This window comes from Ursus americanus, chromosome 24, assembly GCF_024610735.1.
Source record: "Ursus americanus isolate L20-20 chromosome 24, mUrsAme1.1.p, whole genome shotgun sequence".
Taxonomy (NCBI): Eukaryota; Metazoa; Chordata; class Mammalia; order Carnivora; family Ursidae; genus Ursus; species Ursus americanus.
In genome coordinates, this window is record NC_142150.1 from 46,899,752 (window position 1) to 47,439,486 (window position 539,735).

A 539,735-nucleotide genomic window follows, 5' to 3' on the forward strand; every position below is an offset into this window, starting at 1 on the left:
CGAGGCTCTTCCCCGAGGGGGGCTCCCAGACAGGACCACTGCCCCATGTCTACTCCTCTCTCCCACTCTGGTCCCCCAGCCTCCCCTCCCAGGGGCCCGAGGCCCCCAAGCCAGGGAACGTGTGGGCTCCTGGGAGGTCCAGGGGCTGCCCCATCTCGTGTGGACTCTGCCCCTTGGCCCGTTCCCACTGGCAGCCCCATGTCCGGCCCCCAGCCCCAGCACACCCTCTAATCCCCTCGCGTTCCCAGGCCGAGCCAGTCTCTGGAATTAGCTGTAATTGGAACTTGGGAAGCCCAGCCAGGGGACGCTTAACTGAAACACACCCTGTGGGGCACGGAAGGCCTGGCTGGAGGCTGGGAGCGGACGTCCCCGAGGGGAAGTGGCCCAGACGCAGCCCCAGGCTGGCGCCTCCCTTGTGGGCCCAGAACTTCATCTTCTGGGAAGTTCGGGGAGAACGGAATGCTCGGACTCCTCAAATCATGACCTAGTGGTTCCCAAGCTTCAGGGCAACTGGGCAGCACTCATCTCGACAATCACTGAGATCCTGGGCAAGGTGGACACCGAGCGGACGGGGGTGTGGGACCCCCTGTTTCCCTGAGCCAGGCTCCCCTCAGACGTATGACCAGAGCAAGTGCCCGGCAACAGTGAGCACCTTGGCCAGCACCTCCCTGTGGGCCTGGGATGTAGTCCCTTCTCCCACCCCGCTGCACCGCGAGCCCCAGGCCCAGCAACTGTCCTCTCCTCCAGAGCCCAGGGACCCAGGCACGAGTGGGTGGCCTGAGCCAGGAGCAAGAGGGATTAGGAAATCAGAGCCAGATGGGCCCACGGGCCCATTGTCCACTTCCCTGTGGGGCCAAATAGGCTGGCACCGAGCCCTGGGGAAACCCAAGGACGGGGGCCCCCTTGCAGCCCCCAGAGGCATTGATTTTCCATGACAGTCTTCCTCTGCCCTGGTGGGGTTCAGAGAAATTCTGGCGCCACACTGGACACCCAGTCCAGCCTCTCCTGCCTTGAGTGTGACAGGCGAGAGTCCTCCCCTGGGATGGAGAAGGTGGGGTCCTCCCCTGGGACGGAGAAGGTGGGGTCCTCCCCTGGGATGGAGAAGGTGGGGTCCTCCCCTGGGACGGAGAAGGTGGGGTCCTCTCCTGGGACTGAGAAGGTGGGGTCCTCCCCTGGGACTGAGAAGGTGGGGTCCTCTCCTGGGACTGAGAAGGTGGGATCTTCTCCTGGGACTGAGAAGGTGGGGTCCTCCCCTGGGACTGAGAAGGTGGGGTCCTCCCCTGGGACTGAGAAGGTGGGATCTTCCCCTGGGACTCAGAAGGTGGGGTCCTCTCCTGGGACTGAGAAAGCGGGGTCCTCTCCTGGGACTGAGAAGGTGGGGTCTTCCCCTGGGACTGAGAAGGTGGGGTCTTCCCCTGGGACTGAGAAGGTGGGGTCCTCCCCTGGGACTGAGAAAGCGGGGTCCTCTCCTGGGACTGAGAAGGTGGGGTCCTCCCCTGGGACTGAGAAGGTGGGATCTTCCCCTGGGACTCAGAAGGTGGGGTCCTCCCCTGGGACTGAGAAGGCGGGGTCCTCCCCTGGGACTGAGAAGGTGGGGTCCTCTCCTGGGACTGAGAAGGCGGGGTCCTCCCCTGGGACTGAGAAGGTGGGGTCCTCCCCTGGGACTGAGAAGGTGGGGTCCTCTCCTGGGACTGAGAAGGCGGGGTCCTCCCCTGGGACTGAGAAGGTGGGGTCCTCCCCTGGGACTGAGAAAGCGGGGTCCTCTCCTGGGACTGAGAAGGTGGGGTCCTCTCCTGGGACTGAGAAGGTGGGGTCCTCTCCTGGGACTCAGAAGGTGGGGTCCTCCCCTGGGACTGAGAAGGCGGGGTCCTCCCCTGGGACTGAGAAGGTGGGGTCTTCCCCTGGGACTGAGAAGGTGGGGTCTTCCCCTGGGACTGAGAAGGCGGGGTCCTCCCCTGGGACTGAGAAAGCGGGGTCCTCTCCTGGGACTGAGAAGGTGGGGTCTTCCCCTGGGACTGAGAAGGCGGGGTCCTCCCCTGGGACTGAGAAGGTGGGGTCCTCTCCTGGGACTGAGAAGGTGGGATCTTCCCCTGGGACTGAGAAAGCGGGGTCCTCTCCTGGGACTGAGAAGGTGGGATCTTCCCCTGGGACTGAGAAGGTGGGGTCTTCTCCTGGGACTGAGAAGGTGGGGTCCTCTCCTGGGACTCAGAAGGTGGGGTCCTCCCCTGGGACTCAGAAGGTGGGGTCCTCCCCTGGGACTCAGAAGGTGGGGTCTTCCCCTGGGACTGAGAAGGTGGGATCTTCCCCTGGGACTCAGAAGGTGGGGTCCTCCCCTGGGACTGAGAAGGTGGGGTCCTCCCCTGGGACTGAGAAGGTGGGGTCTTCCCCTGGGACTGAGAAGGTGGGATCTTCCCCTGGGACTGAGAAGGTGGGGTCCTCCCCTGGGACTGAGAAGGTGGGGTCCTCTCCTGGGACTGAGAAGGTGGGATCTTCCCCTGGGACTGAGAAAGCGGGGTCCTCTCCTGGGACTGAGAAGGTGGGGTCCTCCCCTGGGACTGAGAAGGTGGGGACTTCCCCTGGGACTGAGAAGGTGGGGTCCTCCCCTGGGACTGAGAAGGCGGGGTCCTCTCCTGGGACTGAGAAGGTGGGGTCCTCCCCTGGGACTCAGAAGGTGGGGTCCTCCCCTGGGACTGAGAAGGCGGGGTCCTCTCCTGGGACTCAGAAGGTGGGGTCCTCCCCTGGGACTCAGAAGGTGGGGTCCTCCCCTGGGACTGAGAAGGTGGGGTCCTCTCCTGGGACTGAGAAAGTGGAGTCCTCTCCTGGGACTGAGAAGGTGGGGTCCTCCCCTGGGACTGAGAAGGTGGGATTCTCCCCTTGGATTGAGAAGGTGGGAATTCACTACTGGGGTCTGAGGTCAGCCCTATGTCTCCTATGTATGGGGCAGCAGTGCTGACCTGAGGCCCAGAGGTCTGAACCTAACACTCCCAGCCCTGTCACAGGGTCTCAGGTAGGGCCCCGAGGAACAGTGACATCAGGCTGCCAGGCACGGGGTGGAGACTCAGAGCGCGTGGTGGGAAGGAGCCCGTAGAAGGTGGTGGTGAAGGCTCCGTCAGGCCGGGGTGACCAGCGTCGCCCCACCACCCCAGCAGAGTCTGGGTCAGCTTCCCATGCTCAGTGCTCCATTGCACCCCTGGTCAATCCCCACAGCCAGCTGGTCTTTCTCACTGTGGTCATGGGGCCCCTTACAGGTGAGTCAGTGGGGTGCAGGCTCTGCTCCGTACTGGACGGAAATGCCCAAATAGGGCAACAGACGCCTGGTACACTGAGACACGTACCCCCATCACCTTTACCACGTGGACGGACGTGGGAAGAAGAGTTTCTGCCCTGGAAGTGTCCCTTCTGCAGCTGGAGCATGTTCTCCCCCTGGACCCCACGGGGACCCCCCACCCCTGGTCCCCAGTGGAGGACACAGCCCTGCCTAGCAGCAGCCGGGAGGCTGTTGAGGAGACGATGACCCCATCCCTGACAGGCGGACCCCCAGCACAGGGCCCAGGACACCCGGAGCCTCCCTGCCAGACCCCACACCCAGCAGTGTTTACCCTGACAAGACACTGTTCCCAAGGACTACACAAATTTACCACAGGGAGGAGGCCACAAAGACGTCATGAAATGGCCTAAAGTGACTGTCCCACTGCTTTCTGTCCACAAACCTGACTCATCAGGAAGTGGAGGGGTTGTGGGGGAGGGTGTAGGGGAGGGAATGGGGGAAATGGGGATGGGGGTTGTGGGGGAGGGGAGGAAGAAGAAAGGAAAGAGGAAGCCTCACACCTGCCAGAGAGACCTGAAGATAGCAGGTGCGTCCCCAGCCTGCCAAGTCCCCGTTTTGAGTCACCTGGTGTGAAGGTTAATTTCATGTGTCAACAGGGCTAGGCCATGGTACCAATAAAACACCAGTCTACATGTTGCTGTGAAGGTATGTTTTACATGTGAATAGATCACCCTTCATAATGTGGGTGGGCCTTATCCTACCAGTCGAAGGCTCTAAGAGGAAAAAGACGGAGGTCCCCCAGGAGGAAAGAATTCTGCTTCCAGATGGCCTTTGGTCTGCAGCCGCAACATCAGCTCTTCCCTGGTGTCCAGCCTGCAGGCCCACCCTGCACGCTTCAGACTTGCAGCCCCCACAATTCCTTAAAATAAATCTCTCTCTCTCCCTCCGACCCCACGCCCAGCCCCAGCTCCACAGCTCGGCAGAGCCTCGTCAGGCAGATGGAGGGTGCGCCCAGAGAAATTATGGGTTCTCAGCCCATGGACACCCAGGGAGACTCCAGCCCCAGCCAGCCACAGGGACAGAGTCCCTGGCAAGCGAGCATCTGAGGACTCAAGAGCAGGCAAACAAAGCAGCAGCCATGCCCACCTCCTCCCCATGTCCTCCCCAAGACAACAGAAGGGAACTCGGACATCGCAGCATGTCCACTTCCCACACCTTCAAAGATGCTGAAAGATCTGGGGTGTGCAGTTCCAGGTCCCACATCATCTGCCCCTGGACGGCAAGGATTTATTAGTAGGATGTTAACTTACCCTCCCCCCAGACGGATGTAAAGGGTGGGCAGGTAAGCGCACAGAAGTATTTAGTCTGGGTGAGAATGGGGAAAGGACAAGTCAGCAGTTTGGTCTTCTTGGCCTGGGCTCCACCGCACAGGTGTCCACTGGGCTGGCCTCCCCATGAGGAAAGGGCCACTGTGCTTCAGAATACCAGCCACCTTTGGGTAGTCACCCCCACCTTGAGATCTGCCCCAAATGTCATGCCCTTGCCCTGACCATTGTCTTCACTACCCTGGCCACAAAGTGTACCACTCCTGGCCTTTTTGCCTTAAGTGCCTCGAGGGCAGCAGCCTTTGTGGGCTCCTCCATGGACCAGCTTCACAGTAGATGTGTTCAGTAACTTTTCTTCTGGGTGGTGGTTGAGGGAGGGAGGGAGGGATGGGGGAGGATGGGGGATGGGTGGATGATGAGTGGACGGATGGATGGTTGGATGGTAAGATAGTGGATGGATGGGTGGATGGATGCATGCATGGATGGATGGATGGACAGATGGATGGATGGATGGATGGATGGATGGATGGATGGATGGATGAATGGATGAATGGGTGGATACGTAGGTAAAGAGATGGATGGATGGGTGGGTAGATGGGTGGGTGGGTGGATGGGTAGATGGCTGGGTGGGAGGGTGGATGGATGAATGGATGGGTGGGTAGGATGGATGGGTGGAGGGTTGGATAGTGAATGGATGGGTAGGTGGGTGGGTGGGTGGATGTGTGAATGGGTGGGTGGATGGATAGTGGGTGTATGGGTGCATGGGTAGGTTAATGGATGGATGGATGAGTGGGTGGGCAAATGGGTCTGTGGCTGGATGAGTGGGTGAAAAAATGAAATCTCTTGGGGTGATGGGGTATGCCTTCTGTACCAACTCCTCAGAGTCACACCTTATGAGGGCGTATCTGCAGGCAGTGGCCAAGTGCTGAATTGCCCCACCTCATTAAAGCCCTCCATAGCTCTGGGAAGCAGGTGCTCACATTACTCCATTCTAGAGATGAGGAAACCAAGGATCAGGGAGGGTAAAGGAGCACCCTGAGCTCACTAGCCAGAGAATGGGAGAGCCATATAGTGGACCCCAAGAGTCCTCTCTGCCCTGAGCCCATGCTGTCCACTGACTGACGGTGGTGTGACCATTTTTCACAGAGGGTTGACTGTTGCTCTTTGGAGAAACCCAATATGAGTAACAGGAAATCAGATGTTCCCAGGTGGTATTGAGTCCCAGGGGAGGGCTCCTTGTGGAGCCCCCAAGGACAGAACCTTGCACCTTCCCCAGCCCCCAGGGAAGTCACTTCATGTATTTGTAACACAGTTGGGTTGCCTGTCAAATTTCTGCATGCCACCCTGGAATCCCCAACTTCCTCACTCACTTTTTCCTTTTGCATATAAGCCTCACTCACGTAAAGTTCTGTGAGATGTAGCAGATGCACCATGCTGCATGGATCCCACTGCCCCAAATCACCCTGCTCCACTGATTCAGCCCTCCCCCAAAACCCCTGCAAATACTGACTTTTTAAATTATCATTACAGTTTTGCCTTGAATACGTTTTTATGATTAATTTTAAATCTTTAATTGCTAAAATAATTCGAGAATGTTATGTTCCTCTTATAAATTATGGCTATGATTTTATGTTACAACAAGGAAAACACTCATGATTTCTTCTCTGAAAAAATCAGGACAAAATTTCGTCTAATAGCTGCAATTCAAAATATTTTGAAATGGCCTGAGGGGTCACTCAGACACAGCACAGTGAACATGTTTAAGGGTCCAGATCACCCGTCTGACATAAACACACACCTGCGATCATCGCCACAGTTAGGATGGTGACCTTACGTACAGCCATCACCCATGAGAGACTTCTCATGGCCCTTCCCTGCTCAAGAGGTACCTCTGATCTCTTTTCTGACCCTACAGATTAGTTTGCATTTCCTGGGGAAGGAAATCCATCAAACATTTAAGGAAGACAAAAGAGCCTGCTAGGATTTTGGCTAAGATTGCATCCTATCTACAAATGAGTTTGGAAAGAATCGATCTTAGCGATATCAAGTCTTCCAACCCGCAGACACGGCCCATCTCTCCTCTGACTCTGTCTTTAATTTTTCCCAGCAATGTGTGGTGTTCATTTGCACGGGACTTTCACATCTGTTGTCAGGTTTTTCTCTCAGTATTTCATGTTTTTCATGCTTTTGAAAATGGTGTTTTTATTTCATTTTCTGATTGTTGCCAGTTTATAAAAATAGAGTTGATTTTTGTACATTGATCTTATGGTACTTACAACCTTGATAGACTCACCCATTAATTATAGCAGGTTTTTGTAGATTCTAGATTTTCTACATAGAAGATCTTGTCGCCTGTGAATAAGTGTTACTTCTTCCTTGCCAGTCTAGATGTTTTTTATTTATCTCTCTTCCTGACTGCACTGGCTGTGGTTTCCAGCACAGTGTTGCCCAGACAAGGTATGAGCCTGTATCCTGGTCATGCTCCCACTTTCAGGGAAAAGCATTCAGTCAGCTGTGGGCTTTTTATAAATGCCCTTTATCAGGAAAGTCTTTCTATTTTTAGTTTGCTAAGAGTTTTTATAGGAATGGGTGTTGAATTTACTAAATTTTTTTTTCTGCATCTATTGAGGGGATTATATGGTTTTTCTTCTTTAGTCTGGTAATATGGTGAATTACATTGATTTTGAATGCTCCACAACACTGCGTTCCTGGAATAAAACCCAATTAGTCACGACTGTCATATGTTACTAGGTTTGATTTACCAAAATTTTGTTTAGAATTTTTGCATCTATGTTCATGAGGGATGTTGGTCTATAGTTTTTCCTCTATTGTGTTGTCTTTCTGTGGTTTTGGCATCAGGGTAATTGACATGGCCTCAGAGAAAAGGGTGGGAAATGTTTCTTCCTTTTCAATTTTTCTGGAGGGTTCTGTGCACCATTGGTGTTACTTCTTTCTTAAATGTTTGATGGAAGTCACTAGTGAAGACATTTGGGCCTAGAGCTTTCTTTGTGGGAAGGTCTTTGATTTTGTTCTTTCTTTAATATAGAGAGCTTTTCAAATTGCTTCTGCTTGAGCGAGCCTTGGTAAATTATGTCTTTTCAAGAAATCTGTCCATTTCATTTCAGTTGCTACATTTATTGGCAGAAAGCTGTTCATAACATTTTATTATCATTCTAACATCTGTGGGATCTATAGTGATGTCTCCTCTCATTCTTGATGTTCATACTTTGTGCCTTCTCTTTTTCCTACCAGTTTATCAATTTTATTAATCTTCTCAAAGAACCAGCATTCCAATTATTGATTTTCTTCTGGTGTTTCATTTTGTTTTCTGCTTCCTCTTATCTGTGATATTCTTTTCTTACTCCCGGTTTAATTAGCTCTTCTTTTTCTTTTCTAATTTCTCAAGGTGGAAGATGAGGTCATTGATGCGAGACCCTTCTTTCTTCTCTATTGTAACTGTTTAGTGCCATGCATACCCCCAGTCCTGCTTTTGTGGCACCCCACAAGTTGTGAAGCCCTTCCTCACTGTGGATCTGTCTCTGGGGACCCATGTGCCCCCTCACCTGCTCTGTAGTCTCTCTCCAGCCCTTGGACCCTGGACTGAGCTAAAAATCCACCCTGTAATACTTACTGTCCCAACAGAAAAAGGAAACCACACTAGGTGTTTCAAACAGACAGAATTCAGAGAATTGGTTACTCAGGTGCTGGAGGCTGGAAAAGCAAAAGGGAGTCCTGAGGCACTGACATTAGGAGCAGCAGACAACAGCTTCCACTCCTGTAGCAGGGGGGTGGGGTGGGGGTCAGAAAGGGGCTCTGAGGGGTTTGGGCACAGCTGGTGGTGGGAGTGCCCAAGAGAGCTAAGACAAGTGGGAACCATCCTCCATGACTGAAGGGGCTCTGAAGAAGCTGGAAAAAGGGATGGAAATCCATTCCCCCTCCCTACCTTTCAAAGGTGGCTTCCAGGAAGCCAGCTGGCCAGGGGGCCTGGAAATATAGTTTGCAAAGTCCCAGCCACATGTATCAGTGAGCTATTGCTGTGTAACAAAACACCCCAAGCCCAGTGGCTTAAAACAATATGCATTGGGTAAATAATTGATAGATGATAGATAGATAGATATAGATAGATAGATAGATAGATAGATAGATGATAGATAGATAGATAGATAGATAGATAGATAGATAGATAGATAGATAGATGATAGATATATACAGATAATAGAAGTAGATAAATGGATGGACGTGTGTATGTAGTTAATACACACACATGTATTTTTCTAGTGTAGCCCACTGAGAGACCCTACACCCCAGGAGAAGTTGACCACACCCAGTGCCCAAGTCATGGTTTTTATTATTTTTTTTTAAGTAGGCTCTACACCCAACGTGGGGCTTGAACTCATGACCCTGAGATCAAGAGTTGCATGCTCCTCCGACTGAGCCGGCCAGGCGCCCCCAGGTTTTTGTTTTTAAATACCATTCTCCAATAAAAGGAACTGGGTCTCCTTGGAGAAGTAGTTGAGCTTTTGGACAAGGAAATTATGAGATAACCCTGGAGTGTTCTGTGGTGGCAGGAAATAAGGAAGTGTTCAAAAAATGATGGAGGTGTGTCAGAAGGGCCCAGGAGGCTACCTGAGGCCGCACCCAAAGGCCAGAGCAATTTAAGCAAAAAAATTAGTAGCTGTAAAAATGAGATTATAACCCAGAGAACAAAACAAACACCAATGAGTCCGTCGTAACACACATGACTGGACAGTAAACACATGAGAAGGAACAGCTCATCGTAGAGAGGAGTCCCGATTCATTAATAGGTGGAGAGAGGGAAGGAGGAGTCAGCAGCACACGCTGTGGGATGAGTTGCTAGACAGTGTCTACTGACGGATGCTGCAATCAGCGGGCCCATGTTCGAAGAGAAACAAGTTATGTGTATAGACTCCAAGCACCTTCCTACAGATACTCACCAGTTAAAAAGCAGAAAAATGGTAAATTAGTTAAGAAGTAGAAGAATAGTAAGAAGTAGGAGTGCCTGGGTGGCTCAGTCGGTTAAGTGGCTGCCTTTGGCTCAGGTCATGATCTTGGGGTCCATGTGGGGCTCCCTTCCCAGAGGGGAGCCTGCTTCTCCCCCTCCCTCTGCCCTGCCACCTGCTCGTGCTCTTTCTCTCTAATAAATAAATAAATAAAATCTTAAAAAAAAAAAGAAAAGAATAGAAAAGAAAAGAAAAATGGTAAGAAGTAGAAGGAGTAGTAGAGAAACCTGGCAGACACCCCCTCACCCAAGCAAGGGAGGTCAGCCCCGCCAGGAACCCGGCATCGCCACAGCACGCATCCTCAGATACGGTGCACTAAGAGGGGCACCTCGCTTCTGCAAAACTTCCACTCGGTCATGACACAGCATCCAACAGACTCAAACTGAGGGACATTTTACAAGATAAAATGACCAGGGCTGTTCCAGAGCGTCAAGGTCAGAGGAGACACGGAAGGAACAAGGAGCTGCCGCCCAGCAGAGGAGACGCGACCAAAAAACGGCAGAGTGGAGAGCCAGAGACGTCCGGACACAGTCCGCAGGTGGTCCACGGCAGAACCGGTATTAGGCATGTGGCTGAGGGCGGCACCATCAGGCGAAGCTGGTGGAGGGCACACGCTACGTCTCTCTGCCGTTTCTGCAACTATCTGTAAACCAAAAATTACTCCAAGATAAGGTTTGTGAAAACAAGCCTTTATTACTGCTGAGGGCCATAGTCACCCAGCCTCAGTCCTGGTCTCAATGGATTCCTCATTTCCTCCCATGTTCGGGCCGCAAGAAGCAAGGACCCACCGCCCCAGCCGAGACAGCGGCTCCCAGGCAGGAGAGACCACCGGGCCACTCCCAACCCGTGGTTCGAACGGCCAGCCCTGTGTCCGTGGGTGGGAGTGGCCCTCCCTTCGGAACCAAGACCTCCAAGCTGGAAGAAGGGCCACATCCTAAGAGCAGGAGGTCAGGTGTAACAGAGGGCATAACCCCTGGACCCCGTGGACGTCGCTGCCCAGCACGCAGCCCCTCGGTGGGAGGGCGCCCATCCCTCCCCAGCCAGTGCCCCAGCAGACACCAGAGCTGACTCTTCACGGGCCGTCCGCCTTGATATCAGACCAGCGCTGATGGGCGCTGTGTGGCTTGAAGCCCGGCTGCCCTCACTGCCCTGAGATGAAAGCATCAGCAGGGAGCCGTGGGGGTGGGGGTCGCGCTGTCGTCAAGGACGTGCTGCTGGGTGTATGAGGTGCTGACAGCAGCTCTGCGGGCAGGAAAAGCAAATCCATGCCCGGAAAACCTGCGGACCCGCTGCGGGCTGTCCATGACGGGTGAGGCCCCGGGGCCGGCCTGTCTGCTGGCCGCCGGGGAGCGTCGCCGTGGTCAGCAGAGACACTGCGTGTTCATCCTGCCACGAGTGCCACTTTGGTCATGGGCCACGGAGCAAGCCCCAGAGAGACCCGAGAAAGAAGTCCTGGGCGCCTCTGACCTGGTCATCCCTCTGTGGACTCCTAGGCGGCACTCCCACAGGACACCGAGGGCTCTGCCCCCTTGCAGAGGCCCATCCAGCCCCTCCTCCCAGACCTCTCGGCCTCACAGCCCTGGGTTCTAGGCCCGGGACATTCAGCCAAGTCTTCAGACACTCTCTGGGAATCAGTGCAGATCCAGACCTCTGGCCACGTCGCAGTCCAGACAAGCAGCCAACCACGACCCAGGCCAGAGCTCGGTCCTTAGGGACCATCACCCCCCAGAGTCGGCAGGCCCGACACACCACTGCTGGTCTGCCGCGCAGCCGCTCTGGGTGGCCTCCAGTGGCTTCCTGCAGACACACCCTAACAGCCTCCCCTCCTGCCCAGGGCTTCCCCGGCACCCACGCAGGCACACCCTGAGTGACATTCTGGCCCATGGGGGAGGGTAACCAGAGGGCAAATCCTACCCTCCCCCCCCCAACCAACGGACCATGAAGAAACAGTCGGTGCAGCTCCGGGGACAGCCCCCAGGGCGAACGGACCACCCATGCCCCCCCCCAACCCGCTCAGCACCGAGTCTGCACCGTGCCCCCTCCCCGCCCCGCTGTTTCATCCCTGAAAGACAGTGAGGCTTGAGTCCTGTGCCTCAGACTCTGCTTTCTGGCGGCAAGCTTCCTGGGGACCCTTCTGACCGAGGCTGCACACCTGCACAACCCCTGGGAACCAGGCCCCAGGCCTCTGCCAACGGGCCGCAGAGGACCGCTCGGGAGGCCACGGCTGTGGACGGAACCAGGGGCACTGCAGTGGCTGCTGCCCTCCCACAGTCTTCCCCAGGCCTCCAGGAGCTGCTCCCCCGCTTCTCCTCCTCGGCCTGTCAGAGCTCCACGGGGCCCTGCAGCCTGCCCGCAGTGTGGTGGGCCACGGACCCCGCTCACGGGGCAAGAGGGCTCAGTCCTGTGCCAGGCCGCCCCACGGGGCCCGGGAACGAGGCAGGACCCACTCTCCAAAAGCAGAGCAGTAGTCTGCAGAAATGCCTGGGCCCCTCCAAACACCCAGGGCCCTAAGCTGTGACCTCCCACAGAGCCGAGCGAGCCTGGCTAGAACGTCCCTGTCCGCCACAGACTTCTACCACGTCGGACAGACCTGACCCGTGACAGGTGACTCAAATGCAGGTGAGTTCCACGGGGTTGCCACTCGGTGTTGGAAGGCGGCAAGTCCCGAGCGGGACCCGGGTGTTAGTACATGCAGGCTCCAGAGAACAGAAAGGGAGAGGTGGGGTCACCGGGACACAGGCGCTCACACACCCAGCGGCTGCTGGAGCTGGTGTGTGCGAGGCTGGAAGGGGCAGGAGGCCCTCTGCCCCGCTGACGACCCTAACCCCCCGCGATGCCCCCCATGCTCCCCCACGCACCCCCACCACCACCCCCGCGTGCTCCAACACATCCCTCCAAGCCCCTCCCTCCTGCCCCGGCCGATGCCCCCTCCTCCAGGAAGCAGCTGGAAGGGGGTCTTGGAGGGGCCCCACAGAGTGAGTGCAGAGGGGGGCTGGAGGCTGAGAGGCAGGAAGAAGGCAGTCGCCCAGACACAGGTCCGTTTGGGGAACGGGGGGGTCATAGCCCCAGGTCTGTCCACCTCCCGACACCCAGCACAGATCCTGGTCCCAGAGGCCAGCCCGCAGAGCTGGGGATGCAGCTTCCCAGCTAAACTGAAGCGATACAGCCGAGACCACAGGCTGCGTCACCATGGGGCCTCCTCTCGGAGGCAACAGGGACATGAGCAGGACCGTCCTCTGTCCTCTGCATCCCCCCGGGCGGCACCAACCGCCAGTCACAGCCAGCCCGCAGCAGCCGGGCCAGCAGGGGACAGGCAGTGTCCCCTCCCTGCCCCCGTGGCTCTCAGCCAGCGTGAGGATTGTCACCTTCTAGCATGTTCCTTCCGGCAGGACACTCACACGTGTCCTATCGCCCGGCAGTGGTTCGTGATGCCCCCAAAAGACGTGTCCACCCGAAACCTCGAGTGTGACCTTACTTGGAACAAGGTTCTGAAGGACCATGAGACGAGACCGTCCAGAGTTTAGGGCGGGCCTAAATCAAAGGACGGTGTCCTTAAAGAGACAGGAAGAGACACAGGGAAGAAGGCCACGTGACCACGGCAGCAGAGGCTGGGGTGCTGTGGCCACAAGCCCAGGGCCAGCAGATGCTGGGGAGGCAGGACGGGTTCTCCCCGAGCCCCAGAACTGTGAGAGTCACTCTCTGTTGTCCTCAGCTCCGGGGTCCGTGGCCCTCTGGTGTGGCCAGCGGGGGACCCGAGTAGCTCTGGGCAGTGGGCAGGGAGGCGGGACCACAGGCCGGGAGCCCTGCTTCCACGCACTTCTCTTCGTCTATTCAAAAAAACAAAGGAAACAATTTTAAATTTTAAAAATACTGTTCAGTAAGAATCTTTGATACCATGAGCAGGGCTTATATGGGAAAAATAAAAAGAAGACGGCGCATCACATGTTGAGCTGACCTTTAGGAGCGAGCTCTTCTCTGAGCGGGAGAGTGAGGGAAGCCGCCCTGAAGGGGGACCTGAGGGTTGTCGCTGAGAGAAGCCCCTCGGCTGATTCCCCGCGGACTCCGGGGCTCGGGCTGTGGACGGCGGAGGAGGGAGCGTCAAGGGGGTCAGGCCAGATTTGCGGGCGTGAATTCACTCCCACTGAGCAGACACTCTGCATTTCTCGCACGCAGGGTGGCGGTGGCGGGTTGGCTGAAACACTGGCCAGGGAGGCGGGAGAGCCAGAGCCGCCTTGGCTTCCGTGAAGGGGCAACCGGAGGGTTAAGGAGATGGATGCCAGCGTGGGTCTCTCGGGAAGCCTCTGCCCGCCCCGAGGGGTCCCGACATGCGCGTGTCACCACGAGGGAGAGGGGCCCGGGGCAGGCTCTTCTCTGCAGGCGCACCTCGCGGGGGAACTGCAGCCTCTGACCTGGGAGCCTAAAGTCTGTGAGAGCGATTGGGTCCCGGGGGTGCGGCCCGTGGCCACCAAACACAAGCCGGACGTGGTCCCCGGGATGGATGGCAGAGTCCAGGCAGCAGGCAGCCCAGTCTGGCTCGCAGACCCCCGCGGGGACGGCTGCTGGATCACGGCATTCCTAGAGGGAAGTCGATGGGGCGCCCCCGGATCTGTACTCCGTCTGTAGGAGCAGACACGTCCTGGGTAGAGCGAGCAAACATCCCCCCTGAACCCCGACAGCAGAGACACACGGCCCCCACTCCAGTCAACTCTGAGGCTCGAGCCAGTTCGCGGACCCAGACCTCTTGCTTGGAGGGAGGGCCTGGGGGCCCTGCTGGTCCCCTTCTCCCCGCCTTCCCCAAAGGACCCTCAGCGTTCACCAGGGCGACTGTGTCCCCCGGGAGGTGGGGGGGGATAAGCGGACTTTGGGGACCGCGGGACCCCGGCTCTGAACCGACCCCGATCCCCAGAAGCCGCAAACGCCCCTGTCCCCAGCAGGTGGGGCGGGGCTCGTGCAGGCCGGGCCATCGATGCAGCCCTAGCCCAGGGCCCCCTTACACCGGGGGCGGGTCCCGATCCCACCGGGCGGCGGCCCCTCCAGCTCCAACTGCACAACGGGACCCCAATCTGTGCTGAGCCTCACCAGCCTCAAGTTGTCAAAGGGCCGTGACGGAACACACGAGATCTCGTCTCCAGGAAACGCACAGGAAGTGACCTCGGCGTGGCTCGCGAGGGCCCCGAACGCTCCGGCTAGTGGGGCGCTGAGCATCGCAGGGGCCTCAGGGCACAGACACAGCCGCGCCCTGTAGCCGGGCTGGTTTCTATGTTCACCATCAGGACACCCACAAACTCCCCAAACGCCAGAGCGGCCAGCCTCCCACCGTCCCCCCACGGGGGCCTGGCTGACTGAAGGGCGATGAGGCTGGGCCATCAAACATTTCACGGCCATTAAAAATGATGTTCTCGGCAAATATTTCATGTTAAATTCAGTTAGTGCCAGGGCAGGAAGACCCAGAAATGCGGCGGGCCTCGCCGCGCCCCAGTGACAGCAGCGCAACGGCCAGCCCGTCGTGGGTGAGCGTCTGTGTCTCCAGCAGGACAGGTCCACGCCACCCCCCGGGCAGGGAGACCCTCGCCTGCCTCCCCCCGTCGTGCAGCCCAGACGGTGTGCACCTGTGGTTCTGAAGGGCCCGCGCGTCTTCAGCAGGGACACCCCCACGGGTGGGGTGCCCATGGGTGGCCAGTGGTCACCCCCGTCCTCCCAGCCTCTGGCCCTGCCCCTCACGTCACTTCTCGGCTCACTGTAAGGGCAACAGCTGGTGGGCACGGCTACCCCGTGTCCGGGGGTCTGGGACTCGGGGCTCTGAGGGCAGACGCAGGGAGCCCTGTGCCTCGGGACTCCTGTGCCCCAGAGGCCTGTCTGTGGGAGCGGGACGGGACTGCCAGGGTGCTGACAATGGCACCTCGGTGGAGGACTCCTCACGTTTCTGCATTGGTCACGTCCCTCTGGCACACGCGAATGCCTTCTACACAGAGAAGTTCACGTTACGTAGTAAAGACAATCAGGTACAAATCGTCCCCAGGAACGTCCAGAACGGAAACACTGTGCAGCACCTCCTGGGGCCCTCTGCCCGCGTGTCCCCGCTCCCCTGATGACGGTCCAGGACGGCGCTGGGCACCACTCCTGCCACGGGCGACGGGGCTTCCGAGCACCTGGCTGGCCAGCAGAGGGTAGGGCTGACGCAGGCACTACTCACAGAGCAAACATGGAAAGAGGCAGGCCAGCTCCGGGCTCACCCGAAGCCATAAATTCCTGCTTCCGGCACTTCAGGCATCACCGTAACACAATTACACAGCACGATAAAGAAAGAAGACCATAAAGATGCAAATGTCAACCCCGGGACTCACATCCGGAGTCCAGCCCACTGGGCTGGGGCCTGGGCCACGGGTTACAGCCGGACAGGGAGACCCGGGCCCAAGTCCCAGCCAGACGTCCAGGCCTCGGTGCTGACACTCGAGACACACGGACACGCCGGGCCTTCCAGGGGCAGGAGGCCGCGGGGTGCCCCAATCCCTGGGTCAGTTCCCCCAAGACAGGCACGTGGCTCAGCCCCCTCTGACCAGACAGGAGCCAGGGATGGGGGCTCCCCAGGGATGAGAAGGGCAGCAAGCACGGGGCGCAGAAGCCCGGCGTGGCCTGAAACTCACCTCGGGCTCCACGGCGTCCAGGCCAAGCCCCACGGTCTGTAAGAATAGACTTCAAGGGGGCGCCGGGGTGGCTCAGTCATTAAGCGTCTGCCTTCGGCTCAGGGTGTGATCCTGGGGTCCTGGGATCGAGCCCCACATTAGGCTCCTCCGCTGGGAGCCTGCTTCTTCCTCTCCCACTCCCCCTGCTTGTGTTCACTCTCTTGCTGGCTGTCTTTCTCTCTCTGTCAAATAAATAAATAAAATCTTAAAAAAAAAAAAAAAAAGAATAGACTTCAAGCCAGAAGACCCGCGCTCACACCCTCCAGGCTGCACGTTACCAAAACAAACAGAACAAAACAGAAAATGACAAGTGTTCTCAAGGATGTAGAGAGACGGAGCCCTCCTGCCCTGCTGTGGGAAGTAAAATGCGGCAGCCGCTCTGGGACACAGTGCGGGGGGTGGGGGCGCTCAAACAAGAACACAGAGCTACCCTGTGATCCCGCCACGGGCTGTTTACCCAGAGTACGTGGACAGGGACTCGAGTGGACGCTTGCACACGCACGTTCACAGCAGCCGACGCGTGGAAACAGCCCGAGTGTCCACCGACGGACACGCGGATAAACATGTCTCACAAGGACAGAGAGTGGCCGGCGGGCGCCAGGGCCGGGGGAGGGGCGGGGGTCGGTGTCTCAGGGGGACAGAGTTTCCCTTTGGGAAGATGGAAAGTTCTGGAGACGGACGGTGGGGACGGCTGCACAGCATCAATGAGCTTAGTGTCCGAGCTGTGGGCTCAGATGTGGTGAACACCGTACGCTCCGTGTTCTGTGTGTTACCACGATGAAAAACTAGGAAGAACTGGGAGTGGCCTCGCTGGGTGGCGCTGGGCGCGGGCCCTGAGGCCGCATCCTTGGCAGGCTTGACTGGGGCAGGCGTCACTCCATGCTGTCCTTCCCGCGTGGCCACAGCAGGAGGCCCCTGTTTGCAGCCGTGTGTGCCTCTCCGCACGTGGCCTGCCCTTGTCTGCAGCCGTGGCCTGGGGCGGGTGAGACTCGCCTTGAAACCTGTTTTGCAGTTTAATGTAAAGTTCCTGCTTAAAGACACACGCAGCGACCGTGAACTGCGTTTGGGGAAACGCACACAGGTTGTAAAAGCATCAACATGCTCGTCAGAAGGACAAACTCCACGTTCAGAACAGCAATTACTTTGGGGAGCAGGCGGAGACATGACCGGGGACGGTCACGGGCACTCGATTTCATAGGTCAGAGGGCATGGATTTGCTTGTCCGCACAACTGTACGTTACCTGCTCATTTTCCTCTCCTTTTTGTTCATACTTTTAGTCACACTCAGATCCTCTCCCTGCCGCTGAAGAGCTCTCCCTCGGCCTTTGTTATATGGGTTCTTGCAAAACGTGTATTGTTTCTGAATCTTGGTTTTTCCCTTCCATCCACGTGCTTTATCCACACTCCGTGTGGCCCGTCTGGTTCTCTGTCTTCTTCACTCGGCACTTTCTCCCCCACGTGCCCCTCCTGCTCCCCAAACGAAGCAGGGGTGTCCTCCCTCCTCCCCGTGGGCCTGCGGGAGGGTCCTGGGGACGAGCTCCAGGAGCAGGGCTGCAGGTGAGGGGACACGCTCCGTGGTGCCCTGTCCCCACCCTGGGCGTTAGCCAGCTTCCTGCTTCCGCCATTCCAACAGGCGGAGCGTGGTTTCCGTCTGCCTTTCTCTGACAGCTGGCTTTGAACATCTGCTCCAGGCCTGGGTGAACCTGTGCTTCCCCCCTAGATGCCCCATTTCCCACCAGGACTGGGGGCTCTGTCTTGTGTATCTGCAGGAATCTGCCTGACGAGTCTACACCAGTGCTTCTCCACTGTGGACCGCAGGACACTCTTACGCAGTTAAGCATTGTCAAGGGTCCCAAAGAACTTGTGTAGATGTGGGTTATGTCTCTCAATATTGACGGTATTAGAAAATAGAACCATGACAATTTAAAGACATGATTTATCCTCCCCTTAAAAATTATAGTGATAGGGGCGCCTGGGAGGCTCCGTCAGAGAACCTCTGCTTTCTGCTCAGGTCATGATCCCAGGGTCCGCGAGTCCTGCATCAGGCTCCCTGCTCTGTGGGAAAAACCCCACAAACCCCAAAACCTCACAACACCCCACCCTAACCTGCCCTCCTCGGGACCCTGCTAAATGCATCAAGGTAGGTGAGCCCATGCAGCTCCGTCAACATGTCACTTGGAGGCGTTCTGGGGCCACGATTCAGCACAAAGAGTATATATTTCTTCTTCTTTTTTCTTTTCTTAAGATTGATTTATTTATCTGAGAGAGTACGAGGGAGCACAAGCAGGGGGAGGGGCAGAGGGGGAGAATCCCAAGCAGACTCCCAGCCGAGCGCGGAGCCTGACGCAGGGCTGGATCTCAGGACCCTGCCATCCTGACCTGAGCTGAAATCAAGGGTCGAAGACGCTCACCTGACTGAGCCCCCCAGGTGCCCCAAGTGACAGCTTCCGGGAGGCGAGCTGCCCTCTGGGACGGGAATGTCCGCGTGGGTCATGGCAAAGCCATTCGGTCCATCTTGTTCTGTGAACGGATCCTGGGCCCGTCGTGATCTCTGATCGGCCCGCATTGGTCATTGGGAAAACACTGGTCCACACAGCCCCCCGGACCTTCCGCGTGCGGACGCTGCGCTCGCGGGATGGACTCCCACGCTGCCCACCTTCACTGCGGCGGGCGGGAAGGCCTTCAGGCTGGGAAGCGGTCCTCTGGCAGGGCGGGCTCCAGACTCCTAACTCGCAGGCTTTGCACCAACATGAGCCGGGTCAGAAAGGCCAACAATCACTTCTCAGTCTTGTCATGAAGAGAGTCCAGAGCTCACAGACCCAAAGGGTCTTGGGGTCCTAAGGGAATCGTGGGCCGTGCTAGGGAGTGGCCGAGACAGTTCATCACATGAGAATTTTATTAGAATCACCCTGGTGAATAGGGACGCCTGGGTGGGCACGTGGCCTGAGGGCAGCCCTGGGGCCCAGCCCCTCCAGGGGCCCGTCTCGAACCTAAAGTAAATCACAGTGGTCAGTTCTGCCTCAATGGGCCATCATCTTCCTCAGTCGAAGACGAGGCCAGGCCACAGAAAAGGTGAGCCTCGGGCTCCCACTCCCAGCTCGGGGCTAAGCCAGTAGCCAAGGGACTCCACTCATGCCATCTTTTCCGGGCCCCGGTTTCCCTGCCTGGTCACTAGCAGCCTCTCCAGGCCTATGCCCCGCTGTTGGGAGGGGTGGGTTCCGTGTCCCCCAGGGCCAGGGATCAGGGAGAGCCTGGCCTCCTACCCGCCCGCCTCCCGGGGGCCCAGCGAGGAGCCTGCCAGGGCTCAGGCAGGCAATGCCACCACGCTCCTTCAAAGGACAAACAAGGGTGCCAGTTCCTGGGAAGAGCTGACAGCTGGGGGCCAGGCTGGGAAGAGAGTTCGCCAGGGCCAGTTGTCCACACCACAGCCCCACCCTGTCCCAGTTTATGGCCAGGTCCTGTTGCAGGCACGGGTCCAGCGCCAACGCCCTTCCTCCTCCTGGCATCTTCCGGGAACCAGTGTTGGCTGCAGGAACCAGGGCTCTCCGGAGCCAGGAGGGCCCAGAAGGGCAGCATTTGCGTCTCGTTCCCCAGACACGGAGGAAATGGGCAGCTGTGCCCTCGTCCGGATCCCAGAACCAGGCAGTGTCATGGGGAGTAGACGAGGATGAAACGTCCCCAGCCCCCTCTTGGCACAGCCCCCCCAGAGTCCAGGCTGCCCTCTGGCCCAGGTGGATGTGCTGTGGACATCCCAGATGTGGCCAGAGAGGGCTGGGGCTCGGAGCCTGCGTGTCTGACACTCACACTGGGGGCGCAGCCTCAGGGGGGACCCACCTGCCTCCCCTGAGCTCCTGTGTATCCAGGCAGGTGGGGCTGGGGGAGATAGATGGGACAAGGGTCAGGAACATTGGGGGTTCAGCCCGGAGGGGTCAGGGGGCTTCATGGAGAGAGGTTAGGCTAGGGCTGAGGGTTGGGTTTGGGGCACAAGCCTGGGTCTGTGGGCACAGGGTTTCGTCTGGGGCTCGGGGAGAAATGAGGGCAGGGGTAGGCTGGGTGAGGCATGAGGGAGGGGAGTTAAGGTCAGGGACCCAGGACCACATCAAGAGCGCCATTTCAGCCACCAGACAGGACAGGACGTGGTGCCCTGGGAGGGCCTTCCCTGACCGTGCATCTGTCCCCATGCGGGGGGACACTGGCCACACCTAGCTCACCGCTCCCTTCAGTGAGGGTGGGCCCTGAGAGGCAGAGCTGGGGGAGCGGCCAGGCTGCCCTCTGCTGGACCCCACCTCTCCAGGCACAGGTAAGGTCCCTAGGGCTCATTTCCCCCAGGACCAGGTCCAGCATGGGCTGCGGGAGGGAGGGGCAATGGCCACACTCACTCGGCCCCCAACCCCCTGCAGCAGCTCAACCAGGCACCCTAAGGGGACACCAAACAGCTGGGGTAGCTGGAAGGGAGAAGGAGGAGCTGGGCCCAGGCATCCAGGGTTGGGAGGCGCCTGTTTCTGGGGTGCCTGGAGCCACAGATCCTCGCTGGCCCCTTCAGAGCCAGCCTGCTGTTTGCTCTGGGGCCTTCCACCCTCGGCAGGCTCTGCATACAGCTGGTGCTCAATGAAAGCTCGCAGTTGTTGATGGCGGAGGACGGTTTGTGCCCCTGTGTGGGCTGATACTTCCTACCTCCATCTCTGCCCTGTGGTCAGCAAGGGGTCTTGGGGGGGCAGGAGGGCAAGCTGCCAGGGACAGCAGGGTCCTATGTGATGCAGGCCCCATAGGTTGGGCTGCTATGACGCCCCTACCAAGACCGCTGACCTTGCCCTCGCTCTGACAGCACAGAGACTGACCACAGAGACTGACTGGGGTGCTTTGGGGGTAGCAAGTGGCACCTCAGAATTTGGGGCCTGTGCATAGTGACCTGGAGCCCCCAAGAAGCCAGGAGGGCTGTCTGGGGAGGCGGAGACCAGCTCCACCCCCCAAGTGCCACCCCCAGCTGAACCTGCCCCCCCATGTCCCCAGAGTTGCCCTGTACTCAGTGAACAATGCAGAGTCCCAGGCCAGGCCCCGGACCACACCTCAGTCTGCAGAAACCCTGATCCCCAAGGGACCAGCCTATGGGGTCCCAGCAGGAACGCAAGGCAGCCCCCATGGTCTCTCTCATGGGGGGCACAGGACGGTGGGTTTGGGGGTCACTGATGCTTATGGACATTTCTCAAGGGGCATGATCAGATCTGGGAGTGGGGGACAAGGCCCCAGGGAGCGGGGGAGGGGCAGCCACGGGAGGTGAAGGGAAAGCAGAACTGGGTTGGGATGGTGATGGGGAAGGTGTGTCAAGGGGGCCGGGTGGCGCCCAACGTCGCAGAAAGATGCTGGGGAAGACCCCACCCCTGAGTCCTTGAGGACGGGGGTTCCCAAGGGGCTGGAGGCTAGCTGACCTTCCCTTTGACCTTCAGGAAACTGCTCCTACCTCCCAGGCCAGGCCAGGCAGCGTGCAATTCACTGGGGTCCTCATGGGCAGCAGGGTGGGAAGCGGCTCTCCTATGTCTGGGGCCTTGAATATTCACGGGAAGAGAGGGCTCCAAGTCCCTCGGGTCAGGTGCAGCCCCGGGTCTCCGCCCCCCAGAGCCACACCCAGGCCCCGCCACGGAGGTCCGGGGAGCTGTCTGCCCACCTGGGTTGTGCTCTGGGCCTTGGGGGCTCCGACAGCCAGATGTGCAGGGACTTGGCCCCCTGTCCCCCCCCCCCAGGTGCGTCCTGGGCAAGCTGCAGCCACCGCCCCGCCTGAGCCGAACAGGCCCCAGCCAGATCGCAGACCCAGGCCCAGCCCGTGTGACCACCCCATGGAAGGTTCCGGAGCAGGGTGGCACATGAGGGTGCTGATATTCACCAGCAGGTGGCGTCCAGCTCCCGCACTGTGGGGGTGGGGGGTGGGACCACGTGAGGGAGCAGGTGCGTGGGGCCCACCTGCGCGTGAGCACTGAGCGTGTGCGCACCGAGGCCAGAGCGCACGGGCACTTGGACACGGGTGTGAGCCTGACGGTGAGCAGCCCCTGCAGTTGGGGCCCCCGCCCTGTGGGCGTCAGACAGGCGAGCAGCCCCACTGCCCTGGAGCCCTGGTCAGAGGACATCCCACTGTGACCTGACTCCCTCTGTCTTCGTGCACTGTGGGCCCTGGGGAGCACCTTCCACGCTCCAGCCACCTGCAGGCCCAGCACCCGCCCAGCCACGGGGACACGCAGGTCTGCGTCCTGCATGCGGGGTGGGTCTGCCACCTTTCCGTGGCCGGTCTGTCCCTCTGCTAAATGCACAGTGATGGTCACTTGAACCACAGGGACCCGTCGCTCTAAGAGTCACACTCAGTGAGGACTCTGTCCCCAGGTGGTCAGCAATCCCCTGCTCTGTCATGGCCCTGGGCCCTCCCTGCCTGGCCCGGCCCCCCAGGAGGGCCACCCACCTCTGAGCCCTGGGAGCCACAGGGAGCGAGGAGGCTCGAGGACATTCCTGAGATTCAGCTGAGAAGCAGCACGAAGCGCCAGTCCGTGTCCCTCCTCCAGAGGGGGGCCCAGGCCCCACCCAGAGGCCCTGGGTCTCAGCACACTCCCCAGGGGATGGTCAGGGCCCCTACCGGGGAAGCCAGGGGCCAGGATGAAGACAAAGGGCCCATCCTGACAGCGGGCCCCTGGGGCAGGGGATGCAGGACCACTAAGTTCTAAGGCCGTGGGGTGTGGGGCGTGCCCAGAATTACCACTCAGCTCTGGGGGTAGGAGGAGATGGGACCCTGCCTGGAGCCCCCAGGCGATACAGCTGGGGGACAAGGGTGGCCATGACCACTAACTGCGGCAGTGGCCCTCCCTCCCCCTAGAAAGGGAGGCTATCTTCCCCAGGAGCAGCTCATTTGGCCCCAGCGGTTCCCACAGGCTGGGGGAGGCGTGCAGGCAGAGCTTCCAACATCCCCGTGTCCCTGATGAAGGAGAGGCCATGGCCAGGGAATGCAGCCGGCCAGTGGTGGCCACCCCCATGAGGGGCCAGGGCCCCACGAAGCAGGACCCAGAGCTGGACCAGGGGCCAGGGTCAGTGACGCAGCCCGGCCGGAGCCGGGGTGGGGCGTCCGCCTGCGGCCATGTGCACAGGCCTCGAGGAAGCGGATGTGGCCTTTGACCGGCAGATTACAGAGCCGGCCAGGTGGGAAAGTCAACAAAAAGCTCTCAAGGAGGAGCTGGTGGGGGCCTGCCTGCCTGTCGACACGGCAGGGGGTCAGCCGCCGGGGGTGGGGCTCGTGGGGTGTCGGAGGACGCCAGCCTCAGACACGGGGGGAGCAGAACCCAGCACAGGGAGGAAAGGGCAGACTGCCGTAGTTAGCAGTCATGACCGCCCTTGTCCCATAGGCTGTGAGGGCCCCGGTGAGGCCGTGGGGGCCTGAGGGCTGGAGGCTGACTCTGGCAGCAAGGCCCAGGCCTGGGGGTCCCACATTCATCTCAGTGATACCCAGAAAGAGGTGGGGGAGAGGGAGACACCCATACCCTGGGTGGTCCCGCGGGAGGGCTGCCAGTGAGCGGCAGGCTTGGAGGCCTGAGAGAGAGAGGTCTGGCTCAGGGGTCCATGGCGCAGACCCCTCTCAAGCAAGGCAGGGGCCTGCAGGTCCCCAGCAACAGCCCACAGGGCCTCCGGAAAGGGGCTTCTCCTTCTGTGACAACAGCCCACAATGGAGACAAGCACAGAGGCCTTGGGAAGACCGGCCCGTCCCACCCACTCCCCGAAAGATGAAAAAGATGCACCACAGCCCCCAAAACAGTCTCTGAAGAGCAGAGGAATTTGGGCAGTGTGGCCCCGTGAGAAGACACTGCACACGGAAGTGTATGTCTGGTGCTGAGTCGTGCCCCCTAGATTCCTAGGGGGACACCCTGACCCCCAGGACCTCAGAATGGGACCCGATTTGGGGACAGGGTCCTAGCAGGTGAGGTCATTAGGGTGGGCCCCTCATCTGATGTGACTGTGTCCTTATGAAAAGGGGAGACTTGAGTCGGACTCGCACGGAGGGAGAGGCAGTGTGATGATGGAGGCGGAGGCCGGTGGGGGCGGCGGTGTCTACAAGCCAGCGAGCCCCCAGAACCCGGGACCCACCAGCAGTGGGAGGAGCGGGAGGCCTCAGCAGGAACCAGCCTTGCCCACACCCGGTCCTGCTTCCAGAGCCCGGGCAGCGGGAACCGCTGGTGTCATGGTCGCCCCAGGATAGTAACACGGCACTCGCACAAGGTTCGCGGGTTTGGACACAGGGTGTGTTTATCTTCTCGCTGCTTTTCTGCATTTTTCCACACTTTACTGAGTGAGTTGGTACCACGGTACAATTTTTTTTATTTAAATTCCATCTCATCAAGGATCTCCACCTCCAGGGAGGAGAGTAACAGAGACTGGGATCTCCCTTCTGCCTGAGGCAGGAGATGGAACAGAGCATGCGAGACAGTCGTCGAGAGACTGGATCTCGGCAGTGAGAGCCGCCATCCCAGGAGACGGGGGACCACAGGGAGGGGACGGGAGGAGCTTGGCCGCCACCCCAGACAACGACGTAGCTGAGAACAGACGCGGGGTCTAGGGAGGCTGGAGCCGTGGAGACGGCAGGAGGCCCCTCCGGTCCCACTGGGCAGGGCGTGCAACTGAGGAAAGGGCCATGGGGGGGCCAGCAGGTGGGGGCGGCCCCTGCCCCCCAGCGAGGCTGGAAAACCTCATGATGGCCACGCAGTGGGTAGGACGGTCCGCCGGGTCCCTCTGGGGCTGAGATGCTCCAACCTCACTAACGGTCCACAGAAGAAAGACCCAGGAGGACCCGTCTGCTTCCAAGACCAAGATTTGTGGGAAGACAAAAATATGCAGCCCCCGCAAGGTGAGGGGGGCGCCGGCACCTCCAGTCAAAGAGCGGCCGGCGGGAAGGAACCAGACAATCCGACCCGTGATCGGGAGAAAAATCAGTCTTCGGAGGCCAGCATGGTGGCGGAGGCACAGGAAGTAGGATTAGCACTCAGGGTGTCGGCCAGGTCACTGTCACTGGACCCCGTGTGTTCAAAAAGGCACCGTAAGGATGGAACGCGACACACAGGGACACAGAAGGTGTGAGAAGAGACAGAAATTACGGTTCTACAGACGGAGCATGCGCCGGGGTGAGCAGCAGGTCAGACCCCGCCAAGGAGAACACCGGCCGGTCCGCGGTGAGACCCGGACACACGCAAGGTAGCCCGCGAGCACAGGTGTGCAGCCGGCTCCGCGGGCACAGGCCGCAAACACCGCAGGAACCGCGGCCAAGCTTCGCTCTGGGTCCGTGAAGGCCGGAAGCCCACGCTGTGTGCCGCCCGCCAGCCCCGGGGACAGGACACACGAGGGAAACCACGTCCCGACAAATCGTCCCATCGCTCAAACGTGGGGAGAAAAAGAAAGTCCGCACAGAAGCCAGGGCGGGAATGGGTTGTGTGAACACGCACGAGGTGACGGCCAACAATTTTGCCAGAAACCACGCAAGTTCGCCAAGAAAAAGCAGCTGGCCTCGTGGAGAAATACCTCCCAAAAACAAGGGCACGGGGAAGCTGCTCTGAGACTCCGCCACCGGGTCACGGGGGCTGACGCCGGACCTGACGCACGCGGGGAGGCGGCCCGCGGGGAGGCCGTGCCTGCTGCGGGCGGCTGGGGTACCGGGAAGACAAACACCGCGCATCCCACGGGGACTGCCGAAACCTCAGGACCAAGACGGGAGGGCCTAAGGCAGCGAAGGGGACTCTGAACCCCGAAGGAGCACTCGGTTAATGCAACAGAAGGCGGGGCGGGAACAGACGGAAGAAAGGAGAACGGCGGCCAGACGGCGACTGGGGCCACGGGCGCAGCGCGACTGCACTAGGGACAACCGCCCAAAACCCCCGCGGAAAGGCACGGGTTCTCAGTGGGCGCGGAGCAGCGAGACGCCCCTGTAACTACAAAGACACACGGGAGTGGCTTGAAGTAAAACATCGAGAAAGACCTGCAAACACATCGAAAAAAGGCCCAGTGATGATATGAACACCAAAGAGGGTTTCGGAGCAAAGAATATCACCAGGGATGGATGACATCGTTTCACGGCGATACGCTCTGATTTCCCGGCCACAGCACCGAAAAAGCACAAACCACACAAGGAAAGCTGGTCGATCGGACATTGTCGAGATTAGGAACACCTGCTCTCTGAGAGATCCGGTTAGGAATATAAAGGTTGGGGGCGTCTGGGTGGTGTCGGTGCCGCGTCCGACTCTTGATTTCGGCTCAGGTCGGGATCTCCCAGTCGTGAATGGAGCCCCATGTGTGGCTCCGCGCTCAGCACGGACTCTGCTTGAGAGTCTCTCTCCCTCTCCTTCTCCCCTCCCGCTCGTACTCTCTCTATCCCAAATAAATAAATACGTCTTAAAAAAGAAAAGAGAAAAGAGCGCAAAGGCACACGGCACACTGGAAGAAAGATCTCCGTGAGCCCTGGTCTGGTGGAGAACGGGCAACCACAATAGACCGAGAACTCTCAAAAGCGAATTGGAACCAAATAATCTGATTTTAAAAGCGCAAAATGTTTGAACAGACACTTGACCCAGAAGACACGGGATGGCAAATAAGCATGTGTGTGCGAGATGGCACCACACCTGTCAGGACGGTCCCACGGCTCACGCCAAGTGCTAGAGGGATCAGAGGACGCAGGGAGGCAACATGGCACGGCCGCTCCGGCAGTTTGCCGGGTCCCTAAAAAGCCAGCAGGACACCAGCCATAGGCTCCGGTCGGGCCACACCCGGGCACTTTCCCCAGAGAAAGGGGGAGCCCACACTGGCGGTGATCGGTGCCCGCGCGATCCTGGCCGGCCCAGCCGTGGGGGAGCACACGGGCGGACGGGGCACAACCCTGCCAGGCAGCACGGCTCAGTGATGCAGGAACCAAGCACTGGCCGGGCAGCAACATGGGTGAGTCCCGAACAATGTCACTCAAAATGCGGAATGACACTGGCCAGACAAAACCGTCCAAACGGCCTGATTCTACTTACATGCAAGTCTAGGACACGCACGTGAGTCTGGGGGGACCGCGGGCAGGTCTGTGTGCTGCAATGCGGACAGAGGACGGGTCCTCTGGGGGCAGCTGTCCCGATGCTGGTGATGGCTTCAGGGCTGTGCGTGTGGGTCGAAACCCATTACGCTGGACTCTTCAGTGTGTGCGGGTTTCCTGCGTCAGCTACACCCGACGGAGCGGCACAACAGAAACAGAACTGACCCCCACCAAAAATCTCGCGTTTACCCACCAGGAGGAGGAGGAGAAAGACTCCATCCTGGGCCTCTGGCTCCCACGCTTCCAGAAATTGTTCCTAAACTCAGGATCGTGGGGTCACTGGGACCCGGCTCTGAGCCTGGAAAAGGTGGAGAGCAAGGAGGGCAGGGGCATCCTGACTCTGCCGTGGCGCTGGGAGTGGGGCCTACACAAGTGTCTTGTGTCCTCCGGCCCGCGTCCAGCCACCCCCAGCTGGCGCCTTCTGGGCCCCTCCTGCGCATTGTGTCCCGTCGGAAACTCGGCAAAGCGAGGCCACAGAGGCCACTGCCTGCACACAGCAGGTGTCAATGCCCCGAACCAGGGTCCAAGGATGAGTCGGCCACACCGTCCTTGTCACCTCCACCTGTGCTCAGGTTGGGAGGAGGGTCCCTCGGCCCAGGAGCGGCCCAGGAGCGGCCCCCTACTCTAACCCCCGGCATGGGGGCCACTTTAGCAGGGGGGACTGCAGAACTGGCTGCTCCCCAGGCCAGTCTCAGTCCCCCTCCCCCAACGTTGGGTGGGTCTGGGGCCTCTGACCCCAGGGATCTTCCCTGTTTAGCAGGCTTTTCTGGGGCCTTGGCCCTCCAGTCCCCTGTGTCCCAGGCCCGTGGCAGCGGCCTCTGCGGGCAGGCCAGTGGTCCCTAGCAGTCCCAGGTGCCAAGTACTTGCATACCAACCCCCACAGGTGGCCAGCATGACATCATAGCCGCTGGGCAGCAGGTCCAGGCCCTGAGGCTCCCCTGGGCCGGCCCCTGGTGTGAGAGGCCCTAGAAATCCACCTGGTCCCATATAGCGTGTTCTGTGTTCTCCTTGACCAGCCGCATAGAACTGGCCACTGCGAGCCAGGGGAGCACTGGCCCTCTCCTTGTCCCTCCGGAGGCCACAGTGCCGGCCTGCCCAGGACCCTGCAGACCCAGCCCTGCCCACTGTCGCCTGCTGCCCACCAGTGCCTGAATCACAGTCACCCTTTTGTGCAGGGCCCCCCCTTCCCCCAACTCTTGGTCCTCAGTTTACCCATTTCTCCCAGCTCACTCTAGAGCCAGGACGCTCTCTGGCGTGGCCCCCACCCTCCCACCAGTGCCCCACACTCGTACAGGCACTCCCAGGCCTGGCGGGGCCTCCCCCTACCTTGGCCTCAGCTCCTGGCCTTGAGGGTCTGGCTGCCCCTCTTTTAGCCCACCTCCTCCAGGAAGCCTTCCTGCACTGCTCAGGGCCCTCCCAGCTCAGAGACCACCTGACTCATGTTTCTGGGGGTCCTGCCAGGCCCCCCAAGCTGATTACCTCCCATACTGCCTGCTATGAACTGCCTGTTTGTGACCCCCCCCCAAATTCATATGTTGAACCTCTTACTTAAAGGGAGTGGAATTAGGAGGTGGGGACTTTGAGAAGTGATGGGGTCCTAAGGGGGGCCCCCCGATGGGATTCAGGCCCCTGTAAGGAGAGGCGCTGGAGCCCCTTCCTGCCCCTTCCCCCACGCGAGGGCACAGCAGGAAGGCACCCGCTGGAGCTGGGAAGACCTCACCACACCCAGCGCTGCCCGGTCCGGGCCGCAGCCAGAACCGGACCCCCCCCACGTGACCACCCCCTGGGGGCTCACCTCCCCTGTGCGCCATCACCAGCGTCAGGCTCCAGGGTGTCCTGTGCACCCCGGCCCCGCCCTGATGGCCACCACCACCCGGCCACCTGCCCCCAGGGTCACACGGACAGCGGCCTGGGTCTCCCCGCCCTGCAGAGCCCCCTCACCGGCCCCCGCAGCGGAGAGCAAAGCTTCACGACTTGGAAGAGGCAGCCCAGACGACACCCCGGCCTAGCTTGTGGTGTCCTCGTCCTGCCTGCCGCCGGGGCCCAAACCCCCAACCCTGCCTGACCAACCTTATCTGTTTGCTTTTCACCCAACATCCGCCAGCAATCAGGGCCCCAGCACGGAGGGGCTGGGGGCACTCAGCCAAGGCAGCAGGGCCACTGGGGGCCAACCAGGGGCTGGTGGCCCATCACCGTAGCGGTTCCCGGCTGGCTCCCAGCTGAGGGGACAGTGGATCCTGGACCCTCCCCTGGGGACTCAGGGGAATGAGCCAGTGACCCACCAGGGAGAGCAGCACAGTGTCCCCCGACAGAGGGGAGGGGTGCCGGTCAGAGGTACTCTGGGGCTCAGGGGAGCCCTGACCCTGGGTGGGAGGCACCAAGGGGTCCGGTGTGGGACCCCCCCCCCCGCCTGCTGCCTCAGCTGAGCCCCTCCCTGGTGGAAGGGGAGGGTTGGCCAGGCCTGTCCAGTGGGGTGTCCAGCCCCGGGCCTGCTCTCCCAGCCCCCTTGGCTCCCAGCCACCCATGCTCCTGTCAGGCCTCAGCCCAGAACCAGGCACTGAAGATGGACGGGAAATCCGAGGCCAGGAAAGGCCACACAAGGGACACACCATCCTTTTCTGGGACACGGTTCCACCAGGCCTGTGCCTACCAGCCAGACGCCTGGGCTGTGGCTTTCCCTGCTGGGGGCTTCCTGACCTGCCCTCCAGGCCCAGGGGCCATCAAGTCTCCCTCCTGCACCCCCAGACAGGACATCTGTCCACGTGGTGGCCACACAATGGGGCCGTGGGCATCGGCCAGCACTGGGACTGCCCTGCAAGAGGCCAGGGCTGTGCAACACCCACCCCAAATCCAGGCCCAGGGGCCGGGAGAGGTTGAACGTGCAGACGGAGCAGGGTCAGTTGTGGGAAGAATAGCAGGGTGGCCCGGGAACCACAGGAGGGGGGCTCAGGGAGGAGGGGCAGGGTCTGGAGGGGTGGCCCTGGGGCCCCTTGCCTGTGGTGCTGGCTCACTGGCTCTGTTGTGACCCCCAGCAGCTCCAGGGTCTGGAAGGGCAGTGAGAAGCAGGGAACAGCCTGGGAGGGGGCAGGAGGCCAGAGAGAAGAGCGGGGAGGGAGGCTGGGATGTGAGGGGAGAATCAGGAGGCGTAACAGGCCTACAGCTCCGGGAAGAGAGGTCTGCGGGAGAAGGGGCTGCAGATTGCCGGGGTGGGGGTGTCGAGAACGACACTTGGGGGATGAGAGAAGGAGGGATGCTTGCTGGGACGGATGATGGCTGGCCTGCTGGGACCCCAGCCACCCATGGATCTTGGGGTGAAGGCGGGGCCGGGATGGGCAGGAGACTCTCCCTGCAGGCCTGAGATCCTCGTCTGCCAGTCTCCTCCCAGGCCCCTCCAGGCCCAGAGTGTCCTGGGCCATCTGCCCAAGCAGCGGGTGCCCAGGGGCCGGGTCTGGCCCCAGGGGGAGCCGCAGGAGCGGCTGGGCCATGCCCCCGGCCCCTCGGTCCTGCCCCTGATGCCAGGGGTCTGGAATGTCCCAGTTTGCACCAGCAGTGGGATACCGTATGGGCCACACACACCGGCACGGGCAGCCACCTCAGCCCACCCAACGGCTGCCCGGCCCACCGCTCAGACAGGGGTGGCGGCTTGCCAGGCTGGGGCACGGCTGCCAAAAGGCAAATCCTGGCTCCCATATCAGAATCTTTCCCTGACGCACCCCAGAGCCGCAGTTTTGGGTTCTTTGATCTGACAGGGATTAGTGGGGCCAAGCCTCAGGGGGTGAAGCCTTACCTGCCCTTCCCCAAGAAACGTCACACCTGACAGGTGGGGCCCAGAGGGGTGGGCTGACCAGTGTGCACTCCGGCAACTCTGTAAACCGGAGTCCAGCAAACCCAGGGTCTCGGGGGCTTCCTACCTGGGACGAGAGCCTGGTCAGTTTTCTGGAAGCACCTGCCAGTGGCGAATGCCGATGTCCTCATTCAGGCTCTCGGTCCCAGGCAAACGTCAGGTCAAGGCTGCTGGGAGAGCCACGGCCTAGGGCCAGCATCCACCCTCCCCATTGAGCCCTAAAGCTGGAAATGGTGGGCAGGGTCCCGTTGCCTAGACACTGGGGCTGGGGGCTGGAGCAGCGTCCACCTGAGATCCCTGCATCATGGCCAGCCCGGGTGCTGGGCCCAGTAGTGCCACTGAAGGCCTGGCCATGTGGACAGAGGGCGAGGGCAGGGGGTCTGAGCCGGGCTGTGAGGCCGGACAATCACCCACTTGTCCAGCCTGCGGGTTCCGCTTCCCAAGGCTGGCCAGCGGGAGGGGCCTTTATCACCCACACGGCCAGGAACAATGGCGACTCACACTCTTATCTCCCGCTGTTTGCTCAGCCTGTGCGAGGCTCCCAGGTCAGGAAAGAGAAACCCATTCTCCCTGGTTTCCCGCCAAACTGGTGTATAGAGAGGGACATGGGGCCCAACTCCAGGGAGCCCCGCCTCACCGCGATGGAGCTGGACCCGCACGCAGGCCACGCTGCGAGGCTGAGGGCTGTCCGCTAACGTGCACACGTGGCGTCAACAGCCCCGAGGTGACAGGCGCTGGAATTCACAGCAACATTTTCCAGGAAACTCAGAGTCTCACACACACACAAGTGCTGACACTTCTCTACTCCAGGCTGCGGGGGCAGCACTGTCGTGGTCCCTGTGACCCAGCCCCCGCTGGGGCCACGCCTGAGTCCCTCGAGCTTCTGGGAGGTGAGACGGGGGACCCCGACGTGGGGATCTCTTGCCTGCCAAAAGCCCTGGCCCCTTCCCCAGGAGTGTACCCATGACCACAGTTCCCTGCCTCTGGCTCCATCCGTCCCTGTCCCCTGGCATGTCCTGAGGCACGGGTGCCCTCCAGGCCCTGGGACACATGGACACGTGGAGGACAGGAGGGGTCGAGGCACTGCTGGGAGACAGGACGCCACCCGATGAGCAGGGTGCTGAGTGGAGAGGTGGAAAGAGGGATGGTCAGTGGGGAGGCAAGTGCCAAGGCTGTGCCAAGGCCCTATGGTCGGGTGCCTGCTGGTAGAGGCAGGCAGCCTTGTGGGATACCACTGGCGGGTAAAGCAGTTGGGGGCCCAGCAAGGGTGTAGGCGGAGGACAAGGCCTGGGGCTCCCCCAGCCCTGGCCGCAGGGCACACCAGGGGCACAGCATCACCCACCCACCTCAGGAGGTGGCTTTAATCGGTGGGAGAGGAATCCAGGCAGCCCAAGGATGTTTTTCTAGCAGGGTTCTGGGCCTCTGTCCTTTCCCTGCTTGTTCCAAGGCCTGACACGTCACCTCCCCATTGCCCCCGACCTGGGCGCCCTCACCCACCCAGTGGCCTGGCCAGGACTGAGGTTCAAGGAGGGCCCACCCCTGGCCCCTGTGGGACCCCGGCCCCCACCCATCGTTCAGAGCTTCGCAAGCCCCCCGATGAGAGCGTGAGCTCTCTGAGGTCAGGGAGAACCCCGCAGCAGCCCTGTGGCGGAGCCTGGACAGAACCCCCAGCCTATGGGAGCAGACTCCTCGCCACAGTGACCCCAGCGTGGCGGGTTCCAGCGCAGGGCACCCAGGAGAGCATCTCGGAACCGCCCCCTCCCCATCCACCTCTTCTTCTGAGTAAAGAGGGAACAGGAGTGCCCGGGGTCCTCCCTCCACCTGGCGAGGGCCGGCCGCCCGCCGCGTGCAGGTCTCCGTTAAAACAATGTACTAAAGCTAAAGTTTATTTAAGGTAAACCCAGGGCATCTACTGCTCCCTGGGCTGGGGCTCCGGGCGGGGAGGCGGATCTGTGAGGCAGGGTGCAGCCCCCGCAGCCCGGGGGGTCCTCGGGGTTGCTGCACCCCAAGTCTCTGTGGGGCCAGAACTAACCTCAGGAAAGAGGGAGCCCCTGGACCAGGGCCCCAGGTTCCCACATGGGGTCCCCCACAGGCTCCCGCTTAGGACCAGCCTGCCCCGGGGAGTCACCAGACCCACACCAGGGCCCAACGGCCAGAGGATCCCACAAAATCCGAAACACACCCACTAACCCTCACCTCACTCTGACCCTGACCCTCCCCAATCGTGACCCTCATCCTGACCTCACCTTGACCCCGACCTTGACCTTGGCCCTGACCACGTCCCTCATCCTGGGCCTCACCCTGACCCCTCGTGACACTGGCATGCATCCTGCCCACTCCCTGCTCCCTGAGATGTTGCCCCCCGGGCACCATGTCCTTCTCCCAGGGGGTGGTGGGCACGGCCCTGGTCCTCGGCCTGGGAGGTCCACAGCCTAAGGCTGGCACACAGCTTCCACAGAGATGCCCTCCCAGACGAGAACCCCCCCGAGGCCACTCCACCCCTGCTCCTGTGCCTACAAACAGCTCAGAGCCCCGGGGGTCAGAAAACAGTACTGGGGGCCCTTCTGGGTACAGCATGACCACGCTGTGCTGCCCCCTCCCCCCTCCCAGCCGGGGCCCCAGCACGTGGGGTGTGGTATCAGCCCCAGCCCCGGGACCCCACCCCAAAGGGCAGGCTGGGCTGGCTTCACGTCTCGGGGAGTCCTCCCACTGGGTGGTCCTCCCTCCAGGTGGGGGTAGAGCCCAGCGTGCTGGCACCTTTGGGGGCCTAGGGTCTGAGTGAGGGTAGAGCTCACCCCAGGAGCTATCCTAGCACTTTGGGCTCCCCCCCAGAGGCAGAGGGGTGCTCAGGGGTCTCCCTGACATGCCCAGGACAAATGCCTCTCAGCCCAAGCTGTGGCTGATGGTGTCCATGCAGATCCAGAACCGCCCCCAAGACGGCCCAGCCATCTCAGCCTGGAGCAAACACGGACATGTCTGCAGGGCTCTGGAGGGCCTGTGCCCGCCCCTGCCCAGAGGCCAACGATAATGGGGCTACTGCCCACCAAGGAGCTTTCCAAAGGCCACGTCCTGATGAAACCGTGCCCAAGATCCTGTTTGGCCACCACTGCACCCAGTGGGTGCGGCCAGGGCAGGGCCTGCAGCCCCTACATAAGGCGTCCAGGGCCGGCCACTCCGGCTGGTGGAGCTCGCACAGGTGCAGCAAGCCTGCCCGCTGCACCGAGGCAGGAGGGGCCCGGGCCAGCGGTGACCTCTCTTCTCCACGCGTCATGCTCGGGCCTCGGCTGCTGCTGCTCCTATCCTATGGGGGGGCTCTGCTCGGCGCTGGTGAGTGGGGGCCAGCAGGCCACACCGTGGGGGCGGACAAAAGCCCTCAGAGGGTCCCTTCTCACCTCATGGACTGGCCGGAGTCATGCTGGCCACCAGGGCACTGATGGACGAGAGGCCCCTCCCCGGCCGGTAGCATCCCACACTGGCCAAGGCCAGGGTCTCCATCAGAGAGCTGGTTCAGAGCCCAGCTCAGTGCACAGGCTGCCACTCACCCCTGCACTGGGCACAATGGCCAGGGAAGAAGGATGCTGGGCTGGGGCGGGGCAGGGGTTCCGCAGGGACATACAGTGGGACACGGGCATGCTGGGCCGGACAGTGCTGGGGGCTCAGCACCCAGAGCCTGGTCCCGTCACTCTCCCCACTGGGCCCTGGGTCCTGAGAGAGGCCGTAGGGAGCAGGGCAGGGGCCTCATGGGCTCTGGGCCTCAATTTCCCCATCTACAGAAGTGGAGGAAACATCTCCCTCCTCGTGTGGCCACCATAAGGGTTAAACAAAGGGGGCCAAAGGGAGCATGTGTGGCCCAGGACCACCACCATTGTGCAGAGGCTTGGAAGGGGTCGCCCCACCCCAAAGCCTACCCAGTCTTGCCCACCAGGCCCATGGAGCAGGGGTCCCTCCCTTACCCCAACTCCCTGGTCCCTTCTGCTAACCACCCCAGGCACCATGACGCCACAGGCTGAGGGCTGCTCCTGCCCCCAAGCCTGGGAAGGGGCCAGCCCCAAGGGGTCCCACGGTGGCCGAGAGAGAAGTCCCTTCTCGCTGACGGCAGGCACCCAGCCCTCTGCATCTTCTCTATCTGCCCAAGAGCCCAGCAGGATGTGTCTCTTCTCTCTTCGTAATCCCTGACCCAGCCCCCGCCTTGGTGACCCCAGAGTCCCACCAGCCTTGGCTCCCAAGCCTGCTCCCCAGCCTGGACCCAAGCACTGGGGGTGAGCTAGGAACTCCTGCGCCTAGCGAGTCTCCCCTGGGCCCTCCCGTGAAGCCTGTGGCTCTGAGCACTCAGGACTTCCGTCCTGCCTGGGCCCGTCCCCTCTGAGATCTGGACCCAGAACCAGGACAAGAAGGGAGGCACCTGGAAGCCAGCCGGGGTGGGGTACTGCAGCTTTGGTGAGCCGCGGGAGCCCAGCTGTGAGGCCACGGAGGTGGAGGGACAAGGTCTGGCCACAGTTCTGCCAACCCCCTTTGAGTAATGGTGCAGGAGGAGGAGGCGGGCTCTGCCCTCCTCAACCAGAGCCTCCAAAAGCAGCAGGTCAGATGCAGGAGGCTTGGGGTGCCTGGAGCCTGAGCCAGGCGGGGGGGCAGAGGGCCCGGAGCCAGGCTGAGGTGGAGCCAGACGGGGAGGGGCCGGCAGAGTGGCCAAGTGTGCAGCAGGAACAGCGCGTGCCCCGGCTGCTCTCCGGCCTGTCCAGGGGCTGAGAGAGGCTGGGGGTGGCAGACCAGCCCGCCCTGCAGGCCCCGTGTGTACAGGGCAGGCATCGGTGCTCGTTCCGAGATTCTGAGTGGGAAGCACACACAGTCCCTTGGCCGGCCCCCTGAGCGCTTCAAAGGAGCCTCCGTGGCCAACGGCGGGGGCAGGGCGGGGGCGCGGCCCTGTTCAGACAGCCAGAGGACGGCACACGCGCCAGGGCTCTGTGAGGCTGGCACCGGGTGACGAGGAAGAGCCGGCACAGCAGCCACTGCAAGTGGGGGCCAGGGAGAGACCCACTTGGTGGGCGGGCAGCGGAGGCGTCCTGGGGGCACGTCGTGAGCTGAGGAGGGGCAGAGACAGGGACCCACGCGGTAGACCCCTCGGAGGGAGGAGGCCCAGAACCAAGTGTCCCCGGCCCATTGGAACAGTGGAGCTGTTCCACCGGTGTGCCGCCTGCCCCATCTGGGGACCCCCCCAGCTGCCAGGCCGTTGTCCCTGTTCCCTGGCATCACCCAGAGACCCGCCAACACTGCCGGGCAGAGTGGGGGAGAGGGCAGGGTCAGGACCCCCGAGAGCCATATGGGGTGCTGAACCAGGTGGGGGCCATGGCAGAACTGAGGGCCCCACGCGGGTCTGGAGGATCGGAGCCCTGGGACCATGGCAGGGGCCCGGGAGGAGGGGCAAGGAGGCAGTGACCCCTCTCCAGCTCCCCTCAGAGTCACCAGCGGGGTCAGCGATTCCTGCCCCTGCAGTCACATGACTCACGTCACCTGGGCATTTCTCTGCAATGGTCACCACGATCCCAGGACTGTCTGAGAAGAAGGGAGCCGGAAAACAGCCACTTTCAGAGCCTGGTAGAGGGAGAAGCCCGCCGGGGGCCTCAGACCTCACCCCTGGGAACACAGGGGGTGGGGCGCAGCCAGACAGAAGCAGTCCAGACAGCTGCACGCCAACCCCAGCCCTGCGCTGTCAGATGGCCGCGCGCCCTTCCCCAGGCCCCCTCCCACCTACAACAAGCATCCCCTGCAGTCCCCATGTACCGCAGACACACAGGAGCCTGTCCCGGAGCCTGCACTGCCCACAGCCCAGGCTGTCAAGGCCGCCTGCCTGTCCTGCACGGGGGCGCGGCGGGGGTGGGGGTTCTCTTCCAACCCCCAGAGGCGCCTGGAGCACGTGGGGATGACAGGAATCGAGTGACAGGAGCCTGGCAGGCAGAGCAGCAGGTGCCACGGGCCCGGGGACCCCTCCCCCCACTCCGCCCAGAGCATCGGCATATGGCCGCACACCTCTCGGCCCCCCCCCCCCCGGGGCCTCTCCATCCGTCCGGCACCGGCGACTGCCGTCCCCTCACCCTCAGGCCCTGTGCCCCGCCATTCCAGACGCACAGGGATCCCGTGCAGACGTGCCCAGCTAGTAACTGAACGAGCAGCTGAACCAAGCTAGTCAGAGGGCGTGAGGAGCGCAGGCTCAGGCCTGATGGCCAGCGCGGTGCTCCCTGCCGCCTCGCTCCCGGTGGACACGCGGCTCACCGTGGCGGCAGGAAGGCGGCTGGGCCCAGCACTGACCACAGTCCCCACCCACACAGGTCTAAATGAGACCTCCTCTGTGCACCCGGGCCTCCAGAGGCTGCAGGACTCCCTACCCACAGGTGAGGGCCACAGGCAGCCTCCCGTCGTCTGGAGTCACCCGGAGCCCCCGCACCGCGGCCCTACCACAGAGTGGCCGTGGCCGGGGATCTCCGTGAGGGGAATCCAGCTACGGAAAGACTTAGCTGGCCCAGAAGGGAAACAAGCCCGGGCTGCCAGGAGGGCTGGGGGCCCTGTGCGGGGGCTAAGCTGCAGCTCGCGTCCTAGAGACCGCAGCCCAGACAGTGGGAGGGGGGAGGCAGACCCAGCCCACAGCGAGGCTGGCGGGGGCGGGGGAGGCGGTTCCTGCCCAACCCGGGAGCGCCTGGAACTTGGGAGGCCAGCATGAGTCCCCCGGGGGCCCAGCTCACAGGGTCAAGACCCCCCATGCCTGCCCCACCAGCTGGGGAGGGACGCAGGGCTCCAAGACTCTGCCCGCCATCTCCACAGCTCCAGACAAGGGCTGGTGCTCCACGTGGGGGGCCGGCCACTTCTCCACTTTCGATGGCCATGTGTACGACTTCCCGGGAACCTGCAACTACGTCTTTGCGGCCATCTGCAAGGACGCGTCACCCACCTTCAGCGTCCAGCTACGGCGTGGGCCCAGCGGGAACATCTCGCGGATCATTGTGGAGCTGGGGGCCTCCATGGTCACCGTGCAGAAGGCAGTCATCTCCGTGAAGGATGTGGGGTAGGCCACGCGGCTAGGGTGAGAGGCTGTGGAGCCAAGGGGGCAGGCGGCCCCTGACCACTCTCCTCCCGCAGGGTCGTCAGCCTGCCCTACACCAGCAACGGGCTCCAGATCACCCCGTTTGGCCAGAGCGTGCAGCTGGTGGCCAAGCAGCTGCAGCTGGAGCTGGTGGTCATGTGGGGCCCAGGCAGTCACCTCCTGGTGAGGACGCCGGCGGCTCGGGAGGGCTGGGGGTCCCGAGTCCAGCAGTTTGCCTGGGCACACCTGGGCTTTGTTGGCGGCTCAGTGTCCCCCCTGGCTGGGCGAGGGTCCTGGGGCACCCTGACAGCGGTGCCCACCTGCCCACCCACAGGTGCTGGTGGAGAAACGGCACATGGGCAAGCTGTGTGGTCTCTGTGGGGACTTCAATGGCAAGCAGACCGACGAGTTCCTGAGCGAGGAAGGTAGGTGGGGGCCGGGGCCCAGAGCCCCTGCAGCCTGGCCCCGTGGTGCTGACTCCAGCCCCCCCCACACCCCCAGGCAAACTGCTGGAACCGCACACGTACGCCGCCCTCCAGACGCTGGATGACCCCAACGAGATCTGCACCTACATGCCAGTCGCCAGCCCCCGGGTCCCACAGGCCGAGCACGTACGTGAGGTGGTGGGGACCCCGGGGCTGCGGGAGCCCTTCGGCCACAGTGGGGGCTGGCCCCTGGGGTCTGACAGGGTCTCCGAGGCCGGTGTGGGAGGTGGCGCTGACCCCCATGACCCTGCGTGGTCCTCTGCCCAGGCCCAGACTTGCACCCAGCTGCTGACCCGGGTGGCCCCTGAGTGCAACGTGTCCAAAGAGCCGTTCGTGCAGAGCTGCCAGGAGGACATGGCCGAGTGCGCCCAGCCAGGCCAGCAGGACTGCAGCTGTGCCACGCTGTCTGAGTACTCGCGCCGCTGCAGCATGGCCGGCCAGGCTGTCAGCAGCTGGAGGGGCCCTGGCCTCTGCCGTGAGTCCTCCCGGGAAGGGCAGCAGGGAGGGCCAGGGCCCCAGGCACCGATGCCCCAATCCCACCCCCCTTGTCTGTGAGATGGAAGGAGACTGGGTGCACGAGGGTGGGCTGGGTCCTGGGCCAGGCAGGCGGCGGGGGCTCTGGGACACCCCAGCCCCCGTCACAGAGGCTGTCTGTGCTGCAGCTGTGGGCCCATGCCCGGCCAACCAGGTGTACCAGGAATGCGGCGAGGCCTGCATCAAGACCTGCTCCAACCCACAGCACACCTGTTCCAGCTTCTGCACCTTCGGCTGCTTCTGTCCCAAAGGTGAGGGCAACCGCTCCCCCTGGGAACCTCGAAACTCAACCCTACCAGACTCCAACACATTAGAGCAAGGCCTGACTTGCCCCAGGGAAGGGAAGGGCTCACCCCCCCCACCCCTGCAGGCAGGGCTGTGGGATGGTGTCCCCTGGGGTCCAAGAGATTGCTAGGAAGACGTGGGATTGGATCCAACCAGGACCAGCCCATGGTGTGGGCACACTGGCCCAGGGGGCACGAAGCTGCTGGTGTGAGGGGGGCTGGCGGGCGGGCATCTAGCCACAGGCCCAGGAAACCCGTCTCCTGCAGGTACGGTTCTTGATGACGTCTCCAAAAACCACACCTGCGTGCCCATCACCCAGTGCCCTTGCATGCTCAGCGGAGTGGTCTACGCCCCCGGGGAGGTCGTGACAGCTGCCTGCCAGACCTGGTAAGCAAGTGCAGGGCAGCCTGCAAGGGCAAGGGCAGGATGACGGGGAACACGGGGCTCCTGGGGCAGCCTCAGCCCTGGAGGGTCGGGAGTGCGGTCTGGGTAAGCCCCTCCCCGCCTGCAGCCGCTGCACCATGGGCCACTGGACGTGCGCAGAGCGGCCCTGTCCCCGCCGCTGCTCCCTGGAAGGCGGCTCCTTCGTCACCACGTTCGACGCCCGGCCCTACCGCTTCCACGGCACCTGCACCTACATCCTCCTCCAGGTAGGACATGCCACTACGAGGGGGCCTGCCACAAGGGGTCACCACGGGGGGGCGATTATTAGGAGCACCCCCAGCCACCTGGGCTAAGCCTCACCCCCCCTCCCAGAGCCCGCAGCTCCCCGACGGGGGCTCCCTTGTGGCCTCATATGACAAGTCTGGGTACTCTCACTCGGAGACCGTCCTAGCTGCCGTCATCTACATGTCCAAAGAGGTAAGGCCGCCCCGTCACACCGCAGCTGCACCCACCCCATGTGTCCCGCCGGGCCTGCAGGGGGGGGGCCCTCCGGGGGGGCCCTCCCCGTTCCGGGCACCCCTGTGACTCAGGCCACCCTCCCCCTAGGACAAAATCGTGATTTCTCGAGACGAGGTTCTCACCAACAATGGGAACACCAAGTGGCTACCATACAAGACTCGTACGTCCTCAGCCCCTGCCTAGCACCTAGGACCTCACTGGGCCAGAGTCCCAAAGCAGGCTGCTTCCTGAGCCCCCTCTCCCCCCAGGCAACATCACAGTCTTCAGGCAGACGTCCACCCACCTCCAGATGACCACCACCTTTGGGCTGGAGCTCGTGATCCAGCTGGAGCCGGTGTTCCAGGTGTATGTCACCGTCGGGCCCCAGTTCAGAGGCCAGACCAGAGGTAAGCCCCTCTCTGTCCCTGCCCAGAGCCGGCCTGATGGCCCCGTCCCTACCCAGCACGGTCAAGGTGAGAAAAGTCCCAACAGAGTCCTGCACATCCAGCACCCGCGACCCCAGGCTGGCCCTCCTGGGGCCGGTGACAGCCTCGTGCCCTCGGCATGGTGAGGGGAGGAGAGGGGCTTCAGAGCACAGGGCAGGACGGGCGTGCTGGCTGGCCCCCCTCACGGCCCGGCCGGTGCAGGGCTCTGTGGCACCTTCAATGGGGACACAACGGATGACTTCATGGCCAGCACGGGCATTGTAGAGGGCACTGCCTCGCTCTTCGTGGACTCCTGGCGGACGGGGAACTGCCCGGCCTCGCTGGAACGCGAGACAGACCCCTGCTCCATGAGCCAGCTCAACAGTGAGTGAGGGGCCCTGGCGGTCTGCGGGTGGGCACGAGGCCCAGGCCGGGTGAGCGAGAGACCCATGCCTCCCCTGCCCCCCAGAGCTGTGTGCAGAGACCCACTGCTCGGTGCTGGTGCGGGACGGCACAGCGTTCGAGAGGTGCCACGCCACAGTGAACCCCAGGCCCTTCTACAAGGTGGGCAGGGCCTGAGGGCCAGTGGGGACCTCGGGGGGCTGGTCCTGGGGCTGGGGGGCCGGATGCCCAGCTACCACGCCATGTCCACCTGCAGAGGTGCGTGTACCAGGCCTGCAACTATGAGGAGACCCTGCCCCATGTGTGCGCCGCCCTGAGTGACTATGCCCGCACGTGTGCCACACACGGCATCCTGCTGCGGGGCTGGAGGAACAGCGTGGACAACTGCAGTGCGTGCCAGGGGGCGCAGGCAGGGGTGGGAGGGGTGCAGGGTCGCAACAGGGTCCCACCCACTTCCACCCAGCATCCCCCGAGGGCCTGACCCCCAGTCCCCCCACAGCCACCCCCTGCACGGGCAACCAGACATTTGGCTACGACATCGGGGCCTGCGGCCGCACGTGCCTATCCCTGTCTGACCACGCTGCCGAGTGCCACCCAAGTGCCGTGCCCATGGATGGCTGCAACTGCCCGGAGGGCACCTACCTCAACCATAAGGCCCAGTGCGTGCGCAAGGCCCAGTGCCCCTGCGTCCTGGACAGCAACAAGTTCATCCTGGCTGATCAGTCCACCATGGTCAATGGTGTCATCTGGTAAGCACGGGGCTCCCGGGGGCCGGCCCACCCCACCGCAGCCCTCGGCCCCCCGCCAGCGCGCTCACACAGCCTCCCTCTTGCAGCTACTGCGTCAACGGCAGGATCAGCTGCCCAGGGCGCCCACAGATGCTCCTCGGTAGGTAGCTGCACTGAGGCCGGGGGCCTGGGCTGCCCGGTGCGGTGGTCCCTCCGAGCCCGCCTTACCCCAGCTCTGCCCCCTTCCCTGCAGCCACCTGCTCGGCCCCCAAGACCTTCCAGTCCTGTGGCGAGTCTTCGGAGAACACATTTGGGGCGGCCTGTGCCCCTACATGTCAGATGCTGGCCACCGGCACCCCCTGCGTAAGGCTTGGGCCGAGCAAGGGGCAAGGGCCCTTCCGAGGGCAGTCCCCACCAGATGGCCTCTCGCGGGTGCCGCACCCAGGGCCTCTCCCTGGACCATGAGAGGATTTTCACAAAATCCCGAGGGAAGGCGGGGCCACACTGTCCCTCTGTCCCCATCAGCCCGTGATGAGGGTGGCTGGGGCCCAAAGGGGGCTGAGAGGGTCAGGAGTGGCTCTGGCAGCCAGGCAGCTGGGGGGGGGGGGGAGCGTGTGCTTGTGTGTGGGGCTCCCAGAGGACTGTGGGCCAGGCCCCCACCACTCGGGGAGGGGGCACAACAGCTCGGGAGTGACACGAGAGCACCCGAACCGGCCTGGAGCAGGGGTGCACACGGAAGAGACTGGGGAGAATACCAGGGGTCTCAGAGGAGCCTGGGGCGACAGCAGCAGGAGGTAAAGCCACCCTCCCAGGGGCCACTGACCCTCTCCCTGCAGGTACCTACCAAGTGCGAGCCCGGCTGTGTCTGCGCCAAGGGGCTCTATGAGAATGCCAGCGGGCAGTGTGTACCCCCCGAGGAGTGTCCGTGCGAGTTCGCGGGAGTCTCGTACCCCCGGGGCGCCGAGCTCCACACTGACTGCAAGACATGGTAAGCCACAGCCTTCGCCCGGAGCCCCTGGGGGCCTGGGGCTGTCCCTGGGGTCAAGCCCACCGAGGTCAAGGTCCAGTGGGAACGCACGTGCAGCCCGGGTTCCCCTGCAGCCCCCCGACAGCCCACCTCTCTCCCCAGCACCTGCTTCAGGGGGAAATGGACGTGCTGGCAGAGTGCCCGCTGTTCGTCCACCTGCACCCTCTATGGAGAGGGCCACGTGGTCACCTTCGACGGCCAGCGCTTCATGTTCGACGGCAGCTGTGGGTACATCCTGACCACGGTAAGGCCCCGCCTTGGGCTGTGGGAAGCACAGGCCACGGGGGCCTCCAGGCGGGCTCCTCCTCAGCGCCCGTGTTCCCACAGGATGGCTGCGGGGCCAACGACTCACAGTCCACCTTCAAGGTCCTGACGGAGAATGTCGTGTGTGGGAAGTCAGGTGTCACCTGCTCCCGGGCCATCAAGATCTTCCTGGGGGTGAGTGGGCCGGGGGGGCCTCCCCACACCTCAGCCCCCAGGGCCCCACGTCCTGGACTCTGGGTGCTCCCGGACCCCCCATCTGCACAGCACACAGGGGCTGGACAGCGGTGCGAAGGGAAGGGCTTCTCCCAGAAGCCTGACCCCCAGCCCTTGGTGCAGTTTCCACCATGTTCTGGAATGTTCTGCCAACAGTTTCTAGAGGGCAGGCCCCCAGCAGAGAACTGGCCCCGAGCGCTCCCTTAACAGATGGAGTCCACCCTGCCTCAGAGAGCTTGGGCAGGGGACGTAGAGCCGGGAGACGTCTAGCGGCTGCCAGGACGGGGGACAGGCAGCCGTGTGACAGCCCCGCCCCACAGGGCCTGTCGGTCGTGCTAGCGGACAGGAACTACACGGTCCGTGGGGAGGACCCCCACGTGCGGCTGCGGGTTAGCACCGGCTCCCTGAACCTGGTGCTGGACGTCGCCGTCGGCAGCAGGTTCAACCTGACCCTTGTCTGGAACAAGCACATGACCGTCTTCATCAGGATCACGCGGGCCACCCAGGTACTGGCGCTGCCCCAAGGCCCAGGTCCGTCCGCGGGGCAGAGGCAGCGCCCGGCCTGACACCAGCCCCCCGCAGGATGCGCTGTGCGGCTTATGCGGCAACTACAACGGGAACATGAAGGACGACTTTGAGACACGCAGCAACTACGTGGCACCCAGCGAGCTGGAATTTGTGAACTCGTGGAAGGACAGCCCGCTGTGCGGGGACACTAGCCTCGCGCTGGACCCCTGCAGCCTCAACGCCTTCCGCCGCAGCTGGGCGGAGCGCAAGTGCAACATCATCAACAGCCCCACATTCGCCGCCTGCCACGGCCAGGTGAGCCCGCCCCCGGGCCGCTCCGCCCCGGCTCCGGCACAGCCCGGGCCACAGGGCAGGCACTGAGGGCCCGTTCCCACAGGTGTACCGCCTGCCCTACTATGAGGCCTGCGTGCGAGACGCATGTGGCTGCGACACCAGCGGGGACTGCGAGTGCCTGTGTGACGCGGTGGCCGCCTACGCCAAGGCCTGCCTGGACAAGGGCGTGTGCGTGGACTGGAGGACCCCGGACTTCTGCCGTGAGTGCCCCACCGCTGTCCGCAGGGCTGCCTGGACCCAGCGCTCCCCGGGGCGGGCATGGGTGCGGGTTCAGGCCCCCTGGCCCGCGTGCCAAGGGCCTGATGGGCGCCCCTCCCCCAGCCGTCTACTGCGATTTCTACAACACCCATGCTCAGGGGGACGGTGCGCACCAGTCCGACCAGGAGGCCAACTGCACGTGGCATTACCGGCCATGCCTCTGCCCCGAGCACCCACAGAGCCTCCCAGACACCAACACCGAAGGTACAGGCCGAGACAGCGCGGTCTGAGCAAGGACGGCACACGGGTGAAGGAGGGTGGGGTGCCTGGGGTGCGGACACGGGGGGCCCTGCATCCAGGCTCCCGGCAGAGGCAGGGACTGGGTGTGGACAGAGAGGGGAGAGACCCAGGCCTGGGGAAGAGGGGCCTCCCCGTCACCTTCGGCACCACCCCTTCTCCAGGCTGCTACAACTGCTCCCGGCACGAGTACTTCGACCAGAGCACGGGGACCTGCGTTCCTTGCAGTAAGCGCCATGCGCCACCCAGGCCCCACACCCGCCAGCCTCTGGCTGGAGCTGCCAGGCCCGCACACACTTCTAGCCAGCCTCCCGGCAGCCCCCTGCGCAGCGCTGCGCCCCTGGGAGCGGAGACTCCCAGGGACCCAAGCGACCTGGGCCAGGGAAGCAGGAGCAGGAAACTCATCAGCCTCTCCTGCATCCCCCTCCCCAGTAATCCACTTCCCCAGTCGCTAGCCACGGGGCAGACCCAACCTGCCAGCCTGCTGGGGTGTGTGGGTGCAGAGCAGCAGCCCGCGGGGATGCAGCGCCAGGTGGCCTGGATTGCTGCCTCAGCTGGGACGGGGACAGGGAGAGAGATGGGGACGAAGAGCAGGAGCAGGGCCCAGGCCCCTGTGTGGCAGCTGCATCCCCCTGGTCCTCAGCCGGGCGGGGGGCAGCGCTCCTGACCGCCCCTCTCCTTGCAGTGCCGCCGCCCACCACGCCGAGGCCCACCACAGGTGATTTTGCCCACACACTAGGTACCAAGGTGAAGCAGGCCCACCCCCAGCTCTACCCCGGCTCGGCAGGACAGCCCCCGCCCAGCCCAGGCTGTGTCTGTCGGGCACCTGGGTGCCCAGGGGCCTGGCCACCGACACTGCCGTCCCTGCCTCCCCAGCCAGCGGGTGTGGGATGGGGCAGGGACCGAGCCTGGGCTGCCCCTGGGGCTGCTCTGCACGGAGGGAGCAGCAGGTACTGCCCCCCAGGAAGTCAGAGGGGAGGGGGCACACAGCCTGCCCCCAGCAGACCAACCGCAGCCCCCCCCCCCCCCGCCGGGGACCACGCAGAAGAGCAGGGCTGACAGGGAACTCAGGTGAGGGGTGGGGGACGGGGCCCACACTTGCCCAGGGAGAGACCTTTCCACTAAGCTCTATCGTAGGCAGACTCCCCTGTGCTCGGGACTCGGGCTCGGTTTCCATGAAAGGCTTTTTCGGAGGATAAACTGTCACAGGATGTGACCGTACTTTGCTGCCTGATACCTGTAATAGAAAACACATAGGACAGGCCACCTAGAGGATCCCTGGGAGCCCAGCCCAGCCCACCCAGCAGAACCCCTTCCAGCTGCCTGGAAACCATGAGGGAACAAGACATTCATCCTATTAGCAAGGGTGGGTGGACAGACAGGCAGTGGCCCAGTGAGCGTGCGGTCCCTGAAAACACCACTGGGGCCACTCAAGCCAGAGCCAGCCAGGGGGGCCAGGGGGGTCAGCTTGGGGGAAGCCACACCCCGCCCACGGGGTACCGCGGAGGCAGGGACCTCAGATTCAGTGGGAAAGTGCAGAGGGGTCTGGAGGAATGTTCTGAGCACTGCTCCCTGCAGAGTCACCTCGAACCATCTCTGCCATCACCACACGGGCCACTTCGGCACCAGCGCCAACGGCCACTCTCAAGTCCACGGCCACGGGACCCACGGTGACGCAGGCCACCACGAAGTCCACGGCATCCACGCTCAGCTCAGGGACGCAGTCCACGGCTCGGTCAACAGACTACACCACAGCATTACCACGGACCCCAAACACTTCAGAGACCTCTACAGAACCCTCACCAAGTAAGCACACCTTACATGCCTGTCCCCAAAAAGGGGCAGAAGCACACATGCCTAGAACCTGACCAAAGCTGTAGGGGGTTGCGTGGGGCTGAACAGCAATGTTGGGCAAAAAGGCAGGGGGCACCCCACAAGCCCATCCCCAAGCATACTGCACTAACTACACTCCAATCAATTTCTCCATGGCCACAATGCTAGAGCTCACACCCACCACAATCACACCCACCCCAAGTGACCACAGACGCAGAGACACAACAATGCTCACAAAGGCTCATAAAGAATAGTCCCCAGACCCTCAGAGCAGGCAACATTGTCCCCATTCCTCCCAGACCAATTAGAAGAAAGCACATCCCCAGGACAGAAGAAAGATGTGATGGGGGAATGCCCAACCCAACCCAAAGCAACTACCTGACAGTGGGGAGAGGAACAGGTGACACAAAAGGACAGAGGGAAGGGACCTCAATTAACAATTCACGAGGCTAAATTGCAAATGGATAAACACACAGGTTAAAAAAAAAAACTGGGGTGGGCGATGTACACTGCAGGAACAAACACACTAAGAAACCTCGGTCATCCCGACAAGGGGCACCGGCAGGAATGGGTACGGAAGACACAGGACAGGTGTGGGGACAGGAAGAGTGGCAGGCTGACATAAAGCTAAGCAGCAAAGGTGGATATAGACAAAGTGTTTCCACAGGTCAGATGACACACCAGAGAACCCCCAATACTCCTGTGACCAGAGAGACAAAGCAAACGGAGACCCCTACATCCCGCGAGAGCACCATCAGCTACGAGAGCGAACCCACGCGGCCCCATTCAACAAACACCACACAGAAAGAAACCCCGACCACAAAAGAAGAAAGTACACCCAGCAGACCACACACGCCACTCACCTCTCACTCCGCGCCCACGCCATCTGCCTCCACCACCGCCCACACGACAGGTCCCCCCACACGGACATCCTTCCGGACCACCTCGGCCCGGCCCACCCCATCGCGCCCCGAGACCACCGTCTCCACACACGCTGCCCCCTCTACTACATCCTCAGTGACTCCCACCACCCACCGAGTCATCACCCCAACACACCCAGAGACCCCTTCCACCCCATCCCCTGCTTCACACCCGGGTTCCACTTCTGTGCCTCCACACGTCCCCAGCACAGGGACAGAGCCCACGCACACGACGCCGCCACTCACGCGGACCACCAACACCCCTAGCTCACTCAGCACAGCCAAAACCTCCACTTCCAGGGAGTCTTATCCCTCAGTACCCATCCACCAAGAAACCTCATCTGCCCCTAAACCCTCCATCTCTCACACACCATCGGCCACTGGAACCCTGGCCTCCGTGACAGCCACCGCCACGGCCACGGCCACAACCATCAAGCGAAACACGCCACTCACTTCTCACTCTGCACCCACGCCACCAGTCTCCACCACCACCCACACAACTGGTCCCGCCACAGGGACATCCTTCCGGACCACCAGCCCCCAGCCCAACCCATCACGCCCTCAGACCACCCTCTCAACGCAGGCTGCCCCCTCTACCACATCCTCAGTGACTCCCACCACCCACCGAGTCATCAAACCAACACACCCGGAGACCCCTTCCTCCCACTCTCCTGCCACATACCCGGGCTCCACTTCTGTGCCTCCACATGTCCCCAGCACAGGGACACAGCCCACGCACACGATACCGCCACTCACGCGGTCCACGCACATCCCTAGCTCACTCAGCACAGCCAAAACCTCCACTTCCAGGGAGTCTTATTCTTCAGTACCCATCCACCACGAAACCTCATCCACCCCCAAAACCACAGTCTCCCACACGCCGCCTGCCACGGGAACCCCGACCTCCGTGATAGCCACTGCCACAGCCACGGCCACAACAAGCAAGCAACACACGCTGCTCACTTCTCACTCCGTGCCCACACCGTCTGTCTCCACCACCGCCCACACGACAGGTCCCGCCACAGGGACATCCTTCCGGACCACCACCGCCCAGGCCAACCCATCACTCCCTGAGACGACCCACTCCACGCATGCTGCCCCCTCTACCACATCCTCGGTGACTCCCACCACCCACCGAGTCATCACCCCAACACACCCGGAGACCCCTTCCTCTCCCTCCCCTGCTACACACCCGGGCTCCACTTCTGTGCCTCCACACGTCCCCAGCACATGGACACAGCCCACGCACACGACCCTGCCACTCACGCGGTCCACGCACACCCCTAGCTCACTCAGCACAGCCAAAACCTCCACTTCCAGGGAGTCTTATCCCTCAGTACCCATCCACCAAGAAACCTCATCCGCCCCCAAACCCACCATCTCCCATACACCGCCTATCACGGGAACCCCAACCTCCGTGACGTCCACCGCCACTGCCACGGCCACAACCATCAAGCGACACACGCCACTCACTTCTCACTCCGCAACTACACCACCAGTCTCCACCACCGCCCACACAACTGGTCCCCCCACGGGGACAACCTTCCGGACCACCTCCGCCGAGCCCAACCCATCACGCCCTGAGACCACCCTCTCGACGCACGCTGCCCCCTCTACCACATCCTCAGTGACTCCCACCACCCACCGAGTCATCAAACCAACACACCCAGAGACCCCTTCCTCCCACTCTCCTGCCACACACCCGGGCTCCACTTCTGTGCCTCCACACGTCCCCAGCACAGGAACAAAGCCCATGCACACGACCCCGCCACTCACGCGGACCACGCACACCCCTAGCTCACTCAGCACAGCCAAAACCTCCACTTCCAGGGAGTCTTATCCCACAGTACCCATCCACCAAGAAACCTCATCTGCCCCTAAACCCTCCATCTCTCACACGCCATCGGCCACTGGAACCCTGGCCTCCATGACAGCCACCGCCACGGCCACGGCCACCACCACAGCCACGGCCACCACCAGCAAGCGACACACACCACTCACCTCTCACTCCACGCCCACGCCATCTGTCTCCACAACCGACCACACGACAGGACCCCCCATGGGGACATCCTTCCGGACGACCACAGCCCAGCCCACCCCATCGCGCACTGAGACCACCATCTCCACACACGCTGCCCCTGTTACTACATCCTCGGTGACTCCAACCACCCACCGGGTCATCACCCCAACACACCCGGAGACCCCTTCCACCCCATCCCCTGCTTCACACCCGGGTTCCACTTCTGTGCCTCCACACGTCCCCAGCACAGGGACACAGCCCACGCACACGACCCCGCCACTCACATGGACCACGCACACCCCTAGCTCACTCAGCACAGCCAAAACCTCCACTTCCAGGGACTCTTACCCTTCAGTACCCATCCACCACAAAACCTCATCCGCCCCCAAACCCACCATCTCCCATACACCGCCTATCACGGGAACCCCAACCTCCGTGACGTCCACCGCCACGGCCACGGCCACAACCATCAAGCGAAACACGCCACTCACTTCTCACTCTGCACCCACGCCACCAGTCTCCACCACCACCCACACAACTGGTCCCGCCACGGGGACATCCTTCCGGACCACCAGCCCCCAGCCCAACCCATCACGCCCTCAGACCACCCTCTCAACGCAGGCTGCCCCCTCTACCACATCCTCAGTGACTCCCACCACCCACCGAGTCATCAAACCAACACACCCGGAGACCCCTTCCTCCCACTCTCCTGCCACATACCCGGGCTCCACTTCTGTGCCTCCACATGTCCCCAGCACAGGGACACAGCCCACGCACACGATACCGCCACTCACGCGGTCCACGCACATCCCTAGCTCACTCAGCACAGCCAAAACCTCCACTTCCAGGGAGTCTTATTCTTCAGTACCCATCCACCACGAAACCTCATCCACCCCCAAAACCACAGTCTCCCACACGCCGCCTGCCACGGGAACCCCGACCTCCGTGATAGCCACTGCCACAGCCACGGCCACAACAAGCAAGCAACACACGCTGCTCACTTCTCACTCCGTGCCCACACCGTCTGTCTCCACCACCGCCCACACGACAGGTCCCGCCACAGGGACATCCTTCCGGACCACCACCGCCCAGGCCAACCCATCACTCCCTGAGACGACCCACTCCACGCATGCTGCCCCCTCTTCCACATCCTCGGTGACTCCCACCACCCACCGAGTCATCACCCCAACACACCCGGAGACCCCTTCCTCTCCCTCCCCTGCTACACACCCGGACTCCACTTCTGTGCCTCCACACGTCCCCAGCACATGGACACAGCCCACGCACACGACCCTGCCACTCACGCGGTCCACGCACACCCCTAGCTCACTCAGCACAGCCAAAACCTCCACTTCCAGGGAGTCTTATCCCTCAGTACCCATCCACCAAGAAACCTCATCCGCCCCCAAACCCACCATCTCCCATACACCGCCTATCACGGGAACCCCAACCTCCGTGACGTCCACCGCCACTGCCACGGCCACAACCATCAAGCGACACACGCCACTCACTTCTCACTCCGCAACTACACCACCAGTCTCCACCACCGCCCACACAACTGGTCCCCCCACGGGGACAACCTTCCGGACCACCTCCGCCGAGCCCAACCCATCACGCCCTGAGACCACCCTCTCGACGCACGCTGCCCCCTCTATCACATCCTCAGTGACTCCCACCACCCACCGAGTCATCAAACCAACACACCCAGAGACCCCTTCCTCCCACTCTCCTGCCACACACCCGGGCTCCACTTCTGTGCCTCCACACGTCCCCAGCACAGGAACAAAGCCCATGCACACGACCCCCGCCACTCACGCGGACCACGCACACCCCTAGCTCACTCAGCACAGCCAAAACCTCCACTTCCAGGGAGTCTTATCCCACAGTACCCATCCACCAAGAAACCTCATCTGCCCCCAAACCCACCATCTCTCACACGCCATTGGCCACTGGAACCCTGGCCTCCATGACAGCCACTGCCACGGCCACGGCCACCACCACAGCCACGGCCACCACCAGCAAGCCACACAGACCACTCACCTCTCACTCCACGCCCACGCCATCTGTCTCCACAACAACCCACACGACAGAACCCCCCACGGGGACATCCTTCCGGACGACCTCGGCCCGACCCACCCCTTCGCGCACTGAGACCACCGTCTCCACACACGCTGCCCCCTCTACTACATCCTCGGTGACTCCCACCACCCACCAGGTCATCACCCCAACACACCCGGAGACCCCTTCCTCCCCATCCCCTGCTTCACACCTGGGTTCCACTTCTGTGCCTCCACACGTCCCCAGCACAGGGACACAGCCCATGCACACGACCCCGCCACTCACGCGGACCACGCATACCCCTGGCTCACTCAGCACAGCCAAAACCTCCACTTCCAGGGAGTCTTATCCTTCAGTACCCATCCACCACGAAACCTCATCCGCCCCCAAACCCAACGTCTCTCACACGCCATCGGCCACTGGAACCCTGACCTCCATGACAGCCACTGCCACAGCCACGGCCACAACCATCAAGCGACACACGCTGCTCACTTCTCACTCCGCGCCCACACCGTCTGTCTCCACCACCACCCACACGACAGGTCCCACCACAGGGACATCCTTCTGGACCACCACCGCCCAGCCCAACCCATCACGCCCTGAGACCACCCTCTCGACGCACGCTGCCCCCACTACCACATCCTCGGTGACTCCAACCACCCACCGAGTCATCATCCCAACATATCCGGAGTTCCCTTCCCCTCCCTTCCCTGCTACACACCCGGGCTCCACTTCTGTGCCTCCACATGTCCCCAGCACAGGGACACAACCCACACACACGACCGCACCACTCACGCGGACCACGCACACCCCTAGCTCACTCAGCACAGCCAAAACCTCCACTTCCAGGGAGTCTTATCCTTCAGTACCCATCCACCACGAAACCTCATCCACCCCCAAACCCACCGTCTCTCACACGCCATCGGCCACTGGAACACTGACCTCCGTGACGGCCACCGCCACGGCCACGGCCACCGCCACAGCCACTGCCACCACCAGCAAGCGACACACACTGCTCACCTCTCACTCCGCGCCCACGCCATCTACCTCCACCACCGCCCACACCACGGGACCCCCTACGGGGACATCCTTCTGGACCACGTCTGCCCGGCCCAGCCCATCGCGCCCTGAGACCACGGTCTCCACACACGCTGCCCCCTCTACTACATCCTCGGTGACTCCCACCACCCACCGACTCATCACCCCAACACACCCAGAGACCCCTTCCTCCCCCTCCCCTGCTTCACACCCAGGTTCCACTTCAGTGCCTCCACACATCCCCAGCACAGGGACAGAGCCCACGCACACGACCCCGCCACTCACATGGACCACGCACACCCCTAGCTCACTCAGCACAGCCAAAACCTCTACTTCCAGGGAGTCTTATCCTTCAGTACCCATCCACCACGAAACCTCATCTGCCCCCAAACCCACCATCTCCCATACACCGCCTATCACGGGAACCCCAACCTCCGTGACGTCCACCGCCACGGCCACGGCCACAACCATCAAGAGACACACGCCACTCACTTCTCACTCTGCACCCACACCACCAGTCTCCACCACCACCCACACAACTGGTCCCCCCACGGGGACATCCTTCCGGACCACCAGCCCCCAGCCCAACCCATCACGCCCTCAGACCACCCTCTCAACGCATGCTGCCCCCTATACCACATCCTCAGTGACTCCCACCACCCACCGAGTCATCAAACCAACACACCCGGAGACCCCTTCCTCCCACTCTCCTGCCACATACCCGGGCTCCACTTCTGTGCCTCCACATGTCCCCAGCACAGGGACACAGCCCACACACACGATCCCGCCACTCACGCAGACCACGCACACACCTAGCTCACTCAGCACAGCCAAAACCTCCACTTCCAGGGAGTCTTATCCTTCAGTACCCATCCACCACGAAACCTCATCTGCCCCCAAACCCACCGTCTCTCACACGCCATCGGCCACTGGAACCCTGGCCTCCATGACAGCCACCACCACGGCCACTGCCACCACCAGCAAGCGACACACACTACTCACCTCTCACTCTGCGCCCACGCCATCTACCTCCACCACCGCCCACACCACGGGACCCCCTACGGGGACATCCTTCCGGACCACGTCTGCCCAGCCCAGCCCATCGCGCCCCAAGACCACCGTCTCCACACACGCTGCCCCCTCTACTACATCCTCGGTGACTCCCACCACCCACCGAATCATCACCCCAACACACCCAGAGACCCCTTCCTCCCCCTCCCCTGCTTCACACCCGGGTTCCACTTCAGTGCCTCCACACATCCCCAGCACAGGGACAGAGCCCACGCACACGACCCCGCCACTCACATGGACCACGCACACCCCTAGCTCACTCAGCACAGCCAAAACCTCTACTTCCAGGGAGTCTTATCCTTCAGTACCCATCCACCATGAAACCTCATCCGCCCCCAAACCCACCATCTCCCATACACCGCCTATCACGGGAACCCCAACCTCCGTGACGTCCACCGCCCCGGCCACAACCATCAAGAGACACACGCCACTCACTTCTCACTCTGCACCCACGCCACCAGTCTCCACCACCACCCGCACAACTGGTCCCGCCATGGGGACATCCTTCCAGACCACCAGCCCCCAGCCCAACCCATCACGCCCTCAGACCACCCTCTCAACGCAGGCTGCCCCCTCTACCACATCCTCAGTGACTCCCACCACCCACCGAGTCATCAAACCAACACACCCGGAGACCCCTTCCTCCCACTCTCCTGCCACATACCCGGGCTCCACTTCTGTGCCTCCACATGTCCCCAGCACAGGGACACAGCCCACACACATGATCCCGCCACTCACGCGGACCACGCACACACCTAGCTCACTCAGCACAGCCAAAACCTCCACTTCCAGGGAGTCTTATCCTTCAGTACCCATCTACCACGAAACCTCATCTGCCCCCAAACCCACCGTCTCTCACACGCCATCGGCCACTGGAACCCTGACATCCGTGACGGCCACCACCACGGCCACTGCCACCACCAGCAAGCGACACACACTGCTCACCTCTCACTCCGCGCCCACGCCATCTACCTCCACCACCGCCCACACCACGGGACCCCCTACGGGGACATCCTTCCGGACCACGTCTGCCCTGCCCACCCCATCGCGCCCCAAGACCACCGTCTCCACACACACTGCCCCGTCTACTACATCCTCGGTGACTCCCACCACCCACCGAGTCATCACCCCGACACAACCGGAGACCCTTTCATCCCCCTCCCCTGCTTCACAACCGGGTTCCACTTCTGAGCCACCACACGTCCCCAGCACAGGGACACAGCCCACGCACACGACCGCGCCACTCACGCGGTCCACGCACACCCCTCGCTCACTCAGCACAGCCAAAACCTCCACTTCTAGGGAGTCTTATCCTTCAGTACCCATCCACCACGAAACCTCATCCGCCCCCAAAACCACAGTCTCCCACACGCCGCCTGCCACGGGAACCCCGACCTCCGTAATAACCACTGCCACAGCCACGGCCACAACAAGCAAGCAACACACGCCGCTCACTTCTCACTCAGCGCCCACACCATCTGTCTCCACCACCACCCACACGACAGGTCCCGCCACAGGGACATCCTTCCGAACCACCACCGCCCAGCCCAACCCATCACTCCCTGAGACGACCCACTCCACGCATGCTGCCCCCTCTACCACATCCTCGGTGACTCCAACCACCCACCGAGTCATCACCCCAACACACCCGGAGACCCCTTCCTCTCCATCCCCTGCTACACACCCGGGTTCCACTTCTGTGCCTCCACACGTCCCCAGCACAGGCACACAGCCCACGCACACAACCCCACCACTCACGCGGACCACGCACACCCCTAGCTCACTCAGCACAGCCAAAACCTCCACTTCCAGGGAGTCTTATTCTTCAGTACCCATCCACCACGAAACCTCATCTGCCCCCAAACCCACCGTCTTTCACACGCCATCGGCCACTGGATCCCTGACCTCCGTGACGGCCACCGCCACGGCCACGGCCACCGCCACAGCCACAGCCACGGCCACCACCAGCAAGCAACACACACTGCTCACGTCTCACTCCGCGCCCACGCCATCTGCCTCCACCACCGCATACACGACAGGACCCCCCACGGGGACATCTTTCCGGACCACTTCTGCCCGGCCCAGCCCATCGCGCCCCGAGACCACGGTCTCCACACACGCTGCCCCCTCTACTACATCCTCGGTGACTCCCACCACCCACCGACTCATCACCCAAACACACCCGGAGATCCCTTCCTCCCTCTCCCCTGCTTCACACCCGGGTTCCACTTCTGTGCCTTCACACGTCCCCAGCACAGGGACACAGCCCACGCACACAACCCCACCACTCACGCGGACCACGCACACACCTAGCTCACTCAGCACAGCCAAAACCTCCACTTCCAGGGAGTCTTATCCTTCAGTACCCATCCACCACGAAACCTCATCTGCCCCCAAACCCACCGTCTCTCACACGCCATCGGCCACTGGAACCCTGACCTCCGTGACGGCCACCGCCACGGCCACCACCACAGCCACGGCCACCACCAGCAAGCAACACACACTGCTCACCTCTCACTCCGCGCCCACGCCATCTGCCTCCACCACCGCATACACAACAGGACCCCCCACGGGGACATCTTTCCAGACCACTTCTGCCCGGCCCAGCCCATCGCGCCCCGAGACCACCGTCTCCACACACGCTGCCCCCTCTACTACATCCTCGGTGACTCCCACCACCCACCGAATCATCACCCCAACACACCCGGAGACCCCTTCCTCTCCCTCCCCTGCTTCACACCTGGGTTCCACTTCTGGGCTTCCACACGTCCCCAGCACAGGGACACAGCCCACGCACACAACCCCACCACTCACGCGGACCACGCACACCCCTAGCTCACTCAGCACAGCCAAAACCTCCACTTCCAGGGAGTCTTATCCTTCAGTACCCATCCACCACGAAACCTCATCTGCCCCCAAACCCACCGTCTCTCACACGCCATCGGCCACTGGAACCCTGACCTCCGTGACGGCCACCGCCACGGCCACCACCACAGCCACGGCCACCACCAGCAAGCAACACACACTGCTCACCTCTCACTCCGCGCCCACGCCATCTGCCTCCACCACCGCATACACAACAGGACCCCCCACGGGGACATCTTTCCGGACCACTTCTGCCCGGCCCAGCCCATCGCGCCCCGAGACCACCGTCTCCACACACGCTGCCCCCTCTACTACATCCTCGGTGACTCCCACCACCCACCGAATCATCACCCCAACACACCCGGAGACCCCTTCCTCTCCCTCCCCTGCTTCACACCTGGGTTCCACTTCTGGGCTTCCACACGTCCCCAGCACAGGGACACAGCCCACGCACACAACCCCACCACTCACGCGGACCACGCACACCCCTAGCTCACTCAGCACAGCCAAAACCTCCACTTCCAGGGAGTCTTATCCTTCAGTACCCATCCACCACGAAACCTCATCTGCCCCCAAACCCACCGTCTCTCACACGCCATCGGCCACTGGAACCCTGACCTCCGTGACGGCCACCGCCACAGCCACCACCACAGCCACGGCCACCACCAGGAAGCAACACACACTGCTCACCTCTCACTCCGCGCCCACGCCATCTGCCTCCACCACCGCATACACAACAGGACCCCCCACGGGGACATCTTTCCGGACCACTTCTGCCCGGCCCAGCCCATCGCGCCCCGAGACCACCGTCTCCACACACGCTGCCCCCTCTACTACATCCTCGGTGACTCCCACCACCCACCGAATCATCACCCCAACACACCCGGAGACCCCTTCCTCCCCCTCCCCTGCTTCACACCCGGGTTCCACTTCTGGGCTTCCACACGTCCCCAGCACAGGGACACAGCCCACGCACACAACCCCACCACTCACGCGGACCACGCACACCCCTAGCTCACTCAGCACAGCCAAAACCTCCACTTCCAGGGAGTCTTATTCTTCAGTACCCATCCACCACGAAACCTCATCTGCCCCCAAACCCACCGTCTCTCACACGCCATCGGCCACTGGAACCCTGACCTCCGTGACGGCCACCGCCACGGCCACCACCACAGCCACGGCCACCACCAGCAAGCAACACACACTGCTCACCTCTCACTCCGCGCCCACGCCATCTGCCTCCACCACCGCATACACAACAGGACCCCCCACGGGGACATCTTTCCGGACCACTTCTGCCCGGCCCAGCCCATCGCGCCCCGAGACCACCGTCTCCACACACGCTGCCCCCTCTACTACATCCTCGGTGACTCCCACCACCCACCGAATCATCACCCCAACACACCCGGAGATCCCTTCCTCCCCCTCCCCTGCTTCACACCCGGGTTCCACTTCTGGGCTTCCACACGTCCCCAGCACAGGGACACAGCCCACGCACACAACCCCACCACTCACGCGGACCACGCACACCCCTAGCTCACTCAGCACAGCCAAAACCTCCACTTCCAGGGAGTCTTATCCTTCAGTACCCATCCACCACGAAACCTCATCTGCCCCCAAACCCACCGTCTCTCACACGCCATCGGCCACTGGAACCCTGACCTCCGTGACGGCCACCGCCACGGCCACCACCACAGCCACGGCCACCACCAGCAAGCAACACACACTGCTCACCTCTCACTCCACGCCCACGCCATCTGCCTCCACCACCGCATACACAACAGGACCCCCCACGGGGACATCTTTCCGGACCACTTCTGCCCGGCCCAGCCCATCGCGCCCCGAGACCACCGTCTCCACACACGCTGCCCCCTCTACTACATCCTCGGTGACTCCCACCACCCACCGAATCATCACCCCAACACACCCGGAGACCCCTTCCTCTCCCTCCCCTGCTTCACACCCGGGTTCCACTTCTGGGCTTCCACACGTCCCCAGCACAGGGACACAGCCCACGCACACAACCCCACCACTCACGCGGACCACGCACACCCCTAGCTCACTCAGCACAGCCAAAACCTCCACTTCCAGGGAGTCTTATCCTTCAGTACCCATCCACCACGAAACCTCATCTGCCCCCAAACCCACCGTCTCTCACACGCCATCGGCCACTGGAACCCTGACCTCCGTGACGGCCACCGCCACGGCCACCACCACAGCCACGGCCACCACCAGCAAGCAACACACACTACTCACCTCTCACTCCGCGCCCACGCCATCTGCCTCCACCACCGCATACACAACAGGACCCCCCACGGGGACATCTTTCCGGACCACTTCTGCCCGGCCCAGCCCATCGCGCCCCGAGACCACCGTCTCCACACACGCTGCCCCCTCTACTACATCCTCGGTGACTCCCACCACCCACCGAGTCATCACCCCAACACACCCGGAGACCCCTTCCTCTCCCTCCCCTGCTTCACACCCGGGTTCCACTTCTGGGCTTCCACACGTCCCCAGCACAGGGACACAGCCCACGCACACAACCCCACCACTCACGCGGACCACGCACACCCCTAGCTCACTCAGCACAGCCAAAACCTCCACTTCCAGGGAGTCTTATCCTTCAGTACCCATCCACCACGAAACCTCATCTGCCCCCAAACCCACCGTCTCTCACACGCCATCGGCCACTGGAACCCTGACCTCCGTGACGGCCACCGCCACGGCCACCACCACAGCCACGGCCACCACCAGCAAGCAACACACACTGCTCACCTCTCACTCCGCGCCCACGCCATCTGCCTCCACCACCGCATACACAACAGGACCCCCCACGGGGACATCTTTCCGGACCACTTCTGCCCGGCCCAGCCCATCGCGCCCCGAGACCACCGTCTCCACACACGCTGCCCCCTCTACTACATCCTCGGTGACTCCCACCACCCACCGAATCATCACCCCAACACACCCGGAGACCCCTTCCTCCCCCTCCCCTGCTTCACACCCGGGTTCCACTTCTGGGCTTCCACACGTCCCCAGCACAGGGACACAGCCCACGCACACAACCCCACCACTCACGCGGACCACACACACCCCTAGCTCACTCAGCACAGCCAAAACCTCCACTTCCAAGGAGTCTTATTCTTCAGTACCCATCCACCACGAAACCTCATCCTCCCCCAAACCCACCGTCTCTCACACGCCATCGGCCACTGGAACCCTGACCTCCGTGACGGCCACCGCCACGGCCACCGCCACAGCCACGGCCACCACCAGCAAGCAACACACACTGCTCACCTCTCACTCCGCGCCCACGCCATCTGCCTCCACCACCGCATACACAACAGGACCCCCCACGGGGACATCTTTCCGGACCACTTCTGCCCGGCCCAGCCCATCGCGCCCCGAGACCACCGTCTCCACACAAGCTGCCCCCTCTACTACATCCTCGGTGACTCCCACCACCCACCGAATCATCACCCCAACACACCCGGAGACCCCTTCCTCTCCCTCCCCTGCTTCACACCCGGGTTCCACTTCTGGGCTTCCACACGTCCCCAGCACAGGGACACAGCCCACGCACACAACCCCACCACTCACGCGGACCACGCACACCCCTAGCTCACTCAGCACAGCCAAAACCTCCACTTCCAGGGAGTCTTATCCTTCAGTACCCATCCACCACGAAACCTCATCTGCCCCCAAACCCACCGTCTCTCACACGCCATCGGCCACTGGAACCCTGACCTCCGTGACGGCCACCGCCACGGCCACCACCACAGCCACGGCCACCACCAGCAAGCAACACACACTGCTCACCTCTCACTCCGCGCCCACGCCATCTGCTTCCACCACCACATACACAACAGGACCCCCCACGGGGACATCTTTCCGGACCACTTCTGCCCGGCCCAGCCCATCGCGCCCCGAGACCACCGTCTCCACACACGCTGCCCCCTCTACTACATCCTCGGTGACTCCCACCACCCACCGAATCATCACCCCAACACACCCGGAGACCCCTTCCTCTCCCTCCCCTGCTTCACACCCGGGTTCCACTTCTGGGCTTCCACACGTCCCCAGCACAGGGACACAGCCCACGCACACAACCCCACCACTCACGCGGACCACGCACACCCCTAGCTCACTCAGCACAGCCAAAACCTCCACTTCCAAGGAGTCTTATTCTTCAGTACCCATCCACCACGAAACCTCATCTGCCCCCAAACCCACCGTCTCTCACACGCCATCGGCCACTGGAACCCTGACCTCCGTGACGGCCACCGCCACGGCCACCACCACAGCCACGGCCACCACCAGCAAGCAACACACACTGCTCACCTCTCACTCCGCGCCCACGCCATCTGCCTCCACCACCGCATACACAACAGGACCCCCCACGGGGACATCTTTCCGGACCACTTCTGCCCGGCCCAGCCCATCGCGCCCCGAGACCACCGTCTCCACACACGCTGCCCCCTCTACTACATCCTCGGTGACTCCCACCACCCACCGAATCATCACCCCAACACACCCGGAGACCCCTTCCTCTCCCTCCCCTGCTTCACACCCGGGTTCCACTTCTGGGCTTCCACACGTCCCCAGCACAGGGACACAGCCCACGCACACAACCCCACCACTCACGCGGACCACGCACACCCCTAGCTCACTCAGCACAGCCAAAACCTCCACTTCCAGGGAGTCTTATCCTTCAGTACCCATCCACCACGAAACCTCATCCGCCCCCAAACCCACAGTCTCCCACACGCCGCCTGCCACGGGAACCCCGACCTCCGTGATAGCCACTGCCACAGCCACGGCCACAACAAGCAAGCACACGCCGCTCACTTCTCACTCAGCGCCCACACCATCTGTCTCCACCACCGCCCACACGACAGGTCCCGCCACAGGGACATCCTTCCGGACCACCACCGCCCAGCCCAACCCATCACTCCCTGAGACGACCCACTCCACGCATGCTGCCCCCTCTACTACATCCTCGGTGACTCCAACCACCCATCGAGTCATCACCCCAACACACCCGGAGACCCCTTCCTCTCCCTCCCCTGCTTCACACCCGGGTTCCACTTCTGTGCCTCCACACGTCCCCAGCACAGGGACACAGCCCACGCACACAACCCCACCACTCACGCGGACCACGCACACCCCTAGCTCACTCAGCACAGCCAAAACCTCCACTTCCAGGGAGTCTTATCCTTCAGTACCCATCCACCACGAAACCTCATCTGCCCCCAAACCCACCGTCTCTCACACGCCATCGGCCACTGGAACCCTGACCTCCGTGACGGCCACCGCCACGGCCACCACCACAGCCACGGCCACCACCAGCAAGCAACACACACTGCTCACCTCTCACTCCGCGCCCACGCCATCTGCCTCCACCACCGCATACACAACAGGACCCCCCACGGGGACATCTTTCCGGACCACTTCTGCCCGGCCCAGCCCATCGCGCCCCGAGACCACCGTCTCCACACACGCTGCCCCCTCTACTACATCCTCGGTGACTCCCACCACCCACCGAGTCATCACCCCAACACACCCGGAGACCCCTTCCTCCCCCTCCCCTGCTTCACACCCGGGTTCTACTTCTGTGCCTCCACACGTCCCCAGCACAGGGACACAGCCCACGCACACAACCCCACCACTCACGCAGACCACGCACACCCCTCGCTCACTCAGCACAGCCAAAACCTCCACTTCCAGGGAGTCTTATCCTTCAGTACCCATCCACCACGAAACCTCATCCACCCCCAAACCCACCGTCTCTCACACGCCATCGGCCACTGGAACCCTGACCTCCATGACAGCCACCACCACAGCCACAGCCACCACCAGCAAGCGACACACGCCACTCACTTCTCACTCCACAACTATGCCACCAGTCTCCACCACCACCCACACAACTGGTCCCCCCACGGGGACATCCTTCCGGACCACCTCCGCCGAGCCCAACCCATCACGCCCTGAGACGACCCTCTCGACGCATGCTGCCCCCTCTACCACATCCTCAGTGACTCCCACCACCCACCGAGTCAGCACCCCAACACACCCAGAGACCCCTTCCTCCCACTCTCCTGGCACACACCCAGGCTCCACTTCTGTGCCTCCACACGTCCCCAGCACAGGGACACAGCCCACGCACACGACCCCGCCATTCACACGGACCACCAACACCCCTAGTTCACTCAGCACAGCCAAAACCTCCACTTCCAGGGAGTCTTATCCTTCAGTACCCATCCACCATGAAACCTCATCCGCCCCCAAACCCACCGTCTCTCACACGCCATCGGCCACTGGAACCCTGACCTCTGTGACGGCCACCGCCACGGCCACGGCCACCACCAGCAAGCGACACACGCCGCTCACCTCTCACTCTGCACCCACACCATCTGTCTCCATCACCACCCACACGACAGGATCCCCCACAGGGACATCCTTCCAGACCACGAACACTCAGCCCACCCCATCACACCCTGAGACCACCCTCTCCTCACACGCTGCCCCATCTACCACATCCTCGGTGACTCCCACCACCCACCGAGTCATCACCCCAACACACCCGGAGACCCTTTCGTCCCCCTCCCCTGCTTCACCCCCGGGCTCCACTTCTGTGCCTCCACACATCCCCAGCACAGGGACACAGCCCACGCACACCACCCCGCCACTCACGCGGACCACGCACACCCCTAGCTCACACAGAACAGCCAAAACCTCCACTTCCAGGGAGTCTTATCCTTCAGTACCCATCCACCATGAAACCTCAATCGCCACCAAACCCACCATCTCTCACACGCCGCCTGCCACGGGAACCCCGACCTCCGTGACGTCCACTACCACAGCCACGGCCACAACAAGCAAGCAACACACGCCGCTCACCTCTCACTCTGCGCCGACGCCATCTGTCTCCACCACCGCCCACACAACTGGTCCCCCCACGGGGACATCCTTCTGGACCACCACCGCCCAGCCCAACCCATCACGCCCTGAGACCACCCTCGCCACGCACGCTGCCCCCTCTACCACATCCTCAGTGACTCCCACCACCCACCGAGTCATTACCCCAACACACCCGGAGACCTCTTCCTCCCCCTCCCTTTCCACATACCTGGGCTCCTCTTCTCTGTCCCCACAGGTCTCGAGCACGAGTACCGGCATTCACACCCTGACCTTCCCAGGCTCCCTAACCCCGTCCAGTACAGCCTCCGTTTCCTCTTTCATTTCTTCCCCCGGTTCCTCCACTCCCACCCTGTCCTCCGTGTCCTCTCTGCCCACCCACACCTTTCCCCCTTCATCTCTGCCCACCACACCTACTGTTCATGGGACTCATGTCTCCCTATCCAGCACCAGCATCTTTCCTTCTCTGCCCAGAACCACACCCAGCACCCCCGTGTCCCACACCTTCTCTTCCCACTCTACCACCTCACAGTCTACGAGCCTCACCACTCAAAACCCTGCATCCAGTTTTTTTTCATCCACTGTTGGGGTGACAGCCATCCTGACTTCTCCGGTCACTAACCTCACCACTGCACAAGTTAGTACTGCTAGAGTGCCGACCTCCGTGATCCTGGCCAGCTCGACCTCTTTCCCCGGAAGCTCATCCCTTCATACCACAGGGTCCTTGTCTACTGGGGCACCATCCGTCTCCTTTCCGGTGACATCTCCGTCCAGCTCTCCAGGTAAGGGATGTATTTCCATAGCCCACCTTACAAACTTGGTGCACAGCATCTTCAGCATTGCCTCGTCACCCTGGAGAGCACCGTGGCTCACTCCCACAGAGTCCCTGCCTTTCACCGTCCTCACATACTGCCTGATGGCTTCTGGGCTGTGCTGTTGCCTCCCAGCCCATTCCCCACTCTGCCATACTTCCAGCCCGACGTGCATGCTGCTGACAGGGGCTCACTGGTCATCGTGCAGTGTGATCTGCTTTCTTCCCCATAATGCCTTCACTTTTCCTGAGGTCAGCAGGCAGCACAGCATGCTGAGCTCAGACGTGAAGTCACACCCATCCCTCCGACCATCCGTACATCCTTCCAGCATCTGAGAATGCCAACATCCCACCAGCAGGCAGGGACTGAGTCATGCCTCCCTCTTCTGTGTGTACCCCATGTCCTTAGGACAGTTCTCTCAGCCTTCCCTGAGCTGCCTCCAGCCCCTCTCCCCACTCCTCTCTAGACACAACTCTAATACACTCCAGTCTGGCCAAAATGGGTGCCTCACCTCCCCTAGGAGGCCCCCTTTCCCTCATCTGGGCTTGCATGCCTGCATTGTACCTGACTCACTCATTCCCTATCCCAACCTCCCATCTCCTGCTGCGGTCCTGGCCTCTCTTGGAGGCAACTCCCTCAGAAGCCCTCCATGGCTTCCCCTTCATGAGCACACAGGAGTTCAGGAGCAGCAGGGATCCTGTGACTCAAGTACTCCCACCCTCCCTGAGAGAACAGAGAGAAAAATGAAGGGCCAATAGGTACATGCCTCCCCCCAGGAGACCACTGGACTAGCAGCCAAGGGCTCCACCATTCTTCCGGGCCCCACCTGTCCTCCAGAGACACCCCTCCCCTCCCTTCCGGGTGTTCGCTGCACAGTACCCCTCCCTGGGACTGGGTTCCCCTCCATGTCCCCCGCCGTCCCCCAGGCAGGCCTGTCCACAGTAATGAATTTCCTCCTGTGAGACAGGGACTGGGTGCAGGCTGTCCATGAGGAGGGGATGAGAAATGAGGAAGCAAAAGCAGGAGATGGGGTTGGAAGACGGCTGAGGGCAATGGGAACACATGGGGACATACCTCTCATGCCCATCTCCAGCAGACGTGCAGGGCAGGCAGGGCAAAAAGGGCAGACTGGCAGGTCTCTGCTCGGGAACATCTTAGCTTTTTCACTCCTAATGCCAGTGCTGCTCTGCCTGCTGCCAGGGCACCCGAGGCAGCTTGCCAGCAGGTCAGGGTCTCTGGCTGGGTCCACACCCTGCCCCTCCAAGAGCACAGACCCCTTTAGGGAGCTCCTGAGGCGCCATCTGTCTCTTCCAGGGATGTGCAAACCCTCCCCCCATCCCTCTGGCAGGTTCTGGTCCCAGCAGACCAGGGACGCCCATGCCCACAGGCTGGTACTGGCCCACAAGAGAAGGGGCCTGACAGTGGCCCACTAGGGCTCAGAAAACCCTTGACCTGGGGATACTTCCAGGGTATCCAGCTCTCAGGAGAAACACCCAAAACGAGAGTCCATCAGCCTTTGTTCCCATGCAGAGCTGTGAGGTCCAAGGTCAGCAGGGCTGGGACAAGGGGAGACCGCCTGGGGCAGGGGCCCGAGTGCAGGGGTGGGAGCTCAGGGGAGACCCCATCATGGGCAGGAAAGGATACTCCTCTCACGTAAGCAATTGTGCAGCTTTCAACCTGGCCCTCCTTACTCAACTGAGCCACATTCATCCCCACTTCAAGTGTCTTGTCACCAGGGTCAGGTCTGTGTTAGCCCTCCAGCCATGCCCTGGAGCTGGCGTCTGACCACACCTCTCTCCTCTCCCAGGAGTCTGCGACGTGAAGGAGCTTGAGGAGGAGGTCACGTACCGAGGGTGCACTGCCAATGTGACAGTGACCCGCTGTGAAGGCTTCTGTGCCTCCTCGGCCAGGTGAGTGCTGGTCCCAAGCAGCCTCCAAACAGTCCTGGGCCTGGAGCTTGGAGCCTGCCCCATCCAAGAGCAAGTTGCTGGCCCCAGGCAGCATCCTATCCAGTCAGGTAGCTCTAGCCAGCATCCCACTTCCATCACGCCTGACTGAGGCAAAGGCAGACCCTTGGCTGACTGCCTGAGAGCTGGGGAGGTCAGCAAGGGCCAGGATGGGTGGGGCATGCCGCTGAGGGCCCCGCCTGGGAACTCAGTACCCACCCTTCTCTCTGGAGTGGTCTGGGAGGCACATGAGCACTCCTGGGGTGGCGGCCCTGACCCACGCTCCTGGCTCTGGCTTCTTTGCAGCTTCAACATCCACACGAACCAAGTGGACACCCACTGTAGCTGCTGCCACCCACTCAGCTCCTACCAGAAGCAGTTTGTGCTGCCCTGCTCAGACCCCGAAGCGCAGGGCCAGCAGCTGGTGCTCACGCTACACATGTTCAGCAGCTGTGCGTGCGGCCCACGGCGCTGTGGGGACTAGGGACACAGCCCCCAGGCGTGAGGACAAAGCACCGCTCCAACACCACCCCCACCACCTCTCCCGATGCTGGCTTGCTGTGCCTGGCAGCCCCTGTCCTTCCACAAGGCACGGCCTCGAAGAGCCCTCACACGAGGCTTACCAGGGCACCCAAGGGAAAGGGGGCTGCCAGGCAGGAGCTGCAGACCCTGACCAAGCCCAGCAGGCTGGAATAACCTGGTGGCCTCCTGGCCATACCTGTCAATCCTCCACACAGCCTCCCAAGCTTTGGAGGTGGCTGCCCGTCCCTCCCAGAACAGGTCCCCAGAAACAGCCTGAGCAGCTGGTGCCCGGGCAGGGGCAGCAAGAAAGGCCACTCCAGAGGGAGGCCTGAGAAAAGGGGATACAGGTCCCATGAGGTATGGGATACCTGAGCAGGGACGGGCGGGGAAGAGACACAGGGCAGCAGCAAAGAAGGCAGCGAGGAGAGGACCCCACAGCCAGAGAAGGGAAGGGAGGGGAGGACGCAGGTGCCTACCAGCATCAGCACCTGCCCACCACCAAGCTCACCCTGGGGAACAGCATCACAGGTCCACGCACGACAAATCCACTGTATACAGAAAACAAATAAACCAGCATTGCTCAACGCACAGGGGCTGGCCCGTGAGCTCTGTCTCTGTTGTCTCCCACACACCTGGGGCATTTGTGAGCCCCCGAACCCACACCCACAGAGTGACAGCCACGGGACCCTGAGTGCGGGCCTCCGCAACGGCAGCAGCACCCAGACTGTGACTCACTCCGGTCACCTCCCCGAGACCCACACTGCAGCAAAGGGCTGCCTGTGCCCCTCGCCACCCCACCAGGATCCCGCATGGCATGCCTCTGAGGAGCCCAATCAATCGCTGCTGCTAAGCCAGGGGTACCCAGAGTGGACCCTGGCTCTCCCCGGGCTCCTTTGGTGCTGACGACAGATGTGTTTGTTTAGGACAAACCTGCCAGCCAACACCTACCACCCACACCTCCACCCACCAACAGAACAGAGGTCGTGGCTCAGCTCTGCTCCTGCCCTGGCCACCCTAGGGTGCAGACGGGTGGCCTGGCTGGCAGCTTACAACAACGGCACATGAGAGCCAAGGACAAGAACGACATGCGGAGGCTCGCCCTCAACATGGTTCTCCACGCCCACACACAGCCCTCCTCCACCCACACAAGGTCCCACACGCCCCAGGAAAGAGACCAGCTCACCTTCCAGAATCTGCTTTGCCGCCCACACTGAACACTCTGATCGAAAACAGCAACCAGTCCACGGTGACTACGGTTATGACGCACTTCTCTGAGGCCCAAAGATGAGTGAGACTGGCTACACAGCGTCTAGAGCCAGCAGCAAGCCTCCTGCTGCCATGCCCTAAACCCAGGGCCTCAGACACTCGGACCCTCAGCACTGCCAATATCCCGTGAATACCACAGTGCAGGGGAAAGGGATACAGAATTCAATCCAGTCATACGTAGTCTCGTTGGTAGTCATGAAAACCACCACCGTTTCCAACTTCTGGATTTCCAACCCTGCCCCAGAGACTCCTCCAGTGGGCACGGCAGGAAGCCCACGCGCACTGTGCTCCCGTACCCAGGGACCTGCGGATGGTACCCGGGCCGCACATGGATACACCGCAGCAGCCCGCGGGCCTTGTCACACATCTCCTGCACCCGGCACCACCCACCACAGTAGCCAGATGGCCTAGCTGAGGTCTCACCCCGCTAGACAAGCTGCTGCTGCTTCTCTCAGAGAATCAGAGATGAACTATTGGCAACAGAGCAGAAGCGCTTTGACACCATTTCAAAGAAATCTGCATTTTCCTTCAAACTTGTCATTTCCCTTCCTTGGGCGATTACGCACAGAGCTGTCTTGACCTCTGTGAACATGACCCCCGGGCCCTCGTCCCCTTCTTCTGACCCACCTGCACAGCAGGCTCAGCCTCTCCTTCTTAAACACACACCGCTAACCCTACCGGACCCAAAAGGGACCCGGTTTGGAGAAGCAAGGCCGAGAGACAGCTGTCGACAGGACTGTTTATTTGCAGCACGGCAATGAAGAAAAATGACAGAGATGAAGAAAAACGCAACACGCGGGAGCCTGGTCCTCCATCCTCGTTGGTCAAAACTGTTCTGACAGCAACTCACACAACCTCTGCGAGACGGTCTCTTTACTTGTGCGCAGCGTGAGTCGGTACATCTGAAACAGAACACGGCAGGTCAGTGGCCGCACGCAGGCTCGTGCGCCCTCAGCCGACGGCCCCTCGAGCTCCCCCTGCTCGGTGCGTCCCTGGAGGCAGCCAGCGTTTTGCAGACACGCTCTCAAGCAGCTGAAACACAGAAAGTTTGACGGTAACCAGTGGCAGCCGCGTATGGGGCTGCTGGAACACTTGCGTGCCGTGGGCAGAGCACAGAGCCGGGGGCCGCTCTGGAGCGTGAGCCGGGCACAGAGCCCAGGAGCCTGCGCTTCCATCCCCACCGCTTCCCAAGTGAAAGGAAGACAGCCAGCCACACAAAGGTGCACTGCGGCTCTACTCAACAACATGACCCCAAACTGGTCGGGCCCAGCTGTGCATCCACAGGCCTGGGTAAGCCAATGGTGCGCACACACAGCCGCAAGGGTGAGGGCTGGAGCAGGGCCAGACCGGCCTGACGGCAGCCCCGTGGCAAACAGTCTCTCCAGGAGGTCGAGACAGATGGTGGGAGAGTGAACCCCAGGGCACTTTCTGGAGTGACAGGAATGTTCTATGTATCAGTGGGATAGTGGAGGTTACACAGGGGGACACATCTCTCAGAACTCCTCAGACGACTCCACTTAGGACCCATATCACACCACAACCAGAACACAGCTCGGGCGTAGCTAGCTCTTTCCTCAAGAAGTCTGACCTGGGCTTGCAGATTCGGCTCCAGACGCAGTAAGCATCCAATCTGGGTGGTTTTGGTGTGTATGATGCCAGCCCCCACGAAATTCGCAGGATTAGGGTCAACATCTTCAAGGAGCGCAGAACCAAACCCAATGATCTGTGCCACAGAGAGACAGGCGCGTAGGGCAGTGCGACTGGGGACCATGGAAGGACAGCAACACAACCAGCCTCCCTCCAGAGCCCGGGGCAGCGTGCCGACCCCGGGAATACCCATCAACAGGCCTTACCTTGGCTTTGGTGATTTCTGTGTCCATTGGATGCTTTGCTTTGAAAATGTTCTGCACTTCCTGTTGGGGACTGTGAGGTAGAATCGAGGGTCACCACACTGAGCCAGGTCAGACTGGGAGGACCCGGCCCTGCCCCCTGCCCCTCACTCACCTGCTCAGCTGCTTCCAACGCTGAAAGAAATCCTGAGAAGCCATTTCTGTGGGCTGGAAAAATTTGTTGAGTGTGATAGGCAGCTTGACAGACACATTCTGAAAGGTTCCCCCATACCTACGAGCAACACAGAGACATAGTGAGCAGCGCACATGGGCAGCCGAAAATTCTGAATCTCAACTACAGAACTAAATTCCTAGTTTGCAAATTGGCAGGGCACAGGGAATGCCCACTGCTGTGGGAAGTGGGGAGGGGGGAATGGTGTGTTCTGAAAGGGTGGCACAAAGCCACAGAGAGACCGGGTCCATCTCAGCGTGCAGCGCCATTTACAGAAGAGGACCAACGAGCTGGGCGCTGCACCAGCCTCTGTGTGCGTGTCTGGGAGCGTGGCTCCGACCAGGCATTGCCGGGCCCATCAGGCCAGGTCAGGGATGGGTCTCGGGCAGGACCACCCAACCTCGGGCTTCTACATCTCCTCACTTTTCCCCACAGCCCATTTCCTACAACTCCAAGTTGGTTTAAATTGTATGGGATTTTTCTTTCTTCCATGAAAAGAAACTAAAAAAAGCGTTTGCCTACAGAATGAAAAAAAAAATTGCCTATTTCCCTAAATTCTATGAAGTACATGGTCTTCAGTTCTCTGTGTTTTTAATGTTTAAAAACACACTCTTCCTTGGGGCGCCTGGGTGGCACAGCGGTTAAGCGTCTGCCTTCGGCTCAGGGCGTGATCCCGGCGATCTGGGATCGAGCCCCACATCAGGCTCTTCTGCTATGAGCCTGCTTCTTCCTCTCCCACTCTCCCTGCTTGTGTTCCCTCTCTCGCTGGCTGTCTCTATCCCTGTCAAATAAATAAAATCTTTAAAAAAAAAAAAAACACACACTCTTCCGAAACTTTCACCTTACCAACACCCTACCAGAGCCAGTTGTTCACACACATTCTATCCTACTCACTGAAAAAGGACAGCCAGGAACCGAGGACCAATACCAAACATATTTTTTAAAAAATAATCAAAGCACGGGGCACCTGGGTGGCTCAGCTGGTTAAACGTCCGACTCTTGATTTCACTCAAGTCATGATCTCAGGGTCCTGGGTTGGAGCCTCTGTGTCAGGCTGAGCGGGGAGTCTGCTAGAGACTCTCTCTCTCTCTGCCCCTCCCCCCACTCTCCCCCTCTCTCAAAAACAAGTCTTAAAAAAGATAATGACCAAAACGGCATGCATGCTTGGAGGACACTGGGCAACAACGCACCCCCAGATGGGAGGACCTGGGGTGCCATCCCCACAACGGACCTGCAGAGCAGTGGCCACACAGGGGCACAAAGGACCCAGCCGTCCCAGCCCCACAGCACGGGCCCCGTTCCCATCTCTCAGCTGGAGAGCACGGGACCTGAGCGACACAGCGCTGGCTCGCGGTGGCTCCCGGGAGCCTGCGCACACCTTCGCTCCCTCACTTCCCAGACGCTGTGCCCCTAACACTGCAGCACGCACAGCGGGTGCCACTGCTCACCTGGGTCCCAGTCGGCCCTCACAACAGCCTCCAAAGGAAGGATGTGGAGGCTCAACAAGGACAGAGGACCCCCAGGGACACAGCTCTGAGTGGGCACAACCTCCCAGCCCCAAGCTCCAGGCAAGAGCAGGCTGGCACTCGGCCCGCTGGCCCGTGAGCTCCTCACCTGAACTGGATGTTGAGGACCGGCGCCTCCGTGAAGTCGGACACACACTCTATGTTCACGACCTGCTGTACCTGTGCACCACCGTCCACCGTCGGGTCCACGGGCTTGGTCTGCAAGCTCAGATGTGCTGTGTCAAGGAGGCCATGTCAACACTGGGGAATCGTGTCCAAGCTGAGCAAGCCCCGGGACGTTCTAGAAGGGGGTCTATAAGAGTCAGAGCTCATGCTCCTGATCTTGGAAGAAACCTCTAATACGTTAATCCTACATACATGTTATTTTTAATGATTGACTAGAAACGCTTGCCTTTAACAATCTATGTTCAACATTTACCTTAAATTAAAAACGGGCCTGGCCCGTGGCAAGCAGATTGCTGCTTTGTACACCTCCTTAGGGGACGCAGCATCCTTGTCAGCGGCGCTGGGGCGTTCCCAAGCCCCATTTTGTTTGGTTGGCCCATCCTTGGGAGGAAGAGAGATCTGGATACCAACGCTGGTATCAGCTGGTCACGTTCTAACCACATTCCTGACACTTATTAGGGACAAGGCTCCAGTGTGGACACAGCCGCTGGAGAAAAGCAGAGCGCGGCCCAAGTGTGCGGCCCTGGTTCCAGGTGGCCCGAGCCCACGCTCGCTCTACTGTCAGCAGCTGCTCACTCAGGGAGACTCCCAGAGGACACCAGAGCTCAGAGGGCTTAAACATCACATGGCAGGAGAACAAAACAAGGGGAAACAAAAGTGAGTCCGAGAACCCAACGGCTCAGCAGCGGACGCTTGCACACCGGTCTCCCGCATGCCACAGCAGCTCCCTCAAGACGTGAGACAGCAGCTCGAGGGCGCCACAGCACCCGGGGCATCGGGCTCTTTTGATAAAGAACAACTTCCTCAAAACCCTCCTCTAAACCCCAAGCGCCCGTCTGCCGGGGGCACAGAAAACGTGAGGCAAGGATATTCGTCTGAAGATCATCCGAACAGATCAGTGTTGGAGTGAAATTTAAGAACTGTGTGGAGGTCTTATTTCCATAAAATATAAACATCCGACCTAAAAGGGAAAACACAATTTGTTTCATAAACATCCTGAATGTTAAGAGTGAAAAACACAAGAATCCCTGTTACCCGCTGAACTCCAGGGAAGGGCTGGGCGAGAAGCTGGCAGCGGGCAGACACGGGGTCACGGCTCCCCCTGCTGGGAGAATTCAGCTCTCCATCTGACGCGCAACCTTTTCTGGGACAACGCCCTGCCTGGGACCTGGGACCTGGCACCTGGGACCGAGGCCCTGGCCGCCACCTCCAGGGAGGCCTGGCCACACCTGCCTCCCCCACAGCGATGCCCTGGCCAGTACCACAGCAGCCCATGCGCTGGACGCTGGCGGAAAAGATGCCCCAATGTAGTCAGTTACTTAACATCGCAACAGAAATCTTTATCTTTCTGAACATTTCTATTCTCTCTGAACTCAAACTGGAAAGTGAATTTCAAGTGCCCTGTTGAGGACAAACTGTGGCACCAGCCCACCCACCCTGAATGTGGAGGGCCACCACAGCCCCGAGCAGGAGGGACGCCTCACCAGCCGCTCAGAACAGAGCTCCCAGGAAGAGGTTTCTGCCAACCCTCGCAACGTCCCTACAACACCCTGGAGGGCAGAGCAGCTACTTCTCTCCCGCTGTCCACACGTGTACTTGCTCCTACACAGAACACTCGGTCCTCACAAGGCTCAGAGAGGGCACCCGAGAGGAAGGCGGGCGGCCCACCGTCCACCAGAGCCCCCAGCAACACCCCAATGGTCAGTGCAGTTTTCTTTGGGGGCGGGAGACTCAAAAGCACTTTCAGAAGTCGTGCCAAAATACACATAACAGGGACGCCTGGGTGGCTCAGTTGGTGAAGCATCTGCCTTTGGCTCACGTCCCAGGGTCCTGGGATCAAGTCCCGCAACAGGCTCCCTGCTCAGCGGGGAGCCTGCTTCTCCCTCTCCCTCTGCCTCTCCCCTGCTTGTGTGCTTTCTCTTTCTGTGTCAAATAAATAAATAAAATCTTTAAAAAAATAAAAAATAAAAATACACAGAACATAAAATGTACCGTCTTCACCACCTCTACGCCCACAGCTCAGGGCACCAAGCACATTCATGTTGTGCAGCCGTCCCCATCGTCTGCCTCCAGAAGTTTCCATCTTCCCAAACAGAGATTCTGTCCCCAAGACACTGACCCTCATCCCTCCCCCACCCCGGCACCCACCGTCCACTCTCTGTTCCCCTGAGACACCGACCCCCGTCCCTCCCCCGGCCCCAGCGCCCACCGTCCACCCTCTGTCCCTGTGAATCTGGAGACCCTAGGGACCTCGTGTGGGTGAATCCAGCAGGATTTGTCCCTTTGTGTCTGGCCTAGTTCACTCAGCATCACGTCCCCTAGGTCCATCCACACTGTGGCTGGTGTCAGCGTGTCCCTCCATGTTCGGGCCGAGTGACAGTCCGGTGTGTGGATGGACCACATTTATCCGCGTGTCCGTCGGTGGACACTCGGGCTGTCTCCATGCGTCAGCTGCTGTGAACGTGCGTGTGCAAGCGTCCACTCGAGTCCCTGTCCGTGTACTCTGGGTAAACACCTAGAAGAGGAACTGCTGGATCACACGGTCACTGCGTTTTCAGTTTTTGGAGAAACCGCCACACGGCGTCCCACGGTTGCCGCACCGGCTACCATTGCCGCGGACGGTGCAGGAGGGACCCCCTGCGCGTCCTCCCACACGGGGGGGTTTCTGCTTTCTCTCAACAGCAGCCGTGCTGACGGCTGGAGGTGGTTCCTCCCTGTAGCTCTGATGTGCGCATCCCTGACCAGCAGGGACCTGGGGCAGCTCCGTGCTTGTTGGCCAGTTGTAGGTCTTCTCTGGAAAGACGTGGGCGCCAGTCCTCCGCCCGTCTTTGAATCAGGTTGTTTTTTTATCGTTGAGATTTAGGACTTCTCTGTATATTCTGGAAACTAAGCCCTTATCAGATACGTGACTTGCAAATATTTTCTGCCCATAGTTTCTAAGTGAAGGTTTTCGTTAAGTAATTAAAGCACATACCCAAATTCTGCCGGAATTCAGATTTCAGTCCGATTTGAAGCAGCTGGTTTTCAAACAGCACACCATTATTTTTACAGACGAACCTAGGGGGAAGGGACAGCGTGTGAGTCCCTCAGAGCCACCCAATGAAAATATAAAGATTTGCTTTGAAAAAGAGTCTAACACACAAAAAGTCCAGAAAAAACCTCTATGGGACTCGAAAGTAAAGTTAAGGTAGAAAAATATTCTAGAAACACCAGTAAAAGGTGCCCACTAGAGACCCGGATGTGATCACACAGGACAGGGCAGGACGGTGCTCTGTCCCCCACAAAAGCGCTGACCCACGACTCAAACACGCACACCCCAGGGCCCAGCACATGCTCTTAGGCTGGACCGGACGCAGGGCGCTGGCCGCAGCTCTGGGGGTGACCACTAGCATGGCACCCAGGCTGCTGCAGGCGATGCCCACCCCTCAATGCAGGGTTAGTGTCTGCACCCCACAGGGGCCCAGGGTTTGGCTCACTACATGACATCTACACTACACAGAATGGGGAGAAAATAAAACAACGTGTGTTTGAGTTTTGCTTGTACTTATCTCAGAGGAGCTTAATGTGTCCTGGCCGCCTCTACCACAAATCACAATTACGTAGTGAACTGGGACCAAAAGAGGGGCGAGGGTTAGGGCAGGTGCAATACAGTCATTTGAGGCAGTAAAAGCCAGCCCTGCTCGCTGGCCACCTGCTCTGGGGGGTCCCCAATCCACACATGAAGGACGAGGCGTAGTCCAAATTGGGCAGTGGGGTGGGTGGGCAGAAAGGGCACTGCCCCATGGAGCCCTTCGTGACATCCGAGGGCAGCGAGAAACAGACGCTCCCTGGCAGCAGCCCCCACGCCCCAAAATCTCCAAGTCCGGCTGTGCTGCTGGCCTGGAGAAGCTCGGAGCCAGCACTCCCCGCCTCGTCCTGTTTGGTACAACAGTGCCTGCAGGCACTCCACAGAGGTCCAGGTGCTGCTGACGTGCGTGCACGACCCCGGCCCCGAGCAGCATCACAGCCACCCTCACGGGGAGGAAGCAGCAGCACAGACGGCCGGAGGCACGGTGCGCCCAGGGATGACTGGGCCTGGTCCGCCACGGGACCCACTGCACAGAGCTGTGCTCCCCTCAGTCCCCACAGCTGCCTTCCCGCCTCGTCCAGCGCCATCCCGACACAACAGGCTCTCCCCAGTTCAAGCCGCTCACGCTGCACGCGAAGCCCGTTAGGGATGCGCAGCCTTCTTCCACAACAACCTGAGCCGCGTGTGACCCGCTGCCCCACAACTGATCCCCAGGGACCAGGCAGCAGGTCTCCTCGTCCACACGGCCACAGGCCCGATGCAGACCTGGGGAGGGGCCAGCCCCGTGCCCCACCCCCAATGCAAGCGCTCAGGTGGACGTGGCCTGGCTGGTCGTACTAAACCACTGTAAGCTGACATTTATCAAGGAGGTGGCAAGGGCACTGACCCATGACCCGCCAGGTGGCAGATGTAGCTTAACAGTCAATACCTAGTTGGGTGGTGGGCTTTGAGGGGCCGCCTCAGCCACAACCTGACCCTGTGAGGTTAGGGGCTCCTGACGCCCACCGTGAGCCATGCTGTCCTGAAGGGCCCTGCACCCCGACCCACGCCCTCTGCAGCAGCAACGAGGCCCAGACGGCCAGGCTCCCCCATGTCAGCTGGGACGCTGTGAAGCAGAAAAGCTGCCGTCAACGGCACCATGCCTCCCGCCCCCTGACCCCTGTGAGGGGAGCCGTGCGGACCTGCACACACACAAGGGCCAAGAACGCCAGGTGACGTCCCTGCTCCAGACCACCGCCCAGAACAGGACACCCAGCATACAGCCCAGCTCTCTCCCCATGCCTCACAAGCTGGGGTGTGCAGTGCTTTCCAATCTCCAACTCAGCACTTGCAGAAACCACAGACCGTCGCTCACACCTGTCCAAACCCGCCTCTCCTCACCAGCTTCAACAAGCAGCAGGAAGCAAGAATCCACGTGCAGTGAGAACACCAAGAGACAGGAAAGCTGCAAAACCACACTAATCTTCCTCCCGTGGTCACGACACCGAGGACAAGGGGCCCCTCTGTGAGGACGCCTGTCTCTGTCTGGCCGGCCCGCCCCCATACCCAGGCCAAGCCCTCCCACACCTCCGGGCCAGATTTAAGGCCAGCAGAAACACAAGGGACAGAAAGCAGACAGGAAAAAGGTATGGAGCTGTGCAGCAGAGAAAGCAGGAAAGAAAACATGCTGGGAAGGGCAGTGTGACGTCCGCGTCCTGAAGACGGGAAAAGGGGCCACCTGGAGGGCTCACGGGAAGCAGGGCTCCATGCGCAGCTGGGGCGGGACGTCTTGATGAGGCGACACAGGAAGCAGTGAAGATGGGGCTGGTGGAGGGGAGGGTGGCACGCGCCTCGGGACAGACTGGGATAAAGCAGGAGCGGGCAACTGAGGAGTGTGTCTTAACAAAAAGGGCAGCCTGGGCACCTGCCAGGCACACACACAGAGGGGATGACGTCAGGGTTAGGAGTGGCACGGCCGGATGACAGGGTGCAGAGCGTGAAGGGGCACAGCTGTGGACAGAATGAAAAGCCAGCCCTGCAGCTTTTTTCACCTGATCTTCTTCTTCAGAAACTTAGCTACGTTTCTCTAGTGAGAACTGCCAGTCCATGACAGTATGAGGTTTGTTCCAGAGCAAACCCGCCGAGCACGGCTGGCATCCTGAGCTCCACCAGCGAGGGCCCTGGGCAGTAAGGACCAAAGGCCCCTCCGATCAGCTGGCGCTGACTGTGGGCCCAGGAAGGGGTCAGAGGCCGAGAGAGTCCCTGTCTTGAGGACACAAGAGACCGACTACCTGGCAAAGTTGTCTTCGGAGCCGGGAGCCAGTGGCGCAACTGCAGAGGGTGAGTCTGAGAACACATCCACGAGCAGCCCGCCAGAGGAGGGCGGGGGGCCTGCGGGGGCAGGGGGTGCAGCCCCCAGACCCAGGAGGTCTGCCGATGGAGAAGGCGTGGACTGGAAGACAAGGAAGGAGAGGGTCATCGGGGAACCTTCAGGCACACCAAGGCCACGCAAGTACAAGCGCCCGAGCCCCCCACCCACGGCTCCCACCAGGCTGCTCCGGGCAAGCGGCCAGCACGTGAGGGGCGACTGCACCCCAGGGTCAAGCCTGAAGCCCACAGCTGGAGGGTCAGTCACAATCTCATGCGACTGGAAAAAGAGTCAACCCTTTTTCATGAAGATTATCTGAACGGGAAAAAAAGTTCTGAAAACACTTTTGCCGCAAAGGAGGTCAAAAAGAACTAAGGGCTCACACGCCACTGTCAGCCTTGTGCAGTGGGAGTGAGCGTGAGAGACGAAGTCCACAAGCAACTCAGGGCGCACTCTTGGTTTAACCCTGTGTAAGTCTTACTGAGTCACAGAGGAAAACACAAATAAAAAACCTATACAACAGACATTTTTTGTTAAATGACTGCTTTTTGATCCTAGGTAAAAGACAACAAAGCCACTGGGGGTCCATTCCCCCCACAAGCACTCACCCAGCTGACGTGCACACTCTGGCCCTGCACCCCGGGAGGTGGGGGGCTCTGGCTCCCCCTAGTGCGGTGCCGCCACAAGAGCCAGGGATGAGCCACTTGGCCTTGAGGACTCTCCCTGAATGACTTCTCAGTGTCCCACCGAACATTCATGAAGGTACGAGTCACCGTCTGGAATCACCTGAGACTACATCCTGATGCCCCTTTACATCTCTGCACTTGTATTTTGCTGGGTTTTAACATACACTCATCTTTTCAGGAACACAGCTACACTGTGAGCTGAAGGAGGCCAAGTCCTTTCTTTAACTGGCATGTGGGCATCCCCCCGGGCACCAGCCAGTCACGTCGCGGGTGAGGCCTCTCATTGCCACCTGTATCCAGTGTGGCCATACTGTACCAGTGACACACGGAAGTCAGTATGTTCATGTTAGTACAGGTAACTGCTCATGCCTCTTTCAAATTTAGTTAGAACATTACACTGAATTTCTAAAGAATTTTATGTGTCAGTAGGTGATATCATGTAGGCATTCCATTCCAAGACAAGGAGGCATCATAAAACATGTGCTCTGCAAAGAAGGTGTGGGTCTGACAGGGCCGAGAACCCTGCTCTGCATGACGGCCCCTCCTTCCTTAAGGCTGGGGGGGGGGGTGTGCAGCACACGGAGACCAACCCTGCAGGAGCTCCGGGCAGAGCAGATGGGCTGGGCTCCTCGGTAAGGAGAAGGCCTGGGAGAGGAGTGGCATCAGTCACATGGGCCCCCAGAGGAGGGATGGGAACCACGGAGGAGCTGTCAAGAGAAGGAAAACCGGGAATTTCTGCAGCATCAGCAGATGCTGTGGCCTCTCAAGGTGGCCCCTGGCCCTCGCTGCCCTGTGACAGTGCTCCTGGGAGCACAGCTCCTCACAACACTGCGTGACTAACTGTCATCATAGAAGGCTGACCACCTGAGGAGCACTGAAATATGCAAGGAAGGTGTCTGTGGTAGCTAACAGACCTACAGCTAAATGGGGATGATCTCCCCCTGCCACCTATTGCAAGATCTTTACCACTGGTTCCTGAACAATGGTTCAACAGTTTGTTCGAGATTTCTTTATTTATTTGAAAAACAAAGAGGAAGAGGGAGAGAAAGTCCCAAGCAGACTCCACGCCAAGGGCAGAGCCCAATATGGAGCTCAATCCCAGGACCCTGAGACCATGACCCCAGCCAAAACAAAGAGTCAGACGCTTAACCAACTGAGCCATCCAGATGGCCCAATTCAAATGTTTTTGGTTTTTTTTTTTAAGATTTTACTTATTTATTTGAGAGAGAGAAAGAACAAGGGGGGGACGGGGGAGAGGGAGAAGCAGACTCCCCAATGAGCAGGGAGCCCAACAGAGGGCCCAGTCCCAGGACCCCAATATCACGACCTGAGCCGAAGTCAGACACTTAACCGACTGAGCCACCCAGATGCCCCCAAATGTTCCTTAAAGAACATCTTTTGTCCAGGGGCGCCTGGGTGGCTCAGTTGGTTAAGTGTCTAACTCTTCATTTTGGCTCAGGTCATGATCTCAGGGTTGTGAGACTGAGCCCCACGTCAGGCCCTCCCCACCCCCCACCAAACACACGAAGGCACACATGCTCTCTCAAAAAAAATTACAAACATTTTTAAAAAGAAAAAAAGAAAAAGAAATCTTTTGTCCAATTAAGTCAAATATGCACCCCAAAAATTACAGCAGATGAAAGCAAGGCTGTTCTGCTGGGAGAACCCACCTGAACAATCGCTCCCTCCCCAGATCCCCAGGGCGGGCCTGCCCCAAGACAGCCGTGTTGAGACCCACTGCCTCTCTGCTGCCTCCTCCTCCTTTCAGGACTCACGGAGACTATTCCCGAGGAGTCTGCCCAACACCCATCAGCACAAGTTACCTCTCCTCACCTCGACAGCAACAACAGCAGGAATCAGAACAGCAAGAAGAATCCCGCCTGCCTACAGAGTGCGTGTCGGCTCCAAGCTCCGCTGCTAGCCTGCACGCCCCAGGAGGACCGGGCAGGCTCCAAACACCCACAGAGATGGCCCTGGCACGAGACGCTTGCCGTGCACAGACAAGCAAGCAGGAGGCACAGGAGCCAAGGCTCCAGGCCCACGGAAGGTGGACCCAAGCAGAGCAGCCTGTTACAAAGAAAACATTCTTCCAGCATCATCTGTGACCCGGAATAAGACATTCCAACCGATACCACACCACAGTAAAACACACCACTGTCTTCCACGTAAAAGCCTGACATCTGAATGCCATTCTGAGGCAGGGCCTCCCCTCCGAGGTGGGAACGAAAACTAGAGGAGACTTTCAGCCCGGAGGGACCCTTCTCCCTTTTCTGCCCTGCTTCTCCTGCCTGTCTCTGATCAGACCCCCGGCCGTGTGAGCGCTGAGAACAGATCACCACTCACGTGATCATGATACCATCCACGGCACTGCCAGCTCCCGGCTCAGAAGGGCCATCTGCTCACAACCACAAACACCTCGCCAAGTACACGCTTGCCAGGCAGTCAAGCAGAAAGCTCACAGCCCGAAGTTAAAACATTTGCCAACTTAACCTGGAAGACAGCCTGCCTCCTCCCCACCCGAGACTGTGCCTTATCAACAACTTACTAAATCTTATCACACCTGCCTTCTCGAAGTGGGGCTCACTGCTCACATCCAGCGTCAGAGAGGGGCCAACGGATTCCCAAGTGCCACAGCCTAGACATAGCTGGGCAAGCCAGGTGTGGCCCAAGGCCCGACATGCATATGCTTCTCAAGAAAAATCAAGAACCAAATAAGGAGAGATCAGTGACAACCGTCAAAATAGACATGACAGCCCATTTCCTGTGCTCACATCGGCGTGCTCAGCTGGCAGCTGGAGCTGCTGGAGAGGACGGCGCGGGCTGCCTCCCAATGCACAGACCGGCCATCACAGTTTCTCCTGGGAGACAGCCTCACCCTGCGCCGTGCGTGTCCGTCTCCAGATGACACCACTGGCAAGGAACCACTGCCCCCAGCACCACGGGAAGAACCCAACATGGCGTAGCATGAACACCAGCTCACACGCAAGCCTGCAGGCGCACCACCTCCAGAAATCAGGCCATGTCACAAATCCAGTTTATCAACAGAACCCTGGCACCAGGATGACCCTCAGGACCTCCCCACGAACAAGTGTCCGTGCGCCTGGGTGGGTGGAGCCGGTCACCGCCTTCAAGACTCAGGTCCACTCTGTGCCCAGGGGACAGGTGCAGAGGCACGGAGTTTGAAATGCCAGCCCTGTTAAATTACTCAGGGACAAAGGGATGACAGCCACCTGGAGAAAAAGTGTGTATTTATCATTCATTCCAAAACCAATTCATGAAATTTAGCTGCCAGAAACCATGGAGCAGGCATCACAAGGAAACATGCCAGAAGGTCCGGACTAAGCATCAGGGCTCAGGTGACTCCTGTCACAGTGGGGACCCCAAGTCAGGGGCCCGGGGAAGCCTGAATATAGGGGTCATGGCAGGCCCGGCACCCTCGGCTTGAAGGCCAGACACACGGTCAATGGGGACACGCAAGCAGACCCCGCAAGGAACACCAGGCCTCCGACACAAGTATGCTCCTGACAAGCACAGACCCCGGTCTGTCTGCACAGGGCCACACATCCTGTCTGACAGTCTTCCTCACAAAGACCCCGATATCGCTGATATCGCCAGTAGGGATTATTCACATCACTGGACCAAGATCCCGGAGAGGAAACAAAGCTCTCCGGGATTCCTTCCATAATGGACGAGCAGAAAGCCCACAGTTCTGGGGAGCCAGTCCCAGCGCCCAGGTGACAGCTACGTGGCTGGGCTGGTGTGCACGCGCTCATGAAACTCCTACTCCAGTCAGGAAGAGACAAGAAATAAATACAGCTCCTAGAACAACGTCTACCCCTGACGAATGTCAAAGGACATGTTTTCATTTACACGTGTATGTTCTCACCATGTCACACAGAGAAGGGAAATTGATTGTAATCCAAGTCACTACTGAAAACCTCTAAGAACAGCATGAGGTGGGTCGGTCTGCTCTAGACCAACAAGGAGTAGCTGGACAGGACTCCTACACGAGGCAGTCCCACAAAAGAAGTGAGTGGCCGCATCGTCTGAACCACAGTCAGGACAGAGAGGAACTAGAAGCGGACCCTGGACCCAAGACAGCAACCTGAAGGACGTTCTGGAAGACAGGGCACAAGCATCTGGATGAAAACAAGCTTCTGGAGGTCACAGGCAAAGGAGAGGTAAAGACCTAGGCTTGGTCCCACCACTACGTTCTTGGCACACACCGTCATACTTCACACAGAATTCTCCCAAACAGGCACATGCCCTGCTGGCCCCGAATCTCAGGAACCAGGCAGCCCAGGAGCTTATGCAGGGCACTGCCATCAGGAAGGGACCCACCACGGCACTGGCAGGGGCAGGCTCAGGGCCCCCGTTGACATCGGCACTCCTCTCCCGCTTGGCCTCCTCCAGGTCCGTCACTGTGCTTGGGCCCTTCTTCTTCTTGAGCTTGGCCAGGATGGAAGACTCGCGCTCTGGAAACGGTGGCATCTCCTCCAGGACAGTTGCCTGGAGAAAGCCCCGGGTCACCACAGTTCAAAGCCCTGTGGCCTCCAACCCCAAGCCATGTGACAGCGCAGCAGGGGGACGGAGCGGCCAGGGCCTACCAGGATGTCGGTGCTGGCAACTGTGCTGAGCCTCAGGTACTCCACAGCCCGCTGCTGCAGCTCCACGTCCGCGTTCTTCAGCTGGCTGTCGCTGCGCAGCACATCCTGAATGGTGGTCTTCACCTCCGGAAAGAGGTTCACAAACTTGATGTAGGTGGACAAGAGCAGCGCCCTGGTGGGGACGCTGCACAGGTGGAACTTGGAGTGCAGCAGGTTGAACTGGATCAGGGGGCTGCAGGGCACAGACAGGGCACAGACAGGGCGGGGGCATGTCACCCCTCGTTCCCAACACCCCATGAGCACCGCCGGGCACCCATGCCTCTCACCGGCAGGGTGAGCAAGAAGCGGCTCTGGGAAACGGACCCACACTAAGCCAGAACCACTCCTGTAAAGCAGAAGAGTGTGCCCTCAGGCACGTACCTCCAATTCCTGACTGAGCGCAAACCTCCCCCCAATCAACTAGGGCCCTGTTCTTGTACAGCCTGAAGGAAGATGGAAGTAGTAATCCGAGCAGAGTGCCCTTGCTCTGGCCATCCCAACACGCAAGTGAGGACACTTGCCCACCTCTACTCCGCCGTCAGCTGAGAACCAGGAGGCCCAGCGCCCGCATCACAACACAACACTCACCCGACTCCCAGGGGCTCTCTCACCTGGATCTCGGGTCCCCGGCTATCAAGTTTCCAAACTCCCCCAGGATGTAGCCACCCACTTTGACCAGGTTCTCATGGCACGCCGGGGCCTGAAGAGCCTGTAAGACAGTGAGCACGATGAGCCCGACACACAGGCGCCCCTGCACAGGTCAAGGAGGTGAGACGTATCTGTCGTCACGGCAAAGCCTCGGAGTCGTGGTGATGCGCCAACACTACACGGAACTCAGGTGGCTTTCCGTGTGTTAGTGTGACGAGCTTCCAGCAGAGCTCCCAGGACACCGTCCTGGCATTTGTACGCACCCCTCCCTTCCCACCACTTCTGCAGGTATGTCAGGGAAGCCCCAGGGGCAGAGATGTGGCCAATCCCAGCCCTGGAACGAGAGCTGTGCTCTACTTGGGCCCCGGGTGGGGGCAGGTGCACATCAGCATCCTCCTGGGGGCCCACGCCCCTCACTCACAGAGCCCGAGACCCACGCTATGGAGACCCCGCATGTACTGGAGATGAGGCTCCAGCGAGGAGGTGTCCACAGCGTGAGCTGGGACCTCTCAGAACAGCAGGTAGGAGACACAAGGGAGGCCAGCAATACCCACCAGAACCCCACGCTTTATCCAGAGGGGGGCATCGGGACCATACCTCGAACACCGTCTTGGCAGCATAGCCCTGCACATCATCCCGGTTGATGACGATCTGAATGACACGGTACCACACCTCTTCACTCACATAGTCACCGGCAATCCGGATCAGGTTCAGGATGGTGTCCACGTACCACGTGTAGTCCACAGCATACTTCTCTGCCAAGATGGCGACCTTCAGCACCTGCAGAGGGCAGATGCTCAGGGCAGGTGCTCCGGGCCTTGCAGCAGCAGCAGCACCGCGTGCTGCCCCACACCAACTCCAGGACTTCGGAAGGACACGTGCCAAAGCGTGGGTGTGCAAGAAGCTTCCACCAAATTCTCAATGGAGCCCAGGAGGTTGAAGATTTGCAGACCTAACTGGGGAAAGCCAGACTGCCCTCTAAGAATAGACTCGGTGGGACACGGTCGAGGAAAACTCACTGGAGGGCCAGGTCATGGTTACAGGAGGGCACAGCCAACCTCGCCCTGCACTGCCATCTGACCACGGCCCAGGCAGCCCTGGCACGGGTTCTCCTCCCAGCGACCCCATCCTCAGAGCAGCAGGCCCCTGGGTCTCCTCCTGCTCTGGCTGGCCTTTCTTAACACTCTCCCCTTTAGTCTTCATGGGAGACCCCACCCACTCATGTATCCCCACGCATTCCAGAGGGCTCTATGGACCTCACGCACTGCCCCAGGACAACAGCACCAGGCTGTCTAAAAGCAGACCTTCGCCCCCTCCCCCAGTCACCTTCTTGGGACACTGAGCCCCCTGAACAGCATCAGCTGTCAACACCAGACCCTGTTCTTCATGCAGCTGCCCATCTTCACAGCCCACCTTCCCACTCCTTCACCCTCCTAACTGTGCCTCCAGAGCCCCTGCTGGAGCCTGGACCACCATCCATCTGCTCTGCCCACCCTCCGGGATCCACACCAACTCTCCCCAAAGCTGAGCACTCAGGGTCTCCCCCAGCACCACGACACGGGCCAGCATCTTCACTGCCCCTGCCACACATGCCCTGGTCCCTCCACGCTCACCTGTCCCCCTACACCCCATGACAATGCCTCCCAAGCCGCCCCCCACCCCCTGCCGGGGTCCAGAGCCCTGCCTCCACCAATCCTCAGCCACACTACAAGCAGGTCTGCCATCCTGCCTAGGACCTGCCTTCCCTGTGGACAGAAAGCCCCTCTCCCTGTGAGCAGGGCATCCAGGTGTGGATGCCCAGCAGCTAGCCCGACCCCAGGGCACATCCTTGGACATGCCATGCTGCATAGATGGATGGACACAGCACTGACCCGGAGACTGGGGTCGCTCTTACTCCTCACTCAACTTAACTGACCGAGGAACATCACTCGTCATTTGAAAAGGAGTAAGAGCCAACACAGAGCTAACATTCAAGACCTTAAAAACCAGAACACACCCAGCAGTGAGGAGAACGGTGCCCCCGTGACTACAGTCCCCAGAATGAGCTCCACCCACACAGGCATCAAGCCCCAGCCCTGCTGCGTGCCACACTCCAAACATGACCCCTACCCACCCCACGCTCCCCTGCACCTCTTTTCTGGGATCTTCCTCCCCACGCTCCCCTACACGTCTGTTCTGGGATGTTCCTCCCCACACTCCCTGCACATCTGTTCTTAGAGCTTCCTCCCCCGTCCCTCCTGGCTCCCCTGACACGCCCGAGCCCCCTTTCCTGGCTGGGCATCAGCCCGGCTCCAGAAGCCTTCCTTGACCTTCTTCTCCACGGCAGCTCTGCTCCCCACGGAGGCATGACCACATGGTAATTAAGCCACAGCACTTAACACTGGAGAGCCAGTACTTGCCCCAGCCTGGCCACAGGGGCCACAACCAATCAATAAGTGATCCCTTATAAATCTAAGTGTCCGACTGTATTGAGAGCCACATATACTCAGAAGCTCCAAGCCTGTCATTTCCAAACCGAACAGCAGCCTAGGAGCAATCCTGGGAGTCACTCGTGGTGAGCTGATGCCAGACACCTGCTCCCCAGGGCTCTCCAGGAGGCCTCAGCTGCACTTTGCTTTCCAGAACAACAAATAACAAACACTTTTTCATAGGAGGGAGACGCTGCAGGGTCTCTGACCTTGGCAACTGACCTCTCCACACAGACTCACAATGAGCCCTCTGTGAATCACAACACACACTCAGGACCCTGTGTGCTGGCCTCGGGCTCCCTGGAACCTGGTGCACTCCGACTGTGCATCACGATCAGCCTTTCCCCAGGTCAGTATGTGTGGGACTCGGAAAAGGGGTTTGGCGTGTGCACCCACTTTGCTGATGACCTAAGGCTGGAAACGAGGACTGCAAGGTGGGAAACGGTGGCTACGCTCAACATATCAGAGAGGAAGGAGTGCGTGCCCAGCATGTAACCAGTATTTCCAAGGTTCAAACTTGCAGGCTTTTGCCCACAGGAACCAGAACTCGTGCTCACCTGAGTTGCAAAAGTATTTCATTGTGAGGGTCCCTGTTCGCACAGGCTGTTTAAAGTCATTCCCGAACGACTGAAAGGCTCCACTGAGAACGCTGATGGGAAGCTAAAGTGAAGGAATCTCACCCAAAATCGAGCAGATTCCCAGGAGAGCGCCAGAACAGAACCACACACAAAGGAAAGGAAGACTGTGCTGGCAGCACGGAGGCCATGGGACTCACAATCTCTTCTCGGATGGAGTAATCGGCCGTCTCCAGGTAGCTCAGCATCTCAGCCACAATCTGCTGGGCGTTGCTGCGGTCACACATGGCGTAGAGGAGGTCCACGGCCCGCTGCCGCACACTCACGTCTCGTTCCGTCTGGGGGCACGAGGCACAGTGTGAAAAGTGGCTCAAGCAGACCTTGGGCAGGGTGGCCAGGTCCCTGTGGCTCTGGCCCCCTACTCCGTCCCAACGCTCACTGCGAACTCTCCCTACTCCCCATCTAGATCCAGGGACCCCCGACACACTCTGCTCATGCAGAGCCCCTCACTCCTACAATCGGGCCCAGCAGCTCTGGACTGCCCGAAATCAAGATGCATCCCTGGAGATAGAGCAGAGACCTCTCTACTATGTGGTCACGGACTGTCACCTTCCACGTCACCTGGGAACTTATCACAGTGCCGCTCTCAGGCCCCACCCCAGACCTGCTCTGTCAGCCTCTGCAGTGCAGTAAGACCCCTGCTGCTCCTCGGCACAGGACAGCCTGGGAAGCACAGCTGAACCACCAAGCAACGGGCGAAGGCAAGGGTAAGTCTTTCTGACTCCTGGCAGTAACTGATAACAACCACCAAAACCAGGGCCAGGAGAATCCATGTGGCCTCCTGTTCAAAACACACACCGAAAATGCTAAAACACAAAGGGACAGAGTCAGACCTACTGTTAACTGCAAGCTTGGGCAGACCAATGGGCTCCGCAGCAGCCCCACCTGCCTTCCATTCCCTAGCACACTTCATCCAGCAACCGGTAACACTGGGGGCACCGTGGTCCCCCTGTGGGAGGACAGCTGCAGAGCCTGCTCTGGAGACTCCCAAAGGCCGGTAACGGGAGCAGGTAACCTCAACTTGGCTCTTTCAACTCTGGAACTTCAATTCCTTAAGAAAGGTGAATTTTCTTTTGCAAAGGGTGAGTTCACTCAGAGACAAGGACAAAATATTTTACCTTTCTACCAAAAAGAACTGTTTGCACTGGTTCAGACATCTACCGTGACCCGGCTCTGTGAATAACAGGATGTTCAATACTGTGTGCTCAGAGCCGACCTTACAGGCAGACAGAAAAGAATCACCCGGGGGTGCAAGCCCCAGAGGACAGAGCACTTGCCTTCAGAGCGTTGATGACTGTCTCAATGTGTGTCTTGACTGCCTCGTGGGAGAACTCGGAGCTGGCCAGCGTGCACATGCTCTCCAGGGCCAGATAGCGCAGGTTGGTCTCCCGGTGCTGTAGGAACTGGCCCAGCTGGTTACAGGCGCGGACGAGCAGGTTTGGCTCACTGCACGGACAGGGGAAGCAGGGTGGGTGGGGTTCCTTAGCACGCACCTCACAGACAGGGCCACTCACAGGTCAGCATGGCAGGTGGCATTCATGGCCAGCACGCTGCTGAAGGGAAACCTTGGGGCCCCCCACAACGGAAGCCTTGAATGTAAATCCTGAGGCCAGTTTTGCACTTGCTCCACTCATTGCCACCTCATATGCAGAATTCCACCAACTCCAAAGAGCTGGTGACAACAGAAGCACCATGCAGAACCGAGCGTCTCCTGAGCCTCTGTGCCAAGCTCACAGAGGGAACACTTAGGGCTCTCACCAAGGGTCCAGAGAGGTCATCTCAGCCAGAAGCAGCAAGCCTTGGCAAATGGCTAAACAAAGGCCTTGCCCACGAGAAGACTTCTGAGAGGCCATGCGCACACAGAGGTGCGAGGTCAGCGAGTCCCAAAATACCGCTCCCCAAGGAGTTCTGGCTACACTGCTACTTACTCTTGACTTTGCCCTCATGATGTTGTCGCTCTTTAAGTATCTTCAGTAAAGACCAAAGGGCTTCCCCTAACATCAAAACTTTTGTTTTTAGCAGTTCCCAACCTTGCTGACATAGGACTCTCAGTAGGACTTTCTGTCCCAAGAAACTACATTTGTCCAGAAACACTGAGGTGGAAGATGGCTGGGAGAGGGTCTGCCACGCCTCCTGGGCCCCCACACCACCTTGGATGGTGGGCAGCAGTCTGCAGTCATGCAGACCCAGGTGGCATCTCCCGCAGCCCTTCCTGGGAGCCACACCATCATGCTATTGGGAACTCTAGAACAACGCACCACTCGCAAGGCCACAGGCAGGAAGTCAGACTATGGGAGCTGAAGAGAAAAGGCAAGGAAGCAAACCACCCTGCTGTCCACCATCTCCCTCTGCTGCACTGACACACATGGCCGTTCCACCACCCCCCATAAAGCCCTCAGACCAACACTGAGTGTGGCTTTGTGTCGCAGGAAAGCTAACAGGCACCCACCCTCGTCCTTCCTGTAAGGTTATGGGAGAAGCCAGGCAGGATCAGGGTGCCCAGGAGGACAGGAAAGGCCCTCGGGGAAAGGCAGGACCACAGCAAACAGTGCGGAAGTGCTGAGGCCAGAGAGAGCACGAAGTGCTGGAGGAGAGCGAGGAAAAGAGACTGCACAAGGAGCCCACACCCATCCGAGGAGGGCAGAGGCAAGGTGTCAGCCTTGGGGAACGGGTAAGCACTCAATGATACCCAGCAGGCCTAACATCAACGAGAAAGGGCCCACACACATGTTTAAGAGGGGTGCGTCTTTAGCACACTCAGGGGAAAGGCCGAGGGAAGGAGCGCCGCCCACTGCCCACCCACCTATCGTGGTGAATGATCAGACTGATCGCCTCGAAGAGCACGGCGTTCTTGGCATTGGAATGCTGCACTTTTTTTGACTTTGGTGGTTCCTGGGCTTTGTTCAAAATCGTCTCCAGGCACTCGGTCAGGCGACCTCGCACTGCAGGGTCTTCTGGGCAAGACAGAGCACTGTCAGGCGGGGCTCCCCACACCCACCTGCCCCTCCCAGTCGCACCACCTCACAACCAGGCAGGGAGATAGCTGGCACGAGTTCCTGGTCCAACTGTGGAGCCACTTACAATGAGAGGATTTAATAGCCAGGGTAACTACCACACATTTTAATGCAAATAAGATGCACAACATTTTCACTGCATACAGATTATACAAATCAAGAGAAAATAAAACCTCAGAGACACAGACAAAACACAGAATATAAAAGTGTGAAAGACGGGGGCAAAAAATCTTTTTCTCCACCTTCATTCCCAACAGATACAGAGAAAATGTTACCAAAACCAACAAAAAGAGAAAGAAACTTTTTAAAGTTCTCATCAAACGAGAAAAAAGAAATAACAGACAAAAAAGGAATAAGAAAGCAACAAAAATATCAGAATATCAGAAACAACCTGTCCACCAAAATCCCTAGCACCTCCAGGGCGTCGCAAACCCGGCCATCGGAGAGAAGAGCAGAACTCTGTGGACGAGCGCGGGAGGGGGACCAGCAGGGCACCCAAGGAGCAGCCACCCAGGGCCTGAGCACAGAGGCCAGAGGGTGAGGGGCCAGACACAAGAAAATTGGAGCCTATGGCCTGAAAAAAGGGTCAGATGAGGAACTCAAATCCACATGCGATCTCAGAGTGAAGAAGTGGGATGGCCGCCAGGCAGGGATGGGCAGCCAGGGGCAGTAGGAGTGAGACAGGAAGGAGCAGGGCCATCAGGGAGGCCGGGCTGCTCCAGCTCAAGGGAGGGCTCTGCTGCAGGTGTGCAGTTCATACTTTGGTATGAAAGATATTTAGTAAAGGAGAATTACTTGTACCTAACAAATATCTTGTATAAACACCAGTTAGATTAAAATGTAAAGGCTACAACCACAAGCGATCTTTGCAAAGGGCAACTTGGAAGTGATCTATCAACATCTTCAACTACTGGGTGTCTGGGCAGCCAGTCAGTGACACGTCTGCCTTCGGCTCAGGTCATGATCTCAGGGTCCTGGGATCGAGCCCCGCGTCGGGATCCCTGCTCAGCAGGCAGTCTGCTTCTCCCTCTCCCAGCTGTTCGTGCTCTATCTCTCATAACTCTCTCTCTCTAATAAATAAATAAAATATTTTTAAAAAAAAATTTCATCTACATACTTCAACCAAGAAGTTCTACTTTGAGATACTTACCATATTAGTCAAATGTAACATTTTGCAATAAAACACGAACAGAAAAATATCCCCAGTGTGTACATTAAGGTTATACAGATTATTAACAACTTAAGATACAAAGTTTATAAGTGTTTCAAGTTTTACTGAAAAAGACTGTTTCAAAAACCCGCACAGATCTGATACTATCTAAGAGCAGAAACCGTCCCAAACCGTAAGAAAACTCTGAGTTCTGTACCAGCTGCTCTGGGAAAGCCAAAATGTGTGGCAGCATCATAAATGATCCACAGAACAAGAACCAGCGCCAGGAAAAGACTTATAAAGATAACAAACAAGAGACATAACCCTAAGACACGGAAGTAACCCCCCACCACCGAGAAGTCTCTGCTACGCAGCTGTTACCTGGGGGTGGATAGCACTGTAGCAACCTCAGAAGTTTTACAGACAGCCAGGGAGCCGGGACAAAATAGTAGGTATAATCCTGAAGGTCTGTGGATGCAGACGTCACGATCTGTAAGACAACATGGGCAGGTGCAGGCAGGTGTCACTCCGGCCCCCAGTGTGGTCCTTGGATCACACACTAACTAAGAAACAGTTCTGTTCGATGAGCCAAGTATACCTAATACACTTCTCTCTCTTTTGGAGGTGAAGGAGCACAGCGAGGCCATGCCCACTGGCATCATGCTCTTGCTCTGCAACGGCCACCCCACCCTGCAGGCACTAACCCGCGATACCACCGAATTCAACAGCACCTGCACTGGGAACCCAATCTTTCCTTTGTGGACCAGGACGCAAATAAAACACAAAAGGGAGAACCCTGGTCCCCTCAGAAGGGAGAAGATGGTGTTCTGAACCCAGCCCCGTACCCCCACAGCCCTCCAGTGCCAACCCCTGCCATGAGCTTGTTAAGGCCACACAGCAAGCTTCCTTCATTCATGGTTCCATCTCCTTGGCCGTCAGGGTCCTTGCCAGGGCAGACACTCCCTCCACCTTCTAATACCTGACTGGCCCTAAGACATGTCACTTCCACTAGCACACAGCCCAGTGCCTTCCTCACCCCCTCCCCATGTCATGGAGGTCAGAGGAGCACCACCCAACAAAGCTCACAGGTGTGACATTTTAGGTCATATGTAAGCATGTTCAGGAAGGCTTCACCCTGACCCCCGCCCTCAGCTGCAAGACAGCGGCCCAGGCTCAGGACGTGGCCCCTCCTGCAGGAAGGTGAGCTCGGCGCTGGGGAAGCATGGGCAGGACGAGCAGAGCAAGCAGAGGGCCTACAGGCACAGGAGCAGGACAGAAGGAGCCAACGCAGGCTGCCACACGCAGCTAAAGCCATGCTAAGAAACTTACAGCTTATACATGCACACATTTGAAACAAATACAAAATAAAAGCAAGGAAGAATTCATCCCAAAGATACACAAAGGGACCAGCAAACTAACCCAAGAAAGTAAAGGGAATAAAACAAGGACAGGAACAGAAAGCTGCCAGAGAGGAAAACACAACAGAGAGAGCCACCAGGTCAGAAGTCATCAAGCTCGACAGGCTCATGGGGGAAGTGAGAAGGCAAAAACACCCCGAGGCAAGACCGAGAAGGGGGCAGCACTACGACCCGCACCCCAACACGCAGAGATGTTTGAATATTTAGAGAAATCTGCAAACATCGGGAAAATGCAACTTACCCAAAACTGATGAAAGGACAGAAAATATAAAGGCCCATAACTTATTAAATAAGTTTTATCCAAAATAAGAAATGTTCCACAAAGAAATCCTACTTTCAAATGGCTCCACCACTTAACCCACAGATAAAGACGTCAGGCAAGACACAGAAAGGAACCAACGTCAACAAAACCAGCAAACACTACTCGTCATGGTAAGACACTGAAGACTCCCCTCTGACAGGAGGGAGGGCAGGAGGGAGACTTCCCCAGGAAGAAAATCCCCTTTCATAGTACACACTGTGTGGAGGGCTGAGTGGGAGCCAGAAAGCAGGAAACACTGACAAATGCAGGCTGGTAAAGAAAACTCACTGTCCACAGGCATGATGGAGGACAAAGATCATCTAATGCAATCTACACATAAATTACTAAGATTACTAAGTGAGGGCGCCTGGGGGGCTCAGATGATTGAGCGTCTGCCTTCGGCTCAGGTCAGGATCCCAGGGTCCAGGGATCGAGCCCCACATCAGGCTCCCTGCTCGGTGGGGAGCCTGCTTCTCCCTCTGCCTCTGCCTCTGCCGCTCCCCCTGCTTGTGCACTCACTGTCTCTCTCTGACAAATAATTAAAATCTTTAAAAAATAATAATAATAATAATAATAGGATTAGTGAGTCTGTCAGAGTTGCCAACTCCCAAGATCAATGTACAAAAATCATTTACACAAACCAACACAGAGTAGTTATAAAACACATTTTAGGGGCGCCTGGGTGGCTCAGTCGTTAAGCGTCTGCCTTCGGCTCAGGGCGTGATCCCAGCGTTATGGGATCGAGCCCCACATCAGGCTCCTCCGCTGGGAGCCTGCTTTTTCCTTTCCCACTCCCCCTGCTTGTGTTCTCTCTCTCTGGCTGTCTCTCTCTCTGTTAAATAAATAAAATCTTTAAAAAAAAAAAACACACATTTTAAGACATCACTGAGGGGCGCCTGGGTGGCTCAGTAGGTTAAGTATCTGACACTGGCTCAGGTCCTGATCTCAGGGTCCTGGGATCGAGCCCCACATCGGGCTCCTTGATCAGTGGGGAGCCTGCTTCTCCATCTCCCTCTACTGCTCCCCCCACTCATGCTTGCTCTCTCCCAAATAATAAAATCTTTTTTTAAAAAAAGATATCATGAAGAATACCATTTTAAAAATAAACTGTATAAAGATAAATCTAACAACAGATAAAAGAATCTCTACTCAAAAAGTTACAGACATGAGTGAGAAAAATTAAAGTAACTCTCCAAATAAACGGAGAGGGATACCATGGTCATGGATGCAAAGACAATACTGTAAAGATTTTAATTCTCTCAAAACTGACCTACAATCCCAACAGGATTTTGGGGGTGAGAGAACAAGATACGAGAGCGTGCTGCACTGGACATGGAGTTCCAGTACCTAAGACAGCATGCCACCGTGCAAGGTGAACAGAGACAGCAAGGAAGGGGCCACAGACATAGCCCACTGGTTTATGGCCAAGGTGGCACTGCTGGGGGGTGGGGGCGGCTGTTCAGCAGTGGCACCTGGACAACTGGTACACACAGAAACCAGTGCCAAGGCAGCTTGTCAACCTGAAACCACAGAACAGGGCAGACTCCACAGACAGGGCACAAAAACCACGAGCCATAAAAGACAGGGTTAGCGCACTGAAATGGGGAAGCTGGGATCACAGGAGACTTCACCAAGAGAGTTACAGACGAGGACAAGATTTCTTAAACACAGAGCAGACTAAAGCATACAAAGATGCCATTTTTGAAAACCAATAATGGTTAAATTGTGGGCAGTTTGGTTCAACCTAACGTAACCAACAAAATGCTCATATCTAAAATATATAAAGAATTTCTTCTACAAAACAACAAAAAGGTAACTGTAGAAAAATGAGCAAAACACTTAGTAGAAACTTCACAAAAGACACTCAAAAAAGCAACAAACATGCAAAGCTGCTCACCCCGGATGATAATCAAGAAAATGCAGATTTAAATCACAATGAGACACTGCCACCTCCCCCCAGAATGGTTTACATCTAAAACCAAGACGCAGAGCCGTGGGGAACTGCACACTGCTGGCAGAACAGCCAGTCGGTACAGCTGCCTAAAAGCTGCTCTGGTGCCCTCAAGGTGAACCGTTGCCACTCCCTGACCCAGTGATGCCACCTCCAGGCACAGTCCCCCAGCCATCCACACACACGCACACACGCACGTGCCAAGAGACAGCCGAGCTGCTCACAGCGGGTCACTCCCAACCGCCTCGGTGTCAGACAAGACAACGGGTTAGTATGTTGCGGTGCATTCACACAAAGTCTACACAGCATCAAACATGAAGAAACGGCACACAGAACAAACCCGCCAGCTCCCCAGGGTGGAGCTCTACGCATCAAACACAAAAGAACACATGCCATCCGCAGGGTCCCTGTGCACGACTCAGGACACAGTCACAGCTGGATGTCTGAGTGAAGGACACATGCTCAGGCAGCAAAGGAAAGAAAAGAGTGAGGCCACCCAAATGAGGTCAGGGCTCCCTACAGTGCGGGGCACCACCAGCAACCCTGTTCCCCACCCAGCTGAGCAGCACTCAGCTGACACGACCGTGGGCTGCGCTGCTTTACTCGAGGCCCTTTCCCATACGGACAGGACGTTTCTCAGCGGGCAAAAAGGTTGAAAGAAAACCCAATGAATACCTAACCAAGACAAATTCTCAGTCCTGAATTTACAAACTGAGCCGAATATCTTGCATTCTAAACAGTAATCTAATATGTTAATTAAATAAAATAACTAAGACAAAAATGCACCCCGAGACCCGTTCCCCATCAACAGACTTACCCTGCTTAATCTGGAGACGGCCAGGGAGACAGAGGTCTTGAACTCCTCAGGATTCTTCTGTGCCAAGGTGGTGATGAGGCTGGTGGCGGCGGTCACCACGCCCTGGAGCAAACACACAACAAATACACACCGTGACCACAGCCAACATGCCTGATGCTGACTTCTCACTGTAAACTCATTTTCCAGATAAAATGTAAAACCGAGAGCAACAACCTGGAGACCCTGGGCCAGATTCAGAACTACTTTGACTGGCCCACAGTGTCTTTAAAAACTGAGATAGCACATGTCTGTCATTTTCCTTCTGGAGCTTCTCTCTGAGAACCTGGGCACCCAGCAATACTAGTGGCCCAGATCCCTGCCTCAGTGGAGGCCAGCGGAGGGCAGCAACAGCTCCGCCCGAGTCTCTACCTGCCCTAATGCTTTCCTCGGGGTCTGGCCACCTGTCCAGCCCTAGGGTCAGCTGCGCTCACTGCTGCCCCTAATTTAAATCACTCTGTGTAGGGGTCCCCAGCTGGCTCAGCCAGTAGAGCACACAACTCTTGATATCGGAGTTGTGCGTTTGCGCCCCAATGTTGGGTATAGAGATTACTTAAAAATAAAAATAAAATTTAAAAAAAAAAAAACAAACACCACTCTGTAGGGCCTGGGGAGGGAGACACTACCTTTGGAATCCTTTGAATCTTTACAACCCAAAAGCGAGACTGTGGAAAACAGCAACTGAAAGAGCTCATTATTCCCCTTCCTGAAAAGAGGTCCAGGCCGTATCCCTGCCATGCTGGTCCCTGAAGCACCCCAGGCCCCGGTGAGACCCTTTCCTGCAGAGCACCACCCCCCGCAGTGCCTGGCCTCAGTGCACAGGGACCCCCCACCACGCAACACGGGACACCTCTGCTATGGTCCCAAGACAACTAGGAGTTGCTCCCACCAAGTCGTGCCTCTTGAAAGAAAATACTGCTTAAGTAAAGAAGTTCTCTTGTAAATATGAAATAGATAAAACAAATGAACGAGGTTTGACAATGAAGACACAAAGTTCAGGAAGCCACTCGGATCACTGTGTAATCCCTCTGGTCCTCCTCCACCTCGCTCCTGAGCAGGTGGGACAAGGGCGGCAGTTTCTGCAGCTACAGAGGTGTGATGAGAGTGAGCTCCCGGCCACAGCTGAGCGGCTCCTTCAGCTTTCTAACGACGACCTGGGAGCTGCCTTAAAGAAACGGATCTAACTGGCCTCAATGTCCATTTCTCAGTGAGCAAAACAAGTACCAACCGGTTTCCCTCCCAAGAGAGCTCTAACAAAACTCCGTATTTGTAAACATGCAAATTCCACCTGGGCAGAGTCACTCAGCAGGGCTCCTAAGAGTTTGGGGCTCAGCCTGGCCCACCGGGATGATAGAACAAGCCTCCATATTCTGACGAGAGTTGTCTGGGACTCGCTGGCTCCCGAGCACAGCTTCTCCCAGCAGGAGTCTTCGTAGGAAGGGCAGTGTGAGAAGACCAGGGGAAGCCCAAATGGCCCCCAGTGCTGCCCCTCTGGCCACGGTGCACTACCCTACCCCACGCAGACCCCCAGGCTCCTCCCCTGCTCTCAGAACACAGGGCATACAGGGGCTTGCCGGCTCTGCATGGCCAGCTGACTCTCCTCCTGGGCATTCCTGACCGTGAGACAAAGCCAAATCTCAGGCCATCTTTAGTGACAAAGCCAGGAGATGTAGGACACAGAAGCCACAACCACATAAGGGACAGCCGCCAAGAAAGCAGAACACATGCCAAGAAGAGCAGAGATGGAAAAAGCAGGATGACAGGCTTGGCCTTCCTGTGTCCGGCTGGGCCAGCCCCTCTTCTTTCCCCTCTTCGAGCTGGGCTATGGTGGCCGGCAGTGCAGCTGGTGAGACACAGTCGTGCTCATTAAACTGTGAAAGCAAACCACACAGCTGCAGCTACAGGAGCACACCGTGTCAAAGGAGAGGCGCCCTCGCGGCCACCACTCTGCGAAGCGCCAACTGTGAACACGTGCTGGCCGTGTGGCCAGGGTCCCTGAGCTGCCCCGGCTCTGAGCCTTCATCACCTCCTGGCTCAGCTCTGCATCTGCAAAAAGCCACTGAAGCCCTCTGAGCCCCAGTTTCCATATGTGCGAAAGTAGAAAAGGTCCCCCTGCCTCCTAGGGTCTGCCTGGAGGGCAACTTGTGGCCTCAAGCCTCACAGCCTCCCACATGGCTTCCCCACTGCACGGGCAGAGTGTGAACCTGAGCAAACCGAGCAGCACCGAGTGACCCGGCGTGCACGCCCAACGCCGCCGCCCAGGGGCTTCCCCTCTCCCTACAACATGGCTGCACAGACCACGCTCCATTCTGCAGAAGGGCTGCCCTGCTTGGACACAAACATCCCAGGAAGCGTGGGCCGCGACAACGAGGGAACAGCCCACGGGGCTGCCACAGCGCAGCAAGTGTGCCGACACAGCCACCAGCTCTCCTGTAAATCTGCATGCCGCGACACAGCCACCAGCGCTCTCCTGTAAATCTGCATGCCGCGACACAGCCACCAGCGCTCTCCTGTAAATCTGCATGCCGCGACACAGCCACCAGCTCTCCTGTAAATCTGCATGCCGCGACACAGCCACCAGCTCTCCTATAAATCTGCATGCCGCGACACAGCCACCAGCTCTCCTGTAAATCTGCATGCCGCGACACAGCCACCAGCGCTCTCCTGTAAATCTGCATGCAGTGACACAGCCACCAGCGCTCTCCTGTAAATCTGCATGCCGCGACACAGCCACCAGCGCTCTCCTGTAAATCTGCATGCCGCGACACAGCCACCAGCTCTCCTGTAAATCTGCATGCCGCGACACAGCCACCAGCTCTCCTGTAAATCTGCATGCCGTGACACAGCCACCAGCTCTCCTGTAAATCTGCATGCTGTGACACAGCCACCAGCTCTCCTGTAAATCTGCATGCCGCAATCATTTATTTTTAATTAATTGTTTTTTTGGAGAGGGAGAAGGAATGAAGGGCAGAGGGAAAGAGAGAATCTCAAGGAGGCTCCTCACTGAGCACGGAGCCCGCTACGGGGCTCAATCCCACAACCCGGAGATCATGACCTGAGCCAAAATCAAGAGCTGGATGCTCAACCGACTGAAGGCGCCCCTATTGTTAATTTAATTTTTAAGGTAGATTCCTTTCTGGGAAAAAACACAGTAACCAGCTAACATACTCATACCTACCTCCTCAGCAGGAAAAATCTGTGTTGAATTTCAATTCTCTCATTTATACTCTAGAACTCCCTCAACACAAAGCCACTGTGCCCAACATCTCCTCTTACTTGACCCTGCCTCCTGGTGTCATGTCCCTGTGTGCCTCTTCCAGTGTGGACAACTCCCGTGTCCCACGTCTAACCACTACCGCCAAGTCACCCTATGCCTCCCTGTCCTTCTCTATGACACAGGGAGGACAGTCGGGCCTGACCTGTGCAATGGCCATGCCGGAACTAAGGTCGGGGTCACAGGATGCCCTCCTCAACACCCCACCCAGACAAGCATACCATGTGGAATGCCCTCCCTGGACAGGTTATTTCTAGAAGACACTGATCTCTGTCTCATTCACCTGCGCAGCCCGAGCCTGCAGGAGGCCCTTCCGATGACGAGTTATGCAGTGGGCCAGAGGCCATGTCTGCACTGGCCCGTCCCCGGGTAGGGGGGAGCTCCTCGCCCAGCCACAGAGGCCCTCAAGTGCTCACATGCTCAATAGGCTGAGCTGCGGCAGTCTCCCCCCCGGCATCATGAGACGCCACACTGAGCTGCTTTCACAATGGCGACTCCGGAAATGGTTACTCGGTGGGGCAAGCACGGACGCTAGTCCAAAGGCATTTACCAAATGCTGGTCATTGAGAAGGTGCACCACTCGGGACGTCCAGTCCCCCATGGGGACGAGATCAGGAGACGTTCTGTACAAGCGCAGCAAACACAGGGCGGCACTCTGCTTCACACTGTCCATGGTGTCTCTGAAAGACAGACACTGGTGGTCACTCGAGAACACCCCGCACCCCCTGTGGCCCCAACAAGCTAAGCATGGCCCCAAGCCTCACAGAGTATAGCCCAGAGCAACCTGCAGACCAGGTGGCTTCACCCTCTCCGTGGGCTCAAGGTCATGCCCCCTCCTGTGAGAGGTCTCTGTGCGTGCCGCGTCTGGACAGTGACAGACGGGGGACTGCACTGAAGACCTGCTCTTGACTCCACCTCAAAGACAATCCGCAGCAGAGTCCTGCCGGGAAGTCGCTCATCTCCAGAAGTGTCAGTTCTGGTGTTTTTCCCAACTGCTGAATATGACCTTGGCTATGCAAGATGGAGCGTAGTCAACGAATGTTCCTCTTTGTTTGGATTACAGTGACTTTTTTTTTTTTTTTTTTTTTTTTTTACAATTCACTTACTAACACACTCAGAGAGCCTTGCACTGCCACAAAACTCCCCTGGTGATTCCGTCTCGCCCTGAACCATGGTTGTGAAAAGTAGGGCTCTTGCACTGTGGAGCCCAGCGTCCTAGGAACGCAGCGAACACTGAGAAGCTAGGTCAGAGCAACTGCAGACACCCCAGGAGAGGGGCATTTGGAGGGTTTCCTGTTCAGGCTTTAACATTGGTTGAGGGCAGACAATGTTCCCAATGCTCTGTTTATCCCTCCTCCCCCTACCCCAGCCGAACTCGGCTGAGCCGCCGGGAAAGCAACAGCCCACCACCGAGCAGTCCGGTGCAGGCTGTCTGGAAGAGAACAAGTCAGCGTTCCCAGAGCATGGGTCGAAGCCACAGAGGCTCTTGTCCCACGCAGAAGGAAGAGAAGGGTTTGAGGGTTTGGGGCTATCTTTACCATCTACCTCCCTGGTAGCTTTCTCATTCCTAAATGAGTCCAACCCAACATGAGAAGTCCCCACACCGCTCCCCATTCTACTCCAAAGAGAAATTACCTTAGTAAAAAATTCTGTCGGATGCTAAAAGCACTGGGGAGCAACAGACACATGCCCGTCTCTGGCCCCACGCCCTCCTCACAAGGAGTAGCAGGGCAGTGCACCCTGCAGGCCTCATGGCACAACCGCGCTGGCTTCAACTAGCCAGTGTGTCTCTATGATTGCAACAGCGCATCCTAACTAGCACAGGAGAGCCTTCCCGCCCCGCCGTCCCCACACGGCTCTGACGTCCGCACTGGAAATACAACACCCAGCATCCCTGGGGAAGCCAGGGAGAGCGCCGCCTACTTTCAGTTGTGTCAGGCCAGGGCCCAGAGCCCAGGACCTGGGCAGCTTCTCTTTCTGAGTGCCAACTGAGCCCTACCGTCCCGTCCCCAACATGCCAGTTCTGGCGCAGTGACCTGACTCTGTGACCTTGACTCTGACAAGACACTTCAGCTAGACATGGCCCCACCCAGGCCCCCAGGCCTGGTAACTCGCAGACATGGCTCAGCTGTCTTCTCGCAGCAGGCCTCTCTTCTCACCCATCCACATCCGTGTTCATCCAGGCTGGGCCGTGCTGTGCACCCTCTATGTCCTTTCAATCTGCAAATGCAGTCCATCCTTTATTTCAGGAGAAGGTTCTTGAATTATCATCTGAATACTTGCCAGAGATTACCTCTGTCTGTTTTACACCTCGTTCATCCAACAGGTATTTAACAAGCAAGTACCATTTACCAGGTACGGTTCAAATGCTGGAAATAAAGCAACAGCCATAGCAGACAAAAACCTCAGGCCCCAGGGAGCTTGTCTTCTGAGGGCGGAGGCAGGCAATACACAGACGTGTTCACTGGTATGTGCCAGGAACGGGGAAGAGGCCAAGCAACAGCCAGAGGGAGCAAGAGGCCCAGGGAAGGCCCTGGAGCAGCCCTAACAGGGGAGGAAGAAAGAGCACCATCAGGCCCTGAGCCCACACCCTCCCCAGGCATCTTCCAGACGGACCTGAGCCTCTTCCGTCTTGGTAATTTCACTCTCGGGGTGCCCGCCGTGCCCTGCAGACCCCATCAGCAGACATGGAATGGCATCATCTCGGCCCCCCACCTGGTTCCTCGGCTCTGCAGTCCCTTCCAGTGCACGACCTGCTGCTGGCACACTATCTGTGAGCCTTCCCCACTCACAGTCCTCTGGGGCCTCGCCTCCAGCCTGGCCTGTCTGCCTCTGGCAGCACATGCCTCGGACACTCCTCCGGGGCTTATGAGGCCACAGCCCTTGCCCTCACTCGTCTAGGCCAGGGCTCGCCCCCAAGGTACAGCCGACCCTTGGGGCGGGGCATCCCGTGCACTGCAGGATATGAGGCAGTATCCCTGGCATCCATGCCCAGAGCGCTGTGGCCTCGGTCTGCTCACTGCCAGTCGTCCTGGAGGAGCTGGTCCCCCAAGTCCTGACGAAGTGCCCAGGACTGGGGCCCTTGTTGAGCCAGATGCGTCACCAGGGTGTGGGCCCTGGGTTAGTTTCCCAACTCAGCAGAGTCCTGGAACACGAAGCAGCACCCCGCCTCTGCCGTACCCCATGGCACTGAACAGCCCAGCATGGTCTCAAACTCCTCCAGAGCCACCTGCTCAGCGCTGTGTGGCCTTTCTCCAAATTCAAGGGGGTGGAAGTGGGTTTCTAAGAATTCTCGGGATTTGAGTGCTGGACCTCTTCCTCGGTAACTCTCCTGAGAAAGGGCAAGAAGGGGCCCTGTGCCACACCACAGCACGACTGCATCCCTTCTTCTGCGGCCCTTCTTGGTTGGTTGTGGTTGGCAGGGTTCTTCTTTCATCATCTTGAAAACCCCGGTGTTACTGGGGGAGCAACGGTATGAGTGGAGGCACCGAGACATATGGGCCCCCCACCACCTAAGACAGGCAGATGAACTCTTCCGATAAATTCTTTACATAATTACATACTTGACTTACTTCACACAAGAGACATACCCAGCTACAAGGATTTTCGGAATCTCCCCAGCGAAGGCCTCGGCCATCTCGCGGCTGCCCACGTTGGCAATGCAGTGCAGGGCCAGACCCATGAAGGTGGGGTTCCGGCTGGCCAGGTCATTCTTGATGGCGTTGTTGATGAGCCGGATCAGCTCACTATTGGAGTTCACCAGCACAGAGATGAAGAGGTAGCCCTGGGTTCCGGAGAGACAAGAGGACAGAGAGCTCATGAGCACTGGAGCCAACATGGGGAAACAGTACACACACGTCCAGCCTTCGGGAAGCCTCCTCCAGTCTGCCTGTGCCCTGCAGGAGGAGTCAGGCCACTCTGATGAAAACACCAGTTCCATCAAAGAAGCAAAGCGTCTCCTTCCAGCTCTGCCATGAGACAACCCTGTGGGACGCACCTAAGTGGCACTTAGCCAGATGTCCTCCTCATCCCCACCGCCCGTCTCACTCACCTATCCGTGGTACCATGTGTGAGCAAGCTGGACTCACTGCTATCCCGAACAGGGTGGACCCTGACTGGAAGGCCCTAAGAAAGTGCAGTGAGTTCCAGAAACCCTGCTGACTGCGGCTTTACCCTCTGTCCATCTGCTTCTGTGCCCTCAGTTTCCCCTCACCACTGGCCAAACTCCAGCCCTGTGTCACCCCCCGGTCTACACCGTCCCCGGGCAGGGGGACACAGTGGCCTTCTTGAAACTCATCTGCTCCCTGACCACGCAGCTGAACTCCTGTGCAGCTTCCTATTGGTCTCGGGAGAAAGGCCCTACCCACACACCCATGTCCTCGCCTCAATTCCAGCCACTGCTGCCCCTTTGGCTCTGCAGTCCCTGCACGTGCCCCTGGCCAAGTGCTACCTGCTGTCTGTCTGCCCTCATCCCCTAGCTAACTCCTCCTTCTGTGCCCACTCAGGATGTCCTCCCCAGGGGACCTTCCCTACTAGCCACCCCCTTTGTGGGGTCCCAGAGGGCACCACGCACCTCCTTCCCTGGGCACTGGCCCCAGCTATAATTCTCTGTCTGTGGGCTGGATAATGCCATCTCCTCACTAGAAAAAAGCAGGGCCCACGTCTGCTTCTGGTCACCATGTCCCCAGGGTCCTCCCAGCACACTGCTTGGTCCATGGCAGACACCATAATTCTTATTGGGTAAATACCAATACTTCCCTAGGGTATTTTTTTTTTACTTGCTGTAAGTTAAATTTTTGGACGGAGGAAACTGTTACTTTGCAACACTGCAGAAAACATAAAAGTATCATTACTCCCAAGAGGCTACAGGGCTAAAGTTACAAAGCCTGAGAGGCTTCAGGAGCCCAGGTACCAGCACCATCTGGGAAGGCAGCAGAAGCTGGGAGCAAGGCAAGGGCGCACCCATCTGCAGCCCCAGCTCTGAAACCACCCATTGGTGGCATCCTTGTCAGAAACAGAAAGCTGTACAAGAGGCCACCAGGGGAAGGGGTCTGTGCCAGGGCATTAGCCCGGCATTAGCCTGGCACTGCAGGGAAGGAAACAGGAGTGCCCAAGGCACCCATCACATTCAGCCCGGGCTTCGTGCAGCATCTGGCTAGAACCACAGCAAATCCCCAGACTGCAGGGAAGTTGTAAAGAAAGAGCAAGAAAAGAAACGGCCACCTTATCAGAAGAACCTTGCACAGGAGAAGAGCCCCTTCGGTGGGCAGGACTGCTTCCTGGAGGAAGGGAGGCCTCGGGGCCACCTCCTCAGATGTCCTCAGTGCCGCCCCGCCCCCAGGCCCCGACCCCTCGGGACACTCACGATCTGCTTCTCCGTGTATCTGTTGGAGCTGAGCAGGTTCACGGCCTCCATGTGCCCAAAGTCAATGTCATGACCCAGGAGAAAGATGAAGAGCAACTTGCAGACGTATTTTTTTTTACTATAGCCATCAAGAGCCTTGTCACCTACAGAAAAGGTGGGTGAGGCGGGGAGAGCAGAGAAGTCGTCAGCAGGAGCCAGACAACAGCAGCACGGGCTGGCCTGTCACAGAGAGACAGCCGCCCGCCAGACGCTGGCACAGCTGTGCCGAGTGCAAGTGACGCTGCTACACCGGGCGGTGCACATCAGGGTCCAAAGGTTTGGCTTCCCTTAAAAAACAGAAACCAGAATCCCTAGCAGCAAGAGTTCTGCCCTCCCAAGACAGCCCAGAGCAGGCCAGGCCCCGAGGGCCTCCCTCAGGCCAACCACAGCCCTGCCAGGGCCCCTGGAGCCAACCCCAACTTAAACCAGCAAGTCTGTCTTTTAAATAAGTTTGTCAACACAGGCAGGTAAGTGTGCTCTAAAAGATCCCCCTTTCACTTCAGTTTTAGGACAAATCACCCACCCACGGAAATCACACACAAGAAGACTGGCGGGCGGGGGGCCAGCGCGTGGGCGGCTCAGTCAGTTCAGCGTCCGCCTGATGGTTTCGGCTCAGGTTGTGACCTCAGGGGGATGTAATCTCAGCCCTAAGGCGGCTGTGATAGATGGTTGATTGCCAATAGCCAGAATGGGGTTTGGTGACTCACAAGGTACCACAGAGAGCTGCAGACTAACCTGGGTCCTAGCCCAGAGGGGAGTCAACAGGCCACCCTGCCTGAAGCCAGAGCACCCGAAGGGGCTACATCTCTAGTGAGAAGGTGGCAGAGGAAATCTGCGCCCCCAAAGGGCACCAGCAGGGAGACTTGCCTATTTGAGCCACAGCTCAGTGCAATCAGGAAAGAAATGACAGCTCTGAGAATACAGGGCCCACACTCTGCCTACGCGCCTCCCCTAGGTACCCACCTCATGCAGCCCCACCTGCTCTTAGGGGCTCCTCGCCTGTTCAAGAGTGACCTGTAGGGAAGCCTTTCCATTGATCGCCCCCGCCTTGGGGCCTGCCACAGGGAGCCCATGCAGCCTGGGCAGGCTTCCCCATCACTTCCAAGACACGTACTGGAGTCTGGCTGGGGGGCTCCTGTGGAGCTTCGTATGGTCTGGGGTTAGGGCTGCGGGGTTCATGGTGACTCCAGTGCTTTCTCTGGCAAGTTTCAAACCACCAGCCTTCCCAGGAGCAGCCAGCTACAAGGGCTGCACACTAAGGGACCAAGTCACCTCTGGGCTCAAGAGTGACACTATAGCGCCCCCTACCTCAAGTGTACTGGGCAAGGAGGGAGACGCCAGGTGCTCCAAGTGCAGGAACCTACACTTTGGCCTCAGTGAGAGGCCTCAAAAATAAAAAGCTCTCTGCTCATTCCGCAGCCCAGATGCTTGTTTCTGTTAACAAAGTGTCTTGCTGGCTCCGTGTGCACTCACGCAGCCCCCTCACGAGTCAGACCCAGGCACAGACAGAGCGTGCCAGAAACCTCCTCCATGTGTGTGAGGAGCCTCATGTCCTCATGGCCCTCCACAGGGCACTGCTAGGCCCAGCTCTTCGTTCTTCCGGAGACGGAGCCAGTCTCCCAAGTACAGAACTCTCTGGAGGGACACAGTGTCCTCGTGCCACTGGTCAGTTCCAATGGCACTTCCACAAATGGCCCCAGGCAGAACCCCTCTGCATACCTCTCCCTCACGGCTGTCTCGGTAGAAAGCCATCAGAGGGACAAGGCTGCAGAAGGGGCCCTCGTGCAGTTTGGGGTGAGAACGGGAGGAGCTCCAAGGACCCACGACAACCTCTAGGCTCCACCCTGCCCATAACCTGCACACAGCCCTCTCAATGTGACCCCAATGCCCACGCCAGCATCCAGATTCCCTCTGCAGTCCCAGGCTACTCGCCTGCACAAGGAGAGCCACCACCCTTTGCACTCCCGATAGCCTGTGCCCTGGCCAGGCTAAACCAGCTACCTTCTCTGCTCTCCAAGGAGCTGAGCTAGCCCGTTGCTCCAAGGAGGGGGCCTCCCAATCTGTCCTCCTGGGGGCTCTCCTTCATCCCAAGGGGCCACCCTACCTCCTTGGGCCTTGCAGTCACTCTTAGCAGAGCTCAGGAGTTCTGCACAGTGACCGTCCCTCTAACCCACTGTGGTTCCACTCTCCTGACCAGACCAGACTGAGATGGTCCTCAAAATGTTGGTTTCAGCATGGGTTAGAATTGTGGTTTTATTCCAGTAATTTTAAACTGTGAAATCGCACCTCTCCTGCCTGAAAGGGGTGGCTCATGTCCCTCCCTTGCTGTGAAGACCACAGGAGAGAGGAGGCAGGAAAGCAGGCCACACACCGCACCATATCCTGACTGAGGATCAGGATCCAGTCTGTGCCCGAGGCCCCCCCACTTCTCTACGGCCCCCTCCTCAGTGGGCCAATATGGAAACGAAGCAGGACAGCACACCCAGGGCTGAGCAGCGCTTGAGACAAAGTGAGAGCACAACAGAGGCTTACGAGAACCACATATCACTGGCTCTTAAGACATGTGCCGATTTCCGAACATGAACTGTGAAAAAAGCTCTCTATCACAATGACTAAAACCTGGTATTTCTATAAGAATATATTAAGAATTAAGATACAAGACTGGAGAGTGAGTCAGTCACCACTGTATCCAGGTGCACAAACAAGCTCCCTCTTTCTCTAGTGCTGGGGCTGGTGGGAAAGACAGGCAGGTGTCCCTGAGAGTTGCTTGCTATCTGGGTCAAAGCCAGGTCAGCCTGTGGACCTGCACAATGCTGCGCCCCAGCACCTGCTCCCCCCCCCACCACACCCCAGCACCGATTAACCTGGTAACACCCACTCAGTCACTCATGCTTCTCAAGGCCCATCCTCTTTCAACAGTGGCGATGACCAAAATTCGTCCAAGATAACCATTCTTCAGGGACAGGGGAGATGCAGCCGGCCCAATGTCAGCAAGCTTTACTCACGACCCCAAAAGACCTCAGGCTGACATAAATTTGTCATTTGTACCTTAAGGAGAGGACCCCTGTGCTAAACACAGACATGGCCTGGGACATACAGGTTTCCAAACCCTCAGCCCCTATGGGGGGTCACATGGGCAATCACATAAAGCAAGGAGAAGGCACCTAGCCCACTGTGAGGTCTGAACATGCCCCCCCCCCCCCGACAGACACTATCTTGCCCAGAAAGATGTTCTCACCTGACGAGTAAGATGCCAGCAAGAAGCGGTGCGGCTGCAGGCACAACCTTCTGTCACTAGAGCAACACATCCGAGTCCCAGTAACCAGATTCTTCCGGATGGTTTCTGAGCTATGACCCTTTCCACCCTTTTTCTCACAGAGAATGGTGCTCAACAAGTATCTTCTCATGCTCAAAGAGGAAAAAGAATGAGACACCAAGGACGGACACAGGACTTCCTCGCTTCTGCACCCTGACGATATGCTCCCTCGCCCCTCATGGCATTCTGTCCACGTCCTCCGTGAACTGCCTTGGAAATGCTCACACCAGAGAATCCACTCTTCCTCCCCAAGTCCCCAGAGACCCGAGGCGTTTTCTTTACTCTCTATGATGCTTACTGATTTTAATGGCTAAAAAAAAAAGGGAGACGCAAATTAAAACCACAACAACTAAACCTCGCAAGATTAACCATTCCAGGTGCGGGCGAGAATGTGGGAGAACCAGGGCTGCTCTCACATGGCAGGCAGGAGCACAACACGCACAGCCACTCTGGAAAGTTGCGTGGCAGCTTCTCGCAGAGTGAGGCCTACACCTTCCATGTGCCCAGGGAATGCTCACCGCAGCTCGGCTCCTCACGGTCAAGCACTGGGAACCCAAAGAACGTCCGTCCGCCCACGGGCAGGTCCACACAACACGCGGGAAGCACGCTCCGATGCACCAGCACAGGCAGCGCGAGCGCACCCCGGACGCACCATGCTCAGGTGAAGACAGCAGCCGTGAGAAACCTTACGCAGGGTTCCGTTCACGTGACTTTTCCAGAAAAGCAAAGCTACAGTGACTGAAAGCGGGCCTGCGGCTGCTGGAGACTAAGGAAAGTGGCTCAGAGCCAAAGGCACAGAGAACAGTCACGGTGCTCGAAATGTTCTGTTGCACTTTGCTGGCGGCTGGAAAATACAGGCACCTTCCAAAGTTCAAAGTGCACACTTGAGACGAGTAGATTTTACTGTGAAAAGTATCTCATAAAGCCCATTTTTAAAATAATACCGTCAAATATTCCAGGAAGAAAAGCACAAAAGATGACCGAACACTGGCAAGGCACTGGGTGCTGGTGTAGTCGGGAACCAGCACGGCACACCCCTTACAGTGAGCTTTCACTTCCCCCATAAAAACTGTGGCTTACTTAAGTCTTTCTACACCTACAATAACCTAAGTTCTTCCTGGGAACTTCCTTATGCACGTGTGCACCCCTAGAACTTAGGGGACACCCCGCGGCCATTCACGTTAGCATATGCTGTCCGGTAAACTGCAGACAAGCAGAGATAAGCAATCATCATGTCCGTGTAAACTGTAACACAGCAGCTGTTTTCCAACGGTTTCAAGACAGAGTGTGCTGGCTAATGTCATAATTACTATGACCCATTCCACCCCAAAACTCAGTGGCTTACATGACAAGCACAGGCCTGCGCAGGGTGCCTCTCCCTCTCTGCACAGCAGCCCCCAAAGCATGTTCTTCTCATGGAGGCGATGGGAAGACCCCCGGGGGCGAGTGGAAACGAGCTAAGGTTTGAAAGTGGCAGGCAGACACTGTCTACATCCCACAGGTCACGTCACATGACCAAGCCCCACACCCTTCCTCCAAAAACAGAGCTCACCCGTGAAGCCATAGGCCTCCAGCTCCCTTGAAGGCAAGGTTTGGGATTATAGATGCAACTTTCTGATGCTCCTAGGACTGTCTTCCGCGTGTGTTTGTAACTCCCCAGGACGGTTTCGTGCACAACCATCATGTACATTTCTCTACATACCTGCCGCTCCTTTCCTTTTCTTCCACAACTCTGACCTCTCCTCTCGGGTTATTTGTTTCTGGCCTAAAGTACATCCTTTAGAATTTCGTGGGAAACTCGTGGGAAACCATTTTTGTCTGAAAAAGTTCCATTTTAGCTTCATTCTTAGAAGACACTCTTGCAGGGTACAGTCTCCAGCTGGTTGTTCAGCACGCTGCCAGTCTGTAGTCCGCTGTGTGCCGGCTGTCAGCACAGAGCATCCCCTGCCCGGCTGCTCCCAGGACCGCCTGTCTCTGGACTTCTGCGTTCCCACAGTAACGTGTCTACACACACATTTCACTGCAGTTCAGGAAGTTTCATGCATTTTTTTTTAAGATACACAAATTTATTAAAATTTTGAAAATATTTAACAATTTATTGAAGTCAGAAAAATAAATTCTCAATATATAAAATCTAGAAAGGTGGAATTAGGAATTAGATTTCAAAGGATTTTGAAGAAAAAAAAAAAACGATGGTTAAATGCCACGAAGTAGGCGGCAATGCCTCAGCGTGTGCGTGCTGTCAGGCCAGAGAGCCTCTTCCATCCTCGTCAAGGGAAGCTCGGACCTTCTCTCCTTCCGCACACACAATTTCCTGCGATCTTAAGGGCGTCACATCCTCCCCCCTTTCCTTCTGAGACACCGATTACACCTTTCAGACTTTTTCACCACACCCCTGTCTCTCACCCACTGCTCTTTATCTGTCCTTTATCTGCCCTCCATCCATGCAGTATCCAGGAGGGGTTTTGTTCTTACCTATCATTCAGAGCACTAATCTCTCTGCAATTACAGGTGCTGCTGGAAACCCAGAGTCCTTCATTCTGGTTACTGCAGGTCTCAGTTCTGGAATATCCATCTGGTCCCATCTCACAATCCACCATGTCACCTTTCACACATATGTCTCCTGCTCAAAATTTCAAGTGTGACTTTTCTTTAAAAATGGTAGACTTCCTTCTTTACTGTGATCTGACTCTGGTCTCAGATGCTCCGTAATTCTGTCTCTGCTGGTTCTTGCTCATGGCATCCTGATGTGCATGGTCACTATGACTGAACGCTGGACGTTGTGTGAGAAATCAGTTCTAGGAATCATGTGCACGTACAGTGATAGTGCCCTCCTCTGGAGGGTTGTTCTCTTACCCAAAGCCAAGTGTAAAGTCTGAGGTTCTGTGGGGTACCCAGGTGTCTGAAGCCCCATGGCACATCTGTGACAGTCCACTCCTGCCCTCAGGGCCTTGCCTTTGAAAGTCTCAGTGTAACGTGGAAGGGTGTCCACTTCTGGTGGGCTCTAAGCTTTGATCTTTCTCCTAGACCAGAGCTGCTCAACCTCAGCACTCTGACATCTGTCTTGTGCATGGCAGGACGGTTAGTAGCCTCCCTGACCTCCCTACCCACTAGATGGCAGCAGCGCACCCCCACCCAGTTGTGACAACGCGGTCTCCAGATGTGGCCAAATATCCCCTGGAAGGCAAAATCACACTGACAGGTAACCACCCCTCTTGACTTTCATGGAGACCAAAATGTCTGTTTCACAGCTCGCTCTTTGGGGTAGCAGATGCCCCTGAGGCACAAACAGCTTGGTGCTGTGCTTGCTGACGTGGACACTTACCTCCTCCTAGAGGAGTCTCAGGAATCCTCCTTTCCTCTTGTCACTCTACAGACTTTCAAGATTTTTTTTTTAATATTGTATCTTTCTGTTTTCAGTAGAAGGTGTGGCTGACGTCTGCACTGTCCAACGTGGCAGCTTCTAGCCACATGTGGCTGCTGAGCACCTGAAGTGTGGCCAGTCTGAACTGAGTGTGCTGAGTGTACAACGAGGTTTCAGAGACTTGCATGAAAAAAATTTAAGATATCTCTTTATAGAAAGAGATAACTTTTTCTATTGACCACATGTTGCAACGAGAGTATTTTAGGCATACTAGGTTAAATAAATTAAAAATAGGTTTTTTTAAAAGTTTTTTGTTTTTTTAGCAATCTGTACGCCCAACATGGGGCTCAAACCCACAACCCCCAGATCAAGAGTCACGCATTCTTCTGGCTGAGCCAGCCAGGTGCCCCTAAAATTAGTTTCATCTGCTTCTTTTTACTGTTTTTAAATGTGGCTACTAGAAAATTTAGAATCACATGCCTGTCTGCATTAGTGACTTGAATTCTATTTCTCCTGGACGGGCACACACCTAAATGATCTAACCTGACAAAACTGGAACAGAAGCCCCAGGGGGCACATTTGTGAGGACAAAGGGTAGGTCTTCTCTTCTCTGTTACTAGTCAGGGCATACACATACGCAATAATGCCAACTGGTTAACAGAGAGGAGGGAACCTCTTTCCCTACCTAGGACAGCTTAGCTTAGGCAGGCACGAAGACAGAAGAAACAACCGAAGTCTTGTTTGTCCCCAAAACACTTATACAGAGAATCCGAAGATTTACCATCTGAAAGGCCGTGCACTCTTTTTTTTTAAGATTTTATTCATTTATTTGAGAGAGAGAGACAGCAAGAAAGGGAACACAAGCTGGGGGAGTGGGAGAGGGAGAAGCAGGCTCCCACTGAGCAGGGAACCCGATGCGGGGCTCGATCCCAGGACTCCAGGATCACGACCTGAGCCGAAGGCAGACGCTTAACCGAATGAACCACCCCAGCGCCCCTATTAACTCTTTTTTAATAACAACATGATTAACACATATTAGGCACTCACTTTCTATGAAGAAGCAATTTATACATATTTCCATACATAGATATAATTAGTGTAGCAGACATGGACCCTCCCTTCAATTAAGGACTGGAGCTGCCGAGCGTGTGGTTAGCTGGCAGGGTTAGCACTGTCAGGGACGGCCCTCCTTGGCTTCGAGCCACAGCTGAGCGAGGGGGTGGTACAAGGGCCCAGCCATTCCCACCCAATGCCAGACGCCTCTAACAGGCAATCTTCACCCCAAAGCTCCCTAATGGGCCGGCGTGTCCATGGGCACCTCCTCTGCCCAACTCCAGCCCTCTCCCTCCCTTCACTTCTCAGTGGTGCTCCTCTCTCATAACCCTCTGTACTCCAAGCCCGTCTCGGGGTCTGCTTCACAGAGAACCCAGACCGAGGCGAGCATCGACACCCCCCTTCACAGCTGAGCAAAGACACAGAGTAAGTAACATGACAAGGTGGCACAGCTAGGAAGCATCAGAGCAGGGACACGTCTGCGGGCGGTCAGGGCAACCTTACCCTTAACCACCAACTGATATTCCCTTGAAGAAACAAGGGAAGTTATAAGCGCCTCACCAGAAAGATATGCAGAAGGCAAACAAGCGCACGAAAAGATGCCCCACATCACGTGTCATCAGGGAAACGCACGCTAAAACAACAGTAAGCTCCCCTCCTCTAAGTAAGTAAATAAATAAAATCTTTAAAACAAAAGTTTAAGGGGCGCCCGGGTGGCTCAGTTGGTTAAGCGTCTGCCTTCAGCTCACGTCATGATCCTGGGGTCCTGGAATCGAGTCCCACATCGGGCTCCCTGCTCAGTGGGGAGTCTGCTTCTCTCTCTCCCTCTGCTGCTCTCCCTGTTCATTCTCTCTTTCACTCTCTCCCTCTCAAATAAACAAATAAAATCTTCAAAAAAATTTTAAAAAAAAATAATAAAACAGTAGTAAGCTCCCTGTGCACCTGCTGGAACGGCCCAAATCCAGCCCCAGAGGCTGGTGAGGACGTGGAGCAGCAGGAACGCTCATGTTTGTGGCTGGTGGGGACGCACAGTGGAGCAGCCACTCTGGGAGACAGTCTGGCGGCTTCTTACAAGACGACACATCCCGTCACCACACGATCCAGCACTCACGCTCCCTGCTCTTTACCAAAGGAGCTGAAAGCTTATGGCCACACCAGACCTGCCCCCAGGATGTTCCCAGCAGCTTTATTGATAGCTCTAGCCGCGCCATTCGTAACTGACCCAACTTGGAAGCCACCAAGATGTCCTTCAGGAAGTGGACAGATAAATACACGGGGGCCCATCCAGACCCTGGCCTATGAATCTGGGATGAAGAGAAAGGAGCCATGAAGCCATGGAAAGACGTGGGGAACCTTAAAGACATCTGACTGAGTAGAGGAAAGGCTGCATACTGTAGGATTCCGACTCTGGGACATTCTGGAAAAGGCAAAACTACAGAGACAGTAAAAAGATGAGTGGCTGCCAGGGTCTGGGGGAAGGAACAGATGAACAGGCAGAGCAAAAAGATTTTTAGGGCACGGAAACTACTCTGCATGACACTATGACAGTGGATTCATATCATCACACTTCTGTCCAAAACCACAGAATGCACAGCACCAAGAGTGACCCCAAGAGTCAACTGTGCACTCTGGGTGATAAAGACATGTCTAGAGGCACTTGGGTGGCTCAGGTCATGATCCCAGGGTCCTGCGATCCAGCCCCACATCGGGATCCCTGCTCAGCGGGGAGTCTGCATCTCCCTCTCCCTCTGCAGCTCCCCCTGCTTGGGCTCTCTCTCTGTCAAATAAATAAATAAAATCTAAAACAGAAGACGATGATGACGACGATGACGATGTGTCCATGTAGGTCCATCAACCATAACAAACGTACACCCTGGTGGGGATGTCAACAATGAGGAGGTTGTGCATGTGTGGGCAGGGGTATACGGGAAATTTCTGTACCTTCTTCTCAATTTTGCTATGAACCTAAAACTGCTCTAAAACAATAAAATAGTAACAAAAACAAATTTTTAAAAATCTAAGCAATGAAGGTTACAGACCCCCCAAAATACACACACACACGTGTATATATATATATATATATATATATTCATATGTGTGTTTGTATATATATGAAAAAGCAAACCTTTTCACAGACAATTTCAGAAGTTTCACAGACCTAAAAGATCCTTAGGCCCAGTTAAAAATATGAAAACATAACACTCTCCCCAGGGCTCAACAGAGAAATACCCAAATTCCACTAGTTTTTGCATCGCTTGATAACACAGGATATGCATTCTCAAGTCCTGAAAAACCATCCATTCCTAGAAATTCTGCCTTCCACCCACCCTTACAGCTCCCTGGGCTCCGTCCTAGCCCTCTCTTCCATTCACTGACTCCAGGCAACTTCAGGCACTCCCGTGGCCTCACAGAGGCTTGAACCAGATCTCAAACTCGGAAAAATTAAAGGTTTAAAACAAAGGCTTAAAGGATTAACCAGCTTTTCAGTCCTCACGACTGAAAACCTACACTTGACAGTTCTTCAAAATGGGGGTGTCCAGGTAAAGAGGCGGCTACCTGAGTGGATCAGGTCATGTGGTACACTCTTCATTCACAAAGCCAAGCACGCTTCATTACCAAGTGCTGAATTACTCTGTAATACCTGAAACAGACCATGAGCAACCTCAGGCAGAGCACTTCTTTGAGATTCATACTTTGAACCAGCCCAGGAAAAAGGCTGGGTCCAGGGAAGGGCCACCCTACCTGGTGAATTCTACACGACTTGTCAAATTCAAGAGCAACCAATGGCTTGACTTTAACCACGTTTTAGTTCTAGGGGCACCTGGGTGGCACAGTAAGCTGACCGTCTGACTCTTGATTTCGGCTCAGGTCATGCAAGGAGTCTGCTTGAGATTCTCTGCCTCTCCCTCTGCCCCTCACACTCACTCACTCGTGCACGCTCTCTCTCTCTCTCATAAGTAAGTAAGTAAATAAGTAAATAAATAAAGTATTTAAACACATTTTAATTCTAACAGAGCCATGAGAGTAATCGTGCTCAGAACTCTGGTTTGAAGCGGAAAGAATTAAAATGGCATCAGAAGACTAGTCCCCACTGTGTAAAATTTACAAAAGCCCATTTCATGAAAAAGATTGAACATACTTACCTTTAAATTTTGATCTAATGTTTGCCAGTTCTTTGTTTATTCTCTTTATTTCTGCTTCTTTACTTTTGCCTAAAAAAAGAGAACACAAATGCATTCTTACTTCAACTGATTTCTGAACAAACGTCTATTCCCTGACAAGACCAACACATCAGAATCGAAAGCAGAACCACTGCTTTTAGGAGGCAAGGAAAGAAGCAATCTGCCAGCAGCCAAAACCAGTAGGGAGGTGGCTGGGACAGAAGCTGGGGCCCTGACACAGGCCCCCCAAGTCAAAACAGGGCAAGTCCGTAAGCACCACACAGGAAAGCAGCCACTCTAGAAAGCGAGGGGATCTACAGCACCGTTTTTAACCCCACCTTTGCCACAGTTCTGGAACTGAACACACTCAAAATACCTGCTAAACACTTTCCATAATAAATCATTATCAAGCTAATAGTTCACTCCTAAAATGGCTGTTACTGCCATGGGTAATTTTTTAAATAACTATAATGGGCTTCTAATTTTCTTTCTCTATGAAATTTACTGACCTACAAAATCTGATAAATCCACTTTTACCCTATGCGATGAAGTCTGGGAAGTTGTCTCCATTATAGGTAAAAGAGATGAAAGATACATTATACGCATGACAGTCAAATTTTGCCACACCCTAGATTGCTAAATTGGACTTAATCCAACAAATATTTGTGTGCATGGAGCAGGTCAGATGTGGAATGGAGATCAGACCATGTTCAGTTTTACTCCACGCTGGCCGAGTGTGGAAACCAAGGCCTAGAGAGCATGGGAGGCTTTCTAAGGGCTACACACCTTGACAAGTACTATAAAAAGATAAGAAATGATTCATCACACAGGACACTGTGAGTTGTATATGAAAACACATCTCCATAAATTCCCATCACTTTGTGAAAGCAGGAGCCAAGTTTACTATGAAGTACCCTCTCCAGGCAAGTCCTTGCATGAGTGACTGCACTCGCAGTGGGAGGAAAGGCCTCCGCAGCAGCCACCCCACCAGAACACTGCCAGCCCCTGGTGCTCACAGATGCCCAGACCTGGGGCGCACCTACACTGCCCACATGCTCAGCCCTCCTCTGCCTCCCCTTGTGGAACTTATGTCACCTCCTCCAGCAAAGCAACCTCCCTCTCTCCAGGACATTCCCAGAATATCATTTATCTTTTACTGCTAACTAGCTAAAAAACAGGGCCCTAGAAAGCCCCTGACAGAGCAGGTGGTCAGGACAGGGCTACGTGGCAGGCTCACTCACCAGGCACCATTTGAGATGCCAAGACGTAGGCTAAAACAACACTTTCTGCCCTTAGGTAGGGGTCGGGGGGCTGGAGACCTTTAACAGAACAAGCACAGGTCAGCTCTGGGGAATGAGGGGTGCGGGTAGGCTGGGAGGGGGCATCCAAGCACCCTCACCAGCCCTGATGTCATGCAGGCCAGAGCCAGTCACAGTAGCTAAGATACGGAGCAGCCTGGGTGGCTCAGTCGTTAAGCGTCTGCCTTCAGATCAGGGCGTGATCCCAGCTTTCTGGGATCGAGCCCCACATCAGGCTCCTACGCTGGGAGCCTGCTTCTTCCTCTCCCACTCCCCCTGCTTGTGCTCCCTCTCTCGATGGCTGTCTCTGTCAAATAAATTAATAAAATCTTAAAAAAAAAAAAAAAAAAGAGCAGCCAAAGGCGCCCTGAAGGGTTGGGAAGGGGGCACCAGGTAGAGCAGTGGGCTTTAACAGCCCAGGGTGGCAGGTCAAGGGCAAACTGCTTCTTAAATCATTCTCAAAAAGTGTTATCTTAGCTGAAGTAAGCTTTTTGGACTTGGCTCAAATGGCCATGAAAATGATATCTTGGTAGCCTTCTGCTTCACACCCACTCAGACTACAGGCAGCTTCCCAACACAGCCTGGACTGACTGTAGAAGACAAAGCACTGTGCATGTGTGTGCACCTGAGTGTGCATGTGCCCGTGTGTGTATATGTGTGTGTTTGTGTGTACACCCGTGTGTGTGTGCGTGTGTGCGCCTGGGTGTAAGTGTGCACCGTGTGTGCCTCTGTGTGTGTGCACGCATGCACCTGGGTGTGAGTGTGCACCCGTGTGGGGGGGGTGCACCCGTGTATGTGTGCGCGTGCGCCTGGGTGTGAGTGTGCACCCGTGGGTGTACGTGTGTGCGTGTGCGTGCGGGTGTCTGTGTGTATGTGCGTGCCTGTGACTCCACATGTACATGTGTGCTTCTCACGAGGTGCACAGGAATCCGTTCCTGTGCTGCTCTCTCTGGTACGTGCGCTCTACTCCACTTACAGGAAAAGAGACCCCGAGCGGCAGAAAGTTACATTGTGCAGGGGTCAGATCTACAGCAGAGATAAGGAAAAGACTGGGAGGCAGTGGAAAGAAGCAGTAATGCTAAATGAGCTTTCATAAAATCTGCAGCTATTACCCAAGATTGGAAAATCACTAAATAAAACTAAAAGCACGCAGTTGTAGGGTTAACCAGCAGGAGAAACAGAAACAAATGATTAAGCCATGCTCCATCCGTGGAACAAGACCAAGGGTGAGGCAAGAAGCTGTGGCATTGTAGCCAAAGGTTTTTAAAGTGGCCAATTTACAACAAACACACAAACACACATTTTTTTCAATCAGTGCAGCTGAGGGTTCTCCTGGAGAAGAGCATACCCCAAGAGTAGGCTTTAGAGCCAGGCATGTGAGGCTGGAATCCCAGAGAAGCCTATGTTCCCTCTGCAAGTCAGGGGAAGTTACTTTACATCTCTGAGCACACTTCTTCAAAAGGAAAACCACCAAAAGCCAGGACTTCACGTAGTTCATCTGTGTGAGAGAAGGGAGAGAGGAAAGTGGCGTAACAGCCAGACCAGAGGACGGGAGAGCCGCAAGCAGACCCGGGTGAGCTCAGAAGGCTGAGTGTGAGGACCAGGGGGTGGAGCAGCCTCCCACCAACCAAGGCCATTGGGCCTGCTCTGAGTCACACTGAGCAGGAGAGGAGCAATGGGACAGGGAAGGTCCACAGAAGCAGGACAGAGGCTAGGAACCTCTGGAAGCAGTCACCAGGTAAAGACAGCAGAAGGGGGGAGCACTGTGCAACAGAAAAGCCACCCTGGACCGTGCCTCCAACCAACAGCTCAGAAAACTAATTCCACATAAAAATAAGCAACAGGCAAGTACTCGAGTCAAATCCCACATCAGGAGACTATAAGAACAAAGCAAAACAGGAGCAGAACAGTATCCCCACCAACAAAGAAAGTGCCTCAGGAAGACCCAACAGAAGAGGTCAAAATCAGAGCCCACTATTTCAAAATAAGCAGAGAGACATTAAGAAAAATACAGAAGACAGCTAAAAATCCAGTAGAAAAATTCAGATATTAGGCAACAGAAGTAAATTAGAAATTTAAAAAATCATTCCAGAAATGAAGAATAACCTAGAAGGAATACAAGAACAAACATAACAGAGGTCTTGACAGAAGCAGAAGATACAAGAAACATTATTTAAACCAAACAGAAATGAAGAACGAAATAAAGGATTCAAGAAAAAGTAGCAAATATTGAAAATGGACAAAGACACAACGTATGGCCAGCAGGAGTCCCTGAGGAAGACCCCCAACTAAGCAGCAGGACAGACGACAATGTGTCATTTGAAAAGACTTTCCGGAAATTACCACACCTGTACCTGGGAATATTGACCCCAAATAACACAAACCAACACCTAGTCTAATAAAAGTACTGGACTTCAGGGGCACCTGGGAGGTGCAGTCGTTAAGCGTCTGCCTTCGGCTCAGGGCGTGATCCCGGCGTTCTGGGATCGAGTCCCACATCAGGCTCCTCCGCTGGGAGCCTGCTTCTTCCTCTCCCACTCCCCCTGCTTGTGTTCCCTGTCTCGCTGGCTGTCTCTCTCTGTCAAATTAATAAATAAAATCTTTAAAAAAAAATAAAATAAAATAAAAGTACTGGACTTTAAAGGAAAAAAAAAATCCTTTGAACATCTAAGAAGAAAGAGCAAGCAGCTTATACAGGAAGGAAAATCAGAAGATACCCTCAGATCCCAGCATCACTTCACAGCGGAAGAAAAGGGTGTGATATCTGAGCTCTGCGCAGAAAGGAAACGTGAGACCAGGACTTTCCATCCAGCACAATCAGCCCCTAGTGTGCCCGGCACAAACTTGATCAACATGTGAGATTCCAGAGCGCCATGAGCAAGCCCTGGGCCGCTCGTGGCACTCCACAGTGAATGAGCGGACAGCTGAAGTTTCTGGGGACATCAAAAGAACAGCACCGAAGTGCGGGTGAAGAAGGAGAGCATGCAGGTATCGGCACACACAGATAAAGCAGGAGAGGCGGCCAGGCCAGGTGTCCCCAGTCACCACGCTGACAGTGGCAGGCTCAGAGACTGTTGTGGGTGTAACAGGATAAAGGTCACAAGTGATGAGGAGGTCCCCTACCCAGTCACCCAACGTCCTTGAGATTCCTGGTGTGGACGAGGCTCAAGAGAAAACCCTGGCTGTCCCAAACAGAGCTGGAGTCCACAATGCCCTCGGGAAGCATTTTCCCTTCAAGCCGTGTATGTGTATCTCCTAGAGCTGTCCTCTGAGGAGGCTTAGAACAACAACGTCGGGTAGCCCCAAGCACCCCCATCCCCAGATGGTGCTCTGGGAGCACTACTTCCCACCACAAGAAACCAGGCTTCTTGGTAAAACTGCTGGCTGCACAAGTGGGCAAGGCCCACGACAAGCCTGGACTTCACAAGGACTACCGAAGACCACATACCACGAGGGCCACGTCAGGAACACTCAGCACCCAAACGAGGAGACTCCATTAGCCAAAGGGGGGGGGACAGCCTGAGCTTCAAAAAGGATAAGTAGTACAGCGGACAGTGGCAAAATTCACAAAAACATTTAAATCCATAAGTTCAAAATTTTATTTAAAAAAAAAAAAAGCACCTAATTAGTCACCTCGAGAGGATATTAAGGAACAAGTTAACTTGAAAACTGGGAAGTCAAAGGAAAGAACCAAGCAGCTGTTCTGCCTCTTCCACATGAAGCATCCCCCTGGGTCATCGCACAGGAAGGGAAGGGTTTCTTGATAAAAGCATTCTAACACATCCATGAAAAGCATTCTGAGAAGATCACCATGTGGCATCCTCCCAGAGGACTGACTGGAACCGAGCAGGGAGGCGGACAGCTGCTAGCGTCACAAGGCGTCAGACAGACAGCACAAGCCCCCAGGGAACAGAAGAGCATCACCTCGAGTCTGGCCAAGGTGTCAGCTATATGTGGTCTGGCCTCCGTCCCCAGCTGCCAGACAGCCAAGAGCACGGTGGCACGCACTAGGACTTCCACAACTTAATGTCCCTTACATGTCCTGGGTCTTCAATATACTGTTGTGAGGAAAAGAAAGGAACACAGATTAAAAGATGAAAGAACAGGAATGTTTAGAAATGGGCAAGACCAAACCACAGCGTTCAGGATGCATCCTTGTGTGAGAAACCTGAAAAGGACACAAAGGAACCCAATGATGGCAGCAGGTTTTGGGGGAGGTGAATGGGACAGGGCACGTGGAAGGGCCTCTGGGGCCATCGCCCGGGTGGAAGTTACAAGGATGTTCACCTTATCATAACCCATCAATCTCCAAACATAGGTTTTATGTGATGTCTCCTGTTTTAGTTTACAACAAAAAGGAGAAAAGAAGAGGAGACTGCCTATTGAGGCAGTGGATCCCTGACCTGCAGGAATGTTCACACTGAAGCTGCTGGACACTGCCCTGCCCCAGGCTGGGTCCTCGGGTCCATCTGACCACGGCTTCCCCTGCACAAAACCCAAGTCTCTCCCAAGAGCAGAGGATGCCATCCATACCTCTCGTGCGGCCTGGGTACGAGGTCCTGCTCACTGTTCATCACCCCTCCCCCTTAAGGGGGGACCCCAAGAGATTCTCTGGAATCCCTAGCCATGCTCTTCTTCCCCACCCCGAGTCCTCTGCAGCAGCCTCCCCTCCACTTCACCCCTCCAACTAAGCAGTAAGGATGTCACCTCTTCAAGAAACCCCCCCAAACCCACCCAACAGGGCGGGGTGCCCCCTCGTGTCTGCTGCCACAGTGACCTTAGTCTCCCAGGCACTTCCTGTCCCTGTCCCCACCTGATCCTCTCCCACCTCAACAGCCTTGCACAGGCACCCCCGCCACAGGGCTGGCTGGCAACCAACATAGACAAAGGAGGCTGGGCAGGACGAATGGGGCTCCCTCTCGAGGGGAGGGGCCGGTTGGCCCATACAGGAACTCCCGGGAAGAGGGGAACTCACAAGAGGGTGCGCAGACACACCTCAGCGGAAGGCCCAGTGCAGGAGCCTACCTGGGCTCAGGTTTAGGCCGGACAGCCTAAGTCACAAACTCACCCCCATCTCACGGCAGAAACACCACCATGGGGGCCAAGGAGCACCTGCCCTCACCACATAAGCCGACAGACGGAGCCCTTAACTGGACACTGGCTGCTCTGACTCTGCTGAACAAGGCTATCCCTAAGCATTAACCCTGAAAACGCCAAGGGGGAATTCCACCTGCTAACAGGCCCATCCAAGTAAGTTTTAAAGGAAATCTAGTATGACTGCAGGTGATTGATAATCCATGTGCAGATTAACACATTCACACCAACAGGTGTGTCCCAAATTTACCAAAATGCCCTGGCAGGAGGCCTCTTCCACGGCGCACCTCCATGAGGTGAGGCTACCGCAGAGCGACCTGTCCACCGGGGTCTGTCAAGAGCTTTCCTGGCAAGGGCTGGTTCATGCTCACTCATACTGTACTTCTCTCCAGGCAGAGGACCCCAACAGCAACCAAGCCACCCCCCACTGCTGGGAGCAAATCTAACAAAATGTCTTCTCTTTTTAGATGAAGCATTAGCTTTCGCGATGCAGAGAGGCTTACTGCCCACCCTGACTTCAGAAACAAATTTTGAAAGGGAAAATGTGTCAATGAGAGGAACTGGACTAGAGTGATAGGCCTCACCGGGCTTGATCTCTGTTCCACAGTGAAGAGATTCTGGTCTTTGCCACCCTCTGTGGTCTCTATCTAAAAATGCAGCAGGCCGGTCAGCCACTGAGGATATAGAGCTTGTACCCGGCAATCCCCACGGTGGACTTAGGAGCTCTGCTGGCTAATGAATAACCTGGACGAGCCCAAAACCACTGCCCAAAAACGAACTACGATTTGTGCCCAGTAAATAGCAAAAAATGCACTCTGTGCGGATAAGCTTTGATAAAAGCTCTTGGATTTTTAGAATTACCGTCCCTGGTCATTCTTCCGGAATAACATGCTGGTTAATGATTTCTTCTTGTTTGCATGCTGAACTAATCAACTGACAGTATTAGTGTTCTGTGACCCTAAGTTTGGAAACAAAGAGTACAGGAGCCTATCACAACTTATTACAAGATACCAAACCACTAAAATCTGAAGGTAGTAAGTATGAAATTTACAATAAAACTTGGTCTAAATAAGGAATTTTAGTCTGTATATAAGATGATTTCACTGGGCGCCTGGGTGGCTCAGTCGGTGAAATGTTTGCCTTCGGCTCAGGTCACAATCTCAGGGTCCTGGGATCGAGCCCCGCATCGGGAGCCCGCTTCTCCCTCTCCCTCTTCCTCTCCCTCTGCCACTCCCCCTGCCTGTGCTCACTCTCTCTCTCTCTCTATCAAATAAAATAAATAAAATCTTTTTTTAAAAAAATGATTTCACTAAGTAAACCTAAAGCCCAAAATTTATCAAATAAAAGCCTATTTTTCTTTAAGTTTATTTTTAGTAATCTCTATACCCAGTGTGGGGCTCAAACTCACAACCCTGAGATCAAGAGTTACATGCTCTTCTGACTGAGCCAGCCAGGAATCCCCAAAAGCCTGTTTTTGAAGGAAGATATTTTTGCTAAAATTACACTGAAGGTGTCAGCACAGTGGTCCACAAAGTCTGCAATCGAGCCTGGACTGGAATGCCGTTAAATGTCTCAACAGCTATGCGACCTGAGGCCATCAACTTAACCTCTCTGTGCCTCGGTTTCTCCTTCATTAAATGGGAATACCATCCATCAAAGGGCTGTGATGCGGACCACACAAGATAACAAGCAAAAAGTGCACACGAAGCAGTATGACCACAGAAGGCTATAAGGATCGTCATCAGGGATATTCTCTACATTTTCTCTTTCCTAATGCACAGGAAGGATGGGTCTCAAACAGAAACCCTCAACAACAACAGATCAGAAGACTTCAAACATCAAAAGTTGTTATGCCACAGAAGATAAAGCCACTCTTAACTCTAACAAATGTTAACTGGATTATCTTTTATTGAAGTGTAGTTGACATACATTATGTTAAGTTTCAGGTATACAACATAGTGATTCAACGTTTATATTCATTCAAGAGTGACCACCACTGGGCGCCTGGGTGGCTCAGTCAGTTAAGCTTTGACTCTTGGTTTTAGCCCAGGTCATGATCTCCCAGGTGGTGAGATCGAGCCTCCCATCAGGCTCTGGTCTGCTTGAGATTCTCTCCCTCTGCACCTCCCTCCACTCATGTGCTCTTTGTCTCTGTAAATCTTTTTTTAAACGAGTGATCACCAGTATAAACCTAGCTCTGTCAGCATACAAAGTGGCTACACTATTACCTATGCATTACATCCCCATTCATTTTATAACTGCTAGTCTGTACCTTTTAACCTCCTTCCCCTTTTTTGATCAAGCCCCAACCCCTCCATGGCAACCACCAGTATGTTCTTGGTATTTTTTTTTTTAAGATTTATTTGGGAGAGAGAGAGGAAGCACACATGCAAGCAGGGAGGAGGGGCAGAGGGAAAGAGAGAGAACCCCAAGCGGACTCCACGCTGAGAGCAGAGCCCAACTCGGACTCAATCTTAGACCCTGAGATAATGACCTGAGCTGAAATCAAGAGTCAGGCGTCCCACCAGTGTGTTCTCATGTCTATGAGTCTGTTTCTGTTTTGTCTTGTTTGTTCATTCGCCTGTTTTTTCAGATTCCACATTTAAGTGAAATCATACGGTATTTGTTTTTCTCTGACTTATTTCACTTAGCATAATACCCTCTAGGTCCACCCATGCTGATGCAGGTGGTACGATGACATTCTTTTTTTTCTTTTTTTTTTTTTTGGAGAGGAAGAGAGAATCTCAAGCAGACTCCCCACTGAGCATAGAGCCCAATGCGGGGCTCAATCTCAGGACCCTGAGGTTATGACCCGAACCGAAATCAAGTCAGATGTTTAACTGACTGAGCCACCCAGGCGCCCCTTATTCTTTATAGCTGAATAATATCCCTGTGTGTGTGTGTGTGTGTGTGTGTGTGTGTGCGTGCGTGTACATGAGAAGTGCATATCAGCCATATCTTCTTTACCCCTTCATTTATCAATAGACACTTAAGTTGCTTCCCCATCTTAGCTACTGTCCATAATGCTGCAATGAACACAGGGGTCAAGGATCATTTTGAGTTAGTGTTTTTGTTTTCTCCAGATAAATACCCAGAAGTGGAATTACAAAATCCTATGGTATTTTAAATTTTTTTTAAGATTCATCTATTTATTTGAGAGACAGAGAGAGCGCGCATGCACACGAGCAGAGGAAGGGGCAGAGGCAGCGGGATAGTGTCTTAAGCAGACCCTGCGCTGAGCGTGGAGCCCGGCGGGGGCTCAATCTCAGACCCGGACATCACAACCCAAGCTGCAACCAAGAGTCAGGTGCCCAACTGACTGTGCCAGCCAGACACCCCAGTATTTTAATTTTTGGGAACCACCACACTATTTCCATAGTGGTTGCACTAAATTTCATCCCTACCAACTGTGCTCGAGGGTTCCCTTTTCTCCACATCTTCACCAACACTTATGATTACTTATCTCTTTGACAGCAGCCATTCTGACAGGTGTGAGGGGGTGTCTCACTGTGGCTTTGATTGTATTTCCCTGATGATGAGTGATGTGGAGCGTCTTTCCATGTGTCTGTTGGCCATGGTATATCTTAACAACTTTACTGTGATGTAATTCATACATCGTATAATTCACTCATTTAAAGTACATAATTCAATGGCTTTTAATATATTCACAGAGTTGTAGATTAATCACCACAATCTAATTTTAGAAAATTTTCATCTCTCCAGAAAGAAACCCCATGCCCTTTAGCAGTCACTCACCAGTGCCTCCCTCTTCGAGCCCCTGGCAGTCACCAATCCACCACCTGTATAGATTTCCTTCCTCTGAACATTTCAGATAAATAGCATCTTTATATGATCGTTCGTGATTGGCTTCTTTCACTTAGTATGTTTTCAAGGTAGCATGAATCAGTATTCCATCTCTTTTTATTGCTGAATAATGCTACATTACAGTTGATCCTGGAACAACATGAGTTTAAACTGTGCAGGTCCACCTAGAGGTGAATTTTTTCAATAAATACAGTATAGTACTATAAATGTATTTTCCTTATGATTTTCTGAATAACACATTCTTTTCTCTAGCTTACTTCATCGTAAGACTATTGTATATAGTGGTGCCTGGGTAGCTCAGGAGGCTAAGCATTCAACTATTGATTTCGGCTCAGGTCATGATCTCCAGGTGGTAAGATGGACCACCATGGCAGGCTCCTCACTCAGCAGCGGGTCTGCTTGGGATTCTCTCTCTTTCCCTCTGCCCCTCACCCCCGCTCGCACACATACATGTACTCTAAAATAAATAAATAAATCTTTAAAAAAAAGAAAAAAGAATATACTATATAGTACATACTACAACAAAATATGTATTGACTGTTTATGTTACCAGTTAGGCTTCTAGTCAATAACAAGCTATTAATAAAGTTTTGGGGGTGGGGGGGCAAAAGTTACACACAAATTTTTTAATGCACAGGTGTCAGTGCCCCTAACACCACATTGCTCAAGGATCAACTCTATATGGATATACCATATTTTGCTATCTATTCATCATTTGATGGATTTTTGGGTTGTTTCCACTTTTGGCTACTATGAATAATGTTGCTATGAACACTGGTATAGAAGTGTGTGAACATGTTTCCATTTCTCTCGAGTGGACACCTAGGAGCAGAATTGGTGGGTCATATGATAATTCTTATGTTTAACATTTTAAGGAACTAACAAGACGTTCTCCCAAAGGATAGCACCATTTTATACCACCACGAGAAAAGAATGAGGGTTCCGATTTCTCCACAACTTTCCAACACCTGCTATGGTCCACCATTTTTCCCCCCAACATTTTTATTATACCCATCCTAATGAGTGTGAAGCGATATCTCACTGTGGTTTTTGCATTTGTCTGATGGCTTTTAATGTGCTTATTGGACATTTGTATAACCTCTTTGGAAAAATGTATATTCAAATACTTTAACCATTTTTAATTGAGTTGTCTTCTACTCAGCTCTTTATGTATTCTGGATACAAACCTTTTATCAAATATATGACTTTCAAATATTTTCTCTTATTCTTTGGTTGTCTTTTCACTTTTTTTTGGTTAAAGTTTTTTTTTTAATATATGTATTTTATTTATTTATTTGAGAGAGAGAGCATGAGCAGGAAGGAGGGGCAGAAGGAGAGGAAGAAGCAGGCTCCCGGCTGAGCAGGAAGCCCGACACAGGCCCTGATCCCAGCACCCTGGGATCACGACCCAAGCCGAAGGCAGATGCTCAACGGACTGAGCCACCCAGGCGCCCCTAAAGTTTTATCTATTTAAGTAATCTCTATACCCAACATGGGCCTCAAACTCACGGCCTCAAGACTGAGTGTCATGCTCCACTGACTGAGCCAGTCATATGCCCTTGACTTTTCACTTTCCTGATAGCATTCTGAAGCATGAAAGTTTTTAATTTTGATGAAGTCTAATTTTTTTGTCACTTATACTGTCAATGTATCTGAGAAACCATTTCCCAAGGTCACAAAAATTTACTCCTATGTTTTCTTTTAAGAGTTCTACAACTTGGGGCGCCTGGGTGGCTCAGTCGTTGAGCGTCTGCCTTCGGCTCAGGGCGTGATCCTGGCGTTATGGGATCGAGCCCCACATCAGGCTCCTCTGCTATGAGCCTGCTTCTTCCTCTCCCACTCCCCCTGCTTGTGTTCTCTCTCTCGCTGGCTGTCTCTCTCTCTGTGTCAAGTAAATAAATAAAATCTTTAAAAAAAAAAAAAAAAAGAGTTCTACAACTTTAGGGGCGCCTGGGTGGCTCAGTCGTTAAGCATCTGCCTTCAGCTCAGGGCGTGATCCCAGGGTTCTGGGATCGAGCCCCGCATCAGGCTCCTCCACGGGAAGCCTGCTTCTTCCTCTTCCACTCCCCCTGCTTGTGTTCCCTCTCTCTCTGGCTGTCTCTCTGTCAAATAAATAAATAAAATCTTTTAAAAAAAATAAGAGTTCTACAGCTTTAGCTTTTGCATTTAGGTTTATGATCCATTTTGAGCTAATTTTTGTGTACAGTGTGAGGCAGGGGTTAATTTCATTCTTTTACATGTGGATGTCCAGTTCTCCCAGCACCATTTGTTTAAAAGACTATTTTGGGGGCGCCTGGGTGGCTCAGCAGTTAAGCATCTGCCGTCAGCTCAGGGCGTGATCCCAGGACCCTGGGATCGAGCCCCACATCTGGCTCCCTGCTCGCCAGGAAGCCTGCTTCTTCCTCTCCCACTCCCCCTGCTTGTGTTCCCTCTCTCGCTGGCTGTTTCTCTCTCTGTCAAATAAATAAATAAAATCTTTTTAAAAAATAAATAAATAAAATAAAATAAAAGACTATTCTTTTTTTTTTAAGATTTTTATTGGAGCACCTGGGTGGCTCAAGTCGTTAAGCGTCTGTCTTCGGCTCGGGGTGTGATCCCAGGGTCCTGGCATCGAGCCCCACATCAGGCTCCCTGCTCGCCAGGAAGTCTGCTTCTCCCTCTCCCACTCCCCCTGCTTGTGTTTCCTCTCTCACTGGCTGTCTCTCTCTGTCAAATAAATAAATAAAATCTTTAAAAAATATACAAAGCAGGGGGAGTGGGAGAGGGAGAAGCAGGCTTCCTGGCAAGCAGGGAGCCAGATGTGGGGCTCGATCCTAGAACACTAGGATCACAACCCGAGCCGAAGGCAGATGCTTAACAACTGAGCCACTCAGGCGCCCCTAAAAGACTGTTCTTTTCCCTCACTGAACTGTCTTGGTATTCTTGTCAAAAATCAAATGATCAAAAATGTAAAGATTTATTTCTGTATTCTCAGTATTATTCTATTAATCTATATATCTACCCTTATACCATAACAACACTGTCTTGATTATTTTGAACTAAGTTTTAGAATAGGAAAGTGAATGGACCAACTTTGCTCATCTTTTCCAAAACTGATTTGACTACTATGAGTCCTTTGAATTTCTATATGAATTTTAGAATCAGCTTATCTCGGGGGCGGGGGGGGAGGCACCTAGGATTTTTTTTTAATAAGGATTGCATTAAATCCATAAATTAATTGGGGATTATTGATATCTTAACAATACCGTCTTCCAATCCATAAACATGGGATGTCCTTCCATTTATTTAGGACTCCTTTACTCCCTTTCAACAATCATTTGTAGTTAAGTGTACAAGCCTTACACTTCGTTAGAATTTATTCCTATGTATTTTATTCTGGGGCTCAAACTCACAACCCTGAGATCAAGAGTTGTCACATGCTCTACTGACTGAGCCAGTCAAGTGCCCCTGTATTTTATTCTTTTTGATGCTGTTATAAATAGAATAGTTTCCCTCATTGTTAGTGTAGAGAAATACCATCGATCTTTCTATATTGATTTTATATACTACAACCTTGCTCAATCAATTTAAATTCTAACAGTTTTCTGGTGGATTCCTTATTATTTTCTAAATAAAGAACGATGTCAGCTATACATAGGGATCATTCTATTTCTTCCCAATCTGGATGCCTTTTATTCCTTTCTCTTTTGTCACTGCCCAGGCTACAATCTCCAGTATTAAAGAGGAGCAGTGAGAGCAAACATTCTTGTCATGTTCCTAATCTTAGAGGGAAACACTCAGTCTCTCACCATTAAACTAGGTCTTAGCTGTGGCCTTTTATAGATACCCTTTATCAAATCAAGAAGTTCCCTTGGGGCACCTGGGTGGCTCAGTCGTTAAGCGTCTGCCTTCGGCTCAGGGCGTGATCCTGGAGTCCTGGGATCGAGCCTCACATCAGGTTCCTCGGCTGGGAGCCTGCTTCTTCCTCTCCCACTCCCCCTGCTTCTGTTCCCTCTCTCGCTGGCTGTCTCTCTCTGTCAAATAAATAATTTTTTAAAAAAATTATTAAAAAATAATAAAAAAAAGAAGTTCCCTCATATTTCTAGTTTATTGAGTATTTTTATAATTAAAGTGTACTCAGGGACACCTGGGCAGTTCAGTCAGTTAAGCGTCTGCCTTCGGCTCAGGTCATGATCCCAGGGTTAAAAAATAAATAAATAAACAAGAATATTTTAGCTTCTATACTCATAATGGACATTATACTGTAGTTTTCTTTCCTATAACGCGTTTGTCTAGTTCTGTTATCAGGGTAATAATTACCTCAGAATGAGTTGGAGAATATTCCTTCCTCTTCTATTCCTTTTTTTTCTTTTTTTTAAGATTTCTTTTTAATTTATTTATTTGAGAGAGAGCACAAGCAGGGGGAGCAGCAGAGGGAGAGGGAGAAGCAGACTCCCGGCTGAGGAGGGAGCCCAACATTGGGTTTGATCCCCAAGAGCCAAGCTAAAGGCAGATGCTTCACCGAGTGAGCCACCCAGGTGCCCCTTCTATTTCTTTTCAAAGAGTCTGTAAAGGATCCGAACTGTTTATTTAAGTTTTTGATAGAATTTACCAGTAAAGCCATCTGGGCCAGGATTTACTCTTGTGGGAATGTTTAAATTACTAATACAATTTCTTACTTGTTATAAACCTATGCAGATTTTTTTGTTTCTTCTGGAGTCAATTTCAGTTATTTGTGTCTTTCTATGAATTTTTCCATCTTATTTATCTAATTTTTGGTATACAATAACTCACAGCATTCCATTATAATACTTTTTATTTCTGTAAAGTCAGTAGTAATGGCCCTTCTTTCGTTCTTGATTTTAGTAATTGAGTCTTTTCTTTTTTTCTTGGTCATTCCAGCTAAAGGGTTGTCAGTTTTGTGGATCTTTTCAAAGAACCAATCTTTGATCTAATGTTTGTTATCTTCTTCTTTCTGCTTCCTCTGGGTTTTGTTTGCTCTTTTTCTTCCAGATTCTTACACTGAAATATCAGGTTCATGATCTGAGATCTCCTTCCTTAAATAGGCATTTATAGCTGTAAATTTCCCCCAAGTACTGTTGTTACTGCATCCCTTACAGTTTGGTATGTCGGGTTATTTTCATTTATCTTAAGTATTTTTTTAATCTCCCTTTGCTGAGGGAGGTCAGCAAGAAGATGTGATCCCCAGTTAACTCATGAACGAGACACAGGCGATCGGCAGGTCCTCACCCCATCCTGTCCTTGGAACATGGGTTCCACTTGCCTTCTCCTCTCCCAAAAGCTGTCCCAAGTACAAGTACGCTGACTCAAGACAGCGATGCGGTACGAAGACTATCCGGATGGTATATGTGACTGAATCCAGTTAAGGCTTCTATACAAACTTTTGAGCAGATTTGGTAAGCGGATGCAAAATCCGTTAGTCTCGCAGCTGCTCAACCTCGTACGTAAGTTGTTTTGCTTATTAAACCTGCCGCCTACTGATTTGGAGCGGCCTGCCTCTTTGGTCCGTCTCTCCCTGCCCCCCAAATACAGGGCCCAGTCTCAGACCACACCCAGGAAGCTCCCAAGGAGCTTACAAACCAACACCTGTGTTTTCTTCTTCGACCCAGTGGTTATTTAGGAGGGCATTTAATTTTCACGCATTTGTAAATTCTCCAAATTTCCTTCTGTTACTGATTTCTAATTTCATCCTGTTGTGGTTGGAGAACATACTTTGTATGATTTCAACCCCTTTAAATTTACTGAGGCTTTTTATGACACTCTATTTTGAAGTATGTTCCACGTGCGATGGAGAAGAAAGTGTGTACTCTGCTCTCGTTGGGTGGAAACAGTCCACAGATGCCTGTTAGGTCTGGTCGGCTTACAGTGCTGAGTCTCCTATCCACGGCTAGTCACATCTAATTGTGTATCTACTACTGAGAGTCATGTACTGAGGTCTCCAACGATTATAATTGTCTATTTCTCCCCTTCAGTTCATCATGTATTTTGTTCTATGGATTTGGGGGCTCTGTTATCACTTATACTATATTTGATATATACTTTGATTATACTTATATTTGATGTATCTTGAGAGATTCACTCTTTATCATTATAAAATGTTCTTCTAGGTCTCTAAATTTTTGTCTTAACGTCTATTTTGTCTGATCTTAGTATAGCCCCTTCAGCTCTCTTCTGATTACTATTTGCAAGACACATTATTTTTCTTCCTTGTACTTGTTACCTTTTAATCTATAGTCTTTTCAAGACAGTGTACAGTTGGATTTTTTTTAAAAATCCATTCTGCCAACCTCTGCTTTAAAAAAAAAAAAAAATAGGCTCAACACAAGGCTTGAACTCACAACCCTGAGACTAAGACCTGAGATGTTATCAAGAGTCAGACACTCAACCAACTGAGCCACCCAGGTGCCCCCAGTCTCTGCTTTGTAATTCAAGTGTTTAATCCGTTTACATCTAAACTAATTACTGATAAGGTAGGGTTCCTATCTGCCATCTCGCTGTATTCTCCCTGTATCTTGCAGCCTGTCCCTATATTCCTCCATTACTGTCTTCTTCTGTGTTAGTACTTTTTAGTGCACCACTTTAATTCCTTTGTTTCTTCTGCTGTACTTTTAGCTAGTTAATAGTTGCCTAGAGATTATAATTAACACCTTAACACAATCCAGTCTGAGTTAATATGAACTTAATTGTAATAGTATAGAGAAATTTTTCTCCAAAATATGTCGTCTGTTCTCTTCCCCCTCCTTTGTACTATGTCATACAAATTACATCTCTAGGGGCGCCTGGGTGGCACAGCGGTTAAGCGTCTGCCTTCGGCTCAGGGCGTGATCCCGGAGTTCTGGGATCGAGCCCCACATCAGGCTCTTCTGCTATGAGCCTGCTTCTTCCTGTCCCACTCCCCCTGCTCGTGTTCCCTCTCTCGCTGGCTGTCTCTATCTCTGTCAAATAAATAAATTTAAAAAAATCTTAAAAAAAAAAATTACATCTCTATACATTATAAGCCCATCGGTACAGTTTTATTTAAACTGTATTTAAATTAATTAAGATTGTCTTATGCAGTTGTCTTTTAAACCAGATAAAAGACAAAGTTATTTTAAAAAATTATGCTTTTATACTTACCTACACAGTTGTCTTTACCATTACTCTTTATTTCTTCATGTATTCTATTATTTAATGCCTCTCATTTCAGCCTAAAGCACTCCCTTTAGTATTTATTGTAGGGCAGGTCTGCAAACAACAAATTCCCTTGCTCTTGTTTATTTAATAATATCTTAATTTCTCCATTTTTGAAGGGTGCTTTTGCTCTACACACAATTCTTGGTTGACAATCTTTTTCTTTCAGCATTTTGTAGATGTCAGCCCACTGCCTCCTGAGCTCCGTGGTTTTACACAAGAAGTGAGGTGTTAATCTTGAGGATCTCTCAAAAATGATGTCACTTTCCTCACTGCTTTCAAGAGTATCCCTATGTCTTTGTCTTTCAACAGTTTGACTATGGCGTGTCTAGATACTGAGCTCCTTAGGTTTATGCTATCTGGAGGTCATCTTGGATATGCAGACTGATGTTTGTGACCAAATTCAGGGAGTTTATGTCTTCAAATAATCTTTGTGCACCTTTCTCCTATTCCTCTCTTTATAGGACTCTAATTATTGATATATCAGTATGCTAGATGATGTTCCACAGATCTCGAGGCTCTGTTCATTTTTTTTAAGATTTTATTTATTTATTTATTTGAGAGAGAAAGTGTGCAACCAAGAGAGAACAGAAGCAGGGAGGGGCTGAGGGAAAAGGAGAAGCAGACTCCACTGCTGAGCAGGGAACCAACCTGATGCAGGGCTCGATCCCAGGACCCCAGTATCACGACCTGCGCCAAAGGCAGACGCTTAAGAGACTGAGCCACCCAGGCGCCCCTGTTCATTTTTCTTTATTCTGTTTTTCTTCCTGTTCCTCAGATTGGATCTATACTTACCTTGATATTGATCTTAATTTAATTATCTTAACAAACCTACTCTCAAATTCACTGATTCTTTCTTCTGCCAGCCCAAATCTGCTGCTAAGGCCCTCTAGTAAATTTTTCAATTAGTTATTATATTTTCAACTCCAGAGTTTCTATTTGGCTTTTTTTTTTTTTAATAATTTCTACCTCTTCTTTGATATGCTCTATTTGGTGAGTCTCATTTTCATGTTTTTCTTTAATTCTATAGACACAGTTTAAGTTCTTGGAATAGATTTATAATAGCAGATTTAAAGTCCTTGTCTAATAAATTCAACATCTGGACCCTTTCAAGGATAGTTTCTACTGACTACTTTTTTTCCTGTGTATAGACTATATTTTCCTTTCTCTTCGCACATCTCATAATTTTTTATTGAAAACTGGGCATTTTAGGTAATATAATGTGGCAACTCTGGAAATCAAAATGCTCCCCTCCCCAGGGACTGTTGTTGCTGTTTGCTGTTGTTGTTGTTGCGTTTGTTTCTTTAATGACTTTCCTGAACTAGTTCTGTAAAGTCCGTAATTCCCTAGAGTTTACAACTACTGAAGTCCTTGCTCAGTTAACTTAGTGGTCAGTTCACAACTGGTCAGGGGTCTCCTTAAGTGCCTTAAGTGAGTGTCCCAGACATTGCCGAGGAATTCTGTGTGTTGAAGCCTTTCAATACTCGGGCAGATTATAACTCTACCTTTGCCTTCACTTCGTACTTGCACAGGGACTCAAGATTAGCCAGAGGTGAGAGACTGGGCCTTCTCAAGTCTTTCCTAGGCATACATACAATCCTGCACTCACGCAGCTGTCCAGATCCACAGAAATCTGTCAGAGGTTTTCAAAGCCCCCTGGTGGCATATCATTCTCCACATCTTCCTTCGAAGATTTTGGCCACACTCCTGTATGCCCGTAACTGTAATATTAAACAACTGTCACTGACTGCATTCCACAACACACTAGGACACGGCTTTCCCACTGAACAAAGTCAAATAATGTTAAGTTCTGCAAATGGGGCTTTTCCAGAAAGCTGAAGGACTGACCAAACAGTAACAGTGCTCTAAGAACGGGACTTTTTGAGGGGCTCCAAACCCAATCTGTCCTTTTCAGTGGCTGCGAGGCTGCTCGTTTTCACAGCTACATGGTTGTGAAGCTGATTATTTTCAATGCCACTACAAATCATGGGGGAGGAGAAGGAGAGCAGCTCAAGTTCGAGGTTCAACAGTTTCGCTGAATAAATCTTCCTGAGACTGTTTTAATCTTTAGTCATTTCCAGAGCTCTGACAAAGTTGATTTGGACCATTTTGCCACTGTTTTCATTGCTTTTATGGAGGGATGGATCTATGGCGGTTCTCATTCCACCATTCTGAGTAAACAGCAATTCTGCTATAGACTCAAAGCCACTACAAGTAAAGAGTACTTTACCATTCGTGCCCTGTCAATTCTGATTTCTATATCGCCAAAATCCACCCTACCTTTCCATTCCTACGCCCTTGATTCAGACCTTCACCATCTCCTAGACCAAAGCAATTAATCTTTTCCTGATTTTTCTGCCTCTAAGCCTAGTCTAAAATCCACTCTCTGTATTCAAAATTACTGTTCCACTAATAAAAAATAAGTTGCATAGTGTCACTTTCCTGCTTAAAATACATCAGTGGACCACATCTCACAGAGGAGATTCCCCATGATCTGGTTTCAGCCTGTCTCTCCTACCTTGTTCTACTGCCACAACCCCACCTTGACCCACCTAGACACTACTCATACTAAAAACCACCCACAACTTTGTGCGTCCTGCTGTCACTCATGCCTCTCTTCAGTGTGATGCATGGTGCTCCCCACTTTCCTGAATCATCTCCTTACACTGTGAGCTTAGCAAGGCCTAACCCAAGTATTACCCCTGTATTACCATGCCTAACCACTCTCTCCTAAGCTGATTATCACTCGTTTTCACTATTCAGTTCACACCACTTAACACTATGCATTCAAGGGCTTGAGCAACTCTGAGGACAGAGACCATGTCTCATTATTCCCAGTGTTTAGTATGCAAAAGCAAACAAACAAACAAAAAAGCCACAGTCTTTATAATGCTCTACAAAGGCCTTACATACCTCTTGTCTCCCCACCTCCATTACCACTCTGACCTAACCTCCTACTCCCTTCCTTTTGGCTTGCTCTATTGCAGCCTCATAGGCCTCCTGTTTCTTCTATACACTGGTCATCTTCCCCCAACGAAAGCCTTTGTACTTGTTGTTCCCTCTGTCCTACATGTTCTCCCCACTAATTTCTATATGGCCCAGTGCCTTCAAGTCTTGCTCACTGGTTACTTTCATAGCAAGACCAATCCTGGTCACCCTATTTGGAGTTAAAAACCCACAACCCCATATTCCCCACCACCTTCTCTCCTTAATTTCTCTCTATTGTACTTATTGTCTTCCAACGTAAGATATAATTTTCTTTTTATTTTCCATCTCCATCTCCCAGAATGTAAGTAAGCTCCATGTGAGCAGGCGGTGTTGTATGTTTTATTCACTGGTATAGCCTCTGGAACCCAGGACAGCACCTGGAATTTAGTAGGTACTCCATAGATGTTCAGAGAGGAAAGAATGCCCAGCATATAGTACGTGTTAATAACAGCATACATCTGAGTACTTATAATGTGCTAAACTGTCCCAAGAGCTTATATGCAATTGAGCTAAGAAACAACTAACACTGGGGGTGCCTGGGTGGCTCAGTTGGTTAAGCATCCAGCTCTTGGTTTCGGCTCAGGTCAGGATCTCAGGGTCATGAGATCAAGCCCAGCATCAGGCTCTGAGCTCAGCAGGGAGTCTGCTTGAGATTCTTTCTCCCTCTCCCTCTCACTCTCCCTCTGCCCCTCTTGCTCACATTCCTTCTTGCTCTCATAAATAAATAAATAAATAAATAAATAAATAAATAAATAAATCTAAAGAAAGAAAGAACATTGATTAAGCACTAAGACTGCCACCAACACAGGTGATGTTTTTGTCTCCAACAGAAAACTCTCCTTCCAGGTCCTAAGTCTTGTCCATTTCTCCTCCAAAAAAAATATTCTATTCTCACTCTCTCCATTGTCACCGTCTTGTCTGGACTCTCACAACTTTTACTTTCCTCTCCTGGCTCCTTCAACCTATTTTCCACACAGAAGCCAAGGTAATCTTTTACACAGAACTAGCCCGGTTACTTACGTGATTTTCTTTAGCAGCTTCCTACATACCTAAGAGAAACTCAAACTCGGTGCCAGAGCCTTCAAAGCCCGGTGTGTTCTGGCCTCCACCCAGTAATCTGCTTTCATTCTGTGACTCTGCCTCTCATTCACTATGCTCTAGCTGCGCTGGTCTTTCAGGTCCTGAAGCAGCCGTTCTCCCCTCAGGAGGCTGGTCCCAGCTCAACTTCAGGACCCAGGTCACAGGTTGCTTCTTCAGAGAGGCCTTCTAGGAACACTCTACCTAAGTATTCTCTCTTTTAGGCTCCACCATGATGAAGTATACTCTAAAAACTATTTCTATTTTTAAAGTTTGAATTCAGAGTTTAAAGTAACTCTTTGGAAAATGTAAGTATCCAAACTCCTCTGGACTGAGTCAACATTACCAATAAGATAATCTACTGACTTCACCACAAAGAGAAATTTCCACTTACTATATTCAATTACCAGCAAAAAACTGCCTCATCGACACAGATCATGTCTATGGAACAAAATCCTATTAGATGCCTATCTCCTTGCTTTGATTCTGGGTTTCAGAGCATCACAAACGAAACCTGTATATACTGTATTGTTCTGTTTAATGGAGAACAAGATCCTCCCTGCTTGCCTGCTTCAGGTAAGAACTAGAAAAAATGCCACAGAATCACACGGTCTCTTTAAATTCCACTTAGAGGGGCACCTAGGTGGCTCAGTCTATTAAGCATCTGCCTTCAGCTCAGGGCATGATCCTGGAGTCCTGGGATCCGGCTCCCTGCTCAGCAGGGCAGTTTGCTTCTCCCTCTGCCCCCACTCGTGTTCTCTCTCACTCACTCTCTCTCTCAAATAAATCAATAAAATCTAATAAATAAATAAATTCCACTTAGAAACACATGCCAGAGGTGCCTGGGTGGCTCAGTGGGTTAAGTGTCTGCCTTCAGTTCAGGTCATAATCCCAGGGTCCCAGGACTGAGTCCCACATCAGGCTGCCTGGTCAACAGGGGGCCTGCTTCTCCCCTCCCTCTGCTGCTCCCCCTGCTTGTGCTCTCCTACTCTCGCTCTCTCTCAAATAAATAAATCTTAAAAAAAAAAAAAGAAGAAAGAAAAGAGAAGAAACATATGCCAAACAAGCTTTATAATAAGAACTACATTATAAAATTAGATTTATTTTTTTTTAATTTTTAATTTATTTATTTGATAGAGAGAGAGCAGGCGAGCACAAGTAGGCAGAGCAGCAGGCAGAGGGAGAGGGAGAAGCAGGCTCCCTGCTGAGCAGAGAGCCCAATGCAGAACTTGATCCCAGAACCCTGGGATCATGACCCAAGCCGAAGGCAGACGCTTAACTGACTGAGCCAACCAGGCGCCCCTAAAATTAGATTTGATAATAAAAGGTATTACTACTTCATTTGAGAATTAGAAAGTAAAAATACTAAAGTCAAATTATTATTTCCCAAGCTGTGGTTAATCCAAAGTATTAAAAAATGGCCATAAAGGTCATGAAGTCCGTGTGTAAAATATATAAAAATTAGGGGGTAGTTGGGTGGCTCAGTCAGTTAAACATTCAACTCTTTTTTTTTTTTAAGATTTTATTTATTTATTCGACAGAGAGAGAGACAGCCAGCGAGAGAGGGAACACAAGCAGGGGGAGTGGGACAGGAAGAAGCAGTCTCATAGCAGAGGAGCCTGATGTGGGGCTCGATCCCATAACGCCGGGATCACGCCCTGAGCCGAAGGCAGACGTCCAACCGCTGTGCCACCCAGGCGCCCCTAAACATTCAACTCTTGATCTCAGCTCAGGTCTCACCTCAAGAGTTGTGAGTTCAAGCTCCATGTTGGGCTCCATGCTGGCTGGGCATGAAGCCTACTTTAAAAAAAAAAAATGTGTATATATACGTGTATATATATGTGTGTGTATATATATACACATACACACACACACACAGACACACAATATATAAAATTAGTCCAAATCTTACTTAAAAGAAAAAGACTGTATGGTAAGAGCAGTCACCACAATTTGGGATGGAGGAAAGAGATGATCAAGTGGTAACTACTCAGGCTAACAGAGCCTGCAAGAGGGAGAACCAGTAAAAAACAACCCTTTCCAGAGAAGCTGAAAAGGCTCCGGAATTGAAAATGTCAGGTGCGTCAGGAGGTGGACATCAGGAGGAGAGCTAAGTCTATGTAAGGAGCAGCGGGCTCCCTTCAGCAGACCCTGCAGTCAGGCAACCTACTCCCCCAATCCCAGCAGAAGACTAGAGGTTTCCCCCCTGGAAAAGCAGGAACACAGAAGCTCTAGCCCTGGTGACACCAATGAGTGCTGGGATAAGGTGCCACACTAAGAAAAGCACAACTGAGTGAAAGACTCACTGATGGTGAAACACCCCCCCCCCCAGAATAATGGCAGCTGGGCTTACAATACCCACCTACCTTACCAAGCAAGAGATGAGACTGAAGGGTCATTCTGGAAGAGACTGAAGAGACAACTGACACGTAGGTTCCCCCAATGACAGAGACCCCTCATCCATCACCATGCAGGGAGGCCTCCCACCGAAGCGCTGACCATGTTGGCCAATGCTAGTACATGTGAGTGGAGAGACTCCAACCACCAGGCATCTAGGAAGGTCTCGCAGCACGAGCCAGAAACCAAAACAAACCTACAGAAAAGGAAATCAGAGCAAAGAGGCTATACAGAGGAGGAAACTCCACAGCAATGCGTATTCTTGCATAGAGAAAATACAGCTTAAAGAGCCAGATACCACCAAAAAAGGAGCACTTAAACAATAAGAAAGGTCTCAAATTATAAAAGTACTAGCAGAAAGTTTTAAAAGTTCAAAAGAAGGGCTAGAGGACAAAGTTGAAAGTCTCAGAAAATAGGGGCTCCTGGGTGGCTCAGTCATTAAGCGTCTGCCTTCGGCTCAGGGCGTGATCCGGGCGTTCTGGGAAGACCTGCCCAATTACTTACTATGACACCACCTCTTTCCCTGCCGTGCTAGGATCACCACCATTGGGTGATGAATGTCCATGCATATGACCCCCACACAACCCTCTGGCCTTGACCTCAGCTCCTCGCATGATCTGGTCCCCACCACAGCTTTCCCTCCAACAGTCATCCTCTTATCCATGCTCCACTGTAGGCGTCCTACCAGCCCCAACCTTTCAGTCCACTCAACCAGGTAAGCCAACTTTCTGACACCCATTAGCCACCCTGACCCCAGGAAATACGATTTCTTTCTCTTTCCCTCCCTCACTCCCTCTCTCTCTCTCTCTCCCCCACTTCCATCCTCACCCCCTTTTAGCCAGCTTCAACCCCATCACATACATTAAGTCCTGACCCTGTTTCTCCATCTGTGCACTTGCCTGGCAAAACCCTTCCCTGCTGAATCCAATTCTTGGCCAAATGGCACCACACACAGCCTGGAGAGTGTGCCTGGTGAAACCACACACCCAATCTCTGGGCTGGCCTCCAACATGAAGCCCAGGGCGGCCCTGCCCCTCTCTCCTAAATCGCCACCTCACAGCTTCCCCTCTACCCCCAACAGCCCCTCCCTCACTCCCCACACTGGCCGCCAGTAAACCTACTCCCTCCTGACAGCACTCAAGTAATCACTCACACCACCTCCCCCTGCTCCTCAGCTTTTCTCCACCCCTCTACCTTCTCCCTGGCCCTTCTTTCTCTTTCCCAGCAGCCTACAAACATGCTGTACCTCCCCCACCACCCAGGAGTCCTCACCTTCCTCACCTAGTTCAGAGCCTCCTAACCGCTCTGCCTGCTTCCCCGCCCCTCCTCTTCCCAATACCACAATCAGTAATTCTTCCCGAAGGTAAGTCCCTTCTCTGCCCACCGCAGTCTCCCCCCACACTGGCTCCACTCACTGAGGATGAAAGCCAGAGCTCTCAGAATAGCCTACGAGATCCCCATCATCTCCCTTGCCCCCTGCACCCAACTCTTACTCCAGCCATACTGTCCGCCAGCACTGCCGGGTATGCCTGACCCCCAACTGCACTATCTAAACTGAAATTCCCTTTTTCTGCTTTGTCTCCCCTTGATATACTATGCAATGCACTATGTATCTTTCTATTATACTTATGTCTACCTCACTAGAATGTAAGTAAGCCACATGAGGATATTCTTATTTATTTTGCTCACTGTGCAAAACTGCCACTCGGTGAACTGATTAACAAATGAATTAAACTTACAAAAAAATACTTTTTTGACCCACTGTGATAAGCAGAATACCACCATACCCCACCCCCCACCCCACAAAGATGCCCACACCCTTATACTAGGACCTTGTAGGATATCTTCCATGGCAAAAGGAACTCTGCAGATGTAATTAAGATAGGGGATTTATCCTGGATCCTGCAGATGGGCCCAATCTAATCACATGAGCCCTTAAAAGCAGAGAACTCTTTCTGCCTCGAGGCAAGAGGTGAGGGGGGGAGTCTCCATTTGCTGGAGGGGCCTCATGGGAGGCTTGAGGAGGAATGTGGGCAGGCTCTAGGAGGGGAGCCAGCAAGGAAAGGGGACCTCAGCCCCACGTTATAAGGACCGATTGGAAGCAGCTTCACCACCAGAGTCTCTAGAAAGGACACCCTGATTTCAACCTTGTGAGACTCTAGGCAGAGGACCCTGCTGAGCCAGGCTGTGCACGGCTTCTGTCTACAAACATGAGATAGCACAGGAGTGCAGGTCTGGGCTGCTAATCTGTGTTAACTTGTTGCAGCAGCAAGAGAGCACTAAGACACCCTCTGCATCCTGCAGTCACCATCTCATTTCTTTCCTCTTTACAGCAAAACTCCCCAAGGGCTGACACTCAACGTTTCCCAATTATTCTCCCTTAAACTACCCCATCCGGTTTACCTCTGCTCAGTCCATTCAAGTGACCCACCAGACTGCTTCCTCCTCACTGGCCTGTGCTCCTCCCACCTGAACATGTCTCTCCCCGACTGTTTCAAGTCCGCATGCATGGAGCTCCGGCCATCTTCCTAGAGAGCTGGGCCAGCGCTGTGCTTCGGAGAGAAGACTTGGAGCCAGGTAGCCTGAGTCTGAATCCCTGTTCTACCACTTCATAGGCACTCATGTGGCCTTGGGCTCGGGTTCCTCATTTATGAAACAGGGAGAACACAGCACCTACTGTAAAGAATTATCGTGACTATCAGATATGTAAATGAAGGTAGCGGGCTTGGAAGCACGCCAGGCACACAGCAAAGCTACAGGAGTGAGAGCTATGCTCTGATGATTTCCACTCACTCCCTCGGCGAGCTCCCAGTCTCATGGCTTTAAACAACACCTACAAGGAATGCCCCTGTATTTTTACCTCTAGCCCAGACCTCTTCTCTGAATTCCAGTCTTAGATATCCAACTGCAGATTAAACATCTCTCCCCAAAACCTAATGGCGATGAACAGGGACGTGATTTACCCTCCCACCTCAGGCAACTAAAAACCTAGACAAACAATAGTTTGCAGAAGCTGGACAACAGACTATGGACAAGCGTGATCACTGAGAGACAGAAAACAAACAAGATGAGCCTTACAACTGCTCCAGCTTACTGCTTGGGGAGGGGGCACCCAAACAGAGCCCTAAGGCCTCCCTAAAGTGAGGAGACAGACCAAGGAGGCTAGAATGTGCAGGGCAGAACACTGGAATAGAGCCTCCTGCAGGGAGAGTAGAGTGCCGGAGAGCTGCAGAGGGGTCCTGGCATCTCCGTCTCATTACCGATCTGCCCAAGCAAGACAGGATGATCTTGAGGCTGTGGAAAGAGCCACTGGAAAGAAGCCAGAGGGTAAACCATGGAAGGTAGCACAGGGCCAGCAAGCCAGAGGGGAACCTCATAAAACACAGGGCATGGAGCGGAGTTCTGGGAAGGAGCACGATCCCTCAAGAGTGGGGTGAAATCAGCTCCTGACTAAAGGCTGCCCTGGTCCCTCCTTGTAAGAATCAAGCAGTTTCCAGATGGCTCAGCTTCATCCCAGAGCAAAGCTCAAGGATATTTAAAGAAATACAACAATATTCAGGACTGACAAGGTGAAATTCACGATGTCTGGCATCCAATAAAAAATTACAGATATGCAGGGGGCCTGGGTGGCACAGTCAGTTAAGTGTCTGACTCTTGGTTTTAGCTCAGGTCATGATCTCAGGGTCTCGAGATGGAACCCCGCATCAAGATGGAACCCCACATCACATCAGACTCCCGGCTTAGCAGGGAGTCTGCTTAGGATTCTCTCTCCCTCTCACTCTGCCCGTCCCTACTCACACTCTCTCTCTCTCAAATAAATAATCTTTTTTTTTTTTTAAGATTTTGTTTATTTATTTGAGAGAGAGGGAGAGAGCACACAAGCACAGGGAGGGGCAGACAGAGGGAGAAGCAGGCTCCCCACTGAGCACGGAGCCTGATGTGGGGCTCCACCCCAGGACCCTGGGATCATGACCTGAGCCAAAGGCAGACACTAACTGACTGAGCCACTCAGGCGCCCCAATAAATTAATCTCAAAAAAAAAAAAAACAAGGGGGCGCCTGGGTGGCACAGCGGTTGGGCGTCTGCCTTCGGCTCAGGGCGTGATCCCGGCGTTCCGGGATCGAGTCCCACATCAGGCTCCTCCGCTGGGAGCCTGCTTCTTCCTCTCCCACTCCCCCTGCTTGTGTTCCCTCTCTCGCTGGCTGTCTCTGTCTCTGTCTAATAAATAAATAAAATCTTTAAAAAAAAAAACAAAAACAAAAACAAAGAACAAAACAGGGGCACCTGAGTGGCTCAATCAGTTCGTGTTTGCCTTCGGCTCAGGTCACGATCCCAAGGTCCTGGGATCGAGCCCCACATTGGGCTCCCTGCTCGGTAGGAAGCCTGCTTCTCCCTCTCACACTCCCCTTGCTTATGTTCCCTCTCTCGTTGTCTCTCTCTGTCAAATAAATAAACAAAATCTTAAAAAAAAAAAAATACACGTTCTTCAAGCTACCTGACCAAACCACATTCTTTGACATTGAGAACCCTCTCCACTCTCTGTTCCTTTTCCCTAATTTATTTTTCTCCACAACAGATCAACAAAAAGATGAATGGATGGAGATAAATAGATACATGTTTTTCTCATTTATTTTGTCTGTCTATTCTCACAAGAATTTAAGTTCTGAAAGTATAGGAATTTTGTCCATTTGGTTAATCACTGAATCCCCAGTGCCTAGAATAGAATAATGCCTGGCACACGGCAGGCACTCAATAGATTTCTCAAATGAATGACCAAATGAATTGTACGATGACATCAGAAAACAGAATCCAGAAAGATAAATAAATTTTGAAATATATAGCTTCAAAATACACTTCACTCTTGGGGCTGCACCAAAGTTATAGCAAAAACAAGAACACTGTATGAAGAACTCTGTTTTCTTGACTACTTAATATTAAACAGATTTAAATTACATCTACAGCAAATACTGCATTAAAGAATATACATCAGACATCAGCACCCAACAGAAGAGCATTTCCTGTCCCTCTGTGACCAGCATCTGTGCAAGGGGCCCACACCTCCATCCCGTGGAAGACAATCTCAAAAAGGCCAGGCCTCAGGAACTGAACAACTTGGCACAAACAGACCGTCAGACAATCACCTTCCCGCCTCCATCTTCCTCCACATTCTCAGTGCTTGGGGAAGCTAGGTGTGCTACGTTATGGAAGGACAACTCTAATTGTGGTTAAATAATAAGGCAACAAAAGTTTTAAAAAGATAATTACATGAACAGAAGCTACAAGCCCATTAAAAGAAATAACTGAAGTTGTGAGGAATGTGTCCTATGGAAGAAAGGCCTATTGAAGACTTGTGGATGGAGGCATGTTTCCATATCCCCTGGAACAGTTCAGCATGAACTCAATCACAGAGGACTCTGATTCTCACAGGCACAACAAGGCTCAAACTCAGGTTCTGATCTGGTTGTGCCATACCTGACGTTAAAAAAAAAAAAGTGGGAGGTCGCCTGGGTGGCTCAGTGGGTTAAGCGTCTGCCTTCAGCTCAGGTCATGATCCTGGAGTCCCGGTGGAGCCTGCTTCTCCCTCTCCCTCTGCCCCCCCCACCCCCGCTCATGAGCACTCTCACACTCTCTCTCTCTCGCTCACTCTCCCTCTCAAATAAATAAACTCTTAAAAAAAAAAAAAAAGCCACAGAACTGTATTTTTCAGTAGCAATAAATGCAATCCAAAAGTGTTCCAAAACTGGGGCGTCTGGGTGGCTCCGTTGGTGAAGCATCCGCCTTCAGCTCAGGTCACGACCCCAGAGTCCTGGGATCGAGCCCCACATCGGGCTCCCTGCTCAGCGGGGAGCCTGCTTCTCCCTCTGCTGCCTCTCCCCCTGCTTCTACACTTACACTCTTTCTCTCTGATAAATAAATAAAATATTTTTTTTAAAAAGTGTTCCAAAATACTCATTTTCCTGCTCTATTTTTTCTATCAGTTGAATAGTCTTCTAAAACAGCATCATTGAGTATCCATTCTCAATGCCTTTTAAACTATATTAGAAACATGTAATTGCTCTCTCAACCACATCACATGAAGGCAGGCTGGTCACAAAAAAAGCAACACGCAAATCCCAATAGGGCACTGCCCCCCCTAAGGAGCTCCGAGTGCTTTAGGTACACGAAATAACTAATCCCCGTTACACTCTTGAGTTGCCACCAGAAGGGATTTTAAAGGCAAGGAAAACACCTTGTGATGCAAAACAAGACCAGGCAACCCCGCTTGGACGCTGATCTCCACACTTTTACCTGCCAACAGACGACAAATCCTGGGGCACATGACAAGGTAAATGGGAAACATCCAGAATACAAGGAATACCCAAAACCACCACAGCTCTCACTGGGTTCAAATTTGGGACAAAAATGAAGACTCCAGACTCTACAGAGCCACAATCTGCAAAGGTGAGAAAGAAAAGGAAACAGTATCAGGATCTGACCCAAACCACCAGGCAAGAATTTTTGTTTCCATAAATGAACATATCCAGCAGGGTCATTCACTCAAGTCCCCATTTCCCAAGGCAGCAGAAAGCTGAGGGAGCTACGCAGGGCCAGAACCTAGCAAGGGAGTGGGTCTCAGCCTCTCTGCAAAGACCTTCCTCTCCTCGTGGGGCACATCACTGCCTCTCCAACCTGTTGCATCCCCCACTGACACAGATGACAAACTCCAAGGCCGGACCACAGGCCCCATCCCCCCTCCTAATGTGCCTCCTACCTTCCTACCTGGTGGCTCCCAACTCCTACAGAATTTTCCTGACTCTGCTTCCCACACTCTGATTTTTTTCTTTTTAAGATTTTATTTATTTATTTGACAGAGAGACAGCCAGCGAGAGAGGGAACACAAGCAGGGGGAGTGGGAGAGGAAGAAGCAGGCTCCCAGCGGAGGGGCCTGATGCGGGGCTCGATCCCAGAACGCCGGGATCACGCCCTGAGCCGAAGGCAGATGCTTAATGACTGCGCCACCCAGGCGCCCCCCCACACTCTGATTATTAGGTGATTGTGGGCCACAGTCCTAATCCTCTTTGCCAACAATAGTGAAGGAGAAAGAACGAAGAGGTGGCAGGAAGTGATGTGTGAAGGCAGGCAGGAACCAGAGTGTCGCCACAAGTATAAACTGCATCTTGTGAGCAGTCACACACTTTGGGTGAGGCTAGGACTCACCTCTCCCTCTCTCCCTGCAACTCAACGTCCCCACACTCTTCTTGGTCTTCTTCCCAACTCAGTCCCCAGGGCACTATTTTAAAACAAGGCCACTTCCTCCTTGCCTGCTTCTTATCCCATGCACCCTGGTCGAACCCTTCTGGCCCTCTCCACCATGGAGTGCAAGAGCTAATCTTATCGCTCAGCCTCAGCTCCTACCTCTCTGTGGGAACTCCCACTTGAACCTATCGCCCCGAACTTCTCATAATCAAGTGGCACATACAACTTTTCATGACATTTCAACCATGTCAACTTTCACTGCAAAGTCAGTTATTTTGAAAAAGGCCAATGCCAGAATCAGTAAATGTAGTTTTATAATCTAAATCTTAGATATCACACGACCCAGTGAAAACTGTTCATTTCTATTTTCTAAAGAGTATCATTCATTTTGTTAAGGTGAGGACAAAATTATTTAATCTACTTCAAACTGCACTGGAGGATGAACTTTCTAACTCCCAAACTTGTGGTTTCTTTTTTTTTTTTTTTTTTAAAGATTTTATTTATTTATGTGACAGAGAGACAGCCAGCGAGAGAGGGAACACAGCAGGGGGAGTGGGAGAGGAAGAAGCAGGCTCCCAGCGGAGGAGCCTGATGTGGGACTCCATCCCGGAACGCCAGGATCACGCCCCGATCCGAAGGCAGACGCTTTAAAGACTGCGCTACCCAGGCGCCCCTTATTTATTTATTTTTAAGAGAGAGAGAGCACAAGTAGGGGAAGCGGCAGGCAAAGAGAGAGGGAGAAGCAGGCTCCCCGCTGAGGCAGGGAACCCAATGTGGGACTCGATCCCAGAACCCTGAGATCATGACCTGAGCCAAAGGCAGAGGCTCAACCAACTGAGACACCCAGGTGTCCCATCAAATTTGTGGTTTCAATATCAAACCCCTGTGCTGGCCAAAATGAAGGAGGACAGGAAGGGTGCCATTCCTATGTATGTACCCTACATTCATTGCATCTCACTGGATCTAGGGAGGGAATGGACCAGACATGCTTTACCAAAAAAAAGAATATTCAACCAGGTCAAGGGTAAATATGAAACATTCCGAAGTCTGACTTAGAACTACCTTTTGTAGATGCCTGAGCACCTGGTGTTCCTCTACTACTCCATCTGCCCTCTAGGACCTCCCCACCTTGCTTTCAGGGCAAGGACTCATCTTGTCCACCCTACAACTGCTTATTCCTCTTATTCTGCATTCAAGAGTCCTGAATACAGGTCGTGCTCAATAAAGATGAATGCACTGGCGAGAACTTGGCTCCCCATTTGTCTGCAAACTCTCTAGGGGGGGGACAAGGACCACATGTTCTATTTCTCTGAACCCCACAAATTTCACATAACAGGCGCAGATGCCATCCCTTACCCAAAACCCAAGGCCCAATGTGTCCCAGAATCCAGAACTGCTCAGACTTTAGGGAGAAAGCAAAGCACACGGTCATTGTGTCCTGGAAGCACACACTTGTGAACACTCACGCAGGAGGGAGACCATAGGGAGACCAGGCAAAGCCAGCACTTTTGCCAAATAAGTTCACCAAAGACTTACAAAAAGACTTTTCATCGTTTGGGGAGTCTACAAGCTTTGAAAGTTGAGCTAAGGAAAGATAGCCTCAGGCCCGAGAAATTCCAAGGTGCTCAGAGCCCCGCCCACTCAGGAGCTCACACCAGAGAGCCGCCTTCTCTAGGGGCGCCATCGCGCTGGAAGCCTCCCCTCCGCTCGGACTCCATTCGATTTTTTAAAAAGCCAAGGAAATGCTATTTAATCTCACAAAGACAGCCTTTCCAATAATTCTGCAGCTACGAAATCCTGACATATATTGTTGCCAAAACAACAGAGTAAAAATTTTAAGAGAAAAGAGAAGGAATGCTAAGTATCTGGCATGAGAATATACTTATCACCAGGACACTTCAACTTGTCATAAAAGAAACAGTGATCCCCACCCCCTTCAGAGGAGCCAGAAAGGAAACAGGGAAGAATACACAGGTATTTCCTCGAAGCAGTAACCACCAACCTTGGCAGAAAAATTCAACCTGGATCAAAGACTTCCTTCCTCCTCCAGCACAGTGGTGCGTCCCTCCCTTTGCGCTCCGTCACACACTTCCTAAATCCGTTTCTAAAGAATATAAGTTATGCAGAAGAGCACAAAAGAAAAAATGCAAGAAGAGCATTTTTTCAAAAAGTCAGCATTCTTTAAATGTCCAGGCAAGACTAAAATGAACATTAATTTTTTTAAGAACTTGAAAAGTTAAAAAGCAGACTGACAAACTCTGATTCTGACCTTTACTATTACTCAGGAAAATCAAGTACCAGCTTTACGTTTAATTTCCTACACTGACACTTAAGCTGAACTTAAATTTTTATGTTCAGTTTCTCCATGTCCAATTTATGACTCATAACAAATGGAATTTTATGAACAAATACGTGTTTTAAACTTCAGTCATGCTAAAATGTAAAGCAAAGGGATGTCCAATTTCAACAAAGTTAACAGAAACGGAAAGGACAAAGTTTTGTGACCAACACAATGAGCAGAGCACTGATACCTACTCTACTAGCTTATCACTGCACCTGCAGCCAAATTGCATGCTTTCTCCAAGAACATGGGAAATTTGTTTTTTGCCAAATAGCTAATTACATCTCTCCTCTTGTTTCCCTTCATTTGAGTGAGTGCCTGGAAGGATTAAATAAAATGCCTCCAAGCACAATGGAAGTGTCTTAACTCATCTGCACAGGCCCAGCCCCTGGGACCTCGTGCATGGAGGAATAAATGGCAATTTCCTGCCCACTGGCAACATGACTGGTCTCACAAGAATGAACACCTAGACCTATCACTTCTCTTTCATTGCAGTCTTGATTACTTTGCAGTCAATTCCGAGTCTGACAACATTTTCAGCAGTGTTTTATATTCTCAACACTGATGTAGTGCTGACATGTCAATGGCAATGCATAAAGACATGCATTAATTAAGTTATATAAGACTGCCAATAAAGCACACATGTAAACAAAAGTTCCAAAATAACTGAAGAGCAAATAACTATTATTTTCCCAATTTCAGCAGTTCTTTCATTTTCTTTAAATTCATCACTTGAGGGACGCCTGGGCGCCTCAGTCGGTTGAGGGTCTGACTGTTGGTTTCGGCTCAGGTCACGTCAGCACCGCGCTGGGTGTGGAGCCTGCTTGAGATTCTCCCTCTCCCTCTTCCCGTCACCCCTCCTGCTTGTGTGTGCACGTGCATGCACACGAGCACACGCATGTGCGTGCGTGCTCTCTCTCTCAGATAAATAAAATTTTTTTTAAAAAATCCATCGCTTGGATATGATAACAATTAATGCAACAGCCTGGATAGACCTCAAGGGGATTGTGCGGAGTGAGAAAAGGCAATCTTGACAAGTCACATACCGTACAATCCCATTCACACAACATCCTTGAGATGTTATGTAGAGACAGCGAACAGACTAGTAACTAGGGGTGGGTAGATGGGCCATACGGGGTAACACAAGGGGGCTTTGTGACGAAACTCTGTACCTTGATTAATTGGATTACACAAAGCTACATGTGATAAAAGTACAAAGACCTACATACACGCACACACACCAGTGTTAGGCAAAACTGATAAAATGTGAATACGCCCTGTGGAATGTACCAATGTCAGTTTCCTGGTGTTGAAATTGTACTGTTATGCAAGAAATCCCCCTTTGAAGAGGTGGGGTGAAAGGTGCTGAGACCTCCCTGTCCATTTCTCTGCAACTTCTTACGAGTCTGTATTTATTTCAAAACAAAGAATTATTTAAAAAATGGGACTAAATAAAAGGATTAGGATTTTTTAAATACCAAGTTAAAAAAAGAAAGAAACAGTTCACTAACTCCCACACACTGAACTCACATTAGCCAAATTCAGTGGGCCTGGGTTGAAGTTAATCAAAAAGGATCAAGTTAATTTTATGAGGCACTGAATTACTTTGCTACCTGAGCCACAAAAACTACAGGCTTGAGGAAGACCTCATGTCAGGAGCACCTTATCAAATCCTGGAGCAAATTCGCTGTTGCCTGTGCTAAGAGGAGTAACATTCCCAGCCAGTCATCTGAAGTGAACAACTTACAGGAAGGGGCAAAGAGATGCAGAGCCCACTCTTGAAGGCCTTAAAGAGGGAAATTTAAGAAACTAGTTCAGGAAGGTAAAAGACAGCTGCAATTTTAGAGTTGAACTTTAGTGATACTCTACCTCAAAATCCACCCCTCTCCATCAGCTGAGAAACCTGAAGCTCAGTGGCCACCGGCTTTGGGTCGTGAAGCAAGTGAGAGGCAGTCAGGGTCCAGACCCTTGCTGCCAGCTCAGTGCCCTCCCTACACAGAGCCTGGCTACATCCATCACACTCACAAGAAACTATCAAGCACACAAAATCAGAGGTGGGCAGGGAAAAGGGGACGCAGGGACCCCTCTCCCTGCCCCACAGGGGTTAAGATCAGACCAGCTCTGGCCAGAGTTAGCTTTCTGACCCCATCTGCAGCCAGAGCCCACAGGTGCTTAGAACGTTAATTCCCTGCTGCTCCACGCACATCTTGGCCCCCTACCTGCAGTGCCCTCTAGACAAAATCATCTTCTACCGAAGTCCTCTCCGGCTCACTCGTCTATTCATTTACTGGGCACATGTCTCATGCCAGACTCTGTGCAAGCAGCAGAGGAGTGACATGACAAACAAGACAGACGTGGTGCCCACCTCACGGGGCTTACAGTGTAGTGGGGGCACAGCACCACAAACCCACGACACTGCTCTGAAGGAGAAGTGCAGCACTATGACTGACAAAACAAAGGGTAGGGACACAGCGAGGTCAGAAAGGTGTTTCTGAGCAAGGGGCCCTAATAAACAGAGACCTGACCCCAAGAAGGATGAGGCACCCCTTCCTCCTTAAGCTCCTTCGGGGGAGAGACTGTCTTTTTTGTTGGTGTGTATCAGTGGCCCTCAACCAGAGAAAACTTTGCCTAATAGGGCATGTCTGGACGTATTTTTTTGGTTGTCACAACAGAGGCGTCTAGTTGTATAGACAGGGATGCTGCTATCCACCACCGCTGGACAGCTCCATACAACAAATGATTGGCCCCCATCTCAACAGTGTGAGGGTGGAAAAAGTCTGCTCTACCGTCAGTCAACAAGTATCTGCCAAGTCCTCGGTACATGGCAGGCACCTACCTTCCACTCGAATGCAAACCTAGCACAGGACACATGTCTAACAAGCAGGTGACTGGCTGTCCAAGAAAATGGGTTTCAATCTCAATGTCTTTCTTGCCCACTGCATTTTCCTTCCAAAATGGAAGGACTGACATCACTCCTAATTTGAGGCTGCTAACCCTTCAGCCAAGGGTTCCCCTGCAGTAGTAGCAAACACTTAGCATTCTGATTATGAGTGTTACAGTCTTGCAAATCACATTAAATAGCAAAGGAAGGAAAAGAAAAAGAATACTGCCTACTTGTAAAAGCTCCGATCTGAGAGTGTTATCACATGGATTTCTCAGTTTCTCGCACAACGAGGGAGAGGGACAGAAGATCTAAGCTTCCACGGTCTGGGGGAGAACCAGGCTGGCATTCAGGTCCTCTAGTCTAAGGAGGTGAGGGGTTCAAGGGAAGGCTCAACACAACAGCATCTACCAGCAGGTGACGTTACATTCTTCAAAATATACATTAAACTTCAGGTAATAAAAATCAGTCAACTAACTATCTGGTGGATAACAAAAAATAAAATAAAACGCACCAGATGGGAAACTGGTTTTGTGTTTAATTTCTTTAATAAAATAAAAAGGACATTCTCTGAACACTGTAGCTTCTCTACAGACCAAAGCCAGTTATTGGTGGACCAGTGGTGCCCCCACCAGCCTCCTGGCCTGACTCCCTTCTGGTGTGGATTTTTTCCACTGTGAGGGGACACCCATGTCCCTGAGAATGCACACAGCAGCCAGAGCAGCCACGCCAAAGCCATCCCACCCTCTACTGCCCCGGTGTCTGGATTCCCTTGGGGAATGAGTCATTTTAGTCAGGACGTAATAAGCCACCAGAACCCGGGCAGAGCTGCTTCCCAGGCAAGACACTGTTTCGCTGTTCCCACTCCCAAAGTGAAAATCCATCCTATTTTGGAAAACGCTGGGTTAAATGCTCCATTACTAGAAAGACGAGCAGACTGCTCGAGATGACATCATGCTGGGGGGGGGGGGTCTTCGCCGGAACCCGGTCGACGATGCCACAGCCCTCCACACGGGTGGAGAACACCGCCCGCCCTGCACTCTGCACCCTGCACCCCGCAACCCTTGCCCCACTGCTCCCTGACCCGCAGGACCCAGTCCGAGCCCCCGACCCTGGCTCCCAGAGGCCTGAGTGCCCCTCACCCACCCTGCAGGTCCCTGCGCCCCCTGACCTCTGCCCTCTGAGTCCGCACCCAGACCCCCGCCCGGCACCCCCACACCCCAAGCCTACGTCCCCGGACCCCCGCCCTCTAGGTCCCCAACCGGGACCCTCGCACCCCCTGCCTGAACCCCTGCCCTCTGGGTCCGCACCCCGAACCTACGCCCCCGAGACCCCCACCCCGCACTCCGGCCTGCACCCCTGAACCCCCGCCGTCTAGGTCCGCACCCGGGACCCCGCCCCGCGCCCCCTGACCCCTGCCCTCCGGGTCTGCACCCGGGACCCCGCCCCGCACGCCCGCACCCCGGGCCTGAATCCCTGGACCGCCGCCCCCAGGTCCGCACCGGGATCCCCGCCGCGCGCCCCCGCCCCTCGCAGGCCGGGTCCCCCGCCGCGGCCACTCACAGTTGCGGATGTCGGAGATGAAGACCGCCAGACCCCGCATCCCGTCCCCCTTCGACACGGCCGGCATCTTCGGGCCCCGGGGAGCGGCCTGGGCTGGCGGGCCCGGAGGAGGAGCGGGGAGCGGATCGCTGCCGCCTCTGGAACCGTCTCAGCCGGAGCCGCCTCAGGCTCAGAGCGCCGCTTTCAGGGCCGCCGCCGCCGCGCGCGCGCACGCACACACGCTCGCTGTCACGTGCACGCGCACGCTCGCTCGCGGGGCGGGGACGAGCACGTCGAGCGCCGGCGCGTACAGGCAGACGCGAGGACGCCCCCTGCAGGCACACGCGCCTGCCGGGCCGCCGTGGGACCCTTGCGTTCGCGTCCCCGAGCTCCCCACGACCCTGCCCAGCCTCTCCCCCCACGGCCTTGACCCAGCCCAGGTTCTGGAGTAGCTTGCTGCCCACTGTGGGGGGCCCTGAGGGTCTGCTGCACATCACCCGCTGTCCAGAGCCACCAGACCCTTCCTTAACAAAGAGGGGCATTGAGGCCTGAAGAGAAAGGACTGTCACCCCCCACCTCAGGACAGCACCAGCTGACCACACTTCGATCCCTCAATGCCCAACCAGGGCCCTTTGCCGTTATGCCCACTGCCCGTATGAGTCAACCTCCTGGGTGCACAGCAAAGGCCTTGGCAGGGCAGGGACACCCCCCCCCCCAGGGAGTCTGTTCTGAGAGCAGGTGGCCCTGCTGAGCTCGCCTTTGTGAAGCCAGATGGCTTTGAAAAGGAAGCTTCCTCCTTATGCGGAGATGGGGTTATCTGCCCCCCCTCCCCTGTACCTGGTACTGGCCCAGACCCACAAAAGAGACCTCGTCCCACCCTGGCTCACTTCCTCAGCTCCCAGCAAGAGGTCAGGCCAGGCTGGACCCTGGCCAGGAGGAGGAAGGGGCGGAGCCCCTCCCACAAACCAGGCATCCCACCCAGGCTCCAGGCCTCCAAGACCCCCTGGGGGAAACCGGAACTGTGGAGGCTGGAATCCTTATAAAGCAGCAATTTCACCATCTTCTCAGACCTTCTGAAGGGCTGGGCCAGCAGAGGGCTTCCTGGAGGAGGGGAGATCCCCAGGGAACACATCCCCAGGCCTACAGAAAACCCTACCATGGCCAAGCCAGGGGACTCAGACAAGCAGACCCTGACTCACCCCCAGCAGCCACTCACAGGACGGGACAATGCGCAAAGGCTGCAGGGGCCCATGTGGGGCACGGACAGAGTGCCAGCTCAGCCCAAGGTGGAGGGCTGCTCTGAGGAGGGGCTTGGAGCTGGACAGACATCCCACCCCCTTTCAGGGCTGATTCTGAGCCTCCCAAGCCTCCTGGCATTCCCCAAAGTATGTGTGTGCTTGCGGAGGGGATCCCAGAGCCTGATGAGATACACAGGCAACCATGAGAAACACCCCACACTTTCTGCCAGCTCCCACACCTCGTCAGACACACAAGCCCTCAGGTCATTATTATAGTCAGACTTCGGGCCTGAGTCCACTCAGCCCTCCCTAACCACGGTCTCTCCTCAGCAAGGGATAGTCCAGCTTTATGAGTATGAAGTGCTTGGAAACTGTTTCATTTCTTAAGTTGTGTGAATTGGACATCTGTCACATTTTAGCCACTTGTGGTCACAACTGTGTTTCCAGGGGCAAGGGTAGAGCTGAGAGTCTCTTTCCAGCATCCCTGGCCGCTGGGAAGTAAGAACACAAGCCCACCACTGGCATCATGAAGGAGAAAACAAGAGCTGGGGAGCCCAGAGCCTACAGCATGGCCACAGTGTCTGGGGGCATCCTGCAGCATTAGGTGGCTGTCCTGCCTCCTTCCCAGACCTGAGCCTGCCCAGCCCTCCGGTCACTTTTGCAAGTGATGTTTCCCATAATCTCTGGAGTGGGTTGCAGACAATGACCCGTCCAGAAAATTGGGGTTGGTGGCCTGGTCCAGACATAGCTAGAGGCCCTGAGCAGGGTACAGGGACAGATATGGGGCAGTCCTGGGCATCTGGTTGCCAGGAATGACATGCTTGGGGAAGGCCAGGCTCTGGGAACCAAGCATGTCCGCTGCCACAGACAACAGCTGAGCATAAGGAATTCAAGAACTCTGTGGAAGGCTGGTGTTTTGAATGAAACAGACCAACTAGAGAGGGAAAGTAATGGGCTCAAACACCTGACTGCTCTTCTTGAGGTGGCAGGAAGCTGCCCATGTCTGGGGAGCTCATTTTTTACAGCCATCAAGCTGAGCCCAAAGCCACACAGCTGGATTTGGGTTGTTGCAAAACAAACACAGAAGTTGAACCTACGACCTCCCCAAATTTGTGGGAGAGCAGGAGCGCTGGTGTGGCACATGTAGTGTCCAGAGAACTGGACTGGAGTAAATGGCATAAGCTGGGGACCCCCGCCCCTCCTTGCCAAAAGCCCCCCTGCCAGCCTCCACAGCCCCTCTCCCCTCATTGGATGAAGTTGTCCCCGCCCTTGAAGATGCTCTAATGACATCCCTTGAAGGAGTTACTTTGTAAGAGAAAAGTCTGTTTCCCTCAAAGCCCCCTGGCCGGCCCCCACCCCTTGAGACCTGGGAGAGTCAGGTCCCCAACATAAAGCCGCACACCTATGGGGAAGGCTTAGCCACCAGGAGAACAGAGAACCACGGGAAGTTAGGTTTATGCCAGCAGAACTCTGCAGAACGTGTGTGGGATGAATTCTGAGAGAGTGGACCTGTCCCATGGGGCACCCAGTGATCTGGGTCAGCTGAGCCCACGTGAGCAGCCGACAGCCTGAAAGCTACACTCTGGGGGCCCATGTTAAAACAGGGTTGAGATGCCAGAAATTCTGGGTTATAACCCGGGGAAAGTAATGCAGACATGTCTTCTCTCCCAGTTCTACAAGCTAGAAGTCAAGGTGTGGGCCCGGCTGGTGCCTCCTGATTCCGTGGACGAGGATCTTCTCCCTGTGTCTCCTCACAAGGCTTTCCCTCTGTGCTCCTCTTTCTTTCTCTGTCCTAATTTCCCCTTTGCACAAGGACACCAGTCACGCTGAATAAGGGGTCTGCCCTACACCGGTATGAACTCAATTACATGGGAAGTGACCCAAGTGAGGTCACATTCCGAGGGACTCCAACATGTGAACTTTTAGGGGACATGGTTCGCCCCATAACAGATGGTAATGTGAGCACATGTAAGGGCAGGATTTTGAGTCTGTGCCCCCTTTCCCATCCTTGCTGCTTGGAACATGGTTTTGATAGCTGGAGCTCCATCTCAGATGGTGACAATGGTCCCTCCACTCGCCACTGCGCCAGTCCTCAAACCTCCCGTGTTTACGTTACCGCCACCGTGACTGGGGGCTCTGCTGCATCCAACCAAATCAAGATCCTAGTTAACAGCTATCCCCACGCCTGAGGGCTCGGTGTCATTGAAGTTTCTGGGGCTGTAGAGGCCTGAGGCTTGTCTAGATGCCAGCCATCCTGCCCTCCCGTGTGTCTTCAAGACCACCTCACCTCCACTCCCCGGGGAGCTCAAAGGGCTCAAGGAGCATTGTCAATCATCAGTAAACAGCCACAGGAGCCATGCCGCTGGTGACACCAACCAGGCGACGGGGTGAAGGAGACATCTATGAAAATCCAGCTGTCCCGACAGGATGCTGCCAGATCAGGCTTCCTGTTCCCCCCCAGAGTAGGAATCCATGACCTTCAGTTTCCCTAAGTTACCTGTGGAAAAACACACCCTTTGACCTTTTTTTTTTTTTTTTTAAGATTTATTTGTTTATTTTAGAGACCGAGAGAGATGCACAAGTGGGAGGGGCAGGGAGAGGGAGAGAGAATCTCAAGCAGCCCCAACTCTCCTTGAGCACAGAGCTTGACACGGGGCTTGAACTCATGACCCTGACACCATGACCTGAGCTGGAACCGAGAGTTGGATGCCCAACTGACTGAGCCACGCAGGCTCCCCACCCTGTGACTTTAAAGGCCAAACCAGCCATGCCAGCAGCCAGCCAGCTGTCTATCACCACATGGTGTTGGGCGTTTTGTGGCAAGGGCATCCATCCAGGCCAATATTCACCCAGCAAGTGTGAGCCGATGGAGTATATGTCCATGCTAAGATCGGTCTGGGAAAAGCAGCATCAGGAAAGAAAACATGCCCCCAGCATCAGTTCAGGCCTTCCTGCGATACCGCATTAGGGTTCTGGGCAGCTGTAACAAACGACCACAAACCAGAGCCTTAAAACAAGAGAAATGGATTCTCTCCCAGCTGTGGAATCCAGAAGTCAAAGATGAAGGGGTCAGTTAGCAGAGGGTCCCCCTGGAGGCTCTGGGGGAGACTCTGTCCTTGCCTCTCTTCTAGCTATTGGTGGCTGCCGGCATCCTTGGCTCAGGGCTATGTAACCCCAACTGTGCCACCGTCATCTGGAGGTCTCCTCCCCTGTGTCTGTGTGTCTCAAATCTCCCTCTTTTCTCTTAGGAGCATTCCCATCACTGGATTTGAGGCTAACCCTAAATCCAAGATGATCTCATCCTAAGATCCTTAATCACATCTTCAGAGACCCTATTTCCAAACAAGGTCACCTTCACTAGTTCTGGGCTTTGGGATGTGGACAACTTTCTGGGGTCCACCATTTGCCCCCCTGCCCCACCAAAAAATTCTGCCCGTTTGATTTCATCAGACACACCTTGCCCCTCCCTCTGGTACAGGGGCATTTTAAGATTGGTTGTAGGGATGATGAGAGGCATAAAACCAAGCACTGATGCCACAAACCACACAGTCCTATGCAGGGCCACCCACCCATTGCGGACACCTGCCTTGGGGTCTATTACCTGCCTTGTCTCTGATTGGACACCTACACACCTGAGGCACATGATACCCAGCTCACAGCCCCCACCCTGGCCAAGGCCAGATGGGCTGGCAGGGGCTCACTCGTGAGACACAGACAGAAAATCTGCTGTGCTGGCTCCAGAGCTAAATCTGAAAGCTTCCACTGCACGTGAGTATGCCCCACTCCTTCCTTCTTGCTCTTTGCTTATTCCAGCACCCAGGGAGGATGTCTCCATCCATGAGCAGGGGAGGGCTCAGCAGCAGGAAATCCTGACATGTGTCCCTCTTCCTGGGCTTCCGGCCTCATAACAGGAATGTTTTGAGGTTCAGGAGTGGTAGTACACAGTCAGTGATAGTGGCCTGGGCCCTGCCCTTGGGGCAACCGCTGGCTGAGACCTCCCCCAGTTAAAATAGGATGAGTCACGGGTTGCCCCTGCTGGGAAGAGCTTGTCTTGTGCTGACTTGGCAAATGAGGAGAGGCCCAGGGCCACTTGCAAGATGAGGACACCCCGCCCTCACCCCACCCTCACCACACCCCAGGAACATACAAGCCTGGCCCCCAGAAGTCCAACAGCCACCAGGCACCTCCAACAACCAGGTGCAAGTACTCTTGGTGTGTGTAATGAGCTCCCCATAGTTACTTAGGGACTTTTTTTTTTTTTTTTTTAAGTAATCTCTACGCCCGACATGGGGCTTGAACTCATGACCCTGAGAACAAGAGCCATTTGTTCTGCGGACTGAGTCAGTCAAGTACCTCACTTAGGGACAATTTTGAAGTTGTCCCAGAGGGGGCAGCCTCAGGTTAGGGATGCACAGCTGGCCAAGTGCACTTGGGGTGGGGTGCTCTGGCTCAGAAGAAGAGGATGGGGAGTCAGAAGATGAGGGGTCATCAGTTGGCTCTGGCTCTGAGGGGAGTCAGAAGATGGGGGGGTCATTCAGTTGGCAGCAGGAGGGCTTGTTTCTGCAGTCCCCCTTGCTCCACGTGGGCATATATCTGCCCTCTTCTGTCCTCCTGTTCCCACTACAGACAAGGAGGAGGACAATGTGAGGGTGGGCCAGACCTGGGCTTGAAATTCAGAGCCTGAACCACTGCCTGGGTACCCTACACCCAGCCCAGGTAGGGTGGGCTGCCTCAAAGGCAAGAGGGCCAGGAATGGAGCCTGGGCACTGGGTTTAGGGACTGGGCAAGGGGGTTATACTCCAATTAACATTAAATTTAAATAATTAGGATTTGATTTATTGAAGTTACAAATTCAAAACTGAACTTTTAAACCCGTTAAGTTCAGTTTCATAAACACTGTTATTCCCTTTATAAGCCTAGCAGATTTATGGTTATTTTCCAGGGGCCTCTCAAAATATTTGGTCTATCTACAAATTTAGCACATTAAGCATTTTCAACATTTCAAACTGAATTTATAAATTCAATTCTCTTATTTTCTTTTTAAGTGCTTTGGCTTGTCTGAATTGACAACTAAATCTTGGGTGCTTCAAGAATTCATATATTCGGGGGTGCCTGGGTGGCTCAGTCGTTAAGCATCTGCCTTCAGCTCAGGGCGTGATCCCAGAGTCCTGGGATCAAGCCCTGCGTTGGGCTCCCTGATCTGCTGGGAGGCTGCTTCTTCCTCTCCCACTCCCCCTGCTTGTGTTCCCTCTCTCGCTGGCTGTCTCTCTCTCTGACAAATAAATAAATAAAATCTTAAAAAAAAAAAAAAAGAATGCGTATATTCAATAGATTAAAATTTTGAATGTGGTGAACCCCAAGTAGTCTCAAATGTTCCTGAAACATGAAATACCAAACGCGTTCAGGTTTCACTTACTCTGTAGGCACTAACACTCTGGTTCTGATTCTCTTAGACCATTCTACACGTCACACTAAACCTTACTGTGGCTGAAAGTTGTGTACCCATTTGAAAAAGTCAGTTTTCCATCCAAGTTCTAGGGCCGTTTGGCATCCACCAGCGGGGAGCCTGACACCCCAGAACCCTACCCAGTGGGGTTTTGCACTGCCCCTCCTTCCTGCCTGCTCTTGGGTTTTGGGCAATGCTGGCTCAGAGTGAACCCCGAGTGGACTTTGCCGTTCTTCAGCTCGGAAGACCTCTGAACTCAACAGGAGCTCATTTAGTCACTGAATGACGACTGCATGCCTTTCTCACTAGACCTTTGATACTGCTGGGGTCTCCTTAGCATTCCTAGGACTGAGCAGCTACCTGGGCACCTAGCAGAGCTGACTGGGGTCCTCTCCAGAGCTCTGCTTGACCTGGAGTCACTACCCCAAGGGTCAGGCCTCAGGGCTGAGCTGGGTGCCAGGAACACAGAGCTGCCAGTGACAGTCGGCACACACAGCAGGCTCCGGCCCTCTCTGGGAAGACTGTGGAGGGTCAGCTGGCAGGAATTATGGGGAAGAGAAAGAAGGAAACATGACTAGGAAGAGAGAGAACGAAGTTCAGTTCAGAAAGACGCCTCCCAAGTAGCAGAAATGGGGAAACAAGCCAGGCAGCGTGTCCTGGGGCTGGAGGGGCAGCGACGGGGTGGGGACGGCTGTGTGGTTTTCTGCAGGAAACTGCTGGGAGCAGCTAGGGATGGCGGGGGGGGGGGGGGGGGTTGTCTGTCAGCTTGCATCAAGTGTAAAATGCCTTGTGATGAAAATTGCTGGCCACGTTGTGTTCAGTCCCAACGGTGCCCACTCCTCTTGCCTGCCCTGAGATGGAGGAGTTCTGTTTGCCTTGCGGGGGGGGGGGGGGGCTCCAGCTTGTGAGAGCTGCAATTTGGTGCCGCAGATCCATGAGGCAGGACAGAGAGCCCTGGGTCTCATCTACGCGGGGTTTTCGATGTCCAGGGGCCACACGGACGTTGCCTGAGGCGCAGAACTGAACCGCGCTTACTCAGGGACGTGTGCGAGAGGTCGGGGAGGGCCAGGATGGAGGGTGGCCACCAGAGGGGAAGGAGGGGCGCCGGGAGAGGCGACTCCCGATGGTCACCGCGTGGTCGCCTCGCGGCACGGCTGGGGCCCCAGCCTCCCAAGGAGCGCCAGCCCCGACCCCTACCCTCGCTCTCTGCCCCCGGCCCTGCACCAGCCCCTGCCTCTACCGCGGTCCCTTCCCCTGACCCCCTCCCCTTGCCCCTAACCCGGCCCTGTCCTGAGCCCCCTGCCCTCTGTCCCCTGCTCCCTGCCCCGCGCGAGAACCTGCCCCTGACCCCGCCCCCAGCCCCGCCTCACACCGGTGCCTGCCCTCTGCCCCTGTTCGGCCCCGCCCCCGGCTTCGGCCCCGCCCTTACCCCAGCGTGCCCTGCGCGGCGGCGGCGGCGCTCCAGCGTTCTGGGGCGGGACTTCCGGCGGCGCCTGAGAGCGTCTTCCGGCCGCGCGTGAGGGTGGTCCGGCCGGCCTCCGGGACATGAAGGTGAGCCCCGCAGTGGCCGGCCGGGGTGGCGTCCGCGCCCCGCGTCTCGGCGCCTGCTCCTCCTCCTCCTCGCACGGCCTCAGTTCGGCGCCGCGAAGTGGGCTTGCGGGGGACGCGTGTGAGAGCAGGAGGCGCGGCGCGAGGGAGCGCGAATGTGAGAGTGCGAGTGTGAGCGTGTAGGGCTGGTGTGAGAGAGCGGGTGTGAGCGTGTGGGGCCTGTGAGAGAGCGTGTGTGAGCGTGTGGGGCTGGTGTGAGAGAGCGGGTGCGAGCGTGTGGGGCCTGTGAGAGAGCGGGTGCGAGCGTGTGGGGCTGGTGTGAGAGAGCGGGTGTGAGCGTGGGGGGCCTGTGAGAGAGCGGGTGCGAGCGTGTGGGGCTGGTGTGAGAGAGCGGGTGTGAGCGTGGGGGGCCTGTGAGAGAGCGGGTGTGAGCGTGTGGGGCTGGTGTGAGAGAGCGGGTGCGAGCGTGTGGGGCCTGTGAGAGAGCGGGTGCGAGCGTGTGGGGCTGGTGTGAGAGAGCGGGTGTGAGCGTGGGGGGCCTGTGAGAGAGCGGGTGTGAGCGTGTGGGGCTGGTGTGAGAGAGCGGGTGTGAGCGTGGGGGGCCTGTGAGAGAGCGGGTGTGAGCGTGTGGGGCTGGTGTGAGAGAGCGGGTGTGAGCGTGTGGGGCTGGTGTGAGAGAGCGGGTGTGAGCGTGGGGGGCTGGTGTGAGAGAGCGGGTGTGAGCGTGTGGGGCTGGTGTGAGAGAGCAGGTGCGAGCGTGTGGGGCTGGTGTGAGAGAGCGGGTGCGAGCGTGTGGGGCTGGTGTGAGAGAGCAGGTGTGAGCGTGTGGCTCTGGTGTGAGAGAGCGGGTGTGAGCGTGTGGGGCTGGTGTGAGAGAGCAGGTGCGAGCGTGTGGGGCTGGTGTGAGAGAGCGGGTGCGAGCGTGTGGGGCTGGTGTGAGAGAGCGGGTGCGAGCGTGTGGCTCTGGTGTGAGAGAGCGGGTGTGAGCGTGTGGGGCTGGTGTGAGAGAGCGGGTGTGAGCGTGGGGGGCTGGTGTGAGAGCAGGTGCGAGCGTGTGGGGCTGGTGTGAGAGAGCGGGTGCGAGCGTGTGGGGCTGGTGTGAGAGAGCAGGTGTGAGCGTGTGGGGCCTGTGAGAGAGCGGGTGTGAGCATGTGGGGCCTGTGAGAGAGCGGGTGTGAGCGTGTGGCTCTGGTGTGAGAGAGCGGGTGCGAGCGTGTGGGGCTGGTGTGAGAGAGCAGGTGCGAGCATGTGGCTCTGGTGTGAGAGAGCAGGTGTGAGCGTGTGGGGCCTGTGAGAGAGCGGGTGTGAGCGTGTGGCTCTGGTGTGAGAGAGCGGGTGTGAGCGTGTGGGGCTGGTGTGAGAGAGCGGGTGCGAGCGTGTGGGGCTGGTGTGAGAGAGCGGGTGTGAGCGTGTGGGGCTGGTGTGAGAGAGCGGGTGCGAGCGTGTGGGGCTGGTGTGTGAGAGCGGGTGCGAGCGTGTGGGGCTGGTGTGAGAGCAGGTGCGAGCGTGTGGGGCTGGTGTGAGAGAGCGGGTGCGAGCGTGTGGGGCTGGTGTGAGAGAGCAGGTGCGAGCGTGTAGGGCTGGTGTGAGAGAGCGGGTGCGAGCGTGTGGGGCCTTTGAGAGAGCGGGTGTGAGCGTGTGGGGCTGGTGCGAGAGAGCGGGTGCAAGCGTGTGGGGCTGGTGCGAGAGAGCGGGTGCGAGCGTGGGGGGCTGGTGTGAGAGAGCGGGTGCAAGCGTGTGGGGCTGGTGCGAGAGAGCGGGTGCGAGCGTGGGGGGCTGGTGTGAGAGAGCGGGTGTGAGCGTGGGGGGCTGGTGTGAGAGAGCGGGTGCGAGCGTGGGGGGCTGGTGTGAGAGAGCGGGTGCGAGCGTGGGGGGCTGGTGTGAGAGAGCGGGTGCAAGCGTGTGGGGCTGGTGCGAGAGAGCGGGTGCGAGCGTGGGGGGCTGGTGTGAGAGAGCGGGTGTGAGCGTGGGGGGCCTGTGAGAGAGCGGGTGTGAGCGTGGGGTCTGGTGTGAGAGAGCGGGTGTGAGCGTGGGGGGCTGGTGCGAGAGAGCGGGTGTGAGCGTGGGGGGCTGGTGTGAGAGAGCGGGTGTGAGCGTGGGGGGCCTGTGAGAGAGCGGGTGTGAGCGTGGGGGGCTGGTGTGAGAGAGCGGGTGTGAGCGTGGGGGGCCTGTGAGAGAGCGGGTGCGAGCGTGTGGGGCTGGTGTGAGAGAGCGGGTGTGAGCGTGGGGGGCCTGTGAGAGAGCGGGTGCGAGCGTGGGGGGCTGGTGTGAGAGAGCGGGTGTGAGCGTGGGGGGCCTGTGAGAGAGCGGGTGTGAGCGTGGGGTCTGGTGTGAGAGAGCGGGTGTGAGCGTGGGGGGCTGGTGCGAGAGAGCGGGTGTGAGCGTGGGGGGCTGGTGTGAGAGAGCGGGTGTGAGCGTGGGGGGCCTGTGAGAGAGCGGGTGTGAGCGTGGGGGGCTGGTGTGAGAGAGCGGGTGTGAGCGTGGGGGGCCTGTGAGAGAGCGGGTGCGAGCGTGTGGGGCTGGTGTGAGAGAGCGGGTGAGCGTGGGGGGCCTGTGAGAGAACTGGTGTGAGAGTGGAAGTGTGAGAGCCAGTTTGTGCAAGACAGTGTGGGAGTAAGAATAAGCACTTGAGTGAAGACAATGAGGGTGACAGCACACTGTGTGTGACTGAGGTTGGTGTGAGCAGGTGGATGAGACAGAGAGACCCTGTCCCCAGAGGCCAAGCCAGAATGCGGGGCAGGTGGCTCCGTGTTCATTTGGGGTACACTAGGCCGGATCCCTCCTCATTCGGCCTTGTGCTTTGAAAGCTCTAGACTTTCCACACTGGAGGGTGATTTGTCGGCTCCTCGCTTCCCACAGAGCTAGGGGACAAATGGGTTGGTGGCAAAAATGGATCTTGAGCCATCTGTGGCGTCCTGTGTCCATCACTCTGTTGACTTAGTGTAGCACCGTGGCCAAGCACTGCAGCTTCTTCACCTCTGAGCGGGATCTAGTCCACTTCCTGTGTCCCAGGGCCTGACGTGTAGCACGTGGTCAATAAATGTCACCAGGGCTGTGCTTGTCCTGCCTCTCACACTGCCTTCACTTCCCAGAGTGCACTCACCCCTCACCTAGGAATGCACTTGGCTCCAAGATTTGTGCTGAAAGGCAAGAATGTGTGTGACTGACTATTACACTTGATGCGGGAACAGCCGTACTCTGTTAACCAGAAAGTTGACTCACGGTCCAGCAGCGTGTTGGTGACACACTCAGGGCACATTGGTTAGCATTTCTCAAACTGCATATTACTGAATAGTGAGACCAATTTGACGGGTAAAAATCAATTTCCTTTTTTTTTTTTTTTTTAAGATTCATCCATTTTGGGAGTGAGCAGGCAAGCACATGTGGGGGGAGGGGCAGAGGGAGAGTCGCAGACACGCCGCTGAGCAGGGAGACTCGATCCCACGACCCTGATGACATCACGACCTGAGCCCAAAGCAAGAGTTGGATGCTCAACCCACTGAGCCACCCAGGTGGCCCTAAAAATCAGTTTCTTAAAAATGAAATAGGAAAATTGTCAGTGTATCACAGAGCATGGTTAGCTCTGATAAGCGGCTTTCAGTGGACTCATAAAATGCGTATGCACATGTGGCACATGCACACATGTACTGGGCTATGACACATTTACTGTGGGTCTCAAAAAACATTTGAAAGTTACTGCTGTGACTTGCTGTCCTTTGGTCAACACACTTGAAACCATCCTCCCACGAGCTTGGAGCCCCTGGAATAGTGGGCCTCTCAGTTGTTAGAGCAGATTGGAGACCCCTGCCTCCCAGGGCCCCTCTGGGTGACCACAGACATGAAGTGGTCACTATACACCACACTCTGCAGGGCCCGTGCTGCCTAAAGGAGGTTATTGGTGTGTGTGGAAAAAACTGACATGAGAGCAGGGGCTCTGCAGAGTACGTGGGAGAATTTGCCCACAGGCCTTGGGTAGGATGGCTGGGCCCACCACATAGCAGGGAGCTGTGGGAGGTGCCAGACAAGGGCTTTCCTGCTGCCCAAGCACGCCACATATCACGGCAGCTCACACACTGTGTCCTCATCACCACGTATCAGGCATTCGGTCTGGAGAGTTCATGGCCAGCCAGGGAGTAACCCAGCACTCATGAGCAGCCTGCTCCTGATACCATCGCACTCCATCCTGGCGCTTGCCACTGGCAGAGTCAGTGGCAGTGCCAGTCCAGGCCTTGAGCTCAGTCTGGCTCTCTCCAATGCTCCCTTCACTGTGTACAGAGCCTGGCGGGGTCCATCTCCCTTCCCCCAGACAAGCCACATCTCTACCCTTTCCTCTTTCTTCCTTCCCTATAATGTGAAATCATAGGTCAAGGGACGGGTGAGCCATAGGTCGAGGGGTTTCTGGGTGGGTGGGCAGCAGGTGGGGCAGCAGGCCATGGACAGCAGGTGAGAAGGCTACTGGGGCACACCCCAGGCCACTGTGGATTGCTTGAGGACCTCCCTCCCGCTTGGTTTCTCATACCTTCCATCCTCTGTAACCCAGACCTCCACCCTGGAGCTGAGGAGGAGACTGAGGTCATGGAGTGGAACCGGAGGGCTGGAGTCAAAGGTCGGGGTGCCTGGCAGAGTGGGCCCTCCGTCTCACTCCATGTGGCTCCTGCCAGCAGGTGCGGTTGTCCCTGCTTGCACAGCTGTCCTCTTGGCTCTGCAGCCCCTCGTGCGAACATGTTTGTTCAGGTGTCTTTCTGGCTTCTTGGTGGCCAGGCTTCCTGGAGTTAGTCCCTCATAGCTTGGCAGCCACGATCTCAGCCTAACCAGGTGAGTTCTGTGCCACCTGCCCTCTGTTGTGACTGAGGGAGCCCAATCAGAGCTGTGGTCACAAGATGGGAGGGGGCAGGGACTGTTTGCCAAAAAGTGTCAGGAGAGGGCCTGCTGGGGAGGGGAGGGCACAGAGGATGGCAGTCTGGGCCTGGGTCTTTGTATCCCTCCTCACAGTCCCTTCAGAGTTGCCTTTGCAGCTTTGTCCCTTCTGTCCTCCTGTGAAGCCCTTGGGCCAGCCTTTTGTGCCTCCCTGCCTCATGGGGAGGGACCTCCAGGACGCCTCACCCCAGGCTTTATTCTCCCACGGCCTCGCGCAGGTATGCTGTGAGTGTATCAGGAGACTCAGTCTGCAGGCTTGCTGCCGAGGGCAGCTGCCCTGGGAAGTGACAGCCCAAAGCTGTGCAACCCGTGCTGCTCTGTGAAGGGAAGTGGCTGGAGAGGAAGGTTTTGGACGAGGTACAAACAGGCTCCTGGCCAGGAGGTCAACAGAGTGGAAGGGATGAAGGGGTGAGCACTGCTGAGGGTCTGACTCCATCAGCACCTGACAGGGCCTACCCTGCCTGGCTGGGGCTCTAGTGACCCCATAGCCAGAGGAAAGGCCACATGCCTGCCTGTTGGGCAGGAGGCTAGGTTGCCCCCCCACCCTGGGACCTGTGGGGTCTCCTCTGGCTCTGCCACCAAGTGGCTCCTTATCTGGTCTGGAGGGGGCAGTCCACCGGGGCCGTGAGTCTGTGGACCAACACACTTGCACACCTTAAAGCCTCATTAAGGACTAGAGCCAGCCTGGGCCTGCTTGTTACTTGGCTACCCAGAGAGTGAAAGCAAGGAGGCAGAATTGCTGGGGGAGAGGGGGTGGGGGCAGAACCTAAAAGAGACCTGCAGGCTCATAATAGTCCAGTGCGGGAAAGCCAGAAAATAGAGCTAAAGCCAAGAATACAGAATGATCAGCAGTCCAGATAGCCTCCTCATTTACTTTTTAGCATCGCCCTTGATGTAGTTTTCTCTGTAGGTGTGTATACACATAGGAATTCTTCAATAAAGCTGGGGTCCTTTTGCATGTGCGCATTTTGTAGCATTTGCACTGACCAGTGCACGGTGAGCATGTAGCGCCTGTCCATACTCCAGCGTACCGAAGTGTGCGTCATTCTGTTTAAACGGTGCTGTGATGAACCTTCTCCTGCGTTCTCCACATAAGTGCAGAAGTCCCCCAAAGTGTGATTTGTGAAGGGAAACGTGTTGGAAAGTATATTTATGACTAGATTGTTATACACAAGATTTTCACAAATTGAATTCCCAGGAACAACTCGTGAGAATGGTTGCTGCCCCAGGTCCACGCCATCAGCATCGTACTCTTCAGTCCTCACCAATGCTGCGTGTCTACTCCTTTAATTGCTGGTGAAGCTGAGGTGCTATTTCTGGGGCTTAAGGCACCTCTGTGTATTACAGGGGATCTCTGTGTATTCCAGGGCGTCTCTGCCTATTCCAGGAGATCTCTGCGTATTCCAGGGCATCTCTGCCTATTCCAGGGGATCTCTGCGTATTCCAGGGCATCTCTGTGTATTCCGGGGAATCTCTGTATATTCCAGGGCGTCTCTGCCTATTCCAGGAGATCTCGGCATATTCCAGGGGATCTCTGCGTATTCCAGAGCGCCTCTGTGTATTCCAGGGCGCCTCTGTGTATTCCAGGTGATCTCTGTATATTCCAGGGCGTCTCTGCCTATTCCAGGAGATCTCGGCGTATTCCAGGGGATCTCTGCATATTCCAGAGCGCCTCTGTGTATTCCAGGGTGTCTCTGCGTATTCCAGGGCGTCTCTGAATATTCCAGGGGATCTCTGTGTATTCCGGGGGATCTCTGCGTATTCCAGGGGATCTATGTGTATTCCAGAGCGTCTCTGCGTATTCCAGGGGATCTCTTCGTATTCCAGGGTGTCTCTGCGTATTCCAGGGTGTTTCTGCGTATTCCAGGGGATCTCTGCATATTCCAGGATACCTCTGCGTATGTCAGGGGATCTCTGTGTATTCCAGGGGATCTCTGCATATTCCGGGGCATCTCTGCGTATTTCAGGGGATCTCTGCCTATTCCAGGGCATCTCTGTGTACTCCAGGCTATCTCTGCGTATTTCAGAGTATCTCTTTGTATTCCAGGGGATCTCTGCATATTCCAGGGCACCTCTGCGTGTTCCAGGGGATCTGTGTGTATTCCAGGATGTCTGTGTGTATTCTGGGGGATCTCTGTGTATTCCAGGGGATCTCTGCATATTCCAGGGGATCTCTGTGTATTCCAGGGCATCTCTGTGTATTCCAGGGCGTCTCTGCGTATTCCAGGAGATCTCTGCACATTCCACGGCACCTGTGCATATTTCAGGGGATCTCTGTGTATTCCAGGGGATCTCTGTGTATTCCATGGCGCTTCTGCGTATTCCAGGGGATCTCTGCATATTCCAGGGCATCTCTGTGTATTCCAGGGGATCTCCGTATATTGCAGGGCGTCTCTGCATATTCCGGGGGATCTCTGTATATTCTGGGGGATCTCTGTGTATTCTGGGGTGTCTCTGTGTATTCCAGGGGATCTCTGTGTATTCCAGGGCGCTTCTGCGTATTCCAGGGGATCTCTGCATATTCCAGGGCATCTCTGTGTATTCCAGGGGATCTCCGTATATTCCAGGGTGTCTCTGCATATTCCAGGGGATCTCTGTGTATTCCGGGGTGTCTCTGTGTACTCCAGGGCATCTCCGTGTATTACAGGCATCTCTGTATCTTGGGCGTGTATAACATGGGATACTTCTGCATTATGGCATATCTCTATGTTACAATGTGTCTGTATTACACAGTATCTCTATTATGGGGTATCTATTATGGGGTATGCCTGGCTGGCTTTACAGGGTATCTGTGATAGCCTGTCTGTATGGGGCACCTGTGTGTTACAGAGTTTGGGGTTTTGTGTACTAAGAGGTATGACTACACCTCTTCATTTCCTGTATTTTTGTAGTGGGGCATTTTTTTTTTTTACTGGAGCCTCTTATTCTTGATTCGTAAGAGTTCTTTGCTCATTATGAATAGATAATGGGTAGGAATGCTTTGTGAAGTACGTTCTAATTATTTTTTTTCTGGTTTAGTATTTCTTTAAATTTGCTTTTCTGTTTCCTAAATGAAAGTGTCACGTTTCCTTTTTTTTTTTTAAGATTTTATTTCTTTGACAGAGCACAAGCAGGGGAAGCGGCAAGCAGAGGGAGAGGTAGAATTAGGCTCCCCAACCGCACCCCCTCCCCCCCCAAGCAGGGAGCCCGATGCTGGGCTCAATCCCAGGACCTGAGATCAGATCAGATCATGACCTGAGCCAAAGGTAGCCACTTAACCAACTGAGCCACCCAGGCGCCCCTTAAGTGTCACATTTCTTTCTTTTTTTAAGATTTTATTTATTTATGTATGTATATATTTATTTGAGAGAGAGAGAGCAGAGCAAGAGAGAGAGCGTGCACAAGTGGGGATGAGGAGCAGAGGGAGAGGGACAAGCAGACTCCCCACTGAGCAGGGAGCCCAACATGGGCTCAGTCCCAGAACCCCAAGACCATGAACTGAGCCAAAGGCAGATGCTTCACCGACTGAACCGCCCAGGCGCCCCTAAAGTGTCACATTTCTAGATAATAAATTCCATTGGCGTGTTCTTCCCTGACCTCCACACTGCTGACGTACTTGGAAGGGCTTTCTCTGCCCTGAGTTTACAGAAGCAGGCACCTGTATTTTCTTCTAGTCCTTTCCATGGCACTGCTGTATTACACTTAAGCCCTCCAGTAGCCTGGGTTTTTTTGGGTTGTTGGGGGCAGCCACCATTTTCCTAGATGGCACCCGTAGACAGGGCAGCCCTGAGCTGGGGGGGAAGGCTTTCCGACTAGCAGCAAGGAGGCCCTTTCCGGGCATCTGAGGAACGAGGGGCCCAGCAGTGCTGGAGACTGGGCCGGCCGCTAGGGCTGGCCCAGGGTAGGGCTCTGTCCTGGGTCCAGTGCCCAGGCCAGTGCCATGAGGACCCAGGCCCTAGGAGGTGCTCCATTTGGCAGAGGGGACACCCTACACTGCTGGGGGTCATGTGTGCTCTGCTCTCTGTACAGCCCCCTGGCCCCCGCGGTTGGACCGCACTGTGATACTCCCACCATGAGGACGCTGCTCAGCACGCTCTGGCTCGCTCTGGCCTGCAGCTCCGTTCACACTACTCTGTCAAAGTCCGATGCCAAAAAGGCCGCCTCCAAGACGCTGCTGGAGAAGGTAGGGATGTTGTGGGAACTGGCCTCTTCCCGCCCCCTGGAGTCACGTGTTGTGGCCTGTGATGCAGCGCTCTGTGGTACTGCCCAGGGCTGTAGCCGATGGCCTGAGAGGGAACAGCTTCTGGCGATGGGGCTGAGGGTGTGCCCACCCCCACTGGCCCCGATTTTGGCCCTCACCCCACCTCTGCTTCTTCCCATGGCCACACTCTTGTCCTGCCTTGTGGAGTTCTATGATATTTGCAGGGGTCGAGTGGATCAGAGAAGAGACATGCCATGCCTTTATGCCGTTTTTCTGGGATGGAAGAGTGAGTCCTCAGGGACTGTCAGCTCCTCAAGGGTGGGCCTTTCCCTGTGGTCTCTGGTGAGTGGCACCATGTTGATCCCAGGACACAGTGCCTGGCTGATCTGAGGGCCATTGCTGTTCCTCGGGGTCCCGCGTCCTGCCTGTGGACGGCAGGCCCTGACCACTTTGTCCTGTTGCTGTTATTTCAGACTCAGTTTTCAGAGAAGCCTGTGCAAGACCGGGGTCTGGTGGTGACGGACCTTAGGGCTGAGGATGTGGTCCTGGAGCATCGTAGCTATTGCTCAGCGAAGGCCCGGGAGAAGCACTTTGCTGGGGACGTCCTGGGCTACGTCACTCCAGTAAGCCAGGCCCTGGGGCGGATAGGGAGGTCCCAAGGGCAAGGCCGCCCCTGGAGTCCTCACCTCCCGGGGCTGCGGCTGTGTAGGTCCCCAGGGAGAGAGCCCTCCCAAAGAAGTGACAGCCATCCCAAGGGTTTTCTGGGGTCTTGTCCTGCATGGCACAGGTGGTCCTGTGGTGTCTCGGTCTAGAGGTGGCTCTAGGACCCTCTGTCCCCGGCTCCAAGTGTGCTTACCTGTTCTCCATTTTCTGCCAGTGGAACAGCCATGGCTACGATGTTGCAAAGGTCTTCGGGGGCAAGTTCACGCAGATCTCGCCCGTGTGGCTGCAGCTGAAGCGGCGGGGTCGGGAGATGTTTGAGGTCACAGGCCTTCACGACGTGGACCAAGGTTCTCATGTTGCTGCCCATCTGTGCCCGTCCTGAGGGCCCAGAAGGGTGTGAGTGCATGACTGCATGCATGTGAGTGTGAGGGTGCAACTCTGGGAGTTTGTGTGTAGCTGAGTGTGTGTGCACAAGTGTGAGACTGTCTGCCATTGGCCCAAACCCTGTCCCCCTTGGCAGTTTGTACACAGGGTCCAGAGAGGAGGTGTCCAGAGGGCCTGGCTGTCTTGGCAGCCACCTCTGTGAGCACACACCCAAGTTCACATAGCTGTCCCCCTTTTGGGTTTGGAAAGAGAGCGTGTTAGCTAGTTGTGGTGTTCTGAGACCTGAAGCCATCCCTCAGTGCTGGGAGCACAGTGTCAGAGGCCACAGGTTGGGCAGCACTGGGATCTGGCCCTCAGGCACCCTTTAGCTCCAAGAAACACTCCTAGCCCCCTTGGAGGCCACTTTTCTCTAGATGCGGCCAATGCCACCACTTTGTCCCTAGTGGCCCAGAGGTCTCACCTGCCCTGGCTGCTCTGCGGGGGGGGGGGGGGGCCGAGAAGGAAGAGGAAGACAGGGCTGGACCCACAGATTCCCTCCTGCTGCCTCCCCTCCGCACTTCATTGCAGGAGCCCCAATGTTTCCTTCCTTGGGGGTGAGCTGGGTCCCTGCATTGACTGTCCTCTCCCGTCCCACAGGGTGGATGCGGGCAGTCAGAAAGCAGGCCAAGGGCTTACGTATAGGTAAGTCCAGTGGGCCTGGGCTGTCAGGGCACCCAGCCCTTAAGCCACATGTGTGAGGTGGAGGCCCTGGCAGGACCAGGCTGAGAGTGATGCCAGCCCTACCCTGCCCAGTCCTGGAGCTCCCCGCTGGCAAGGGTGTTCCCAAAGTACAGCAGGATTAGCAGGGTCTGGGGATTGGAGCGAGCGAACAGGTGACAGCGGACAGGAGCCACGGGGGCTGGGGCCAGGTGGGGACTGATCAAGGTGGAAGACGTCCAGCAGGAGCCAGGCAGTGGTGGGCTGGCAGAGCTGGGGTCTGGGCACTCGGAAACTTGGTGTGTGAGGGGGAAAAGAGGTCGGCGTTACCCGATGCCGCTCCCTGGCCAGGCCATGTGGGTGCTCAGCTGTGTGGTCACTCTGCTGTGGTGGCCAAGGGGTGCCCTGAGGGTGGGCCAAGTACGGAGGGGTCACAGTCCCCATGTGGGTCTATTCCCCAAGTGCCCCGACTCCTATTTGAGGACTGGACTCATGAGGACTTCCGGAATGTCTTGGACAGCGAGGACGAGATAGAAGAGCTTGGCAAGACCATGGTCCAGGTGGCCAAGGTGAGGCCTGGCACTGCATGGGGTCAGCACGGGTTGCCCTAGGCTTCCTCTTGACCACAGAGGTCCTCTGAGGTGGGGAGGCTTCCCTTGGGCGGTACCCGGCTGCCCACTGCCCTCCTGGCCCTTCAGGCCCCCAGGGGTTGGGGTTGGAGAGGCACGTGAGTGTCGGACACACGAGACTGAGCCCCTCTGCTCCTGGCTCCTGTGAGGACCGCCACACTGCCCCCTTCAAAGAGCGGCTTCAGCGTGGGTGGCGGTGGCTGGTCTGTGTTGCCTTCCCACCCACCCCTCCCGGGTCATCAGACCCTCCTCACCTGCCCCATGCCTTTCAGAGCCAGCACTTTGACGGCTTCGTGGTGGAGGTCTGGAGCCAGCTGCTGGGCCAGAAACATGTGTGAGTGGGCTCTGTGCTCTTCCTGCCCCTCCCCCCATGGTGTCCTGGAGGAGGTTGGAGGAAGGGCTGAGGGAAGGCCATCGTGGGGAGGGCCTTCTTCCCCCTTCTACACCCGGGGGCAGGGATGGCACCTCGAAGCAGCCAAGAGCCAGTGTCCGGCTCTGACCGCGCTGCTGCTTTGCCAGCCTGGATGCCTGTGCGGGCGGTGAAGGGAGTGTAACAAGCGTCTCCCCGCAATGCCCTGGGAGAGACCTGCGGCCCAGGTGGTGATAGCAGGGTCAGGTTTGGACGTGAGCAGGAGCTCCTCTGCTGAGAAGAGGTCTGCTGAGTGCGTCCACGGAATCATCTAGGACAAGAGTCAGCCGCCCCTCCCCTTGCGGTGGCACCCACACTGCCTGTGACCAGAGTGACCAGGCAAGGTGGGAGTGGTCAGGTGTCACCTGCAGCAGCCACTCCCCACTTCTGTCAGGGACATGGGGGGTCAGGCCCACAAAGGACCAAGCGGGTACCGAGCTCTCCTGAGCAGGGTGTCTCGGGGTTCGCGTGGCAGAGCGGTGGTGTAACCCACAGGGTGCAGGGGCAGCGGAGCCTGGCAGCCAGCTACCACTGGTTCTAGAACTAGCCATCCCCTCCCTTTCCTGCCTGAAGGAGTCCCAGCTCAAAGCCTGAGCCGCCCTCCCCCTTGCTTCTCCCTGCCTGCCTGTCCCAGCAGGGAGCACTGCCTTCTGTCCTCTTGCAGCTGCATGTCACTCTCTGCCCACTCAGAGGCAGCGTCCCCAAGCAGGTCTCCTGTCTCCGAGTGCGGGTGGAAGGCATCTGTGCCTACAGCCAGGCATGCCTGGGGGCTCCCTGCCCAGGGTTGGAGGGGCTGGCCTGTCTGGGCAGCCGTGGCTCCCTCCGCACTTGGGCCCAAGCCCCTAGCCCTGGGAGGGCCCTGAGGCCCACTTTGTGGGGGCGGATGGGTAAAGATCGTGCAAGCCACGTTGGGGGTCTTCCTGTGTCTGTCAGGAGCTGGTACAGGGCCAGTGTGCCAGGAGTCCTGGCTCTTGGCAGAGAGACCCTCCTCACCTCTCCTCCCAGGCAACAGCCCTGACAAAATGACCTTCCAGCACCTTCTGGATGTGGAGCCGGAGACCTTCCCCTGCAGCTTCTCACCAGGCAGCTTCATTCTGTCCCAGCTCTCTGCAGGGGGTGGGCGTTTACCTGAGCCGCAGCTGCGTGATGAGGGGGCGGCCAGCAGGGCAGTCAGGGGCCAGGTGGAGTGGGGGCAGAGAGCATCCAGTATGGCAGACGGCTCTGGGCACATTGCTATGTGGGAGCCATCTCCCAGGACGGAATGGGCCTGGCTGCTGCGAGGCATGATAGGAACGTTTCTCGACGCCGTCCCCCCCCCCCCGCCCCCCATCACTCTCACTGGGGCATCTGATGAGGTGTCCGAGGGCTGTTTCCTTCTGCAGAAGTCAGCCTGGAAAGGCCGTTGTGGGCAAATGCTGTGGGGCACCTGGCCTGTATGGTGTGGTGAGGACAATGGCACAGCATCGCCTTGACTCCCTGAACTCCGGGTCCTCCAGGCCTCCCTCCCACAGAAGTCCTCTGGGGAGGAGCAGGTGGTCTGAGCATTGGAGCAGCAGGGATGGTGCCCAGCTCTAGTGAGTGGCCCGGTCCCCTCCATGCGTGCCCAGGGCACACAGGTGACCCCAGGTTCCCAGCTGGTAGGTGCTGCCCCAGGGGCACAAGACCACCCTTCCCTTCTCACAGAGATGCAGTCCTACGGCTGTCCAGAAGGCCAGGAAAGCCAGTGACAGTGATGGTGCTGTAGGCACCATGACAGCTATTGGCAGAGTGGATAGGGGCGTGTGCTCCCCAAGGGCTTGACCACAGCCCCGCCGCCTCGCAGGAGAGACTCCGCAGCGCCAGTGCTCACTCCCACTGAGCCGCGCTCCAGCGGTCAGTACCCAGCCCCTTCTCGTCAGGACAGCTGGGGCTGGGCTGCACCTGTCCTCTGCGCACCTGTGTGGAATGGGGCCTGGGGGTGGGCACTGGGCCCCATGAGCCGGCTGTGCATGGGTAGCCAGGACAGCCCCACCATCCCTGCTGGTGAGAGTCACAGTGCCTATGCCCCTCCGATCTGCACTGTGCGTGAGGGGTCACTGTGCTCCGCAGACGGGGCCCAGGCCAGACCGAACACAGCGCGGCTCCTGGGGCTGCAGGGCTCCTGGGCACCGGTCACTTGGCGGTCCTCGCTGCGTGACATGAGGCAGATGGGGGTGCCTGACAGGTGCTCGCAGGTGCTGCCTGGAGCCAGGTTAGTCTCCATTCCGCTGGCCATACGTGCCATGCCTCTGGGGGCCAGAGGAGCCCATGACTCCAGCTCCCTCTGTCGCCCACCTGGTGGCCCACTTCCTGCTGAGACATGTCCAGGCACAAGTGGAGAGTCACACCTGATGCCCACCCACAGGTGTTCCTTCTGTGTGTCCAGGGCCGAGGACGCTCCCTGCCTAGGGCTGAGACAGACAGCTGTGTCTGGGTAATTTCCAGGCTGGGAGTGGCCCCATGAGGGGCCTAGGTGGTTGAGGCCAGTGGTTTGGGGCGCTAGGCTGGGACTCCCCCTTAGCACAAGGCCTGGTTGATGGAGCTGCTCTCGCTATTCTGGTCCTGGGGCACCTCTCAGGTGCTGTGTGACGCCCAGTAGGTCAAGTGGTGTTTCGTGGCCTGGGCTGACCCAGCCACCATCAGGTCAGTGTGCTGGGCACGTGTCGGTCCTTCCTCACCCCCTGGCCAGGCTGTGTGTCTGGGAGAGTCCAGAGGTGATGGGGTGCTGCCCAGATGCCCCTTCGTTCCCCATGCCGTTCTCAGGGTGACCCTGAGCAAGGAAGGACAGAGACCAGCCAAGTTCTGAGCGGGCCCAGTTTCAGTGGAGGGGGACCCCCGCGGGACCTGCTGGCCTGCCCCAGTGCTCAAGTGTCTGCAGGGCGCAGGGCCGCACTGGAGCCCCCAGGGCAGAAAATGCCCGTGAAGGGGCGTCTGCCCTGTAGCGGGTCAGGGTCAGGGCCCTGGACTTCCTGTTGCTCTCCTGGCTCTTTGCAGGGGCCTCATCCACATGCTCACCCACCTGGCGGAGGCCCTGCACCAGGCCCGGCTGCTGGCCGTCCTGGTCATCCCACCGGCTGTCACTCCTGGGTAAGTGCCATGCTCGCTGGCAGCGGGCAGCTCCTTCCCACCCCGTAGCAGCCCTGGGTGGGTAGATGCCACGGGAGCTGGGGCTGGGGACCCATGTCAGCCACGGCAGCGCATCCCCACATGTCAGCAGCGGAAGGCTGCACCTTCCATCCGAGCACTGAAGATGTTAGAAGTTCCTGAATTTGAGGGGCTGTGTCTTCTAGATGCTTCCACTCTCAGTGGGGCAGCCCTGGAACCTCACTACAGCGCAGAGCTTTAGGGAATCCGCACCTGCCGCGTCCTTGGGAGGTCAGGGCTGTGTGGTCATGCCACCTCCTTCCCCAGCCTGGCTGTTCACCCTTCCCAAACCAGTGAGGCAGCCCTTCTGGAACCCAGGGGACAGGGAGGCCAAGCAGCGCAGGCCCTCGTTGTTGGAGCCGTGTCCCCTCTGCCCAGGGTGTCGCCCAGTGCTAGGCACCATGGATGCTCAGATCTGTTGTCACAGAGGTCTGGGTAGGACCAAAGGGGGCTCTGCTTGGCCTTTGCCAGCCCAGCCCCTTGGCCCACAGATGCGCACTGGGCTCCCACCCGCTGCCCCAGGAGGAAGCAGCTGGCCCACCCTGTTGAGGGGCAGGCAGTAGGATGGTGTGCCGGTTAGTGGAGCAGCATGGGTGAGCCTCTGGGGCTGTGATGTCCAGCCGTGGTTCACAGGCTGACGGGCTCACAGAAGCGCCAGTTGGCACACGGAGCCTGCAGGGCTCTCCGGCAGCTGTGACAGATGCTCCCTGGGGACAGCGCCTGCCCGGCCTTCATGCCCCACAGTCTGCACTGCGTGCCATCAGGGGCTGTGGTCTGTGCTCCCCCGTACCCTTTGCATTACCTGGGCATCAGCCTGCTATCTGAGTTTTCTCCTCACACTTTCAAGGTCCTCAGTCCCCTGTGGGTGGGAGGGTCCGACAGGCCAGCACCTACCTTCTGGAGCAGGGCGGGTTCTGCTCAACCCAGGAGGGAACCCAGCCAGAGCCCCACCTGTCTGTCCTTCATCCCGCATGTACAGACGTATGTATGTGTGCACATTGCTGAGTGCGTGTGGGGTGCGCGTGTGTCCTGAGGCTGGCTCCAGTGGGGACCTGCTGCTCCCAGGGCAGGGGCTGTCGTGGCTGCCTGAGCTTAGAGCTGGGGCTGGCACTGGAAGAGGAGCTTTTCTTCTGGGAAGGCCGAGGGGCGGACCCTCTAGAGCCTGTGGGTTTGGCTACAGCACTTGGCGCCCATTTCCTGGGTCTCCCAGTTTTTGTGGGTGGCTTGGGGAACAGGGAGTGCTCGGCCGGGTCGAGACCCTGTCATTCTTTGTGGTCAGGAGCCATCTGTGGGATGGGTGCAGGAGGCGCTCTCAGTGGGGGTAAGCTCCTCAGGGGCCGGGGGCGTCTCCTCAGGCTGAGAGCTGGTGCTGCGCAGGCCAGGCCAGAGTGCCCGCCTGCAGCCCGCTCCACGGAGCCTAGCAGCTTCTGGCGCGTGCATAGCACAGGGGTGCAGAGGATGTGCTGGAGAGTGTGGGAGGGTACGGGGGCTGGACGCCCCTCAGGGCTGCCCCCTGGGCCTGGCCTGCAAGGGTAAGGGTGTATCTGTGCCCGGGGGTGCTTACCCTGAGCTCCTGGCACCTAGGCAGGAAGTAGACGGCCCGCCCCCACCCTGCAGCCAAGGGAGGAATCGTCCTCCTAAGGCAGCCTGAAGGGGGATGTCCGGGGGTGGGGGTGACCATGGCCAGTGTGGTCAGGGCTGAGGGTGTGGGTTCTAGGTGCGATGGGCTGTGGACATGGCCGGGCCAGCCCCTCCTAGAGACCTGGCTATGTGCCGCCCACCCGCAGTTGGGGGTGTGGGCCTGTGCTGTGCTGTCCCAGTGTGTCCCCTGACGCTCTGGCTGGCGGTGCCCTGCAGGAGCTCATCTCATTGACGACATTGACCGCCCCCCCCCACGCTTAGGGCTCCCCAACAACAAGCCCATTAAACGCCCCTTCTTGGCGTTTCCTGCAGTGAGACGTTCTCGCGCTCCTCGTTCACCTCACAAAGGCTGGCTGCCGGCGCACTGAACAGCGTGCGGTGCCTTTTCTCTGCTGGGGACCTGTGTCTGGGACTGGCAGCTCAGGTACCATGCTGACCTTGAGCCCTGCCCCCAAGGTCACAGCCCTGTCTCCAGTGGACCTGGCGCTCTGGAGCCTCTACTCAGCTTCGCACAGATGGAGACTCTAGCTCCCGGTGGAGGGGGAGCCACGGGGTTGAGCCAGCAAGAGGCTGTCAGGGGCTTGGGCGACCAGGCCTGTGGGGAGCAGACATGGGTTCCCTGATAGCAAGAGTATGGTCGGGGACACCTGCCTTCCACACACCATCGGGGGCCACATGCTGTGGGGGCGGCCCTGTGGCTGGTGGCAGGGGCCAGTGGCCATGCACCGAGCCTGTCCTGACCCCCAGGACGGTTGGCCGCGGGAGGGCTGGTCAGGGGTAGGACTTGGGGTTTACCACCAATAGGTGGCCCATCTGTGGTGTCTGGGGGAAGACAGCAGAGGAGAAGGGGTGCGACGTCAAGCTACAAGCATGTGGCCACAGGGGACTAGGGAGACGGGACAGGATCCTCTCTGGGGAAGAGACCAGTCGGCACCATGAGAGGTGGGGTCCCCAGCAGGTTGGGGCGACTGCATCAGTGGGGCTGAGCCCCAGACATGGCAGACAATCAGGGTGATGGAGGAGGGAGGCACCACCATGTGGGGGTGAAGCAGGGGCCAAGGGCAAAGAGTTGGGAGTCCTGGGGAGGGTGGGAGCCCTGGAGGCACACAGGCTGGGGGGTGCCAAGAAGAAGGTTGAGGGGCAGACAGACCCCCGAGGGGGGTGGTGGGCTGCAGGGCCCCACCCTGCCCAGGCCAGCCTGCTCGGTGTATAGGAAGAACCGTCTAGACGTAGAGGCCACACTGCATGTGTGCCATCTGGCCATCTGGGGAGGGAGGCCGGGGCTGCAGGACATTGCCAGCCGCACCTGGAGTGTCCTTCCCCACTCTGGCAGCTGTGGGGTCTCGGTAGAGGGGCATGCGTGGCTGCCCAGCCTTCTAGAAGGGAGGGATGCCCATGGCTGGAAAGAAGGTGACTCGGCGAGAAGCATCTGGCCGACTAGGGCCATCCCAGCAGGAGAGTGTGGGAGCCCTGCTTGTGGCAGGAGGCTGGTGCCCCGTATGGAGGAGGGGCCCTGAAGACCTGGATGCCCCAGGAAGGGTGTGGGGGGCACAGGGGAGGGTAGGACTGTGGGACAGACTCCACAAAGCGGAAATCGCCGCTGACAGGGCAGCCACTGAAATTCGCGAAGGAGGAGAGGCTCAAGGAGTCTTGTCTGACGTGAGCCTGGTCCAGACTTCAGCAGTCCTCCCTAAACTGTGAGCTTTTCAGGGCAGGGTATTAACGGGAGAAGGGCCTCGAAAAACTAACCTCCCCGACCCCCATGGCCGTCATCAGGAGTGTCTGCTCCAAGCACCGGCAGGCCTGGAAAAGGGAGGCCTCTGCCTCGTAGAGCGGGTTTGCTAGTGCACCTCCTGGGGACCTCTCCCCAGCTCATTTCCTGAAGCCCCATGCCTGCCTGAGTCCCACCCCCGGCTGGCCTTTCCTTCACACTCAGTCCTGGCCCTTCCAAGACCCTGCGTGGGGTCCCCTCTCCCAGCTGAGTAGGGAAGGTGTCTGGCACCACATGTTCTGCAGAAGCTGCCAGGCTCTTCAGGGACCAAGACGTGGGACTAAGGGATGCTCTCCCCACGAGACTGCCACACTGCCGCCCACAGCCCTGCTTCCCCTCCTGAGCCACTGAGTCCAGCAATGGCAGGGCCTAGGTGTCTGGGTTCTTACGTGAACGTCCCACCTGGAGATGGGTGAGCCTTTGAAATGGGAAGCAGTTTCCTAGAGCCAGTGTGCCCACTGTTCTTGTGGCTCGCCAGGGCCGAGGTCTAGAGGGTACAAGATGTGTTCGTATAGCCACCTGTGGCCCATCTTCTTTCTGCTGGGGCCTGGCATCTTCCGGCCTGCTCTGGGGGGCTTGTCCTCATCAGGGAGTATGGGTGTCCTGGCCCAGCAAATGTCCGCCCCCAGATGTGTCCTTGAGCACCTGGTTGTGTCCGATGCTCAGCACGGAGTTGGGATCATGAGGCCATTGTCTGCTGGCGTTGCCTGTCTTCAGGTCCTGTGGGTGCCCCGTGTTTCTGGGGGGCCTGGGCCTGGCGTGCTGGCTGCCCCCCCGAAGGCAACTGGAGAGGCTCTCCTCTGGGCTGGAGTGGGGCTGCACCCGGGTCCCATGGAGTGGATGACCACCTCTGAGGCCCCTGCAGTGGGACACACTTGCCCAGGGTCCTGTTTTTACTCACATGTGGAGAGTCCCCCCGGGGATCTGGCACTCAGGGGTTACTGCAGGCAGAGCAGACAGGCCAGCAGGTGGGACCACCTGTGGGAATGGGGCCATCTCAGAAAGGCTGATCTCGGCCTTGGATGCGTGGTGGGGAGGGCAGGGACAGGGAGAGAAATGAGCCTTTGCTTGACTGCCAACATTGGGCTCGGTCTCCTGGCCTCAGCCTATCCCTGCTCTTGGAATGTGGCCCTGACTTCGCCACGGATTGTGCCCTGTAACTGAGTGACAAGTTACTTTCCAGGGAAAGTGACCTGCAGCCCTGCCAGCGTGGAGGGAGGAAGGGGCGTGGTCTGGGGGCCCTCACAGCCAGCTTGCTCAGACCTCAGGTGGACTCAGGTGCCAGCTGGGGACAGGGCCGGCCGGGCTGTGAGAGGGGCAGTGCTAGTCATGCATATCTTTTTGCAGGACTGACCAGCTGGGCATGTTCACACACAAGGAGTTCGAGCAGCTGGCCCCCGTGCTGGACGGTTTCAGCCTCATGACCTACGACTACCCCACAGCACAGCAGTGAGTGTGGGCACCAAGGGGCCCAGTGGGTTCCATGACTTGGCACAGATATACATGGCTCCTCTGGGCCCAGACACTGGATGGGCAGCGGGGCAAGGCCTGGTTTGCCACCAGCGTGCTTGGGGCTGCACTGCCGTCAGCTCTTGGTTCCAGGGACATGGGGGGCCTGGTCCCTTTTCCCCTGAAGCCCACAGTTGCCCTTGCACTGGGCAGCCTTCGTATTTCCAGGGCATGTTACAGAGGGCAGAGATGTCTCCTCATGGGAACCCCATCCCGGGGTGTCCATCTCTGGCAGTACAGTGGCCGCTGGCACTGGGCCTGCCTTGTTGCCAAGGAGAAGGTGCTCCTGTGGGTGGGATCGCTGCCTCCAAGGGAGCCTCGGGTGTGGGCAGTGTCACAGTGCTGCCCACTGCTGCCTGTGTCCACCACAGAGGCCCGGGTCCAGCTAGAAGGCAGCGCGGGAGGCCTGGTGTCCGCCGCCCTCCTTCCCCCTGCGCACAGCCCGCTGTCGCAGCCCGGGGTACCCACGGGACGTGGCAGGAGGCCTCTGGCTGCTGCTGAGACCCCTCCTCCCTTGCCCCCGCAGGCCTGGCCCCAACGCACCGTTGTCCTGGGTCCGAGCCTGTGTCCAGGTCCTGGACCCCAAGTCCAGGTGGCGCAGCAAGATCCTCCTGGGGCTCAACCTCTACGGCACGGACTATGCGGCCTCCAGGGACGCGCGCGAGCCCGTCGTCGGGGCCAGGTGAGGCCCCCGCTGTCCCGCGGCTCTGCGCGTCTCCCAGGGGTGGTGGCTTAGAGCCGGGGAGGGGCCGTGCAGGGTCTGAGCCTGTCGGGTTGGGGGACACCCCTTGAGGCTCTGCCCCATCTGCAGGTGTGCAGACCGTCCGAGTGGCCAGTGGGGCTGGCCCGGGAAGCCCTTGGTTCCGGCGCACACCCACACCCGCGTGGGGTCGTGTCCCGCCCGCGGGGCCGCTTGTGTCTCTCCCTTTCGGTTCTGCTGGTCGCAGACGCTTTCAGCCTCATTTGGCATTGATTTTTTGGAAGATGCTTTTGCTGAGTGTGTAGTACTAGGCTGTCCTGTCTCCGTCTTCCTGCTGCGACCTGTCCAACGACACGGAGCCCGGCGCGGTTTGGTTCAGGTGTCCCCTCGTATGGTTTCTTTATGTGTTTTGAGCTTGGTTTTCATTGAGCTTTTGGGACCCGTGTGTTTATACTTTCATGAACTTTGGAAAATTTTGGCTAGTTTCTTCAAATGTTTTTTTCTATCCTTTTCTTTCTCTTTTCTTTTTCGGGCCCTCAAATCTGGGTGTCAGGCCAGTCGGCTCGTCCCGCCCGCTGGTTCTCGTGTCTTTTTCTCTCTGGCCCGGTTTTCACTGGTGTTCTGTGCCTGTGTTTCATGAGCTGTCCCCCTCCCCGCCTTTCCCGCTTACCTGTTGTGGGGCTCACGTCCAGAAGTTCGTGTCGGGTGTCCTCCTCCGTGTTTCCTGCTCTTTGCACGTGTGGGCTCGGCTGCGACAGCTGTGCCCTGAGGCAGACCCGCCCTGGGTCGGGCAGCTGGTGGCTCTCGTCCCGAGCTCCTGTCTGGCCGGAGCTCTGCAGACCTGCGCTCCTGGGTTGGACGCCAGACGTTGTGCGTTTTGCCTCGTTGGGTGTTGGGTGTTTCTGCGATCCCAAATCTTCACCTTCGTTTGGGGCGTCTGGAAACCACGTGAGCCGGACGCTCTTCTGGAGCACCTTCCTGTCGGTAGGGATTGGGTTCAGATGCTGTGACCTGAGTGCGCGCCTGTTGCAGCCTGCCGTACTTGTGGCGGGGGGGGGGGGTGTCTCTGCAGGTCATCTGCCTCCACCAGGGACATGGCGTGTCAGCCTAGGCAGGGCGGCCGACTGCCCGATGCCTGCTGCCCCGCCAGGCCTGTCCGTGCCTGTCATCCGTGGCGACCCCCTCCAGCTGTGCCGTGGTGGGGGGACAGAAGCTGCTTGGATGGTCCTTGGCTGGACTCGTGGGTTCTGAAGGGCTGCTGCCAGCCACCTACCCAGCGGGGCGGGGGGCTTCTGTGTTTCCTTCAGGCCCATGTCCCATGTCTGCACAGCTGATGCTGGGGTCTGGTGCAGCCTGTGGTGCCCACTCCTTGCCTGGCCTCTGGCACTGGGGGCACTCTGTGTCTCTGAACCAAGGCCTGCCCCTCTCTGCTGGGAAGGGTCTGGGGAAGTGGCGTGGACGTGGTGTGGATGTGGCATGGACAGCAGGAGGTGGGGCAGGCCAAGGAGTGGCTCCCCAGCTCCTGGGGGGCTGAGATGGTGCCTGGCCAATTGCTGGGGCACTGCCCCATGTCCGTGCAGCAGATTGGGGTTCTCGGCACCCAGCCACCCCATCCCGGAGAGCTCCCCCTTCCTGTTTACCTGTCCTTCTGGCCAGAGCTGCTCTGTGCTCCTTTAGTGCTGCCCCTCCCCCATTGCAGCTCCTTTCTGGCAGGGTATGGCTGAGAAAGTTCTGGAAGTATTTCTGGTGCCCCTGCTCTGCCCCGTGTCCCTCACCGGGTGCCTGGCTCAAGGAGGCAATGGACAGAGCCACGTCCTGAGCTTGGGCTCCCAGCACCAGCCCCATGCCTTCAGGGACCTAACCCTAACCCATGCTGTCTGCTGACCGGTCAGCTGGGAGTAGGAGCATGCTCGTGTAAGGCCAGAGGCCCCCAGTGCCCCCTAGCCGCCTCTGCTGCAGCCTTGGGCTCTGCTGGCCCAGCCTGTGGGGGCCGGGAGGCGTTAGCCCTGCGGTGCTCAGGCAGCCTGCGCTTGTATACATTCACTGTCCCCCGGTCCCGTGATGCCCACGTGGGTGGGGCAGTGTCCCCCTGAGGCCTCTCTCCTCGTGTGTGGACGGCTGTGCTCTCCCTGGGTCCTCACGGGGTCGTCCCTCCATGCGTGTCCGTGTCCTGATTCCCTCTTCTTATAAGGACCCCAGTCCCATGGGATCAGGGCCCCCCGGTGACCCCGTGTTAACCTCCAGCACCTCTGTAAAGGTCCCAGCTCTAGATGCGGCCACATCCTGAGGTGCTGGGGGTCAGGACTCCAGCATAGGAATCTGGGGGACACAGTCCATCTGTCACCACCTCAGGGCTGGAGAGTTACTGTTTATTCACTCAGTGTAGGCCCACAGCGGCACATGGAGTGAATTGTCAGGCTTGTTAACCCCAGCCTGGCAGTGAACCCCGCACACCCCCAGCCTGGGTCACGTGATGGAAGGCACCCCGCGGCCTCCACTGGCCGCCAGCTTCTGGCCCTTGACCGTTGAAGGCAGGGAGACAGGGCCTTGATTATGACGGCGCGTGTGGGTATGTGCGCCCCCCCCACCACCTGCCCTCAGATGTGCGGGGGCTCTGGCTGTCCCCCCGTCCTGCTCCCCGCCCTCTTCTGAGATGTCCCCCTACCCGGGCTGCCAGCCTCTGCCTCCCCGCCAGCCGTGCCCCACTGAGAGCTGCCGGTGGGAGGCCAAGGAGGGGGCAGCCCGGCTCCGGCCTGCCTGAGGGCAGGGGGCTGGGGGGAGAGTGGTCTGTGGGCCCAGGGGGTGTGGCGGGACTGTGTGTCAAGGACGAGCTCTTGCCCCCGCCCACCTTGGCCAGAGCAGATGGCAGCTCAGCGGGGCTCCCATGGGTCAGAGCGGGCACAGTGCTGAGGTGGCAGGGCCACAGCTCACGCCCCTCAAGGGCATGTGGAGGTCGGGCTGTGGTCCCACTTGGGTCCTGCCCGGTGGGTGTGTCCCACAGAGAGGGGCTGAGGGGCCTTGGGTGGCAGGACAGGCCTGTGGCCGGCAGGCAGGGTCACTACTACAGCCTCCGGGCATCGGGTGCTGACCAGCCTGAGGATTTTGAAGCAGGCGAGGGGTCACGTCTGCTTCTAGGGCGAGCTGTGGTGTAGGGCTGCCCCAGAGTCACCTCCATCCCAGGCCTCTGCCTGCCTTGCTGTAGAATGGGGCCAGGCCTGGTGCCCTGAGACCAGGCAAGAAACTCTGTGGTCCTGATGGTGGCTCCTCGTGCCCCTCCTCGTCCCCCCACGGGCCCCCAGGCGATCGTGGGCTGCAGGTCAAAAGGGCTGATGGTGCGGGCTCCACCGGTGTGCTTTATGTGCCTGTGCAGCGGGATCAGGGTGGATGAAGGTGCCCTTGGCCCCCAGGGATGTTTGAGGGAAGGAACAGGTGCCCCCAGGGGGCCCATCTCCTGCCTGGCTTTCCCCTCCCCTGGGGGTCCCCTTCTGGATCCTGGTAATCTGGGGGCCATACCCTCCACGCCGGGCAGGAGGGGCTGTGCTCCACGCCGTGGTGTGTGGGTGCCCACTGTCCAGGGGTGGGGCGCCTAGGGGGGGCTGGCTTCTGAGCCCTGTGAGGAACCCACAGGGGTCCCAGGAGGGGCTTCTCACTGGCCCAGTGGCAGTCAGGGCTGCTATCCCAACAAGGGATCCTTGAGCCTCAAGCCCCGGACGAGGTGTGGAGGGGCAGACACGCGGCCCTCAGTGCAGTCACTCCCCACAGGCCCCCACGCAGACTCACGCTTAGGGGACCTTTGCCAAAGTGGGGTCTCAAGCAGAGGACAGTTCCCAGCACAGCACCTTCCCTGGGGTTCGTGTCACAGTGAGCTTAGCCCCAGCTGATGGGGATCAGGGGGGACATCCCCCCCTCTACAAGAGGGGAGTTGAGCCTGGGGAAGGGGTCACACCCCCCTAGGTCAGTCCCGGGGTCAGAGCTGCAGTCCAAGAAAGGACAGCAGCTCCTGGTGAGAACAAAGGACACACACAGAGCGGGGTGATGGGCGCTGGCCCGTCTGCCAGCATGAGCCCCCCCCAGTGTGGCCTGAGCACTCTCCCCACACCTGGCGTGAGCCCCCCTGCACCCGAGTGCCTCCCCACCCCTGTAACACCAACAGGGAGGCGCCCCTCAGGCCCCTATGGGTCTCACTCCACTTCCTTTGCCCATGGCCTGATTCTTCCAGGCAGTCCTCCTGGCCCGCAGAGGAGGGCTAACATGTGTGCCCCTCTCGAGGCCACACCTCTTTGATCCATGAGCCAGACGGAAGCGCTTAGCAAGGCTCTAGATTGATGCCTTTGTTTGTGGGGTGGGCTCTGGTCCAGCACTCTAGAAATGCAGTTCACCGAGATGCACACTGTGGCCATCCCCCCCAGGAACTTGCAGCGACAGACCCTGTTCCCCATGCAGGTGACGATGGGCCAGGTGTGGGGTGCAGGAGAACCCCACAGTCACTCAGGGTGGTCAGCTTTCGCACTGACAGAAGCCCGGGCAGCCTGTTTCAGGGTTGTTTGCCATCCCTGTCTTGGCCTCTCCTGACGCTGAGACCTGGGTCCTTTGTGGCAGGTGTCCCCATTCCCTTCCAGGAAGTGTGTGATCAGCCACCTCACCATCTGCTCCCCCCCAGACAGAGCCAGGAGCCCGTGGTTGGAGCAGGAGGCCAGCTCCCTCAGGCCTGGCATGTGGTCTCCTGGCCTCTGCAAGCCAGGCCTGGGTTCTCTGCCTGCCAAGGGGGCCACAGGGGGCCATGGTCTGCAGTGCGAGTTTCCCACGCAACTTACTAGTTTCTGTTGACCATCCCTGGACACCGCACGGACCTGTCATGACCATGGCCAGGCTCTTCTGCTTGGTCCGGTCAGTTTCCAACTTTGGGGATTCTGGGCAGCCATGAAATCCCCCAGGAGGTGGTGTGGGCCTAGGTGCTGATCTGTACATAGGTCCCCATGCCTGCAAAGTCTTGCTTCCCTGGCAGGCCAAGATGTTCCCCAGGGTCTGGCCTGGCCCCACAAGATCCCCAGCAGCAATCCAGGTGGGCACCTGTTCTTCTGAACCTTTGGGGCCTGTAGCCCCCACCCTGAGGGTCCTCTCCTGCTCCTGCCCAGGGATCCCCCCAGGACCCCAGTGAAAGCAAACCCCAGCTGGAGCACAGCCAGATGGGTCCCTGAAGGGCAGGTCATGCTTGGAAGTCTCCTTGAGAGCCAGGGCACCAGGGGGTCGCGGGCACGCAGCCATTTGGGGACAGACGCTTTTCTGTAAGGCCAGTCCCTGTGGCCCGCCAGCCCCAGACAGCAGCGCTGGGAACCCCACTCCTCCTGGTTGAGGACAGCAGATCCGTGTGAGGCCCTGTGGGCGGGGAGCTGTAGGGTGGACCTCACAGGCACGGCGGCTCTGCCAGCGTCACCGTGTTGCGCCCCGTCTCACTCCAGCAGCCCCTGGCTGGCCTCCCTGGGCTGCCTCTTGGGGTCGACGTCCTGTGGCCCTGGGCCTTCTGTCCAGTTCCGCACCTTGTCTTTGTGCTTCTTTCCTTTTGCTGAGTCCTGCCTCCAAGCACCCAGCTCTTGTCTTGGTCCTGGGCCTCCACGTGCGCCTTGCTTGGCTTAGGTCACGCTTTGTCACAGCACAGCTCTCCGGGTGCCTTCTGTTGTAGCTGGGCTGCTGTTTATTGCCCATGAAAGGCAGTCCTGGGGGAGCCCCGCTGCCTGTCACGGGGGGCCCCTGCGGACCAGGCTCCTCCCACCACCCAAGAAGCGGCTGGCTCACCACCCGCTGGACTCATAGTGTGGGCCTACATCAGGGAGACCCCGCCGTGCCTACCCCCAGCCCGAGAAGACTGTTGCGGGGCCGTTGGGGAAGCCAGGTCAGGGGGCTGCGCCGAGGGGTCTGAGTTGGCAGGGGGTGGGGCATGGTGGCTCTGGCTGCAGCAGGAACGGCAACCAGGAGAGGCCACTGGGCGTGTGGGTCCCACCCTTTGTGTTTATCGGGCCCCAGGCCCCTTTGCCAGGGGGAGGTCAGAGGTCTGGGCTGGTGGGGACCCCTCCCGAGGTTGGGGTGCGGACAGGTCCTCAGGCCAGCTCAACGGAGGTCCAGCATGGGTGGCTTAGACTCGACCCAGCCCCCCACATGCTTCTGGTCTTGTGGGGGTGGGGGTCCCAGCAGAGCACGTGGGAGACCTCAGGCCTCACCGTGGAAGGTGAGAAGCCACAGGCTAGTTTCCTTTGAAGTTGGGGGACCCTACGCCCCTCCCGCCCTCCTCGGGGTCCTCCCTCCCTGGCTGTGGTGGGTCCTGCACACACGCATCCTGATTCTTCCTGGCCTTGGAACCCTCTGATCTGAGGCCTTGTCACTTTTGGGGGGAGGTGTCCTTTGCACCCCACAAACTTAGCATCGGGGGTGTTCAGTGCATTCAGTCATGCAGCCAGCACCTCAAATTCCACATTTTCCCCACCCAAAAAGAAGCCCTGGACCCTCTTAGCAGCCCCCCGCCCCCCTCCAACTGACTGGTGACCATTGAGCTGCGTTCTGTCTGTTGAGTTTGCCTCTCCTGTGACACTCAGCAGTCCCCGTGAGCATGTGCTCTGCCCCCAAATGCACGTGCCCTCGCTCCATCCACTTGGACACTTATGGGGCAGAGAGGACACAGCAAGAGGCCCGATCGGGACACGCAGCCCCTTGGTGCCGTCCCACACTTAGCTGCGCAGCCCACAGGTGCTGCTGTCTCAGGGGCCGTCCGTCTGTCGGCATCTCTGTCCTTCCCCCACCCGAGGGAGGACACAAGGCCCCCACCCGCGCAGGCCCAGGGCTGAGGGTCCCAGGCCCCGTCCTGTGCTCCTGCGTCCAGGGTGCACTCATCACCCTCCCACAGCCGGGCGTGCCGTGGACACTGCCTATACCGGCGGGGGGTGGTGGCCCCCGAGTCGCGCTGCCCCACCTGTGACAGCCTCGGCGGCCGTGCCTCTCCAGGTGTTCGGGCGGTCTCAAGGACTCCCACACCCATGCCCCGGCCTCCCCCAGGTACATTCAGATGCTGAAGGACCACAGGCCCCGGATCATGTGGGACAGCCAGGCAGCAGAGCATTTCTTCGAGTACAAGAAGTGAGTGTCCGGGAGGAGGCCCTAGGGGAGGGCTGTGCCTGCCCAGGCTGGCCAAGGGCCCCTGGGCCACCAGCTGGAGCACTGCCCCTGAGGGTCGGGCCAGCCCAAGGAGTGGGACCTGTGCAGGGCCTTTTCCAAGGGAACCTGAGACCTCGGCTCGAAGGGGAGGCGGGGCCGGCACTCCCTTCCATTTGGAGTGGGGGATGGCAGGAGAAGCAGAGGCCAGCAGGAGGCAGTAGGCCTCATCCTCTTTTGCAGAAGCCGTGGTGGGAGGCACATCGTCTTCTACCCAACTCTGAAGGTATGCGTGGGCCGGCCTTGATGCTGGGGGTGGGGACAGCAGGTGCAACCCCTCCCCACCATGGCTTTGCCCTTGGTGAGGCGGCGGTGAGCAAGGGAGGTCAGCACGGGGTCTTCCCCGGGGGTGAGAGGTGGGGCTGATGCCGTGGGCCCGCAGTCTGTGCAGGCGCGGCTGGAGCTGGCCCAGGAGCTGGGCGTCGGAGTGTCCATGTGGGAGCTGGGCCAGGGCCTGGACTACTTCTACGACCTGCTTTAGGCTCCACTCGGACGTGTGCTTTCCTGAGCGACGGAGTGACCAGTTCACATGCAAAATACAGACTCTTGTGTTTTCCGTTTCTGCTGTGGTCCTTGAGCGGTGGCCAAGGGGTCATGGGAGCCAGGCCTCTTCACCAGTGATGTGGGGAGGGGCCGAACTGGCAGGGTTGCCCCGATGACTCAGGCCCCTCCCGGCCAGCCCCCACTGCGGTCAGGCCGGTGGGGGCAGGACGGGGCTCTCTCCCCTGTGGACCCGCAGGCTGCGCTGAGGGGCTCGGCCTCTCACTGCCCATGCTAGCCCGGTCTGCCCGGCGAGGGTGTGGGGGCCGCTGTACAAAGCCCGGCTCAGAGAAGCTGTTCCTGTTCCGCAGAAGGACCCCTGCGAGCCGGTTGGTGCCAGGGGGCTGGGCAGTCGGGTTTTCCCCACGGGTGTAGCCAGGCTCCTGGGATGAAACATCGGGAGAGACTCTGGGATTGCCAGTAGCCAGAGACAGCTGGCTCCCCACCCCCCAGCCACTGAACTCCGTGGGCCTGGGGTCTCTGAGCAGCAGAGCCCCCTCGGTAACCACGCCAGTCGAGGGCCTGGTGCTGTCCACGGAGCCAGAGCCCTGCCAGGCCGGACCCGACTGACTGGTCGGACGCCGTGTGTGAGCTTGTGGCTCTGCCCAAAGCACTGGGGGGTTCCACGCTGCAAGTCCTGGGCTGGAGGCCGTGTTTCCTACCCTCCTTCTGTGGGACATGAAGCGGGAAGAGCTCTAAGGGGCAGTCGTATGTCCTGAGGGGCAGGGCCTGCCAGCGCCCTGTTGGAGCGGCCCCATGGAAGAACCCCGCTGTTCTGAGGGGGGCAGGCCCTGCCAATTGCCCCCACTCCCAACCCAGCAGCCTTGCTCTTGGGGACGGGGGGGGGGGGGGGCAGGGCGGCCCACTAGGGTGGGTGATGAGTCTGGGCCTGAATAGGACCCGGGTGGGGGGGATGAAGCGAAGCCATCACAAGTCCATGTGTGCACGTGTGTTCACATGTATGCCTGTCTGCTTGTGGGTTGGCACATGGGGGCCACAGCAGGGGGTTCCCTGAGGCCCCACACCAGCCACCCTGCAACACACAGGAGCGGAGAACGGAGCCGTAGGCACAGGCCAGCACCCCCCTTGTCCCAGCTTCAGAGACGTGGACAGGAGGGGAGCCAGGAGGCCATAGCACTGGGGCTGGGGTGCTGGGCTCTATTGTGTCTGGAAGCCTGCTCAGGGGTTGGGGGCTCACAGTATGAGGGTGTTCGATGGGGAGCCGGGCAGGTGACAGCCACTGGGTGTGTGTGGGAAGGTGGGACCAGCAAAGGGGGTGGGAGCTGGAGGGGGGTCCTGAGGTCAGACCCTCAGGGGCACCCACACAGTGAGAACAACGAGCCTGGGAAGCACTCAGAGGCAGCAGGTGGGGGCCTGTGCTGGAGGGCGGGGACCCTGGTGGGCCTGGGCTCCAAGGCTGCTCAGGGGAAGTTGAGTCAGGGCTGGAGTCTGAGGGGTCACAGAGGAGGCTGTGAGCAGAAAGGGTCCCAGGTGTGCACGCCGTTCCCATGGGTCCAGCGAGACCTTGCACGTGGGGTACACAGGAGCAACCAAGTGTGGGACGGGTCTGTCTTCAGTCACACACACTTAGAAACACGAACAGGGGGCCCGGGTCCCAGCAGGAGGGCTCCGTGGACACTGGTGGGGTTACACGGGGACTGCTTTGCTGGATATGTGACCGTTCCTGGTTATCCAGTTTGCTGCTGGTAGGCGAGAAACAGTTTGGTTTGGGGACGTTAACCTCGTGCCCTGAGATCACTACACGTTGGTTCTGGTAGTTTCCGTGGAGTGAGGACAGGTGGTGTTGGTGGGCTTGGGGGCACACTGGCAGATGGGTTGTGTCTGTGGCCATGGTCAGTGCTTGGCTATGGGCATCCCCAGGGGGGCCTGCCACACGAGAACAGTGACTCGGGGGGCGGGGGGGGACAGAGAGAGGGCAGAGCCTTGGAGCCAGCAGGAAGGAGGGCTGGAAATTGAGTTTGGGGGGCCGTGTGCCCCACAGCTAGTGAGACTCCTGGGAGGGGCCCATCCCCCAACCCGAAGCCCCAGACCCATGGCCTTCCTCACACCCCCAGTCCTGTCTCAGGAGAGCCCAGCATTGATGGCCGGTGGTATCTGGTCCACACCTAACAGCCCATTTCCTTTGCAGAATCCTACAGATGAGCAGTTAAGGGGCCAAATTCACCAGAACAGAGAGACCCCTGGGGGCAGGCAAGGCCTTGGGACTAGATGGGGAGGAGGGAGGTGCAGGGCCACCCTGAGGCACCTGTGGCCACTCCCTGTACCTGAATTCATGGAGGTCTGGTGGCTGGTCCCACGCATGGGCAGGAACCCCACTCTAGGCACTGGGCACATATTGGTGGGGGGCTGTCCGGGCACAGCCCCCCCCCCCCCGGGGTCAGGGCAGCAACAGACACGGGTGGGGGGCTGTCGTCCACGCACTTTATTAAAGATGCACCCAGAGCCTGCCCTGGCTCCGCTGTGGAATGTGGATGGCGGGGCAGCAGCCCCACCATGAGCACCAGGACCAGCGGTCGGCCCGCCACCCCCACCCCCACCTGGGAATGACCCCCAGCCAGGAGGGAGAACACTGCTCTGGAGAATACATGGATATGAAAAGCGCCAGAAGCCCCTCCCGCCCCCAGCCCTGCCCGCGTTGCCAGCGCTCGGCCACCCCCTCCGGTGCAGTGTGTCACAGGGCTGGCTGAGTCCCGCAGCAGGAGAGGCAGGTGGGGACGCGGTCCTCTCCCCGTGGGCCGCATCCTGTGGCGGCTAGGCAGAGGAGGCAGGCAGCGGGCGGCCTACGCACAGTACGTATCCGCCTTCACCACCTGACAGTACATGGTCATAGCGAAGGTCAGACCCAAGATCTGTGGGGACACAAGGGGCTGGGCAGGACTGGTCCAGGAGACCACGAGCACAGAGGGGTCCTGCCCACAGACCCCACCCCCAGCTTCCTCCCTGGATGCCTGTACCCCACTTCTCCGGGGATGCCTCCCCCAACCCTGGCAATTCAGGTCCCACCCCAGCCACGTCCCCGAGCCTCGGCACAGGGGGCACCCTGGGGACTCCTAGGGCTCGGCCCCCGGACCTCTCCGCATGGCCACTGTGTTCTGCTGGTGGCTTCAGGGCCCATCTGCCCCCTCCCTCCCTGCCCGTCATCCCACCGTGATCACCTCCACAGTGTGTGCGATCTGGCTGTGACCCCCATCTGTCTCTGCACCCCAGGAACAGGGGCTGCCCTGACGTCCGCTTTACTGACACCCTGGCCTCAAGCTCCCCCAGGGCGCCGACACTCGGGAGGACTTCCACTGGGGCTGGGAAGCCAGGATCGGGGCACCAGGGCCCTGTGCTGGCAGTCCCGTGACGAGCACCCGCCCCAGCTGCCAGGCTTGGGCCGCAGGAACAAGGCGGGCCTGCCTGTCGAAGATCACCTCCCCACGGAGCGGCCCGAGCATCCCTCACACCCCACCTCTGCTCAGCCACAGGGGCTCAGGGCGCCGCCCCCAGGTGCTGGTGAGCTAGGGTGCTAGGTCGGAGGCCGGGCCGGGTCCAGGTGGCTCCTGAGGCAGGCCCTGCTCGGCATACCTGTACCAGTGCCGTGCACAGCCCAAAGATGCCCACAGCCAGAAGGTTCTCCTGGAGCCACATCTTCACGGTCTCGTAACATGGCTGGAGGAAGAGCACGCATCACAGGGGCCACGAGGCCAGCCCTCCTCCACCCCCAGTCCCCCGGGGGGCCAGGATGCATGGGAAGGGTAGGTGCTCACCGCCTTCCACCAGGTGCCAGGTGCGTGAAGACCACAGCTCTCACTGAACTCCAGGCAGCAGGAGTCGGGCACACGAGTGGCGTTATAGACCTCGAACCAGTCGGTGTAGTTGGAGACCCCACAGCAGCGAAACTACAGACAGGCGCAGGGGCTGGGATGGTTGGTGAGCAGGCCGGTGGGCCCTGCCCCCCCCCCCCACGGCACACCCCCATCCCCTCTGCCTACACACACACACACCCAGACTCACGTCAGTCTGGATGATGCTCCAGGCGTTGGTGAGGCCCACATTGCCTGGGGTACCGTACAGGTGCAGGCCCTTCTTCAGGTCCCGCTGGGCATACCTGTCTATCTGCAGGTGCAGTGGGGTCAGCAGGGCCACTCCCATAGCCAGCTCCGACTGCCTCATCCAGACCCCACAGGCACCTGTGCCCACTGTCCCCCTCCTTGGAGTCCCCTCCTCCCAGAAGCCCCCATCCCTGTGCCCAGGACTCTGCTCCTGCCCATGCCCACCCCTGGGCACTCTGTGGTGCGGAACACCGGCTGGCACTAGAGTCAGGCACCTCAGCTTCACGTACAGAGACAGACGGACAAGTACAGAAATACCGAGAGCGGTCTGTACACACGGGTTGTGAGTACACACGGCTCCGTCTGTCGGCTCAGGGGCCCAGAAGCTACGACGCCCCAGTGGCGAGGAGCACACCGGCCCCCGGAACTTGGTTCCAGACCATCCTCCGGTGAAGGAACCAGGGCTCCTGGAGAAAAGGCTGATTCCAGGGCTGGGGCAGGAGATGCCAAGCTGGGTCTGGGGGGTCGTCCAGCGCCAGAAAGCGCACCGAGGGGAGGATGCCAAAGGGACCCAGGAGCCAAGCGAGAGCTCCCAACGGGCAAAGGCACAAAAATGTGAGCAAAATAAGGAATGCAGGTCTAGGGTATAGCCCAGAATATAAAACACGTGTAAAGGAGCTGTCAGTAACGTGAGTGAGTAAAGGGGGTGGGGGATTTTCCCTGCCCAGCAGACAAGCAGTCCAGGACGGCAGGAGCTCAGCACAGCCAGGGCACAGCGCTGCTCGCCTGCGCCCCCACTTCCCAGAGGGTCAGAAACTTCCCCGAGCCTCCAGGCCTGGACTCTGGGGGCTGCAGTTAAAGCCGGGTCCCCCAGTGACTGGATGGCAGGGGCTGCTGTCCACCCACACTGAGTGTGGGGCTTGTGAACGCCATTCCCAGCCGTGCCCGCACCCTTGTCACCCACAGCGCTATGGCCCCTCTCCGGGCGGTGAGATCAGAGCCCACACCGGAAGCCGGGGAGGGCAGGGTGACTGAACCTTGTCAGTGTAGGCGAAGAACAGGACGGTGACGGTGGCCTCCAGCAGGAACACCAGCAGCAGCAGCACGAAGAACTAGAGAGGAGACCCGGCCTCAGTGACCACCCCCGACCCCAGGCTGCCCCCCAGCCCGGGAGGCCTCCCAAGGGCGGGGCCGCAAACCTCAGACAGAAGCCCCAGTGTCCGCGGGGCCGTCCCCCGGAGACCGGCGTGCCCCGCCTCGTGCTCCCCCACCTCCCTTGGACCCCTCCCCTCTCTGTCTCAGGGCTCTGCTCTTGCTCGACGGACCGGGGAGCACAAGCCTCACACCTGCCAGCACACACGTGTGCTTTGTGCCTGTGTCCCTGTGGGCAGGGCGTGGGTCGGACCGCGATGACCCCAAACCCTGGGGGTCACAGCCATCAGAGCAGCCAGGGGTGGCCAGCAGCCACTCAGGAAAGGCCAAGGTGAGGGGACAGCCACCAGGAGCCTGAGAGGCCCCACCTGACTGCACCAACCTTGCCTGCTGGCTGGCAGCCCCCCACTCGAGCACCCCCAGAGGCACAGCCCTGACCCTGGCTGGAGAAGCCCCAGGCCAGCGGAGCAGCAGAGACGCGTGCACACTTCCTTTCCCGCAGACAGGAATGGGGCCAGGGCGGGGGGAGCGAGCCCTGTCCTCTCCTGGGGCCCCCCATCCGGCCCAGGACTCAGGGCCCACACTGCCCCCAGCAGGCCCCAGGCTCTGGACCCCCAGGTCACCCTGTGGGGAAGGCTGGAGTGCAGCTTCCTGCCCCAGGGCAGCTGGGGACCCAGCCACGCCCCCACCTGCGGCTCCAAGGGATGGGGCGGCCTCTGATGGGAGCGTCCGGAAGTGCTCCACACCTGGGAGAGCTGAAGACGGGGGACGTGCCCTCCGGGGCCCCACCCTGGGCAAGGGCTCCTCAGACAAGAGCAATCTGAAGGGGTGATTCAGGACTTGAAGCTGCCGGAGGCCTTTGCCAGACATATTAATAGGCAAGGATCCTTCCCCTTCTCAATGATCTGTGATTAATGTTCCCAAAGACGAGAACATCCTGCCTGTGACCCTGTCCCCAAGGCAGAGGGGGGGACTGGGAGCCTCTCAACACCGGGTCCTGGGACAGGAGCGGGGGAGGGGTCGCAGAAAGGGTGGTTCAGAGCAGGCCCTGTACGGCTCCCGTGTGCACGTGTGTGGGGGTGTCTCTGTCCCGTCAAGGGAGGCCTCCAGGACGGGCTGAGCGGGCAGCCCCCAGCACCCGACCCCCCTAGCCCCAGGCTGGTCTGGGAGGCCCCAGCAAGGCCCCCAGGGGCTGCCACAGGCCACGGCTGTGAGCTGTTGTGGCCCTCGAAGCGGCACAGAGCTGGAGCAGCAGCCCCAGAGGTGGAGCCCACCCGCGGGGGGCACTCGCGGTGAGCAGGGGGCACTCACGGTAAGCAGGAGGCACTTGTTCTCCTTGATGGCCCCGATGCAGCCCACGAAGCCAATGGCCATGACGAAGGTGCCGGTAACGATAAGCAGGTTGGCGGCCGACAGGGACGGGAAGGAGGAGGACAGGGTGGCGAAGTTCCCCTGGGTGGCAGCCAGCCAGATTCCAACACCAAGGATGCCGCAGCCCCCCAGCTAGAACCACCAGGGTGGGGGGAGAGAGCAGTGAGGCAGCCTCCCAGACCCCCCCAGCCGGGCTACAGTCCCCCCAGACCCCTGTGGCCATCCCGTGGGCCCCGTGCACCCTCGCCCGCCCTGCTGACTTCCCAGGGCCACTCACCCCCCCCCAGTCTTGTCCCAGCGCCCAGCCAGTTCCCCCACACCCCCGATCCACAGCCACAGTAATGGGTGGGGACGCCAGGTCTGCCCCCAAGGCAGTGGGGAAGTGTCTGAGGACACTCTCCACTCGGGTCACAAATGGGTGCCTGCCCCGTCCCAGTGACATGGTGAGGCAGCCTGGGCAGGGTGCCCCAGGGGCCCCCCAAACACCACCCGTCCAGGAATCATCCTCCTCTTCCCCAGAGCCTGGCCTGTACCTGCCCCACAGCCTCTCTGGATCTGAGCAGTCAGGGAGATGACCCCTGGTGTCCCCAGCTGTCCCCTTCTAAGTACAAGCCCAAGAGCACTCCCCCGGCCCCGGGGTGGATGCCAGCACGGGAGCACCCATGCCTGGCCCTCGTTGCCCCTTCCTCTCAACCACAGGAACCTGTCTGAATTTAACAGTTGCTCCTTATTACAAACACAATTAAAATGAGAGGAAGAAAGGGGAGAAGGCCCTCGGCCTCTCCTGGTGACAGGGACATGCAGCCCTGGGGGAGCAGGGGTGGGCCAGGGCTCTGGCAGTCTCAGGAATAAACAAGAGAATGTTCCAGGTGCCGGCTGGGGGCGGTAAGCCCCACAAACACTGACCAGCACCTGGTCCCCCGAAACCTGGGCTTCGATGAGACCACTCGGCGACCAATGCCTGCAGGGCTCTGGGGAAAGCCAGGCAGCCCCGGGGACCCCTCCCCACTCCTTGCCTTCTGGCCCGGCCCCCATGGCCTCAGCCCCCAGGGTGTTCCTGGGCGTGACACCCAGCCCTTGGAGTGATCACCCCGCATGCACAGGACAGGCTAGGGCACAGATTCCAGGGTATACTGCATCTACCTGGGGCCACCACAAGCCCTGCTTCACCCACAAAAGCTTCCCGAGCCTACAAGGCCAGACTCCCACCCCATTTCCCAGACCAGTAAACTGATGCTGGGAAATGAGCCAGTCAGAGGCAGAGCCAAGGGGAGGCAGGACCATCCACACCCGATGCTTCCCCAACAACTGGCCTGGCTCCCCAAGCCTGGCAGGAACCCCATGACTCAGCAGACCCCACAGGCTCTGAGACCCCTGCCCAAGAAGGCCTCACCTTCCCATGTGCACCTGCTCGCCCCTTCCCCCCACCAGCAGGTCAGCCTGGCCCTGGGGTGGGAGTGGGGCCAGCATGCATTAAGCCAGGCTGGCAGGAGACTACAATTATTGGGGGGGGGGGAGACGCACTCCCAGCCCAAGAGCAGCAGGGGCCACGGCTCCCCGGGTGTGGACAGACACCGGGGGCTCCGGCCCAGGCCTACCAGCATCTGGGATCCCTCTGGGGCTTGCCAAGGGCTGAGTGGGGCAAGAGGGCCCCCAGCTGAAATGTCCCCCACCCTCCAGTGTGTGTGGGGGGGTCCGTCAGCTCAGGGTGAACATGCGGGTCCTCTCTGACTCGCCTGCCCCTCTTGCACCTTCCACAGAAGCAAGAACTTTGGTCTAAAAGTCAAAAACAACACCTCTTCTGAACGCTGCTGGCTCAGGGCAGGATCCAGGAAGCTGGGGTCGTCCTGCTTGCTTGAGCCCCTCCCCAGAGTAGGGTGGGGGTCTGCAGTCAGGCAAGGGGCAGGGAGGGGGCAGGGTACCAGGTTAGGGGTACTGACCAGATGGTTCCCAGAGGGCCCACCATGGACGGCCTCCCGTGAGGCCACCTCCATGCAGTGATCAAACCCAGGGCCATGACGAGGCTCCAGAGGCCAGGGGCCAGGGGAGGCTGCCCAGACAAGGCTCAGAGGTGGGAGGGCAGCAGGGGGACCCACCCGGAGGAGTGGCTCAGACTGCCTCTTCTGCACCCAGTGTGAGGAGCCAGCTGCCCAGGGCGGGGGGGACACAGACACAGGGTGACGTCTGCACCCCAGAGCTGGGCTTGGGCACAACCCCGGGGCAGTTATGGAGATGGGGAGTGTCCCCCCACCTGCGGGATGGAGGCAGCCCCCCCCCAGCAGCGCTGGCGCTGTCTGACGTGCTGACCCCAGGCAGGGCCGCTGAGGGGACACCCAGCACCTCTGGGCACCCTGCGCCCGCCTGTGGGAGGCACCACTCCACACCATGGGGCACAGAAGAGGCTGGGACAGGCTCTGGCTCCTTCGATCCTCCCACCCAACCTGCAGATGAGAAACTGGGAGCCGAGGGCTTTCTGGAGCTGTGCCCTCCGTTGCGCCTGCAGGGACACCGGGCACCGTGTCCCCACAGCGTGCCCAGTGCCTCTGGGATCTCCAAAGCCCAAGGGAAGGTTGAAGCTGGGGGCACCCAGTGAGGTGCTGTGCACAAAAGGGACACCGCGGCCGGGGACCAGGGAGGGACCGGGGTCAGGGAGGGCGTGAGGGTAGCCCCCTCACCTCCCTGTGGAGGAGGACACAGTGACCGGCCGCCATGCCCAGGCTCACACCAGCTTGTCCCTCACTGAACCACACAGCCCCCACTCGGAGCGAGTCACGTCTCCGAGCTGAGCCCCCAGGATGGGGCCTCAGGGGGTGGGGCTGCCTCCTGCAGCAGGTCCCCGAGCAGAGGAGAGAATGACTCGTTCTTCACAACCCCACTGCCCGCCTTCAAGGACGTCGGTGGACGGCTCCTGTCAGCAGGAAAATGAGCCGTCTGAGCTCCCTCGCCCCATGGGGACACACGGAAGGGCATGGAGAGGACACGGGGAACAGAGCAGCTGTGGTAGGTTGGCCGGCCCAGGTCCCGGGAGACCCAGGAGGGGGGTCCTCACCCCAGCACTGGTGGAAACGGATTTCCTTAATTAACTCTGCACACATCATCCCACCTCCACCCTGAGATGGCAGGAGAGACCCACACTGTGACACACACACCCCACACTGCCACGGACACCCCTCACCGTCACCGCGTCACACGCCCCCGCTGCCACGGGCACCCCTCACCGTCACCGCGTCACACGCCCCCGCTGCCACGGGCACCTCTCAGCATCGGTGTCACACACAGGCTCAATGTCACAGACATGCTGCCCTATAACCTGTCATGCCCGCAAGCCCCAAGGCCCTCCGTGTTCAAGCATGTCTGCATAGACCAATCACCAAAAACTCGGACACACACATTAACAGAATGCACACACACAGTTAATAAAATTACCTGTAATTTTGAAAATGTTTCTGCGTATGCAGCTTTTAAAACATTTTGGCAGGAAAATTACAGCCTCCAAGTGCAGGAAAAAAACAAGGCCCATTAAACTCAGACACAGAACATCAAACACAGGGCTAGTGGGGCTGAGGTCCCTGGGAGGCTGGGACCCTACCCCAATCCCACGGATGTCCAGCCCCACTCTCTCACTGCCTGGGGCACTGGCTGGACTCTCCTCCCAGCCACACAGGAGCCCAGCTGGGTCCCAGGAGCAGACTCCATGACAGCCTGAGAGAGGGGCCCAGGCCTCCTGCTGGGGACCCCATCCCTGCCCTGCCATCCGCTGTGGCCTCACTGACTCCCTCTGGTGTACCTCGAGCACATGCCCTATCTTCTGCCCTCGCCTGTTACCAGCCCCAGCCCAGTGCCTGGCTTGTACTTCCCCCGACGGCCCCCTGACATTCCTGCTGTCCTTTTTCTTGTCTGTGCATTTTTCGGGTTGGCCTAGGGCTGGGGATATAGGGACCACATGGTCTGAGATACCACCCCCGCCCCCAGGCCCATGAAGCGGCAGGTATCAGGTGGCTCTCTGCCACTGCCCCTCCGGCCAGCAGATGGCAGGACAGCTGGCCATGTCCTTGGAACACAGTGGAGGGCTGGGTGCCCGCGGGGGCCAAGCCTGTGCCCAGAAGCCCCTTGCCTGGCAGCCAGCACAGCCTTGGGGTGGGGGCTGGGCATGGCAAGGTGTTTCACCCCACCCAGCCGAGAACAGCCACGAAGGGACCCCATCAATACAAGTTCAGGAATGGCAAAATTTGTCCACCGTGCCAGAAATCATGTCTGCAGCTGCCCCAAGGCAGGAATCAGGGAGACTGAGCGAAGGGGCTTGAGATACCAGATATTGTCACCCTGGGTGACAGTTGTCTGCCGTTGATGTTCCTAAACTCCGGCAAGCCCCCATGCCATCATCAGCCCGTTCACTCACCCCCAAGGCTTGGACACAAGGAGACCAGCCCCACTGACTGAGGACCCCTGAAGCCAGTGTGCACGGGGGAGGGACCGGGCAGAGGAGCAGAAGAGCCCTGGCCAGCAGCTTCAGGAAGTTCAAGTCCACCCTCCAGGGCAAGGAGGGGCTCATGGACCACAAGGGACATCCAGGGGACAGAAAAGAACCACAGCAGCAGAGACGCCTGGCTGGCTCAGTCAGTGGAACACGAGACCCTCGATCTCGGGGTCGTGAGTCGTCCCCCCTCCCCCGCCACCCCGTCGCAGAGAGTCCCGCGCAAGAAACTCAGCAGCACTGCTTGGGGGAGGGGAGGGAGAGGCCATCGCCAGATACCTCGGGCAGCCAGGGGGAAGACAAAGCCCCATCCGTAGGCAGCAGGACAGGGCCGCAGACGGGAAGGTGCAGCTGGGACATGGACCACCTGGCCTCCGAGGGGCCCTCTCCAGCCCTGAATGGCCGAGGCCACATCTCTCTGCCCCACACAGAGCCCATCCACCCCTGCTTTCTATACGGAAGGGCCTCTCCAGAGAGGCCTGGCCGACCCACCTCTCCCCTTGTCCTCCCTCCCAACAGGCCAGACTCCAGGGACACTCACAAAGGCACCACGAAGCCCACCTGGGTCACTGGGTGGACAGACCCGACAACCACCCAGGATAGAGCCGGGCCGCCAGGACTCCACAGCAAGGCCACCAGTGACTGACCCCTAACTGACCACTGCCACCCCCGCCCTATCAGGGGAGCCACCAGCTCCGCACCTGGTTCCAGCATCAGCACTTGCACTCAGAAACAGACTGCGGCCGGGCATGGTGTCTGCTGGCCGCCCCCGCCGTGGGAGGGAGGGCTCTGTCGCTGAGCTGGCCCCAGAGACCGGTACTGCCGCCACAGAGCAGATCCGCACCCCCAGGCCCCAGAACCCCCGTCTGTCCCGTCGGCCAGCTGCTGGCCCCAGGGAGGAGAGTGTCCTGACCCTTGACCAGGGACGCCAAGCACACCTACCCCCAGCACCTCCCCCCGTGCCCTCCAGACCCAATCCCAGCACAGAACCCGCTCCACCCATCACAAGGCTGCCCACCCACCCCTACCTGCAGGCAGCAGGACACGCCCTGCCTTACCCGTGGCAGAAAGGAACAGGAGCCCGGACACCGGGACGCGCCCAGCTACCATCAGGAGGCTGAGGCTGAGAGGAGCAACAGGGTCTGAGACACTCACTGGCCCTGCCCTGGGACCTCCCAGCTGCAGGGAGGCCTGGGGGGAGGTCATGGACCCCAGCTCTACGGGGCCCTTTGCCACCCTGTGTTCCCTCCTCCAGCAGTCTCAGGGGCCTTGCCCAAGGGCCAGTGACAGCAGGTCAGGCCACCCACTCGGATGTCATCTGCAGCTCCTCACCTGGGGTGCAGCTGAGGCAAGGGAGACCCCAAGAAGACCCTGAGGAGGGCAGGAGTTACCCAAAGTCCTAGGGTGGCCTGGGCAGCAGGAAAAGGCAGGCAGGCCTCCAACCCCCACCCCAGCCATGCATGCAGAGGGACCCTGACCACAAGCGCCGGGAGAGGCAGAGCAGCGAGCAGCCGGGAGGTAGGAAGGGGGGTGGCAAGGGACCCCTGCCAGGAGAGCAGCAGGGGGAGGGACCCTCAGCTTGGCTGATCCGAATCTGGAAGGAGCTGGGCACCTGGCGAGGGGGAGACACAGAAGCACCCTGATCTTGCTAGGCTCAGCCCCTCCTCCACCCAGGTCCACCCCCTACCCCGTCCCAGACCACCTGGACCACCAAGAATGCCCCTGTGCGAGCCCTGAGCACTCTGCCCCAGAGCGGAGGAAGGGCAGAAAGAGCACCTCCTTCCTCTCCTCTGACCGGGGGGGCCTGGACAGCCCCAAACCCTCACCCCACACCCGGCATCACATGGTACACCCCACCTGTTCCCCGGTACTGAACATGGCCCTCTTCACCAGGATGGGGCTCCTAGGAGACACTCCCCCCGCCCCATCGAGGGGACCCTGGCCCTAAGCTGCCCGACACCTGTGCAGGCCTCAGAGGAGGGCCACTGTGTCCCGCTGGAACTGTCTGTCCCCAGCAAAGGCCCCACCTGCTGTGGGAAGGCAGGAGAGGGTCTGCGGGTCAGTCGGCTCTGAACTCTGTGGGGCCCCCACCACCAGCATCTCTATCCCTCTCCTCCCTTGGGTGGTGCCTGTGCCTTCCCAGCTCCCCCGTCTCAGGTCACCCCGGCTGCAAGCACTGGTGACAAGACGGGGGCCTGTTTCCTTTGCAGGGACGGGCCAGTGGCCCAGCCAGTCCACACGGGACCAGGCAGATCGAGTCCAGGACAGACAGGTGATGACTCTTTCCTGCCCCACGAGGACCCAAGGCTGGAGGCCTCAGTTCTGCTTTCCCAGGCCCAAGCAGGAGTCCCCAAGGAAAACCCAGCAAACGGGGCACATAAGTAAGAGCCCGTTATCTCCTGAGCCTGCCCTTCCCCCTCCCTACCTCCCCAGGCCCAGTCAGGAACTATGATCTCGGCCACGGGCACCCCAGGGCCAGGGGGTCCATGTGAGGGCCTTGGGGGGTCTACCTCCAGCAGAATCGAGGCCCTGAGGTAAAGGGGTGCCAGGCAGGGCTTGGGGGACAGGAGAGCCAAGATGAGCGTGCGACAAAGTTAGAGAAGTCATTGTTGACCTCTAAGTAGGTGTGAGGGATGGTGCCCTTGGAACCCCTCACCTCCCTGCTCCCCTCCCCCCATCTGCACTTGCAGCCTGGACTCCTGCTCCCCCACTACCAGGGCCCCCGGCACCCACTCCCTCTGGGAGCCACACCCAGGACAGGCATGTCTGGCCCACCAGACACTACTCCCCCCCATCCCACCCTAGCTGCAGATGATGACCTCCCCTCTGCAGGGCTGGCCCTGCAGGTGGGGTCAGAGGCACGGACACAGGTGAGTGTCTTGAGGTCCAGCTCTCTGGGACTCCCCTCCCACCACCTCAGCCCCGACCCTTACAGATAGCTCCAGTGGGGAGACAAAGGCATGACACTCAGGGGTCTCCCGGTGACTGTGGGAAATGGAGTGAGGGGCCAGAACCCCCAGGTAGCAAAGGACCTGGGGCCCGGGGCAAGGGTGCTCCAGCCTCTGCCCCAGGCACCTGTGGCCTAGCTGGCACCCACACAGGGACTCAGCCTCCTGACCATCCCCACCGCGCCTCACCAGTGTTTCCCGGGGGCTGTGGGCAGGCCCGGGTGCCCCTTTCTGACCTCCGGGTCTCAGACCCTGGCTGGACACCACACCAGGGAAGGGGCAGGCCCAGGTCAGCAGAAGGGGACCAGCTTGCTCCGCTGGGAGGGAGAATTATGGAATAAAAGGGAAATGGATTTTCCAGCCCAGGGAGTCCCAACGGGGTCTCTGATCCACGGCAGGAACTGGTAGAGCGTGTCTGCCCTGCGGCAGGTACTGATGCCCCTACAGGATTCACGGGGCAAAGACAGCTCTGCCTGGGGACCCACTGGGAGGGGCCGGACCCTGGAGGGGTCCCCTCTCCTTCTGCCTGCAGGCAGCTGCCCAGATCACTGAGGAGAGCAGACATGGGAAGAAGCAAGTCTTGGCCATCTCCTGAGACCCGACTCTCCACCACACCCACTGCCCCCCACCACCACCCCAGGCACTCCGCCACCTACCCTGCCACCACCATCAGGTCTGGTCACCCGCGGTGACGTGCTGACTCCACCAGCCACTCGGTGCTGACCACACTGGTGCCCTCTGCAGCTGGTCACATTCCCCCCAAGAGAAGATGCTCACCCCATTCACAGGCCTGGGCCCGGGCTCCAGCCACCACCCACCTCTGCCTGCCCTCCGTCTGGGCCTGGGCCTCATCCCTCCCAGGACTCTCTCATAGAGAACCAACTCTTGGCGTGACCGCCTCTGGAAGCAGGCATCTGGGGCAGGAGCCCCTGTGGGTCACACCCCACAGGCAGCCCAGGCTGGCTGCCCCTCCCAGGGTCCCGTAACTACCCCCACCACAAGTTGGGAAGAGAAAAATACAGCCTAAGAAGGAAGGGAGCAGCAGAAAGAGGGACCCGGGTTCCTGGGCATTTGGCCCAATGGAGCTGCTTGCAAAGGACAGCCTCCCTGTGGGGTCCAGAGCCCAGGCGGGAGCTAAAGCCACGCCCCCCGACTCCAAGCTGTGGAAGGATTAACCGTGAGGCCGAGTGACCTTGGCATCCTCTCCCCACCGAGCCTCCCCTAGCCCAGCCAGTGGAACCTCAGCCTGGCCGCGCGTCGCTGCCACAGCTAGGGCCTGCCATGCTCCCAGCAGTTATGGGGCTGGGGCCGGGGCTGGGTGGCAACTCCGTGATCGCCATCATCCTCCCCACCCACCCACCCACCCTTGTCTGGAGGAGGAAGGGGCCACCCTGCAGCTCCAAGACCTCTGACACTGGACACACATCCTGTCTGAGCAAACCCAACCCACCTCAGCAAAAGTTTATGGCGCCCCCGCCCTGCACGCACACACACACGCACACACACACACTCACGCACACACGCACTCCTGCACCCAACCACGCAGGAAGAGCCAGCAGGGAGCTCCCCACCACACCTGTGGCCCAACACCCTGCTCAGGGTCAGGCCCAGCCAGACAACTCATCGGTGCACACACACCCCGCTCCCTTCCCACAGCGCCTCCAGAAACGGGAGGGGACCACCTGGCCCCCAACAGCCCCCTGAGAACCACGGTCCTTGGGCCCAGTAGGTCAGTCCACTGGGGGGGGGGGGGGTAGGGTCGGAGAAAGGACGCCGGCTGCGCGGAGGGAGGGGAGGGCATGGAAGGGAGGCCCCACAGTTTCAGCGCACTGCCTGCCACGGCCAGCATTCGAACCCCGGCGCGGGCGGGCGCAGTGCCTTGCCGCCCTGTGGGGCGCGCAGGTGCGGGACACGTCCGTCTCCGGAAGAGAGCGGAGAGGACGCGGGGCAGCGGGCCCGAGTGCGGAGCCTCGGCCAGAGCCTCGCGGTACCGAAAGGCGCCCCACGGGCCGGGCCGGCCCTGGCCCCCGGCCGGAGCAGCGATCCTGGGCGCACACCTCTGCCCGTCTACGTCCGGGCGGCTCGCCCCCCATCCCTGCTGGAGCGGCGACTCTCTGTTCTCCCTCGTTCCTCCGGCCGACCCGGGGCCGCGGCCCCGCCGCCACTCACCCAGAAGAGCAGGTTGAAGGCGAACATGAGGAACTTGACGCCCTGGAGGCAGCCGCGCGCCATGCTGCAGCGCTTCAGCTCTAGGAGGAAGATGAAGGAGAGGTCCAGGTAGAAGACCACGTACTTGTTGCCCTTGGGCGACGTGTAGCGCGCCTGGGCCGCCTTGGGGCCGGGGTTGGCGTGCAGGCCGAAGAAGGGGCTGCCGTCCCCGCCGTCCCCGGCGCCCGCGCGCCCATACAGGCTGCTGTAACGCCGGAAGGGGCCGCCGCGCGCGAAGCCGGGCTCCTTGCCCTCCGGCGACGGGCTGCGCCGGTACGTGGACTCGTCCGTGCTCGAGCGGCGCATCGCGCCAGGGCCGCCGCCCGGCTCAGCGCCCCGCGCCCACCGCCCCGGAACGCCGCATCCCGCTCCGGCCCCGGCCCCGCGGTGGCAGCCGGGCGCGCCGCTCCGCTCCGCCCCGGCGGCGGCCCCGGACACCTGCCCGGTCCCCGCGCCGCAGCCCCGGCCCCCGCCCGCGCCCGCAGGCCAATCCGCGCCGGCCCCCGCCCCCGAGGACCCCTCCCCTCCCCGCCGGCCCGCCCCGCGCCCCCGGCCCCCGCCCCGTTCCCCTCCGCCCCGCCAATCCGAGCCCGCTCGCCCGCTCACCCCTTCCCACCTCGCCGCACCGCCCTGCGGACCCCTCCCCTGCGCTCCCCTCGCAGCGGCTCCGCCCGGCAAATCCGACTGCTCCGCGGGCGCGGGCCAATCGCGGCCCCGGGGCGACGACCCCGCCCCGCCCCGGGCCGCTCCGCCGGCGCTGGCGCCCCTCGCTCTCGCCCTTCCTCGCTATCGCCCGGGAGGAAGATGCTCTCGAAGGGCAGGGGAAGCGTCGGAGGGGGCTGGGGGTCTGCGGCCGAGGGCCAAGGCCCAGGCAGCTCTCAGCCCCGGGAACGAGGACCCCCCCCCCCAGCCTTCCGCCGCGGCGGCACTGCCCCCCACCGGGCCTGGAGACCTCCGACCGCACTCGAGATGCAGAGCGCTATGCAAATGAAGGGGTGACCCAGTTGCTTTCTGGTGATGACCTGGGGCGGCTTCGATTTGGGTTCCCCGCCCAGAGCGAGACAGCAGCGTAGCCCGGAACACTCCCTGGGTTGCGCACTCTCCAGCAGCTTCCCCCACCTCCAGCCTGGGCTGGCGACGCCCGCGCTGGGACCCCAAAGCCCCCGCAGCTCACAGCTTGGATGGGGAGTCGGGACAGGAATCAGCCTAGGTTACCCACCCTGGGAGGAGGGCGGGTGGAGAAACCTTGCTGGGGGAGGAGGCGGGGCTGCCCCTGAGAGGGGCTGGGGCAGGGAAGGGCAAGTGGAGAGGGTGCCTAGAAGGTAGGCGAGTAGATCACTCTGCAAGAAAGGGGGAGGCTTTCAGACTCACAGGGAGGGGCCGGAACACACAGGAGGGCAGGGGTGATCCCTAGGCACCTGAAAACAGTCCCAGACCTCAACTCCCAGGGCATCTGGCTTGTTCACTGGGCCAGGGCGGGCTGACCCTCCCCTGGTCCTGCTTCTCTGGGTGGGGAGAAAGGTCGGTTTCCCCAGCACGTGATGCCTGCAGTCCCAGAACCTCTCACTGGTTTAATGCTCTGCTGCCACTGTCTTGGAATTACTGATAAATTCTGAGAGGACCTCCCATTTCATTTTGCACCGGCCTGGGCTAGAAGTCAGACCCTGCCCCTCCCAGACACATCCACACTCCCGTGCAGATGTGGACCCACTCCCAGCTCACAGATTCCCAGGGTGACTTGCATGCACCCTGGGACACACACTAACGCCCCTTAGACTCACTCTGGATGTGCACACGTGCTGGTGTGCAGACACACATACCATAGGAACAGTCCAGAGGGACATACACACCCGCAATCGCAGATGGGGACAGACGTCCCCTCAGCTGCACCCCCATAGCTCTCCCCATTGGTGGGGGCAACATGGTCTCTGGGGCCCCCTGGTGTTGGGGGGAGGCATCAGCATGTAAGACAGACGTCCCTTTCCTATCTGACCCTGGGCCTGTAGCCCAGAGGCCAAAAAAGAGCTGAGCCCCCTCCCCTCGGAGCTCTGGGCCTGGGGTCTGTGCCTTGTACCCTGGGCTTGGGCGGTAGCCAAGGCCTCTACCAGGTCACCACGGGAGTGCTCTGGCAGTGTGCACCCAGCAGGACAGTCCCAGAACCTGAAGTCCAAAGAGGGAAGGGCTGGCTCAGGGTCCCTGGGAGTTGGGTAGCAGAGCTCAGAGGGGAGAGAGGTGGGAGGGAGAGGAAGAGGGGGATGGGAAGGAGAGGGGTGGGAGGAAGGGGAGGCAGGGGTGCCGAGGAAGGGATACTGACAAGATGACGAATTGGCAGACTGAGTGGTTGCAAGAGGCAGCAGGTCTTGGCCGGGGGGGGGGGGGGGGGGGTGCAGCCGGCAGAGCAGGACTGTCTGGAAGGCTGGGGGCCCAGAGAGGTCTGGCAGCCCTGCTGGGCCCTGAGGACCTCTAGCATCAGCCCCCTGCCGCCCCTGAAGTCCCTTCATAGAACTGCATCTCAAGGCCCCAGGGCAGTGTCTGAATGACGTTCCCCCCAGAGCAAAGCTGGCCCTGGCAGGGAGCGGACAGGAGAGTCCCAGAGTGCTTGCCTATGTCACATGGCTGGCCAGCCTGCGGTTTCCCAGGGCCCCCCTACTCTTTCCTCCCCCAAATGTGCCTTGTGTCTGGGCCCCAGGAAAGGGACACAACAGTGGCCCAGTGGAGAAGCAGACAGCGGAGGGCCCCCACCCGAGACCTGCAGAAACCACTGTCCACATCTCTGCTCAGGGAACAAGTGACACCCTCCAGACCCCAGTGCCCCCTTGGCCCACGTCAGGCAGCTCTGCAGCCCAATCCGAGGGGGCACCCTCGGATGTGCACGTGTGGCACAGGTGGGCTAAGGGAGGATCCAGGCTGAGCGGGCCTCACCCCACCTCACCCCTATACCCCACCCAGATACTGCCCCCCATACAGCGCCCCTACGGGCTGGCCCAGGGTCAGACACACTCAGGGCGCACAGCTGGACCTCCAAGGACATAAATAAATAACCCTGCTGCCAGTTCATCAGCTTTGTCCTCCTCAAAGAGGCAGGGTCAGAGGTGAGTGGGGACCGGGGCCTGAGGGGCGGGAGGCTGGCTCCCAGGGCAGGGCCTCTGAGGATGAGGAAGGGGTTGGCCAAGGCTGAGAGGAGAGCAGAGATGGGCAGGACTCCCCACGGAGCCCCGTGCTCACCTCTCCACCCCGTCATCATGCTGGAGTGGGACAGGGAGGGGGGCAGAGGGGGAGTTGGCCTGGGTTCCCGCACCAGGCCTCAATACCCAGGGTGCTCTCAGCTCTGTCTCACTCAGCTGCCACTATCCCAGCACCCCCCAAAACATCCCATCTACAAAACCCTGCAGGCACCCGCAGGTGGCCAGGAGAGTCTGATCTGAAATAAATTTGGGACATTCACCCAAGGGTCCCGGGGCCAGTTGGAATGAGGACACGAGTATATCAGGGCTGAGGCTGGGGGGGGGGGGGCTTCCCTCAGTGCTCTGGCCCAGCGTCAGGGACCCTGTCCCCAAAGTCCAGCCTCTCCCGCACAGGAGTCCCCTCCTTCCAGCAGGTGTGGGCCCAATGAGACATGTTCAGGAGACGGCAACAGCTGGGTCCGACGGTCTGTGCCAGGACCAGGACAGCATGCAGCTGGCAAAGCCCCTGGGCCACGAGTGGACGAGCCCACAAGGCAGCACAGGTCTGCCCCACTACTTTCCCGCCAGACCGTGACATACCTGCACTTGCTGCCGGAAAGAAGCCAGCCGGAGCTTGGTTCCCCTGAAGCTGAGCCAGCAGGTGGGCCAGTGGTCAGTACAGCCAAGGCAGGCTGGAGCCCTGTGGAAGGAAAGATGGGCACAATGGAGCCCACACTGTACCGTCTGCAGGGGCTCCCAGAGGCTGGGCAGGCACCTTGGGGATGAGGAAGAGCCCTCCACTCAGGACCAGGTCCCTACAAGGGCCGGAGAGGGCAGCTGGGGGACTGGTATGGGGGCACTGCCAGACTCAGGGGACCAGAACAGGGGCGGCGGGGGGGGTTCAAATAGGGCTTTGCTCCCAACCTTGGGTCAGTTGTCCGGAGAAGCCCAGAGAGGGAGGCAGGCTCTGCCCACAGACACATAGATAGAACACCTGGGGTCTGTGCATACAGAGAGTATTCGTGTTCACGCATGTGGTGGTCATGGCATGGACCCCAGAGGTGTCCACTTCCCCCAAGATGCCCTGCAGCCCACCCATTCCTGGGCTCCAAGCAGATATGCCCTGAGCCACCAACCGAGCCAGCTGCTGATGACTCACCAGGCCCGTTCCTCTGCCATCGGCATTCATGGGAAGATTCTGTCCTTCCCCACCAGCCAGGGGCTTTGAGGAGGGGACCCCAAGCTCACGGGGCAGGGGGGTATCTGAAGGCATCCCAGTCAGGCCTCCCACATCTCACTCCTCAGACCAGGTGCTCCTTGCAGCCCGGGGGTGGGGCAGGCGGTCTTCTCAGCAGCTCAAGGACAGGAGGGGACTGCGGAGGCTCAAACCACCACCACGGCTGGTGTCCACCCCCCCACACCCATCCTCTCATGGGCAGCCCACCGCCTGCCAGTCCACCCAAACCTATGTCTGGCCAGTGAGCAGACAGAGGGCTGCAGGTGACCTCATACCTCTGTCCTCCCCAGAACCTCAGTGGGGGAACGACGCACTTGGGAGCCCTCGGCTGTCCCTGTGCCCAGGGATGAAGCATCCATGGAGGGGTTTCAGGCCCAGAAAGTACCAAGTGCGGGAGTGGGGGGCAGGGGAGGGAACACACCTCATCCACTGTCCTTGATAAGCGCCCTCACCAGGACCTATGGGGCCCAAAGCCCACAGCAACATTCTAGAAGCTAAAAACCATGCATCATACCCCACTATGCCCCCACACCCCAAGACCTGGGCATGGGGGAGGGGCCTCCCAGGCAGGGCCTAACGGGTAGATCCACCAGCAGCCCCCCAACCCTCCCGGGCCCCCCAAAATGAGAAAGTCCCATGGCCAACACCAAGCCGAGGCTGGAGGAGACCTCTGCCCAGCCACACTTGCAGCCCTCACCCCCGAGCAGCCCCTGGGCCCCCCATGAATGCCCTTGAGCCCTTCTGGCTCCCACAGTGCTCCTCCATGAGTCCAGAGCCTCCCACTCCCATCTAGGGCAGCCCAGACACAACCCTGCAGCCGGGGCAGGGTGCAGGGACCAGACAGGACCGGAGCTGGTGCCATCTCTCACCCAGGCCCAGCCTCCTCCTCCAGGAAGCCACCCTCCCCATTTTCTGCTCTGGGCTTCCTTTGAATGCAGGGTCTGACATGCCTGCACCCCCGGAATGGCACTTGCAGCATGCAGCAGGGACAGGGCGGAGGGAGAGCCCCAAGACAAACACAGCTACAGTCCTGGGCCCTACAGGCCTGGGCTGGGTCTTCTTGACTCTCCAGGGCTCTCGAGTGGCGAGCAGTTGGGGGACCCCAAGAGAGCATAAGCCATAAGAAGGCCGTGGGCACCTACCTGGACAGACCAAGGAACCACCCCAAAATCCCAAACAAAGATGGGAGGTTGCCGGAGGCGTGGCATACCTGAGCCCCAGCAGCTGAGAGCGGCAGGGGCCTGGCTGGGTGCACACACCCCAGCAGGGGCAGACCAGCGGACAGAGCAGAGCACAGCCGCCTACCCTGGGCCCCCAGGCAGCTTTGAGGAGCCAGGGAGGCCCCGCCAACACAAACAGTCCTGTGGTGTCGGCCTTCCTGCTGTAGGCCCAAGGCCCACCCAGGCCCCCACCATGGGGGAGGGGCGCACACACACCCTCCCCACACAGAGCCGAGGCAAGGCCATCTCCCCACACCCAAACTGGAGCCTCCAGGGCTGGGAGACACCCACTCCAGGGAAGGGGTCTCTCCTGGGCCCAGCAAGGCCAACCCCCACCTCAGGGTCTTCCCCCCACGTCCCTGCTCCTACTCCCCCCTCAGGTATTTCTCTGCTGGAGGTGGGGGTGGAGAGGACACATCAGGACTCCGAGGGGGGCCACCTTTCCACCCACCACAGGCCCTGGGAGCGTCCTGCCTCAGGCATCCACAGTGTGTGCCCACCCACCTCCAGGCCACCACAAGTGCCACGGAGAAGTGCCACATGGGGCCCAGGCAGCAGGGCCGGCAGGCATTGTTCCCAAATGCCCTCAGCCCAGGCTTGTCCAGAGCATGGTTAGGGAAGGGCCAGTCAGCCTCAAGCACGCCTGCAAACACCACCACTCATGACTCCTTAGCCCCCAGGGCCAACGGGCTAGTATGGGTACCGCCAGCAACGGACCCCATCTGACCCTGGGGAGGCGTCTGAGCACATATGTTCATGGACGCCACCCCACCCTCCACATCCACCCAAAGCAAGAGGGGCTGGGGCCAAGCCAGGGTCGGGACCCTCCAGCTGGGCAGCCTCTGGTTCCACCCACACATTACAGATGGAGAAACTGATGCCAGGACCAGCAGGCAGGGTCAGCTGACTCCCTGTGTGCAGGGCAATGCTCTGGGCCAGAGTGTCTCAGCAGCAAAATCCTCAACCGCTGATCTGATCGCCTTGTCCCCTGCCTGCCCTGCAGTGACCCCCTTCTGGCAGGAAACGTGGCTCACGGGTTCCCAACCACATGCGAGCACAGCCCTCCCTCCCTCCCTCCCTATGCCTCCCACCACTGGGGACAGGATACCCCATTCTTGAAAAACTGGCACTCTCCCTCCCCAGAGGCCTGGGCCCCATCTGTGCTGACACTGCACACGGAGAGAAGCAAGGGCCCCCCTTCCCCTGCAGGCAGTGGAGGGCCCCCACCCCTACTCTCCACCAGTGCCCTGGGCCCCCATGTCTCCCTCCTGCCCACCCTGAGGAGAGCCTGGCCTGGGGCCCAGCTACTCCCCCACAACACACACACAGAGGGACATGGCCACGCAGGGCAGAGGCAGGGGGCAGGGCTGACCTCTGAGGCTCCCGGGTGTCCCGCCGTCAGGGCTGAGCGAAGACAGAGTAGACACAGAGAAGAGGACCAAACGTCCCAAGGGGCCTCCACGCACACCTGTGTTGAGGGCACACACACACACACACACACAGGCTAAGGTGGGGCAGCCGTGATGCTCCCCATGGCCTCTCCTTGGAGATCAGGGAGCTGGAGGAGGGAGCCCAGGAAGAGGAGGCCACCACCACCCCCAAATCTACACACAGCTCACAGAATTCCAGGAATGTCAACTTGGCTCTGGCCGGGATCAGGGAGGGAGGCTCATTCCCCTCACTCTTTTGGAGTAAACAACTGCTCAGGGCAGGAGCATGGGTGGGGCAGACCCTGGGCCCCTCCTCCAGGAAGCCTTCCACCCCCACCAGTTCCCCAAGGCCCACCCGCTGACAGCCTGGATCCCCTCCACTGTGTCCCTCACCTCCACAGTTGCCAGCAGCCTCTGCAGCTGAGCCTGGGTCTGACCCCAGGCCACTGTGACTCAAGGCCCCCTATCCTGTCCCTCTGTCCAGGGACAGGATGTGCGTCCAGTGGGTGGGGTGGGGGGGCAGCTGGGAAGGGAAGTAGCCTCACTCGTGGCTCTGCACGTGGCAGCATGGGGGATGACAAATGCACTGGGCAGGGTGTCTGGGACCCAGGCAAAGGTGGGGGCACAAACTCCAGGCAGGCGGCAGCTCTGGCCAGTCCCACCCAGGCCCCAGGGGACCCTCCGACTCCCCCCCCTTCAGCTAAGGCCAGAATCCATCATCTACCCTTAGAGGGCTGTTAGCTGATGCCTGGGACTCAGCATGGGCCCCACTCACCCCCAGCAGAGATCCAGATGCCCCACGCCAGGAAACCTGACCAGGCCCCTCCCACCAACACACTCGCCTAAGTCACAGGTGCCGCTCTGTAACACACCCATCCCCCACAGCCCAAAGTTTTAACTCCTCCAGGGAGCCTTCCCTGCCTCCCCTGCACACTGATCTCCCCCCAGCCTCCAAACCTGGGATCACCTTACCCCACTTCCAGAGACACAGCCTCACCTTCCTTTAAATCTTCTGTGGCTCCTGCCCCATCACCTCTAGCTCCACCACCTACTTGGGCCCCAGCACAAACTTACGGCCTAGAGCTGCCCCGCAGAAACGGCCTCCAGGCCTCCATCCCAGGGTTCCCTTTGCCAGAATCAGTCCACTCTCTTACACACATCAGCCTCGGTTCAATTCAAAAGGCACCTCTTCCACGACGCCCTCCCTGACCACCCTCTCCAGCCTCCGCCCCTTTCTGAGTCCTCAGAGGCCCGACGCCCCCAGATCACAGGCTACCCAGCACAGCTTGGCCCGGGATGGGTGCAGACCCTTCCTCCGGAGGAAGGGAGGAGGGAGGCGAGCCAAAGCGGATCTCTGGGGCGCTGGGGGGAGAGGAGCTGCCGCTGAGCCCCGCGCGCCCTCCCGCCCTCGGGGCTTCAGGTAAGTGCCGGGCCGGGACGGACACCGTGCGGGCGAGCGGGCCGGGCCACGACCGAGAACCGGACCGCCAAACTCAGCCCCAGAGACAACCCCCGCCCGCCCCCGCCGGCCGCCGGCCAGCCCCTCTGTAACCCCCGCCGCGGGTCGCCGCGCCCCCGGCCCCGGCCCCGCCACTTGTTGCTGCGGCTCGGCTCGGAGCTCCGCGCTCGGGGCTCCAACCCCGCCGGCTCGGCTCCGGCCCGGCTCGGGGCTGCGGGGGGCGGGACCCTGGCTGCATCCCGCCGGCGGGCGCCGTACCTCCGCGCCGTCCGCCCGCCGCGCAGCTGTCAGTCATGCGGACACGAGGAAGGCGAACGGCCGCCGTCGGCCCCTTTGGGTCCCGCCAGGGTGCCGTAGGCCGGGACACACCAAGTGGCGGACGGGGGGAGCGCCGCCTGCTCCGGCCGCGGCCGCGCGGGCCCCGGAACCCCCGGTCCGCGCGGAAGGAGCTCGGCCCGGCGGGGAGAGGACGGCGGCGGCGGCGGGGCCGCGGGGCGGGCTGCGGAAGGCCGGGCGCGGGACGGGGCTCCCCTCCCCCCGCGCCATGGACGCGCCCTAGGCGGGGCCGGCGCCGCGGCGGAAGCGCAGCAGCATCGGGGAGCGCGGGCGCTGCGCTGCCGCCGCCATGATCATCCCGGTCCGCTGCTTCACGTGCGGCAAGATCGTCGGCAACAAGTGGGAAGCCTACCTGGGGCTGCTGCAGGCCGAGTACACCGAGGGGTGAGGCGCCGGGCCGGGCGGGGGTGGGGAGCCGGGGTCGAGGGGTCGTCGCTTGCGGGACTCAGAGCGGCGGTGGGAGCCCGGGGTAGAGGGGCCCCGATCTGTGGGGCGTGGGCCCTGGGCAGAGCACGATGTCGGGGGTCGAGGTGTGCAGGTAGGCTCCTGCTGGGCGCGGGGGCGAGAGGACGGCGGGCCGGGGTCCCGGGGCCCTGGCCAGGCGGCGGGCGCTCGCACGGGATTCCGGGTCACCCTGCAGGGGCTCCCACCCCTTAGGCTCTCTCCCGACCCTGCTCTACTGACCTTCTCTCGGGAGAGCGTTGCCACCACCCCACCCCGCCTTGCGGTTTAGGGAGAGGAGGGGAGTGGGGCATCAAGCCACCGGTATCTTGGGGACTTGGAGGTATCCTTCTGGAAAGGCATGGCACCTCTTCCCCGTAGTTAAGTGCTCAGCTTCCTCCGTGGCCACCTGCTCCCTAATCTCTCTCCGCTGCTAGACCCACGCCCCTGTCCCGCAAACCCTCTTGTTCTGTGGGACGTAGACCAAGCTCCCTGGCCACAGAGCCGTGAGTAGCGGGTTGTTCTGGGGGATTCTTTTGTGTCCCTGCCTCTCAGCGCTGCAGTCACCACCAGGTTTGTCTGAATCTCCGTTCCCTGGTACAGGTGGACTCCGGGCCCCTGTGCAGACAGTCCCTTGTCCTGATCACATTTGAGCCCTGGGCCTGGGGTGTTTTTGGGTGAATGGGGGGAGGCCAGGGCTGGGCTGAGTGGTCATGCCAGGTCTTGATGAGTCTCTTAGAGTGACCAGAGTGTGAGTGACCGGCTAGAAGCCTGCATAGGATCTCCTCCTGTATGCTCTGGGTAGGAACTGCCCAACCTGGCCTCCTCTGTACCGTCTTGCCATCTCTGCACATTGGAGTGGTGCTGTGGGAATTTTCTGGAAGCCGTTAGGGCAACCGGGGCTGGGTCCTAGGGACACAACTCTAATTGGCTTGAGAACCAAGAGAGAGATGGCTTCCTGGAGAGACCTCCGTCCCTGATGAGTGGCACAGACGGCCAGGCAGGGCCCCCTGCCCCCCAGGACTACCCGGATGAACAGGGTGTGGTCTGCTCTTCTCACCCCAGGGACGCCCTGGATGCACTTGGCCTGAAGCGTTACTGCTGTCGCCGCATGCTGCTGGCGCATGTGGACCTGATTGAGAAGCTGCTCAACTACGCCCCTCTGGAGAAGTGATGCGCTGGCGCCCGCCGCCCGCCGGGCTCACCACGAGCAGTCCGCACTTTGCCCCCGTGCACCCTGCCCACCTCCTGCGGGTGTGTGTCTCTGCTCTGGAGGGAACTGTCCAGTAAAGGTCTTTGCAGAACCATGAGGAGGTCCTGACGGTTGGCTTGGCCTTGTGTGACTTCCTGCCGCTGGTGTTTGTGTCCTGCCTCGTGCCTGCAGCTGCTCGGGGATGGACGTGGCGCTCACTGCCCAGGCGGAGGGAGAGCCATCCAAGTGGCAGCCATTCAGCGGGGGTGGGGGGGTCTCCTTCTGGAGTGTGGGGTTTCACAGGTACAGACGGCCAAGAGCGCTTGGGTTGGGGGCTCAGGGGACACTGCATGCCCGTCCCCAGCTCATGGGTGCTGTTTAGGCTGAGCACAGAGACCATCACATCCTCTCCCAGGATCTCAAGAACCAGATTTTCTGGGCCCTGAAGTAGAATGCCTGCTGTGGTTTCAGCTGCCTGTCTTGACGGTCTTGCTGCCAGAAGCTTCTAGGCTCCAGCCGAGCTCAGCAGGCTCCTTCCCTTGGCCAAGTTCCTGTGGAGAGGGAGGAGCAGTGCCTAGCCTCCACACCGTCCCCGAGGCCCTCACAGTGGGTGGAGGGCAGCCCTGAGGAGGCTCTGTGGGGTGTCAGGGTTCGCCAAGCTCCCAGTGTCCTGGGCATTGGCATCAAATCCCTTGAGCCTGCCCAGCAAGCTCTCTGCCAGGGGCTTCTGCCCTGTTCCAGCTGGTGGAGGCTTAGAGCCAGCAGCTGTCACCCTGCATGGGAGTCCGGCAGGCCCTGTGCCCTCCGGCGGGCAGTATGCAGAAGTGTGTGGTTAGGAGAAAGGGAGGCAGCTTTCCTTGGCACCTTCTTAAGGCAAACACTGCTGCCTAGACATGTGACAGGGGGTCCTCTGAGGGCCAGTGAACAGACCTGCTGCAGGGGCAGGGGGAGGTGGTGTCTGCCCAGGCCTCTCGTGTCGGGTTCCAAAGGCTTCCCCCCACCCCCCCGTCCCTAATGGCTACACAGACCAGAAGGGTATTTGGAAACAAGCAGGTCCAGGCCATCTGAGGTCTCCATTGACTCTGGGAGGCTCTGGCCCCGCCACCACTTTTGTGTCCCAAAATAGGCAAGGTTTTTCTGCTTCTCAGCCTGTGCTCAGCTGTCCCTGCAACTGGCCTCCTCTCCCTGGAGTCCCGTCCTTGGCTCAGAGGTGGCTGCCCTGGACCCCCAGGATGTGCTGTCCTGGCCCCTTGTCCTGGCACTGGGTGGGTGGTTCTGTTCACCTGCTGGGGGAAGGCCCTGAGGACCAGGACCCTGTCTGTCACTAACAGTAAGCTCACGCGTCCGTTCCACAGACCTTTATTGAGCGCCTATTATGTGGCACGAGCAGTTCTAGGCATTTGTGATACAGCAGTGAATAAAACCCACAAACCCCGTTTCTGGGAAGGGGACAGGACAGTGCACAAGTGAATGTGTGGCCTTTGAGTGGGGAGGGTGTTGGGGAAGTCCCAGCAGGGACCTGGGCAGCAGAGGCCAGGCTGGGGAGGGCAGAGGCACAGGGCCCGCAGGACAGGGCTGGCTTGGCTTTCCCAGGAGTTGGCTGGGGGTCTGTGACCCAGTGACAGGCATCTGGGACTCCTCACCTGGAGTTGTTCTGTATTCCCCGGTGCTGTCCCACCCAGCAGTGTCCCTTCAGGCTTGCCCTGACCACCGTGTGTCTGGGGGTCTGGGAGCACCCTAGGGTGGGCCAGCCCCTCTGGCTGAGCGCATGGAACACCCCAAGACCTCCCCTGCAGGCAGAAGTACTGCTCCTGCCCCGCTGTGGGTGGGGGCCCCAGCTTGGGCCTTTGGTCTGCAGAGAAAGGCACTTGCAGCCCTCTCTGAGGGTAGGGGTCCCCAGAGGTCCCAGTGAAGGCATGGTGATGGCACAGGGGTGGGCCCACGGGCTTGGGAACACACCCTCCCTGGAGGAGTGGGGAAGGAGTGGCATCCTGGGACCCCAGCGCCCTGGCCGTCAGTAGTGTCAGCGCCCTGGCCGTCAGTAGTGTCAGCTCAGTAGTCAGGCGAGAAGCTGCAGCACGTGCGGACGGCGCCTGGGCAGGCTCAGTAGTGCTCCAGCTTCAGGCTTCTATACAGGCAGCACGTGAAGATCATGCCGAAGACCTGGGGCACAGAGCCAGTGTGAGCGCAGCACAGCGCCCGCCACGCGGTGTCCCCTGCACCCACCGGGGCCTGTCCCGCCCCACCCCCAAACCTGCACACAGGCGATGCCAACGCCCACTGCCCCGATGACCCTTAGGTGCTCCTGGATGAAGGTCTCCAGCTTGGTGATGCAGCCGCCCTGGTAGAGTAGGGGTAGGGGCACTGAAGGCGGGCAAGTCCAGCCCCCCCACGGCTGCAGCCCCAGACCCCTTCGGGTGTGACCACACCAGCCCCCCCACCAGCATCCCGGGCCCCGGCCTCCTCAGCCCCTCACCAGGGAGCCCAGGACCCCGCCAGCCTACCTCCACCTTGTAGATGTTGGAAGCGTGGTCCCGCTGCCCACAGCCGGGCACCACGGTCTTGCAGCAGCTGTCCGGAACCACGCGGCCGCCCGCCTGGTCCGAGCGGATCCACTCACTGTCCCGCCAGTCTTGTGAGTTGTTGCTGCCACAGCAGCGGAACTGCAGTAGGAACGTGGCCCTGATGAGCCCCCATGACGGGGACCCACCCAGAGGTCCAAGGAGGCCCGCGGGGCTGTGCATGCACCCCACTGCACCACCCACCCACCTCCTGTTGCAGCTTGTCCACAGCACTGGTCACACCCTCGTGGCCTGGCTGGTGGTACCGCTTGGTCATGGTGTCCTTCAGGTTCTCCTTGAGTTCCGTGTTCAACTGGGGGTGAGGGGGTGACCGCTTCAGCTGCGCAGTCTCAGACACCCCCAGGTGGAACCAAGGTGGGACCGGTGGAGGCAGGTGCAGATGGGGAAGAGGTCCAGGGAGGCCTCCAGGCAGGGCTAGGGCCAGATGCTAGCTGGGTAGGGGGTGGGCTGGGCTGGGAGAGTCACCAGGTGGCCATGGACGGGGTTGGGCATGGGGAGGGCGCCCCCACAAGCGGGCAATTTGGGTGCGACAGGCAGGCTGTCCATTCCTGCTGTCTGTCACCCCCGCTGTGACCCAGCCCCCACCCCCAGGGCCTGATGGCACAGTGATTGGCTCTGGAGCATGGCGGGGGGACTGTGTGTGTGTGTGTGTGTGTGTCTCTGTCTTCTTACACGGCACATCTGCGTGTATGTGTCCCTGCGTGGGTGGACCTGTGTCCCCGCGTGTACAAGTCCATCTTACTGGGTGTTTGCGCCTCTGTGGATGTGTGTGCCTCCGTGCTCCTGTGTGTCCAGACCCCTCACCTGCTGGTAGTAGATGTAGGCCAGGATGCCAGCAACGATCTCCAGCAGAAAGATGATGAGGAGCAGGATGAAGTACTGGGGGTGGGCAGGGACCCAGTTAGGTGGGGCTGGACGCAGACATCCCTGTCCCGTGAGGACTCCTCGTGCCCAGGCACAGCGGAGCAGAGCCCCCAACCTCAGATCCCAAGTGGCCACAGAGGGCTCCAGGCAGCAGGCGGGTGTGGCCGTCCCCAGTGCTCTCCCTCAGAGCTGGTGTCTTCCCTCAGTGGGCCCAGCTGGGATGTGGGGGCTGGGGGCTGGACAAGTGGGGCCCCGCCCCCACGCGGCGACGCCCCGCTAACCAGGCGCAGCAGGTTCCGCCGTTCCTTGAACGTGGCACAGCAGCCCAGAACACCAGTCACCATGACGACGACGCCAGCCACCACCAGGATGTAGGCTGTGGCCAGGTAGGTGCCCGAGGCCAGCAAGCTGATGTAGTCACTCTTGAGGGCCAGCGTCCAGATACCCACCGCCATGACGGCCAGACCGGCAAGCTGTGGGCAGTGCACACTGGTCACCACCTCGGCCCCAGGTCTGAGAGATGGCGCTGAGCCCCCAGACCAAGGCTCTTTCCGGGACCAGGAATGGGAGGAAGGAGAGGACTGTGGGTGGAGGGGGGCGGGGGGCTCCTCACCCAGAAGCAGCAGTTGAAGGTGAAGAGCAGGTACTTGAGGCAGACGGTCCCACATGTCGCTTTCTCGCTGAACTCCCCCATCCTGGGGCTGAGCGGCAAGGGAGCGTCAGAGAGCCCACGACACCAGGACCTGACCGGGAGGTCAGCCAGACACCAGTGGGGACAGTAGGAGGGGACACAGATGCCCAGGCTGGCCCCCGGCTGAAGCCCAGCCAACCATCTGTCCTGAATGAAGGTCCGGGGAAGACCAGGACACTTCCTGGGAGAGCAGTTCAGAAGCCCCCAGCCCCCCCACCCCCAGCCAGGGTACATGTCTACCGCCCACAGCCGAGCTGAAGGCCAGGCCCTGGAAGGCTGAAGGGCCTGGCTTCCCTGACCAGAGCCCAGGCCACAAGGGAGACAGGGAGGACCCCAACTATTACCGGCTGACTCACCCCTGCTGGCAGTCAGGATAGGAAGCCCCAGCAGGCACCTCAGGGTGAGCTCATGCAGGCCCCACCCGCCCCCCCCACACACACACAACATTCCCCGGGCCCCACGTCACAGGCTGGCAGGCTGGCAGGAGCCGACTGGCGGCTGGAGAGAAGGAGGCCACTCAGAGACAGACTGATCTGCCCCTTACGAGACACAGGGCCTCAGGGAAGCCCCTCAGGTTTTTGTTAAAGGGAAGGCCTGCCTTCCTCTTTGCCAGGGTGGGCAGAATAGATGGGCTGGGCAGGCAGAGCCGGCAGAAACACATTCCCCAGATCTGGGGGTACTTCCTCCGCTAATCCTCAGTACTGGAAAGGGGCCAGCACCCCCAACCCCAACAAGACACGAAGCTACAGGCTGTGCTCCTCCCCAGGGGCATCCAGGGACACCTTGCCTGCTCTGTTGTAGGGTCTCTGTGCTGAGGAGGGTGGGAGAGGGCCCTGGGGCACAGATGGCAGCCGGACGCCCCAGGCCACGTTTCCAGACCCGCACAGCACCACCCAGAGCTGAACTTTCACCCGCCCCACCCAGCACTCACCTGGCTGCCGTAGGGACGGGCTCCTCGGAAAGACAGGCGGCCGGAAGTTCCCCAGGAGGCCCCGCTAGAAAGGCACGGGCAAGTCACAGGTCTGGCCCGCGCTGGCTGGGCAGGATACCGTCACCCCTCCTTGTGGCCGCCGCTGGGACAGATCCGGACCGGCTGGGCCTCCACAGTAGGCAGAGCCCGCTCCCCGCGGCGGGAGGGGAGAGGCCAGGCCCGGTATTTTGGTCTGGGCTTCGGTGGGCAGGGCAGAAAGTATTTCTGGACAGTGCGATCCTGGGAGGAGAGGGACCACTCCCTTCCCCAAGCACCCCACCCTGGGCCTTCCTGCCAGACCAGCCACGGCCCCTTCCCCCACCAAGCGGCAGTACCTGCAGCCCGGGCAGAAAAAAAGACGCAGACCCGAAGAGCGGAGCCGGGGGTCTGGAAGCCCCACGCGCCCGCAGGCTGGCCCCGGGCCCGCGGAGAGGTCCCAGCCCCCGCGGCCCGCGCGCGGACGCCCGGCGCAGGAGGGGCCGCTCTTTCCGGGAGTGCCTGGCGGATGTGAGCCCCCTGGGAAAGCGCCGGCCAGAAATAGTTCCTGTGGCCTGGGACGGAGCTGCCCCACCCCAGCCCCTGCAACCCAGCCCCCGCGCCGCAAGGCCAGGAGTCCCTCACTCAGCGCCGGCCAGGCCCGGGGAGGCAGCCACGCGTCACCGCGGTGAAGCCGCCGCCCCCGCCCGGACGGGCCGACGGTGCGCCCACTTGCACTCAGGCGGAGGGAAGGGCACCGGTGTCCACAGACAATGACCAAGGTGCTCAGAGGGGGCCGAAGGGACGCCAGGCCTGTGCGAAGAGCCAGGGGGCGCCTCGCCCCCGCCCCGGGCGCCCCTCCGTCCACCCTCTCTCTGGAGAGGGCCGGCGCGGGGGCTGCTGCCGGGCCGGCGGACCGGGCCTCCCAGCCCTCCCGGCGCCTGCAGCCCGGCCTCGCGGTCCGGGCCGCGCAGGGCCCCGGGACACCTGGCCCCTCCCGGCCTGCCTGGCCAGGCGGCAGACTCACCGGCCACGAGTCAGAGTCCGGCCGGGCGGCGGCGGGGGAGGGCGGGGGGCGGCGGCTCGGAGCGCGGAGACTGCACCGCCGGCTGGGGCCTGCGAGTGCGACGCGCTCCGCCCACGACCCGCAGGCCCCGCCCACGGCGGCGGGCGCGGGGCAGGTCCCGACAGTGCGCCGCACGGGAGGCGGCGCGGCGGGGACATCAGCCGGCGCCGGCGCTGGGGGTCCGCCCGGGACTGCGGAGGCGGGCGTGCTGCGGCCCGCGGGCGCCCACAGCCCAGCCAAGGACTCACACCCTCGGAAGACGGAGGAACTGGGCTGGGGGAGGTGTGTCCAAAACCTGGCCCTCCTCCAGGCCCAGCCCGGGTCTGGTTCTCCCCTTGAAACCCAGGGACCACCCGGAGGCTGCAGGGTCGGCAGAACTGGAATCTGGAAGCGTGATCAGACGCAGGAGTGAGGTCTCTCTGGGTACAGTATGGAGGACAGCCTGGAGCGCAGGCTTGGGGTCCCTGCCAGAGACAGTCCAGTCTGGTAGGCATCGGTCCTGGGAGCGGTGGAAAGGGGTGCGGGAAAGAGGGCAGAGCCTGCTGACCTGCGGGACTGGGAAACCGACAGTGGGATTAAGAAGGGGGAGGGGACTCCCAACCAGCCAGGCACATTCCCAGACCCAGGCAGGGTCTGTCAGAATATGCCATCAGTTGGAATAGCTGTCCATGGACAGTAGGCAGCACTCATCCCCAGCTCCTTGCCCAGGGTTCATGGTTCTGGCCAGCAGCTACCAGCTTCCCAGGGAGGGTGGAGGGAGGGTCCTGAGAAATGGCTGCAGACCTATTCCTTTGGAGGTCCCACTCAGGACTGGCCCAACTCCAATGGGCCGAGCGGGTCCATCCAGGACTGTGTGAGGACTGGTGTGGGGAGGGAGTGGTCAACTGAGGCTGGTAGCGGGCTCCCTAGTGAGACAATGGGCCTCAGTCCCCTTGTTCCCACAGAGGGCCCCAAGGGGCTTCAGCTTTAATGGACAGAGAGGTTTTGAAGGCACGACCAGAGACATGCAGGGACATCTGCAGCCCCAGCAGCACAGGGCCTTGGACATGTGCCACACACGTTCCATCCCCTTGCCTCAAGTGTACCGTGGACACCCCATGTGTGTAGCACACATGTGCTGTGGCTCCCGTACACAGGGGCTGAGGAGGTCACAGTGCAGTCAATGGACTTTATTAGGAGGGGGGAGCTTTTCTGCTGGTCAGAGGTGGGTTTGATGGGATGGACAGGATGAGGACCAGCAGGGAGGCTCATGAGACTCTGACTACGCCTAGGTCAGTTCCTTCATGTCTGCAGGCAGGCAGGCCAGGCAGTCCACTGAATAGAGCCCACATGCTGGATGGATGCACCGCCTTCCGGGGGCAGCTTCTCCAAGTAACACCCAGGGAGGCTCTTGGGGATGGTCAATGGGCACTGGGAAGGTGGCCAGAGCCACGTCTTGGAGGGCGAGCCCAGCTGCAGCAGCAGCAACAGCAGCAGGGAGGCCCCGGCAAGCGGGCCACAGCCAGAGCTTTCCTTCGACCACTGCCCAGCCGCTTGGCCTCACAGGCGTCCCTCTGGTCCCGTAGCCGCGTGTTCAGCTCCCTAGGGAAGGGGAGGGTCTAAGAGGTCTTGAGAGGCAGCATTCCTGGGTGGGGAATGCAGGCTCTGCTCTCCCTCACACCAGAAGAGGGGTGCCTGGCTGGGGCTGCAGCATGAGGGATGGAGGACAGACACAAGGAAGGACTTCCTCCAAGTGGGATGAGGTAGTGGTCAGGGACATCAGGAGCTAGGAGCCCCGGAGTTGAGCCACTCCCCTTCCTTCGCGGGGCCTGAGCCAGACCGCACCTGAGGAGCTCCAGTTGTCGCAGGAGGCTGAGCTTCTCTTTTTGCATGTTCCTCGAGACCACGACCACCTCTCTGCAGGAGGGAGGTGGTGACCGGGATGCAGGGGGGCTCCTCGGGGCGTCCCACGACCCTAGCCCACGCAGACCCTGAGGGCGGGCCTGGGACATGGGATGATGGAAGTGGCCCAGACCTGAGCCCCAAAAGCGATCCCGCCACGCCTCGCCCGCCCACCCCACCCCCTCCCCGGGCCCGGCCCTGAGGGTCGGCCTCCTCCCCGCCCCCCCAGGCACCGTAGGGTTTGCTCCCGGCGGCCCTGCACATCGCCCTCCAGTCTGCGGAGCTGCTCCTGCGCCCCCTCCAGCTGAGTTCTCAGCGCCTCGTTGGCTAGCCACAGCTGGGTGTTCTGCGCCTGCGCCTCCAGCTGCTCGCTGGCCCGGGCCTGCAGCTGCTGTTCCAACTGGGGAGTACGGGGGGATCGAAGTTGGGGAGGACCCCTCCACCTCTTCGAGGTACTGCGTTTGCCCCTGACTTCCAGCAATTCCCCGGCCGGGGGCACTGAGACACAGGGGACCTCAAGTATACAGGGGAGTGCATGGGTGTCGGTGGGGATAGGGCCCAGGGCTGGGTAGGTCGCACTCCTCCCCGGCATGGGCGGGCGGGCGGCCACTCACCTCCCGCTGTCGCAGGCCCGCACGCTCCAGCTCCTGCTCGCGGTTCTGCAGCTCCAGCTCCAGGAGGCCTCTGCGCTCCTCCCGGGGGAGGTCCTGGGATTCGTGGGGAGCTCCTGAGCCTCAGCGGGCCGTGGAGGGGCAGGGGCCGGGGGTGGGGCCGGATGGAACCAATTCAGGGGGCGGGGTCACGGAGACACGCGCGTCTGGGATTGGGCGGGGCGGGGCAGGGGCGGGGGCCTCGGGCCCACCTGACTCCGCCGGCGCTGGCGCTGCTCGCGAAGCTGCTGCTCCATCTCTTCGTACAGACACCGCACCTCCCTCTCGTGCTCGCTCTCCCGCCTTCGGGGGACAGGAGGTGAGACAGCTGCTTTGAGCCTCCCAGCACTACAGACCCCAGCGCCACCTCTGCCGCCTCCCGAAGTCCAGCCACCTGGGCCCCAGGCCCTGCCCTGGTCCCAACCCTCACCGCCGCAGCGCCTGCTCTAGGCTGTCCCGCTCTCGGGCCGCCTCCTCCAGGCAGGCCGACGCGCGCATCAGAACGTCCTCGAACGAGCCCAGCAGCTCGGGTCGCTCCCTCTGCAGCCAGGTCCAGAGCGTCCGCACCGCTCGCTGCCTGCAGGGGGAGGGCAGGGGCTGAAACTGAAGCGGGGGCTCCCCGGCCCCATCGCGAAGGGTAAGCCCTCTGGAGACACCTGCAGCCCTGGATAGACCAGCGCGTTTGCTGCACGCAGGGTCTCCCTCTCGTGGGTGCTTTAGCCCCTGCCTGGGGTCAGTGTGTACCGGGCTTGTGGGGCAGCGAGGTGTCCTGTATGCGCACAGGGCTGTGCCCGGCGCCTGCCCTTCTTCCCGCCGCCTTGTCGGGTGCCCCCTGAAATGCAAATTCTGCGGGAAATCACGCTCAGCCCCTCCCAGGTGTCACAGCTGACAGAGCGACTGGGCCAGTCCCCGCGTAGGGACCCTGAAGTGGAACAGACACGCGGGCGACATGGACAGGCAGCATGCACGGGGGAGCTAGCAGAGGAGGGAACTGGGAGCCGCCGCAGCTCGGACTCACTCGCCCAGGACTGGGGCCACCCCCAGCTGCTCCAGTGCTTCACAGAATCTCTCCTCCTCCTCTTCCTCCAGGGAGCCCTCAGCGCCTTGCACATCTGACCAGCCTGACTCGAAGGTTTCCTCTGGAGCCTGGGTGGGCAGTGCGCCCTGGGCTGACTCCACCCCCACAAACTTCCCTGTGGGCATGGGAAGGTGAGATTACCAAGGCTGTGGGTTAGCACCCCGGCTTGGCCACCACTCACCCCCCCCCCAACGCACACACATCCTGTCCTTATTCCAAGCCCAGTTTCCTGTTTTTCTTCCTTATTCTGGCCTGATTCTTGGCCTGAATGGGAGGTAACACCCGGGCCAGAATGGAGCAAGCCTGGCTCCCAGCCCCACCTGGGTTTGGGGCAGAAGGGAGGGGGCCATGGAGCGGGAGGGTCAGCTCCACACGTCTGGGAGGGGCTCCTCTGGTGCCTGTGTGTACTGATACCAATCCGTGCTCCACAGGGAGGCCATGGAGAGGCACAGGCTGCCATCTGTGTTGGGTGTGGGCCCCAGAGTCCCACACGTGCCAGTGGAGGGTCTCTGCGCAGCAGGGTGGGGTGGGAGGGGAGGGGCCTCAGGGGCTCAGCTCACCCAGGCCAAGGCAGAACTCCCAAGCGGTGAGGAAGCCTGTGTGGGCCTGATCCAGGCTTTCAAACACAGCCTCCAGCTGTTCGGGCGTGAGGCGCAGGTCGCTCTGTAGACCCTAGCCAGGCAAGATGGCAGGGCTGAGTAGCCAAGGTCAGCCCCTGGCTGGGGCAGCCTCTCGGGGCTGGGGATTCACCTGCAGGTCGTGCCGGGTGATGAAGCCCTTGGCGTCCTTGTCACACAGCAGGAACAGTTCCTGGGCCTGCTTTAGCGTCTCTGCCCTGGGCCTCACAGAGTCCCCATCTTCCACTTCCTCCTCCTCCTGGGCCTCCCCAGCACCCGGCTTCCCAGGCCCGGCCATGGGAGCGGGGATCTCTGCCATCACGTTCTGGGAAGTCAGGGAAGAGTCAGGGCGGAAGTGAAACTCACTTGCGGGGGGGGGGGGGGAGGCAGAGTGGCCGTGGGTGAGGACTCAGCTGGGGTGGTGGGGAGCTGCGAGTGAGCAGTGGGGCCTCCTTGCACCAGGTGGGAAAACAGGAGAAAACATGGCAGAGGTCCCGAGAGGAGTGTGGCTGGGGCAGCACCGGTCACTAGAGGGTAGTGCTGCAGGCAAGGGGTATCATGGGTGGGCGTGAAGCAGGCTCTAGGCCTGTGGGGGCTGCAGCTCAGTGGGGAGCCAGTGCAGGAGGACAGGAGCTGGGGGAGGGCAACCCCGGTGGGGGTGGGGGTGGGGAGGCAGCTATGGAAGACCTTGAGATGGAAAATAGAAGGTGAGGACTTCTGGCAGCTGAGGGGAGAGAGCCTGGGTGAGGGACTGGCCAGCGGGGGGAGGAGCTGAGCACGTCGTAAAGTTGGGCACCTGGAGACCTGGCTGACCGGGCTGGGCCAGCGGGAGCGTTCAGCCAATCCTGGCTAAGTCATTAGCCCCTGAGTCTGGGCCTCAGAGGTCCTGGCCTCCAGCCGGCTGGCAGACGGCGTAAGCTCCTCCCCTTCTGCCGCAGCCCCTCCCACCGGGCCCCGAGCCCCAAGGGGTGCAGATGCCGGGTCTCAGCCTGGGGCGCCGATGCCTTCCATGGCCCTTGTCAGGAACACGCCAGATTCTAGGCTTGGTGGTCCTTCCCCCAAGCAGTAGGCACTCGTGCTCCGCCAGACTCGCCCCCTCCAGTTCGCGGAAACTTCGCGGGGCCTCCCTCCCCGCGGGGCGCCCCGCCCTCTAATCAGAGCCACCTGTCGTTCCCACAACGCCCCGGTCCCGGATTTCCCAAAGCTAACCCCCCAGTGTGGCGACACTTCCCCCAGCCTGGGAGATTCTGGGGTCCTCTCCTCTCAGTCCAGGACCTTGATTTTCTCTCCCGCCCATATCGTATTCCTGGGGCGGCGGGGTGTCGGGGCGCAATCTCCAAAGAGGGCAGGTCTGAGGAAAGGCGGGAGGAGGGGACTGGGGGCCAGAGCCGTCTCCCCACTCGCGCCGTCGCCTCGCCCCGGCGGGCGCCCCCACCCCACCCCCCGCGGCTCGTGGGCTCCCGCGACTAGAGGTCCATCCCAGCCGGAAGCTGCGCGGCGCGGGGCCGGGGGAGCGGGCAAGAAGGGCGGCCCGGCCGCGAGCCGCTGCTCCCACCGCCGCTCCGCTCCCCAGCGCCCCGGCGTCCCCTCCCGCCAGACGCCAGGGTTGGCGCGCCCCGCGGCCACCGGGGAGGCGGCGCGGCGGCGGGACCCCCGAGGCGCCTACCTGCGAGCCGCCCGCCGCACCTGCCGCGCGGCCCGCAGCTCCTCTAGAAAGGCGGCGGCGCGCGGGGGCGCGGGCCCGGAGCGGCTCCCGCTGCCCTGCAGGAACTGAGACCCCGGCGTGGGCCGGGCCCGGGCGGAGCCGCCACCGCTACCGTCGCCGTGTCTCCGCCTCTCGGCGCTGCCCGGCAGCCCGGCTCTCGCCCCACGCCTCGCCCGGCCCCCGACCCCCGGCGCCCCCGACGTCTGTCCCGACCGATCGGAGTTCACGGCCGGGCGGAGATGCCCCGGTGTCCTGGGGACCCTTCCGAGCAGGGCCAAGGCGAGGAGGGTGGGGCTGTCCTGAGGATCCGGATTTAAGGCGCCAAAAATTGTGTGCAGGACCAAGCCAGGCGGAGACAGACCAAAATATCTCCAATAGTTATCTCTCGGAGTTGGGGGGGGGGCTTTACTTTCTTGCCTATGCTTTCCCAATTTCGGTCTTTCCCGTGGCTGAACAATTGGCTGGTAATATATTACAAAATGGTATTTAAATCAACAGGCATAATGGCTGTACACTTATGGGAGTGAATTAGTTGGGGTGGGGGCAGAAGGAGGCCCTCGGTCAGCAGCCTGCCCCCAAGCTCTCCTGCTGGAGCACAGCCCTGCCTTGGGTTCCCCTTGCAGGAGCACTGGGAGAGGAGCGGGGTGGGGCTGGCATGGGACCTTCCGGCTGGGGGAGAAAACCCATTCTCTTGCCAAAGGTCCCCCTCCCTAGCCCCAGCCCAGCTCAGCCCCTGCACCCACCTGGATGGTGGCTGGGGGTCCGGAAGCCTCTGCTTCTCCAGGGGCTGGGATCCTGCTGAACCAGAACGGGTTGGGCCTACAGGACAGGACCTTGAGAGCGAGAGGGGGACGGCTCCTGGCACAGGCACGCGGGGACCTGCCCAGCCGGCTCTCCCAGTCCTGCAGTCCCACCGTTATTGTTGGCTGGGGGCTGCCACCACGGCCACAGCTGCCTGACACCGTGGTCAGGACTAAGAGCTCTGGACAGCCAGCCAGCCCCCGGCTCTGCTCCAGCGCCCTCACCCATGTGCCCTTTGATCACCAAGGGCTGCATCCCCTCAGACTGTCAGAGCAGAGGGTGCTTTCAGGAAACTATGTCTCCCACGGAACAAGATCCAGCCTCCTTGGGGTCAGACCTCACCCTGCCTGACATTCCATACCCCTCCCTCCTAGATAGTGGCGGGAGACTGGGTCCCCTGTGTGGTGGGGAGGGGGCAGGGGATCAAGAAGGTGTGTACACTGGCCAGGGAGGGTTGCCACGACAACGGGGGAGGCCCAGTGCCTTGCCCAGAGCCTCGCGCCAAATGCCCAAAGTGGAGCAGGTCTCGTGTCTCCCGGGTCCCCAGTGCTCAGCTTGGGAACCCCACCCTCCATAGCCATCCAACCCTGAGATCAGCCCACACCACCTGCGTCACCGTGGAGTGGAGATGCAGACGCCACCTTTTGTAAACATTTCTTGTTTTTTGTTTAGCAAGGATCTTGGTGCCAATATTTCCCCTGGCCCTTGGAAAGCTGTGCCCAAGGGTCAGCCAGCCCACCCCTCAGGACAAAGGGGGGCAGAGGTATGGGCCCCAGCCAGAGAAGTGGGCTAGAACCCAGGAGGCCCACAAGGCTCTTTAGGGGAAGGCCTCAGGCCTGGCTGGCAGGACCGAATGCCAGGCTCAAGGAAGGCACATGCCCTGAAAGCTTGATCCGAAGCAGAGACATCGGCCAGGGGGTCACACAGAAGTGAGGGAGGCAGGGGCTGAGCTGTGGCATTTATTACATCTGCTTTGGCGAAAATAAATAATTCTTCACATACGTTCTTCAGCAAAACATGACAGATGAGGAGAAACGAGCAGGTGCAAAGTTGTCAGGAGTAATACTGCACTGACGTGGGGGCACCAGGAGGGGCAGCCCCGCCCTCCTCCCCCCATTCTGGGGCGGGGCCTGAGGGGAGACTGAGGCACGGGTGAGGGGAGCGGTACTCTGTACCCATCCCTACTCAGTGCAGCATGTGAGTGGTTGGTGGAGGGGTTGACGGCAAGTCCCCTTCTAGCAGCTGTGAGGGGCCCCATCTCCTTACTCCTGCAGGGGTCACAGAGAGAGGCCCGGGAGTGCGGGGATCTCAGCCCACCCCAGGGCCCCCCCTCACAGGGCAGGGAAGCTGGGGGGCCCAGCCCTCAGCACCGGGACCCCAGGAGGCTGGGGAAGGGTAGAGTGAGGGCACTCAGCAAGGGGGCAAGGTGGCTGGGCGCTGTGGGGGCCTGGGGGCAGGGCTGGCGGGAGCGTGCATGCGCAGGGCGTCCGGTGGGAAGGCCACGTTGGTGCAGAAGAGGCCCAGGAGCAGCTGGCGCTGGCATTCCTCCCACTTGGCCAGCGCGTCCCCTAGCGAGAGGCTGTTACGCATCCAGCTGGGCAGCGCGTCACTGTAGGTGGCACAGGACAGTGGCACAGAGGGCAGAGACTGGGCGCGGCGCAGCTCCGTCTGCTCTGACAGCCTGCGGGTGGGGAGGGACGGAGGAAGGGAGGGCTTCAGCGAAGGCCACGGAGGCTTCGGGCCCTGGGTAGACACAACAGGGAGGGGGGCTCACCGGGAGGGCAGGTGGCTTCCCAGCTTCCTCTTGGCACGCATCACCAGGTACTGGCAGATGCTACCCGTCTGCTCCTTCATCCACCGGATGTCCTCAGGGACGTCAGGCAGCCACTCCAGCAAGCTGCGCGGGGACGGGGGGCATGGCCTCAGGGTCTGTGGCTCGGCCCTCACACCCACGCCCGCTCTACCCCACCTGTGCCCCCGCTTTTGGAATCCTTGACGTGGCATCTCTGCAGCCTCCCCCAACCCGTGGCCTTTACTCCAGGGCATCCACCACTCATGGATGACCCCAAAGTTTGGTCCCCCACGCTCCCTGCCCCAAACGCCCTACTCCCCTCACCGGATGGTGAAGGACACGGCGCTCTCCAGCGGCAAAGTGTAGGGCACCATCATCGCGGTGGCCAGACGCACGGGCAACATGTTGGAGAATGTGGTCAGCAGGTCCTTGGGCTCTATGCAGGCCTCCAGCAAGGCTGGGGGGCGATGCAGGAGGGAAGCTGACCGCCAGCTGGGGAGGCTGGGAGCTCCCTGCTCCCGGGCTCCCCCCCAGCCAGGAGCCCCCCTCCCCCCACCCCGCCTCCACACACCTTCATTGAGCCTCGAAGGCAGATGCTCCAGGATGGGATCTTCCAGGGGTGGCTGCAAGTGGCCGTCCACTGGGGCCCTCTCTGCGGCCGCCTGGGCGTCCTCCACATCCTCGTCCTTGGGGGGAGGGGGGCGTGCAGGGGGCAGCGCCAGCAGGGGGTTGGGCCGGTGCAGCAGGCCTGGGTGGGGACCCCCGGACAGGTTAGGGTTGGGGGCAGTGCAGAGCCGCCATCCCACCCGCCCACAGCCGCTCCGGGGGCACCCTACGCACGCACCGTTGCGCCTCAGGAAACGCAGGCCGTCCCTATAGCCCTGCTTACACATCTCCTGCAGCACCTGAGGCAGGGTGACGGTAAATTAGAGCACGCGGCCACATGCGCCCTGTCCTACCCCCTAGAGGCCCTGGCGTCCCTGCAACCCCTCCCCTCCACCAAGCCGACATGGATCCAGGCTGGACGGGGCGGCCCGGTGGAGAGGCCCTGAGAAGGTGCTATCCCGGCCCCACCCCAGCCTGGGCCCGCAGGAAAGGCCCTGTGGCAGCTCACTCCCTAGGCACCGGGTGGGGAGAGGCCCTGCAGGCCCCCGCCTCCCCTGCGCAGGGCTCACCGTGGGCTCGGGCGGGAACAAGGCCTTGGACAGGCGGTACAGATTACGCAGGTTGAACTGGATGCTGGTGTTGGTGACCCGGAGCTCATGGATGTTGGTGGAGCTGTCCTGCGGGCAGATGTCGCTCTCCCCCGAGAAGGGGGACACGGTGATGGTGTTCTTGAGCTCATAGAGCGGCAGGTTGTCCGAGATGCCGCCATCGACATAGCGCTGCGCCAGGACACACGGACACGCGGGGAGGGGCCTGAGGACCAAGCTGGCGAGCCCACTGGGCCGCCTTGGGCCCCACCCAGCGGCTACTTCCTTTGTGCCTTTCCCTCACTGGGCACCCTGCCTGGCCGCGGGGCAGATGCCTAGACTACGGCAGGGGGTGGAGACAGCCACAGGAAGTGTGTGTCTCCAGGGGGCCAGCCTGCTGTTGAGCAACTCAGCTCCGGGAAGTGAGGCAACAGGCAGCAGTGGGAGTAAGGGGCTGGGGAGGGGGCGCTGGTGGCCTTCCTCTTCCCCTCTGCCTTGTCCCACTGCTCACACAGTGGCCAACTCTTATCACATGGTAACACGCCAGGGGATACTTACTACGCCCTGGAGGGAGGGGGGGATGAGGCCACAGTACACGGGAATGAAGGTGCTGCACACGTTGGCCTGTGGGGCAGGGAAGAGGGACAGGGAGGCGGTGGTGAGCACAATCCTGGAGTTCGTAGTGCACCCCACGCGGCGCCACCAGGGCCCACCTGGATGAGCTCGTCCTTGGAGCTGAAGTGGGATATGATGACGTTCTCGCCATCAGAGACACGGGTCAGGGAGATGCCCAGGCGCCCACTGGCATGCTCGTGGCTGTCAGCGGGCAGGATCTTCAGCAGGCAACCCCGGATAGTCTTCACCAGGTTGAAGGAGGGGTGCAGTGGACCCAGGAACCGCTTCCGGGCTTCCTTAGACACCTCGATGATGTTGGCACCTGCCTCGCCTGTGTCAGCAGGGCCAAGGGTCAGGGGCCAGCATGCCTGGCTTAGCGCACCCCCATGGTTCCATGCCCGGAGTCCCAAAGCACACAGACTCACGGCATTTCCAGCTACCCTAGAGAATTCCCAGTGTCCAGCACAGGGCCTGGCCCACCACTGGGACTTTTGCTACCTGCCCCTGGAGAGACAGAGGCAGGCCACCACCCCGGGAGGGCTGACAGCTGCAGCCAAGGCCTGCCCTCTGCCTGGTATTTCCCAACTGCTTGGCCCGATCCATGAGTCACTGTGCCTGGCCTGGCCTGGTCCCCAGCCTGGGAAGGGGGGATGGCAGAGGTTCAACCCTGACCAGCCTTAGCCTTCACCCACTTGGCCAGATTCAGATCCAGGGAGCACAGCCGAGGCCTGTGGGCATGAGGCTGGAAAGAGTGGGGTCCCACCACCCCCGAGAAAGCACGATCGTGACCCACCACAGCCAAGAATAAGCCCCTGCCAAGACTCTTTGCGGGAGCCCACGGGCGCTGGCCTCACACGAAGGCAGAGTAGGGGCCCGGGAGTCGGGGGGCCTTGGGGAGGGGGCTGCAGATCACACTGTCCTGGTCAGAAGTGCAGCCGGAACCATGCTGTGGGGACTGCAGCTGCCCAAAACCACTGGTGAGAAAGAGGCTTCTTGGGGAGGGGAGAACGAGGTGCTGTGAGAGCCAGGTCCCCAACTACACACCAGGGAGCCAGGTGTGTCCTGAGGCCTCAAGTCCGAGAGACACACTGGCCTGAAGTCTTCCAAGGGAGGGAGAGGCAGGGCCACAGAGGTGAACCCCCAGGTCCCATAGATGGAGAGCTGTGCTCCTTCCACCCCACCTCCCTCCGGGCAAAGGTCATGGGAAGGGGGCAGAGGAGAACCCTGGACAGGCTCCTGCTGGGCAGGGCATCTGACAACCTCATGACCTTTCTGTCACCTTGGCTGCCCCAGTAGGTTGGGGGCTGGGCACCATTCCCAGGCCTCCTGAAGTACTCAGTGTGCCCTAAACAGCACTTGCAAGCACTCGCCGGAAGTGTGTGTGAAGCCCATCCCAGTACACACAGACCTCTGCACTCCCGCCCACGCGGCTGGAGAGTTCAGAAGCACCTCCCTCCCCAGGGAGTGGGCAAAAAAAACGCCGGCCGCAACTGGGGACCCAGGCCCACAGTGGGTGGTATGCAGGGAGGGAGAGGGGAGGAAAGGGCTTGCCAGGCCCGATCCTGAGCCTCAGGGCGCCTCTTCCAGAAGTCCCGGAAGGCACCAGCCTACAGTACCCAAATGCTCTTACGAGGCCACCCTCATCCAGGGCCCCGGGGACATGGCAGCCTGGAACAGCACAGCCCCAGGACACGGTGACCCCTGGCAAACAGTCCACTGCCGGGCTACTGGGATGGTGAGGCCCCTCCCCCGACTCTCACGGTCCCGCCCACGAGTTACTTTCTCTTCCCAATGCAATACCTCTGCGGCACCTGCCAGCCCCTCCAGTCTTTGCGCCCTGAGCCTTGGCCCCAGAGGCGCGCATGACCGCACCCCAATCCCTGGGCGCCTCCGAGCAAAACAAACCAGGCCCCGCCCCCGGGCCCGCTCCCGGGATCGGATCTTCGGCAGGGGTCCTGGGCGCGGGCCCTCCCACCGCACCGCGGCCGGGCCAGCTTCCCCTTGCCGAGGGACAGGGGGTGGGAGGAGCCGCTCTACACTCCCGAAGAGCATCCGCCCGGCCTCCGTTCACCGAGGCAGGGCCCCCCCGTCCGGCCTCCGCCCGGCCCCGCTCACCCAGGCAGGCTCCGGTGACCAGCGCCGTGGCCGTGAGCGCCCCGGCCGAGGCGCCGTAGATGTGCGTGGCGTTGGCCACCAGGAAGGGCGCGTGCTCGCGGAGGCAGGAGGCCACGCCGATGTGGTAGACGCCGAGGAAGCCGCAGCCCGCGAACGAGATGTTCCACGTCGCCTCCTTGGGGAACATCGCTGCGGCCCGCCGGGCTCCGGGGCTCGCTGCGCACCGCGCGCTCCCGCTCGCTCCCGCTCGCTCCCGCTCGCTCTGGGGCCGCTCCGGCCCCGCGGTCGCTCCAGCTCTCGGTCCCCGCCGGCGGAGGCGGAGACGCTGCGCCGGGCGGCGGCGGCGCTGTTTTTAGTGGGGCGGGCGGGGGCGGGGCCGGCACGCGCGGCCCAATCGGAGCGCGCGGGGAACGGCCGCGCCCTCCGGGGGCCCTGGAGCCCCGCCCCCGGCCCCGAGACCCGGTGCCGGGCCTCCGCGGGGAGCGCGAGGGAACTCATGGTGGCCCAGGGGCGTGGGGAGGGCCGAGCTCAGGCCTGGGGCGCACGGAGTCTGGGGGCCCGAGAGCCTCGTACCAGTCTGGATACTTGCGAAGGGAGGGCCACTGGTGTCTGGGCGGTCACCGCCCCGTTCCTCTGGGGTCCGCCTACAACACCCACTTGGGACACTGAGGAGCTCGCTCCAGGGTAGGGACCCCCAGGACCCACTGGCTCATCCACAGACTGACCCATAAATATCTAGGGCCGGGTGCAAACCACACACAACTCGCAGAGCTAACACTGCTGCCGTAGACCCCGACCTGACCTCAGGCCTCGCTGCCCGCCGCCGCTGCCCCTCCGTATCTGGGCACTAACCCGGGTTTACCTCGTGCAGCCTCGGCTCCTCAGCTCCTCGGCTCCTCGGGGTGAGGGGTCTACTTGGGTGTGACTCGGCCCCGCCCCGCCCCCGCTAATTGCCCCAGCAGGTGGAGAGCAGTGATGTCACCTTCCCGCCCCTTTCCCGCATTTTTCTCCTGGACTGTAGGGCAGGCGTAGGCTGACTTGCTTCCAGGAGCCAGCCATGACCTCACCCCCACCTCCCAATCAAGGGGCTGGTCTGTGCTGGGGTGGTGGGATGCCTGTCTCCCCAGGAACACCCACTCTCCAGGCAGGAGCTTGGCTCAAGACCCAGCTGGTGCCAGGGCTGTGGAGGTCTGGGCTGCGGCTTGGGATCGCCCCCCCACCCAGGCCCGGGCTGAGAAGCCAGAGCAGGGCTTCCTCGGGACAGGGCCATCTGGGTCATGCAGTCCATCCCTCAGGCTCTGTGCTGTCAGCCACCCGTACTTGGCACTGACGGGTGCCTGCAGAGGACCCAGGACGGGGTAGAGCCGTTGAGCAAGGTCAACCCAGACCGAGCCCTAACTGGGGGTGGAGATGAGGAGACATTGTTTACACAAGCTCAAATGAGGACAGAGAGGGGATGGAGTGTGTGGGCAGTTAACCCAGGAAGGACACAGGGCTGCCCAGGCTGCCCAACAGTATGCACAAAGGTGCTGGAGGGGGCGGGGGGGGGCCCAGGCCTGGGCACTGGGAAAGAGGAAAGCAGGGGGTATCGAACTAAATCTGACCTAGACTTGAGTGTTCTGTAGTTTTGAGAGGGCAGATATGTTGCCTCTTTGGTTAGGTTTGTTCCTAGGTATCTTATGGTTTTTGGTGCAATTGTAAATGGGATTGATTCCTCAATCTCTCTTCTGTCTCATTGTTAGGGTCTAGAAACACAATGGATGTTTCTAGCAGCAATGTCCACAATAGCCAAACTGTGGAAAGAGCCAGATGTCCATCGAGAGATGAGTGGACAGACAAGATGTGGTGTATATACACAACGGAATACTACTCAGCCATCAAAAAACGAAATCTTACCATTTGCAATGACATGGATGGAACTAGAGGGTATTATGCTCAGTGAAATAAGTCAATGAGAGAAAGACAATGATCATATGATCTCACTCCTCTGTGGAATTTAAGAAATGAAACAAAGGAGCACAGGGGAAGGGAGGGAAAAATAAAACAAGGCAAAATCAGAGAGGGAGACAAACATAAGAGATTTTTTTTTTTAAGATTTTATTTATTGACAGAGAGAGAGACAGCGAGAGAGGGAACAAAACAGGGGGAGTGGGAGAGGGAGAAGCAGGCTTCCCGCCGAGCAGGGAGCCTGATGCAGGGCTCGATCCCAGGACCCTGGGATCACGGCCTGAGCCCAAGGCAGATACTTAATGACTCAGCCACCCAGGCACCCCCCGTAAGAGACTCTTAACTCTAGGGAACAAACTGAGGGTTGTTGGAGGGGAGGAGGATGGGGGGATGGGGTGACTGGGAAATTAAGGAGGGCACGTGATGGAAGAGCACTGGGTGTTACATGCAACTGATGAATCACTGACCTCTACCTCTGAAACTAGCAATATGCTATATGTTAATTAATTGCGTTTTTTTTTAATTTTATTTATTTATTGAGAGAGAGAGAGACAGCCAGAGAGAGAGGGAACACAAGCAGGGGGAGTGGGAGAGGAAGAAGCAGGCTCCCAGCTGAGGAGCCTGATGTGGGGCTCGATCCCAGGACTCCAGGATCACGCCCTGAGCCGAAGGCAGACGCTTAATGACTGAGCCACCCAGGCGCCCCTTGAGTTTGTTTTTTTTTAAAGATTTTACTTATTTGAGATAGAAAGAGTGAGAGAGAGCACAAGTGGTGGGGAGGGTCAGAGGGAGAGAGAAGCAGACTCCTTGCTGAGCAGGGAGCTGGACACACGATTCGATCCCAGGACCCTGGGATCATGACCTGAGCCAAAGGCAGATGCTGTACCCACTGAGCCGCCCAGTTGCCCCTAATTAATTGGATTGAATTTCAGTAAAATTAAATTAAATTTAAAAAACAAAAACAGGGGCGCCTGGGTGGTGCAGTCGTTAAGCATCTGCCTTCAGCTCAGGGCGTGATCCCAAAGTCCTGGGATCAAGCCCTGCGTCGGGCTCCCTGATCTGCTGGGAGGCTGCTTCTTCCTCTCCCACTCCCCCTGCTTGTGTTCCCTCTCTCGATGGCCGTCTCTCTGTCAAATAAATAAATAAAATCTTTAAAAAAACAAAACAAAACAAAAAAGAACAAAATAAAAATAATTTAACCTCAAAAAAAAAAAAAAACAACCCTAAAATTCCATAAACTAGAAAGATGAATTTGACCTAGACAAATGACCTTCTTTGTACATGGGGATCCTATCCCCCAAGTGCTTTGGATGAATGTATAGTGCGGAGTATGGCCCCATCAGGATGACCAGGGCCCCTACTGACTGAGCCCCTGGGGATGCTGCCAGAACCGGTGTGTGTGTGTGTGTGTGGTACAGTGGGGATGAAGCAGACTCTCAAGCTTGGCCTGGAAAATCCACGGGTTCACCAGGGTGACCACCAAGAGGGCAGTGCAGGCTGAGCCAGGGACTTAGGAAGGTCCTCCCTGACCTGCTCCAAGAAGCCAGGGTCCAGGCCCTTCCTGCTTCTGAGGGACTGGGGCCTTGAGTGGTGGCGCTGCCCCAGTGCAGGGAGACCTCTGCCCCCATTTCCACACCAGGGTTGAGCTGTTTTGGGTACATATCCCTCCCTCCAGGCCCCTGGGAATGTCTGCTCTGGAGCCGGGAACACAACAGCGCTTCCAGGAACCCTGGCTGGGGGTGGGAGGTGGGCCTCCCCCTCCTCCCAGCCAGTGTGGACAAGAAGCCCTGGCGTTTGCTGTGTAATCATTCTGGCGGGTGTCATGCTCCCACTCACATGGTGTCCTCTGACCACACAGGGCCCTTCACTTCAGGGTCCAAGGTCTGCCCATGGACTCTGGGTCCTCTCCTCTGGGGAGCCCTCTAGCTGAACCTGGAGCCATGTCCCCTCACCACCTTGTTCTTGGGCATCCACAACCCCGCCTTTTGCCCACCCCCACTCACACTTGCCCCTTGCAGCACAGGCTGCTGGGAATCTTGCAATGATGCTCACTTCTTCCTCCGGGCCCTTGTCCCACCCGCCAGAGGGTAACCGGAGGGTTCTTAGGCCTTCTTTCCCACATCCCATGCACACTCCTACCCTACAGCCCTTCTGCAGGTCTTGGCTCCCTACCTGAGGGAGGCCCTCCACCCCCCCAGCTGTCCCTTGTTATACCCACTCTTTGCTCTTTCCCTATAGGACTTGTCCACCCACGGCAGGTCCTTTTTCAGAGCTCAAGGCTGACACACAACGGGAGCACACCCCACAGCCCGTTGCAAACCTAGAACCTTCACAGAGGGTAGCAGAGCATCTACTGAGTGGGCTGGCCTTGGCGGGCAGAGGACCCAAGGCCCAGGATGGCGGCTGGAAGGACAGTGGAACTCTGCCTCCCGTCCCCGATTCCAGCCAGAGCTTGGCAGGAGGGGCATGGGCAGGCCTTCGTGGTCACATGGCCCAACATCATTACCTACTTCCACACCTACCCAGGCCATCAGATAGCTGGGGTAACCCAGAGCAGCTATGGGACTGAGTTGCTCAAAAATTAAAGCAGAGCTTGAACATGAACTGGACCCAACTCTGCAGGGAAACCTCGGGATCCCACGTGCATCAGGCACAACCACCACCTCTGTCTCCTTTTGTGTAACTGAACAATGCTTACCAAGTCTCAGGGCAGCTGCTGGCCTCCACCAGCAGAGCCGCCTCAGAACAGTGGAGACCGCCCACTGCTGCTTTTTAAGTTTTCCTGTGCGTCCCCCTGAAAGCTTCACTATGGGAAGTCCCCGGCAGTCCTCAGGAGCCAGGACTGTACCCAAGAAGGCTCATGTCCCCCCCTGAGCCTACTCAAGGCTCGGCCACACCCAAGATCCACAGGAGATGTCCCCCCTCCCAGGTACCCATTTCTGCACCAGATTCCCAGCTTTTTAGGCAGTTCCTCCTGCCTGGGAACTCCACCTCACCAGGAAAGGCTCTGGTTTCTCCTGGAATGAAGGCCCACCCACCCACTGTGGGTCCCCTACACCTGCCCTGTGCCAAGGCCACACTCTTACAAAACGTTCACAGACACTCCATAGATACATAAAAAGGGTTTTATTTGTCAGTGGGTGGGGGTCAGCAGGAACCTAATCGAACAAGCCGAATCCCATGTCGTCGTCTGACTCCTCCGACTCCTCCTTCTTCTCGTCTTTCTTTTCCTCTGCTGTGGAAAGAAAGGGGGCAGTGAACAAGGCCCGCAGTGCAAGCCACGCTCCCAGCGGACGCCCTTGCTCCAGCCTCCACTTACCTGCAGCGGGGGCAGCGCCAGCAGCAGGAGCTGCAGACCCTGGGGCGGCAGAGACGGCGACAGCCCCACCAGCAGGTACACTGGCCAGCTTGCCAATACCTACAGGAATCAGGGAAAATGAGACCAGAGCAGGTGCTCCGCCTGAAGGCTACCTCGGAGACAGTCTGCCTAACGTATGGAGGCCCATCGCCAAGTGCCAGAGTCACCAGCTCCTCCCCTGTTCTCCCAGACAGACGGCTCTGCCTGTGCCACATACATACACCCCAGCCCCCTCACATTCCCTATCTGGAAACTTGGCTTCTAGGAATCCCTCCCCAAAAGACTGGGCCACGGCACCCCACCATGTTTACAACCCGGCAGGGACTGAGTCTGCTAGCCAAGTCCAGGTCCTCATGAGTGAGCTCAGACAGGACTGTTTGCTGAACTCACCGAGCGCACAAGGACAGAATATTTACTTCCAAACAATTCCCATCAGCTCCAGTCTTGCCACCAAAAAACCAACTGCACAGCAAAGAGGGGCAGGGACCTGTGGTCATCCCCAGCAGCCCCAGTCTGTGCTCCCAAGCCCCTCACCGAGAGCACATGGTGAACCCTGTTTACAAAATTGGGGTTCCCCTCCAAGAATTCCAGCCCCCCTGCTGCCCCGACACTCGGACTGTCTAGAAGCGCCCCTGGCACAAGCCCACTGAAGCCTGCCCACTTCTCTGGGTGAGGCTTCTAGAGTGCTCTGGTCCACAAGCGAAACCTGGCAGGCCACAGGCTGACCAGCAGGGATTAGGATGGACCCTGACAACGAAAACCCCCTGCACACAATCTCACCCTGGGCGATGACGTCTTCAATGTTTTTTCCGTTCAGCTCACTGATGACCTAGAATAACCATAACCAGCAGTTACGGGAGACTCACTAACACGCCCTCTGCCTTAACTTCACCTTCTCCAACCGGGGTAGGGCTGGCCACAAGACAGCGCGGTGAGAAGACGCCCCAAAGCCTCCAGGCCCGCCCTGTCCGGCCCAGCAGTTACCACCCACACGTGGCTTCCCCAAGACTCGCTACAAGGGGAACCAGGGCACGTCTAAGACTCCCCGACACAAACAGCCAAGCACCTCGACTTAAATCCCACCACACGGGAGAATGTCACTAAGGTGCGCTTCTCTGCAAACAGTTCCTAGAAGTTTCCGGCGGCGCCGGAACTTCCCCGGAGCAGGCTGGAACTCCGCCTCACGCCCACCCGCCCTGGGGCTGCCTCGGACCCCCGCACACACGCGGACACATCCAACTCCGCTTTCCCCGGGCAGAGGCCCGCGCCGAGGACGCCGGAACCCAGCGGGGCGGCTACCTTGTTGAGCCGGTCGTCATCCGCCTCGATGCCTACGCTGTCCAGAATCTTCTTGATGTCCTTGGCACTGGGGGAGGCGTTGCCCCCGAGGGCGGCCAGCAGGTAGGAGGCGACGTAGCGCATCCTGAGGCGGGAGAGCACAGGCGGCCTTACCCGGAGGCCTCCCGCCCCGGCCTCGGCCCCGGGCGCGGCCGCGCGTGCTCAGGCCCGGCGCCTCCTGCCAAGCCCCGGCCCGCGCCTGCCCACCCGCCTCCCGCGGCCCCCCACGACCCCGCAGGCCAGCCTGCGCCCCGGCCTCGCCGCCCACTCACTCGGCGGCAGAGAAGCCTCACGCGTGCGACCTCGGCGGCGTCAGGGACGGAAAGGAAGGCGCCGGCGCGGGGGGCGGGGGTAATCCGCTACCCAGAAGCCCCCGGGACCCGCGCGCCGCGCCGTGCGGGCGCCTTCGAGTGACGTCACGCGGCGCCCAGGCCGCGGAGACAAGAGCCTTCGAGCCGCGCCGTCCGGCTGCCGCAGCCGGCGAACTCCAACTCCCAGGGTGCACTGCTGGCGGAAGTGCGGGCGCGCCGCCTGCGCGGGTGCACCGCCTGCGCGGGTGCACGTGGCCGGCCCTCCTCGCTCGCTGCCGAAGGGGGAGGGGGGACGGTGGGGTTCCCGGCTTCAGGGACTGTGGGCAGTGGTGAGCTGCGGAGCCCAGCGGCCTGGGCCTGGTGGCAGCTCCCTTGCGGGGCCGCGTGGGCTCCAAACTGAGCTCCGCGCCCACGCGGACGTCAGCACACGCCACACATTCTTGCTCGGTGCCTGGCGGCCTGCCGCAGGTTGGCCCCTGAGGGAGCAGGCCCGGCCCTGCTCCCCCGCAACAGAGGTTTCAGAGCGAGGACACACACAGTAAACTATCTGGGCGGTCCCGGGCCCACATACACGCGGAAGGGTTGAGCCGGCCCTACGATCGGGGGCGAGCAGCAGGCAGAAGGGTCGGACGCACAGGCCCCGCGGTGGCCGGACATGGGTCCAGGAGCAGAGCCAGCCCAGCCCGCGCGGGGTTGCCACTACCAGGCGAAACTGCGGGTGTAGGCATGGAGCACTGGTGTGTTCGTGCAGACCACACCGTTGCTGCGGGGGTCGCCGCTGTCGTGACCCCCATCTTACAGAGGAGGTGGGGCGCAGAGAGGGTTTCTGGCTCACGGTCTCACGCTTGGGGCAAAGTGGAAGCCCTCCTGGCTAGTGTGGGATGGTACTGCACTAGGCAGGGAAGTGTTGGGTTGTCCTGATTGAGCTTAGAGGTCATGTAACACGTCAGAGTTACCGTTTCAGCCGCACAATTCAGTGGCTTTGGGTGCTTTCCCACGACGCAGCCGTCCCCAGCCTCTATCTCCAGACTGCTTTCCATCTTCCCAAGTTGGATTCCATGCCCATTAAAGCACTCCCTATCCCTTCCTCTAGCCCGTGGTACCCACCATTTTAATTTTTGTCTCAACGTCATTTGACTACTCTGGGGCCTTATTACCCAGCAAGCATACAGTATTTACCCTTCAGGATCTGGCTTATTTAACAACGTTCTCGAGGTTCGTTCACACTGTGGCGTGTTATCAGAATTTCATTCCCTTTTAAAGCTGAGTAATAGTCTTGTGATTGTTTTGTTTTGTTTTGTTTTTAAGTCTTCTGGCAGCTACTTAGGAACCGAACGTGGGACAGAAGCTGGGGAAGATGGAGGCCTGACAGAACTGCCCATCCTGGTGGGAGGGGCGGGGGGAGCTGGAGGAAAGAGGGTGCACATGCATTGATTTGGGGCAGAGTGGGTGAATGAGGTCGGGTGGGCTCTCTTGAGAGTCAGACCCAGTTTGAAGTTCTTGGCTTTGGCACTTACCAGTTATGCGACCTCAGACTGTCAGAGCCTCCTTTCCCTATGAGATGCAGACAAAGATGGAAGGAGGCAACAGGTGGGGAAGCCCACTGCTGGGGCATTTGGGCCAAAGTGATTGCTGGTGAAGCAAGATCACAGGAGTTGGGACCAGGTCTCTAGAGGAGGCCCAGGAAGGCTTCCCGGAGACGGAGGCCCTTGAGGCTGGCCGGGGAATGGCACATTTAGTGCTCTGGCTTCTGGCAGAAGCTGGATGTGCGGCGGCAGCTGCGGTCAGCCCCAAAGCCCTCCTCCCTGCCGAGATTGCACTAGCTCACTTTAAATTCAACCCGGGGCCAGAACGCACCCCTCCAGAGCGGGGCGGGCCCGAGGGCCGGGAATCTCTGAAAGGGCGGGCTCCGCGGCGCGCGACGCGGGACTTCCCAGCAGGAGAGCCGGACTGGGACAGACCAACAGGAAGCCGAGTGCGGCTGGGCTGCCGGCTGCCGGTTGGGGTCCGCGGCCGCGTCTCCAGGGCTGTGGGCAGGCCAAGGGCAGGCGGGGCGGGAAGGGACCCTGAGGCCTTCGCCTGCGGCCCCAGCCCGGAGCAAGGGGCGTCCTGACTGGGCGGGACCCCGAGTCCCGGCCCGCTCGGGAACGCGCGCGCACCGGGGACGGCGCCCAGCTTCGAGCGCAGGTACGCCCAGGGCGCGGGCGGCCGGTGGGGATGGCGGGGTTGGGGGGCGCTCTCCCGGTCAGGACCGGCCCCCAAGCCGTCGGAGCCCCGAATGTGCAGACCACTGCCCTCCTCAGCAGGCCTAGGTGCGAACAGGAAGCATGAGAGAAACCTCCTCCAGCTGTCAGCATGTGGGGTCCCATCCCCAGGACCCAAGCCGCCCAGTGGCTCACACCCCAGCTCTCCCCGCGCCCCCATTCACTTCTCTGACACAGACGGTCAAAATCACCCCTCTCTTTGCCTGGGCCGCTGCCCCCACGTGGTAGATAAGAGTCCCCCTGGTTAAAGCTGGTGGGTGTGAAAGTTGGTGGTGGGGCTCCAGCCCAAACTCTTATCCCCAGAGAGGGTAGGAGGGGGGTGGACAGCCAGGATGACCTGACAGCTGGAGGAGTGTCTTGTTCAAATTTCCACAAGTGGGATGTGAAGCCTCATTTCTCCCTCCTCCCCCTCGCCAGGCTCCCCCGCACACAGGTCTCCCTGCCTGCCGCCCTCCTAGTCCGGGGGTTCTCCTTCCCCAGCCCTGTTTCAGCTGTGATCTGTTTAGCTGAGCTCTGAGTTCTGTGGATCAGCCAGCCTGCCTCAAATACTCCCCAGAGCCAGAATCCCCATGCCCCTGAGTAGGAGGAGGGCCCATGCCCACTCCTTCCCACTCCTCCCCCTGACTCTGCAGCCTCCCCGGGCCCTGCCTGAGCAGGCCTGTTTGGCAGGCTGGGACATGTCTGGCCCCGGAGGACAGCCGGGTGGGCGATGGCTGCAGAGGCGGAGGGGCTGGAGCCCGAGGCAGCTGCTGCTGAAGATGCTGCGGGAGATGCTGTCGGTGCTGTGGATGCGAAGCCCGGGGACCCCCCTCTCCTGGTTGGGAACCGGTTGAGGCTGGACCTGCACCCTGGGGGCTGCCACCGGCTGCTCCATCTGTGTGCCCAGCGGCCCCCTCAGCTGTTGGAAGTGGAGTTCTTGCAGCTGAGCGGCCACGAGGAGCCTCGGCTGCTAGAGGCCACCCTGGCCCAGGTGCCGTGCAGCCTGCAGAACCTTCGCTCCCTGGTCCTCAGAGGTGAGCCCCACCTGGCCCCAGCCCTGTCCCAGCCCTGCCCCCACAAGGCAAAGCTGGCTGAGCTCTGACTCCGGGATGCTGCTTCTGCCCAGTGGTCTCCCCGCAGACCCCCCAGTGTGGGTATTCTTCCTGGGCAGGTCATGGCTGATGGCTCTGTCAGCTGAGACAAGCCTGCAGTATCTGTCCCTGTCCTCCTGCATCTGCTGGTGTCTCCGTCTGTCCTTCTCTGGGTGGGGTTGGGGTAGAGGTCTGTGCCTCTGTGCTGAGCTGGGCCCTGGGATTCCGGCTCTGAGGGCCACACCTGCGTTCCCCCTTTCTAGGTGGACAACACTGGGACGTGCCGGGTGCCTGCCGCCGCCGGGGCTCCCTGACCACACTGCCCGCTGACCTGAGTGGCCTGGCCCGCTTGGCCCACCTAGATCTGAGCTTCAACAGCCTGGAGACACTGCCGGCCTGCATCCCACAGATGCGTGGCCTGAGCACCCTCCTGCTGTCTTACAACCGCCTCTCAGAGCTCCCTGAGGCCCTCGGAGCCCTTCCCTCCCTCACCTTCCTCTCTGTGACCCACAACTGCCTGCAAAGGCTTCCCGCAGCGCTGGGATCCCTGTCCACCCTGCAGCGCCTTGATCTCTCAGAGAACCTTCTGGATACCTTGCCCCCTGAGATTGGAGGCCTGGGCAGCCTCACGGAGCTCAGTCTGGCTTCCAACCGGCTGCAGGGCCTCCCCGCCTCCCTTGGTAAGTAGGAGTCGTGCCCCTCATGGCTCCCAGGCCTGACGGGGAGTGCCCTCCAGCTGCTGCCTGGTTTCCGCTCTCCTGTCCTCCACAGGGGCCTCTGCACACACAGACTTGGCCCACCTTGGAGCCTTCACTCCTCCTGGGGGGCCCTTGTTTGCCCTCCCTTCCCCGGCTTTCGAGGCTCCTTGCACAGACTTCCCAAGCTCCCTGAGTCTGTCCGTGAGGCAGAGACTGGAAAGGCTTCTCTGCTTGGCCCTAACATGAGTCTCCTGTCCTGGCCAGGGCTGGTGCGGCCCCGAGTGCTCCTCTGCGGGCCCTAAGCTGGCACTTGCCCGCAGTGGGGCTGCGGTCCTTGCGGTTTCTTGTTTTACACAGCAACCTCCTGACCTCAGTGCCCACCGGCCTGGCCCACCTCCCGCTGCTCGCCCGACTGGATCTGAGGGACAACCAGCTCCAGGACGTGCCCCCCGAGCTACTGGACGCCCCCTTTGTGCGCCTTCAGGGGAACCCCCTGGGCAAGGCTCTACCTGCCCCCCGCAGTTCCCCAGGTAGGCGTGTTGCTAGGAAGGGTCGGGCCACAGACGGGTTGGGATGCAGGTACCATAGGTGTCCTAACAGCTTGTCTGTGCCTCCACAGAGACGCCCGTGATCCCGGAAATGCCCCGACTGTTCCTGAACTCAGATTTGGACAGGTGTGTGTGTGTTGGGGGGGCTGAAGATGCATGTCTCTAGCCTGTCTTCCCGTCCATGATGAACACCGTGCTCACGGCCCAGGGGTCTTCTGGAGTTTCCCAGGAGTGCCCGATCCAGCCACACCCCTTCTGTTGTCTGACCTGATGCCCACCCTATCATGCAGCTTCCTTGTGACTCCCCAAGGCTGCTCAGTGACCCTGGCCTGTGGTGTCCGCCTGCGGTTCCCTGCTGGGGCCACCACTAGCCCTGTCAACATCCACTATCGACTATGGCTGCCGGAGCCACACCTCGTCCCCTTGGGTCCTCATGACTCCTTGCTCAGTGGTGTCCTGGAGCTGCAGCCCCATGGGGTGGCCTTCCGGCAGGCACGGCCTGGGCAAGTCGGGGGGGTGGGGAGGAGGGCTCAGGCATGGGCCCCAGTGCTCACACCACCCTTGCCTGGCAGGAAGTAGGTCTGTGGTTACTCTTTGTGCCCCCCCGGGACTGGCGTTGCCGGGAGGTGGTGGTCAGGACCCTGAGTGATGACAGCTGGAGTGACCTGGAGACTCACCTGGAAGAAGAGGCACCCAAGGTGAGAGCCACCCAGGCCTTCGTGGGAAGGAGTACTAGGGAGTGGCTCCCCCCAGACCCTGGTCACCCCTGTCTGCCCTGCCTGGTGGCTCTGCCCTGACACCCCTCTGACCCTGTTCCCTCTGACCCCACCTCCCACGCCCAGCGGCTCTGGGCTCAGTGCCAGGTGCCCCACTTCTCGTGGTTCCTCGTGGTTTCACGTCCTGTGTCCAACGTCTGCCTGGTGCCACCAGAAGGGACATTGCTGTGGTCCTCAGGACATCCTGGGGTCAAGGTCACATTCCCCCCTGGGGCCACCGACGAGCCTCGTCACGTCCGCATGCAGGTGCGGGCAGGGCAGCCACTGTGGGTGGCAGGTGGCGGGTGGAGCCTCAGTGCAAAGGTGGGTGTTCCAGGCACCCCATTTGCCCCAGGTGGTGCACGTGGCCAGCAGAGAGCTTCGAGCCCTGCTGGAGGAGCCTGAGGCAGCGGCCAGCCCCCTGCTGTGCCTCTCCCAGAGCGGCCCCCCAAGCTTCCTCCGGCCTGTCACCGTGCAGCTGCCTCTGCCCCCCGGTGTCACAGGTGAGAGGTGGCCAGGTGGCATAGCTGAACTCCTGGGCACTGGGTGGAGGGGGCTGTGCTCAGCAGGGGAGCCCCTGCCAGGGACGCCTCAGCCTGTGGCCCCCTCATGTCCCCAGGCCTGAGTCTGGATCGCTCTCGTCTTCACCTGCTGTACTGGACCCCACCTGAAGCGGCCTGGGATGACATCACAGCTCAGGTGGCACTGGAGTTCACCCACCTGTATGCTCGCTTCCAGGTCACACACTTCTCCTGGTCAGTGCCCCCCGCCCCGCCCCTCAGTCCCCTCCCCACAGTGGTCTGTGCAGCCCCCGCTCATCGCCAGCCCTCCCAGGTACTGGCTCTGGTACACCACCAAGACGTGCGTGGAGGGCCTGGCTCGGAAGGCCTGGGAGCGCCTGCGGCTGCACAGGGTCAACCTCATTGCCCTGCAGAGGCGCCGGGACCCCGAGCAGGTCCTGCTGCAGTGCCTGCCCCGCAACAAGGTGGGTGCCGAGTCCGGAGGCCGGGAGGGCCGAGTCGGAAGGGCAGGGGGCCTGCGGGGGGCCACGGGCACTGGGCTCGGAGCCAGTGGGTGCCCGCCCCCCAGGTGGACGCCGCCCTGCAGAGGCTGCTGGACCGCTACCGGGGCCCTGAGCCATCCGACACGGTGGAGATGTTCGAGGGCGAAGAATTCTTTGCTGCCTTCGAGAGGGGTATTGCCGTGGATGCTGGTATGCCCCCCGCCCCGCCCCTAGAGGGGACGCTGGGGTCCGCTCCCCGAGCTCCCTGCTGAGCCCATCCCGCCCCCAGACCGCCCAGACTGCGTGCAGGGCAGGATCTGCTTCGTGTTTTACTCACACTTGAAGAACGTGAAGGAAGTGTATGTGACCACCACCCTGGACCGGCACGCTCAGGCTGTGAGGGGCCAGGTGGGTCAGCGGGCTGGGGTGCCCCAGGCTGCCCGGGCAGAGGCAGGACACTGAAGCCCCCTCATCCCCTCGCTAGGTGTCCTTCTACCGGGGAGCGGTGCCCGGGACGGTGCCTGAGGAGGCAGAAGCTGCCCGGCAGAGGAGGACCGGCGCCGGCTCCCTGTGGATGGCCACGCTGCCCATCAAGCTGCCGGTGTGGCCCGGGGTGGGGGACAGTGTGTGTGAAGGGGACGGGGCGGCACAGAAGCCCGGGGGTGGTCAGGGGGCAGAGGGCAGGGCTCACCGCACCCCTTCCTCCTTACAGAGACTGCGGGGGTCCCAGGGGCCAGAGCAGGGGCAGGGGACTAGCGTCTCCCTGGCGCCTCTGAACCTGGGTGACGCTGAGACTGGCTTCCTGACCCAGAGCAACCTGCTGAACGTGGCCGGGCGTCTGGGCCCTGACTGGCCAGCCGTGGCCCTTCACCTGGGCATGCCCTACCGTGAGCTGCAGCGCATCCGACATGAGTTCCGGTGAGTTCCTTTGGGCACCCTGATGCTGGCTCCAGGCCAGCCTCAGGCCCAGGTCCTGGCTGCTAGGGGAGCCTTCCCTGAGGCTGGGTGAAGTTCCGTCCAGGGTGGGTGGGGACAGGGCAAACAGGCAGGAAAGAGAGGGTCTAGCCACACGTCACCGAGGGAGCAGGGAATCCACCCGAGGAGGGTAAGCAGAACCTTGGGTGTGATGGCTGGGCCTCTCTGTCACCATTCTCCTTCTCCCCGCCAGGGACGACCTGGACGGCCAGATCCGGCATATGCTCTTCTCCTGGGCTGAGCGCCAGGCTGGCCAGCCGGGGGCTGTGGGGCTCCTAGTGCAGGCCCTGGAGCAGAGCGACCGACTGGATATAGCTGAAGAGGTGAGGGCTGTCTTGGAGCTCGGCCGCCAAAAGTACAAGGACAGCATCCAGCGCATGAGCCTGGCCCCCAGGGACCTCACCCCACCTGAGCCTTCAGCATCACAGTCCCCAGAGTCTGCCCAGGCCTAGACCCCACTGACTTCGGGCTGGCCCTGATGTACCCTGGCCAGTGGTCAGAGACCCCATTTTCAAGCCTGCCTGGCGTATGGGGACAGTGACCTCCCATATGTAACAAATATGCACTGTTGTGCCTGCTTCTCAGAGCTCAGTTTATTTGCTGGGTGAAGGAGTGGGCAGAAAGCAAGGGGTGGCCTGGGATCAAAGGCCTGGGCCCTGCTGGGAGGGGACCTTGGGTAAAGACTTCGCTACCTGCCCCATGTACCCGGGAGGGCGAGGCGCTCCAGCTACAAAGTAACGGTGCTGCACCAACGGATACAAAGTCACCGTGCGCGGGATTGTGCAGCAAGTGGCTGGGCAGGTGCTCGGCCAGAGCCATCCCCTCCAAGCGCCCACGGTGCGGCCAGGGACCGCTCCTGCCCTAGAACACCCTCTTCCCGGCATTCCCTGCCACCCGTTGGCCCGCCGGGGCTAATCCCTGGGTCCCTGGCCCATGCAGGACCGTGAGGCCCAGAGGCCAAAGAAGGGTCTTTTGGGGACCCGCGGCTGGGGCCAGGCCGGCGCAGTGGCCGCGGCGACCGGGAGGGGGAGCCGGAGCCCGCTTGCCGAGGGCCGGGGGCAGGGGGCGGAGCGCGCGCGCCTCCGCGCATTAGGAGCAGCCGGGCGCGCGGCACGGCGGGGAGGCGAGCGCGGCGGCGGCGGCGGCGGCGGCGGCGGCGGAGCGCGCGGTGAGTGGCTGCCCGGCCTCTCCCTTCCGCTGCGCCCACCCGACTGCTGCCCGGCTGCGGGGGCCAGGGGCGCCGAGGCGGCCGGGGGAGGTGACAGCTGCCCCGACGAGGCGGCTCCGGGGGGTCCCGGGCCGGCGGATGCTCCGACCAGCTGCCGCCCGGGTGTGGGAGGCCGTGCTCGACCCCGGGCGGTGCCGGGCGCGCTCCCCGCGCACACGTGTCCCCACGGGGTGGGAAGCTGGGCCAGAGCCCCAGAAGCGGAGGCCGGGCCGCGGGGGGCGCACACGTGGGGCCCCGCCTGACTTGTGTGGACACGTGCGTGGCTGTAGTCGCCACCGCCTGGCGGGGGCAGCGTGACCGTCTGGGCCCCGTCTGGACCCCCTCCAAGAGGGACAAGGGGCCTGAGCCGGCCTCCGAGCTGGAGCCCGCAACCTCCACCCCAAGCCTCCTTTGTTCGTGGGTTGGGGCCCCTCCGACAGCATAGAAAGCGCCCCCCCCCCGTCCCTAGGGGGAAGGGATGCGGGGAGATTGAATGGGCAGCCAGCGGCCAGTGCCGGACTCTGATCTTCACCCCCACCGCCTTCCGTGAGGGTGGGGGAGGGGGAGCCCAGCGGCTTCATTTGTGGGAGATTTTACCCCTGGGAGGGTCTGGAAGTAGACGCATCATCCTGTGGTGATCTCTGTGGGCAGCGCTGTCCACTGCCTACCTTCGTCCTGAGTTTACTTGGCTGCAGAAGTGGAGACGGGAGGACAGTGAAGGCTAACAGCCCTGGGCCTCAGGCCTGGCCGGGGTTGCTGGGCTTCTGTGGCAACATGGGGTGCACAGGGAGGTCCTTCCACAGATGTCGCTGGGGTGGGAACCACAGAGCGAGGACCAACAAAGGGGGGTTCTGCGTCCAGCGGAACCCTTGCCAGTCTCCCCAGGCAGAGCCCCTTGATTCTCACTGCTGTCTGGCCAGGACCCACTTCCCTGCTCCATCCTGCAGCCTCAAGCATGTAGTGTGAGACCCCAGACTGTCTCCTCAGGCTTGGTGTCCCCGGGCCTGCCTCTCTTCCTGGCACAGCTGCTCTCCTCTTCACTTTAGACGCTCTGTCTGACTTCTGGGACCCCCATCACCCAGTGTCCCTTACCCCAGGTGGGAGGTGGGGTCTGGTGATGCTGGAGGTGGCAGGGTTCACTCAGTCCCCCAGAGGCAGGGGTGGGTCTCAGGAGACTGCAGAGACTGTAGACCCTGCCCCTGACAGCCTGGGGCTGCAGCGAGCTGGCTGTAGCCAGTCTACACCAGGAGGTGTGTGGGGTGGGGGTGGGGAGGGAAAGGTCAGGTTGAAGTTCAGGGGTCAGACTTTTATCTGCAGGCTAGGGCATGGGGAAGCAGGTGCTGGGGACGGAGGCCCTGGGGTGTGTGTCTGGGGCCCCTTGGCGGGTCAGAGAGCTCTGGGAGTGCCCATTCCCGTGCCCTCTGGACCTGCCAGCTGAACAGTCCTGTGGGTAGCAGCCCGAGGCCTCTTGAGACCTAGCCACCCCTTCCCTGGCCTTTTTTTTTTTTTTTTTAAGACTTCATTTATTAGAGAGTGTGTGCGCAGGAGCAAGGGGGAGGGGAGAGGGAGAAGCAGGCTCCCAGTGGAGCAGGGAGCCCAATGCGGGGCTCCATCCCAGGACCCTGGGATCGTGACCTGAGCCGAAGGCCGATGCTTAACCATCTGAGCTCCCCTGTCCCAGCCCTGGATTTTTAATAGACGTGTGTCTTCCTCTGCCCTAGAGTGAGGTTTCCATGAAATGTGTCTTCACCCAACAGACACACAGGTCTCACGAACAGGAGTGGGCACAGACCCATCTCTACCCCCACGGGACCAGATTGTCCACAGAGGCCCACAGGGTGCCTGGGCACAGAGAGCGCCCCATCCTCTGGGTCCCGGAGCCCTAGACAGATCCAGCCTGCAGGCTGCAGACAGGAACCCACGGGGCAGCCGGGGTCGTGGTGGCCATGGGCCGGGGTTCCTGTGGGCGGCTGGCCAGGCTTTGCCCCGTGGGCTGATCAAGTGTCCGAGGCTGGGCCCTGCCCCTCAGAAGCTGTCACACCCCCTCCCATCCCTTCTCCTGCAGCGGCTGAGAGCCTCAACGCGCCCAAAGTGAAAGAGAAAGTCGCCCCCCCAAGGCCGGCCCCGCCCCGCCTGGCGGCCAATCCCGGCAACGGGCACCTCCCTCAGCCACTGGGTCTCCTCCGTGGGCCGTGAGCCGTGCGGGCTGTAGTCCTGGAGGTGCACCTCACGGTGAGCGGGACTGGGGGCTGCGGGGTGGTGGGGCTGGAGGGGCAGGGGACACAGGGACAGATGGCCCAGGAAAGCTGAGGTAAAGGTCACCGGTCCTCAGAGGGACCAGGGGTGCGAGCCAGCCTTGTGACCGTGGGCGGCAGTGCTGTGGGTGAGAGCCTGTGACAGCTGGCCTCTGAGGGGGCCCAGGGAAGAGGCAGCGGGGAAGGCTCCAGGACTCTGGGAGGCCCCCGACAGGAGGCTCCGGAGGCTCTGCCACTGGCTCTGGCTCCCCTGCCCTGTCTCTAGTGAGAGGGGCCCTGTCTCCCCCAACCCCTAGGGCGGATGGGGGAACTAAACACAGGGAGCCTCAGTTGTCCCCTTCCCAGCTGCCCCGTACCCCGTGCCCCAGACACCTCCGAAGCTTCCAGAGGATCTGGTCTGTGCGTGTGTGTGCCTGTCTGGGAGTGAGGTTCCTGGAAAGGGTGGATAGGAGAGTGGGTGCAGGGCTGGGTGTGGGTGAGCAGGGCGCTTCTCCAAGGGGAGGGGCTGTCTGGGGTCCATGGGAGTGGGGGCTGTACCTGGCGTGGCAGCATCTACCTGGGTGGCTGTGAGCTGAGCCCAGGTTGTGGGGGGCCCCTCAGCACCTCCAGCCTCCATCCTGGAGGGGGCGGGCGTCAGCTGCAGCTGCCCAAGGATGAGGGGGTCACCGCAGTCCAGGGTTGAGATGCCTGGCTGGCAGATTCACTCCCCAGAGGCGCCTGGCCCTTTAAAGGCAGATTGCGCTCCTGTGCCGGCTCGGTGTGCACGTGAGTGTGTGAGCGTGAGCGAGGCCAGCTGGGAAGACGCGCCGGGCGGGGGCGGGGGCGCCTTGAGGGGAAACAGGATGGCCCTAGGGATGGGAGGGGGGTTTTGAGGGGAAGCTTATTTCTCTGGTGCGCCTCTGAGTGGTGTGTCCCTCCCTCCGCTGATTCCCAGAGCCTGTTCTAGAACAGAAGCCGTGGTTTTGAAAGTCCCTGGAGAGTGGAGAGCCGCCCCTTCCCCCTCTGTCCACCCGCACTCCGCCGCCGCTGCTCGCTCCGTCCTCCACTGGCTGGCGTCCAGCTGTCCGGCTCCTACCTGGGTGCACTCAGTTAAATGGCTGATAAGCAGATCAGGTCAGAACGCAGCCCTGCCTTTGGTCTTGGCCCCACCCCGCCCCGTGTGTCGTGCTGACCGATGGCCGAGGAGGCCACTCCTGACACTCCCTCTGCTCACACAGTCTGCCAGCCAAGCTCATCAATGGCGGCATCGCTGGGCTGATCGGGGTCACCTGTGTGTTCCCCATCGACCTGGCCAAGACGCGGCTGCAGAACCAGCAGAATGGCCAGCGCGTGTACACCAGCATGTGAGCGTGCGGGGCGGGGCGGGGGCCACGGGAGGCGGGGGCCACGGGAGGCGGGGGCAGGGTGAGGCTCAGACTCATAAGCCCGGCTCCTGCGTCCCCCACCTTGTTTGACAAGAGGGGAAGCTGAGGTCGGGGCTAGGATTGGAGCCGTGACTGGCCCCCAGCTCACCCCCGCCTCCTGCAGGTCCGACTGCCTCATCAAGACCATCCGCTCAGAGGGCTACTTCGGCATGTACCGCGGTGAGGCTGGGGGTGGGGCAGGTGTGGGTGGCACCCTCCTGCACCTGGGGGGAGGCAGGTGGCAAAGCCAGGCAGGGCAGCCCTCTTGGGCCTGGTGTGTAAGTGTGGACGTGGCCCGTGGGACCTGAGTGCTGGGCGAGTGACACAGGGTGGGCTGTCTGGGAAGGGGCAGTTCTCAGCGGTCCTCCCAGCGCATCGGCCCCATCCCCCACCTGCTGCCACTGCCGGCAGGCACGACAGGACACTGTGTCTTCACTGTGGTGGCTGCAGCCTTCTCCCCTGTCTTCCAGGGCAGGTGGGACTCCATCTGTGCTGGGAGACCGGAGGCGGGCAGGGACACCACTGCAAAGCCGCTTAGGAGACAATCCCCAAGACTGGCTTTGCCCAGACACTGTGCGGAGGGACCCGCCACTGCCTCCCCCGGCCCTAGCTCACCACCGGCCTGTGTCCTCCACCCAGTGCCCCGCCCCTGCCGTGCGAGCCCTTCTGTCCTCCAGGGGAGGTATTCCTCAGGGAGGCCAGAATGGGTAGACCATGCAGGGAGGGTGAGCGGAGCTCTTGGAGGAGCCACTGCCCCGTCCCTGCCTGGTCCTGCCCTGCCTGGTCCTGCCCTGCCTGGCACCAGTGTGGGTGAGGGGACAGGAGGGGGAGCCAAGGAGCGACTGGGGTGGGTCTCTGCCAGCTGGGAGGCTGCTGCTGGCTGAGAGCCTCCCCAACCCAGGCCACTGACCTGCCTGTGCTCCCCGCTGTGCCCCACAGGAGCCGCTGTGAACCTGACTCTTGTCACCCCAGAGAAGGCCATCAAGCTGGCCGCCAACGACTTCTTCCGATACCAGCTCTCCAAGGACGGGTGAGGGGCTGCGGGCCAAGGTTGTGAGGGGGCGGGGTCCGTGCCTCCAGACAGAGGACAAAAGCTCTGCCCCTCACCTCCTCCCTCTCGTCCTCCCTGCCTCCTGCACAGGGAAGGAAGCAGATGCTGAGTCAGTGGCGCTTCGGCCCCAGCGGTCCTGGCCCCCAGCCACCTGCACCAGCCCTTGTAGGGTGGGATTTGCAGGGGGCACCGACCAGCTTTCCCCTGTCAGGGGATGGGGCTGAGAGGGTAGCCCTTTGGGTACTTGAGACACCTACCTTCTCCACTGCTGTTTGCTTGAGAATGGCCCTTCCACCTTTCCCAGGCCCTGCTTGTGGGGCCCTCTGTCTGTTGGGCTCGGTGCCCATTGCTGGAGGGCCTGCAGGGGTACCGGAGGCTGGCATGTGCTGTACCCCTGCAGGGCTGCGTCCGCCTCTGCCACTCCCATTCCCCTGCACGCTCAGGGCAGTGGGCGGCCCCCAGGGCAGCAGAGGCTTCTGCATCTGCACCACGGCCCGTACCCCTTCTCCACAGGCAGAAGCTGACCCTGGTTAAGGAGATGCTGGCGGGCTGTGGGGCTGGCACCTGCCAGGTGATCGTGACCACGCCCATGGAAATGCTGAAGATCCAGCTTCAGGACGCAGGCCGCATTGGTGAGGGTGTGGGGGGAGGGGCAACAGCTGGGTGGGGGCAACAGCTGGAGCCCCATCCCCTGCCCCGTGGGAGGCAGTAGGAGGGGGAGCCAGCAGGCCCATCTCTTCTCTCCCCAGCTGCCCAGAAGAAGATACTGGATGCCCAGGCCCAGCTGTCAGCCCAAGGGGGCGCCCAGCCCTCCGTGGAGGCTCCAGCTGCCCCCCGGCCCACAGCCACCCAGCTGACCCGGGACCTGCTTCGGAGCCGGGGCATCGCTGGCCTCTACAAGGGACTGGGGGCCACACTGCTCAGGTGGGAGGGAGGGTGAGGGTGGGAGGAGGGAGGCCTGGCCACTGTGCACCTCTGGGTCACCAGGGTCCCTTCCTCCCCCCACAGGGACGTCCCCTTCTCCATTGTCTACTTCCCCCTCTTTGCCAACCTGAACCAGCTGGGCCGTCCGGCATCCGGGGAGAAGTCTCCTTTCTACGTGTCGTTTCTGGCTGGCTGTGTGGCCGGGAGCGCGGCCGCCGTGGCCGTCAACCCCTGTGATGGTCAGTGCCTGGACTAGGTCCTGCAGGGGTGGGGGTGGAGGTGGGCTGGGCCTGCGCTGACCTGCACTCCCCCCTGCAGTGGTGAAGACAAGACTCCAGTCACTACAGCGCGGCGTGAACGAGGACACCTACACGGGGTTCCTGGACTGTGCCAGGTGGGAAGGCCCTAGGGGCGGGGCGGGGGCGGACCGCAGGCCGGTGGGGCCCTGACCACCCTCTCCCCGCAGGAAGATCCTGAGGCACGAGGGCCCCTCAGCCTTCCTGAAGGGCGCCTACTGTCGTGCCCTGGTCATCGCCCCGCTGTTCGGCATTGCTCAAGTGGTCTACTTCCTGGGCATCGCAGAGACGCTGCTGGACCTGCTGCAGCGACCCCAGCCCTGAGCCTGGAGGCCGCCCACGCCCTCCAGCCAATTGGGACCAGAGTGGGGCCGGAGCCAGGTGGCCCGCCCAGGACCGAGCGGGAGAAAGTCTCTCCCCAGCCTTCCCACGTGGATGGGGGGAAGCAGAGGAAGGGGTGCAGGGTCCACATGGGTGGTGCACACAGGGGCCCCTGAGGGGTCCTGCCTGCACCCCCACTGGGACCAATGTCTTATTTATGTAGAAAACGCAGAAATCTTTACATTCCTGGAGCCAGCCCCCGCCACAGCTCCGCCCCGGCCTGAGTACCCCAGGAACAGAGCTGGTCTCTGGGCTGGGCCCCCCAGGCCTGGGCTAGGCAGGCGGGACCCTACCCTCCAGTCTACCAGCTCTCGTCCCCGAGGCTTGGCCCCTAGTCCACAAAGGGGACCCCGCACAAACCTATTTATTAACTTGCTGAGTACAAGTGCTCTGTCCCTCCCTGTGTCCATCCGTCCAGCCTCTCCCTGCCGCTGCCCTTCTTGCCTTGGCCAGGACTCCACTTTGTCCCCCAGCTAGCCTTGTGGGAGGATTGGGGTCTCCTGCCCCCCCATTTTGAGCCAGGAGTCCCAGGCGGGGGTCACATGGAGTTCTGACTCCCAGGGCAAGCCCCCCATTCCAATGTGGGACCCAGCATCCCTCCTGGTGGGCCTCTCTACCCCCACCCCAGGCTGGGGGCCCATAGCGTGTGAGGTCTGTGTGCATGTGCAAATGTTCTGGGGAGCAGGTTGTGTCCACCAGCGCTCCACTGGCCTGGCCCCTCAGAGATGGGGCTGGGGGTGGGGGGTGGGGCTGCTGGCCTTACCCACATGGCCAGGTAATGTGTGTGTGTTTGTGCTGTGTGCACCCTAGGCTCCCCTCTGACCCCATTCAGGAATGTATTTTCCCAGCCTGGTTCTTGCTGCACCTCAGCGGACCCCTCTTCTGAGACCCCCTCCAACCCTGGGTCCAGGATTGGCCAGTGGGGAGGGCAGACATGAGGACCAGTATGGAGCCTGGGGGTGTCTGCTCCCTCAGTCCTCCCAGGGCCCACCCTACTTTCTGGGCCTTTGCATAAGGCCGCTGACCACACTGTAAGCTCTGCCCTCCCGAACCGCCCTCCCTCATTGATGTTGTGAATTGAGGCAGGCCTGCCCGCCCCGCCCCCCCCCAGGCCACGTGATTGTGTTGGTGATCGACCCCCGATGTGCCGGTGCTGTGTACCCCCACCTGGTCTCCCTCCTCGGAGGCCCCTTCCCGGTGACACTACCTGGGGCTCAGGCCTGGGCCCCCCAGTTCACGGTTGTTCCTGGGAGCTGCCCTCTCCCACCACATCTGAACCTTGGAAGCTGCTGCTGCTGCTTACAGAATTATATTTTTTGTTTTGAAGAGTTTTAAGAAGTTGTAACTTTTTGTGTCTTGTCCTGTGAGAAGATAAATAAATATTCTAAGTAGACACCTTCTCTCTGAAATCTGTTAGGGCAGGGCGGGGCGGGGGCGAGGGTAGCCTCTCATTTTGCAACCGGCTGCCCCTGCGGACCTCCCTCGGCCCACCCACCCGCTGGCCGACACAGGGCCCGGGAGGAGGGCCCCCTGCCGCCCGCACTGGCTGGTTTGGGGGCGCGGGAAGGGCAGCCCCCTTTCTTCCCTGACTGCAAGCCGTCCTTGGGATCAAAAGGGGAGCTTGGGCTTGGGGGCCCCAGACTGCCCCACCAGCCGGGGGCGCCGGGGTGGCCAAGAGGGGGCGGCGCTGGGGTGATGTGGCCACGCCTCCGCGGCTGGCGGCGCCGAGAACAGTGCATTGTGGGAAACTCCCAGTCCCCGCAGCCGCAGCCGCAGCCGCCGCCCGCCCTGGTCCCGCGGAGAGCGCGCAGCGCCGAGGTGGGAGCGCCGGGAGCAGCAGCGTAAGACAACGGGGACTACGGGGCCTGGGGCCCGGGGTGTGACGGGGCGGCCGCGCGGGGCGAGTGGGCGGCTCCCGCCTTGAAGGTCACTGGGGGCGCATGCCGGGCCCCTCGCTCTCTCCAGCCCAGCGGCTCCTGGGAGGGGGAGGGGGCACCGGCTGACGTCATTGTGAACCAAAAATAACAGGGGGTGGGGGGGCGGGGAGGAGACCACCTGCCCTTTGCAAACTTGACGCCCAGCAGCGGGGTGCCCATCCAGAGCACTAGGGGTTGAGGGGCTGCTGGGACTCCCTGGGAAGCAGGGCAGCAGCTGGGCTGCTCACTGGGACACCCCCATTATGCTGTGACCTACAGGTGACCTTCAGGTGTGGTTAGTGTGCCTGGCCTGGGTGGAAAACCTGGGCCGCAGCTTCCCCCATGGGCTCCCTCCCCCTGTGGGGAAGGGCGGGGGGGGGGGGTTCTAATCCTCTCGGAGGAGAGGCAGTCAGGTGGTGTCTAGGTGTTCAGGGAGAGATGGCTCAGGCCCAGCCCAGTAAACCCAGTACTCGCCAACTCAGACATTGAGGATCTGGGCCAGGCTTTTCCCATAGTCTGGAGCCCCCATCCTCTGCCCTGGCCCAGGTTTGAGGATGCTGAGGCTGATGGACATGGCATGTGTCCACCCCAGGCTCACACCAGGGACACCCTCCCCACCCCTTGCCCGAGAGGCAGGCACAGCCCCAGACTCAGGAAGGACTCCCTGTCCTTGAACTGGAGCAGGAGAAGCTGGTCTTGGGGGTGGGTACCGGCAGCTGGGGAGGGGCAGGTGGCTTGCCGGGAGGCACAGGGCCTGTCACTGCCTGCCTGACTGGCTTCTCCAGCCTCCCAGGGAAACACCTCAGGTGTGCTGTACCCCCGTTCTGGCAGCCTTGGGCCCATTCCCCCCCACTGGCACCAGAGAGCACAGACTCTGGGTTCCTGCCTTGCCCTCCTCTCCACTTGGACCCAGTCCTCCCAGGAAGGTGCACAGTTGCTTCTGCCCAGGCACACCATAGCTGCCACGCCCTCCAGTGACCACACATCCTCCTGAGGACTGGGTGGGCTCTCACTTCCCCATCAGGGCCTCCCTACCCCGGGCCAGATGGAAATAGCACGTGTATGGGCAGGACCATGTTGCGGATGGCTGGTCTCATCCTGCACCCCCAGCCTGTTCAGGGCCAGCGGGCTCTGCGTGTGTGGTTGGAGGGGCTTCTCAGGGAGTGGGGGGGGGGGCAGATGGAGATCAGGCCCTGGAAGCAGAACATCCTGAGTGGGGTCTCCTGGGGGGAGGGGTGATCCAGAGAACTGGGCAGGGTCTCCATGGGGACAAGACGGGAGGGGGCTGAACAGGAGAGCTGAGTCTCTTGCCACAGCCTGATTGTGTCTTTCTCCAGGCCTAGATAATGCCCAGGGGTGAGCTGTCCTGAGCCGCTGAGTTCCAGCTACCTGTCTGTTCACGCACACCCCACGTAGCCTGCCAGCACCGCCCACCATGGAGTCCAGGGGGAAGGCGACCAGCAGCCCCAAGCCTGACACCAAGGCTCCACAGGCCGCTGCTGAGGCCAGAGCCCCGCCAGCTGCAGATGGGAAAGCCCCCTCAGCTAAGCCTGGGAAGAAGGAGGCCCAAGCAGAGAAGCAAGAGCCTCCGGCGGCCCCCACACCACCAACTGCCAAGAAGACCCCGGCCAAGGCAGACCCTACCCTTCTCAATAACCACAGCAACCTGAAGCCGGCCCCTGCAGCACCCGGCAGCTCCGATGCCACCCCCGAGCCCAAGGGCCCTGGGGATGGGGCTGAGGAGGATGAAGCCCCCAGCGGGGGTCCAGGGGGCCGTGGCCCTTGCCCCTTTGAGAACTTGACCCCCCTGCTGGTGGCTGGGGGTGTGGCCGTGGCAGCCGTAGCCCTAATTCTTGGTGTGGCCTTCCTGGCCCGGAAAAAATGATGGCTGGTGCCCAGGTGGGGGCACAGCCACTTCCTGTACAGATCTCAGGAGCCTAGTGCATGCCGAGCTCACACACAGCTATCTATACACCCGTACACGCGTACCATATAGACATGTAAACCCCCACACACGCAGAGGGACAGACACGGACAGGGCCCCCAAGCTCCCTCGCTGGCCCCCGGCACATCCCCCTCCCAGGCTCCAGGGTTTACTGAGCAGCACAGGACAGAGCTCCCACGTGGGGCAGAGGTCTCGGCCAGGGCCACGATACCGGGGGGCAGCGGGAGGAGTGGATCTCGAGTGTGGCCCTCTTGCCTACGGGCAGGCGTGTTCACCGTGGGCACGCTCGCGTGTGCCAGCCGGTCCCGAGAGGCCTCCGTGATCCCGTGCGCTTCCTGGCAGCAGAGTCCGGACGACTCCCCAGGGTTGGGCAGGGGTCCGGGATGGGCTCCAGCGAGGGCCCAGCCCATGTGGGGACATTAAAGGGTATGGCTGTCTCACTCGCCCCATGTCTGCTCTTTCTTTGTAGCTGGGCAGGGCCTGGGCAGTGGGCTGACCCGAACCAAGCTGTGGCAGTGCTTCCATGCCACCTCTGTCCACCGCCTGCACCCTGGCTGGGTGGACAGAGCCCACAGGCCGCTCTGGGGGGGCTTCCACCATTCGCCTTCCAGGGGAGCCGCTGAGGCTGGGGCCACCTCACTTCCTGCCCTGACTCTTCCTCGTCCTGCAGCAATTGTCCTTGGGGCAGCTGAGAGCCTGGCAGGGAGGCCGGGGATGGGGGGATGTCGAGGATCTGCCCGGTGGCTACGCTCGCCTCACCCCTGTAGACCGCCCCTCCCACCTCACCCAGTGTCCTTTGATTCTAACAAGCGTATAAATGCAATAACACAGGTAGAGTAGAGCTGCTCGGTGGGTGACCATCGCCCACGTCCACCACCCTGTTGTGCCTGGAGGGCGACTGTGCTCTGCGGTCCCTCCTCAGCACATCGGATCCCAGCGTGGCCCGTGGCACGATGGCAGTGGGCGGGCTCTGGAGGGTGGCCATGGGCACTGTGGGCACGGACACGCCCTGGCCTGGCCAGCCAACCGCTGGAACCCTGGGCCTGAGTGGAGGCTAAGTCTGAAATAAACTCTGTTGTCTAATGGCTGGGCTGGTGTCCTCACCTACCTGGGGCGGGGAAAGGCAAGGGCTTCCCATGGGGGTGTGGGGGTGGTCACATAGCCACACCACCAGGCTTTCCAAGGAGGAATAGGGAGCTTCAGCTGCCACCACCCCCCACCTCCCGCCACCCCCATGCTTTGATCCTGGGCCCTGCCCCATCCCAGACAGCCAGACCCCAGAGGGACTCTCACCACCTGGGCTGCCAGCCACAGTGCACAGGGCAGGGCTGGGACTGGAGCAGTAAGGACATGGGAGGGGGAAGGAGGACCTCGCTCTGACGTCTGAGGCCAGGGGGTAAGTCTTTCTCCACCCCTGTCTGCAGTGTGGGGCACAGAGGAGACTGGAACGATGGGCTTTCCTCCTCTTCCCGCCCCACTGCCCACAGCTCCCTGAGCCCACTCTGGCCAGATGACCCAACTGGTTGGGCCTGCCTGCCCCCTCCCAGCTGTGGGCAAGGCTGTAGGGGCAGGGTCTGGGAGAGCAAGACCCTGCTGGGTCCAGAAGCCCTCCTGTGGGCTTTGTCACTCTGGGCCCCTCCTGCCCCCAGCCTCTCGGAGCTGACGTGTTGGGGGCACGCCCTTCCCTTCTTTTCCTGGTACCCACCCTCCCAGGGTGGCACGCCCAGTCCCTGTACCCACATAGCAGGCCCAGGCAAGTCCGGAGAACTTCCTTCAAGTGAAACATCCAAAACAGTCCCGTCACCCTCGCCCAGACACGCCCCTCCTCCGAGTCCTGGAGCCTCCTCCCGACCCCTGCCCACCCCCCCCCACCCCGTTCCTCAAAGTCCTTGAGCCACCTGGCCAGAGCGTGCCACACGGGGCGGGGCGCTGTGGAGGAAGGCAGAAACAGCCCCCAGGTCCAGCCTCTGGCCCCCCTGCCCCGCAGGTGCCAGGGCTGCTGTCCGAGCACGTCGGGCCGCTTGCCCCCTTTGGCTGTGCGGTCCCCTCTCCCACTCTCTCCGTTCTGCGGCTTGCACCTTAAAAACAAACCCCTCTGATAGTTTGGAGAATGTTTTCAGTGAGCAGAGGCGCCCGTGAGGATGAGTCCTGTCATCTTCAACCAGAAGTCCCCAGCTTGGCCCCTCGATGCGGGTATTCCGCCCCATGTGGCCCCTTGTGTTCATCGATTCACAGGACGCTGGGCTTGTTTCCAAACAGAGCGGTGGTGAAGATCCTTGTAACGCCCGTTGTATCTTCTGCTTTATTGTGGTAAAATACACATAACGTGAGGTTTACCATCTTAGCCACCAAGTGCACAGCTCTGGCACCAAGCACGTTCATGCTGTGCAGCCGTCCCCACCGTCCGTCTCCAGAACTTTCCAACTTCCCAAATGGAAACTGTCCCCGTGAGACACCGACCCCCGTTCCTCCCCCGGCCCCAGCGCCCACCGTCCACTCTCTGTCCCTGTGAATCTGGAGACCCTAGGGACCTCGTGTGGGTGAATCCTGCAGTATTTGTCCCTTTGTGTCTGGCCTGTTTCACTCAGCGTCACGTCCCCCAGGTCCATCCACGCTGTGGCCGGTGTCAGCGTGTCCCTCTGTGTTCAGGCCGAGTGACAGTCCGGTGTGTGGATGGACCACGTTTATCCGCTTGTCTGTCGACAGACACCTGGGCTGCTTCCACGTTTCTGCTGTTGTGGGTTACCGCTGCTGTGACCGTGGAGACGCTCATCTCTCTCCAAGACCCTGCAGTCCCTCCTCTTGGGTATCCACGGGCAGCTGCGTCGCTGGGTCGCACGGTGCGCGCATCTTAAACCCTGCTGCTCCGCCTGGAGCCTGGGGGTTGGCCTCGAGGGCACTGCTCCCCAGCCATGGCCACACAGGCCAGGGTGCTAGTCCAAGTGAGGCGAACTGGCCTTTCTGCTTGTTTCTTTTCACGTGGATCTAATGTGCTTCTTTTCACAAAGTTCTTGGCCATTTGGGTCGTGCCTTTCGTGATTCTTCCTGTTGGTGTTAGTTGTCCGTCTTCCTGTTGGATGGAATGCCTTCTTCTCATTTATTTGGAGGACTTCTCTACATCTCGCCCGCCAAGCCTGCGTCGCACTGCAAACCTCTTCACTCCGTGGCTGGCTTCCCTTTTGTTCTGTCTCCTGAGCACAGGAGTTCTGAAGTCTGAGTTTATGACCTGTAACTCCTGTCCCCCTTACCGTAAACGCTTTGGGATCTCGGCTAGAAGGACGGACACTCTTCCTTATTTCAGGCTCCTATTCTTGGCGTTTGCTCATGTTTAGTAAACGTCACGTTTCAGTCTATCTGTGGACCTTCGGTTTTGTGCGTGAAGTCAGCTGGAGGCCCAGTGTTCCTTCTTTTCCATCAGCAGATCCGAGGGGGCTCAGGCTGTGGACGGTCCCTGCCAACCTGACGCTGCTTCCCTGGCCGCTCACTGCTCAGCACGGCCAGGCCTGTTCTGAGCCCGGGTCGGCTGGCACCAGCTGCCTGTCCGTGTAGCTTCGTGGTGTCACTTGGTGGTGATCTCCTGTTTCTTTATTTCTAATTTCCCACACACACTCAGTTTGCAGTCCTCTCCCTGGGAATGTGAGACTAAGTTAGCTGGTGTCCCTGGGGCGCCGTGTGCGGTTCTGATGCTCCGCTTCTGTCCCATCGTGTCCCTAAACTGGAGTAATGGAGGGACCTTTACAAAATGAAGCAAACTCCTAGGGATGTCCAGGGCTGGTTTTTTGGGGTTTTGTTTTGTTTTGAGAGAGAGAGCGAGACAAAGATAGTGACAGAGAGCACACGAGGGACATGAGCCAGCACAAGCGGGGAGGAGAGGGGAGGGGCAGACTCCCCGACACGGGGCTCGATCCCAGGACCCCAGGGTCATGACCTGAGCCAAAGGCAGACGCTTCACCGACTGAGCCACCCAGGTGCCCCCAAGGCTGGCCTACAGAACTACTTTTAAGGTCTTAAAAAAATACCAGCTATAAGAAGTATTCGGTGTGTAAAAAGTACATACAACAGGGGCGCCTGGCTGGCTCAGCTGGTGGAGCATATGACTCATGATCGTGGGGCTGTAAGTTCAAGCCCCACGTCGGGGGTAGAGATTACTTACAAAAATAAAACCTTAAAAAAAAAATACGTACTGTGAATCTAAATCAAACTTTCAAGATCATCAGGAAAATAAGAAAACTCAGGTGGGAGCGTTATCTCCTGGGACAGAGGTGTCCACCGGCTGGGCACTGTCGGAGGGAGGCCCTGCCTCCCAGGGCCCCACAGGGACTCCCCGGAGACCTGGCTCTGAGCCCTGTACCGGCACCTCAGGTCTTCCCATCGCCAGGCCACGCCATGCCGCACGTGGGCTTTGGAGGACACGGGTGGGTAGGTTATAAGGATGCAGACGATGTGGGCGGAGGGGTCCACCTTGTTTTTCTCTCTAGCACCCCTTCCCTCCCCCAAGAGTGTGCAAGTCCCTCTGGGGACTCCCATCCTGGAATGCATTCTTGGTGTGACCAGGGAGTAGAGCTGACCAGTGTCTCCGGACCCTGTCCTCCTCCCCAGAGATGGGCATGGGGCCACGTGGGGTGCCCTAGAACCTCTCTTCTTTCACTGGGGCAGAGTAATCAATACCCCACAGAAGGCACAGGTAGCAGGCGACTCGGCTCAGGAGCCGCACCCCAGCTGCTGCGGGTCAGTCCTCGGACTCCTGGGTCTTCAGCACCCCCTGCCCCCCCCGCCCCGGCCCAGCGGCTCCCTGACCTCATACCCGGTCCTCGGGCCAGACAGGCAGAAGCTCCTGTGTCCCCGTGGCTGCTCCTGGCGTGCCTGGACGTCTCTGTCTGGTGTCTCCGGCTGGCGAGGGCTGTCAGAGGGTTGGTGAGCACCCGCCGGCCTCAGCACAGGGGACACCTGTCCTGGCAGGAGAGCAGCTCACCCCTGTGGTGTTGCAGAGGGCGCCCAGGTGACATCGCTGGGACCCCCCCCCGGCATATGGGAAGAAAGGCTGAGGGTATCTCACCAGTCGCCCCCACCCAGCACAGTGGTCCCTGGAGGTGTGTTTGAGGGGGACCCCGTTCAGACACTCCTCGGGATCCTCCCAGGTACCCATGGATCCCTGTCCTAATGTCCTGGGCAGGATGCAGCCTGCCGCCCTGTCACACCACTGCACTCCGGGCCACCAAACTGCCCGCCCACTTGGCTGACATCTTCAGGCCACACCCTGCCAGCCTGGAAGGCAGACGTGGAACCAGCTGCTCCCACCCTCTCCACACTACTGCCAAGTAGTGTGAAGGGACCGTGGTGAAGGGACCATGGGCTCCCAGCCACTCCCCTGGACTCGGCAGCCCCATGCCCTAGGGGCTGCCACCCTCTGCTGTCCGGTTCAGGGTCTGCATGACTCACAAGTGCTGGGGGTCTAAGTCTCCAGATCCCACCCAGCCCGGCCTCAGCCAAAGAGGAGCCCAAAGCCTGAGCCCTGCTGGGAAGAGGGATGCATCTGGGGTCCAGGACATGGGTCACCTGGCTGGCGGCCTGGCTGGCAGGGCTGCCCATGACACACCCACCCTGAGAGAGCACCCAGTCCCAAGTCTCCCATCTGAGGTCCACGCAGTGGTCAGGCTGACCTAATTGAGGGGGGTCACTCAGGGCAGCCCTGTGAGTTTAGGGGGGATTCTCAGAAAGGGAATGATGCCTCTGGTGCCCAAGGGCTTTGAAGGACAGTTAGGAGTTTGCCATACAAAGAGGCACTCCAGCATTTCAGAGGGAGGGGAGCAAGGGCAAATCTCCCAGGGAACGGCTCAGGCACACTCTGGAAAGGAAGGAAGCAAGGGAGCCTGGGGGTCCCAAGGCTTTGGCTAGCCCACCTGCTGGAAAGGCCCCCCAGGAACGGCCCCCCATTCATCCACCCTTGCTCCATCTGGAGCAACTTCCAGAGACGGGAATGAAAAACAAAACCTTCTGACCGGTGCATGACAGCATGTCACGGGACCCCCTGCACCTCGTGTTCCAGGGTCCCTGAACAAAAGCAAAACCCCAGGTTCAAGGGCATCAGTCTGAGGCAGCAGAGCTCTGTGCCTGGCCCCCAAGCCCCCTCTGCCAACCTTCCCTCTGCCCGGGCAGTCACTACGGGATGAGGTACCAGAACGGCTTGCAGATGGTGCCCTAGAACTCCATGCCCCTGACCCCACACCTCAGCACCTCAGCTGGGACTCTGGCAAGAGCCTGGGGAGGGCCTGGGGATGGAGAGGGGGCTACTCCCACTACAAGGCCCTGGAGGGGAAGACCCTTGTCCCCCAGGCCTGGATCCTTCCCAGGAGACAGTCGTCCAGTCATGGGCCACTGGCTGCAGACCCGTCTGTCCTCTGAGACTCTCCTGTGCTCTGCCCCAGGAGGAAGAGCTAACTGCCACTTCATCCCCCTGCAGCAGCCCCGGTCACGCCCAAGGCAGGGCCTGAGTAGCGCCCCTCTCCTCACCTGTTGGGGGTGAAGGGCTCTACGGGGCAAGGGGCTGACCCACTGGAATGGGAACCCACTCGGGAAGTGGGGAGATGAGCCAGCATGACTGTGTGGGTGCAGAGGGCAACAGACCACAACCTCGCCTGGGGGCTACCCCCACTAAGGGCTAACCCCAGTCACCAGGGCAGGGCCTCCGGCGTCCTCTTGTCCAAGTCCTCACTGTCCACAGGGGCCCACACGGGGAGGCAGGCACGGCCAGACCCAGACTAACGCCTCCTATCACCACACCTGCTCCCGGGCACGCTGCCCACCCCAACTCCAAATGCCATGAGGGACCCGGACCCTTACAGGCTTGCCTGTGCTGGGAGCCACTGACACGCCCAAACACACTGCCCTGGACTGGGGTTGGGGTCATGCACACGTGCAGGACTGTGTGCACACGGGGAACCTGGGCTAGAGCGTCTGCTCCTGCTCGGGCAGGTGGGTCCTTCCGGCAGGCATCCTGCAAGGACCCACGCGTCTAGTGGAGTGCACGCTACCTGTGAGCACAGGGGCACACTTGCGCATACACGCACATACACACATCAGCCTTGCTGTGTGGTGCCACAGCCAGGCTACCTCGTCTGTCCTCTTAGTGACAGAGAAGACCGCTGTGGCTTAATGAGGCTCTGTGATGCACAAGGAGGTAGGTGTCAGGGCTGCCCTGGGGTGGTGTGGGGGGACTGGGCCTGCAGGAGGATCCCAGGGCCCCTGCAGCAGCCTGGCAATTCCAGCCCCTGGGTCCCACAAATGTGCATGTGGGGGCCCACCCTACACCCAGAAACCTTTTACTGTGTCTAGGCCTAGCCTATGGTCTGACCTTAGGCCTGTGGGTCTCTATCCAAAGTCCCCCACCCATCCTCACGGCTTCTGTCCCCTGTCCTGAGGCCCTGCCAGGGCCAGGAGCCCCTAGCTCCTGCTTCACTCATGATAGGAGGGCCCTGCAGACATTGAGGGTCGCTGGTAGTCAGGAGCTGTGGGAGTGTGGGGCCTCGCCAGGCAGAGGACAGAGCCAGTGGTTGTGGAGGCAGGGGTGCCCAGGAGAGGCACCTTGGCCTAACCTCGACCACTTTGGCATTTCTTATCCATGACAAAGGTTTCCCTAGTCAGAGCAGAGGCTGGCAGGACCTTGAGGGAACCCTACTGCCTGCCCTTCTACCCTGAAAGCAAGGGGTCCTGGAGAGTGGCCTGTGGGGGCCAAGGGGTGGGACCGTCCCTCCTTACCACCGTCTTGCAGTCTTGCGCCCAAGGCCCTCTACTGGCCTCCTTTCTCTCTAGCCTAGGCCTTAGAGAGCACCTCACAACCTGCTGATGACCCACATGTCTACTCACCTGACTCCTTCCCACACAACCAATGGAAACACTGCTCCAGAGGCAGCTCGGATTTCCTTACCAGACTCAGCGCCTGGATTCATCTCAGGAAGTGACACCCATATTCTTCCAGGGACTCCGCTGAGCCCCACTCACCCCGGATGCCATCACAACCATCCTGGTGAGGCTGAACCCATCCCTCCTGCCCCCCATGGTGCGCACACCTGCAGACCCCTCCCTGGCCTGGACTCCCACCCCTGCCTGCACAAGGACCCACGGCTGCAGGTCCGCCCTCTCTGCCCAGGGGAGTGTCCTCCTTAAAGTGTTTGCCTCCGTAGACGTGCTCCCCCATTTCCCTCTGAGCTCGCACCCCTCCCACCTCCCCCACCTCCTCTCCCTGTGAGCTGGCCCACCCCACCACTCTTCTCACTCACTAACAAACATGTTCCAAGCCCCCACCCCCAGGACATCAGCCCCACTGGCCAGGGCGCTTTGCCCCTTGGCATTCCACGCTGTGTCTCCAGTCCCTCAGTGATCAAGGCTTAAATGTCCAAATCCACGAAGCAGGGACCATCACCCACGAGAAGGGACTTTTGCCCGCTGGGAGGAGTCCCTTAACTACAGGGAGGGACCTCCATCCAAAGGGAGGTACCCACGTCCACGGGCAGGGGTCCTCTGTCCTGGTTCACGCTCCTGTCCCAACGGACGAGGAAAAGGGGAAGGCACCGTGTTCCTGACTGCGACCGAGGCCGGGCCAGGGGTCCGCCAGGGCTGCTGAGACGTCCGCCAGGGAAGCCGGCCCGCGCTCTCTCCCGCGGCCCTGCAGCCAAGCTCCGAACCCCGCCTGCACGCCCCCTAGCCCTCAGGGCCTCCCCCGCTCGCGCTCACCCAGCTTCTGGCACCGCCCCAACTCCCGAAACCGCCCCCACCCCCGCCGCCCCGGCACCGCCCACCAAGCTGGCTGGGCCGGGGGCGGGCCGAGGACGCAGAAGCGCGGGGCGGACCGGAAACCCGAACAGCGCTAGGGGGGCGGGGCCGGGCAGGAGAACAGATGGCGCCTGCGCCCGGCGCCGCTCGCGGCCCCGCCTCCAGACGCCGCAGCACGTGACCGGTGCTTCCCGGCCGCGAGCGCGCGCGCGCACACACGCACACACGCACACACGCACACGCACGCTTCGCGCACGCGCAGGCCGCGCCGGGCCCGGCGGAGGCGATGGCGTCTGAGCGACTCCCGAGCCGGCCCGCCTGCCTCCTCGTGGCCAGTGGCGCCGCCGAGGGTGAGGCTCGCGAGGACGGGCTGGCGTCCAGCGGCGACCCCGAGCGGTTCCCCCTTGCGGCGCTTCGGGGAAGCAGGTGGAAGCCCCGCCTTGAAAAGGGGGCGCCGCCGGTGTCCCTGGCCCGGCCCGGGTCCCCAGGCCACGCCGGAGCGCGGGGGCCCTGGTCTGCTGCAGGGGGGACCCGGGGCCCGGTGCTTCTGTGGGAGGAGAGGGTCCCGGGATGGCGCCCGCAGGTGCCGCCTCGGGGGCAGAAGGTGCTGGAGTTTGGGGGCCTCCGTGCGTCACGTGCCGGGTTTGCCGTGCTGGACGGGCAGGCTAGGGTGTGGCGAGGGGCGGTGGGGTTTCCGAGGAGCCGCGGAGCCTGGTCTGTGTGCCGGCACGCCTGGGGGTGAGGCACCGAGCTCGTGGGGCCCTGGGCCTGTGGCCAGCGGGGTGAGGGGTCGGAGAAGGGGCTGTTCTGGGGGTGGAGCTGTGGAGAGGCAGAGGATCTCTCAGTCCTGCCGTGCGAAGGTACCGGGAGAGGCTGACGTGGGGCTCCCGCAGGGCAGCGCGGGTGGTGGTGGGGTCAGCTGTTACTGGCGCAGACTCTCGTCTGACTGCACTGAGCACTTCCCAGGCTCTCGGCTGTGCTTTTTTGTCAGAGGGAATTGATGCGCCCAAGGTTGCAGGGTGGAGAACCAGGGTTGGGACCTGGGGTCTGGCCCTGGGGCCGGGTGGTCTTCTTGAACTCTTTTAAGTTCAAGAAGCCACCCAGGTGGGCAAGGGAGGGAGGATTGCAGGTCGAGGAGTCACTGTGTAAGGAGCCCCAGGGGCCCTAAGCGCTGTGCCCAGTGTGAGAATGGGAGGAGCCATCAGGAGTGGGGGTCAGTCCTGAAGAGGCAGGTTGGGGTTACCACCAAAGGTGGCTGGTTGGAGTGGGGTAAGGGTGAGGAGGGGTTGACTGGCATGGCTATGCCATGGGGAGGGACTCAGTTCTGTAAAGGCCACTAGGGCACTGTAGGCAAGAGGGGGCCCTCCAGAGATCCTTGAGGGGTGAAGCCGTGTTCAAGGAACCGAGGGCAGTGTCAAGCAAAGTCTGGGGAATGATTTGTGGATGCCGTCCTTGCTCAGTTCCTGCACTCAGTGTGAGTAATACCCGTTAACACGTATGGGTGAATAAAGATGACGATGAGGTTTAGGGGTTGGGTCCAGGATTGACATAAAGGTGGAAGGATGCACACCGAGCCCACTTAGAAGCAGGTGTCCCTGGTGGGGCCACAGCCCCCGGCAGCTAGGAACCTTTTGGACTGGAAATGGGCAGAAGAGGGCTGTGAGCCGCACTGGGGTTGGGGTCAGGGTCCAGGAGCCTGGTGGGCAGAGGCCAAGTGTCCTTAAGTGAGGATGAGGGTGAGGCCAGCCCATAGGGTGGGGTGGGGGGGTCAGGATGCACCCGTGCTCCTGCCGACACTTGCCGCAGCCCTACAGCTGAGGACACAGACCTTGCTTACTGTTCCCTCTCCCTGGCTGAAAGCGGGGGGTGGTGGGTTGGCTCAGCTGCTGGTGGTTCAGTCAGTGGATGGGGGGATGTTGCCCTTGGGTTTGCCTTCAGGAGAGGCTTTTAGTGGCCAGGCTGAGGAGAGAGCCCGTCCTGCGGGGAGGGGGGGGGAACGGGACGGTGTGGGCTGGGGCTGCTGCAGCAGGACGGCGAGGTGGGCCTTGGATGAGGTGGTGGGCCAGGAGACGCCTGGGGTGTCTGGGCAGACTCCAGGCTAGAGCGGGGACTGTTGTGTCCTGCAGCCCTCTTCCTGCCCACAGAGCCTAGTAGTGGCCTTTTAGAGCTGTGTTCACCTTGCAGGCGTGTCTGCCCAGTCCTTCCTCCACTGTTTCACGCTGGCCAGCGCTGCCTTCAACCTGCAGGTGGCCACCCCTGGGGTGAGTCCAGCCAGACCCAGGGGTCTGCACCTTTCTGGGGGCGAGGCTCGGAAGAGTGCTGTCGCTTCCTGGGAGAAGCAGGGAGCCTGAACTTGGTGTAACCCCAAGGGGGCGGCAGGGCTGAGGGTTAGGACCCTGTTGGCATCATCAAGCTCTGGTCCCTGTTTCCTGGGCTCTGGCTCACTTGTGGCAAGGGAGACCTTTCATCGTGGGTCAGCACCTGCATATAGGAGCAAGGGTGGCACAGACCTTCCACCGGGAGTTCTCTTCTCTTCTCTGACGTGGGACGTGGGGGTCATAGCAGTGGGTTATGTGTTTGTCACTTTGCACGCTTCTGTTGTCATCCCCAGGGGGACCATGGCTGCACTTTATAGGTGGGAGACTGAGGGCCAGCAGGGGGCAGCTGGGGGTGGGGTGTGGCAAGGCTGGGTGAGGGGGCTGGACTGTCCCCAAGCTCTTGTCAGCATTTCAAGCCCTTGTGAGCCAACAGTGGGGTGTCTTCCACTGACCCGCAGCCTCTGGGTGCTCTTACAGGGGAAGACCATGGACTTCGTGGACGTGAATGACAGCAATGCTCGCTGGGTGCAGGATTTCCGCCTCAAGGCATATGCCAGCCCTGCCAAGCTGGAGTCCATTGATGGTAAGGGGCCCAGGGTGCTGGGACCTTGGGGCTTTGGGGTGTGGGGGTTCCAGGTGGGTTTGTGGCCTCCAGAGTACTTCCTTGGTTTTGCTCCTGACGTACTCAGGGCTTGCCATAGAGCGCCGTGACTGTCCAGGGCAGCGTCCAGTCCCGAATCCTGGGCCCCGAGTTCTTTGTCTAGGGGAGAGAGGTGGCTGGCACAGGGAGACACAGAAAAGGCAGGGATGGCTTGTGGGTCTCGGGAGCCTTAGCCCATGTGGGGAGAAATGACAAATGATGGCATCTGGCTGGTCCTCCCGGGCGGCTGGTCCCAGCCAGCGACCTCACTCTGTGACTGACTGCGTGTGATCTCCCTGCAGGTGCCCGGTACCATGCCCTCCTGATTCCCAGCTGTCCCGGGGCCCTGGCCGACCTGGCCAGCAGTGGCTCCCTGGCCCGCATCCTCCAGCACTTCCGCTCAGAGAGCAGTAGGTGACCCGTGGGACTGGGGCGTGGATAGGGGCTTTGTAGGTTCATGAGAAATGGGGCTCTGCCAGCAGCCAGGAGAGGCCAGTGGAGATGTTTCAGGGGTCAGGCAGGACAGATGTGAAGAGCCTCTGATTTTGGCCATGGAGGGCACGAGGGTACTGGGCTGTCTGCACGTGCACACGGGTGCACACATTCGAGCCTGTCAGGTCGCTACCCCCGGGTGCCCTCTGCCTGCCCTCCATGGGGGCTGGTGGCTGCCCTCCCCCAATTCCCCCTGAGGTGGGTGGGCAACGTGCTGGCTTTGTTCCTCATGGGGTTCAGGGTTTGGGGCCAACAGGCTGGGAGAAAGGCTGTTCTGTGGAGATGTGGCGTGCTGCCTGGGCCTGATGTTGGGCTGTGCCGGGCACGTTGGCGGGACAGGGACAGGATGCTCATTAGGGGCCAATAGACAGAAACCCAAGGGCTCCACACAGCGTCCTTTGTTAGTGGGAACAGGGCCTCCCGTTTCCAGCATGGTTGGGACAGAAAGTGATTGTTCCCGGCTGCCCCCACCGTGGGAACACACGCACACCCACCCAACTTCGGGGAGGACCCTGGGTGACTGTTGGGCAGGGCAGGGGCACTGGAGGGACAGTGGAGGGACAGGAGGAGTGACGGGAGGGTTTCCCAGGTGGGCCACACACCGTGCCGTGGTGGTACGGGCTGTGCTGGGACGTTTGCAGCACTGCAGGCCACACCAGGGTCCGTGGGTGTGGAGCGCTCCAGGGTTTGGTCACTGGGCTTGCCACACCCTCGTGGCTGCTTGTATCTGTTTTTTTGGCTACCAAAGCTTGAGGAAACGGCTGTGAACCAAGCCTAGTCTGGAGCAGAAGCTGACTCTGTGGGGAGGTTGCTCTGAGGCAGGAGGTGTCGGGAGAGGGGCAGAGGCCTAGCTGGATGTCCAAGGCCTCAGCCCCGCCCTTGCTTTCAGAGCCCATCTGCGCTGTTGGCCATGGCGTCGCTGCCCTGTGCTGTGCCACCAATGAGGACCGATCCTGGGTTTTCCAAGGCTACAGCGTCACGGGGGTGAGTGTCGTGCAAGGGAGGGTCCCAGGCTGTAGACAGCCATCGGAGACCTGCATATATGCTTGAAAGCCCAGGGACTGTCCCCTCTGGCAGGGTCGATGGTCACTTGCCCCGACCAGGATCATAGAGAATGCCGGCACCAGGCTGACAGTTGTGCCGCTTGCTCTCCCCTCCTCTTCCCTGCTGACATCCAGGGTGGCTCCCAAGGCACAGCCCGTGGTTTTGGATGTGGGGAGGGAAGCACATGGAGGGCTCTTAATGGGGTAGGGGGCAACTTTGGGGTGCCGGGGAAGGAGCTGGGGCCAGGTTGAGACGTGACTTTTGAGGCTGTCATGTGCACGACACCCTTCGGGGCCAGGAAGTTTGGATGCAGGGCCTGGAGTTAGAGGGCCTGGCCGGACAGGGGCGGGAGGGAGGGTCTAAACTGTGAGGACTGAAGCCTGACCACTTGGGGCTGCATGGGGCCGGCCTGGTGGGTGGTGCAGGGGGGGAGTGGGGGGAGGAGAGCCACAGGGGCACCACCTCAGTGTGAGCCCCTGCAGCCCCCAGGGCAGCTGTGTAGCCACACCGCCCCCTTCCTGGGGCTCTGCCTTGCTCTTCTGCCCATCGCCCACTGGGGGACTCAGCGCTGAGGCCACCTGCCCAGCCCATTCACTGGCCCTGATGCTGGGGGAGGAGTGACTGTGGAGGCCGTGGTGCCTGACCTGGGGCCGGGAACCCCCTTCCCCCACAGCCCTCCGTGTATGAGCTCGTCAGGGCGCCCGGCTTTGCCCGCCTGCCCGTCATCGTGGAGGACTTCGTGAAGGACGCGGGCGCCATCTTCAGTGGTGAGCTGGGGGTGGGGGGATGCCGGCTGGCTGCCTGGAGCTCGGGGTGGGGGTGGTGCTGAGAGGGAAGGGGCTTATTCTCAGGACGTGCCTGGCCGGTGACCCTGCCTGAGGCTCGCGCTCTCCGGACATCCTGCAGCCAGTGAACCCGACGCCGTGCATGTGGTGCTGGACCGCCACCTCATCACAGGCCAGAATGCCAGCTCCACCGTCCCCGCCGTGCAGAACCTGGTCTTCCTCTGCGGCAGCCGGTGAGGAACCTCGGACGGGGGGGTGGGGGGGCGCGATCCTGGCTCCTGACCAGCCCTTTGCCGGAACCTGAGCCTTGACCTGACCCATCCTGCAGGAAGTGAGATGGTTACCCGCCTGCCCGTGGAGGCTGCCACCTCTGGATGGCCTGGGTGTCCCCAGACACGGCTGGATTCCTCAGGCCTCCAGGGACCTTGCCTCCGTGACCACCCCTGAGAGTGACTTTCAGACCCCCCAACCTGACCCGGTGGGACTGTTGGAGGCCTCCAAGAATCAGCCCTGAGGAGTGTCAACTCGGGGTGGGGGGGTCGATCTCCAGCCCCCGGGCCGTTTGCTTTCCTTGGGGCAGAGTGGAGGGCTCAGGGCCGTCAGGTGGTCTCGGAGAATTCCAAGTGAGCTTAGCACGGAGAGCTGGTCCGAGTGAGTTGGCCGTGGGGGTCCTGCTGTGGGTCTTGGCCCGTCTGGTTTTCCTGTGCACGGGTGGCTGGTCCCTCACCTCTGCCTGTCCCTGTCCACCCAGGCTGAGCCTCTGGCGGCGCCAGAATACTATTTTGTGTGGCGAGGACAGTGTCTAGGCCTCTGTGCTGTCCCCTGCTCCTGTGGGTGTTGGCGGGGGAGCTGTGGCGGCCGGCTGGAGCTGGCTCCGCACTTCACTTGCCCAAGGCGAGGGGGGAGCTTGTGGTGGACGCAAGCTCCTGGCCCCCTGACCAGCCCCAGATCGCCCAGTGCTGAAGGAGCTGCCCTAATTTTAATCCTTGCCTGGTGTGTGGTTTCAAAGTGTGATGGTGACAGCACGTGAGGCCATGGCTTCTGATGGTGAGAGAAACGTTTAATTGGGTCTGCAGAAAGCAGCACTGCTCACCCTGTAGCCCTGCCTGTGTGGCCTGCGGGTTTGCAGCTGCCCCAGAGCTTTCGAGGTAGAAGTGACCAGAGCACAGGCCCTACTGGGCAAGAGGCCTGGGGAGCAGCCACCCCGGGTTTCCATGTAGGGGTGGTGGTCAGTCCCCACCACCCAGGCCCCGGCAGGCCAGAGCTGGGGATGCTCCTTCCCGGCGCGGCTGGATCACCCTCTGGTCTCAGGGCCCGGTTTGGGCCGTGGCCCTTGGGTGGGCCCCCCAGGAGCTGGGCAGGTCCTCTTGTGGGTCCCACCTTTGCTTGTTCCGCTCCTTGATTTGGCTTGTCTGGCTCTGCTGCATCCGACCCCTCAGAGGAGGAAGAAGGAGGTGAGAGGTCGTCCCCCCCCCCCCCCCCCCGTCCTGGGCTGCTTCCAGCGCCATAGAGTGTGCGGAGATGCTCCCACCCTCTTCTCTGGTGGAGGTTTTCTGGGGGGACCGTATCAGGAGCTCCTCACGCCACGCCGGGCTGGCAGCTCCACCAAGAGGCCTGGGTCCTACTCTGTGCCTCAGTTATCACCACAGGGTGATCGATGTCTCTGGACAAAAGATTTTTTAAAGATCATGCCTCTGGGCTCTATCTGTGTAATCTGCAAAGAGCTGAACACTTGCTGAGATCGGCCAGACTGTGCTCCTGGGTTCCAGATCAGGGTGCAGGGCGGGCGCCCCACACAGCCCCGTTCCCTGGGTGGCTGCGGCGGCTCAGTCCCGGCCTTGCCAGGTGCAGGGTGCGGGGCTGAGGGCAGCCTTCAGGCTTAGAGGGGGGTGCAGACACCCCAGGCCTGCCTGCTGCCACTCTGGGATGTCCCCAAATGCCTGGGCTGTTTAGAACAGACCCTGCCGTCCTCTGACCAGAAATAGCCGACAGCCCCACAGAAGGGACACGGGAGCGTGGTGGCGTCATCCACAGTTAACACATGCTGTGAGCAAGTTGTAGTTCCCTGGCCTGAGTATCCTTTATTCCCAAACAATGCTAATATCCACGTGGTAGAGTGTTATCTGCCCAGGAAAAGGAGTAAAGTCCTGATAACAGAGCACAGACTGGACCTTAACCCCGTCCTGCAGAGAAGCCAGACCTCAAGGGCGTGTGCGTCCATATACACGAAATATTCAGAAAATCCAGTCAGAGTAGTCATTAGGGGGCGGGGTGTGCAAGCCGACAGGATGCCTCCTTTCAGGGTGATGGGAACGTTCTAAAGCTAGGGGGTCGGGGCGCCTGGCTGGCTCAGTCGGTGGAGCATGCAGCTCCATCTCGGGCAGTGAGTTTGTGCCCCACGTGGGGTATAGACACTGCTTAAAACAATAAAATCTTTAACTGGTCAATCTCGGTGGTCCATGGGGCTCTAAGTATTAGATCACCAGCTTGTACGTGGGAGCGGGTGGGTGGGCTCGATGTGTGTTAGCTGCGTCCAGTTACACGTGACCCTGGCCTCCAGGTCCTGGGATGCAGGCTGCTGACCAGCTGGCCACCCACCTGCCCATCAGCTGAGGGCTGGGACACAGCCAGAGAGGCGCAAAGCCCTGCCCAGTGCTTGGACACTCAGCTGCCCCTGCACACCCTAGGTCAGACCTGCTGGGGCCAGGTTTGTGAGCCCGTGGTGGGCCCTCTCCCCACAGCCCTGCACTGTGTGTGCTGTGCTGCTCCTGCCCTGGGTGGGAGGGGTGGCCAAGGGGTCACTCCAGAACCAACTGCCAGCCTGGGTGCTGTGACCCCAACAGAGACAGGATGGCCCCTGGCAACCCTGCAGAGAGCTGTGGGGAGCAGTAGCTCCTGTGCTGGGCAGGGCCTCCCTGCTGACCCCTGGCGGCCCCAGGGTAGTATCTCACCAGGCCTGTCCCTGACACCTGTTGCCACCGGCATGGCCCTGGGGCGGCCAGCCCAGCATCCTCCATACCTGGGGGCTGTGCAGATGGGGAGCAAGCTGCTCCTATGGGAGTGGGAGGGGCTGCTCCACCAAGCCCTCCAGAGCCAGTGCCGCCACACCGTCCCGACGAGGCGGCCCCACTGCACCGCACAGGAGCTGCTTCTCCCTCTGCAGGCACCTGCGCCCCAGGGAGGACCCCTGCCCAGCAGAGGCTCATGGCCCAGGTGAGGGGCTGTCACTGCCTCTGTCACCCCAGCTGGAGCCAGGTTGGAGCCAAAGCTTGGGGACGCTGGTGCTGACGGGAAAGGGGCTGGAGCCAGAAAGAGGAATGTAGCCCAAGAAAAGTGACTGCTTTAATGGATTAGGCAAAATTTTACATAGACTCTATGATCCATCCCTGCCTCAATTGGTAAAAAATGCAAATTTATCACAAAGCATATGCAATCAGCCCCAAATCAGACGGCATAGATCTGTGGTCTGGCTCAGGCATGGCGCTATTTTCCGTTCTCTGCGCTGAACATGCGATCCTAGGAGGGGAGAGCAGGAGAGATGCCAGGAAACGCACGCTTGCTCCCCACCCCCCTTCTGCGCCGGAAGGGGGAAGGCTTTCTGCCAAGGTTGCCATAGGTGGGGGTCCTGGCAGCCTTATATGGGCGCCCACCAGCAGCTGGCCCTGAACCTGTAGGGCAGAGTCCAGGCGGCCAGGGGAGCCAACACCCCCGAGTCCCACAGAACCTTCCAGCTCCGCCCCTAAGCCTGGGGCACTCACCACCAGCATCCGCTCGAGCTTCACAGCATCCGCAGCAAACTTCCGGATCCCGTCCGAGAGCTTCTCCACGGCCATCTGGTCCTCATTGTGCAGCCAGCGGAAGGCCTTTTCATCCAGGTGAATCTTTTCCAGGTTGCTGGCCTGGGCTGGGTAGGACAGGCACCGGGGCCTCCCACAGCCGTCTGCAGCCACCCGCACCCCCATGTGTCCCAGCCCCCTTGGGGTCAGTGCTGCCCAGCATCTCTGAGCAGGGCCCTAGCAGGGCTCCCACTAGGGGCGAGACACAGGCTGCCTCAGGCCAGCCCCATCGCCTACGCCCTCCGAGATCAGGGTGAATGCAGCCACGAGCCAGGGGCCAGAGGGCTTACCCGCCTTGGCCGACAACATGGGCGTCAGCTTGCTGTTGTCCTTTAGCAGCTCCCCCAGGAGCTTCGGCGAGATGGTGAGGAAGTCACAGCCTGCCAGAGCTTTGATCTCCCCGGTGTTGCGGAAGGAGGCGCCCATGACGATGGTCTTGTAGTCAAACTTCTTGTAGTAGTTGTAGATCTTGGTGACGCTCTTCACTCCTGGGGCGACACACGCTGTGTTCCGAGTGGTCTCTAGGGTGCCCACAGTGGTGCCCGCCCACAGCACTGCCCAGACCTGCCATCGCTGCGTCCCCTACCCCCAGCTGTGCCCCCAGCCCACCTCCGCGCCCCTCACCCCATTACTTAACGGGCTACTCACCCGGGTCCTCCAGGGGCTCGTAGGATTTCTTGTCTGTGTTGGCCACATGCCAATCGAGGATGCGGCCCACAAAGGGGGAGATGAGCGTCACTCCTGCCTCAGCGCAGGCCACGGCCTGGGCGAAGGAGAAGAGCAGCGTCATGTTGCAGTGGATGCCGTGCCGCTCCTCCAGCTCCCTGAGGGGACAGGGCGGGGCTGAGCAAGGCCGGGGCCCTGCGTCCCCCGGGCAGCACAGGTGTTACCATGAGCGCCGCCAGACAGCCCTCGTCGGTTTGGAAAGCGGCTCAGGAGTCCCTCACGGTAGCAGGGCCACCCCTCACCCCCACGGCACAGGTGCAACACTCACCAGGGGCTCGCTGCCTGTGGGCTACAGTGACCGGAATTTTCTCCATCAAACCCACATTTCGAAACAGGACAAAAGCAAGAGAAGCCCCGAGAGCCACAGTGGGTCTCCCCGGCCCAGACGCGTGCATCCGCATCTAGGCGCCTGGGCCTCCGCCTCATCACAGAGCTTGCTGGGTCTGGAGACTGCAGAGTCCCCTCTGACCACAGTGCCGTTCTGCCCTCTGTCCCACCCGCAACCTGCAGCCTCCCGGGCCCCCTGCCTGCTCCACAATCCACTGGGACATCCTGGGGTTGACGCCTGAGGGTAGGGCAATGCCCACACTGCCACGTGCTGGGGGTGGGCTGTGACGGCTGAGCCTGCACTCAGGCCCCTCAAGCCCTGTTTCTACCCCCCCCAAGGGACAGTGTCAGGGGCCTCTACCCTGTGTCCACCCGGCGGTGTTCGAGAAGCACAGCTGCAGAGGATGAAGACTCGGTGGTGCTGCTGGCACAGACCTGGCCGGCCCGCAGGGGCCAGCCTCTCCCAGGGCCTGAGTGCCCGGTGCGGGCACCCGCAGCTCAGGCAGGCCCGCGGGAGGCCTTGACGAGACCCTGCAGCTGTGCTGGTCTGACCCAGGTGGCGAAACACAGTGCATTTTCAGAAGCAGCCAGTGGGGTGCTCCGGGAAGGCGACTATCGAAAGTGTGAGACAGAAGACGACCTGGGGAAATGGCCTAGGAGGAGAGATTCATCCAGGACGAGACCGTCTATTCCACCCTTAGCACTGCGATGCCGCAAGACGGATCTGGCCGTGACAGATCCCTGCAGAGAGCCTTGAGCTCATCTGCAAACCACCTGTCCTGCACGGCTGCAAGCTCCCGCGACCACGAGGGCCACTTAGTGCCGTCGCCAACCGGGGACGTGTCCCCAGCCACCCTTGCCCCCTCCACCCGCTCGCAGGCCAAAGTGCTGACCCTGCTGGGGACATTTGCAGCCTTATGAGATCGTGTGGCCACAGCTCTGGGAGCGGCCCAGACACCCCTCCGCCCACTCTGATCTGGACCTCAGTTTAGCCGTGTGAGTGACCGCGGGCACCAGTGCCTGAGACCCTGGGATTTGCAGCCTCCTCGAAGTTTCTGTTTTATTGGCAGTTTCTTTTCGGTTTGGCGGTGCTACCCTGATTTATGTGCTCAGGGACTTAGGAGACTTGCTGGAGTGACGAGCCGCTGGAGGGCTTTGGGGAAAGGGTGCTGGTGAGCGGGACCAGCTGACTCGGTGTCAGTAATAATTTCTAGGAGTCTTGGAACAATCTTCCAGTCACTGCTGACAAAAATAAACACTATCTGAGTAAACGGAAAAGCAAAGTACGGCTGCAGATGGCAGGAGTGGCCAAGCAGTGGGGGGCCGTGCGACGCAGCAGCCCCACTCCCACGGAGGTGCCCAGGGAGGGAGCACATGGGTCCGAACCTGTGCTCGGATGTTCACAGAAGCATATTCGTGACGGCCCCAAAGTCGAAAATAACCACGTGTCCACGGAAAGGTGGACGACACACAAAATGTGCAGACACAGTGGACATTAGCCTTAACGGGGACACAGCCCTGCCATGCACCACCACGTGAGGGAAGCCAGACGCAAAAGGCTACGTGTCACGGGATTCTGACGTGAAACAAGTGGACCAGAGCCAGAGAAACAGAAGGGAGAAGTGTGGTGCCGAGCAGACACGCGCTCCGAGCGGGTGTGAGGAGACGCTCCCGCTGACCGCTGCTCAGGTGCCCGCGGTCTCTGCAAGAACACACGGAGGAACTCGCCGGTCTCTTCCGCTCCACACATTTGGTTTTGCGACAAACTGGTTTTCATAACTCATACAGACGGGAGGCCGGGAGACTGAGGAGCTCCCAGAGGCCTTGCTTGTGTCTGCACAGTGGTGACCCGGCCCCCCATGCTGGCCCTCTCTGGACGGAAGGTCAAACGTGCCTGCAGCCGCGCAGCGCCCGGCCCTGGAATGGAAGCAGAGCCCCCAACAGACCCCTCCTCACAGGGGAGCCTTACTTTCCAGCCTGAATTCCTTCCCAGGTGGACGACAGTTTTACAAGGATCCGGTCCTTGCTGATGCCGGCTTCCTTGTAGAGCTCGATGAGACGCCGGGCTCGGGCCACCATGGCGTCCTTGTCAAAGGACAACCTGTGTGAACAAGAGGCCCCTTGACAAGCAGCACACCTTGGACGCCCCCCAAAGAGGAGCGAGTAGGCGCCCGTAGTCTGCCCTGCCCCCACGTGGGGAGCAGCTTTGAAGCCCATCTCACAATCACATTCCTTCCTGGAATTTACGCGGAAACACAGGCTGAACACGAATGGCGAAGCAGGGAGCGCTGGCCACTGTTTCTCCGAGAGGAGCAGCCCTGAGCGCTCTGCCACCACCCGCGCATCCACGGACCAAAGAGCGGCTTCTGCCCGTGACCCCATCGACCCCGAGTCCTTACCTGGCATCTACTTCTGTGGATACACGGCCCGGAATCTTCTTTAATATTTCTACTCCAAACAACACAAAAAGTTTATCGATAGCATTTTTAATCTGTTCCTCTTGCGACCTGAAATTCAAGGGAAAAAAATTAGGTCAAAAGCTTTTAGGTTTAAGTGCACAAGATTCTACAAAACAAATTCTCTCATTCCTTTGCAGCAAATTCCTTTCCCTCTTTTGTCTTTTTTCTTAAATGTGGTAAAATACACACAGCATAAAATTCACCGTTTTAACCATGGTTAGGTGCACAGGTCGGGGGCATTAAGTATGTTCACACCATGCAGCCCTCCCCACCGTCCATCTCCAGAACTTTGCATCATTCCCAACTGAATCCCTCCATCTTAGGGCACTTGACAAAAATCACTTTTTCAATCTCTTTGAAGTTGCCTGGGCAGGCGAGTGAAGTGCACTGTGGTATTCCAAAATGGCCCACCGTCCAGGGGTCCTTACTAGCCCAAGACACATGGGACAAGCACCAGCCCGCCCACCATGGGGGGGACCCGCGGGGTGGCTGGACGGGGGATCACCCGATGCCAACAGCACCATGGCCTTGCTGATGCAATGAGGTGCAAGACCAAGCCTCTAGAGAAGGGAAAGGGAGCTGGCTGCGCTGGGCTGCGTGGCAGAGGGTGGACTCAGGACACAGGCAAGCACCACGCTCCCGCACATGGCCCGCGCATTGGTCCCTGCGGGTACCCGCCCAGCGGTGCACTATCACCCCAATGGGGACTTCGAGTGCCATCAGGAAAAGGCACAGAGAGGGCGAGGAGAACCCGGGGGAGGGGCAGGGGCAGACTGTGAATGGGCACCAGGGAACATTCTAGACTGGATTGTGGTGATGGCTGCACCACTGAAAAATTTTACCAGAACAAACTGGACTGTGCACTTCGTGACTCTGACCGCAGCAAAGCTGCTGCAAGATGACAGCACGACAGAAAGCAGGCCAGTGCCTGCCAGGGCTGGGACACTCACCACAAAAGGGGACGAGGGGACTTTTTGGGTGCTGCATCTTAACTGGGGTTGTGTTTATAGGGGTACACATTCCTGTAAACAAAAGTCATTGAACTGGACACTTACCATGGTCGCAGTTTACTACATGTAAATAACACTTGATAAAGTTGATAAAAATAAACTTAAAGAAACCCAGCTGTCTTTCCTTGAGTCTGAGACATCTGAGAACTAAAATGTGGTTAAGCAGATAAAACCCGGGGGCCGGTCTGCCGACTGTGCCCCGCCCTGAGCTCACCCGCCAAGCCGCCGGCCGTAGGCGATGGCCTCCTCCACCAGCTCCTGGGAGGCAGGCATCTGTGCCGCAGCCAGGATCAGGGAAGGATTGGTGGTGGCATCCTGGGGCTTGTACTCTTCAATGGCTAGGGAAGAGTTTTGGAAAGCAGGAGAGTGAGTGGAATGCTTTTTCTGCTACAGCGGAGTCCCCTCTAAGCCCCATGCATGTTCTCCAGCCAGGGCGCAGCCACACTTCACACACATCTCCCTCCCTGTCCCAGAAGGCTGTCTGCACAACACGACCGCCACCAAGATTAGGGCCAGAGATCCGAGGTGCCCCTGTGGGAGTTGACTTTCCCACCGTGGGGCGAGGCAGGCAGCCGGCACAGCTGGGAAGGCACTTCCTACGGCCCAACTACTGTGGGCAGGCACCCTGGCGCCCTGGGCAGCGACAGTGAGGGCACGCGGCTACATCCAGGCATGGCCTTCTTCCCTCACCACGTCAGCTCTGTCTTAGTAACAAGCTGGCAATGACAGGAAACCCGCGGAGCCTAACCTGCAGGCTCGAGGACCAGAGGCACGGCTCAAAGCCACTCACCCTCACAAACTCGCATCTGCTCCAGACCATTGGCAGGGTCAGTAAATCCATTTAGCAAATTAGTGTTTTCAAAGTATCCTTTGATGACAAAACTACAGAGATGGAAAACGGGCTGGCGACTGCCAAGAACAGGGAGGGGGGCAGCCGTCAGGAGCACAAGGGACAGGAATCTATACATGTTGTAAAACCATTGTGGGGAGTGCCAAGCCCCACCCCCATTTGGGCTTTCAACTGGTGACCGGAGCCAGGCCTGCAGCCGCTCTACAATGTCGCGCTGGTGCCAACTTCCTGGTGCTAACATCACACCACGGTTACAGAAAATGTCACCACTGGGGGACAGCAGGCAAAGGATTCATGGGACTCCACAGGCTAATTCTGCAGCTTCCTGTGAGTCTATACTTCAAAATAATAAGAGAAAGTGCTCTTGGGGTGTCTGGGGGCTCAGTCGGTTAAGTGTCCAATTCTTTTTTTTTTAAATGCTTTCCTTACTCTGTTTTTGTTTTTTTGTTTTTTTTAAAGATTTTATTTTTATTTATTTGACAGAGATAGAGACAGCCAGCGAGAGAGGGAACACAAGCAGGGGGAGTGGGAGAGGAAGAAGCAGGCTCATAGCGGAGGAGCCTGATGTGGGGCTCGATCCCATAAGGCCAGGATCACGCCCTGAGCTGAAGGCAGACGCTTAACCGCTGTGCCACCCAGGTGCCCCTAAGTGTCCAACTCTTGGTTTCGGCTCAGGTCATGGTCTCGGGGGCATGAGATCAAGCCCTGGGTCGGACTCCACACTCAGCAGGGAGTCTGCTTGGAGATTCTCTCTCCCTCTGCGCCCCCCCCAAATAAATAAATCTTAAAAAAAAAAAAAAAGGATTTATTTATTTTAGACCGGGGCGGGGGGGCAGAGGGAGAATCTCGGGAGCGTGGAGACTGATGTGAGGCTCATACCACAACCCCGAGATCACGACCTGAGCTGAAATCAAGAGCCCACTGCTTAACCAACTGAGCCACCCAAGTGCCCTTCAGGTCAGGTCTTGATCTCAGGGTCAGGAGTTCAGGTCTCCTGTTGGGCTCCACACTGAGCATGGAGCCTATAAGACAAGAAGACAGGAAGGAAGGAAGGAAGGTAGGAAGGAAATATTTTGGAGTGGTATTTTTGCAGGCGTGTCAAAACTCACGGAGGGGTGTACTGAATGGTGCCTTTTGTTACATAAAATTAGGCCTTGACAAGGTTGACTTCTGATAAACTTAAAAACAAAACTAATACTCAGCTGGGTCAACAGATGGGCTTCAGGGTCCAGGGGCCCTTAAATTGAATGTGAATCTTCGGGGTGGGGGGTGGCCTTGTTCTGGGAAGAACATCCACGACTTTGATTATAGTTTCACAGTGGCCTATGACCTCCCCACCCCGGCCAAAGGTAAGAACCTTTAGTTCATAAAATGACCACAAAACCAAATGCTCAATTCACAACTATGCCATGTTTATGGGTATAAATGTATACCCATAAGTAATGTATTTTTACAAAGTTGCTAATATTCATTGCAAATAAAAAGTGTCAGGACGTGGGTTTAGGTATTTCTGAAAAGGGGGGAAAAGGGCAAGCACTCCCCCAAGGCCCCTCTCCAAGGAGAGCCGCCAGGAAACAATACAGACCAAGGCTCTGTCACCGAAGCAAAGACAGAAAACGATTCTAAGTGTTAAAAAGGAGAAACAGGCACAGAAAAGGTGCAGCCACGTTTCCAGCACACTCTGTCCTACTTAAGTCACTGCCCAGAGGTCTGGATGAAAGGGCAGGGTGAGCAGGCGACCAGGGCCCGGGAGGGAGCAGGAGCTCTCCCAGAGCCCGCCCACGTGGGGACGTCTGACAGCTTACAGGCCCGACCCAAGCTGATCGGTCTCCGTGTTTTGTATTTAAGCCGCAAGAGGTGGGTGTTCGCTCTGCTCCGCTGGGTAAACAGCCCTCCTCCTGGGGGCTACCAGAGAGGAACTGAAGCCTGTTTCTCAAGCACCGTGAGAAAGCAGAAAAAAGAGGAAGTCAGTTGTACAGCACTCATTCCCTGCAGCCTCTCACGGTTTTCCAGAAAATCCTGTTTGTCCACAGCAGAGCAGGACAGAGGCCCGTTCAGGCTGGGCACTGCCAGGACCCCCGGATGATCCTTCCCCACTTCCGTCCCACCAACACAATTCAAACCTAGGAAAACACACACGTCCCCTGTCCGGAACTTCGCTTTCCTCCGTGCCCTGAGTTTGACCCGCCCAGCCCTGCTGCCCCGGCCTGTGGCTGTGCAGCCGGGCTGCCCCCCCCCCCCGGGCAGGGGTGGAAAGGATGAGCAACAGGACATTGCAAAAGCCGGCCTGTCGTTTCTGCCCTTTCTGGGCCCAGAACTAACTCGCCCTCCTGCTCAGTAGTCAACAGCTGCGGAACCACACCGTGCAGCCAATGCTCCGGGCCGAAATCCGCTCCGGGTCTCCCTCGAATCTCTTCCTTGGCGCACGGCCTCTGCAAGCCCTCCCGTGAACCACTGACCGAAGCGGCCCGCCCCAGGGCTTTCCAACAGCTCGGAGGGAGCCCCCCTGCCCTCGCCCCTGCCTCCTTCCCCAGCCCTCAGCCCCTGCGCTCCCTCCTCACCTGCGGGCATGGGCCCGCGCCCCCTGGGGGCCCCCGATGCCCCCACGCCGGGCCCCGCCGGCCCTCCCCGTCCACGAACGCCCGCCCCAGCTCGGGGTCCCGCGCGCCTCACCGTGGAAGTCGCCCGTGTCGGCCACCACGGTGGTGAACTGCTTGAGCTGCTCCAGCGCGCTCTCCATCCTCTGCCGCTTCACCGGGGAGCCCGACATGGCGAAGCAAAAACCCTGCGCGACGGCCCACAATGCCCCGGGGGCGCCTCCGCGCCAGCCAATCCGAGAGCGGCATGGGAAGGCGGGGCCGACGGCGCTTCCGCTACAGGGCGACGCCCCGCCCCGGAGACGGCGCCCCGCCCCAGGCCACGCCCATTTCGGGACCCTTCCAACCAGCGGACAGCGGCCGGGGACCGCGCTCTCTCACCCGCGCCCTGCGTCCTTAGATCGGTGTCCCCTTCTCGTCACCAGCTGTGGCCCCCCCGGAGCGATGCGCGCCGAACGGTGCCCCCCCAAGAATGCGCTCCCCGAAAGGTGCGCCCCCAGAGCAGCGCGGCCCCTCAGCGATGCGACAGCGAGCGCCCCCAGTAATGCGCTGCCCAGAGCGATGCGCCCCTGAGCGGTGCGTCTCCCGAGTGATTGGACCCTGGAGTGATGCTCCTCCTCGTCCCCCTCCTGGGAAGGGTTCAGATCCCCGTCGGGGCGCCCCATGGAGAAGGGGGCAGGAGGGGCTAGGCAGGAGAGGGGGGGGGCTCCCTCATCAGGCTCACAGAAATCCCTAAAAGGTGGAGGCGTAAGGAAATCAGAGATAAGGGAACACACCAGACCACCCTGCCCTGGGTGCGTGATGACAGGCTCCCGTGGTCAACAGAAAATAACCGGACCCTAAAAAGAAATAAGCCGTTAGAGGTGTTATCAATAGTTCTTAATCAATGATGCAGCCGGTAGAGAAGTCGAAAAGATTCAAGTTCCCTGGTTAACTTTCTAGGAAAGACCAACCCTAAAAGCCCTCAGTGGCAGCCCTGTCGGGACCCCTCTCACTCCTGAGAGCTTTTTCTGTGTCCTGGTTTACTAAACTCATCACTTTACTCACTCTCCTTTGTCCGCGAGCTTCACTCTTGGACTCCGCGAGTCAGGAACCTCGCTCTCCTGGGCCACCATCGCCAGCACGCTCTGTAAACTGCAGAGGGAACTGTAGTGAGGGTGGTCGGGAATCCACCGAGGTAAGGCCCCTGAAGTGTTATATGAGATGCCCGGTGAGCAGAGGCTCAGAACGGGCCTCCGGACCTCAGACTCTGACTCTGGGCCACGGCCGGAGCATGTCCTGTGGAAGCAGCCAGCCCTCGGCCACTGCAGATGATGATATCCCCAGGACGCCGGCTGCCCAGAGGGCGTGTGCAGTGCAAGGACTGGAGTTGGAGTGGGCTTGAGTCCCTGCCCCCCAGTCCTCGTGGGGCTGCAGGCGCCCAGGAGGGACCCCCTGCCCTCAGCCCAGCCTCGCCCTCCAGGCCCTCACTCGGACAAACATGCCCAGTGCCTGGGAGGGAGCCAGCTGGAGATTAGGGCCCTGTGGTTTCATTTTCTCCCGCACAGATCCAGATCCACAGGGATGGATTCCCTCCTTGCCTTTGACTCTGGAACTCTGTCCCAAATAAGGAACGCTAAGTTCAGAAGGTGTCCCAAAGGCACTGTGTACGAAATCTGTTGTAAGAAGCAAAACTGCTGGTTTTTATGGGTTGCTTATCGGTCTTGTAATTGGTATCTAATTCCTTATATACTCTGGACCAAGTTTTTTTTGTCAGATGTGTATGTATTGTGGGTATTTTCTCCAAGTCTGTGGCTTACCTTTTCATTTTCTTAACCGTGTCTTTGATGAGAAATTTTAAATTTCGATGAAATTCAATATAACAATTTTTAATTTTACAGTTAGTGCTTTTCTGTAACCTCTCTCAAAAAAATGTTTGCTTACTTCCAAGTGACAAAAATATTTTCCTGTGGGCTCTTTCAGAGACATTTTAGTTTTGGCTTTCATGTTAGTCTTTGATGAATCTCGGACTGATTTTGTGTATGTTATGAGGTAGAGGTCAAGGGTCACTACTCGGTCCATCTTTGTTGAAAGAAACTTCCGCTCATCACAGAAATACAAAAATAGGAAATACATGTCACAGAGAATAGATACTATTCATCAGGGAGGTGCAAATGAAACCCACAATGAGATCTCACCATTCTCTTACTCAAATGGCAAACATTTAAAAAGACCAGCAATCTAGGGGCGCTTGGGTGAGTCGCTAAGCGTCTGCCTTCAGCTCAGCTCGGTTCATGATCCCAGGGTCCTGGGATCGAGCCCCACATTGGGCTCCCTGCTCAGCGGGGAGCCTGCTTCTCCCTCTCCCTCTGCCTGCCGCTCCCCCAGCTTGTGCTCTCTTGCTCTCTTTCTCTGTCAAATACATAAATAAAAATTTTTAAAAAAATAAAAATAAAAAGACCAGCAATCCCAAGTGCTGGTGGGAATGCAAACTGGTGCAAATGCACCGTCTGGAAAGTAGTTATGTGATTTCTTGCGAAGCTCAGCACAGACTTACCGTGCGAACCAGCCCTCCGTGCCTCAGACAAAAACACGTCCACGCACAGATTTGCACACAGATCTTCACAGCAGCTTTATTCCAGCTCCGAAATGGAAACAAGCCAAACGGGCCTTGGCAGAAGTGGATAAACTGGTGGCTCCGGCCATTGGACCGGTTCCCTGGAAGGGAAGGGAAGGGAAGGGAAGGGAAGGGAAGGGAAGGGAAGGGAAGGGAGGGGCAAGGCCAGTCACGGTTAAGCCTCACACGCGCTGCGCTGCCCGAGAGGAGCCACACACCGGGAGCCCACCGTGTGACGTTCAAGGACAGTCTGACACACCGGCTCCAGGGGACCCTGGAACTGACCCAGAGGAAGCACAAGGGAGCTTTCTGGGGTGATGGAAATGTTCTCCATCGGAAGTTTCAGGGTGTGATCGAGTGAGCAGCCCAGCAGCTCCTGGGAACTTTTGGAACATCTGTTCTGAGTGGACGCTGTGCACAGACCCTGGCCGGGGCAGCCCTGCAGCCTGGCCTTCGACAAGCCGGGGTGATCTGGTGCACGGCAGGGGCAGTGGTCCCTTCATAGAGACATTTGTCAAAACACTTCCAAATGTGCATTTCTCTGTGCGTAAATTAAGAAAAAAAAAGGCAATTCAAGCAAAACAAAATATAAGGTGTCTGAACAAACACGTGTTTGGCAGCCCCTGCTCGTTCTGAATGTGAGGCCGTAGGTGGACAGTCTCACAGACGCAGAAAGACCTGTGCGGCCTGGAGGCGGTGCTGCCAGGGGTGCGGGGCCAGACCCACTGGACGGGGCTTGCAGGGGCTGCCCAAGCATCTGGAGCGTGGTTGCTGCTCCGTGCCTGTCTCCGCTCTTTCCCCCACGGTGTGGCCAGGGAAGCAGAAGGTCAGGGAGGGGACGGAAATCTGAGGCTCCAGGGGAAGGACTGGCTTGTTTGCCTGCGGAGCCCCTGCTCTGGCTGTCTGTGTGCTGGCACTCGCCCTCCCTTGACCAAGGCCAGCAAGGTCCTCGGCACGTGTGAGACCGCTGCGGGGTGAGCACAGATGATGGGTGTGTGTGCCCGGCCCCTGCTGCAGCTCCCGAGGCAGGAGCTCCAGGGACCCGTTATTACAGATGCAGAGAAGAGGCGCTGGGTCAGCGAGGGAGGGGGGCGTCTGGACGGGCCTAGCCCTCAGTCACCCTCAGAAGTCCCTGCGTGGCTCAGTCGGTTAAGCCTCCGGCTCTTGATTTCAGCCCAGACTGGGATCCCAGGACCCTGGGGTGGAGCCTGTGTTGAGTTCTCCGGTCAGGCAGGAGTCAGCTTGAGGGTGCTTTCCCTCTCCCTTTGCTTCTCCCCCCGCTCGAGGGGGCTCTCTCTCTCTGTCTCTGTCAAATAAATAAATAAGGGCGCCTGGGTGGCTCAGTCAGTTAAGTGTCCTACTCTTGATTCCCGCTCAAGCCATGATCTCGGGGTTGAGGGATCGAACCCTGCCTTGGGCTCCATGCTCAGTGGGGAGTCTGTTTGCGATTCTCTCTCTCTCCCTCCCCCTCTGCGCCCCCTTGCACATGTACATGCTGTCTCTCCCAAATAAATAAATAAACAAATATTTAGAATAAATAAAATCTCAAAAAGAAGAAGGAGGAGGAGGAGGAGGGGGAGGAGGAGGAAGAGGAAGAAAAGAAGTTTCCTGGCCGGCCTGGGCAGGAGAGGGTGGTGTCCGTGGACTTCACACCTGACGTGTGCCCTGACTCAGGGAACACTGGGATCATTTCCTTCCAGTCGTGCTTAGAAGGGGCTGTGCCAGTCCCTAAGCCTTCTGGAAGCCCCGCGGCCTGGCCCTTCCTGCTGGTGTTTATCACACACCCCAGTGGGAGAAGGTAGGGTGCAGCTTCCTTGTGCTCAGTGTGGTTACCCCACTTTGCAGTTGCAGTTGTCATGGGGCGCTCTCCCAGGGGTACCTCGGGCCTCGCTTCACACAGATAATGGGCTTGGGCTGCTCTGTGGGCCACACAGCTCCCCAGAAAGGTGGGTAATTCTGGGCCTGGACCAGCGCAGTCCCTGCCCCAGAAAAGTCAACAGTGTCCCCACCAGGAGGCCAAGAGCAAGGAGGTGGCATCGCAGAGTTGATGAAGGCATGTCAGCTCGCCGGCCGCCAGCTCCACGATCCCAGGCATCTGTGTGCCTCAGGGGAGCGAGGACCCCAAGACCCACAAGCGCCCGTGAGTCACTGTACCGCCATGTGGGTGCCCTAATACAGCCGGGACAGAGCTCTGAAGGGCCAGTGTTTGAAATGGAAGTTTGAGGGGAAGAGGTGAGGGGTGAAGCCAAAGCCTCGAGGTTACAGAGGAGAGGGTGCGGAGGGAGGAAGATCTGGAGGCCTGCTGGCCAGCTCTGACCCCATCCAGGTGGGCTGGGGTGGGCTCCGGGGGCCCAGCATCTGTGCTTCAGCCTGTCCTGCTCGGCTACTTCCCAGGACACCCCTAAGCCCTGACCGAGGAGGCCCCGGCAGTGGAAGGCAAGGATGACACCCAGGGCCCTCTTGCACGGGCTGCAGGATACACCCCGGAACCCTGGGGGCACCTCCACCCGCATGCCTGGACGATGAGCCCTGGGGACAGGTCAGGCTGGGACGGCGAGCAAGCGGCTGCCCTGGGGAGGTCCAGCCTCACCGCAGTCCTCAGAATTGGTGGATGACAGCGTCCATACAGCCTGGCATTCCTAGGAGGGGCTGGACTCCTGCTCCAGCCAGACCAGGACAGTGCTATGGCCCGGCCAGGCCTGCAGAACCATCCGCAAGGAACCAGGCTGGGCACGGGAAGGCGAAGAGAGAGGCAGGAAACAAGATGAATGGCCAAATACCAGGAGCAGTGGGCGGGCTGCCCACGGTGGTTGCAGAACAGAGCTCTGGGTGCGCGACACAGCACCTCATGCAGTGTCCCCAAATCCCCTCTTTCAACACAAGCTGAGCTCCTCCTGGGTGCTGGGAAGGAACAGGAGATGGGCCACGTGGGGCCGACCCGGGGGTGGGGCAGAGGTCACCGGCCTGCGAAGAGCGGGGGTGGGCATCGGGGAGGCCTCGTTGAGAAGCTGGCCTTTGAGCAAAGGCTCCTGGGTCTGGAGGAGAGCCAAGCAGGGCACTGCAGACCCTCCAGCCCTCCACGGGGACTTCAGTCCAGGTGGGAGGACTTGGACACGGGGGTGGGGGTAGGGATGCGATAGGACTTAGCGTTTAAAGGGTCTCTCTGGGCCTTGTGCTGTGTGGGACGGAGGGAGGGACGGTGGGAGCTGCAGGTGGTAAAGGCCGGCAGGGACAGTGACCACGAGGTGGCTGAGAGGCAAAGGCAGTGTTCGATCTTCTGACTGGGGGGGGGGGGGGGACCCTCTGGCTTAGGGTACCTTGGTGCCCAGAGCCGAGCAGCAGGGGTTGAGAGGTCTGGAGCTCAGGTCTGGGGTTAGCCTGGAGAGGCACGGGGGTGTGGGAGGAGCTGCCCAATGTCAGGGAGAGCCAGACACCCTGGGGGGGGGGTTGGGAGGCCACGGAGCTCACCGGGTGCGGCTGCTTGTCCCTCCAGTTCCTCTGGGCGGGTGCGCGAAGGGTGGAGGGTAGACTTAACTGAGATGGAGCTTGGCCAGGGCAACGTGACGGCAAGGCCACTGCGGTGGGGAAGGGGGCTGAGCTGGGGGAGGAGGGGACGGGGATGAGCTGGTGAGGCTGGGAGGGCCTGGGGGTGGGGGTGGGATTGAGTCAGGCCCAGGCAGGCGGTTTAAGCAGCCACTCTCATTGGCAAACAGTGTGAGGAACAAAGGCAAAAGAAAATACAGAAAAAAAACCTTCCTCCTAACTTACAGCCCACTGACAAGTCCTTGAGACAGGCAGGGTGACCTTCCCCCAGGAACTCAGCTGCCTTGTTGTGAATAATTTGCTAAGGGCAAAAGGCAACCTTAGCTTGACATTAGCCTGACCTCCAGGATCCTGTTAAGTCTTTTTCTTTCTTTCTTTCTTTCTTTTCTTAAGTAGGCTCCACACCCAGCGCGGGTCCCAACACAGGGCTTGAACTCACAACCCTAGGATCATGACCTGAGCCAAAATCAAGAGTCAGATGCTTAACCGACTGAGCCACCCAGGAGCCCCAAGTCTTCCTTAACTTATGAAAATTCCTTTATCTCTACCCCCAAGATATATGCTGGCAAATACATATTTGGCACTCATCCTCCAAACACACGGCTCACTGTGTGCGTCCGAAGGGTCTCCTGACTGAGGTTGTACGAGACAGTAGTAAACGACCCCTCAGGGTCCTGCAAACCTTGCTTCCAAATTGCTTAGAGACGCACACTGTCCCAGCTCCCAAGTATACAGTCAGCCCCACTCCCGACCCCGGTGTAGCTCTTTCTGCCCACGTGTCCTGTCCCTGTGCTTTAGTAAAACCACCTTTCTGCCCCAAAGACGTCTCCAGAATTCTTTCTTGGCCGTCGGCTGCGGACCCCACCAATCTCACCAACGTTCCAAAACTACATCAGTTGGACAGAACGTGATGTGGGGGGGCGGTGTCCATGCTCAAGGAGGCCTCCTGTCACGAGCGGTCATCACGAAGGGTCTGTCCAAGTTGGCGTCGGTCTGGTTCACACACCTCGTCATCGCTCGTCGACCACAGCCTTCTGGTAGCTTCTACTAACAGGGTGATGCGGGGCTGTTGCCCACAGCAGCCAAGAAAGAATTCTTGAGACGTCTTTGGTGCAAAAAAGGCTGTTTGACCGAAGCACGGGGCCAGGGCCGTGGGCAGGAGCAGGAGTGGCGGATGATACGCTCGAGAGGTGGGGTGGAGCGGAGGGAGCGTAAGTCTGGAAGGAGTCTCCGCGAGCTGAACGCCCGCTTACAGGGCCGTGGAGCCGGGTGCTGTCGAGACAAGGTTGCCCTTCATCTCCAGGGAAACATCAACCCTGAGGCGGCCACAAGCTCCCGGAGGAAGGTCACGCTCCGCACGTCTCAGGATTTATGGCGGGCCGCAGGCTGTGAGGACATTTCTCTCGCCTTTGTTCTCCTCCTTGGGGACCCTACCTCAGAACGGACGGCCCGTGCCCCTGGTTCTGGGGACGTTGGTGGCACCTCTTTCTCCATCTCCTCAGCCGACCGTTAATGAGCAGAGTAGGAGGGGCGGGACAGTTGCCTTCCCTACCGTACTTCGGTTTGGAACAGGAAGTCTGGGGACCAACACGGAAAGGGGGTGGCAACTCTGGCCCCCGTCTACCAGCTGCCTATCTTTCCCCTTGTCTGCTACTGATTTAAAACTTTTAGGCTACAAACTCAGCAAAAAAGTTTACTCCACAGGCACAGCCTCTGTTCCCCCTCCACCGTAACTCCAAAGAAGAAATAAGATTGCAAACCAGAAATTCATGCACTTCTGTGCACCGAAGGACACAATCGACAGGCCAGGAAGGCAACTCCTGAAATGGGAGGAAGTATTTGCAAGTCACGCATCTGATAAGGGCTTAGTTTCCAGAATATACAGAGAAGTCCTAAATCTCAACGATAAAAAAACAACCTGATTCAAAGACGGGCGGAGGACTGGCGCCCACGTCTTTCCAGAGAAGACCTACAACTGGCCAACAAGCACGGAGCTGCCCCAGGTCCCTGCTGGTCAGGGATGCGCACATCAGAGCTACAGGGAGGAACCACCTCCAGCCGTCAGCACGGCTGCTGTTGAGAGAAAGCAGAAACCCCCCCGTGTGGGAGGACGCGCAGGGGGTCCCTCCTGCACCGTCCGCGGCAATGGTAGCCGGTGCGGCAGCCGTGGGACGCCGTGTGGCGGTTTCTCCAAAAACTGAAAACGCAGTGACCGTGTGATCCAGCAGTTCCTCTTCTAGGTGTTTACCCAGAGTACACGGACAGGGACTCGAGTGGACGCTTGCACACGCACGTTCACAGCAGCTGACGCATGGAGACAGCCCGAGTGTCCACCGACGGACACGCGGATAAATGTGGTCCATCCACACACCAGACCGTCACTCGGCCCGAACATGGAGGGACACGCTGACACCAGCCACAGTGTGGATGGACCTAGGGGACGTGACGCTGAGTGAACTAGGCCAGACACAAAGGGACAAATCCTGCTGGATTCACCCACACGAGGTCCCTAGGGTCTCCAGATTCACAGGGACAGAGAGTGGACGGTGGGTGCCGGGGCCGGGGGAGGGACGGGGGTCGGTGTCTCGGGGGGACAGAGTTTCCCTTTGGGAAGATGGAAAGTTCTGGAGATGGACGGTGGGGACGGCTGCACAGCATGAATGAGCTTAGTGCCCGAGCTGTGGGCTCAGAGGTGGTGAACACCGTACGCTCCGTGTTCTGTGTGTTACCACGATGAAAAACTAGGAAGAACTGGGAGTGGCCTTGCTCGCTGGGTGGCGCTGGGCGCGGGCCCTGAGGCCGCATCCTTGGCAGGCTTGACTGGGGCAGGCGTCACTCCATGCTGTCCTTCCCGCGTGGCCACAGCAGGAGGCCCCTGTTTGCAGCCGTGTGTGCCTCTCCGCGCGTGGCCTGCCCTTGTCTGCAGCCGTGGCCTGGGGCGGGTGAGACTCGCCTTGAAACCTGTTTGCTTGGGGCACCTGGGTGGCTCAGTGGGTTAAGCGTCTGCCTTAGGCTCAGGTCATGATCCCAGAGTCCTGGGATCCAGTCCCGCATGGGGCTCTCTGCTCAGCGGGGGGCCTGCTTCTCCCTCTCCCTCAGCTGCTCCCCCTGCTTGTGCTCTCACTCTATCTCTCAAATAAATAAATCAAATCTTAAAAAAAAGAAAAAAGATGAGCCCATGCAGCTCCGTCAACATGTCACTTGGAGGCGTTCTGGGGCCACGATTCAGCACAAAGAGTATATATTTCTTCTTTTCTTCCTTTTCTTAAGATTGATTTATTTTATCTGAGAGAGCGCGAGGGAGCACAAGCAGGGGGAGGGGCAGAGGGGGAGAGTCCCAAGCAGACTCCCAGCCGAGCGCGGAGCCTGACGCAGGGCTGGATCTCAGGACCCTGCCATCCTGACCTGAGCTGAAATCAAGGGTCGAAGACGCTCACCTGACTGAGCCCCCCAGGTGCCCCAAGTGACAGCTTCCGGGAGGCGAGCTGCCCTCTGGGACGGGAATGTCCGCGTGGGTCATGGCAAAGCCATTCGGTCCATCTTGTTCTGTGAACGGATCCTGGGCCCGTCGTGATCTCTGATCGGCCTGCATGGGTCATTGGGAAAACACCGGTCCACACAGCCCCCCGGACCTTCCGCGTGCGGACGCTGCGCTCGCGGGATGGACTCCCACGCTGCCCACCTTCACTGCGGCGGGCGGGAAGGCCTTCAGGCTGGGAAGCGGTCTCGCTAGCAGGGCGGGCTCCAGACTCCTAACTCGGAGGCTCCGATTCGCCAGGGCTACACAGACGATCCGCTGTTTTCCTTGAAGCCACAGGGCCCCTCCTCATTTTGTGATTTCGGGGAGAAGGGCTGCCGAGATCCCGGGCCTGAACACCCGCAGCATGGGGGCCGGGGGGCCAGCGGTTCTCCCGAGGGGCCAGGGCAGCTCACACCGCGACCTCCACCCCAGGAGAGCGCTTCCTGGGGTGGCCTGGCCAGTCCGGCCTCACCGCGGGGCCACGGCTGGATGAAGTGAGATTAGGGACGGTTGTTCACCGGGACTTCCCCACCCGACCCCCGGGAGCGTGTGGTGAGGAAGGGAGCCGAGGCCAAGCCAGATCCTTGCGAAGGAGCCCGCAGACCCCCCAGGGCAGGCTTTGCACCAACGTGAGCCGGGTCAGAAAGGCCAACAATCACTTTGCATGGATCCCAGGGTGGCCATGGCAAAGCACCACCATGTGTGAGGCTCAAACAGCAGGAATTCGGGAGGCCCGGAGTCTGAGATCAAGGTGTCGGCTGGGCTGGTTCTCTCTGCTCATGCCCGGCTCCCAGCTGGTGCAGGCGGCAGGCCAGCTCTGATGTTTCTTGTCCTCCAGATGACCCGTCACATCTCTGCCTCCCCCTTCCTGTGATGCATGCACCTATCCAGTGTCCTTATTGCAAGGACAGCAATCATGTTGGATTAATGACCCTATCTTGTATGAATCTGGGGGGTCAGGACACAATTCAACCCACAACACACTCCTGTCTTGTTAGGAAACTAGCTTAGAGCTCAGCCCCCCCCCCCCCGAAAGAGTCTGGGGCCCCCATGGAACGGTGCATCCCACCAGGCCTTCTGCAGGTGGGCTCCACTGCTGGCAATGCCTCGGGCTCCCTGGCTCCCCGTCAGCCACCCCCGTGGGCCGCGGGTGAGCTACGTCCTTAATTTTGGTGAAGCTAAACTCATCAGCTCATTTTTAAGTTTTGCACACAAAATTCTTCCTCACCTTTATCACAAAGATGTTTCCCACATTTTCTTCCAGGAACTCGATCCGTTTCCCCTCACGTGCATGGTCTAATGCCTCTGGGATTCTCTCCCGCTTGTCGGGAGCGGTCAGAGGACCCTCTCTCTGGGTCTCCGGACACAGAGCCATCTTCTTTTTTTTTTTTTTTTTTAAGGATTTTATTTATTTATTTGACAGAGAGAGAGAGACAGCCAGCGAGAGAGGGAACACAAGCAGGGGGAGTGGGAGAGGAAGAAGCAGGCTCCTAGCAGAAGAGCCTGATGTGGGGCTCGATCCCATAACGCCGGGATCACGCCCTGAGCCGAAGGCAGACGCTTAACCGCTGTGCCACCCAGGCGCCCCATACAGAGCCATCTTCTCAGTGCCCCCCCCTCCTGGGAGTCCTCTTTCTGCCGGTGTCGCCCCTGCCATGCACCACCTGGTCCAGGGAACAGGTGCCCCTCGTGCCTCCACTCTGCCTCCGGCTGCCTCAGGTGTGAGGGCCGTCTTACCCCTGGGCTCGCCCTCCCATGCACTAACCTCTTGGTAAATCAAGTACTTTGAAAGGTAAAACAGAAAGGACAAAGAAAAGACTCTTCTCAGAGAAGCCCTTCTTGGGGGCGCCTGGGGGGCTCCGTTGGTGAAGCATCTGCCTTCGGCTCAGGTCACGATCCCAGGGGCCTGGAATCCAGCCCCACATCAGCTTCCCTGCTCCCTGCAGGGGAGTCTGCTTCTCCCTCTCCCTCTGTCTGCTGCTCCCCCTGCTTGTGTTTTCTCGCTCTCTGTCAAATAAATAAATAAAATCTAAAAAAAAAAAAAAAGAAAAGAAAGAAAAGAAAAAAAAAAAAAGGAAGAAAGAAAGAGAAGCCCCTCTTGCCTCCCGGCTGGCCCTGAGTAGGAGAGGAGGCACATGGAGCCAGCTGGTCGGGGGAAGGGCCACAAAGACATGTCTGTCCCCAAAACAGAGACGGGCCTTGTTTGTGGGGATGTTTGCCGGCCGCAGAGCTGGGCACAGACTGGACATGGGGCAGGCAGCTCAGCCCCTCCTTGCCCAGGGGGACGCTCCCATGGTCAGACCCTCTGCAGTCCCCACCACCACTGGGGCTGGCACCACCAGACCCTCCCTCTTCCCTGCTTGACCAGGCAGGTGTGGGGGGTAGGAGGTGAGTGGTTAGGGACACAAATCAGGCCAAACTGCGTTTGAGCCCAGCTCTTCCCCTGCTCTGGGGCTCTGGGCAGGTGACCTGGCCCTTCTGTGCCTTTTCTCTTGTGTGTGTGTGCCTTGCTCTGCATCCAAGCCTACTTTTATTGAGATCAGCAGGGTGCTGAAGAGGGTGGAGCCCAGTCATCCCCTAATCTGGTGGCCTTGGACAATGATGCCCTCATGCCCTCACACCTACCCTGAAGGCTAAGTGACTTTGGGCCCACCACACTCGCCTCCCAGGAAGTGGTGGGGAAGCCTCTTCCAGGAGCCCAGAGGCCCAGCAGACAGATGGGGCCACAGCATCTTGGAACCAGCACCTTCTGGATAATAGGAGCTGGCCTACGGCTGCCGGGGGCTGGGGAACCAGGGGCCTGGGGAACCAGGGAGCTGGGGGCCTGGGGTCTTGGAGCTCGGTCCTCTTCAAGCTGTCCAGGGAGCACAGAGGGGACAGAGGGGGACAGAGCAGATAGTGGCCTGTGGATGGGATGCAGGAGGGGAGGGAGAGATAGGCAAGGAAACAGCTGTAGGTTCTGGGGCCCCCAAGGGATAAGTGATCCAGCCAGAAGGTAGGGTCCCCAAAGCCCAGCCAGCACCACGACCCTGGTGAAGGCAGAGCTCTGCTGGGTGGGGTCGGGACTGGGAGCAGTCCCTCTGAGCTCCCGTTCTAGTGTGGGCACCAGTGGGCCAGCAGAGGGCCCCTTCAGAGCAAGTGGAGCTGGGGGTGCCCATCCCTGCTCTAAAAGAGGGGTTCAGCCAAATAGGGCTGGTGGGGGGGGGTCCAGTTAGGGGCCCATCCCTCCTGGTGGTTCTGAACGAGGAGATTGGCAGGTTTCTGGAGGGACAGCCACACCCCATCCCTCCCCTTTTCCTTTTGGGTTCTATTTTCCTGTCTGCGGGGTCCTGCCTGGGTCTTCTGGCCTGGGGCTTGGGGAGGACCTTCCTCTCCTGGGGATAGGAGGCCGTCGTGGTCAAGGCCCAGAGGTGGCCTAGCTCCCCCTGACTGGGTCCTGGTGGACAGCTCCCCCAGCTGAGAGTTAGGGCTTCTGAGGCCTGGGGGTTGGGGCTGTGGCAGACCAGCTGACAGCCCTCTGCATTCCCCAACCCCACAAGGCACAACCCCTGCATTGAGTTCCCTGCAGCTGCTTCTGCCCACCACACAGAGACCCCAGGAATGAGCCCTCCAAACACCCTCACCCAGGGTTGGTCCACCAGCGGCTCTGGGGAAACGCAGATCAAGATGACCCCACCTGGCCAGGTACTAGGGTGCCCCTGGCCTGCACACACCGGAGCACGCAGAGCCACCAGCAGAGGGAGCCAGAGGCCTCCTCTAAGGCTGGGGCGTGGGTGCGCTCAGGTAGGCACTGGCCCCAAGGTCAAGTGTCCTCAAGGTGCAGGGTACAACCCACTGTGTGCTCAGGGGCCCCCCCACTCCTGCACTGACACCTCATAGCTGACCACCAGCCTGCGCCCGTGTCTGTCAGCGCCCTTCTCCAGGGCACCTCCCTCAGTGTCGGGCTAAGCTTTGGCCTTGCCCCTCAGACTCACGCCCCTCCCTGGCCCGCCCTGAGGTCCTGCAGACTTGGCTCACCGGCCCTCCCACCCATCTTGGGTTACAGTCTTTGGGCCTTCTGGACATCTGCCCTAGGAGAGCCATGGCACGCAGAGTGGTCAGGGCCCCCCTCAGCTCCTCACCTTCCAGGAATATCCTCTGGCCCACTCGGATACACATGGAGGCGAGGGGCTCTGGGTATCCCCACCGGAGTCAGGGGTACGTGCCTTACTTGGAATGTCCACGGCCTGGCCTGGCCATGGCCTGGCCTCTGCCCAGTGGTTCTTACAAAGGGTGCAATCATAGGTGGGCTCCAGGCCCTCAGTGACCCCATCCCCATTTCCAGGAGACTGACATGTGGCTGCTAGGATACTTAATTGGTTTAATGACATGGCTTTTGAACCTCGGCCACCTCTCATCTCTGGGTGTAACCTGCAGAGTTCAGTGCTCCAAGACTCACCCACCACCCACACAGTGCACAGGGCAAGCCTGGCCTTAGACCTGGTTGGAGGAAGTTCCTTTCTGGAGCTCTGCCTTGGGCGTGTGTATAGGGGGGTGGTGTCTAAGGTCATACTTGAATGAGTATATGTCCAGTCCAAGGGTGGAGAAAGTATAGCATGCACCCCCACCCAGGGGAGCCTGAAGCCCCCCGAGGCCACCCTTGAGGAGCAGTGCACTGGGGGGCCCTATGGGCGATATCTGGGGTAAGGCCCAGCTCAGAGCCCAGGGTGGCTGAGGTCGGCTGCCCTTCTGGCCCATAACCCACCCAGAGGTATGGAGGTGCGGGTGCGTGGAGAAGTAGCAGGTGTGAGGTTTGGGGCCTGGGTCACAAGTGCCAGGAGGAACCCCCATGTGGATGGGAGGCCCAAGGATAAGTCCCCGCCCACCTCCTGAGGGGTCTGTGGCCTCAGGGAGAGGTGTCATGACAGCCAGGAAGGGGGCTGGGCGGGGCTGGAAAAGCCACGGCTCTGGCTTCAGCGGCAGGTGCTTGAGGGGCTGGCATCTCCGGGGGGCTAGTTTGGCGGAGGTGGGCCTTGGGGCAGGCAGATGCGTGTGGGCTGAGGCCTCGCTGAGCCTGAGGACAGGCCACGTGCCATGAGGCAGGTGAGCTGCTCCCAGCCAGCACCACCCACAACCCGTGTCCATGGTCCAAAATATACACACATACAAAAATAATACTCCATGCACTGGGGGTGGGCCCCTCCGCAGGTGCGCCTCCGTCTCCCCCCGCCGCAGATGTGCTGGGCCGTTCCGGCCAGGTCTAGCTGTCGTCCTCCACCCTCCTCTGGGTCTTGGAATGAAACTTGCTTATGAGCTCCTCCAGCTCCGACCCACCTTGCTGCTTCTAGGGAGGGGATGGGACAGCCTCAGCTCGGGGGCCCACAGGCCAGGGTCCCGAGGCCTCCCCCTTTCCAGGCAATCCAGGAGCCCTGAGGGAGAGGAGGCGGGGAGGTGCAGGAGGGTGGCACGGGCCGGCTCACCTCCAGGACCGCCTTCTGCACGGTGAGCTGGCTGTACACGCGGATACCTTCCTCTCCGCACACTTTCTTCAGCTCATCCTTGTTGAGCGAGAAGAGCTGGGGCCCCGTCAGAATGCCCAGGTTCTCCACGATCCTGGGGGCGGGGCGGGGGGGGCGGGCGTGAGAGCGGGGCGCCCGCCCGCAGCCCCGCCCCCGCACCGCACCCCCGCGCAGCCCCGCCCCCGTCCCGCGCAGCCCCGCCCCCGCACCGCAGTGCCGCACGGCCCCGCCCCCGCTCCCGTCCCGCGCAGCCCCGCCCGCGCCCGCAGCCCCGCCCCCGCACCGCCCAGCCTCTCCCTGTCCCTCACCGCCCGCAGCCCCGCCCCCGCCCCGCGCAGCCCCCGCCCCCGACCCGCAGCCCCGCCCCCGACCCGCAGCCCCGCCCCCGACCCGCCCAGCGCGCACACCCACCGGGCGCTGAAGGCCTTGGCCTCCAGCCAGGCGCGGACCTCTTCCGGGCCCGACTCGTAGGTGAGCGGCAGGCCCACCGGCTGGCTGCGCTCCACGCGGAAGTGCCGCTGCGGCTGCGCCTTGATGTGGCTGATCTTCCTGATGAGCTCGTCGTTGACCTCGTCCATGTGGTGGATCAGCTCTGCGGGCGGTGCCCTGCACTCAGGCCCGCCGCCAGCGCACCTGGCCCCCCACCCCCGCTCGGGGACCCTCCGCCCACTGCCTCCCCCAGGGAGCTCAGGGCCCCGTCCCCGCATCGATCTGGTGGCCCTCATCGCGGAGCGCCTCTCACCGTCTTTGTTCCCCGCGAAGCTTGGGGGCAGCTTGTGGGTGGGGCTGGCAGGACCCCAATATTTCAGACTGGCCTGCAGGGTTGGGAGCAAGAGACGAAGGGGTGCGGGCGCCATCAGCTTCCTCTCCTCATCCCTCCCCGCAGGGTTGTAGTCAGGAGAAGGTGAGGCATCCCTGCTCGCCCCGGCCTCCCCGGGCCCGACCCGAGGCCCCACCCCCGCCCGGCCGGGCTGCACCCGCCCCTCCCCCTCTGTAGGGGGACAGCAGCGCCCTCGCTCGTCCCACTCACCTGCTCCTGGGGTGCATCCTCCAGCCGAGTCTCGTCCAGGATGTTGCAGGGCACGTAGCCCGCCTGGCCGCTGCGGTTACGAACCTTCCACCACTGGTGGCCATCCTCCAGCACCTGCAGGGACCCACCCCCACCATCACCCCCCACTCACAGGACTCCACCCTACTCAGGTCACCAGCGCAGGGTGTGAGAGCCCCTCTTTACCCGCGGGCCAGAGTGCTGGGCGTTTCCTATGAAGCCCCACCTCCCCCCAATCCTGTAGGGAAGTCACAAGTCCCCCTAGGAGCCCCTGCCCTGCCCAGCCTTCCATCCCACCCGTAGACGCTGCCGTCTCTCCCTCATCTCCCCCTACCCCGCTTCAGCAGCATCCCCAGCGAGGGTGCCTCTAGCCTTTGCATGGAGTTCACCCTCCCCCCAGCCTGCTCCACTTCCCGTCCCCCAGTGGGTGGCCTGGATCAGGACCGATACCAAACAGACTGCCTTTCAAGGGGCGCCAGGGGTGGCTGTGAGTGATGAGCCCTGGCCAGGAGCTGGAGGATCCCCCACTTGGCACAGAGAAGGCCCGTGCTTCAGGGCGAGCCCAGCTTAGCCCAGCACAGGGGCCCCTGAGCCCCCTCTGAGATTTCAAAGACAGGGAGGTCCCTCAACCAAGCTGTGCTGGGGGTGGGGGAGGGGCAGGCTGTGGACCCAGACTGGAGCCCAGGGGTAGGGGTCCTGGGGAGAGGGATTGGACAGGCGTGCTGTGTGCCAGCATCGGGCAGCCTGGCTCCTGCCTGCCGTGGTCACCGCCTGCCCTGCCTCTCCTGGGCAGCCCCCTCCAGCCCAGGCCCCCACCCCCACCCCCGCTCACCTCCAGGACCTCATCCTTGAGCACCGACAGCTCGTTGGCGTTGCGGGCTGTGAAGTCATAGAGGATCCTGACGTACTTGGTCATGGCTGGCCCAGGTTCGTAGCCCCTGCGTGGAACAGGAGGGCTGAGGCCCAGGGCTGGGCTGGGGTCTCCTCCAGGGCCTGGGGCTAGGCTGGGGAAACAGCTTCGTGCCGCCTCCTGTTCAGCTCTCTGAGGTCACAGCAGAGAGAGGCTGAGCCTCGTCAGCCGGGAATGGAAACTGTGACAGCCCCAGAGCGTCTGGGGCCCCTGCACAGAGGTGGGGGCCGCACGGGGGCGGGGGACGAGGGGCCTGTGGGCATGGCAAGGCCGCCTGAGCCTAGGCCATCTCAGGGGGTGCATGCCCGGCCCCCCAGAGCCAGACATGTACCCAAGAAATGACAGGGTCACCGCCATCCCTGGAAGCAGCTGACCACCGAGGGAGGGCTGGCTGTTTCCAGAGCCACAGCCCTGCGCACAAGCACCCACGGCGGAGGACTGCCCATGGGCCGCAGGCGCATGGCGTGGGTGTCCTGGCCTCAGCACAGAGCAGGCCTGTGGCTGCCACCCAGGCTGGGCTGTCCCCTCCTGGCCAGTCTGGCCCCTGATCATCAGGGCAGCTCCCTCACACAGCTGCAGGCCTGGGGACACCATACAGGTGAAGGGGCTGAGGCTGAGGTGGTTCTGGAGCCTGGACTGGCCAGGATGACTGGCCAGGGGCTGAAGTCAGAGGATGAAAATATTTCTTCAAGTATGGCCCTAGGCCAGGAGCCATGGGCATCAGGCTGGCCGTCGGGGGCGGGGGTGTAGTGAGAGAGGCACACTTAGATTTCAGCCCCCTCCCCTGCTGAAACTGAGTCTTGGGATCTGTCAGGGTAACAAGCTTCCCAGACAGATCCTGGGCCAGGAGTGGGAACAGAAAGGAGGAAGGAGGGGAGGAAGGATGGGGAGTCCCCCAAGTCCTGGGTCTGTGGAAGTATGTATGTAGGGGTGGGGAGAATGGCTGTCCTTAGCCCAGACCTTCAGTCTCTTTCTCTGGCTCTGAGGTTGGGCCTAAATCAGCCGCAACGGGGTGGCAAGGATTGGTGAACCCACTTAAGTTCAGTGATTTAGTAAACTTCTAATCATGATTCTAAAACATACGTGAGAAGACACAGAGATAATGTATTAGGGTGATGAATTTATTCATGGCTTTTGACATTTTTCTCCTCAATTTTATAAAGTTAGAATAAAAACCTGGTTCTAGTTTGGAAAAATGTTTTTTTGAAAGCCATGAACAAGGCATTTGCCGCCACCTGGTGGCAGCACGCTCATATCAGAGCCTCCTTGTTTCTAGGGGTGAGCATCACACTCCCTCATTTTATTTTTATTTTTATTTTATTTTTAAAGATTTTATTTATTTATTTGACAGAGAGAGAGACAGCCAGCAAGAGAGGGAACACAAGCAGGGGGAGTGGGAGAGGGAGAAGCAGGCTCCCAGTGGAGGACCCTGGGATCAGGCCCTGAGTCAAAGGCAGACGCTTAATGACTGAGCCACCCAGGCGCCCCACACTCCCTCATTTTAAGAGGAACTTACCTGTGAGCATGCGAGGAGCTGACTGGGGGGAGAGGGTCTCCCGGTGGTGGAGCTGTGGGCTCAGATACAAGGCTGTGTTTGGGGGAGTTTCGAAAGGATGGTCGGTTCACCAGAGTCGGCTGTGGGGAAAAGGAGCACCTGGGCTTGGTGTGGGGTGAGGGCAGTGGACAGAGGTGGGCTGAGGAAGTGAGCAGTGGTGGAGAAGGCAGATGGCCAGCAGTCTGGGGTGGGGCCAGGGGTGCTCTGACCTCATCGTCAGGGGCAGACGCCAGCCCTTCCACTTCCCAGGGAGCCTCCTGCAGCACGTCCAGGGGTGGCTCCCAGCCGCTGTGGAAGTTGGGCACGTAGAGGGGCACCTGCGGCTCCCGTGGCCACTCCGAGCTGGAGGTGGGAGGTCCGGGGGTGAGCCACGCCCTCCCATGGGAACTGGCCCCACCAGAGACCACCCATTGGCCTGCCAGGGGAACCCCACCCTGGTTCGCACCCCATGCCCTGCATCACCCCGCCCAGGGCCCCTTCCCACGCGCTCCGGCCCGCTGCCTGCTGCCATACCGGGGGCGTGTCCACATCTCCCCCAGTGACTCCCACAGCGTCATCTCCTTGGGGACTAGGTGGCCTCGCAGGAAGCCCACGGCCTCGCGGGAAAGCAGGGGGCTGGAGACGGAGCGTGCGATGTCTGGGCCCCCACAGGTGCTGACGATCTGGGGCACAGCGGGGTTCAGAGGAGGCCCTGCCCACCAGACCCCAGTCCCAGCTGGCTCGCCGGCAGCACCACAGGCCAGCCACACTCGGAGCCTGGACACGTGGCCCCAGCTGTCTGCCCAAGGTAGGCATTTGCTTCCCCCCACCTTCAGCCGGGGGCAAACCACCCCGGGGCCCCGCTCCCCCAGCCCCAGCCCCTGCCCCAGGCACCAGTTCCAGAGGTCCAAAGAGGAAGTGCACGAGTTCTGCAGCGCTGGGGTTCTGAATGTGCTTCTGTAGCTTGGCCTGGGGGGGGGGGGCAGACGGGGTGGGGGGATGGCGCTGGGAACAAGGGGGGCAAAGATTCCCTGACTTCCCCCGAGTGTCAGCACAGAGGGATGGGGGGAGGACAGGGGAGGATGGGGGGAGGCGGCCCCCTGCACTCACCAGCAGGTTGACAGCCAGCTTGATTTTCTGAAAACAGTCGATGAACTGGGCCTCAGAGGGGGGCCGTGCACGTAGCGTAAGGACACCCTCTGGAATGGGGAGTAGGGGGGCAGTGGCTATGAGCCTGGCTGGCCGTCTCTGTGCCTGGGGCCTTGCCTTCAGCAGCCCACCTGCTCAGATGGGGCCTCCGGCAGCTCAGTGGCCACGCGCCTCTTCTGCACCTTGTTCTCTGCATCCTCTCCGGTCCCCCTACCGCCTCCCTGCTGTCCCTCCTGCCGCGTGGACCACGCCCCCTCCGTACCTGCGGGCCCCTTCTTCCCCTTCTTCTTCCACTTCTTGCGCTGGTTCAGCTGTTTGAAAGCCTCTGCCGCCTTCTGCAGCCGAGCCACGAACCACTCAATGTCGTCCAGGGCACAGTTGAGGATTTGCTGGGGTCAGAGCGGACGCAGGGGTCAGTCTCAGGCGCCCCACCCGCTGCAGGGACAGCCCCACACACTGTCTCTTGGTCCCCGGCCTGGGGGAGGAGGTGGTTGCTGGCTGGGGGCTGACTGGAGGGGCGCACACCCGATGGGGACACTGTCCCAAGACGCACCGTTTCCTTCTCAATCTTCTCAGCCAGCACTGCGCGAGGCTCCTCGTCCAGCGACTCCCGACGGCGGAAGCCTGGGTGGGGGAGGCAAGATCAGGTGTTACTGACGGAGGCCACCCCCACCGACCTCGAATGCAGCCCCAGCCCGGCTCGCTCAGCGTACTTGGCTCAGGGAGTGGCATCGGCGGCCCCACACGGTTCTTGGTGGACGGGGCGTCACTGCCGTAGCGCTGGAAGGGAATGGGGGCTGGGCCCTTGGGGGCGGGCAGGACGGACTGCCGCTGCCGGATCTTCTCCTGGTGGCCCCTGCAATGGGGGCGAAGGCCCGCTCAGCCTGGCTCCCAGCCCCACTCCCGCTCTCCCGCGCCCCCCGCACCCCCCGCGCCGCAGCCTACTTCAGGGTCTGTGGCCGCATCTTCTTCCCTAGACGGCAGTCGGCCAGCGCGCTCTCGATGTCCTCGTGCACCAGCTCCGCCTGCGGGCACTCGGGTCAGGCAGGCGCCGGCGCAGGCGCACTGGGGCCCTCCCGGCCGCCGCCCCCTCCTCACCTCCACCTCGTCGCAGTGGAAGAAGTGGATGTCGGGTTTGCTCTGCTCCGAGTCCTGGCACACGAGCAGCAGCACGGAGGGGTACCGCAGCTGGTTCAGCACCGTCTGGCTGTGCCGCACGGTGGGCAGCGGGAAGTTCTCCAGCTCCTCCTGGGGGGCAGGGGGCTGGGATGCGGCTTGGCCGTGTCACCCGGCCCGACACAGACATGGGCTCACAGCCACGGGTGCGGGTTGGACTTGAGCAACGGACAGTGCCGTGGGCGTGACTCGCGAGCCCGGCCTGTGGGCTGTGTGCCGTGGACACAGCCATAACTGGTAGGCACGGCAAGGGCGCGGCGCGGACGCAGACCTGGACTCTGCCAGGCAGTCGCCGCGGCTGGGGCAGAGCCGGGCCCTGCCTCGGGACAGCGGGTAGACAGGCCGGAGCCAGAGGTGGGCGAGGTGCTGTGTGTGACCAGGTTCCCTGGATTGTCAGCGGCGCAGTCCTCCCTGCCCCGCCTGCCCTTTGCCCTCCTCATCCTGTCCCGCCCCCGCAGAGAGGCCCAGCTGCGTGTCTGGGTCACGGTTTGGGCTGCCCTCCCTGCCCCTGCTGCCCTGTCGCTGCCACACCTGCGACTCCACGTCCAGCAGCCGCAGAGACTGGTCGTTGACCTGCAGCAGCATCTCCTGGGCCCAGACCTTCTCCTTGGAGCTCAGCTGCACCAGTTTCCGGATGGCGTCATCCACCGTCGCGATGGCCTCACTCTTGTCCATGATGAACGTGGCCAGGTGCTGGGGGCGGGCAGGTGATCACTCCGCGGACAGCCCTCCTTGTGCCCAGAGCGAGGCTCAAGGGGCTGCACCCCAGGGACCTGAGGGGCCAGGGCCAACCTTGGGAGCTTGGGGGAGAGGGACATCCCCTACCCTGGGGGTATGAAGAGACACGGCCCTGCCCTCGGGGAAGGTCTCTGCTCTGCCTTGATGGATGTCTGTGGGGGCCGTGGACATGCCCTGATAAAACCTTTGGCAGCCCTACACACACAGTCCCTCACCCCACCTCATCTCCTGTGGCTGGACTCCAGGAATACCAGCCTCCTTGTTCCTCCCAGCAGAACTGGCACAGGCTCACCACAGGGCCTTTGCATGGTCTGTCCCCAGTTTACCTCCCCTACTCTTCTGCAGCTCTCTCTTCCTTCAGGGCTCCGCTCAGACAGACCTGCTCCCCCTGCCTGGCTACAGCGTCACTCTCAACCCCCTCATCTGCCTTGTTTTTATTTATCATAATCTGACATTATGCTTCTTTGTTTATTTTCTAGCTGCTGGTTTCAGTGTTATCTCCCTAGTGCCTGGGACAGTGCCTGGCACACAGCAGCCAGGCCCTCTGGGAATGTGCTGGGATGAGTGAGCATCTGGAGTGGCCATGTGGGGTGCTTTGTGGGGTGGCCATTGGGGACCCTTGGCCAGCCCAGCCCTCCCCTTCCGAGAACCCTCCTTCCTCTGTCTCCAGGCCTGGCTCAGGCTCCCCCATGTGTCCTATTGCCCTTCACTGAAGTCAGTCAGCAACGCTGAGACAACTGGATAAACTCTCTCTTAAACTCGAGGCAGTCAAGACCCAGCTGCAAAAGTGCTAGGAGAAAATGCTGGACGATTTCTGATGACCTCGGGATGCCCTTCCTCACAGGGTCACCTTCCTAAGCAAGGAAGAAAGTCCAGGTGCTCAGAAGAAAAGACCAAAAACTCTCACCTAATGAAAAAGTAAACATTTCTGCCTGGGGAAAAAAATACCGTATATGAAGTAAATAGAGAGAAAAAAAAAGTGAGACAGATGTAATAGATGTGGAGAAGGCTGATTTTCTTAATATATAAAAAGACCAGTATGCATTGCACTGACAGCTCTTACTTTGTTAAAAGCTCTATTTTGTTAAGTATAATTATTAAGAATACCAATGACAAATGAATAAAAAAAATCTGTGAATAAGTAAAAGATTAACACTTCAATAGAAAAATCGGCAAAAGAGCTGAATGGAGAGTCTCCAGGAAAATAAATATAACTCACTTTTTAATTTAGAAAATTATATGTAGTCTCATTCAACAACTGCAAAGTGAAACTAGGACATCCCTACTCCTGAAATGAGTCAACTGCTGGCTCTTTTACCTGTTTTACTGACCAGTCTAACACGTCCTTGTGGGTCACACTCGCAGGTTAGCTGTGGAGAAGCGGGAGCCCCCACTCTGCACACCCCAGGGGCTCTGGGGAGGGGTGCGCTCTCTCCTCACATGCGAGACTGAGTGTGGTCGTGAGGGGTGGTCCCAGCCTACGTGTGTGCGTCCACAGGTCAGAGAGAGAAGGGGGCAGAAACCCGCAGGGGACATAAGGCAGCCGACCCATCTGTGCGAGGCGGGGTGAGCCCCAAAGCACACAGTGTTAGCAAAACCCACCAGCACCAAGCCAAGCACAACCCTGTGCCTGGCCCTGAAACAAGCCTCCGAGTATTTCAGGTGACTCAAACCCTGCCAAGTGTGTTCTCTGACCATGATGGGATTAAATTAGAAACCAGGAACAGAGAAGATAACTAGAAAACCCTCAAATAACTGGAAACTGAGCAACACACGTCTGCATCAACGACCAACAGCCAAAGACATCAGGAGGGAAATAAGGAAAGACTTAGAGACAAATGAAAACAAAACCACAGCACGGCAGGGCTTCGGGACGCCAGAGCCTTTGTAGCGGAGTGCTCCAGGGAAGAACGGGGCACGGAGGAAGTCATGGGGAGTCAGAGAATGTTCTGACCCAGATGACAACAAAGGTGTGTGCGTGGGGCGCCTGGGGGGCTCCGTCGGTTGAGCATCTGCCTTCGGATCAGGTCATGATGGCGGGGTCCTGGGATCGAGTCCCACAGGGAGCCTGCTTCTCCCTCTCTCTCTGCCTTTCCCCCTGTTCGCGCGCACGCTCTCTCTCTCAAATAAGGAAATAAAATCTTAAAAAAAATAAAAATAAAAAGTAAAGGTGTGCACATCAAAGTTGCAGGACTGGAGAAACGAGTGTGTGCGTGCGTGCGTGTGTGTGGGGGGGAAGTACAGGTGAAAATGGGCGAGTCAGAAAAGAAGGAATACTTCATGTCAGTGATCACCATGTCTCCCATAAGAAACCAGAAAAAGACAATCAAATAAAACCCAAAGTAAGTGGAAAGAAGGACGTTAAGAGCAGAAACCAGCAAAGTAATAACCAGACAAACAATAGAGAAAAATCAACTAAGCCCAAAGTTGGTTCTGAAGAGATTAATTAAATTGATCAACTGCAGCAAGATTGATCAAAAAAAAAAAAGAGAGAGAGAGAGAGAGAGAACACAAATGATCAGTAACTACAAAAAAAGAAGGACCATCACTGTAGATCTTACATGCGTAAGAGTGAATTCATAGTCAAAAATCTCCCACAAATAAAATCCTACATTCAGAGGGCTTCCCAGGTGAATCCTAGCAAATACTTAAGGAAGAAATAAAAACGATCTTTCACAAGTTCTTTCTGAATACCCAGGACTAAGGAATACTTTTCCTACTCATTTAATACGGCCGCCACAATTTTGACACCAAAATCGGTCAAGGCTTTACGGGAAAAGAAAATTATAGACCAATATCTCTAATGAACATTAATGCAAAAATGTGTGACAAAATATTAGCAAATTAGTCCATCACATAAAATTAGTCCAAACACATAAAAAAAATAATACACGTGAATGAGTGAGGTTTATCCCAGAAACGCAAGGGCGGTTCAACACTCAGAAAAATCAGCGTGACGGACTTACATCAACAGTCGTAAACACATCTGTGTAGATTCAGAGAAAGCATTTGACAAAATGTAACACCTTTCGTGATAAAAACTCTCAGCAAACAATGGAAAGGAGCTTCCTCACTAATCGGCTGTACCTACAAAAAATACAGCCTGTGCGATGGGAAAATACTGGATATCTCTCCCTAAAATCGGACACAGGCGAGGGTGTGCACTCTGTGTTGCTTCACTTCAGCACCGTGCCGGTGGTCCTAACCAGGGCTCTGACGTTCTAAAAACGAGATACCAAGTTCCGTATTGCAGACAGCCTGGCTGTATGGGAGTAAACACAGTGGGTTTAGAAGCAAATCACTAACGGCACAAATAAGTGAGTTCAGCAGGGTCTCAGGACACCGAGCCACTGCACAGAAATCCAGCTGTTCCTCCATATGCTAGCGGCAATTCGAAAATGGCTTTTCAAAAAACAGTACCATTTACACAGCGTCTACAAGTCAGATGCCTAAGGAATGTTTAGAGAAATGGTACTCAAGACCCCCACGGTGGAGTCGACAAACGTTCTGAGAGAAGTCAGAGTTGCCCTGATCCGTGGAGGGATAGCCTGTCCCCGGGCGGGAAGGCCTCAGGACCATCAGGACGTCAGTTTGACTCAATGCAATCAAAGTCCTGGCAGGCTGTTCTGGGGGTGGAAATGTACACGCAAGTCCAAAGAGCTTGGAACAGTCAAGAAAATCTTGAGGGAAAAGAATATAAAGTTGCAGGACTCACACTGGCTCGTTTCAAGTCCGACAATAAAGCTACAGTGAGGGAAAGATCGCAAAACGAAGCACGGACAGACCCATCCACATTCAATCCCCCTCACTTTTTGACAAAGGCACCAAAGCAATTTGATGGGAGAAGGAACATCTTCTTAACACAACTGCACATTGCTATGGGGAAAAATTAGCCTCGAGTCTCATACACAAAAATTAATGTCAAATGGATCATAGACTTAAGTGTAAAAGCCTCAACTGTGAAGCTTCTAGAAGAAGACACAGGAAGGAATCTTCAGAGCCTCGGGTCAGGCAATGACCACTCCCTACCCGCCCACACACAAAGGAAAAAACCAACAAAGCAACCCTAACCTTAGGGGGAAAGTGGATATGGCCGGACAGCATCAAAATTAACAACTTCTGCTCATGGAAAGACACTTACGCATATAAACCGGCGAACCAGACGGAGAAGATATCTCTAACCCACACACCTGACAACGTGTGCAAAGGACTCCCACCCAACAATCAGGTGCGGTTGGACACACACGAGTGTACGGAAGCAGGGCCACACGCAGGGTCCCCAGGGGCTGGCATGGCTGCTGGAGACGGAGAGGTCTTGTCCTAGACATGCCTTGTCTTGAAATCAGTTTACCACGCAGAACAAAGGTGTCATAAACTATATGAATTCAATTATGGGGGGGGGTTCTCCAAAAAGTAAAACTTGAGAGCTGTGGGGCAGAGTAGTGCTGCCAAACGGTGCGTGGAAGACCATGACCACTAGGGTCGGCAGGAGTGAGTTTTGGGGTAAAGGAGCTGTTGTTTCCTGACCGTGCTGACCACACCAGCCCGAAACACAGCTGCACGCCCTCTGCCTTACGGCACACTGATTTAGAAAACAGTAAAACGAACAAACCCACACGTCTTAGCAGCCCCCCATGCCAGGGGTAGGTCTGATCTTGCCCCCACCTCTTACCCTCTCTCTGTGCCTTAGTTTCCTCGCCTGGGAGGGGCAGGCCAAGCCCATCCACTCCCCCAGCCCTGCCAGCTGCCGGGCAAGCAGGAGAGATGCTCCTGGGCTGGGGTCTTTCCGCAGGCTAGCTTGGACCAAAGCCCAGAAGGACAATGTTGCCCCAACCCCAAGAGCTGCCTGGGAAGGAAGGGGACGAAGCTGACCTGTCCCCACCCTGTGCCCTGCCCTCGGACCCTTAGCCAGCAGCCCGCCAGGGAGGGCTGCTCACTCCACACAGCCCAGCTCAAGAGCCTGGGGGCTCCCCACGTCTCTGTGGACCCATCATATAGACCAGGACCCTGAGGGTCAGAAAGCAGGGACTTGCCTGGCCTCTTGGGCTTGGGGGGTTCTGTGGGGAGGGAGGGAGTCTTCATCTTCCTGGTCCAGGGCCCCCTCTTCCTCATTCAGTGTCCCCCCACTGCCTGGTCCAGACCCCTCCTTCCTGATCCAGGCCCCTCTTCCTGATCCAGGGACCCCTTTCTGGTCCAGGGACCCCCTTTCTGATCCAGGGCCCCCCTTCCTGATCCAGGGACCCCTTCCTGATCCAGGGCCCCCCTTTCTGGTCCAGGGCCCCCCTTTCTGGTCCAGGGACCCCCCTTCCTGACCCAGGGACTCCCTTCCTGGTCCAGTTCCCCCTTCCTGATCCAGGGACCCCCTTCCTGATCCAGGGACCCCCCTTCCTGACCCAGGGACCCCCTTCCTGGTCCAGTTCCCCCTTCCTGGTCCAGTTCCCCCTTCCTGATCCAGGGACCCCCTTTCTGGTCCAGGGCTCCCCTTTCTGATCCAGGGCCCCCCTTCCTGATCCAGGGCCCCCCTTCCTGATCCAGGGACCCCCCTTCCTGATCCAGGGACTCCCTTCCTGATCCAGGGCCCCCCTTCCTGATCCAGGGCCCCCCTTCCTGATCCAGGGACTCCCTTCCTGGTCCAGGGCCCTCCCTTCCTGGTCCAGGGCCTCCCTTCCTGATCCAGGGCCCCCCCTTCCTGGCCCAGGGTCCCCCCTACTTCCTGGCCCAAGCCCCCCTCTTCCTGGTCCAAGGCTGCCCCTTCCTCCCTCCTCAGCCATTCTTAGCCTTGTTGTCCTGCAGGCTGGGACAGTGGCCAAGAACCAGGAAGGTCATTTAAAAAACATATTTCCTGAGTTCTAAGTGTGAATCAAAGCTAACCCAGGGTGAAAAGCCTCCTGAGTGGCCACTGGTCTGGAGTGCAGCTAACCAGTCTGGACTCTCCCGGAGTCCATCTGAATTGGCCATCTGAGGCTCCCCCTGCAGGAGCTCAATGAGTGTGTTTGTGTTCTATCTTCTCCCTCTTAATCCAGTTCCTTGTTTGGGGGCCAGGATGACAGTTTCCTTCCCACAGGGATTTCCCACCCGAGAACTGCCAGACAGCACCCAGGCCTTGTCTTTGCCTGGCCTGCACTGGCCATTAGTACCCTCGTGCCCCTTACGTAGCTCCAGGGCTCCTATGCCACCCAGACTGTGAGCTACCCAGGATTGGAGGGGGCTCCCCCAACATGGGTGAGCCCAGGACAGGTGTGGGGCAGTCCCTGGCTCTAGCTGCCTGCTATGGGTGTCAGAAGCTGGGCTGTCTCCCTGTGCCTCAGTTTCCCCATCTGCCCGGGAACTCTGGGGGTGCTCCTTGGGGGCTGGCCTCACCTGGACGTGGTACTGGGAGGTCTCATGCATGATGATGTTGGAGTTGGAGTACTTCTTCCTCTGTTCTGAGCAGGGAGTCACCAGTCACTCACCGCAGAGGGCAGGACCCACAGCCCCTGGTACAGGTGGGACTGGACTCCCAGGTTGGGCCACAGGGAGGGCCGAGTGGAGGCGAGGGATGCTGCCACCAGAAAGGACTCGAGGGTGTGAAATGTGAGAGAAAAGCCCCCTCTGCCCCCAGATGCTAGGGGTCTGTCCTAGAGGGGGCAGGGGGCCCCACCGTGCTAGGAAGGGGTCCAGTCCCGGGCTTCCCCCAACTCCAAGAGCTGCCAGCTAACATCTCTCAGTCCCTCCCTGGGCTCCTAGCTTTCCAGACAGGGCACTGAGCCCAAAGGCAGGAAAGTGTGTGGGGTGAGGGCAGAGCTGGGCGAGGTGGGGGCTGGCCAGGCCCCGCCCCCCCCGGAGCAGATACCTGGCGCTCTGTCCAGCCTGAGCCCCGCCCCTTGGGCTATCTGGTTGCAGTGCGGAGCACTGCCGAATCAATATTGATGGTCCCTGAATTATTAGTAAAGGCCTCTCTTCTTACGGTGACGGTGACGGAGGGAGGGGCCTGAGCAGCTGTTGCTTAGTGAGGGTCCGAGGGCCTCCTTTGGGCACCGAGGGCTGACCTGCATCCCCCTGGTGGGGGCCTGGCACAGCCTGGGGGAGGGGAGTGGGAGAGACCCCACAGCCCATCCTCGAGCCTCACTCACCAAACAGGTCCTTGGCACTCATCCTGGCCACACCGTCAGACCTGCCCAGGCTGCCACTGCAGGGGAGGGGCTGGTGAGGGCGAGGCCCACACCGCACCCCTCCCTGGGGACTGCCCAGTGGGTGGGGCCTGGGGACTCACTTGGCAGCACCTGGGCCACAGCTCACGGACCCCAGCTGGCTCATGGCGTCCTCGGTGGTGGCTGGTGATGGAAGGGCAGCCTTGTGGCCTGAGTCCAGGGCCTAGTACCCAGCCCACACCTGAGTGGAGAGGGCAGCCGAGCTGACACCTCCCTGGGGCTCGTCGGTGACTTCACCGCTCCCAGGGTAGGACTTGATCTCCTCTTCCTCTCACCCCAGATCCAGAGGCTGCAGCCCTGTCCTGTCCATGTTCCCCAGGGTGCTTGGGCAGGGTGTCCTCTGAGAGCAGAGTTCTGCCTCCTGGACACAGCAGGACCTCCCAGCCCAGGTCCCAGCTGGCAGACATGTGCCTCTATCTCACCCCAGACCCTTGGTCTTCCACAGACCCCAAGACGAGCCAGTAGAGGAGTCCCACTCTCAAGGCTGTCTGGGGTGGGCCTGCAAGGACAGTTCTGGGGGCTCTGAAAGGGGACCTGGGAGAGGAACCACCTTCCAAGCAGAGGGAACACATGTTCAAAGGCCCTGAGGCAGGTGGGAGCCAAGGAAGGCAGCACAGGATGAGACTGGAGCCTGGATGGGGTCAGGGTGGTGTGGGGAGAGAGGTGTGGCCTTGGGGACCCAGAGCCCAGAACAAAGTCGAGGGAGCACACTGTCGGCGGGGGGGAGCTGAGCCTGGCCCCCCTGGGCCAGACTAACATGTCCTGTGGGGTCTGTGCTCCCTGGGGACCTCTGACAAGGCTGTCCCTCTGTATTTGGAGTCAGCCAGAGTGGGTGGTCACAGGGCAGGGGTCCTGGTATCTCGGGCCAGGGAGCATCCCAGGACTTTCTGGTGGGACCAGGTCCTACCTACAAAGAGGGTTTCCAGAAGGTGTGAGGGGCCTGGGGGCTTCAGGCCACCCCCTCCCATGTGCCACTGAGGGTCCTGGCTCTCTCAGGATGGGTGGGAGTAGGGGCTTGGTCAGATTCCTCTGACCATCTGTCCGTGGAGAATGTCCGGTATGCCCATGACCTCAGCGAGGGAGCCGAGTGTTTGCTTAATGGGATTCCTGGCGGGCTGAGCCAAGGGCACTGGGCACGTGTGTCTGGGCACACACACACCTGGGCAAAACCCAGGCCCCCGGGCACACACAGACACACGCAGGTTGTGACATGGCCCCCCCTCTGGGGTGCCTAGGCTAGGAACCCATGGCCTTCAACTCCCTGGAGCAGGTCGGGGGCCCGGTGGGGCCAGCCAGAGAGGTGAGCCCAGGTGTTGGCATCTGGGTTGGGGAGCAGCTGGGGGAGGGGCCACCACAGGCCCGCTTCAGTCAGCTGACTGGGGCAGGGGAGCTGTGTGGGCCCAAGGGATTGGGACCAGCCCAGGGCTCAGACTGCACTTTGGTTTTACTGCGGCCATTTTCCGGGTGCAAAGGGAGGGCCGAGCATGGTGCCTGGTTGGGAAGTGGTGGAGGCCCCAGCAGGGCAGGGAGGGTGGGGGGCCCAGCTCCAAGTTCAAATTCCAGCTCACAGCCAAGTGACCTTGGGGAGGAGTCGGCTTAAGGCCCAGAGGGAGCCGGGTGGAGCCCTGGAATGGGGGAACCCCTTGGGCCCTGGCTGTGCCCAGTCTGGGAGCTGCCTGCTAGGGAGGGCCCCACCTGGTTGGTAAGGAGGAATAAGCCTGGGAAGCCTGGGTGGGGAAGGGGTGGGCTCAAGGTGCACTGGGGAGGCAGGCACGGAGTGGGGGGGTCCAACAGACTGGGCGGGGTGGAATGCTGAGCCACCAAGCCCCCCCCACCCCCCCGCCCCCACCGTTCTAGGCAGGCACCAGGAGAGGCTTGGGCAGGGCTCCCCAGGGGAGGGGCTGGGGGGAGCCGTGCAGAGGTGGGGAAGGAGAGGCGCCCCCAGCTGGGCCCCGGCTCCCACTGCTGCTGCTGCTGCTGGGGCTGACTACCCCTGGAGTGGGGGCAGAGGTGGTCTGTGGTTGCACCTCAGATGCACCGCAAGCCTACCTACCGTCCTCTCTGCCACCGGGGACACCTTCATCCACGGGGGCGGCCCCAGGCCAGCCTGGCCAGGGAGGAGGAACCTGGGGGAGCCTCAGGCCCCCTGCAGCCCAGCATGCAGCCTCCTCCTCCCTGAAACTCCCACACCCCTTGACCCAGAACCTGACCCTACCCTGACGCTTCTCTGGCCCTGGATTCCCTCCTGGCTCACCCAGGAAGTGCCTCCTGAGCCAACCCACAGGGAGCCCCTGGCCACAAAGGAGGCCCCAGCCTGTCCCGTGGAAGGGGGTTTGGGGCTTCCAGGGGCAGGAAGAACTCTCCCCTTCCTACCCCCTTCGCTGGAGGAAGGGGTTCCCTCCACCGAGCCCCAGGGCTGGGAGGGGGCCGGCTGACTCAGGTGCCACTGCCTTTAAAATGTCCCTGCGCACCGGCACCGCCCCAGGACCAGGCTGGGCAGACCAGGCCACAGCGGGATCAGGCTCCTGGCCGCGGGTTCGGCGCAGCCCTATCGCACCCCGTTGCCTCCGGCGCCCGGGCTCAGCCCACGGACTCCGGCCAGAGGCCCCAGTCGCACGGCCACCTGGGGAAACTGAGGCCGAGCCAGACCGCCGTCTGACCGCGGGGATTCTGCGTCGCTCCTTGGCCAAAGCGCGGGCGGGTGCCCGGCAGGTCGGGATGGGCTAAGTGGGGACCCGTGGGGGCGCTCACCTGCTCCTCGCGGCCCCGCGCCCGCGCTGCCCGTGAGTCCCCTTGTCCGCGCGTCCGTCCGCCCGTCTGTCGGCTCCTCGCCTGGGCTCCCGGGCTCGGCAGCGGGAGGGACGCGCGGCTGGGCCGGGCCGGGGCGGGGCCGCGAGGAGGAACCTGAGCGGCAGGTTAGAGACCCGGGAGCCGGCGGGCGCGGGGGGAAGGGTGGGGGCGGGACGAGGACACCCCGCCCCTCGACTCGGCCCCGCCCCCCCGGGGCTCCCTGCGGACGGTCCCCAACGCCCGCCCCGTGGGCCCCCTGGACCCGCAGTCCCCACCCCAGAACTGGGGCCCTCGTGACGGGTAGGCGGATTGGGAGCCCTTCACCCGTAGGGATGTACCGGGCGACCAAGAAGGGCGAGGTCCTAAGATCTTCCCGAGGCAGGCTGCGCTGCACCCCAGCAGCCGGGTATCTCCCAGCCTCAGCTGCCGCAGCAGAGAGAGGGGCCTATCCTGGGCGCCAGGCCCGGGTCAGAATCCCCTCCTCTTCGGCTGGCCCCTCTGGTCTCGGGGAGTGCTACCGTCAGGCTTCAGTCCGTGAGTGGGTGTCAAAGGTATGAACCGAGAGACCAGAGACCCCGCGGTCCTGCACTCCGAGCTCCCCAGGCAGGAGAGGGCTCTCTCCTCCACAATCCAGGAGATCCCACAGTCTTTTTGTGCAGCCCCAGTCCAGCATGGGCACCCCCTGAGGGCTGGGGGTCTGATGGGTGGGTCGGGCTGCCTGTGGGCCCAGGCAGAGAACAGGTATGGGAGGGCACTGCAGACTGCAGCCCCCTCCTTAGGCCCAGGCCCCACCCTCTGCCCACAGCATGGGGCCGGTATCTTTCCTCCTGAACTGACTCCCCCTGCCTCAGCCAGCTGGATGGGGAGGAAGTAGAGAAGGGGCAGAAGGCAAGTCCAGGCAGTGGTGGGCACCCCCAGGCATGTGCAAGGACCCAAAGGCTTTGGCTATTGTTCATGGGGTGGGGTGGGGGTGGAAAAGGGTGCATCAGGAGGCAGGGTCCCAAGGGCAGTAGGCTTTTGTTTACCTGGGGCTGACACAGAGCACTTCCTGGGGAACCCCCTGGGGGAATGGAGTCCCCCGTGCCTGGGGCAGTTCTCCCCATCTGCTGTCTGAAGCATCACAGGTGAGCTCTCAGAGGTGGTGCAGGAAGTGGTTTTCCTCTCGGGCCCAGCCCTGCTCCTGCGCCCTGGTAAGCCCTGGCTTCCTGGTTCTCTCCCCTACTCTGCTGAGCACCCAGAGAAGGCACGTCGTCCTTCCTGGAGATGGAGCCTGAGCAGGCAGGAAATGGGAGGGCATGCTCCGAAGGGAACAGCTAAGGTGGGCACTACTACACTTCTGAAATTAAAGTGATTGTCCTCAGACCAGGAGGCAGCAGGGAGCCTCTGGAGGCACCTAGAGCTGTGGTGTCCTCTGGGGACAGGTGACCGCCACCTCTGTGTGGCCAAAGCGATGGGGGTGTCGGGGCCCAGCCTAGATGCTTCGGCAGGAGGCCATGAACCCTTAAGGCCACAGGTGTCATGCCGCCAGGGTCTGCGGGGGAACTGGCTGAGCGTTTCCACAGAGAGCAAGTGCACCTGTCCCGTCCTTCCCAAGCCCCTGGGGAGTGCCCATGGCGTCAGAGACACTAAGCTCCACCGAACACTCGCACTCGAGCAGCAGGTAAGCACGAGGGCGCCTACATGCGGCCTCTGGGGCCACAGGTGTGCACCAGGCCAGAGCCAAAGCCAGCAGAGGGGAGAACCCCTGCTCCCACTTGCCCTGGAGAAGGACAAGATGGGGGAGGGTGCTGCTGCCACCCCTCGCTGAAGCCGTGCCCAGGACGGGCCCTGAAGCCCAGCTTTGCTGACTTTCGGGGGAAGCACTGCTCCCTGGGTTTCTGGGTGAGGCCTGGGTGGGGTGTGCTGCCAGGCTTGGGGGGGGTTGTGCTTCTGTGCATCGAGAAAGACCCCTGGAAGAGGTAGGTGGACTTGGTTAGGAGAAATTCAGGGAGATACAAACATCTCTTTATTTTGACAATATGGCAAAGAGAAAATATCTCGATACTCAAACATGTTATTCCAAACGTGGACAAGAGTGTGACACAGACAAACGCAGACAAGTTACTACAGAAATGAACTCAGAGTCCTTCCAGGAGCCCTTGCAGTCTGTGAATGCATTTAACGCAGTACAAACGTTCCTGACGTTTTCCTGACTGACGCCTGGACACGGGAGCCCTGAAGCCCCAGTGCGGGCCAGTGGCAAGCTGTTCCCCACCACGCTCCCATGCTCTGCCTCCCTCCCCTCAGCGCTGGGGCCTCAGACCAGCTCCCTGCAGAAGCCCCAGGGGGAAAGGGGCCACCGCTGCAAAAATCCCCACAAACACTGGAGCTTGCTGGCTCCTCTGCATTTCTATCTGTTGCAAAGCAGAGCGCACCATCATCTAGGACTCGGCCTGCCGTGAGCCATGGGTCCCAGGCTTCCCACGCCGCCCCGCAGCTCCAGGTGGACCAGTGTGGAAAGCACGGAATGCCGGCAATTGTGTGAGAGGTGCATGGCATCGTGGCAAAACGGGCACCACCCTCGCCTGCTCCCCTCGGCCGTCAAGCAGGTTGGCGCACCCAAGAGCGAGTCAGCCGGACACGGCCGAGCTCCCAGGAGGCAGCGTCTGTCTAGAGCTGTCCAGCCCCGGGCACCACGTGCCTAGCTGACGAAGGCAGCAATGGCCACCAGCTGCAGGATGGCCTCCAGGCCATGGAGTGCCAGGAGCGCGGTGCTGAGGATGGAGTCTGCCCACAGCACCAGGGTCTGCCAGAGCAGAAAGTAGGTGGACAGCAGGGCGCCTCCCGCCGTAAGGACCAGGCTGATGGCCAGGGGCACCTCAGCCTCCGTCAGGTTGCCCTTGGTGCCTGGAGAGCAGAGCAGACAGGGGAGTGGGCGCTGGGCTCCGGGGCACCTACCCTGCCCCATGTGTGCCCAGGAGAGCTGCGAGGCGGCAGGGAGGCCGAGCGCCAGCGCATCGCCAGCTCGGCCGTCTGGTTGCAGGGCTGAGGCTTCTGGGAAAAGGTTCTGTTGTGCCCACCGCAGCACTCATGAAACATCAGAAAGCAAAGTGTGACAAGGGAGTGTGTTCTCCCTACTGAGGGTAAAAACCAATCGCAGGATAACGTCTGAAGTTTAGCCTCTGGGTCAGTTGTGGCGTGGGAGAGGGAATTTCTTTTTCTAAAAACCATCTCAGTTGCGTTCTGATGCCTTTTCCTAATTCCAAGTGGACTGAGGAGGTTTTGTTTAAAATTGCCAAAAATATTTTACTCTGGGCTAAGGCCAGTTCTGGAAAATGTCATGCACGCTTGTAAAAAACAGAACAAAACGAAACCAAACCTGAATATTTTACAGACAAATGGGTCAGTCGCAGGAAACGTCGATCCCCGGCTGTTGCAGCTGACCCGGGTGCCCAGCACCGTCCATCTGCCTTCCACGTGCGTGGGCTCGTCTGTGACGGCAGACGCTGATGGCCCCGCATGCCCAGTAGGATGCCCAGGAGACTTGCTCCTGCCCCCCAGAGTCCTGAGGGTCTGCTGACAAGGGCGTGCACCTGTTTCCTCACTGCTGATTGGGTGTCGCTGTTGTGTGTGTGAGCGCAGAACGCACTGACATGCAAGCGGCCTGGGAGCACCAGCTGTCATGGGCTCCACCGGCTATTCTAATGGAGGGAGTATTTCCTGGACATACTAGCAGAACACGCATGTACGATCCCAGGGTAGAACACAGATGTGCTGGCGTGTGTGTGCCTGTGACTTGGCAGGACGCAGAAGACAGGGCTGGAAGCTGCACCCTGTGTACTGAGCGCTGGCTGGGCTGGACTAGAGGGAAAGCCCACGCTTTTGGAGACTGAATGGGGGGCTGCCTAAGGGCACTTGAATGGCCCTGGAGCTGGACTGAGGAGGCTCGGGGAGCCCTCCCACACTTCCAGGCTCTGCTGCCCTGTCGGGGACTTGACAGAACACTCCAGACCCTTCTCCAGACTACAGAGGCCAACAGAAGGGGAAGGAAGGGGGTGAGGTGAATACTCTGGGGCTCCAGGCAACTGGCTCAGTCGGGCTGTGATCGCAGTGTTGTCTGTCACCCTGCGGCTTCTGCAGGATACGCTTCCAAGTGGAAGCGTCTCTCCCAAGGGTGCTGCCCGTGTTGCCTGCCTCTTGAATGAAACTTCTGAATAAACTAATTAATACTGAATGAACTTGTAAGGGGAGGCTTGCAAAGCAAGTGGCTAAGTGGTTGACATCAAAAGTGTCTCTAAGAACCACGCGATACAGGGATGAAGGTTCAGCGGTTCCCAGCATGTAAGCTAGTATTTCTGTGATCCTACGTACTATATGGTTTTCAGTCAACTCACCAAGATACAACCGAGTCACTTCCAGAATCCCCATCAGAAGCAGCAGAGTCAGGTCGAGGACCAGGTAAGGATGAGGATAACTGAAAACCTGACCTGGAGAACAGTGGGCAACAGAGCAGAACTCCAGTTATTGGGGGGGCGGCATGCAGCAGCAAGGACACCCTCCCACGTGCCTTTGCACTGAAGACTCACTTTTATACACAACCATCAGGAGCGTAGCTAGGAAGTACAGGGCGTAGTACGCCCCACTCAGATAGAGCAGCACCTGCAGAGACACGGACGAGAGCTGGCCAGCGGTTAAGGACTCGCGGGCCTAGAGACGGGCCCTGCCCACACATCCACGCTAGGGCGCACGCCCTGCCGGGTCCTCAGAGGTGCACCTGCAGGTGGCCGGGGGTGGGGGGGTTCTACCCATACTCCTCTGGTGTCACAGGAAATGTCCTTCCTAGCCTGGAACGGGAGAGCTGGGTGTGTCCCTGGTGACTGCGGGCAGGACGGCCTTGGAACACCAGGCTTCCTTGGGGGCATCACCCTGACTGTGGCCCAGGTTACTAGATAGCAAAGAATGACTTTTTTTTCCACTTTCTTCAAAGAAAATATATTCTTTTGTGCAGTTAAATGTCTACTAACTTTCCTGAGCACTGTACACTTATAAAATGAGTCTGTAAGTATTCAAAGTGAGGGGTCTTCACTCTCTTGCTCCAGGGGGCCTGGCGGGAGGCAGGCAGCCACCCAGTCAAGGTGCAAAGCCAAGAAGGAGGGTGATGGAGCCAGCACGCCCCACTGAAGTCCTATCAACTCCCTAAATCTGTTAGTGACTGTCTCTCCCACTTAAAAGTGGAATTTCTACTCAGAACTTATAGAAAGGGTGTACGTGGGGGTTTAAAGGAACAAAAAGCAGGAACTCAGAGCTGCCTTCATGCATCCAGCCAATGAGCCCTCAGGTGCCGTCCTGTGAAGGCCTGGGCCTGAGGCCAGCTGAGGGACAGGGGACACAGCAGAAGGATACCACCACGGAGGAAGCTCTCCCTGGAAAAGAAAGCATATAGGTCAGTGAGGCCCCAGGTCCCACCTGGGTGCTTACCTGGCCCATTTCCAACACTGACGGAGGGTCCCGGCTTCACTCTTTTCTCCCACATTTGCGGAAAGAAGCCACCTTTATCTGGGCCTGCAGCTAGGTCCCTTCCTATCACCTCTGCATCTGTCCCTCTGAGGAGGACCTGCCGTCTGCTTTTCAGAACCCGAGGCTGGGAGACAGCGTGTCCTCGGGAGCTCAGCGGTGGGGAGGAAGCGAGGCCTCCATCCACGGCTGAGGTCAGGGCAGCCAGGACAGGCAGATTTCTGCTCCACTGCCAGGGAAGGAGAAGGCCCTGGGCACCAGCAGACAGCAGCTTTTCTCCTCCTCTGTGCTTTCTGCACGTTTACCTCAGGGATGTAATTAGAGAACTTTTTCTTTCTTTTTTTTTTTTTTTTAAAGATTTTATTTATTTATGTGACAGAGAGACAGCCAGCGAGAGAGGGAACACAGCAGGGGGAGTGGGAGAGGAAGAAGCAGGCTCCCAGCGGAGGAGCCTGATGTGGGACTCGATCCCGGATCGCCAGGATCACGCCCTGAGCCGAAGGCAGACGCTTTAACGACTGCGCTACCCAGGCGCCCCTAGAGAACTTTTTCTGATTCAGGGTACAGATCTGTTGTTTTCTTTGTTTTTGTTTTTGTAATTGATGATAGATACTTGCTTTCCTCTAGAATTTTATACATTGCCCCAAATCTCACTCAAATAATAATTTCCTACAGCGGCAATCCAATTTCTTCCCATGGTGTCTCTTGGACCTTCTCCCACCCCACAGCAGGTAACGTGTTTCCGCTCATCGTGAGATGACAGCCTCTCTGCCCATGAAATGGTTCTGAGTTTGAAGGATCTTTGACTAACTCTTTGACTGAACTGCCCTGGGGCAGATTTCCTGTCCCAAGAGGCTCACACTAGTGGCACTTCTGTGACATGTAGAAACATCAGTAATAGTTTAGAATTTGGCAAACATACCCTTCAGAAGGAGACTTGAGCTATATTGCCCAGCAGCAAGCAAGACAGCGATGTGAACCATCTGTCTGTCTTCTCTCCAATTCCACTTCCCCTTACGCCCCAAGGGGGCAGGAGAGAAACTCTCAGCCTTGCTGAGTTTTTGTGGGGACATCAAAGCAGATTCGGGCCTTCTGTGGAGTCTCGCTGGGGCAGGGTCTTAAATGCTCAGCACAGCGAATGAGTAACAGATTCAGAGCTCAGCATCCAAGAGAGGCAGCACATGGCAGGGAGCCGGTAGCCGCAGGGAGCAGGGAAGCCGAGCGGAAACCTGATCCGTTCTTTTCCAGGCCCTAGCTAACCTAGGCTGCCTAGATACTTGCCATTATTTGGGTGGATTTCACATTAATTGGGGTTTTCCTCCCTTTTGATTCTTCTCTTGAAGGTTGGCTTCAGACACTTCAAATCTATTTGCCAGCCAACCATTGTCATAGGTCAGAACTGTGAGGGCTCAGGAACAAAAAATGTATAAAAACCGTACGTGATGTGGGGTTTAAATAATTAACATTAAAGGTGGCTACAATCAGATGGGCTGTTCTGTGGACTTCAGACAGGAAGGAGCTCATTCTAAGTACAGCCCTGGCTTTTAGGACCTAGCATTTTTGGTCAGTGAGTTACTGTAACCACAGAGGCTGTGAACAGGTGTTTCAGAAGTTCATGCGGAAGTACGGACAAATGCTCCCCCGAGATGATACACGAGGTGTGCAGAGCTCCTGGTCTGGCCCGAACTTCCTTTCACCGAATGCAGACACGCCTCATTGCCAGTGGCCTCCCACCAAGGTCTGGCGATCTGGGCCCTCAGGGATGGCTCTGAGTCAAACGCGCAGACGGCTCAGACCTCAGCTCCCCCCCCTCCTCTCTGCCCTCCAGCCAGTAACAGCCGTGCAGGACGGAGGCGGGAAAAGCGGGCTTTTGCGTCCAGAGTGGACGCTAAACGAGACAAAGGTACCTCGGAGCCCAGAGTAACACAGCCGCCTGCCACTCACGCACTTTCTTTTCACGACACGTGTGCACACGACAGCTGTCAGGGCTGCTGAGAGCTCAGCGCTGTACATGGCGCGGCGACGGCGGGGACCTGGTGGCCCGGGCAGGATCGGCACCAGCAGGGGCAATCCCACCGGCAGGTGCCACCACACCCCTCCGTGCCCGGCATTCTCACAGGTGCTCTGTCCTGGACACGAAGCTGCTGGCGACTGCGACAGGGTGCCCCGGGCCGCGACAAGCCTCCGCCCTGGCCTCAAGGCACACGGGCCCGTCGCTCTCTGGAGCGTGCAGCTGCCGCGGCCGGCCACGGTGCCCGGCGCGCTCGGGGCGCAGCGCCCGGGGCCCACCGCAGCTTGCACGCGGCCCCCGGGGGCCGGCGGCGGGGGACGTTCCCCACCCCCCCGGGGCGTGCACAGCCGGGCGTCTGCGCCGAGCGGGGCGCCGGCCAGGGGAGGGCAAGAGGCGCCCAACGGCCCGGGGCCGCACCCCGCCGACACTCAAGACGGCCGAACAGCAACGGCTGGGAGCCGCTCCAGACCCGTCCGCCTTTCCACCACCAGAAAGAACCAGACCGGACTGAAACCGCTTCCCGGGATGATCTCCGCCCCCTCCCGCCCGGGGCCCCAGCCCAAGCCGCGGGCCGCAGGGCGCGGCGCTGTCCCGAGACCCTCGCGGCCCGCCCCCAGACCCCCCGACAGCTCCCCAAGGCGTCAGCCCCAGGCCCTTACCTCGCCGGGCGGCAGCCATCTTGCCGCCCGGCCCCGCCCGCCGAGTCCGCCGCGATCCCAGCAGTCTCTTGGCTCCGCGCTATTCGCGTCCCTTCGGCCATTTTCGCTTCTGCTCCCGAAGGGGCCCGACCGCGCCGCCCTTCGGGAGTTGATTCCGATCCGCCGCCGAGGCCAGTTCAACCTGTCCGGCAGCGCTCGGGCACTTTCGTACAAGAGGAGGCGGAGAGCCGAGGCTCGGGAGTATTCGGGCTCGGCAGTGTTCGGCTCTGTTCGGCTCAGCCTCGGAAGGACTCGGCTCCCGCGAGCGGGCGGAGCCTGCGGCGAGAGGTTCTCTGGGCCGGGCCGCGCTGCGTCGGACGCCGGCGAGATTCGGTCCCGCAGTCGGCGACCCTGTTGCGGGGGACGACGGGTGGTGCAGGCCTCCTAGGCGCTGAGTTGGGGTAGCGCGGAGCCGCTCGGAAGGCCTCGTGCCGCCTCGGGCCAATTCGGACGGACTCGGCTCTGCACTTCGGGCCGCTTCGGCCCTCCTCGGTTCCGGACTCTTGGCCGTCGGCAGAACTCGACTGGGCCGCTTCGTGCCGGTTCGGCCCCTGTTCGGGCGGCCTCGGCTCGGCGGGGCGAACGGCTTCGGGCAGACTCGGCTCGGCTCGGCTCGGCTGGCCCCTTCGGCCGGCCTCGGCTCGGCTCGGGCGGCCCTGCTCGCGCGGCGCGCTTCGGGCTCCGTCCCGGCCTTCGGGCGGCCCCGGCCGGCGCCTTCGGGCGGGCTCGGCGGAGTCCGGATGGAGGACTCGGACTCGGCCGCCAAGCAGCTGGGCCTGGCCGAGGCGGCGGCGGTGGCGGCCGCGGCCGCTGTAGCGGCGGCGGCCGCGGCCGCGGCGGGAGACGAGGCGGAGGAGCCGGTGCTCAGCAGGGACGAGGACTCGGAGGAGGACGGGGACTCGGAGGCAGAGCGCGAGACGCGGCGGGTGACGGCCGTGGCGGTGATGGCCGCCGAGCCCGGGCACATGGACATGGGCGCCGAGGCCCTGCCGGGCCCCGACGAGGCCGCCGCGGCCGCAGCCTTCGCAGGCAAGTGCCGCCCGCCCGCGGTTCCCGCGCGCCTGCCCCGCACCCGTCCCGTGCACCTGCGCGCCTGTCCCGCGCCCGGCCCGTGCACCTGTGCGCGCCTGCCCCGCACGCCCTGCTTCCCGCACACACCTGCCCTGCGCGCGCGCCCGTGAGCAGCCTACCTCTGCTGCCCTGAACACATGCCTCCTGCAGGCCTCACACCTCCCTCGTGTGCCCCGACGTTCCTGCACGCCTGCCCATGGCGCCAGCCTGGCCCTGCCCAGCGGGCACACTTTCCGCACCTGCTCCCCAGACCTCTTTACCTTGCGCCAGCCGCGCCCCCCAGGGAGGCACTCTGCGCTCCTTCCAGAACCTTCTCGACACCTGCCTCTTGCCCTGCTGTCCTCTCCTCTGTCTCTCCCTGGCGCTGGTGACCCTGGGGGCTGGGAGAGTAGGGGCGTGGGGATCAGACATGGATCCTGCCCTGGAGGAGCCTGAGGGTGGATGTGTCAGGTCACCTGGAATCCTAAGGGCCAGTTCAGGGGTGACCTGAGAGCTGGGGAGCAAGATGGTGCTCACCCAGCTTGAGAGCAGAGGTCAGCATCATGCTTTGACTCCTCAGATTGCCCTCCTGGTCTGTCCCCGTCTGTCTCCCCAGACTGCCACCCTGAAGATGGTAGAGGCTTTCCCAGGTGTTGCACCCTGTCCTAACAGGGAGCTCCCCAGTGGCCCTGGAGGCCTCCGAGGACTCAGAGTTGTGTGTGGGAACCCTGGCAGACGTCATCGTGTTGTTGCCCACACACGTTGTCAGGCACTTTCCCCTAAGGAGCCTCCCAGGTTTGGGGACTGGCCAGCAGCCTCCTGGGTCCTGGTGGTCCTGGTCACTCCAGGTGTTCAACCGGCCCTCAGGTGCAGGCCAGGTCCTGCTTGCCCCAGTGCCGCTGGTGTGTGTGTGGTCTGCATGGGGTCCTCACAAACGAGGGAAGAAGACTTTGTGGCTGTTAGAGCCTTTGCTTCTTGTTGCTAAACTGGTTTAACGTTGGGATTTTGGACCACGAAGTTTTTCTTCAATTTTTTGTGCTTTTTGCATATGTTTTTTCTGGATGCAGAAAAGAAGTGTGATACCGTTCATCACAGCCTCAGAGAAATGAGTTGTTTTTCCTGCAAAATTTTATAGTTGTGTTTTTGCATACAGGAAAGCACTACAACTTTTCTCTTACAAGTTCCTGAGGTCAGGTAATTGCCAGGTGGAAGTAACTCAGCGGGACGTGTTGCCTGTCTGAAGCTGCTTCCTGTGGGCAGACAGCTGCTTGGCTGAGTCCATTGTGTTCAGGCAGGAATCTCCTCGACCCTCCTGTGGTGTGGCATAGGGGAGGACACAGACGGGGGACAGGCGCTTCAGTGCCGTTTGGGGGGCACTGGCTTAATGGAATATGCAGGACTCTTTCACCAGTGTTTGTGGAGCTCTTCCCCTGTGCCAGAGGCTGCCCCAGGCTCGGGGCGTTCTAGAGTGCTGTATGACCCAGCCCCAGAGCAGGAAGGAAAGCCTCAGCAGTGGGCAGCGAGCAGAAGAGGGGGAGGTGGAGGAGAAGGATGACCAAGGGACCTGAGCCTGCCCTGTGCTGACCTGGAGAAGGGGGCCGGGAAGGGAGGGAACTGTGTGTCGGTGACACGGCCGATGTCTGATCACAGGATGACCACAGGATGCGCGGAGCCTTGGTGTGTGATTTTCTCCTAGAAGGAGGCGAGAAGCCCAGGGGTGGCTCAGTGGGTGTGCGGTGGGGGCGGGTTTTCACCGCAAGTGAAAGCCTCTAACACCGGGAGAGCCTTTCCTCTCCCTTTTTCTGAGACCCAGGTCACCTAGGCTGTGATGTAGAAGTGTTGAGTGAGCACTTAGTGTACAAATGTTGAGAGTCCCTTGGTTGGAAGTGCAGATACCTGATGGAGAGACGCTGTTTTCGGGGCCCGTGTGGGAGGCCCCCAGCTCTGACGGTGTGCTGAGTCAGGCTCCTGTGTTGCAGAGGTGACCACGGTGACCGTGGCCAACGTGGGCGCCTCCGCAGACAACGTCTTCACCACGTCCGTGGCGAATGCCGCCTCCCTCTCGGGACACGTTCTGGTAAGCTGCCCTGCGAGCACTTTTCCCCAGACCCCAGAGCACATCTTTCCTAAGCCTGACTGCCCCAGAGGCCTGCTCTGGGTTCCCCGGGTGCCCCGAGGGGTGTGCCTGTGCTCTGCCCTCAGGCAGTGCTCCTGTCTCCCGGTGCTTGACAGATGACCGCACAATGGGGGACTCTTCTGGAGCTTTGCCACAGCTATTAGCTATGGTTTCTTTCTAGCCTTGATCACACACCTGGGACACTATAGCCCGGGAAGTAAAGTTACTATTGTTGGCATGGCAACAAACAGAAAACTCACGCTCTTAATTATACTAGCAGACTACAGGTTTCAGAAACTTGCTTTATTTCTTAGGGTGTCAGAATGCATATGAGCTGATAGCCAAGGTGATAATTTCATGCTTCCAACTAGTCTGTCCTTCCCAGCAGCAGATTCTGGTTTGTCCCCTTTTCTAGAAGGGACTGGAGCCAGAGGGTCAGGGAGCTAGGGTGCAGCCCCCTGGATGCGGTGCTGGCAGCAGGCTCTGAGGACAGGGAGACCTGCAGACTTAGTGATCCTGTGGGAAACTGACAAGGAGCTGGGTCTCAAATATCTGTATATTCTCATTGGCCTTAATAAGGAAGATATTTTTGTGATTCTTAAATGGACACAAAACGTTCCCTTTTTCCAGTAGAGAGTTGCGTGTTTTCATGATCAGACATGAGCAGTGTTGACACGCTTACAGAGGCAACGACCCTCCAGCTGTATGAGCCCAGGCCTGGGTGTGTATGCAGGTGTGTGTGTGCTCTCGCGCGTGCTCATGGGGTGGAGGTCCCTCGACTCCACGATGAGCTGGTACTCACTTCCCCTGATTTGATTTTCAGATGTAAGGAAAGGTCTTTTCACTTTGCCTCGTGGGTTCTGTTCTCACCATGAAAGCATCAGAGCACCCCAAGATGTTGGGTTTGAACAGGCTGCTTGGAGTGAGTGTTGTCTACCCCAGGGCTGTCTGGGCAAAGCCTTGAGAGTTTGTTTACCAGAGCCCTGTGAGGCGTGCGCCTAGGGGCAGTGGGGGCAGGAGAGGGGCATCTGATCACCCAGGGAGCAGGGCAGTTGGAAGGGCGAGGCCAGACCGGCCCAGAGGAAGGAGGTGCTGTCACAGTAGCCCCTGGCCACCGTGGACAGGTATGTGAGCAGCGCAGTCGGGGAGGTCCTGGTGTCTGGTGGCCATCGGTAGAGCTGTGCATGGGGCACGGGCATGAGAAGGGAGTCCTGCCCCAGACCCCGGCTGTAACTGTGGACTTGGTCTCCGAACCCTCCCTAGAAACCTGTGAACCTGCAGAGGCTGCTCAGATAGACGAGAGGGCACTTCCTGTTTCCAGGGTGTATCTGTGGGACGTGTTGACTCGTTCACTTTGGCAGGTGATTGTGAGCATTTGCTCACGGCCCCCGACAGAGCACTGTCTTTCTTGCTCTGGCTCTGTGTTTAGGTGTTTTAGGGGCGTCTTTGTAGCTGAAGGCAGACGCTTAACGACCGAGTCACCCAGGCGCCCCTAGGGGCGTCTTTGAAAGAGGCCCTGGAAGCCTGGTCGGGTGCCCTTGTTGGTGACGGTTAGCAAGGACCAGGCGACAGGCCCTACAGCTGCTGTCTGAGATGTTCTTTATTCCAGTCTGGCAGGACGGCGCTGCAGATCGGGGACAGCCTGAACACTGAGAAGGCCACGCTGATTGTCGTGCACACGGACGGGAGCATCGTGGAGACGGCCGGGCTGAAGGGGCCAGCTGCTCCGCTTACACCAGGTGCTGCCCGAACGTTCTGCTCAGGCTTTCCAGAAAGAGCGCAGCCGAGCGCTCGCAGAGTTCACTCTGGGATTGCCTTATTTAGTTTTGTGGTAAACTTGCAATGGAAATATTATTGTTTGAGTAGAGAAGGTGGGCTTTTCCAGGCTGAGAAGTTGCTGCCCAGAGTGGAAGGGGACTGCCACGTTGGGGTGGTAGTGGGAGAACCCGCCGTTAGAGTCCAGGAGGTGCTTGTACTTTTCCAGTTATGCTGGGCATGTCCCGTGTCTCTTATTTTCAAAATGCTTCCTTTGCCCAAGGCCCTCAGTGTCCTCCAAGTCCTGCGGCTCCCGGTCAAGAAAGAGGCGGAACCAAATACAACTGGGACCCCTCAGTGTACGACAGCGAGCTGCCTGTGCGCTGCCGGAACATCAGCGGCACGCTGTTCAAGAGCAGGCTGGGCTCAGGTGAGGCGGCGCGGGGCCCTGCTGCCCGGGGCCCTGCCGCCCGGGGTGCAGACGTGCCCAGCCTCTGGCAACCCCACCGTGCGCAGGCCCAGTGGGCCGCAAGGACACGGGCGCTAGTGAAGCAGCCGGGCTCGCAGCCCCTGGGCACTAGAGCTGAGGGTGTGGTGGGGACTCATTGAGAAGACATAGTGACCGGTGGAGGAGAGAAAGTGAGGGGAGACGCAGGCCTGGAATGCACTCCCTAAGTTCCCAGGTCAGCCTGGGGACCTGTAGGCAGTGGGGACTCACCCCCATTCTGGGAGTGGGACAGATGTCACGAGCTCCGCGGGAGCCCGTGTTGGGCTTGTGCCTGTGGATGGTGAGCAGACAGCTAAAGTAGGCAGGCGTGGCCTGCGGGTGTGATTTCATGGGGGGGCTGTCCATGGGAGGGGGTGAGATCAGGCAGGCCCGGGCAGGGGCTCTGGTGCTTGCGGAGCACCTGTGGAGGAGCGAGGTGGGAGGCGGGGAAGGAGAGGAGGGGGACCTGGCCGCTGTCAGCCAGTGGGGCTGCTGTGGGCAAGCAGTGCCTTCACTCTGCTGGTCCCCTGTGTCATTTCAGGAGGCCGGGGCCGATGCATTAAGCAGGGGGAGAACTGGTACAGTCCGACCGAGTTTGAAGCCATGGCAGGAAGAGCCAGCAGTAAGGACTGGAAGAGAAGCATTCGCTACGCGGGCAGGCCATTGCAGTGCCTCATTCAGGTGCCCTGGGTCTTAGCGGAAAGCTTGAAGATGTAGCAGGAGTGTCTCCCGAGGCTTAGGCTGTGGGGCTTCCCTGGGCCTCTGTGCCCTGTGGCGGGGCCGCAGAATGCAGTCACGCAGACGGGCTGTGCGTCCTCTACCCCCTGGATGTGTGGCCCTGGGCTAGGCCCCAGCCTGCTTTTGCCGGTGTTTCACACAGGACGGTGATGGTATTGTTGGGAGCGCATGAGGCAACACAGGAGCTCCAACTCAGGCGCGTGCCCCCTTCAGAAGCCTAACTTCCCTCTGCCTCAGTTTACTCATCACATGAGGAGAGGGCTTCTAACTGCTCTTTCCAATGTAGTGCTTTGGGTGTTGATCAAGAAATAATGCCTGTAGAATCTTTTCACCTCCTGGAGGGGAAGTGGTGGATCCTGCCACCGATAACGGCCTTGTATAGAAGTGCGGGGGAGAGAAGTTTCTGGAAGTGACAGGGTTTTAACTCCTTGAGTGGCAGATCAGTGGCAGAGCTAGTTGCCCTCCTCTAGCATTGATGGTTCACACGGAAGGCCGGCTTTCTCACGCACCATGGGACTCTCTGAATTTCAGGACGGGATCCTAAACCCTCATGCTGCCTCTTGCACCTGTGCCGCATGCTGTGATGACATGACCTTGGTGAGTCACCAGGAAGTGACCGGTCGCCAGGCTCGCTCAGCGGCTCCGTCTGCTCACAGGCACTTCCCACCCTCAGCTCCCTGCTCCCGTGCCCTGTCCTGTCCTCCTCCTGCCGTGCACGCAGCTCTAGGGCCGTGTGTCCCTGTGTCCCTGGTGCCCCACAGCTTAGCTAGGGGTTGTTACCAGTTTCTCACTCAAATTCTGCTTTTCAGACATTACTCTGATGCCTCGGGTGATGCACGAGGCTGGCCCCGCACGGTGGTCAAAGCATGTTGAAGGGGACTTGTCTGAACAACAGAAGGCTCCTGTAACATCGCCATCTTAACCCCAAAACCAGACACAGCTTTTTTTTTTTATGGTTATAAGTATATACATGTTGTATTATATTCTACATATTTCTAACATTATTTCATAAAAATACTACATTGAAATTATTTACAAGGAGTTTGTAATGTCTTTTGAAATATTTCTTTAAATCCTTAACAATTTCAAAAAGAATAACTTTTTCATTGATTTTAACATATCTTGTTGTATAGCTTTCAAAAACATAGTACTGATTTGTAATGTATGAACATCCCAGTGTTCAGCCTTCCTTAGCGTTGAATTCTTATTTAAAATATTTTCAAATTTTAAAAGCTGCTTAATGAGATTTCCTGATTTTATTTTGATTACTTATCTGGTTATTAGAAGATATAAAAGACCATTTAATTGGAGAGACATCATGTTCTTGGGTGGAAAAACTAAATACTCTAAAATTGTCTAGTTAATGTATAGACTAAATGTGATTCTAGTGGAATCAACAATGGGATATTTTTGTGAAAATTAAATGACTTTAAAGTTCGCCTGGAGAAACTAGTAGTGAGTTTCTCGGGGATCTTGTAGAGAGAAAAAGCTACGGGAATTCATTCCATCTGGAAGTTTAGAATACTTGGTAGAATTATTTGCAGTTGCTCCAGAATGCTGAAATACACAGAAATCTAACAGTGTGTACTGACGCTGTATGCGGAACCCAGAGATGCCGCCGAGAGAAACGGGGGAAGACCTGGACAGATGCGCCAGGCTTGTGGGGTGGAGGACAGCGCAGAAGGCGCCGGTTCTTCCCACGGTGTTCTGTAGGCTTCACGTGGTTCCTATCATAATCCCAGCGGGGTTCTGTAGAGCTTTAAACAAGCTGACTTTAAAACGTGTATGGAAAGGCAAAGGAAATAGCACAGCCAAAGCAATTTTGAGAAAACGACTATAATTGGAGACGTGCAGCACACGCCAGCTAAGCCCTGTTCCGCAGCTGCTGTCGTGAAGACGTGCGGTGTTGGTGAGGCAGGAGGTCCCGGGTGCACTCACGCGCGAGCTGCTGGCACAGCTGGACAGCCGTGGGCCTAGAGATGCACCTTGGCCCCGGCCTGGCGCCTTATATACAAATGACTTCAAAATGGATCACAGGTCCAGATTTATCCAAAACATAGAAGTCACATTCATGGAAGAAAACAGGAGAACTTCATGTCCTAGGGTTTCTCAGACGTGAAACCAAAGGCACGATCCATAAACTAAAACTTGGTGAATCAGACTTGCAAATTCTAACACTCTAGCTTCCACTTCAGGGACCGTAGTGTGAAGACCCCCGTGCACCTCTTCACTCCTGCCTCCCTCCAGCTCTGTGTGGAGGGAGACCTACTCCCTGTGCCCTCAGCAATGGGACTGGCAGCACAGCAGCATTTCCCATGCCCGGCCCCGGCTCCGAGTTGCGGAAACTAAATTTTGGGCGTGCGTGACCGAGATATCCGGGGTGCCCTTCCTGCACCCAGCCTCTCTCAGAGAGTGGAGGCTCCACCTGGGCGTGGCAGGGCAGGAATACCGTGCCCCAGCATCCATGCTCCAGCCTGCTCCCAGTGTAGAGGTCCATGGCACAGGAGGCAGGCTGAGAGCAGAGGCTCTGCCCCTGCCCGGAGCCCTACCACTAAAGCAGGGCTGTTGCTCTGGTAGATGCGAGAACCATTCCCGCCCCCAGCTCCGGAGGAGTGCTGTATGGACACGGGCCATGAAGACAGGCTGGCAGCGCATGAGAGCACGAGGCTAAAGCAGAGAGCCGGGGAAAACCGCAGCTCAGAAGAGTCCCGGGATAAGAACAGACCTCAAAGATTTGTCTCAAAAACTCCCCATAAAGGAGCCCTAATGCGACTGGAATCAGACAGTGGAGCAGTTTGTGCCTTGGGTGGTGTTGTAGCAGGGGAGCGGCCAGCTGGAAGCAGCACAGCACCCCTGCCGGGCGGGACTCCACCAGGTGAGACTCACTGGTGGGATTCGCTGGTGTGACTCCCCTGGTGGGACTCCGCCGGGTGTAGCCAGGTCACTAGGCCCATGAGCAGCGGCAGGAAGCCCTGCAGAGAAGGAGTCAGTCTCAGTGTTGCTAGAGTACGTCACCTAAAATGTCTGGCTTTCAACAAAAAGTTGTAGGCCACCCAGAAGAAAACGCGCGGCAGACCCGGCTGAGATGTCACTTTGGCAGGGGCCTCCTGGTGCCCTGAGTTCACAGAACTGAGGGGACCCATCTGAAGAATCCATGGAAGAGGTCTCAGTCGCTCAGGCGGCCGCCACAGAACACCACAGACAGGCGGGGGGCTTTGGCCCCAGAAACCGGTTTCTCACAGGCGAAGCCCCTGGGCGGCAGGCAGCAGTGCTGTGCGTACACGTGGCAGAGGGAGCGAGCCCTCGGGCCCCTCGGGTCAGGGGCCCCCATGACCGCATTTACGCTTAGTTGCCGCTGACTGCAGAAATAGCTGCTGGGGGTCCGGCCTCCATGTGTGCTCCGTGCAGAGCAGGAGGGAAGATGGCTGTGTCTCCGCACACGTGGGGAATCCCCTAATGAGACAGAAATTTCAAAAAGGAACCCGGCGGAAATTCTAGAATTGAAAAACAGAAGACCCGAGTGAAAAATTGCATGGAGGGGCCTGCAGCTGTGAGCCTGCGTCGGTTCCCAAGGGTCTCACGCCCCCCGAGCATGGGGACGTCCAGCGAGATGGTCTGGCCCTCGGGGTCTGCAGCCGTCAGTCCCCACTGCACCCTGTGGATCTGCTCCGTGCTGGTCACCGTCTCTTCTGTGGTTGCTGGTGTGTTGAGGTCCCCTGTAGTTGGTGACCACAGGGCCTTCTTCCTGCTGGAATGTTCTCTTTTGGGCAGGGCGCTCTTTCTACTTAAGTTAGTCCCCGTTTGCTTTCTGTCCCCTTGCAGTTCCTAAAAATTCCATATGTTGATGTTGCTTTTTCTTGTGTTCCAACAGTGTTATTCACATACTCTTTTAAAAAGCATTTTCTGTCATTGTAAGGAATTTGGGGCCTGAAGAGAGGTTGGTCTTCGCAGCTTCCGCCATGTTGAGCCTCGCTCTGCCCCTGGTGCAGGAGGGAGGCAGGCGGGTGGCTGCATCGCAGTGGGGCGTGGGGCAGCTCCGTCCTCCCCTCACTGTGCCTCTTCCCACAGAGCGGTCCGGTCAGGCTCTTTGTCCCCTACAAAAGGCGCAAGAAGGAGAACGAGCTGCCCACAACCCCCGTGAAAAAGGAGCCCCCCAAGAACATAACGCTGCTTCCCGCCACAGCTGCCACCGCCTGTGAGTTTGAGAGAGGCGGAGCCGCGGCACCTCTGACCTCTGACCCCTGGGGCTTGTCTCGCGGTTCAGCGTAGGGGACATCCTTGGGGGGCTCCCTTATCTCCGTAGACCCCTTTGCGTGTGCCCACACATATTTCCTAATGAGATGAGCCCAGAGCAGCTCCTCCTTGGCGGGGCGTCCGCGTGAGCACCATCCCAGTTGTCTCGCAGACGGGAGGACGGAGGGAGAGTCTGTGTTTGAAGCACAGAATGGGCAGCAGGGGTTTACAGAGTGGGGCGAGGCTGCCCCGGGGGACAGCGCGTCAGCAGTTAGCACCTGTGCTGGGTGCCCGCGGAGGCTGTGGACTCGCACTTGCAGCGGTGGCCCCGCAGCGCGCGCTGGAGGAGTCGGGCAGCGCCAGGCGACGGGGGAGCAGAGTGCCGCGGGTTTACGCTTTACGGTTTGTTTCCCGATGAAGCTGTTCAGATGTGAGCAGGGTGTCGCAGAGAGTGGGTCCCCTCCGAGGTGCAGAGGGTCCCTGGTCTCTTCCGGCCCTTGCACAGGTGCCTGGGGCGTGTGCCGTGCCCAGGCTTTGACCTGTGCCGTGGGCGAGCTGGGTGGTAAAAAGTGCTTCTGCTTTTCCAGTCACCGTGACCCCCTCAGGACAGATCACTACCTCGGGCGCGCTGACCTTTGACCGGGCGTCCACCGTGGAGGCCACCGCTGTCATCTCAGAGAGCCCGGCCCAGGGCGATGTCTTCGCGGGAGCCACAGGTGAGTTGTCCTCAGCACCTGCCCCGGGGGCTGCACGTGTCATCCCTGTTGACCAGGGGCGCGGCGGCGGCAGCCTGGAGCAGGGGCTTTGGATTGGCGGGTGCGGGAGGACGCCGGGCCGGCCTGCTGGGTGCGGGTTGATTGGTGTCACAGAAAGTGCTTAGAATCTGCCGACCCCTGCTCTCGACCAGCCACACAGTACAAGCCCCTGGGACCACAGTGTGCTGGTAGGTGCTCCCGGAGCCACGGCCAGAAGGTGTGGAGAGACGTGGCTGAGACTAACGTTTGTACCGAACTTTATGTCGCCTGGTGTACCCCAGCACCTCCGCCATCCCGACTCCCCCCGGGGACGGTGCAGCTGGAGACGCTTGGAGGTGTCCGATCTGCAGCCACAGCCAGGTCAGCAGGCTGTCTTGTCCCTTTTGTCCCCGACAGTACAAGAGGCAGGTGTGCAGCCCCCGTGCAGAGTTGGCCATCCGGAGCCCCACTACCCGGGCTACCAGGACAGCTGTCAGATCGCACCATTTCCAGAAGCTGCGTTGCCAACATCTCATCCCAAAATAGGTTGGTTTGAGGGAGTTCCCGCACTTGCAGGCTAGTATCCTCAGAGTTGCTCATTAGGACAGAATTTTTAAGTGAAGTAGGTTTTGTTTGGGTTTTTCCTGTTGATACGCTAGACTGGGGGCTGGTGGAGTCCGAGCCACTGCCCGTGTCTGTGAACGCGCTGCGATTAGAGCTTTGCCCACCCGGTCGTCCCCGCGCAGTGTGGCGGCAGACAGCCCCATGGAGACCGGAGCTGCTGCCGGGATTTGCAGAGGGAGGCTGTGCTCTTCCTCCATCCTACCCGCGAGGGTGCACGCTCCCTGCAGTTGGCCGGCGTCTCCAGGGCCGGCACGGAGCGCTTAGTGTCCACGAAACGTGGAAGGACCAGTGCTGGCATCGCTCCGGGTCCGAAACCTAATCATGATATCATGCTGCACATGCGTTTGGCTTTGATGTCTCACTTAACCACACGTTTTGGACACGTTGCCGTGTCAGTACTCTTTGTTTTCAAGGGAGCTTCGTGATCCCAGCTGGCGGGTGGGTGTGTTTTTTACATTTTAGCCTTTAGAGACGATGTGGCAACATGGAAACTCGTCCTAGTGCTGCGGACGCGCTGCTTTCTCGTTTGCGAGTGCTTGCTTCATTAGTCCCTCCCCCTACCTCTCTGTCCATGCCTCTGCACGTTGGGGGCTTTTGTCTTGGAAAGCTGAGTGCTCACCGCTCTGGGGGTGTCCCTGCCCATGGGCCCTCCCAGCGGACAGGTGGGACGTGTGCACACGGGTCCCCAATCCTGGCATGCGTGTCGAGGGTCCAGTTCCCATCCAAACCACAGGGTCCTCCCAGTTTCCTCCTTTCCATCTTTGTAATGTCGTCCTCCCTCCTTGAGAAGCCTGATGTCTGTGACTCCTAATGAGGACCGTGTGTGTGGTCACAGATGTCAGGGAGGACTCGACGTGAGCAGAGACAGACCCAGGGCACCCTGGGGCTTCTGTCTCGTGCGTTCATGCGGCGTAAGCAGATTGCTTGCTCAGGCTGTCCTTGTCCCCACGCCGTCCACTGCTTCATGGTCGTCCTGCACAGGGCACACTTTGTCGTGGTCTCTGTCGTCTGGGAGCATCTGGCTTCCGGCCCTGTATGCGCAGGGTTGGGCCTCTGCAGGTGTTTGTGGATGGCGGCATGAGGGACGTCCAGGTGCAGCGCTGAGAATGCAGCCGTGTCTCCCCACCTTCCGAAGTGTTTTAGTGGGAGGTGTGTGGGTTTTATGCCTGCGGGTCACTTGCCCCCACACTTCCCAACATTTGATGAGAAGTTTTAATGGAGGAAGTGTATTGATTTCTTGTTTTATTTTGCTTTCTGACCATTCTAGTGTTGACCTCTCTGCCGGCCTTGGCGGTCCCACCCTCCACCCCCACCAAAGCCGTGTCTCCTGCAGTGGTCAACGGGCTGGAGATGTCGGAACAGCGGAGCTGGCTGTACCTGGAAGAGATGGTCAACTCCTTGCTCAGTACGGCACAGCAGCTGAAGACGCTGTTCGAGCAAGCCAAGCAGGCCAGCTCCTACCGAGAAGCCGCTGTGGCCCAAGCCAGAGTCCAGGCAGAGACAGAGCGAAAAGAGGTAACGGCAGGCTGAGCGGAAGCCCCGGTCTGTGGCTGCCCACCCCATGCCTTCCGCCGGCTCTGGGGGCCCGCCGTACGCTGTCTACACTGGCTTATATTCCCCAACTTTCTGGAAGAGCGAGACTGGAGAATTATTTACAGATTCAGCTTTTCTCATAGAATGCTGAATGCTCTTACAGCTCAGGATTTTGTGCTCTTGTAAATAGGACTGGTTTATTTCAAAAGGGAAAAGACGTTCCACAGCGGCCCATGGACACTTGTTTTTTGGACACTCACCTGTCACAGACGTTGCATGTACTTTCAGACTATCGGCATGCGGTGAAACCATGTCTTGGGTTCTCTGGGTTTGGAGAGGCCTCTGGACCGTCTTTGAGGTAGCTGGTGGGCAGTTGTGCGTCTTCCCTGTTACCACCCCGCTCCCTGTCCCAGCCCCTCTGCCTATGTCTCGGTGCCTTACAGAGACCTCCTCCCTGTCCGCCGCTGTTGGGGGCATTTCCCTTCCAGCTTCCAACACGTTCTTTAGAAGTAGGATTCCAGGCGTGGCTTCAGGGTTCACAGAGCCTTGGGACTGAGCGCGTTCCCACGGCAGCTGATTGCTGCAGCACAGAGAGGGCTCAGCCCCTTCGGCTTTTCTCACCAGCCTCTATGTTGCTGAAGGCCAGTCTTCCCTTGACCGTGGGCACAGGTGGGCCCAACCCTAACCTGTCGGAGTGGCTCCCCCAGGCGTGCGCCCGCGGGGGCGGTCTGTGCGCAGTGGAGTACGATCTGGTCCGGGGAGTGCGGAGCTGCTCTGCTGGCTCGCTCGGGTGCTGAGCAGGGACAGGGCGGAGGCTGGGAGCACACCAGCCATGTGGGTTTTTTTTTTTTTTTAAGATTTTATTTATTTATTTGACAGAGGGTGAGCACGAGCAGGGGAAGTGGCAGAGGGAGAGGGAGAGGGAGAGGCAGGCTCCCCGCTGAGCAGGGAGCCCGATGCGGGGCTTGATCCCAGGATCCCGGGATCCTGAGCTGAGCCGAAGGCAGACGCTTCGCCGACTCAGCCACCCAGGTGCCCCTGGGTTCCTAATTCTTTAAATGATTTCTTAATGTATGAGTTTTTTCCAAGGAAGAAAAATGTTGCTTGTTCTGAAGAAGCAGATAAATTAAAAACATTTTTTAAAAAACTATAATTTTAAACTAATACATATCAATTCTGAATTTTATAGAAAGGAGAAAAGCAAAAAAAAAAACTTAATCTTTTTACCCAAAGATAATGATTGCTAGGTTCTCTAATGTTTGGCAATTTTCTAGATTTCTTAGCGTGTTGGGGTCAGACCGAATCCCGTTTCAGTTAGAGGTTCCGTAGTGATGTCCGGGCGCCCACCGAGACGCTTTCACGGCCGCGTGCGCTCCACGTGCCTCTGCTTAGTGGCTGCGGGTGCTCTCGGTGCCGCGGGGCCCTGCACCTCCGCCTGTGGCATTTCTCGGCGCACAGTGTGCCTCGTGTGTGTGGCATTGCTGCCCTTCTCCCTTCCCTTCTGAAGCACAGTTGGAGTGCTGTCAGCGTCCGTTGTCCCCCGCTCTTTGAAGACGCCATCCCCGCGTCCTGCGGCGGGACCCTTGATCTCTTCCACGGGGCGTGTCTCCCTCTGGCTGCTTGCGGAACTCGTGTTTGTCTTTGGTGTTGAGCAGTGTGGCTGCGATGGGCCGCATGTGCTGATGTGTTCGGGGCACTGACTTTGGTGTTCGTGAGGTGTGGTCGGCCATGCAGAGGTGGGATGGTCATCAGGATGAAGAAATGAGTGCTCACAGCTCCCTAGAAGCAGGAGCCACGCCGGACCAGACTCAGCCACACCGGGAAGCACCTGGCTGCGTTGGGAGGCAGAGGGAGATGTGGGCAAGTGGCTTCTGTGGGGAGGAACGGCCGGTGGGCAGGCTTAGGGTTGGCCAGAGGGCTTGGGGGCCCAGGGGCTGTCCCTGGCTGAGTTGGGCAGGGACACCGTGGTGTGAGTGAGCCCCTGGAGGGGAGGTGGGCATGTGGGCTCTGGAACAGATGGCTCACTGGTGAAGGGCGTTCCTACGGGCAGGTGGTTCGGTCTCCAGGAGCGGGCTCACCCGAGGAGGGGCAGACCGTCTGTGTCTGGAAGGCCTCGGGGAGACCTGTCAAGGCAATAGAATACGGAAAATAAAGAGGCCGGTTAACCTGGTTAAGCTTGGGGCTTCATGTTGGTTTTGATTCAGTTTGGAAGATTTTCAATCACTGTTTTTGTAACTATTTTTAATGCCCCATTTCTTTGTCTGTTGCGTCTGTTGAATGCTTGGTATTGTCGTGCGGATGGTGAGGCTGTGGCCACCCCATGGGTGTGCGGGGTGTCTCCTCGGGGACTCGATGACGCCCAGCTGCTTGACCACCAGCATGTCTGCGGTGGAGCCGCGTCTCTTCAGGCCCTCTGCTCATTCTTAAATTGGTTATTTGTGTTTGCTTCGAAAAGTACTTTTAGGGGCACCTGGGTGGTTCACTCACTTAAGCATCTGACTCTTGATCTCAGCTCAGGTCTTGATCTCAGGGTCATGAGTTCAAGCCCTGTGTTTGGCTCGCATGGAGCCTACTTAAAAAAAAAAAAGGACTTTTAAAAAGTCAATGTGATTGTAAAAGGTAAAGTTACCATCATTCTTTGGGTCCCTATTAAGGCTGCAGGTACCGCTCAGGTGGCTGAATGGGTGTTGCTGGTCTCTTTCCCCCAGAGTCACAGGGGATCTGGGGGATCATTTTAAAGGGTGGGGAGGGAATCTGAGCTGTGAAGGAAAGCCGTGGCATCCTCCCCCATGTCCTGGGGCCCAGGGCGCACACGGGGCAGCTGCCGGCTCCATGGCTGGTCCTTCAGCTGTCCAGCAACGTCCTTCTGGGAAGGAGAGCACGTCTCTGCACGGCTGCCCCAGCAGCGTCTAGGGAATGAAAGGGAAGGAATGTCTGCGTTTTGCTAATTCCAGTTGTATGCAGAAGCATAGACTGGGAAACAGACATTTGTGTTCTTACTTGGAATGGTCACTGGACTGCGGCCCCCCAGCCAGGGACCTGGTCGGGGCCCCACCCCAATGGTTGGCACAGGACAGTTCTGTGCAGCGGAGACCTGGTGTTTGGGGACGCCCTGTGCCCTGCGCGCTCCCCCCTTTGCCCCCGGCTAGGGGTGCCGGGTCCCCCTCCCTGGGAACACAGAGCTCCTGTCAGACCGGTTCAGGTGGCACCAGCCACACAGAAATCTCAGCTTCATGCTGGTGAAGAAATGCGCAGAGGGAGTGTTCTAGTTTCAGATTTTCCATCACTAATTTATGTGGGCTTTGCTTTCACAGACTAGAATTTGTAGGTGATGTAGACGTATTTCCTCCCCTTGGTAAGAATTCTCCAGTGACAAATGGGACGGACGTGAAAGCACACAGAGTCACAGCAAAGGTAGTTTCCGCCACGCCGGGGGTCGTGGCAACGTTCAGGGGTGTGGCGCTTGGCACAGGGGCCGACGCGTGTCTTAGTCTCACGTGCAAGAGCATTCTCGATTCATACTCAAAGGGTCCAGAAGCCGAATTCCTGTTATGAAACGTCCATGACACAGGGGCCAGTCTCTCTTTTTTTTTTTAAAGATTTTATTTATTTATATGACAGAGATAGAGACAGCCAGCGAGAGAGGGAACACAAGCAGGGGGAGTGGGAGAGGAAGAAGCAGGCTCATAGCGGAGGAGCCTGATGTGGGGCTCGATCCCATAATGCTGGGATCACGCCCTGAGCCGAAGGCAGACGCTTAACCGCTGTGCCACCCAGGCACCCCCAGGGGCCAGTCTCTTGCCCGTGGCTGGATTGCTGAGGTCTTCACCCTCACAAGGCGGGGCTTTGGATTTTATTTGTAATTTTATGTGTATTTTTAGGAAAGAAATGAACACGAAATGCCTTTATCCTTAAAATCCCGTCACATGGAGGAGCGCTAAGCATTTGGGTGGGAGGGCCACGTCTGGGCCTGCGTCTTCCCCACTGAGCGCATCCGTCACCTGTCAGCGTCCTGTGCCTGCGAAATCGGCTGGACTTGTGACAGGTGTGTCTGTCTTTTCTCTCGAGCCATAGACAGGTGGGGGCACCGCACAGCCCAGACACATGAAGCCCTGCCCCGTGGGTAGTCTGGTGACGTCGTGTGTGCTTGCAGACCTCAGTTCTGCACATGGGGGACAACAGGTCTGACCTCTGTGGCCCTGTGATGGCCATGCCTGGACACTGGGCTCTTGTGAAGTGAGGGGGCCTCACATCCTCCTGACCCCATGGAGAGCCTGCTCTCAGGGACCTTATGGGGGCCTGGAGGGGTTCAGAAGGGCGGGAAGGCCCCCACTGGAGCAGTGTGTGGATGGGGAGGCCCAGAGCACGTGTTCCAGCCACAAGAAGTGGCCCACGGGATGGGGGCAGAGATCCATGAGGCGGGAGGAGGGGTGGGTGGGAACGTGGGCCGTCTAGGCTTTTACGTGTGGAGACCACTAAGTGTCTCTTTGTTGCGGGACTTGCCGTGATAGGAGTGTTTGACATTGGCCAGTGTGAAAACAGATCTCCCTTCCCAGAGCTTCCGACCATGAAGAGCACTAGTGTCCGTGTCGTCACAGGGGGTCCTTTGGTGTGACTGCTTCGTGGGAACCCATCCAGGGTTGGAAAAGCAAACACTACCGGCTGTTGGGAAAGACCCTGGTAGAACCCCTCCCAAAGTATCTCCCCAGGAGTACTGGGGGGTCGGGGGACAAGACACGAATGAAGGCCGTGGGAGTCAGGAAGAGGTGGGTGAACCTGTCTCGTGGACTCCCCGAGCGAGAATGCAGGTGTTTGCAGCAGAGGGAGGGAAGGCCTAGGACTGCCTGCTTTGACATTTTGTGTGGAATTACAAAGAAAAAAAAATCAAATTTAGCCCAGCTGAGACGATTCAGATTTTTGCAGTTTTCATCATGAGTCGTTTCCATTTGTGTGTGTAATTAGCTCAGCAGAGATTAAACAGGGCAGAAGACCAGATGCCCTTCCCTGTCAAGGGCACAGTGTCCAGCCGAAGCCGGCCTGTGGCCTCGGGGTCCTGGGCCCACTGCCTCAGGCCCTGGCTGGGGTGGTGCCCCTTCCTGGCCGCTTCGCCGTTCCTTAGCCTTGCGCTGGTCGTCCTTACTTTTTTTTTTTTTTAAAGATTTTTATTTATTTATTCAACAGAGATAGAGACAGCCAGCGAGAGAAGGAACACAAGCAGGGGGAGTGGGAGATGAAGAGGCAGGCTCCTAGCGGAGGAGCCTGATGTGGGGCTCGATCCCATAATGCTGGGATCACGCCCTGAGCCGAAGGCAGACGCTTAACCGCTGTGCCACCCAGGCGCCCCTGGTCGTCCTTAGTTTTTAAGAGCTAAGTATAGCGAGGCACAGAAGTGCACCGATGGAAGAGGGACACACGTGGGCACCTGGGGCACGGACAGTCACCTGGGCTAGGGTTGAATCGGGGTGCCCGCAGGATCCCGGGGTAGGGTCCTGGAGGGACCTCCTCCAGGCGGCAGACCCCACATTCTCCCTGTGCGCTCACATGGGGCACACAGTGCTCTCTGGTGTCTTCAGGGCATCAGTCCCTCAGGGGCCCCATCCTCAGGACCTGATCTAACCCTGAAGGGCCCCTCTACCCAAAGGCTCAGCATAGGCATCTGGGGGGCAGGTCACAGGCAGTGCGTAGCCTCAGAGGGTTCTCCTCCCTAAAAGTGACTTTCCCCTTTGCACACGGGGTCGCTGCGCTAGTACAGCCTGGGGCGCGGCGGGGGCTGGCGCGGACTCCGGGCGCGTGTCTGGGGGCGTGGCGGGGGCTGGCGCGGACTCCGGGCGCGTGTCTGGGGCGCTTCTGCGTCACACATTTGCTTTCCACCCATGTGTTCGCTCGCCTTGGGATGAGCTTGTTACACGTGTTTTATATTCTGGGCTATACCCTAGACCTGCATTCCTTACTTTGCTCACATTTTTGTGCCTTTGCCCGTTGGGAGCTCTCGCTTGGCTCCTGGGTCCCTTTGGCATCCTCCCCTCGGTGCGCTTTCTGGCGCTGGACGACCCCCCAGACCCAGCTTGGCATCTCCTGCCCCAGCCCTGGAATCAGCCTTTTCTCCAGGAGCCCTGGTTCCTTCACCGGAGGATGGTCTGGAACCAAGTTCCGGGGGCCGGTGTGCTCCTCGCCACTGGGGCGTCGTAGCTTCTGGGCCCCTGAGCCGACAGACGGAGCCGTGTGTACTCACGACCCGTGTGTACAGACCGCTCTCGGTATTTCTGTACTTGTCCGTCTGTCTCTGTACGTGAAGCTGAGGTGCCTGACTCTAGTGCCAGCCACAGTGTGATTTCTGGTTAAAATCAGTTTCCCACAGTGTGTGTTGGGAAGGCTGAGGGGCTGAAGGTGCTCCCGTGTGCTAGAGGCGCCAGCCCCTTTCCGTCCGTTCGTTGTGACGTTTGGACTCAGAGTCACGGCCTCCGACTGACACTGCTGGGCACTCGGAGCGCAGACACGGCAGGTCCAGGGGAGCGCATGCTCTCTCGCCCACAGGGACAGACATCCTGCAAGAGGACTCGGAGCCCCCTGCCTCCTCCGGCGTGGAGCCTCCCCCGAGGGCCGTGACGAGGGCTCCCCTGGGTGCGTGCTCCGTGTGCGCAGTCACCCTCCCACTGAGCCTCTGCTCTGCAAGGGCCCCACGCCCACCCGCACCTCTGCTTCCACTCGGTGCAGCAAACTCTGGGAAGCCTTTGCTCTCCTTGGAGAAATTTCTGTACGCGGTTGTAGATAGTGTTTTCTTTCTTTTCTTTATGTATTTGGTCTTATAGAGGCAGGGGGCAAACTAAATGAGCACCTCGGGTTCCAGCCAACGCTCGTGTTTCTGGAAGTGAGTGCACATTGGGGGTGGTTTTATGAGTGGAGAAATGTTAGACCTGGTGAATATAACGTCTTGCGATGAAGGAAGCTGAAGTTCGGAACAGAACCCTGCAGGAGGCTGGCTGCGGTCTGCTCATCCACGCAGAGCCGGGGCTCCGGGTGTGAAGAGGCGCGTCTGACTTACGTGGGTGCCACTCACACCCTGACCCCTGTCGCGTGCACACCGGCCCTCACCTGCCGTCAGTGTTGCTGGGACATTCTCGTGCTCTCTGGCTTGTACAGACCCGGTGCCCCGGCCAGTGCCTGGCACTTGTCTCCATGCCGTAGAGTTGGCGGGGGAGCCCACGGCCACACGGCACCTGCACTGGCCACACCACTACGATCAACATGGATAGGTCACTTAGCTGTGTGACGTCCTCAGTTAGTGCAGAGGGAAAGCTCCAGCCGTGGAATTGAGGGGGAGAGCCCACAAAGCATGTGTTTCTGTGGACCGTCGAGACCGGCCGGGCTGGTGGGGCGGCACAGGCTGGGGAGCGCGTGGCAGCTGGTGACAGAGGCCAGCAATGTGCTCCCAACCGCTCAGGTGCAGCCCGTGTGTCCCCAGGTGCGGGAAATGTTATCAGTGACTGAGAGCTTGATCGCTCCTGGGTTGGGCTTCCTCTGCTTACTTGGCACAAATGAAATTCCTCGGACTTTGGAAAAGGCCCCACGTTGCATGTCTGTATCTCCCGCGGGCGAGGAGTGCAGACCCTCTTAGGTAGAGAGAAGGAGCTGGCTGTGGGGTTGATGGGAATGTGCGTCTGGGCGTCACTGGGGGCGGGGACACATGTCAGAGGGGAGGCGTCCCCACGACACTGACCGGCCTTTGTGTCCTTCTTGCAGCAGTCCTGTGTCAACTGTGGCCGGGAGGCCCTGAGCGAGTGCACCGGCTGCCACAAAGTGAACTACTGCTCCACCTTCTGCCAGCGCAAGGTGCGTCCTCCGCCGCCTCCCTGTCCCCGCCCACTGCGCCGCCCCCTGCCTGCTCCTCCTCAGAGTCTGCACTGGGCTCCTTCCAGAAGGCCCGCCCCAGCCACGGTCTGTTTGCCTGGGCAGTGGCCTCCTCCCCGTGTCCACAGGCTCCACGAAGGTCCTGAAGACGCCACCCAAGGCGAAGCCGTCACAGTCCGCGCTTCCCAGCCCTGGGCACTTGGGCGTGGGTCACAGAAGCCAGCGTGGCCCTTCCCGTGTGTCTCTGCTTCTGCGGCTAGCCGACATTTCTCGAGTAGCAGTCGCGGGGTCAGGTGTTTGTAACTCTTGCCGCCCGGACTCGGAGCAAGGAGATGAGCGGTGCAGCGGCCCCCAGGGTGTAATGTAACTCAGCAGAGCTAAGAGGGCTGTGTGTTGTGTGGATGACAGTGTGGCAAGTAGAGCCGTTATGTCGGCTTCCTGCTGCCTTCACCAGACGTGTGCGTGCCGACTGCACTGTGCCCAGCCAGGGCGCTCGCCCCTTGGTGGCTTTGTGAAGCTCTCCTCTGTCCCCAGCTTCTGTAGCCGGTGCGGCAGATGCTGGGCGGGGAGGGCTGGGTTTGATCCGCAGGGCGCTGTCCAGTGCAGCACACTCCACCCGGGTCTGCAGATGCCTGGGGGCTTCATGAGGAGGGGGCGGCACAGGGAGGAAGGGCCCGTTCTCACATCCCACGGGACCCCCGGAGACCTGCCTGCTCCCCCGGACAGTGTGCGAGAGCATTTTGCCACCAAGGGCTTGGTGGCCTGTAGCTGCATGTGTGGGTGGGCAAGACCTGGCTCCCAGGTTCACTCTTAGCCCCTGGCCGGTCTGTCCCTGGCCCGTCCGTCCGTCCGTCCGTCGGCGCTAGAGATTTGGAAGATGGGATCAGAAGTCTGCATTTCCCTGAAGTGGTGTCAGCAGGCTTTTGCACTGAGGAGAGGGCAGCACGGTGGTTTCTGGGCACTTGGGGGTAGCAGCCTGTGCCCAGGGCTGAGCAGGAGCAGGGGCCCGGACGGCGGGGGCCAGGAGGGTGGCGGGGCTCCGGGCTTGTCTCCGCCATCCGCCCCGACGGGAGCCGGCACAGGAGGGGCCGTGGGTTTATTTCTCGATGGAATTCTTGTAGATCGGGTTTTGTCTGAGTGTAAACGGGGGTCTTGGGACCTCTGTCTGAACAGGGAGGTTAGATTTGAGGTACGATCTTTTTCACGGAGATACCCGTTTCTGTGGATTGTTAACTGTATCCTGTGACATGTTGTGTTGATAACGACATGCTCTGCTTTTATTTATAAATTGATATAAAGTTAATTTAGAAAACCATACTTCCCATGTTGGACCCCAAATGAACTCTGGACAGGGTGTGAGGAAGGAGATGGAAGCCTGAGCCCCTCGTAATCTGGCATACATGCTGACCTCGGGACCTGCAGTCCAGCCAGAAGGGCCCCTCCAATTCTCTGTGCCCCTGAGAACAGGTGCAAGGGGGTTGGCACTGCCGGGTGGACCTGGGCGGGACCCTTGTGGATTGTAGCCCTCAGACTGCGTCCTTCCTGCATCCCGCATGGGGGGTGCACCTTCGTGGGGGTGTAATGGCCACACCACAGCACTCACCCGCTTTCAGGGCCCAGTGCAGGGATTTTTCAAAATGTACATCATACTTGTGCAAACAGCACAATTCCATTTTAGAACCGTCCATCACCCCAGAAAGACCCCCTTAGCCCCCCATGAATCTACTTGCCTTCCGTGGGAAGCTCAGTACCAGGAGTCCTGTGCTGTGTGGTCTTGGCATCTGGCTTCTCGGCTCCGTGTGTTTTTCCGGCTCATCCATCGCAAGGTGCGTGCCTCACTGCTTCCCTGTCCCCGAGCTGACGGCATGAGTCCTTGGGGGTCCGTGCACGCTCTGGTCCACCTTCTCGGGTGGGCACGTTTCCATATGTCTCGCTGGCTACGGTGGTGCAGGCTTGCCGGGTCGTCTATAAATTTGTGTTCACTTTGCTGAGAAAGTTCCCAACTGCTTTCCCAAGTGCCTGTGCGTTTTACCAACTTCCCACACTTGGCATGGAGCAGCGGACCGTGGCTGTCCGCACCGGCACCCAGCGGCGCCCCAGCGCTCGTTAATCCACACTCCGCTAGTGGCCAGTGATACTGAGGGTCTTCTCCCAGCTGGGTGGGCGGATGTGCGTCCTTTTTGGGGAAAGGTCTGTGTAAATATTTTGCCCATGTGTGAGTTGGGTTGTTTCTCTTGCTGAGCACGGGGGGCTCTGTGTACATCTGGACACGGGTCCTTCATCAGATCCGTGACTCCAAACACTTCCTCCCAGCCCGTGACTTGTCCGTTTACTTGCTCATGGCTGTTGTTTGCAGGGCAAATGTGTTTAATGCAGTTCACGCTGTGGGTGTTGGGTCTCAGAACTTTTGCCAGTGTTTTCTCTTAAGACATTTATGATTCCCACTGTCCCGTTTGCCGCCATGACCCGTGTTGAGTTAACTGTCGTGGGCGTGAGATGCTGTGGAATTGAAGCCGGCCTGTGATGGGTCACACACCGCGTAGGTTTACAAAGTTGATTTTAGGTAATTTCAGGTTACTACTTTATTGTAACAATAGGGCACACTTCTTGTAGAAAGTTTAGAACACGTAGGACGGCACAGAGAGAACCCGCTGGAGTTCTGCCGTCCCGGAAGCCCCCCCGTTAGCGCTTGGGTGCACTCGTTTCCTCCGACTGCATTATATGCATCCGTGTCGCGTCCTTGTCTAATCCAACGCTTACCTCGTGTCTGGGGTTACTCTGTGCTGACTAACGCGGCCCTCATTGGCCCCGGCCGCCAAGCCTCCTGCAGAACCCGGTCTGGGCGGATGGAGGGGTGGCCCCACGTGGCCTGGACACGGGCTCTGGCCTCACCGGGGCTCAGCTCCGTTTCCACCTGCAAACAGGCTGAAAGCAGCGTCTGTCCCCTCATGGGGGATGGGGAGGAGCTGACATCTCGCCCTACGTACCCACCCTGTCCCCAATCTTCCCTGAGCCATAGCCACCAAACCTTCTGTGGACGTGTGGCTGACTCCAGCTTTTCTTTACTTTTGGGATTGCAAATAACACAGTGGGCAACAGCACCAGATGTAAATATTTCCTTGCACATACGAATATTTCTTTTGTGTGTATCTCTGAAAGGTAGGAGGGGTCAGGGTGTAGATATGCTTCCGGGTCTCGCTGTGTTGAAGGCTCGTCCCGGTAGTTTGCCATGTGAGCTGGTCCCTTAAACGTGAGGGCGGGCAAGGCTGGGCCGAGAGCAGAGACCGCCAGCGGGTTGGGTACGCAGCTCGCACAGGACCGCACATTGGGTGGAGGCCCCTGCCCCAGGTCCTGCTCCCCACTGCACAGTGAGGTGGCCACTTGGGGTAACGTGGCACCGGTGTGCTCTCCTTTCAGGACTGGAAGGACCACCAGCACCTGTGCGGTCAGTCGGCAGCCGTCACTGTCCAGGCGGACGAAGTCCACGTCACTGACAGCGTGATGGAGAAAGTCACCGTGTGAGGTCCCTGGGTCCCCCCTCATGGTGCCGCGGGGCTGCTGCGGGTCGGGGACTTTGGGGGACATTGAAGAGAAGGTGAAAACACTTGCTGGTCAAGTTGTTAACAGACTTTAAGTGACCTGCGCCCTTGGAAGTGAGCTCCTGCCGCCCAGAAGCCCTGAGGGAGGTCGGGGCGGCGGCTGGTGGACGCAGGCCCCGGGCCCTTGGCGCCTTCTCACGGTGCTCTTTTTTATCCCCTGGATCGTGAGCGTCCGGTCTTACCCACAGGTGAGACATGTGTGGTAACACACGTGTACATAACATGTGTCTGTCAATAAAGTTGACCTCCCTGCCCCCCTGGGACGGTGACTCCAGCCCCAGCTTCCCAGATGCCCAGGAGGTGGGTGGGCCTCAGTTTTGTGTGTCCTGACCGTGAGGTTTGGAGGTCGCAACACCCAAGAGTGCAGACCAGCGAGCAGGGCAGTGGCGAGGCTGGCCTGGGGTGTGCCCCCCCTGCAGCCGCTGGCCAAGGAGCCACAGCAGAGGCTGGAGTGCGGGGCGGGCGCTGCCCCAGGCGTGTGGCCCTCTCCTGTCCAGTTTCTGAAGTGACACGGCCCTGGACTTGCTGGCTCATGGTTGGCACACAGTGAAGTTTCCTTCCTCTCCTCTCTAGCACGAGGTTATACCCCAAGAACCCTGACCGCTCAGAGGTGAAGCCAGCCTTGCATCCCCCCGCCTGCACTGAGGGGCAGAGGGCAGAGGGGATCAGACAGGGGCCAGCACTGGGGTACTCATCGCCAACGCATTTGGGTGTCAGGCTTGGCTGGTCCTGGAAACAGGACCTGCCTCCCCTGCTGACCAAGAGTGGTGCCTGAGGAACAGTCACCTATGTTCTGGAAGCTTCTGTGGGTTTCCAGAAATACCGTTGTGGCCCTGGAACCCTTGGCCTGCCGTCACCCTGTTTTCTCTGCACTCCTGAGGCTCAGAGGCTCCACCGCGCGGGGGAGAGAAGGCCCAGCCCAGCCGGGGAGACGCGCTGTGTGTGCAGTGGCGAGAGGGCCCAGCCTCCGGGCACTAAGAGCCATCTACGGATGCTACGGATGCTGACGTTCGCCTCGAAGTGCTGTCTCCGTGAGCTGTGTGTGTTCACACCTCTGTCGGCGTGGAAGAATACCCCAGGCCTGCACCCTCCCTGGATTCCTACTTCCAGAAAGTTCTTCCAAGTCTGTAGCACCCTGGAGACTTGGCTTTTGGGACGCTGGCTCCAGAACGAGCTGAGGGGGTGCCCAAAGTCATGAGAGGAAGGAGGTGTGAGCCTGGGAGTCACAGAGGGGCTGCTCAGGCGCCTGGAAGGAGCTGCTTCCCCCTTGGGCTGCGTCCCCGCGTTGGGGCGGGCCTGGCCCTGGCCTCAGGACAGACCCCTAGCCAGTGGCTCTCGGGGAGCCCACCAGGTGCCCTGCTCCCCAGAAACCCGCTCTGCCTCTGTGCTCCTCGAGCTCTGTGGACGAAGCTGGTTTATTTGGGTTTTCTTTTCCTGAATCTAACAAGTACTGGAGTCCCTGCCTCTGTCTTCCCGCCTCGGCCACCACCTCTCAGGGAGACGAAGGCCGAGAAGTCTGGGCTTGTGCCCGGGGCGGAGGACGTGGTGAGCGCAGTGGGAGGTGACCCTGGCCCCACGATGCACCCCAGACTGTCGCCCGCTGGGCACCTTCATAGCACACCCTGAGTCGGTTTCCCATTGCTACAGACAGAACGTGGCAGGAAGGGGGCACCTCTCAGCTCTTGGCCGTGTCCCTGCTTCTTCCCTGGAGTGGGGGGGGGGGCACACCAGCCCCAGCAGAAGGGTCTGCACCTTTGGAAGCAACCCCCAGCCCTGAAAATGCTCAGAAAGCAAGCCCTGGTCCCTGCAAGGGAAGAGTTCCACTCTACTCCCCCCACCCCCGTTGGGCCAGCTCCGTCCTGGGGTGGGGGCAGTTACTCTCCCCCTCCTCTTTGAGATAGAACCCTCACAGGGCACCTGGGTGGCTCAGTCAGTTAAGTATCTGACTCTTGATCTCAGGGTCGTGAGTTCAAGCCCCATCCACACTGAGCATGGAGTCTATGTAAAATAATAAGAAAAAGACGACAGAACCCTCAGGACCACATGTTTTGGGGGCAGTTTTTCAAAGTGTATCCTTTCTAGGCCTGTGAAGTGTTCTCCGTGTAGCCCTGGCCGGCGGGTGGCTTCTGGAAATGGCCGGGGGTGGGGGGGATCAGGCTTTGTTGTCAGTCCTCAAGAGTTCGTGTCAAGGCTTCTGACGGCATCTCCTGCTGGACGCAGCCTCGAGGGACAGGCAAGGGGCCGGCTTTTGTCGGCCAGTGGTCAGCACAGCCCAGGCCATTCGGGGCCCTGTGGGTCTTCTGAGCCACAGCTCCAGGGCACTGTCGGCTGGGCCACCCTTGGCATCGGTGGGGGTGGCTGAGGGAGCTGGATAGCCCAGGCCCCTCCAGGGGCTTCGCGGTCAGCCAGCCCCTTTGTGGCTCTGCATGTACCCCCCCCCCCGTCACCTTGCACCCTGTCCTCCTCTGTGGGAGCTTCAGTTTCTGCCTACAGGGCCAGTGGGGATGGTACAGTCACCCGCAGCTCCCAGCTCAGCCCCTGAGGGCAGGTGCAACTAACTGGGCTGGTCAGTCCTGCCACTGCGTGCAGGTGAGGGGGAGGGGCGTGTGCAGGGGAGGGGGAGGGGTGCGGGGCAGGGGGAGGGGCGTGCACAGGTGAGGAGGAGTTTGGGAGGTGCCCACAGCTGCCTGGCGGGGCAGGTGCTGGCTGAGTCTTGATGGCACGGTTCTCTGACGACCTCGGGTGGCCCCACGGGTGATGTGCCGGGAGTATCAGAGGGCATGGGGCGGGGGGCGGGGTTGCTCTGACCTTGCCTTCAGCCTAAGGGCCCCAGTGACCCTCCCTGGTCTTTACTTCAAGTTTGAGACCCCCAGGAGGGACCACTGGCCCAGCTTGGGGCAGGTGTCTGTGCCTGGGATAGCCAGTCTGGGCAGGGGCTCAGTTGTGCCATCTGGGGCTCCTGTCTGAATAGCAGGGCTACTCCCTGGGGAGGCCCAGGGTGTTTGCTGCGACTGTCCTCACACTTCATGGGGAAGAAGGTGCCAGAAACTCAAGGAGCCACCAGATCCAGGGTCTACCAGGTGCCCCTCGCCCCACTCCCACTGAGACCCTGAGCAGGGGAAGGTGAGCACCCCCAGGCGGGAAGGGACAGCCCCGTGCTGTTGTGAGGTTGGGACCTCACAGCCCATAATTTCTCACGTTCAGAAGAAAACTTAGTGCCTCGAAGCATAGACAGCATTGCTGATACGGGAATAGTAGCCCTGGAGAGCAGAGGGCCCCAGGACCGCGGGCTTGAGAGCGGCCCCCTCCTCTCCAGGATCGGGTCTGTGCTGTGAGCACAGAGGGGCAGCCTGCTGGCTCTGCCCTGCCTTGGGCCAGGCGCCTCCTCCTGCTCGCGGGAGGCTGCCTCAGTGGCCCACCCAGCACCCAGCACCATCTCCTCAGGGCTTTGGACACGATCAAAGTCGAGGTCACAGGGAACTGGGCTCTGACGTGGGGGCAGCGGACGTGGTGTGGGGCCACCTTCGCTGTTCCTTGCAGAAGCAGGGGCCAGTCTGGGTGGGCCTGGCTGCTGATGGGCTCACTGTGGTTGTCTTCCCACTGGGTTTCAAAAGGGCATTCTCAGGAAACCACCATGCTCAGCCCCAGGGCAAGTCTCCTCTCTGCAGGACAACGGTCCACGCGCTCCCGTTGAGAGAGGGGTAATGGCTGTGGAGCGGGGATGAGGCTGCCGGCCCTGAACAGCTGGGGGAGGATGTGTCAGGGCGGGAACCTTCTGGAGGAGCCTGTAGGCAGCCCCACAAGCAGAGCGCTGGCCTTCCCAGGCAAGGGCTGCCCTCGTTCTGGAAGTTTCTTCCTGGGTGAGGCTGAATGGGCCTCCCTGGAGCCACCCCCCCCTCCCTGCAGAGCTGGCTTGCCTCCCACCTCACCCTGAGCCTGGACCCGCTTCGTGAGGTTGGTCTATTCTCTGGGCTTCCTCAGAAGGAAGGAGGGGCTTAACTGGCCCGGCCGGGTTAGTGGGGGTCTGTGCTCCGCCAGGGCAGAAGCTCCTCCTCCTTGCTCCTCCCACCCCCTCCCCGCTCCGCCCTCCCCACCCCCAGCCTTCCCAGCTGGTGTTTAGGAAGGTACTGGTTTAATCTGTCGTACAAAACCGCCGCCTCCCTTGCTGGGGTCCTGACCCCTGAGGCATGGCCAGGTCCTCTCAGAGGACTCTGGGGGTGCGGGTGGGGGGCTGCTCAGCAGCAGAGACGAAGGGCCTTGCGGAAGACGGCGCGGAACTCGGCGTTGAAGACGGTGTAGATGAGGGGGTTGAGGGCGCTGTTGACGTAGCCCAGCCAGGTGACCGCGCTGACCAGCCTCGGAGGCACAGCGCAGGCGGGACACAGCGCCCGGGTGATGTGCACCACAAAGAAGGGGGTCCAGCACACCAGGAAGGCCCCTGGAGGGCAGAGGGCGCAGTGAGCCAGGGTCCCTGCGGCGCCCTGGGCCCCTGGGCACCGTCTCCTCCCGAAGGCCCTGCCACCTTCCACTCCGCCCACCAACCCCAGGGCAGGCACCCACCGACCACCACGGGCAGGACCCTCATGGCTTTGCGCTCCCGGCCGGTGATCTTGGCGCGCCTCCTCTTGCTTGCCTGCAGCGGGGGCTCGGCTGGGATGGCGTCAGGAGCATCCGGGGGCGCAACGGCCTCGAGGGGCAGAAGGGCCTCGGGGTTCTCGACGGGCTCGGGGGGCGGCGGGCCAGGGCCGCTGGGCCGGCGCGGCGCCCGGCCGTGCAGCTTGGCGCGACGGGCAGCCTCCCAGCGCCGCAGGCCCCGAAAAGTGGCCCAGTAGAGCAGCAGCATGAGCGGGCAGGGCAGGAAGAAGGAGCACACGGACGAGTAGACGACGTAGTCGCGGTCCTCCAGGCGGCACACGGCTGGGTCGCGGCCACGCGCATCGTTGAGGCCGCACAGCACCGGCGCGGCCACCGCCGCCGACAGCAGCCACGTGGCGCCGATGAGCCCCAGCTGGCGCCCGCCGCCGCTCTGGCGGTTGTAGCTCAGCGGCACGGCCACGGCCACGAACCTGCGGGGGACGCGGTGAGGACTACCCGGACAGGGGAGGGGCGCCGGGAGGGGAGGGGGCGCGAGGCGGCGGGCGGCTCACCTGTCCACGCTGATGGCGCAGAGGTTGAAGATGGAGGCGGTGCACAGCATGACGTCCATGGCCATGAGCGCATCACAGAGGCCGGCACTGAACAGCCACACGCCGCCCTGGACCTGCGCCGGGAAGGGGCACCGGGGAGGAGGGGGGGGGCGCAACAGACACAAGACCCGCTCGCCGGTCTCCCCCAGCCCAGGAGCCCTCACAGCCACCTGGGCTGAGCTCTTTCTGACCCCCACCTTTCTGGGAGGAGCGGGAAAGTTCCAGAGGCCCGCACACCTGGGCAGTCTTCCCACTGAACTGGGCGAGATTCCCTCCCTCCCCCTTCTGTTAGAGCCAAGAAAGGCCTGGAGGAAGCCTTGGCAAAGGGGTCCAGACGGTCAAGGACTCTGATCTCTGCCGCTGTGGGGCTCAGGGTAGGGGGGCGCTCCTCCAGCAGCCTGGCTGCCCTGGAGCCTGCAGCCCACTGGCCCCGTTTCCTCCCCTCAGGATGGCTGAGGCAGCCTGTCTGATTAAACTCTGCCACTGCTCTGGGACTCCACAAGTCACCTCACTTTTGTCCCCTCATCTGCTCTGAGGATAAATCAGTTAAAAGATGTAAAGGCCTCAGCACCGTGCCCAGTGCCCCCACCAAGGGCAAAGGAGCAGACAGCTTCCCCCCTTCTAAATCCCCTCCCGCTGATTTGGGACGATTAGGAGCTTAAGAGCTGTCATTGTGACGTCTGTCTGTGGCTCTGGGGAAGGAGCAGGTCATGTGTGTCCTTGCCCTGCTGGCTGTGCCCCAGCCCTGCCCAGTCTTACCATGTCCACTTTAGAAAAACTGAACCTCTCCTCCCCCACTGCCCGGGTCACCGCGCTCCCAGCCCAGGCCTAAGCAGCTTTTCTCTGACCAAACTACAAAGCAGACAAAGGCTGGTACCAAGGGAGACCCACCTGAGGGCCAGATCTGGTCTGGGGTTGGAGGTTTCTGGGCCCTGGTTCTTGGCAGGGGCTCTGGACCCCACACCAAACCCTGCTTCCGGTGCCAGGATCAGGGCAGGGCTTGCCCTTCCCCCAACCCTGCTCACTTCTCATCAGCTCCTGGCAGCTGAATGCCCCTCCCGCTGTGGGCAGAGTATGGTGCATGAGTGAGGGTCCCTTCCCTGGGGTGCTCTGCTGCGTGCCTGTTCCTGCTCATGCCTGGCTGTGGCTTTGTGCAGTGATGTGTATGTGTCTCTGTGCCCCAGGGAGAGCCGGGGGGGGGGAGCTAAACCTGACCTGCCCTTCCATCTGGCTCCCCTGGGGAGGGGAACCTCACCTGAGGGGGTGGTGGGTGGCTGCACTGCCAACGTCGCCTGTTTCTGAGGTCCCTGGCTTGAAGGGCAAAACGTCTCTGGGGTAGAAGATGCCAAAACAGGGACAGGAGAAGAGAGGTACAGAGGAAGGAGGGTGGACAGCCAGCCAGCCAAGCGGGTAAACTGACAGCGAGTTGGGGGGGCCGGTGGTCAGAGGGGACCGAGGTTCCAGTTGTCCTGGGACCAGGCACAGCGTCCCTGCAGCCGCCCCGGCTCGAGGTTCCAGAGAAGCCCAGCGGCCGGGTCGCTCTCGGTCCTCACGGTGGATGGGGACAGGGGACGAAGGAGCCGGTGAGGAATGTGCGTTCGGTCGTGAACAGCGGCTCACCTCGGAGTAGACGAAGAGAGGCAGCACGAGCAGGGCGAGTAGTAGGTCGGCGGCTGCCAGGCTCACGATGAAGTAGTTGGTGGGCGTCTGCAGGGCGCGCTCGGCCGCCACGCTGACGCACACGAGCGCATTCCCCGCGAGCACGGCGCCGATGAGCAGTACGCCCCCCGCCAGCGCCGCCGCCGCTCCGGGGGTCCCCGCGCCGCCGCCGCCCGTTCCCGGCCCGCGCCCCGCCAGCAGCCCGTCCGCGTCCGCGGCGCTGCGGTTCCCCATGGCGCACCTGCCCCCATGCGCCCGGGCGGGCGTTCAGCACCGCGGACAGTGCCCGGGTCACGAACCCGGGAGCCCCGCCCCCAGGCCCGCCCCGAGCCCGTCCGGAGTCCCTCCCCGATCCGCCCGCTGGGTGCTCCCCGGGCTCTCTAAGGTACACCCTGTCTTTGCCCGTCTTCGACTTTCGCGCTCCGAGAGACGGGCAGCTGAACAAACGCGATGGCCCTTGAGAGAAGCGTTGAGCGAGGTGATTGGCACGGGCGGGCCCAGCGTCGCCCCGCGCCGCGCAGGCTTGGAGGTACGCGCGGGCGTGCGCTCTGGGAAACCGACCGGGATGGAGGGTTGGCCGGACCCTCCCTCGAGGTGCGCGGGCGCCCAACGCCAGCGCCGTCCCGCCGGGCCCCAGAAACCCCTGGGTCCCGCCTGCGCCGGAGGGGTATCCGCTTCTCAGGGACGCCCCAGGAGGCGCCGCCAGGCCGAGGCGGGGCCCCTTGTCACTCCACCCCGTTCCCAGCCCCCGCCCCCCAGCACCGTTCTCAGGCCGGTTGCGCCAGACAGTGGGAGACCCGAACTCCTTGCTCGCCTCCCCTGTGGGCCCCCTGATGGGGCTTCCCCCCAAGTGATTGCAGACCCCAGTGTGGGGCCCTGCGCCCCGTCCCCTGCAGCAGCCTCTCGTCCCTGCCCAGGATCCTGCCCAGTTACTCTCCAACAACCGCCACTGCCTGGCGCTTACCTCATAGGGTGAACTGAGAGGAGAGGAGGAAGGTGCAAGCGCTCGCGGAGCTTTGCAGTTGCCATGGTTCTGCCCGCTCTTCAGACACACACTACCTGAGTCACCGCCTTCTTCACAGAGAAGAAAAAGCCCCGGGGCTGCACCTGCCAAACCCACAAACTCACTGGATCCTGGGGCCACCTCGGGCCCTTCACCCCCACCCGCCAACACATGACTGTGGGAGCTGGGGAGGCTCCGGGGCCAGGGTCCCAGCTCCGCGTGGGCAGGACTATTGTAGACCAGATGCTCGGGGCGCAGAGGTAGCCAGAGACAACTGTGCATGACAGAGCCCGGACGGCGCTGGTTCACGACGAGCACGGAAAGAACATACGTGGAAAACGCAGTACCGCGAGTATGTTACTATGGACTTAGTAAAACAGAGTGACACGGGCCTGGAGCCCGTCCCTAGGGGCCGTGAAGTGGGCCCTCCACCTGCACCACTCTCTGGGACACCTGACGCACACCCACCCCCTCGGTTTCCGTTTCAGGCTCCCTCGGCCCTACGAGCCGGAGACTCAGGATGGGCCTGGAGCTCATAGCGGCTGCCAGGAACTCAGAGACCGCAGGGGACAAGGGCTGCTTGATGGGCGGAGACGTGCGTAGTAAAGAGAAAACAAGAAGCACCTGGGTGGCTCAGGCAGCCGAATGCGTCAGACTCTTGATTTCGACTCAGGTTGTGATCTTGGGCTTCTGAGCCCCGTCAGCCTCTGGGCTCATCGCTCAGCGGGATTCTGCTAGAGACCGCCTCTCCCTCCCCCTCCGCCCCTCCCCCTGCTTGTTTGCAGGCGCTCTCTCTCTCAGATAAATAAACCCTTAAAGAGAGAACAAGGACTCTGAAAAAAAATGTCACAGTGATATAGCTGTAAGGGGTGAAATCGCATGACTCTGACGGGCACCTAGGTCTCACTTGCATTTAACACCTGCATCCCTTTCACACAGATTAGCAGAGGGACAGGTGGGCTTTCTTCCCACCTGAAGCCTCGAACAAGAGAACTCGCAATACTGGTGACCGGAGCAGGAGGAACCTGGTTCTCTCACAGGACACAAGTTCAAGGCGGGGGGGGGGGGGGGCGCTCTGCGATCTCGGGTTGGACGCCAAGTAGGGAATCTCGCCTAGCCTCCGATCTGCTTGGAGTTTCCTCCTGGTCCCCAGATGTCGGCCACCATGAAGAGTGAAAAGGCAGTCTGGACCGGGAAGGGATATATGCAATAGAGATCTCTGATAAAGGATGAGGATCCAGAATATACAAAGAGCTCCATCAAATCAATAAGAAAGGCAAAGGTCTTAAAGAGACCTCACAGCAGAGAGAACTCTAACGGTCACTAAGCATATGAGAGCGTGCTCAGTATCATCAGTCATCAGGGAAATGACAACACAATTCACAACGGCACGCCACCACATACTAACACGGAAAGAAGTGGGGGCGCCTGTAGGCTCAGTCGGCTAAGCATCTGCCTCGGGCTCAGGGCGTGATCCCGGGGTCCTGGGGTCGAGCCCCACATCGGGCTCCCTGCTCAGCGGGGAGTCTGCTTCTCCCTCTGTGTTTCCCTCTGATCTCTCTTGCTCTTGCTCTCTCTCAAATAAATTATAAATACATACATACAAAAATAAATAAATAAAATGGGGGAAAAGGTGTCAGATACGTGATGTGAACGTATTTTCTCCCAGACTGTAGCTCGTCACTTCATTCTCATATCTGAGTTTTTTGGGTTTTTTTTTGGTTTTTTTAATGTGGAAGGTATGAGCCGAGGCTCTTTTTTCCTTGCCTCTGGCTGTCCGGTCATCTGAGCATCATTTCGCGAGAAGGCTCTTTTCTCCACTGGGTTGCCTTTGAACTTCTGTCAGCAAATCACTCGATCGTGTTTGTGTGGGGCTGTTCTTTCACTCTCACTTCCGTCCCGTTACCCACACGTCTATACGTCTTTCCTGTCAGCAGCAGCACACAGCCTTGACGGCCACGCCTGCACAGTCGGTCGGGGACTCGGGCTCTATCAGTTCTTGAATTTGCTCCTTCACAAAATCGTTTTCACTATTCTAGTTCTTTTGTCTGTATGCATGGACTTTTAAAAAAGATTTTATTTATTTATGAGAGAGAGAGAACAAGCAGGGGGAGCAGCAGAGGGGGAAGCAGACCCCCCTGCTGAGCAGGGAGCCCGGTCCCAGGATCCTGAGATCCTGAGCCAGGGCAGACGCTTCACCGACGGAGCCTCGCAGGCGCCCCTGTATGTGGGGGTTTTAAAATCAGCTTGTCTCTTCCTACAAACATAGTCCTGCTTGGAATTTGATTGGGATTGTGAGGAATCTATGCAACTAATTTAGGGCAAACTGACATCTCAACGATGGTAAGTCTTCCAATCTGTGAACACAAGCATATCTCTCCATTCAATTTCTTTCATCAGTATTTTGTTTTCAGCATACAGATCCTGCACATATTTTGTAAGATTCATGACTAAATAGGTCATGCCTTCTGATAGGATTGGTAAATGGTTCTTCTTAGAAATATCATTTCCAATTGTTCATTGCTAACATGTGGGAATACAGTTTTTGTGTGTTGACCTTGTGCCCTTTGTTGTTGCTAAAACCTATTAATGCAAGGATTTGTTTTGTTTTCATCAGAATTTCTTTTTTTTTAAAGATTTTATTTATTTAACAGAGATAGAGACAGCCAGCGAGAGAGGGAACACAAGCAGGGGGAGTGGGAGAGGAAGCAGCAGGCTCATGGCGGAGGAGCCTGATGTGGGGCTCGATCCCATAACGCCGGGATCACGCCCTGAGCCGAAGGCAGACGCTTAACGACTGCGCCCCCCAGGTGCCCCTCATCAGAATTTCTAAATAGACAATTACTTGTTTATGAGTAGAGACCATTTTATTTCTTCCTTTCTTATCTGGACGCCCTTCCTTCCTTCCCTTCTTCCCCCTGATTTTACGAACTGGAATGGAACATAACGTCGTTCAGAAATGGTGAAAGCAAACATCTTTGCCTTGTTCTCAACCGTATGGAAAAAGCTTTCAACTTTCGCCGTCAAGTGCCCTGGCAGCTGTGGGTTTTGGTTCCTCACTAGGTTGAGAGAATTCTATTCTTAGTTTTCTGAGAGGCCTGAACATGAACAGCTGTTGAATTCTCTCGAATAGTTTTACACGTCGACTGAGATCGTGCGGCCTCTCTTCTTGGGTCTGCTGATGTGGTGAAGCCCGGGGTTGGGCTTTGGAAAGCTGAGCCAGCCTTTCCCTCATGGCACGAAGCCCGTTTGGTCATGGCATCTTCCTCCTTTCCTCATAGTGCTGGATTCAATTCGGTAATGCTGGTCCAGGAGTTTTGTGTCTGTGGTTCTCTTTTCTTACACTGTTTCTGTCTGGTCTGGGGGTTTTAGCAGCGGAGTAGCGCTGGTCTCCTAAACTGAGCTGGGAAGTGCCCCCTTCTCTTTTCTGTGCCAGAGTGTGTAGAACTGATGTCAACTCTTCCTTCAGAGTTGCCAGCAAAGACACCCGGGCCTGCGGTTTTCCTTGTCGCGTGAGTTCTCACTATGAAGATGGCTTTCGGGGGGCTGTTCCGGCCGTCTGTCTCTCCTGGGGTGCGTGTGGTCGTGTGTCTTCCGAGGAACTGGTATGTTTCCTGATGGTTTTCAGATGTAAAGGCCTACAGTTGTTTGTATGCTCTTTTATTAACTGTTTCATACCTCTGAGGTCTCTGTTGTCAGTGCCTCTTTCCTCCCTTCTAGTCATAAAGTGTGTATTTTTTCTGGGTCAGTCTTGCTGGAGATTTATTAGCTTTGCTGATCTTTTCAAAAAACCAGCTTTTGGTTTTTTTCTATAGTTCGTTTCATTTTCAATGTCATCGCTTTCTGATTTTATCTTTATTCTTTCTTTCATCGTATTTCCTTTGTGCTTAATTTGTCCCTTTTCTAGTTTGTGAGGCCATTGTTTTTCTAACATAAGCATTTAATGCTAGAAATGTCCGTCTGAAGTGCAGCCCACGCATTTCCGTGTTTGATCAATCACGTTCCGTTGAAAATATTTTCTTCTTTCCCTGAGACTTCTGTGACCCATGGTTACTCGGAACTATGTTGTTTTGTTTCCCAATGTCTGGAGATTTTCTTGTTACCTTTCTATTATTCACTTCTAGTTTGTTCCATCACAGTGAGAAAAACAACGCTGCGTCGGATCTCAATTCTTTTAAACTTAAGGTTTATTTTATGAGCCAGAATAGGATCTACGTTGACCAAGGCTCCATGTGCACCTGGCAAGCGTGTGCTCTGCTGCTATGAGCTGGCGAGGTGTGCAAATGTCAGTCGGTTCGGAACGCAGCTCTGCGGACCTTCTACGTCCTTGCTGATCACCGACTGAGCCACCCAGGCACCCCAAAAGTTTACTGTTTTTAGTAAGCTCTATACCGAATGTGGGGCTTGAACCCATGACCCTGAGATCAAGAGTCACATGCTCCTTTGACTGAGCAAGCCAGGCACCCTGAATACATTTTTTAAAATTCATAGGACCATACATCAAAAAGAGTAGCCAGAAATAGTAAATTAAGCTTCATAAACTATGTGTGATCCCAGGTTTGCAGACAAAGGCTTTCGTGAAGTTCAATAAGGGTACAGAGCCCGGCTGGCTCAGTCCGTGAGGCGTCTGCCTTCGGCTCAGGTCGTGAGCGCAGGGTCCTGGGATGGAGTCCTGCGTCAGGCTCCCTGCTCAGCGGGGAGCCCGCTTCTCCCTCTGCCTGCCTCTCCCCCTCTTTGTGCTCTCTCTCTTGCTCGCTCGCTCTCTGACAAAAAAATAAATAATAAAAATCTTAATTAAAAAAAAAAAAAGATTGCAGAGATGGGCAGCTCAGCCTGACAGAAGGATGTTCTAATTCTGTCCAAAGCCTCTGGCCGGTGAAAGCTGGGATGTGTGGCTTCAAAAGCCACCCCATCCTCCTGGGACTGGTGAGGACGTCTGTAACCCTCTAGAATAGGACAGAAGCTGGAGCTGTCATCCCAGTGGTGATGCTTGAGCCGGTGCTGGGGCCAGGTTTGTAACCCTTCACCGCAGAGTTTTATGGGACTCTTGAAACATTCAAGATAATATTTATATGGCTTGCAAGAGTTGTTTGATAGTTTAAGAATCTCTCCTTAATCAATAGAACAAGAACATCAGCAAAGCTATAGAAGAAGGTGAGTAACAGTCAACCAAGTAGATATATTGGACATTTACGGAGCAGTCCACTGACATCAGAGAAACACGTACTCTCTTCAAATAGATACGGGCATCCACCAAGAGAGACCACATTCTACATCAAAAAAGAAGCTTAACAAATTTTTTTGAAAGAATGGAAATCATACAAAGTATGTTCTCTGACCATAAAGGAATTAAATTAGAAACCAACAGAGAGATAACAGAAAAATCTCCAAAAATTTCAGAATTAACACAATTCTAAGTAATCTATGGGTCAAAGGAGAAATTAGAAAATATTTTGAACTAAAGAAAAATAGAAATACATCATATTGAAATTTATGAGATGGAGCTAAAGCTAACCTCAGAGGAAAATTCATAGCATTAACTACTTCATTTGAAAAGAAGGGTGGTCTCAAATGAAGGTAAAATACCAATTAGCAATCTGAAGAAGAAACACCACATGGTCATATCGACTGATGCAGAAAAACACTTGACAAAATTCAACATGCACTCATGACAAAAGTGCCTAGCAAACTAGAACTAGAAGGAACTCCTCCAACCCAACAAAAGGCATCTTCAAACCCTGCAGTCAGCATGACACTTCATGATGCAAGACTGAGTGCCTTCCAGCTAAACTCAGGAAAAAGGATGTCCACTCTCACCACTCTTACTCAAGATTGTGCTACCATTCTAGCCAGTGCGATCAAGGAATACAAAATACATGAATAAAATACATCAGGGGCGCCGGGCTGCCTCAGTCGGTTAAGTGTCTGCCTTCGGCTCAGGTCATGATCTCCGGGTCCTGGAATTGAGCCCCGCGTTGGGCTCCCTGCTCGGTGGGGCGTCTGCTTCTCTCTCTCCCTCTGCCGCTCCCCCTGCTTGTACTCTCTCTCTCAAATGAATAATCAATAAATAAAGATATTTAAAATAAATAAATAAGTAAAATCATCCAGATTGGAAAGGGAGAAGTAAAACTGTCCCTATTCACAGACAACATGACTGTCTAAGTAAAACCCCGAGGAATCTACAAAAGCTCCTAGAACTAATAAGTCAGCTTCGCCGAGTAGCAGGATACAAAGCCAACACAGAAGATCAACTGTATTTCTATACACCAGCAACAAATAACTGGGAGCCAAAATTAAAAAGTAAAAACACAACAGCTATAATAATACATGAAATAGGTAGAAATCTGACAAAGAAGTACAGGATCTGGGCACCTGGGTGGCTCAGTGGGTTAAGTGTCTGCATTCAGCTCAGGTCATGATCCGAGTGTCCTGGGATCGCCCAAGCGTCCGGCTTCCTGCTCAGTGGGGAGCCTGCTTCTCCTCCCGCTGCCCTCCCCCTGCTTGTGCTCTCTCTCTCTCACTCTCTCTCAAATAAATAAATGAAACCTTTTTTAAAAAGTTAAATATATTTCCACTCATAGAGTGGGACAAAGTATCAGCAAATCACATTTGCAGCAAATGACTCGTACACAACATATATAAAGAACTCTCAGAGCTCAACAATGCATCACGAGAAAGGAAACTCCAGATAAATATCCTCTATAAATACATATACAAAACTCTTCAACGAGGTATGAGCGAACCCAATCCAGCAGCATTTTTTAAAGGATTATGCACTGTGACTAAGTGTGGATTTATTCCAGGAAGGCAAGGGTAATTCAACAGACAAAACTCAATGTAATACATCACAGTACTAGAACGGAGGGGGAAAACCCATTTAATCATCTCAACAGATGCAGAAAAGGCATCTGATGAAATCCAATACCATTTTATGGTAAAAAGACTCAAACTATGAATAGAAACTTAAAAAAAAAAAGAAACTTCCTCAATATGATAAAGGACATCTATCAAAAACCCACAGCAAACCTTATACTCAATAGTGAGAGACTGAAAGCTTTTATCCTAAGATCAAGAAAAAGACAGGGATACCTAGTTTTGCTACTTCTCTTTTTTTTTTTTTTAAAGATTTTATTTATTTATTCGACAGAGAGACAGCCAGCGAGAGAGGGAACACAAGCAGGGGGAGTGGGACAGGAAGAAGCAGGCTCATAGCAGAGGAGCCTGATGTGGGGCTCGATCCCATAACGCCGGGATCATGCCCTGAGCCGAAGGCAGACGCTTAACCGCTGTGCCACCCAGGCGCCCCTGCTACTTCTCTTCGTCATGTGCTGGAAGTTCTAGCTAGAAAAATTAGGCAAGAAAAGGAATAAAAGGTATCCAAAATTGGAAAGGAAGAAGTAAACAATTTTAATTGCAGGTGACGTGATCTAATGCATAGGAAGTCCAACAAAACAAAACCCTATTACAACTAATAAATAAATTCAGCAAAGTTGCAGGATATGAGATCAACATATAAAAATCAGTTATATTTCTATACACTAATAATGAACAGTCCAAAAAGGAAGTTAAGAAAATAGTTCCTTTGCAATAGTATCAGAATAAAATACGTAGAGGGCAGCCCTCCAGGGTCCCCTCCCTCTTCTGGAACTCTGTACTAACATCACTCAATAAACGTTTTTTGCTGCCCCCCCCAAAGGAATAAAATACTCAGAAATAAATTTCAGCAGGGCTCCTGGGTGGCACAGTTGGGTTGGGAGTCCTACTCTGGCTTGCAGCTCAGGTCATGATCTCAGGGTTGTGAGATCCAGCCCCGTGTTGGGCTCCACACTTGGCTCAGAGTCGGCTTGGGATACTCTCTCCCTCTCTCTCTGCCCCTCTCACTTGTGCTCTCTCTCTCTCTCTCTCTCAAAGCAATAAATCAATCTTTTTTTAAAGGTTTTTATTTATTTGTCAGAGAGAGAGAGCACAAGCAAGGGGAGGGCAGGAAGAGGGGGAAGCAGACTTCCCACTGAGCAGGGAGCCTGATGTGGGGCTCGATCCCAAGACCCTAGGATCACGACCTGAGCCAAAGGCAGATCTTAACCTGCTGAGCCACCCAGGTGCCCCCAATCAACTGATTTTTCAACAAGGGTGTCAAGAGTATCAATCAGGGAAGAGTGGTTTCTTCCACAGAACTCGGCACCCACATGCAAAACAGTGAAGTCGAACCTTAATAACCTGAAACGGAGCAAAGACCTAAATATGTGATCTAAAACTGCAGAAGTCTTAGAAGAAAATATAGGAACAAATCTTCATGACCTCGAATTTGTCAATAGTTTCTTAAACATAACAGCAAAGGCACAAACAAAACAAGTGATGATTGGATTTCATAAAATTAAAATCTTCCGTGCATCAGAGGACGCTACCAGGAAAGTGAAAAGAAGCCTCAGAGAATGGGAGAAGGTATTTACAAATCACATAGCTGATAAGCGTCTATGACTCCGGGGCGCCTGGGTGGCTCGGTGGGTTCCGCGCGGAGGAGCCGCAGCGCCTCGGACGCGGGCTCCGGAGGGGAGAGGCGCGAGGGTGGCGGCCAGGACGATGGGGAGGCCACCCGGAGCCACGGACTCTGAGCTGGGAGGCGGGCTGCCCACACAGCTGGATCCCAGCCTCCGGGCGCCCTGCATTCGAACTTCCTGAGGCTGGAGAGACCTGAGCCTGTGTGCGGGCTGGGGATGGACGGGAGGTGGAGACGCTGGGCAGACCCGACCGGAAAAGGCGCGCAGCCCAGTTACTCCTGCTTCATCAATACAGGATTAAGTCAGCTTCGGCTTTTAAAAGCTAGTACTGGGGCGCCTGGGTGGCACAGCGGTTAAGTGTCTGCCTTCAGCTCAGGGCGTGATCCCGGCGTTATGGGATCGAGCCCCACATCAGGCTCCTCCACTGGGAGCCTGCTTCTTCCTCTCCCACTCCCCCTGCTTGTGTTCCCTCTCTCGCTGGCTGTCTCTCTCTCTGTCGGATAAATAAATAAAATCTTTTAAAAATAAAAAAATAAAAGCTAGTACTAATGAAATCCTTAAACAGAAATTACGAATCTAGTAAATGAGGTTATAAGCCAGTAGCTCTTGTGTTAAACTTATACTCATTTTTTAAAAGATTTTATCTTTTTACGTTTTTAGTTATTCGTTCATTTAAGTAATCTTTACACCCCATGTGGGGCTCGAACTCACGACCCCAAGATCAAGAATCCAGTGCCCTACGGACTGAGCCAGGCAGGTGCCCCAAACTTCACATTCATTTAAAAATAATTAATAGTCTTTTCTTAAAGAGCAGTTTTAGGGTTACAGAAAAATGGAGCCGCGAGTACAGACAATAGGCAATAGGCACACAGGCCCAGCGTCCCCTACTCCCACCGCCGGTGGAGCCTTTCCAGCGGAGTCCGCGGCTCTGGGGCCGCGTCGGCCTCTCCGGCCTCCACCCTCGCCCAGCTCCTCCCGAGCCCGTCTTGGAGGCGCTCCGCCCCCTGCGCCCAGCGCTAAAAGGGTCCCGCATCTCCCCAGCCCGGCCCCACTGCGCCTCGGAGAGCTTGCAGGCAAGGCTCGGAGGCTTTGCACATGCTGTTCCCGCTGCAGGCTCGCCGGGATGTCCCTCCGCCCCCGAGGGCCTCCCTCCCTGACCCCCGCGGGCCCGCGCGTCCGCGCCCCGGCGCAGCGCTCTCCTCCCCCACCCCCCAGCCAGCCAAGGGGCGCCGACGCGGCGATGGGGGCGGGCGGCCGGCCGGGGCGACAGCTGGGTGGGTGGCCCTGACCTTCCAGGTGGATCGATGAGGGGCGGCCCGCCCGCGCGGCTGCTGGGCGCTATAAAGGGGCCGCGCGGGGCTCGGGCGGCGGCAGCAGCGCTCAGCACCCCCGGCGCGCCCACCATGGCCATCCCGCCCCTGCTGCTGCTGCTGCTGCCGCTGCTGCTCCGGGGTTCTGCCGCGCTCCCCGCGCCCCCCAGGTGAGCCCGCGGGTCCCCCGCGACCCAGGCCCGCTCCTCGGAACCCCCCCCCCCGCCCCTCGCCTGGCCCTGAAACGGCCCGCGGTCCCGCCATCCCTTCCCCAGGGCCCCGCGGCACTCGGACGGGACGTTCACCAGCGAGCTCAGCCGCCTGCGGGACAGCGCACGGCTGCAGCGGCTGCTCCAGGGCCTGGTGGGGGAAGCGCAGGTGAGGGGCTGCGGGCGCTGCCTCTGAGAGGGGGGGGACACCTGCGGGCTGTGGGGGCCCTCCACCTCCAGAACTAACTCTGACTTGGGGTTGGGGGGCAGCGAGCAGGACACAGAGAACAGCACGAGCTGGACCAAGTCAGCTGAGGGCCGCCTCTGCCCACACTGGCCGGACACGCCCACCCTGCAGGCCTGGTGAGCACACACACACACACACACACACACCCCGCCTCTGCCGCCAGCTCCTGCCCCACACCCGCCCTGTGGTCCCCGGGGGCACCCTGGGTGAGTGGCAGGAACGGACACGGCAGGGGGCCAGGGGTCTGGGAAGGTGAAACGGTGCCTGTGACAGAGGAGGCCCAGTTTCCCCAGGTGGGCAGCAGCCTGCAGCCCCTAACCTGGCTGTCTGCACAGGATGCCCCTGAGGGACCCCCTGGATCAGGCCTGGTCTCCCCAGCTGCCTCCTGGATCCGGGTCTGGGACCTCGTTTTCAGAGCCAGCCATCCCTGCTGTGAAGGGGACACAGAGGAGGCCCTGAGGAAGAAGGAACTTCCTGCTGCGGCTGCCACTGCAAGGGCCACGGAGTGGAGCCTGGCCGGGGAGGGGGTGGGGAGGAGGAGGGGGGGCTGCACGTGTCACCAATAAAGGAGGAATTCAAACTCTGGCCCCGTGAGCTCACTCTGCGCCATCTCCCAGGGCAGTGCTGTCAGAATGCAGGAGGGCCCTGACCGTGGCTCCTGGGACTGTGGCCACACCCAGCTGCCCTTTAAACCTGGGAAGCAAGTGGGGCGCCTCACCTCCCTTATCTCTCCGGTCCCTTTGACCGAGGTCCCCAGAGACCCATCTGCAACCCTGCATTGGCAAACACTCGGGGGCTCTGGGTGGATGGGTGGGTGGGGAGCACAGGACATCTGCCCCAGAGGCCACGTGTCCTGTCAGTGTGCGGAGCAGGTGGGGGGAGGAAGTTAGGGGGCAAGGAGGCTCGAGCAGGAAGCGGTGACCGGCCAGGTGTCTCCCGGGGGCCCAGGTGTCCCCTCCAGAGAGGATGGAAGCTATGTCTCGGCTCCTGCTCCAGGCTATGTGGTCTCAAATGGCTCCACCGCTCTGAGCCTGTGGAATGGGGACGGTGATGATACCCCAAGGGGAGCTGGGGTCTCCGGAAGCCACGCAGGCACCACCCACACACGTGCCAATGCCAGGAGCCTGGGGCAGGCGTGCGGAGCAGCCAAGCAAAGGCCTAGAGGGGGAAGGGCCACAGCCCCCATTGTCACAGCAGCCCCTCCCTCGTGTCCCCGGCCAGTGGCCTCTCCCCCGCTGCTGCTGAGGGCTTGGGGGGCCCTTGGAGTAGGGCAGGTGGGGGCCTAGGCTGAGGAGCCTTGCCAGGAACCCCTCCGTCAACCCAGAACCCATAGGGACCTGGGTTCCCCCCAGGAGCTCTCAACAGCCCCCTGATGCACAGCCACCCCATCTCTGCGGCCCGGCCCACCCCACACCCTTGGAGGAAACTGGCTTGTTTCCAGGAAAGGCAGGGTGACCCCAGGACACAAACAGCCTTTTCCTTGCAGACAGACCTAGATGGTTGGTGTGGGGAGAGGAGGTGGACCTGGAGCGGACACCTGGAGGAACACCTGGGGCCTGAACCTTGCTGCAAGATGATTCTGGCAGAAGAGGCCAGCAGAGGGGCAGCCGGGGTTGGGGGGTGGGTGGGTACAGCAAACACAGAAGCCAGGGCTGAGCCCCTGCCCCAGTCCCCACCCCCGTCCCCTCAGCCCCTGCCCCAGCTTCTGCCGGCCCAGCCACGCCCCGCAGCCTCATCCCCAGGCCCATGGTGCCCTGAGCACCTTCCGTTCGTGCCTTGGTGTCTGAGAGCTGAGTCGCCGTGGGTCCCCGCCTGTGGCGCAGCTCTGGTGGGGAACCGCCAGGTCTCCCCCTCCCAGCAGTAGGCTAGGCCTGGCCAGGCGGCCAGCGGGAGCCCCCTTGGTGGAGGCCGTGGCTGGTAAAAGATCATAAGGTGGGGCGGTGCCCGGCAGGGGCGAAGGTCGCCCGGGCTGAGACGCCACCACCAGCGGCAGCCAGCTGCTCAGAGGGTCTGGCCGGCGGACGGCCTCCGAGATGGGGGCTTGGGCCCTGCTGCTGCCACTGCTCACGGCCATGGCCCAGGCCCAGGGTACCCGCGGGGCAGGGGCAGTGGGCAGGGCGGCAGGCGGGCGGGCGCTGGCAGGGCACTGACCCTCCCTCTCCAACTCTCCAGTCTGCTCTGTGAGCAACGCCATCTTCGAAGTCCAGGAGAACACGAATCTGAGCGGGCCCCTGACGGACATCGATGTCCCTGCGGGCCAGCAGGTGACCCTCGGACCGTCGTCCACCCCCTACGCGTTCCGGATCCAGGGGACTCAGCTGTTTCTCAACGTCACTCCCGACTACGAGGTGCAGACGGCAGGCCTGGGCGGGGCACCCACGGGGGCTGCCGGGCGGCTCACCTTCCCCAGGACCTGTGCGGCCACCCGCACCCCTCCCCGGACAAGGGCGTTCCAGGGGTCCTGGGGCCTCTGTGCCCCCCAGGCAATGACTGACCCCTCTTGGGCCCCAAGGCGGGTAGGGCTGTGGGGGGATGGAGCTGCCTGGGCCCGCAAGGCCCTCTGGACTTAGCACGGATCCTGGGGACCCTGTCTGCCTGTTTCCTCACTTGTGACGTGGGGACGGCGTGCTGTGGTCAGCTGTGCAGGTGATCCCCGACACCCATCTGCCCCCTCAGGAGAACACAATGCTGGAGGCGCACCTGGAGTGCAGGAGTGGTAACACCGTGGTGAGTACCCCAAACCCCCCGGCCCCCGTGTTGCCACCCTCAGCCTGTGACGTCAATGCGCTCCAGGCTCGGACCTCTGTGCCCGGCTCGGCCCGGTCCAGGGCCACTCCCTGGTGACCCCACCCTGTGGTATGTTTTCAAGTGTCCCTCCTGTGTTGGCGCCCACACTTCCTCCAGCCCAGATTCTGCCCTGAGACACAGAGACCCCCAACCCCAGACCCCCCGACATGGAAGGCACCTCAGCCTGCCAGTTCCCTCGCTCACGTCTCTGTCAGCAAGTCTGTGAGCTCTGCCTCAAGCTGGACTCCAAACCAACCAGAGTCTGGGCCACCAGCATCTCCTTTCTGGAAACTTCCAACTGGCAACTTGTCTGCTCACTCTGCTCTTGGCCTTGGCCAGTCCACTCTTAGTGTGGCACAATGCTGTGATCGAGCAAGGGGACACCCCCGGCTGCTTTCTCACTCAGAGTCGGGGCCAAATGGATTGTGCGGTGGGCAAGCCAGGTGCCCAGACCCCAACCCAACCCCGGCCTAGAACCCTTCCCGCAGATGTGCCTCGGCCTCCCCCTCTCACTGTCTCACGTCTTCACTCCAAAGTCACCTTCTCAGAGAGGCACTGACCACTCTGCGCTAAGCTGTGAGCCCAGCCCCCACACCCCTGTCAGCTCGGCCTCCTGTGCTCGGAGCCTGTGGGCGCCCAAGGACGGCACAGCACATGGCCCACGGAGATCTCAGGATGAATCTCTAAAAGATAGGGACCCTTCTTACCACCACGGCACTGTGGCCACCTGCAACAAGGAACTCCTCGGTATCAGGGGATACCTGATATCCCCCCTTCCCCAAAGTCGCAGACACCCCAGCACAGCCCACCTACTGGGGCCGGCTGCTCCTTCCCCTACGCGCCTCCCTGCCTCCCCCCTTCCTTCTCCCCTTTCTACACTGCTTGTTAAGTAAGGCCTACCCCCAACATGGGGCTCGAACTCACAACCCAAGGTCAGAGTCGCCTCCTCCCGCTGAGCCAGCTGGCCGCCCCTCTTAAGCCTCTTTCAATCTATGGGTTCTCCTTTCTCTCTTCCTTTTTCTTTGAGAATTATTTTCGAAGCAGTTCGACTGTTTTACCACTGTTCTCATGTGGGATTTTGCGGGGCGCCCCACCCCCGCCCAGCACCTGTGCTGGTTGGCCGCCCGCCGTGAGCGCTGCGGGAGTGCCGACCGCGGTCTGTGGGGGGGGGCCCTGGGCAGGCGGCTCTGTCCGAGCTGTGCCCCAGGCCGTCCCGAGCACCCTGCTGAGCCACGCCGACCCCGCAGGTGACCCAGCTGAGAGTGTTCGTGTTCGTGCTGGACATCAATGACAACCCGCCCAAGTTCCCCTTTGAAGTCAAGGTGGAGAATATCCCCGAGGTGAGTGAGACGGCCAGGGGCGAGGGGCCAGGGGCTTGGCCTCAGGGCTCCGTCCACGGGGGTCAAGGGCATAGCCAGACCACCCCCCCTGCACCCCCCAGGACACTAAAGTGAACACCACGGTCATCCCTGAGACGGAACTGGAGGCCCAGGACCTCGACAAGGACGACGTACTCTTCTATACCCTCCAGGAGGTGACCCCGGTCAGTGACCCCTACACCAGCTCCAGACCCGCCCTTCGGCCAGTCCCCCTCTGTGTCCTCCCAGCGTCCCAAGCTGAGTCCCAGCCCCTCCTCCCCAGGGCGCCCGTGACTTCTTCTCCTTGGTGGGTACCAACCTGCCCGCTCTGCGGCTGGACCGGACGCTGGACTTCTACACGTGGCAGAGCATGACCTTCCGGCTGCTGGTGCGGGTGAGTAGGCCCGGAGCTCAGGCCCCCACCCAAGCTGCCCCCAGCCCCGGACCCCCAGGCCTGATCCAGCCGGGCTCCGCGATTGCAGGACACGCAGGAGGAAAATGTGCAGCCCAGCCACACGGCCATGGCCACCTTGGTCCTGGAGGTGCAGCCTGCTGACCTTCGCCCCCCCTGGTTCCTGCCCTGTACCTATTCAGACCCTTACGTCTGCATCAACGCCGAGTACCGTGGGGCTGTCCCCACGGGGCACAAACTGGTACTGGGGGCAGGGAGGGGCCGGATGGCCATCAGGGACGAGGCCTGGGTGCCATTAGGCCAAATTTAGTTGTGATTTTCACATGAACGTTCCTTCGAAAGCCAATCCCACCCAACCACATGGTGGTGAGTGGGAACAAGCCCTCTGAGCGTAGAGGGGGGCGCACAGGCGTGGCTGTCCCGGGGCAGGGCCCGGCAGCGCCTTGGGGACCCAGCAAAGTGGGCTGAGGGTGGCGGCATGAGGGGCCATGGTGGTGCTCCAGGGGGCAGCTGCCTCTCTGACCAGCTGACGTCCCCTCTCTGACCCGAGAGGCCCACGGAGGCACCGGGAGACAGTGGCGCCTGGACACGGGCTCCAGGGCCTCCTGCCCTACCGAGCGGCCCGAGTCCAGACTCCGCGTGACCTCTCCCTGTCCCGCGTGTGTGCTCGCTCTTGGAACGCCTGTCATTCAGATGCAATCAGATGTCTTGGAGCAAATGAACTCAGTAGCCACGGATCCCAAGGGGTGTGGTGGGCAATCCTGCGAGGGACGACTTCCCCTCGAGGGGAGCGGGAGGGGGGCTGGCGTCACACCAGCCCCACAGTGTCTCCTCCTGTCCTTGTCCCTGCAGCCAGCTTCCCTCATCCTACGTCCTGGGCCCATCCACGCCGTGGACGGGGATCAGGGCATCAACCAGCGTATCCTCTACAGCATTATGATGGGGTGAGTGCGGGCCAGACCCCTGCTTCTCTCTCCATCCTGCACGTCCTCCCCACCTTGGCCTGAGGAAACCCCAGGGGACTTGCCATGTGGGCAGAGCCAGCGGGGACCCTAGCCCTCAGGCCACTGGAGGGAGCAAGAGGCCGAGCCTTCCCACCATCCTTGCAGGACAAGAAGATGGCACATTTGCCATTGACACTGACTCGGGCAACCTCACCATGACCAGAAGTGTCCCCAGCCCAAAGACCTTCAGTCTGCTGGTCAAGGTGGGTGCCCTGGCCAGGCCTCCATGGCCCTTCCTGAGCCTCGCTCAGGCTGTAGAACTTGTCCTTCAAGGACCCCGCGGGTCACTGAGGCCTCCCCCACCCCAGGGCGAGCAGGCAGACCACGCCCGCTACTCCGTGACCTGGGTCACAATCGAGGCCCGAAATGCCACCGGGAGCCCGCCCCACTTCCCCGAGAGCCGGTACCACGGCACTGTGGCACGAGGCTCTGGAGCTGGCGTGGAGGTCAAAGACGCCACCGCCCCCGCCCAGCCTCTGAGGATCTGGGCCCAGGACCCTGACTTTCCGGTAGGCAGCAGCCCCACTGCGGGTGGGTCGGGGGGTCACGGGGGCAGCCGGGCCCGGGACTCACTGGGCCGTGTCTAGGACCTCAACTCCGCCATCACGTACCGCGTCACCAATAACACCAACTTCCGGATGGATGGCGAGACCGTGCTGACTGCCGCCCTGCTGGCCGATGTGGGGGTCTTCTACGCAGAGGTAAGGGCAGGGGGGCATCGCCAAGGGGCCGGGTTTAAAGCGGGGCCTGCGAGGGACAAGCCCCCTTTCTGCTCCAGGTCGAGGCCAATAACACGGTGACCGCAGGCACAGCGACCACAGTGGTGGAGATACAGGTGCTGGAGCGGGAGGAGCCCACCCCCACAGGTGAGCCTCGGCCGGACACACCGCAGGCGACGGCTCAGGGAAGGCTTCCTGCCAGGGCGGTGGCTTCCCTGGGGCAGGCACGCTGGCGGCAGAGGCAAGCCCGAGTCCTGTCCCTGGCCCCCAGGTCCCTCAGCCCCCCCAGAGACCCCCACATCCCCAGAGACTGGAGGAACAACCAGGCCCTCGAGCAGCACCACTTCGGAAGCCCCCAGGCCCCCGGCGCCCTCTCAGGGACCCTCTACGACCAGCCCTGGGGGAGGCCCTGGCCCACATCCCCCCTCAAGCACAACTCTGAGGCCACCTGCCTCATCGACGCCCGGAGGGTCCCCCAGTGTGGGAACCAGCACCTTCCTCCCATCAGCCTCGCCCAGTGGGGGCTCGACAGAGACGCTGAACCCAGGACCCTCTCAGACGATGCCCCCTGGGCCCAGCGGGACCCCACAGCCCTCAGGTAGCACCTCCCATTTGCCCCAGAGTCGCTCTTCCGCCCCCTGACTCGTACTCTGGGTGGACCTGGGAGTCACAGGAGGGCAGGGCCCAGCCCAGGGGGGCCCAGCCTGACCACACTGACCATGAAATCCCAGGGGGGTCTGCTCTGGTCTGGGCAGAGACAGGTTCTGGGGGCCCCAACAAGGTAAACTGGAGAAGGTGTATGGAGGATGGGGCAGGAGCCAGATTTGGGATCCGGGTGGGCCCTACGATTCCAGGCCCTTGTCTCCACCGGCCCCAGCACGGCCTTCATGGCCCTTCCTATGGTGCTGGACCCCTGCCTTGCACGGGGAGCTGGTGGGCACTGACCCCCATCTCCCCTCCCTCCCTTCAGCAGCCTGGCCTCCCCAAGGGCCCCTGGGAACGCACAGCCCCTCGGCTGGGGCAGAGTGGTGCTATTCCCCAGAACCTCAGCTTGTTGTCAGGGCTCCCAGAGCCTGGTGCAGGTGGGCACGGGAAGTGCTTGGGGTGCTGACGGTAAGCGGGCGGTGGTATTGCTGGCAGGGCCACCCCAGATCGGAGGAGGCAGCACTTCAGGGGACGGCGAGCCCGGAGTCAGCCAAGCTGAGGACCGGCGCTTCTCTGTCGTGGACATGGCGGCCCTGGGCGGGGTGCTGGGCGCGCTGCTGCTTCTGGCTCTCATTGCCCTCCTCATCCTGGTCCACAAGCACTACGGCCAACAGCTCAAGTGTTGCTCCGGGAAAGATCTGGTGAGGCCCTAGGGGGTTGGGGGGCCAGGACTGGAGAGGGGCAGATGGAGAAGGAGAGACGGGGGTAGGCAGGTGAGAACAGTGCCAAGGATAGATGGAGAGGGAGACAGAGAAGGGGCAGGAGGGGGAGCAGAGGTGAGGAAAGACGGGGTGTAGATGTCACAGTCCGCAAAATGGGGAGGAGGCCAAAAGAGGCAGAGAGATAGGAAGGACTAACCTGGATCCTTGTCTCTGGGGAGGGCACCAGGGGTGGGGGTCCCAGCCCAGGCCGGGGGTCCCGGTTGATGCCCTGACTGTCCCCTGTCCCCCTCCCCAGGAGCGCAAGCCCCTCAGCTTTGACAACCAGGCCTTCGTTGCCCCCCAAGAGGCCAACTGGGCGCCGGCTCCCCACTCCTCACCCGGCCCCACTCGGGCTGCGGCTCCGGAGCCCCCGGAGCCCCCGGAGCCTGCGCCCCCAGAGCCCCCCAGCACCGCGGCCCCTCGCCCTGCCTCAGAGTCCCCTGAGGTGGCCCGCGATGGAGACGGCCCGGCGGCGGTGAGGTCCATCCTGACCAAGGAGCGGCGGCCTGAGGGCGGCTACAAGGCCGTGTGGTTCGGGGAGGACATCGGCGCTGAGGCGGACGTGGTGGTTCTGAACTCGCCCGCCTCGGACACGGCCCACGCCGCCGACTCTGGCAGTGAGGCCAGCAGCGACGAGGACGCGGATGCGGATCCCCACGACGACGCGCCGGGCGCCGGCTCCACCTACGTCTAGCTCAGCTCCTCGGCTCCTCGGCTCCCCGGCTCCCCGGCTCCTCGGCTCCCCGGCCGGTCGGACCTGAGGTCGGCCGGCCGCTCGCCCCCACGCCACCGCGCACAATAAAGCGACAATTTCCAAGCTCTCTGCGCGCGAGTCGGCGGCCGGGATGCGCAGCACTCCCCCCCTCCGCCCCCAGCAGCTGCCAGCCGTGGGAGGTGACGGCGTGCCCCCCCCCCCACCGCCAGTCCCCGGGTCCGCCGCGGCCGCGCCGGGTGCGCGCTGGGACCTCCCCCTGCCCCTGCCTGGAGCGCAGCACCATTTCCCGTAAACCACCTGCTGCGCCTGCCGGGGGGGGGGGGGGGGGGCTTCCCAGGCTAGTGCCAGCTGTTGGGGAGAAGTTCCTCTCCTGGTCTAGCCATGGCCGGGCGGAGGAGGGGGCACCCTGCCCTGCGGATCCCTCACCTCCCCACCTGCCATAGAGATTCTTGGCCTGGGGGAAACTGAGGCGCCACTCTCAGGAACACTCATTTTGGAGGGCAAGTTCCCTGGAGACCTTCCAGGGGGTTACAGCCAGTGGGACTGTGAGGTCGTGTGGGGGCAGTAAACACCCAGGGGTCGGTGGGAAGAGGCACCTGGCCTGTGACCTGTGGCTCGGTGCAGGGGCTCGCCCGAGTGACAGGACCTGGGAGTGGCAGCTACAGGTCATGGGCCAGGCTGGCAGGTGGGGCAGGTTGGCCAGGGCCAGGGCCGTGAGGGGAACCAGAGCCACAGAGTGGGGGACAGAGCCCCCTCTTCTGGCTTCCTCAGGGGAGGACCGCAGGCAGGACTTCCTCCCTGACCGCCACCACACTGTCCCTTGTAGGTCATTGGTGTTTTTCCTAATGAAAAGGCAGCACGAATTCCTTTCCAAATGCCTTGTCCTCAGAGGTACATGAGTATTCTTGTCTGAACAATTCTCATTAAGATTCCAAAGGCGGTGGTGTGGGGGCGCCTGGTTGGCTCCGTCATTACCCAGTGGACTCACTCTGGATTTCTGCTTGGGTCATGGGGTCATGATCTCAGGCTCCAGGCATCCAGCCAGGGTAGGGCTCCACAGTCGGCAGGGAGTCCACGTGGAGACCCTCCCCCTCTGCTCGCCTGCTCACAAGCTCTCTAATAAATAAATCTTAAAAAAAAAAAATCCCAGTGGGGTGCTGAGCTGGTTCACTTGGTTGAGCGCCCCACTCTTGATCTCAGCTGGGGTCTTGATGGTGAGAGCCACAGGTTGGGCTCCAGTCTGGGCGTGGAGCTACTTAAAAAAAGAAAAAGAAAAAATCCAAACGGTAGGGCTGCCACTTGCCCCACGCCCTCGTCCATGACCCACTTTCCTGGAAAAAAAGAAGAGCCTGGTTTTGTGAGGGGTCTTCAGCTTACCCCACTGCCTCTCCACCCCCATTAGCTGCCAGTGGCCCCCTGCCCTGACCCTGCATGTGCAGGGGGTGCTCCTTGAGGGAGAGGAGTGACTGAACCCCGCAGGACCGGCCACTCCTGCCATCCCTGCACGGCCCCCGCGGGTACCCAGGAACCGGAGCGGGGGGCCTGGGGAACTCGTCCTTCCCCCCAACACACGGGAACCGGCCGCCAGAGCACGTGACTTCCTCGGCGGCCCCTGCAGCTCCGGCCCGCCCCCGGCGCGTCCCCATAAAAGCGCTTGCTCCCGGCCTCTCGGCACGCAGGTACTCGGAGCCCCTGGCCCGCGTGGAGCGCGAGAGCGGGGCAGCGCAGGGCGGTGACCGGGTGGGTCGTTCCGGGCGTCGGGGCGGGATGGAGAGGTGGGGGTTGCCCCGCCGACGGAGCCCTCACCTCCCGGCTTAGGGCTTAGGTTTCGCTTTCCCGGCGCGCGCGGTTTCGCTTTCCCGGCGCCCCGGGCACGCCCCAGCCAGCGGCCGATCTGGTGCTGTCTCCGCAGGGCCCCGCCAGCGCCCTCCCGCCCGGGTCTGGGCGCCGGCTCAACACCGGTGCCTTCCTGTGTGCGCCCGCACACCGTGGTCACACCGGTGCCACGGCTGCCCAGAGCCTCACACGTCGGCAACGCCGTGGCCATCACCCCCCCGCCGCGGCTGTGGTCGGACACCTGTGACAGCGGGGCCACGCGCGAGCGGCGCTCCCCACCTGTGCTGACTCCCCCCCACCCCGCCGAGGGCCCACCTGCCTCTCTGCGCCAGTGCTTTGCAGGGAGCGATGGCTGAGGCTCCGGAGAGGTGAGCGCCCGTCCCGCCACCCGGGTGCGCGGCCACACCACCTGGCCGCCCGCACCCTGACCCAGCCCGTCGCCCCACCCGCAGGGGCCCCCCGCGCCTGCTGTTCGGAGACTGGCTTCTGGGGGAGGTCAGCAGCGGCCGATACGAAGGCCTGCGGTGGCTGGACGCGGCCCGCACGCGCTTCCGCGTGCCCTGGAAGCACTTCGCGCGGAAAGACCTGGGGGAGGCGGATTCACGCATCTTCAAGGTGGGACCCTCGCCCAGTCGGGGGTGGGGGAGGGCCGGCCCCGGCCCTGCCCCGCGCCCCCAGGCTCACACCTTCTATCCCTCTCCTCAGGCCTGGGCTGTCGCGCGCGGCAGGTGGCCGCCCAGCAGCAGCGGCGGCGGTGACCAGTTGGCCCTTGAGCGCACACTCCGTGCCAGCTGGAAAACCAACTTCCGCTGTGCGCTACGCAGCACGCAGCGTTTCGTGATGCTGCAAGACAGCTCGGGGGACCCCACTGACCCGCATAAAGTGTACGGGCTCAGCTCCAAGCTGGGGTGGAGAGGTGAGGCGCCCCAGGGGAGGGCAGAGACACGTGCTGAGGGGCACAGGGACTCTGCTCTGTCCTGGAGACAGCCTCTGGAGCAGATTCGTGCTTTCAGAAACTGGCCTGGAAGAGGCTGGTGCCAGGCTGTTGGGGGGTGGGGGGGAAGCTGATTTGGCCTGCTGGGATTAATGGTGGGGAGTGCATACCCAAATGGCCCACTCCAGAGTCTCATCCCACACTCTCCCAATCCCAATTCTCCGTCGGAAGGTGCGGGCATTCACCAGGGGGAGGAGAAGGCCCTTGAAGATGCCCTGCCCTCGATGGTAAGATTGTTCTGCCCTCCTTGCTCCCAGGTGGGGCTGCCACTTCTCACTGGGGCTGGGGAGCTGCTTACGCTGGCCCTCTCTTTCCCCGCAGGGTGGGTTTCCTAGGCCATGCCTGGCAGGAGACGCTGGTGAGAGCCCAGGGCTCGGGCTGAGACCTGAGCCATGTGCCCCAAGCCCCCTCTTTAGCCCAGCTGGCAACGCTGGGGACCTCTTGCTCCAGGCTCTACAGCAGAGCTGCCTGGAGGACCATCTGCTGGAAGCTGCATGGGGGGCGGAGCCAGCCCCCCCAGAGGCTCCTGGTGAGAGGCTGTGTCGGATGGGGGTGCTCGGCCTTGCAGGGCTCCATGCCAGGGGGGAGGAGCAGGCAGGATGGCAGAGTCCTTGTGGAGAGGGAGAAGGTGGGGGGTGGGGGTGGGGGTGGGAGTGAGGAGGATATGCAGTGGGGATGGAGCCAGCCACAGCTGGGCCCACACAGCTGTTCCCAACCGTCATTCTCCTCCTCAGGCCCAGAGCTCCGGGAAACGGAGCCATCCCTGCCAAGGGCAGTAGAGCTGGCCCCCATGCACCAGGCCCAGGTGACAGGTGAGAGGAGCTGGGGAGGGGGGTGCGTGAGGGAGGGAGAGGCTGGGGGACCAGGTGCCAGCTCCAGCCTTCCTCCCAGATGCAGCCCTGGAGCCCTGGCAGCCCTCTCGAGGGACGGAGCCCTGCCCCCCAGTGGCAGGTGAGCAGATCCTGGCCAGGCCTGGCCGCGCCCCCCCAGCAGCCCAGGCAGAGCCCAGCCTCAGGGCCCTGGATGTGACCATCATGTACAAGGGCCGCACCGTGCTGCAGGAGGTGGTGTGGCACCCCAGCTTTGTGCTCCTGTACGGACCCCCAAGCCCAGCCGCTGCGGCCACGGCGCCCCAGCACGTGGCCTTCCCGAGCCCGGCCGAGCTCCCTGACCAGAAGCAGCTGCACTACACCGAGAAGCTGCTGCAGCACGTGGCCCCTGGGCTGCAGCTGGAGTTGCGGGGGCACGGGCTGTGGGCCCGGCGCCTGGGCAAATGCAAGGTCTATTGGGAGGTGGGCGGGCCCCTGGGCTCTGCCAGCCCCTCCACACCCCCCCGCCTGCTGCAAAGGAACCAGGACACCCCCATCTTCGACTTCGGCACCTTCTTCCGAGGTCAGTGATGCATGTGATGTGGGGCCGTGTGGTCCCCACCCCGTCCTGTCCTGCTGGGCCCTGCTCACCGCAGTTCTATCCTGCAGAGATGATGGAGTTCCGGGCTCGCTGGCGTCGGGGCTCCCCACACTACACCATCTACCTGGGCTTTGGGCAGGACCTGTCAGCTGGGAGGCCCAAGGAGAAGAGCCTGGTCCTGGTGAAGGTGAGGCATGGGGTCCTGGGGGCAAGGCTGCATGCAGCCCCCGTCCGGCCTGACGACACCCTCCCCACAGCTGGAGCCACGGCTGTGCCGGGCGCACCTGGAGTGCGTGCAGCGAGAAGGGGTGTCCTCCCTGGACAGCAGCAGCCTCGGCCTCTGCCTGTCCAGCTCCAACAGCCTCTACGAAGACCTTGAGCACTTCCTCATGGAGGTGGGGCAGCCGGCCTGAGGGCCACACCCCTCTCTTCAAGCCAATAAAAAGGACTCGAGACTCAGTGCTGGTGTCCTGACCCGGGGCGGGCTCAGGGTTGGGGCTGGAGCTCAGAAGGGGCACCACAGACCTCCTGGGAGCCCACAAGACCTACAGGCCCAGCAAGGGATGTGACCACCGCTGCACCCACCCGCTCTCCGCTGTCTTCACAATGAAGAAACAGGCCACACACTTTAGAGCCAACAAACTCTACTTAAAGAATACAAAATGCTCTGGGGACAGCAGATGTTTGCTCTCGCAGGTGTGCTGGGGAGAGGGGCATCAGGAATGGCCAACTCTGTGCCGTGCGCAGGCGCCCCCACCCCCGCCTCCCAAATCCACTAACACTGCACTCTGCCTCGTGGGAGGCGGCAAACGTGAGTGTCGTGTACAGAGCAGAGTAACAGAAAAATGGGCAATGGCCTTCCCTTGTTCCTCTAGAAAATAAAATCAGGCCATCCGTGAGAAGGGTCAAGGAGCTCCTTCCACCCCCAGCCCCCTGCTGATCACCAAAGGCTTCGCCTTTCAAGTACTGAGTCAATCAAGAAGTTTCTAAAGATAATCCATTTTTGATAAATTAGAACACAATGGAAACAGTGTGTATCTATAATATACATATAAAAAAGTCCAGTTTTAAACTGTGAGCAGGACAGGTGCACAGACCATATGTGATCACGGGAACCCTGAATACAGGAGTGCTGGCTGGGTGTCTTCAGAGGTTTCTGCTACTGCCACTCCAACAGAACCACTCGGGGACGGGGGCCGGCGCGCCCGGCCTCAGCTCTCGGTGCCCTGGGCAGGCGCCTCCTCGCCGGCCTCGGCCCTCCGGTGCCGGCGCATGTGTCTGTACTTGTCCACATAGGCCTTGACCAGGTTGCCCACCTTCACGGGGTTGATCTCTCCGCTCTTGCTGTGGCATATCTGGGGGCGTGGGGGAGAGGCACAAATGACCCGGACGTCCACGGGGTCCCCATCACAAGACGCACAGCACGACGCACATCCCCCTGCTGGGGCCGCCTCACACGGCAGCCGGAGACGTGTGGCCAGCGTGCCACAGATCAGGCCCTGATGCCCCGGGCCTGAGAACCGTCCAGCTCCCGGGCTCTTGCTTTCCCACTTGCAAGCATTATGCACCTGTTACTCGCCCACTCGACAAGCAACAGGGACGCGGTCAGTCCCCTCACAAACACCGACGCTTACTCACCCCGCGCGTCCACGTGCTCCCGTGACAGGAGGACGGCAGTGGCCTCTGGCCGCACCACCCTGGGCCGGTACCGAGGGTCTGGGTCAGCGGGACGCAGCACGGACCACCCACCCGCACCCACCTTCTGCACGGCCTTGCGAAGGATGTCCTTGTACTCCTGCTTGGTCACGTCCCTCCTCTGGTAGAAGGGCTTGATGGCCAGCTTCACCTCCTCCACCGCCCGCTCCTGCACGTGCAGCTTCTTCAGGTACTGCGGGAAGCGCGCGTGTGACCGCCCTGCCTGGGGGCCGCGCAGCCCGCGCACGGGGGGGCGGCCCCACTCACCTCCTCGTTCTTGGCCTTCTCTGCGGCGGCAGGCCTGGGAGCGGCCGTCCTCTCCTCGGAGTTGCTGGCGCCAGTGGCGTAACAGGCTGGCTCGGCGGCTGTGGTCAGGGCGGTGGGCGCTGGGGCCGGGCTCTGTGAGACCCCGCAGCTCGCCAGGGGAAGGCTCCCCTGCAGGATAAACTGGACTGTGGGCTGGCTGGCTGCTGCGTATGGCGGGAGGCTCACGGGCAGAGCTGGGGCGGGAGGCAGGTTGGGGGTATAAACCTGGACAGAAAGGCAGACGGCTCAGGGCAGCACTCCCACCCCCACGGCAGGAAGAGCCCCGGCCAGAGAGGGAAGTCCTCAGCCCCAGCCCGGCACAGCCCGTGTGGCCTGGCGCCAGACCACATCCCTCCAGCCCAGGCACCCACCTGAGAAGGCTCAGCGTCGGGGAAGCCAGACTCTGGAAGTGCATAACCAGGCGGAGGGAGCTCAGAGAAGGATGCCTGCTGGAACCCCACCGAGGGGCCCATGTCTTCTGTTTCCCAGACCCCTTCCCGGGGCTTCTGGGGCCGGTGAAGCGGCGTCCCTGAGGGCCAACATAGGGGAGGTGGGTGCTCTGTGGCCACCCTGGGCCAGAAGCTGCTTCCTGGCTGGAAAATTCCAGAAAAGCATCCCAGCAGCAAGGACCACAGGCCAGGCTGCAGCCACCTCCCTGCCTCATAGCCTACGCTGCCTGAGTGACCAAAGAGGTCCCGTGCAACCCCCCCCACACACCAGTGGCCACTCGGGGCCATCCTCCCACGCTGCCCCGGTCCACCCCCAGGAGTGCCCGCGGGAACACCCTACTCACGCAGGCCTCGGTCCTCGGCAGGGGCACCGCTCTCTGCCTCCTGGAGGTTCCAGGTGACTCTCTTCACCAGGGCTTTAGCCCGCAGCAAGGGGGTCTGAGAGGGGCCTTCCTCCTTCCCCACGGGCACCCCGCCCCCAGGCTGGCTCCCCAGGGTGCTGGGCAGCACGGCAGCCCCAGCTGCGTCCTGCTGGAGCGGGGGCTTCTCCTCGGGGCCCGGAGCCCGGGGCGGGGGCTGCGCGGCATCTTCACCGTGAATCAGCGACACCTCCCGCCTGATGACAGCCACGGCCAGGCTGGTGTCCTGTGGCCGGCTGGCCAGGGGCACGGGAGGGTTGGGCGGGAAGGCTCGCTCTGGGGAGGAGTCTGTGCTCTCCGGGGAGGGTGGGGAACTCATGTCATCCAGCTGCATGAAGAAGGCTTCGCTGGAAAAATCCTCGAAGACGTGCCCCGCCTCAACAGAGTCGCCGTAATCAAGGTCCTCGGGTGGACACTCCGCTGGTGCCTCTGGAACTGCCTTGTGGGCTTCGGCCTCTGCCGGGGAGGCGTCTGCTCCCACTGAGGCCAGTACTGAGGCCGGTGGCCTGGCTGGCTGCTCCCTGTCAGGCTTCTGCTCCTCCTGGGGAGCCGGTGCCAACTTCTTCTCTGGGGAGCGAGGCCTCGGCCGCTTCTCATGGGATCGAGGGCGCTGATGCTCCCGGGACCTATGCTCTGTGCTTGGCGACCTTGGTGACCTGGACCTACGCTTCCTCCTCTCATGGGAACCCCACCTGGTTCGGGGCCGCTCCCAGCTCCTCTCCCGCGGGTGCCGGTGCCTCCGGCCTCTCTCCAGGCTGCTGGGGGGTGAGCACTCCCTCCCCCGAGACCTGGACCCTGACCGCCTCCGCTTCCTCCTTCTGCTCTCCCTGCGTTCGTGGGAGGAGCTGCCGGGGCTGCCTGAGCGGGACCTGGACCGCCGCCGGCCATGGCTCCAGGAGTCCCTCTTCCTCCTCCTGCCCTCATCCTTTGCCTTCTTCCGCTTGGCTCGCTCGTGGCTGCTGGAGTGGTCGCTGGAAGACCTCTGGCCCCGGGACTTGGTCTGCTGCCTCTTGGGGTGGTCCTCACCCACTGGTGGTGACGCCGACCGTGAGCTCCTGTCCCCAGAGCGGGAACCTGAGCGGGAGCCCGAGCGGGTCCTCCTGTGCTCCCTGGCACTGGCCCGCTTCCTCTTGGCTTTCTTCCTGCCACGGGAGCTGGACGTGGAGCGGGAGCAGGATGGGGACCTCAGCTCCACGATCCTGTGGGTGGTCGTCTGCAGTGCGTCCGGGCTGGGCGGGGCCTCTGGCTCTGCTACAGTCACACAGGTCACCGTCCGCTCCTCGGAGCCAAAGAAGGTACTGCAGGGCAGCTGGTCCTTATCTTCCCAAGGCTCCTGTGGGGACAGCCTCTGTGCCCGGGAGGCTGAGCCCTGGCCCTCGGCAGCCCCTTTGCCCAGCCCCTCGCACTCCAGGTCGGAGGCCCCCTCAGCAGCCCCCGCGCCCCGGAGCTCGAGCCCGCTGGAGGAAGGCCCCTGAGAGGGCTCGGGCTCCGTCCCAAAGACAGTCTCCACCGTGTAGGAGGTGACGCAGCGCACAGTCTGCAACGTTGGGGCCTTTGGGCTATTGATGGAGATGGTGCGTGTGATCTCAGAGGGCAGGAGGCCAGAGCCCAGGCGCTCAGGGCTGCTGCCGGCAGAACTGGAGTCGGAGCCTGTGGGGTCAAAGGGGTCGTAGATCTCACTCTTGAGCTGTTTGGTCTTCCTGATGGAGAACAGGGGCGAGGGGTTCTCTTTCCTTTGCACCTTATTGTCGACAGGCCGGAACGTGTTACAAAAGCCAGGGTTGGAGAGTCTGCCGGAATGTGCCGTGTTCCCGGGAATATTGATCCTGAAGCTCTCGAAGGTCGAGCTGACACCCTTCCCCTTCGAGGGTCCCAGCGAGGCAGGGGACTGGGAGCCGCCCCCTGAGTGCGGGCCAGGCTCTTGTGGGCCCCTGCTGCTGGGTTCGCCCTCTGCTCGGGCACCATGGCCAGGCTGCCCAGGGCCCTCCCTGCCCGTGAGCCGGCTGATGCAGGAGCTGGGGATCTCAGCACGCTGCTCGCTGGTGGGGGCCACATCCCCCTGTCTGCCACCGCTGTCCTCCCTCCTGACCTTTGGTATCCTCGGTAGCTCAGAGATGTCGGGCCTCCTGGGAGCTGGCTTCAGGGCCTGGCCCAGCAGCACGCCGGCAGGTGGCAAGTGAGAGCAGCTACCAGAGGTCTTTGAGGATGCAGAGCTGGGGGGCAGAGTGTGCCGGCCGTCACCATCACATCGGGGCTTGTCTCTCGGCTTTAAGCCAGGCCCGCACACGCCTGACAGGTTCTGAGTGTGACCGGACGGAGGGGTCACTGACGAGTCCAGTCTCACAGTCGCCCCAGCCGTGAGCGCGGGGACACGGGAGGGCGCTGGCCCGCCATAACAGCTCAGCCCCATGCTCTGCAGCCCACTTCCTGAGTGCGGCGCTCCGGGCTGCAGGCAGGCCCCAGGCCCAGGGAGCTTCCCTGCTTGGGACAAGCCGCCTGTGCTCCGAGGGAAGGAAACAGGTGCTGAAAGACAAGAGGGCGAGTGGCCATCAGTCCCCACCACCCCCTTTATGAAGCGCAGTCCATCGTCTCACTCAGATCACAATGGCTTTCTCCTAAAAGCTGTGCTTTTAAACGCCTATTCCCGGGGCATCTGGGTGGCTCAGTTGGTGAAGCGTCTGCCTCCGGCTCAGGTCATGATCCCACGGTCCTGGGATCGAGCCCTGTGTCGGGCTGGGGCTCCTGCTTCTCCCTCTGCCTCCGCCCCCCCTGGCTCGTGCGCCTGCTCTCTCAAATAAATAAATAAATAAATAAATAAATGCCTATTTCCACTTGCTCCCTGAGCTAGGCCTCTGTGCACCTGGGGGCCCGGGGACAGTGCCTGGGGCTCACTTGCCACTGTGGGTACTTTCTCTTGTGTTTCACAGTTGTGCTCTGTGGCCACGGAAAGTGCCCCTGCCAGTTACAGATGCTTGTCACAAAGGGGGGGGCCAGGAGGGGCACAGCCTACCCCATCCTCCACGGCTGGGCAACCCCCACCACAGAAACCTTCCAGGGCCTGGATACATGGGGGAGGGCTGCACAGGGGCTGGTTCCATGGCTCTGTGAGAACACACACCAGCCACATTACGGCCATGGAGGGTCTGTGGGCTGGCCCTGAAACCCTGTCATCACCTAAACCATCAGCCTGTAAACTCCATTCAAAAAGGCACGTAGAATTAATGGAGCAGAACTCAGAAAACTGGGGGCGCCTGGGTGGCACAGCGGTTAAGCATCTGCCTTCGGCTCAGGGCGTGATCCCGGCGATCTGGGATCGAGCCCCACATCAGGCTCTTCTGCTATGAGCCTGCTTCTTCCTCTCCCACTCCCCCTGCTTGTGTTCCCTCTCTCGCTGGCTGTCTCTATCTCTGTCGAATAAATAAATAAAATCTTAAAAAAAAAAAAAAAAGAACTCAGAAAACTGCGCCCCTTCACGTCCATCTTGAACTGAGAAGGCACTCAGTCCCCCAACTGTCTCATCTACTGCTCGCTCAGAAACAGGGAGAACCGGTGGGTCACATGACCCCCGCAGCGTCCCGGAGTGTCAAGGCAGAGAGGGTGTCCCCGCGGACACTGCTGGGCTTTGTGCAGTAGCCACCTCACCTGCTCTCTTGGCGCTGAGGGAGCCGTCCCGGTGGATGATGACGTCCGCGCCATTCATCATCAGGAGGGTCTGGCCCGACAGGATGCTCCCCACCAGGTCTGGGACGGGCGCCTCGTCCACTTCTGGCTCAGGTGCCGTAGCAGGAACGCTCCTCCTGCAGGTGCAGACCCACTGCTGCCTCCCCAAGCCCAAGACCCTCGAGCCAGGCAGGTGCCCCCCCCAGCTCCCCGGCACCCCCCAGGTCCAGGCTGCCATACGTAGAAGAGGCTGCCTGCTGGGCCCCCAGATGTGGAGCACATCAGACCATCCAGCAGCTCTGACAACAGGAAAGCAGGCTGTTTGGAGGTGAAACCATCTGATGCTTCTGATCCCCACTGCCACCAACAGCAAGGCTGTTAACCGGTGTCACTGGGTTGCTGGTTTGTTTGATGGTGAAACAGAAGGAAACAATCCAGCCAGGGGGTGGCAGCGCCAACAGCAGCTCCGTGGCAGAGGGGGACAGAGGCGGCCTAAGCACACGTGGCTACTCGCCCCCGGCTGGCGCCCGGCAGACCGTGGCCCGCCACTCCATCCTCATGCCCTCGACTGCAGCACTTCCTCCCGGGCTAGGAGGAGCACCAGGCCAATTTGGAGCCCCGCTGGCCCCACCCCAGCACACACCTGGAGAGCCCCATGGCCACGGGCCTGGCCACGGGCCGGTGAGAACGCAGCGCTGACTGGGACAGAACCCTCCGCTTGGCGCTCAAAGGGGAAGCAGGGTTCGCAGACTGCTCTTCACTGCTGGCGAGAACACACGGGCCAAAGGAACGGTGACCCCACACAGAAGGCCCAGGGAGACCCCCAGCCCCTCTTCAACTGCACACATGGCAGCACCTGTGCCCCCACACTGAACATGGGACCCACGGAGTGGCTTCCTGTTGGCAAGTGCCCAAGCCTCTGAATGGGCACAGGGCAGGTGGAGCACACGTGCAAGATAGACCTTTCTCCACGTGAGCAGATGAGAACGTATAGAGTTCTACACACCACCTACGTGAGTCTGAAAAGGAGTCAGAAATCGTCACCCTCATGGTACAAACACAAAATCTGAGGCCACTGCCAATGTAGAAAAGAGGGAGGTCCCCCTGCAGTTACCTGTCAAAGGGGTCCAGCTCATAGGGATCTCCGAAGAGCGACAGAGAGGCCACTCCGATGTCTGCACGCATCAGCCCCAGAGAGGGGTCTGCTGGCTTGTGCACAGACGGGATGCAGGCTCCGCAGGCCGGACCCCGGAGGCCCAGCGTCCGTGCAATGCGGGAGCGAGCTGTGGCTTCATTCTGAACCGAAGTCCCAGAGGGAAAGGAATGATGAGCAAGACGGGAGCTAAAGGCTCCAGAAACACCACGCAGCAAGCTGAGTAAATGCCACACCAGAGCCCAAGGGCTTCACGTGGGTAACGGTAACATTCTAAAGGTGTTACGCCAACAGAGCTAACGAACACATCCCAACATCCCCCATCTACACACCACAGAAGCACCTGCAGGAACCAGGCACACCCGCTGCAGGCCGTATTCGATTCTGAGCACAAATTCACAAGCAGCAGGACCAACCACCCAGGTGATGACTGACTTGACACCTGCGGAGGGGTGCTGAGGGGACCCGCAGGTGTGCCACCAGCGCCCACGTGTGGCCATCCCTCCAGGAATTCCGCCGGAATAAACCACCAAAGCAGCTGCTCACATACTCCATGTAAAACGGAAGCGTAGGCTTCCATAAGCGTAAACTGTACGCATTTACATTCATCAGGCAATGACAACAATTTTGGGTATAAATTCCCATATGGATGCGGCAAACACCTGAACGATGGCCACAACTGAGCTCTTTATGTTTCACGCATTAACGTGCTTTCAGCATCCCTCCCCGGAGCTGCAGTGAGGACAATACTTTGGAGCAGGGACATGCGACACGGGCTGCACACACACAAGGAGGGGCCCCACGCTGAAAACCTGGTGGCCAGAGAACTGGAGGACGAGGAACAGCCTCAAGTGGGCAGTGCTCACAGGTGACCCACTCCAGTACCTCCGGCAGGACAAGACCACTCAGGCTGAAAACCCAGTCGCACGTCCCAGCCGGCATCCCTCTCTCGACTCTCCCCCACCCTCCCAGCTCCCAGTGGGCTCCCACACACCAGCTAACAACCCGCTCGCCTCCCTGACAAGCTGGTGGCCATGGCCCTGCTGCCTCCACACCCTCTGGCCTGCCTGACCCTCTGCACGGGGCCCACCCCTCGGATGCCAGGAGTCATACACAACCCCTCAGGACGTCCCGCTCCAAAGGGTCCTGGAAAATCTCTTGTCCCAGCCCCATCTTCAATGTGTGCTGCAGAAATGTTCATTTTCATCAGGGGATCTCTAAGTCAATACAGAACAAGGAGGCTTTTTCTGTGCATCCCACCACCTGGCTGCACAAGGGAACTGACCCGCACAGTGGGAACACTACCCTCCAAGGCTACCTTTGACTTTCTCCCTTTTCTCTTCTTCACGCGACTCTGACGTCTCTTAGCCCCTGTCCCGGAGCTCCTGCTTTTCACAGACGATCTGGACTGCGTCTTCCTTCTTCCCGACACTTTCTTCCGTCTTCCTACAAAAAGCACTTTGAGAATCTGTGCTTTCCTGTGTGCCCTGCGGCCCCCCGCCCAGCCCGTGGGCGTCCCCCCAAGGATGCACCGTACAACTGGTACACAGACAACTGTGTGCACTGGCTTGGGGTTGTTACACGGAGAAATAAGCCATAATTTAAAAACCAGTGTCTCCCCATGGAGGAGCGAGAGGGGGAAGGAAGGCAGTGCAGAGCAACATGCACACCCGACTTCTGTCACCAGGAAATATTTCACATCGTCACGTAACAAAACGAAATGAAAAACCAACCAACCAACCCTGATGGTCCGGAGTAAAATGAAACAAATGGCCCCGGGCGTGTGTCCACTTGATCTAACCACAGAGCACCTATCACGCAACTCTACCAACAGGTCCTAAAGCTTAAACCGCACAAACACCGGGGCTCAGCCCTGGTCAGTCACCTCAGGGACGCTACCACGGGCTCAAGGGGGGCCCTCATTCCGTGACGCTCCAACACGCCCTGGAAACCCACAGGGGCTTCAGCGTGGAAGGAGCGGACTGCACGGAGACGGAGCGATCGGCCCTCGTGACGTATGCCATTAACACATCACACGTATCTAAATCCGTGAGTTCCGAACGCGGCTGACAACCCGAACTGAGCTCGGCGCAGGGTGCTACTTGCACCTCGGTGCTTCTGAGAAGCAAACCAAGGCCTGGATCTTCGTTGTCCCCAAACCCCGCAGGACCGGGAAGCAGCCGGCGCGGGAGGAAAGCCTCTCCTCGCCTTCCTCCGTGAGGTCACGGGGCTGAGTGCGGAGCACCACAAGCAGGCAGGCGACTTGCAAACACAGATCCAGACAAGAGTCCGGCTGAAGCTGAGGGACCTTGGGCTCCGCTGACAGGCTGCAGGCAGGTGAGCATGGCCCGTGGGCCGCCAGACTGGGAGGGGCGCGGACGGCCACCTGGCTCCCTCCACGGTCAAGAGCAGGGACACTCACCAGGCACAGCCCCCAGTGCAGCATGGATCTTGTTCAGTCTGGATTCAAATAAACTAGGGTTTAAAATTCTATCACATTTATGACACAATCAGAACCTTCGACACGGACACGCTATTTCACGGCGTGAGGAATCACCGTTCACCTTCTCAGGTGGCACGAGGGCACTGCGCTTCAGTTGAAAGAAAAAAAGACTGCGTCTTTCAGAAACACATAAGGTATCTCCAGGTAAAACGACGATGACATGAAGGGTCTGCTTCCAAATAGTGTGGGAGGGAGCAGGTGAGGGTGCAGAAGTGAAGTGGAGGCCACAGGACGGCTGAGTGGGGATTCACTATTCGATTCTCCCTATGCCTCCAAAGGTTTGACAGAAGTCTGTAAAAACAAAAAATTCACCAGCAAAGCCAAAATAAAACAAAGCAAAAAACCAAAGAAGACCCCAAAATCAAAAACCACCAGGCAAAATGAAGTCAACAAAGCATAACCAAGGACAGAAGCACTATTCTCAGCTGCCTGAGCACAGGTAACGGGGGTGCGGCCTGTCCTTAGTGGGGTACGCGCTGGGGACAAAAGGAAACCCTTCTGGTCCCGCCTCGAACCACAGCGCTGGCAAGACCTGAAGGTGTTATTCTGAGGCCGTTCTCTGGGGGACGGAGACGGGGTGAGCAGCGGGCGGCAGGAGCTAGCACTGAAACGTGGGACTTCTGACACGAGAAACTAGAGACGCAGATGGGAAACGAGAGGTAAACCCTTTATAGCCTTCACATGAAGTCAACGCCGGCGCGGTGGGTCTCCCAGCTCTGCCCCACCCTTGGCACAGCACAGGCACAGCGCGGCCGCTCTGCATTTCCACCAGCGACAGAGCCGGACAGCACCGGGTCCCGGCCCGGCAGTGGGGACACAGGGCAAGGCAGGGCACGTCACACAGAGCCCACGGTCACAACACAGGCCCACAGGCACGGCGCAGACAGCAACCATCCCCAGGGCTGGGGAGGACGTACGGCACTCGGCTCTCGTGCTGCTGATGGGGGTGGAGAACCATGTAACCTTAGCCGCACCTTTACCCAATGAGCCCACGGTCCGGTCTTCCCCTTCCCCAAGAGAAACCAAACACCTGCTGCGAGACACTGATTCAAGGCCATTCAGAACATCCGCAGCATCTCTGTCTGTAATAGCCTTGCACAGAGCACAACCCAAGTGACCCCGGCAGGAAACCGCGTCAACAAATTGTGGCGTGCTCGTGTAATGCTGATGTTCCTCGACAACAAACAGGAACAAATCAATCACGGACACACAACTACACCGCTGAGTGACAACCCAGCACACGCGTTCAAGATCTCACGAACGTCTTGTTACACAAAGTCTGAAAACAGGCAAAACTAACGTCTAGTGCGAAGAAGGATGCCAGGGCTGCGCCGGGGGCACCGGCTGGGAAGGGCTGGGCTGGGTGGGGTGGGAGTCCTCGCTGTCAAACTTGCATCAATACAGTTGATGCCAAAAGACCTCAGATCCGCGAGGCCACAGTGACTTAAACGGATGACCGACGGGGAGAAGGAGAGCTCTCCATAGGAGCCCAGGCCAACTGAAGAATGGCGCAAGAGCCTGACGCTCGAAGCCACCGCCACGCTCGGCGGGGAGGACGTGTGTGAGGACCTGGACACGCGCCACCCCAGGGCTTCTCCCCAGAAGGTACCTACTGACACCAGGCAAGGATGGGACTTACTAGGACAAAATCACCAGAACCAACACAGAAAAGGACAAGAAACCAGTGGATTAATCATTTCAACAGCTCCCACAGAGAAAAGCCCAGAACAGGGTCTTCCTGGTACACTGTTGCATTCAGGGGGAAAAGGGGCAGTCCTGCCAAAAAGTCCTGCGGAACGCTTCCTGACCAAACACGGCTCGGCGGAGTCGCCCGGATGTGCACGCACAGACCTCACGGCCTGCGGTGGCTGTTCAGACAGACAGACAGAGCACATCAGACCCGCCTGGCCTGGAGGAGCTTCCGTGCGGTATTTCTGTGACCTGAAAAACCAGCTTGCAGAACCTGACGTGGCTCTAGGGGTGAAGCTCCTGGGGGGTGAGCACGTGGCCTGCTGCTTCTTAGGGACATACGCACACAGCCCGCAGCCGAGCCACCACACCTGGGCTTACCTGCTCTCCTCCTGCGCTTGGCAGGGCCTCGGGGCGCCACAGGGCGCTGATACACAGCAGTGCTCAGACCAGCAGCGACGGCCTCGATGGTCTCGTCCAGCAGAGAAGACATCAGGTACCGTGGGACATGCTACATGGCAAGGGGGGGTGCCGTCAGCGGGGTGATCGCCCTCGGGCTTCTCATGCATCTCCCTGTGCCTCGCAGAGAACTCCGGGCAGGATCCCAGCAGGGGCGGCACCACCTGGGAGGCCTGGAGAGGCCCCGTGCCAGCCCCCGCCAAGCTAACCACAGAAGCTGGCTGCCCTCAGCCTAGCGGGTGTCCCTTTCTTGCTTCTGACAGGAAGAGCTGAGAGCTTCCTGCAGGCACTAGGGGCCCTGGGAGGGCCTCCTGAGAAGCAAGTGCGGGGCGAGGATGAAGGATGAGGGTGAGGCAGGCGGTGAGGAGAGGACCCCACAGCCAGGGCCGACTCAGCTCGCCGTGCTGGTGCAGAGCGGGCTCACATGGCAAAGGGGGGGGCACGGCACAGGCTGGGAGCCAGGAAGGAAGAAATCAAGAGATGGGACACGGGGCACTGGGTGCACACAGGAGGAAGTGAGGAAGGACTGCAGGCATCTGTGATGGGGGCATGGGGTACCAGCCCCCACAAAGTCCTCCGAGCCCCTCTCCATCAGCCCGACGCTTTCCCTGGGTAAGCAGCCAGACTTCAGAGAAAGCTGTCACTGCCCCTCCCAGTGCTGCCCGTGGCCGGTGTTGCTACAGGGGGCAGGACTGGCACCCTCAGCCTCGTGCACACCCACCTGGATCCTCCTGGCAGTGGAGATCCGGTTCCGGTTCACGGTTGCTCGGACCCTCTCGCTCTGCCGTGTCCTGGCGATAGCACGGGTCCTCCCTGCATGGGGCCGAAGCCGGCTGGTGGTGGGCACCACATCAGCCAAGAGCAGGGAGACCTCCTCCTCACTCACAGGACCTGCATCTGGGAAGAAAGAAAATCCTGCACCGATTTTCTGTGGCCGATGGCATCTCCCCGGGGCCTGCGCTGCCCTGAATCAACAGACCCCACATACAGCCATACAGCTGCCCTGACAGAAAGCCCTACAAGTTCTCCCCGAAGAAGAGAAGCCCCTCTGAGCGCTCCCGGCCCGGGAGGGAGGTGGTGCCTTACCAGCAGCGGGAGCAGCTCCAGGCGCGGCACATTCTGGACAGAACCATTCATCTACTGGCACCTCCTGGAGAGGAGGGTCCAAACATTCCATGTGGTACCTACAGGACCAAGAGGGTGGCAGACAAGTGTTTCAGCATCACCGTTACAACCGAGTGAGCCACCGACAGCCACCAAACGTGTCCCAAGACTGTAATGCCGGTGCAACAGACTGAGTTGTGTCCCCCCCAGGCCGTGTGTTGAAGCCCTAATGCCCAAAGTGACTGCATTTGGAGATGGGGTCTCTGGGCAGGGCGGGGCGGTTGTGAGGTTAAATGAGGTCCTGAGGGTGGGGCCCTGACCCATGTACCAGGGTCCTCAGGAGAGCGAGGGACCCAGTGCTCCCTCTCCCCAGTGGAGGAAAGGCCACAAGCACATAGCAGGAAGGTACTCCCGGCTGCCTGGAACATCTCACCAGACCTGACCCTGGGGACACTGCTCAGAGGTCCATGTACATCAGACAAGGAGACACTAGGCTGCTATGTTCCTGCAGTCCTTCCCCAGGCATGTTGGGCGTCTCTGCCCTCCAAAGGGAGCCCAATGGTCCCTGAACCCTCCACAGGAGGCCTCCTGCGTGGAGGGACTGACTTAAGTGGCGAAGTGACCCAGGGCAGCTCTGTCCTGTGGGGAACACGTGGCTGACCGTGGCAGGTGTCTTGCACCTGCCTGCACCTGGAGGCTCATCTCTGGTTGGTTATGAGACCTCAGCTTGTCCTTCCCCACCCCATCGTGACTCGGCAGCCCTAAGAATTTCAAATGTTGGCACTGCACACGTCACAATGCAGTCTGAGGGGCTAACAGAGAAAGGGAGGTTTTGTTCGCTGAGTAGACGAAAATGTGGCCCAAGCAGGGTCTTCCAGTTGCTTCGATCCAGCCTTCAAGGACAGCAGTTTGGGAAGAGTCACTTAACTGCTGGCATGGGCTGCCTGTGCCAGCCTTCTCCAAGCCTCACGCCAAGACCCCACACAGCCCTGAGCCAGACAAAAACCCATGTGGACACCCCACTACCTCCCTGAAGACTGGAGCCCCGATTCAGTGCAGCTTCACAACCACGTACTGCTCACAGTGCTGGAGTGTGAGTGTCCAGTGAGCCAGGACAGGGGGAGACCCTCGCCTGTGAACCAGTGAGCCAGGACAGGGGGAGACCCTCGCCCGTGAGCCCCTTGCTGGGACCTCACGTGAGGACCACAGGGATGGAAGCGCAGGCTAGGGAGGCCCTTCCTGGAATGTAGCCCAGCAAGCCCAGGACAGCGTCGAGTCCTGGGGAGCACCCCAACACCCCAAGTAGATCCCAGCCTCAGAAGACCCTTCCCTACGTGGTCTCAGGAATAGAATCAAGAATTCTGCAGCTTCTCACAAAGCATTCCAACATGGTTCACTTGATGTTCTCCTCGGCCAAGTTCCAGGGCCTCGAGTGGAGGCCGCCAGTGTGACAGGAGCCCGGCCCGGCCAGTCTGCATCAAGTGCAGCCTCTCCACGGGGAAGACTGGTTATGGACTCACACTGAGAGAGGGCCACATCAGTGGCCACCAGGATGGGGGCGAAGCTCCCATGCTGAGCACAGCGCTCTGCGGGGCAGGCGTAGCCCCCCAGAACCGACCCCTGCCTGCAAGGAAGCCGCAGCGATGGGACGCGGGGACGTCCTCAGTGGTTTCCCTAGTGACCAAATACCTATACGTTAAATTGCAAATTTAAAAAAATCAGAGACAATCTGTACCTTACTTCCTGTAACAGTGAAAGGATCGGTTATACACATTCATGCATCTATAGCCTTGTGATTCCACTTCCAAGAGGAAAGGAGTAGTTTCTGACTTGACTGTTAAAGATACAAGACGATGACAGGAAGACTCAGCACGGGGCACATACGAACAGTGTAAGGGCGCCTGGATGGACAAGATCACTCTATTTATCAGTCTCAGTGTTTTAGATTCATCAAGATTTTTATATACTTCAGTTGCTTGTTATCTGCTAATTAATTCAAGCACACAAAAAAGAAAAATCAATACATTAAATTTATGAATGTACCTTACAACAGTAAGAAAAAAAAATTAACGAAGTTCTAAAAAATCCCTAAAAGTCACCGTCTAGTTATTAGGATTAAGAACGACCCTGGCGTAAAGAATTGAGCACCGTGGGCCCAATTCAAAAGTGGCAGGAAAACAAGACCTTGTGATCGAACGTTCCAACAGCCTCACCCAGGCTCACCAGCCACCTTGGAGACCACCAGAAGGCACCTAAGTCTGGCATCCAGCTGGAGGGCCCTGGGCTGCAGAGGTGAGGCCAGTGACAAGCACCACAGATAGTCCTTCCCACCTCGAATGGCCTCTCCTGCTGCATCCAGCTGTTCCAGGCCAGAGCGCCCACAAACACAGGGGAAGGACTGGTTTTGCATGCGAGCCGAGCTGAGTGCTGAGCTGCCCACCGGCCCCGGGACCCAGGAGGCTGTATTTCCTCAGCTTCCTGCCTGCACTCTGTCAAGGCAGTAAACTAGGCACAGGGATGGTAAGAGCAGAGACTGGCTTTGAGGGTTTGCAGGACACCCAAGGCACCCCTCTCCTGTCCTCCAGACTCATAGCAACCAATGAGCTGCGAGCAATCAGACAGGACAACTCCCAGGGCCCCCAGCTGGAGCATCCCATTAGTGGAGCGTTCACAAGGCACGCATGCAGGCAGCCACTCGTGAGAGGGGAGACCAGATAGAGTGTGTGAGTTGAGAGGGTGGCTCCGGAGAGGTAGGGTCCTGGGAGCTGCCTGAGAAAGGTAAATGCACAGTGTGTGGCATTTGTCTGGGGAGTGAGCATGTGGCAAACTGAGCTCCACGCAGGAGGCACTGGGTAGGGAGGCCTTGGGCAGGGTCAAAGCCAGGGCCAGTGTGCAAAAGGGACAAACTCGAGCACCTCCAAGGCCAGCTCTGGGCCATCAGGGCTCGGGACCTCTTGCCTTGTGCTGCTTCTCAGCCCAACCCTCAAAAGGGCTACCTATTGCCCAAGACGAAGTTCCAGACCTGCCAGCCTCATGGGATTCTCTCATTGCCACCTCTACCCCGAGAGGCTGCCACAACCCCTCACCGCAAGCTTACAGCATTAGAATTCTGCAGACATTCAGCGACAGCCCCGCGGGGATCCCTGAGAAGAGGAACCTTGACGGAAGGAGGCCGGGGAAAGGCTCCAGGAGCCAGGACCTGCAGAACACGGGGTCACCCGACCTCACAGAAGGCAGGGTCCCGCACACGTCCTCTGCCTGGGCCTCTGGGCCTGCTGGCTGGCCCCACAGCCCCCACTTCTCGTGTTTCCCCGGCTTCTGTCTTGATGCATCACGTGCATCTCTCTAAGTAGCCTCAGAGTATTTGGGGGAACAGGCAGAGGGTACACATAGTGGTGAATAAAAGAGCCTGGGAGGCCTGCTGGCTACCACGAAGCGGCCTGGGACTCAGGTGTTCCAAACACAGGGCGCTTGGCCTCAGTGACCACAGCAGCAAACAGCTGTGGGTCTGAAGCACAGAACAGCATTCCCACGGGACTGCCCTCTAACAGGTTCATTTAAATGCCAGTCTCAGAGGCTGGGCTCGGCAGTTCAGAGTGACTTCCCACTCGTCAGGGACTCGGGACAGAAGTGGCTTCCAGAGCTGCTGTGAGGGGGGACCCCATGCTCACCCGGCGTCACAGCCGTCACAGAGGAGCAGACGGTCCTCCCGGTCACTCCTGCCGCACACCTCACAGAAGGTTGGGTCTTCCTCCTCGTCGTCTCCTGCTCTGGCGTTCTCCACCGGAATCTGAAAGCAGAAAAGCCCTGCTGGTCACATGGCAGGTGAAGCCCGACCTGCAGAGCCAAAGCAGACCGAGCAGCTTCTCCCCCACAGGAAGGTCCCAAAGCAGGGTGCACTGGGGGGGACAAGCCAGGACACCGGCGCTGGACACGTGAAGAGGGAAGCAGGATAAAACCAGGAGGCTTTTCTCCTCTCAAGAACCGCCGTATGACCAAGCAAAGACATGGAGACACAGATGCCAAATCCCGGCCCACAACCATGCAGCTGCGCTGGGACAGTCACAGCCGCGCATGGAGCAGGCCGTCGACATGCAGGCTCAGAGGTACGGTCCTCTAGGCTTCCGCTAGCCAAGCCTTCACGTGTGCAAGGTCTGCACTCCCTTCAAATGGGATGCCAACTCCGTCCCCCGCCCGTCTCCCCACACTGTGGGGCACAGCCTCTGCTCCTCTCTTCCCTCTGTGTCAGCACTCGCTTGGCCTTTTCTCCAGAGCCGGGGGGTGGGGGTGGGGTGGTGGTCAGGGTCCTCTCCAGCCTCCTGCACCGTGGGTGCTGGACTTGGAGTCACCCTTGGGTCTTCTCCAGCTGGGCTCGCTCATGTGCCACTTGGACCTCTCTGCACACACAGCAAGAGCTCAGTGTCCACATGCTGCACTGGTGGATACTCCAGGGAAGTGAAGGCTGCCTGCGTGACATGGGAACAGGCCCCTGCTTCCAGGGAAGGAGAGCAGAGCGTCTGGGACAGGGGACACCACAGCTGCCCCCTGCAGCACACACCTGAGCCCAGCACGACACCGAGCCTACAGAGGGCCTAAGTCCCCGTGCATCTATGGCTTTGTAACCTTTGTAAAGAAAACAGCAGGTCTACAGCTACAAGCTAAGACACGTCTAAGGCGTGTCTCCAAGTCTCTGGGACGCTCCTCAGCAAAAGAAGGAAGACTCACGAAGGCCCTTCGAGCCTCTACAAAGCAGACAAGCAAAAGCAAGCACCTACAAGCAAAGGAGAACTTCTTAGCCCTGCCTGTGCGTGACCCCTGCCCAGCACTATCGGGTGTGTGGTCTGCCCCATGGCCGTTGTGGCGGAAGAGGAGAGAAGCTGTGAGATGTTGAAAAGGCACGAGGGAGCGGGGAGGAGGAAGTCTGAGAAACTGCCACCATCTGCCTTCCCACCCAGAGCCCTCGGACGAGGCAGCACCCCCACCGACTGGCTTCACAGCTTCACGCAGCAGATGTTTTAGTGGATTTCTAAAAAGCACTTAACCTATGTTTACTCACTTCAGGAAAACGGATCAACCTCTGAAAGCACATTCTCCCATTAGACAGGGACCAATGTAACAAGGCATGGGGGGGGGGGGGGTTCTCGACCAAAGCATCTACACTTACCTTCTTCAGAATTTTACCACCAAACCGGGCTCGAATACAAATACATTTAAATATAGTTCGATCGACCGGACAGGAATTGGCATTCTGTAAGAAACAAAAATTGTATCAGGATCCCGTAGGATCATTTTCACCATGAACACCACACTCAGAATAAAGAACTCCCTCGGAAGTCAAAACTCCACTGTGCGCTGGTCATCGCATCTCTGCTGAACACTCCCTCCGATCCGAGAGGGACAGGGGCTCCCACCCTCCCCGGTCTCTGGTCTGACCTTCCGGCACCTGTGCTGCTGTCTCATGGTGGAACCACACTCCCAACTACTTCTGCTCGCGCTGCCCTCGTGTAAATCCTCATGGCTGCTCCCACATGGAGTTAAGAGTCCTTCCCTGTCCTGACAGATGCCCTGCATTTTCTTCCGAAGGCTTCTGATCTTGAATCCAGGTGGTGCTGTGTGGTGTCGTGAGCTGGGCCCTCTCTCTCCATCTCTCACACTCATCTATGGCGAGCCCCACTCCCTTTCCTGTGAGATGCTACCTGCTGTCCGCTGCGTGTGGCCTGCCCTTCAAGCCCCACCACACTCCCGGGGCCTGGTCTCCATTCCCGGAGCAATTCCGGCGTAGTCGCTATCATCTTATAAATCCTAATATACAGTAGGTGACTTCTCCCTTTCTCAAAGGGACCGTCAATTCTTGGTATTTGCTTTCCCCCTCCATGAATTTCACGCCTGTAGGGCTCTGGAAGCTCCAGGCAGGACGGGTGAACTGGTAGCACCACGGCCATCTCTCTGAGCTGGGACGCCCCTTCCAGAAAGTGCTCTGTCTTCACTCAGTCTCAACTGTTTTAGAAAAGCTCTTTAAAGGTCTCACATGTCTTTTTTATGACTTACTTCTGAGTATAACTTTTCATCTTTGTTAATCCTGTGCCCAGCAATCTTGCCGAGCTTCATATTCTGACAGTTCACTTGTAAAACACCTACGTTGACAACCTTGTTATTTGCAAAGAATACCTTTTCCTACATGACGCTTCTACCTTTATTTTCACTTCCACTATCCAGTATGATACCAACAAGACAACGAGCACCTTGTCATAGTCCTCAATTTACAAGGCTTTACTTGGCAAAAAAATCTAAACCTTGGGGCGCCTGGGTGGCTCAGTCGTTAAGCGTCTGCCTTCGGCTCAGGGCATGATCCCGGCGTTCCGGGATCGAGCCCCATGTCAGGCTCCTCTGCTAGGAGCCTGCTTCTTCCTCTCCCACTCCCCTGCTGTGTTCCCTCTCTCGCTGGCTGTCTGTCAAATAAATGAATAAAATCTAAAAAAAAAAAAAAAAAAATCTAAACCTTAATCTAACCTGTGCCACCAATCCAGGGCCATGCGACGGAAGTGCCAGGGGCAGGGGAGCCCTCAAACCACACCACAGCGAGGCAGCAGACGTGTGGCCACGAGGGCCGCATGAACGCGGCTGAGGCCCAAACAAACTTCCAAGCTCTCTGGGAAAAAGGGGAGCAGGCCTGGGGCTAGGGCCTATGGGGTTACTGTGAACCTCGCTGGGGGAGGTGGTGGTGTGGAGGTCCACTGCCTCCACACAGCGTCTGTGTTGGTGAAGTTCCAGGCTGGGCAGAGAGCAGACTAACAGTGCCTGACGACGGTGACAAGCAGGAGGTGGGGGCACACATCACCCCTCCTGTCCTCTTCTATGTCTTTGAAATTTTTCACAATAAGAAGTTTAAAAAGTAGGAAGGGGGTTATTGCTTCTCAAGTTCACCATGAGGGGCGCCCGGGTGGCTCAGCTGGTGAAGCGTCTGCCTTCGGCTCAGGTCATGATCTCAGGGTCCTGGGATTGAGCTCCATATCGGGCTCTCTGCTCAGCAGGAAGCTTGCTTCTCCCTCTCCTCCCCACTTATGCTGTCTCTTTCTCAAATAAATAAATAAATAAATAAATAAATAAATAAATAAAATCTTTTAAAAAAATTAAATGAAGTTCATCGGGAAATGTACCGTGTATTTCTGATAAATTCCCTTCATCTGTTTTAACGCTGGCTCCCTTCACTGCTGGTCGTCACGACTCAGTGCCCAGTTGAATCTCGTGCTCCCATCTATGAGATGATTCCATCCAGTGGGGCCACAGCACACCGGGCTGACTCTGCCAGCCATAGATTGCCCCTAGGTCATTTAGGGTTTCTGCAGACAGGTTCCCCAAGGGATACTGACCCAGAAATAAACCCCCTCTCTCCTGCCTCCTCATCCCATGCTCCACGAGCACATCACCCCACAGTGAGCTTTACTGGCAACCCCACGAGCCAAGAGCACACCAATCAAAGCAAAGACCAGGCTAGGACCCAACCTTACGGCCTCAATTTCTACTGTAGATCAGAGAGCACCACCTGGCAACTGACAGGGTCACTTATAAACGGAGAGAGGTCATCCCAAAGGAAGGAAGAACCCCAGAGAGAAGCCGCCTCCCTCACCTTGGACCATTCGACAATACAATCCAGGCAGAAATAATGGGCACAGTTCTCCGGTGTCCCCACAGCCTGGTCCCTGAAGGTGTTGAGACAAATCGGGCAGCTCTCGGAATCATCATCAGAATTAAATGCGCCATTGGCTTCCAACTTCCCCTGAGCGTCTACCACGGCCACTAATGCCTCCATGCCCTCTTCTCCTCTTCCTCCTTCTTCTTCAGAATCTTCAGAACCTTGAAAAAGAAGAAACGCAACTTTGTGAGCTGGAGCACTGGAAGCAAGCAGGCTACAGCCGCGCTCAGGAAGGCGTGTTTCCAAATCCCACACTGCAGAGACAGACACCTTTCCCGCAGCCCTGCCAGCACACCCATCACTGGGCACCTCACCTGAAGCGGCTCCCAAGCTAAGAGGACAGGACACCGGCTGAGCGGCCACGCCAGCTCTGCAAACCTCTACCTTGGTGCAGACTCCGAACCCCACCACCAGGCCAGCTCCCGGGGGCCCGTCCCCACCTGACATGTGCCCCGAACCCCACCATCCGGCCAGCTCCCGGGGCCCGTCCCCACCTGACACGTGCCCCGAACCCCGCCATCCGGCCAGCTCCCGGGGGCCCATCCCCACCTGACACGTGCCCCGAACCCCGCCATCCGGCCAGCTCCTGGGGCCCGTCCCCACCTGACACGTGCCCCGAAACCCGCCATCTGGCCAGCTCCCGGGGGCTGTCCCCACCTGACACGTGCCCCGAACCCCGCCATCAGGCCAGCTCCCGGGGCCCGTCCCCACCTGACACGTGCCCCTCATCAGCACAGCAGCATCCAGATCGTGACACCCCCCCCCCCCCGGCAAAACCCTCCTCAAAACAAGGTGTTAACAAACCAACTGCTGCCAAGTGAGACCTTCCTTATAGGTCTATTGTTCTTTCTTTGGGGATGTAGGGACCATGGATTCCTAACTAGGCACTTTGGCTGTAACAGTTGTGCTCAATTTCTGAGAGATTCTGGGGCTGGGGCCTGACCAGCAGAAAAGGAGACGCTTTCAGTCCAACATAGCAGCTGATGCGTGCATTTCGTCTTCTCTCCCTCCCAAAATCCACCAGAGATTCAAATTCACCTGCACCAGAGGTGTGGCAGGCAGCATCCTCACACGGCCCCAGGACACCACGCCATCGAACCCCTCCCAGGGTGGACGGAACCAGGGCCTCACCTAGGAACCTGCTGCTGCCTCAGGGCCCAGGGAAGGACCCCCTGTTGGCCTAACCTAATCAGGTGCGCCCTTGAAAAGCCGTTTCCCCCGCTGGTTGCAGAGAATGAAGTCAGGGGATGTGTGCCCGCAGGCGTGGAAGCAAGCTGGGGGTGTGAACTGTCCATCAAGGGGGCAGCCTCTAGTAGCTGAGGACAGTCCCCGGCCAACAGCCAGCCAGAAGCCAAGACTTCAGCCCTACTCCCTCAAGGCTCTGAATTCTGCCAACAAGCAGTGCTGTTAGAGGAGGACCCCAAGCCTCAGATGGGCACCACGGTCCCGTGACCCCTGATCAGCGAGTGAGACTGGAGCAAAGGCCAGCAACCCACACCTGGACTGCTAACCCTGGAAACACTGAGATTATGAGCACACTGCTCTGAGCTGCTGTGTCTGTGACAGTTCGTTACACAGCAAGAAAAAAAACTAAGGAAATTGGTATGCAAAAATTTTGGAAAAGGGCAGATGAGAAATGAGAAAGGGCTTTTCTCAGCTTTCCTCCTTTGTGATGTGCCACGTGAGCGGAATAGGCTGAAACCAGGTGATCAGATTCTCCCTGTGGAACTCTGAAAGGCAAAGAACTGGCCATCTGAGAGCCACGAGACCCTTGTGCAGCACCTGGGCACACCAAGCAATGGCCCTGAAGTCTCTGAGGGACAGTGACCAGCAGTGACGGGAGTGGTGAAGACCTGTGCAGGTGCGGAGGCCCTGAGCCATCTACCTCCATCTACCCCTCAGGGGCTGCTGGCAATGGTCCCGACTCAACAAGGGATCACAGTGAGGAATGTGCAGACGAGTGCACTGGCCTGGCTTGGCCGCAGGCCTGAAATCCCCAGTACAGATGAGTGCAGGGTCCCCAAGAAGAGCACGGCCTATGCTCGAGCCAGAGATGGGGGTGCCTTGGGGCTGCACCCTGCACGGGCCACTGTGACTCACGGTTCCACGTCCATCACAGCTCCCTGTGGAGCAGTACATGCTTGGCCTGGAGAGCTGGGCTAAAACCACAGATCAGAGCCCTAAGTTCTCAGTTTTTGTGGTAAGACTTAAACAGATAATATATTTTCTTAAAGATTTTTTAAAAAAGATCTTATTTATTTGTCAGAAAAAGAGAAAGCACAAGCAGCAGGAGCAGCAGGAGTGCAGGAGGCAGAGGGAGAAGCAGACTCCCCGCTGAGCAAGGAGCCCGATTTGGGACTTGATCCCAGGACCCTGAGATGGTGACCTGAGCCAAAGGCAGAGGCTCAACCGAATGAGCTACTCAGGTGCCCCAATAATATGTATTTTTAAAGATTTATTTATATGAGGGGCGCCTGGATGGCTCAGATGGTTAAGTGTCTGCCTTCAGCTCAGGTCGTGATCCCAGGGTTCTGGGATCGAGCCCCACGTCAGGCTCCCAGCTCAGCAGGGAGGCTGCTTCTCTCTCTGCCTCTCTCCCCTGCTCATGCTCTCTCTCTCTCTCTCTCAAATGAATAAATAAAATCTTAAAAAAAGAAAAAAGATTTATTTATTTGATAGGGAGAGAGAGCGTGCATGCGTACATGTTTGTGCAAGCAGGGGGAGGGGCAGAGGGAGACAGAGAGGGGAGAGGAGGAAAGAGAGAGAATCTCAAGCAGACTCCTCGCTAAGTGTGAAGCCTGACATGGGGCTCAATCTCAGGACCCTGAGTTCATGACCTGAGCTGAAATCAAGGTTGGACAGTCAACTGACTGAGCCACCCAGGTGCCCCTTAAGTAGATAATACTTAAAGTTGGAAATTCAGTAAACTGTAATCAAGCAAGCAATTTTCAAGGATAAATACTAGGGCAAGAAAGGCAACAAGTAGAAAGAGCTGTTCTGGGAAGGGCCAGGCCTGTAGGGATACAGGAAATGCACTTTCAGAAGGACTCCCTTCTCAAGGTCTGACTACACTTCCCACCTGCTAAGAAGAGTCAGCCACCTTTCAAAGGCTGGTGTGGAAGGAACAAAGGGCATTCGATTAAGCTGACAGGCTAGGCTAACAGGCCCTCCCTTCCTGCAGCACCTCCCCACCTGCAGGCCCTGCACCTGCATTTCCTTCCCTCCTGGGCACTCAGCTCTGTGCGACATCTCTTTACAGCAGCACTCTGTCTGCTAATTCCAGGCCACCTCCTCCTGTCCTTCACATCACAGCTTAGACAAGGCTCTCTGGAAGCTTCTCCTCACCACGCCATGTCCACAGAAGCACTCTTCTGGCAATGCCCCTACACACCCACTCTGGCCATGTATCACCCTTGTCATAACTGCTTCTTTATGCCACTGTCTTTGCAGCTAAGTGGTGAGCTCAGGAACAGCAGGAACCCCAGCTGAGCTGGCTTCTGTACTCCTCCAGGCCCCACCCCGATTCTTTGGCATCCAGCAGGCCCTCAAACCTTTGCTTATGGGACGAACCAATGTCTTCTTCCTTCAGCCCTGCCAATGTCAAGTGTCTGTGCCCGAGACCTGCTTCGGGTAAGCCCAACGCCCCACCTCAAGGGGGGGACAAGCAGAACTATATTCGTGACCTGCAAACTCAGGACAGAATTTCATGTCCCTGTGTACAGGATTCAAAATCTAGCTGTGGACAAGTATGTCACCAATACACACGAAGTTGCAACTCACATCTGCTCAGGCCACTGCAGTCCTGCTCACATTCTAACACTGGTAACCACAACAGCCTGAGAGACTGTGATACAAAGATCATGTTATTTGCTTTAGGACCATGCCTCTCCCTACCTGATGACTGTGCCAGAAGGAAAGCAGCTGTGAGCCAAACTTCCAAAGTCCAGCACCCTATCAGCAGAGGGCCAAGAGTGCCCTCCCTCTGTGGAAGGTGACCACAGCTGATCTCGGACAGGGTTACCCCACCTGGGGACCTTGGAGGCCATGCAGCAGACAGGGAGGCTAGAAGGGACAGGGAAGGAGGTGCTGTGAGCCCAACCAGAGCCCCTTACGGCAACATTCTCTGTACAGAAGTTCAAGGGCACAGATGTCAACCAGCGTAAACGTGCTGGGAATTCCTTAATAAAGTCACTTCCTGCACTTGCCAATTCTCTCAGGGGCTCTGGTCAGAAGAATGAGAGGAAGCCATGAATGGCTCCACCGACCTGGCCTGTTGAGTCCTGGCCTCAGGCCCCAGCAAACCTCAGCTCATGCTACACCTGCCCTGTACCCGGTGTGTGCGTGCGAGCGTGCGTGCACACGCAGGGAGCACGAGTCACCAAGAGCCCTCTGCTCACTGTGCCAGGAAATCCACTCTGCCACGCTCACCCTGGAAAGACCCCAGTTCATGCTGCTCCACACGCTCAGTCATTTTAACCTTTAATGAAGTTGTGTTGTCAAACTGAACTGTGAAACAAAGGATTACAACAGAAGCGAGCCACTGCCCCAGCGGAAGGTGAGGTCTGCCGGCAGGGGAGCCTCTCCCCAGCTCCTCACAGCCCTCGGCTGGCCAGTGGGGTCAAGGCATCAACTCCACCCACAGTGTTTTATAAACAGCGGTCCCCGCCACGACGAAAGGAAACACAGGTGGCCGCTCAAATGGCAGGATTCTCACCGGATTGGTCCTCCGGGCCCCCATCCGCGTCCTCTCCGTCGGTGCTGTAGCTGCGCTCGCTGCCCGTGTCGTCCTCAGAGCCGCCACTGGTGCCATCACTGCTTTCTTCTAAAGCAAAAGAGGTGGAAACACAGGCCCCGAGAAAGTCACAACCAAGGCAGCAAAGAGTGAGGGCTGTTTCACTGATGCACAGAGGTGCTCAGAAGCGCCTGCCAAAGGGACTACGAGTGGCTGCCCAGATGGGGACGGAGAAGTTGGGCTGGGTGGGGACAGAAGTAGGGAAAGCGGACTCCGCACATGAGGTGGCCTTGCTGCTTCTGAGAGGTGCAAGCCGCAAACACTTGTTCCTTCACTTCTGGGTGGAAGGGGTGGGAGGCTGGCTCACCAGCATTGCTGGCCAGGGCAGCGGGGCTGAGTCTCGGGTGTCCATCTGGCCCTGGGCTTCGGTCCACAAGCTCGTCCAGGCTGTCGTCATCCATCGCTGGACATTGGCGTTCAGCTCTGCAATAAACCAGAGTCAAAAAGTTCCCAACCGTCCTGGGATGCAACACTCCCCTCCTGAAAGCCCAACAGTCACTCGCTATACAGCACGACCTAGTGACGTGTTCATCCGTAAGACAGGGAAGCCAAGCCATGAGACAGAATACAAACAAAGCAACTCAAACCACAAAGCTGTGCATACGTAGGAGAAAAGACACTGGTTCCCATCCACAGAGCAACGTTCAAAGTCAAATCTCAATTTATAATGAACCTAACTTAGCTTCAGTCTGGCAACGTTTTGTTACATCAGACACCTGTAATACCTTAACACTCCTGAGGAACCCTGACACCAGGCACGGGTGAACTGGCTTATCACAAGCTGAGGAAAGCAGAGATTTCAACATAGCTGGGTGGGAGGTGTCAGAAGGGCCCAGATGGCTAACAGGACCCTCTCCCTGCACTCTCCTGCCATGTCACTCTCAGCCACCTCTGCTCAGCAGGTCACCACTGGGAGGCCACGTGTTAGCTGAGGCTGCTCCGACCTCACCCTAAGTGCACCCACGGGGCGCAGAGGTCGGGCTCACCTCTCAGCCACCGCGTCCACCCTGATTTCCAAGTGGGGACACCTATCCTACCTACTCTGTCCTGCCACTACAAGGACAACACAGAAGACCTAGACAGATGACCTCACAAATGTAGCAAAACAATCTACCTCCTTTGCCAGACCTCCAACTTTGGACCCCAAATAAGAGGTCCTTTCTCAACAATGCGACCTCATTTCCCAGGTGACTGTCAGAGAAAACACTTCTTAGAGAGAGCCCTTCAGTAACTCACCAAGACAGGACGAAGAAAACCCTCCCTGGGGTACAGTGTGCTTTGGGCCAAGTCCACTTTCCATGGTCAGAGGAAAGGGATCACACAAAAGACAAGAAGGCAGAGGGGCAAGGCAAGAACCGGGTAAGGAGGGCTTGGCCAGGTGAGGCTGTCTTTGGGGATCCCACAGGCAGGCGTCTCCCCCATGGGCCGTGCGCCACTACCAAGAGCCTCACCTGGCAACCAGAGGAGGGCTATCACCACCACCTCTGTACGGATGCTCCCAGAAAACAGTCTCCTGGTGGGGCTAAGGCCAGATTCAGATTCTGGAGCGCCTAACTGCCCTTACACAGCCCCAGATTCTAGGATGAGGTTTCCTAAAATAGTGAGGGCATGTTAATTTGATGAAACTATCAACTGGCTCATATTGCTTCTACCTAGAAACAGTACACTAAGAGGTGCTTTTGTAGAATTATTCACCCCCTAGGCCACCACCTTCCTTCTACTTAGTGTTCTATGGTTAAGAAAATGAGCCATGGTCCCACTCAACTAAGGGTCTGCACCCTCACTGCTTGGTGACTCAGCAACACAGCAGGGACCCAGCTGTACCGCAACTCCTGGCCATGACTCCTGCTGGAGGCATACAGACCACAGGAAGTGACAGGGCCACGGCCCTTCCAGGAGGATGACACCTCTCCTGTGGGGTCAGGGAAGAGGACCTAGAACTCTCTGGCCATTGTCATCACCATTCCCACAACTGGACTCCACAAAGTCATCCTGGGACACCTGGTCTAATACCTACTCTGGCCCCAAAGTGTTCAGCACATTTCCTGCCCTATAGGGAGGTAAATACCTTTTCAGGTTGGCCCCTGAAAAACATGGGTTTGAACAGCACAAGTCCACTTGCACCTGCAAGTTTTCGGACAAATACAGCACTATAAATGTGTTTTCCTTCCTTAACGATTTTCTTAGTAGTATTTTCCCCTTCAGCTTACTTTAGTAGAAGAAACACGCGTTCATCAACTTTACATTATTGGTAAAGCTTCCATTCAACAATACACTCTCAGCAATAAAGTCTTTGCGGAGTCAAAAGTTATACATGGATTTTCCACTGCATGGGGATCGGCGCCCCTAATCCCCGCGTTGTTCAAGGGTTGACTGTACTAACACACATAAACCTACCAGGGAACACTTCAGACACCAGAAAACGTAACCCCCGGAGGCCACCTAAGAGATGACAGAGCACAGCTGAGGGCAGTTTCTGGGGTGCAAATTCTTACCTTGATGATGTGTTACACAAGCACAAGGTCCAAAGTCTGCACAAACAGCCCCTGGCTTCTCCCTGGTGCACTAAGACCCAGGCCCACCTGTAACGGGCAGTGGCAGGGCCTACCTCCGAGGGCTGTCAGAAGGTCAACAAGGCCACAACTTTTGGCACACAGGGGCTTGCCAGAAATACCTGCCCAGGAATGGGGCTGAACTCACGAGTCCCGGTGACCATGGAGTTAAGCCCCGTGGGTCCTGTGCTCCTCCACCACAGCTGGTGAGGACAGCAGAAGAGTGTCAACTACGAGGCTGAACATCGTCCGTTCCGACATCATCACACGACAGTTAACTGCTGGCAAAGAACCCAGGTAGCCTCTGAAAGTACTTCCCAGAGCAAACACGTGGGCAAATACCAAGGAAGAGGCACAACCAGAGACCCCTGGCAGCCCTTTCCCTGCAAGGAACACTGCAGTCAGAACTCTGCGTTAACGGGGGCCCCACCAGTAGCCCCAGCTCAGACATGCCTGCCCACACTCACCATCCCTACTTCTGCCAGAATGTTCCAGACCACAGGCAACGCTGGTGGTGCTCTGTGGCTCGCCTGCCCTACCTCTAGATTTAGGGAGCTGAGAGAAAATAATTCCTCTCTTTTCAAATACAAGGACCCAAAGCACCTACGATTCCAACCGTTACTAAGGAAGCCAAAGAACTGCTGGTGGTAACTGGCACGGGCCCTGAGCAAACATGCCAGGTCCAACATTTCACACCCGGCCAGAACTGTCATTCTTTACTCCACGTTTGCCACGAAGCACAGGAGACCTGAAAACTGTAAACTGCAATGGAAGTGAAAAAGTAGGGCCAACAAGGTCTCTGCAAGGCTGATATGGACACCAAGAGTCCATACTGGGGGGCTGCAGAGAGGCCCAAAGCCAAGCTCACCCCATCAGAGCCTTGCCACTGGCCTGGTGCAGAGAATGCACTGGAAGGCGCCAGCCACGGTTATTCTGACTCAACATTGTCCTAAGAACAAACCCTCGCCGAGGTCCTGGGAGACCTCACCTCAGCCTCAGGTTCTAACCACACGACCCCTAGCTAGAATGAGGCTCCCAAGCAGATTACCACATGCTCCCCACAGAAACAACAGCCGTAGATAGTCTTCTAAATTGACAAGGTGTAACACGAGCACGGCTAAAAAGAGCGTGGAGCAAGAGTCTGGGGCTCTGCGCTCAGCAGCTGTGCGCCCCTGGCAAGTCGCGCAGCCTTTCCCCGGCTCCGATGCATTCACGTGCAGAACAGGAAGGACAATACCTACTCCGGGGGCTTGTTGTGAAGACTACGTGAGCTAATAGGAAACCATCCCGTGAACCGCTCGGGCTGCCGAACGTAGACGAAGCCGCTGGCTGCAGTGACGACCAGGAGCTAGAAACGAGTTGGCACAGGGTCACACCTCGCTCACACCGAGGAGGGCAACAGCGTGGGCTGGGGGGGGGTGTCCAGAGGACGAGGCAGGGGGGCCCCCCGCGGCTGGGGACAGGCAGCGGCCACCCCGGAAACCCGCCTGTGGCCCGAAGGGGCTCCCGGCCTGGGCGCGGGCCCTCCCCGCCGCCCGTCCGCCCGCCCGCGCTCCCCACCGCCCGCCCGGAGCCAGCGCGGCGCAGGCCTCGCCCCGCGGGGCAGGCCGCAGACAAAGCGCGCGGCGCTCGGGGACGGCCCTCGCGCCAGGGCGCGGCCGGGACTCCGAGGCCGCCGCGGGCCCCGCACGTACCCGAGAACCTTGCGTCCCTCCCGCCGCTCCCGGGCGCTCGCCGCCGCCGCCCGAGCGCCAGCCTCGACTAGGCCGCCGCCGCCGCCGCCGCCGCCGCCGCTGCCACCGCGCGCTCCCCGACCCGGAAGTGCACGGAGCCGGCTTCCGGGGCCCTCTCGCCTCGCCCCGCCCGTTGGCTGGAACCACTGGGACCAGGGCGGGAAAGAAGGGCCTGAGGTGGCGGAAGGCGCCGCTCGCCGTGGCCGGGGGCCTTTAGGCTTCGCAAACCCTGCTTCATGCTGGCCCACCGCCCAGGAAGACCAGTGTCTGGAAGAACTTGTGGTGTCTAGGCGCCCGCCAGTGGGCTGTTCTGGGTCAGCCCTCCCCCGCAGGGAGTTGGTACAGTCCGAGCCCCCGCCCTCTGCCCAGGGCGAATGGAAGCGGCCCTCCCGCGCACCTGAGACCCCGCCCTCAGATCTGGCCCCACCCCACGCCCGTAGACACGCCCCTACCCTTCTGCCCCGCCCCCACGCGGTGGCCCGGCCCTCCCCGGTGTGGGGCACGCCCCCAGCCCCCCGGGCGCTTGTAGCTCGGGCCACCGCAGCCTCGTGGCGCTCTGGGCCCGAGCAGCTCCGCGCCCCACAGTCGCTCCTGGACCAAACACTGATGGAGTGCTATGTGGGCGGGCTCCTCCAGGTGCTGGGCACAGCGGGAGGAGACCCCAGCCCCGCGTCCCGTCTGGTTCGGACCCCGGAAACCTCCAGCGCTGTGGGTCACCACACCGCGTGGTGTGTGAAAAGCTGACTCGTGCTGAAAGATAAAGCAGGGTAGGGTCCGGGGCTCAGGAGCCTAGGAGGACTGGCAATGACGTGGGGGCCCCCGGAGCGCACCGAGAAGCCGCCGCCGGACCTCGGAAAGGAGGCCAAGCCGAGGTGGCTGGGCCCAGTGCGGGAAGTGGCCAGAGGAGCTAGGGCCACTGGGGGATCTGGAGCCGGGTGACACGTGCTGGCATGCAGGCTCCTCATGGGGCGGCAAGGTGGGAAAAGACTAAAGCAGCAAGAGCAGACACGGGGCGACCCCCGTGCAGGAGCCACCGTGGCTTGGGTCGCATGGGCGCAGCTCAGGTTTGGGAAGCAAGAAACGCCTGGTAGATTCTGAAGAGAGGGGATTTGCTGAGGGATGTGCGAAGCAAACAGGAAGGGAACCCAGGAGAGGGGCTTCTGGAAGCCAGGGAAGGAAGGACCATCAAGCAGGGCCCTGGGTCAAGTGAGGTGGGGGTCACTGTGACCCTGAGGATAGCAGCGTTGGGGGTGGGAGGGCCGCAGGGAGTTTAAAGAGGGTGGGAGAGGAACCGGGCGCACCAACATCTCTTGCAAGTGGTTCTGCTGCAAAAGGAAGGAGTGCAGCCAGCCAAGGGAGGGTTGTTGTTTCTGCTTACCTAAACGGGAGAAAGAACAGCTAGTTTACACACGCTGAAACGGGCTTTGCAGAAACGGAGAAAGGATGGCGCCAGAGATATGAAAGACTCTGAAGCAATTCCTCTCTGTGGGCCACAGGGGTGAGGTCTGGAGGGGGGTGGCTGGTGCAGCACGGTGCCTCTTGGGTGTCCTCCAGGCCAAGTACTTGAACCTGGGCACTTGGGCTCCCAGTGTATCAGTCATGTAACCATGGAGAGCTTCTCGACCTGTCTGTGCCTCAGTGTCCGTGGCTGTAAAATGGAGATTGAGGGCTGGATGTGTGAGTATTGGATGGCACTTCGGGTGGGGTCCAGCATGGTAACTATCCTGCACCAGGCACCTTCCCCTCCCTCTCCCTCTCAGCTTGGAGCTCGGCATGTGCTGGCCCTTCTGTACACACATGCCTACCTGCTGAAGACCGTTAGACAGAAGGATACTACCCAGCAGAGGTTCCCACGTGGGGTAGAGGGGCACCCTGCTGATGCTTCTATGGATTGCACAATCAGCTTATAGCCAACTTGGAGTCCCCTTGGAGAGGGGGCAGCCCTTCCTACCCTCATCTACTGCTGTTCCTGGGGGTTCCTGGAAAATTGTCATAATAAACACATGCACCCAAGATGAGATGTAGAAAAACACTTACTCAGCAGGCATCCTTGGGCAGTGCACAACCACGTCAACCAGTGCTCAGATGTGAGCTGTGCCCCCAGGGAACCGCCCAGAGCTGTTGGTCTGGGCCCAAAATGAATACAGGTGGTACCTCTTGAGAGCATAGACACCTACCACATGTGCCCCCCACATGCTGACATAACTCACCCTCCCACATGCATGTGGACACCTGTATATACCCCCCATCAGTATTGTCACCTCCAGTGCACACCCACTAGCCACCCACCTGCCACCTCTCACTTGCTAGTTCCAGGCAAGGACACAACATGTGTCCCTGCCCCATGCCCCTCATAGACCTGCACTCTGTATCCCTTGCTGCGTTTGGGGGGTGTGCTAGGGCACCCTGTTCTGCACACTTCCCACCCCAGCCCAGGCAGGACATACATGAAGTGCACACTTCTCTCCTGTACAGGAGAGTGGAGCATGACTGGGAGCTACCGTGGTTCTGTCCAGCCCAGGCCAGCCCTTTCCCCAGCCATCAGGCCTGCACACAAACACAGGGCCAGAGCAGGGGCAGGAGACAGGTACGGCTGTGTTCCCTGACTTAGGAAGGCAGGCCTGTTAGTGTCCTGGGCCTGCCTTAACCAATGACCACAGACTGAGTAGCTTAAAACAACAGATGATTCCCTCACAGTCCCAGAAGTTATGAAACTGAAATCCAAGGCAGCTGTGCTCCCTGGGAAATCTGTAGGAACTCCTTTCTGGCCTCTTCCGGTTTTTGGTGCTCCAGGCTTCCTTGGCTTGTGGCCACATCACCCCAAACTTTGCCTCTGTTTTTACGTGGCCTTCCTGTGTGTCTGTATCTCTCATCTGTCTCTTATAAGTATACTTGTCATTGGATTTAGGGCCCACCCAGGTAAACCAGGATGATTTTATCTCAAGACCCTTAATTATAGCTGCAGAGACCCTTTTTCCAAGTAAGGTAACATTCACAGGGTCTAGGCATTAGGATACAGACATCTTTTTGAGGGGACACTATTCGACCCACTACAGAAGGTAATAGATAAGGGGTGCAGGACTGGGGGGCACATCTGGAGGTTGTGCCAGTACTGGCAAGACAGGAACTCAAAGTCACCCTGACTTCTGACTTCTCTCTGTCCCCAAACCCCAGACTTCTTTCCTCCAAACCTCTACCCTGTCCTGCAGGTGTGGACGTCCTCAGGGATCCTGCAGATTTCTAGGGGTTCCTTCCAGACCACATTATCCAGGCTTTGCTGACCCCTCTACTTCTGACCGCCAGCAGAACTGAGCCAGCTCCTTGCTCCTCCGTGCTCTCTCCCCACCCATAGGTGGCTACACCCACAACATCCTGCCTTGATTTTCTATCCCCAGGCTTCAGGCTCCCGATGTCCCAGGCAAGGCAGACGGCTCCCTGGAGCCTCAACACTTAGCCACTCAGGCAATGGTTTTGAAGGAAGAAATGAGATGACCATGATGATGGGAAGGGTTCAGCAGGGTCTGTGCTGGGGTTGTGGCACCTGCTGGGCTCCAGCCCCTACCCACGTGGGATGCAGGGAAGTTACTGGAGGAAGGGAAAACGAGGAACGGGTGGGGTAGAGGGTAGGACGTTCTCCCACAGAAGAACCACCAGGGACCAGGGTGGCTGAGGCTGAGGGCACAGCCCCTGGGCAGTGAGGAGCAGAGGGCTCCTTCGAAGCTGCCTGGAGCCAGGTGAGTAAGGTCCTCTGGGGAGGGCCAGGGTCTGAGGCAGATACAGGAGACTGAGCGAGGCAAGGGAAAGTGGGGAGCTCTGGCTTACTTCGGAAGGGCACAGAGGGCTTATGAGGACCCCTCATAAGAGGAGTGTCAGGAACAAAAGGGGAGCAAGCATCTCTCTGCCCCATTAGGGGTCCGCATGACCCCTGATTCTGCCTCAGGGGTTCCCTTGGCCATGGAGGCGGGGAGGGGAGTGTGAAGGGAAGGGGCCCAGGGCCAAATCTCCCTCGGCTGCCGTCTTGGGGCACCACCCAGGAGTCAATAACTCCAGGTAAACCACCGATGTGCCTGCGCCTTGCGCCGTGTCCCCCCCGGACTCGGACTCCGAGCCTTTCAAGGCGACAGATCCCACCTGAGGACCGCGGGACCCCCGCCCGCCAGCCACAGAGCTCGGCAGAAGCCGCGGGCAGCGCGGGCCCCACGTGCGTCCCGAGGGCGCGGCCGGGCTACGTGCACCCCAGCCCGGCGCGTTCCCGGGAGCTGCGGACCCACCGCGTGGGCGGGGGAGCGCCTCGGGCCGTACCACCCGCCCCGGCCGGCGGGGGAGCCGCCCCGCACAGTAGCAACGCGGCGCCCGCAGGCCCCGCCCGGCAGGTGGCGGCCCCGCCCCGAGGCCGACGTGCGGAAAGGAACGCGCCGGCCGCGCCCGCGAGGGGCCGCGCGGCGGTGGGCGTGGCGACCCGCCCCCATCTCGCGCCCACTGGCTGGGACGCAGCAGGGCGGGCCCGGCCCGGCCTGCCATTGGCTGCGAGACCCGCGTATTTGCATACGGGTCGGGCGCGGGGCGCGGGCCGGGCGCCGGGCGTGGGGCGTTCGGGGGCCGGTCGGGGGCGCCAGGGGCCCACGGCCGCCGCCGAATTTGGGCTGAGAGCCGGCGACGGCCCCGCGCCGCGGTTGCAGGTGACGCGCGAGGGGTCCCAGACCGGCGGGCGGGGGCTCTGGCCGGGCTGGGGCGGTGGGGCTCGGACGCACAAGTTGGAGGGGAAAGAGGGGTCGAGGGTAGGGGACGGCCCCTCCGCCCACCCGGTGGTCCCTCCAGGCGCAGGGCAGCCACTGCCCACCGCACACTGCGCTGCTCCGGACCCACTGTGCGTGTGACAGCGGCTGATCTGTCCCTGGGCAGCGCGACCCCCCCGGCTTCTCTGTGACCCTGCTGTGTCGGGCAGGGGACAGCCAGACCAGGTGGGAGGGCGAGCACCAAGGTGGGGAGAGGCGAGGGCGCCCCTGTGGACCGGGTCTGCCTGTCTGCGCTCCGCAGGGGGGTGGGGAGGAAGGGGAAACGTCGTGGGGCTTCACAGCCCTCCGCACGAGAGGGCTCAGGTTGGGCCAGATGCGCCCTTGGAGGGAACTTTCTTTTTCTTGTGTGTCTCAGGTGCCAGGATGTGCAGACTTGCTGGGACGGTCTTCTGAGTGTTGTTGAGCTGAGGGCAGTCCTGGGCAGGCGCCAGTGTCGTGGTCAGACCCTTGGCCCTCAGGGTCGGAGCCCTACTACCTGCCTCTGGGAACTTTCTTAGGGAAGATGGTGACGGATTGGCTTTTCTATGCATTTCTGCCACTTCAACAAGGCCACTAAAGGAGTCGGAATGCCGAGGACCCACTTGTGGTGCCCAGTGGTGCCCAGCGACATGCCCTCCCAGAGGTGGGGGCACCTGGCAGAGCCCCCAGCTTGTCTGCGGGGCCTACTTTCTCTGCTGGGGTTCTCAATCCGCTGTGAAGTTCTGCTGGTCGGGGAGCATGCCCAGAGCAGCCTCCAGGCCTGCAGGGGCCAGGATGCCTGCAGCAGGCCCTGCCTCCTCTCCCAGACAGTGGGGGTTGATGGCCGGAGCTGGGTCTGCGGTTGTCAGAGCAGCGTGAGGGAGAGGCAACCTTAGTTGAGGCCTTGCCTGGACTTGGGCTCCCCTTTGGAAGGACCCTGTCCTAAAGGTCACTGTGGCGTACTGAGGGTCACACCCAGCAGGCTTGGCAGGGCAGGTTCTGCGGGTGACAGGGAGGCTGTGGGTGGCCTTGGGGTTGAGAACCAGTGCAGTTGATGGGCAGTGGCTTGCTGTGGGTGACCCCCAGTGAGCCCCAGTGTTCTCGGCCAGTGCACAAGAGTTCTTTTTCACTGGGGGTGAGCAGGAACTCTGAGGTCAGGTCCAGTGCCATCCCCAAACACAGCCTGGCCCTGCAGAGACAGTGATGAAGCCTGCCTCTATACTTACAGCAAGCAGGGTCCTGTCTCACCTCGCCTTGGGAGCTGGCCTGACCTGGCTTGGTCCTGCCCTGCCATGGACTGGATGTGTGTGTATGTTGGGGGGGGGGGAGCTGGGCCTCTCCTTAGCTCAGCATAGCTCACATCATTGTTTTCAAAGTGCAGTTTAAAGCTCCAAAGTAAACTTTTCAGCAACTCCAACGTTTGCTTACTGATTTGAAGCCCCTCTGGCGACTTTTGGGGATGTGGGATGTTGTCCACCTGGAACAGCCACAGAGGAGGAAGGTTCTGTCCCCTTTCCCACCCTAGAGCACAGTGGCTACCTGAGGACCCTTCTGAGGCGGAGAGTGGGCTCAGCTTTCTCAGCCAGTAGCAGACCAGGGACAGGTCCCTGGTGATGTCTTCAGAAGCAACAGGGGTTCCCTGAAAACAGAAGCAGGAGACCAGGGGCGTGCGAGCTCTGCCGGCACTGGGACTGCTTCCCTTTGGGGGGGGGGAAGCACAGAGACCAGGAGGGCGTGGGCTCATGCCCAGGCAGCACCTGGCTTTGCCCTGTGCTGGCCAGTGTGCTCGGCTCGGGAGATGACCCTGTGCTGGGGCTCAGAGCAGGTGCACCAGAGGTACAACCAACCCTCCTGAGCACAGGTGAGGGCTGTGGGTGGGGAGCACAGGCCCCTGGACCTGGTGGTGACTGCCCATAGCTCCTGCCCTCCCACCCAGGGCACAACACGATCAGCATTTGCATTCCAGGCTATACCTCATGTGACCGTGCACTTGGCTCTGTCTGGAATGGGCTGCTGTGAGGTAGACCGTGGGCTCAGGTGGGAGCGTAGGTAAGGAGCTGGATAGTGCTGGGGGCTTCAGAGTGAGGAGCCTGGGCCAGAAGTCCCCTGCTGCTGCCTGTCCAGTTGTCCCTCCCTGTCCTGTTCCATCTTGGGCAGGAAGTATCCAGTCCTAGTTACTCCCCCTCCCCCGCAGCTGCTCTTGGTGGTGTTGCCTCTTGGTGGCTTCCCTGCTCCTTGTACTCAGGACTTCATGTCCCCTATGGTCTGCCCCAAAAGAACTGGGGAACACCAGGCCCAGCTCAGGGGCCACTCCAGAAGGCTGAGTCCATCCCGAAGTTGCCGACCCCTAAACTCAGCACAAAGACCCCCATCATCGAGGATGCCTCGGTCTCCTGTTCCCCAGTACCCATGGTTGCACCGAGCCCCTGGGTTCTGACCATCAGAGAGCTCCAATCCAGCTGCAGTGCTCACAGGTGGGACCTGTAGCACCCCGGACCAGCACCAGGACTGCAATTTGGACACACTCTGCCCTAATTTCGAGGCTGCGGGCACAGCAGAGGCTTCACACCCACCTGAGAAGCAGAGGGGGCCTGTTGGAAGGCTGGGCAGCTGCACCCTCATGGGGCCTACAAAGCTCCTTGGTCCTGGCCGACCGGGAGCCTGGGGACCTGCCCCCACAAGCTCTCAGTAAATCTCAGTAAACCTGATAGGCAGGTCTGGCATGTCCTTGAGTCCTCATGTCCAGGAGCCATCCCAGTGGGGTGGCAGTTCCTGCTACTGGTGAGGAGTAGGCCAGAGGAGGGGAACCAGGCAGGAGAGGGGTCCACACAGACACCCAGACCAGGGCTGAGGCTGCCGTAAGGCCCCATACTGTCCAACTCTCGACCCAGGAACCAGGCAGGAGAGAGGTGGATGGGCGCAGCAGTTGGAAACGTGAGACCCTACAAGTCCCAACTTTGGGCCCAACTGACCACTGGTCCCTGGGAGACCCCCTTCTCAAGAGCCCTGGTTGTGGCCAGCCCCAGGTAGCTTGCGGTACTCCCCAGTGACCCTGGCTGGTCTCAAGTTTTAGGGCCCACAGACCCTGTTCGGTATGGCCTCAGGACACACTTAAGCCATTCTGGGCAGTTTATTGAGGTTTCAGGGTGGGGTAGCGGAGGCGGCATGCCAGTGTGTGCACGCAGGCACCAGGAAGGGTACCTCCCACACGCAAGCACACACCCACAGGTAGAGCAGTGTCCACACATCTCCCACCCCCAATAAGGAGCCATGGCCTTTGGGGCGTAGCAAATTCTGAGCTGGTCATGCCCCCCTGCTTCTCCAGGGGGTTTGGCAGACTTGGCAAGGACTAGGGCAAGTGTCCTCAGCCTCCCCTTGCCCCCCAGAGCGGAAACCCCAGGGCTCTGAGGTGTTCTGTCTCAGGCCCAGGGCACCAGGGCTCCCCACTGCACGGGGGAATGAATCCTCTGCGACCGCCAACTCTCCGTTGTCCAGGTCGGGCTGGCCTTGGCTGCCCTCGCTCGTGTCATTGGAGCCCAGGGCTGGGCTGGCAGTGGACATCCATTCTGGGCCAAGAGCTGCTACCTCCAGGAGTTCTGCCTCATTGGGGCAACTGTGGGGAGGGCACAGGCTGAAGGGACTGAGGAGGCCCCAGGAAGACCGTGTCCCACCCAAAGTGGGGAAGACAGACGTACTCTCTGGGCTCAGGCCGGACACTAGAGCAGGATTCTGAGGGGTTCTCGTGAGGGGCTCTTCTCTGGCTGGAGGCAGAAGATCCTATGGGGAGAGTAGGTCAGCTTGGAGCTGGCCAGGCCTCCCACCCACCCAGCCTCCCTGCAGAGCCACTCTGACCTGTGTGCTGAGGGGGCCCCTGTCTGGCCGAGGGGTTGGTGGCAGTGCAGCCCCCGTCTGCTGGATGAACTGCTGCAGGTTACACTGACGGAGCTCCCGGTTCAGCTCCTCAAGTTCCTGGGCTTGGGCCTGGGGCACATGGAGCCCTCAGGGGACACAGCCACAGAGCTCCATGGCCTCATGCTCTCCCCTGAGACCAACCCCCAAATCTGCCCACATTGGGGACATCAGCAGGGGCTTGGGGGCCTGTGGGCTTACCTGCAGGGCGTGCTCAGCGGCCTCCAGGGCCCTGCTCACCAGGGCCAGGCTGCCTTGCACCTCTGCACTCTGCCGTTCCTGGGCAGCCAGGTCCTGGCGCAGGCGTTCAGTTGCAGATGCTGTGGGTGAGGGGGGCCCAGGGGCCTCTGAGGCCAGATGTAGTTCAGCCTCCAGGGCACGGGCCTGGGCATCCAGGGCCTGTAGCCGGGCGGCGTGCTCGGCAGTGGCTGCGCTCAGGGCTTGCAGGCGTGCCTGCCCCTCACGCTCCCGTGCCTGCTCCCGCCGCAGCTCCTGCTCCCAGAAGGCCTCCTGACCCAGCTCCACGGCGTTCCTTCGCACCCTTCGCTCCAGGCCCTGCAGGTCTGCACAGGAGCCTGGGATTGGTGCTACGGGGGCCACAGGCTCAGGCAGCGCAGGGCTGGGGGCCAGCCCGGGGCACCCCAGGCTGAAGGTCAGTGCTCTGTGCTGCTCGTGGCCCACGGCTTGCCGTGGCTTCGGGGGGAGGCTGGCACGGACTGGGCAGCGCTCAGGAGGTGGGCAGCTGTCTGAGGAAGGCCTCCCAGCGAGGCTGGGCCCTGTCCGCCTCAGGACAAACTGGACATCACTGGCAAACTGTCCACAGGTAGCCTGGGCACCCACTGGACACTCCTGGGGCAGCAGCTGCCGTTCCTTTTCCCTGAGACGCTGCACGAGCACAAAGCGGCCCGTCTGGCCTGGGGTAGAAGGAGACAGGTCAGCCTGTGCCCGCGCCCCCCCACCCCCCGCCATCCACCTGGCTTGAGAAGTTAGGGGAGGGCAAGAGGGATCAGCAGCCAGCTCCACCCTCGCTGGGGGAAGGGGCCCGAGGACCAGGCCCCACCGCAGGTGCACCTGCTAGGCCATCTCTGCCTGAAAGGACTCACCTATTGCTTGGGCTAGTGCGATGACCACTTCCTGACAGGTGGTTTGCTCAGAGACCCCACAGACCACGCGCTGTATGCCATCCACCCACACCTTCAGCTCCATCGCTGCTAGCCCAGAGAGCATTCCTGTCCTTCAGGGAGGACAAAGGCCACAGGGTCAGGCCCTGCCTGGCCCCACCACAGCCCGGCCCCTCCTCTCCTCACCCCCAGAAGTGGCTCAGGGCTACTGCCCGCCCCTCCCCCCACATCAGTCCTGCTCTCCCGTGCCTGGCCCCACACGTACCATACATTGTTGGGGTGGAGGTAGTCAAGACCAGCCCTCCCAATGGGTAATCAGTGCGTCCTCCAGGAGCACTGTGCAGCTCCCCCACTTCCCAGCCTCCTCTCGCCCCACTCCCGGAACAAGGCGAATCATTAACCAGATGCAGAACTTCCTGCCTCCCCAGTCACCTGGCTCGAAGGGCACTGCCCCTCCCACGGGACGCCGTCCTCAGGCACCCAAGGGCGCCCTCACGAAAACACGGCTTCCCGCTACCATGGGAACGCCCCCTCCCCCGCGACTCAGACCTCGGCCCTTTGGAGCTACGGAACCGCGCCTGGGCGACCCTCGCCAGCGCGGGCAGCCCACTTCTCGCTCCCGCCAGCCGCTGCGCTCGCCCCCCAGGCCGCCGTCGCTCCCGCGGAGCCGCTGCAGGTGCGGCGCGGCCCCCACGGCGGCCCAGCTCGCGTCCCTCCATCGGAGTTTCCGCCCGAGGCCGCGCCCCGCACGCAGGAGGACCTGGGACCCTGCGCGGCTCACCTGGGCGCTCGCTGGCCTCCGGGACCCAGACTCGAACTGGCTGCTGCCCGGCGCCCGGCGCCGCCGCAACCTGCCGCCCCCAGCGCAGCAGGCGAGCCCCGGCTCGCCACTCCATTGGCCCGAAGCCCGAGCGCCCCGCCCCGCCCCCCTCTATTGGCTTCCAGGGTCGCACCGCCCGCCCTGCGCCAACGCCCATTGGCTACCCCTCCTGCGCCCCGCCCCTCCCATTGGCTCCCCGCCCGCCCCGCCCCCGGCGGCGCCCAGGTGTGGGCGGAGCTCGGCTGCGCGGAGGGGCGGGCCGAGCCTCGTCCACGCACGCCTGAAGACCGCGAACTACGCGGAAGCGCGTCCCCGGCCCGCTGGCGGCGCGTGGGACAGGTGTCTGGCTCCGCTCCCGGGCCGACTTCCTCAGAAGCCTTCCAGTCCGATGAGTCTCTTGCCTAGGGTGGGGGCACCGGCCTAGGACCCCGTAGCCTCTGCACCCAGAGGGGCAGACGCGACCCCCAAAGCCAGGGCCCCACCGACCCGACTCCCTCAGGGCCCGTCGTCGGGACGGACAGGGGTCGGGAGCTGGGAGCCCCCGCAGGAGGGCGATGGCGCTGCGGGGCTGGAGGTGGCGGGCCGCTGACCATTTCTGGCTGCAGCCAGGCTGACGGTTCTGGTTGGGGAGAAGGCTGCCCTGAAGCTGCTGGGGATAAAGCAAGACAAAGACCCTGGGCTCTTTCCCCCCACCCCTTCCTGCCCCCAGTGGGGCCCAGTGCCCCTCGAGTTGTGGACACACGCAGGCACCTGCCTGGCAGAACGCGAGGCAGCTCAGCAGCCAGGGTCCCTCACAGCCTCAATGCTGTCTGTGGAGCAGGCATTCAGAGCCTGCTCTGCTTCCTCACAGTGGTCCATGGGGGGGTCCTCCTACCTTCCTGTATGCTCCCCAGCCCAGGACGTCCTACAAGAAAGCAGAGTTGAGAGTCTTAACGAATGAATGAAAGTAGGGTGGGGTGGGGGTGAAGGCTGGAGGACGTTGGTCTGTGTGTCAGGTCTGGTGTCTCATTTTTGTTCTGGGGCAGAGGGAACTGTTGTCATAGTTATGAGAGTGTCACAGGTGGTGGAGACAGACGGGGAAGGAGAGGCTTCCAGCTTGGGGTAGGTAGGTGGGCATCAGCCTCTGAGGGCAAAGATGCTGTGGGAAGCACTCAGGAGGGGCTCACTGCTGGATAGAGTCCGGTAAGCCCCCATACACAGGGCAGCAATGCCTCCCCTACCTGCCGGCTGCCACCGTCAGGCTGGGGAGGGACTGTGGGGGCCTCCGCAAGCTTGGTTGGGGGTGGCAGACTGAGTGTGTGACCATGGCAGGCCAAGCTGGTCACTCCAGGGTTCCCTGGGCCTGCTAAGGCCAGCTGGGCAACAACCCAGTGTTTCAGAGGTCCTCCTTCAGTCTGGGTCTGGAGGTGGGCCCAAGGCTCACTCAGGGCCCTGTTCTCGGGTTTCCCTGAAGCCCCCCCACCCCTGTAACAAACAGCCCCTCCCCTTCTGGGTGCTGGTATCCATGGCAACACTCTAGAGCCTTTCTTTCCCTAGGCCTCAGGTGACTGTTGGGGGTAAGGCCCTGGGCCTGGGAGCATCACAGGCAAAGGACCATTCCCTCTGGGGACGCCTGTGTAGGTTGAGGGACAGGACCTCAGGTCCTAGAAGACAAGGGTGTCAGGGGGAAGAGAACAGGAAATGTGCAAACATTCAGGTGACATGTTGCCTGGGGTGGGGGGTGACCTGCTGCCTTGTCCTGGTCAGAAACACAAATACGGGCAGACATGTGATGAGCAGGCTGGTGTCCCATGGGGTGCGTGCGCACACGCACACAGACCTCTTTGGGGTGGTACTGTCTAGGGCTGTCAGACATAGGCACACGCTCATGGCCATCTGAGGAGAACTCTACAGGGGTATCCACACGTAGGACACAAGGATGACAGCCACACCATCCCTCTCAGCTCCCCCAGGAACATCGAGAATGGCCTCTGAGTCTTGCCAAGAGGCTAAAGAAGCTGAGAAAGAGGCTCCCTTATCCCTGGTGGACCAAGAGCCGGTCAATGGCCACCTGGAGCCTCCAGCTGGCACACCCCAAGAGCCAGTGGCTCCCTCATGCCCACAGGACACCAAGCCCAGCTCTACACGGGTGGTCTTCTCTGTCAACCTGCAGTAAGGGAGGGAGGGAAGGAGGGCTGGTCAGCCACTTGGGCCTGGTCACCCAGAGGGCAGGGCCTGATCGCTGGCATTGCAGGTCGGCCCCTGAGTCGCTGGACCCTGGCACCCTGCGGCTGCTGTGGCGTCAACGGGAACTAGAGATCCAGGCCCTGCGGTGGGCCATCCAGAACCACCATGATGCCCGGCACTGCCACGTCCTGCACGAGGTAGCTGGACTTCCACCTGAGAGGTGAGCAGCAAAGCGCTAGCCCCCCAGCCCAACCCAGCCTCTGTCCTGGCCTGAACTGATTTTCATCTGACCCCATCTCCAACCACTGGTCCTGACCGACACTCCAGCTGATTCTTACCCTGACCCTTGCCTCTAACTCTAGGCCTTACCCGGTCCCTGACCCTCTACCCTCACCCTGAAAAAGTGAATATATCGTGAACGTGCCCAGACCCTAACTCTGAACACATCGACAGTCACTGAACCTAGACCCCACCTATAACCCAGACCTCTCAGAGCCAGACCTGGCCTGGCCCACTGGAACTCAGTGCCCTTGGGCCCCCCATGTCAGTGAAGAGGAGCCCCTCCTTCTCCCTTCCTTGGCTACTGATCTCAAGGTGGGGGCTACTGAGATTGCCCCTTCCCCCAGGAGTGCATGCAATCAGGAAAAGGTCCTGCAGAACCAGGTGCAAAAGCTGACTCTGCAGTTGAAAGAGCAGAAGGAACAGGCCCAGCTGGTGAGGGCAGGTGGGATCAGGGAGTTGGGCAGGGGACCCGAGCTAGGGTGAGGATCAGGGGCCAGGTAGGGGTTGGCCTTGGGGGTCGGTGCCTGGAGAAGACCCTGCCCACCTATGCACCATCCTGGAGCAGGAGAAGTCCCAGCTGGAGGAGCGTCTGCTGCAGACCATGACCATGATGCAGCAGCTGGAGGCTGAGCTGCAGGCCTTCCAGAAGTCCTGCCTCCTGCAGCTGGCCCACCACTCCTGGGTGGGTCGCATACTGCGGTCTTCCACCGGCAGTGTGGAGGTAAGCCCGACTCGGCCCACCCTAACCCTCCCACGGCCACTCCCCAACCCTCCTAGGACGTCCCTTGGGTAGTCAGTGTTTCTCCTCCAGGTCCTTTTGCTGGGGGGGGGGGGAGGGCTGGCCTGCCTGCAAAACCTGTCTCCCCTCAGGACCGCGGGGCAGGGAGGAACCCCCTGGCTCCGCGCAGCTGACACACAGCAAGTGTGTGCCTCTGGTGCTGGTGGGGTCAAAGGAAAGAAGCTCTTTCCCCCCGCCCCTGCCACTGGCCTCCACTCCCCCATGCAGGTGGTAACTGCAGAGACCCTGATGGACTTTAGCGACCTCTCTGAGAGTGAACAGGGCCCCTCCACTGGGGAGGTAAGCAAGGCCCCCATGTGCTTTCACAGCTGGCAGCCCTGTGGGAGGGGAGGGCCACATGCCTGTTGCTTCCTGACCAGGGTTTCCGGCTGGAGGATGTGGACTGGAACAGCATTGCCCAGCGGTATCCCAACCTCTTCATCAACATTGAGTCCAACTCAGACCAAAAGTAACTGCTAGTCAGGCACTCCTCCAGGGGTGCAGGGCGGGGCGAGGGGGGAGAGCATGCCTTGGCATATGTGGACCAGAGTCCAAGTTCTACCCTTAGTGTCCCTGGACAAGTCACTTAACACCTTCCAGGGTCAGTTCTCCCATCTGTAGGACGAGGTTCACAGTGAAGAGAAAGGGCTCCTGAGCCCTCACAGTCCTTCCAGGAGCCTCTTCCCCAGGCTGGGTCCCAGCGTTCCCCACCCACCTTGGGGAGGCTAGATGGGCGCAGGGCTGGAGTCTAAAAGCCAAAGCCAGCAGCAGCGAGCAGATGAGTAGACTGTGGCCCACAGGCACCCACGGCCCCTGCCACCCCCACAGGCCCCACTGTCGGATGAGTGGGGCTCAGAGCTGCGCAGACATTGCATGGAACAGCGTCTCAAGAGTGTCGAGTGGAGTTCCCTGCCCTTGATGGGCACTAGCAGCTCAGGGGGCGCGGACTCCGACTCCAGCAGCGACCAGCTGGCTGAGCGTTATCGCGTTCGGAAGGTGTCGGGACACCCACCCTGCACGCCAGGCCCCAGTTCTTCTGACCTGACAGAGGCACCCTCGGACTTCAGCAGGGAAATGCAGACACAGCCTAAAGGTGGAGTGGAGCGGGTCTCCCCAGTTCCCCCCCAAGGCTGTGATCTCTGTGTCCCCCAACAGCTTAGTCTTCCCAACAGCCCAGAGCACGGCTGCTGAGGCCTCTTCAGTCTTGTCCCCAGGGGTTAGGGTGGTCTTGGATGATCCCTGCTGCTGCCTATGCACTCTGGCTCCAATATCTGCCCCCCCCCCCGTACTTGGAGTTATCCCTCCGCTTCCCTCAGCCTCCAGGGTCCAGCCCTCCTGCTCTGGACCGGCCCCCCGGAGCTGCTCCTGTCCCGAGGGCACCCTCAGAGTGCTGCAGGTCTGGCCTCACAGGAGTCGTCCACAGTGGATGCTCCATGTGGAGGTACTCCTTCCAACAGGTCTCCTTTCCCTGGATCTCCGGAAAGCCCACCAGGACCAGCCTGGCAAGACTGTCCTGACCAGGGAGTCCTGTGTGGGTCCCGAGCATCCGCATTCCGGGTGCCGCTGGAGGTGAGGGGGTGACTCCGTGGGGTCACAGCAGGAGTGGGTCTCCTACCAGGACTCAGTGGAGGGGTGCCCAAGCCTCTCTGCACAGCCCCCCTCCCCTCGCTGCTCTTCACCCCAGCCCAATGGGTTCCTGCCTTAAGATCGTGGCCGTTAATGGCCGGGAGAGGTTTGTGCGCGTCCTGAACCAGTCGCTGGAGGAGACTGCAGACCTGGGCGGCCTGACGCTGCAGCAGCGAGTGCGCGACTTCCCTGTGTGCATGTACCGCTTCCCGCCTGGCACGCTGCTGGCGCCGCGGGACCACGTCACGGTGCGCCCCGCTCCCCGCGAGCCCCGTGGTCCCCGCTCAGGCCCCCGCCGCTCCTCACCCACTGCCCCCTGATGTCCACCAGGTTTGGGGCGAGGGGCCGTGCAACACCAAGCGGCAGCTGCCCTCGACCTTGGGCCAGGAGCCCGTGCACTTCCACTCCAGACGGGGATGTGTGACTCTCCTCCTGAGCCCCAAGGGCGAGGTCAGTGTGCTTCCCAGTCGGAGGGGGAGTGCACCGTGAGCCCCACAGCACGGGGGTGACCGCTGCGCCCCTCCCGGCCGCCCCGCAGGTCTTGAGCGAGCATCGGGACCCCCACTGCGTGTCCCCCGCCTCGAGGATCTTCGCGGACAACACCGATTTGTCCATAGACCGCTTCCCGCTCTCAGAGGCCGAATCTGCGGCTGACACCTGCGAGCAGAGGCCCGGGCCTCAACCCTCGCGCGCGGGCAGGGTGCGGGAGGCCCGGGCCAGACGTCGGAGGCCCGGGTGGGTACCGCGGGTCCCTTGGTCTCCACGTCCTCCCAGGCCCCACCCTTGCAAAAACCGTCTCCTCAGACTCTCTGTTAAAGGACCATTCCCTTACCTCAGGTCCAGTCCCCTCTGGGGCCGCTCCCCAGGCTGGTTTCCGTCCAGGACCACCACCCACCTCCCCAGGTCCCGTCCTCTCCAGGCTCGCCCCCTAGTAATTCAAGACCACCCCCAGGCCTCCCGCCTCCCCAGGACCCTTCCCCGCCAGGACTGCCCTTCCCGCGGGCGGGCTCCGGATCTCACGACCCCCTCGCCCCCCCAGGACGCGGGGCCTTCTCCCCCGGCTGAGCACCGGCAAGATCTTCCGCTCGCGAGAGGTGCCAGCGCCGTCCGAGGCCGCCGAGACCCTCGCGCCGGAGCTCCTGCCCGCCATCCCCGGTGAGCGCGCCGTGACGCGGAGGGCGGGCGGCCCGGCAGGGAGGGGGAGGCCGGCCCGGCCCCATCCCTAACTGTTCCCGCAGACGCTGGGCTGTGCCTCGAGGACTGCCAGGCTAGGACGGAGCACAGGGTCCGGGCGAGTGCGCGCGCCGTCCCGCGCCCCCTGGCCTCTGCCCCTGCCCCGCCCTGCGCCCGCCGCGGAGCCCCTCCCCTCTCCCCGCCAGCGCCGCGCCCCTCTCAGGCTCCGCGCCCCCAGGTTTGCCGGAAGAGCGTGGACCGGAGCTGCCCGATGGTGGCGCTGTCGGTGCAGAGCACGGCTGAGAGCAAATACGGCTTCCGCTTCCTCCCCTGCCCGCCGGTCACCGCGGACCTGAAAGCGCGGGTGGAGGGGTGGAGGGCAGCGCGGGGGTGGGCACCTGGGACCGAGGGGCCGCGCTGGGAGAGAGTCGTGGAGGCAGGCGGTGCCGGCCGCATAATTGATTGAACCAACGTCGCCTGCGAAGTAAACCGTATTTATGCACACCTGAGAGTCGAAAAGGATTCGCTTGGTTTTGGGGGATCCTGCCCCAAGAGAAGGGAACTGGCTAACCCCATCCCTGCGTGGGCGAGGAGCCACACTAATTCACTGGGGATGGGAGGCCTGGCTGCACCCTGGCATCTGGAGGGCCGGCCAGAGAGCTGATGGGGCCCCACTCCAGCCACCTCCGCCTGGGCCAATGCTGGGGACCTGGGCTCTCTTAGCCTGGGCTCTTTCTTGTGCCTACCGCTGGCGATCCCAACCCCCGACTCCCCTCCACCAACAAGGGTCTCTCCTATGTCAAGCCTATGACCCCCCCCCAACACCCCGCCCCCCCCCCCCAAGATGCTCTGGGTTCCATGGAGCCAGAATTCCCATGGAGCTCCCACGACCACACTGGGGCTCCTTGACCCGCAGTCCAGGCCAGCTTGGCAGTAGGTGGGGGATTACACTAGGGGTGGGATTGGGCTGGGGTGATAGGGTTCAGGTGTGGCCTGCATCGGAGGCCAGGGGGTCTGGTTGCTGGATCTGGTGCTGGCTTTGGGCCTGGACATCCTTGGGCTCGAGGGCTTGGGCCTGAGGTCACCTCCAGGGCTGTCAGAGCTGTCACTGTAGCCAGTCCCTGCCCTAGGCCAGGCCCTAAACTACACAGGGCTCTGAGCCTCCGCCTCCGGAACTGCAGGCCTGTGGACCCCCAGTAGCTGTTGCTAGAATCAGCAGGCATGGGCATCTTGGGGGGAGAGGGGGTCAGGCTACAGCCCAAGGTCCTGGAAGGCTCTGGAGAACAAGGAAAGGGCTTGTCAGACAACGGCCCCATAGGGATCACAAGGTGGGGTGGGGGTCACCACAGGCAAGGTGGCAGTGTCCACTGTAGTTCTCCCCCCTAGCCCTTCACCCCCCCCCCCCGACTAGGCAGCATCCCTCTCTTCCACTTCCTGTGCTCCCCTGGGAAGCTGTGTCCCTGCAGCCCTGTGACTTCTGATAGTTGCTGGGGCCAGACTCTCCTCTGGGGATGCAGAGGCCATAAAGCCTGAGCTCTGGCGTTGGGTCACTGGATCCCATCCCCAAGGGTGGTCCCGGGCCAGGTCCTAAACCTCTGCTATAGAGTGAGCCCCTGGCACCTTCCCCCCACCCAGGGCAAACTGGGCGGTATGGCTGTAATCACCCCGTGCTTACCTGGACCGGGCCTGGAGTGGGAGGCCCTGGTACCCCTTTTTTCCCTGAGTCCCCACTGTCTGTCACTCCTCCACCTGGCTGCCCTGCCTGTTCTCCCTCAACCCCCCCCCCCCAGTAGTTGACAGCTCTCGACTAGCTGGTCTAGGGCCCACCCTCTCTGGCCCTTCCCCCCCCAGGCACCTGCCAGCCCATGGAAGGCAGAGGCTTTGCCTGTCATGTCCCTGTTCCATCCTAGCCCTTTTGACTCCCCAGCCCACAGGAGGGTCATTCAGCCAACCTTTAAGCCTGTGTGCCTGCTGCCCCTGCTTACACGGCCCCTTCCCAGGCTTGTCCACTCAGTTCAGTCAGTTCAGACCCTTCTTCTGGGAAGCCTCCCTGGGCCCTGCTGGCTAAGGGGTCTCTCTGCCTTGCAGTCCCTCCTGTTTGTTCCACTCAGCCACCGTCACTCTGAAGCCAGTGTCCTGAACCCAGTACAGGCCCCGTGCGCAGGTTAAGGGCAGGACCTTCCCTGCCATAGTCTCCTGGCCCATCTGGTGGCCTCTCTCTCCATTGGCCTGTGCCCTGCTCTCTGCCAGTGGCCTGCCACCCTGCCCTCTCTTTTAGTCCAGACTCCCTGCTCACAACCCCCCTCTGTCCAGCTCCTGTGGCCTTATGATCCCATGGACTCAGGGAGGAGGACTTGGGATTGGAACCTCTTGAGTGTAAGCACGCCTCCCCCCCTCAGGAGAGGACCTGTCTGTTACAGCCCCTCTCCAGCTGAGGAAGGGGCCCCAAGCTGATGAACGCTGGTCTGGGGCAGTGTGTGGGGTCACTCTCAATACCTGGGGCCAGGCATAGGGCACTGTAGGGAGTCTTGGGCCTCGACTTGTCCTCTTGCTCTTCAGGGCCCCTCTGTGTGCCCCAGGGGGCTGTGGCACCTTCCTGCTGGGGCTCCAGGGACCTACCAGGGAGGGGGTAGAGTGGGGGGAGGGGGTTGCAGATCTGCCCTGCGAGCCAATCCCAAATGAGTGTGCCCCTGGGATGATGCCCCAGCCTCAGGCTCCCATGGCCAGCTCCTCCAGCCAACCTGGGTACCAAGGCAGTCCCCAGCCATGACCTCCCACCAAACAACATGCAGTGGTAGGTCTCGGTTGGGGTGGGGGGCACTCACCGCAGGCGCAGCTCCCTGCAGGCCGGCAGCCTAGCCAAGGCCAGGAGGTCACTGCTATCTGTAGGATCAGACCCTGGGTTGGAGGCACTGGCAGCCAGGTCCTTCAGCCTGTGTGGGGGCAGCTGTTCCGGAGCTGCCCAGGCCTGAGGAGAGAGAGGGCTGGTTTGGCACAGCCTTCAAGTGGGCTGGGCGGGGAGTCCCCTGAAGATAGAAGGACTTATCTGGCTGTGGAGGGTGTGAGAGAGCTGGGGCCTCTGGCCAGCAATAGTTGTGGGGCAGGGTACTGTCAGGCCAGGACACCGGTCCCCTGTGGTAGTTCTGGAGTCCCAAACCAGCTGTGGGTGGCAAGGCCTACCTGGCACTGGTGTCGACGCTCCCGCAGGCCTTTGGTGGGATTCCCACAGAGGACTCGGCTAGCACCTAAAGAAGAGTAGGTATGGCTGGGTCTGGTTTAGGGTTGAGGGGCTGCAGGGTCAGCTTTGTGCTGGGATGGGTTAGTTACCATGGGTAAGGTTGCTGGTGTCATCCTCTGGAGCTGGGTCCTTGGGAAGCAGGCTTTCAGGCAGGGGACCCCCAGTGACCAGTAGGGAGAGGGGCCATGGCCTGGGGGCCCATGGCTGGGTCTCAGGCAAGGAGAGCTCGGAGCTGAGTCTCTGAATGGGGGCTCCATGGGGATGACCTGCCCGAGGGTCACAATCAGAGGTCATGGAAACCCACGCCAGCTGACCAGCCCAAGAGCCCCCACCCCCCTCACCAGAACTGTCCACAGACCAGGGACCCCTGCCACCCAACATGTGTGTCTGGACGCCCATGCCCCACCAACCCCTGCTCACAGAGAGGTTATTCTGGCTTGGGGGCAGGTGTGCAGGGCTCTGGGGAAAAAAGGTTAAGGCCGAGAAGGGATATGAGATGTGGCTCTCCATCTCTGAGAGGCCTAGGGGGGTGCTGCGGGTACAGAGCTCTCTTCCTGGGGATGGTGGGGGGTGGCGGCCTCTTCTGGGGCTCAGTCAGTAAAGTCTCCAGGCTGGGGGGGCCAGCCCTTGCCAGAGGGCTGGTGAGTGGCTGCCATACCCAGCCCAGGGAGCAGGCCATCCAAGACACTGCCCTCCTTGATGGCCTCCTTCACCATGAGCCAGTCCTGGTCCAGCTTCCGGGAGGCCGGCAGGCCTGTGTGTGTGGCTGGTACCTCATCCAGGACCTGTAGCTGGGGGATGAGCTTCCTCACCTCTGCCCGATAGTTGTAGCCCTGGGGCACCTGCAGGGTGGAGGGTGTGGCAGGCCTGGGTCCAGTGGGCCCTTCAGGTCGTCCCTATCCTGTGGCTGCTTTCTCCAGACCCTCTGTGGGGCAAGGCAGGGGAGCTAAGGGTTGGCGATTCTGCCCCACCCTGCCAGGGCTGGCCTGCGTCACGCTGGGCCAGCAGGGACTGTGGGGACCCCGGGCTCTCACCCATGATGTGATCTCACTCTCTAGGCTCATAACCTGGCCTGCGGGGCTGCCGTGAGCTCAGAGCTGTGGCCCCGTTGGGCAGTCACTGTACACCGGGCCCAGTGTGCAGAGCTAGCAGGGCGGGAATGTATGAGCTCCAGATGTGCATGTGCCCACAATATACGAGTGCATTCCCACCCAGGGCACGCCCAGGCCTGCGGGGGATGGGGGGGGCTTTGGACTGGGCCTGTATGGGTGTGAGTGTGTGAGAGAGACAGAGATGCCATGGGCAGACTGAACAGACTTCATGGGGGTGCATTATGGGCTGGGGGGCATGGCGTGTGTGCCCGTGGCCCCGTGGGACCCCGTGGGGTCTGGTCTGGGCCCAGAAGGTCTCCAGCGATACAAGAGAATGAGTTCATGGTGAACAAGGCACAGGGTGCAGGCAGGCTGTGCCTCGGAGATGTGCTCTGGGGATGCTCCCGTTGCCCAGCCTGGACATGCCCAGTGCCCAGGTGGGCAGAGAGGCCCCTGGGACCGCAGGAGGTCCACAGAGTGCCTCCCTGTCCTGCGCACGTGCTGCCTGGGTGCCCAGCATACGCACCTTGTTAGAAGGGCTGGGCCCTGGCCGCAGGCACACCAGGTTGCCCTCCAGGGTGAGCGTGGCCAGCCTTGGGCACAGCTGCAGGTAGCGCACCTGCCCCAGGTCCTCTACACTATTGCCCTCCAGGTCCAGCACCTCCAGCCGCTCCAGCAGGCACAGCGGGCTCAGGTCTGAGACGTTGTTGTAGGAGACGTAGAGTTCCTGGGGCAGCAGGGGGCTCTGCTAGGGCTTGGCCTGGCACCCTCTCCCCAGCCCAGGGCACCCAGACCCACCTTCAGGGCCAGGAAGGAGCCAATACCATCCAGGTCAGTCAGGCCGCAGCGAGCCAGCCACAGCACCTGCAAGTGGCCCAGGGAAGTGCCCAGGTCTCTGTAGAGGGCAGGGTTGGCTGGTCAGCACTGTCTTGGGCTGGAGGGCCATGTCTGTGTCCGTGAAGATCCTGTGCCTGCGCCTCGTGCCCTTCCACCACCCACATCTGTCTCTTTCCAGGTACAGGGGTGCCCGTGACCTGTGGCTCCTGTGTGGCAGCCTCCAGGCTGAGGAAGGGGCCCCAGAGCCCCCTGCCTCCCTGCATTCCCTCCTTGCCACAGCCTCCTGGTCTCCAACACAGGCAATATCCAACTTCCCCTGCCCCTGGAGGGCCCAAGGCTGGCGGGGGGGGGGGTGGGGTTGGGGGGGGCAGAAGCAGGGGAGGGAGGGGTGCTGCCCGTGCTGGACGGCTGGCTGGGCCCCACCTACTGCCCGCTGCAATGAGGGTGGACAGAGCAGCCCCTTTCCCAGTGGGGTCAGCCCCAGGCGCTTCTCCCCTCCTGTCTCTCTTTGGCCTTTCTTGTGGATGGCTTCCCCACATTACAGCCCCTCCACTAGCCAGCTCTGCCTGCAAGACCTCCTCCACCTCTGCCCACGGCCAGTCCCTTGCCCAAGCCCTGGACTTGTCACCCTCCCTCTGCCTGCTTCTCCCCTGCAGACGGCAGGCCAGGGCTCTCTGGGCCCCACCTCTGCCTATGGGGTCCTGTTGTCCTCAGTGTCCCCTGATGTCCCGTGTTGGTCCTCCAAGAATGACCCCGTACTCTTGTCTTCTCTGTCCCCTTTACCTGTTGTTGCCTTTCCTTCTGCTTTCCGGGAGATTTCTTCATTCCAGCCTTGCGCCTGACATTTCCGTGTCGGTCGTCACGTGTCGGATTCTGAAGTGTCTTCATGGCTCTCTGACCCATTTTCCCGGCGTGCTCTTCTTGTTTTGAGGACACGGAGAAGCCACGCCTTCTGTCTCTGGTATTTGTTGACGAAGTACGGGTTCCGGTCTCACCCCTCCCTGCATTGTCCGCTCTCCTCTCGGAACCTCTGTTTTGACCTTTTCCTTTTGCGCTGCAGGGACCCTAACATTTCTGATTATACTGTTAATAGCTTCTTGGCATTCAAGTTGGGAGTGAGGGTGTGGCATCCTGCTTGGAAGGGCCACTGGGGGCCCTGGCGTGGGGGGCTTCCCTGCCGGCGCATGAGCTGATGGTGGGGGCCCGTCGCTGGGGGTGGAGCGGACCGGTGCGTGACTCCCACGCTTGCCCGTGCAGCTGCCTGCGGGGCGGGCTGCCGGGTCTCCCCGTTCCTGCCGTGGTGGTCTCCCTGTGTTCCCCACACGCACCTGCGTTTTCGTACCTGGGGACTGGGCCCTTGCCCTTCCCCCTGCTTAGGTGCACCTGTGCTTGTCAACTCCTTTCATCCACGTGCTGTACGATGACATCCTCAGGGCCCTCTTCTGGTGCACACGCTCCCCGTGGGGATGACCCACCCTGCCACCCGGCCAGAGTCCCCTAACCTCCAGACCACCTGAGTCTCAGCCTCTCAGTTATGAAGACGCCACGTGTATCCCCAGCCTGCTGCTGTGAGTGGACTTCCCCACCATCTCTTAATTGGCTGAAATTTGTGTCTCGTGACGTCTTCAAGAGCAATTAGACTGTTTTCCTTGATCTCTAACTCATTCAGAAATGCTGGCTGGGCGTGAACGTCTCAGTTCATGCCTTCTTTCCATGGGCCCGTCTTTTGGCTTCTCCATGGAGAAGTCTGAGGAAAACTTCATTCCCCTTCTTAAAGGAAGAGGTGGTCTGTTTCCTCAGCAGCCTCCAAATCTCATCTTCACGTCGGTAACTCGATCAGGGCTTCGGCGTTGGCAGGTCACTTTCGATTTTTTTCTTTGTCTGTAGTTGAAAGTCTTCTTTTATGTCTGATGAGATTTCTTTAAGTCTCCCTTCTGTTCTAGAATTTCGGTTTCCTTCTGCAGCGATCGCAGTTGTGCACGTGTCAGACCCTCTATCTGCCGCCCGTCTCACGCTCGCTCCTAGACTCCGCTCGTGGACGGTGAACTGTGCTCGTGGTTACTGTCCCTGTCTTCCCGTGCAATCCCCTGACTGCTGTCCTGCAATATTTCATCCACGTTTGCCTTCATTTCTGAGCTGGTGTGATTGTTTCATCCCATCTGTTTCCAGAGTCTGTGGTTCACACCCGGCTGCAGGGAAGACTGGGTGCTTTGTGCCCGGCTAAAATTGGGGAGCCCTCTTTTATAGAAGAATAAAGATTGGGGAATAACTAGTAGATTTTGCCTCATCTCAGATTGAGTAGGAAAATTACCAGATATTTAGAACAAATGACAACGACAAAGCATATACAAAATTTGTGAGCCCTAACCCTAAAGCTGTACATAAAGAGAAATTTACATCTTCAAATACATTTATCCAAAAACCTGGAAGGATTACAACAATTAAGCTGAGCATTTAGCTCAAGGAGCTACAAAAAGAACAGCAGCAAGTTGCAAAAAGAACAAGAAGAAAAGACCTAATAAAGATGAGGATGAAAGCAGCAGCCACCAGATGGCTCTTGGAGAAGACTAACAGAGCCCAGAGCCGGTCCTTCAAGACATGAACGGACAGTCGCCAGCAAGACTGATGACGGATAAGGAGAGAGGACAAATAAAGACACACGACTTCAAAAGAGGAACCCTTAGAGCCAGAGCAGCAATCAAAGAAACATGGAAGCCCACTATAAACAAAGTCGCGCCAACATTTCTGAAACCCTAGATAAAGCCGACACCCAGAGAAACAGGGAGCTGGATGCTGACTCCCCCACCCCCGCCCCTCTAAGTCCTCAGATCCGGACTGGTTTTAAAAGTAAGTTCTAATTAGTCACCATGGACTAGACACTCTCGATCTTCCACAACAATTTCTTATACAAGAAGTTTCAAAATGAGAGCAGCCGAAAAGAACAAGAAGAGGGAGAGGCAGCCTAGGGGTCAGGCATGTTGATCCCAGAACCGGAGGAGCAAAACGCCCGGGGGCCGTGGGGTGACCCGCATGAACACAGGCGTGAAAACGCCCAGCAAACAGTATTTCAGCGTTACGGTGCTTGTCACTCAGCACGATGGAGTCCCGTGCATTGACAGCCTAGAGGAGAATTACCAATTTCTGGCCATGTTGACGGCCCAGAGACCCAGACGCACACCCATTCAGATAAAAGACAGACCGAGAGTGCCCGCTGCGTCTCGCTGCTACTGAAAACCGGTGCTAGAAGGTAAGAACAAGGGGCGCCTGAGGGGCACAGCGGTTAGGCGTCTGCCTTCGGCTCAGGGCATGATCCTGGCGTTATGGGATCGAGCCCCACGTCGGGCTCCTCCGCTGGGAGCCTGCTTCTTCCTCTCCCACTCCCCCTGCTTGTGTTCCCTCTCTCGCTGGCTGTCTCTATCTCTGTCAAATAAATAAATAAAATCTTAAAAAAAAAAAAAAGAAGGTAAGAACAAGAAGCATGAGCGCTGGGAGTGAAAGACAAGCCTCATAACATGCTGGTAATACCCTCCTCAAAACAGAAACCCCAGGGGAGTTAACAAACTATTTGAATTAATATGAGTTTTGTGGTATTGCTAAGGCAAAAACAAGGACACAGTATTGCCAGATACAAGACCCATGCGTAAAACTCAACCGTGCTTCATGATTTAAAAATATGTTCTAAATCAGCATAACGTTTGTCTACACTTGTAATAATCAACCAGAAAATACAATAGGAACAGGACCTCGTTCATGATTATAAAAACACTATAAATGTGCGGGCATTATTTTCGTTCTGGTTTCAGGGAGCTCTGGCTTCCCAGGGGGCCGGTGTCCTGCCCTGTTCCAAGGGGCAGTGGGGCAGGTGGGGAGATGGGTCCTGGTTAGCCCGAGCCTGTCCCCATTCCGTCCTCCTCGCGGTGGCTGGTAGAGTGCGTACACGCTACGGTTCTCCCCAAAGAAATGGAGGAAGAATGCAGGACCCTGCTTGTTCTTACTGGTGGACGCAGGACGGCGCACTCCCTGTTACAGGATGAATTGTGCGCCACCCCCCACCAACATGCCTATGTTAACGTCCTGACCCCCAGCACCCAGAACGGGACCCTATCTGGAGCGTAGTTGTTGCAGATGTAGTTAGTTAAGATGAGCTCACACTGGAGTGGGGTGGGCACGGATGCCATCTGGTGTCCTTATGAAACGGGGACCTGTGGACACAGACACAGGGGGAATGCCGTGTGCACATGCAGGCAGGGATTGGGCTCCTGAGTCTACAAGCCCAGGAACACCGAAGATCGCCAGCAAAGTCCCGCAGGAGGAGAGGCGAGTGAAACGGTTCTCGCTCACAGCCTCAGAAGGAGCCAACGTCGTCCACCGTGATCCTGACTTCCGGCCTCCACCACCGGGAAAGGATAACCTTCTGCCGCTCAGGCCACCCCGTTCGTGGGGCTCTGTTCAGCAGCTCTGGAAATCTAACACGCTCCCTCAGTCCGCCAGTGCCTGCGGAAGCCAGCAGGGGCCGGGAGGGGACATGGTGAGGACAGAGGGTCACACGCTGTGGGGAGACCGGCTGAATGAACCTGACCCCGAGACCAATACTGGGCTTCCCGTGGGCTCCACCGGGACAGAGGCTCTTGTCTGTTCTGGTCACTGACGCGTCCTCAGGGTTTAGAACCAGGTTTCTGTAACTTGCAGCTCAAAGCTAACTGATAGCAAACTTTATAGGCAAGTTTAAAGACTCTATTAAAAATATAAAAACACATGAATGGAGAGTGATTATCATATTCATGAATGTAGATGACTTAGCAAATAACCCATATTAACACATGAAACTTTTTAATTCCAAAAGAGCATTTCAGAAAGAGTCCTGTGTGTGAAACCCAACCAACAGTTCGTAAACTTCAAATGCAAGAAGAGTTCAGGAATAGCTAGGTCATTTTCGGAGAAGGAAGACTAAGATGAGGGTATCAGACATGAACCAACAAACACAAAGACGTACCGGTGAGAAGTGCGGCCCTGGGGCAGGAACAGACTGACAGATGGGGCAGAGAGCTCCCACAGTCACGGCCACACGTGGGCCCCTAAATGGCAGAGTCGTACCACCATCAGCAGGGAAACGGGATGATGTCGGGAAAACAGACTTACTACACGGCAGGAAATAAAACTGGGTCCCAACCGCGTGCCTGGATTGAAGGTGACCTCGCAGGTAAGTTGGATTAAAGACCTGAAAGTAAAAGGTGAGACCCTAAAAGTGCATAAGAGAAAAAGTAAAATATAGCCCCCTAAATAAGACCCAAATCACCAACCAGAATTGATGGAATAAATCAAAACAAAGGGTTTCTGTTCAAGTGAAGGCCGCCACAGCCCGGGTTAGCGGGAGGAGGCAGGGGGAGGCACCTTGCAAGTCTAAACCACACTCAGCCTACGCAAGAGCCAGAAAGCAAGAAAAAGACAGAACCCACCTGAAGAATTGGTACAAGGCGTACGAAGCAAGACTTGACGTTTTCAGTAGTGGGAGAAACGTACACAGTTATGCAGGAATGAACGACTTGTTAGCGTGCTGCTTCCCACACAACTAGTACTAAGGAACGGCTGCTCTGGTGCGCTGCGGCCGGGGCTGAAGCCTCCCGCATCCGCGGCTGTCTGGAAGCCGGCTCCACTGCCTGGAATGTTCTCCATGCCAGCCGGTGCCGAACTCTCTCTCAGCTTCCCATGGACAGATTTTAAACTTATTTTCCAGTCCTTAAGCTACTGCCTGAGATACCGGACTGCCGTATCTGGTTCCTTTCCTTTTACGAACTTTTGTCCACCTTCAACCCATGGACATTAGCAAACGTCCTGTGGCCAAGTTTCAGGATCTGACGGCAGAAAGAACTCCGGGACTCACTATGTCTCTCACTGTTGTCATCAAGGGACAGGACATGTTTCCTTGCAATTCATGATCTCATCACTTCTCTTGGAATTGAATATTTCGTGTTGTCACAAACGGTGGGTCATATTTCTTAATTTTACAGCTTTATAGTACCTTCCACTTCTCCTTATGATCTTCACCCTTTATCGTATATGCTCTTCACATGCCGTATTCGTCGCCGTGCTAATTTGAACGCCTTAACAAGGAAGGACTACAGGTGATTTTTCGTCTTTGTTAAGCTGTCAGAACACTGCTTAACCGCGCATGCAAGGTGTGTCTCTGAACCCCCGTTTCCAGGCCTTCCCGTGCAGACGCGGGGGCGCCATGTCAGGTGGCAGCCTCGCGAGCCGCTTCTCTGCTCTGGGTCTTGGGGCCACGCGCTGAGGGCCACGTGGTCTTCCAACTTTCTTTGCTTCCGTTTCCAGATCTTTCAGTGTTTTATTAAATTCTTTTTGATTTTTTAAAAGATGTATCTATTTGTCAGAGAGAGAGAGAGCGCGCGCGCGCGCACAAGCCGGGGGAGGGGCAGGGGCAGAGGGAGAAGCAGACTCCCCGCTGAGCAGGGAGCCCGAAACGGGACTCCATCCCAGGACCCTGAGATCATGACCTGAGCTGAAACGGAGAGGCAGATGCTTAACCGGCTGGGCCACCCAGGTGTCCCACAGCAGCAGTGCTTCCGTGCGGCCCATCGTGCTGGAGTACCTAATGGTCTGATACTACTTCGGCTTTGTTCTTTGCAGCCAATGAGGTTAACAAAGGACATGAATCTGTCGTTAGTTTTGAATTCCATCTTTTAGATTGACTATTCAAGCGTTGCTGTGTTTTATGTGAGGCCGTGCTCATCTGCTCTTCTTCTGGGCACCAGCATGATCCCCAGGCCCCCAGCCCCAGCGGTACATGGATGCCCAAACCCTGAAAGCTTGGCGGTGTTGGGGCACCCACCAGAGACCCCTTGTTGGCTGGGAGCCCTTCCAGGCACCCCACGGTCAGCCACACGACCTGGTGTGACCGGCCTGACACCGACCACAGGCTCTGGGTGGCATGGGTCACCCTCAGCAGGGGCCTCCACCCAGCGGGGGTAGGGGACACGAGCTACACGTACCAGAGTCAGGCTGGAAGGGTGGGCATTAGGGCTGGGAGCTGAAGACGGTAGGACACCCAGGAGCCTCTACATGGGGACGCTCCCCCCGCCCCATGCCCTAGAGGGGCACTCACCTCACGGAGCCCACGCAGCTGCCGTTCAGCTTCAGCTGGTTGAGGTTGGGCAGGTGAACCCCTGTGCGCCACAGGAGAGACAGGTGGGTGACAGAGCCTTGCACCCTCCCTCACCTCTCTGCACCCTCGTCAGTGCCCCTGGGCCCCTGCGGCGCCACGGCTGCCCGGAGCCCTAGTGCAGCCCCAGGGCCCTGCACTTACGTCTGCGGCCTGCCTCAAGTGGAGAGGCACACAGGACGCGTGCAGAAGGTGCACCTGAGCGGACCGAGCCACCCGGAAGGCCAAGAGGCCACTGGACTTCGGGAGTCTGCGTGGAGGAGGGGAGCCTCACTGTCGCGGGTGGGGCCACCACGGCTTGGGTCCTGCCCCTGAGCCACATGCCAGACCCAGCCACGGGCACCCCAGACCATAACCTCCATCAGCTCGCAGCACTGGGTACCAGAGCACAGGAACCCCCTAGCTGGGGCCCCGTGCACCCCAAAGCCCCTGGCAAAGTGTTCTGAGTTAGCCTCCTTGGAAGAACAGGGCACTGACCCTGTGGGACAGTCTTGATCCCTTAAAGAGGGGTGCAGGACGGGCCTGCGGGGCACAGGGCAGACTTGCAGGGTGCACGGCAGGCTCGTGGGGTGCAGTGGTGCAAAGACCAGAGCCTGGCTGGCAGCACGGAAACAGATGGGCCCTCAGAAAGAAGTCTGAGCTTGCCCGTGGTGGGGTGTGGACAGGGAGGGGCTCTCACCAAAGTTCCCCAGGCTGTTCTCACGGGTGTCGACGCACATCTCCAGCATGTTCACCAGTCCAAGGTCATCTACCTGGGCCAGGGCCCGCTGCAGAAATCGATGAAGAGTCATCCCTGGGGACTGGACAGTGGTCACTCGCTCCCAGTGAAGTCTCTGCCTTTGGCTGTGGGCTGGGACAGGTGGCAGACATTTCCCTGCCCCCTCTATGCTGCCTTAGCCATGGATGGCTTTGGCTGGTGGGGTATGAATACACAGGATGCGAACAGAGGTAGTAACTGTGCTTGGCTGGTGGGCCCATTTGCAGAGTAGGGCCTGCGGGGTGCCAGTGTCCAAATGAGACCCATGGGACAGACCCACACAGCCCATAGCGTGGACCCCAGCTCTGCTGAGCATGGCTGAACCACAGCCTCCTCGGACCTGTGGACACTTAAGACTATAAGCCACGGAGCTGGAGGGGTTGTTTGTTACAGAGCATCATTGCCCCTATAGCTGATTCATACAGAACTTGGGACCTAGATGCTGTTCCAGTAGCTCCCACAGCAGAACACCTCAACAGTGTGACGTTGGGTTTAGGACCGGGTTGGGGGCTGAGGTGAGTGCTGCTCGGCCTGAAAAGACAGACACCCTCGTCCTGCGGCCATGGTAGGTCTCCTGAGACCATCTCCTGGGGTGGGCTGCATGGCAGAAAATGTGCATGAGGAACCTGTCACATTGAGCGGAGAGCTGCCAGCACCATGTGGGTGGAGTGAGCTTGGCTGTGCTTGATAAGGTGCTGTGGGACGCGGGGTTCAGGGGGAAGGGAGAGAGCCCAGGAGATTTGGAACCCACGGGTCTGGAAAATAAAGCGGTCTCTCAATTCCAATCAGCCGAAGAAAAAGCTGAGAAGGTTTGCAGGTAGGACGACCCAGTGAGTCCATCTCGGGGAGCAAGCCAGGTTGCTCTGTGCCCGCTACAACCGCAGAGGCTCTGGGGTTCTCAGGGGAGGTCTCCGGGAAGCTGGCGACCCCATTTTCAGTGACCGGGTCTGCAGAGAGAAATGTGTCCAGACACCCTCGCAGGTATGACTCTTGGCACCTGGCATCGACCGGACTCTACCACGTTGAAAAGCACGTGTGGTTGTGGCCCTCTGATCACCAGCTCGCTGTGGCCTGGACTGGGGTTCACAGAGATCGTCCGAAATGACAGTGTTTGAGGCCGTGTTCTCCAGCCAGGAGCCAGGTGGAGAAGGACGGAGGTCCCAGGATGGACAGAAGCCACACAGGGACAGAGCAATCTCTAATTAAAGTGTGTTCCCAGCATGGGGCCCTCAAACATTTGTCCAGTGGGTGTCAGCGTCTCCTGGTTCCCTTCCCAAGAGGGAGAGGCTGGTGAGTTGCCCTGCTGCTCCCACCTTGCAGGATGGCTGTGGGGGCCACACTGGTCTTCATGCTTGCCTGGTCTCATGGACAAGTCCTTCTTCGGATGTGCGCAATGCAAACATGTTCTCCCAGGACGCTGGACTCACCTGATGTGTGGTTAGTGGGGACTTGGGGGGTGTGAAGGCTCTGGATGTGGAGGCAGGTGGGCCAGTGCTCATACTTGTCACTCCTCCCCTGAATTAGAACTGCGTGTCCGTTCCCCGGCCAGTGACAACACAGACCCCAGAGCAGGTGGTCTTGTCCGTGATGGGCTTGGCCAAGGGAGTCCTCAAGTGTGCACCTGTCGTCCACCTGCTGCTTACCCCCAAGTGTCGCCCACGAGTGGGGCAGCCCCATGTGGCCCCTTAGCCTGGATTCCAGTGGGACCCACTGTGCAGACCCCAAGCTGAGGACAGACACCTGTTGTTCCAGCCAGAGTCTGGGTGGTTTGTGGTCAGATTATGTGACCACAGATGACATACGGGATACAGAGACCCTCCAGGCCAAGGTGTTGGGGAAGGAGGCCTGCCAGGGACTGCTAGGGGATTCCCACAGCAGCAGCCTGAGGTGGGCGCTGCCCTGAGGATGACGAGGGGCGTCCGTGTGGATCTGAGGAGACAAATGCATGATACTGTTTGCACCCCAACTGGCCTGATTTTGTAGGGATCCCAGGCTGTACAAGGCCTTCTGTGTGGCTGGACATCTCCAGGGGGGTAACCCACCAACTGTCTGAGGAAGACACAGTGACCACACACACTCCTGCAAAACCACTCCCTGTTGGGCACTGCCTCCCACGAATGAACACACAACGGAAAGGAAACAAAGCACAGATTCCAGTGAGCACCAGGGATGTCGCGGCTCCCGGCCTGGCTCCTGCGGTGTGGTACTGGGTGGATGACAAGGCTAGGTCCACCTCCAGGTCCAGCCAGGATGCGGTGGGCGTCCCTGCCCTACCTGCACCCTGCTCCCGGCACTCCTGGCATGGTCAGGCTGGACCCTCCCTGTCCTGCTATCCGGGGCGGGGAGCTCTGTCCCCAGCCAGCTGCTCTGTCCAGCAGAGGAGACGCCAGCTCTGTGCACAGGCTGGCCAGGGCCCAGAGTCCCCTCTCAGGGTCAGGCTGTTGCCAGTGCAGCCTGGTCTCCCTGTGGCCCCAGGAGGGCCTGAGACAGGGGTACCGGCCTGAGCTCTGTGCACACCGGCCCCTCCAGCAAGCCCACTTTCTGTGTCTAAACCTAGACCTCATATGTGCAAAGGGACACAGGACCCCAGAGCTGGCCGGTACAGAGGTGGCCTGCAGCTGTGGGTCTGTTTCTGTCCCCCAGGGCAGTGTGGGGGGCTGCTGAGCTGGTGGGAGGTCTGTCCCGATGTGTTCCCTGCTGGACCAAGACACTGGGAAGATATGGGCCCACAGGCCTGGCTGGAGGGCCGCATGCACAGAGGAGCCAACTTGGAGCCTGGGGATGGGGGCCTGGCAGGAGCATCCCTTCTGCCGTCACTGACCAGGTGGTGCAGATGCTTCTGTGAGTTAGTTGGTCCAGAAGGCGGGCAGAGACCTCGGGCAGCCAGGCTCCCTTCTGCATGCTGGTGAGCATGTCACCATAGGGTCTCCAAGGGGAGGGGTCCTTGTGCAAGGGTAGGTGTGGGCCTGAGGGCTGCCCGGGCAGTGCCTGTACCTGGTGGGGCCTGCCCCCTTAGCATGGCCAACAGTGGGTGAGGTGTGGAGTTGCTGGGTGAGAACTGGGAGTCAAGAGGGCTCTGCATATCCTGGTGGGCTGCAGGGTGGCAGTGAGGGGCGGCAGCAAAACCCCACCCCAGGTTTGGGAGAAAGCCTTCACTAGCTGCCCCAGGCACAGCCAGTGGGACCCTGGAACGGCCCCCGCTTAAGCAGCCCGCCCTGGATGGCAGGGCTCCCCCACTTTACTTGTGGTTTCGTTTGTTCCTGGCAGTTGGCACCTTCTGTGTGCCATGAACTTGCACGGTCTGACGCCCTGCCTCCCGGCAGAACAACAGGTCCAACAAGGGGCTTCTCTGGTGCATGGACCCAGCGCACAAGGCCTACTCGGCAAATACTTGCAAAATTCCTGCCTGGCTCGTTCCCTTGGCGTGCTGCGTGCCTGGGGGTATCTGTATCACCAAGCACCGGGGGTTGGCCCTGAGGATGGGGCAGGTACTGGGGGCACAGCAGGGCCGAGAGCGACCATCCACCAGGCAAGGCTAGGAGGGCTGAGGACAAATGGCAGGCTGGACATCGGCCCTGCAATGGTGCCCCATGCGGACCCCCGCGGCCTGAGCCCGCAGCCCCCCAGCACTCACCAGTCGGGCAGGTGACAGGTACTCCTCTACCAGCCGCTTGCCATGGCTGTCCCTGTGGCTGCCTGGGTCCTTGCTCTGTGGGCGGGGATTGTGCAGGCCTGGCCAGCTCAGCTCCCGCACTCGGACAGTGGCTGGGTTTGGCCGAGGCCGGTGGGTTCTGTCCCAGGCCTGGTCCATTCACATCCGACCTGCTAGGATAGGCAGAGGGCAAAGCTACTAAGCCTTTGTTCTTCCTCTGATGCAGCCTGGCTGGGACCCCGCTCGGCAAGCCTTCGGGGCTCACCCTGCCTGGTTCCGATGGGGCTCTCACTCACTCAGTCTCTGCCTGCCTGGGGCTTGTGATGGCCCTGGCATCGCGCACTCAGCCTTAGCTCTCACCCCACTGGGGTCCGGGCGGGTCACCTCCTTGTGTTTCTGCCTATCCTCCAGGGTCCACAACAGGGCTGCTCGGTCCAAGCTTCCCTATCTGAGGTCCTGCCTAGGCTGTGGGCCTGAAGGGGGCCAGTTGGCCCTAGGTCATGTTTGCTCCATCAGCTGTGACCAGCAGCAAGCCATTGGCTCAGGCCCTGTGCTATGTGTCTCCACCAATGGTCTCCAAGCCTGGGGGCCCAAGACCAAGCTCTCAAGCATTCCCCCCACCCACCCCTATGCCCACTGAGCCCCCTCACCTGGAGGCACCTGCCTCTTTCCACCATGGGTCAAACATCCAGATAAGGGGACAGCATGTGTCTTCAAGCGGCACCTGCAGCAGAGATTTGGGGTGGCCTCCTGGCCAGGTCACTGTGCCAGGGGACTTGGCACAGGCAGGGCCCAGAACATAAGTCAGGTGTGGAGGTGGTCGGGGCTGTCAGTGTGGGCACTGGCCGTCAGGTCCTTTTGATCATCCTGATGGGGGACCCGGACTGGCTGATGAGGAAGACAGTCAGGCAGCGACTGACTCCATCCTCTCTCCAAAAGGGGTCCCGGGTCTGCCACTCTGGACTGTCTCTCATGGGCTGGCCTCCCTGGCACCCTGTCCCTCCTGAGCCCCTCATCCCCAGGCTCCAAGGGAGGTTGTCCAGCGTACCCCTGGATGCCTGCATGAGGCTCCCCTGGCATTGCTCCTTAAAGATGCAGATACCTGGCCTGACCCCAGACCCTGGAATCATCTCTAGGGTCTGCCTGGAATGTTCTGGGCACTTCCCTCCAACTTGGGTTGAGGCCTCGCTGACCACTGCACCTGTATTCCCTCCTGCCCTTCCTGGATTTACTTTCCTTGTAAGTCTGACTCCTTCGATGGTCCTCTGCTCTACAACTCATTCTTTAGAGTGAGTATGTCACTCCAAGACAATATGTGTTCTGGGCAGGCAAGATGCTTCCTGCTTTGTCCATAACGTACGGAGGAGGGGCTCTCAACTGCCCTCTGGAGGAATCAGTGAGTGTGGTGCACGCACATTCTAGCACTGCTCTCATCTCTCAGCCCCCTGGACACGTTCAAGATGCATCCTCTCCCTCATGACTAGGGCTGGGGCAGTGGCCAGCTGGGCTTTGACAGAGGCAGTGGAGGGGGCCGCGGAGGGACAAGCTGCCCAGGCTCTGTGTGCCTCAGTGGCCTCATCTGAAAGTGATCTGTACACTGCGGATCCAAGGGGGTTAAGGCCATGCAGGTGAGACCCACATATAGACTCACGGCGTTTCCAGCCAGGATTTCTTTCCAAAAGCTCCCTCTGCTGTCTGCCTTTTTCCAGCTGATGAAAAGCCCCAAGCCTGGCAGGAAGACCCCACCACCGTGCCTCCTGGGAGTATGCTGCTCACCCCCATCCCAGGCCCGTCAGCCTGCAGCCCCAGGATGCCTTTGGGCAGCATTAAGGGCCAAGCCCACTGCCTTTCATTCTGTGCCTGATGGCAGCTGACCAGAGGTCCTACACCTGACTAGGGCCAGCATACTGGTCCCATCTCGCCCAAAGGTCTCAGGGTCCAAGGAGCAGGGCCTGGGTTGTTGGCTGGAGCTCCCATGAAAAACACCGTCCCCTCACATTCACACACTGGCTGCAACTGTCTTGGCCCTGCTTCCACCCTGACCTGACACTTTGGGAGCCCCACAAACCTCCCAAGTAGGACACCTGGGGGCCTCTCTGTCTCCACAGCCCAAGGTTATGCCAGCCCCTGGTCTGGCTCATCAGCTCTCTGGGTCCTCTCCTCCACCCCTCCACCTCGGAGGGGAGGGGTTCGGAGGGCAGGGCCTCCTCCCCTCCTCTGTCCAGTCAAACTCCCAGAGTGGAGCCTGGGTCCCTGCCTCCTTCTCCCCCCCAGGGCCAGGGGTCCCTCCTATCCCCGTGACTGGGAACCCTTGGGAGCGCAGCTAGGAGTTGTGGGCAGGGCCCCTGGAGGAGCAGAGTGGACATCTAGGGGTACCACTGAGTCTCCCACTGGCTTTGCTGCTTCATCCTAGGACCTGTCCTCGGCCTCAGTTTCCCCCCAGGCACAGGGGAGGTAACAGCGAGGCCTGAGGCCCCAGGTCCAAGGGTGTGCTTGGCTCTCACCTGAGGGGTCGGTCTCGGTGCCACGGCCCTGGGTGCCTTCCGCTGCCTGGCCTTCACTCCGACTCGGGGTCGTTCTTCCGGTGGCGGGGTTGCAGGGCCTGGCCGCCTTGGCAACGGGGCCCGGGCATCATTTGAATACTCAAATATTCATGAGGCCGCAGGAATGTCCGGGGCTCCGCGGTCGAGCCATGCCCCTTAGCAACGGTTGCTAGGGCAGGCCGGCGGGGGCGGGGCAGCAGCCAACCGGGTTTGGGATCTAGAGGGTAGGGCCCCACGCGGTGGGCGCCCTGTGGGCTGGGAGGGAACTAGGGGGGGAAGGTGAAACGCCGTCAAGCCGGGGGGTGGGGAGAGTGGCGAGGACAGGCCAGGTGTCAGCCCCTGCAAAGGCGGTGTCTGGTGGAGACCAGCGCCCACCTTTCCCAGCTGGGAGGGTCGTACCTGCGGCCCCGGCCTTAAGGGATGTACCCCCGCCTCCAAGTGTGGCCGATGCCAAAACAAAAGGAAGCGCCGTGGGAAAGCACCCCCTGAAGACGAGGGAAAGGCAGACCTGGTGTCCCCGCTCGCGAGGGACGCCACCACCCGCTTTCATTTATGCGCCTTTACTTCGCCTCTATGCGCGTCAGGCGCAAGCCCGGCTCTGTTGTAGCCACCGCGCAGTGGGGTCGGTGATGTGGTGGGGGCGGGGGCGGCCCCGAATGGGTCCGCTAAGGTCACGGCCTGCAGTGGGGTGAGCTCCAACAGAACGGCACCGAGCCGGCACGGGAGGAGATAGGGGATGGGAGGGGGTGCCATCTGAGCAAAGCAAGGTTGGGCCCTCTGTCTAATGCGCCATTCTTTCTTTGTAAATAAGGAGGGTGTGCTTATGCACTACTTGGAAATTTTAAAAAATGTTAAAACCATGTCTTTTTGAAAGTCTCAGGGAGACGGGATGTGCGTTTGTGCTTGGAATGGGGGAAATTTCAGTACATCCCCCTTGAGCAACTTTTGGGTGGGATTTGCTGGGTACCATTTGTTAATTGGGCTACACGGTAAGCTTCTGCAGGGTTGGAAGCGCTGGGCTGTGGGCAGCTGAGTGGGCCGGTCTGCAAGGCCTGCCCAAGTTGGGCGAGGCTGGTGGTGAAGGGGTGCGGGAGAAGGCCCGTCCTCGGAGCCCCAGGCCGGACTGCGAGCTGGAGAGAAGCAAGACCCCCTACATGGAATAAAACGATTATGTCTGTCTCTGCTGCTCCGCGGGCTCAAACGCAGACCCCCACCTCCCGCTCGCCCGCCCAGCCGAGACACCCCTGCACCGTTTGGCCCTGGGCGCACTGGCTGTGCCGCGCCCAAGGACTACGCCGAGGTGCCAGGTGTCCTTTGAAGGGGGCAGGCGCCCCTTCCGGAGCCACCTGACGGGAAGGGGGTGTAGGGCAGCCTAGCCTCCGGCCACTGGGGGTCCCAGAGGCTTCCGGCGCGGCCCGGGCCCGCCCTGGGCGCCTGACCCTCGTCCCGGCGGCCCCTCCGCTTTGCTCCAGGCTCCCCTCCCCAACACGGGGGGGCGTCCGCGGTGCTGACCCTCCTCCCTCCCTGAGGCTCGCCCCCGGACTGGCCCTCCGCTCCGGGACCCTCTCAGCGGGCCGCGCGTCGCGGCGCAGGGAAGCCCTCTCGGGCTGGCAAGGGCTTGAGCCGAACCGCAGCGACCCCGCCCCAGTCTACAACCGCCCGCGGTCCCGCTTTCCGGAAACTTTCCGGAGAAGCTGTTGCCCCCGGACCCGCGACCCCCGCGTCCTAGCTGTCCTCCGGCCTGGCAGAGCCCAGCCCTCCTAGGCCGCGGCCCACGAGGGCCTCCAGGGCCGGCACCGCCCTCCGCGCCGTTTCCCGGAAGCCCCGCCCGGCCGCGGCCCTTGACGGGCGGGCGGGTCGGCCAACCGAAGCTGGGCGGGACGGGGCGGGACGGCTCCGGGGCGGGGCCCGGCACCCGTGACCAATGGCAAGCCGCACCAGGCTGATGGACGGGCGCGGGGCGGGGCGTGCGCCGGTCCCTCGACCCCCCCTCCTTCCCCTGGGTGTCCGCCCGCGCCCCGCCGCCGGCAGCCGGAGCCGCACCCTCCGCGGACGTAGCCCATGCGCTGGGCGAGCCGCGCGCCGCGGCCCCGGCCCCTTTCCCCGCCCCCGCCCCAGCCCCGGCCCCGGCCCGGAGGGCAGTCGCGCCAGTGAGCGGTGAGTGCGGCGGGGGCGGGCGGCGGGGCGGGCGGCGGCCCCGACCTGGGCTGCGGCGCGGGGCGTTGGAGGCGCGGCGGCGGCGGCGGGGCGCGCGGGGGCGCAGGTGAGCCGCGGGCGGGCGGGCATGGCGCTGCGGCCGGGGGCTGCGGGCGGCGGCGGGGGCGCCGTGCCTCCGCGTCCCTTGCCCTGCGCTCCGAGGGGCCCCAGCAGTGCTCTCGGGCAGCGTGCGGGGGCTCCCCCGAGCCGAGGTCCGCTGCGGCCCCCCTCTAGGCGCGCTCCCAAGGGCTCGGGCACCAGGCGGCCATCACGATACACAGCAGGCGAGTCAGGGGTTAGGAAATCACTGCCCACAGTCCGGGGACAAGAGCAAGGGCACCCCTCGTTAAACCTCGCAAATTGGGACACCTCAGCTGGAGGCCTTGGTCCAGGCCTTTATTCTTTCTCACCTGTACCCCGGCTCCGCACCTCCGTTGGGTCTGTGCCTCTCAGCCTGCTTATCGGGGACCCCCGCCCGGCCCCGCACCCGACTGTCTTGTTTGCCTTATTTTCTCCAAAGCTCCTATGGCAACAGCATGCTGTGTGTTTCTCCTTATTGTAACGTGTGCTGGTCTTTTCCTTGGAGCGGGGGCAGGGGCTTCTTTCTGTGCTTGTCACACTGTGCCTGGAACAGCAACTGGCATGCAGTAGGCGCTCGATAAATGCTTGTCAAAAGCAGCAACATGCTGGGGGGGGGCCGGAGCCGGTTGTAGACTGGCACTGGCCTGCCTGGGCATGCTGCTGCTGTGCGCTCCGCTGTGGCAAGACCTGTTCTTGCAGGGAGGGGACTGGTAACCTCAGCCTGCAGGGCCTTCGGTTCAGGCTTTCTGCCTACCCAGCACTTCTAATTTGGGTGCGTGGTTGGGAGATGCTCTCAGCTGTCAGCTCTGCCTTTGGGGGGGCCAGCTCCCTGCTCTCTCACAGCCATAAGTGCAGCTGGAGGTGAGGGCCCCCTCCCACCCCTGGACTGGAAGTGCCACAGGTGGGCGGCTGGGCCACCATTCTGGTGGCTACCCCTGTTCCCTGGTTGTCTGGGGCCAGAGGGTGGGACGGGCCAGCCCAGGGAGCTCAACAGGCCTGCTCTGCGGGGCTGGGCCTTGGCTGAGTGCAGCTTCCTCAGCAGGTGGGACAGGAGACCACCACAGTGCCCCGTGCTGCATCCCTTGAGGAGCGATGACGGAATATAAGCTTGTGGTAGTGGGCGCTGGTGGTGTGGGGAAGAGCGCCCTGACCATCCAGCTCATTCAGAACCACTTCGTGGATGAGTACGACCCCACCATCGAGGTGAGTGCCGCTGTTCCTGCTCCCAGCCCTGAATCCTGATGTGGGCTTGTCTTCTGATGCTCCATAGGAGGGCGTCCCCTCCCCCTGGGATCTGGGGGCGGGGCAGGGGAGGTGCCCAGAGGGGCTGACCGTTGGATCCTCCCATCCTAGGGGAGGTGGTGGAGGGTCCTGAAGCACTGTCCTCCTGCAGGACTCCTATCGGAAGCAAGTGGTTATCGATGGTGAGACGTGCCTGCTGGACATTTTGGACACAGCGGGCCAGGAAGAATATAGCGCCATGCGGGACCAGTACATGCGCACTGGGGAAGGCTTCCTGTGTGTGTTCGCCATCAATAACACCAAGTCCTTCGAGGACATCCACCAGTACAGGTGAGCTGCTGGCCGGCCCTCAGGGGCCTCCCCGTCCCTGTTTCTCATCGTGTCTTTCTGACCGGGTCCTGGATGCAGCCGTGACCGCAGCCCAGTGACTGGCTCCCACCTTCTTCCTTTCAGGGAGCAGATCAAGCGAGTGAAGGACTCCGATGACGTGCCCATGGTGCTGGTGGGGAACAAGTGTGATCTGGCTGCGCGCACTGTGGAGTCCCGGCAGGCACAGGACCTTGCCCGCAGCTATGGCATCCCCTACATCGAGACGTCGGCCAAGACGCGCCAGGTGAGCCAGCTCCCCACCCCACAGCTAGCCAGGGACCCGCCCCACCCCACCCCTGCCAGGGAGCAGTGCTCATTGCCCCCTCTCCCCCGACACAGGGCAGCCGCTCTGGCTCTGGCTCCAGCTCCGGGACCCTCTGGGACCCTCCGGGACCCCCGTGACCCAGCGGCCCCTAGCGCTGTAAGTGTCCCCGGACGGCAGGGCAGCGAGGGAGGCTGGGGCCCAGGGTCTGGGCTGACACAGCTCCTGGGAGAGGCAGAGGTCCCTGGAGAGAGCTGCCCTGAGCCAGGCCGGAGCGGCGACCCTGGGGCCCTGGCCCCTCTGCCCCCAGAGAGCCCCGTGGGCCCTTGTTGGCCCTGCCCACTTCATGGGCTGTTGGGGACAATGTTGGTAGGTCAGAGAGGAGTAGGACACGGGATGTTCAAGCTGAGAGCCAGACCGAGGGCCCGCCCTGTGGGGGAGCTCCTGAGGAGCGAGCTGCCTGATGGGGGGAGCCCTGGGGCTGCAGGCTGAGCAGGGCCCGGCTGCCTGTGTGGGAGTCGGGTTGGGGAGAGGGTGGGAAAGGGCGGGGATTCTGCCTGAGCTTGAGGCCGGGGTCCCTCGGTCCCCTCCCCTGCCAGGCCCCCAGGCCGAGTCCCACTCTGAGCCGGCCCCTTCTTCCCAGGGCGTGGAGGACGCCTTCTACACGCTGGTGCGAGAGATCCGGCAGCACAAGGTGCGGAAGCTGAGCCCGCCCGACGAGGGGGGTCCGGGCTGCCTGAGCTGCAGGTGCCTGCTCTCCTGACCTCCCTTCCAGGCCCCCTCTGACATCCCCGCAGACCCTCTGTGCCCCAGGAGCACGGGCACGGGGCGTGGAAGTGCCGGATGCCGGGAGGAGGTGCCGACGGAGGAAGGAGGAGGGGAAGGAAGGAAGGAAGTGCCACCGGAGCCCGGCCAGCCCCGGCTCCCCGGACAGAGTGACCGCAGACCTCCCAGGACGCTTTGCACAGACTGTGGTGACCTGAGGCCCCCGGCACCCCGGCTGTCGCTCTCCTCCCAGCCCCGTCCTGGCCCTTTGGCCACAGGCTGAGTCGCAGTAAATTATTTGATGGTCTTGATCCTGGCGTCTGGCCGCGATTGGAAGGCACCTGGGACCCTCAGCTTTGTCTGCCCGGAGGCCCCTCTGCGGGGACACCTGCAGGGGTGGGTGAGGCGGCCCGGGCCGAGCCACCCTCTTCTCTCTGGGTGTCTTCGTGCTCAGAGCTCTGGGCGCCAAAGGAACAGGCCGGCTTTGCCTCGTGACAAAACGCTTTATTGACCTTTCAGCAGCAGACGGGCTAGGAACCGAGGGTGCGAGCCTTCCCCTGGGGCGGGAGACCTGCTTTTCCTTTCGAGGACTGCCGGGGTCACACGGAGGCGTGGGTGCTGGTGTCCCCCACCTGGCAGCCTGTGCTGACCCTGGGTGTCGGCACGTTTCCTGCGTCTGGGGCCCCCGAGAGGCAGGTGCCGAGGACCGAGCTGCAGCCGTGGTGCTGGGGTTCCTGGACAGGGTCCCCGCACGTCTGCGTGACCTCGGCCTCTGCCCCGATGCTGCCAGGCGACCGCTCCAGACCCCATCTCTGGTGGCACGTGCCTCCTGCTGTGGGGGGGGGGGCCATCTGCCTGCCCCTGCTACGCCTTAGCTGGGGTGGCCTGTGGTTCCCAGCGCTGCCCTAGGTCAGAGACCTAGATCTGTGGGACATGCCCGGGTCCCATGTGGCCACGTAGAGCCCTGAGAGGGCTCGCCCAGCCTTGGGCCAGAACCCAGGACTGGCCGGGGCCACGGGGCACTCGATCCCATCCGTCTTCATTCTGGTCGTGGGGGGGCTCATGTCGTCTCTGCCCCCTAGGGCCTGGGGCCAGGCCGGCTGAGGTCCCCCTGGGTCAGGGACTTATGCCTCCTGGGGGGGTTGCCGTCCTCCAGGAAGGCCAGTGTGACGAGGCAGGGCATGGTGCTGGCCGGCCAGAGCCTCAGGGCCCCCACGCTCAGCACCACGCTCTGCTCCAGAGGCCAGGGGGCATCTAGCTTCCCCATGGACACGGAGGTCAGAGGGTCCCGGGCAGGCGTGGGGCCTTGGGGCTGCTGGTTCAATGCTGCCCTGACTCTGTCTCGGCTATGCCGGTCACTCCCCAGAGAGGGGCATGAGCTGCAGTGGCCGCAGGGCCGGAAGGGTGTCCTGGGCCCCACAGCTGCCTCTTTCCTGGGCTGGGTGGACGCTGTCCCGGGAGTTCCAGGGGTGTTCCGGGGCCTGGTCTGTGGTGTGGCCCCCGGGGTGGCCCAGGTAGGGGCTGAAGGGAAAGGGACCCAGTACTGTGCCTTCAAGCCCACATCCAGGGGCCACCTGCCCGCACTGTCCTGGTGCCCTTGGAGGTTGGGCAGGGAATTGCATCGCTGGGGGGGCAGCTGGGCCAGCCAGGGGTCCTGGGCTGGGGGCAGCTGGGTCAGAACCTGAGCCCCTGGGGCTCCCGGCCTCAGGGGTGCAGCCGCTGGCTCCGTGGACGTTCCCTCCCACAGCAGCGGCTCCTCGGCCTGGAGGATGGCCTGGCTGGGAAGGTGTCCCAGCTGCTCATGTTGGGTGGCTGGACCTGGGGAGGCCGGCCCGTCCACTCCGGGGAGTGTCTCAATGCTTGGAGAAGGGAGGAGGGGCCTGGGTGCCGGGGACCCTTGCTCCAGGCCCAGGGGCATCGTGGGGAACTCCTCAGGGCCCGCTGCAAAGAGGCAGACTGCATTAGCGTCTCCAGCAGGCTGTCTGTCCCCAGCCTGCTGGGCCCAGGTGGGCTCGTGGCTCCCTGTGTCCACCCTGGCCTGCCCCTGACCGCCACCCTCCAGGCTGCTGATGCCCGGCCCCTGCAGTGAGCGCCCGGGTGCCCCACCCTGGCCTGGGTTCCCCAAGGTGGGAGCAGAAGAGGAGAAGGACGGAGACGAGGAGGAAGGCCCCGGGGGCTCTGTCCACTGTGTGCTGCCCCAGGAGGGTGAATCCGGAGGGGACGGGGCCCTGAGCCCACCTGGGGGGGGCAGGTCGCACTGCATCTTTCTCAGCTGGGCCATGGAGGCCCGAAGGTGTCTGAGCACCCCCTCATCGTCCAGGGCCCAGGGCTGGGCCAGGGTGTCCTGTAGAAACTCCCGCAGACCTTCCAGGGGCAGCTTCAGGAGGCGTTCTGGCCAAAGGGTGTGAGTCAGAGCCAGGGAGGCCCAGCCTGCTGCCCCAGGGTGCCTCCCAGGGACGACTGCTGGGGGTCCAGCTGCGCCGAGGAGTGCCGCGGGCAGAGCCGTGGCCGGGGGGACCCCGTGTCTGCTGCTCGTCTGCAGGGCGCCCCCCAACCCGCCTGCCGGCCCCCGTCCCTCCACTGAGGTCTGCACGCTCCGCCCCTGCCCTTCCCCGACACCCGGGCTCCCGCGGGCTCACTCACTGCTGTGCACCTTGAGGACGGTGTAGGCCATGGCCGTGAGCACGCGCTCCCCGTCCAAGATGTAGGTGTCCCAGAGCTTCAGGGTGAGCGAGAAGGGGGTCTGTGGGGACAGCAGGGGTGAGAGGAGCAGCCTCAGCTGGGCCCACGGGGAGCCCCTGCCGCCCCTGCCCAGCTGCATCCGTGGAGGCCCCGCAGCCCCTCCTGGGGGCGTGCTCCGCCCGGGGAGGATGGGGCTCCAGACGCCTCCGGGTGGTGAGGGCCTGGCCGGCACAACCCGCGGACCTGGGGGGCCACAGACTCTGCCCCACGCTCGGTGGCCACACGCCCCGAGAGGACTCCAGGCTGGCTGCAGAATGGGCCAAGGGCCTGTCCACGCCCCAGGCTGATCTGGCCTTCCCTGGGAGAGCGGAGACGGAGACAGTCCGTCCTCTGAACCTCCTCGAGGGGGCCTCTTGGGTTCTCCCTGTGAGCCTCAGCCTTTAGGGCCGCCGGTGGGGCCCGGCCAGTCTGGAGGGTGGGGCTGAGCTCGGGCCTCCCTGGGGGCCAGGGGCAGGGAGCAGGTCAGGCACCGGGTGGGCTTGGGTGGCCTTACCCGGTCGATGAAGCACTGTAGGAACCACTTGGCCGTGTAGATGCCAGTGCCCATCTGTTCCTCGTCCTGGTGGAAGGGCAGAAGGTGCTCAGGACCCAGCCTGGGCCAGGGCCCCACGCACCAGGTGGTTACACTCCCCACGGCCCCGCTCAGCCCTGACGCCGCCCCCGGGCCCAGCAGGAGAAGGAACAGGACAGCAAAGTCTGGGCAGCTTCAGCAGGGTTCTGCTCGCCCCCCACCCCTGCCCAGGCCATAGGGGACGGGGCGTCTGGACAGCGTCTACTCGCCAGGTGCTCCTTCAGCCTTGGCAGTCCTTTGGCAAGAATGAGGTCATGATGGGCCTGAAACCTCAGCAATTTGGGGAACCCTGGAATGAAGAAGCCTGAGAAGGCCCCAGGCCCCCCAACAATCAGGGCCTTCTCCCCCACCAGGTGGGGGGTGAGTCCTGGCAGGTGTCTGCTCTCCCGTGCCCTGGCTCCCGTGTGTGCCCACAGCCCTCCCGAGCCCTGGCTGGACCCGCTCTTCCCAGACAGCAGGACTGCCGTCCAGGCCTGGGGGCCAGGGGCAGAGGACCCTCCTCCTCACAGACACCCAGCGGGGTGGGTGCCCTGGGCTGAGGACCAGGCCCATCTGACCCAGCTAGTCTCTCCTGCGGTGGTCGCAGCAGGGGCAAGGGGGTCCCCAGCACCGAGGGGCAGGGAGTGCAGCCCACGGGGAGGGTAATGGGGGTGTGCAGGGCCATCTCCTGGGCTTGGGAGCCAGGCTGGGGGCCCACGGGAGTAGGAGAGGCTGGCGCCTGGGTTCTTCTGGCCATGGGCTGGCGGGAGGGGTCGGGGGGGAAGCCGGCAGCCAGACAGGAGGCCGAAGGACCGCGAGAATGCGAGAATGGTCTGCAAATGGTGGGGTTGGAGGCCACGGCTACGGGACTGCGAAAGCCCCCTGGGGAGGCGGTGTCCTTTGCCAGTGGGGAGGCGCGCTGGGTGGGGGTCCTGGCCTCCCCGCTGCTGGAGCAGCCGCGCAGGAGGCTGTCCTGAGCTCCCAGTCCCGTCCAGGCGCCCTGCCCTCCCCCTACCGTGCATGGCGTGCCGCTCCGTTGTCATCAGCTGAGCCAGCGCCCAGAACGCGTCCTCCTCCGACAGGAACATTAGCAGGAGCCCCACGATCTGGCTCATGCCCTGGCAGTAGCCCACCTCCTGCAAGAGCCAGGCCCCGATGGAATGAGGCCACCTCGTCGTGGTGGAGGTCAGGGTCATGGGAACCTCCCTCCCCACCCAGGTTCTGATTCAGAGTACGGTCTCTTCAGGACCAGAACGCAGTTGTCGCGTCACAGCGGTGCGGGCTAGAGCACCTGGCGGCCCCAGGGTTCAGAGACTCGGGCCCTGCCGTGAGGTCTGGACCCCCCCCCCCAGCCTCAGTCCTAGAGTCGGGAGCCCCTCCCTTGTGTCTCTGGGACATTGGGAGCTGGAGTCCTAACTATGTGCCCTGGTGGGTCAGGAATCCTCGAGACGGAGGGCACCCGCGGGGCAGCAGGCTGGGCAGGGGGACACTCACGGTGTTGTAGATGGAATACGCCGAGAGCACGTGGAACAGGGCTCGCTGCCTGGAAAAGGGGAGAGCAGGGTGGGTGGCTCTTGTCCGGCCAGCCCGCACAGCGAGGCCGGCGGGGGCAGAATCCAGCCTCCTGGGACCTGCGGTCTTCAGGGCATCTGGGCGGGGGCCGTGTCTTTGGGGTCAGGTCTACACACAGTAACGTGCAGCCAGCTCAGACACACAGTGCGGTGGGAGTTTATCTTCATTCTGCTGTTTTCTGTTTGCCTCCATGACAGCTGCCGCCCTGGGATGCTCAGCTCCTGGGTTTTCACGGAGCCGTCAGCTTGCCCTGCCCCTGCCCCTGCAGCCCTGGAGCAGCCGCCAGCTGCACCCTGACCGTCCCCTTTGGGGCCAGGCGCTGCCTCTGCACCGCTGCCCGCAGCCCCTAGACCTCTCCTCCGTGGCTTCGCCGCAAGACCCTGTCCTGGCGCCCTCTGTTGCCACCGACCCCGGGGGCCACTGGGTTATCCCCAGCGCTTTTCCCACGCGGCAGGACTGTGTTTGCTGCCATCACCCCCCCTCCGCAGAGACCCCGGGTTGCCCCCCCAGAAGCCCCTGGGCCACCCTGACCCCTGAAGTGTCCCCTGGGGACCCCAGAAGCCTGCTTGCCCCGCAGCCTCACCTGATGCCATAGCGGTCCCAGAACATGACGTGGTTCCGGAAGGTCCGGTTCACGTCCAGATCAATTTGCCGGATGTCCTTGGAGAAGAGCTGGGCCTGCTCCTTCATTTTCTGTGGGCAGAACCGGGGAGGAGGGGCTGCGTCAGGGCCACGGAACCCTAACTGCCCCCAACTGCCCTCCTCAGCAGGGAGCACTGCTGGCCGCCGCGTCGTGTGTCCTGCAGAACCCTCCTTGCGTCCCTTGTCTCTGAAGCCGGAGCCCCGCCCCAGTGCCCACCGTGCCGTGATGCCCGCGTCGGGGCTCGGGCTCTGCAGCCCTGGGCAGGGAGGGCACTCCCGATGGTCAGTCCGAGGCTCCTCCCCTCCCCCACACAGGGGCCCATCCTCCAGGACTGAGCGCCAGCCTGGGCCCTGAGCGCGTCCCTGCAGAGGCTGCTCCCTGGAATGTGCTCCCAGGGCCCAGGCCCATCTCAGGGCACTCGGGGACACAGGGAGGGTCCCTGGGCCTGTGCTCCTGATGCCCCCTGGAGCCCTGCAGCCCCCCAGGTGGGGCAGGGCAGAGGCTGGCTCTCCTCCCCTTCGCATCCATGAGCTCCTTCTGCGGGCCGAGCAGGAATCTGGCACCGGCCCACCTGGCCGGCCCCCATCCCAAGCTCCAGGGCCGGGAGGGCTGCTGTGGGGCTCTGGGCCTGTCCAGGGTGCCGGCTACCATCACCCTGATGCTAAGCCCGCCCAGGAGGAGGACAGAGCCCCACAGCCCTGCCTGTCTCTGACCCCATGCCTGCCCTGCTCTGGGGCCCATGGGACTGAGGCGGGGGCAGCAGGGAGATGGCGGGACCCTCGGGACTGAGAGGCACCAGGAGAGTGCTGGGGTCGCCCCGGGTCCCCAAGGCACATGACCTCACCTCTCCCTCCCCACGGGTTCCCCTGAGCTCCTGCCGAGGCGTCATCCAAGGGCCATGCCTCTGCTGGGGGTGGAAGGGCTTACCTCGTATACCCCTTGGTTGGTGGCCTTCACCGTCTCGATATCGAGCAGGAGGGCCCACAGCTGACCCCGCACCTGCGGAGGGACCCCTTTGTAGACGCGACGGCGCATCTACAGGAAAGAAGGTGGCGCTGGTGAGACAGGCCCCGGCGGCACCACGGAGCCCAAGGAGCACCAGGCGTGTCGAAGCTTCTGGCCTTGGCTCCGTGGTGTCTGCAGAGAGGCTGGGTCTCCCTAGAGCGGGGCCCCGACTCCCACAAGGAGGAGGGGACTGTGGCCCGGCGCTGTCGCTCCCTCTGTTGTCCTCCTTGGGCCTGGGGAGGCTTTGGCTCTGGCAGCATACGCTCCCCAGGCAGGGGACGATCGTGGGGTCGGGGGGTTGGAGGGAGGCTGTGGGCTGCACCCCACCCCCGGGTGGGACACAGTGCCGTCTGCGGGGACGCGGCGCCCCACCTTCTCACTGTGCCGGTAGCGGTCCCAGTTCCGCAGCATCTTCACCCACTTGTCGGCTCTCCGGGTCTCCTGGCGACGTTGCTGGAAAATGAGAGGGGGGTCAGCAGATAGGCTGCCCGCTGCTGTAGGTTGGTGCCCGGGCAGTGTTAAGGCACCCTTCGGGGCCTTCGTGTGAGCAGACACAGAGGAGCAGAGAGGCACGGGGCCGCTTCCGCTGACCGCGGCTCCGGGTCTCAGGTCCGTTCCCGGCAGAGCATGGAGGGCTGGGACGGGGGTTTTGGCAAAATAGCCCTGGGGCAGCTTTGCGGACTGGGTCTGCCGTCACCTGGCCCCAGGCCCACCCACCGCGTCCTGCTTGAGCCCCAGGACAGGCTCGTACCTTTGCCTCGTGGGGGCTGGGGCCGGGCAGCTCCTTCTCCCTGGAAGGCAAGAGAAGCAGAGCTCTGAGGACCAGGCCCCGGCCCTACAGCCCCCAAGGCTCAGCCCGGGAGACTCGGGAGGGGACGGCTGACCCCAGGGAGGGCGGGGGCCGCCAGCTGCCTGTGGCTCAGGCGGGGGCAGCTTCCTGTCTGGGGTGTGAGAGAGGTTGTTGCTGGCAGGTGGGCTGGGCAGGGTTTCTCAGCAGTCCCCCAGAAGGTCCCCTGCCCGTCCTGGGATGGGCCAGCATGAGAGCTCTCAGTGCAGCCTGGGGGCCTCCTTGGACCATCGGGCTGAGATCCCCAGGCCTTCCTAGAGCCTGGCTGCCCGGCGTCCAGCCTGCCTCTCCCTCACCCTGGCCATCACCCCTGCTGTCCCCCGACTCCACCCCTCTTGTAGGTCACTCCTGCCTCTCTGGCCCATTTTTACCCCTTGTCTTGTCAGAGCCCTGAGCATGACCCACCCCTGACCCCTCCAAACGGGCCCCTGTCCCTGGGCGGTGAGCAGGGACTGAGACCCCGGGAGCAGCCTGGTGGCCACACAGGGAGTCTCCAGGCTCGGCGAGGTCTCGTGGCGGCCATCGGCCCAGCAGCCTCCTTTCCTTGCACCAAGGCCACTGCGCTGTCCCTCGTCCCCTGTTCCCGCCCCAGGGCAGCCTCTTCCTCCTCTTCCCGCCTCCTGCCCAGGCGGGTCGGCCCCTCCCTCAGCTGCCCACCCTCCCTCCCTGACCCTGCCTTGTCCCTGGCATCTTCCTGCCATCCTGCAGGGGCCTTCAGGAGCTGTGACGGCCCTGGCCTGGGGGTGTCACTGAGGAGCACCCCTCCGCCCTCGCCCCAGACCGGAAAGTACGCCACCTTCCCAGAGCCCCTCACCCTCTGGAGCCCCTGCTCAACAGACTGGACCCGTGCTCTGAATGCTGGAGGCAGACACGGGCCCTCCCCGAAGTGGGCGTGGAGGCCCCTCCTCGGAGTGCCCAGGGGCCTGGCCCAAGGCCCGGCTCCATGGCTGCCCACATCCTGGCTTTGCCTCCTGGGTCTCTTGGCTCCAGCCCAGCCCAGACTCCGGCCTCAGAGGGCTCCAGGAGACCAGGCCCTGAGCTGGAGAGATGGGTCCTGCCTCGAGAGAGGTGTTCCTACAAATGCAGTCCACCCCGAGATGGATGGAGGAGGGCCCGGGGACTCACTGCAGAAAGCCGTGATGGTCCGTGAGCCTGCACAGCGAGAGCTCAGCATCTTCCTGTGGGCCCCGGGGAGACCCTGCTGGGCGTGCCTGAAACAGGGGACGGGGTGGGCACCTCTCAGAGCCAGGGCCACGGGGGAAAGGAGGGTACAGAATGCCTCCTCTCTCCCCTGCATCCTCAGGGAGCCCAGGACCCTCTGAAAAGGGCCCAGCACGAGAGGCAGGACCTGTCTGCCCCAGGGGAGCAGCCAGACAGCCTGCTTCTACCAGCGATGAGCCCCCCTGGCTTCCCTGCTCCTACTGGCAACGTGCCCACTTGGGCTCAGCTGCTGGACTCTGGCTCCGCTCACCACCGGGGACACAACTGCTCTTGCTGCTGGGACTCCTTTTGGGCCAGAGCTGCTCACACCTGCCTGTGGTCCCCACCTGGGCCTCATCTGCTATGGACGACTGTGATCCCGGATGGACCCTCACCTGCTGCTGATTGATGCCTAGGACCTCCTCCCTGCCCCGGATCTCTCTCGTTCCTGAAGACTCCGGTCCTTGTCTGGGCTGAACGGGCCCATCCTTGGCTCTGGTCCCCACCTGGGCCCCCCCGTGCCTGCAGGCTCTGGTCCCTGCCCCTGCAGCGGGTGCGCCTCGAGTCAATGGGCCCTCTCTGGGCCTCACCTGAGTGTAATTGGCGATGATGTTGGCCCGTTCCAAGGCCAGAAGGGTCTCCAGGTCCTCTTCCATGGGGCTGCAAACCAAACACATCCAGATAGGATCCTGCGTGAAAACCTCCAGAGCACAAGGCGTCTGCTCCCTGTGGCCAGATCCCCAGTCTGTCTGAGCCCAGAGTGGAGAAAACCTTCTAGCTCCGGGGGGACGTGCTGGGCCAGCAGATCCCACGCGGGCCCTCCCACTCGGTAGCACTCCTGCCTCCAGACTCCCTTCCCGGCCACTGTCCCAGGACATGCAGTCACCCTGAGATGACGGGGTCTCTTCACCCCGTTACCAGGAGCACACGGGGGGCCGGGAGGCTCCTGGGAACCGCTGACCTGATGCTCGGTGTGGCGTCCCCCAGCCTGGGGCCGGCAGCACGAGGCTGGCTGGAACGGCCGGCCAGTGAGTGTTCCTGCGGGTTTGGGGGGATCAAAGGTGTCTCTCAGATCCCACAAGCTCACGCGACACGAGGGAAGAAGCAATGAACTGGACGTCATCCACATGAATGACTTTGCCAGCAAGAGTGTGAACAAACTCCCACCCCGAACGCCAGGACTGCGCATAGCCCGAGGAGGGGTGTCGGGAGAGCAGGAGGGGCTTCGTGTTCCCTGTTTGGGGTGGAGCACGCTGGCTCCTGGCCCAGGAGGCTAGGACTGGGGCAGCAGGGGGGCAGTCCCGACCCCACGGAGCCGTGGAAGGACCGCACGCACACAGTCAGCACTCAGGGCTTGGGGGTTCTCGGCCACAGCCCGGAGGCCAGCACGGCCCACCAGGAGCCCACAGGCCCCACAGTGGCCCCAGGGGAACGGGGAGCAGCTCACACTCACCTGTGGCCTGTCGCTGTGGGAGCTGCACCTGCTGTCTACACGGGGGTCGTGGGGCAAGGGAGTCAGTGTGAGTGTGGCAGAGCCAGGGACAGAGAGCGCGAGCGCCTCCAACTGCCTGCGGACACAGAGCAGAGTGCGCGCCAGGCAGCGGTGGAACCCCGGGGTGCCACCGTTCCGCCCGCAATGGGTCCCGTGTCATCAGTGCAGGTCGGTGGGTTCCGTCTGCACATAGCCCTTCATCCTGAGGGTCAAGCTCCTGGGGAGGGTCCTGGCATCACGCACGCACGGTGGGAAGGGCAGGCGTGCCTCCCTCCCACCATCCTCGGCGTCCATGCTCGGGCCCTCCAGGCGTCCCACCTTCTAGGGAGACTGTGTCACAGATGTCCTCCCACCCCCAGGGTTCACAGCATGCGTTTTGCACTTAAGAGCGTTTGAGGGGCTCCTGGGTGGCTCAGTCAGTTGAATGTCTGACTCTTGATCTCAGCTCAGGTCAAGACCTCAGGGTCATGGAAACAAGCCCTGTGTTGGGCTGGGCTTGGCATGGAGTCTGCTTCAGATTCTCCCTCTCCCTCTGCCCCTCCCCCTGCTCACACCTGCGAGAACGCTCTCTCTCATAAATAAATCTTTTAAAAAATTAACATGTAAGAACATTTGAGAAATCTTTATCATCTCCGCAGAGATGCCTTCATACTGGTAATGGCTGCATGATTGCCTTTCATGGGTTCACCGTGATTTCTATCAGAAGCCTCTAGTCTTGATTATTTATTGAAGTATAGTCGACACACAATGTTATGTTAATTTCAGGACTACAACTTAGTGATTTGGCAATTTTGTACATTACTCAGCGCTCCCCACAAGAAGTGTAGTCACCATTTGCCCCCATACAAAGTTATTACAATACTAATGACTGTATTGCCTATGCTGTACTTTTTAAATTTCCGTGACTTGCTTATTTTATAACCAGAAGTTTATAGCTCTTAATATTCTTCATCTATTTTGCCCATCTCCCACCCACTTTCCCTCTGGTACATCACATTAACAAAGGACAAAAACCGTACGATCATCTCAATAGTTACAGAAAAAGCGTTTGACAAAATACAACATAAAAAGCATAGTGGGTTTTGAGGAAATTTACATCAACAGAATAAAGCCCATGTATGAAAGACCACAGCTGACCTCATAATCAATGGTGAAGACCAGAAACCATTTCCCCTAAGACCAGGAACAAGACAAGGAAGTTTCCTCTCAGCACTGGAAGTCCTAGCTGCAGCAATCAGACAAGAAAAAGAAAAGACATCCACATTGGTAAGGGGGAAGTCAAACTGTCCGTATTTGTTGAAGACATGGTACTATAAATAGGAAACCTTAGAGACTGCACCAAAAACTGTTAGAAGTGATGAGTGAGAGGCACCTGGGTGGCTCAGTCATTGGGTGTCTGCCTTCGGCTCAGGTCATGATCCCAGGGACCTGGGATCGAGCCCCATGTTGGGCTTTGTGGTCAGTGGGAAGTCTGCTTCTCCCTCTTCCACTCCCCCTGCTTGTGTTCTCTCTCTTGCTGCCTCTCTCTCTGTCAAATGAATAAATAAAATCTTTAAAAAAAAAGAAGAAGTAATGAGTGAATTCAGAAGGTTGCGGTACACAAAATTAACATACAAAAATCAGTCACCTTTCTATGTACCAACAATGAACTACCCAGAAAGAAAATAAGAAAATAACTCCATCCCAGTAGCATCAAAAAGAACAAAATACTTAGACTTAACCAAGGAAGTGAAAGACATGTACAGTGAAAACTACAAGACATTGGGAAGACATCCTGTGTTCGTGGGTTGGGAGACTTCCTATTGTCCATAGAACTTAAAGCAACATTCAGTTTCAATGCAATTCTATCAGGATCACAACACCAGGGGTTTTAAAAATATTTTATTAAAGATTTTATTTATTTGAGATAGAGTGAGAGAGAAATAGAATGCAAAAGAGAGCATGACCTGCGGGGAGGGGCAGAGGGAGAGGGAGAAGCAGGCTCCTCGATGAGCAGGGAGCCTGATGAGGGTCTCGATCCTAGGACCCCGAGATCATGACCTGCTCCAAAGGCAGTGGCTTAACCGACTGAGCCACCTACTTGCCCCTGGTAGTTTTTAGAAATAGAAAAAACAACTGTAACATTCATATGCCCCCACGAATGACCCTGGACAGTAAAAACAGTACTGAGGAAGAAGAACAGAGCTGGATGCAGCATGTTCCTGATTTCAAACCATGTTAGAAAGCTACAGAATTAAAACATTGTGGTTCTGGGGCACCTGGGTGGCTCAACAGTTAAGTATCCGACTCTTGATCTCAGCTCAGGTCTTGATCTCAGGGTATGAGTTCAACCCCTGCATTGGACCACACACAGGGTGTGGAGTCTGCTTAAAAAACAAACAAACCCACAACAATGTGGTTCTGGCAAAAGCCAGTGGAGCAGAATAGAGAGTCCAGAAGGACACGCACTCTGATATAGTCAACTGATCTTTTTTAAAAAATTAAATTAAATTTTATTTAAACCCAATTAATTAATTAATGTATAGTATATTATTAGTTTTAGAGGTAGAGTTCAGTGATTCATCAACTATATATAACACCCATTGCTCATTCCACCATGTGCCCTCCTTAATGCCTGTCCCCCAGTTTCCCTGTCCCCCCACCCTCCTCCCCTCCAGCAACCCTCTTAGTTTGTTTCCTATGATTAAGAGTCTCTTATGGTTTGTCTTCCTCTCTGGTTTCATCTCGTTTTATTTTTCCCTCCCTTCCCCTATGCTCCTCTGTTTTGTTTCTTAAATTCCACATAGGAGTGAAATCACATGATAATTGCCTTTCTCTGACTGACTTATTTCACTTAGCATAATACACTCTAGTTCCATCCATGTCGTTGCAAATGGCAAGATTTCATTTTTTCAATGGCTGAGTAGTATTCCGTTGTATATATACCATATCTTCTCTATCCATTCATTTGTCATTGGACACCTGGGCTCTTTCCATAGTTTGGCTACTGTGGACACTGGTGCTATAAACATTGGAGTGCAGGGGCCCCTTCAGATTACTGCATTTGTATCTTCGGGGTAAATACCCAGTAGTGCAATTCCTGGGTCCTTGGGTAGCTTTATTTTTAACTTTTTGAGAAACCTCCATACTGTTTTCCAGAGGGGCTGTTTTCCAGCTTGCTTAAGAGGGTTCCCCTTTCTTCGCATCCTCGCCAACATTTGTTGTTTCCTGACTTGTTCATTTTAGCCATTCTGACTGGAGTGAGGTAGTGTCTCATTGTAATTTGTATTTCCCTAATGCTGAGTGAGGTTGAGCATTTTTTTCATGTGTCCGTTGCCCATTTGTATGTCTTCTTTGGAGAAATGCCCGTTCTTGTCTTTTGCCCATTTCTTGATTGGATTATTTGTTCTTTGTGTCTTCCTCAATTTCTTTCATGAGTACTCTTTAGAGTAGATCCTTTGGCTCTTTGGTTAGGTTTATTCCTAGCTATCTCATGGGTTTTGGTGCCATTGTAAATGGGATCAACTCCTTAATTTCTCTTTCTTCTGTCTCATTGTTAGTGTATAGGAATGCAACTGATTTCTGTGCATTGATTTTATATCTTGTCACTTTGCTGAATTCCTGTATGAGTTCTAGCAATTTTGGGGTGGAGTCCTTTGGGTTTTCCACATCGAGTATCAAGTCATCTGTAAAAAATGAGAGTTTGACTTCTTCTTTGCTGATTTGGATGTCTTTTATTTCTTTTTATTGTCTGATTGCTGAGGCTAGGACTTGTAGTACTATGTTGAACAGCTGTGGTGATAGTGGGCACCCCTGTCATGTTCCTGATCTTAGGGCAAAAGCTCTGTTTTTCCCCGTTGAGAATATTTGCTGGGGGCTTTTCATATATGGCCTATATGATATTGAGGTATGTTCCCTCAATCCCTACACTGCGGAGAGTTTTAATCAAGAAAGGATGCTGTACTTTGTCAAATATATTCTCTGCATCTATTGAGAGGATCAAATGGTTCTTGCTCTTTATTTTATTAATGTCGTGTATCACATTGATTGATTGATTTGCAGATGTTGAACCACCCTTGCAGCCCAGATATTAATCCCACTTGGTCATGGTGAGTAATCCTTTTACTGTACTGTTGGATCCTATTGGCTAGTATCTTGCTGAGAATTTTTGCATCCATGTTCATCAGGGTTTTTGGTCTGTAATTCTCCTTTTTGGTGGGGTCTTTGTCTAGTTTGGGGATCAAAGTAATGCTGGCTTTATAGAAAGAGTTTGGAAGTTTCCTTTCCATTTCTATTTTTTGAAATAGCTTCAGAATAGGTATTATTCTTCTTTACACGTTTGGTAGAATTCCCCTGGGACCCATCAGGCCCTGGACTGTTTGTTGGGAGATTTTTGATCACTGCTTCAATTTCCTTGCTGGTTATGGGTCTGTTCAGGTTTTCTATTTCTTCCTGTATCAGTTTTGGTAGTGTATACATTTCTAGGAACGCATCCATTTCTTCCAGACTGCCTAGTTTGTGGACAGATAGTTGCTCATAGTATGTTCTTGTAATTGTTTGTATTTCTTTGGTGTTGGTTGTGATCTCTCCTCTTTCATTCATGATTTTATTTGGGTCCTTTCTCTTCTCTTTTTGATAAATCTGGCTAGGGGTTTATCGATCTTATTAACTCTTTCAAAGAACCAAGTCCTTGTTTCATTGACAGTCAACTGATCTTTGACACGGGTGCCAATAATACACAGTGGGGAGAAGACAGGCCTTCCATGAATGGAGTTGGGAAAGCTGGACATCCACACATCTACATGCAGAAGATGGAATTTGGACCCTTATCTTACACCAGCAACACCATAAATGAACTCAAAATTAATGGCAGACTTCAAGGTAAGACCTGAAACTGTAAAACCCCGGAAGAAAACATATGGGAAAGCTTCACCTTGCTTTCCTATGCCCAACAATTTTCTACTTCTCCGCCTTGTTTCAGATTGAGCAAGACTTAATTCACATTTTCCCACCATCCTGCTTTGGCAGTTCACTGTTCCATTCGCCTTACTATGGTGGCTGCTCTGAAATCGTTACCTTGAGCCTCACTATGGAGATCCTCAGTTGGACTTCAAGGGTGTAAAATGTTTTCTTGCAGGCAGCTTTTCCCTGCGTAGGACAGTTGCCCTGGGGCGGCAACCAGGACGTCAGACTGCTGGGCCAGAGCTGCTCTTTCACGGTTCTTGACTAGTTTTGTAATTTCCATCATTTGCAAAGATAAATAGTATGATGAACCCCCAAATGCCATCAGCCAGGTCCAGCCCAGGGTCCTGTGTGCACCACATGCTTCCCCAGAAGCCAGTGTGTCACAGCAAATCCGAGACCTCAGGTCGACTTTATCTGTAGACATCCCCTATGCATTTTAGAAAATGGGGAGCCCCTTTGTGTGCATGCCAACAACACCATCACCACACTGCAAGTATTTAGTGCACATCCTTAGTATGAGACAGTGTTTGCATCTCCCCGGCCACTTTATGGCTCTCTGGAAGCTCTGTCCTCATCAGTGGATATCCTTCCACCTTACCTGTCTGGCTTCCTTGCTGCATTCCCAGTGCCTGGATTGTCGCTGAAGGGGCAATGCTTGGTGTCAGTCTGATCACCTATGGTGTGGCTATGCTGTTGGGTGTTCACACATTCTCTCTTCAGGGGCGTTCCCATGGCCCCATGTTTCTGCTGTTCCAGGCAAAGCATCAGCAGCTTCACTGTGCATGCATCCCCATGTGCTGATGCTTCTTTCTGCGGGATTGTGGGGATTCTCAGGAGGGGAGACAACATCAGAGACTGACATCATTCCAACTTTGCCAGATGCTTCCACAAGATTTATTTATTTGTCAGAGACAGAGAGCGAGCACAAGCAGGGGGAGCTGCAGGCAGAGAGAGAAGCAGGCTCCCCGCCAAGCAAGGAGTCCGACGCGGGACTCGATCCCAAGACCCCGGGATCACAACCTGAGCCAAAGGCAGATGCCCAACCCACTGAGCCACCCAGGTGTCCCGAATTAAACAATTTATATTAAAATTGTTAAAATAAAACTTTAGCACTTAAAGAAGTAAGTTCTCAAGAAAAGCCATTTTTTTCTTGAGCACCCTCCCATCCCTTTTCCTCCAGCGGGAACAGGAGCTCCTGGAGGACAGGTACACGTCCTCCCTGCTCCTTACTGCTACTTCCGGACCTTTCTTCCCCCTCTCAGTAAAACTCCCAGCTTGCTTGCTTGCTTGCTTTCTGTCTTTCTTTTTTTAAGGTTTTATTTATTTGACAGAGAGAGAGAGAGAGTGAGCAAGCGTGACCAGGGGAGCAGCAGGCAGGGGGAGAAGCAGGCTCCCTGATGAGCAAGGAGCCCGATGCAGGGCTGGATCCCAGGATCATGACCTGAGCCAAAGGCAGACGCTTAACAACTGAGCCACCCAGGCGCCCCCAAAACTCCCCTTTCCATTTTATGTCCTAGGGCTCAGCACCACGTGTTCAGTGGACACGGGACACGCCCCACAACTCCTGGTCCCTCCTCCCAGGCCTGGCCTCCCCCTTCCATGCTTCTCCCTACCAGGGATTTCTGCCTGTTCTGCTCAGTGTTGAATCCTCAGCACCTACAACACAGCCGGGCACAAAGAGTTTACACAAGAAATATTTATTGAATGAATGCATTTAGGTGAGACACAGAATTATTAAGAGTTTTTGACAATGTTAGATAAATGAACCATTGCCCATTGATTACGAACGGTGCCTTAATGAATAACACTTTCTTTCTTACAAAATCATCTTTGCGTCTATCTACCCACGTATACTGTCCAGCTCTACCAAGCAGTCTGCGCTCCGCAGAGGACCGCTGTGCAGAATGTGCATTCCCAGACCTTGCTGGAAGAAGCCGAACCGAGCCCCCAGCCCCATCACGTTAATGTCACCGCCTGGGCCGCACGTCCCAGGAACACCTGCCAGGGGGACGCGAGGGGGGCCGCGCCGGGACCACCACTCTGCCCTGCCGCCACGTAGGAACTGGGAGACCCACTACTCCAGCCAAGGAGAGCCAGCCAGCGCCCCACGCGAGGCCTCACCCCCGTCGCCCAGGCCCCGCCTCACAGAGCCTGTGCCCACCCCACGCGAGGCCCCGCCCCGACGCCCAGGCCCCGCCCCACCGCCCGATCCGACTCTGCTGCAAGACCGCGTCCAGCCAGGCCCCACCCCTGTCGGGAATGGACTGTCACTCTCCCTGTCCGTCGTCTGGAGGTCAGTAACTCTTGTGGTCCGTGCCCGGGGTCCGCTGTCCTGGCGCCGACCTTGGTCGGGTCACCTGTGGACACGCGCCGGGCGCTCCTGCGGCCATGCTGCCAAGGATAGACGCGCGCTCTTGAAGCCACACTGGAGAGCGGAGTGCAGGAGGAGCGGGAGCGGGGTACGGCGAGGGTGGGGGCTGGCGGGGGTGGGGCGCGTCGGGGCTGGAGGTCGGCGCGTAACGGTGATGTCAGAGCGTCCAAGTGCGCTCCCGCGCGTGCGCACCTGCCGCCGGCCTGCTTCCCGGGGCATGCTGGGAGTCTCTGCGCTGAGCTGGTTGCGCGCCTGCGTGGTCTGCGTCTTGGTAGGTCTCCGCGTACCTTCTGGTGGTTCGATCTGATCCCCTGGTCCCTTGGCGCCCAGCAAGGTGCACAAGCAAGGGCTGGCTAACCCGACATTTTACTCCAAGTTGAATAACCCTCAGCCCTTAGTCCCCAAAGAGCAGACCCTCCGCCCCGGGAGGACAGACATCCCTGGCGAAGAGGACTCTCCCGGGTCACCGCACGGGGTGCTGGGCCTTGGGCGTGGCCATCTCCCCTCCCGGTAGCTCTACCCCTATCCGGGCACCCGAGAACCTTGGGGAGAGCTGGATGGACAACTCACGGGGGGGAGGGAGACAAAAACGTAAATAGGACAGCATCTCGGGGGGGAATTAGCTGAGATTTAAAAGGGGAGCCCAGGCACTGCATTACTGGGCTGGTATAACTGGCACGCAGGTGTGGAGACACGCGAGTGTGGGGAAAGCTGGTGGACTTCGCAGCATCTCAAGATGGCAGGTGGGCAGTGTCTTGGAAGGACCTCAGAACCAGGCACGCTCCCCTCTAGGATGGTGTACCAGGAAGATAACCACGTGGGAGAGTGTCCTGTAAAGTCTGAAAAATCTGAAAGCAGGCTAATGTCAACCGGTGGAAGTTTGTTGCGTAAACTGGCAGTGTTCAGACAGTTGCAGGATGTGGCCATTACAAGTTAGACTGTGTGGGGCACCACGGTGGCTCCGTGCGTTAAGCGTCTGCCTTTGGTTCAGTTCATGATCTCAGGGTCTTGAGATCGAGGCCTGCATTGGGCTCCCTGCCCGGCAGGGAGTCTGCTTCTCCCTCATCCTCTGCCTGCCGCTCCCCCTGCTTATGTGTGCGCGCGCTCTCTCTCTGTCAAATTAAATAAAATCTTTTAAAAAACAAAATTTTTTTTTACAGAATTAGACTTACATATTGATTAGTGTACCTGTATATTCACGCATACGTAACTATTAAGTGAAAACTGTAGCAGCTCATAACGCATTCGTTTTCTACCGCTGCTGTAACACGTTGTCACGGATTTCTTATTTTACAGTGCTGGAGGTCAGAAGTGAGAAATGGGCGTTAGGGAGTTAACTCAAAGTAGCCATAGGCCTGGTTCCTTCCAGAGTTTCCAGGGCAGAATCTGCTTCTTGGCCTTTTCCAGCTTGTAGAGACTGCCTTCCTCCATCTTCAAAGCCCAGCCTCTGCTTCCACTGTCACATCTCTCTGATTTTGACCCTTTTGCCTCCCTTCCGTAAGGACCCTCATGACTACTTTGGGCCTACCCAAGTAATCCAGGACAATCTCCCCATCTCAAAACCCTTAACTTAGTCACATCTGCAAAGACCCCTTTGCCATGTAAGGTGGGGATTTGGACATAATAAAATTTGGTCATTATTCTGCTTACCATTACCAATATTTCTTATTTTAAAAAAATGTATTGTGTGTACAGAGGAGTAGGAGCAGACACACAGATGTCAGAGCCTTTGCGTCTGGAAGGTGAGCATGCTAGGGCTTTCCATCTTCTTATTTTTATCTTCTGGTTTTTCTACAAAGAGCACATACTGCACATGTGATAAAAATCTTTTACAGCAAAGGAAACCATCAACAAAATGAGAGGGGAACCTATGGAATGGGAGAAGATATTTGCAAATGACATATCTAATAAGGGGTTAATATCCAGAATATATGAAGAACTTATACAACACAGTACCAAAAAAACAAAAAGCCCCAAGCAAGTAATCTGATTAAAAATGGGTAGAGGAGGGGTGCCTGGGTGGTGAGTTGGTTAAGTGCCCGACCCTTGGTTTTGGTTGAGGTCGTGGTCTCAGAGTCGTGGGATTGAGCCCCACACCCAGCTCTGCATTCGTTGTGGAGTCCACTTGAGACTCTCTTTGCCCCAGCCCCACTCCCGTCCCCTGTGCTCGCTTGTTCTCTCTAAATAAATAAATCTTAAAAAAAAAAAGTTAGAAAAAATGGGCAAAGGACTGAACAGACACTTCTCCAAAGACATCCAGATGTCCAACAGACACATGAAAAGGTGCTCATCATCACTCATCATTTTGGAAATACAAACCCAAACCACAATGAGTCATCACCTCACACCTGTCAGAATGGCTAAAATCTACACAACAAACAAATGTTGGTGAGGATGTGGAGCAAAGGGAACCCTTACACACTGTTGGTGGGGATGAAAATCAGTGCAGCCACAGTGGAAAACAGTATGGAGCTTCCTCAAAAAGTTAAGATATTATACAATCCAGCAATTCTATTTCTGGGTATTTACCTGAAGAAGACAAACAAAATGTGAAAGTTGGTTCGAGCCCCGTTGCACCCAGAGGCCCCTCTCCAACCTCACCCCTCTGCTTCACTCCATTCTCTACCAACCTCAGGTTTCAGCAGCTTCTGCCAGAAACGCAGCTCCACCCTCGTTTTCGTGCATCAAGGTGGAAGAGAGCTGCTCACTGCCTTCATGTGACGACTTGTCAACCTGACAACTTGACCTGCTCTGAGGGAGCTCATGGGGGCCTGGGGCGATTGGCTCTGCCTTGGCTCACCTCTCTGAATCCAAGGGGATCTCTGGGACCCTTGGCCCCACGCTGGTGACCAGACCACCTTGTCCGTTGGCGCCCAGCAAGCCACCCAAACAAGGACTGATCCAGCCAAATATTCTCCCCAAATTGAATAACTCTTACTTTATTTCCCCAAAGAACCTACTTCCCAGACAACAAGTCAGGGCCCAGCTTCCTCATCCCCCACCCATTATGTGCTGCCCCCTGGTGGTCACGAAGATTATGCCAGGTCTGCCCCGAGCACCCGTTTGCGTTTAAACCGAACACCGAGGCACCTCCCTCGCGGCCTGGCACAGCCTCAGGGCCTCCGCCACCGGAGGCCTGCTGGCCCTGGGGAGGAGACCTACCTGCCCTCCGCCCTGCCCCTCCAGCACTCACTCACTCCTGATTCGTTTTTATCCCGCGTTATCCCCTGCCTTGACTTTCCACGTTCTAAATGCTATTAATTTACTTTTTGATTTCACGCATTCCCCACATTGGACTGTGAGCTCCCTGGGCCGCGAGACCTTCGCTCTGCTTTGACCACCAGTGTAGCCCAAGCGCCCAGCATAGTGCTTGTCACTCAGTCGGTGTGGGGTAAGCCTCGGTTGAAGTAGTGAATGCCTGTGTGACTGAGAACGCATCCAGCATCCCTGCTCTAACGGTGCGTGAGTCAGTGAACAAATAACGTCAGCGCGGGGTCGCGGGAGAGCTGGCACGACCTCCAGCTGTGCGCGCCCGGGAGGTGACCTAGTCGGCAGAGCGATTCCTAACGCACCCGGGCCCCTCTCCGTTTTTTCAAAGACAGTGTGTCTTGTTCCGCGTATTTACAAAACGGAACAGGTGCCTTTGAAGACCTTTCCCTGCCGGTAATGGTTTTTCTAAGGGCAGAGTTCCGCTGCTGATGGTCGGGCTTTCTCTTTTCCGTAATGCAAGTGCTTGAGTGAAGTTTTGCTTGCGGAGCTCCCGCTGCAAGGACGGCTGTCTCCGATAAACACCCTGCCCCGGAGTGCGGCTAATGGGCCCTGGGAGAGGACTGGGGGGCGCGGACAGGCCACCCCGGCCCTCCCCGTGGGTCCCGGGCAGCCTCCCGGCGCATCGCCCCGCCTGCGGCCCGGCCCAGCGCCTGGCCCCGCCCCGGGGCATGTTGCGCACCGCAGCCCTGGCCCCGGCGGAAGCGGAGGCTCGGCGGCAGGTGAGCTGCGCGGTTTGGGTTGGTTTGGGTTGCCGGGAAGCGGGCGCGGGGAGCGGGCCGGGGAGCGGCGGTGGGGCGGTGGTCCCTGCGCGCGAGGCCCGAGCGGCCGCTTCCTCGCAGAGTGACCCCGCGCCGGCCCGGGACCCATGCGCAACCTCCGGCGCGCGCGGAGGGCGGTGGCGGCCCTGGGCGGCCTCGCAAGGACCCCGGCGCAACCCTGGCTGCGCCCCGCGCCTCGCGCAGGTAACCGCGCCGCCGACCGGGGCCGCCTGGCTTGGGGCTCAGTGGGCCCGGGACGCGCTCCTGCCTTCCGGTCCGGCCCGGGGGGCCCAGGCCGAGGGCTCCTGTCCCCTGGACGCGGCCCTGCGGAGCGGCCCGTTCTCACACGTGAAAGCATTAAGCGTCCTATTGGGACCCTAGGGAGCAGCTCAGCTAGTGGGGGTCCTGATTCCAGGAGAAGCAGCGAGACGCGGCGTCTTTGCTGGGCGTTATCGGTTTTCATGGGGTTCTTGAAGGGATCCGTGACCCACAGAGCTTAAGAAGTGTCCCCCTAGTCCCAAGGACCAACCCGGACGTTTCTCCCCCCAGGCTGTGGTTAAACCCTGGGCGGGTGGGGGGGTGCGCTCAGCTGCTCCCTTCGGGTTTCCTGTCCTCGTTCTTCACCTCACATCACCTCCGGAGAGCCCAGCCCCCTGATGTCAGACTGGATTGTGAGAGAGGGTCGCTCTGAACTCGCCCCTCCCAGTCCCGTTCTCCAGTGATGATGACTAAGGATTCTTGAGTGGGGATTTACAGACCACACCCTGGGCTCGGTGGGGGCGGTCTGGTTTTTGCTCACGTGGCCAGGGGCAGTGGGCTGGGCCGAGGACGCTGGGTTCCTTCTTTTGTTGGTTGCGTGACACGTGGCCAGTTACCAAGATCCTCTCCCCTCAGTTTTTTTTTTGGCTGGCTCATCAGTTAGGATGTGCACACGTGACTCTTGCCTGCTGTTTGGCGCTCGGAGCCTTTACTGGTCTGTAACCCCCACCAGCTGTAGGCTCTGAACTGGCCTGGGTCGAGGCCGGGAGTCCTCCCTTTGGCAAGGCCAGGCCCTGCTAGGCACGGCCAGGAACACAAATGAGGCAGTATTCCTAGGAAACTGGGTTTCACAGAACTGGGGTCCTCATGTGGGGTTGAGTCATCCTGTTTGTCCCGTCCTTTCTAAAGGGCAGCTGAATCCTTTCTGGGCCTTCTGACTGCGCTTGAATGAAACCCACCTCCCTTCCCTGCTTCCATCCCAGCAGGCTGTGCTCTTCTCCTGCTGGCTCCCACCTTCAGGGCCTCAGGAACACCCCAGTGCAGTCAGCACCCATCTAAAACTTTGATATCAGTAGACAGTTAATCACCTCTTTGGACTCCGCTGTCCCTGATGTTTCAGGGCCTGTGACTTGCTCCCATGCCAGACTCATGTGCTGAAGTCCTGCCCGATTTCTCCATGGGCCTGGGCTGACCCAGGGTGGGGCAGAGGATGTGTCCTGGCTTGTGTGGAGTCCCCAGCCAGATATTGTGGACACAGGCATCCCAAGTGGCCACCCATGAATGTATTGCCAGAGTGCAGGCCAGGGGCCCTGGGGTCCCCACTTTACCTACTCCGTCCTTTCCAGGGCACCTGTGGCTGGTTCCTCTCGAAGAACTGTTAGCTGACCACAGGCACCTGTCCCACCCTGCTGCTTCAGGGGGGTGAGGCCTAGGGTTCTCGCAAGTAGTTCAGGTCCATGCTTCTCAAATGCCAGGTGGGGGGCTCTCTGGACAGGTGGGGGTGTGGCACTGCTCGGGTTGCTGGCCCTTGTGCTCCACCAGCTGGGGTCTCTACACTGTGGTGTCACCTGGGCAAGTGAGAGGCCGCGGCTTCAGATGGCCAGCACTGGTCCTGGCTCTCCTGGGTAGGAGGGGCCCATAAAGGCTGAGTGCAGGAGGCTGAGAGGTGAGGCTTCTTCTGATCCCACAGCTGTGTCCCCAAGCTCTGTGGTCTGTGCTGGCCTTTGTCAGGGGAGCCCAGTGGCTGCAGCCTCCTCTTGCCTGGCCCCCATTTTTTGCTCCTGGAGGCTGAGGTGAAGAAGGGCACTGGCCAAGGGAGAGGCTGTGGCTTCTGAAACCTCAGCTCCCCACCTGGGGGGTCCTATTAGGACTGTCCTTCCGTCTGCTGGATCTCTGGCCTGTCAGACATTGAGAGAGTGTGGCTGCGATGGTCTCCTCCCTGTGTCTTCTATCTAGAAAACCTGTCAGACATTGAGAGAGTGTGGCTGAGGTGGTCTCCCTGTGTCTTCTATCTAGAAAACCTGTCAGACATTGAGAGAGCGTGGCTGCGATGGTCTCCTCCCTGTGTCTTCTATCTAGAAAACCTGTCAGACATTGAGAGAGCGTGGCTGAGGTGGTCTCCTCCCTGTGTCTTCTATCTAGAAAACCTGTCAGACATTGAGAGAGTGTGGCTGAGGTGGTCTCCCTGTGTCTTCTATCTAGAAAACCTGTCAGACATTGAGAGAGTGTGGCTGAGGTGGTCTCCTCCCTGTGTCTTCTATCTAGAAAACCTGTCAGACATTGAGAGAGTGTGGCTGAGGTGGTCTCCTCCCTGTGTCTTCTATCTAGAAAACCTGTCAGACATTGAGAGAGCGTGGCTGAGGTGGTCTCCCTGTGTCTTCTATCTAGAAAACCTGTCAGACATTGAGAGAGTGTGGCTGAGGTGGTCTCCTCCCTGTGTCTTCTATCTAGAAAACCTGTCAGACATTGAGAGAGCGTGGCTGAGGTGGTCTCCCTGTGTCTTCTATCTAGAAAACCTGTCAGACACTGAGAGAGCGTGGCTGAGGTGGTCTCCCTGTGTCTTCTATCTAGAAAACCTGTCAGACATTGAGAGAGCGTGGCTGAGGTGGTCTCCCTGTGTCTTCTATCTAGAAAACCTGTCAGACATTGAGAGAGCGTGGCTGAGGTGGTCTCCCTGTGTCTTCTATCTAGAAAACCTGTCAGACATTGAGAGAGCGTGGCTGAGGTGGTCTCCTCCCTGTGTCTTCCATCTAGAAAACCTGTCAGACATTGAGAGAGCGTGGCTGAGGTGGTCTCCTCCCTGTGTCTTCCATCTAGAAAACCCTTCACCTGGGACCATGAGCCTCGACATCCAGTGTCAGCAGCTGAGTGACGCCCGGTGGACGGAGCTTCTGCCTCTGATCCAGCAGTACGAGGTGGTCAGGTAGAAAACAGCCGTGTTGGTGTGTGCGTGCGCGGGGGTGGCGGGCAGGCTGTCCACCCCACCGCCGTGGCTCTGCTGCCTCCAGCCAACACCCGCGAGTGGGCGGGGTGAGCTCGAAAGCACTGTTTGTGGACTCGCAGTGTCACTTTTATATGATCTGCACGTGGCGTGAGATGTTATTGTACTTTCTTCCCACGATTTGAAAATAGAAACCTCTTCCTGGCTCAGCTGTGTGGGCAGGATTTGGCACGGAGGCTCCGAGGACGGGCGGGCAGAGCAGACTGTCTTCCTGAGGAGTGTGGGGGCGCTCGCTGCGCGTCCGCTGTCGCCGCTGGGCTGTGGCTGGGAAGCTGAGTCATGACTGGGTTTTGTTGCTGAGCTTCTCAGACCCGCAGGTTCCCCAGGGTTTACAAGCAGGGGATGAGCGCCTTCATACTTCTCTCTTTTACTTATTTGACATAGTTGTAGGTTTATAGAAAGGTTATAAAGACAGTAAAATGAAGAGCCCACACAGCCGCCTGGACTCGGACGCCACCAGCTTTTCCACTTGTGTCCCTTTCGTGCACCCGGGTCTGTGCAGGGTCCCGCATGGCATTTAACGTCACGTCTCCTTGGCCCCTTCCCGTCTGTGACGGTCCCTCTGTCCCTCCTAGTCCTTGGCCGTCTGACTCTTGAGTCCTCTCAGGCTCAGGTGTCCTGTCGTGGCTGAGACACAGGTTTCTCGTGAGAAGACACAGAAATGCTGTTGTGTCTGCCTGTGTATCCTGTCGATCGCCATGGCGCTATGGGGTCACCCCTAAAGGTCCCCATGGCCACCTGTTCTCCACTCTAACGTCACTGTTTTCTCTTGGTAACTGATAAATGTCTCGGGTGAGGGGCCTGGAGACTGCTCAAACTTTTGCTTACTGATTTTGTCATCCCTCGGTGGATCTTGCCAGAACGGTCGTTACTGGGCCTTTTCCTCACTGGGATTTTTGATTTCTTCATTCCTAACACATTTATCTGTTGTCATTCTCTTGTGAGCAAGAGCTGGCTTTTCTCCCACCTGTCCATGTTGGGTTTTCCATGTAGTTGGGGCGGCCCTGATCCTGGGTGACGGTCAGCGTCGTTGCCCGCCTGTCTCGTGAGCCCCTCCGGTGTGTCCCTCGGTGGTGCTGTGCCCTTTCCCAGCACTTCCTCGGTTTGGTTTTGCTCTGGAGATGGGAGCTTTCACGTGCCGACTGTGCCGCCCGGGAAGGTGCAGAGAGCGCGGTGGCCCAGCCACGTGTCTGTGGATGTGCCAGGACCTGCAGCACATGCTGTGTGAGATGACCCATACGCGTTTCTGTTGCTTTTCTTTTTTTAAGTTTATTTTTTAAAGTAATCTCTATGCCCAGTGTGAGGCTTGAACTCACCACCCCGACATCAAGAGTCCCATGCTCCTCTGACTGAGCCAGCCAGGAGTCCCCCCATTTCATTTTTAAACGTTTTGGTTGTGGACCCCTCCCCCCCACCCCGTGGTGAGTTCTTGGCCCACTAACAGGCCAGGACCTGCTGTGTGAAGTGACTAAGCGTCCCGTCCACAGGCTGGACGACTGTGGCCTCACGGAGATGCGGTGCAAGGATATCAGCTCTGCGCTGCAGGCCAACCCCTCCCTGACCGAGCTGAGCCTTTGCACCAACGAGCTGGGTGATGCCGGTGTGCACCTGGTGCTCCAGGGCCTGCAGAGCCCCACCTGCAAGATCCAGAAGCTCGGGTGAGCCTGTATGACGCCAGCGTGGTCCCAGGTGCTTGCCCCGCCCTGGGCTCGGGTCTGAGCCTCCTTAGACGGCCCAGGGAACTGGGGGCTTGCAGGCAGCTGTGGGTGGGCTTCAGCCAAAGGTTCTGGAGCATGGGGGCCCTTCCTGCCTCGTCCCCGGCCCCTGTGCCCCCGTGGGGGCGTGCTCATGCCACAGCCCTGTCTGTCGTTCCTGGGCTCACGGCCCAGCTTCCTCTGGGCCTTGAGGTGCATCTGAGCAGCCCTCCTGCTCTCTGTCCTTGGCCTGGAGACCCTAGAGCCCGACCCGGAGGAGGAGCCAGCCCTCTTACAAGGCCAGGCTCGGTGGGCTCCCATGGGTATGGGATTCAGAGGGCTGGGGGGGCTCTGTGTCTGCCTCGCCCTGGCTCCTGAGGACAGAGGGCGACTTGCACGGGGCCGTAGCCGACGGGAACCCTGCTGATGGCCAGCTCGGGTGTCTCCAGCCTCCAGAACTGCTGCCTGACGAAGACCGGCTGCGGGGTCCTACCTGACGTGCTGTGCTCCATGCCCACCCTGCGGGAGCTGTGTCTCAGTGACAACCCGCTGGGGGATGCAGGCCTGCAGCTGCTGTGCTCAGGACTTCTGGACCCCCAGTGCCACCTGGAGAAGCTTCAGTGAGTGTGCGACCTGCCACCCGGGCCGCCCCTGGCCTGCACCCCCGTCACTGTGGTTTTGGGGGCGCCCCTGCCCCCACACATTGGCTGCGGGGAGCTTTCAGGAAGGGGCTCTCAGAAAGCTGCCAATACTGCTGTGTGGTGCGGGGGCTGTGACCCCCATCGGATGCCCCGGGCTCAGCTCGGGAGGCCGCATCTTTCTCCTGGGTCTAGTGCATCCCAAGCTTGGGGCGGGGCTCGTGGTCAGTGACCGGCTTCCAGGAGGCTTGGGCACCGCGCTCCGAGGAGATGGCCCTCAGCTACTGCTGTGCTGTCCCCGTCCGGCGGCCCTCCAGTCTCACAGGCCCCGCAGCCCGGGGCAGGGGGGGCGACCGGGACGGGGCTCCGTCGGCTGGCGTTCTGACACCCGCCCATCCCCAGGCTGGAGTACTGCAACCTGACGGCAGCCAGCTGCGAGTCCCTGGCCTCGGCGCTCAGGGCCAAGCGGCACTTCAAGGAGCTTGCGGTGAGCAACAACGAACTCGGCGAGGCTGGCGTGCGGGTGCTGTGTCAGGGCCTGGTGGACTCGGCCTGCCAGCTGGAGGCGCTCAAGTAAGCGCGGGGCCTGGCTGGGGGGGGCGGGGCGCTGGGGGTGATTGGAGCTGCAGGGGCTTCCCAGCCCAGCTGGCCCTCCTGTGCCCCCAGGCTGGAGAACTGCGGCCTCACGTCGGCCAGCTGCGAGGACCTGTGCGGAGTCGTGGCCTCCAAGCCCTCGCTGCAGGAGCTGGACCTGGGGGACAACAAGCTGGGCGACCAGGGCATCGCCACGCTGTGCCCCAGGCTGCTGCACCCCAGCTGCCAGATCAGGGTCCTGTGGTGAGTCAGCACCCAGCCTGCTCTCTCGGAGGGCCGCGGCCTCCGCGGGCAGCGGGGAGTAGCTGAGGTCAGCTGTGTTGCCTCTGGGGACCCTGCAGTGACATGTGCCCTGGACCCGCAGGCTCTGGGACTGTGACATCACCACCGCGGGCTGCAGAGACCTGTGCCGCGTCCTCAGGGCCAAGGAGAGCCTGAAGGAGATGAGCCTGGCGGGCAATGCGCTGGGGGACGAGGGTGCCCGGCTGCTGTGTGAGAGCCTGCTGGAGCCTGCTTGCCAGCTGCAGTCCCTGTGGTGAGCGCGGTCCCGGTGCCGGCCAGGGGACGGCCGGGCCCGTGCAGAGATGGTGCCCGAGGGGACCCCGTGGATGAGGGTGCTGCTGAGGCCCCGGGGCCCCGGGTCGGGGCCAGGTCATCCTCTGTGCCGAGGGCAGGTCAGGGGTGCGGGGCCTTCGAGATGCAGGTGCCTCTGCGAAGGGGCGGGGGCGCTGGGTGTCTGCGGAGGGCAGGGTTGGGGGGGGTTCATGCTCGGCACAGGGGCCTCCGAGGTGCGGAGGTGCGCGCCCCAGTCAGGCCCCGGTCCTGCCGCCTCTTGCAGGGTGAAGTCGTGCAGCTTCACGGCGGTGAGCTGCCAGCACTTCAGCTCGATGCTGACGCGGAACACACGCCTGGCGGAGCTGCAGCTGAGCAACAACAAGCTGGGGGACTGCGGCGTCCAGCAGCTGTGCCAGGGCCTGGGCCAGCCCGGCGCCGCGCTGCAGGTGCTCTGGTGAGCGTGCCCGTGTGGGGACCCCGCACCCCTCCTCCTCCTCCTGCTGGAACTTGCCCCCCGGCCTGCGCCGTGCAGCCGGGCTGGGTCCTGCTTCCTTGACCCGCTGGACGCTTGGTTGCGCAGAAGTCATGTGCCTTCGATGGTTTTCCTCGCGAAGCGCTCGGAACCGCTGCTGCGTCTCGCGGCCGGAGGCCCGACGCACCGTTGTCTGTCCTTCCGGGTTTTTGTTCTGCGTCTCGCGGCCCGTCTCCGCTGTCCTTCGTTTCTGCCGTCCTGTTTGGTCTCTGCTTCTCACCGCGGCTCCTGGGGATGCCCGGCCATGCTGGGCGGGGCACCGGCGAGAGCAGCAGCGGGCCTGCCCTTGTCCGCCGTCCTCAGCCGGGAGGCGCAAGGCCCGCGCACCGCATACCCGCACCCCAGCGCCTTCGCCTCTGGTTGCCTCCTTGGCAGCCCCCTCCCACCCAGCCCGCTCCTCACTCACTTTGGTGGGCGAGGAAGTGAGGCGTCGGACGAGGCTCTTTGGTGCCCCCTCCTGCCTGCCCGGGGAGGTGTGGCCCTAAGTCCAGGGTGTGCGGGCCTTAGGTCAGCCTGACCACTGTGCCTGCGGAGGGGAGCTGTGCACGCCTGTTTCTTGGGCGGGGACCTCCGCCTGGGGCCACAGTGGGAACCCCATGAGCTCCCGAGCTTGAGGTCTGGGGAACAGCCGTGACCCTGGGGCCCTACTCACTGCGTAGCCCTTGTCACCCCGTGTTCTGTGGCACGGGCCCCGGGGGGGCATGGGCCTGACCCTCTCGTCCTGACCTGTGCCCTGCTCTCCGCGCAGCCTGGGGGACTGCGATGTGGCCAACAGTGGCTGCGCCAGCCTGGCCTCCGTCCTGCTGGCTAACCGCAGCCTGCGGGAGCTGGACCTCAGCAACAACTGCATGGACGAGCAGGGCATCCTGCGGCTGATGGAGAGCGTGGAGCAGCCCGACTGCGTGCTGGAGCAGCTGGTGTGAGTGACGCGTGCGGGGGGGGGAGTGGGGTGGGGTGCGGGCCCCACAAGGCCCTGACCTGCGTCCCCTCCCCTCCCCCGCTGCCTCACAGCCTCTACGACATCTACTGGTCGGAGGAGATGGACAACAGCCTGCGGGCTCTGGAGGGCCGCAAGCCCAGCCTGAGGGTCATCTTCTGAAACCCGGCCCCTCCCCGGGGCTGCCCCGCTGGTGTCCTGGCTTGGAAAACGCGCTAATCAACTCACTTCGCAAGAAAGTTTTAGACACTTTATTAAAGCACTTTTATGGTAGGAGGGCTGCTTGTTCTTTCTGTGGGGTCCCCACCAGGCGCAGCTTCCCGAGTGTGTCGTCAGGGCGCTCTGCTGTGTGCGTGCACACGCCCGGACAGCGGCCTCCCTCACCCCCAGCACACCCAGCTCCCGGGGCCGCCCCTCCGCATGCCGCCACCGACGCGAGTGGACAAATGCCGCAGTGGCCCTGCCCCTCCCCCCCGCCCCTCTGGGCAACCCCTGCGTTGGGTACAGGACGGGGGAGGGGGGGGAGGCTGGCAGCCAGTGAGGATGGCGCCAGCTGCAGACCTTCGTTGCCGCTCTTTGTTCTGTTTGCTCGTGAAGACGACCCTCAACCCCTCCTCCCCACCTCAGGCACAGGGCCTTTGAGTTTGACTCCGTGTTCCTCAAGGGACCAGTCTGTGACTCTGGCCCCATTCCCACCCCTACGTTTGTGGGGTCAGATGAAGCCTCCCTGGGAAATGGCTCAAGGCTGCCTGCTCAGACCTGCCCCTTCTCAGCCATCTCGGGGTGCCCTTTACACGTGCTGCCAGGGGGCCTGGGAGCAGCCAGCATGGACACCCATGGCCTGAGTGGCCAGGGGCCCAGGGAGCAGAGAAAGGCACCGCGATGCCTGTGCTGGGCAGGGCTGTCTGGTGCTGAGGGCTTGGTGCGGCCCAGGGGCCAGCGGGCTGATGGTGCAGAAAGGGGAGGAGACCGGCTGCCCGGGGCCAGCCCAGCCACACCTGTCTGCCCGAGAGAAGCCTCAGGAACATGGAGCACACGTGCCCACACCCATATACCCCGTGTTCACACACATGTGCACACACCACACACGCCCAGGACAGGGGCCACCTTTGGCCCCCAGCCCGCAGAGCCCCACTGTGCGCACGGGAGAAAGGGCGATCAAACTGCAAGGGCCGAGGCCTGTGGGAAGGCTCCGGAGGCCTGGGCTCCAGCCGGTCATGAGGTGCATCAGTTTGGGGCCGGCGCCCCCTCCCCCTCTGCCTCTGCAGGCCCTGGGGGGTCTTCTGGCTCAGGCAGGTGTCCATCCACGCGGTCCACGGCTCTGCCCTGGTCACCCCTGCTCTGCTGCTTCTGCCGCCGAGTCTCCTTGTACCTCAGGGTGATGTCCCTGGGGACAGTGGGAGCCGTGTCACCGGCAGCCGGCCCACGGAGCGACCCCGAGACCCAGACACCAGCTGACCCAGCCCAGGAGGCGGCCGATGGCCCGCGGAGGCCCACGGCACTCACCGCAGGAAGAAGCGCCAGATGGTCCAGGTGAGCACGAGCACGGAGCCAAGTGTCCAGCACTGGGAGATGTAGAAAGGCAGGGACAGCGTGAGCGTATGCGGGTCGTACTTCACGACGATGAGCAGCTCTGTGGCCGTGATGGCTGCCACCAGCCACGCCTGCTGGCCCAGCTTCTTGTGCAGCTTCCTGTGGGGGGGGCACGCGGCTGAGGGCGACGCGGCTGTGCCCCAGGGGCGGCCACGCCAAGTGTGCGCCCAGGCCCGCCCCGCCCGCCCCGGGCCCTCACGGGTCATCCATGAAGTCGTAGATCTCCCGCATGGCCACGCCGCCCACGTTCACGAAGAACACCAGCCGCAGGAGGACCAGGTAGTGCTCCGGGGGCAGCCACAGCACGAACTTCAGGTAGAAGGTGTTCAGCTCTGCCAACAGAAACTGGGGGACACGGGAGGGTGGGTGGCGAGCCGGGCTGCCCAACAGGCACGCCCACGAGACTGGCCAGCCTTACCACCAGGATGATGCCACACACGGCCAGCCAGCGGCGCAGGCTGGAGGCGGGCTTCCACTCGAAGCGGACCCAGCTGTAGGGCGTGAACTGGAAGGCGATCCTCTTCATTTTGCCCCTGGGAGCACAGGTGCCCGTCACCCTGGGGCGCCTCTGCCCCCGACCCCGACCCCCCCTCCCCCAGCAGCCACGATGGACCGGCGGGGAGACTCCACTTCCCCAGGGCCCTCCCGGGTCTGTTCCCGGACTGCTGCTCCGAGTCTCCAAGTGAACGTGACCGCGTGCCCGCAGCACAATGGGAGGAGGGCAGCCCCCAGAGGGGTGACCCGGAGGCCTCTGAGAAGGGCGGGGGGGGGGGGTGAAGAGGAGCTGACTGGACAGGGTGGTGCTGAGGCCCACCTCCCGGCCACCACAAGGGCCCGGGCCGGGCTCCCGCGCACAGAGGAAGAGCGCAAGATCCCGGTGCACCCCCAACAGGTGTACTAGCGGCACCTCCAGACCCCACGGGGACGCCCTGGCCCCCACGGAGTAGGGCGGCGGCTCGAGAGAGACGCACTTGTAGGTTGGAATGTTCCAGAGGCCCTGCCACTTGTACGTCTTCAGAGACAGCCACTCGAGGGTCTTCATGCCGCAGTAGATGCCCAGCCCGTTGCAGACAAGCACGTCCATGATCCACTGGGGGCGGGGGCCAGGGAGGGGTGAGCATGCTGTCCCGCCCCGCCCGAGGGCCTCTGCGCCCCGCGACCCCCGGGAAGCTGCCGGCACCTACGTGGTCCCACCAGCACTCGCTGAAGTTGGGCAGCTGGTGCTCCAGGCTGTACTCGAGGAACTCGAACATGACGCTCACGATCGTGCACATCCACCAGTCTCGGATCATCAGGGTCTGAGGCCGCGACACAGCGTCAGACCCTCCGGGGACGCCCCGGCGCCCTCCCGAGCAGGGCGAGGCGCTGGCTGCAGGCCCTCGCCCACCACACTCCAGCACTCCCGACGTCAGCGCGTGGCTGCGAAACGGACTCGGGGCACGGGGCGGACCCAGGGAGTCCTCCCGCCGAGGCTGTCTTACCTTCAGGTACCAGCCAAGGAAGTGCGCAGGCACAAAGCCGTCCAGCTTGTCCTGTGCGGGCAGGACACCAGCCTCGTGTGCAGCCCACAGCCACCTGCCCCCCGCTCCCACCCAAGTCCAGGACTGCTAGGACGGTCTCAGCCTTCCTGAGCAGCGCCGGCTGGACCCGAGGGACAGAGCTGGGGTCCCGCGCGCGAGCCGACAGCAAGCCCTGACCACCGAGGAGAGCATGTGTCCCCGTCACTGGGGCCCCTGGTGAAGTTAATGGGCTGGGCCGAGACTAAGTCTCTAGGCTGGAAGGCAGGGACCTGCTTCCTGGTGAGCTGGGACGGGGCCCCCATGTGTGGGCTGCACAGCCCCTGGGTCCCCCTACACTGCTCCAAGTGGGCGGAGCTGAAGGGAGCCCCGGGTCAAGCAGGAGGAAGCCCAGCGCCTGCCAGGGCCCCTGCCAGGGCCCATCCAATCTGGAGAGTGACCGGGGTTCCCAAAACACCACCCAGGACGACTCAGCACCTGGGAGCTTGGCCCCACCCCGAGCACTGGGCTCCCTGGGCCTGTCCATACCCAGACGTTGTGGAAGGGGTCGCTCTCGTTGTGTGCGTCATAGATGAGGCAGTTCCCCCCGTAGTCCCTCTCAGGCAGTGGGACGCCCAGCCTAGGGTCCACGTACTTCAGAAACTGGCGGCCGTCCTGGACAGTCTGCAAGGCCAGCACCCTGGTTAGTGGGGCCAGACGCTGCTGGTGGCGATGGGAGAAGCCAGCTAAACCCCCGAAACCTTGAGCCACGTGTATGGCCTGGGGGGTGTGGAAGACACCTCCACCGAGCGGGGGCAAACATCCTGTCTCTACTGCCGTCCCCCCAACACAGGGCTGGGCAGACTGCCCCACGGCCCCCACGTGGGGACACAGGTGGGGTCGCAGGGCAGGGGCTCAGGTCACTAGTCTTGCCGCCTCCCCTCCCCATGTCCCCTCACAGAAGGAGCACGACATCAGGGCAGCTTTCCCAGACATCGCTCCTTCTGGTCTTAGCGCCAGGAGACTTCTGGGGTCGCGTGGACAAGAGCCTTCCCCCTCCCTCAGGCCCTCTCCGGCTACCAGCTGGGGCCTTCAGTCCACAGGGAGGGGCCCCAGGACACTCGCTGTCAGGACCCTGTCCCCCCACTCCTGCCCCAAGTACTAGCCAAGAGATGAAGCAGGAAGAGGGTGAGAGGGTGACAGACGTCTGCGGCCGATGGGCAGAAGACACTCAAACCTGCGTGGTGTCATGTGACCAAGGCCACCTGTGCTACACAGACACTTTGCCTCGTCCTGCAACTCGACCCTGTGCCCCGGCTGGGGTCTCTGGAAGTGACCCCGGGACAGTGACTTCGCTACCAACTGAAATCAGCCCTGTGTGGTTTCGGTAACCAGGACACCGCTGTGTCCCTACGTCAGGAGAGCAGGTCAGCAGGAGCCCAGAGTCGTGGGCGCTCGAGCCCCACGAGAGGTCAAACCTGTGTGCGAGGTGAGGAGCCTCTGAAGGCTGAGCGCCCCATGGGGGCCGCCCCCCAGCGCGCACGCTACTGGAGAGGGCATTCCAGAAACGCCAACGAGAGCAGGAGACATGACGGCACGCCAAGAGCGGCCGCAGCAAAGATCCTGACAAGCGCAGGGGTGGAGCCGTCTGGCCGCTCCCTACAGGTGGCGTGCGCGGGACACGGCAGGCCCACAACCGCGCTCGGGTGCACGCGAAAGCCTGTCGCCAACAGCCCCGCTCCAGCAACAGCTCCGATGTCGCCGGCCACCCCACGCGGCAGGAAAGAGGCACAGGACCCGGACGCCCTCCAGGGGTCCAGGTGGGGGAGGGAGAGCGGGTCAGTGGCTCTGGGGGAGACCGCGTGGGGTCACACACACACGGGTCACCGTTCACAGAACCGCACCTGAAAGAAGTACACTCGACCACACCACCAGCACCAACCGTGAGCGACACACGGACAGCTCTGCGGCTGTGAGTCAAGTACTTCGTGAACTGAAGATCGCCATCAAAACGTACACCGAATTAAGCAACATGAGGGACGTTAACAGAACAGATGTCCGTGCCGGCAAGTCCTGACCCAAGGGTTACTAAGGCGAGGAGTTTCCAACCTCCCTCCCGACCACCCTGTGCGCCCGGAGGGCCTGAATGGCCGGGGCCACCTTCAGTCCTGAGTGCCGTGTGGGAGCAGGTGAGCTGGGGCCCCCCTCGGCCCAGAGCACCGGCAGCTCACAGGACAGACTGCCCAGCAGGCGTCCGCACCTGAGCCAGGTGGTTCCGCTGGGCCTTGTCCTTGCTCCCGACCGAGGCCGTTGGGCAGGGCCCTCAAAGTGCTCCATGCTCAGGGCGGAGACCCTGCTGAAACGTGGCAGGTAGAGCCTTTCCACACCTGGATCCTTCCGGAGGGTCCCCCCTCGCAGCCTCTGCCCACTTCTAGCGGGGTCCAGCCTCGGGTTCCGCCAAAGCTCCGGAGGGGCCGACGGGCAAAGTCTTCTCGAACCCTTTCCCTTACGGGGGCCACAGCATCACCTGCATTCCCAGACCACCCAACCGAGAAAAGCCGCTTACCTGGAAGAGTATGAAGATGAGGAACAGCTCGTAGACCACGCTGACGCAGAGCCAGAACCTCCAGTAGGCTACAAAGACACGGAGCACAGGCTCAGGCGGAGCCCCCAGGAGGGCGCAGTGGCTCCCTCACGGACGAGCACGGCCCTGCGCAGCGTGGCTCCCCCCCCCCCCTCCAGGTTCGGGCAGCTGCGGGGCAGGGGCAGCGCACACCCCTGTCCGTGTCTACTAGTCACCTTCTGCCCTCTGTCCTTAAGCAAATCTGCAGTACCCTTCAGACGCCCTCTACCAAGTTAAGAGAACCTACTAAGTCCAGCTCGCTCTTCTCCCGGGATGGGCAGGAAGTTCTACCCCTCCTTGCTAGCGCTCACGTGAGGAATTACACCGCACGTTCTCTGACGCCGGGCCACCGCCGGGTCCCTGGGATAACCCGAACCTGGCTGTGGCGACCTCCTCCATTCTGGCAGGACGACTGGTCCCTGGGGTGGCTGCAGCTTACGTGAGGGGACCGCGTGCTTCCACGCCACGGGCGGGGCACATCGCACACGTCTCACCACAAAGAGAAACTAATTCTGTGAGGGGACGAAGGCCTTCCCCTTGCCGTGGCCGCCAGCGGACAGCACACACGTGTGTCCAACCATCTTGTACAGCTCAAACGCACACATCAGGGGTCAATTAAACCTCCACGGAGCTGAGAAAAGAAGAACTCGTCCCTCAAGATCCGTTTGAGTCGCCAGGACCCCTCTCCACACCTGGTTTTCATAGCTTGGCACGGAAAGCTCGGTGTTTCACCAGGGGAGGAGATAAAGGCAGAGGGATTGCCTACGCTCTTCTGGGACACAGATGATAACTTTCGCCTTCCAAATGTCTTGATAATCCTGTTTAATAAAGGCCTAAAGTATCTACTTTCCCTTCACTTACGCCTGTTTACAAAAAAACCACCAGCCTGCTTTTAAAAACTCATTCCCCTTGAATAAAAAAGGTGGTGCTTGCAAACGTGGAAGACCCCCCGCCTGGCCTCGGGGACAGGGGCAGCTCGTAAGGGCTCCAGGGCCCACCCAGCACCCCAGGGGCCTGCACCTCACCTGCTCCCGAAAGCCCGGGCTGGTGTCACGGGCGGGAAGCGTGAAGATGGTCAGTTCTTAGGGCGGTTTGCTGAAGTACTTCCAGGGCACGGGATAAAAAGTGGACATGACACACTAGCCTTGCTACCCTTGAGTTTGGGAAAAGCCTGGAAAGTTCTCCCTGGTCAAGGGCTGCAGCAGGAACTAAAGGGCCTGCCGTAAAGCAACTCAGGGCGCCTCCCCCGGAGCGCTCGCCCCATAACCATGCGACAGCACCTTCCCCGTGGACCCTCTGACGCTGAATCTGTCTCCTCGGCGACCACCGCCCCTGGCCAGGGCGCCGGCCATCTCCCGCTGCCCATCACCCTCTACCTGTAGAGCCCCCAGGGCCCCAGACCTGCCCACCCACCCCAAAAACACAGCAGGCGCTCCTTCTACAGTCCCACTGGGAGACTCCTGAGGCTGGTTTCCCTCAGTGGCCGCCCCACTGGCACGCTTACTTTCTCCCTAAGCATCGAGTCTGGCTGCCTCAGCAGCCCTGGCAATATTCTATTTGTTCCAGTGTACGGAGGGAGCCACAGATGAGAATAAAAATTGTGAAGAGAAGGATGCCTTTTCAGTTTCGCTGGAAACTGCAGCCAATTCCAGTCCCCTCCCAGACTGTGGGTCGTGCAGCCCCACAGCATGTCCTTCCTGGAGACCCTCCCACTGTCCCCACAGCATGCTGCACAGGGCTGACAGGACTCACGTCCAGCGTGTCCTGATCTGGGAAGTCTGAGGCCTTCTGCCGACCAGGATCCCCACGTTGGTCAAACCACAGACTGGCAGGGAGACAGTTTACACCAAGCAACCACACCAAAAGGAAGGTGGAGCAGAGCTCAGAACACGAGCTGGGAGACCGCTTTCTGAGGACGGGGCCCTGGGTTAATGCGCACGCAGCCCCCAGAAACCACAGGGGAGCCTTTCAGATGAGGGTGACTGGCACCCCAACTGGACAGAGCGCAGGGTCGCCAGGAGTCCAGAGGCCAAACAGCCACCCATCGGCGGTCCGACCCCCAGGCAGGGCCCAGCGCCCCCCCAGGGACTTGCCACGCCTGGAACCACTGACTCTTCCCAATCCAACAGGCACTTGCTGCCCCTGGACTTTTACTGTGATTTTTGGTGGTTTTTAAACTGTTCTCTCACTTCTCCACTGTTCGGCTGGGAGTTCAGACCCCGCAGAGGCCAACGAACTGAGCAGGTAGGGAGCTGGGGGGCTGGGCCCTCCCCACTGCCCCAGAGGCGGTGTCACCTGGCATCAATGTCCCCAGCACACTGAGGGGGGGCAGAGCAGCTGGCAAGCCTGGCCAGTGCAGGCTCCCTGTGCAGGGGCCTGCCTCACAGCCACAGCGCTCACTGACCGCTTCCAGAGGGCTGTTTGGTCACCTCCGCCACGGGCCTACGATGTGCTCACCCTCCAGCGCGGCTTCCCCTCCCCGGGCTCGGTGTCGAGTGACCGGTGCGATACATACACACAGACGCAAGGGCAGAGATTCACCACAGCCTGCTTTACGAAGGCTGGAGCGCGTGACGGTACGGGACTGCTAAGTAAACTGTCGTACATGGAATGATGGCCAGACAAGCAGCCGTTAAGTGTCTAGCTGTCCAATAAAAAATTCCTAAGGAGGGGCGCCTGCGTGGCGCAGTGGTTAAGCATCTGCCTTCGGCTCAGGGCGTGATCCCGGCGTTCTGGGATCGAGCCCCACATCAGGCTCCTCCGCTATGAGCCTGCTTCTTCCTCTCCCACTCCCCCTGCTTGTGTTCCCTCTCTCGCTGGCTGTCTCTCTCTCTGTCAAATAAATAAATAAAATCTTAAAAAAAAAAAAATCCTAAGGAGCTGTCTGCATTAGCCTGAAGTGAGACACGCATGATATAAAATCACACCCAGAGGAGGAGCCCAGTTTTTAAGCTGTGTGTGTGTATATTCATAAAACCACGTTAAACTTCACAGTGGTCATATTTTCCAAATATTCTACAATAAATATACATCCCTATTAACACAGAAAGGAAACATGTTACTAAGCTCTAAGAATTCAGGAAAATTCACCATGCCCTGCCCTTAGAGGCAGCCCCTCAGTGAGGCTGGAGCCCTAGATGCACTGGTGCTGGGGACAGGACCAGGAGGGAAGACCAGGGACAGGACACGAGGCAGAAGCAGGGGGACAGGGCAGGGGGCAGAACCGGGGACAGGATAGGAGGGCAGGACCAGGGGCAGGACCGGGAACAGGATAGGAGGGCAGGACCAGGGGCAGGACCGGGGACAGGATAGGAGGGCAGGACCAGGGGCAGGACCGGGGACAGGATAGGAGGGCAGGACCAGGGGCAGGACCGGGAACAGGATAGGAGGGCAGGACCAGGGGCAGGACCGGGGACAGGATAGGAGGGCAGGACCACAGGCAGGACCGGGGACAGGATAGGAGGGCAGGACCAGGGGCAGGACTGGGGACAGGATAGGAGGGCAGGACCAGGGGCAGGATAGGGGGGGCAGGACTGGGACAGGATGGGGGCAAGACTTGGGGCACAGGACGGGGAATAGGACAGGGGGACAGGACCAGGAAGAGGACAAGGGGGCAGGAGCAAGGGCACACGATGGGGGACAGGACCACGATAAGGGGGCAGGACTGGGGGAGCAGGACTGGGGACAGGACTAGGGGCACAGGAACAGGATAAGGGGGCAGGACTGGGGACAGGATAGGGGGGCAGGACTAGGGGCAGGACTGGGGATGGGATAGGGGCACAGGACGGGGGACAGGAACAGGATAAGGGGGCAAGACCGGGGACAGGATAGGGGGGCAGGACGAGGAGCAGGACTGGGGACAGGACAGAGGGACTGGGGACCAGACAGAGGGACACAGGACCAGGGACAGGATAAGGGGGGTAGGACTGAGGGCACAGGACGGGGGACAGGACCAAGATAAGGGGACAGGATGGGGGGCGGGACTTGGGGCACAGGACAGGGGGACAGGAACAGGATAAGAGGGCAGGACTGGGGGCAGGACCGGGGACAGGATAGAGGGACTGGGGACCAGAGGGACACAGGACCAGGGACAGGACAGGGGGACAGGGCTGGTGGCAGGACCAAGGGCAGCCTGAGTAATGCTCTGCAGCTCCGAGGCTCAAGGGGGTGTTAGAACTCCTCCCTTAACTTGGGGGTTGGGGGTCAGAGACAGGAAGACTCATTGCAGATGGCACACGGTGAGCACCTCAATGGCAGGGCCACCAGCTCAGGCCCACGCCGACCTCGTGGACAGTCCTGGGGCACCTCGCTCTGCAGAAGAAGCCCCCTAAGACAGAGTGGGTGGAAGAGGAAGAGAAGGACAAGGACAACGCAGGACAGGGTGAGGAGCAGAGAGGGGGGAGAAGGGGCTGAGACAAGAGGAACCCACCCCTCACCCTCCTCAGCTAATGACAGCATGCCTGGCCGGCCAGGAAGGGCTGGGAAGAGGGAGGACAGGACATTCGCAGCCGGCAGCACGGACGCGGAGTGACCGCTCAGGACAGAACTGTCATGTGGGCACACGCGGACAAAGAAAGGACAAGTTACCTGGATGAGGTCTGGAAAACGGCCCGTCTTTAGCTTGTGTGACTCCAAAACATAAGAAAACCAAAATACTGGCCACAATACCTCTGCAAATAAAGAACAGACAGCCCCTCAGTGCGCGTCTCCCAGGCGGGAGGGACCCCTGTGGGGCGGGGCGGGAGGCGGCCTCGGGGGCACAGGTGGGCGACAGGACAGCACCCCCCGCGGGAGAAGGCCCTTGGTTAGGGGCTGGGCTGCAAAGTGTACCCACTACTGCACATGCCTCCCACGTAAGGAGCACCCACCATCCCACGCGTGAAAGATGCTGGGGTGGAACGGCTTTCTGCTCCCACGAGGCAAGGACTCGGAGGACAGCAGTGCGATCCACAGCACAGAGTGCACGCGCCGCACTGTGGTCGTCCAGACGCATAGACTCGCGCCTGCGTGGTGCAAGGAGCAAGGACAGGCACACAGCCCTGCTCGCGGACCGCTCCGACCACCGCCCTGCCCAGCAGAGGGTCTAAGGGCTGCCGCGCACCCCGGCCTTCCCACTGCCGGCAATCACGCGGGAAAGACGCACACGCCCGCTGTTTCCAGGTGGGTTGCTCTGCTCAAACACGCATACGACACAAGACCACACAAGAGGCCAAAGGTGTCAGCCTGAAAACACCTTATCCCCCTCCGCCCACGAAATGCACTCAGGAGTCGAGGGCAGGCACAGGTAAAGTCGGGCCGCAAGGGTGGTCAGCACCTGCCCTCACAGGGCACCCCAGGACACCCCCTGGCAGCCCTCTGCCTGTCTCCACCCCAGGGCCAGGACTGGGGCAGAGGGCTCTGTGCGCCCCTCACATGGCCAGGATGAGGTCTGATCATCCTGGGCGGTGTGCTGCTGTGGGCTGGCACACCCCCAGGGGACACCTGAGTCTCTGGGCCTGGCTCCCTGCTCCTGCAGCTGCTGGCCTCTGGACTGCAGGAGGCACAGAGGGACAGATGGACACTGGCCACAGTGCTCAGCAGGCAGGACCCATGTCCCCATCAGAGGATAAGGGGGCAGGACTGGGGGAGCAGGGGCCCATACAGAGGGCCCAGGGGTGCCCACCTGCCCAAAGACACACACTGGTCAGTTTGGGGGTGGGGGGAAGTCCACACAGGCTGCCTGGAGGAGCACGCAGACCCCCACTCAGCCACCTCCCAGTGTGACACCCTCCACGCCCAGGAGAGGCGCCTTCTGGTGTGATCCAGAGATGGCTCTGGAGTAATGGGTGACCAGCAGAGAGGTCACCACGAGAGCAGAACAAAGGAGGCGAAATCTCAGGGCGCCTGTGCCCCAGTGCTGCTGGATGACCCCTTCCCCTCCCCAGGTCCGCTTCATGATTCCAACCTTGGTGTCGCACCATAAGACATTTAGGGTTACTTAGCAAGACGTGTCCGTCAGGCGCAGAATGCACAGAACCCCCTATTCCCCACACCTACGTCCCCGTTAGCGCCCTACGCTAGTACGGGGCGTCTGTCACAACTCACGAGTCCATGCTGGTACGTTAACGACAGTCGGCTGTGTTTTCAGGTTTCCTCACTGTTTATCCAAAGCCCCCTTCCTGCCCCAGGATCGGCCCAGGACATTCCATCGTCGTGGCTCCTCAGCCCCTCTGGGTGGTGACAGGACCTCAGATTGTCCTTGCTTTGGGTGGCCTGGACAGTTTCAAAGAGGGTGTCCCCCAGTCAGTACTGCCAGCTGCCTCCTGTCATTCGTCAGGGTTGCACGTTCCGGGAGTAAGATCACATCACACCGACACAATCTTTATGTCCCCCCGCTGGGTGCACCCGTCGGGTGCCCTCCTGCTCTGCTCTTGGGAGGGTCCCTCTGCACAACCAGACTCAAGGACTGGGGGGTCGAGCCCCCACTCCTTGATAGGGAGCTCCTACATGTATTTGGAATCTGTCTGCTCGGGCGACTTGTCTCTGCTCCTTCACTTACTTACTGGACCGCGTACCTCAGGCGGACGGATGCGTGGGTGTGTATTTTGTACTTGCGTTACACTGTGACGTTACTCTTTAAGTTTTGTTGCTCAAACTGTTCCCGCTGTGGCCGTTGCAAGCACTTTGTTGTCTCCCGTACCAGAGCTTTGACATACCCCATCCTTGCGGGATTTTGTGTTTTTCTGAGCTCTTCCTTTCTGGCGCTGGACGACCCCCCAGACCCAGCTTGGCATCTCCTGCCCCAGCCCTGGAATCAGCCTTTTCTCCAGGAGCCCTGGTTCCTTCACCGGAGGATGGTCTGGAACCAAGTTCCGGGGGCCGGTGTGCTCCTCGCCACTGGGGCGTCGTAGCTTCTGGGCCCCTGAGCCGACAGACGGAGCCGTGTGTACCGACTGCATCTACACCAGTCTGAACTATGTCCCTGTGTAACCGTCTGTGTCGGCATGAAGCGGGTGCCTCCGACTCCCGTCCATCATCCCACGGACCGTTCTCCCCTGATTCCCTGTCACCCCCACTCCATAGTGACACCCCAGGTTCCCAGCCTCCGCCGGCCACCGACTTGATCCCTCCATTCCAGTGTGTGCGTGCAGCAGCGTCAGAGCTGTTAAGCTGGACCCCCGCGGGAAGCCCCCTTGAGCCTTGCAGACTCCAGCCCCATTGCTGAGGTGGCTTCAACGTGTGTCATACAGAGAGAGTCCTGCACCGTCTGCATCGCTCCCTGGGTTCCCCGACGTCCTGACTTAGTTCCTTTTCTCTAATTTGCATCCATTAGGTTTGCTCCCGGTTTTCTGATCAATGCGCAGGGTCCCATAGCTACCATTACGGTACCGTACAGAGCACTGTAAACACCCTCCAATCCCATGCTCCGCCCACAGACTCCCCCATCACCCCAGACACCACTGTTCTCACCATCACATGGCGGCACCTTTGCCAGAATGTCACATGAGAACATCACACAGTACGCGGCCCTTGCACACGGCTTCTTTCTCTTTGTAAGATGCATCAGAGCTCCACAGCAGGCCCCAAACAAAGTCACCTGGGCTGAGCCCCAGTCAGCAAACGACGACGGGCTTATCACCCACCAGAAGAGTCATCTCGACCGCAGGAATGCGACCTTTAACCAGTCGGCATGGAATTAGCTGGCCAGCACTAGGCAGGTGTAATCCGCCCCACCGACCACTTCTCTGCTCCTAATTTCCTTTACCTTCTTTACCTTCCCTTCCTTCATCTTCTGTCTTTACGAACCTTTCCTTTGCTGCAGCTTGGCGGAGCTCCTTCTACTGCTGGCTGGGATGCTGTCCAGCCATGAACCGCTGAATAAAGCCAACTGGATCTTTAAATTCACTTGGCTGAATTTTGTTATTTAACAATGGCTTCATGGGGCGCCTGGGGGGCTCAGTCGTGAAGCGTCTGCCCTCTGCTCAAGCCGTGATCCCAGGGTCCTGGGATCGAGCCCCGCATGGGGCTCTCTGCTCGGTGGGAAGCCTGCTTCTCCCTCCCCACTCCCCCTGCTTGTGCTCTCTCTCTCACTGGCTGTCAATCTCTCTGTCAAATAAATAAATAAAATCTTTAACAAAACAAAACAAAAACAATGGCTTCATAGCTCATTTCTTTCTGCTGCTTAGTAATATTTCATGGCCTGGGTGTCCCTGTATGTATCCGCACCTACTCGAGGGCGTGCTGGCTGCTCCAAGTCTGGGCAGTTATGAATAAAGCTGCTCTGACATACACGTGCAGGCTTTTGTGCGGACGGGAGTTTTCATTTCATTGGGATAAATACCTAGGAGTCCAGTTACTGGATCCCATGGTAAGAACTTCTGGTGTTGTATCTAAAAAGTCACCACCAAACCCAAGGTCACCAGATTTTCTACTGTTTGTTTCAGGAAGTTTTATAGTTTCTTATTTTACATTTAGGTCTATAATCCATTTTCAATGATTGCGAAAAGTGTGAAGTCTGTATGTAGGTTCCTTTTTGTGCGTATAAACATCTATCTGTTCCAGCTCCGTGGGCTGAAAAGACTTTCTCCCCGAGCTGCCTGTGCCCCTCTGCCCGCAGCGGGGTGACTATCTGCGTGGGTCTGTTCCACTGACAGCTCTGCAGACACCACACCGGCCTCATCACCGCTGCCGGTCAGGGAGGCCAGGTAGGGTCATGCCTCCAGCTTTGCTCCTCTTCAGTACTACAGATCCGTTATATTTCCTGTGTGCTATAAATATGCAAACTACACTCACATTCTACACGTGGTAACGTATGTATCTGCACATGTATGCTCATGCATGTATGCACACAGCCCAAAGGTCACCAGAGGCTAAACAGATCAGCAAGCAGTGGCCCGTCTACACAGCGACACACTCCGCAGCCACGAACCTGACCAACCCCTGACAGGCAGCAAACACGGACACACAAGGCCATCGTGCCACACGGAGGGACCAGACACGCAGTGCAGGCTGAGTGACTCCGTGTACGTGAAACTGTACCACGGGCAAGAAGAACCTGCAGGGCGGACGGCTGCGCCTCCACAGACGTGTACCTCTGTGGAAACGCACTGAGCTGTGCGCTGCAGGTCTGCGTCGAATTACATTACTGGTCGATAAAGTCACCTCAGAAGAAGAAAACCTACTCCCCCAAAGTAACAGAATTTGTTCGATCCATAAAAAGAACAATGATATACAAGCTGCAATTAAGAACTTCAGGAACACAAGCTAATTTTCTACATTTTAAATAATGCAAACATTATTTTTCTTAACAATAAACATTATCTTTAGAAGCACTTTCTTTACATGAAACCTAAGCCTGAGGGCATCAAAAGCTCTGACATAAGCAAAGGGGCTGGGCTGGGGGCTGCCTCGGCCAGGCAGCTGTGCTGAAGTTGGGCGGGCTGCGGGCCGGCCCAGGGTCTGCGGGGTGCCACGACAGATCCCTGGAAGCGGCAGCAGCAGAGCCACAGATGTGTAAGGATGGGCTGGAAGCATCCCTGGGAAAATGGAGGCTTCCAGGGAGGAGCCAGGAGTAGGTTCCAGGCGCCACCTGCAGAATTACAGGGCCAGGGACTACGGGCCATGAAGATTTCCAGTGTCCCCCGTGCACAGAACTTCAGAGAAGTGTCTGGGAACCCTTAAAGTCCCAACCCCCTCAAGGTCTCCCGCTTAGCGAAGTTGCACGGGGGCTGCTGGGGTGAGGGCCCAGGCGTCCCTGCTGCTCACTGTCCCAGCCCCTCATGTGCAGGGGCAGCTCAGGTAGGGGCCAGTGCAAGGTGCAAAGGTGGAACATACCCACATGGGTCCAGAGCTGCTGCCCAGACACAGCCAACAAGGCCCCTTAACCTCAGGGTCCAGGTTGGAGGAGCTCGCCGGCAGGCGCCGGGTGAGTAAGAACCAACGTCCTGCCCTTGGAGGGCACTTCCAGGATGCCCCACATGGGCCACTGCGGCTGGGGTTGTGCTCTAAACTGTGACAACTCTTGCCTGGAACTCCTCATCGCTGGCCTAACCTCACAGCCACAGGGGGACAGCCCTCGAATGTGACCAAGTCCTGCTTTCTGGTACTCCCTGCCCATGTATGCCCAGCAGGTCCCAGTGCGGACAGACAAGTTCACAGAGGAGGCCGCATTCTACTTGGAAACCCCCATTAAGCAAACTCGGGCTCCCACCACGACCTCACTGTTTCCTGCGTCCACAGGTTCAGTGTCCCTGGTGAAGGAACCCACCACAGTGAGGGCAGCCTCGGGCCACCCAGAGGGGCCAAGCTCCCTCTCCTACTTATGGACTCCATTACCCATGCACGCTGCACCGACCGGCTCCCCCTGCACCAGCAGGGCACCGAGCAATGGGCACTGCCCGAGTGGACATGTTAGACTTGGAGGCTGACTCCCAGGGCTCTGGAAAAAAGAGGAAGACCCAGCAAAGACGCCTGGCAGACAATGTGGGAGAGGCGGGAGGATATCCCGCAAAGCGTGCAACCAGGAGCCAGGGCGTCTTCTCACTGAGGACAAGGCATGGGCCTCCTGTGGGAGCAGAGTCCCCACTCTCTGGCTGCAGCCCAGGAGACCAGACGGGGGCTCTGCAGTACGCGCACACATAGGCGGCCAGGCACGCTGCTGACAGGGGGCACCTAACGTCCTGGCATCCTAACGGGCTAGACACCTGTGGAGCACATAACGGTGCTCATGCCGCACTCCCAGGCAGATGCTAACACCCCCACTTCTCAGGCCCTGGCCCCACCAACCAGATCTGACCAGCGGTCTTCCAGCACCGCTCTCTGCCTCTGTCCCTGCCCTGGTGCCCCGTCCCACTAGAGCAAGTGGGCCAGAGAAGCAACGGGGGGTTCACGGGCCCAAGGTGTCCGTCCAGTACAGAAACCCCACAGCAATCAGTCCTAAAACCAGCTTATCTCCCTCACACACTTCTGAGAGTGGCCTCAGAACCTGTGGGATTCCGGCAAACAACACGCTCTACCAGCTCCTCTGTGTCTGGAGATAATACTGAAAAGACAGGCTACCCACTTCCTGGCCTGCAGGATGACACCGTCCATAAGAAAGCCCGTCTAAAATCTTCAGAGAGCATTAGTATCAACAAAGATCAAGAATGGTGCTGGCGGACAGGAGAGACTCGTCCGCCACCGGCCATCACAGAAATCTGGAGACCCCCAGACACCAAAACTCACAGGCTCTGCGATACTGTGATTTATATTAAGAAAGATGTATCTCTCCATCCTTGTTTCTGGCACAGAACCCCTAAGCCCTTGGCATCTCTGCTGTGATCCAGGAGGCTTTTGTTATGTGAATGAGGTGACTTTGGGACCCTCGTCTAAGGATGAGGGCTGGCTGCCAGGAGAGCCAACCAAGGGACCACAGGGTTGGTTCTGTCCCACCCTCTGACCTCCGGGGATGGCAGCGGGGCTGAAGGTTGAGTTCAATCGCCAGAGGCCAATGAGTTAGTCAGTCATGGCTAAGTAACGAAGCCTCCATAAAACCCAAAGGACAAGGTTTTGAGAACTTCTAGGTTGGGGAACACGTGGACATCCGGGGAGAGTGGTGTGCCTGGAGCAGCCGTGGACATTTCCCCAGACCTCACCCTGGGCATCTCTTCCATCTGGCGATTCCTGACTTGGATCCTTTTGTAATCAGCTGGTGATCTAGTGAGTAAAATGTTCCCCTGAGTTCTGGGAGCCGCTCTGTCAAATGAATAGAACCAAGAAGTCATGGGAACCTCTGATTTACAGCCGCTTGGTCAGAAGCCCAGGTGACAGCCCTGACTTGTGACTGGCACCTGCACTGGGGGAATGAGGACAGTCTTGCAGGACTGAGCACTCAACCCATGCGACCTGCTGTCGTCTCTGAGCAGGTGGTCTCAGGACCGAGCTGAACTGTAGGACACTCAGGTGGTGTCCAGAGCACTGCTGGTGGGTGTGCAGGGAAGCCACCCTTTCCATCAGACCCGGTGACCCTTCTGGGCTCCACCCCTGGTGCTGTTGCAGCATTCTGATCTGTTACTTGTGCAAATCCCACGCAAGCTACAGGTCCCACGAGAGATGGTACCCTCAAGGGTCCTGGGACCGGTGGAAGTGGGGTTAAAAAAAGCCACACAGCTCCAAGAGGCAGCCTGGAGAGAGGCTTCAGGCACATGCAACGGCGAGGTTGAGAGCCCAAGCAGCCTTTGAGTGGAGATTGGACCAAGCCATGGGCCACGGGCCAGCCTGACAGAGCAAGGACCCATACCCAACCATGCCAGGCGTCTGTACCACCCAGGCTGGGGGCCTGGTTACCTCTTGGTGTTATAGGCTGTGTCTCGAGGTGTCTCCTCCAGCAGAGTCACGTAGCCAAGCACACAGGTGAGGATGAAGAGCACAGTTAGGGTGTGGGCCCGCCTGAAATCCAAACACACAGAGAGAATGTGTCAGAGCACAAAGCACGACCACACCTGTGACATGAGCTCAGCCTTCAACCTCACACTCCGAAACACTGACTGGGAGTCCCTAGTAGGGTGGCTCCGGGCTGGCTCTGCGTTTGCTGTGTCAGCCCATCAGTTAAGTGGGAAGAGCCCCAAGCTGCCAGGAGAGCACACGGCATACTGGAATGTTCAAGGCTGCCGCTCAGAGACAGAAGGCTGTGTCTCCTGTCTGGAGCTGGGGTCCACTGCTCAGGGAGACTGGGCAGTAGGTAAACATGGCAGTTTTCACTGAGCAAGATACGACCAGCCTCAGAATTTGTGAAATGACCACATCTGAGAGATCTGAAAGGACAGCCCAAGAATCAAAGAGGTGAGAGAAAGAGATACCAGGATCCAAAATGAGGAGGTGAGTGTCCCCAGCAGTACCATCTACTCAGAAGACCTGGCAGAGACATGGGCTCCGGCCCCTTCTGACCATCCCCACTCTGGAAGGAGGAGGCAAGGCTCTCTGGCAGCCAGTGGGTGCACCTCCCCTGGAATCAGGGCCCACAACCAGTCAGGTACCCGGACCGCAGGGCAAGCAGCTGACGCCGAGATAAGCCTGCACACTGCCCCATGTCAGATACCACCCTGGCCCTCTGCATTCTAACAACTGCTTACAACGGGAGTCACAGACCCAAATCCCAAATCCAGATGAGCAGAGAATGTCCCTGGAAAGCATGCAACCCCTCCAAGCCTCAGGGTCCTCATTTCTAAATGAGGATGCTTCCAACCTTGAATGATTCCATACCCAACAAACACCCTTCAGGAATGAATGTGAACACTCTGAGCAGGAATAAGGAGAGAGGAAGGAGAGACGGAGGCCTGCTCCAAGAGGACCACTAACTGAAGTCTTCAGACAGAAAGAAACCAGGCCACAGGAAGGAATAAGGAGCAACAGAAATGGTAAACGCCTGGTGAAACAGACGGTTCTCCCCAGTTCTTCAAAACGTGTCTAACTACTGAAAGCAGCCACTGTAACACTGTGTGGTGAGGGCCCCCGCAGCCAAAGGGGAGAGGCTGAGTGGGTCCACACAGACCTGATGTGGCAGAGCGGGGAGACTGGGACCATGAAAGCTCAGGAGGACTCACTGCATCCCCAGGGCAACGCATTCGCTGAAGCGGAGCACACGATCAACACGGGGCGGGGGAGGGGCAGGGGACAGAGACGGAGCCAAGGAATAAAACGGCAGACCTAAACACATCAATAATTGAACGTAAATTACCTAAAACAACAACTGAACAACGGAGACTGTTACACGCCCAGCACCGTGTGGCTGTGAGGGGTCTCAGGCGCACGGGTGAGAGGCCAGCGTCCAGAACTCACGCACCTCGTGACCCCGTTTACATGGCACTCTCCAAGGCCAAACTACGATGACAGAGAGCAGGCCAGAGGCCGGGGGGAGGTTGCGTTCCATGCCCTGCCTGTGACGGCGGTTACAGGCACCTGCGTGCACAGAAGCTCACGGAACTGTGCACCCTACGAAGTCGGACTTGCTGTAGGTAACTTACAAGAGAAAATAAATAAAAATCTCTAAATTGCTATGTATAGACCATTTCTGATACAAGGTCAGAATCCAGGGAAGTGTGTTGGGAGAGCCCCCGAGTGGTCTGAAGGGGTGCAGAGCAGAATGCCAGTCCCACGCACCTCCGAGAAGGCACTACCCAGAGACCAGCTCAGAGCAAGAAGCCTCTGGACCCAATTCCCACCCCCAGCAATTCTGAGAAACAGTAGGTTTCTCCAAAGGCTGCACATTTCTGAAGTGACCCTTGACAAAGGAGAAGTGCTGAGAGTTGTGGACAGCCTCCTCCGCACGGCTTCCCCAGCCGAGGACTCCAAGGGAGGGACAGGTCTGGGGGGCTCTAGGCCTCCAGGGGGCTCCAGGCCTCCAGGTGGGGCGAAGTGCCCACAGCAGGCTGACCTGACCAACAGTATGCAGGGTGCATAGGAGCATCTGGTGGGGGCGCCCGCCCAGGAGAGAGATGGGACCATCGTCCCAGGGCCCAGCCATGGGACTGCACAGCTACCTGGCCCACAGGTTCTCAGCAGGGCAAGTGGCTACAAGCAAACAGATGGGAAGAAGCCCCAGCCTGAGGGAGAACGGAGAGTAAAATAGGTAATGGCCCAGAAGCTGGCATCAGAGTCACAGAAAAAAACAGAAGCCAGTCAGTTTGAGGAGAAGTAAACCACATGTTCTGGAAGAGACCAGCAGGGCAAAGGGAACACCTCACTGCCGCTATGTGGCCCAGGACCCGTCCATGCTGCTTCAGGGACACCAGCACACCAAGGCGCTGCGCACGGGCCAGCGAACAGATTGCTGGGCGGTCCGCCACAGTCCCTGGGCACCCTGCCACCCCTCCACGCAGAGGCACTGGGTTGTGTGCAGGATCTAAGACACACGCGGCACAGGAGGCACCCCTGCAGATGTCCCACCAGGACTGCATCTCCGGAGCACAGCAGCTAAAATTAAAACGTGAAAGCCTTTGGTCCTGGGTCTTTCTTTTTTTTTTTTTTTTTAAGTAGGCTCCACATAGAGCCCAACACAGGGCCTGAACTCACAACCTTTAGATTAAGATTTAAGCTGAAATCAAGAGTTAGACACTTAACTGACTGCGCCACCCAGGCACCCCTGTCCTGGGTCTTAAAAAATGACTTTAACCCTCTGGTTTCTTTCATATTACTTTCCACAAACACAATACTCTTCCTGTACTTTCTCTGGGCTAAAACACATCCTTGAGGAGCCTGGGGCAGTTCTGGTCATGTATCTTTCCATCCTCCTAAAAACACAAGGATTACCTGAAAAATAAAAACAACTTATGGTCCCTTGGGATCGATGTTCACACTGTCATTCAGGCAGTCACCCCTGGCCCTGCAGAAGCAGAATTAGAAATAGATAGGACTTCCTCTGTCCCATCCGAGGCAGGAAGGAAGCAGACAGTCAAAGACCCAGGGGAAGAGGACAGGGCAGCACAGTCTCAAAACAGACTCTAGAACTGCTAAATCAAGTGCTATTAGAAAGTAAAATCTTTATTATTAAATTATGAAATCCATCTTTAAAAGCTCCCTCCTTCTGTACAGCAAAGGAAATCATGAACAAAAAGGAAAGGCGACCTACGGAAAGGGAGAAAATATTTGCAAATCACGTACCTGATAAGGAGCTACTATCCAAAACACGTCAAGAACTCACACAACTCAACAGCAAAAAACCAGTCTGATTAAAAAATGGGAAGAGGATCTGAGTAGACACTTTTGCAGTAAGACATGCAGATGGGCAACAGACAGGAAAAGGTGGTCAACATCACCAAGCAGCAGGGAAATGCAAATCAAAACCACAGGGAGACACCACCTCACTCCGGTCAGAATGGCTAAAACGAACAACGCAGGAAACGACAGGTGTTGGCGAGGATGCGGAGAAAGGGGCACCTTCCTCTTACACTGTGTGGGAACGCAAGCTGGGGCGGCCACTGTGGAGCAGTATGGAGGGTCCTCAAGAAATTAAATAAAATTACCATGAGAACCAGTAATTCCACTACTGGGTACTGGAAAGAAACAAAAACACCAAGTTGAAAAGATGTCTGTACCCTATGTTACCACAGCATTCTTGATAGTAGCCAAAATACAGAAGCAGCCCAAGGGTCCATCCATAGATGAATGGGTAAAGCAAATGTATATTTATACAATGGAATATTACTCAGCCACAAACAGGAAGAAATCTTGAAATCTGCAACACGGGAGGGACCTGAGGCATTGTGAAGTGAGTGAGACAAACACTGTGCGGTCTCTTACATGTGGAATCTGAACACAAAAACCAAACTCCTAGGGGCGCCTGGTGGCTCAGTTGGTCGGGCATCCAACTCTTGATTTCGGTTCAGGTCACAATCTTGGGGTCGTGAGATTGAGCCTCGCGTCGGGCTCCACACTGGGCACGGAACCTGCTTAGGATTCTGTCTCTTCCTCAACCAGCTCGCACGTGTGCACGCGCTCTCTCTCTCCAAAACAAAACAGAAAAACTAAACTCATAGAGAACGGGTTGATGGTTGCAGGTGGGACAATAATAAAGTTGCCTTCTTGATAAAAAAAATTTTGTCAAGTCACTTTATAAATTTACTGTATTGACCCACAGTGATGTTTAACTGGCACCTCATTTGTAGTTCTCCGAGCACTGTCAACATATGATTACATACCGTGCTGAAGAAACAATACTATCAGCCCAGTTCTTTTTTTAAAAATACATATATATTTTAAAGATTTTATTTATTTATTTGACAACAGAGAGAGAGAGCACAAGCAGGGGGAGCTGCAGACAGAGGGAGGGAGAGGGAGAAGCAGGCTCCCCACCGAGTAAGGAGCCCAACGTGGGGCTTGATCCCAGCACTCTGGGATCACGACCTGAGCTGAAGGCTTCACCAAGTGAGCCACCCAGGCGCCCCAGTCCAGTTTTTTAAGGGCAGAATCGTAGGTGCAGACCACCTGCTATCATTAAGATGAAGTAGTGTTTGCATGGTCAGGGGCTCAATCCCTGACAGAGCACTTTTAACAGGCACCTTGTGGCAGAAGAAGGAAGTCCTAGGGCAGCATCCAGGAGAGAGAGAACTCCATTAATTCTAATTTTCAGACCATTGCTCAATCCATGGCCTGTGCTTTCCTCTGATTTTTCACTGTAAAGTTTACGTTTCCCACTTTCACATTTTTCCTTGCAGAGGCAAAGGGACATAGTGGGAAAGTATGGCTTTTATTATCAGGGTTGCAACTCAGTACGCTTGCGGTCTTGAGTAACTTTCTTCATCGTTCAGGTTTAATTTCCCACCTTCAAAATGAGAATAGAAATACTGACTTGCAAGTTTGGTGTAGAAAATAAAAACATTACCTGTAAGTTTGGTAAAAACAAAACCAAAACCAAACACGACCCCCTTGTCTCGCACACAGCACCATTTCCACATCTATGGAAATGCAGAGGACCACTCTACAGGCAGACCTCCCTGTCCCTCCCAGATGCCTCCCTGCTCAACCTCCCAGGTGCGTGGGGAAGACAAGTGCCTCCCTCGGTTCAGTGGCTAAGAGATAACTCAGGGGAGGTTTGGATCCTGTGATCCAGGCACAGAACGAGAGTGGCCGTAAATCCTGTGACTCCCCAGTCACTCAGCAAGAGCGAAGGCGTGAGGACAGCTGGCTCCCCGCCACTATGAATGGAAAATACCCAGATGTCAGTCCCTCCCTAGAGATGACCACGCTCATTATGCCAAGTGGGCAGAAAGGAAGGCCCGCCAAACCAATTAGAGAAAACATGAAGGTGTGGCCGGCACACTGAGAGCACAAGGAAGCCTCAGCCAGGAAAGGCCAAGGCCAGAGGGCCTGCCCCAGGCATGCAAGAGGTGCTTGCGGCCATGACACTGACCCTCCTGGCCTGCTGACCAGCATGACTAAAAAGGCATCAGCTGCTGAGTCAAGCTTCCTACACGTGGGCAAAGCTGGTAAACCCCTGCCCCACTGTGACTGAGAAAGGCATCTTCCAGAACCTGGGTCATTTTTATCACCTCTGCGTGCTCTTGCGGCTACCATATGACACACCGCAGACAGCAGAGTCCTGGGGATCACTAAGAGTGCTCACCCGAAGGGCGCCTGGGTGGCACAGCGGTTAAGCATCTGCCTTCGGCTCAGGGCGTGATCCCAGCGTTCTGGGATCGAGCCCCACATCAGGCTCCTCTGCTATGAGCCTGCTTCTTCCTCTCCCACTCCCCTGCTTGTGTTCCCTCTCTCGCTGGCTGTCTCTATCTCTGTCGAATAAATAAATAAAATCTTTAAAAAAAAGAGTGCTCACCCGAGGCCTGGTGGCATAAGACGCATGCACTCCCAGAACGTCACAACCATCCCTCCCCTCCTGCCTTAGGAGCTGGTTAGGAAGTGTGCTAACCCAATAGCAATTCACCCAACTTCCATCTCCAGGTGGCAACATTCGGTACCACCTCTTCAGGACATCAAGTCTCCAAGTGTCTCCTGAGCGATCTTTAGGAAATGAGAGCTACCACGTCTTTGTGCCATTCCTCTGAGTCTGTGGTTCTACACTGCCTCCGGATGTTCCACGGTGGAGACCACAACTGGTAGAAGAGGGGGTGCTCTTGCCACTGCAGAACTCAGGAGTCCTTATGCCCCCTCCCTTGGGCCTGGTTTCTGAGAGCCCAGCTTCAAGTTCCAAGGGACAGGCAAAGGCAAACCCTGAACCCTAATTACGTACCCTGTGGCTGACAAGTGGTAACAAAGACACTCAGAGTCCTACGCGGCCCAGTACGAACACCAGCATGGGGAATCTTTTGTGAAAATCCTAAAAACAAGGTTTTGAATCATACAAAAGTTCCTTTGAGTAATTCCGGAACACAGAATCACTTCCACAAATATATACTTTTAGTCTTTAAATGAATTTTTTTATAACATTCATTACTAAAATTCTCTAAAACACAAGTTTTTTAAACCCTAACACAACAAGCAGTGAGAGGAGACTCAGAAGGTGGCAAGTCGCTAAGCTCTGCAGGTAAGAATTAGTAATTCTCACCAAGCAGGCATGTGGTTGCCTGCCTTAAGGAAACGTGAAGCTCCTTCCCTATACAGGTGAGGGGGAGGCCTGGGATGCAGCAGGAACCTGCAGACCACAGACTGCATCACCAACCAGTGCCAGGGCACAGTACGCATCACACCTGTACTGGGGACCCACCAGGCAGGTACCTGAAACCTGCAGCCCCGTCACATTCCCTCCTGGTCCCCACCAGCCCTCCTCATAGGTAAGCTCAGCTACAGCAGGCATGTGTGTGTCCAACTCCCAACTGACCACGCCCCCTTGTGGGCAGGACCTGAGAGGGGTGCAGGCTCCTGTGTGCTTCCGAAGCAGTCCGCAGGCGCCTTTCACTGCACGGGTGAGATGTGTGCTCCCTGGCTTCTGCTGGTGCTGCAACCCTCAGCATCCCTTCAGCTAGGACATTTCCTGCCTTCTGAAGTTCCAGGTTTATGCCAGAATCTAAGCTTCCCGTTTAGTTCTCTGCTGCAATCCACAGAACAGTACCTGGCACACAGGCGGGGCCCCCAAAATATGTGAATGAATAGGAAACAGGAGCCGGGCACAGCCACCGCATTTCGCATTTCGGGATGGTACCCTCCCTCCTGCAGTCAGAAGGGGGTTGCTGGTGTAGGGGCCTGATCTTCATGGGGCAGGTTCTGCAGGGTCCAAGAGTGCTCCAGGCACTAGCTCCGGGGCCACAGCTCCCTTGATGAGGCACGCTGTCCCTCTCTCCCTCCCACTGGCCCCACGGCCACCTGAATGCATTATGTCCCCAAGGCAGGGCTGGTAGCCATTCCTGTGCCGCAGCTGCCGACACCCACAGGGAAGACAACAATTTCGTCCAGATGCAGGGCTGCACCCCTACGAACACCCCCCTTCCTGCACGGCTCCTGAGTCTGACAAAAACCAGGACACCCATCCAGCCCCACGTGCACCTCCTCCACGGTTCCTACCGTAGAACAGCACCTTTCCCTAAACAGGCAGTTACTCCCCTGTCAGGCTCTCCTCTTCCCTGATCTGATCTTCCGTGACAAGCCCACAACTGGGTTCTCTGAACAGGTGCTTCCAGGTGGCATTCCCTTCGCAGCTGGTGGCCCCGTCTACTTCGCCTGTCCCCCCGCCGACCACAGGACCCAAATGCCGGCACTGTCCTGTTTAGCTGGACAAGAACTGAGCATCCAGTGAAGAAAAACCAAACTCCAACCCTCATGGAGCATGCTTTCTAGTACATGGGGTTTCTCTCTCTTAACAAGGAGGATAGAGACTCGGAAAGGTTAAGGGTTACCCCAAGGTCACAGAGACCTCTGGCGTAGAACCCACTCCCGGGACCTCAAATACATGGGTGCCAAACTCAGCATAAAGCAAGAGCACGAAGTCTCCCAACACAGGCTCCGGGAGGGCAGGAGCTGCTCCTGGGGGCTTCTCCTTCCCCGACACCCACTGAGACAGCCTGCGGGACAGCCTGCCCCGAGGCTTGGCTTGGACAGAGTCGAACAGGCGTCGAGAGCCGGCTCCGCGAGCAACAACCGAAGAGGGACTGAAGCTGCACCTGACAAACACCCACCCCGCTCCCGCACGTGGTGGGGCGCTCGTGCTAGCGGCTGCCACTGCTACGTGCCTGGAGCGCAGACCACTTCACAGACAGAAGCAGCGGACATCAGAAAAAGGGGACACGACGGCGGGCACAGGTGAACGTGGGCCAGGGCAATCAGGAAAAGCCTTTCCGACGTGACTCTGGGGCCTAGTCCTCCCGGGATAAGGGGCAGGGGCCAGCGGCACGGGGCGGGACCACCGGGGTTGGCCGGGCGCGGCTGGGCTGGGCGGGGCCGTCCCGGGGACTCGCGGCCGCCGCTCACCGCAGCACCCCGCGCCCACGCCCCTCAAGACCCTGGCGGCCCCTCCGCCGACCCCCACCCCTCACCAGAAGAAGGTGTTGGTGCCGTCGTCGTAGACCTCGGACTCCGTGCTGCGGCGGCCCGCGCCCGGCCCGCTCGCTCGGTCCGCTGCCGCGCCGTCCGGCGGCTCCTCCAGCGAGGCCTTGCCCGCGGGCACAGGGGACCCCGGCCGCGGCCCCCCGGCGCCTCTGCGCTCGCCCCTCCGCATGGCGCCCGCCCAGCCGCTCCGCCCCGCGCCTTGACCCCACGCACCGCGGGTCACCGCGAGGGCGCGCTGCGCACGGCGCGGGGAGCGCCGGGAAGGGGTCGCGGCGCTGCCTCGGCGGGGTCTCGGGAGAGCTGGGGCGGGGGGCGGCTAGGAAAGGGTGTGCTGTGCATTGTGGGACTTGTAGTCCGCGCGCCTGGGCCGCGGGGCACTCTGGGCCTCGTAGTCTCCGATGCCGCGGGTCAGAAGCAGTGGTTGCTGGGAAGAATGCCGCCTAGTTGCTAGGAAGCCGGAGCAGGCTGGCGAGTGGAGTGGCCTCTCCCCGGGGCCTCGGGTACGGGCTGCTCCGGACCCTCCTCCCCAGGCGGCCGGACCCCAGCCCCTCCACACTTTCGCCCCTTCCTAGACCTGCCCGCGCTGCCCTGGAGCGTCCTTCCGCGGCGAGTCCGGACCCAGACTCTCGCGTGGGGGCGCCTCCCCACTCTCCACCCCACCCGCAGCTCGGGACTCTAGACTGCAGGGTCCGCCGGTAGGCGGGCGGGTCTCTCCCGGGGTCTTCACCGGCAGAATGGTGTGGACGCCCGGATTTGGGTTGACTCCAATTGTTAATATAATCAGCCCTCCCCCCGCCAAAAAAAAAGTGTAGCCTTGAGCCACTTTGAAAACCAGTGGCAGCTCCTCAGAGGGTTAAGCGTGGGGTCACCATGTGACCCAGCACTTCCACTCCTAGTTACACGCCCAAGAGAAGTGAGAATATGCCCTCCCAGAGCAGTACCCAGTTGTTCTAGCAACATCCCTCGTAGTAGCCAAAGGGGTTAGCGACCTACCGCCCCCCCCCAATGGATACCCAAAATGTGGTCTGTTCATACAATGGGAGGTTCTTTGGCCCTGAAAGAGGAAGTTTTGACACCTGCTATAGCATGGGTGGTGCTCCGTGGACGAAGTCAGTCACAAAAAATTATATATGATCCGTTTACATGAAATGTCCAGAATGGGCAAATCCGTAGAGACAGATCAATGGTCACCACAGGTAGGGAAACAATGGGGCAGGCGAGGAGGGTGATTGCTAAAGGGTACCGGGCTTCTTTTCCAGACCATGAAACTATTCTAAAATTGACTGTGGTGACGGCTGTATACATCTGTAAATATACTAAAATCTACTAACTGTGCGCTCTAAATGGGTGAACTGTACAGTACGTGCATTACACCTCAAAACTGTTACTAATATACGTGTATGTGTATATATTGTCAATCCTAAAAATAAAACTCTCAGTTATTTTGCAAGCAAAATGGGTTTATTCTGGAATAAAATTGCAACCTCAGCCAAACCAGCCACAAGAAAACCAAACGCAAGTTCTGGGAACAGAGGGGAGAACAGCTTTTTTATACAGGAAGGGGACGAGTTGGGGGAGGGGCTGTTATAAACAAAAAGTCCATTGGGGGGCGCCTGGGGGGCGCAGTCGTTAAGCTTCGGCTCAGGGTGTGATCCCGGGGCCGTTCTGGGATCGAGCCCCACATCAGGCTCCTCCCCTGGAAGCCTGCTTCTTCCTCTACCACTCCCCCTGCTTGTGTTTTCTCTCTCTGGCTTTCTGTGTCTGTCAAATAAATAAATAAAATCTTAAAAAAAAAAAGTCCATTGGAGTAGATTGAGAGTTGGAAGTATAGTAGCTTCTCGTCCGCTGGGTTATTGCCCCAGGAAGAGAAAATCTTGCTTCCTCCTGCTGGGGTTGTAAACCCACCTGTTGGCTCTGCAGTTGGTGACTCGTGCTGGGCGCTGGCCTCCTGACTCCATTCTGCACCGAGGTTTCCTTTCATTACCTTTCACATTTCCCTCTTTCGGTCAGGGTCGTTCTCTGAAAGCACCCTGATCAAGAGTCAGGTTTTCCATATTTAGTGCTTTTGTCCCTCAGTGCCAGGAAGGACCTTTTCTGGTTGTCATGCTCCATGTTGGAGGGAAAGAGCACAGCAGTCGGAAAGCACTTAAGGACACATTCAAGTAACAAGGAAGGTCAGGAGGGAGACCTCCCAGGCACTTCCCACCTCTAGTCCATATCTACCAGGATCATAAGCATTGGACATCATGTATTTTTTTTTAAGATTTTATTTATTTATTCGACAGGATAGAGACAGCCAGCTAGAGAGGGAACACAAGCGGGGGAGTGGGAGAGGAAGAAGCAGGCTCATAGCGGAGGAGCCTGATGTGGGGCTCGATCCTATAACGCCAGGATCATGCCCTGAGCCGAAGGCAGACGCTCAACTGCTGTGCCACCCACGCGCCTCTGGACATCATGTATTGAGCACATCATTTTTACAAAAGTTTGACAGGCAACAAAGTTCAAAATTTTATCACACAAAACAGAAGTAGCACTATAATTCCAAATTGTGTGATGGTGCTAACCTAGGACCCTAGGTCTGAAAGTAGCCAACTTATATTTATTGGCACTTATTCTGACTTATGGGACAAGGGTTCTCCCCACAAAGGCAAACCTGGAGTCACACATGCCTCCTGGAAGTCCCCACTTGCAGCAGCCATGAAAGCAGGATAGTGAATACAGCCAAGAGAACACGGACAGAATTAATCAGGTGCATTTGGGGAGATGCAGTCCAGGTATGAACATGAAGCAATAGCTGAAGAAATTTTTGGAAAAATAGCAAAACTTCAAAGATGTATTAAAACAGTGTTGTTATCTCAAAAGAACTGTTTGGAAACAAATGTTATCCAATAAGTCATCCTGTGAGGTTGCAAACTCAGAGGCCATGAGTTTGGATAGGAATCCAGAGCCAGATGCTAGTTCAGATGAAAGAAAGACTTATGAATTCTGAAACTTCTAACCACTCAGAAAAAACAACTGAAAAAATCAATTTGTTACAGGATCATGATGAGGTTGTTTCTAAAACGCCATAACCAAAAAAGTTTTCTTTTTCTCAGGGTTTTGGGAAATGCAGACAAGGACATTGTCCTCCCATGAGAGAGAAGATGCAGCAGTGAGAAAGGATACACAGGCCGGTCTGGACACCTTGGGAAAGTGTCTGATCAGAGGTCATCCGCTGCCATTCCAGGAAATCTTTTTATTTTTGTTTTAAGATTTTATTTATTTGAAAGAGCACACCAGCAGGGGGAGGGGAAGGGGCACAGGAAGAGGGACAAGCAGACTCCCCACTGAGCAGGGAGCCCAACATGGGCCCCGATGCCAGGACCCTGATCCCAGGACCCTGAGATCATGACCTCAGCCAAAGGCTTCACCGACTGAGCCCCCCAGATGTTCCCCAGGAAATCTTGACCTCAGGTCACCAGATGGCGTGCAGGGCCAATCAGGGTTTGGTGCTTTTCTTCAGATGTGTCACGTGAATCCAAAAGTTTTGTCCTTGGAGTTTGGCGTCACAGGGTTGGTTCAAAGTTCCTGATAAGGGCCTTTCCAGCGAGGCTGAAAAGAGTCTTTCTGGAGGTGTCTTTTCCTGTAAACGAAATCTCCAGGTTGCAAGATATGATATTTAATGTCATCGTCTCCTGGGAGCACACCGTGAAAAGATTGCTCTACCGAGCCATGGTTATTTTTAATAGAAGAAATTAGGCCTTACAGCATTGACCTATACCTCCTTTTATCAACTGTGGGTCAGAGGAGGCAGGGGCCAAGTGCACTGGGATGTCCTCTGACTACCTCAAAGGGGGAGAATGTATGAGTTCCCAAGGCAGTGGATCTGAAGTTCAGTTGGACCAAGGGCAGTTCTTTCGACCAAGGCGTTTGGAGGGTCTCTACAAATTGTGCCAACTGAGTCTTAATAGTGCTGTTTGCACATTCGAGAAGCTCTGAGGATTGAGTGCTGTAAAACTATCTGAACAGGGCACCTGGGTGGCTCAGTCCTTAAGCGCCTGCTTTGGCTCAGGTCATGATCCTGGGGTCCTGGGATCAAGCCCCACATCGGGCTCCCTGCTCAGCGGACAGCCTGCTTCTCCCTCTCCCTCTGCCTGCCTCTCTGCCTGCTTGTGCTCTCTCTCTCAAATAAATAAATAAATAAATAAATAAAATCTTAAAACAAAACAACCATCTGAACAGCACAGACCTATCAAAGAACCTGACCAGTAAAATGGATTCCCCAGCCACCGTGAGTTTGAGAAGGATTCCCAGGTAGGGATAATCTTTTCTAGCAGAATTGTAGCCACAAGAGAAGCAGTGGCCTGTCTGCAAGAGAAAACTTGGGTCCAGACAGAAAACATGCAAACCGTGACAAAAACATGTTTATCTCCATGGGATGGGGAAACTATGAACTCCATTTTTGTGAATGGGAATTCTGTGGATTGTACTTCAGACAGGCAGGACAAGCAAGGTAGGCACTTTTTGTGGCCTTATTAATATTTCTCCACCAATGTTGGTTCACGAATGCTATCATTTTGCCAGTAGGTCAAATGCCTGTACAGTGGTAAGTAGTGGGAAGTTTAGAATTTGCCGTAGGGGTTGGATTATTATTTGGCCCAAATCTGAGTGCAAAGCGGCCCCACCTGTCTGGAGACAAAGGAAGTGGTGAGGGCAAGATTCAGAAGCTGCAATGACTTCTTTCAGTTTTTGCCTCTTTGCAAAGTACTATTTCTAAATTAACAAACAAACCAAAGAGGCGAACAAACTTTGAATCCTAAAAATGTTTGGAAGCCTCAAGGTACCAGTTAAAATAAACATCCAATTCAGTTTTGACAATTTTAGAGCTATGGCTGTCCAATTCAGTTGTGAGAACAGTAAATCTGGGGAGATGGAAAGTTCCCCATAATGGCCACTGAAGTTGTAAACTGCTTTCGGTTGAGTCAGTCCATTTAGTTAAGAATGCACATGAGGAGGGATCACAGTTTTGAAACATAAAACAGGCTGGGGTCCCAGAAGTGTGGGAGTGTGGGCACAGGGGTGTCCCCAAAGCATTTTGATCACTGGGATCCCCTTTCCCAGAGGCTTTTCCCTAGAGGGAAGAGGAAAATCTCTCAACAGCACAGTTCCAGTAGGAACAGCCTGGCTCTAGAAAGGAGTCAGACCAAAGGCCAAACGAGTACTCCGAGAAAGGACAAAGCCTTGATAAGGTCTTGAATAAAGCCCGGAGAGCTCAAAACACGGAGAGTGAAGCTCCAGTCCAGGAGAAAACTTACCCTCAAACCCCAGGGTTGGCGAGAAAGCTGCAGCCCAACTGGGTCTGTGGGTACTGGCACCTGTTTGCTCACCAGCCTCAGAGTCTCTGGGGGTAGCTCCCTGCATCCCACTTCTGACAACTTCAAATTAAACTGCCAGTTATTTTACCAGCAAAATGGGCTCATTCAGGAATAGTAGAAAATGTGCAGTTTGGGACAAGCAAGCTATGACAAAACCAATAGACAGCTCCCTAGGACAGAGGAGTGAAGCGCTCTTCCATGCAAAGAGGGCAGGTGAGAGAGGCTGTTGTAAACTGGAAGTCCTCTGGAGTGAACTGGGAGCTGGAAGTGTGGCTTCTCATTGGTTGGGCTGTGACCATCTCTCATTGGCTGAGCTGTGACTGGTTCTCATTGGCTGGGATCTGCTCTCATTGACTGGGCTGTGCTCTCATTGGCTGGGTTGTGCTCTCATTGGCTGGGTTGTGCTCTCATTGGCTGAGCTGTGCATTCACTGGCTGAGCTATGCTCTCATTTGCTGGGCTTCTCACTGGCTGGGATCTGCTCTCATTGGCTGAGCTGTGACTGGCTGCCATTGGCTGGGCTGTGCTCTCATTGGCTGGGTTGTGCAATCATTGGCTGGGCTGTGCGCTCATTGGCTGAGCTGTGCACCCACTGGCTGAGCTATGCTCTCATTGGCCGGGTTGGCCGGAGGGGAGGAACCACTTCCTCCCAAGGGCTCAGGGAAGCCCAGGCTTCTTCCCGCTGGGAATGCCGAGGGCCAAGATGGGGGAGTGGTGGGCGGGAGCGCTCCCCCTGCTGGGCTCCACTGCGTGTTCGTGAGGGTTCCTTGATTCCGTTTCACTGTACATGTCTGTGTAGAGATAGATTCACCTGGCTCCCCCGCCAGCCCACCCACCAAGCACGAGTCCGTCCCTGATGGCCAAGTCGAACCTCCCAAGAGGCCAGGCACGGACCGATGCGCCAGGAAATGCACCCGGGAAGCGTGCTCTGCGGCTCGTGGAACCGAGTAAAGGAGCCCTCGTGCGGGATGGAGTCAGGAGGCCGAGGCAGAGCGCACGTGCCCGGCCTCGCTGTCACCTGCAGAGCCAACAGGAGGCTCCCCTCACGGGCGGATACTACTTACAGCCCCGGCAGGAGGAGACGAGATCTCCTCCCAGCCAGGCAGTGCCCAGCCAGTCCCGGCGCCCCAGTGCACTTCTTCACAACAGACCCTGAACGCCCCCTCCCCCTCTAAGAGTTTTGCTCTCCTGTGTTCTGGGGACTTGCCTATAGTTTTGCTGTAGCTCGTTTGTCCCAGATTGTAATTCTCTGCTGGTCCCAAATAAACTCATGTTGCTGGTAAGAGAGCTGACAGTTTTATTTTTAAGGTTAACCAGCCTTCCAGGGCCTGGCTGCTGCCCTCTGTCTGGCCCTGACCCCACCGACGTGGGCCTGGGCTGCCACCTTCCCTGTGGCCACCCTTGAGTGCCTGTGCAAGTGAGGATAAGTGAAGCAGGAGAGGACAGCCAGGGCTGCACCTTGGTCTCCATCCTGAAGGCCACAGGGAGGCGTGATGAGGTCAGGGTCACCTGGCTGCACTGTGGGTGAACTAGGACTGTGGTCCCCACTGCACTGGCCTTCACGGCTGACACATTGGGACTTGCTTTGTCCAGGGAAGTGATGCTGGACCCAAGTGCCTAGAGCAGGCCAGCTCCTGCCCACCCCTTCTTTCCAGCAAGCACCCCGTAGACTGGTTCCTGGATCCTACCCTGGGGGCCCAGGGCCATCCTTCAGGACCTCTCTTCTCCACCCCAGTTGGTGGCACTCAAATTCCCAGTGCTGTCCTGCCGCTGTTGCTTCCTGGGTATGGGTGTTTCTCCCAGGCCGTGCCGGGAGCCACCCCCTTCCTGCATGGAGAGGGCCACCGCCTCTTCAGGGCATAGAAGCTGGACAGGACAGGGCTGGCCAGGGGCGGGGCCAGATCCCATGAGCCTGCCCCAGGAGTTGGGGAGTGGAGCTGGGATAGGGCCCATTATGGGTGGAGCCAGAGTGGAACCGGGCAGGGGCTGGGCCGGATCCCCATGGGGTGCCCTCTGCCCTGCACGCAGACCACATGTTAGTTAACGATTGCTGCCAAGCTCTGGCCACATGCCATTGAGAGTTCCCAACGCTTTACAAATGCTAACAATTGTGACCTTCACACTCCCTTGGGTTCTATTTTTAATCTCTGGCTGAGAAACTAAGACACTGAGACACAGAATGGTTGGTGACATTCCCCCCCCCCCCCAGCTCTCGGCTCCTTCTACCCCACCGGAACCTAGAGCTTTTCCCCTTGATCCCTGCCCCCCCATACTCTGCAAGGAGCGTTCCACCTGCAGCTTTGTACCTAGGACCTGATAATACGGTCTCAGCTCCACCAGGTCCCTGTCTCGACCACCACCCCTCCCTCCGGCTGCAGCCTTGCTCAGCCACTCCCTTCAGACAGGTGTGGCTCCGCAGGGTATGCCGCAGGACTTGGGGACATTGTCCATCCGCTCGTGTCTGGGACTTGCCCTGCCTGGGGAAGGCTGCAGAGGCTCTGACCTTCCTCAGCCACAGACGTGATTGGCACCAGGGCACCAGGGGCTGTAAAGGAGGCCAGTTCTGGCCTTTCTCAGGAATAGCGGGTCTGTGAGCACACCCGAGAACCACAGATCTGGGTTGTCCTAGCCTCAGACCCCAAGACTTCCCCAGCCTGCGGGACTCACACTCACGGTGACAAACACTGAAGATATTGGCAGACGTGCTTTCTCAAAACGTCCTTCCAGGGAAGGGAGAGAAAGCTCCGGGTTCCTAAAGGAACCACTGTTGTTTCTGCCACTGGGTCTGTCAAGGTGAGCGAGCTCCGGAGATCCCTGCCACCTGCGGTTTTCCCAGGACTGGTGGAGGGACTGGGGGCCGCTGTGCTGTCAGCTCACGTGAGAACGGCTCTCTGCTCCTTAAGACAGAAAACAGGAACCGGTGGGAATTTAAGGCCCAGAGGTGTTGGGGGCCAACATTTGGGAGACAGAATTGTCCGTGGGGTGAGGACATCAGGGGCTGGGGTCCCCACCCTGAAGCCCTGGTGTGACAGGCAAGGACCAACATCTGGCAGACCCCAGGAGCGGAGGCCCAGCCTGGGAAAAAGGCTTCCCTGTAGGGCCCTGAGCACAGGGAGGTCCGCTGCCCAGACAGGGGCTGTCAGCCAGAGAGGCCAGAGGGGGCTGGGGGTATCTGGGACCAGCCCAGAGAGAACATGGGAGGCTGACCTGGCTGTGAGCCTCCGAGAAGTATCCTCAGGAGACTTTGAGTGTCTTTGGGCCACACCTGATATGGAAAACAAAGGCAGAGGGAATGTAGATAAAATTAAACCTGATGCCCACTGACAGATATTTGAGACAGGCAGAATGTAACATTCCTCGAGAGTCTCCTTTAACATATGAAAGTCCTTTGGGGACGTCCCTTATCTGTCCTTCCTCCAGCCCCAAGGTATATAACCACTTGCTCCTCACGCTTCCAGGGCAGCAGGGAACTGCTGCAGCGGCGCCTCTCCCGCACAGGGGACTGTCCGTTGGCTCCCGAGCCCACTAACAACATCTCAAAACTACATCACGCCCAGGCCGTTGGGGTTGGGAGGACAGATTCCCAAGGTGAGGACAAGCAGTCATCGTTCCTGCTTGCAGGATTTCACCTGGGGTACTCCTGGTGGCTTTGTCATCCTGACCTCCCTCGCAGGGTGGCCACTAGCCCCCCAGTTAGAAGTCTGAGGCCACCTTGGAGACAGCAGGAATGGGGGGCTGTCTCCTGCTGCACTTTGGCCCTCAGAAGGAAGACAACAGGCGGGCAGTGTGCTCTGGAGCTCGGAGGGGGAAGGAAAAGGGAGCTGGGTCCAGGGTCCACAGGGCAAGAGTAGGAGGCCCATGCAGGCCATGTTGTCTCCCCAAAACAGGGCAGGGTCAGCTCTGCCAGCAGCTGGGGTGGCCACACCGCCTGCAAGGGGCTGATCCCCTGCCATACGGCTTTTTCAGAGGGTGCATTCAAGACCAAGGCCAAGAGGAAGGCTGAGTCTGGGGAAATTAAGTCCACATGTATCATCATAAAGTAAGTTTAATAATTAAGTTCATAAAAGTGGTGTGTGTTGTAGACAATTTGAAGAAAGCAAACGGAAGGAAGAGAAGCATCATCTCACCCTCCACAGCTCCCGTCATTAAGCAGATACGAGCATAAATATTAAATCCACTCCTCAGCATTTTAATGCATTTGATCTTAGTTGAGACAACAAAATGTGTACGTGTTTGCGATCTGTGTTTCTTCACTTCACAGTACAACATAAGCACTTTCCTTTATTCTCATCGCTCTTGGAAAGCATATTTTATGAGTGCTCCGTCGGCGTATGGGTATATCGTGTTTGCTGACATTTCCCTGTTGTTAAGCGTCTAAGTGGTTTATCATTTTTGCCTCAAAGGATATATTTATACACATTTTCATTATTTTTTTCCTTAGGATAGTTTATAAAAAGTTAAATTAATGGACCAAAGCATAAACAATTTTTAGGCTTCTGATTCTTTTGCCGAATTGCTTTCCCAAAAGGCTGTCCCTGTTTTCTCTGCAGATGGGACCAGATGGGATCTGCACTGAGCGTAGGGCACCTTCTCCTTTGGGGCCAGGCCAGTGCTCCCCTACCCAGGCTGCAGACGCTGTCTTTGCCCCAAGGGGCCCCCGGCGCTGGCTCTGGAGCTGCAAGGATCTGGATATAACTTGACTTCCTTCGGGCCCTTGGAAGGTGGAAGCGACAAGCAGTGTTTCTGCGGCAGGACAAACAGGAATGCCAAGTAGAGGCATGGAGACCCCACAGCTTTGTCGACACCTGCAGCGGTGCCTGTGTCAGGGGAAACCCTTTAGTGGGCTGTTTTAACACAATGCAAGTGCGGACGCAGACATACTGAACAGGTGGAGTTGGAGACCAGGAGGAGACACAGAGGCCAGGACCTGGCTGGCAACCTAGACCTTGAGTTCGCATTACTCATGCTCAGAAGCCCTGGCTGACTGTTGTCCTGAACTGGAATAGGGCATCTGAGGCCCTTTGGCCTGTGCAGATAGCTGGGTGACCTTCCTCCTTAGGAAAAGTGATCATACTTCCCAGGCTTCTGTGGAGGAAGTTGTGGTCATGTGACCGTGTGCTGCCTAGAACACCCCTCCTTCTTCCTCTTCTTGCTGGCTTGAAAGTGGGTGTGATGCCTGGAGCTTGAGCAGCCATTTTGAAGCATGTGGTGGGACCAAGTGTATAAGGTGGCAGAGCAACAAGTCAAGTTAATGCTAGTCCTGGACTGGCCCACCACAGACTTCATTTATGGGAAAAGCAATATATATGTTGCTATATACATATGAATTCACTAGCATTGAGGTTTCCATGATACCCATCTTAATGTATTCGTCCAGATTTGCTCCATCAGAGTCACACGGGTCCTGTGCTGATCCCTCTCTTGTCTTTGCCACCTTGTAGTTCAGTCCTGGTCCCTGCTGTTGTCACAGGCTGCCGTGGGGTCCCCCAGGCAGAAATGTGGGTGGGGTGGGGCCACATTATCACAGAGCAAATATATACCAATGCTGGGTCTGAACCACAGGCTTGCATGGGCTGCGTGATGCTGTACCCTGACACTGGGGGGCGCTCCCTGCCCCCATGACATCAGGGGTGTCCCCTCAGACTGTTCCATGTTTCCATGTGCCCTGGGTCCTCAGCTTCACAGCAGCTCCCAGAGCCTGGGTACCCCACATCACTGTTGGGGGCATTCTGCGCTCTGGTGGCCCAGGGCCTTCCCCAGCTGCTGGCTAGAGCACAGGGTCCACGCAGCCCAGGGCCAGCTCTCTCCTCCCCCAGGTGGGGTCCACAAAGCAGGGGCTCAGGGTGGGAGTTTCTTCTTGGGGTCTGTCTCATCCTCAATCCTCCCTGCCCCAGTTTCTCCTCTAAGGGAATCAACACTGGACTCGGGGGGTAGGAGTCAAGGGCTGGATGCTCTGGAGGGGCCCTGGGGAGAGTGTGTCCTGGGGTCTGGAAGAGTGAAGGGGAGCAGGGAGCAGGGGATATTGGGGAGTGCTCATGTGCCCAACCCGTGGTGCTTCCCCCTAGGAGGGAGATGCCAATCTCCCTCCATCTTACAGGGGATCCCCTCCCGCAGGTGAGGGCGATGCCTTCAGGTGTGGGGAGGGGTCCCCACCTGACTGGGTCCCCAGGAATGTGTCAGAGGCCCCTGGGAACAGGGAGGGGTGTTCCTTCCAGCCTGGGGCGTGGCTGCAGAAGGGTCACAGGGAGCAGGAGGAGGAGGAAGAGGTGGGAGGCGGGAGAGAGGAAGGAGGGAGGGGTGAGTCCCAGGCGGAAGTCAGGTAGGACTCGCCGGTGGGCCTTGCTGCCGTACTCTGGTCCTGCCAGCACCACGAATGCCAGCCCCTAGCCAGACTCCGGGGCCAGGATGCAGGTGAGTCCAGCTGTGTGGGGGTCCACACCTGTAGCCAGGACACGCCCCCCCTCCAGAGGAGGATCCGTGCCTGTGGAGCCCTGCCAGCTCACTTGGAAAGTACCTGCGGGGGTTCCCTGCAGTCCTCCAGGCTGAGGTGAGGGTCGCCAGAGCCCAGACAGAGCCCCTGGGCTGGCTGGGGGTGGAGGAAGACAGACAGCAGCTTTCCTCCTGCCCAGTCAGGGATACTGCAGACCCCGGGGCCAGGTCCTTAGAGCCCGTGTGAGACCTAGATGAGGAGAGCATGTCCATCCCCAGAACTTGCTGCTCTGCCCTGCAAAGGGAAAGGGGGCTCTGGCTCCAGGATGGCTGACCTGGGGTTGGGGAGGCCGAGGGTAGCCAGCTGAGCCCTCTGCTCCGTGGAAGTCCTACCCTAGGCACAAGTTGGGGGCTGGCTGGGGGCGGATGGATTCTGATTCTGGGGGGCAGACCAGGAGGCCATGGAGCCCCAGGGAGGTGGGCAGGAAAATATCCTGGGAAGACATCCTTTTTCCCCTCTGCCAGGGAAGAGGTCATCCAGACTGGGGCCAGTGCCTGGGTGGCCCAGGGAGGAGACCCGTGCCAAGGTGGAGAGCGAAACCAGCCTCCCACTCAGCCTCCCTGGGGCCCTCCCAGGTGTGGGCCAAGCAGGTGGCCTCTTGCTCCACCTTTGCCCAGGGCCTCCTCAGCCCTTCCAGAGCCAGCTCTGGCACCTGGCTGCTCAGGCTAGCGTATGGGCACACCTCAGCCTTAGCCCTGTCAGCCCCTTCCTTCCATGCCAGTCCTGAGCTGGGGCAAAGGAGAGACTTGGGGCTGCCTGGAGGGGAAGCACCTGGTTTGGCTGAGGCAAGGAAATCAATGCTTTGAAAGGGACATATGCAAGGGCGCCTGGGGTTAGGCTCAGGTCATGATCTCAGGCTCCCTGGAGCCCGCTTCACCCTCTCTCTCTGCCGCTCCCCCTGCTTGTGGTCTCTTGCTCGCTCTCTCCTTCTCTCTCTCAAATAAATAAATAAAATCTTAAAAAAGAAGGAAAAGAAAGGGACGTATGCAGATGTAGGTGCAGACAGCAGGGAGGACTTGGCGGCCCCAGCCCCCAGCTGGGTCTGAGGGTGCACTTCCCTGCTCCAGGCCCTTCCATGGCTCCCCATGGCCCCCAGCTGACTAAGTGCCCCAGCTGCCTGAGGACCCTCCACAATCCGGCTTCTGCCAACCCCCAGCCTCATCTCCTGGCAGCTCCCTTCTAGCTCTTTATGCTTCTGCCAAGTGCAAATTCTGAGTCCTGAGTCCCTGGGAGGTCCTGAGTACCAAGTCCCTGGACACTGACTGCATGCTGCCCCTCTGGGCCTGTCCATACATATTTTCCTCTCCCAGGAATGCTGCCCCAACTTTATGGCCTCCTGCCAACCTCAGGCTGCAGGCTACCTCCCCTGTCGAGTGGGCGCATGCCTCCCCAGGCCCCTGTGTCTCCTTACACCACGCACTGCCCATGAGGGCTGCACACAGAGCAGGCTGCATCATCAATGAGGGTCTGGGGATGGATGAACAGATGGACACATGAAACCATGAACTGACAGAAGACAGATGGACAGCTAAAGAGGTGGAGGGATGGACGGGGGATGGAGGCAAGGAGGGGCAGACAGGAGGGAGGGGCAGATGGCTGGCTTCAGAAGTTGAAGAGGCAGAACCAGGTGCGGGGAGACTGGCTCAGGGCGTCTGGGCTGAGTGAGCAAGGGTGGGTTCTCTGTGTTTGTACACTTTGGTGGGGGCAGGGGGCTCCCCTTGGATGATGAAAGTGCAGGGTGCTCTTGAGGCCCAGCCAGAGGGTGTGATGAGACCTCAGGTGAGATGTGCCACGGGTAATGAGGGGAGGTCTGAATGTGTTCCTTTTGCCGCTGGGGTGATGTCACACGTGTGTGTTCCATGTAGCCCACATGGTCAGGACCTGGGTGACAGTCACGTCTGCCCAGCAGTGTCCTCAGCCCCACTGGGGACCTGGGGGCCAAACTGGGAAGGGATGGACAGGGGCAGGACTCCCCCAGCTCTGACCCTTCGTGTTCTGTGCTGTAGGGGGGCGAGCATCTCCTGGGACCTGCAGTGTCTCCATAAGTCCCCTCCTTTGGAACTAGTGGGTGAGCCCCCTGGGACTCTGGCCTGTGTTAAGCCCTGGGCTTTGGCCCCCTAGGTGAATGGCCTGCAGGGCGTGGACACTGGAAGGACTAAAGGGAGAACAACAGGGATCTCCCAGCCTGCACCCCTCATCTGTGCAGGAGCTTGCCTGGGGTCTGCGCAGGGCAGGGAGGGCTGGGATCTCCAAGGCTAACTATGTCGGGACAGCCCCTGTCCCTGCCCTGGGGGCCTGGGAGCCTGATGGGGACACACCGCTTCCTGGAGGTGGGGCCTGAGGGATGGAGACACAGGGGCCCCAGAGCCTTGCTCCGGGGAACACGGAGCAGTCTGCTTGTCTGGAGTGGGGATGACTTCATATGAGCCAGTCCCCATCTGTGAAGGCCTCTCACCCTGGAGGACAGATGGACTGATGGACAGCCTGATCCTGGAGGCTGTGGCTGTGGCCATGGCCCACAGGGGGACTTGCGTGCAGCACGTGACCTCAGGGGTGAGCCCAGAGTATATGGGAAGCAGATTCTCAGAACCTGGGCCCAGTCTGGCTGTGGGGGGGGGGGGATGGCTGGACTGGAGCTAGGTCAGGGGGGACTCTGACCTGGCTGCTCCTGTGGCTGCCTATCCATTGCCGAGGGCTGACCTGGCATTGACCAGGTGTACATGTAACGTGGCCCTGGTCTCTCTGTCCAGTGGCTGGGATCTGTGATCAGTGCCCATCAGATACCTTGGGTGGCATCACTCTCCGCTGTCCGGATCACGTGCCAGCCCTTAGAGGAGGTCCAGTCAGCCCTTCCCAAGAGGCTCTGGGAAACTGCCCCAAAGCTGTGCAGTGTCTCTGGTGGAGAAAGGGGTTGTCTGAATCAGGAGCTCACCGGGTCCAGCAGCCTCATTTCTGTGACCCAGTAAGGGCCTGTCTCCCCCTTACTGCCAGAACTTTGAGGGTCCCTCTGGGAGAGTCCCTTCTTCCCAGGCTCCATCCTGCGTGGACCCCAGTGTTCTGCCCAGTCTGGCTTCCCTGTGCCATTCCTTCACACCCTGGGGTCCCCTCTCTCACTCCTGGTTGTCCTGCCTGTTCTGCAGCCAGGCCCACACTAATGTTGGGTCTCTCCTTGCAGTGTCCGCCAGAGGAGCTCAGTTCGGGTCGGGGGCAGGTAGACAGGGAGAGCCTCCTCCGGGGTCCAAAGAGGAACACGTGAGGCCCTTCCTGCTGACGCAGGATCAATCGCACTCACCAGTTCCTCCAGCACAACACTTACCGAGCCCTGTGGTGGGCAGTCACAGAACCAGATGCCGGTGGCCCGAATGCCCCTCTTCCCATGCAGTTGAGACAGAGGACCCTCGGGCTCTCCCTGTGCCGCAAACCTGTCAACAGCAGAGTTCTCCTCTGGCCCAAGATGGGGCAGCAGTTCTAGATACGATAAGCCACACCTGAGTGCCAGGGGCTTTGGGGCACAGAGCTGCTGTCTGCAGTAGCCCAGCCTTCGTGAGACCCTGCACCCCCTGCCTCAGACCCTGACGTGCTGTGGTTGCATGTGATGCCCTTCTCCGGCTTCTGTGATTGGGACAGAGGGAGAGTGGGGCAGACCCAGGTCCCGTCCTGGGGCAGGAGCTCCTGGTGTCCGTGGGTGCGACGGGGGAGTTGGACCAGGGTTGCAGGTTTGAAGCAAATAAAAAACATACCCAGTTAGATTGAATTTTACATTAAAAATTTCCTTTTTAGTATGAGTGTGTCCCACGCAATAATTGGGACATACTTATACTGAAAAGTATCTGCTGTTTATCTCAAATTCAAATGTGACAGGGCAGCCTGCATTTCACCTGGCAGCCCTCCAGGGCAGACTGGCTGGAGCGGTCCAGTGAGGCTTTCTGAAGGGGGCAGGTCTTGAGCTCGGCGGAATGTGGGGTAGCGGGGGGGGGGGGCAACAGAGGTGAAGGCCTGGCGGTAGGCAGGTTGTCTGGAGACACAGCCATGGGCTGCCCTGAGCTCCTAAGCGTGGAGAAGGGCTGGGGTCACCCTGGGGCAGTAGGGGGTGGTGGGCTGGCAGAAGGCCATGGCAAGAGCCCAGTGCCGGGGGGTGGTCAGTGCCCGAAATTGCCAGCCCAGTAGGCATGAGGTGGGTTCCTCTGACTGACCCGCCCCCCAGGGTGTCACCCGCACCCTTATCCCTAGGACATTGCAGGATCCCTGTGCCTCCCAGGAGAGCTGCCAGCCGGAGAGCACGCTGGGGACCCTCTCCCTGGTGCCCACAGCATGCCCAGCTTCAGGATGCTTCTTGCAGCCAGGCAGAAAGAGGTGGGCAGTCTTGCCTGAGAGCACACAGTGTTGGCAACCCGGTCTCTAGGCTAGGGGATCCACTTCAGCCTGGAGCTCCCTGCTGTGACCTGCTCTGACTGTCTGCCCTTGTCCCCCACCTCCTGCACCCCCACCCCCTCAGCTGCCCAGCTGCCCCGTGACAGAGCCCGGGGCACCCTGGGTCAGCCTCGCAGCCTGCTGTCTATCTACCCGTCAAGAGTGGGTGAAGCCTGAGCACGCTTTCCCCACATGTGCAGTTTCAGCACATCTGTAAAGATGCTTGAAGAGAAAGAAGGTGGTGGGAGGCGTCCCTACACCCTCTGCCCCGCTTGCCCATCCCCTGGGGCTCAGGTCCAAACAAAGAGCCCACACAGCTGCCTGGACTTGTGTCCTTTTCCTGCGCCCAGGTCTGTGCAGGGTCCCACATGGCATTTAATGGCACGTCTCCTTGGCCCCTTCCCGTCTATGACGGTCCCTCTGTTCCTCCTTGTACTTGGCCGTCTGACTCCTGAGTCTGATGTTTTCTCAGGCTGAGACAGGACTACATGTTTTAGGGAAGGGGCCACATACTACCCCATCACACCCTATCAGCGGGGTTGGGGGGGACCCTAACAGCTAAATGCTATCACTGGGACCTCGGCCTTCATCACCTGGCGTGGGGGCCATCTGCTGGGTTCTCTTTCCCCTTCCCACACGTTCTTCATTAGTCATGAAGTCCGGAAGGGAGGGTCTGGAGGGAGGAAGAGAGAACGCGTAATAGCCATTAATGCTGCTGCGATCCTGATGCCGACAGATGGTCGGCAGAGGCTTGAGGGCTGTGTACACAGCTCGCTCCTCTTACGGCTCTGCCCCTATTTCAGCGTCCGTCCGTCCGTCTGTCCCAGACGTGCCTGCAGCGCTTACTCCTGCAGGACTCTCACTGGACTTACCATGTCACGTTGGTCCCCAGGGGCCCATGTGTGGCAGCAGCCCATCCCCCTTCCCGCCGCGTGGTCGTCCACCGTGTGGGCGGCCGGGGTCTCCATCCATCCAGGTGCTGCTGGGAACTTGGAGGGTTTGCACGATTTTTCTATGAAATAAGCTGCTGAGAGCACCCTCTTACTTGTGCTCAGGGCTGGATGGGCCGGGCTGGGTGGTCTAGGGTGTTTAATTTTGTTTCCCAAGTTTGTGCGTGACAGGGGATCTGCCGCCTTCGATGCTGTCAGGCCATTAAATGCCTGTGACCAAAGCGCAGAAGGTGATGCCTCTGGCCGCCTGACCGCAGTTCCTGCTCTTCCGTGCTCCTCTTCTGTGAAACCCCTATTTGCTGCTTGTCTTTTCTGAAGGATTTCAGAAGCTCTTTGCTTATATTTCTAAGCAGACCTTTGCTGGAGTCACCCAGTGCCTCCCCACCCATCGTCCTGCTCATTGTGGTCCTAGCACTGAGCCCCACCTGGAACTGCCCCCTCGGTGCCGGAGCACCTGGCCCAGGAGACGTTGTGCAGGAATGAGCTCTATCCTTCCGTTTACCCTCTAACCCCCAGGGTGAGGATAGCTTCCAGATCCTGGCAGGGACTGAGGGGGACAGCTTCCCTCTGATGGAGATCAACACTGGTGAGGTGAGTCCCCACCCGGGCCCCTGCCAGACTAGGTCCCACCCTTGGCCTGTGCCCTGTGCCAGCCCCAGCCCAGCCCCACACCTCCTTCCTCCAGACCGAGGCCTCGGAGCAGTGGGACTATGTCCTTGTGGCTGACCACCGCACCCAGAGAAACACCAGGCAGGCCCAGCAGCAGCAGCAGTTCCTGGAGGAGCTCAAGAGAAAAGGCTTCCATTACAAGGTGGGCTGGCTGAGGGCCTGGCTTGGTGTGGAGCACGGGGGCCAGGGCTGCTTGGGTCATGGGGGACAAGTGTGTCCTGGGGAGGGGTTTGGAGGCATGGCAGTGGCCTTGTGCCTGAAGCAGAAGGGACAGGCCAGTGGCTGTGGACAAAGGAGGAGCTTCCACAGTGGAGTGGAGGTCCCCAAGCGCCCTCCCCCCCCCCAGATGATAGAGGACCACGAGAAGGTGTTCTTTGGGATCCGGGCGGACAGCAGGGTGTTTGACCTGTACCGCACACTCCTCATGGAGCCTGAGGGTCCTGCCGCCAGAGCGCAGCCTACCAGGCCAACCCCCGTCCCAGCCACCACCAGGTGAGAGGCTGGCCAAGAACTGGGGCCAGGAGGACCACTGCCCAGCATGTTTCTGGTCCAGTCAGGCTTGCAGGCATGTTGTTAGGTCAGAGGTCCCGGGGCAGAGCTTTGTGCCTCAGTGCCCCTGTCTGTCTGTGGTATGGGACAAAGACAGTTCTCGCTTCTTGGAGTGTTCTGAAGGTTACATGTGACTATGTTCCCTAAAGGGTGGGCAGGATTTGGGACAGGCCAGGAGGACCTCCCAGCCATCCCTCCTAGCTTTGGGGTCATCTCCCCAAGACCTGGGATGTAGGTCCCGACCTCCCTTCTCTAGACCAAATGCCCCTCCGCGGACATCTGTCTCCAGCCTCCCAGGCACGCAAGCCTCTTCTCTCCAAGCACGTCCTTCTCCCCGTTGATCCTCCAGCCTTCCACGCTGCTCCACACCCCCCCACATCCCTCCTCTATCACCTGCCTCTCCTTGGCCCAGGCCCCTCTGAGCTCAGCCAGAAGGTGCTCCTGGAATATGGATGTGAGCAACAGAGGGGGTCTCTTGTGAATGCAGGAGAACTGGCTGGTCTCCAGGAGGTGCAAGGGGATGGTAGTTGAGTAGAGACACCTTGACGGGGCCTGGGAGGAGCATGCTGGGGGAGTGCCCTGGGACCTCAGAGGGGCCATGCCTTACAGGAAGATATTCTGGAGGAGCATGGCTCTACAGTCAGATGTCTGGCTGTGCCACTTCCCAGCTCTGTGGCCTTGGGCAGGTTACTCAACCTCTCTGAGCCTCCATCTCCCCATAGGCAAAATAGCTCACAGGGTATAAGGATTTGTGCACAAAAAAGCATAGGGTGTGCTCTGGATGTGTGGGGGCTCCAAGTGGGAGGTGTGATAGGTGGGGGGTCTAGGCCCAGTATCTGGGAGGGGATGGTGCGGGACTGAGCACTGGGGGGGCCTACCCCCAGGGGAGCCCCATCCTGGAGCCATGGGGCAGCTAGGTCACAGGAGGACTTAAAGGGGTGGGGGATGGGCTCCCAGATGAGTCCTAGATTCTGGGCTCTGGTCAGGCGGTCAAGGCAGGCAGGCTGGGGGCTCCACCAGGACACAGAGGAGCCTGGGACCTGGCCAGACAGAGGGTGGGGCCACCCAGGTCAGGCGGAGTCATCCTGAACCAGCTCTTGTGTTCCAGAATCCGAATTGTCAACTTTGTCCTAAACAGCAAGACGGCAGCTGGTGGTAAGGACAGGATGGGCAGGTGGCCCATGCAACGGCCCACCAGAAGGGGTGTTGACATGGGGACAGCAGGGCAGGGCTCCCCTCACCCCAACTCCCCTCTGACCCGACTCCCTGTGACCACCAGACACATTAGAGGATTTGGTGAAGAGGGGGATCTTTGAGACCAGATTCGCCCTGCACAAGGTGAGGGGTGGGCCAGTTGGGAGAGGCCCTGAGGGCGGGACCAGAGGCAGGAACCTCTCACTGTCTGTCCCTTGTGCTCAGGGGGAGGAAGACCTGAAGAAGAAATGGGCCCAGTGGAGAAACATGGTCCACACCCAGCCGATTGATGATATCAGGTGAAACTGCCCCAAACAAATCACCGGTGCCCCCGCAGACACACCCGTGCCCCCAGCAAACAGCGGTGTCTGCTCCTGGGCTGGACACACGGGTGCTGGACGCTCCTTGCCCCCGCGTGCCGCACGCCCCACGCCCCACGCGCTGGCCGGCTGGGCACCTGGGTGGGGGTGGCCCTGATGGGGCAACTGTGCCCGCAGGGACTACTTTGGCGAGAAGGTGGCCCTGTACTTCGCCTGGCTCGGCTGGTACACCTACATGCTGGTACCCGCCGCGGTGGCGGGTCTCATCATCTTCCTGAGCGGCTTCTCCCTGTTCAACGCCAGCCAGATCAGGTCGGGATGGGGGCGCGGCCGGGGCGAGCGGGGCGGGCCCGGGGGTGGGGGGTGCCGGGGGCGGGCCTCATCGTCTTCCTGCGCGCTTCTCGCTGTTCAATGCCAGCCAGATCAGGTCGGGTGGGGGAAGGGGGGCCGGGCCCGAGGCGGCGGTCCGGGGAGAGCCGCCCCCAGCCCGGTCGTTGCCCCTCGCTCAGCAAGGAGATCTGTGAGGCCCACGACATCCTTCTGTGCCCGCGCGGCGACCATAGCCGTAGGTACCAGCAGCTCTCGGACACCTGCACCTTTGCCAAGGTTTGCCACACCTTTGCTCCCTGCAGCCTGTCTTCCTGGAGGAGGGGAAGCTGAGGGTCTGCCCTGCAGAGCTGGGCTCACCCTTCCCCGCTGGGGGCATGGCGGGCAGCGAAAGGCCGCCCCCAGCCCCGTGCACCCCTCTCCCCAGCTCACGCACCTCTTCGACAACGAGGGCACCGTGCTCTTTGCTATCTTCATGGCTCTGTGGGGTGAGTCGCCGTGGGCACTTGGGGGGAGCCTGAGCTCCGGGGCCACTCCTGCCCCCTGCACCCGTGGCTCCAGGCCCAGCCCCCGCTCCCCCAGGAACACATGGTGTCGCTTCTTCGCTCTGGTCTGCAGCCACGGTGTTCCTGGAGATCTGGAAGCGGCAGCGGGCCCGCGTGGTCCTGCACTGGGACCTGTACGGGTGGGACGAGGACCAGGTGAGGCGGCTGGCGATCCAGGGGCTGTCTGCTGCACCTTGCGCGGCTCCACACCTGCGTCTGCGCGTCCCCGGCGGTGTCCCGGCGTCTGAGCTGCGTCCGGTGGCCTCCACAGGAGGAAATGGCGCTTGAGCTCATTAACTGCCCTGAGTACGAGCTCCGGCCATACCAGCACTCCTACCTGAGAAGCACCGTCATCCTCATCCTGTCTCTGCTCATGGTACTCCTGGGGCACCTGTAGTTGGGGCCGGAGCCGCGGGCTGGGGACCGCCGTACCGAGGAGCCCTGTCCTGGCCGCGCCTCCACAGATCTGCCTTATGATCGGCATCGCCCACCTCCTGGTGGTCTACCGTGTCCTGGCCGCAGCCTACTTCAACTCCGCCTTGCTCTTCCGAGAAGAGCAGGTGACCACAGCCGTGGTGGTGACCGGGGCCCTGGTCCACTATGTGGCCATCCTCATCATGACCAAGGTGGGTGGGTGGGGATGGGGGGGCAGGGGGAGGGTCTCCACTGAGGCCCAAAGTAAGCTCTCTGGTCTCCCCTCCTGCAGATCAACAAGTTTGTGGCCCTGAAGCTTTGTGACTTTGGTGAGAGGAGGGACCTCGGGGGGGGGGGGGGCGTGGAAAAGGGACAGGAGGGTTCAGGGCTGGGGTCTTGGATCCCAGACACGGAAGGGAGCCCTTCCTGCTGGCTCTACTGCCTCTCCCACCTGGCAGACAGGTGAGGGTCGCAGGTGTCCCTGAGTTGTCAGGATAGGGACAGGTCAGGGGTGGGTGAGGGACGGCCACGGCCCCACGTCTCATTCTAGAGAAACCCAGGACCTTCTCAGAGCGCGAGAGCAAGTTCACCGTCAAGTTCTTCACTCTGCAGTTCTTTGCTCACTTCTCGTCCCTGGTCTACATTGCCTTCATCCTGGGCAGGTGAGGGCGGCCCGCTCCCACTGCTTTGTCCACCATCTAGGCCCCCCTCTGAAGTGGAGGTACCTGCTTGCCTTCATTTTTAAAATAATTCATGCCCAGAACAATTGGATACCCAATATAAAAATGGGTGGCGGAAGCCCACGGTGAACCCCCAGCTCTCTACTCCCCATCCCCAGAGGTGACCCATGACCATCGCGCGGGTCTTCCCAGAGTTTTTCACACAGTCAAGTACACACGCATATACCCCTCTACGTGGTTTCGTCCTGTAAATCATTTTATCTTCTCCTTGTGCTGAAATGTACTGCGGGCATCTCCCATATATGACGGATGATGAGGCCTTATTTACAGAACCACACCAGGAGCCTTAGTTTGTGCTGACGTTTGGGTAATTTCCAGGGTTGAGCTTTATACAGCTTCAGGGAGTGTTTCGTAGAACACGCATGGACTTCCCCTCTTCTTTATTAGTGAAATTAACATTTTTTTTTGGTTCAAGCAATGTACTGAATTTTGTTCTGAAGAAAATAATTGCTCCATTTGTTCTGTGTATTTGTTTAAATTGCACAAGACACATACATATTGCCAATTTATCCCAAACTCCAGCGGAATTAAAAAAAACCCAAGTCCTCCAAGTATGTTCAAAGACATGAAGCAGTCCCTAGACCCCGGCCGTCCTTGGAGATGCCCTCCCCGTGTCCACCCCTCCCCTCGGGGCTGTGCGCACCTGCTCATTCTGGGAGCCCTTCGCTCTCTGCTGTGTAGGAGACCCCAGGTTCTTCAGGGGCTTCCTGAGAAAGGGTCCAGAGGAAATCAGATGCCCTCACCGAAGGCCTGATGTAGTGCTTGCTGGAGGTAGCCTTCTTCTGACTCTAATCTCACCAAGCTCGTCCTCTGAAATCTCTCCACGGGGTGTCTGGGTCCTTTTCATTGGAATTGCTTGAGCAATTCACCTCTCACTCCTCTGTGTCATCAACCTTATCTTGGTCCCCAATTATCTCCACCCCCACACAAGTATCCTGTCCCATTCCTTTCAAGGCATGTTCTCCCCACCACGCCCAATGGCTGGTCCTCCCTGCTCCTGCGTCTCCCCTCCCTGGTCCTGCTTGCCCCTTCCTGGATGCTGGCTTCTCCTCTCCTCCCGAGCTCTAAATGTCACAACACCCTTCTGTCTGTTCCCATGACTTCAGGTGCCATCTCAAACACCATCGAGACACACCAGTCAGGCCCACACTCCTGTCTCCAGCCCCAGACCTCTCCCGGGAGTCCAGACTCCCAGGTCCAGCTGTCTCTCATTTCCCCTCAGATGCCCTATGGGCACCCCAACCCTACCATGCCCACAAGCTCGTCCATGGTCTCCCTCCCCCACATGACAGCTCCAGCTTCCCGTCGTTCAGCCCAGAACCTGGGTCCCCAGACCCCCCGCTTCCCCTCTGGCACAATGCGCTTGTTTGCTCCCTGTCTCCACGGCGGGAGCGTGGGTGCTCAACGTTGCTGAGTTAGCGCCTGCAGCAGGCCTGGTGCGTGGAATCCTATCAGCCACGTGGAAAGAAATTCCCAGGTGCTCGCTGGGCCGGGAGCCTTGGGTCCTGCAGTTCTGAGTGATTTTCACATCTCGTGTCTTCAGTTCCCTCTGCTCCCTTCTCTGGAATTCTTTTTGTTTGGAAACTGGACTTTCTGAATTAACCATCTAGCTTTCTTTGCTTTTTCCCCTCCCATTTTTGTTCCAGATTCTGGTGTTTTTCTCAACTCTGTTTTGCAGCCTTTGATTGAATGTTTTACTTCTGGTCTTGCTCTTCATTTCAGTTCACGCCTTTGCACGGTTCCTTCACAGCCTCTTTCTCATGCTGCCAGGAGTCTGAGGATCTTGCCTCCTTTTCTTCTTCTCTTCCGGTATTGCATACATTCCCGCAGGGTCCCTTTTATGCTCTTTCTTTAATTGGTCTCTGACTTTGTGTTAGAGGCTTTCCCTCGATGTCACCTGTTCATAATCGAGAAAGGCGTGTGCCAGTGCTTTTGCTCTGGGTCACATCTCTCCCGTGAGGACTTCCACCTGGAGGCAGAAGGACACTTGTCACTGTTGGTCGGAGCTCAGCTGGGGAAGGGACAGTGCGGGGTCTCAGGATCCACTGGCCCAACCCTGCAATCCGACTCTTTGACGGTCCAACCCCCTAGAAGTGAGCCTCTGTCTTCCTGACCATTGACCACAAGCCTGACTTTTGGGTTCATGTCGTTTGTATTTTTTTATCATGTAATGACAAGCAGGTAATTTTAAACTATGTGCATAGTTTCAATGGGGGGAACTGAGACCACTCCTAACGGGCCTTGTCTAGAACCTGTCTGAGCCTCTGGATGGCTGGGCTCTCATCTGTGCAGAGGTGTGTCTGGGTGTAGGCCGAGCATTCAGTGCCCGGGCTCTGTGCCCCCACAGCGCAGTGAGGCTTTCTCTTCTTCCCTTTTCTCGTCCTTCTACTCCCCCACTCCCACTTCTGTCCTTCTGCTCCACCCCCGCCCAGTCAGAAGCAAGGTCCCACCCCCCTCCTCCAGCCTAACTGTCCTTCCTAGGATCAACGGTCACCCCGGGAACTCTGTGCGCCTGGCGGGGCTGTGGAAACTGGAGGAGGTCAGTCCATCCTGGACACATTGCCGTTCCGTCCCTCAACTCCCTCCCTCCCTCCCTCCCAGGCCTCCCCATCCCACAGCCCTGCCTCCTGCACCTGACCTCCCCCCCTTGGCCCCTGCAGTGCCATCTCAGCGGCTGCATGATGGACCTGTTCCTGCAGATGGCCATCATCATGGGTCTGAAACAGACGCTGAGCAACTGCGCGGAGTACCTGGGCCCGTGAGGACCGTCCTCCTTCCCCAGGGCCTTCCTGGTGCCCCCTCACCCCAGGGAGCCCTCGAACCCACAGGACCCCCCTCCCGCCCCGTCTCCACATCTCCCAGACCCGGTTCTGAAGGGCCCCTCCGCCCCCAGCACCCCTCCCTGTTCCACACTAGCCCTCGTCACCCCTCAGGTGGCTTTCTCACAAATGTCGCCTGATGCGGTCCAAGCTGAGCCCTGCGTCCAGGGACCCCGAGCTCCGGGACCTGCAGCGCAACTACCTGCTGAACCCAGTCAACACCTTCAGCCTCTTTGATGAGTTCATGGAGATGAGTATGTGGGGCGGTTAGGGGCACAGGCCTGACGGCAGCCAGTTTGTGGGCAGGCCCTGGGGGGCTGGTGGGGGGAGGGGGCGGGGACGCTGGCGTGTGGCAACCCCCACAGTCAACCGCACACCTTCTCCCAGTGATCCAGTACGGCTTCACCACCATCTTTGTGGCCGCCTTCCCGCTCGCCCCGCTGCTCGCGCTCTTCAGCAACCTTGTGGAGATCCGCCTGGACGCCATCAAGATGGTCAGGCTGCAGCGGCGCCTGGTGCCCCGCAAGGCCAAGGACATCGGTCAGGGCCCCGACTGGGTGGCGAGGCGCACAGGCACTCCAGCCAGGGGTGGGGCGGTGAGGGGTGCTGGGACCAGATCATGACAGTTGCCTTGAAATAATCACTCCAAGACAAGCCCCCTCACTCCACAGACAGCCCCAGCCCTTCCTCAGGCTCTGCCTAGGACGGGAGCTGGCCTTCAGGGGGTGGTGCTCGGGCAGGAAGAGGCAGGGCTGGTGCGCATCTTGCAGGATCCAGCTGAAGGAACTGTGGCCCCCTTGGGGGGCCCAGGCAGAAGAGCTGGGCTCTGAGAGCAGGGAGCTGAAGGAGGGAGGGGTCCGGCAGCTGGGGGCAGGGACTAAGAACAGGACTATGACATGGCCTCTGTCACCCAGACTCTCCTCGCTGAGATGGCCAGGGGTCAGGGAAGAACAGGGGATGGGGTGCTGGATGTGGGCAGAGGGAGAGGTAAGTATGAGTAGGAGGGAGGCCCCAGTCTTGGGCCAGGTTAAGGGGTTCTGACCCCAGAGTGGAGCAGGTTGGGGGCAGCTGAGGGGTTCAAGCAGAAGGTGGGGGTCAGGGGAGACCTGAGCCCCTCCTGGGCATCAGTGAAGCCTGCCGACGGCTGCTATGAGCAGTGGCATGGGCAGAGGTGACCAGACCCATGACCAAGCTCCCAGCCTTGGGGAGGTGGCTGGAGGTGGGGTAGGCAGTGCCAGTGGATCGAGGCTTGAGGAACCAGGTGCCTCATCCCACTGTTGTGGCCCAGGAACCTGGCTGCAGGTGCTGGAGACCATTGGCGTGCTGGCCGTCATTGCCAATGGAATGGTCATCGCCTTCACGTCGGAATTCATCCCCCGCGTGGTGTACAAGTACCACTATGGCCCGTGCCGACAGGGGGCCCGGCCTGCAGTCGAGTAAGCGGGCACTGGGGGAGCCTCAAACTGTCCAGAGACCCCTGGGAAAACTAGCCCAACCACAGCCCAGCGCTAGGGGAGCCCAGGGAAAGGGCTTGATGCTGCCAGTACTGTCTGTGGTTGTCATGAGTTTGGGCGTGGGAGTGGCCATGCCCCCCCATACCAACTTGCAGACCACAGGCGTGCTGGGAACCCAGCGGGGGATTAAGGCCCCAGAGCCGGCTGTTCTCTGAACAGCCACCACCAGAACACTCCCTCCCAAAGTCAGACCCTTGGGGCTGCTCCACAGGAGAGGGCAGAACAGTTCCCTTACCCAGCGCCTCCAGCCCTCCAAGGCACCACTGTACCTACGGACTGGGTGTCCAGGGGTCTCCCCCTGGATGGCTCCCCCAAATTCCTGGAGGGAAGGCAGACGGTGGCACCCTGAGTCTCTTCAGTCACTGCCGCCCTCCCCACCCCGTGGCCCCTCTCCCATGCAGAGAAATGAAGGAGGCGTTTTTTGTGGTATGCCCCACCCTAATAGCCCCCAGCACGCAGGGATTAGCTCCAGGAAAGCACCCGGGAGCCTGAAGGGGCCACACCCTGCAGCCCTCACCTGCCCGGGGCCTTCTCTCCCTTCCCCCAGCTGCCTCACAGGCTACATCAACCACAGTCTGTCTGTGTTCTACACCAAGGACTTCCAGGACCCCGTCCAGATAGAAGGCTCAGAGAATGTGACCGAGTGCAGGTTTGGATCCCCTGATGCCCTATGAGCACCCTCTGACCTCCTGACCCCTGACCTCAGGCACTTCCCCACCCCAGGTACCGGGACTACCGCAGTGCTCAGGACTACAGCTTATCCGAGCAGTTCTGGGTCCTCCTGGCCATCCGCCTGGTCTTCCTGATACTCTTCGAGGTGGGCCGGAACTGGGGGAGGGGCCCCAAGGCGGGGGCAGCTCTCGCTGGCCCTCCTCCCTGGCCCCCAACCCCTCTGGTCCCTGCTGGGTCTGTCTTGACCTCTCCGACCAGCCCCCTCGCGCCCTGCCCCCCAGCACGTGGCTTTGTGCATCAAGCTTATCGCTGCCTGGTTCGTGCCGGACGTTCCTCAGTCGGTGAAGAACAAGGTTCTGGAGGAGAAGTACCAGGCACTCCGGGAGAAGATGCGGTACGGGAGGCTGAGGCCGGGCTGGGGTGGGGCCAGGCCCAGGCCCGATCCCCAACAATGCCATTCCTGCCTCTAGCTCCAGCCCCAAGAGCACAGAGGTGTAGGAGACCCAGAGCCAGTCCAGAGGCACCGGTGCCCAGAAGCCGAGACTCAGAAGCACTCCCACCACCTCCCCTCCCTCCCACGCGCCTGTCGGGTCCCAGGAGGCCGGTGTGCATGTCGGGAAGTCTCAGTATATATGGGGTTTTGGAGGGCCCATGTGTGTGAGGTGTCCGTGAGCAGCACACTGTGGTCCGAGGCCTGTTCCGTCTCAGGGCTCAGACTTGGTACAGCCCTGACTTGAACTCTGACTGACCTCTGCCACCCACAGAACCGGGGTGGGGATGCCTCTCAGCAGTCACAGCACAGGAAAACCAGCCCCGTTTCCTGAGCCTCCCTCCGACTGGTGGGACCCAGATCCTGCCCCACCGCCATCCTGGCTGGTCAGGGGGCCCTGACTCCTCCACCCCTCTGGCTCCTCTCAGCCTGCAGAGCTTTCTATAATAAAATGAAACCTTTTTGTGTCGATTCTGGGCCTCTGGTGGATTGTGTCTGTCTTTAGGGCTAGACGGGAAACTGAAGCGCAGATGGGGAAAGGTCTGGAATGTGGTAACCTCCTGGTCCCCCCTCTCACATTCCCTGGGCTTCCAAGTGACGGGCGCTTCCCGCACTTGGCGTTTAGGCAGGAGTCAAGGCAGGCTTCCTGGAGGAAGAGCTGGGGAGGAGGGGAGGAACCAACAAAGGTGCCCCTGGGGAAAGTGGAAACTCTGACAAGTCCCCCAGGTCCAAAACTCTCTGGGCTGGTTGGGCCGGTTTGCCCTCTGCCCCCAGGGTGGGTGGTTGCAGCTCCGAGGTTTCATGGCGTCTGAGAGCGGGACAGTCGTAGGCGCCAGACTTGAGCGCAAAGCGGGACTCTTGGGTCCGCCCTCCGGCCCTGGCTGCTGGGCGGGGCTGCACCTGCCGCCGCCGCCGGGCTCGTCGCCGCTGCGCACCTGGCCCAGGTGAGACGTTCCGCCCCCGCGGCTGCGCGAGCTCCAGGTCTCCGCAGCAGGTGAGTGGCTCGGACCCACGGGAGTGAGTGGAGGTCGCTGGCTGCCTGGAGCCGGGACTAGGCTTGGAGCTTGGCGGCCGGGGGGCCCCCTTACCCAGAAGAGCCTCTGGGCGGCGGCGGGTGCGGTCCCGCAGGAAGTGGCTCGGAGTCGGGCCGGCTGCCCCCGTCGCCCGGAAGCCTGAGTTTGTCCGCGTCCCTGCCCCTTGGGCCTGGCGGCGGGGCGGGGGTTGGGGGGGCCGGCAAGGGCCCCTTTACCCGCTCCTCCCGACGTGGGCAGTGGCTTCCTCGTGACCTTTGCCCAGGAGAGGGAGGAGGAGCGCCGAGGCGCGCGGGGACCCTCGCCTCTGCGGGGAGCTCGGATCCCAGGCCTGAGGCCTCGCAGAGCTCCGGGGGTGTACCGAGGGCCCGGCACGGCGCTGGGCGCCGGGCGGAGCTACCGTCATGCGCGCGCCCCTGCCCTCCGTGCGCGCTCCCGCTCTCCGTCTGCGTCCCGGACCTGCTGCGCTAGGCCTGCCCGCCCCCCGCGCCGCCCCCATGCGCACCTCGACCTGTCATCCACGTCCCCCTCGTGCGCGCCCCAATCTGCCCTCCGCTCTCTGTGAGCGCCTCAGCCTCCGTGCGCGACACCCGAGTCCCCACCCTCTGCGGCCGCCCCCGAACAGCCCGCTCACCGCGCCTGGAGGGTGGGGGACTACTGAGTCTGGTCCTCCCCGCGGAAAGACAGACCGCCGGCAGTGGGATGGGGAGTGGCGGAGAACCGGGCGTTGCGGACCCGGGGGAGCAGGACGGACCCGTCGCCTGCGGGGCCACAGCCTTTCGTGCTTCCTTCTGGAGACACGTCAGGGCGCAGCAAGCGTGCGGCGCGGAGGGGGCAGCGCGTCCGCGATGAGCAGGAGACGCTAGAGACTATGGGTGCTGGGCAGCAAACCAGACGGCGGAGGGGTGGGGAACGGGGGTCGCCTCCCGCCGCGTGAGCCGAGGGAGCCAGAGCTCAAGCCGGAGCAGAAGCTCAGGAGCTGCAGCTTTCTAGGAACCGCAGGGTGTGGGGCAGGGGGGGGCAGGTGAGCTTGGGTTCCAAGGGCCGTGTGGGCTTCTTTGAGCTAACCTTGGAGAGTGGGCCTGGGGGCGAGGCTGTACTTTAGCAGCAGAAGGGAAGTGTCCTGTCGTGGCGGCTGTGAGAGGGTGACGCAGGGGGGCACACCGAGCAAAGGCAGTGTGGCCGGAGCTTTGAGGGGCAGCAAGGCTGGTTGGGGCTCTTTGCTTCCTGCCCGCGTGCTCCTGTGCAGGTCACTGACTACTGTCGGAGGTAATTTGGGCATCAGGCCCACTGACGCGCCTTCGAGGAGGGCCTGGGACCAGTGCTAATGTGCTTCCAGGAAGCTGAGGCTCAGGGGGGAAAGGAGGGGGTGAAGAGCAGGCCTGGGACAGGGTCAGATTAAGGACATAGGAAAGCCAATATTGAAGATCCTCCACTGGTGGGCCTCTGACCCTGGGCAGGTGAGAACAGGAACAGGGCCTGAAGGGGACCCTTAACTGATTTCTATGGGTAGTGATGCCAGCCACCTTGGGCCTTGAGTCCCAGGTCAGTCTGGGTGGGGAAGTCAGCGGTGACAAAAGGAGAGGCTGGCTGCCCCCCACCTGGGCTCAGAGCCCAGGAGCCTCTCTCGAGGGCCTTTCTTTGCTTCTTTATCTGGAAAAGGGGCAGGGGACTGTCCTCCCATCCCAGCCTGAAACTAAGGTCCATGGGATACCACATCCCCCTGTTAACTGCTCACCATTTGCAGACTATATGGGGGAATTGAATAGGGAGGGGGCCCAAAAGCTCTGCTCAAGGCCCCATTATTGGCAGGAATTTCCACAGGACCCTCCTTACCCCAGCAGGTCACAGGTCAGATACACATTGGGGCTGCTTCCTTGGGCCAGGGGGAGCAACCTGAAGGCCCCCACCATCCATCGTAGGCGGTGTCCGGGAAGCAGGCCACACTGCCCAGCTGGGTGTCCTTGTGTGTGTGTGTGTGTGTGTGCAACATGGCCCCAAATGGGAGTCTTCTTAGGAGCCCCCCCCCCAACATCACCCTGGGCTCCAGCCCCTCTGCAAGCTCCCCCCCACCCCCTGGGCTTGGCCTCGGGGAAGTATGATGCCTGGGTGGGCTGGGGTGGGCCCCAGAGG

The 539,735-nt window shown here is 59.1% G+C and overlaps 32 protein-coding genes, 2 long non-coding RNA genes and 2 other non-coding genes across 125 annotated transcripts in view; 17 read left to right on the forward strand and 19 right to left on the reverse strand.

Annotated features, from left to right (window-relative positions):
• The first annotated feature begins 23,408 nt into the window (after positions 1–23,408).
• MUC6 (mucin 6, oligomeric mucus/gel-forming) lies at positions 23,409–67,491 on the forward strand. Its single transcript, XM_087855220.1, has 37 exons — positions 23,409–23,470; positions 25,091–25,166; positions 25,785–25,962; positions 32,672–32,828; positions 34,142–34,551; positions 37,548–37,610; positions 38,038–38,278; positions 38,353–38,479; positions 38,631–38,721; positions 38,798–38,907; positions 39,049–39,256; positions 39,444–39,566; positions 39,867–39,987; positions 40,112–40,250; positions 40,357–40,461; positions 40,591–40,663; positions 40,752–40,889; positions 41,130–41,291; positions 41,377–41,471; positions 41,566–41,698; positions 41,809–42,058; positions 42,145–42,197; positions 42,291–42,400; positions 42,874–43,025; positions 43,167–43,308; positions 43,392–43,502; positions 43,862–44,047; positions 44,124–44,363; positions 44,446–44,602; positions 44,724–44,864; positions 45,062–45,124; positions 45,583–45,615; positions 46,476–46,703; positions 47,398–51,505; positions 51,975–64,405; positions 66,243–66,345; positions 66,688–67,491. The coding sequence occupies exons 1-37, from the start codon at positions 23,409–23,411 to the stop codon at positions 66,863–66,865; spliced, it is 21,498 nt and encodes a 7,165-aa protein (XP_087711346.1). The 3' UTR covers positions 66,866–67,491.
• A 1,403-nt stretch (positions 67,492–68,894) lies between these two features.
• On the reverse strand, positions 68,895–153,258 carry AP2A2 (adaptor related protein complex 2 subunit alpha 2). Of its 10 annotated transcripts, XM_087855160.1 has the most exons (24): positions 153,049–153,247; positions 120,401–120,534; positions 117,825–117,974; positions 115,161–115,229; positions 104,246–104,388; positions 102,453–102,664; positions 99,431–99,560; positions 95,571–95,672; positions 91,465–91,573; positions 89,723–89,873; positions 88,197–88,365; positions 87,060–87,197; positions 84,414–84,596; positions 83,780–83,877; positions 83,130–83,361; positions 82,864–83,031; positions 77,760–77,920; positions 74,896–74,978; positions 72,791–72,882; positions 71,845–71,966; positions 70,174–70,290; positions 70,023–70,092; positions 69,758–69,892; positions 68,895–69,071 (listed from the first exon to the last, which is right to left on the reverse strand). In XM_087855160.1, exons 3-24 carry the CDS (start codon positions 117,850–117,852, stop codon positions 68,994–68,996), a joined length of 2,790 nt encoding a protein of 929 aa, XP_087711286.1. In that variant the 5' UTR covers positions 117,853–117,974; positions 120,401–120,534; positions 153,049–153,247; the 3' UTR covers positions 68,895–68,993. The 10 variants fall into 10 exon arrangements, with proteins under 10 accessions (XP_087711286.1, XP_087711285.1, XP_087711282.1 ...); XM_087855159.1 differs by lacking the exon at positions 120,401–120,534; XM_087855156.1 differs by lacking the exons at positions 117,825–117,974; positions 120,401–120,534 and adding an exon at positions 145,316–145,460.
• Positions 109,785–109,908, reverse strand: LOC123775553 (U6atac minor spliceosomal RNA). Its single transcript, XR_006775098.1, has one exon. It is a non-coding gene; the product is annotated as a U6atac minor spliceosomal RNA (small nuclear RNA).
• A 7,882-nt stretch (positions 153,259–161,140) lies between the features above and the next one.
• Positions 161,141–189,676, forward strand: CHID1 (chitinase domain containing 1). 2 transcript variants are annotated; one of them, XM_045770768.2, is made up of 14 exons: positions 161,141–161,262; positions 170,185–170,338; positions 170,581–170,698; positions 170,830–170,979; positions 171,234–171,366; positions 172,040–172,084; positions 172,562–172,668; positions 173,001–173,062; positions 176,150–176,242; positions 181,059–181,160; positions 181,747–181,902; positions 188,965–189,045; positions 189,304–189,346; positions 189,503–189,676. In XM_045770768.2, the coding sequence occupies exons 2-14, from the start codon at positions 170,301–170,303 to the stop codon at positions 189,599–189,601; spliced, it is 1,227 nt and encodes a 408-aa protein (XP_045626724.1). In that variant the 5' UTR covers positions 161,141–161,262; positions 170,185–170,300; the 3' UTR covers positions 189,602–189,676. The 2 variants fall into 2 exon arrangements, with proteins under 2 accessions (XP_045626724.1, XP_045626725.2); XM_045770769.2 differs by lacking the exon at positions 170,581–170,698.
• Positions 189,677–192,085: 2,409 nt separating this feature from the next.
• On the reverse strand, positions 192,086–214,772 carry TSPAN4 (tetraspanin 4). 9 transcript variants are annotated; one of them, XM_045770774.2, is made up of 10 exons: positions 213,313–213,416; positions 212,862–212,957; positions 209,633–209,732; positions 205,830–205,909; positions 196,179–196,370; positions 194,753–194,827; positions 193,678–193,779; positions 193,431–193,562; positions 193,249–193,332; positions 192,086–192,530 (listed from the first exon to the last, which is right to left on the reverse strand). In XM_045770774.2, exons 4-10 carry the CDS (start codon positions 205,890–205,892, stop codon positions 192,462–192,464), a joined length of 717 nt encoding a protein of 238 aa, XP_045626730.1. In that variant the 5' UTR covers positions 205,893–205,909; positions 209,633–209,732; positions 212,862–212,957; positions 213,313–213,416; the 3' UTR covers positions 192,086–192,461. The 9 variants fall into 9 exon arrangements, with proteins under 9 accessions (XP_045626730.1, XP_045626732.1, XP_045626729.1 ...); XM_045770776.2 differs by lacking the exon at positions 213,313–213,416 and adding an exon at positions 213,109–213,230; XM_045770773.2 differs by lacking the exons at positions 212,862–212,957; positions 213,313–213,416 and adding an exon at positions 214,637–214,772.
• Positions 214,773–214,850: 78 nt separating this feature from the next.
• On the forward strand, positions 214,851–216,465 carry POLR2L (RNA polymerase II, I and III subunit L). The gene is made up of 2 exons (XM_045770794.2): positions 214,851–215,098; positions 216,221–216,465. The coding sequence occupies exons 1-2, from the start codon at positions 215,004–215,006 to the stop codon at positions 216,327–216,329; spliced, it is 204 nt and encodes a 67-aa protein (XP_045626750.1). The 5' UTR covers positions 214,851–215,003; the 3' UTR covers positions 216,330–216,465.
• Positions 216,466–217,690: 1,225 nt separating this feature from the next.
• CD151 (CD151 molecule (Raph blood group)) lies at positions 217,691–222,533 on the reverse strand. Of its 7 annotated transcripts, none has more exons than XM_045770786.2 (9): positions 222,458–222,533; positions 221,416–221,479; positions 220,407–220,494; positions 220,075–220,266; positions 219,734–219,808; positions 219,117–219,221; positions 218,852–219,010; positions 218,602–218,688; positions 217,691–218,510 (listed from the first exon to the last, which is right to left on the reverse strand). In XM_045770786.2, exons 3-9 carry the CDS (start codon positions 220,485–220,487, stop codon positions 218,451–218,453), a joined length of 759 nt encoding a protein of 252 aa, XP_045626742.1. In that variant the 5' UTR covers positions 220,488–220,494; positions 221,416–221,479; positions 222,458–222,533; the 3' UTR covers positions 217,691–218,450. The 7 variants fall into 7 exon arrangements, with proteins under 7 accessions (XP_045626742.1, XP_045626745.1, XP_045626746.1 ...); XM_045770789.2 differs by having other exon boundaries at positions 220,407–220,536; positions 222,458–222,512; XM_045770790.2 differs by lacking the exon at positions 222,458–222,533 and adding an exon at positions 221,790–222,040 and having other exon boundaries at positions 220,407–220,536.
• LOC123775519 (uncharacterized) lies at positions 220,636–230,229 on the forward strand. Its single transcript, XM_087855221.1, has 4 exons — positions 220,636–220,712; positions 222,213–224,829; positions 225,297–225,664; positions 226,117–230,229. Exons 1-2 carry the CDS (start codon positions 220,636–220,638, stop codon positions 223,156–223,158), a joined length of 1,023 nt encoding a protein of 340 aa, XP_087711347.1. The 3' UTR covers positions 223,159–224,829; positions 225,297–225,664; positions 226,117–230,229.
• On the reverse strand, positions 223,651–227,041 carry CRACR2B (calcium release activated channel regulator 2B). 8 transcript variants are annotated; one of them, XM_087855170.1, is made up of 10 exons: positions 226,856–227,041; positions 226,666–226,777; positions 226,046–226,220; positions 225,772–225,859; positions 225,458–225,604; positions 225,240–225,330; positions 224,992–225,084; positions 224,611–224,777; positions 224,321–224,392; positions 223,651–224,077 (listed from the first exon to the last, which is right to left on the reverse strand). In XM_087855170.1, the coding sequence occupies exons 1-10, from the start codon at positions 227,039–227,041 to the stop codon at positions 224,036–224,038; spliced, it is 1,173 nt and encodes a 390-aa protein (XP_087711296.1). In that variant the 3' UTR covers positions 223,651–224,035. The 8 variants fall into 8 exon arrangements, with proteins under 8 accessions (XP_087711296.1, XP_087711291.1, XP_087711294.1 ...); XM_087855165.1 differs by having other exon boundaries at positions 225,772–225,873; XM_087855168.1 differs by lacking the exon at positions 225,772–225,859.
• Positions 230,175–235,269, reverse strand: PNPLA2 (patatin like domain 2, triacylglycerol lipase). Its single transcript, XM_045770784.2, has 9 exons — positions 234,944–235,269; positions 232,927–233,159; positions 232,772–232,837; positions 232,196–232,405; positions 231,865–231,925; positions 231,592–231,768; positions 231,345–231,477; positions 231,003–231,125; positions 230,175–230,909 (listed from the first exon to the last, which is right to left on the reverse strand). Exons 1-9 carry the CDS (start codon positions 235,128–235,130, stop codon positions 230,639–230,641), a joined length of 1,461 nt encoding a protein of 486 aa, XP_045626740.2. The 5' UTR covers positions 235,131–235,269; the 3' UTR covers positions 230,175–230,638.
• A 4,732-nt stretch (positions 235,270–240,001) lies between these two features.
• RPLP2 (ribosomal protein lateral stalk subunit P2) lies at positions 240,002–242,080 on the reverse strand. The gene is made up of 5 exons (XM_045770739.2): positions 241,859–242,080; positions 241,548–241,671; positions 241,029–241,077; positions 240,210–240,308; positions 240,002–240,125 (listed from the first exon to the last, which is right to left on the reverse strand). Exons 2-5 carry the CDS (start codon positions 241,668–241,670, stop codon positions 240,049–240,051), a joined length of 348 nt encoding a protein of 115 aa, XP_045626695.1. The 5' UTR covers position 241,671; positions 241,859–242,080; the 3' UTR covers positions 240,002–240,048.
• LOC123775550 (small nucleolar RNA SNORA52) lies at positions 240,863–240,996 on the reverse strand. Its single transcript, XR_006775096.1, has one exon. It is a non-coding gene; the product is annotated as a small nucleolar RNA SNORA52 (small nucleolar RNA).
• Positions 242,081–242,113: 33 nt separating the features above from the next.
• On the forward strand, positions 242,114–249,796 carry PIDD1 (p53-induced death domain protein 1). Of its 4 annotated transcripts, none has more exons than XM_045770740.2 (16): positions 242,114–244,084; positions 244,831–245,174; positions 245,495–245,911; positions 246,250–246,459; positions 246,549–246,603; positions 246,768–246,969; positions 247,050–247,175; positions 247,320–247,499; positions 247,588–247,735; positions 247,852–247,987; positions 248,067–248,217; positions 248,322–248,445; positions 248,525–248,643; positions 248,720–248,836; positions 248,948–249,153; positions 249,404–249,796. In XM_045770740.2, exons 2-16 carry the CDS (start codon positions 244,871–244,873, stop codon positions 249,660–249,662), a joined length of 2,754 nt encoding a protein of 917 aa, XP_045626696.2. In that variant the 5' UTR covers positions 242,114–244,084; positions 244,831–244,870; the 3' UTR covers positions 249,663–249,796. The 4 variants fall into 4 exon arrangements, with proteins under 4 accessions (XP_045626696.2, XP_045626700.2, XP_087711301.1 ...); XM_045770744.2 differs by having other exon boundaries at positions 248,340–248,445; XM_087855175.1 differs by having other exon boundaries at positions 244,794–245,174; positions 247,852–248,445.
• A 521-nt stretch (positions 249,797–250,317) lies between these two features.
• Positions 250,318–258,120, forward strand: SLC25A22 (solute carrier family 25 member 22). Of its 4 annotated transcripts, none has more exons than XM_045770751.2 (12): positions 250,318–250,378; positions 252,483–252,649; positions 253,607–253,785; positions 253,890–254,015; positions 254,200–254,255; positions 254,551–254,757; positions 255,015–255,105; positions 255,640–255,758; positions 255,876–256,050; positions 256,135–256,289; positions 256,369–256,444; positions 256,517–258,120. In XM_045770751.2, the coding sequence occupies exons 3-12, from the start codon at positions 253,766–253,768 to the stop codon at positions 256,668–256,670; spliced, it is 1,179 nt and encodes a 392-aa protein (XP_045626707.2). In that variant the 5' UTR covers positions 250,318–250,378; positions 252,483–252,649; positions 253,607–253,765; the 3' UTR covers positions 256,671–258,120. The 4 variants fall into 4 exon arrangements, with proteins under 4 accessions (XP_045626707.2, XP_045626708.2, XP_045626709.2 ...); XM_045770752.2 differs by having other exon boundaries at positions 253,619–253,785; XM_045770753.2 differs by having other exon boundaries at positions 253,624–253,785.
• A 352-nt stretch (positions 258,121–258,472) lies between these two features.
• Positions 258,473–261,028, forward strand: CEND1 (cell cycle exit and neuronal differentiation 1). The gene is made up of 2 exons (XM_045770813.2): positions 258,473–258,568; positions 259,981–261,028. Exon 2 carries the CDS (start codon positions 260,079–260,081, stop codon positions 260,526–260,528), a length of 450 nt encoding a protein of 149 aa, XP_045626769.1. The 5' UTR covers positions 258,473–258,568; positions 259,981–260,078; the 3' UTR covers positions 260,529–261,028.
• Positions 261,029–269,594: 8,566 nt separating this feature from the next.
• GATD1 (glutamine amidotransferase class 1 domain containing 1) lies at positions 269,595–283,114 on the forward strand. 6 transcript variants are annotated; one of them, XR_015721491.1, is made up of 9 exons: positions 269,595–269,707; positions 271,542–271,618; positions 272,153–272,258; positions 272,618–272,725; positions 273,697–273,791; positions 274,525–274,618; positions 274,758–274,869; positions 277,197–277,343; positions 278,311–278,445. XR_015721491.1 is itself a non-coding variant. In XM_087855177.1 (8 exons), exons 1-8 carry the CDS (start codon positions 269,644–269,646, stop codon positions 279,601–279,603), a joined length of 726 nt encoding a protein of 241 aa, XP_087711303.1. In that variant the 5' UTR covers positions 269,595–269,643; the 3' UTR covers positions 279,604–283,114. The 6 variants fall into 6 exon arrangements, 5 of the variants coding, with proteins under 5 accessions (XP_087711303.1, XP_087711304.1, XP_087711305.1 ...); XM_087855177.1 differs by lacking the exons at positions 277,197–277,343; positions 278,311–278,445 and adding an exon at positions 279,534–283,114; XM_087855178.1 differs by lacking the exon at positions 278,311–278,445 and having other exon boundaries at positions 277,197–277,808.
• Positions 277,960–286,675, reverse strand: TALDO1 (transaldolase 1). Its single transcript, XM_045770693.2, has 8 exons — positions 286,518–286,675; positions 283,209–283,332; positions 281,925–282,032; positions 281,495–281,626; positions 279,121–279,296; positions 278,763–278,960; positions 278,395–278,540; positions 277,960–278,152 (listed from the first exon to the last, which is right to left on the reverse strand). The coding sequence occupies exons 1-8, from the start codon at positions 286,612–286,614 to the stop codon at positions 278,120–278,122; spliced, it is 1,014 nt and encodes a 337-aa protein (XP_045626649.1). The 5' UTR covers positions 286,615–286,675; the 3' UTR covers positions 277,960–278,119.
• Positions 286,676–287,149: 474 nt separating this feature from the next.
• Positions 287,150–292,318, reverse strand: LOC123775475 (uncharacterized). Its single transcript, XR_006775082.2, has 3 exons — positions 288,978–292,318; positions 287,489–287,575; positions 287,150–287,280 (listed from the first exon to the last, which is right to left on the reverse strand). It is a non-coding gene; the product is annotated as an uncharacterized LOC123775475 (long non-coding RNA).
• An 8,125-nt stretch (positions 292,319–300,443) lies between these two features.
• On the reverse strand, positions 300,444–318,257 carry EPS8L2 (EPS8 signaling adaptor L2). 3 transcript variants are annotated; one of them, XM_045770630.2, is made up of 21 exons: positions 318,095–318,257; positions 315,406–315,466; positions 315,266–315,321; positions 314,514–314,578; positions 307,947–308,108; positions 307,338–307,487; positions 307,185–307,264; positions 306,953–307,095; positions 306,793–306,863; positions 306,502–306,628; positions 306,201–306,289; positions 305,985–306,059; positions 305,625–305,773; positions 305,321–305,453; positions 305,073–305,191; positions 303,479–303,584; positions 302,629–302,742; positions 302,341–302,413; positions 302,010–302,190; positions 301,560–301,692; positions 300,444–301,423 (listed from the first exon to the last, which is right to left on the reverse strand). In XM_045770630.2, the coding sequence occupies exons 2-21, from the start codon at positions 315,447–315,449 to the stop codon at positions 301,340–301,342; spliced, it is 2,154 nt and encodes a 717-aa protein (XP_045626586.1). In that variant the 5' UTR covers positions 315,450–315,466; positions 318,095–318,257; the 3' UTR covers positions 300,444–301,339. The 3 variants fall into 3 exon arrangements, with proteins under 3 accessions (XP_045626586.1, XP_045626585.1, XP_045626587.1); XM_045770629.2 differs by having other exon boundaries at positions 315,406–315,524; XM_045770631.2 differs by lacking the exons at positions 315,406–315,466; positions 318,095–318,257 and having other exon boundaries at positions 314,514–314,573.
• Positions 318,258–320,115: 1,858 nt separating this feature from the next.
• TMEM80 (transmembrane protein 80) lies at positions 320,116–326,451 on the reverse strand. Of its 4 annotated transcripts, none has more exons than XM_045770637.2 (5): positions 326,297–326,451; positions 323,516–323,535; positions 322,699–322,792; positions 322,507–322,599; positions 320,116–321,019 (listed from the first exon to the last, which is right to left on the reverse strand). In XM_045770637.2, the coding sequence occupies exons 1-5, from the start codon at positions 326,313–326,315 to the stop codon at positions 320,814–320,816; spliced, it is 432 nt and encodes a 143-aa protein (XP_045626593.2). In that variant the 5' UTR covers positions 326,316–326,451; the 3' UTR covers positions 320,116–320,813. The 4 variants fall into 4 exon arrangements, with proteins under 4 accessions (XP_045626593.2, XP_045626594.2, XP_087711307.1 ...); XM_045770638.2 differs by having other exon boundaries at positions 322,699–322,771; positions 323,422–323,535; positions 326,297–326,436; XM_087855181.1 differs by lacking the exon at positions 326,297–326,451 and adding an exon at positions 325,534–326,183.
• A 257-nt stretch (positions 326,452–326,708) lies between these two features.
• On the forward strand, positions 326,709–351,926 carry DEAF1 (DEAF1 transcription factor). 3 transcript variants are annotated; one of them, XR_015721493.1, is made up of 13 exons: positions 326,709–327,364; positions 329,365–329,462; positions 331,111–331,240; positions 331,540–331,686; positions 332,285–332,424; positions 333,013–333,078; positions 336,550–336,676; positions 337,302–337,430; positions 337,866–337,994; positions 339,340–339,587; positions 347,346–347,435; positions 350,871–351,240; positions 351,626–351,926. XR_015721493.1 is itself a non-coding variant. In XM_045770632.2 (12 exons), exons 1-12 carry the CDS (start codon positions 327,076–327,078, stop codon positions 350,973–350,975), a joined length of 1,698 nt encoding a protein of 565 aa, XP_045626588.1. In that variant the 5' UTR covers positions 326,709–327,075; the 3' UTR covers positions 350,976–351,596. The 3 variants fall into 3 exon arrangements, 2 of the variants coding, with proteins under 2 accessions (XP_045626588.1, XP_045626591.1); XM_045770632.2 differs by lacking the exon at positions 351,626–351,926 and having other exon boundaries at positions 350,871–351,596; XM_045770635.2 differs by lacking the exons at positions 326,709–327,364; positions 329,365–329,462; positions 351,626–351,926 and adding an exon at positions 330,325–330,423 and having other exon boundaries at positions 350,871–351,595.
• Positions 351,927–355,242: 3,316 nt separating this feature from the next.
• Positions 355,243–358,131, reverse strand: DRD4 (dopamine receptor D4). Its single transcript, XM_045770852.2, has 4 exons — positions 357,859–358,131; positions 356,200–356,312; positions 355,613–356,118; positions 355,243–355,490 (listed from the first exon to the last, which is right to left on the reverse strand). The coding sequence occupies exons 1-4, from the start codon at positions 358,129–358,131 to the stop codon at positions 355,288–355,290; spliced, it is 1,095 nt and encodes a 364-aa protein (XP_045626808.2). The 3' UTR covers positions 355,243–355,287.
• A 10,654-nt stretch (positions 358,132–368,785) lies between these two features.
• On the forward strand, positions 368,786–369,679 carry SCT (secretin). The gene is made up of 4 exons (XM_087855262.1): positions 368,786–368,878; positions 368,984–369,086; positions 369,192–369,280; positions 369,500–369,679. The coding sequence occupies exons 1-4, from the start codon at positions 368,802–368,804 to the stop codon at positions 369,621–369,623; spliced, it is 393 nt and encodes a 130-aa protein (XP_087711388.1). The 5' UTR covers positions 368,786–368,801; the 3' UTR covers positions 369,624–369,679.
• Positions 369,680–371,122: 1,443 nt separating this feature from the next.
• On the forward strand, positions 371,123–377,671 carry CDHR5 (cadherin related family member 5). 3 transcript variants are annotated; one of them, XM_087855182.1, is made up of 15 exons: positions 371,123–371,252; positions 371,337–371,512; positions 371,841–371,891; positions 373,199–373,291; positions 373,393–373,494; positions 373,593–373,703; positions 373,792–373,962; positions 374,574–374,663; positions 374,830–374,928; positions 375,034–375,234; positions 375,313–375,426; positions 375,504–375,591; positions 375,716–376,042; positions 376,585–376,790; positions 377,107–377,671. In XM_087855182.1, exons 1-15 carry the CDS (start codon positions 371,198–371,200, stop codon positions 377,542–377,544), a joined length of 2,322 nt encoding a protein of 773 aa, XP_087711308.1. In that variant the 5' UTR covers positions 371,123–371,197; the 3' UTR covers positions 377,545–377,671. The 3 variants fall into 3 exon arrangements, with proteins under 3 accessions (XP_087711308.1, XP_087711309.1, XP_087711310.1); XM_087855183.1 differs by having other exon boundaries at positions 375,953–376,042; XM_087855184.1 differs by lacking the exon at positions 375,716–376,042.
• Positions 377,672–379,334: 1,663 nt separating this feature from the next.
• IRF7 (interferon regulatory factor 7) lies at positions 379,335–382,296 on the forward strand. Its single transcript, XM_045770662.2, has 9 exons — positions 379,335–379,769; positions 379,854–380,016; positions 380,107–380,317; positions 380,567–380,622; positions 380,717–380,924; positions 381,130–381,207; positions 381,287–381,787; positions 381,874–381,992; positions 382,063–382,296. The coding sequence occupies exons 1-9, from the start codon at positions 379,750–379,752 to the stop codon at positions 382,216–382,218; spliced, it is 1,512 nt and encodes a 503-aa protein (XP_045626618.2). The 5' UTR covers positions 379,335–379,749; the 3' UTR covers positions 382,219–382,296.
• Positions 382,297–382,432: 136 nt separating this feature from the next.
• Positions 382,433–412,084, reverse strand: PHRF1 (PHD and ring finger domains 1). Of its 5 annotated transcripts, none has more exons than XM_045770657.2 (19): positions 411,974–412,084; positions 411,521–411,627; positions 408,035–408,150; positions 407,650–407,757; positions 402,870–403,096; positions 400,407–400,490; positions 398,914–399,032; positions 395,225–395,322; positions 394,860–395,035; positions 394,061–394,190; positions 390,806–390,933; positions 389,449–389,630; positions 388,978–389,097; positions 388,317–388,471; positions 384,600–387,197; positions 384,178–384,335; positions 383,768–384,031; positions 383,565–383,693; positions 382,433–383,160 (listed from the first exon to the last, which is right to left on the reverse strand). In XM_045770657.2, exons 3-19 carry the CDS (start codon positions 408,126–408,128, stop codon positions 383,017–383,019), a joined length of 4,914 nt encoding a protein of 1,637 aa, XP_045626613.1. In that variant the 5' UTR covers positions 408,129–408,150; positions 411,521–411,627; positions 411,974–412,084; the 3' UTR covers positions 382,433–383,016. The 5 variants fall into 5 exon arrangements, with proteins under 5 accessions (XP_045626613.1, XP_045626610.1, XP_045626612.1 ...); XM_045770654.2 differs by having other exon boundaries at positions 388,978–389,094; positions 411,517–411,627; XM_045770656.2 differs by having other exon boundaries at positions 383,768–383,935; positions 411,517–411,627.
• Positions 412,085–420,181: 8,097 nt separating this feature from the next.
• Positions 420,182–422,697, reverse strand: RASSF7 (Ras association domain family member 7). Of its 2 annotated transcripts, XM_045770701.2 has the most exons (6): positions 422,578–422,697; positions 421,779–421,909; positions 420,877–421,589; positions 420,619–420,747; positions 420,462–420,543; positions 420,182–420,379 (listed from the first exon to the last, which is right to left on the reverse strand). In XM_045770701.2, exons 2-6 carry the CDS (start codon positions 421,900–421,902, stop codon positions 420,348–420,350), a joined length of 1,080 nt encoding a protein of 359 aa, XP_045626657.2. In that variant the 5' UTR covers positions 421,903–421,909; positions 422,578–422,697; the 3' UTR covers positions 420,182–420,347. The 2 variants fall into 2 exon arrangements, with proteins under 2 accessions (XP_045626657.2, XP_087711316.1); XM_087855190.1 differs by lacking the exon at positions 420,619–420,747.
• Positions 422,698–422,699: 2 nt separating this feature from the next.
• Positions 422,700–429,107, forward strand: LMNTD2 (lamin tail domain containing 2). The gene is made up of 13 exons (XM_087855193.1): positions 422,700–424,767; positions 424,850–425,002; positions 425,409–425,496; positions 425,630–425,785; positions 426,071–426,142; positions 426,223–426,311; positions 426,643–426,935; positions 427,300–427,411; positions 427,527–427,716; positions 427,799–427,918; positions 428,007–428,203; positions 428,508–428,623; positions 428,707–429,107. Exons 1-13 carry the CDS (start codon positions 424,535–424,537, stop codon positions 429,105–429,107), a joined length of 2,220 nt encoding a protein of 739 aa, XP_087711319.1. The 5' UTR covers positions 422,700–424,534.
• A 9-nt stretch (positions 429,108–429,116) lies between these two features.
• Positions 429,117–449,747, reverse strand: LRRC56 (leucine rich repeat containing 56). Of its 8 annotated transcripts, none has more exons than XM_087855186.1 (13): positions 447,898–449,747; positions 446,044–446,117; positions 445,376–445,563; positions 441,664–441,751; positions 440,928–440,988; positions 433,769–433,865; positions 433,497–433,715; positions 432,538–432,721; positions 431,969–432,145; positions 431,822–431,886; positions 431,467–431,609; positions 431,138–431,256; positions 429,117–429,917 (listed from the first exon to the last, which is right to left on the reverse strand). In XM_087855186.1, exons 3-13 carry the CDS (start codon positions 445,550–445,552, stop codon positions 429,592–429,594), a joined length of 1,656 nt encoding a protein of 551 aa, XP_087711312.1. In that variant the 5' UTR covers positions 445,553–445,563; positions 446,044–446,117; positions 447,898–449,747; the 3' UTR covers positions 429,117–429,591. The 8 variants fall into 8 exon arrangements, with proteins under 8 accessions (XP_087711312.1, XP_087711311.1, XP_045626653.1 ...); XM_087855185.1 differs by having other exon boundaries at positions 445,376–445,566; XM_045770697.2 differs by lacking the exons at positions 446,044–446,117; positions 447,898–449,747 and having other exon boundaries at positions 433,497–433,697; positions 445,376–445,566.
• A 199-nt stretch (positions 449,748–449,946) lies between these two features.
• On the forward strand, positions 449,947–453,162 carry HRAS (HRas proto-oncogene, GTPase). Of its 7 annotated transcripts, XM_045770760.2 has the most exons (6): positions 449,947–450,093; positions 451,256–451,416; positions 451,607–451,785; positions 451,909–452,068; positions 452,164–452,245; positions 452,730–453,162. In XM_045770760.2, exons 2-5 carry the CDS (start codon positions 451,306–451,308, stop codon positions 452,224–452,226), a joined length of 513 nt encoding a protein of 170 aa, XP_045626716.1. In that variant the 5' UTR covers positions 449,947–450,093; positions 451,256–451,305; the 3' UTR covers positions 452,227–452,245; positions 452,730–453,162. The 7 variants fall into 7 exon arrangements, with proteins under 7 accessions (XP_045626716.1, XP_045626713.1, XP_045626715.1 ...); XM_045770757.2 differs by lacking the exon at positions 452,164–452,245 and having other exon boundaries at positions 449,948–450,093; XM_045770759.2 differs by lacking the exon at positions 452,164–452,245 and having other exon boundaries at positions 449,970–450,093; positions 451,253–451,416.
• Positions 453,163–453,929: 767 nt separating this feature from the next.
• Positions 453,930–458,408, reverse strand: LOC148107907 (TBC1 domain family member 3D-like). The gene is made up of 8 exons (XM_087855222.1): positions 458,299–458,408; positions 457,638–457,686; positions 457,159–457,279; positions 456,374–456,468; positions 456,087–456,152; positions 455,495–455,594; positions 455,090–455,242; positions 453,930–454,792 (listed from the first exon to the last, which is right to left on the reverse strand). The coding sequence occupies exons 1-8, from the start codon at positions 458,403–458,405 to the stop codon at positions 453,930–453,932; spliced, it is 1,554 nt and encodes a 517-aa protein (XP_087711348.1). The 5' UTR covers positions 458,406–458,408.
• Positions 458,409–470,027: 11,619 nt separating this feature from the next.
• RNH1 (ribonuclease/angiogenin inhibitor 1) lies at positions 470,028–482,727 on the forward strand. Of its 4 annotated transcripts, none has more exons than XM_045770667.2 (10): positions 470,028–470,139; positions 477,321–477,426; positions 478,992–479,162; positions 479,648–479,818; positions 480,239–480,409; positions 480,503–480,673; positions 480,795–480,965; positions 481,269–481,439; positions 482,266–482,436; positions 482,529–482,727. In XM_045770667.2, the coding sequence occupies exons 1-10, from the start codon at positions 470,106–470,108 to the stop codon at positions 482,614–482,616; spliced, it is 1,425 nt and encodes a 474-aa protein (XP_045626623.2). In that variant the 5' UTR covers positions 470,028–470,105; the 3' UTR covers positions 482,617–482,727. The 4 variants fall into 4 exon arrangements, with proteins under 4 accessions (XP_045626623.2, XP_045626624.2, XP_045626625.2 ...); XM_045770668.2 differs by lacking the exon at positions 470,028–470,139 and adding an exon at positions 474,058–474,206; XM_045770669.2 differs by lacking the exon at positions 470,028–470,139 and adding an exon at positions 474,144–474,206 and having other exon boundaries at positions 477,258–477,426.
• Positions 482,691–509,322, reverse strand: PTDSS2 (phosphatidylserine synthase 2). Its single transcript, XM_045770670.2, has 12 exons — positions 509,103–509,322; positions 500,470–500,571; positions 492,754–492,836; positions 488,110–488,177; positions 486,093–486,227; positions 485,529–485,579; positions 485,232–485,345; positions 485,019–485,137; positions 484,466–484,580; positions 484,247–484,392; positions 483,961–484,146; positions 482,691–483,841 (listed from the first exon to the last, which is right to left on the reverse strand). Exons 1-12 carry the CDS (start codon positions 509,282–509,284, stop codon positions 483,682–483,684), a joined length of 1,461 nt encoding a protein of 486 aa, XP_045626626.1. The 5' UTR covers positions 509,285–509,322; the 3' UTR covers positions 482,691–483,681.
• An 11,453-nt stretch (positions 509,323–520,775) lies between these two features.
• Positions 520,776–537,043, forward strand: ANO9 (anoctamin 9). Of its 10 annotated transcripts, XM_087855199.1 has the most exons (24): positions 520,776–520,879; positions 526,835–526,909; positions 527,004–527,129; positions 527,334–527,479; positions 528,645–528,691; positions 528,816–528,874; positions 528,956–529,029; positions 529,228–529,362; positions 529,560–529,656; positions 529,805–529,865; positions 529,996–530,078; positions 530,194–530,298; positions 530,387–530,548; positions 530,629–530,665; positions 530,887–530,998; positions 533,558–533,615; positions 533,737–533,834; positions 534,010–534,149; positions 534,283–534,435; positions 535,184–535,331; positions 535,957–536,058; positions 536,133–536,226; positions 536,363–536,475; positions 536,552–536,666. In XM_087855199.1, exons 1-24 carry the CDS (start codon positions 520,874–520,876, stop codon positions 536,577–536,579), a joined length of 2,259 nt encoding a protein of 752 aa, XP_087711325.1. In that variant the 5' UTR covers positions 520,776–520,873; the 3' UTR covers positions 536,580–536,666. The 10 variants fall into 10 exon arrangements, with proteins under 10 accessions (XP_087711325.1, XP_087711322.1, XP_087711323.1 ...); XM_087855196.1 differs by having other exon boundaries at positions 526,983–527,129; positions 536,133–536,475; positions 536,552–537,043; XM_087855197.1 differs by having other exon boundaries at positions 536,133–536,475; positions 536,552–537,043.
• On the reverse strand, positions 531,440–538,415 carry LOC123775471 (uncharacterized). Its single transcript, XR_006775081.2, has 2 exons — positions 538,237–538,415; positions 531,440–533,045 (listed from the first exon to the last, which is right to left on the reverse strand). It is a non-coding gene; the product is annotated as an uncharacterized LOC123775471 (long non-coding RNA).
• The window catches only part of SIGIRR (single Ig and TIR domain containing), an 8,756-nt gene continuing 6,376 nt past the window's right edge, over positions 537,356–539,735 (forward strand). For 7 of the 9 annotated variants that reach the window (XM_045770677.2, XM_045770685.2, XM_087855202.1 and 4 more), the window contains exon 1: positions 538,478–539,735. This exon is cut by the window's right edge. The gene's annotated coding sequence lies outside the window, so the exon portion shown is untranslated. Of the gene's footprint in view, positions 537,566–538,477 lie in introns of those variants that run through there. The other 2 variants (XM_045770678.2, XM_045770681.2) reach the window with 2 other exon arrangements.

Coding starts and splice junctions, on each gene's coding strand:
- CDHR5 (XM_087855182.1), top strand. CDS start 371,198: ATGGGGGCTTGGGCCCTGCTGCTGCCACTGCTCACGGCCATGGCCCAG. Junction 371,892..373,198: donor GCAGGAGTGGTAACACCGTG/GTGAGTACCCCA, acceptor CCGACCCCGCAG/GTGACCCAGCTGAGAGTGTT. Junction 376,043..376,584: donor CGGGACCCCACAGCCCTCAG/GTAGCACCTCCC, acceptor TATTGCTGGCAG/GGCCACCCCAGATCGGAGGA.
- TSPAN4 (XM_045770771.2), bottom strand. CDS start 206,174: ATGCGCCGCTCGAGCACGGACGAGTCCACGTACCGGCGCAGCCCGTCG. Junction 194,828..196,178: donor ACAAGTGCCTCCTGCTTACC/GTGAGTGCCCCC, acceptor TCTCCTCTCTAG/TTCTTCGTGCTGCTGCTGCT. Junction 192,531..193,248: donor TGTGCACGGCACTGGTACAG/GTATGCCGAGCA, acceptor GTGTCCCCACAG/ATCTTGGGTCTGACCTTCGC.
- DEAF1 (XM_045770632.2), top strand. CDS start 327,076: ATGGAGGACTCGGACTCGGCCGCCAAGCAGCTGGGCCTGGCCGAGGCG. Junction 329,463..331,110: donor CCCTCTCGGGACACGTTCTG/GTAAGCTGCCCT, acceptor TCTTTATTCCAG/TCTGGCAGGACGGCGCTGCA. Junction 336,677..337,301: donor CGCCACAGCTGCCACCGCCT/GTGAGTTTGAGA, acceptor CTGCTTTTCCAG/TCACCGTGACCCCCTCAGGA.
- PTDSS2 (XM_045770670.2), bottom strand. CDS start 509,284: ATGCGGAGGGGCGAGCGCAGAGGCGCCGGGGGGCCGCGGCCGGGGTCC. Junction 484,581..485,018: donor TGGAACATTCCAACCTACAA/GTGCGTCTCTCT, acceptor CTGTGCTCCCAG/GGGCAAAATGAAGAGGATCG. Junction 484,147..484,246: donor TACGACTTCATGGATGACCC/GTGAGGGCCCGG, acceptor CCCCCCCCACAG/GAAGCTGCACAAGAAGCTGG.
- RNH1 (XM_045770665.2), top strand. CDS start 474,353: ATGCGCAACCTCCGGCGCGCGCGGAGGGCGGTGGCGGCCCTGGGCGGC. Junction 474,450..477,320: donor GCGCCCCGCGCCTCGCGCAG/GTAACCGCGCCG, acceptor TCTTCCATCTAG/AAAACCCTTCACCTGGGACC. Junction 479,819..480,238: donor TGCCACCTGGAGAAGCTTCA/GTGAGTGTGCGA, acceptor GCCCATCCCCAG/GCTGGAGTACTGCAACCTGA.
- MUC6 (XM_087855220.1), top strand. CDS start 23,409: ATGTGCACAGGCCTCGAGGAAGCGGATGTGGCCTTTGACCGGCAGATT. Junction 42,059..42,144: donor ATGGTCAATGGTGTCATCTG/GTAAGCACGGGG, acceptor TCCCTCTTGCAG/CTACTGCGTCAACGGCAGGA. Junction 45,125..45,582: donor GGGGACCTGCGTTCCTTGCA/GTAAGCGCCATG, acceptor CTCTCCTTGCAG/TGCCGCCGCCCACCACGCCG.
- IRF7 (XM_045770662.2), top strand. CDS start 379,750: ATGGCTGAGGCTCCGGAGAG. Junction 379,770..379,853: donor ATGGCTGAGGCTCCGGAGAG/GTGAGCGCCCGT, acceptor CCCCACCCGCAG/GGGCCCCCCGCGCCTGCTGT. Junction 380,925..381,129: donor AGCCCCCCCAGAGGCTCCTG/GTGAGAGGCTGT, acceptor TCTCCTCCTCAG/GCCCAGAGCTCCGGGAAACG.
- LRRC56 (XM_087855186.1), bottom strand. CDS start 445,552: ATGGACCAGGCCTGGGACAGAACCCACCGGCCTCGGCCAAACCCAGCC. Junction 433,716..433,768: donor GCTCCTTCCTGGCCCTGAAG/GTGGGTCTGGGT, acceptor AAGCCCTAGCAG/AGCCCCCTGCTGCCCCAGGA. Junction 431,887..431,968: donor CACCAGCAACCTTACCCATG/GTAACTAACCCA, acceptor ACTCTTCTTTAG/GTGCTAGCCGAGTCCTCTGT.
- GATD1 (XM_087855177.1), top strand. CDS start 269,644: ATGGCGTCTGAGCGACTCCCGAGCCGGCCCGCCTGCCTCCTCGTGGCC. Junction 271,619..272,152: donor TGCAGGTGGCCACCCCTGGG/GTGAGTCCAGCC, acceptor GTGCTCTTACAG/GGGAAGACCATGGACTTCGT. Junction 272,726..273,696: donor GCACTTCCGCTCAGAGAGCA/GTAGGTGACCCG, acceptor CCTTGCTTTCAG/AGCCCATCTGCGCTGTTGGC.
- SCT (XM_087855262.1), top strand. CDS start 368,802: ATGGCCATCCCGCCCCTGCTGCTGCTGCTGCTGCCGCTGCTGCTCCGG. Junction 368,879..368,983: donor GCGCTCCCCGCGCCCCCCAG/GTGAGCCCGCGG, acceptor TCCCTTCCCCAG/GGCCCCGCGGCACTCGGACG. Junction 369,281..369,499: donor ACGCCCACCCTGCAGGCCTG/GTGAGCACACAC, acceptor CTGTCTGCACAG/GATGCCCCTGAGGGACCCCC.
- HRAS (XM_045770757.2), top strand. CDS start 451,306: ATGACGGAATATAAGCTTGTGGTAGTGGGCGCTGGTGGTGTGGGGAAG. Junction 451,417..451,606: donor AGTACGACCCCACCATCGAG/GTGAGTGCCGCT, acceptor GTCCTCCTGCAG/GACTCCTATCGGAAGCAAGT. Junction 451,786..451,908: donor GAGGACATCCACCAGTACAG/GTGAGCTGCTGG, acceptor TCTTCCTTTCAG/GGAGCAGATCAAGCGAGTGA.
- TALDO1 (XM_045770693.2), bottom strand. CDS start 286,614: ATGTCGGGCTCCCCGGTGAAGCGGCAGAGGATGGAGAGCGCGCTGGAG. Junction 278,961..279,120: donor CGAGCCCCTGGAGGACCCGG/GTGAGTAGCCCG, acceptor GTGTCGCCCCAG/GAGTGAAGAGCGTCACCAAG. Junction 278,541..278,762: donor CATGTTGTCGGCCAAGGCGG/GTAAGCCCTCTG, acceptor TGTCCTACCCAG/CCCAGGCCAGCAACCTGGAA.
- EPS8L2 (XM_045770630.2), bottom strand. CDS start 315,449: ATGAGCCAGCTGGGGTCCGTGAGCTGTGGCCCAGGTGCTGCCAA. Junction 305,454..305,624: donor GAGATGTGGACACGCCCCCG/GTATGGCAGCAG, acceptor TCCCACCTCCAG/CTCGGAGTGGCCACGGGAGC. Junction 302,414..302,628: donor AGGATGCACCCCAGGAGCAG/GTGAGTGGGACG, acceptor CCAACCCTGCAG/GCCAGTCTGAAATATTGGGG.
- AP2A2 (XM_087855152.1), bottom strand. CDS start 107,691: ATGAGAAGATACTTGTTGAGCACCATTCTCTGTGAGAAAAAGGGTGGA. Junction 83,878..84,413: donor CTGCCAAGACGGTGTTCGAG/GTATGGTCCCGA, acceptor ACTGTCTTACAG/GCTCTTCAGGCCCCGGCGTG. Junction 71,967..72,790: donor CGGATGATCTTCAGACGAAT/ATCCTTGCCTCA, acceptor GACACAGCACAT/CTGAGCTTGCAGACCAAGCC.
- TMEM80 (XM_087855181.1), bottom strand. CDS start 325,639: ATGTACAGCGCTGAGCTCTCAGCAGCCCTGACAGCTGTCGTGTGCACA. Junction 323,536..325,533: donor GTGTTACTCTGGGCTCCGAG/GTACCTTTGTCT, acceptor TTTCTTTTCCAG/GGAGAGCTTCCTCCGTGGTG. Junction 322,600..322,698: donor CCTGATGGTTGTGTATAAAA/GTGAGTCTTCAG, acceptor ACTGTTCTCCAG/GTCAGGTTTTCAGTTATCCT.
- CEND1 (XM_045770813.2), top strand. CDS start 260,079: ATGGAGTCCAGGGGGAAGGCGACCAGCAGCCCCAAGCCTGACACCAAG.
- CHID1 (XM_045770768.2), top strand. CDS start 170,301: ATGCCAAAAAGGCCGCCTCCAAGACGCTGCTGGAGAAG. Junction 172,085..172,561: donor GGCCAAGGGCTTACGTATAG/GTAAGTCCAGTG, acceptor CTATTCCCCAAG/TGCCCCGACTCCTATTTGAG. Junction 176,243..181,058: donor CCACCGGCTGTCACTCCTGG/GTAAGTGCCATG, acceptor ATCTTTTTGCAG/GACTGACCAGCTGGGCATGT.
- LOC148107907 (XM_087855222.1), bottom strand. CDS start 458,405: ATGAAGGAGCAGGCCCAGCTCTTCTCCAAGGACATCCGGCAAATTGAT. Junction 455,243..455,494: donor CGTCCTCAAGGTGCACAGCA/GTGAGTGAGCCC, acceptor CCCTTTGGCCAG/AACGCCTCCTGAAGCTGCCC. Junction 454,793..455,089: donor GTGCGACCTGCCCCCCCCAG/GTGGGCTCAGGG, acceptor GCCTCTTTGCAG/CGGGCCCTGAGGAGTTCCCC.
- SLC25A22 (XM_045770751.2), top strand. CDS start 253,766: ATGGCTGATAAGCAGATCAG. Junction 254,016..254,199: donor CAGCGCGTGTACACCAGCAT/GTGAGCGTGCGG, acceptor CGCCTCCTGCAG/GTCCGACTGCCTCATCAAGA. Junction 254,758..255,014: donor CCTTCTGTCCTCCAGGGGAG/GTATTCCTCAGG, acceptor TGTGCCCCACAG/GAGCCGCTGTGAACCTGACT.
- LMNTD2 (XM_087855193.1), top strand. CDS start 424,535: ATGACAGCCACACCATCCCTCTCAGCTCCCCCAGGAACATCGAGAATG. Junction 427,412..427,526: donor CATTCCGGGTGCCGCTGGAG/GTGAGGGGGTGA, acceptor TCTTCACCCCAG/CCCAATGGGTTCCTGCCTTA. Junction 428,204..428,507: donor GCCAGACGTCGGAGGCCCGG/GTGGGTACCGCG, acceptor TCGCCCCCCCAG/GACGCGGGGCCTTCTCCCCC.
- CRACR2B (XM_087855164.1), bottom strand. CDS start 227,041: ATGGCAGAGATCCCCGCTCCCATGGCCGGGCCTGGGAAGCCGGGTGCT. Junction 225,874..226,045: donor GTGGCCCCAGTCCTGGGCGA/GTGAGTCCGAGC, acceptor GATTTCCCGCAG/AATTTGCATTTCAGGGGGCA. Junction 224,778..224,991: donor CGGGCCTGCGACAGCGGGAG/GTGAGTGGCCGC, acceptor CGTACTCCCCAG/TTGGAACAGCAGCTGCAGGC.
- PIDD1 (XM_087855175.1), top strand. CDS start 244,871: ATGGCTGCAGAGGCGGAGGGGCTGGAGCCCGAGGCAGCTGCTGCTGAA. Junction 245,175..245,494: donor TCGCTCCCTGGTCCTCAGAG/GTGAGCCCCACC, acceptor CCCCCTTTCTAG/GTGGACAACACTGGGACGTG. Junction 246,970..247,049: donor ATGGGGTGGCCTTCCGGCAG/GCACGGCCTGGG, acceptor CTTGCCTGGCAG/GAAGTAGGTCTGTGGTTACT.
- ANO9 (XM_087855194.1), top strand. Junction 528,692..528,815: donor CAGCAAGACGGCAGCTGGTG/GTAAGGACAGGA, acceptor TGTGACCACCAG/ACACATTAGAGGATTTGGTG. Junction 534,150..534,282: donor TGATGAGTTCATGGAGATGA/GTATGTGGGGCG, acceptor ACCTTCTCCCAG/TGATCCAGTACGGCTTCACC.
- LOC123775519 (XM_087855221.1), top strand. CDS start 220,636: ATGAAGGTCCGGGGAAGACCAGGACACTTCCTGGGAGAGCAGTTCAGA. Junction 220,713..222,212: donor CCCCCCCACCCCCAGCCAGG/GTACATGTCTAC, acceptor ACAATGACCAAG/GTGCTCAGAGGGGGCCGAAG.
- PHRF1 (XM_045770657.2), bottom strand. CDS start 408,128: ATGGATGACGACAGCCTGGACGAGCTTGTGGACCGAAGCCCAGGGCCA. Junction 403,097..407,649: donor GGGCCCGGAGGACCAATCCG/GTGAGAATCCTG, acceptor TTCTTTTTCAAG/GTTCTGAAGATTCTGAAGAA. Junction 384,336..384,599: donor TGCCGAGGACCGAGGCCTGC/GTGAGTAGGGTG, acceptor GTTGGCCCTCAG/GGACGCCGCTTCACCGGCCC.
- POLR2L (XM_045770794.2), top strand. CDS start 215,004: ATGATCATCCCGGTCCGCTGCTTCACGTGCGGCAAGATCGTCGGCAAC. Junction 215,099..216,220: donor CAGGCCGAGTACACCGAGGG/GTGAGGCGCCGG, acceptor TTCTCACCCCAG/GGACGCCCTGGATGCACTTG.
- RASSF7 (XM_045770701.2), bottom strand. CDS start 421,902: ATGCTCTCTGGGCTAGCAGCGATGGAGCTGAAGGTGTGGGTGGATGGC. Junction 420,748..420,876: donor CCGCTGAGCACGCCCTGCAG/GTAAGCCCACAG, acceptor CATGTGCCCCAG/GCCCAAGCCCAGGAACTTGA. Junction 420,380..420,461: donor GTCCGGCCTGAGCCCAGAGA/GTACGTCTGTCT, acceptor CCCTCCCCACAG/TTGCCCCAATGAGGCAGAAC.
- PNPLA2 (XM_045770784.2), bottom strand. CDS start 235,130: ATGTTCCCCAAGGAGGCGACGTGGAACATCTCGTTCGCGGGCTGCGGC. Junction 233,160..234,943: donor GGTCACCGGAGCCTGCCTGG/GTGAGCGGGGCC, acceptor CTGCTGACACAG/GCGAGGCAGGTGCCAACATC. Junction 231,478..231,591: donor GCCTTCGAGGCTCAATGAAG/GTGTGTGGAGGC, acceptor ATCGCCCCCCAG/CCTTGCTGGAGGCCTGCATA.
- RPLP2 (XM_045770739.2), bottom strand. CDS start 241,670: ATGCGCTACGTCGCCTCCTACCTGCTGGCCGCCCTCGGGGGCAACGCC. Junction 240,309..241,028: donor TGAAGACGTCATCGCCCAGG/GTGAGATTGTGT, acceptor TGATTCCTGTAG/GTATTGGCAAGCTGGCCAGT. Junction 240,126..240,209: donor TGGCGCTGCCCCCGCTGCAG/GTAAGTGGAGGC, acceptor TTCTTTCCACAG/CAGAGGAAAAGAAAGACGAG.
- DRD4 (XM_045770852.2), bottom strand. CDS start 358,131: ATGGGGAACCGCAGCGCCGCGGACGCGGACGGGCTGCTGGCGGGGCGC. Junction 356,119..356,199: donor TGCGCCATCAGCGTGGACAG/GTGAGCCGCCCG, acceptor CGTCCCCCGCAG/GTTCGTGGCCGTGGCCGTGC. Junction 355,491..355,612: donor GGTCCTGCCCGTGGTGGTCG/GTGGGTGCCTGC, acceptor TCTGCCCTCCAG/GGGCCTTCCTGGTGTGCTGG.
- CD151 (XM_045770786.2), bottom strand. CDS start 220,487: ATGGGGGAGTTCAGCGAGAAAGCGACATGTGGGACCGTCTGCCTCAAG. Junction 220,267..220,406: donor CCTTCAACTGCTGCTTCTGG/GTGAGGAGCCCC, acceptor CACTGCCCACAG/CTTGCCGGTCTGGCCGTCAT. Junction 219,011..219,116: donor TGGACAAGCTGCAACAGGAG/GTGGGTGGGTGG, acceptor TTCCTACTGCAG/TTCCGCTGCTGTGGCAGCAA.